Source organism: Armigeres subalbatus, chromosome 3 (assembly GCF_024139115.2).
Source record: "Armigeres subalbatus isolate Guangzhou_Male chromosome 3, GZ_Asu_2, whole genome shotgun sequence".
NCBI lineage: Eukaryota > Metazoa > Arthropoda > Insecta > Diptera > Culicidae > Armigeres > Armigeres subalbatus.
In genome coordinates this window covers 418,694,063-419,169,281 of record NC_085141.1, presented here as the reverse complement: position 1 = coordinate 419,169,281, position 475,219 = coordinate 418,694,063, and the positions used below count along the sequence as shown (strand labels likewise).

The 475,219-nt window shown below is 40.5% G+C and overlaps 3 protein-coding genes across 3 annotated transcripts; 2 read left to right on the top strand and 1 right to left on the bottom strand.

Annotated features, from left to right (window-relative positions):
- Nucleotides 1–122,792: 122,792 nt before the first annotated feature.
- LOC134223106 (uncharacterized) lies at nt 122,793–381,497 on the bottom strand. The gene is made up of 2 exons (XM_062702244.1): nt 381,110–381,497; nt 122,793–123,145 (listed from the first exon to the last, which is right to left on the bottom strand). Exons 1-2 carry the CDS (start codon nt 381,123–381,125, stop codon nt 122,793–122,795), a joined length of 369 nt encoding a protein of 122 aa, XP_062558228.1. The 5' UTR covers nt 381,126–381,497.
- LOC134221402 (uncharacterized) lies at nt 136,886–155,493 on the top strand. The gene is made up of 5 exons (XM_062700594.1): nt 136,886–137,118; nt 137,182–137,313; nt 137,391–137,535; nt 155,114–155,217; nt 155,380–155,493. The coding sequence occupies exons 1-5, from the start codon at nt 136,951–136,953 to the stop codon at nt 155,491–155,493; spliced, it is 663 nt and encodes a 220-aa protein (XP_062556578.1). The 5' UTR covers nt 136,886–136,950.
- Nucleotides 327,414–329,323, top strand: LOC134224318 (apyrase-like). The gene is made up of 3 exons (XM_062703651.1): nt 327,414–328,620; nt 328,692–329,016; nt 329,083–329,323. The coding sequence occupies exons 1-3, from the start codon at nt 327,435–327,437 to the stop codon at nt 329,228–329,230; spliced, it is 1,659 nt and encodes a 552-aa protein (XP_062559635.1). The 5' UTR covers nt 327,414–327,434; the 3' UTR covers nt 329,231–329,323.
- Nucleotides 381,498–475,219: the final 93,722 nt, after the last annotated feature.

The following is a 475,219-nucleotide window of genomic DNA, read 5'->3' as shown; positions in this document are numbered from 1 at the left end:
AAGAACATTTTCGTCATCCTCTAACTCTTTCCCCCGTGGTGGCGAGTTGCGCGCTGCAGGTTTTCGCCGCCATAGCATCATCGGTAGGTATGGTAAGCAGCAGCAATCGCTGGCTGGAAAGTGTTTTTCCGCCGCGTTGCTGCTGGTTGTTCGCTACCACACTCCTCATCGGGCCGCGTGGGGCCTACTGCGAGTCGATCGTGCGATTTTGCAGTCCCGTGCAGGAAGCAGCATCCAGCGAGCATCAGTGCGGCAAGCAGACACAGACGTGGAAAAAGCCCGAAACCCCATTGTAGGAAGTTGAACTGATGAAAGTGAGTTTTAATCGGGTGAAGTGCCCGAAAATTACAAAACAACAAGCCGGCAGTGGCATGAGCGTCCGTGGAAACCGTTGAATTCGGCGGAAAGCCGGGCGAAAGTGGAAGAGTTATGTGCGTGATTTTATGACAATAATGTGATGTTGGTTCGAAAGAGCTTCGGTATTCGGATCTGCGCCGTCCCCAGCCCCATTGACTGGATGCAAGTTGCAGTGGAAATAGACGATGATGAAACCAACGACACGTTTACATGCGTTCCGCAATTTATTTCAATAAAACGGCTGAATGGGATTGTTTTGAGTTTAGCCATAGGAGTTTTAAAACTGGTAAAAGGAAATGATTTGTGAACAGAGGCGCAATGATTTGGTTGAACTGTTGTGCTCAACAAATAATGAATGGGTCTAAATTGACAGAATGGTCGATTGAAGTGCGCTACGGTGGAATGTTAGTGAATTGCGCTGAATTGAAGCGAATTCCTGATTGAATTTGGCGCTGTGCGGACCGGCTTGAGTTGGGCGTGGCATGTTCAATAGAATGCGATCATCAAATTAACAAACCAACCAACAATCAAGCGTAATCGAGTAATGAGAGCGCTTGACAGCAGAAATGGATGAGTAAAAAAAAACAATGGTCTATCCACTTGACATATAGCATCGGGAAAATGAAGTGGTGCTTCAGAAAATTAAACAATGTAAACATCCATTTTCCAGTGCTGTTGTAGTTATTGTTATGTGAAATGTTGATGTGTTTGTGTTTAGTTATTGGAATATGCTATTTTATTCATTCTAGATTGTGTTTATTGGAATGTTTGTACAGCTAATGAGTTTGACATTTATTTTAGATTCACTATTTGGGATGAGGTTGACTAATAAGCAAAGTGAAAATAATCTTATAATTTCTAATTACTGAAGTTATCAAAATAGTATCAGTAGATGGCTTATAGGTCTAAAGTTGAGCCTGCAAGTAAAGGTGTATGATTTTCAATCCGAGATGGCGAGATCGATCTCGTTCAATCTAGAATGTTTTAGATGGAAAGATTCTCGATTGACTTAGTGTATTCATTGTACTTTGCAAAGCTGTATATTCAAAAATGGCAGGATGGACAAAACTTGCAATTAGAATTATGGAAAATTTCCATTTAATGTTAATAGAATAGAAACTAAAATGTAAAGCATATTCACACATTCACCCAACGGTGATTGTTAGATTTTCTAATAATTCTATTGAGGAATTTACCAAAACCTGGGATCTTACAACTTTGCAAGCTTTTCTTACAATTTATATGTGAGCTTATATTTTTGCATAAGAATCTAACGATTTCGCATATGCCCAGTTCTTATGCTGATTTTGGAAGGTTCTTATATAGAATTTAAAATCAAGAATTGTACCATTTTCCGACTGTGTCCTTCTTCGAATCGTGGCGTGATTTATTGGATTATTCAAAATAGCTGAATAATTTCTTGACAAATTAGTCTTTTTGATTTGATTTTTTCGTGTAAACCCTTTATCAAATCATAAAATCTCTTGAATCTATCATCAAACACCTTTCTGGGCCTCTTGACCAACTGTGCTATCGTCAAGACGAAGCCCATTCCGAGATGAAAGCGATTACGGCCATGCAATGAATAGTGGTAATCACGATAAGAACCAACTTGAAGACTCTATATCATCGGCCAGCTCACCTGAATAGATGATCTGGCCCCAGCCCGACAAATACACACTTGTTCTCATCACAGCTCGGTCTTGCTGACCACGTCAAACGCTGAAAACTAATTCTCAAATCGTCCCTTCCCACTTGGCTCCATTTGTGTCCAGAGCTGACCAACTACTGACTAATTTGTTCACATAATTCACAGCAATTATCAGTGGCACATGATTACAACTCACCTCCGCGTAGCTGGCAGGCGGGCTGCTCAGACTGTGGCATGACAGGACTCCGGAGATCACAACGCAGATATCGTGATGCGACACAAACATACCAACTTTAACACGTGACATGACATGAATAACAATTACTTTTTATTACAACTGACACGAAGCCTCCTGCTCCGAAAGGTGAGCGCCAATTCCGGAAAGTGAAAGTTGCTCAGTAGCACTTCCACCGCCCTGGTCGGAATGAAAAGAGTATTAGAGTCAAACGCTTTACCCCACAATTTTCTCTCGACAAAAGAGACAGATAATAAATAGTTCAACATGTAATAAAGCAATTAAAAGGTGTACTCTCTACTTATATTGCCGAGTAAAGTCAAACGGTACACAAATCAAAAGGGTTTTATTTGGGATAATTTTTATTGTGATTGCTGCTTTTCAACTGCTGCCTTTATTCGTACGAGCCCCACAGGTGCCATCATCGAGACAGCAATTTGTCGACTTCCTCTAGTCTTTGTTCTAGCAAATAACAATTGTTGGGGGATTCAACCCGACACTAACTGTTCAAGTGCTGACTACTCATTCGAATTTGTTCAAATCAAATGTAATTAAACAGCATCCCACCACAGTCCGTGCACCAAGGCGATGACCTTTTGCCAATTCTCCGTCAACCGTTCGTACATATTTATAATATTGCCTGCTACATCACACGCACCTCGTTTGCGTAGACACTGGGTGTTTGCATTCTAAATAAACATAATCACACGTATTAGAGCCACATAACAGCAAAACCAATAAACCCGGAGAGCGCAGCTAAGTCTCGGTCCCGTCCGGTGTGCACCATCGCACGTCGTCAAGCATCCCGCCCAGTAGTGTGGCTGTCTCCGTGTCGGTCGTTCGGTGTCGCAGATCAATAAATCCTCTTGTTCCCGGAAAAGGTTTCTGTGACTGCATTAATTACTCGGCGTTGCTCATAAAAATAAGTGCAACTGCGGCGGATTTTCCGAGAAGCTGCGTCTTGGAACTGAAGATTATCGATACTTTGATGGCGTTTAATCATTTCTTGGTAGAGTGTGCTACTGAAATAGACGAGAGGATTCTGTGAAGTAGAATTTCCAGGATGATTTCTGATTGATTTGTACAGTCGATTTGAGTGAGACACATTTGAATTAGCATATTTAAGATTTTCGTAAAAGTAAATGATGAATCGAAAAATCACTATAATTAAGTAAGGTACACGGGCAAGTTGAAGGTTTTTCAAAGTTGAACTTTGAAGTGCTATTAAAAATCGCTTTTGATAAATTTTGAATCCGCTTGCGGTGTTTCTAGTTCGGGCCAAAGATTATACATACAAATAAGCAACCTCACCAAACTTTATCATAAATATTTTGTATTACTGAAATTACTTTTTATATATCACTTCAACTTGCCCCGTGTATCGGGGCAAGTTGAAACACTTGCACATACAGACATAAGCTAATTTTCTCATTAAAATCACAATATATGTTCTAGTGAGACTCGAGATGCACGAGGTTGTAAAGGTGACTAAATCTGCATAAGAGTCCAATGTAATTTTATTTTTTTTTTTCTAAGAATAAGCTCATAATTGTCGCCTGTTTGAGAAAAACTGATAAAATAGTAGGCTTTGATCTAAAAACTTTAAAATCAAATCCCAAATTGTGTTTCCTCATTTTAATATTTACTCGCATAAAAGTCACATTCCAGATATTGATACTCTTTCACTCAAAAATAAACATAAATGGTCAATAATTTATTCCTATCAATATATACAAATAAAGAATATTATGTAAAATTTATGGAAAGATTATTGTTTTTCAATTATTAGATTTTTTTATATCATGCAAAACATGTTTGGAAAATTCGGCAAATTAGTCAAGCGGAAAACTGACATGAGAATCTTTGTGAATAAGGGCAGTATACAACAAAGTCACAAGGGTAATTCTAGGACCAAATTCTAGGAACGCATCACGCTTGAAATTTATCATATTGATTACCTCCTCAGTGACCACTGGATTACTTTTCAGGTAGTTCACTTGAATTGTGCGCTTGATAAATTGGCTTGTGGCTTCTTTAAAATTCACAGTAATTAACCAGTATCTCTCATAAACTCCTCGATTGGAGAAAGAGGGCGAAGAAGTGAAAGGTGGAGACGAAAGGTATATCTTTGTTTTATTTTTTGAGAGCCAGTGCTCACTACGAAAAAAGTAGATTAAGAATCTCAAAAACCATTTGTTTAAACCTGACTTTTCTTTTATTCTTTAGTCGAGATTGTAGGAGGTTGCACTCATGACCGGATGGGAGGAGAAACTTATTAATTTATTTTCAGAGTTTGGACCTTTTAATAAATTTATGTTGTATGTATTTACGGAACATATTGAATTTTAGAAAAAATTGCGAGGGTGACGTTTTGAATCGTTTTTCAACTCAGAGTTACTTTATTCTCATGCGTACAAAATGTGCTACGAGACTCTTACTATACCAGCCATAGCACAAGAATCGAAGTATGTGAGCAATCAGACGCATCAATCAAAATTTTGAGAGTGCTTTGGATGTGACACTCAGAAAACTTAATGTGCCCTGCGCTCGTCGTCGCGGCTATCTCAAGCACTGTTTCCAAATGAAATTTTCAAAGATTATCATTCGTATTCCTTTTTTTTCCACCAACAAAAGTGAATGATGAAAATTAATGGTGTGCAATGTCGCATATTAAAATATGGAATCGTTTCATTGAAACAGATTCCAATTCCTATACGGATAATTGGGGTCAATGTTTAAAATTGTTTTTCTTGATAATAAAGAAAAGTAAATCAAATTTCCCAACCGTGTATCCACTAAAACTAACTTAAATAAAGAGAGATGTTAATATTTGCAACAAGAATTTTCATGATAGAATTAGATAAAATATAGACCACGTGGACAGGTTTTGGTCAGTTTTAGATACCCTCCGTCCTCTGTGGAATTTGTTCATATAATTTTCAAAAATTATTTGGACCTGAAATGTGATATATAGACAGCCTCTAGAATGCAACTGAACAGTAACTTCCCATTAAAAGAGGTTTTGAAGTCGTTCTTATGTTTTTATTAAAAAATTCAAACAATTATGTAACTATATAAATACTTAATCGAAGATAATATTAGTTGATGTAGTAATAAATTTCGCTTGGAAAAATCGTTAAATGTTCTTTAATCAATTTTTTGAAATTTCGCAATTCAATCGAATAAATATATCGCTAATGTGTCTCTCCAAGACCTTTGTTGTTAGCACAAGTGCTAAGCGTAAATGACCTTTCGACACTGACTGTGTGCAAGGAATTCAGACAGCCAGCTTGAAAAGATCAGGTTTCATGCTTTGCCAGTGATCTAGAATACTTTGTGCCTCTGGTCCTGTCGAGTATAGCTTTAAACGTGGACCCATGCACAACCAATTCATCACGAATATCCGTGTAATTGCTGTATCGTTTTTCTTCATCAAGAGTTGCCAAATATGCTTCGAACGAGTCTCCGTTGATTGATTTTTCAGATGATCCGCCATTAATAACATTATTCGGATTGAAAATTATTCCCATCTGATTCCATATATCTACCAAGTAGTCCTACAAATATGAATAAAATAAAACTTATTGTGTCCCTGAGATCAATATAAATAAAACCTACCACAGCAATTTCCTTCTTCTTTACTTATAAAGGGCTATTTTGAAATTTATCCTGTCCATATATATGGCCAGAAATAAAGGATTGTTCATTAATTTCTTTCGTCTTTCGTCCATTTTCTGAGCGATTTTAATAGCCAAATCATGTTGCGAGTTTTTCAGTTCAGTGCATTTTTCACAAATAAGGAAAAATCTCCAAATGTGACCTACGTCTCCTTGTACTTTATAGTTGCTTCCCAGGACAGAATGTGTACAAAAATCTTCGATGAACTTCCACAATGCTTCGTCTATTATTTTATCATCTTCTCCTTCTACAATAAATGAACTCCCTTCTCCGTATGTAAGCTTTTGAGCATTAGGTAAGTGCTATTCCACCTCGTCACGCAGTCGAGATTCGGCCTGTTCTTCTCATTCAGACTGAACATTCCCTTGTAGGTCGCTTTCTCAGAGTTTTCACGGCTTTGTGTACTTTTTTCAGTTGAGTTTTCATCTCTGCTTCTTTGCGCATGTTGAAGTGTGTGTTCTGCACATCGCACTCCTTGTAGAATTGGTTCTAGTATTTCCATTTTCTTCTCATTTTGATCCTCTATTTGATTCGATTTCCAGGGTCATCATCATTCTCTAAATGATCCGGATCATCAGTATCATCCTCTGAATTTCCGTCATCCATCAGACCAAACAAAGATCGTATTCATTCAGAGCTTCTTTGCTACAAGTTTTGCGATTGACTGTTGCACTATGTTGCATGTCACCGAAAGATTCTTCGTACATCAATACCATATGGGTGTAGAATTCTCAATATTTCGTCGGTTAAATTTGCAGCAGTATGATAAAATGCATTTCTATCATGCCAAGGGTCTGATTAAATACGGTTATTCTTGAATATTGGATATTTATACAGATGAATTCCTTCCATTCGGTTGCCAAATCGATCTTGACACAGATAAACATACCGTCGATGTCAGAGATAATGTGTTTTTAATCTGAGAGCTGACTTGATGGAGGACATGCTTCATTGCCTCAGTTTATGTTTGATGTTTTAAGACCATCCTCGATTGGTCTTATGATTCGTTGAAAAGCAGGATAGCGAAGTAGGTTGAACGGAAGTCCATTTACGGTGAGAAGTTCCACCAATGACGAAGTTAGAGTACATGAATTGATCTGAACTTCAACTTTTGGAATTTTTTGTGGTTCACCATTGATTTCATCATCTTCGTTATGCAAACAATCCAAATTTTCGAGATACTTCTTTGTGCATACTTCTATAGTGTCGATAATAACTATACTTGGTAAATCGGTTATTTTTTCTGTCATCACACAGATAGCTCTTTCGTGAAGATTTACTTTGAATAATTCCTCATCCGCGACGTCTGTTTTTGAGTCATTCTCTGGGACGAATGACATTTACTTAGTTATAAATCTTTATTTATCATTTGATTTGCTGTAAATATGAGATCGTATGTGATTCACATCCTAAAATTTGACTTTAGTAGCCCAAAATAGTTGAAAATAGTTGACTATAATCTTTAAGATATATTTGGACGGGACTCAAAAGCAATAAAATTTTAAATGTTTAAAATTTTCGATCCCGACGTTTTTATACGTACCAGTGAAATGCAATTAGACAGAATCTCTTAGATCCAATTAAATAGTACGGAAGGAAAGCTATAAGAAATATTTGAATTGGTTATTTATTACACTAAAAAATATTTCTAATGCAATTTTAATAATGCCTTGAGTAACGCAACGTATATTCGGTAACGGTGGCAATTTCTGTTATGTGCATCAGTACCATCAACCAAACTGCAGCAGTGCAATTTACTTGACTTTGTTTATTCTTCCCATTATGTATCTAATGACACTGTGGTATTCGTACCATGTAGCATGTTGTACCACAGTGTGTCACCTGTACCATGCTGGCTAACGTGGAAAACCTTGTACAATATGTACTAGGGTACATAACCGTGGTATGCCACGGTCTGTACCACCAGTGTGTCTTTAGTATAACGCTCGTTCACAAGGTGATCAGCCATCCGACGAGCGTCGAGATGGATCGCATGCGCTGACATGAGGCGCATAGCAATCAGACGGAGGCGCGCATAGAAGCGCATCACCTACTTCGTTCGTACGAGAAGGCTTAAACGCGTCTCATGCACCAAAACCAAAGCACGCACGGTAACGCTGGTCAACTTGCCCCGCACCAACATTTCTATTTGCGATGGGTTTGAATTGCGGAGCAAATTCAAACGATCGGAATACAAAAATTAAAACGGATCTCCATCGATTTTTCATAATCATTATGTTTGTTCAACATTGAATGATTACCTACCGTGAAAATTGATGAAAACAATCTCCAAACATCATTTTGAGAGCTGTTCTATTGGCACGTCAAAAGTTGGTTAAAATTTTGCAAAGGGCGAAAATAAACATAGGCAGGGATTGCTTTTTGTAGCTGCATTTCTGGAATGGCAGTCAAAAGGTGCGTTCAGGCGAGTAGTTTGTTGTAAAAATAATCAGGGCATTCGTTCGATCCAAATTGCAGCTCCTGTTTCAACTTACCCGCATTTCAACTTGCCCTGGTGTACCTTAGATCCTTTTTGTTTTTTAAATCATTTACGGCACTGAACGGAATCTTGAGCTCAATCCCAAACAGCTACTCTCGGTAAGGCATTTGATTGGCAGAAAGCAAAAAGCGTGATAATTTTATTACTGGCGAATTTTTTGATTCCGTCATCCCACATGAATAGGAAACCCAGCAAAGATGGGCAAATATGCCATTACAGAAACGCCATTTAAATGACATTTTACTTCTCACGCCTCATATTTCATTTTTGCAGGTACGAGTAAAGGCTATCCAGTATTTTGCGCTCGATAATGGTGGCGTGAGTTCCTCTCAGTTTGACATTCAAGAGGTAGAAAAATTGGAACTCATCTAGCTGCATTGATCATATAAAACTTGTTGGATAAATAAACAAATGTCAAGATCTTCCGTAATGGGCTTGAATGTCTAAAATTATATATATATTTTAAAATGGGAAATAATGATATAATTGTACTTTTTTAGGATTGTGAAAGTCCGCCGGTGAAGGCGAAGATAAGAAATATTGAGTTTCAAGAAAAAAGAAATCTACGTTCCAAGTGAAAATGCCCACCATATTTGAATGTGATAGATTGCTCTGGAAGGGTACTTTTGATCCTGGTCATAGCAATACGTAACTGAACGCGGCCATTTGATTTCATGTTTCACTGTTAAGTTGAATCGCGGTAGAAAACTACACCAAGCTTTTAGAGACACACACATCTCGAAAAGCAAGCAACAGACAACAGCAGAAAGCACGTTTTTATTTTTGCTCAGTATCAGCATGCACACATTTTTGTGACATCGAACATCGATATTTAGATTTTCCAATATGAACTTTACAAAACCTTAATAATAATCTTGACAATTTTTCATAGATACTTTTTTACTAGATTATAGGGTTTCTTACCCCATTCCCGGCCTAACATGCGTACCACTGCATTATTTTATTGATATTTATGACAGGAAGCAACTTTCCTGAACTTTGTGGGCTGTATAATACTGCAATGGGGTTCACTTCTGCTTAAAAAATAGCTATTCGTGCTAAATATCGTTCAAAAACGCTTTTATTTGATTTAAATTAACGAGGTGCAGCACTCATTTCAGTCATAGCGATTCCCATTCCGGCATACAAAAAACCAGTTCCCGGCCTAAGCAAAATTTCACTCAATCTCTCAACATTTTATTCTCATTCTCTCTCGGGACGGTAGAAAACGCGACGTAAACAAAAATATGCACATTACACGACAACAAGATGCCAGATGGTATTATTCATAATCATTTTTATTTGGTTGAGAAGATATATTTACTCATCCAAATTTCTTCCAAATACTTAAACACGGATACAAATTTCATCCATTTGCTTCAGAAATATACATGTTTATTTTCAAAATGGTAATATGTTTGAATCAAACATATTTATTTTTAAAACCAAATTAAATCCCTGATTGTTTTATACATTCACTAGTGGGCAGCCTCCCGCTCGCTCTTGCTAAAGTAAACAAACACTCGAGTTCGGATCGGATCCGATCGGAAGCAGCAGAGGAGTAGAAGCAAGAGTAGAAGCAGATGTTTTCTTGCTTCCGAATTAATGATAAGGATGTTTTTTAGGTACAGAAAGGTAAGTAAATGAAATATAAACGTTTGGAATTGTGAAATCTGGTAGTCAAATGCTACCAGAATATGAAAATTGGTAGAATTGACATCAAAATATTATGAGTGGTCGAACCAAAACAATAATATCCATGTTTGCTTCAAACATTTAGCTGGTTGAAACAACTTGAAACGCACATTTGATTTAAAAAAAAGTTTGTGTATGTTTGATGTGTATGTTATGTTTGATCCAAACATATTTATTTTTGATGCCAGACCAAACTGAATTTATGTTTGGATTTACCTAGAATATGTTTGTTCTTAACGTAGTTTTTTCTGCGTGAAAACAATATTTTTTTCACCTTTTGAAATCGAGAGAATTATAAATAACATGATAGCGTCAACGTATTAGACAGTTTTCCTATTAACGATAAATGATCATTTTCATACTCCTGGCCTTTTGGCAGCACGGTGCGGCTAGAAATTCTTAGGCCGAGGTGATTTTTTGTTCGGTTTGAGGATACATTCTAAAATGTATTCTAATATGTTTAAATAAGTTCTAGTGAAACGATCAAATAGGAAGAATTGAAGTGCGTTTGTTTATAATTATTGTGTGGTGATTAACAGCGTCAAGCAATGGTTGTATCGAGCACTGTGACTACTTTCAGGTAGGTGTTTATTTGATGATACTGCTTTGTAAAAGTGAAAGAATCACTCCGGCTCAGTGGTGTGGCAACGGAGAGCGAAATTTTGAAAACTACATTTTTATTTTCTACAATTGGATCAATTAGGAGTAAAACAAGTGGTTGACAAATATTGAGTATTGTGCAAGATAAATTGGAGACTTTTTAAAAATTACCAATCATAAACCTACGGCTTCCAAATAGTATAAATCATTAGTTTTCTGTGCAGTGAGCCAGGAACCGGGTCCATAGGCCCAAGTAGTGATTTACCCTATGTAGTTTTTGTAAGCTTCACCAACCGACAGTTGTTAGATTTTCTAACAATTCGATATAAGAATCTAACAATACCTGTATAAGAACTGGGCATATGCAAAATTGTTAGATTCTTATACAAAAAATGTAAGCTCTCAAACAAATATTGTTAGAAAAGCTTACAAAATTGTTAGATTCTTATACAATAATTGTATAAGAATCTAACAATTTCGCATATGCCCAGTTCTTATACAGGTTTTGGTAGATTCTTATACATAATTGTTAGAAAATCTAACATCCGCCGGTTGGGTGATATTATGCATAATTGTAAGAAAATCTGGCTCCCACCTGGTCGGGGTTTGGAGCATCTCTGCCGTAATCTGGAAAAGTGACGTAACAGCCATTTTACAACATGCATGTTTTCCATTTTTCTGTTATAAAGCTCGATGAGTAGTACTCGCCAACACCATTTTTGGAAAATGGCGTATACGTCACTTTTTCAGATTACGGCAGATCTGTCGTAAATGGTTTTTCAAACAGCAATTTGGGTTGGAAGTTGTAGTGTTCCTAATCCAAACATCAGGGATTTTATCTAACAACAACGTGTCTATATCCATAGTTTCAGCTAACAGTTTGGGACCTGAGATAGCCATATAGTACACACTTAGAATATTTTACAGTATACGGTAATTTTTTACCGAACTTTCAACAGCTGAACGTACGGTAATCAGTTCGGTAAACGAAACGATTACAGTACGTTCGGTAGTTTTATTTTTTGATGATCTGTCAAAAAGTACCGTACAGTTCGGTAATTCAAAAAGCAAAATTACCGTACGTTTCGGTTATTTTTTTTTGCTTTGGGTGAAAAAATACTGTTTGATGCTTTCAATTGTTCTCGAATGAAAAACGCTTGTAGTTTAAATGCATGACTTTCTTTATTTGATTCCCTTTCTTTATAAAATTTGGTGAAGAAAAAAACATCATGAAAACCAGGCACAGCTTCGGAACTATAGAACAACTAGTGTATAAGTCAGTGGCGTAGCCACGGGGGTGGTTTTGGGCATAAACCCCCCCCCCCCAGAGACAAAATTTTTAAAACAAATTTTTTTTTTGAAAAAAAAAAATTGTTCAGAAAACTCCCCCCAGACCAATTTTCTGGCTACGCCACTGGTATAAGTATTACGATTCTTGTAATTCCAATGCAGAAGAATATTTATGATAATGATAATATACTTGCTTGGAGAAATATAGAAGATGCTATGTGAATTAGTTTCTCAGAAGATCATTGCCAAAGGAAGAAGCTGAAATAATATCATTGCGTTGAACATCCTGGAAATGAATAACTTGATCAACAACGTAACATACCTGTTATCATTTCGCCTTTCAGCAGCTTAAAAGTTTTTTTTTCATGACGAAACCAAAAGAAAACTGTTGAGTGTTTCTTGCCGCTAAGTGCGCACAAATTCTGATTAAACAAAAATGGCCATAATAGTTTGACAGTCCAATATTTACCGAAGTACTGTAAAACAGAATTCGTTTTGCATTTTGTTCGGTATTTATTTTACAATGTACGGTGATTATTCGATTTCACAGAATGAACTGTAAGTTTAATTACCGAAGGCTGTCAAATAATTTTAGAACTACAGTTTGTTCGGTAAAATTTTACCAATATCCGGTAAAATTGATCTTGTTAACCGAACTTACTGTAATTTTCAATGTTTACCGAAATTTTTCGTCAAAAAAATTACCGAACTACGAAATCTGTTTTAAGTGTGTATAATAACTCGTTTTGCTTGCCTTGCTACATATTATACAAATGTATGCAATTAGTTGGCAAAAGAACACCAAGTTCAGAGTTGCCTTCAAACTTATCACCGTAAGAAATAAGCTTGGGAAAAGCCTAGGAGAAGAATAAGTTATTAACAGGTTACAAGGTGCATTTTCCAAGTAGTGGTGCATTTTGACAATCCTTCCCTATCGTCATACTTTTTGGTCATAGCCCAAATGAGAAGAGTACCTACGAAATGAATGGGGTGGAACAAAAATTGTGGCGGTAAGTGGAATTTATGAATATTGTCTGTCTGCATTCAGTGGTTTCTATCATTTTTTACTGGAAATGTGTATTTCTGGAATATTGAGAAGGGCATTGCAGGCATAGCTTAAACAAAGTAATTATTGGGGATTGTTAACTTTGTATGTGATGAAAATCGCAATTAAGAACATGCGAATCTCGATAGAACGCCCACAAAAAATGTTGTGTTTTCTTCAAAATCTAAAATGTGATTATTTTTTTAAATTCGAATGTGTACTTAAGGATACAGCCAAATCGATTGATCTTTAACTGAAGGCCATGCCGTCAAAAATGGCCAATGCACCTATTATACTGTCCAGCAGTGTAGAGTTAGAAAGTTCAAACTGAGTTGAACTGTGAGTATTGTTGATATTTTTCTAATTTTGATGTTTTTAAAGGCCTGGTACGCTCGACCCATGACTGCATGACCGAAATCAGCTGTTGCTTTTAGTAAAAGATGAGATTTTTTTTTCCAAATTTGGAAAATGGAAACTGAGCTAAGCTGAACTAAGAGGACTGTTGACATTTTTTAATTTTGTTGCAAGATTCATTTTCAAGAGCTCTATCCATTACTTTCCTAAAACAAAAATATGTTGAATACGAATTGTGAGAGGATAGGAGATAGGATAATGTAGGATATACCTTAATAGAATAAAAAAAAAAAATATTGATCATATCATTCCGAAACGCAATCTTGGACATGCTGAAGAACAGGGGTTTCACTGCATTGCAATTTTTAAGGACCGTACTGCTTTTTTTTTGCTCAGAGCTTAATATACTCACTGTGCAGAGGGCGAAGAAGAGGAGCTTCGTTTCGTAATGCAGATTTGTGAGAGCTTCAGTTTTGTGATAGGATGGACGATTGTGGATAGTAAAAAAATCAGAACAAAAATTAAGAAAAAAATGGAAACAAAATAATATGAAAAAAATTATTAGTTTTGAGTTGAGTGTTTTAATTTGTTATGAAAGGAAAACCCAACCCAACACTGTTGTCGTAGCTTCGGCAACAGTAAACGGTTTAAATCATCCACTATCACAGTAAAATCAGTAAAACAATCGAGGACACGGCCAAATTCAGACCATCAGCGAAAGATAATTTAAATGATGAAAGAAATCCAGCAAGTTCAATCACATAGTTTATTGAAGCGAAGGGGAACAAGCAAACACCAGATGGTATGACAAATCTTTTGGAGTGCTCAGAATACAATTTCAAAAAATCTGAATCGGAGCGATCGGAAATGTACGGCCAAATGAGTCTTTGGTACGGCAATTAGTCTTTGGTACGGTTAAAGCTAATTTGAAATCCATGCAGGAAGGGCCAAGTAATTCATTGTTGCAATGATAAAACCATATCAAACGCCAGTTTCGCCGAAAGCCATTCGACTGAAGGTCACTACCCTGAAAGTTGTTTGGTCGAATATATCATTTGGCCGAGAATCTGTGTCAAAAGGTCCAAGAACAAAAGGTCGAAAGGACAAAACGTCGAAGAGACAAAAGGTCGAAGGGACGAAAGGTCGAAAGGACAAAAGGACGAAAGGTCGAAGGGACAAAAGGTCGAAGGACAAAAGACGAAAGATAAAAGGTCGAAAGGACTACTGAACGATAGTACAAAAGGTCGAAGGTCACAAGAACGAAGGACAAAAGGTCAAAAGAACAAAAGGTCGAAAGGAAAAAAAAGGTTGAAAGGACAACAGGTCGAAAATACATAAGGTCTAAATAACAAAAAGTTGAAGGAAAAGAAGATCGAAAAAATAACTGGCACAAGAAGCTGAAGAAAAAAAAAAGACTAGGAAAAATAACTGGATCGAAAGATCGAAGAGGCAACAGATATTGGAAGTTTCATTCTATTAATCATGGGCTGTTCTTAAGAGTAGACCTGTGCGCCGCCACGCCACGTCGCCACCACCGACGCCGCCGTCAAAAATGAATCGGCGTGCCGCTGTATGCAAAATTTCCACGCCACTAAACACTTTTTGCCACGCCGATGACTATTTGAGGACTATTAAGCCAGTTTCGTACATTTTGTTGACCCATTTAACTAGTGGTACATCATAAGCAATACATATTTTCAGTCAAGTTCATACCTCTAAGCATGCAGAAACTATTAGATGGCAACCTACCCACAATTGTAACTAGCATTGAGCTGATTTTGCTGTACTAGTAATCCATCAGGGTTATAAATATTCGGCAGCACTGAAAGAAGGTGATGTTTTTTATTTATTTTTTTTTATTTTCTTCCTTCCTTGAAATCGATCTCACATTCCCGAAGAAAATGAAGAGTAAACAACAGAACTCTGAAGACTCAGTGCCCCACGAATGTGAAATTCACCACAGTAAAATGTAAACATTCACCCAGAAAATGACAAAATTTCACCACGCGTTTAAATGGGCCACTCACATTCATGCGCTAACGCTCGAAACGAGCATCCTGTCAGGGTGAGTTGAGTGTGGATTAATTGTAAATTAAAGTTTGGATTCTGTAATGATTTTTTCTCGACGCTTGAGTCCCACTCACGACGGCGGGGATGAGATTGACCGTAGATCACTGGAATTCCTCCGGAGGAATTCCTGGAGGAACTTCCGGAGGAATTCCTGGAGGAACTTCCGGAGGAATTCCTGGAGGAACTTCCGGAGGAATTCCTGGAGGAACTTCCGGAGGAATTCCTGGGGGAACTTCCGGAGGAATTCCTGGAGGAACTTCCGGAGGAATTCCTGGAGGAACTTTCGGAGGAATTCCTGGAGGAACTTCCGGAGGAATTCCTGGAGGAACTTCCGGAGGAATTCCTGGAGGAACTTCCGGAGGAATTCCTGGAGGAACTTCCGGAGGAATTCCTGGAGGAACTTCCGGAGGAATTCCTGGAGGAACTTCCGGAGGAATTCCTGGAGGAACTTCGGAGGAATTCCTGGAGGAACTTCCGGAGGAATTCCTGGAGGAACTTCCGGAGGAATTCCTGGAGGAACTTCCGGAGGAATTCCTGGAGGAACTTCCGGAGGAATTCCTGGAGGAACTTCCGGAGGAATTCCTGGAGGAACTTCGGAGGAATTCCTGGAGGAACTTCGGAGGAATTCCTGGAGGAACTTCCGGAGGAATTCCTGGAGGAACTTCGGAGGAATTCCTGGAGGAACTTCCGGAGGAATTCCTGGAGGAACTTCCGGAGGAATTCCTGGAGGAACTTCCGGAGGAATTCCTGGAGGAACTTCCGGAGGAATTCCTGGAGGAACTTCCGGAGGAATTCCTGGAGGAACTTCCGGAGGAATTCCTGGAGGAACTTCGGAGGAATTCCTGGAGGAACTTCCGGAGGAATTCCTGGAGGAACTTCCGGAGGAATTCCTGGAGGAACTTCGGAGGAATTCCTGGAGGAACTTCCGAGGAATTCCTGGAGGGAACTTCCGGAGGAATTCCTGGAGGAACTTCGGAGGAATTGCTGGAGGAACTTCCGGAGGAATTCCTGGAGGAACTTCCGGAGGAATTCCTGGAGGAACTTCCGGAGGAATTCCTGGAGGAACTTCCGGAGGAATTCCTGGAGGAACTTCCGGAGGAATTCCTGGAGGAACTTCCGGAGGAATTCCTGGAGGAACTTCCGGAGGAATTCCTGGAGGAACTTCAGGAGGAATTCCTGGAGGAACTTCGGAGGAATTCCTGGAGGAACTTCCGGAGGAATTCCTGGAGGAACTTCCGGAGGAATTCCTGGAGGAACTTCGGAGGAATTCCTGGAGGAACTTCCGGAGGAATTCCTGGAGGAACTTCCGGAGGAATTCCTGGAGGAACTTCGGAGGAATTCCTGGAGGAACTTCCGGAGGAATTCCTGGAGGAACTTCCGGAGGAATTCCTGGAGGAACTTCGGAGGAATTCCTGGAGGAACTTCCGGAGGAATTCCTGGAGGAACTTCCGGAGGAATTCCTGGAGGAACTTCCGGAGGAATTCCTGGAGGAACTTCGGAGGAATTCCTGGAGGAACTTCGGAGGAATTCCTGGAGGAACTTCGGAGGAATTCCGGAGGAACTTCCGGAGGAATTCGGAGGAACTTCGGAGGAATTCGGAGGAACTTCCGGAGGAATTCCCGGAGGAACTTCGGAGGAATTCCGGAGGAACTTCGGAGGAATTCCGGAGGAACTTCCGGAGGAATTCCGGAGGAACTTCGGAGGAATTCCGGAGGAACTTCCGGAGGAATTCCAGAGGAACTTCCGGAGGAATTCCCGGAGGAACTTCGGAGGAATTCCGGAGGAACTTCGGAGGAATTCGGAGGAACTTCCGGAGGAATTCCGGAGGAACTTCGGAGGAATTCCCGGAGGAACTTCGGAGGAATTCCGGAGGAACTTCGGAGGAATTCCGGAGGAACTTCCGGAGGAATTCCGGAGGAACTTCCGGAGGAATTCCCGGAGGAACTTCCGGAGGAATTCCGGAGGAACTTCGGAGGAATTCGGAGGAACTTCGGAGGAATTCCCGGAGGAACTTCCGGAGGAATTCGGAGGAACTTCCGGAGGAATTCCCGGAGGAACTTCCGGAGGAATTCGGAGGAACTTCGGAGGAATTCGGAGGAACTTCCGGAGGAATTCCGGAGGAACTTCGGAGGAATTCCCGGAGGAACTTCCGGAGGAATTCCCGGAGGAACTTCGGAGGAATTCCCGGAGGAACTTCCGGAGGAATTCGGAGGAACTTCGGAGGAATTCCGGAGGAACTTCCGGAGGAATTCGGAGGAACTTCGGAGAGAATTCCGGAGGAACTTCGGAGGAATTCCAGGAGGAACTTCGGAGGAATTCCGGAGGAACTTCCGGAGGAATTCGGAGGAACTTCCGGAGGAATTCCCGGAGGAACTTCCGGAGGAATTCCCGGAGGAACTTCCGGAGGAATTCCGGAGGAACTTCCGGAGGAATTCCCGGAGGAACTTCCGGAGGAATTCCGGAGGAACTTCGGAGGAATTCCGGAGGAACTTCGGAGGAATTCCGGAGGAACTTCGGAGGAATTCCGGAGGAACTTCCGGAGGAATTCCGGAGGAACTTCGGAGGAATTCGGAGGAACTTCCGGAGGAATTCCGGAGGAACTTCCGGAGGAATTCCCGGAGGAACTTCCGGAGGAATTCCCGGAGGAACTTCCGGAGGAATTCCGGAGGAACTTCGGAGGAATTCGGAGGAACTTCGGAGGAATTCCAGAGGAACTTCCGGAGGAATTCCAGGAGGAACTTCCGGAGGAATTCCGGAGGAACTTCGGAGGAATTCCCGGAGGAACTTCCGGAGGAATTCCCGGAGGAACTTCGGAGGAATTCGGAGGAACTTCGGAGGAATTCCCGGAGGAACTTCCGGAGGAATTCGGAGGAACTTCCGGAGAATTCCCGGAGGAACTTCGGAGGAATTCCGGAGGAACTTCGGAGGAATTCGGAGGAACTTCGGAGGAATTCGGAGGAACTTCGGAGGAATTCCGGAGGAACTTCGGAGGAATTCCCGGAGGAACTTCGGAGGAATTCGGAGGAACTTCCGGAGGAATTCCCGGAGGAACTTCGGAGGAATTCGGAGGAACTTCCGGAGGAATTCCCGGAGGAACTTCGGAGGAATTCCGGAGGAACTTCGGAGGAATTCCCGGAGGAACTTCCGGAGGAATTCCAGAGGAACTTCCGGAGGAATTCGGAGGAACTTCCGGAGGAATTCCCAGGAGGAACTTCCGGAGGAATTCGGAGGAACTTCGGAGGAATTCCCGGAGGAACTTCCGGAGGAATTCGGAGGAACTTCCGGAGGAATTCCCGGAGGAACTTCCGGAGGAATTCCCGGAGGAACTTCGGAGGAATTCCGGAGGAATTCGGAGGAACTTCCGGAGGAATTCCCGGAGGAACTTCGGAGGAATTGCCGGAGGAACTTCCGGAGGAATTCGGAGGAACTTCCGGAGGAATTGCCGGAGGAACTTCGGAGGAATTCGGAGGAACTTCCGGAGGAATTCGGAGGAACTTCGGAGGAATTCCCGGAGGAACTTCCGGAGGAATTCGGAGGAACTTCGGAGGAATTCGGAGGAACTTCGGAGGAATTCCGGAGGAACTTCCGGAGGAATTCCCGGAGGAACTTCCGGAGGAATTCCCGAGGAACTTCGGAGGAATTCGGAGGAACTTCCGGAGGAATTCCCGGAGGAACTTCGGAGGAATTCCCGGAGGAACTTCGGAGGAATTCCCGGAGGAACTTCCGGAGGAATTCGGAGGAACTTCCGGAGGAATTCGGAGGAACTTCCGGAGGAATCGCCGGAGGAACTTCCGGAGGAATTGTCGGAGGAACTTCCGGAGGAATTGCCGGAGGAACTTCCGGAGGAATTGCCGGAGGAACTTCCGGAGGAATTGCCGGAGGAACTTCCGGAGGAATTGCCGGAGGAACTTCCGGAGGAATTGCCGGAGGAACTTCCGGAGGAATTGCCGGAGGAACTTCCGGAGGAATTGCCGGAGGAACTTCCGGAGGAATTGCCGGAGGAACTTCCGGAGGAATTGCCGGAGGAACTTCCGGAGGAACTTCCGGAGGAACTTCCGGAGGAACTTCCGGAGGAATTCCCGGAGGAACTTCCGGAGGAATTCCCGGAGGAACTTCCGGAGGAATTCCCGGAGGAACTTCCGGAGGAATTCACGAAGGAACTTCCGGAGGAATTCGGAGGAACTTCGGAGGAATTCGGAGGAACTTCGGAGGAATTCCAGGAGGAACTTCCGGAGGAATTCGGAGGAACTTCCGGAGGAATTCCGGAGGAACTTCCGGAGGAATTCCCGGAGGAACTTCCGGAGGAATTCCCGGAGGAACTTCGGAGGAATTCGGAGGAACTTCCGGAGGAATTCCCGGAGGAACTTCGGAGGAGTTCCCGGAGGAACTTCCGGAGGAATTCCGGAGGAACTTCCGGAGGAATTCCCGGAGGCACTTCCGGAGGAATTCCCGGAGGAACTTCCGGAGGAATTCCGGAGGAACTTCCGGAGGAATTCCCGGAGGAACTTCCGGAGGAATTCCCGGAGGAACTTCCGGAGGAATTCCTGGAGGAACTTCCGGAGGAATTCCTGGAGGAACTTCCGGAGGAACTTCCGGAGGATTTCCTGGAGGAATTTGAGGAATTTGTTGTGGAACTTCCAAAAAATTCTTGGCGCTTGAAATTAGTTCACGCCGACTAACGCCACCGGCTTGACGCCGCCGCGCCGCCGCTGCAGACTAAAAATGATTCATCACACCGCCGCCGGTGAAATTTCAATCGACGCTCAGGTCTACTTAAGAGTTATGGATTATATTTTGAACAGACTGATCCTTTAGAGATAACTTAACGCTCTAATACTCCAATTTTTGTTTTGCTAAAAATCACTATTTTGCTTTCTAAAATCGATTTGAACACATTTTAGGCAAACATTTCATATTCAACGATGACATATTATCAGGTGAAACAAAAATAAATATAAATATGCGAAAACCGAAAAAAGTCTTTTAAAAGAAGGTAAAATTCAACAATAAAATATGACAAGGTTAAGCACAAATAAGCATAAATATGCATAAGAAGAGAGGTTGATTAACACTAGACGTTTTGACTCATTTTTTGTTGTTTCGACCTTTTATTCCATCTCACCTTTTGACCTTTTCAGGCGTAATTTCTGTCGCTTTGAACCTTTTGTTCTTTCGACCTGTTGTCCTTCGACCTTTTTAAACAGAATGTTTGTTTCTCGTTTTTTCCCTTCGACCTTTTGTCCCTTCAAGCTTTTGTTCTTTCAACCTTTTAACCTTCGACCTTTTGTTCTTCAACCTATTGACCTTAGACCTTTTGTCCTACAACCTTTGGCCGAAGAAATCATTAGGAAAAACGAAATTTGGTCGAATGGGTCATTTGACTGAATATATCTGTTAAGAATAAAACCATTATAGGGAACGTTTGTAATTCTAACGACCACGAGTTGCAGAGTCAATGAAACTTAAGCCGACCTACTTCATACGAGTACAGGCGCGTGCGCTTACTGCTGCGTGCCTTTTTGCACGGCTCCATATTTCATATTCAGGTTGGTAAAATATAGTTTTAGTTTAACTCTCATCGTGATCAGTTCTCATTTAGCCGAATAATGTTTTTGGCCGAAAAGATCATTTGCCAAAAAGGTCATTCGGCCGAATAGGTTACTAGGGAAAGGCCATTTGAGTGGAAATATCGTTCGGCCGACCAGGTCATTAGGTCGAAAACGCCGAATGTTCACAGTGAGAAATATACAGAAATGGAAAATGAGAATTGAGAAAAAAGAAGTGAAAAATAATGAGTGAGAAGTGAGACGTTTCTCACTTCATTCTTCTTACTGTGAAAAGTGAGCTGTGTAAATGAAGAATTGAGGCATCTCATTTTTCACCTCGCACTTGTCACTTTTCACAGTGAGGCGTCTCACTTTTCACTTTGTACTCCTAATTTCTCACTTCTCGCTTCTCACTGTGAAAAGTTAGATGAGTTAAATGTGAAGTGAGTCGCCTCACTTCTCACAATTCATTTCTCACTTCTCTTTTTTTACAGTGGCCATTCCTGCCAAACGACCATTTAGGCCAAACGGCATTTTGTCCGAATGGCCTATCCGACTAAAATTCTTTTTCGGCCAAATGGACAGTTTTCATATGTTACCGGGCGTGCATGGTGTGATTTTTTTTCTCGTCAAGGGACACGAATGTAATTGATTAGTGTTTGGAGAATCATGTGTTATTGTTATGCATCGTTTCGGACGTCCAAAGCGCGATCCTCCACAGTTTGCTTATATGCCACTAATTCTGTTGTTGATACCTTTCCCGAGCAGGAAACAAATAAATCAATAATACCTCGTTCTGTTATAGATACCATACTCTGTTATAAACTAGCCTAGCATAGGTAAAATACCAAAAAATAATACTAAAAAATAATACCAAAAATTAATATGCACAATACTTTAGGCATAACATACTCCGTTATTACAGTACCAAAAGCTTCACAAATTATTGATCGTTTGGTATTGAAATACCTTCAGGCATGTTATGTCTGAAGTATTTTGCAGATTATTTTTGGTATTTTACTTCTTATGCAAGGCTACTTCATAAAAATGCCTGTTATCGAGGTCGTCGCTTCTGCTCGGGTTCCGATCCTCCACAGTTTTGTAGGTAGTCTGCAGGTAGTTATTTCGTTCTGCTGCTGTGCGGTCGAATAATACAGGGGATGGACAAAATAATTAGGATAGGCAAATTTTAGGTAAAATTAGATTTGTTGTAACTACCTTAGTTATCATCCGATTTTGACAATTCGGGCATGCCTGAAATAGAAAATTAATGCAGTTTGACGGTATGTCCATGGAACCGACTATGGCCACCGGATTCCGGAGATATTCCGGGTTTTTCGGAGGTAGGTTCAAAATCGTAAATTTGAGGTGGATATTAGGAGAAGTTGTAGTTAAAAATTGAATAATATTAGTAACCACAAATGAGGTAGGGCTCTTGCTGATTGGAACCATATATTGAGATTTGGAATCGGACCAGAATCAAGTGAGATATGGCCATTTCTTTAAAATCGGTTCCGATCGATACTTATCAAAGGGGTCAGGCCACAACTTCATTTGAATCTCGCTTTTTGATAGATCGTCCACTCTGATTTCATACTAGAAGGCCTCTTATGTGTCCAGAATGAAAAACCAATTGAATAAACGAATCCTGGAGTCGCTGGGATGTCCCCGGGGAACCTGTGGAAGGGGACATTTTAGTTTTACCACCAAAATCAGTCATTCGACGGCTCTTTTTTCATGGTTATCGATCAGGAAGCGAAGTATGAATATAAAATGGTCCATTGATGGCTCTGACCGCTTCCAGGATCTACGGATTGGCCCGGGTAACCTGTGGAAGGGGACGTTTTAGTTTTACCACCAAAACCAGTCATTCGACGGCTCTTTTTTCATGGTTTTCGATCAGGAAGCGAAGTATGAATAGAAAATGATCCATTGACGGCTCTGACCGCTTCCAGGATCTACGGATTGGCCCCGGGGAACCTGTGGAAGGGGACATTTTAGTTTTACCAAAAAAACAGTCGTTCGACGGCTCTTTTTTCATGGTTTTCGATCAGGAAGCGAAGTATGAATATAAAATGGTTAATTTACGGTTCTGACCGCTTCCAGGACCTACGGGGAACCTGTGGAAGGGGACATTTTAGTTTTACCATCAAAACCAGTCATTCGACGGCTCTTTTTTCATGGTTATCGATCAGGAAGCGAAGTATGAATATAAAATGGTCCATTGATGGCTCTGACCGCTTCCAGGATCTACGGATTGGCCCGGGGAACCTGTGGAAGGGGACGTTTTAGTTTTACCACCATTGACGGCTCTGATTGCTTCCAGGACTTACTAGTTGCCTCCGAGGAACCTGTGGAAGAGGACATTTAATTTTTAGCACCAAAACCAGTCATTCGACGGCTCTTTTTTCATGGTTATCGATCAGGAAGCGAAGTATGAATATAAAATGGTCCATTGATGGCTCTGACCGCTTCCAGGATCTACGGATTGGCCCGGGGAACCTGTGGAAGGGGACGTTTTAGTTTTACCACCATTGACGGCTCTGATTGCTTCCAGGACTTACTAGTTGCCTCCGAGGAACCTGTGGAAGAGGACATTTAATTTTTAGCACCAAAACCAGTCATTCGACGGCTCTTTTTTCATGGTTATCGATCAGGAAGCGAAGTATGAATATAAAATGGTCCATTGATGGCTCTGACCGCTTCCAGGATCTACGGATTGGCCCGGGGAACCTGTGGAAGGGGACGTTTTAGTTTTACCACCAAAACCAGTCATTCGACGGCTCTTTTTTCATGGTTTTCGATCAGGAAGCGAAGTATGAATATAAAGTGGTCCATTGACGGCTCTGATTGCTTCCAGGACTTACTAGTTGCCTCCGAGGAACCTGTGGAAGAGGACATTTAATTTTTAGCACCAAAACCAGTCATTCGACGGCTCTTTTTTCATGGTTTTCGATCAGAAAGCAAAGTATGAATATAAAATGGTCCATTGTCGTCTCTGACCTCTTCCAGGACCTACGGATTGGACCCCTAAGAACCTGTTTAAGGGGACATTTTAGTTTTAGCATCAAACCCAGTCATTCGAAGGCTCTTTTTTCATGGATTTCGACCATGAAGCGAAATATGAATTAAAAATGACCATTGACGGCTTTGACCGCTTCCAGGACCTACTGATTGCCTTCGAGGATTCTGTGGATGAGGACATTTTAGTTTTGACACTAAAACCAGTCATTCGATTTTTGATCAGTAAGCGAAGTATGAATATAAAATGCTCCATTGACGGTTCTGACCGCTTCCAAGACCCACGGATTGCTCCTGGAGAATCTGTGTAAGGGGACATTTTATTTTAAGCATCATAACCAGTCATTCGACATCTCTTTCCTAGTGGTTTCGATTAGGAATCGAGAAATGAATATAAAAGGGACCATTGAGGGCTCTGACCGCTTTCTGGACCTATAGATTGACCCAGGAAACCTGTGGAAGGGGACATTTTAGTTTTAGCACCAAAACTAGTCATACAACGGCTCTGTTTTCATGGCTTTGGATCAGGAAGCGAAGTATGAAGCAGGCAGGTTCCCCGTGAGCTATCCGTAGGTCCAGAAAACGGTCAGAGCCGTCAATGGTCCATTTCTTGTTCATACTTCACATTCTGATTAAAATCCATGAAAAAAGAGCCGTCCAATGATTGGTTTTTGTGCTAAAACTAAAATGTCCCCTTCCACAGTTCCCCGGAGGCAATCCGTTAGTCCTGGAAGCGGTCAGATCCATTAATGGTCCAATTTATACTCATACTTCGCTCTCTGATCAAAAATCAAGAAAAAAAAAGCTATTGAGACATTGGTTTTGGTGCTGCAACTTAAATGTTCCTTTCTACTGGTTTTCCGAGGGGATTCTATAGGTCCTGAGAGCGATCAGAGTCATCAATGGTCAATTTTATATTTATACTTTACTTATATTAAAGAAGAGCTGTCGAATGATTGATTTTGGTGTAAAAACTAAAATGTCCCCTCCCACAGGTTCCTCGTGGGCAACCAGTAGGTTCTGGAAGCGGTCAAAGCTGTCAATGGTCCCTTTATATTTATACTTTGCTTCCTGATCGAAAACTTATAAAAAGAGTCGTCGTATAACTGATTTTAGTGCTAAAACTTATATGTTCCCTTCCACAAGTTTCCCGGGGGCAATCCTTGGGCCCTGGAAGCGGTCAGAGCCGTCAATGATCCATTTTATTTTCGTACTTCGTTTCCTGATCGATAACCATGAATGGAGAACTGTCGAATGACCGGTTTTGGTGGTAAAACTAAAATGTCCCCTTCCACAGGTTCCCCGGGGCCAATCCGTAGGTCCTGGAAGCGGTCAGAGCCGACAATGGACCATTTTATATTCATACTTCGTTTCCTGATTGAAAACCATAAAAAAAGAGCCGTCGAATGACTGGTTTTGGTGGTAAAACTAAAATGTTCCCTTCCACAGGTTCCCCGGGGCCAATCCGTAGGTCCTGGAAGCGGTCAGAGCCGACAATGGACCATTTTATATTCATACTTCGTTTCCTGATCGAAAACCATGAAAAAAGAGCCGTCGAATGACTGATTTTGGTGCTAAAACTTAAATGTCCCCATTCACAGGTTCCCCGGGGACATCCCAGCGACTCCAGGATCCGTTTATTCAATTGGTTTTTCATTCTGGACACATTAGAGCCCTTCTAGAATAAAATCATAGTGGACGATCTATCAAAAAGCGAGATTCAAATGAAGTTGTGGCCTGACCCCTTTGATAAGTATCGATCGGAACCGATTTTAAAGAAATGGCCATATCTCACTTGATTCTGGTCCGATTCCAAATCTCAATATATGGTTCCAATCAGCAAGAGCCCTACTTCATTTGTGGTTACTAATATTATTCAATTTTTAACTACAACTTCTCCTAATATCCACCTCAAATTTACGATTTTGAACCTACCTCCGAAAAACCAGGAATATCTCCGGAATCCGGTGGCCATAGTCGGTTCCATGGACATACCGTCAAACTGCATTAATTTTCTAGTTCGGGCATGCCTGAATTGTCAAAATCGGATGATAACTAAGATAGTTACAACACATCTAATTTTACCCAAAATTTGCCTATCCTAATTATTTTGTCCATCCCCTGTAGTTCATTCAAATCGTAATGTAAAAAAAAAACTGGCACGATCGTTTTACCTATCAGAGTGAATCCAGATCCAACGATGCCTGATAATCTTTCCGGTGGTTTTTGTGGAGACGCCGAGGTTAACACGGTGTTCAAAGAGCAAAATTCACCTACTAATATTCCTTCCCTCTTCCTAACTGACTACAAGGACGTGACCGGCTCCGTTATTAATCATTTAAACATTTGAGTAGGCTGACCATACGTACCGTATTTAACGGGACAGTCCCGTTTTTTAGCCCTTATTGTGCTGTCCCGTCGTAATCTAAAAAATCCTCAATTTGTCCCGTTTTTTCATTGATTCATCATAGGAGCTCTAAAATATTATTCAGATAAATTCAATAGGAATTAAACAAATTCAACAGGAATCTAAAACCAAAAACAAAGAAAGTGGACGAAACCCATAGAAAAGTGTGAAATGTTATGATATTAGTGTTGCTTTTAAAAAAGTGGTATCTATGCCGTTATGTATTATTCATGGACCGACTTTTTTAAGGATGTTTAACAGTTAATTACTACAGGTGAAACGGGAGATTTTTTTCATACAGTTTCATTTCAATGACTTTATTATCTGATTATTCCGAAGGAATTCAGATTTGGCCAATTTCATCAGTGGGTTGAACGGGTAACTTGGTGGCAACTTTGTATATCCTTAAAATCAGGTCAAGCCTCAGCGTCAATAAAATGAAGCGCAGAAACAGACATTCTAATTATATTCTTTGTTATCTGCCTTACCACATATTTTTCGATCGTTTATAAAATATTTTATAAATCAGCTGAACAAAACCGAATTCAGGCCAGTTTCTAATCGAGGGAAAATTTGTTCGGATTTCGGTCCTCACATACTTTAAGGCTAGTTCAGAGATCAGGAGCTTGTCTGCAAATATCGCTTCCTTATGTGTGGGCCGGTTTTATGGAATTCCGTTGTAGAAAATCAAAATTTTGGCCCGATTTAAAATACAATCCGGCGAAATCTCGCTTAACTTTTCAAAAGGACCTAAGTAACATTTTTTTCATGAATTAATTTTAGTACTGCAATCAAAAGCTTTCATGTTGTTCTGTTGATTGCGCTATTCAAATTAATTCATGAAAAAAATGTTACTTAGGTCCTTTTGAAAAGTTAAGCGAGAAATCTCCGAGACTCAGAGCCGTAAACCAGTCTATAAAGTAGCCAGGATTTGTTTTTTTACTTTTCGTGACGAAATTCTATGAGTTTCGCCTTTTGGGCAGCACATGGGAACAACATAAATGGACCTTTTTCCCGAGGTGTGAAGCTACTTCTAGCGTAATTTGAATCAATTTCGATCTAAAAGAACTGTGAATTGATTAGGTTTGACATTTATTCACATACGAAATATATAAATAATTAAAATTACTTTTTATTAATGTTCTTTCCTTGTTAGGATTCTTGTAATTTTTATCCACAGATTTTCCATTACTTATATTCATGAAAAAGGGTTTTAGTTAGGAAATCAATAAGTCCACCCTATTGCTCTTTTCGCATTTGGCTTTTGACATTTTTTTTTCATAAAATTATTTTATATTTTCTCTCTAATACCCAGACCGGCTTTAGGCAAGGTCAGGATTTGAATCCAAAGGAGAATGAGAAAATCTCTCACTTATCATATTTTTCGGTAGCTGTTACGATAATGAACTGATTCGGGGGGCTACAACCCATAATAAATTTATTTTAATAAGCCCAAAATTGTTCCTTCGTGTTTTTGTCCGCGCCCTTTTGAAATTTCCACAGCTCTTGAATTTTGGCATGTCCCGTTTTCAAGTGCGTTTGTCCCGTTTTTTCACCGAAATGATCTGGTCAGCCTACATTTGAGTCACTGTAACTTGCATACTGACAATGCTTGAACAATCCCAGTCAATTATTCAGTTGGCTCTTTGTGCAATTTCACTCATTATGGTCAATCACAGAGTAATAACCTTAGATATGTGTAGTCAGTCAAAATTCAGCTAAACTAAGCAAAATGATTTTTTCGAGAAAAGGTTATTCGGCAAAATGACCCGTTCGGCTAAAAAAACTTTCGGCCAAATGACTTTCGACCAAACGGCTTCAAACCACATTCTACGTAAATCGAGTCAACTTGTCGTCTCGATTCCAACTCGCGTGGAATTTTTGCCACATAACATATAAAGTTGGATGTCGCAAAGGTATTCATACTACTTTCGATAACCAGCAACTATGCGACGACCTTTGGGTTTGTGAGCCGGTGTCATCGATGCCATTTTTTACGTACAGTATAAACTGGGTCTCCAGTTAGCCTTGCGAGAAAACGCGTAAGATTTCCAAACCAAAGATGGCGAGTACGATTCTCGGTCCGGTCCGGTGGGAATAATTTTTGACTCCCTGTGCATAGCGTATCCACCGTGTTTCAAATAATAACTGGGGGAATGCTGATAGTTCAAACGTAGGCCAGGAGGTACAGTAGGAAGCTTATCATTTCTGGGTCCTTTCGTTGAATCTTTTAGTTGTTTCTTAACATTGTCCGGCTTCGGAGTGAACTTTAGGTAAGGTAGACTAATGTGGAAAGAACTTATTTGTTTGTTGAGTTTCATAGTTGAATAGGCGATGCATTGCTAAACACACTTTCATAGTATTCGGCAGCTTCCTTGAATAAATGAGAAGCAGTTTCAACAAAATTGACTGAGTCGCGAATTCCTTTACTGGTTTTCAAATAAATTCCGAGTAGGATGCAGGATGCTTGACAGAGGGTATAGTTTTCATGATTAGCGTAAGTAATTGCTTTGATTATCATTCTCGTTGATACGCAGAGGACTCCCCAGTGGGCATTGTAAGGAATTTCATATGGAAATTCAAAGACAATTTTCTCGGAAATGCAAAAGAATTTCTCATGCAACTTTGGACACATGGACATTATTAATATAAGTAATATGTAACGCACAATATTCAGATCATCATCAACTGTAGAAAATTAAACACAAATTGCAATTGAATGAAACTTGTAACGATTTTGTGTGACCATTTTGACCATTTTGACCATGACCCAAACGTCCCCTACATTTGTGCATCTGATTCAAAATAAATAAATATCTGCGACTTCTATGAATAGATCATGTCTGTTATACTTTGCTCTACAAGAAAGTATCATTCGTCCTACTTTCATCCTTTCAATGTAGCATTATTTTTATTTCAGAACACTACTCGATAAGCCTCAACTCAACCTGCATAATAACATCTCATAATTCAGAAATCAATTTCCTTCGCCTGTGCTACATCCCAGCCAGCAACACAGCAATGTACCGCAAAGTCAACCCACAACACAACACAGTTTCAGATTTCTCTCGACATTCGGCGCATTGCAGTTGCATCAATTGCTAATGAAAGCTCTTATTCAATAATCATAACGATTTATCGAATTCTGCTACAGCCAGCCAGGCGAAATGGGATACTCTCGAATCTGCCAGCGCCAACTCCCGGACTACGCCACCCGGAAGCAAACTGCAACAGCATCGTCCACTACCTTCCAATCGACATTAGTCAAGCAGGGACTCAGGGAGCAGCACACATACACCCGTTATCACAATGACCGAATCCTTCCCATTCGTCATTCCTCCGAATCGGGGCGAGTCTAGTTCACAGGGAACTTCAAGTGTGTAGGACCGAGGTCCGTACAAGTGTTCAACAACACAACAGCGGCGCTGCCACGGTCGGTCGGTCGGTCGGGTGTGGGAGGAAGCTTCAATTAAAATCGAAATCAAAGTCAATCACTACAGCAAAGCAATAATTGCCATCCTGGGCCCTGAGAACAGTCCGGGTTCGGTGTGCAACCGGCCGACTCGACTCGATGTCCTGCACTTCGAATCGTCGTCGATCGGATTGTGCACAAGCGACATCAATCGAGAAAATAATCACTTTTGTAGCAGCATATTCATCGGGTGCTTGAAGCTCGTTGATGGGGAGTCGGCGTTGCAGGATGCACTGCTGGTCTGACTTTGAAGAATCATATATTTGTTTAGATAAAATTGTACCTCGGTTGGTTTCGACGCCCATCGCAACAATTAAGGTTTCCCCAAACACACGCGGTGCGACCATCAATAAATGGAACATTGCCTGCCGCACCCCAAGGATAGAATCGCGGCGACCAGTTGTCGACATCCCGTCGCAGCGATTCCATCCTCTTCGCTGTTCGGTTTGTCCAAGTCTCCCCCATACCCTGGTTATATTGGTTCGTAGAGGTCGAACAGGAGGGAAAGCTCTGATTCAGAAAGAGCTTAATTTAATTTTGTTGACCCACCCCTCCCACCAAGCTTTGCGTTTGATATGGACGCTCGAGACGTTTGATCAATGCAGGATGGATTCAGATTCTGTCGAGAAGCTATTTTTTTATACACAGGACAGTGAGTTGAAGTGCCGCAACGGAAGAAGGAAGTGTGAAAAATGCATGTAAAAGTTTCGGAATCCGTGGAAGGCTTTCAGAGAGATGGGAAAATTGATTTCAAAAGTGCATTCGAACCAGATCATGCTAAAATATGATAATGAAATGTGAAAAAGGATGTCAATAAATGTTCAGGAGACATGTCTTTGAATCCTTGTCATATTTTTATAGAGCAAGGTTTGTATGTGAGAAGATTGCTAAAACAATTCAATGTTATTACTACGATTGGATTTGGATTGGATTTGGATTGGATTTGGATTGGATTTGGATTGGATTTGGATTGGATTTGGATTGGATTTGGATTGGTTTGGATTGGATTTGGATTGGTTTGGATTGGTTTGGATTGGTTTGGATTGGTTTGGATTGGTTTGGATTGGTTTGGATTGGTTTGGTTGGTTTGGATTGGTTTGGATTGGTTGGATTGGTTTGGATTGGTTTAGATTGGTTTGGATTGGTTTGGATTGGTTTGGATTGGTTTGGATTGGTTTGGATTGGTTGGATTGGTTTGGATTGGTTTGGATTGGTTTGGATTGGTTTGGTTGGTTTGGTTGGTTTGGTTGGTTTGGATTGGTTTGGATTGGTTTGGTTGGTTTGGATTGGTTTGGATTGGTTTGGTTGGTTTGGATTGGTTTGGATTGGTTTGGTTGGTTTGGTTGGATTTGGATTGGTTTGGTTGGTTTGGATTGGTTTGGATTGGTTTGGATTGGTTTGGTTGGTTTGGTTGGTTTGGATTGGTTTGGATTGGTTTGGATTGGTTTGGATTGGTTTGGATTGGTTTGGATTGGTTTGGATTGGTTTGGTTGGTTTGGATTGGTTTGGTTGGTTTGGATTGGTTTGGATTGGTTTGGATTGGTTTGGATTGGTTTGGATTGGTTTGGATTGGTTTGGTTGGTTGGATTGGATTGGTTTGGTTGGTTTGGATTGGTTTGGATTGGTTTGGATTGGTTTGGATTGGTTTGGATTGGTTTGGATTGGTTTGGATTGGTTTGGTTGGTTTGGATTGGTTTGGATTGGTTTGGTTGGTTTGGATTGGTTTGGATTGGTTTGGTTGGTTTGGATTGGTTTGGATTGGTTTGGATTGGTTTGGATTGGTTTGGATTGGTTTGGATTGGTTTGGTTGGTTTGGATTGGTTTGGATTGGTTTGGATTGGTTTGGTTGGTTTGGATTGGTTTGGTTGGTTTGGATTGGTTTGGTTGGTTTGGATTGGTTTGGATTGGTTTGGATTGGTTTGGATTGGTTTGGATTGGTTTGGATTGGTTTGGTTGGTTTGGTTGGTTTGGATTGGTTTGGATTGGTTTGGATTGGTTTGGATTGGTTTGGTTTGGTTGGTTTGGATTGGTTTGGATTGGTTTGGATTGGTTTGGATTGGTTTGGTTGGTTTGGATTGGTTTGGATTGGTTTGGATTGGTTTGGATTGGTTTGGATTGGTTTGGATTGGTTTGGATTGGTTTGGTTGGTTTGGATTGGTTTGGATTGGTTTGGATTGGTTTGGATTGGTTTGGATTGGTTTGGATTGGTTTGGATTGGTTTGGATTGGTTTGGATTGGTTTGGATTGGTTTGGATTGGTTTGGATTGGTTTGGATTGGTTTGGATTGGTTGGATTGGTTTGGATTGGTTTGGATTGGTTTGGATTGGTTTGGATTGGTTTGGATTGGTTTGGATTGGTTTGGATTGGTTTGGATTGGTTTGGATTGGTTTGGATTGGTTTGGATTGGTTTGGATTGGTTTGGATTGGTTTGGATTGGTTTGGATTGGTTTGGATTGGTTTGGATTGGTTTGGATTGGTTTGGATTGGTTTGGATTGGTTTGGATTGGTTTGGATTGGTTTGGATTGGTTTGGTTGGTTTGGATTGGTTTGGATTGGTTTGGATTGGTTTGGATTGGTTTGGATTGGTTTGGATTGGTTTGGATTGGTTTGGATTGGTTTGGTTTGGTTGGTTTGGATTGGTTTGGATTGGTTTGGTTGGTTTGGATTGGTTTGGATTGGTTTGGATTGGTTTGGATTGGTTTGGATTGGTTGGATTGGTTTGGATTGGTTTGGATTGGTTTGGATTGGTTTGGATTGGTTTGGATTGGTTTGGATTGGTTTGGATTGGTTTGGATTGGTTTGGATTGGTTTGGTTGGTTTGGATTGGTTTGGATTGGTTTGGATTGGTTTGGTTGGTTTGGATTGGTTTGGATTGGTTTGGATTGGTTTGGATTGGTTTGGTTGGTTTGGATTGGTTTGGATTGGTTTGGTTGGTTTGGATTGGTTTGGATTGGTTTGGATTGGTTTGGATTGGTTTGGATTGGTTTGGATTGGTTTGGATTGGTTTGGTTGGTTTGGATTGGTTTGGTTGGTTTGGATTGGTTTGGATTGGTTTGGATTGGTTTGGATTGGTTTGGATTGGTTTGGATTGGTTTGGATTGGTTTGGATTGGTTTGGATTGGTTTGGATTGGTTTGGTTGGTTTGGATTGGTTTGGATTGGTTTGGATTGGTTTGGATTGGTTTGGATTGGTTTGGTTGGTTTGGATTGGTTTGGATTGGTTTGGATTGGTTTGGATGGGATTTGGATTGGTTTGGATTGGTTTGGATTGGTTTGGATTGGTTTGGATTGGTTTGGTTTGGATTGGTTTGGTTTGGATTGGTTTGGATTGGTTTGGATTGGTTTGGTTGGTTTGGATTGGTTTGGATTGGTTTGGATTGGTTTGGTTGGTTTGGATTGGTTTGGATTGGTTTGGATTGGTTTGGATTGGTTTGGTTGGTTTGGTTGGTTTGGATTGGTTTGGATTGGTTTGGATTGGTTTGGATTGGTTTGGATTGGTTTGGATTGGTTTGGATTGGTTTGGATTGGTTTGGATTGGTTTGGATTGGTTTGGTTGGTTTGGATTGGTTTGGATTGGTTTGGATTGGTTTGGATTGGTTTGGATTGGTTTGGTTTGGATTGGTTGGATTGGTTGGTTGGATTGGTTTGGATTGGTTGGATTGGTTTGGATTGGATTTGGTTGGTTTGGTTGGTTTGGATTGGTTTGGATTGGTTTGGATTGGATTTGGTTGGTTTGGATTGGTTTGGATTGGTTTGGTTGGTTTGGATTGGTTTGGTTGGATTTGGATTGGTTTGGATTGGTTTGGATTGGATTTGGATTGGATTTGGATTGGATTTGGATTGGATTTGGATTGGATTTGGATTGGATTTGGATTGGATCTGGATTGGATTTGGATTGGTTTTGGATGATAATAGCCGTAAAATTATTTCAAGAATTCAATTAGGGGAAGGGTCTTTTGGCCGAAACCCATTTGGCCGAATGCCACTAGGCCGAACAGACCATTAGGTCAAAATCCATTTGGCCAAAAGGGCTGTTTGGCCGAATGGATCATTTGGCCAAAAGGGTCGTTTGGCAGTAAGGGTTGTTTGGCCGAAAGGGTCATTCGGTCGAAAGGATCATTTAGGGTGCGTTTCCCAATTTTGACAGCGAGAAGTGATAATTGAGGAGTGAGAAGTGAGACGTCTCACTTCCCACTCCTCATTCATCACTTCTCGATGTAAAAAGTGAGAAGCGCAAAGTGAGTAGTGAGACGTTTCACACACATTGTGAAGAGAAAAATGAAGATTGAGAAGTGAGACGTCTCTCTTCTCATTCCTAATTTCTCTCTTTTCAAATGAACTTTTCGGCCAAATGTCCTATTAAGCCAAATGACCCTTTCGGCCAAATGACCCTTTCGGCTAAATGATCCTTTCGGCCTAATGACCGTTTCGGCCTAATGACCCTTTTGGCTAAATGATCCTTTCGGCCATACGACCCTTTCGGCCAAATGACCCTTTCGTTCTAATGACGCTTTCAGCCTAATTACCATTTCGGCTAAAATACCATTTCGGCCAATTGACCCATTCGGCCAAATGACCCTTTTGGCCAAACGACCTTTTCGGTCAAACGACCCATTGGGCCAAATGACATTCGGCCAAACGACCCTTTCTGTCAAATGACCCTTTCGGCCAAATGACCCTTTCGGTCAAATAAACCTTTTGGCCAAACGACCTTTTCGGTCGAACGACCCTTTGGGCCAAATGACTTTCGGCCAAATGACTTTTGGCCAAACGGCCCTTTGGGCCAAACGACCTTTTCGGCCTAATGACCCTTTTGGCCAAACGACCCTTTCGGCCACATGACAACTTCGGCCTTATGGTCTGTTCGGCCCAGTGGCGTAGCCACGGAGGTGGTTTTGGGCATAACCCCTCCCCCAGAGACAAAATTTTCAGAAGAAATTTTTTTTTCCGAAAAAAAAAATGTTCAGAAGACCCCCCCAGACCAATTTTCTGGCTACGCCACTGGTTCGGCCAAATGGTATATTCGGCCAAACAACTTTCGGCCTAGTGGAATTTGGCCAAATGGCTCTCGGCCGAATGGGTTTCGGCCAAATGACCTTTCCCCTTCAATTCAACACCTCGAAACCTGCTCGAAAGTATAAAACAAAATTATTGAAACTTATTTCTTGCTCTATAAACCCGGTGCTGCCCCATTATGTGTCGACAGTACTTAAATTTGGCTGAAAAGCTCTCACTGCATCAAAACTTTACTGGGATTCAGCTTGTGCAGCGTTGCGAATCGGATTGGTTGATGCCTGTATGTGAAGGCGTCCGACTGTTGGAGGGGAAATTATTCATTTTCACGACCCATTTCGCATCAGTGAATCAGCTTGTACTACTCCATATTTTCCCAGCTGCTGTCGGATGATGCGCCTCACCACATTTCTGCAACACATCACCGATCCGGGCAGAGACAGGCGCGGGGTGGGACAGAAAGCGGGGATACTTTTCTGCAAATGGCAAACGGAAGAAAATAGCTCCTCATTCACTTTTCCGCCCACCACCCCTTTTAATCCATCGAAGCTAAGCGTGTGTATGCATGCAGAAAACAAGAATGGAAACACCATCTGTTTGGTTATAATTTTTAATAACGAATGTGTCGCAAATTTGACGGATTTTGGCAAAAGGGAAAATGAAGCGACCGTAAAGCTGACATGACGTAGGAACAAGAACCAGAGACACGTTACTGCTCTCAGACTCATGTCCTCCACAGAGCAATCAGTTGCATCCCTGCCGTCCACAATACACTGTGGAGTGAAAACGGTCCAAAATTGTGACTTCTATTTTCAATGGAAACGGAAATCGTTCTGCCTAATGAGGGAAATATTCAAAATCCATTTTTTTCCATAAATCGTGCACTTCTGAAAAACTACTTTTTTGTCGCAATTTTCTCCGACTCCGCCAGATGTGCCACCGAGTGGTCTCCGTCATCGGGTGGATCCGGATGAGATATTTTTTGTCACCACTAACGGCGGTGGGTGGGTGGAAGTGTTGTAAGTTCTGTTCCGACATGGTTCGAATCTCCATCTCGGAACGTGTCCTAAACAAATACCAGAACCGGAGAATGATGCTTGATGCCCCAATCCGCAAACGACACGACACACATGCCGTATGGTATGCTAACTAACCTCACTTTGCTCGTGCGTCACTCCGTCCCCGCAGAACGGTTCACACCTTCGAAATGTTGAGGTTTAAAACTCCTCGGCCAGCGATCAAGTGCTAACCCGTTCCCGTGCTCGTCGTAGTTCGTACTGCTGTGTGAGTCTTGTCCTTCTCTGTAAGTGTTTGCATTTGTTTGAAGAATAACCGTACAGTAGCCATGAAAAGTAATCCTGGAGGTTTTCCCGCCTGTCATGTTTGTTTTCTACTTGCCCTGCTCTGGATGTATGCACGCTGGAACTAACAGGAAGTGGGATACTTTGTTGCACCTACCTGCGAAGGAGAAAGGAGAGAACAATAATTCGATTAGACAGTTTACTTATCCCCTGTTGGAAGGTTTTGTTAAATTGAAATTCGTTTGGTTTTATTTAATTCGAAATGATTCGAGACAATGGATAAATTTTGATTAAATTGAAATGTCTAACGATCAGCAAATCAACAAGATAAACCAATGAGCTGTGACTATGTCATATTTTCTGTAAAGTAAACTGCATTTAGCTAATAATCGTCCTGATGAGCAGTTTTTATCAAGCATTTTAAAAGACAATTTAGGACAGTTATGTAGCATTCTGCATCACATTTAGCTAACTTTTTTTCAACATTTTAATAAATGTATGCACCGATATCTAAGCCCACCATCACTCGAAATCGGAATAATCCCAGTGCCCCAGTTACCCACTTGATCCCGTTCAATTTAGAAATTTAATTCAACTATTGCATCGTTGAACCGTACTTTTCCAACCGGAAGTGATGCTTTCTAATTCCAGAAAACCACTCCATCCGTGATGTGCTCGCCATTGTGCATCTCTTTGTCATTCGTTTTGCGCTGCAGAGCGCTCAGGGCCCTTGGGCGGGTGTCCGTTTCAAACAGCGCGCACTCAACACTCGCCGAGCCATCGTCGAAATTCTAATTACACAATTGCGATTAGTTTTTCCAAGCCAGCAAAAGCGGATTAATCTGCACACTAAATCCGCACCCGCAATTGCCGTTTTTTTTTTCGTGCGCAACCCGATGACGGAACCACCCCGTCCGTACTCCGCAGGTCCGCTGTAGAAGTGCGCTTTTTCACCCCATTCCGTACGCGGGAGGATGAGCGGATGGTGCAGTGTTATTTTGGTGCATATTATATAGCGCGTCACCCGGCTAAGCTCCGTGAGCTTGTATGTTTTTTATTTCAGCATATTCAAAAGCTACAGCCAGCAACAGAGAACTTCAACTCAACATTGAGATCTCTTGAACATATTCAAAATATGCGAATGAATTAAACAATTTATGATTCCAGACTAGATTCAAACTACATAAATTTAATGAAAGACTTAGTTAGCTTTCAATTCGCGAATAAACAACTTTCTCTGTATATTAGACGAGAACATTCTTTTCTATATTCTATGTTAGTCCAGTTCTCATGTACTGTGACACAGAAACTGGGAACCCCTGACAAAGAGCATCTATGCAAAGCATCACGTCAAGTGCACCGAATGCTGCAAACACACAAAAAAGCGCTCCATACTGTCATAGAGCACTCGCAAATGTTTTGGTATCATCATCGCTTGCAATGGCAGCTACCCATCCGGGGTGAAAAGGAAATATTTATGCAATTCGCTCCCAAACAAGCCCCCGGAGGCGAATATCTCGTGTTTTGGTGTCGGGCGACGCGTACGCAGGGGTTCATAATACATCATCCTATCAACTGACGAATCCTTACGGGGAAATCCGAAAGAGTTAGGCAGCCACATTCACGGGTGGAACGAACGGCCGCACCAATATTTTATTTTAAAACATCGAAGAGTCAAAACAAATAGATTTATGAGGGCCGCCGGTGATGGGCTTGTTATTGAAAATACTCAATGCATCTATTTTTTTTCTTCACAGTTTTTAATAAATAGTTCAAACTTCACCAAAGTTTGTGTAATCCGATCAATATTTTCTTGAATAACAATGGACTCTTCAAATATACATATCTCAACTCAAATTTATTGGCAAAAGATTCATCATCCGTTTGTCTCGTCGAGACTTCACAAGTGAGATTTCCTTTTCCAGAATACCGAATTCTGTGGTAACAACGAGTATCTCTGACGGGTAGAGGCTCTGATTCCTGTGGCAAGAGTCTCCAGTTTTTACCTTTTTAACGCAGCATCTTCAATTCGGCGTGTGTTGAATCTTCGACTCTCGATTTTATCATCGGTAAAGCTGTTCATGACCATGACATGACCTTGCGAACCAATCGAAAGAAATTCTTCGAATATCGAAAGAAATTCTTCGAGTTTTTCGTCGAATCGGATTCGCAATATGTGACTCTTCACATCTGCAAGAGGGTCATCGAAACGTCTAGTGCTTATATTTGCGGCTACAAGTCAACACTATGAATGTTGAATTTGGATTCCCAGTCTGGTAGGATTTTTTTAAACTTCCCTGAGCATGGAGTATCATTGTGATAGCCTCGTGATATACGAATTCAAAAATGGTAATTTGGCTTTTAGAGCTGGAGCACAATCGGACACGTTACTCATCAAATTGAACATTTCCTTCACTCCTCCTTGTTTTTTTAAATTGCCAGAATTGTTCTAAAAAACGGGTTTAATTTATTTTTATAAAAAATTGCCAAAGACATTTCTTGGTTTTCCTGAAATAATGCCTAAAGGACATCCTGAAGGAAGTTCTGAAGGAATAATTGAAGAAAGTTCTTAGAGTTTTGAGAAATTTTTGGATTTATCCCCGTGGATGATTGTCTGGAGAAAATTCTGAAGGAATTCTTGGAGGGATGTCCAACAAAATTTTTAAAGAAATTTAAGATTGACGGCAATTTCTTTAGGAGTTCTCTTGAAATTCGTACGGAGATATCCGAAATTTCGTCCTAGAATTTTGGAAGCAAATGGCGGAGAAAATTCCGAAGGAAATACTAGACGAATATCCGAGGCAGAGTAGAGATACTTACGCGAAGATAGAGAGAATCTCCTTTCAACAGTGTAATCCAACATACTAGTAAATAAATACAGGGAGGGGGGCAGCAGGGACTATGTCCAAGGGCTTGACGATCCCTCCCCAGGCCATCTGCGAGTTGTGGCGCCTGCCTAGGATGTGGTGGGGTTTGACAGTGGGCCCTGTTAAGCCTCTATAAAAAGCTGCATGTATCCGCAAGTAGGCTCCGCCAAAGCGACCGTGTGCCGCTCAAAGCGCACAAGCCCAAGTCCTGGTGTTAGGTGGGACGCTAAACAGCCCTGACACGACGGCCTTCCGACGAGACAGGAGGTTTGCGCAGGCCCAATAAGCCGCCTTTAAAAACAACTATTACGAACGACATAGAAGATAATACGACTCGATACAATCGGCAACGACCTAGGCGACGAATAAAGGATCACGATTGGAAGCTTGGAACATGGAACTGCAAGTCACTAGGCTTCGCAGGTTGCGATAGGATAATCTACGATGAATTACATCCCCGCAACTTCGATGTCGTAGCGCTGCAGGAAATCTGCTGGACAGGACAGAAAGTGTGGAAAAGCGGGCATCGAGCGGCTACCTTCTACCAAAGCTGTGGCACCACCAACGAGATGGGAACCGGCTTCATAGTGCTGGGAAAGATGCGCCAACGCGTGATTGGGTGGCAGCCAATCAACGCAAGGATGTGCAAGCTGAGGATAAAGGCCGTTTCTTCAACTATAGCATCATCAACGTGCACTGCCCACACGAAGGGAGATCCGACGACGAGAAAGAAGCGTTCTATGCGCAGCTGGAGCAGACATACGATGGATGCCCACTGCGGGACGTCAAAATCGTCATCGGTGACATGAACGCTCAGGTAGGAAGGGAGGAAATGTATAGACCGGTCATCCGACCGGATAGTCTGCATACCGTATCGAACGACAACGGCCAACGATGCATAAACTTTGCAGCCTCCCGCGGAATGGTAGTCCGAAGCACTTTCTCCCCCGTAAGAATATCCACAAGGCCACATGGAAATCACCTAATCAAGTAACGGAAAACCAAATCGATCACGTTCTAATCGACGGTAAATTCTTCTCCGACATCACGAACGTACGCACTTACCGCAGTGCGAATATTGAATCCGACCACTACCTCGTCGCAGTATGTCTGCGCTCAAAACTCTCGACGGTGATCAACACGCGTCGGAGTCGTCCGCCGCGGCTTAACATTGGGCGGCTACAAGACGGTAGACTAGCCCAAGACTACGCGCAGCAGCTGGAAGTGGCACTCCCAACGGAAGAGCAGCTAGGCGCAGCATCTCTTGAAGATGGCTGGAGAGATATTCGATCCGCCATTGGAAGCACCGCAACCGCTGCACTAGGCACGGTGGCTCCGGATCAGAGAAACGACTGGTATGACGGCGAATGTGAGCAGTTAGTTGAGGAGAAGAATGCAGCATGGGCGAGATTGCTGCAACACCGCACGAGGGCGAACGAGGCACGATACAAACGGGCGCGGAACAGACAAAACTCGATTTTCCGGAGGAAAAAGCGCCAGCAGGAAGATCGAGACCGTGAAGAGACGGAGGAACTGTACCGCGCTAATAACGCACGAAAGTTCTATGAGAAGTTGAACCGTTCACGTAAGGGCCACGTGCCACAGCCCGATATGTGTAAGGACATAAACGGGAACCTTCTTACGAACGAGCGTGAGGTGATCCAAAGGTGGCGGCAGCACTACGAAGAGCACCTGAATGGCGATATGGCAGACAACGGTGGCGGTATGGTAATGAACCTAGGAGCACGCGCGCAGGACATGCGACTTCCGGCTCCGAATCTCCAGGAAATCCAGGAGGAGATCGGCCGGCTGAAAAACAACAAAGCCCCTGGAGTTGACCAACTACCAGGAGAGCTGTTTAAACACGGTGGTGAAGCACTGGCTCGAGCGCTGCACTGAGTGATTACCAAGGTTTGGGAGGATGAGGTTCTGCCGCAGGAGTGGATGGAAGGTGTCGTGTGTCCCATCTACAAAAAGGGCGATAAGCTGGATTGTAGCAACTACCGCGCAATCACATTGCTGAACGCCGCCTACAAGGTACTCTCCCAAATTTTATGCCGTCGACTAACACCAATTGCAAGAGAGTTCGTGGGGCAGTACCAGGCGGGATTTATCGGTGAACGCTCTACCACAGACCAGGTGTTCGCCATACGTCAGGTATTGCAGAAATGCCGCGAATACAACGTGCCCACACATCATCTATTTATCGACTTCAAAGCCGCATATGATACAATCGATCGGGACCAGCTATGGCAGCTAATGCACGAAAACGGATTTCCGGATAAACTGATACGGTTGATCAAGGCGACGATGGATCGGGTGATGTGCGTAGTTCGAGTTTCAGGGGCATTCTCGAGTCCCTTCGAAACCCGTAGAGGGTTACGGCAAGGCGATGGTCTTTCGTGTCTGCTATTCAACATCGCTTTGGGAGGATACGAAGTAATACGAAGTATTACGGGAGTAATACGAAGGGCAGGGATTGACACGAGTGGTACGATTTTCACGAAGTCCGTCCAGTTATTTGGTTTCGCCGACGACATTGATATCATGGCACGTAACTTTGAGAGGATGGAGGAAGCCTACATCAGACTGAAAAGCGAAGCTAAACGGATTGGACTAGTCATCAACACGTCGAAGACGAAGTACATGATAGGAAGAGGCTCAAGAGAGGTCAATGTGAGCCACCCACCACGAGTTTCTATCGGTGGTGACGAAATCGAGGTGGTTGAAGAATTCGTGTACTTGGGCTCACTGGTGACCGCCGATAACGATACCAGCAGAGAAATTCGGAGACGCATAGTGGCTGGAAATCGTACGTACTTTGACTCCGCAAGACGCTTCGATCGAATAGAGTTCGCCGCCGTACCAAACTGACTATCTACAAAACGCTTATAAGACCGGTAGTTCTCTACGGACACGAGACCTGGACGATGCTCGTGGAGGACCAACGCGCACTGGGAGTCTTCGAAAGGAAAGTGTTGCGTACCATCTATGGTGGGTTGCAGATGGCGGACGGTACGTGGAGAAGGCGAATGAACCACGAGTTGCATCAGCTGTTGGGAGAACCATCCATCGTTCACACCGCGAAAATCGGAAGACTGCGGTGGGCCGGGCACGTAGCCAGAATGTCGGACAGTAATCCGGTAAAAATGGTTCTCGACAACGATCCGACGGGAACAAGAAGGCGCGGTGCACAGCGGGCAAGGTGGATCGATCAGGTGGAGGACGACTTGCGGACCCTCCGCAGACTGCGTGGTTGGCGAAGTGCAGCCTTGAACCGAGCTGAATGGAGAAGTCTTTTATGTGCAGCACAGGCCACTCCGGCCTTAGTCTGATGATAAATAAATAAATAATAAATAAATACGCAATACTTTATTTTGATAAACAATACCCAAATAAATTTCTGGGATTTCTTGAAATATTTTCCGAAGGAGATCCTGGAGAAAGTTCTGAAGGAATGAACCTGAAGAAATTGCTTAGAGTCTTGAGGAATTTCTGCATCCACCTTCGTAGTAATTTTTGGAGGATTTTCTGAAGGAATCCCTGGAGAAAATTCAGAAGGAATTCTTGGAGGAATGTCCAAAAAAAATCTTGAAGGAATCTAAGAATGTCGGTAATTCATTTGGAAATTATATCTGATATCTGAAAATTCGTCCTAGAATTTTGGAAGAAAATGGCGAAGGAAATTCCAAAAGAATTACTAGATAAATTGTCTAGGGAATGGAATGCCTTATGGAATACCTGGAAAAGTTTCAGAGGAATTGTTAAAATAATTTCCGAAGGAATTTTTCAAAAGTATGTGTGTATGTACAGTTATTTATCATTCTGGCTTGAGTCTTGCTCTGCATGCGGCTCCACTCAATATAACAGTTGAATTTAAAGACCATTCTGCTTTCAATGGACTGCTGTATGAAGGGCAAAAAACGGAGGCGGCAGATCCGTAAGCAGAGACTCTTACGCGAAGCCCGCGGGATCTCCTTTCAACAGTGTAATCCAACAGACTATTAAATAGATTCGCAATCCTTTTTGAGCTTTTCGATGGGTAACTTCTTTGAGGAATGGCGCGTCAAATCCTTTACAACTGTGGGAGTGTACCCATCTACATGGGTAGAAAGTTTTATTTCCAATTCCAAACAGATTTTTTGAAGGAATTCCTGATGGAATTGTCAAGATCAATCTCAGAAGAATTTTTATAAGAACATCCAGAAGAATTTCTTAAGATATTTCCTAAGGTCCTAAGAAGTTCAGAAGCAATTCATAAAGGAAATTTCAAAGAAAAAGGTGGTTTCATTTTTGGACGTTTTTTGAAGAAATTCCCGATGGAATTCCTGACAGAATTTTTGAAGGTATATTAGAATGAGTTTTTTGATATCTTACCGAAATAATTCCTGAATATATTTTCTAGGGAATTATTTAAGGTGTTTTCGAGAAAATCTGTAGAAATTTTCGATGCAGTACATTCTCAAGAAATTCTTGAGAATATCCGAATATCCGCCATCTCGATATTTTGGGAGTTTTTCTTGGCAGTAGCCTTGATTCTAGAGTCAAAACTGAGTTTGTTTCACTACTGTCCAGATTTTTGAAGAAATTCTTATAGAAAATATTTAAATTTCAATAGCTATTTGTTTGAAACATCAACTAAAAATCCTTCATTTAAAATTCTGTTCGAAAACCTCAGGTTCTCTTTTGGTTATTCCTTCAAGAATTGAGTCAGAAGTTCCTCCAGAAATTTCTTCGAAAATCTCTTTAGAAAAGCCACAGGAATTTATATGGATTCAGGATTTATGGATTTATATTCATGCAGGGATTCCGATAGAAAACCTTCTGAAAGGCCTTTTATTTATTTTTCAGAAACTCATTTGTCCAGCAAGTCCTTAGAAAATGTCTGCAGGAATATCTCCTGAACGAATCATAAGGAAGAACTTTTAAAGGAATTTTCGAAGAAACTCCTGAGGGAATTTGAGTGTTAAACTTATTGTCAATTTAAAAAAATAACACGTAAACAAATATTTAAAAAAATTAATGAATTTACAAACAGGGAGGAATGTCGGAAGGAATTCCTAAAGGAAATTTGGCAAAAAATCGTGGAGAAAGTTCTAAATAAATTCCAGAGAGAAAATTCGTGTCGTGTTCGTGAAAAATCAGTGTCCGTAGGTATTCTATAGTTCTTGAAAGATTTTCGATTGGAATTTCCTAAGAAATTCTTAAAGGAATTTCAAAAGGAACTCCTAAAAAAGTTTTCCAATGAATTTTAAAAGAAATTCTCAAAACACTTCGTAAAGGAACTTCCGAAGCGATCCCTAAAGTAATTTCTAAGGAAATTCCTGAAGGAACCTTTGAAGAAATTTAGGAACAAATTTACGAAGAAATACCCAAATAAATTTTCAAGGGAAGTCTAAGAAGAAGTTCTGATTAAATTCATTAAGGAACATCCTAATTAATGCTTAGAATTCCTTTTTTGAATTTTCTGAGGAATATCTAGAGGAATTTCCGAACGAATTTATGGAATTGCTTGAAAATTGCTTTCCAATGAACTTATGTGCTGTGATGCGACAATGTCCTAGTGGAGGATGTGATGTAAACTTTTGCTCTGGACAAACAAGCTACACCTATTAAGATGTTCACCCCATCAGTCTGACTGTAGCTAGTAATTGTACAAAAATAATAATAAAAAGCATCATCTGGCTTGCTGCGTGAAACTTTTTTTCTCAGCTCAAAATTCTTCACGCCGATTCACGTCGCCGCCACCGCCGCTGAACATTGCTTACGGCGTGACGCCGCCGCCGCCGGTGTAAAAATGGCCTTACGCCGCCGCCGTTTACAAATACTTCGGCGCACAGGTCTACTTGCGAATCGATCGAAATCTTCCAATTTTTCGTCGAATCGGATTCGCAATGTGTAAGTCTTCACATCTGCAAGAGGATCATTGAAACGTTTTCGAAATTCGAATTCGAAAGAAATTCTACGAATTTCGAAAGAAATTCTACGAATTTCGAAAGAAATTCTTCGAAATTCGAAAGAAATTCTACGATTTTGGAAAGAAATTCTACAAATTTCGGAAGAAATTCTACGAATTTCGAAAGAAATTCTACGAATTTCGAAAGAAATTCTACAAATTTCGAAAGAAATTCTACGAATTTCGAAAGAATTTCGAAAGAAATTCTTCGAATTTCGAAAGAAATTCTTCGAATTTCGAAAGAAATTCTTCGAATTTCGAAAGAAATTCTTCGAATTTCGAAAGAAATTCTTCGAATTTCGAAAGAAATTCTTTGAATTTCGAAAGAAATTCTTTGAATTTCGAAAGAAATTCTTTGAATTTCGAAAGAAATTCTTTGAATTTCGAAAGAAATTCTTTGAATTTCGAAAGAAATTCTTTGAATTTCGAAACAAATTCTTCGAATTTCGAAAGAAATTCTTCGAATTTCGAAAGAAATTCTTCGAATTTCGAAAGAAATTCTTCGAATTTCGAAAGAAATTCTTCGAATTTCGAAAGAAATTCTTCGAATTTCGAAAGAAATTCTTCGATTTTCGAAAGAAATTCTTCGAATTTCGAAGAAATTCTTCGAATTTCAAAAGAATCTCTCCAATTTCGAAAAAAATTCTTCTAATTTTGGAAGAAATTCTTCGAATTTCGGAAGAAATTCTTCGGATTTCGAAAGAAATTCTTCGAATTTCGAAAAAAAATTCGAAAATTTCAAACTTCGAAAGAAATTCTTCGAATTTCGAAGAAATTCTTCAGTTTCGAAAGAAATTCTTCAATTTCGAAAGAAATTCTTCAATTTCGAAAGAAATTCTTCGAATTTCGAAAGAAATTCTTCGATTTCGAAAGAAATTCTTCGAATTTCGAAAGAAATTCTTCGAATTTCGAAAGAAATTCTTCAATTTCGAAAGAAATTCTTCGAATTTCGAAGACATTCTTCGAATTGCGAAAGAAATTCTTCGAATTTCGAAAGAAGATTCCAAAGAAATTCTTCGAATTTCGAAAGAAATCCTTCGACAGAAATTTTTCGAATTTCGAAAGAAATTCTTCGAATTTCGAAAGAAATTCTTCAAATTCCGAAAGAAATTCTTCGAATTTCGAAAGAAATTCTTCGAAAGAAATTCTTCGAATTTCGAAAGAAATTCTTCGAATTTCGAAAGAAATTCTTTGAAAGAAATTCTTCGAATTTCGAAAGAAATTCTTCGAAAGAAATTCTTCGAATTTCGAAAGAAATTCTTCGAATTTCGAAAGAAATTCTTCGAATTTCGAAAGAAATTCTTCGAATTTCGAAAGAAATTCTTCGAATTTCGAAAGAGATTCTTCGAATTTCGAAAGAGATTCTTCGAATTTCGAAAGAAATTCTTCGAATTTCGAAAGAAATTCTTCGAATTTCGAAAGAAATTCTTCGAATTTCGAAAGAAATTCTTCGAATTTCGAAAGAAATTCTTCGAATTTCGAAAGAAATTCTTCGAATTTCGAAAGAAATTCTTCGATTTCGAAAGAAATTCTTCGAATTTCGAAAGAAATTCTTCAATTTCGAAAGAAATTCTTCGAATTTCGAAAGAAATTCTTCGAATTTCAAAAGAAGTTCTTCGAATTTCGAAAGAAATTCTTCGAATTTCGAAAGAAATTCTTCGAATTTCGAAAGAAAGTCTTCGAATTTCGAGAAGAAATTTTTCGAATTTCGAGAAGAAATTTTTCGAATTTCGAGAAGAAATTCTTCGAATTTCGAGAAGAAATTCTTCGAATTTCGAAAGAAATTCTTCGAATTTCGAAAGAAATTCTTCGAATTTCGAAAGAAATTCTTCGAATTTCGAAAGAAATTCTTCGAATTTCGAAAGAAATTCTTCGAATTTCGAAAGAAATTCTTCTAATTTCGAAAGAAATTCTTCGAATTTCGAAAGAAATTCTTCGAATTTCGAAAGAAATTCTTCAAATTTCGAAAGAAATTCTTCGAATTTCGAAAGAAATTCTTCGAATTTCGAAAGAAATTCTTCGAATTTCGAAAGAAATTCTTCGAATTTCGAAAGAAATTCTTCGAATTTCGAAAGAAATTCTTCGAATTTCGAAAGAAATTCTTCGAATTTCGAAAGAAATTCTTCGAATTTCGAAAGAAATTCTTCGAATTTCGAAAGAAATTCTTCGAATTTCGAAAGAAATTCTTCGAATTTCGAAAGATTTTGAAGAATTAATTTCGAAAGAAATTCTTCGAATTTCGAAAGAAATTCTTCGAATTTCGAAAGATTTTGAAGAATTAATTTCGAAAGAAATTCTTTGAATTTCGAAAGAAATTCTTCAAATTTCGAAAGAAATTCTTCGAATTTCGAAAGAAATTCTTCGAATTTCGAAAGAAATTCTTCGAATTTCGAAAGAAATTCTTCGAATTTCGAAAGAAATTCTTCGAATTTCGAAAGAAATTCTTCGATTTTCGAAAGAAATTCTTCGAATTTCGAAAGAAATTCTTCGAATTTCGAAAAAAATTCTTCGATTTTCGAAAGAAATTCTTCGATTTTCGAAAGAAATTCTTCGATTTTCGAAAGAAATTCTTCGAATTTCGAAAGAAATTCTTCGAATTTCGAAAGAAATTCTTCGAATTTCGAAAGAAATTCTTCGAATTTCGAAAGAAATTCTTCGAATTTCGAAAGAAATTCTTCGAATTTCGAAAGAAATTCTTCGAATTTCGAAAGAAATTCTTCGAATTTCGAAAGAAATTCTTCGAATTTCGAAAGAAATTCTTCAAATTTCGAAAGAAATTCTTAGAATTTCGAAAGAAATTCTTCGAATTTCGAAAGAAATTCTTCGAATTTCGAAAGAAATTCTTCGAATTTCGAAAGAAATTCTTCGAATTTCGAAAGAAATTCTTCGAATTTCGAAAGAAATTCTTCGAATTTCGAAAGAAATTCTTCGAATTTCGAAAGAAATTCTTCGAATTTCGAAAGAAATTCTTCGAATTTCGAAAGAAATTCTTCGAATTTCGAAAGAAATTCTTCGAATTTCGAAAGAAATTCTTCGAATTTTGAAAGAAATTCTTCGAATTTTGAAAGAAATTCTTCGAATTTCGAAAGAAATTCTTCGAATTTCGAAAGAAATTCTTCGAATTTCGAAAGAAATTCTTCGAATTTCGAAAGAAATTCTTCGAATTTCGAAAGAAATTCTTCGAATTTCGAAAGAAATTCTTCGAATTTCGAAAGAAATTCTTTGAATTTCCAAGGAAATTCTTCGAACAAAATTGCTTCCTGCATGAACAAAGTCAAAATGGGTACGGTACCGAGGGAAGATCTAGGCGGTGACGCAGCGGACGGTTTTTTATTGCCTGTCGCGGATTGCGGGATCCGAAACGGCGAGAACCTCAGAATACTTTACTACATATACAAGTGGTGGAAAACCATGAGTAAAACAAAATAATTTAGCAAAAGGCTTTGTACACTGCTTACGATTCATCTGAGCAGATTCTCGAGTCGAGTCAAGTACGAGACACTGAAGACGACCACACAGTTGTGGTCGAAATACGTATCTGCAAAGATAACGAAAATTAACTGGTGGAATTAAATGGACAGTACTTAATTCGTCTTAGATGGTTGATGTGAGAGATGTTGGAAAGGGGGGATATAGGAGGAGGAGAATTAATTAGTTATCGATCAACTTGTTGTACTTCCTGAACTCGTTGACCAATTTCAACCAAATTTGGAACACATACCTATCCTCTGTCCTTTGGCGACGATTATAGTGAGGATGGGAGGGTCATTGGAACAGCTAACACGCGTGCTCACTGGTGAAAAAAAAAACACAATAATAAGAAACCAACCAATAAGAATATCATCTGCATATGCGAGGATGACAGGCAGTTTCAGAGAGCGTCCTATTCCTAAAGATATCTCTGGGTACTTTTGCTTTAGCTTACAGAGAACGTGGTGCATCAGGATTGTGAAGAGACGCGGGGATACTCTTTTACTTTTGTTAACTCTAGGGGTTTTACGATTTCTCCAGCGTAAACATGTTCTCTCTTCAAGTCCAAGCTCAATAATCCTATTAATTATGAAATTTGGAACCTTCATGAATACTAACGCTTCTATCAACGCTGGCTGGCTCACATTATCGAATGCTTGTTTTAAATCCAGTGAAAAAATGTATAAATCCATTCCTTCGTTCCAGTATTCCTCCATAATTCTTTTTGCCGTAAATATGTGGTCTTCTACGCTTCGATTAGACAAAAATGCCGCCTGGTATGACGGAATTTCTTCAATCGAATCATCCAGCTTTTTTAGCATGTACGATGCAATTATTTTATAAACCACGTTGCAAAGTGTAATTTTTCTGAAATCCGTTACTTCTTTAGGGAATGCTTTTTTTGGTATCGGAATTTGAGTTGTTTCCAAAATATCGGAGGGGGCCTTGTTGGATATCCAGATTTTTGCTATGATTTTACGCAGCTCCTCTAGAAACTCGTCCGGTGCTCCTTTCAGTAATTCAACGTTTATTTCGTCAGGTCCTGGTGAAGTCCCATTTCTGAAATTGTGTATGATTGTCCTAATATCCTCGAGCGATGGCGGATGGATTAGTTCACCGTTTTCTGGTAGCAGTTTTAAATGTTGATTGTCGACCACTGAAGCATACACAGACTGTAGCCAATCGTATTGATTTACACAGTTGGCACGAGGTTTTCGTTTTGATGTTGCTTTGTATTGTTTCAGGAACTCCCACGTCCTCTTAACGCGTTGAGGGGGGTCAATTTGCTCAATATTTGTGAAAAATTGTCTCCATTATTATGGGATGAAGTGCCGAACCGTTCCCCTAAACACAAAAATAAATGATTAAATGATGAGGAGACTGCCCTTACCTCGTATACCTAAACCCACTATCATCCATGAAGTGAAAAAAATAAACAGAATCTTCTGTTCAATATCACACGAAGTAAATGAATCCATCTCGTGAGCTTATGTACAATCAAAATGGTGTGCAGAGAAAGAACCGAGAAAATAAATGCTGCTCGTGATCAGCTGCATCGGGATGAACAAGCATCGCCAATGAACTGTGATATGGATTCTCCCGCGATCAATCGCATCGGGTAGATTCTGCTCGCGATGCTTGAACACAACTTGGTGTAAAATTTGTGCTCAAAACACGTAAACAAGCAGAGGCTTTCCAGCACTGCATATACTGAGCGGCAGGCAGCATTTCGCAGATGTAAACTGTGCCAGCTGTGTCTGAACGAACACGGGGCTATTAGCTGCAAGCTAAAGCTCCATTGCAACTTCGACGGGTGCAAGGAACGGCACTACCCGTTTCTACGCACACCAAAGACTCACCAGAGCTATCCATCGGAAGCCACATGATGCATGTCACGCTTTATTGTGGAAACTACTCTATGACCACCTTCGCCTTTCTACACTGAGGAAAATGGAGGTATGATTTCCAATCAAACGCCTAATGAAAATTTGCCACAAGGAATCGGTATGAATTTCAATATGTTGCCTTATGAATGATGATTTTTATTAAAAAAAAGTAAAGTGCGGCAGACTGGGTTCGAACCATGGACGTCGAGGTCAGTAGGCCGGCATGTAGACCACACGCCCATCGACGCTTGAATACTCGAAAAGGTGACTGCGTATAAGAAGCACGTTGTTGGAATAATCGGTCGAAGATTCATAAGGCGCCAGTTATGAATTTCGATAGTCCAGTTCGCTGAGTGTAGGCAAATCTCCTTCGTATACGCTTGTGGAGAAATCGCAGGTCGACTGGCTGATAATTCGTCAAAACGGATATACGCCATTAGGCATAAGTGCGTTAGGCATAAAGACGTTTGGCATAAGTACGTTAGGCATAACGGACGTTAGGCATAATGTACGTTCGGCATAATGGATGTTAGGCATAGAATGATCCAAAGAACGCCCACGACATGAGGCTGTTCTTTGGGTCAGGCAAAATTATGCCAAACGTCCATTATGCTTAACGTACATTATGCCTAACGTTCGTTATGCCTAACGTCCATTATGCCTAGCTTACTTATGCCTAACGTCCTTATGGCTAACGTACTTATGCCTAACGTCGCGGACCCCGTGAAAACAACGAAACAGCTGCTATGAATCACGTGAACCGCCGGAGTCTTGCGAGTTGGATAGGATTTGCAATGTGCAAGTCGATCATCGCAACGTTTTCTCATCAAGAGCACCCACGCGGTGAAGAGTCTAAAACTATCACAGCTTTCGTTAACTGTGCCAGAAGCAGGGATGTAAATATTCAGCAACACTGTATGAAGGTGATGTTTTTTTTCATTTTTTTATTTTCTTGGAGTTGCCTGTGCAGTGCATGAAAGTCTTCTCCATTCAGCTCCACGGCTGCACGTCGCCAACCACGCAGTCTGCGGACCAACATTCTGGCTACGTGCCCGGTCCACCATCGTCCGATTTTCGCGGTGTGAATGATGGATAGTTCTTCCAATAGCTGATGCAAATCGTGGTTTAGTAGCCTGGAGGAACGTCCGCCATCCCCACCAGAGATGGTACGTAGCATTTTCCTTTCGAAAACTCTAAGTGCGCATTGGTCCTCCACGAGCATCGTCCAGGTCTCGTGTACATAGAGAACTACCGGTCTAATAAGCGTTTTGTAGATAGTCAGTTTGGTATGCCGGTGAACTCTACTCGATCTATTCCTGCCACGAACCGTCTCCGAATTTCTCTGCTGGTATCGTTATCGGAGGTCATCAAAGATTCCAAGTACACACATTTTTCAAACCACCGCGGTTTTTCACCACCGATATAAGCTTTTGGAGGATGTGGTTAACATTGTCGTCTGTTGAGCTTATTCCTATTGTCTTCGACGTATTGATGACTAATCCGGCTAAGCGGTAAGATGCAAGACCAAGTTTAGGGTGACTGTGTTCGATTCCCGGAGCCAGTCTAGACAATTTTCGAATTGGAAATTGTCTCGACTTCCGTGGGCATAAAAGTATAATCGTGTTTGCCTAATGATATACGAATGCAGAAATTGTAACTTGGCTTAGAAACCTCGGAGTTATTACCTGTGGAAGTGCTTAATAAACACTAAGCTGCGAGGCGGTAATGTCCCAGTGGGGATGTAATGCCAATGAAGAAGAAGAAGCTTTAACCCTCGGCGTGTTTCGAAGGGACTCGAGAATGTCCTTGAAACTCGAACTACGCACATCACCTGAAATCCGTGTTCGTGAATTAGCTGCCATTAGTGCCTAGTTATGCAGTGCACATTACGGATGATTCGGTGCAAAAGAGTTGGCTTCGAGATACCTAGACAAAGGTCTACCATTTTTACAGTCTCTTACGAACAAAGCCAGAGCCACTGACAAATAATTCCCTTATCACTCAGAGAATGCCAAGTCACTTCGTGGTTTCTTCTATCCATTTTAAAGTCGCATACATGTTACTAACTAGTCAGTTTCAAGTCACTCTCCAGCCCAATAACGTGTATGTCAGGAGACAATCATCAATCAGTTACTCACGAGTCACTAGGCTACGCCAACGGGTATCTTACAAGTTACTCATATATTTTCTCATGAGTCAATCAAATCAAATTTCATTCGCGAACAACTCGTGAGTTGCTCCCGAGTAACTTAGGACCTATTAGTGAGTTATTATTGAGTTTTTCGCTTGTCATTAACGATTACCTCCTGAACTACTTCAGGCTTCATCACTCTACCAGAATCAAAGTCACTAACGAATAATGCATAAGTTACTCATGATGCACTCACAAGTAACCCGTGAAATACTCAGCAGTAATCCACGAGCTAAGAATATGATGCACGCCGAACTAACGCATCAACAACCAGGAGAAATTTGGAAAACAAATCCTGAAACAGAAATGGGTGGGAAAAGACGCGTCTTTGGTTGCTTACTTGACAAATGGTTTTAAACTACAAGGCGCGAATAGTAAATACTATAGATAATAGAATCTATAGATGAGCGAAAGCATGGTTGAATTATTTTGTTGACCGTGCACCAGGCGCATATGACATCACACCCCTGAATAACTTCATTGAAATCATGACGTCATGCTCGTTTGGAGACGAAAATGACAAAAGGTCACTGGGGATAAAAGATTCAAAAGAGAAAATGATAAAAGATGAAAACAGAAGAAAGAAGAAGGAAGAAGAAGCAAGAAGAAAAAGGAAGAAGGAAGAATAAGGAAGAAGGAGAAAAGAGAAAGTGACAAGGAAGAAAAAAACAGAAGAAGAAAGAATGAAGAAGGAATAAGGAAGAGGGAAGAAGGAAGACTTAAGAAAAAAGAAAGAAGAAGGTAGAAAAAAAGGAAGAAGGGGGAAGGAATAAGAAAGTAGAAAGAAGAAAGAAGGACGAAGAAAGAAGGAAAACGGAAGAAAGAAGACGGAGTAGGAAGAAGAAGAAGAAAGAACGATGGAAGGAAAAAATATGAAGAAAACAAGAAGAGAGTAAAAAGAAAGGAAGAGAAAAGTCCTTTTTGATTTTTATATGTTTTTGACCATTTGTCTCTTCAGACATTTTATCCTTTCAACCTTTTGTACTTTGGACCTTTGGCCATTCGCCTTTTGTCCCGAATTCCTGACCACTTACCCCCATGAAAAAATCATTATTCACTTTGTGTTCAAGAGTATCTCATGAATTTTGAGTTATACACGCCCAAGAACTATTTTATAGACACAGGCCAGTGATGAACTTATTATATTAATATAAAAATCACTTTGATAAAGCATTTTTTTTATTAGAGTAAACATCTAAATCTCTCTTCATCGAGATGAGTTAGCCTCTGGCTGAAAATCTAATTGATGTAAATATGAAAAACACAGAATGATCCACCTTGTGGTTATGATGCCTTACTCGTGTATTATAAAGTGTATTGAGAAAATCATATAAGAGAGCTCAAAGTTCCACTTTATGGAGAAAGATTTAAATATTTCCTTCAATTCATATTTATTTGCGTTCATTTTTTCCCATGGAAAAATCGAGAAAAAATGCAGCGGGCTTGGTAGTCATATGGCTACTGCTTCTGCCTCATACGCAGGAGGTCGTGGGTTCAATCCCAGGTCCGTTCCATTCTCCTACTTTGTATCTTTCTCTTTATTTCTCATGTTTCAGCAATCGCTAGAACTGGAAATGGACTTCCATACCGTTTCCATTTCTATTCCTATACCTTCAACTTGAGTATTCTATCAGTAATCTGCTAGATTTGGAAATGAACTGTAGAGCTCGTTTCCTACATCCAATTAGAAATTCCATCAGTTACCTTCTCCTATACATCACATTGGCAGCTCGTTAACCAAGACGGACCTCTGCCTCTCCAACCTAACCCAGAAATACCAAAAAAATCCGCATGAACTCGTGGCAAGTGCAGAGGTATATTCGGCTTGCAGTGGGCGAGTGATTGCATCATCATTTCCTCCCCCTTCCCTACATTGACTTGCATTCTGACGTGGCAGGCGCCAGTATGACCTAACAAATGAGATCACCAGTACTTGTACATTGAAGATGTGTGCTAGTCCCAAGCAAACATCTGTTGGTTCCCTGTGCAAGAACAGCTGATCTGGTCATAATGGAGTAGCAACTACGAGCAGTCAATCAAGCTCAAGCAAGCTCAAGCTCAAGCTGGAAAAATCGAGAAAAAATGGACAATGGGCCAATTTCGCGTTTTCGTGTGTCTCACATTTTTTGTACACACACATACTGCCGTTCTACGCATGAATGTCCCATGTTACCTTTGATGAAAAATCTCAAGCTCGAGTCAATTTGTCCCACTGGAAAAAAATAAGTTGTTGTTTGATGATAATGATGATAAACGTTTTATGTCCTGGAAAAGTGTTGCTACGCCAATCAAATTCAAAAATATTTGTTAAATTTAAAGATCCAATCGATTCTGAAATTAGTGTGACAAATTGACTCGAGTTTGGATTGTTTCAGCAAAGGTAACATGGGACATTTATGCGTGGAACGGCAGCATGGGTTTGTAAAAGATTTGCGTGTTCTATTAGGCTATTAAACATAGAGTAGAGTGGGGCGCGCTACGTTTTCAATCGGATATGTGTCCCACTATACAAGCCGTTCCTGGGTGGACGTTAGACAAAATAACAGCGATTTCAACAATGCTCGTTCGCATATATGGTCTTCTGCTAATTTTCATTTTCAGTTAATTTTACAATTACAGCTATCTTGCGGTGTGAATCGAATCAATATCTTCATTACTTTCATCTATTCCCTCTCGCTTTGAGTAGTATAATTATCACCTGAAAAAGCCAATAAAATAAGTCACGCGGTGATTAAAACGATCCTAATTATAATAGTTGTAATAGGAAAACATTATTATGTGGGAAATGCATAGCGTGAGCGGTACGTTTTAGACCATTTTCTCGTTATGAATCAGTAGATTAAGTTCTGTGAGGGACCAAAGTACTTCAAAATTTAGAGCTATATATCCAAATCTGGACATGTTATAAAATATATTGCCCTAAATTCAGATTATTCCACAATCATTTTTAATTAGAGTTTCTAATTTGTTTTCTTCAATACTTTACTTGTTTCTTGAAACACGTTGAATCTCAAATAACAGCAGGAATCTCTGCTGTTTGACATTTGCATTGGCACACGATGTGATGCAATTCGCATGCCCTCTCTTTTCCTCTCTCTCCCGCGCTATAGCTCTCATCAACTTCTCGTTCGCTCCCTTTGCTCCACATCACACATTCACAAACATTCTCCCCCAAGCTTATATACATACAACCAATTGACTCTCCGTGGCCTGCTGTTTCCCGGAGAGTTCACACCAGACAGAGCCCGAGATATGAAAACATTTCCACTTGGCCTACCTTCCGAGCTGTCAATTGCATAGTACATTTAATCCTGTGCGGAGGACGAATGCCGAATGGGATGCTGCGGATCGGCGATAATTCCCAGAAGTCGTCGATATTTGACCCCGTCTCCGCCGATGAGCGATGGTTGGTGCGGAGGTTCGCCTGGAGGTAGGCAAAACTGTTAATTGCTTCACTTCACTGGTTCCGTGGGGGTAATTTTTCTCCGGTTTTTATGGCTAATATCACTGAATACACATCGAATACATCCAATAATACAATAATGATGCTCAGCGAATCGGAAATGTGCAGCGTTTTGTTTATTCTCTTTATTTTAAGTCTCCGTCGGGGAGGAAACCGTGGGAATTTTTCTTTTATTTTTTCACGACCGCAGATTGTTTTGAAGATAAGAGTGAATTGCAGTCAATTAAACGTGGACATGACAATTGAAGTGTTGAAGATCTTCTCAAATTATTCATAACTCAACATTCCATTCAGGATGACGAACAATTTGCTTCCTATGTCGAGTCATTTTGTTGTTAACATCACTTGCACTTTGAATATTTTTGTTTATTTTACACATCACAAGATGTCAACAAAAGTTCTAAAAAAGAGCCTCGGGGCCGCCCAGTGAGATTCGCACTCGTATCATCAATTAAGGACATCCACTAAATTGTTTCCCAATGCTGATAAGTCTAAGCTATTTCACCAAAACACCGAAAATTTGTCCCGAAATACGGTTTCTCGACCCGTGTCAAATCACGAAAATCTGTCAAATCTCAGATCAATACCAAAACACACTCTCAAATCATCAGCCCTTTGGTGCTCGTGGGCCATGTACATGTTACTCTCATACCAAGGGGGTGGGAGGAGGGTGGAGGGTTGCATTCAACCGGCCAACCAACCGACCGACCGACTGACTGAGGAAGCTTTTCGCGACCCCAAAAAATATCACGCGAACCCCGAGCAAAAATGCTCCACAGTTGTTCTCCCCACCAGAACGCAAACTCTGCTGATGAGAACCAAACGCAACCGGAGCACCAGAACTCGTCGAGAAGACCTGACACATCCGCTACGCTTTAGAATCGTCGATCGACTGGTGTGTTATCCCATTGCGTGCGGCGGGCTGGCAAACTGCTGTCTGCTGCTGGATGCTTGGGAAATTTTGTACATCGACCTCAACTTGTCCGCCTCCGCCCCCAATCGAACCCCCCGCTGCGGGACCCCATCGGACTGGCGGCAACGCTGCTCCCCAGCTGTCAACGCTGGGGAGCATCCTTGCCGAAGAGAGTTCGCACTCTCTCACGGGCTTCCGCACCAACACACGCGGAACGGACAGATGCGGAAGCCTTCTCATCTGGCCGGCCATGCGTTCCCTCCATGCGTCCGGGATGCCGGCGTAGACTGAAGGAGCGGGGTGGCGAATCGGATGGCAGTGAAGTGTTGCAATTTTTGCAATGCTCGAGTGCATGCAGCACGTGGGGGGTGGTGGGTGGTTGGGGCCAGACGGGCGAACTGAGATTGGCACATTCTGGTGTGCGGTGCGGTCGTTCGTTTGTATTTTTGGAGAGCTTGACAACAGAGAGTGTTTCTCTAGGGATGCTAACAAAATTGCTCATAGTTCAGTTGATCATAATTATAGTTTGTTTAATAGATTTTGAACATAGGTAGCTACCAGCTATAGACGAAAAAAGATAGTGATAAAAGGGATTTTGGTGCTATTAAGGAATTATTGAAACGTACGATAGACACAAAAGAAATTGTTTTCAATTTTTTTTTTTATTTTATTGAAGTTTTTTGCCCTTTTTGTACTCCAATAAATTGCGAACAGGCTATATTTTCACTCCAAAAATGAATTTTCAAAACTAAGGTTTGCTTAATCTTTTTAAATATTTGGAAAATTCTCATATGATAATGAAATTGCTTTCATCAAGGTTTTGTCATTGACAATTTTGAGCTCTCATTTTCTAATCCACTCAGCTCGACCGATTGAGGTGATTTATATCAGTTCGCATGTGGATATGTGCGCAAGAAAAAAACACTACTTTCGAGTGTCCTCGGAAAAAAGTTTCGAATTTCCACGGGAAATTCTTCCATTTCTTCCTGGTGGAACTTCCGAAGGAAGTCCTGGAAAAACTTCCGGAGGAATTCCTGGAGGAACTTCCGGAGGAATTCCTGGAGGAACTTCCGGAGGAATTCCTGGAGGAACTTCCGGAGGAATTCCTGGAGGAACTTCCGGAGGAATTCCTGGAGGAACTTTCGGAGGAATTCCTGGAGGAACTTCTGAAGGAATTCCTGGAGGAACTTCCGGAGGAATTCCTGGAGGAACTTCCGGAGGAATTCCTGGAGGAACTTCCGGAGGAATTCCTGGAGGAACTTCCGGAGGAATTCCTGGAGGAACTTCCGGAGGAATTCCTGGAGGAACTTCCGGAGGAATTCCTGGAGGAACTTCCGGAGGAATTCCTGGAGGAACTTCCGGAGGAATTCCCGGAGGAACTTTCGGAGGAATTCCCGGAGGAACTTCCGGAGGAATTCCCGGAGGAACTTCCGGAGGAATTCCCGGAGGAACTTCCGGAGGAATTCCCGGAGGAACTTCCGGAGGAATTCCCGGAGGAACTTCCGGAGGAATTCCTAGGAACTTCCGGAGGAATTCCTGGAGGAACTTCCGGAGGAATTCCGGAGGAACTTCCGGAGGAATTCCCGGAGGAACTTCCGGAGGAATTCGGAGGAACTTCCGGAGGAATTCCCGGAGGAACTTCCGGAGGAATTCCGGAGGAACTTCCGGAGGAATTCCCGGAGGAACTTCGGAGGAATTCCCGGAGGAACTTCGGAGGAATTCCCGGAGGAACTTCCGGAGGAACTTCCGGAGGAATTCCGGAGGAACTTCCGGAGGAATTCGGAGGAACTTCGGAGGAATTCCGGAGGAACTTCCGGAGGAATTCCGGAGGAACTTCCGGAGGAATTCGGAGGAACTTCCGGAGGAATTCGGAGGAACTTCGGAGGAATTCCGGAGGAACTTCCGGAGGAATTCGGAGGAACTTCCGGAGGAATTCCGGAGGAACTTCCGGAGGAATTCCCGGAGGAACTTCCGGAGGAATTCCCGGAGGAACTTCCGGAGGAATTCCGGAGGAACTTCCGGAGGAATTCCCGGAGGAACTTCCGGAGGAATTCCCGAGGAACTTCGGAGGAATTCCCGGAGGAACTTCCGGAGGAATTCCGGAGGAACTTCCGGAGGAATTCCTGGAGGAACTTCGGAGGAATTCGGAGGAACTTCCGGAGGAATTCCGGAGGAACTTCGGAGGAATTCCCGGAGGAACTTCCGGAGGAATTCCGGAGGAACTTCCGGAGGAATTCCCGGAGGAACTTCCGGAGGAATTCCCGGAGGAACTTCCGGAGGAATTCCCGGAGGAACTTCCGGAGGAATTCCGGAGGAACTTCCGGAGGAATTCCCGGAGGAACTTCCGAGGAATTCGGAGGAACTTCCGGAGGAATTCGGAGGAACTTCCGGAGGAACTTCCGGAGGAATTCGGAGGAACTTCCGGAGGAATTCCCGAGGAACTTCCGGAGGAATTCCCGAGGAACTTCCGGAGGAATTCCTGAGGAACTTCCGGAGGAATTCCCGGAGGAACTTCCGGAGGAATTGGAGGAACTTCCGGAGGAATTCCCGGAGGAACTTCGGAGGAATTCCGGAGGAACTTCCGGAGGAATTCCCGGAGGAACTTCGGAGGAATTCCGGAGGAACTTCCGGAGGAATTCCCGGAGGAACTTCGGAGGAATTCCGGAGGAACTTCCGGAGGAACTTCCGGAGGAATTCCTGGAGGAACTTCCGGAGGAATTCCTGGAGGAACTTCGGAGGAATTCCTGGAGGAACTTCCGGAGGAATTCCTGGAGGAACTTCCGGAGGAATTCCTGGAGGAACTTCCGGAGGAATTCCGGAGGAACTTCCGGAGGAATTCCCGGAGGAACTTCCGGAGGAATTCCGGAGGAACTTCCGGAGGAATTCGAGGAACTTCCGGAGGAATTCCCGGAGGAACTTCCGGAGGAATTCCGGAGGAACTTCCGGAGGAATTCCCGGAGGAACTTCCGGAGGAATTCCCGGAGGAACTTCCGGAGGAATTCCGGAGGAACTTCGGAGGAATTCCGGAGGAACTTCCGGAGGAATTCCCGGAGGAACTTCCGGAGGAATTCGGAGGAACTTCGGAGGAATTCGGAGGAACTTCCGGAGGAATTCCGGAGGAACTTCCGGAGGAATTCCCGGAGGAACTTCCGGAGGAATTCCCGGAGGAACTTCCGGAGGAATTCCCGGAGGAACTTCCGGAGGAATTCCCGGAGGAACTTCGGAGGAATTCCGGAGGAACTTCCGGAGGAATTCAGGAGGAACTTCCGGAGGAATTCCGGAGGAACTTCCGGAGGAATTCCCGGAGGAACTTCCGGAGGAATTCCGGAGGAACTTCGGAGGAATTCCCGGAGGAACTTCGGAGGAATTCCCGGAGGAACTTCCGGAGGAATTCGGAGGAACTTCCGGAGGAATTCCGGAGGAACTTCCGGAGGAATTCCCGGAGGAACTTCCGGAGGAATTCCCGGAGGAACTTCGGAGGAATTCCCGAAGGAACTTCCGGAGGAACTTCGGAGGAATTCCTGGAGGAACTTCCGGAGGAATTCGGAGGAACTTCCGGAGGAATTCCCGGAGGAACTTCGGAGGAACTCCCGGAGGAACTTCCCGAGGAATTCCCGGAGGAACTTCCGGAGGAATTCCCGGAGGAACTTCCGGAGGAATTCCCGGAGGAACTTCCGGAGGAATTCCCGGAGGAACTTCCGGAGGAATTCCCGGAGGAACTTCCGGAGGAATTCCCGGAGGAACTTCCGGAGGAATTCCCGGAGGAACTTCCGGAGGAATTTCTGGAGGAATTCCCGGAGGAACTTCCGGAGGAACTCCCGGAGGAACTTCCGGAGGAATTCCCGGAGGAACTTCCGGAGGAATTCCCGGAGGAACTTCCGGAGGAATTCCCGGAGGAACTTCCGGAGGAATTTCTTCAGGAACTTCCGGAGGAATTCCCCGAGGAACTTCCTGAAGAATTCTCGGAGGAACTTCCGGAGGAATTCCCCGAGGAACTTCCAGAGGAATTCCCCGAGGAACTACCAGAGGAATTCCCCGAGGAACTTCCAGAGGGATTCCCCGAGGAACTTCCGGAGGAATTCCCCGAAGAATTCCCCGAGGAACTTCCGGAGGAATTCCCCGAGGAACTTCCGGAGGAATTCCCCGAGGAACTTCCGGAGGAATTCCCCGAGGAACTTCCGGAGGAATTCCCCGAGGAACTTCCGGAGGAATTCCCCGAGGAACTTCCGGAGGAATTCCCCGAGGAACTTCCGGAGGAATTCCTGAAGGAACTTCCGGAGGAATTCCTGAAGGAACTTCCGGAGGAATTCCCGAGGAACTTCCGGAGGAATTCCCGAGGAACTTCGGAGGAATTCCTGGAGTAACTTCCGGAGGAATTCCCGGAGGAACTTCCGGAGGAATTCCCGGAGGAACTTCCGGAGGAATTTCCCGAGGAACTTCCGGAGGAATTTCCCGAGGAACTTCCGGAGGAATTTCCCGAGGAACTTCCGGAGGAATTTCCCGAGGAACTTCCGGAGGAATTTCCCGAGGAACTTCCGGAGGAATTTCCCGAGGAACTTCCGGAGGAATTTCCCGAGGAACTTCCGGAGGAATTTCCTGAGGAACTTCCGGAGGAATTTCCCGAGGAACTTCCGGAGGAATTTCCCGTGGAACTTCCGGAGGAACGTCCGGAGGATTTTCCGGAGGAATTCGTTTCGGAATTTCGTTCATCGGTCCTCACGAAAACCTGCTTGGTATTAATCGTTCCTACTACCGTTCTCTATTGCAACGGGACCGAGCCTCTAGCATTCGACTCCGAGCAGCATTTTTTTCTTCCGTCCTTTTCTGACATCCCTCATCAAACCAATCATTTCGTTGGATAACTCGGATCGGATAACTCGCATCATCTGCTTCCCGATCAACATGAAGCCAACTTTGTTGCCGGTTCTGATTCTGTTGAATCCATATGTTTGCTCTACTTTCGTCTTTCTTGATAAATTTTCGATGGGCTACCTTACCACCATTACGTTTAAGGGGCGGCCTGTTCGATGCTGACACGATGCTGCACTGTGTCCACGTCACTTCGACCTCGTGGAGCTGTAAAAATTTTACTAGATAGAACAGAAAGTATGGAAAGCGGGCATCAAGCGACATCTTCCACCAAAGCTGTGACACCACCAACGAGCACTTTCTTCCACTGCAAAAATATCCACAAGGCCACATGAAGATCACCTAACCAAGTAACGGTTGGTTTTCCGACCAACGTTTTAATCGACGGTAAATTCTTCTCCGACGTCACGAACGTACGCACTTACCGCAGTGCGGATATTGAATCCGGTCACTACCTCGTTGCAGTATGCCTACGCTCAATACGGCGTACAAAACCGAATCAAAGAAACGACTGGTATGACGGCAAATTTGAGCAGTTAGTGGAAAAGAAAAATGTCGACTGCTACAACACCGAACGCGGGCGAACAAGGCACGATACAAACTGGCGCGAAACAGTCAAAACTCGATTTTTCGGATGAAAAAGCACCAGCAGGAAGATCGAGACCGTGAAGAGACGGAGCAACTGTACCGCGCTAAAAGTTCTATGAGAAGTTAAGTCGTTCACGTAAGGGCCACGTGCCACAGCCCGATATGTGTAAGGACATAAACAAGAACTGTCGATCTGTAGGAAAATTATCCGTAAGCTATATGTTTGGCAACGTGCAGCAATGGATCTAGGTGAATGCAGACATACTGCAGAGGTTACTCCGATCTTAATATGAATAAATGAATACATTATTGGATGGGATTGTCCTAGTAATAATCTATTAAATCGAAGAACAGTTGCATTTCCCATTTTATTGAAACAATTTCTTCTCACTACAAACCATAAAACACTAAGCTCAATTATTATTAAAATCTCCCAAACCCTGTTTTTCTGATTAATAAAGATATTTGCTTGGTTTACCAAAAAAAAACTTCAGTATTCTTCCGCATCCCGAGTTTATCATCCATCCGGTTTAGCGCACAACTAGCAAGACAGTCCAATCAGGCGAAGGAATGCGGACCTTCAGCGAACAGTCTTTAAGTACAGATTTCATATTTCTTGATATTTTGCCAATCTGAAGAAAATTACAGAACACCCAATCGAATACTATTTGGAAATAAAAGCGCATCGTAAGCCACCTCCACCATCCATCATCCTTCCCCTGGCCGTACCCAGTAAGTAGGTGAGAGTCAGGTGATAATCCTCTGCTTTTTCCGCGTCTGCCAAGCTGTCTGCCGGTTGTCTCTCACATGGTCACGGCATGGCACCAGCGAGGCACTACCACTACGAGATAGAAGAGGATGTTACAGGACGCACCTAGAAACCGTGGTTAATATTTTCGACATAATTGAATTAAAAATGTGTTCACGTAATTTACTCGCTATCAAAACATTGAAAAGTGATGTACAGTAAAAAAATATGTTTGGTTCCTCCATTATATTTTTAACTCTATATCCTTCCTATCATTGGGGCCCTCCTTAGCCGTGCGGTAAGACGCGCGGCTACAAAGCAAGCCAATGCTGAGGGTGGCTGGGTTCGGTTCCCGGTGCCGGTCTTGGCAATTTTCGGATTGGAAATTGTCTCGACTTCCCTGGGCATAAAAGTATCATCATGCTAGCCTCATGATATACGAATGCAAAAATGGTAACCTGGCTTAGAAACCTCGCAGTTAATAACTGTGGAAGTGCTTAATGAACACTAAGCTGCGAGGCGGCTCAGTCCCAGTGTTGGGATGTAATGCCAATAAGAAGAAGAAGAGGAAGAAGAAGATCCGTCCTATCATGATGACTTTGTCAAAATCGAATAAGGAAATGTTCATTGTGGTTTGAGCATCACATAAAAGCTTAGGGTGGAGGTATAGTTTTATTACGCTCTAAAACAAAAAAAAATCTAATTTGTTAGAATTCACTATGGAGGTAGGAAGCTTGAAAAATCCGTTACGTAACTTGTGTAGTTTGGTCTCGAGTGATGACGGAGATGACGTGTTCGATCCTCGGTCCGACCTAAGATGTTCTCGGGTGGCAAACATTCTCGATTCCCTGGGCACAGTGTATTTATTGTACTTGCCACTCAAGATACATACCCATAAATCGTTGGGAATAGAGAAGTTTTCAGAAAATAACTGTGGAAATGCTAATAGAATACTAAGTTGAAAAGCGGGCCAAGTTCCAATTGAAATGTAGAGCCTTTGAAGAAGATGAAGAATTATTGTACCGCTCCCTTCATGCCGAATCATCATGCCCAATTATCCCCATATCCATGGTGGCGACTGTCTACAACCAACGGCCCGGCATGCTTGGATCAGCGAAACGAGCGGAACTCCGATGTTGCTTCGCTGGTCCTTCGTCCGAGATGAGTCGGGAGCTGATAAGAATGAGCGCACGAGAGCCCTGTACGAGCGGGATTACAGACTGCCATGCCATGCCGGTGGATGTGTGGGAACAAACGTTGCAAATGTCAGACTTTTTTGAATCACCAGACGCAGTGGCGACGACCGACGACATAAAAAGCAGATTGTTGCACGTCGGATGACAGCGGAAAAACTGCACTTGTTTCTGAGATTTTCCAGCAGATGGTGCTCACGGTACCATCCCAAATTGAACGCCTTATTAAATGCTCGTTCGTCAGAATTAATTACTGGCAAGCCATCGTTTATATCCGTACCAACCATCCACCTTAAGCGGAGCGTGATGTACGCCTCCTCGTCGTTGATCACTCAAATAAACGACATAATTTAGAAATTTCACGTAAAACTGTCACTCGCTGACAAGTAAGAATGACTTTTCCAACGGTTCTCGCATCCCCGACCCGACTCCGGCAGGCTATCATCGTGCTCATTAAACGGTTAGTTCGGCGGTTGCCATCGTCGGATAAGGCATCGCTTTTCCGGCGGTTCTTGAAATTAAACCGTTCTCGCGTAGAAATTAATTTGAATAATTTATCAACCAAATGACAGCGAATACGACGCAATAACTTTCTAACATTCTGCTCCCGTCGCATATCGTATCGTACCGTGGGATCGGCGGTCTCGCATCAATGCTCTCGATCTAAGTGCGAAGCAGATTCAAGCCTTCGAATGGAAGGGTAATAATTATTATTCATCGTTGGTTGGCTATCTATCCACGCTTGAACTAGTATTTTTTACGTGCGCAAGAAACTTTGTTCAGAAGGGGTGGTGGGGAACGTGGAACACATTGGAAATTAGTAATTACTCTTCTTACGTATTCTATAGACTAAGAATCTCCCGATTGGAAATCATCTCGCGAAAGCCAGCCGAAGATCCCGCACAAAAAAATTGGAACACACATTGATAAAAAGAATCATAGGATCATAGCTTCCCAAGCAAAGAGCAAAATCGCCATCTCTGAACTCAAGGATAGAATGAAATTCTTTTTGCGTTTTGATAAGTCTACAACAGTGCTGTAGTACTAATTTCAGAGATTAGAAAATTATTTGCGTGTAACTCAAGTCAATTTTCAATGCACCAATCTTCCAATCATGCAGAATTTGAAATTAACAAAACTCTAAAAAAAATCACAGATTTTTTTTTTGTCCTAGACTGTATTTTGCTGCGATGCGTGTCGGGTGAGAACGAGTATTCATCCATACCAGTGGCGTAGACAGGGAAGGGGTATGGGGTTAACCACTCACCCCCCTACCACTTCTTAAGTAAAATTTTGATCAAATTTTTAGCATGCATTGGAATAATGTCGGGTGTTCCGTTGAATGGAACATTGTTTTCGAGACGAGCCGGTAAAGAAGAACCAGCCGAGGGATGAAATCAAGACAAAATTTTCAAAACGACGTATCTGCTTTTGTAAACAAAGATTCAAACGTTGATTTGACGAATCTGATAGCACTTCCAAGCAAACCGATATCATCAACGCATAGGTGAAGGCTTCTGCTATCTAATGATGGTGTCGGTTTGCGTGGGAGTGCTCTCAGATTCGTCGAATTGACGTTTGATTCTTTGTTTACAAAAGCAGATAAGTCGTTTTGAAAATTTGGTACTGAAATGCTCTCTAATAAAGAAATATACAGTCGCCTCTCCACATCTCGATATTGTAATATCGAGCCATCGAGAAGAATTCGAGGAATTGAAAAAAATTGATATGGGTACAGTACACGGAGAAACACGATTACTCATTAATGGGTACTTTTTTTGCAATCTCTTTCCCTCTGCTGAAAAAACTCCCCATTCTGGAAGAAGTAGTGGATCTACTTATTTAAATGAGTTGTTGTTGTTGTTGTATTTGATTTATTTAGGTGACCTTTTCAACTTGTTGTCATTTAAGTCACCGGAGGATAAAATTACAATACATTCTTATATCTAGTCACTGTGGATTTATCGTTCGTGTTAGCCTTTGGTCCGGGTTCCCGTCAGGTTGGTTGTCTTGATTCCCTTATGCTGCGTAGCTCGGTGGTTGGCTTATTCATCGTGTAAGTATTTTTGCTGATGTGTTAAATTTCGTGGATCAAATTCGTTTTCGTGAGGTATGATGCTGTTTTTCTAAGTTCATTGATGTCGTTTCCTAGGGCCAGGTAGAGTGACTTGGCGATATTTTCTTCGATACGGTGTTTGGTGAATTTGGTGCATTCCAGAATGATGTGCTTCACTGTCATTGGGGAGCCACATGCTGAGCAGGTGGGTGCGGCTTCCTTGCGAACGTAATGTCCGTGTGTAATTCTAGTGTGACCGATTCTGAGTCGGGTAATAGCTTTGCTTTCTTCTCTGTTCATCGAGAAGGATGTTGACCATTCGCTTGTATCATATTTTATTTCTCTCAAGTGTCCGCGGTTATTGTGCCAGGCATTCTCCCATGTTAGTCTTGTATGGAGTTTAACTAGCTTTTTGTAATCATCGTATGGTGTTTCAATATTGGTGGATGTCTGTGCTGCTGTGGCAAGTTTCGCTAGTTTGTCGGCTTTTTCATTGCCAGTTATGTTGATATGAGCTGGTACCCAGCACAGGTCTAAGCGGCCAGGGTTTTGTTTTACTTTGTTTTTGATATCTTCTATCCATGGGTGGTTAGAGTTGTGCCCTTTAACTGCCGCGAGGACACTTTGAGAGTCGCTGAATATGACCGTCAATTCAGTGGGGTTGAGGTCAATTGCTTTATTTATTGCGTATGCTTCCGCGCTGAAGATGGATAAATGTTTAGGAAGATTGATGCTAATTTCCTGGTCACTCGAGTATATTCCGCTTCCCGTTCCTTGTCTGGTTTTTGATCCATCGGTGTATATGTGTTTGTGGTGGGGGTATTTGAGTTTGCATGCTTCGAGAAAACGGATTCTTTTTCGGTGGGTGTTAGAGTACTGAGTGTGGTTATGTTGACTCCGTTTATTTGTTTGATGGTGTTGTAATTTGATTGTCCTATGGTAACGTTTACCTGTGGGATGTTCAGGGTCTCTGATTTTTCGTTTGATCGCTCTGTTAGTGTACAGGTTGGGGATATAGCTTTGCGGCACATTTGTTTTGTACTATATAAGATAAGTGCTTCAGATATTCTAAGATCCAATGGAAGTTGTCCACTTTCTGCTAACAGGCTTTCAATTGGGCTGGAGTGGAATGCCCCAGTGGCTATTCGAATTCCTTGATGGTATATGGGGCACAGTCTGTTGAGATCGGTATCTTTAGCTCGGCTTATTATAGGGCCTCCGTATATAAGTCTGGGAACAAGCATGGTGTTTTATATCCGAAGTAATGATCTTCGATCTGCTCCGAAATTTGTGCTGCTTATACTTTTCATCAGGGCTAATATTCGTTTACATTCATCTCGTTTCGTTTGAATATGATGTTTGAAGTTGAGTTTGTGATCTAGCCATATTCCCAACAGTTTTGTATTTTTTGTTAGTTTGATTGGTTCTTTATCAAGTATGGCAGGAGGCTGTTTTAGAAGTTTTTTCCGGTTTCAATGTGCATAATTGACGACTTTTGAGTAGAGATGGTAAATCCAGTTTCAGTGCACCAGTCTTTAATTCGGTCTAGGATTTTTGTATCTTAAAGCGGGTCCATCTGGCGCATCTTGTGGTTACGGCGATGGTGATGTCGTCTGCATATAGTTTGATAATGGTGTTTTTGGGTATCCAATCGTTTATGCTATTGATAGCAACTAGGAAGAATGTGGCAGCAAGTACTGATCCTTGTGGTACTCCGTTTTGTTGAATTTGTTCAGAGGAGAAATGCCCTTGATAAAGCACTTTGAAACGTCTTTCTTCGAGAAATTTTTGGCAAAAGGTAGCCATGTGTCCCCCTATGCCAGCTTTTGACAGATTTTTTAGTATCAGATAGCGCCAGGTTCTGTCGTATGCCTTTTCTAAGTCCAGGAAAAGAAGTTCTGCGTGTTTTTTTCTCATTTATGGCTTGGGTGCATATGTCTTCTATCTCTGTAAGGGGATCAGTTGTTTGTTTTCCTTTCCGGAAAGCGAATTGATTAGATTCCACTACTGATTTATTTTCGAGTTCGTTCATTAGTCTGCGATTGACCATTCTTTCGAAAAGTTTCATCACACAGCTTGTTAGGTATATGGGTCGAAGATTTTTTTGGATCGTTTGTGTGTTTTCCTGTTTTAGGGATTGGGATTAGGTGAGATTCTCTCCAGGTGTTGGGGAACATTGATCCAGATGTTATTGTATGATGCAAGTAATTTCTTCTTGATAAATAGTGGAAGTTTTTTCAGCATTTGATTGTGGATGTCATCGGGACCAGGTGAGGATCCTTTCAGTGTGTCCATATGGTATATAAGCTCTTCCAAAGTAAATTCTTTGTTGTACAGTGAATATCTTGCTGTGGGGAAATTGATTGGCTGCTGTTCTTCAGCATTCTTTTTAGTAATGAAGGTGAGTGGGTATGCGCTGTCTGATGATTCTTTGGTGAAGTGTTTGGCAAGGTGTTCCGCAATCTGTTGAGGGTCAGTTATGTTGTTGTTATCGGATGTTATCGTCCAGATGTTTTCTGATGATTTTTTCCTGATATGCTTCTGATCTTGTTCCAAACTTCTTTTGGTGTTGTGTGTTCATTTATCTCAGAAGTGAATTTTTCCCACGATTTCTGTTTCTCTTCTTCGATGATTTTCCTTGCTTCGTATCTGTGTTTACGAAAGTTGTCGTGGATCATTTGGTAATCAGGGTGGTCAATAGGTGTGTTTTTTAATTTTCTGAGAGATTTTCGCCTTTGTTTCACTGCTTCCCGGGTGTTGTCATTCCACCGGGGTACGGATTTTTTTGATACCACTTCTGATGTTCTTGGGATTGATGCTAGTGCGGCATGTCTGATGTAAGTAGTCAGATCTTCTATTGAGTATTCCTCATTTGGGTTTATTTGATCTTCTAGAATCTCTTCGAATTTTTTCCAGTCTGCGGAGTCGATTTTCCATTTGGGATATTGTTTGTTAGGGCAGTTGACCTGAATAGTTCCGATTTTAATGGGAAAATGATCGCTGCTATGCTGGTCGTTTATTATGGTCCAATCTAATTTTGATGCTAGTTCAGGGCTGCATATTGTTACATCGATTGCTGATGTGCTGTACATATCGTTTCTTTTGGCTGAGTGTATGAAGGTTGTTTGGCCATCATTTAGCGTTAATAATCCATGGTCTTCTATTATTTTGATAATTTCTTTACCTCTGGAATCTTGGTGTTTCAAATCCCATTGCGCGTGGTGAGCGTTTAAGTCACCAGCCATTATTAGTGGCTTCGGTAAAGTGCATAGCACTTTGTCAAATTCTTTAGTATCCAATGTTATATTTGGCGGAATGTATTTTGATGCGATTGTCATTTTGAAGGGTGTATTTACCTCTATAGCGATGATTTCCAGGTCTGTTTGTATTTGTACTGGGGTGAAAGGGATTCCCTTCTTTATAAGCATAGCTACCCTCCTTGACCAGATGGTCGATGCTCAAATATCGAGTTGTATCCTTTATATTAAAAGCTGTCTTTGGGTTTGTCCTGGTTTCTTGTATGGCCAGGAAAAGAGGCTGATGTTCACTTATTAGTAGTTGAAGTTCTGCGTGTTTGCTCCGTATACCGTTACAGTTCCATTGTATAAGCGTGGTCATATTCAGATTTGATTTTATTGTTGCTATTATCAGTTATCGTCGTTTAATTCCTCTGTTTCCATGTCTGAGGAATCTGTTTTTCTTTGTTTGTTGTTGTTTTTGTTGTTTATTCGGTTGCTTTTCCTTCTTGGTGTGCCTTCTCTGGTTTCTCTGTCGGGAGATGATTCGATCGGTTTGTCACATTTAATTTTTTTTCCATGTTTGTCTTTAGTTGTGATCGTTTTCTGGGTCTGCGGCTCAATGTTTTTTGTTAATTTTTCTATTAATTCATCCTTTTTCTGCAGCTCGTTTTTAGCTTGCCACAGTGCGTTTTCATTTCTTCGATATCTTTTGCATTTTCTCTTCAGTGATCTTTAAATTCTTTTCTTTATCTTTGAGGTAGTTATACCAGTTTTAATATTTGCTTCTTTTTCGTTGAGCGCTTCCATTCGTTCCGAAATAACTTTCATTTTTTCCGAGATAAAGCTCATTTTCTCCTCCAGCTCCTTTTCCCACTGTTTTCTTGCATTTTCGACGATGGTTTGGACATCGCCTGTGACTTTTGCGTAACTTGGTTTTTCGTGGTTGTTGATAAGTTGTTTCCGGGCTGCGGTGTATGAGATGTTTTTATCCGTTTTTATTTTGATTATTTGCTGCTCTTGCCTGAAAATTGGGCATGCCTTGCTGGTCGAGATATGATTATCGTCGCAGTTTATGCACTTTATTTCTTTCGAGCATTCATCACTTTCCAGGTGTGCCTTTTCGCCGCAGGTTCGGCAGCGTTCTTCATTTTTGCAAAATTTACTAATGTGCTGATACTCGTAACACCGGTAGCATTGCGTTGGTCGGGGGTAGTACTTTTCGGTTCTGCAGACGCGGTATCCAATTTTCAGTTTTTCTGGCGGTGAAGGCTGGGAGAACGTGAGAATCACGACTCGGTGTTGAATTTCGTTTTTTGTCGTCGCTCATTCTGCTGATATGTTTAACTTCAGTCACACCTTGTGTGCTTAGGTTTGTTCTTATATCGTCTTCAGTATCGATTGCGAGCTCCCGACAGACAACGACAGCGCGGGACGTATTCCGTTTGGTATCCCAGCTGACGGTGATCGGTGTTCCATCTGCCAATTCCTCCATGTTTTCAACTAATTTCCTTGCATTTTTCTCATTCAGAATTACGGTCAACGAACCGTCTTTTCTGTTTAGCCAAATATCTTCATAACAGCAGTATGTCTCGATTGACTTTGTCACGAGAAATATGCTGTGCTCGGTTATTGATCCATTTGTTTTCTTCAATATCACATACCTATTTTGATTGGCACGATCGGGGGGAAACAACCCCCCGCTGCGCGTCCCCATTGTCTCACTTTTGTCAGCTATGCGATTTTCACTGTTCACTCGTCACTCGCGGTGTATGGGCCGATACGTGGTTTGTAATTTGAGCGTTGGTTCAATTCGATTTATCGCTGCCTTCGCGGTGCACTACTTAGGTTGAGAAGCGGGTAATTAATTACGTCCGTTCTCAATGACGATCGCGGGAGTTATATTTAAATGAGTAAATCCACTTATTCTTATGAAATTGGTAAAATTTTCAGCAGAGAGAATAATAGATAGCAAGTACTCATTAATAAGTTAACGATTTTTACCGGGTACTAGATAAGGGTATGCGATAACACACTTTTTCTTAACGAAACGAAACGAAATTAAAATTTCTATGTTAATTCGAAACAAAACGAATCGAAATATAGATTTGCTTTCTATATTTCGAAACGATACGAAATCAAGGTTCATTCAATTCGAAAATTTTTCGAAACGAAACAAAATTTATTTTTTTACGCGGAATTTTTATTGAATTGGTTTTACATAAAGTTTCTGATATCATTTTTTCGAAGTCAAATAACTGTTTTGCGACCAATAGAGTTATAGTAAAAGAAGAAGAAGGGTATGATAAATCACCGCGTTTCCGTTTATATGCTATTGATAATAAGGCAATACACCATCATTTGTAGTGCTTCCAAAGGAATTCATCGTGGAGCATGTGCTCCAAAATCTGATCAATTTTTTATGTCTGATTACATTAACACTCTAAGCCCGACTTTTAAAATTTTTAGTCGGATCACTTTTGTACAAAATATGATATTCCAAAAATTAAGTTAACCTTCCGGGACTCGCATTGTTGTAAAAAGTACAACACATTGAGTAAAAATGGGATATCTTTTTATTCAGTAAGAGGAATACATGGTGGTTTGGTGCAAATTTGTCAACTGAATAAATTTTTTTTTTATATATCTATAATAAAGATATAAAAAAAAAATTTATTCAGTTGACAAATTTGCACCAAACCACCATGTATTCCTCTTAAAAATTAATTGCCCATCACTTGAGAAGATAATAAAAGTGATTCGATAGAGTGACCAGTAATGAATTATCTATTTATTTCAATAACAATTCATCCTAAAGTAGTGCGATTTTTTCTATATTATTTCTGACAATAACCTTGGAGTTAATTCGCAGTTCTCACTCACCTATGACCGTAGGTGGCCACCAGGTGGCTTTCCGGAAAACCCGGAACGTTTGTAAAAAATGGTAATTTATGGAAGTTCGTCCTTCAGCAGCTCATTTTTTTCTAAACAATTCCTGACGATGATCTCAGAGTTAATACACAGTTATTACTCTGCTATGACCGCAGGTGACCAAGAGATGGCCTTCCGGATAATCCGGAACAACCGAAAAGTTGTCATTTTGAGAAGTTCGTTCTAGAGCAACGCAATTTGTTCTAAGCCATTTCTGATGGTGACATTTGAGCTAATACACAGTTCTTACACTGCTACGAACGCAGGTGGCTACCAGACTGCCTTTCCGCAAATCTGGAACGTCCGTGAAAATGGTCGTTTTGTACAGTTAATCCTCGCACCATATTTTTCTTCTAAACTATTTCTGATAATGACCAGGGAGTTAGTCAATGTTCTTACCATACAATATTGTATAGAGTTTTCCACCTTTAACATAGGTATAATAATAACCCAATAATATACTACGCAAACAAATGAATGATGAATTTTATCATAATAATACTAAAATAGTAGTCATTGATGAAAATAACCACATCAGATATTGAATACCAAATCAATACCTCGTCTAATTCGACAAGTATGATTTGTTTGCAATGGCCATCTAAGTTCCTGAAAATAACTCAATGAGGTACCATACCTAATTGATGTACATACAGTACACTTTGCCTTACTCTATTTACTGTAACTCGATGTGAATCCTGGCTAGTATTATCAGTTTCTTGATAATAATTTCGATAATAATAACGAGTGGCCAACCCCAAAAAACATTGAATACTGGTGAACTACCGCTAACCGCATGGACGCCATATACATATGTGCTCGACTTCCGGTTAGCGGTGGTAAAGGTCTTATTTAGCCAAAAGGAAGCTACTTCAGCTAATAAACTAGATTGTTTGTAGGGATGTGATAGGAACGCAAAAGACGGAATTCTAATTGGATGTTAGACACAAAATTTTCCTGCATTTCCAATTTAAACAGTTACTGCTAGACTAGTCAAGTTTAAGGTACAGCATTGGAAACGAAATGGAAACGATACGCAAATCCATTTCATGTTCTAGCGATTGCTGGAACATGAGCAATATGGATAAGGATACAAAGTAGGCGAATGAATGAGCCCGAGATCGAACCCAGGGCCTCCTGCGTATAAGACAAAAACAGTAGCCATATGACTACCAAGCACACTTTTCTGAACATATTGGTTATCAAATCTATATATAAAAATGAAATGGTCTGTGTTCGTATCCGCATAACTCGAAAACGGCTGGATGGATTTTCTTTATTTCTTCAGCAGATATGTTCGTTACCGTTTCCGACGGGTTTATATGATATTTCCTCATGCAAAAAATATGCGTAAGGTTGTACAAATTGTGAAAAACTAAAATTATGATTTGTATGGGAATTTCACATGGGCATTTTCGCCTACTACGCAGGACAACGTCTGCCGGGTCGACTAGTCCCAAATAAATGTTAAACGGCGCGTTTAAATGCCACATATCCTGAAATATCTAACAAAGCTGGTTTATTTATATATCACCACCCAGCGGATGTAATCCAAACTAAACAGTTTTTCAGAATATTGGATTTCATCCTTGAACAGCTGTGTTGAAGATGACCACTCTCTAATATCACAGATCCGGGGATATATAACCGAAATGGTGATCTCAGATACACCAGCACTACTCTACGGATGAATTTTAAACTTAATAATTTTACAAAATATTAGTTTACAATCCCCAAACACCTTTGTAGAAGACGACAACTTTCTAAATCCCACAGATCACGAGATATCGAAGAACTTATCTCTCATATACAGTAGTGCCTCCTTGCGGATGTTTCTCAACATATTGGTGTCCAATCCTCGAACAACTTTGTAAGGGACGGCAATTTTCTAAATTCCACAGATCCAGAGATATCGAACTTAACTGATCTTTCATGTACACTAGCGCCGCCTTGCGGCTGAGTTCTGAACCGTGTCTCAACATAATGGTTTCCAATAAAGGTCGAGCATTTTTATAGAAAATGTCAACTTTCTAAATACAACACATCCCGAGATAACAAACCAAACTGATCTTTCATATACAGTAGCGCTACCTTCGGGATGAATTCTAAGATAAACAGGCTCTTGACAAATTAGTTTCCAACCCTCCAACAACTTTATAGAAGACAGAAATTTTCTAAATCCCACAGATCCCAAGATATCGAAGAACTGATTTCTCATATACACTAGCGCCACCTTACGGCTGAATTCTGAACTAAACAGTTTCATAACATTTTGGTCTCCAGTCTTTGAACAACTTCGTAAAAGACGGAAATTTCCCAAATCCCATAGATTCCGAGGTATCGAACCACACTGGTATTTTCATATACACTAGCGCCGCTAAGTGGGAGAATTCCAAATCATTTTTTTTTTCTTGAATCATGGCCACATGGGATTAAAGATGGATTTAGAATTTTTTTTCACCTCGCCAGGGTTTTTTGAATTGTTATAAGAAACATTGCGCCATTTATTGAGAAAATTGACTATTTTCCCTGGTGTTCCGTTGGTGTCCTCAATGAGAGTATATTTCCCCTTTATTATTTTCCCGAGAAAATCACGTTGATATCATTTGAATTGGCTTCATTATAACGGATTTTCGGCCTGTTGTACTTTTTACAACATGCGAGTTCTCGTGTTATGAAAGTTGAAGTTAGTTGGGGATGGTTAAACTTTTCGTTTTCTGTTAATCAATTTAAAAAAAAAATCACAAATTTGTCTATTAACGCCTACTACATAACCTCATTCTGTCTTCAGTCGTTTTATAGAAGAAAACTTAATACGTATTTATCGACTCAGAATGAGGTTATGTAGTAGGCGTTAAAAGACAAATTTGTATAATTTAAAATTTTGAAAACAGCTTTATGATTTTGTTTAGCGGCGCAGCCGAAATTTTGGATAATATAAAGCAAACTAGAAGTTTGGATTTGCTTCGAAATTCCGCGGAATTCCGTTAAATTTCGTTAAACGCTAGTTTTTTCCAGCGAAATTTTTGTAATTTATCGAAACGAAACGAAATCAAGAAATCAGATTTCGCCATGCTCAAATTCCGCGGAATTTCGTTTCGAACCACCTGAAACGAAATTTTTCGAAATACCGCATATGCTTAGTACTAGAATTACTACTGGTACTGTAAAACCTCTTTTACGCTTCCTCCTTTTAAGCTCCCTCTTTTTGCGCCCCTCCTTTTACGCTCAAAATTTCAAATAACGCTCCCTCTTTTACGCCCTATAGGAGCGTGAAAAAGTTTCAAGCGTTTATATGAGGCCAACTTGGATTAGTTTTGGAGGTTGTTTTTAGATGATCTAAGTACTGCGGATGTTCTAGAAATAGAATTTATGCTTGCATGCGAAGAGGTTTTAGCTGTTGTCATTGATGCCAGGTAGTCTACGAACTCCATAGAGTCAAGGTCTGTTGATCAACCTTCGTAATGGAGACAGTTATTGAAGAATAAACAAGTTGTGTGACCCCTTCTGGGTATATGTTTGTATTCCTTGTAGTTCTTGATGTTGTCATTGATGCCAGGTAGTCTACGAACTCCATAGAGTCAAGGTCTGTTGATCAACCTTCGTAATGGAGACAGTTATTGAAGAATCATCATCATCATCATCATCATGATTCATTTCATTTGTCGTGGGATCCAGATAGTCTACGAATACCATAGAGTCAAGGTCTGTGGATTGACCTCCGTAATAGAGGAAGTTTTTGAAAAATAAAAAAGTTGGGATACCCCTCCTAGGTATACGCTTGTATTTCATGCAATTCTTGTTGTTGTCGTAAGTTACAGGTAGTCTACGAACTCCATAGAGTCAAATACTACGGATCAACTTCCATAATAGAGACAGTTATAAAAAGAGTGGACAAGTTGTGTGACCCCTTCATGTTATATGTTTGCATTCCAAGTAGCTCTTGTTGCTGTCATTGCACAGTGGGCCACGTCGTGAAATTAGGAGGAAAATATTATTTTCACCATAATGATAATATTTTAGGATCAAAGTGTCTTCAGTAAAGTCAAAGCTTATTATTTAAGCTTTATTTTGTAGTTTGTTGCAATAGGGTGGCCCCACTACATTTTGAGATAAAATTTTTTACTTCTATATTTCTAATTTTAGCATTGTATGATGTTCTAAAAAGTTGTTCCTTATTTAATTTTGAGGCACTTTGCTGAAAAAACCATTGTTATACGTCGTTTGTATAATTTGTTATGATAATTTTAAATAATTATGTTAGGGTGATCCTAAAAAATCAATATTTTGATTGTAACTTTTAAGTTTTAATTTTTATCGAATTGACGTCTTCTAGAACATAAAAAAATGCACGTTTTGGTTACAAAACCAAGTGAATTCATTGATGGATTGCAGATCACTGTTTTTCTTGAAAAAATCCGATGTTTTCAAATACCTGTATTTTTGAATGGGGGAAAAGGGGGATCCATTTTTCCCTGGGTTAGACAGAGGAAGGGCTAAGGATTGCTCTTCATATTTTAATATTGGGGAATTTGAGGGAATTTTAGGTTTTTCCATCATTTAAAAAATGGCTATGTACGACGAAATCAAAATCATCAGTTCTAGAAGTGTTATAAAACCGAATATTCCGCCCAATTCGTCAAAAACAAAATGTTTATATGTAGTAATCATAACTTCCATATATATTTCCAGCGCATCTTTACTCAATATACCGATTGGTAGAATAACATGTTCAATAATATCAACGCTTATCAACGTGACAACTTCACTGAACAGACCGTAATCGCAAGTTGTATACATCACTCGTTCAATCGATTTTACTTTTAAATCGCTAGGGTGGTATGGAAAATTAGGTTTTTCGAGCGTAGTTTTTTATTTAACTTTTATCTAGATCAGGCCTGCCCAACCTTTTCAAGCCACGGGCCAAATTTCAGAATCTTCTGGCGAGCCAAACAATATACGGCAATTTTTTATATACTTTCAAAATGTTCAAACATTGAGTTTTTTTTTCATTTTTTCCAAAATGGCAGAAAAATTTTCAGAGAAGAATTAAACATGATTGATTTGCGTTCAAAAATTCATGTTTTAACGTAACAGGTCTTTTGATTGCAAATTCAATGGGAAGCATAAAATTGTTGCTTATTCTTGAAAAATCTTCGCATATTGTTTTCGCAATCAGGGACCAAAATTCGCAAACAGGATTCGAAGTTTTTACTGCTTTTATTTTTAAAATGTGCTGAGATGAGAGATGTTTTCTTTCTGGTCGTTGATGGTTGTCATTGTATTGGAGGTCGATAATCTCCATTTGAAACATTTCGGATACATTTTATTGTTCTCATCATAAAACGGTGTTGAAAAAATGGATAATGCGTAAATGTGTTCTATAAAATTAACAAGGTGAAGGAAATGTACCAGTTTTTAGCAACAAACTGTACAAACATGTTTCGCGCCAATTTCGTTTCATAAGCTTTAATGTTGGATACTAAAAGTTCGACGTGGTGATGCGTGCCTTACAGCTTTAAGTTCAAGTCATTTAAATGTCTGGTAATATCCACCAGAAAAGCTAAGCCACTCGTCCATTCAGGATCTTTCAGTTCGGGCATTGGGTTTTTATCTTGTAAGAAATAGAGCGATTTCGTTTCGAAAAGAATAAATCCTCATGTCTGGTTCTACGAACTTCGCAACAATACAGCAAATCTCCGTATTCTTCTTCCATTTCCGTCAACATCATTCAGAATTGGTGGTTGTGGACCCCTCGCGTTGATAAAGTCAATTACTTCAGGAATATCAATCGTTTTCGCTCATAGATTCACATAACCATACCACTGTGATTGCCTTTTCTTTCTTAGAAATGACACAATGCCAGTGTTCTTTACCGTCATTGCCAGTGCCGGCTCCATTAGTTGTAAGGCCACCTAAGTTTTGAGAGGAGTGTCCAAGCCTCTTCATGCAGGGTTAACAGCTCCCTCAGGTCTTTCTTGGTCGTTCCACTCATTGGGATCAAAACTGCCAATTCCTTTTTATTTAAAGATGATCACCAACTTCTCTTATGAAGACAGCTACCTGGACCAAGTATTCAATATCAGTATTGTCATCGGTTGCGAGAGAATAGAATTTGAAGTAGACGGCTTTTCCACGTAACGTAGTTTTCTAATCTTCTGCAAGAACTTTTACCCACCGTGTTCCGAGGCAAACTAATGCTACTGAAGGAGACTTTTTCCTAAGGGCACACGATGCCGATAATAGCCGATGTGCATCCCAAGTTCACAATCCTGGAATAGTTTCATTCATTTTGCCAAAATCTCACTAACAGCAAAACTGGCCCGTACTGCATTTTCTGGCTTCGTGCTTGTCAGAGTGAAGATAGTTTGCTGCTTCGATAATCCACTATTTCACAAATAACTTGAATCAATAATGGAAATTTAAATTAAATGAGCATCTTATCTTTGAAGCTTCTTTAACATTTGTTATCTTCCAAGTTCAGTGTAAATGCCGTATGGATGATTGGTTTCGTAATGTCGTTTCAGATCATATTCAGCACAGAAACACTTTCTGAACAAATGAATCAAACTGGCTTTCCTTTGATCAACGCGAAAACGCGTTGATCCACATCAACCTTTCATTTCGTGAGGTCACTCGGGTCACTCAATGCAGTCATTTCAAAATATTTTTTAAATTTTTTTTTTTTTTTCCAATACGAACAAAAGGAATTATTGGAATACGTTAAGTTAATGGCTCGATTACCAGACTTTTTTTTTAAACGGTGATATCTTACAGTATTTATTAATAAATTATAAAAAAGAAGCTTCTGGAGCCACATATAAAAGCTTGTGGGCCGGTTATGAAGTATTTTCTACCACAGTGCGCGGGCCACAAAAAATGGAGCTGAGGGCCGCATCCGGCCCGCGGGCCGTACGTTGGGCAGCCCTGATCTAGATATTTATTAGATAAAAGTTAAATAAAACCATTTTAACCACTTCTTGGTTCAGTAATATCCCGATTTTATAATTCCTAGTGAATTTTGGGGTGACAAAATTGGAACAATCTTAATTTTCAATTTATTTTTTATTGAATCAGTTTAAACCTTGGAAAGGCAAAGTATGTGAACGAAACCCGGAATTTGTAGTCGAAAAGGCTTACAAAATTTTGACAGGTACTCAGAAATAATTAATTATAAAAGCAGGCGGTGAAAGCTATTTAATGAAAATCATTGTTGTTTGCGGTATTAGACCGATACAAATATTAAATTTATTTTATGTCCGACAGCTCTTGGAATGTACGAGGGGGGGGGGGATAAAAAAATAACAAGGAAACGAAAAAAAAGTCCAAATTGCAATTATTTCATGGCAAATTTTAAATTTTAATGAAAAATGAATATTTGTAACATATTTATCCAGTAGTGAATTTAGCACAAACTTTATATATGGGAAATGACGGCTTTGGCAGGTTTTGTTCTATTATTATCAGGGGGGTTTTTGTTGACCAAATTTCATGAAACTCGGCCAATTGGCCAAACATTCTTTGCATATCAAAGAATATTGTTGTTAAATTTGAGCATAATTGGTTATAGAATTGCCAAAGCCGTCATTTCCCCTAATTAAAAAAAATGCTGGAACTTATTTTTGTAGAAATTTGTTTTTCTTTTTGGAAAATGGCTGGTTTTGCAGATGAACTCTACGTAATCTGTTGAATCCAAAAACCAAAATTTTCCACAATCCATAACACCAAAGTACTACTCAATCAATAGGGGAAATGGTCAGATGTACTTCTCAAATCACAGATGTGTTGTTTGAACATGGCTGTTTCATGGCGTTCTTACATAGGCTCGGAAATGCAGACTTCCCGGACTTTGCGGAATACTTAGGTGACATCTGAAGTAGAATCGGCGAAGCACGTCATATCAGCATGCCCACGATCCTAAAATTATTGGAACGCCATGCTACTTGCTAGCGGCAAGGATACGACCTCGGACAAACTTGTAGAGAGGGTGCAATGGACGCTAAATTCACCTATACAAGAAACATGCGCGGATGAGCTGCGGGGGTTTCTGTATAGTCGTAAGGAGATCATTTCGGCTCATGGACGACGATTGCTGCCTGAGCGCATATCGACCCCCACACGATCTGAGATGTCTTCTCAGGCATCTGGTTGCAGATTTTCGTTTACCTTACTTACTTACATACACTGATAATAACCTTTCTTATTGAGAATTACAGTTTCAAATCAGGGCAGCAGGGACTATGTCCACGATCTATGACTACGATCCCTCCCCAGGCCATCTGCGAGTTGTGGGGCTTGCCTAGGATGTGGTGGGGTTTGACAGTGGGCCCTGTTAAACCTCTATAAAAAGCTGCATGTATCCGCAAGTAGGCTCCGCCAAAGCGACCGTGTGCCGCTCAAAGCGCACAAGCCCAAGTCCTGGTGTTAGGTGGGACGCTAAACAGCCCTGACACAACGGCCCTCCGACGAGACAGGAGGCAACTATTACGAACGACATAGAAGATAATACGACTCGATACAATCGGCAACGACCTAGGCGACGAATAAAGTATCACGATTGGAAGCTTGGAACATGGAACTGCAAGTCGCTAGGCTTCGCAGGTTGCGATAGGATAATCTACGATGAATTACATCCCCGCAACTTCGATGTCGTAGCGCTGCAGGAAATCTGCTGGACAGGACAGAAAGTGTGGAAAAGCAGGCATCGAGCGGCTACCTTCTACCAAAGCTGTGGCACCACCAACGAGCTTGGAACCGGCTTCATAGTGCTGGGAAAGATGCGCCAACGCGTGATTGGGTGGCAGCCAATCAACGCAAGGATGTGCAAGCTGAGGATAAAAGGCCGTTTCTTCAACTATAGCATCATCAACGTGCACAGCCCACACGAAGGAGATCCGACGACGAGAAAGAAGCGTTCTATGCGCAGCTGGAGCAGACATACGATGGATGCCCACTGCGGGACGTCAAAATCGTCATCGGTGACATGAACGCTCAGGTAGGAATGGAGGAAATGTATTTACCGGTCATCGGACCCGGATAGTCTGCATACCGTATCGAACGACAACGGTCAACGATGCATAAACTTTGCAGCCTCCCGCGGAATGGTAGTCCGAAGCACTTTCTTCCCCCGTAAGAATATCCACAAGGCCACATGGAAATCACCTAATCAAGTAACGGAAAACCAAATCGACCACGTTCTAATCGACGGTAAATTCTTCTCCGATATCACGAACGTACGCACTTACCGCAGTGCGAATATTGAATCCGACCACTACCTCGTCGCAGTATGTCTGCGCTCAAAACTCTCGACGGTGATCAACACGCGTCGGAGTCGTCCGCCGCAGCTTAACATTGGGCGGCTACAAGACGGTAGACTAGCCCAAGACTACGCGCTGCAGCTGGAAGTGGCACTCCCAACGGAAGAGCAGCTAGGCGCAGCATCTCTTGAAGACGGCTGGAGAGATATTCGATCCGCCACTGGAAGCACCGCAACCGCTGCACTAGGCACGGTGCCCCGGATCAGAGAAACGACTGGTATGACGGCGAATGTGAGCAGTTAGTTGAAGAGAAGAATGCAGCATGGGCGAGATTGCTGCAACACCGCACGAGGGCGAACGAAGCACGATACAAACGGGCGCGGAACAGACAAAACCCGATTTTCCGGAGGAAAAAGCGCCAGCAGGAAGATCGGGACCGTGAAGAGGCGGAGGAACTGTACCGCGCTAATAACGCACGAAAGTTCTATGAGAAGTTGAACCGTTCACGTAAGAGCCACGTTCCACAGCCCGATATGTGTAAGGACATAAACGGGAACCTTCTTACGAACGAGCGTGAGGTGATCCAAAGGTGGCGGCAGCACTACGAAGAGCACCTGAATGGCGATATGGCAGCCAACGGTGGCGGTATGGTAATAAACCTAGGAGCACGCGCTCAGGACATGCGACTTCCGGCTTCGAATATCCAGGAAATCCAGGAGGAGATCGGCAGGCTGAAAAACAATAAAGCCCCTGGAGTTGACCAACTACCATAAGAGCTGTTTAAGCACCGTGGTGAAGCACTGGCTAGAGCGCTGCATTGGGTGATTACCAAGGGGAGGATGAGGTTCTGCCGGAGGAGTGGATGGAAGGTGTCGTGTGTCCCATCTGGATAAGCTGGATTGTAGCAACAACCGCGCAATCACATTGCCGAACGCCGCCTACAAGGTACTCTCCCAAATGTTATGCCGCCGACTAACACCGATTGCAAGAGAGTTCGTGGGGCAGTACCAGGCGGGATTTATGGGTGAACGCCCTACCTCAGATCAGGTGTTCGTACTTTAGGTATTGCAGAAATGTCGCGAATACAACGTGCCCACACATCATCTATTTATCGACTTGAAAGCCGCATATGATACAATCGATCGGGACCAGCTATGGCAGCTAATGCACGAAAACGGATTTCCGGATAAACTGATACGGTTGATCAAAGCGACGATGGATCGGGTGATGTGCGTAGTTCGAGTTTCAGGGGCATTCTCGAGTCCCTTCGAAACCCGTAGAGGGTTACGGCAAGGCGATGGTCTTTCGTGTCTGCTATTCAACATCGCTTTGGAGGGAGTACTACGAAGGGCAGGGATTGACACGAGTGGTACGATTTTCACGAAGTCCGTCCAGTTATTTGGTTTCGCCGACGACATTGATATCATGGCACGTAACTTTGAGAGGATGGAGGAAGCCTACATCAGACTGAAAAGCGAAGCTAAACGGATTGGACTAGTCATCAACACGTCGAAGACGAAGTACATGATAGGAAGAGGCTCAAGAGAGGTCAATGTGAGCCACCCACCACGAGTTTCTATCGGTGGTGACGAAATCGAGGTGGTTGAAGAATTCGTGTACTTGGGCTCACTGGAGACCGCCGATAACGATACCAGCAGAGAAATTCGGAGACGTATAGTGGCTGGGAATCGTACATACTTTGGACTCCGCAAGACGCTCCGATCGAATAGAGTTCAACTAACTATCTACAAAACGCTTATAAGACCGGTAGTTCTCTACGGACACGAGACCTGGACGATGCTCGTGGAGGACCAACGCGCACTGGGAGTTTTTGAAAGGAAAGTGTTGCGTACCATCTATGGTGGGGTGCAGATGGCGGACGGTACGTGGAGGAGGCGAATGAACCACGAGTTGCATCAGCTGTTGGGAGAACCATCCATCGTTCACACCGCGAAAATCGGAAGACTGCGGTGGGCCGGGCACGTAGCCAGAATGTCGGACAGTAATCCGGTAAAAATGGTTCTCGACAACGATCCGACGGGAACAAGAAGGCGAGGTGCACAGCGGGCAAGGTGGATCGATCAGGTGGAGGACGACTTGCGGACCCTCCGCAGACTGCGTGGTTGGCGAAGTGCAGCCATGAACCGAGCTGAATGGAGAAGTCTTTTATGTGCAGCACAGGCCACTCCGGCCTTAGTCTGATGATAAAATAAAAAGTGTCAATTGATTTATGAAAAATAAAACATTCTTCAAACAGTTTCAAAATAAATGTCTATTGCTTTGTAAACATAGCTAATCAAAGTTACACAATACATGGGCTATATGGCACATTGGTTTCCTTCTCAGCCCAATGTACATGTGTTCTGAGCACTTTTTGGGGGACATAGGGCCAACGTAAAAGATCTCCATCCTTGAATTGGGCCTTGATTCCTATCGACTTCATTTATTTCTCTGTTAGGGTTTCGTCGCCAGGAGATGCTGGGTCTTCCCATGCTGCAATGTTCTGCCGGAATCCAGCGCCTAGTTTCCGATTTCGTCTCCGCTCTTACGTGGTGTATGGCAAGCCTACGTCCATTCTCACTGTGGAGTTGCTGTTGATATTGGATTTTGATGGCATCGTCGATAGGACTCAACATTCAGAATCCAGGCCACCAGGTCCGAGCTGTAGAACTTTGACATCGGTTAATAAATACTTGCAAATCTATGTGATCTCTGCGAATTCGCTCCAAGTATCACTGGCGCATAACATCACAGATTCCACGTCAGAGCTAAGTATTTGGGGTTCGATGCATTGCCTAGACCGCCGCCTAACATTGACTGGATTTGGTTTTGGACCTTCTCCACTCATCCAATGATTCGGTGTTGTTGATGTTGATGAGGGGAAAGTTCAACCAGGTCATTCAGTTTACTCCACTGTTGCGTTAGTACTGCAGTACCGTCATCTGGGTCGAGGTAGTACGATTGCTCTATGGTGGTGGGCTGCTAGCGCGGCCCATGATTTCGTCGATTTCTATGGGCAACAGCAACAGAGATATAATACATTCAGCTTTGCCTCACTTTAGCGATTATATTGTGCTGAACTCTGGACTTTGTCTAGACCTCCCTTGCTTCTAGGGGACTCTCCTCAGTTTTTCGTGATTCAGACGATTGGAGGCTTTTCCGTGGTCAAACAGTACCAAATGGAATGACTCTTGAAATTCATTGACCTACTCCAGGATTATGCAAAGCATGACAGTATGGTTCTCACATGATCATCCGGGCGGAATCTTTCCTGCTGCCGTCCGAGAATTGTGGGCGGCGAAGAATACTTTCATCTAAACCGACGAGATCAACTTGGATGAGCTGCGCACTTAGCGAATAGAATGGATTACAGATGTAACCCGACTGAAGATTGAGAAGCGTATAGAATCAATGGCTGAGAAACAGGAGGAATCAGAGGAGTAAAGTACGAGTCCCGTCTACAGAATGTATCTCTGTAAGTGGGAGTCGGTTGTTGCAACAGACAGGAAAGGCGGGCGTGGGTGGACATCCTGGTTGATGAAGAAAAGATGGCTGCAACAAGCGAAAATTATCGCCACAATAGCTCACCGACTTGGAGAACTGAAATGCTGTTTCGATCACTTGGAACAGCTTCTTCAAGTTTTAGCCAGCATTCTTCAAAAAGCATCCATCCGAAGCAGGAAATCTAAAGGGGCCCCAAAGTCGATCGGCAGTCGGCGGAGGTAACCCTATGCTGTCTGTTTTGTCTGTCTGAATCACAAAAGTCTGTTTGGCGCCCAGGGATGCAAGGGATTTTCAAATAGGGTCAGAGCTTTAACTGACCTTATTCAGGTAGTCGCTGATGTGAGGCAAGGATGCATTTCATCTGCACTGTTACTTCTCAGCGTAATCGAAAAGATCTTGGTGGGTGCGATTGACCGTGTACCATACCTTGAGCTGCTTTTGCAGTTTATTGTTGTGGAACATCTAGACGACTCTGATTTGGCTAATGAACACGAAACGCTATATTAGTACTGTGATGCTCTTTTGTGTGTGCTTAACGAGCTGCCGTATGCTTCTCTGCGGTGGGTCCAACATCAACGCCCGTAGGACCAGGTGGTTGAGTGTCAACGGGAGGACCTCACCTCAGCACTCAAACAATTGGACGACCATGATAGCGGAAACAATTTGCACGACCCTCATACCAAAATTGGTAAAAGACACATCTTAAGACTAAAAGTAAGTTAAATATTAAATTTTGCTTACCTAAAAGACTGCAAACTTTTTTTATGCTCCAAATTCCAAATAGCGCTCTCTCTTTTTATGCTCAAAATTCCAAATAACGCTCCCTCTTTTTACGACCTAAATTCGAAATAACGCTCCCTCTTTTTACGCTCTGATTCAATTTACGCTCCCCCGTTTTGGGCGCAAAAAGAGGTTTTGCAGTATTATTACTATTTGAATACGAGCATCTCCAAAACATTCTCGAGTTCAGCCCACGTTATCTACCAGATCAATCAAGTCTTTGACATTATCCTCACAATCAGTATATATCTAATCCGGGTCAATAAATATATGATTTAAATTTCTTTGAGCATGGGATGTTTAAGGTCTTCCAAAATGATCTTGAGTTAAGATTGAGGTATCTATCATATGCACAATGACTAAGAAAATGTATGTGTTGAGTGGGTCCAACTTTTTTTTTGGGGTAGAAACACTGCGTTCTCATAAATGTGAACAGAAGGTCCTTCAAATCTTGTTTATTAAAATTTGCGTTTGTGGTAGGTTTATGTACAAAGGCGATTCAAACCAAAACATTATTGAATCACCATAAGCATGATTGTAGATAATGCAGTTTTCGGTTAGTTTTGCCATACTGGTTCCGAAGTAATAGAACTCATCAACTATTGAAAACTTGATTAATGGGTTTTCATCCATAAAAGCTAGCCTGTGGTGCATTTCCCACAAGCATAGGTCAGTATGCATTTGAAAAAGATTCTGCATATCCTACCAAGACCTTCAGAAATTACCTGCTGAGTTACGTTCCAACCTGGAACCTGGGAAAGGTTTTTTTTATTCACGTACCACCACTAAAAACTAACCAGAGGCATTTTCAAACATGAGCGATGCAAGCAAGTGGCATAATTTCTCCTTTTAGACACATCTCCTTCTTCATCCTCTGCACTCTTATACCGTTTACGATGTGGACCAAACCACACTGGCCAGTAGTAGTCCCGTCATCACGTGAACCAGAAATTCACGCCAACAGCATAAACATCCTCCCGGCATAATCATTATGTTAAGTGCACCTGTTCTCAGTTTGGTTAGCTTCTCATGGCGGGCGACTACCGCCATGCATCAGAGTACATAGTAAAAATGCGGGAGAAATATGGACCCTTTCAATACCCACCTCCAGTGCAGACCCCCTCTCTGTTCTACTGGCGTTGTGACGAAGGTAGAGCGCTCTTGACCTCTTTGTCGGGCTGTTGTCTGGTCTCGAGAATGCAAATTACCCAATTGAATATGTAATGTTCAGATGTGATGTACTCGATAGATAAAAGTTATGAATGTCTCGAAACTTATTACGAACCTTATGACAAATGAAATAGAGTGCGATTGTTTTTGGAAATAGCTGCAAAACCGACACACTGTAACTAATCCCGCCTTTCATTGACGGGAAGCTCTTGAGACAAATTTGATGAGATCCTTGGATACTTCGCCGTCAATGGCGGCTGGTTTTCAGTTGCCTTTTTTCTTCGCACTCGCAATCCAGACTAGCGGACCCACATATGCACCAGAAGGACGTCTTCACCCTTAAGCTTTTATTTTCAGCCTGCGTATACTCCTTTCATCATGATTTTCCAGGTTCGCAGTTCTGATGAGTGAATGAAGTATGTACAAAGTGCGAACGTCACACAGTGAAACCGTTTCTGACAAACTTTGGACAAAATATGGATAGTTTTCGGAACTAGTGACTAGTGAATATTCTTGTTTTATGTGTTCAATCCAGAGATACATTCTTTTAATCATTAATCAGAACAAAACGAATTCTTAATTTGTGCTAGAGCTATGTCCAGCGGAAACAGCTCTTTCGCCCAAGGTGCGTCATCGCGACTGCAATTTCAGCCGCCTCTTGTTGTTTTCCACACCTGCTCCTGTGGCATACATAGTCAGTCACTTGGTTCCAGTCTGTGGGAGTCCTGCAAGTAGACATGCCTCTAGTGATGGTATTTTGAATTCGCAATCTACTGCCGGCATCGCACGTATGCATAATTTTTCTTAACGCTCACTTCCACGCTGGCATGGATGATGAAAGCTGGCTTTGGAATTGGATTGAAAAGCGGCGGCAGTTCGTCTAGGAAACTGCTCTTGAGCATGGGTGAACTTTTTATGTGCGCTTTTGAGGCAGAGAAGCAGTCCAAGCTGTCAATGAACTTTTCCGAAATTGCACCATGCAGATAAATCAGGATCGTGGTGCTACGAATTATTTGTTAGTATAATTATTGCGAGGGTTTTGTTGATTAAATTTTTCTAATACGCTTGATACACTTTCATAAAGAATCAGTGATGAATATCTTTTTTTTTAACTATGAAGGTATTATCGCTGAATTACTTAATGAGCCAAAGTTACATCCTAGGCTCAATCGTACCAATCGGCCCGATATTGTGGTCTACGACAAAAGGATGGAGCGGGTTACCCTTTTAAACATTGCTGTACCGCTAGACTATCATGTCCAAACAACAAAAAGACCATTTTTTCTCGGTCAATCCGGGACACCTTCTGTGTTATTTATCTTAAAAGGGTATCAAATCGTTTCAAAAAGATTTTTCTTATGACAGCAGATGCACGAATAGTGGCTTCAAATCCGAACAGAATTTTAGTGATGACATCGCTGCATCCAATGTTGTAATGCGATCTTCGGTTACTAGTTTTTGTGTCTACCACTTATTGATTTTACTAATCGTAATCTACTCCTAATATCGCTTTTAGCTAAGCTGGAATGAGGTTCGAAATAACATTTTCGATCAAAGGTTACCCCCTACTTTTTGTTGGGATTCTTCTGTTGTCTGACATTTTCTTGATTGTTCCATGGGCGGTTTTGAAATGTACAGAAATGCGTGATTCAACATTTTCAGCGGCCATTGTAAATCCTTCGCGATCTGTCCATTTGGCTACGACCTGGACTACTGCATGTAGTTTTTTGGAAGTTGTGGCTCCTTTCCTTTTGAGGAATGCGTGTTGACGTTAGTTTGAGCTTTTGGTATAGGAACGACCAAACTATGGCGCCATCCATTTGGAAAGTTGTTGGTAGTCCAGACTTGATTGAAACTTTCGAGGAGAGGAATTTTGCCTCGTGGTGGAAGCCGTTTGATGAGAGGATAGCTTATATTATCTGGCCCTGCCGATTTCCCTCTGGATGTGTCGAGGGCGAAAATAAGTTCAGCTATAGTAAAAGGCCTGTTGAAGTCTCAGTCAATGGTGTCATTCGGGATTGTAAACTTGACTGTAGGGAACGTATTCATATTCTTCAGGTAATGGACAGGGTCCAATACCATTTGCTGTGGGATCTCGAGAGAAAACGCCATTGTGCTGGATGCCTTTACCTTGTGCTTTTCATTTTTCCACTTTTCTCCACATTCCTGTAATTGAAGTCGTCTAAGAAGTGGGATGTCAAAGTCGTCTAAGAAGTCTTCCCACGGTTCTTGCTTAGCTATCCAGATGATATATCTGCATTCATTTCTGAGGTGTTCGTATCCGTTCACAACTAGTTCAAAGTCTGGATGGTCTTCGGAAGTGCGTTAGCGTTTTCGAAGGGCCTTTCTTCGGGCTTTCACTGCATCTTTTGTTTTGTCGTTCCACCAATGTAACGTATTTTTATCCTGGTTTACTTCCCGTTTTTGGAATATTGACATTTGCAGCATTGAGAATGAGTTCACAAAGCTTCTCAGGATCGTAAGTTTTATCACCATAAACTAGAGATGAAATATCTCGCTCAAAGTTCGTTCTATTACCATCGACTAGACGCCATCTTGGGCGCTTCGTCGTTTTGAGTAAGGAGTGTACTCTGCGTATCTCGATGGGATAGTAATCGCTACCCATTGACTCGGGAAAGGTAAGTATACTGTGAGGCCCAATTCCGCCGAACGATCTATCCGTTGGTGTGATCGCTAAAGTGCTGTCTTGTCGAGCGTGCAACTGCGTTCGTTGCCCGACGAAGAAAGAGGCAAGTCATGGCCTGCTATTCACTAGTCAATGTTTTCAACCGAACCGTTATACGGATGATATTTGTCATCATATCTGTCATCAATGCACGCTGGGAGTGGATTACTTATTTTTTAATATATCTAGACCAACATTTGAAAAGGGCTTAGCAACCAAAATTAGATCCCCCTGATTCTTCGTTCACATATATAGCTTCGTATGTAGACGAAGAATCGGAAGGAATGAATTTTTGTTGTTACGCCCTTTTAAAATGTTGGTCTAGATATCTCACCTTCACATATACTACTAGAGACCAACGAAACATCTCACCCAACCAGTGGATGGCAGATTTTAATACAGTTCTGCATAAGAACCTTATAGAAACTGTATAATAATTGGGCATATACAATTTCCGAAGATTTTAATACAGTTTTTGTATTGAAATAATACAGATTTATATTGTTTTAATAGAATATTTGTATAAAAAGCTTACATAATTGTATATGCCCAGATTTTATACAATAATTGTCAGATTGGTTTTTTGGGTGTATGCATGATTGATATGTGCCTCAGGAAAATGTTGTACTTCCATCGTTTAGTACTGCTATGTCATTGTTCTCAGCTTCAAGGATGATGTATGGCTTCTGTACTTGGCCAACTAGCTTTTGCAACGTAGTTTCAATGTCAGTGATAGAATACATCCTTGCCTCACACCAGCTACGACCCGTATAGGGTCGGACAGGGCCCCACTGTGCAGCACTCTACACGAAAAGGCCTCTTACTGTGCCTCGATGAGGCCGATGATTTTCTCAGGAACCCCTTGCGTCTCAGAGCGCCCCACATATTCTCGCGATTAAGACGGTCGAAAGCTTTTTCGTAGTCAATGAATACCAAGTAAAGGGACTCTTGGAATTCGTTGACCTGCGCCAGAATGATGCGGAGCGTGACAATATGGTCCACACAGAATCTTCCGGCACGGAATCCAGCCTGCTGCCGTCGGAGAGTCGCATTGATCTTTTCCTGAATCCGGGCTAGGATAATTTTGCATAGAACTTTGAGAACGGTACATGGCAACATAATGCCTCGCCAGTTATCGCATACAGTCAGGTCACCCTTTTTGGGCACCTTCACTGCTTCCAGTTGACCGGGAAAGTTGCGGTGTCCCAAATATTACGAAATAAACGATGTAGTAGTTGATCTGATGTCATGTGGTCAGCTTTGAGCATCTCTGCTGATATGCGATCGACCCCTGGGGCTTTATTCGATTATTTCATGCTTTGGATGACTGTTTGAATCTCTAGCAGTGATGCAGCTTCGGTATTGACGCGTGATATACGTCGAATCCTAGGCATATCATGCTGAGGTGGTGATGGCACTTGAAAAAGTTGTTCGAAGTGCTCGAACCAGCGTTTCAGCTGGTCAGTTGGGTCAGTCAATAACTGATCAATCGCATCTTTCACAGACATCGTTGAATTTATCTTCACCCCGCTCATGCGTCGTGAGAAATCGTGGAGGAGGCGAATGTCCCCGGTTGCGGCGGCTCTCTCTCCTTCGTCGGCCAGAGAGTCGCTTGTCCCGTCGACATGAGCGTTTTACTTTCTTCTCAAGAGCTGAGTATCGTTGACGGGCTAAGACTTTGGCTCCTCTGGTTTTGCCTTTCTCGTACAACAAAGTTGTACCGAAAGGCTATCATTTCACTCCGAAAACGAACTTTTTACAGGAACATCTGATGGTAAAGTTTCTTATACCATTCGACTTAGTTTGATGAATCTATGTGATGTCTGTGTGTATGTTTTTTTTTCTTCCTAAGCAATGGAGGGGGAATCTGCTCAATAGACATCCTGGGTTGTCCAGGAAGTGCAGGGTTAGGGGCCACCTCCAAACGAGGGAGGCAGGACTGCATCCCCGACCCGCTAAACCGTTTCCATTGCCGCCAAGAACATCGTCCCTTCGGTACAACCAGAAAGTAATGCTTCAAAGGGGGCCAGTACATAACGCACCCTCGAAGTTAGCTGTGTGTCCTTGCAGCATCGAACATCGTGACTCGCTTTTTTAGAAGAACACCATGGTATCGTGCCAGCGCATTGCCGGCTTTCCAGGTGGCCTTACCACGCCCTATGTCCTCGGAAGGTGGGAAGGGTCGACTTCGCCCCTGCTTCCCTCTGCACGACTGGTATCAAGAATGATGATGCCGCGTGCACCCCAAATTGACTTCTCTGCGATAGGGCCTATTCGCCAGCACACAGAGGGACTTGCCGACGCGGTGCCTACGCCTGCCCCAGCCTTGACGAAGACCCTGTCCGTCGTCGGGCTCGTAACCCGCCCGATTGACCGACGCCGCGAAAGCGACGATACCATGTTGATCTTTGCGCGGCCACTTGGTCGATAAAAGGATCGAGTTCGACCACAGGGCACCGGTATTTCCCATGAAGCCGACTCCGAACCCTTGGACCACCTCTTATTTGCGCCCGAACTAGTCATTCCTCGAGTCCATGCGCCACCTTTTGTGTAGCTCCGAGACGATTTGGACGATAGCCGATAAAACGGCGTTCCAGCCAACTTCATCTTTACACATCCTCCGGACTAGGTTGTGGACTAGGGGTAGTGTCCAGACCACATGTGGCAAGCATGTGGTCACGCATTGTGCGAAAACGTGGGCACACGAACAACACATGTTCCGCCGTTTCCTTTAAACCTGCGCACACCGGACACTCGGGCGAGGCCGAGTGTTCGAACCGGTGTAGGTACTGTCTGAAGCAACCATGGCCTGTAAGGACCTGGGTCAGGTGGAAAGTGATTTCCCCATGGCGCCTCTTGACCCACGTACCTATCTCCGGTATCAACCTATGTGTCCATCTACCCTTAGTGGAACTGTCCCACGCACGCTGCCATTTGAACATTGAAGAATGCAGGATTTTTATAATAATTGTTATAGCCGATTTTATATTCTTTCTGAATACTAAGTTCGTTAATATTTTTCTCACTTTATTTAAAAATATCTGATGAGCAATAAATCACGCATTTTAAATCCATTATTGTTTTAATCATTATTGTTTCGATTTGGTTTGGATTTGGTTTCATGTGCTAATATTCGTGTGTTTTTATAAAACTACTATAAAACTACAATTTAGAAGACCAAAAAAGTTGCCCCCCCCCCTTCTCGAAATCCTGGCTATGCCCATGTACATTGGAAGGGGAAAAGAGGGGTTTCATTGATGCTTCGACATGCTGTTTGGTTTGGGTGGTGTGTGGTATGATGGGTGGCGTGGAGTTAAGGTGTAGTTTGGGTGATTTCAAGGGCAAATTTGAATATAACTGTCGTTTTATACATCTCCTTATTTCCATATTATATTATAAATACGGTTTTTGTCCTTCACATATTTATATTTAGGAGTCGTTCAAAATTGGCATCCGGAGTCGTTTAAAAATGGCATCGGGGCCTTGACAAAGGGGGGTTGGGGGTGGCGTTGGTTGAAAAATCTTAAATGTATTTGACGTCATATTTAAGTCGGCCTTGAGAATTATTGGCCCAATTTTCAAAATGTTCGTGTACATTTATTAGACAAAGGCACGGAAAATCGATGTATGACACACAACTCGTATTATTCAACTTCATTCAACTTCAATTCAGCTGTAATGGTAGATCGCCGCGTTTCAACAGTTAACCCATGTATTTTCTGTCAAAACACTTTGCGGCTCTCTTCATTGTAGCTGAGCCGTTAGTCCAAAATTTGCATAAGAATGGCGTAAATACCGTAAATACGTAAATACCCAAAACCACGTAAAAACAGGCTTTAACGAAAATCGTTTTTTCACGATTTTCATATTTATACCCCGGACCATATAAAAATCATCGGTGGAAAAAGTAGGTGAATTGTCCCGTTTTCCATCTAACTAAACATATATTCATCTCATCGCAAAAAAAAAAAATACAGCACCAACCTCGTCGCTTCTTTTTTCTATCACGTGTTCACTGGTGAAAAAATCACAAAAATAGGAAACAAACCAAATTCATTTTCAATGCTTTGTTTTTGATGAGATGGATATAGGAGCAATCTAATGAAGTGCCGATCCTTTCTCCTATATTGGATATATCATTTAAATTACACCTTCATGCGAGTCGAGTCAAGTACAAGACAATGAACAAGGCTTACAGTTGAGGTTGAAATACGTATATGTAAAAGTTATATGACGTTGTGGAATTTAATGGACTTGTACTAAACTCATCTTAGGACAGTGAAAATATTCCACTAAAAAAGCTTAATAATTTTCTTTTAATTTTATTTTGATCAAACTATGCGTCAGTAGCACCCATGTGACCATGGGTAAGAAATATGAATTTACAATAAGTATTCCCATTGAAAATTTGTACACTGCAGTCGGTTTTAAAGCGCATAAAAAGTGACTCCACTATATTCTTATTAAGTCATATGCTAAGTTTAGACAAGGCAAGTGAATTGAACAAGTCGCTTGAATTGAATGAACAACTTTTGGCAAGTCAATTGAATTCAACTGTGTTGTTTAACTAACTTGACCTGTAAAAAAGTAACAATTGGGTGCGTCATAATTTGAACAAAATTAAAAACTATATGCACACTTTAATGTAATTTGCTCAAATAACTATACTTGAATGCTTGAATGATAAAAATTATTTGCTTGTGCAATAAACAATACTAATTCCAGAGTATATATTAGGGTGTATCCATAAATTACATAACACTTAAAGGGGAAGGAGACCGGGTGTTGGAAAAGTCCATACAAAATTTTCAGCTGATTTATACAAAATTATTTAATCCATAATTAATGGATCTTCCCTTAGTAGTAATAACAAATAGGGTTTTTTTTTGTCTTTCTCGTACAACAAATTTGTACCGAAAAGGCTATTATTTTACTCCAAAATCTAACCTTTTAAAGCAGTCTCGGAGACCCATGATGTTAAATACCAACCCGACCGACCGAGTTAGTCATAACAATTATATCAATATGTGTTACAAATAACGATACTTGAACTAATTTTATTATAAATTCTCTGTCAAAAATGGACGAAAGAAAATTTCACGATCGTCATAACTTGATTATAACATAATGTATTATATGCTTATTTTACAGGAAAACTAAATAGCCAACATTTTTGGTAGATAGGAACTGTAAAAAAACGAAGTTACTACCTTCAGTATAACTTGATCGTACATTCAAAGTTTAACCAGCTGGACACATTTTTTTGCCAATATTGTGGATAATCATAATCTTTTCAATAACATAATTTATATAAGCTATTTATTTTCATCAGTATTGCACACTTAAATCATTTCACAGATTTCAGTGAATTTTGCTTCAATTCACCGAAATCTCAACAGTATTTTCCTTTGTTCAACTGTCAAAACTGCCAAAAAATCTGTAAAATTTTTACCGAACAGTTCTGCTGTTGAGATTTCGGTGAAATTTCACAGAAATCTGCGATTTATTTTAAGTGTGTGTATAACACCTCGAGTTATATTTAAAAAAAAAAAGATATTTAGTAATATTTTTGTTAAAACTAGAAGAGATTTTGTTACATTTTTATTATTTTAACTACTTATGGTACATGTTTTATAACAACTGCTGTAACAGAATCACAAGCATTGATATAATTCTGTAACTATCTACTGGTTGGGAATCGACTCAGTTCCTCGATATTTAGAATGATGTGTATCACACTAAGGCGAAACCAAACGATTTAATCGAGAAAGGCATCGTCACCGCTAGGTGGATTAATTTGGGTTTTTGATCGCTCTATCGCGGCTTTGGCTTCTCTTCGCTCCTCTATCTTCTTCCAGGTCTCATCGGTGATCCATTGTCCATCGCATTGTTCTCGCTGGCATTCTTGGCATTCTTGATGGCGGTCCATTGGTCTTCCACGCTACCACCTTCCGGAATATCTGCAGCACGACGAAGGACCATCTCACCGTGGCATCTTCCAGTCGACGTGTGTTGAACCGTCGTCCAACTCTCTCCTCCTGCCGACAAATCCGCGCAATGCTCAGGCGTATTTCACCGATGAGGAGGTGTAGATCAGACGCGATATCGACACTACGTTTATTCCGTACATCAAGAAGGCTCCATTTCCATTTTCGGCTGATGCAGATATGGTCGATTTGATTTTCTGTAAAGCCGTCATGGGAGACCTACGTGACCTTGTAAACCGGTAGATGAGGGAAGAGCGATCCCCCGATCACCATGTCGTTATTACCACAGAACTCTGCGAACAGCTCTCCGTTTTCGCTCATTTCATAATGCGCTCATGGCTCGAGTGGTCGGATCCGGTCTTCACAGTCGCCCAAACAAATTTTGATATCACCCTTCGGAATTATATCGACGATTACATTGAGTTGACTGTAGAAGTTCTCTTTGTCTTGCAGAAGGCAGCATCGGGAGTGTGCCTAAGTGTTTAGTAGGAAGCCAACTCCGCGATGCCGGGGAGCGTGTTCACCTCGTAAACCAGAGTATAATAGAACTTGTCCCGACGGCGTTCTGTGTTCCTCTAAAATTTGGCCAACGAACTTCACTCAGTTCCAGGATCTTAAGCTTCATGCGGCATGCCTCATTGGCAAGTTGTGCCAATTTACCCTCCGTACCTCTTTGGAACTGGTGCAAGGAATTCCGCCGATGTCTGAAAAAGTTGGTGAGACTGCAGAGGGTGTTCCGGATAACTTGTGTTATGTGTGTACTTGCCTGGGATAGCAGGCTTTACTTTCCTGGAGTGCTAAATTTCGATGTGGGAAAATGCCTAGGGTTTACACAACCCATGAAACTGTTGTTCGTCCGGTTATTAGAGCTGCAAATTGCATTGCAATACTGGGTTTATGTTAGGTTTCGCACTGAAGGTATCTCTGTCTGCCGGTTGGATTGTAATACCTGGTTAACAGTTCGTCTGTGAATGATAAATAACTTTTCCATATCAAGGGAATGAGTGCTTCAATAAGCATTATGCAACTTAAATGGGTTGCATTTATTTATTACAGCACTCATTTGAGTGCTATAATTAAAAAACCCAGATTAATCCACCTAGCGGTGATGATGCCTTTCTCGATCATCATAAAATATATCGCGAACAGTTAGAGAAGTCAGAACACGTGGAGGTAAGCCAGCCAAGGGCTGAAAGCCTTCTTAATAAAGATATATATATAAAAAAAAGTCAGAATAGCAATTGATTGGGATAGATCCCATTATTTCCATCATATCGTGTATTACATTTATATGATGATTAGTGATAGAAAACGTACTTTTCAAGATTTTTGCTCTTAGCGGCTTCTTGTAATGTAACAAAAAAAGCGATTTACTATGTCTGAAACTCGATTTATGCATATGCACAACATGTGATAGATTTAGCTCAGAAAAGGTATTTGACGGTAACCAGGCAGGTGCTTTCCCAACTATGTAAGCTACGAAAGACCTCCGTCGTCCTCCGCAGGTTAGAGAGTACTGATGAAACCAAATTCCCAGCACCAGGCACGGAGCTGAACTCTCGCAATCCATTTGATGATGATGATGATGATGGTCCCGCCACATACCCCTACAAAGGTTTGAGCTAGACGAGTTATCTTTTAGATCAGAGCTTCCCAAACTTTTGGGTATGCGACCCACCTAGCAAAATTCTATATGTCTCGCGACCCACCTATGAAAAAAATGCATTTTACCAAGTAGTATTAAGCATTGTTGAATCAGAATGTCATCTGTTTCGGCTTCTTCCACATAAAAAATATTCACGTTACCTTACATGTACATGCTTTCTAAAATAGCGTGGTGATGAATATTTAAAACAAAATGCGGTTTGAACTTTATGTTTGAACTTAAATTATGTTCTTGAAAAAAATGATCAAAAGGTTCGGCATTCGAGCTGCAATCAATATTTGTTCTACGCGACCCACCAACAATCCGCTCGCGACCCCCCTGGGGTTTAGATAATGTTTTAGATAATTAATTAAGATCAATTTAATCAGATTTGCCAATAACAAAAAAAAACGGTCCAATTATTTTAAAGGTATAAATTGTAATACTGTCCATCGCTATACAGCAAAAAACTAAATTAAAAAAATGAACTGCAGTTTTGATTCATCACTTAGCAAACACCGGTAGTGATACCTCGATTTTCAGAACTAACTCGTTTATATGTATTTTTTACAATGCAAACCAAGTAGGAAGAGTATTTAGTATTGTCTAGCTCATGGTTTCCCAAACTGTGGGTCCTGACCCCAGGGGTCATGAGCGGATTGTTGGTGGGTCGCGTAGAACAAATATTGCTCGAATGCCGAACCTTTTGATCATTTTTCAAGAACATAATTTAAGTTCAAACATAAAATTCAAACCGCATTTTGTTTTAAATATTCATCACCACGCTATTTTAGAAAGCATGTACATGTAAGGTAACGTGAATATTTTTATGTGGAAGAAGCCGAAACAGATGACATTCTGATTCAATTAATACTTTATACTACTTGGTAAAATGCATTTTTTTTTCATAGGTGGGTCATGAGACATATAGAATTTTGCTAGTTGGGTCGCATACCCAAAAGTTTGGGAAGCTCTGGTCTAGCTCCTACATAGCTTAGTTAGAAAAGCACCTGTCTATAGTCTATAGCGTACTGGTTTCGTGGGATAAAACCACACCGAAGGGAGTGGTTACCCTCCAATACCTTTTCCGAACTAAATCTATCACGTGTTGTGCATATGCATAAATCGAGTTTCAGACATAGTAATTAATTTCCACTCCGGGTGGCTTAATACCCGGAACATAGGCAATTAACTTTGAATGAACCAAAATAAGCGAAGTTTTCATTCTTTAAAACAAAAAATCTTGCCCTTTATACCGAACTACTGCAACTGGTTTAAATGAAGGCATATTTCTTAGACTTTTTATTTCTCTACTTGCTGTCTTGTCTTTCTTGTAATATTTGATTTATATGAATTCTCTGGCTCTGATTTATGGTTCACGATTCTTTTTATATAAAACTGTATACTATAGTCGTTTCACCTGCTTCAATTTGGTATATGGTAATAAGCTGGAAGAGATTAAAATGAGGAGGATCTTGTAGATTACTACGTAGATTTGTATAATTATGAGTATTATATACAAAATAAAAAGAAAGAAAAATAAAAGATACAAAGCTTTTAATCATAATAAGTACACAGAAAGACACATCACAATACAGAATAAAAATAGGACAATTTTTTTTCAGAATATGCTGCAATGCATTGAATGTATTATTCTTATTTCATTTTATAATGCGCAAGAAAAAAAAGTTGTTTGCTTCCTTGCTTCTCGCACCGCGTTTATAGTTTGTTTGGAAATTAGAATGGCAAAAAAAATTTAAAGTGAGATTTCTATCACTATTCATCATGTAAATATAAAACGCGATGCGGAAAGCGGGGACGCAACCAATCGAGCCCATCTTTTGCAGATTGTGGTCCTAAAACGATTCAGAAAACCTCGCAGTGAAATATTATGAAAGCCACGAAAATGTGATAACAGAATGTGTACCAGATCATAATTTTCAACGATAAAATCATTTATATTTCGATTCAGTATAACTGGGAGCACGTGGCTACTAAAACAAATCCCATTCCATTTTATGCAAACCGCAGCTGGTGCTTATTTTATTCATATAAACATTAATCAAATAGATATATTAGAATGCTCCAACTTCCAACAAAGTGGCCATTTCATTGCAATAACTTAATCTTTTCAAACATTTCGACGAGAAATTTGTGATGCATTCAGCATACCTACCGCGTCTCAAACATTTTGATGAAGAATAATTGAATCACCAGAATGCCGAACCTGTTACACATTGATCGCCTCGCTCACAAGAAGTGAAAATGCCCGAGTGGTGTACGACACGGGCTCTCACTGTGGGGACCAAAGTTCGATTCTTTTCCGGATCCATTTTTTTTTTCATTTTCCATCAATAATATGAACATGAAAATTGCAGTGTAAATTTAAATTAACCTATAACTTTATGTTGTTTAACACGGAGGTTAATTTAGTCATCTAATTGGTCGAGAAAGAAAGGTCTCGGTCTAGAAAGGTTGAGTACTCAAACAATATTTTGTATGGCTAGGCTATGGATTCCATTTGAATTGTTTGTTTGAGAAACTGCATATGTAATATTTTTGGCCAAAATGATTTTTATATATTCTGAATTTTCGTTCAGAAATACGCAATCTGGCAGAAAATACAAAAAAAAATATTGAGGAATATTTGAAAAAATTCGGTTGTTTGAGAAACTACATATGTGCATGCACTATGAAGAGCAATTATGGAGTATTGCGTACAGTTTTCGCACTGGAAGTACCCCAGGGTTGTGAGAGTTGTCAAAGACTTTTGACATGTATCGAAGAAATCGAAAGATTCGGTACCAATTTGTTTAAAAACAGTTTTTTTTTTGTTTTCTCCAAATCCCAAACAAATTATTAATTTGCTTTCCTTTTCTGTTATAGAAAAAAGTTCGCTAATATACAACATCAATTTCACAGTTCCAATATCGTCGTACCGTATAATGTACATTAGAGTGATTCAAATTTTGACTTTTTTGCCCCCCGATGCTCAAATGATTGCATTTGCTATTTTAATAATCCTCCTAAATTTTTAACAAGTTTGGATGTAGTTTGATTGTGCACACGTCATTTAAAGTTTTAATGGATATTATTGTGAAAACTGACCATAATACTTGAAAGACCGTGCCGTGAGGTGACCCATGAACTAATTAAATATAATCAACACATTGACTACACAGAATACTTATTATCAAGCTGAAAAGCAGTTGTTGTTGCGAAACGATTTGTCGTTCGGAGGCAAAGTTATGAAGAAAACAAAACTGCTCATTATTGATATTGATGTTTTTCTTTTACGTGTTAAATTGATTTTCCCACGATTCAGTATTTTCTTAATAACTTTTCTAGCGAGCATCAAATCGTTTCGCAACAAGAACGGCCTGTTTCATTGTAAAATTTCCTTTGTTGTCGATGTACTCATATGTTTAAGCTTAAGAACTTAAAGGGAAGCTTTGGGGAACGGTTTTCCATAAAAGTTACTGTTTTCATAGTAATTTTCATACAAACTTCAAACCGTGCGTGCTCCCTCAAATTACATCCAAATTGGCTGAAAATTTAGGAGGATTATTAAAATAGCAAAGCATCGGGCGGGCAAAAAAGGCAAAATTTGAATCACTCTAATGTACATATGCAATGATGGTGTAGTGCAGAAATATAAGAACTTTGGATCTGAAGATCATACAATTGGTTCGAGTGTTGGAATGTGCATATTTCCATTTTGTGCGTTTATTATAAAGACTTGCAGCTCTGTTCGAACTTAATCGTTTGTATTATGAAACTTTTGGTCTACAAGCCCTACTAGAAATAAGTTGTCGTAAATAATTCCTCAGATAAAGGTGTTTTGTAATTTTAAATGAATTTTCATGCACATATTTGGAGCATGCGAATAAGTGCAACATTTAATCAAACTAACTGTTATTTATAATGCGAATAAATTTGTCGCTTGTAGAATTTATCTAATTTAATCGATTATAATGAATATTCATTTGTTGGGAATACTTGTTCTACAAATCGCAATGAGCTTCAATAAAAAATAACCCATTTTTCTACTCATATTTTCGATTAGCAGATTTAATTGATCACAAATAGTTTGGATATCTCTCAACCTGATAACTGTCGATATCCTACAACAAATGTACATAAAAATTGATATTGAATGATGTTCGTTTTATTTTTGCGAACGAAGTACCACAAGTCAGTCAAAAAGCCGCTTGGTGCGATTTGGCTAAACCCCGACCACATGTCGTTGAATTATCAATACTTTTTGCTATATTTCTTTCAAATTGATACATCCAAGGGGTCGCCAAAATTCAGAAAAAATATTCGCCCTGCCTTACGCCGTATGAATAAAAATAATGCCATTGTGTAATCAATGATATACTTAAAAGCTTTTAATGACAATTTATGGACTGGAAAATTAATTAAAAATGAAGATGGTACAAATATGCGATTATGTACAAATGCAATAAAGCAATTTTCAATATAATATACTATCATAATTATTATGATTTGCTTTTTTTGTAATTCCAAAAGACGAATTCGAGAACGTTTTTGTGGTATGGTAGAGGCTGTGGGAGTTTTTCTCCAAATCTCCCACAGGTCTCTACCACAGAAACGTTCTCGAATCCGTCTTTTGGAATCTGCAAAAAGCAAATCATATTAATTATGTTATTATTTTATATAGTTGTTAAATCGATTGTTTAAATTCAAAATCATTTTAAAAGTTTAAAATCAAATTTTATTCCATCATAACATTTTCTATCACTTTGCAAATGTTTCCTGAAATTCCTGAAATTCATTCAATTTACAAGCAGACAACGCAAGAAACATACACCCCCCTATGCTGCTCAAGCACTTCGGCGCCAACAGCACTTTTTTCGTGGTTCTTGTGACGACCGCCAGACGTCAAATGATCTACTATGTGCTTTCTTGCCTCATAGGCATTTACTTCTATCAGTGCTAAAAATAGAACAGAAGCACGGCTTGCTGTACGCGCTGTACGGGCTGTGTACAATGCGATGCCTGATGCTACGATGCTTGCCGACCGATGCGCAGTGGCGGAAACCCGTACAAAGAAAGATTCGTTTTTCTCGCGAGGCTCACACATATTGTGAATGAGCTTATTCCTTAATTTGTTGATTGTAACTTGTAAATTTAATTTTTAATGACTTGGTTGAAGAGTTGATGCTGTAAAGCATCTCCTAAACAAATGTGTATGGGCAAATTAAATTCGAAAAATTCTTTTAGTCTGACATTTATATGGGGGCCCGCCACTGTGCGACGGCACGTTGCCATTCCTTCTTTCACGCGCATTCGTACGGGAGAGCGTTGAACAAAGCACGATGCATTTTGAATTTGCTACATGAGTATGTGATAGGTAGGGTATTTGTGTTTTTCTTAGCGCATTTTAAATAATAAATTTTAAAATCAATATTTTACCTATTAGTTAATGTAATGAAACTGTATATTTTCAATCACGAAACGTGCACTTCGAGAATAGTTGGTAAATCCCAACCACTATTCACTTGAATCGTAGTGCAATTTGCACCAGTTCTGATCAATCAAGGAGTAGCAACCATTGATATGTACAGTCACTCTAAGCTAAGCTATGCTAAGTTGAAACTGTATATTTTCAATAACCAACAAATATTTTCTTTTCTCAATTCATTAATATTTCCAGTATAGGAACATTTACCCTAGCAGGATAAACTCTAATGCTATATAGAGGCAATAAACATATCTCCAATTCGATGATTCATGTTTGTATGTATCTTCTCACATGTTAAGTGTATTGATGGTGCCGTGGTATACCATGCGCTTCCCGCTCTAGAGATCACGAGTTCGAATCCGAGGTAGGGCGTTTTGCTTTTTTTTTGCACGTGAAAACAGTTTTTTCGCCATAACTTCGGAACGCAATGTCCGATGGATCTAATTTTCAATAGCAAACAATGGGATTGAATTCTACGTCGAATGGAACTTGTTGCGAGCAAATTGGATAATGCTAAGTACCAAAAAGTGTGTCTCACATTTTTGTACACACACACACACACACACACACACACACACACACACACACACACACACACACACACACACACACACACACACACACACACACACACATACATACACACATACAGACATCACCTCAATTCGTCGAACTGAGTCGATTGGTATATAACACTATGGGTCCCCGGGCCTTCTATCAAAAGTTCGGTTTTGGAGTGATCCTATAGCCTTTACGTATACTTTGTATACGAGAAAGGCAAAAACAACATTAGGACAGTACTTATATGACTATATTTTGCTGTCTACTCTAAGTCTCGTAATAAATTAAATAGTTTGATAGATATAACATAAAAATTTTACAAAGGCAAATTCATCTATCGCTTCATGGTTTGTCGAGTTATGCAATGTAGCAAGATGACATGGAATCTGCAGCAACATGAATTATTGACATGAAAAATCATGTGCAGTGAATTCGACTGTACATTTTTTAAAATAGATTTATCATTTTAGAGCCCATTTTTTGACATTGCCAAAAATAGCGTGTGCAACTCGTTGCAAGACTCGATTCTTTCGGCACTCCTGGTATTTATTCAACGTTCAACTCGTGCTGAAAAAAATAATCGTTTTAACATTTGTTCTCATGCGCCAACCATATTCATTTTGAATATCTTGGCTGTGTATATTCATAGCACATGTTTTGAAATAAGAGTGAAATATTGGTAGTTAAGTATTTTCCTCAATTAACTTAATGCAATAGAAGGTTATGGTGATGAATCTAATTTCTTACACGGAAAATGAAAACTAGGCCCATATTTTTTTTCTACAGCTCTCATGTCCCGTTTTGCAAGCGCGTTTGTCCCGTTTTTTTCACAGAAATTATCGAAATGGTCTTTATGGTTAGGCAAAAGGATCACTCCAAAAACAGAACTATTGATAGAAGGCTCAGAGACCCATAGTTTTGCATTCCAAGCGACTCAGCACGACAAATTGAGCTCGATGTCTGTGTGTGTGTGTATGTGTACACAAATGTGAAACAAACTTTTTGGTACTTAGCATCATCATTTGCTCGTATAAAAGACTGCAATCGACGCGAAATGTGGTCATGTTGTCCCCTATTGAAAATTGGCCCGATCAGCCATTGCGTTCCAGAGTTTTCAAAAATTGCTGCAATGCATTCAAATGACTGCCAATAGATAAGAATTGGTGGAAATAATGGAATCTTTCTCCCTAAAGTGATATTTCGACCTCTCTAATGTGCTTCTCTTAGTTTTATGTATAATGCACGAGAAAGGCTGACCTTCTAGAAATTTTCTCTCCTGATTATAATTATTCCCACCGTTACGACCCAAATCCCAAACAGACTCATATTCCGAACACTCATGACATGATGATTTATCTGAAGCACTTCATTCTTTTTGCATAAACAGACGAATTTTCTCGACAGGCATACAGATCAAAGACATTATAATTATTCAACATAGGAATAACGTTTAAATTTTGCATCTCAGTACTTCCAAGGTGGTGTTAGGAATTTGAATCGAAGTGTTCGGAATTTGAGACAGTTTTGACTATTCAGCATTTATGACAAATTTCGGCAAAATAAAATCATTCAGTATTGATAGTTACAATCATTAAAATTGAATACCAAGTGCTTATCTAAAAGTTTTTTTTTCTCGATAGCTGATGGAAACTATTGATCTATTAAAATATTTTAATTCGTGTACCATAAAGACCCCCGAAGTTAAAAATGTGCTGAAGTGTTCGGAATATGAATCAAAACGGCATATGTAGCAGATTTTTTAGACATTCCATTTCCCATGGATTCCACAGATTATCCAGACATTACAGATTCTTCATCATTATGGAATGCGGGACGTTTTCCGGGACGCCTGGCAATGCGGAACAGGTAGGCTTAATCTAGGACTGTCCCGCATATTCCGGGACATATGGTCAAACAACATTCTCCAACAAGACGAAGTACCACGACTTGGCGGAGATGTTAAAGCATGTGGTATCTGTAGGACGTGCGATTGAGTCCGGTACTCATCACAATCGTCCCGAAATCTCATCTGCGATCCTTAGAAGATCTAATACTTTCTCACAGTGGTTATTGGAACTTGCAGCATCGTTACCACCATGACCAATTCATCCGGGGCTGTTATAGGATTTTAAGTAAACCAGCGAATGAGGCACACAGATCCTTATTCCCTTTGGGATTTAGATTGCCAGGAGAAAGTGAAAAATCTCAGTATTTTCATTAAGAAAACGCCAAAACTCCATAATTAAAATAATCTCTTGCTGTAGCTCTACCTGCTTTAATATGTTTCACGTAGAATCTAATAGAAACTGATCTATTGTTCCAGCTTTTTGTTATATTCGCTTGCAAGTTCTAGCAAAAATATGACCACCAATATGTTTGCGCCGACAAGACATCTGCTTAACTGGTTAACAACTCTATACGTACAAATATATTTGGCTTCACACCCCGCAATTCGGACCATTTTTGCAATCGCCAGCCACACAACAAACGGAATGTCACAAGATGAATTGAAAATCCACTTGAAAAATGTCAGCACAATAATATTCAATTATGAACCGGATCTCACGTATGTTTGCAATTTAACTTGCTCCGTCCCATCCGGTTCCATTTGGCGCCCGTTTCGTAAGTGCAAGCCCTAGCTGCTGGCGAAGCTGGTGGTATGAAGAATGCTCAAGTGAGCACCAGAGTTGCACCACCACCGGAACAGGTGTGCTGGGTTGAGGAATGACACTCGGCACACGCGTCATCTGATTTCGTGATCGCAACCAAACATGGGTATAACAAGTGCAAACGGTGCTGTGTAGAGGATGCTGGTCCACAACTGAACAGGATTTGCGACTTACCATGAAACTTCTAATTCTTGACTGAATTAGAAAACGTGGTGGAGAATAAGAATGTTCATTATGGGACAAACACAAAATGCAAATCTTGCTGTTATGCAGGGCAGGTTTCCACAATGTGTCTGAAAACCAATAAAAACTGTGCTGTAAAAATGTACCAAATTAAGTCTAGAATGGGTTTCTGAAACAAATAGCTTTCGGTTACTACTAATACTAAAACCATGTAATTCTGAAATAAATATGGAAATAGTTTATCAACAAAATTAGCTTGAGGAACCATTTCACTTTTAACCACTTTCCCCTAAATGCAAAGAAATGAAACGATCTTCTTGGGACGGTGACGACAACGGCACCAACAACGATAACAGTGCCGTAATCTTTCGACTCCAAAGATGAGGAAACCAAGATGAGTGTGGACATGGGAAGGACTCGCATGTGGACGAAATAAGTTAGTTGTATCCCTCAAGTGCACTTGATGTCCGAAACAGATCCGTGTGTACCGTATTTATTCACCTACCTTCGTCTTCTTGTACGGATGGACCTGGCTCGGGTAGAGTTTTCTGGTTATGGCTAGCTAAGCTGGACGAGAAAATGGATAAATCTCTATTTTCTTCCCCAAAATTAAATAAGAGCATACCGTCTAATGCTAGTTATAAGAACATCATTTCGGTCCCCAAGAGTTGGATTTTAGTCGACAGCGGCACTGTCTAGTGGTTTCGTTCCGTTGGGCAACATAAGAGTAGATATGCAATGATGGAGCTCAGTACGCACAGAAGGATAGTCATATCTATCCAAAATTAGTCTGGAAGAACGAAAGCTATCTATGCTCCTGTAAGTACATACTTTGCTGATATGAAAAGATAGATAAGAAATGAAATCGAAAAATAATTCAATTTGTGTACAACCAAACGTACACCTATAAAGGCTCAATCCGTCTTCGATCTTTTCAAAAAAGGAAACAATTGTTTCGATTTGAATTAACACCTTTTTGTGGTAATTATAAACTATCGTTTTATTACAAGCTATTCTCTCGATTATGCTTCTCTTGCAGAAGAGAAGACGTGACGTTATTATTATTATTTGAAATCTGTCGCATTAGTGAAAGGTGAGAAAAATATTCATTCCTAAATTGAAGGCTAAATTAAGATTGGCTTGTCATTTATTTCTAAATCCCTCTTGGTTCAGTTTCTGAACAACCCAAAGATCTGATTCTCATCCACGACAGCGCACCAAATTAAAGTCCTAAAGAGCCGCACATGAGATCTCAGTCACGTCTTGCTGCTTATGAACCAATATCACAGTTTTACACACGTTCCCGTGAGAAGGTTTAGGTCCTAGTTTCTTGGCATCGACCGTCTTCTTAACCATGGGAAAAAAGGCTCACAGCAGAAAGCTCTTCCTCTATTGTAGATATTCTCCACATTTTCAATCACTCCCCCACGCATGGGCGCTCAAATTGAGGCGAACGGCCACCACACACCAGGAAACTAGCATTGGTGTGCTGCAGAGATCGGTCGTTCTCGGTACCTGCAGCCATTCCGATGAGATTCTAAATCCAATAATTTCACTGAATGGGTTTTAAATTAAGGTGCTTATTTGAATATTGAAGCAGCCAACGAACAAAGGGAATCATAGTAAGAACCAATACTAAAGGGGGAAGTGGCAATTTTTGGCAGTACTGCTGCCCTCTAGCGGAAGATTTTTGAATTTGTAATCATTTAGCTTCTGTGGATCATTTTTGAAAATTCTCATGTGTTTCTGTATTGGAATAAAGAGATAATAAATATATAATTATTCTCTATTTACATAGCAATATTATACAATAAGATGTTTTTTTTAAGAATGCAAACATACGAGTACGAGTCCTCTTCTACACAGAAACAGTAGCATTATCATAATTATTATAATTCGAGACGTTTTGGAATGTTTTTGCCTAAAACAGCATACGAAGCTAATGGCGATGCTCTTTTATTAATCATTTGTTTGAGAAGTTCATAAAAATATTTTGATCAACATAAAAATACTTGAAATATTATTTACTATTTGACTCACCTTAGATTGCTGAATAGAATATAGAAAACGTTCATCAATGCGTTTTGAATCGGTTTCCCCCACCCTGTACTGAGCTACCTACTTACAAGTAGAAGTAGCGCATGGAATAAAAATCTTATTTTCACTTTGCTTTTCCTGCGATAAGGAATACAGGATGCACCAGATGTCCGAAAAATTTCTGAATACTCTCGTGCTGTATTATTTTATTCAAACAGAACACAAGTCTTACAATTATTGTATCAAATCTTTGCATAAACAATTTTGCAAGGCGTTAATACAAACAAATGTAAATTTTTATATAGACACTGAATTATAAAATAATACAAAATTGTAAGATTTCAATACAACGATTGACTTAATAAACCAAATTAAAATTCATTTTCAGTAAGGTTCTTATGCATAACTAACAAATCTGCCATTCGCTGCTTGGGTTTTCTAAACTCAAAAAACTACAAACTCCTCTTTATCTTTACTGCAAAAAATCAAATTTAATCGGCCTTTTTTCAACATAGACCTCAGAAACAAGCACATCTGCTGTTGACTCTTCTACCAATGTTTGATAGGATGCTGCTTTTAGATGAATAACTAGAACCAGTGGTGCCGGGAGTGGGTAGGACAAGTAGGACATGTCCTACGCACGAATTTTCCTGGGTGGGACAGTCAAGGCATTGTCCTACCCATGATTCTGGTGAGAACATATGATTTAGGTAATTATTTTTTTTTTGCAATACTGTCTGGTAGGTCTGATTACCAGTTCTACAAAATTATAATCAAATTTTAGGTCATCGTTTTTTTTTGTAGAAACCCGGAAGGATTAATCTAAGACATCACAAACACCCTCAAGCCCGCATAAAATCTGGTCCACAAGGGCTTCTGTTTCTGTTCCTCAAAGGATTGATTGACGATCATTCGATTTCACAATTTTTTCGATATTTGGACCAGAATCCAACCTGGCTCCAAATTTACCAAAACAAAAAAACAAAGCAAAATATTGTTTGTTTAACACTTTGACACTGTCCCAAACAGGAAAATTTGTGCGTAGGACATGTCCTTAACCACTCCCGGCACCATCGATTCTAATTATTCATCTAGAAGCAGCAACCAGGGAATCCAGCAGTGAATCCTTCAGGGATCTTCCAGGGATTTCTTCAGGGAATCTTCCAGGGAATCCTCCAGGGATTCCTCCCGAGAATCCTCCAGTGAATTCACCAGGCGATCCCCTAGGGATTCCTCCGGGAATTTCTCCAGGTTATTTTCCAAGGATTCCTCCAGAGATTCTTACAAGGAATTCTCCAAGGATTCCTACAGGGATTCTTACAGGGAAATCTCCAGAGATTCCTCCAGGGAATCCTTTAAGGATTCGTCCAGGGATTCCTCAAGTGAATCCTCCAGGGAATTCTCCATTGAATTCCTCCAGGGAATCCTCCAGAGATTCCTCTAGTACAGCGGTTCTCAACCTGGGGTACATGTACCCCTGGGGGTACCTTCGCTGGCCCTAGGGGGTACCTGAGCCAAAAATGCGTAATGGCGGACATATCACAATTTCAATCAAAATTAACTGATAAAGTTTTGATAATTGGGTATTTTCTATTTCTAAAATTTATATTGTACATAATATGTAATGCGATCAATAAAACTCAATTAACACAACCAGCACAATGTATGAAGGGCTGCGGAACAAAAGATCAAACGAACAAAACGTCCAATGAACAAAATGATTTTTTTTTTCACTGAAACTCGGTTGCTTCGTTGCAAGAGGATTAGGCTCGAAAACCTCCTCTCAAGAGGCTCGGAAGCCTCCTCTCAAGAGGCTCGGAAGCCTCCTCTCAAGAGGCTCGGAAGCCTCCTCTCAAGAGGCTCGGAAGCCTCCTCTCAAGAGGCTCGGAAGCCTCCTCTCAAGAGGCTCGGAAGCCTCCTCTCAAGAGGCCTCAGAAGCCTCCTCTCAAGAGGCTCAGGCCTCCTCCTCAAGAGGCTCAGAAGCCTCCTCTCAAGAGGCCTCAGGCCTCCTCTCAAGAGGCTCGGAAGCCTCCTCTCAAGAGGCCTCAGGCCTCCTCTCAAGAGGCCTCAAGCCTCCTCTCAAGAGGCTCAGAAGCCTCCTCTCAAGAGGCCTCGGCCTCCTCTCAAGAGGCTCAGAAGCCTCCTCTCAAGAGGCCTGGAAGCCTCCTCTCAAGAGGCCTCAGCCTCCTCTCAAGAGGCCTCGAAGCCTCCTCTCAAGAGGCTCAGAGCCTCCTCTCAAGAGGCCTCAAGCCTCCTCTCAAGAGGCTCGGAAGCCTCCTCTCAAGAGGCTCAGGAAGCCTCCTCTCAAGAGGCTCAAGCCTCCTCTCAAGAGGCCTCAGAGCCTCCTCTCAAGAGGCTCAGAAGCCTCCTCTCAAGAGGCTCGGAAGCCTCCTCTCAAGAGGCCTGGAAGCCTCCTCTCAAGAGGCTCAGGCCTCCTCTCAAGAGGCCTCAGGCCTCCTCTCAAGAGGCTCAGGCCTCCTCTCAAGAGGCTTGGAAGCCCCCTCTCAAGAGGCACGGAAGCCTCCTCTCAAGAGGCTTGGAAGCCTCCTCTCAAGAAGCTCGGAAGACTCCTCTCAAGAGGCTTGGAAGCCCCCTCTCAAGAGGCACGGAAGCCTCCTCTCAAGAGGCTCGGAAGCCTCGCTTCTAAAGACTTAGAATTCTTCTTTCAATAGGCTTGGAAGCATACAATCAAGAGGCACAGAAGCGTTCTTTCAAGATGCAACGGAAGCTTCCTTTTAAGTGTCTCGAAAACCGCCTTCAAGAGACTTGGAAGCCTCTCTACAAGAGGCTCAGAAGCCTCTTGAATAGAATAAAGAGGCGCAAAAGTTCGAAGGGGTACCTCTCAAGAAAAAGGTTGAGAACCGCTGCTCTAGTAAATACTACAGGGAATCTTCTAGGGATTCCGAAGGTAATTCTCCAGAGATTCCTCTAGGGCTTCCTTCAGGGTTTCTTCCCAAGAATCCTCCAGGGAATCCTCCAGTGAATCCACCAGGGGATCATTTAGGGATTCCTCCAGGAATCCTTCAGAGATTTCGAACGAAGTCCTTCAGTTGTTCTTCCTAGAACTCCGAAGGAGAACCTCCATGGTATACGAAGGGAATCTTCCAGGCATATGATTGTTATGTTAGACCTCCAGAAGGACGTGCAGTAGCTACCTTTATACTCTACTCTCTAATAAATCTCCATTGGATTCGCGAAAGAATTCCCATTGAATTACTGAATGTATGCTCACTGGATTTCTGAATGGATTCTTACTCGTTTCACGAAGGTATTTCCACTGAGTTCCCAAAGAATTCTGCATTGGATTCCCGAAAGAATCCTCACAGGACTCCTGAGGATATCGCCTTTAGACTCCCGGATAAATCTCTATTAGTTTCCTGAAAGAATCCCCATTGCACTCTAAAAAAAAATACCATTGAACTCTCAAAAAACTCCGAAAGGAATCACAATAGAACTGCCTATAAAATCCCTATTTGATTCTAGAAAGAATCTTCACTGCACTTCCAAAGGAATCACCTGTGAATTTCCGAAGGAATCATCATTGGACTCACAAAGGAACCACCCTTCAATTTACGAAGAAAAACCACTGCAGTCCCAAAAGAATCATCTTTGGACTTCTAAAGGAATCACCATTAGACTCCCGAAAAATCTATTCAACTCCCGAAGGAATACTCAAAAGACTCGTGAAGGGATCACCCGTGGGCTCCCAAAGAAAACCCCATTATATTCCCGAAGTTATCCCCATTGCTCTCCCAAGGGAATGACTTTTAGACTCCCGAAAGTATCATCATTGGACTCTAGAAAAAATCTCTATTGGAATCCCGAATGAATTCTTACTGCGCTCTCAAAGGAATCACCTTTGGACTCCTGAAGGGATCCCTATTGGACCCCGGAGAAATCAACATTGGATTCTCGAAAAAATCCCCATTGGATATCCGAAGGAATCATCTTTGGGCTTCCAAAGGAATCAACATTAGACTCCCAAAGGAATCTTCAGAAGATTTAAAAGGATTTTATGTTGGATCCCCGACGAATTACAATCCAGGAGGAATCACCATTGGATTCTCGAAAAAAATCGCATTGCATCTCCGAAGGAATTCCCATTGCCCTGCTATAGGAATCACCTTTGGACTCCCAGAAGAATCCCCATTGGATTTCTGGATGAATTTCCATTAGATTTCTGAATGTATCCCCACTAGATTCTTATTGTAATTGTTATTGGAATTCTCGCGGTATTCCAGAAGAAATGGGTTGGGTTCCCGAAGGAGTTCCGACTGGATTACCAAAGGAATCCCCACAAGATTTCCGAAAAATAATCGCCTAGATATTGAAGGGAATGGAGTCGCAGGTTTGTAGAGTTGCACGAGATGTCACAAATTTCTCGGTTCTGTAAACAAAATTGATTGCTAGCCTTTGAATTACATTTCTTTAATCAAGATGCTTCCTGACCGAATCAAAACAAAAACAATAAATATTAAATTTGAAACACTCACCGGTGAAAATGGTAAAAAAATTGGTCTATTTTTGGCGGTCTATATTTTTAAAACTGTTATAAAATTAGACCAGAAAAATAGACCAGCAGCAAAAACGTCCTCTATTTTTCTGCTCTATTTTTTTGTCTAACTTTATAACAGTTTCAAAAATATATACAACCAAAAACAACCTAAAATTCTTGCCATTTTCACCAGCAGTGTTCCAAATTGATTGTTTTTTTTTGATGCGGTCAGAAAAACAAACAAACAAAATATTGTCTCGCACCAAATGTTTTTTCGGATTTGAATATTTTGAAGAGGCGGCAAGTTTTTTTCTCTCCTATTCCAAATATCTTTGATTTATCAAATAACATCAATCGATTCCATGTTATTTTCAATTTCAATATTATTGTCTTTTAGGTAATTTTCTCCGGATGGATCTTCAGAAATATTTGAAAAATTCAGAGAATTTGTGGGAAAACAAATATCGTGAGTGTTATTCCAAATGAAGTCCTCCAGAGATTCCAAATGGAATCCTGGGATTAAGAATTGAATTCTTTAGAGCATCCACAACAAAGTAGGAGCAAAAATGAAATCTGAATCTTCTTGCATCCAAAAAGTTTCTCCAGGGATTTTAAATAATTTCAATAAATTGTGTACGGAATTCCTTCGAAATCCCGAAGAGTTTTCATCGAAAATACAAAGGATTCATAACCAAATAAATTTTATGTGCAAAAATTTATATCGGCGACACAAATATCATATTTAGATATTATTGGCAGTGTATCAAAATTCCAAAAAGATTCTCTTGGGGTTTCCTACAAGATAAGGAAGGAATTCCCTCGGAGGAATTGCCGGAGGATTCCCGATGTAATTGTTGAATGAGGCCCTCTGGCTATTTTTTTTTCCTACAATTTATCATGCCATTTCTCCCTAAAGTTCCTCCATGAATTCCCCTGCAGATCTTTCATAAATTCCTCCAGAACACATACTATCCTGGAATTGCTGCAGTTCTATCTCATACAAATCCTGCTGGAGCTCCTCCAGCAAATCTTCCTCGAATTCCTGAAGTTCCTCCAATAAATCCTCCTAAAGTTTTCCAAACAGCTCCTCCTGGAGATCGTCCACCACATTCTCTAGGAGCTCTTCCTGAAGAACTTCTCTGAAGTTTCTCGCACAAATCCTCTTGGAGTTTCTTCAGCAAATCCTTTTGAAGTTTCCCAAACGTACTACGAATCCTTCTGTAGGTCCTCCATTAAACACCCCTGAAGTTCCTCCAACGAAATTCCTGAAGTTACTCCAGCAAATCCTCCTATTGTTCCTGGAGCATAGTCCTGAAGTTTTTTTCAGCATTTCATATTGGAGTTCCTAAAGCCAATTCCTTCAGAGTTCCTCCAGCAAATCCTCGTGAATCCATCTAGAGTTCCTTCATCCTCCGTTCTTCTGGAATTCCTTTATAAAATCTTCCTGAAGTACCTCCAGCAAATCCTCCTAAGTTTTCTGCCACTCCTCCTGGAATTCCTCCTGAAAATCATCCTGAAGTTCCTCCAGCAAATCCTCCTGAGTTCCTAGATGAAATCCATCTGAAATTCCTTCATCAAATCCTCCTACAAATCTCCTGACGTACATCCAGCAAATCCTCCAAAAGTTTCTCCAGAATTTCCACCGAATCCTCCAAAAGTTCCACTAGCAAATCCTCCAGGAGTTTCTTCAGCAAATCTTCTTGGAGTTTCCTCGGCTAATCCTCCTTAGGTTTATCCATCAGATTCTCTTGAATGGTCCTCCCGCATATCTTCCTGAAATTCATCCATCAACTCTCTTGGTGTTCATATAATAAATATTTCAGGTTTTTTTTCTGCCACTGCTTCTGGAGTTCCTATCGAAATTCCTTCTGAAGTTCCTCCAGCAAATCCTCTAGAGATCCTTCCGCAAATAATCCTGAAGATCCTCCAGCGTTTCTCCAGAAAATCCACCTGGATTTCCTACAAAGATTCTCGTGGAAATCCTGCTTAAGTGCCTAAAGGATACCTACTAGGATTTTCTCCAGCGATTCCTCCAGCAAATACACCTGGAATTCCTAGATACAATCCTCCTCAAGTTCCTAAAGGATATTTCCTTTGAGTTTCTCCTGCAATTCCTCCGGGAGTTCAACATTAATTTGTCCCGAAGTTCCTCCAGCATGTCCTGCTGGAGTTCTTCCAAAAAATCACCCTGGAGCTCCCCCAGCAAATTTTCCTGAAGATCCTTTTGAAAATCCTCCTGAAGTTCCTCCAGCATATCCTCCTGGAGTTCCTCCAGCATGTCCTCCTGGAGTTCCTAGATGACATCATCCTAAAGCTCCTAGAGGATATATTCGTTGAGTTTCTCCAGCAATTCCTCTTGGAGCTCTTTAAGCAAATCCTCCTGGAATTCCTTCTGCTATTGCTCCTGGAGTTCCTTCGGCAGATCTTTATGGAATTCTTCCAGCGTATCCTCCTAAAATTCCTTCTGAAGTTCCTCCTACAAATCTTTCTACAGTTCTTCCAGCAATCTTTTCTTCATATATATTGGCCACGAAATTTCCAGAAGGTTTCGATAAAATTAGAAAAAACCAGCAATCGTGTCAAGTTTTTTGCTGAACTGTCGGAAATACAAAGTAATACCAGTGTGCCTTAACTACAAAGTGCATGTCAACCTGGAAAATGAGGAATCCCATAGACAAATGGAAAAAGTGTTGCTCAAAGAAAAAATCAGAATATTGAGCATTATGATAGCAGATGCGAAGAGAACACTATCAAGATCGAAGAAGGTACAAGAAGGGTTGAGGATCAAAATGGACCGACTACTACAGAAGGAAGATTTTGAACAAGTAAGAAAAAAGGGGGAAAATAAAGCCTTGAATGTGTACGTGACCACGAGAACGACTGAGATGAAGAAAATTGAGAAACTCAGGAGGAGGAGAGTCGTGAACTTGAGTTACGAACCAAGTTGGGTGGAAAATACGACCAGTTCACCCATACCAGACTTTCTCGAACGAACACTGATGCTAGGCCCCAACTACAACGTACCGAATCGTGAGAAATTTCCTTACATCGAGATGGTTGCGAACATCGATAAATCAATCAAGTACAGAGAGAATGCTGAGGAAATCCGTGCTGAAGTAGTGACGGCGATGACCAACTTCATCAACTTCAACAAACAACCACGCCACCACCATCAGGAATGGATTGTTAAGGATGTTGCAAGAAGCATAAAATTTTCAAAAGAAAATCCAAACCTCTTAATCACCAAAGCAGACAACTGTCATACTATCGGCAGTGGAATATGCGACAAAAATGGAGGAAATGCTACAAGACACCAGTACCTACGAGAAAATCTCCTACGATCCGACGGCACGGGTGTCTCGTAAAATAAAATCCATCTTGGATAGATGGAAGGAAAACAAATACATTGAGCCTAAAACCCACAGAAGGCTCAATGTATCAAACTGCAATCCTCCGCGCATATATGGTCTTCCAAAAATCCACAAAGAGGGAAGACCATTGCGCCCCGTGGTGTCAACAATTGGCTCTACCACCTACAGGTTGGCACAGTACATGTCAAGCATCCTGGGAAAAATCGTCGGGAAAACGGATTTTATCAACAGCTTCACTTTCGCAACAGAGATATCAGGAACGCAGATCGACGAGGATGAGATAATGTTCTCGCTTGACGTCACATCTCTATACACCAACGTACCGGTGAACTACTCAATAGAGTGTATAAACCAACGCTGAGAAGAAATTGAAGACCATACACCGATCGACCAACACAGCTTTGTAGCAGCCGTTCAATTGGTATTGGAATCCACGTTCTTCGTATATGGAGGTGTCTTCTTCAGGCAAACATTTGGTGTCCCCATGGGTTCCCCTCTATCGCCTGTCATTGCAAATCTTGTAATGGAGCGTCTAGAACAGGAGAACATACGCGCGCTACAGGAAAGGCAAGTAGTGATGAAAATATATCGTCGCTACGTGGACAATTGTTTCTGTATCCCAAGCAACACCTCTTGTTTCTCAGTGAGTAATAACAACTGTGGTGTGACTTACTAAAGGTCTGACTTATGCACAACGCGTCGTATTTGGAACTCCTTTGTGACACAAAAAGCGCAAGAGGTGGAGCCTATTTGCAACATCTTGCGGCTGCAATGAAAATAAAAACACAAAAACCAACCGGGCATCGAACCATGGACCTTGAGATTTGCAACTTTCTACTATAACTATCACACCAACAATTCTATTTGGAGATTCTGCTACAAGTGCACTACATAAACAACAAAGTAATTTGTAACTCCATTGTACCTTATACGGAACATGCAGGGGACTGTCAAAAATAAAATACTGCTCAGCTGAGCTCAAAGTGTTTTGCAACATATCAGAAACATTGTGGTAACAGCAATGAACCGAAGTGTTATTAATTCTGCAACTTACCTGTTTTGTTTCTGATATGAAACACATCGAATTTTAAACCACCCAAGAAGTCAGATGGGTAGAATATTGCGACGCCACTTAAACGGTAATGAAACATTGTGATTTTCTGAAACTGGGAAGTGGCTTTAATGTGACTCGATGTATTGCCAGTGTCTTCAATGCAATTTATTAGGAACAAACACCTATTTGAAAGATGTTGCGCGTGCTGCTTATAGCCAAACACAACACATAGACACACTCATCGACACGTTTAATGAGTTTCATGAAAAACTGAATTTCACGATACAAAAGGAAGAACAACATAAACTCAAATTCTTAGACATGACACTACACAGAACAGACGGGCAAATCAAGAAAATGTGGACACCAAAACAGACGAATGGAAGGTACCTGGACTTCAATTCGGAAAGCCCATTCCAAAATAAACGGAATACACCCATTGCATTGATAGACCGAGCAATCAAATTAACAGACGCAACAGACAGACCAAATTGACCACGTTCTAATCGACGGTAAATTCTTCTCCAACATCACGAACGTCCGTACTTACCGCAGTGCGAATATTGAATCCGACCACTACCTCGTTGCAGTATGCCTGCGCTGCGACGGTGTACAACACGCGTCAAAGTCGGACGCCGTGGCGGCTACAAGACGGTAGACTAGCCCAAGGATACGCACAGCAGTTGGAAGTGGCACTCCCAACGGAAGAGCAGCTTGGCGCAGCGTTTCTTGAAGATGGCTGGAGAAATATTCGATCCGCCATTGGTAGCACCGCAACCGCTGCACTTGGCACGGTGCCCCGGATTAGAGAAACGACTGGTATGACGGCGAATGTGAGCAGTTAGTGGAAGAGAAGAATGCAGCATGGGCGGGATTGCTGCAACACCGCACGAGGGCGAACGAGGCATGACATAAACGGGCGCGGAACAGACAAAGCTCGATTTTCCGGAGGAAAAAGCGCCAGCAGAAAAATCGAGACCGTGAAGAGACGGAGCAACTGTACCGCGTTAATAACATACGAAAGTCCTATGAGAAGGTGAACATTCACGTCACGGCCACGTGCCACAGCCTGATATGTGTAAGGACATAAACGGGAACCTTCTTACGAACGAGCGTGAGGTGATCCAAAGGTGGCGGCAGTACTACGAAGAACACCTGAATGGCGATGTGACAGACGAAGATGGCGGTGTGGTGATGGACCTGGGAGAACGCGCGCAGGACATAATTTTACCGGCTCCGGATCTCCAGGAAATCCAGGAGGAGATTGGCCAGCTGAAGAACAACAAAGCTGGGGAGCTATTTAAACACGGTGGTGAGGCACTGGCTAGAGCGCTGCACTGGGTCATTACCAAGATTTGGGAGGAGGAAGTTTTGCAGCAGGAGTGGATGGAAGGTGTCGTGTGTCCCATCTACAAAAAGGGCGATAAGCTAGATTGTAGCAACTACCGCGCAATCACATTGGTGAACGCCGCCTACAAGGTACTCTCCCAAATTTTATGCCGTCGACTAGCACCAACTGCAAGGGAGTTCGTGGGGTAGTACCAGGCGGGTTTTATGGGCGAACGCTCCACCACGGACCAGGTGTTCGCCATTCGCCAAGTACTGCAGAAATGCCGCGAATACAACGTGCCCACACATCATCTATTCATCGACTTCAAAGCCGCATATGATACAATCGATCGGGACCAGCTATGGCAGCTAATGCACGAACACGGTTTTCCGGATAAACTGACACGGTTGATCAAAGCGACGATGGATCGGGTGATGTGCGTAGTTCGAGTTTCAGGGGCATTCTCGAGTCCCTTCGAAACCCGCAGAGGGTTACGGCAAGGTGATGGTCTTTCGTGTCTGCTATTCAACATCGCTTTGGAAGGAGTAATACGAAGGGCAGGGATTGACAAGAGTGGTACGATTTTCACGAAGTCCGTCCATTTGGTATTTGGTTTCGCCGACGACATTGATATCATGGCACGTAACTTGGAGAAGATGGAGGAAGCCTACATCAGACTGAAAAGCGAAGCTAAACGGATTGCACTAGTCATAAACACGTCGAAGATGAAGTACATGATAGGAAGAGGCTCAAGGTCAATGTAAGCCACCCATCATGAGTTTCTATCGGTGGTGACGAAACCGAGGTGGTTGAATAATTCGTGTACTTGGGCTCACTGGTGACCGCCGATAACGATACCAGCAGATAAATTCGGAGGCGCATAGTGGCTGGAAATCGTACGTACTTTGGACTCCGTAAGACGCTCTGATCGAATAGAGTTCGCCGCTGTACCAAACTGACTATCCACCAAACGCTTATAAGACCGGTAGTTCTCTACGGGCACGAGACCTGGACGATGCTCGTGGAGGACCAACGCGAAGTGGAAGTTTTTGAAAGGAAAGTGTTGCGTACCATCTACCATGGTGGGGTGCAGATGGCGGACGGTACGTGGAGGAGGCGAATGAACCACGAGTTGCATCAGCTGTTGGGAGAACCATCCATCGTTCACACCGCGAAAATAGGAAGACTGCGGTGGGCCGGGCACGTAGCCAGAATGTCGGACAATAATCCGGTGAAAATGGTTCTCGACAACGATCCGACGGGAACAAGAAGGCGGGGTGCACAGCGGGCAAGGTGGATCGATCAGGTGGAGGACGATTTGCGGACCCTCCGCAGACTGCGTGGTTGGCGAAGTGCAGCCATGGACCGAGCTGAATGGAGAAGACTTTTATGTGCAGCACAGGTCACTCCGGCCTTAGTCTGATAATAAATGAATAAATAGCAAAAAGGTTTCAAAACCCATTGTTAAAGTCGCTGTGATAGAAAGAAACTGAAACAGGAAAGCCAGGGAGCAAGATCCGGCTTAATTCAGAAGGTATTGGACTCGAATAATGTGGAATTGCTTCCACGTGCTAACGTGCCTTCTTTTGTTTCATGTAGGGCTTAAGAACATTGTTATGCTTCTATCCACACTATAAATCACGCGCAGAAAGTGGTGGAATCAGGTAAATATGAGTTAAACTCTCTAATTTGACTTAAAAAAAAACCGACACGTTGATAGGTAGCTCGGAAAATTGAACTACGCCCATCGTTACCACTCTCGGAAAATCATAACGCTATTTCTGTAGATCTCCATGAGCGGGGACATCTTTACCCAGGTAAAATAGCGAGAACTTCCACCCGACTACGCTCCGTTATCAGCGTAACGGTAAGAGGCCGCGGGTCACCCGAACCGTGCACGTCACACTCAACTAGTCGTCGAGACGCCCGAAAATACGACAAGACTGTTTGCGCCTCAAAGTGACGTCACAAGAGTGTCATCGTATGTGAGTCCACTTAGACCAGTTGGACCAGTCGTACCGCTGTATTTGTTACCATCGCCAGCTAAAGGTTCCCCCAAACACACGCGACGCGACAGTCGCGACGCGATTCTATCGCTTGGCGACAGCGATTCTGTCGCCGTTGGTATGGAGGCGTAAATAGAACATTGCCTGCAGCGACCCAACGATAGAATCGTGGCGACTAGTTGTCGCCGTCGTGGCGATGAAATCGCTTAGGTCTGGGGGAGCCTTAACTCTCGGCGTCGTCGTTCACGAAGGTAGTAGCCTGACGACACCATCTAACGCGACAAAGGTCGCAATACAAGCTTTCGTCGTCGAGTCACCGTCAAGCCGCTAGTAGAAAGTTTGTCGCCACGTTGTCTCGAGTGTCCGAGCGCCACAACACTAGATCCATTGCTACATCGCCGATCGTGCTACACCACGGGATCGAGCTACGTTAAGGTCAGATCCACCCGTTATTATCTAAACCTAGAATAAGTAACACTAATGTTAAAATAAGTAGCTTTAATGACAGAAGATCGTCCCGGGACTTAGGTTAGAAAATTGCAATATAGTCTGTGCAGAATGAAGTAATTACGATCTTTTTTGATTGAAATACGGTTTCTAGTTTTGACTTATTTGAATATTTTGAATTCGGAATTTTTGATTTTTTGATACCGATAATCTGGGATTTCTTCTAGACTCCTGTTTATGGACACCGCTGAATGAGCGTGAGCGAATTAAAACCCGCGCGTATAAAAGAGTCTTGAGCTGGCAATCTTCCTTGCGGCCACAGTTTTCCTTCACGGAAGTGGCGCTAAAGCTGTGCGCTGATATTAAAGCCGACGTGAACCGTTTCACAGTTTCACAAAGCTCTTTTTCGCAGTGCGTTCAAAACTGTTGCCACTATTGACATGTTGAACACTAATCACAATAAATTTTGTTTCTTCTTCAAGTCCTGTATGCAGTTTGAATTTAAGAATTTCAAAAATGGATGTCAAATTTTGAAAACACATCCTGTTGCAAAGTAGTAGTCCCAACAAACGGTTTTCCCCGATGCCGTTCGTGATCTGTCGTATAACGAAGAAAGCAGTAGGTACCTTTTGCTTGAACTTTCCCACATGCCAATCCTGGGGACCGGAGGCTACATATTCGTTCCGTTTGTCCCGATGATGATTCCCGGGAAAACTGAAAGAAAGCCAGAGCTGCGCCCGTATCCTGCCTTGAGAAAGCGGTACGGCAATTTTGCATTTTTGCTTCAACGGGGAAGTCCGTGTGAACCGTTCGCACCTGTCTCTCTTTAAGCCGGCTTCCACCCACAAGCTACCGGTGTATGAAGCTCAATCGATTACCTGACTGCACTGATGGTGAAAATGGTTCGATGCTCACAGTCAGTGGATCCTCTTGCAGTTTCTGCTTTGCACTTACTGAAGGTTAGTGCAAAGGAAACGTCATTTCCTTTTTAAAGGTGAAATGCTCTTACGCTCCCTGTTTATAACATTATAACACCTTTTAAATACAAAGTTCACACAACACTTATCAGGCTTTTTTGTGCTACTCAGGCGACGGGGGTTTGCAGTGCTTGCGAATGGCTCAGCTCAACACGGGAGAAACATGTTTAACATAGCTCAAGCCAACCGTTGCTACTGTTGCCGTTGCCTTTGTGCAGCTTACAAGGTTTTGTAGAAGGGAAAGTGCTACGAGATCTTTGAATATGGAGAGAAAAGCTTTCTTCGGAATGGAAAACGAGCTTTGGTTGCTCCAGCGAAGACGAGAACGGGTTTTATTTACATCATCAATCATTGTGTTTGTTGCATTGGATCAGTTAAATCAGCCAATGTCAGACAGGAGTAAGGTGCTCTTCTGTAAGATGCAAATGGCACATGGTACAAATTTTGTTAAACTTCTTCCTGTGCGCCAGAATGACATGCGTTCAAGAAATGAAGTGATTTAATCCATCGAAGCTTTGGGGCTAAAATCATCCAATTGTTTCACTACGTACCGTTATTAACAAGCAGCGTATTTTCCCTCGCCAGTGCCGCTTCCGCGTCCGTCAGTGTTGCACTCGAGCCATTGTCCGACGACGGGGTCGTAATCTGCTGCTGGTGCTGCTGATGACCACTGCCACTTCCAATTCCGGAAGAACTCTTAGTCGAGCTGCGGTAACTGTGACTGCTATTGCTTTGCAATCCTCCGCCCAGCACTATCGGTAGATTGGATTGGACCTGCTGTTGAGATTGTTGCTGGAGCTGTGAGTTGTAGGGCTGTGCGTAGATCGACCGATGGATTGGGGTGTCCTCGTTGTCCGACGAGTTCAGCGAGTATCTTGGATAGAGACGACTCTTTCCTGCAATTGGAAACGAGAACAAACAGATGGAAAACGGGGTCAATTGCGTGCTTTACTTTAAAATAAGTCCGGATCTAATGTGATTTTCTGGCAGATAAGAGATCAAATTTGCTTTCGATTAATTCCCTTCCCCTTGCTGCTGCAGTGCGCGGTGAAAACGAAACAGCTGGTCGGGGCGTGAGAGGACAAAAGAACTTAGCTTAGGCCGTGGTATCATTTCCAAAATGCAATTTGTATTTAATTTTCTTTTATAGTCTAACCACCGAATCCGACCGAGGCGTTTTTGCTCGGCTGCCGAAATGGAGAGGTAATTTTCCAACAATCCGCAACTGGAAGACCAAATCCGCTGAAAGGAGGTGCTTCACTGCCGGTAATCGAGAGCTCGCACCGAGGGTAATCGTATAGAAGGGCTTATTTGGTGGTTTAATTCTTTCTCAGCTAGGAAGTTTCCGTACATGGCAGTAAGGGGTCGTGAAAGTGTGAAAGAGATTTTATCGCTTTTTGCGTTGTGTCAATCTTCCTATGATCGTATTCCCTTTGGCACTCTTTAGTGGGATAATCTTCGTTTTTAATTAAATATTTATTGCTTAACAGTGTTGTTGAATATCCATTACCGACGGCATAATTTGTGAATATGGAGGGATTGGGTTTTGAATAGCAACTATAATCGTAAAACAGGACTCTATGTATGCAAATCTTAAGATTTTTTACGATATCGTTTTCGTAACCTCATGATTGTTGTCATCTCTATGTTTGGCCTTATATGATTCTTAGGAACAACGCAATTTACTCGAGCACGCGTTTCTATTTAAATACAAAACAGAATTGTTTGACAATGTTCTTCTGAAGTCCAGTGTTCTCTACCGAGTTGCATAATTCAATTCCAATAATAAAAAAATTAAAATTCCGAGAATCTATTCGAAATGTTTCGATTCTCCCTACTTCTTCTTCTTCTTATTGGCATTACATCCCCACACTGGGACAGAGCCGCCTCGCAGCTTAGTGTTTATTAAGCACTTCCACAGTTATTAACTGCGAGGTTTCTAAGCCAGGTTACCATTTTTGCATTCGTATATCATGAGGCTAGCACGATGATACTTTTATGGCCAGGGAAGTCGAGACAATCTCAAATCCAAAAATTTCCTAGACCGGCACCTGGGGTCGAGCCCAGCCACCCTCGGCATGGTCTTGGTGTGTAGCCGCGCGTCTTACCGCACGGCTAAGGATTCGATTCTCCCTAGTATTTGAATAATTTTCATTACACCAACAAACTCACATTTAAAGGTTCCTCCGAACACACGCGACGTGATTCCATTGCTTGGCGACAGCGATTCTGTCGCCGTTGGTATAGAAGCGTAAATAGAATATTGCCAGCAGCGACCCAACGTTAGAATCGCGACGATTAGTTGTCGCCGTCGCGGTGATGAAATCGCTTAGGTCTGGGGGAGCCTTTACTTTCTGCAGCTCAGCGAAAATCGCACAACAGTGTGCTCAACAAGTCCAAACACTAGAGGATCTTGGCAAAAATGATGTTTGTCATCGCGTTTTGAGTAAAATATGTTTCGTTTCTCACTATCATTCACTGAACAAGACTCCTTGTAAATATTTTGAAATAAAGCTCAAATTTCTCGATTGGAAGTGTGTAGTATGCGTAATGAAGCCTGGCTCATACAACCCAACAAGGTCATAGATTTCATTAAGTATGTTGAGCCCATCTGGTATGGAAAGCAAATTCATAAACTGCCCATCATACTTCAATTATGTTGGGAAAATTGATTTGGGATAGAAAATTTGGATCATACTACAATATTTCTATTAATGATGGCAGTGGTGCAAGGAAAGGGCTCTACAAAAAAATGGTTAATATCTATTGCCCGTGCAACCCTAGGATCGGATAGGATATGACAATAAATCATAAAAAATCGTACCGATTTTCTGTCAGTATCGTACCGGTTGCTCATTGGGTGAAAATGACAATCGATTACTTCGATCGGCGGTAGCACATTTTCAGAAGGGTAGCTTACAGTGCACTGCACGGAAGAATCTCTTTCTCTTTCGTTCTTCATGAAATTTGACGTTTACTGGCCTTGTTGTTTTCAGATTTCTTTGCAGCGAAAAAGAGACAAAGCAGTCCGTGCAGTGCCCTATTGTTAGCATAGCCATGTTGCTGGTGCATAAAAATGATATTCATCAACAATATGAAAAAAAACTTATTGATATTTTTGTGTAAAATGAATTTATGCTGGACTGTAAATGATGGAATGATGGAAGAAATGATGGAAGAAATGAACGAGAGAACATCAAATTTAATATCAAATTATTTGGCGGATTTTGGATGAAAATTATTTGGAAGCACTGGCCACCACCTCGTCGAAGCAACCGACTGATGTGCCATCCAGACTACGAGCTATATCTTTTGATATAGAGTAGCTTGACATCAAATTTCACAAATCCAATTTTCAAGATTCTCTATATCAAGTAGCTATATCACCAGTCTGAACGTAGTCTGAAGAAACAACAAGGCAGTCAAAATTGGATTGTCACATCCTAGGTGCAACCGCGCTAACGCAACATAGTTTGAATTAAGCATCAGTAGGTCATGACTAACAACCAGGGTTGCCACACTTAAATCTGTATCTTATCTCCAGGAAATCTTCATATCTGTATCTCAAGCCAACAAATATTTGTTGAAAATCTGTATCCATCTAAACCCAATGAAAATGGTTTTTGAACAAACTTTGTTTTGAAAAAGATGTAAATTCGATAATATGTGAATGAAATCTATCGACAGTCCATCTTTAACTATTGTAGCCATGTACACAACAATTTTAGTGGACCAACCACATTGTTCAGTCACACTAAACCCACTAAACAGAACTTATGATTAAATGTTTTTGGATATGTGAAAAAAGGCTAGATCTGATTCTTTTTTATTACATATTACTTGAGCTTTTTCTGCGGCCCCTGGGTTGAAATATAGTCTGAACATTTTACGGAGCATATTCTGGTTTCAAAATCGTTGATTCGCATAAACTGTTAATTAAAAGTAAAACCTGCCAGAGCCAACATATTCAGTCTTTCCAAATTAACCCTTAAATGCGCAATGTTGTTTTAAAACAACAAACCGAAAATACGTTCAATGTTAATAATTTCAATGGTTTCAAAATATTTCCGACGATTTCTAAAAAAAAACACCTTGCGCCTTTAAGGGTTAAGATTTTAACAATTTGAGAATGGCCTTCAATAAGATCAGTTTGGAGAAGAATCTAATAAGGTACCAGTCAAAACGTTTAATGCAAGAGATGGCGTTTTTCAATGGTAGTAAAATCGAAATTTCATCACTATTAGACTACTAATCAGTGCAAACTAAGTGCAGGAAATAATCTTTCACCTAATATTTCATTCCTTTATCACTACTTTCTTTTAAAACACCGTTTTGCATAAATTTGCGAAATACCTGACTTTCCTAAACATTTTATCGATTTCCAACTACCATTCTTCCATGAGCTCATGGTGAAAATTTCAAAACATAGAGTAGCAGGTTTAACAAAACAGATAGAAACGCCGGTATCGCCACTCAGTGACGAGTACCGTAAACATGGTGCACGGAAGGTTGTTGTCTACACTTTTGCACCTGCACCTGCACCCTGGAAGCAAATGTCATCGAAGTAAACAGTCGGTCCCTTATTTCATAAGCCTCAAATCTGATTGAAAACAGGTATTTACCAATAGCAAATTACGCATATTTGGTAAAAATAAATCAATGAAATTTTTAGTCAAATATCAACTTCAAAATTAGTTCGAAACAAACTAAATAATAAGGCAAAGACAAAGGTGCTGTTTGAACGAGATGGCGCCACAACATTTAAAGTAAAATTAATTTCCTTGTATGGACAAATCATCCGTTATCATTAACTACGCATCGCATCAATATGAAACCTAGGTCAAAAAGCAACAAATAATTTTTAGATTTTTGTTCCACGACTTGTTTTACAGTTCTAAACAATAAAAGAGATTTCATTGTACCTCCATACTAAATTCTAGCTGTGTACTTTCAATTTCTTCAAGACTGTTCTCCACCTCGTGTGTGTGGAAGGAACATTGAAAGCTTACGATATTGAACAGCAGATGTCACTAGTGTATATGCAATATTACATTGATACAAACACGCAGCAGCACCACCTGTCGCCTGATAAGGGAAATATTGCAATTATACCATCAGGTGTAGTGGCTGTTGTTAAAATATTTAGGAAGGGCCTCTAGCGGAATTTATGCTAGAATGCAACTGACGATCTCCTATTAGTTCGTCCTATTTTGCCGCATCTACTGTCAGTTAGCATGCAGTTTCTTTTTCTTTGCATTAACATTGTGTTTAAAATATCTGCAGACGCGAATAACGTATATTTTATCAATTTATAGAGAAAAAGTTTAGTTCATGAAGGAAATGTTTGACGGAAATGTTTTAGTCACCGATATCTTAAGAATTGATCTGAATTCATTTCAGACTGTAAATACACAGAAAGAAAAATCATTAATAAAATTAAAAAATCCATTGGTAATTTTAAAAAGTTGCGTTGGTTCTTTTTCGTAGAGAGTTGCATAAGTTCAAAATAAAAGTACGCCATGATTCAAAAGTGGCATGCCACTCTAAAATTAAAAGTTTGAACATTCAAATCTAAATTGTAGAACTGTCAAATGAAAATGTTCACACCGTGAAAAATAGTGATTTATTTTCATTCAAAACAAAGCTAATTTTCTAATTAAAGAAACCTCCCCGCTGCCCTCGTACCCTTTATATCGTTTCCATTATAAATTAATATACACAAATCGCAATGATTAGCTTAAACTTTTCATTTTATTAGGTCCTTCTCTAGTCACGCAGTCACGCATAAGATGTCAGCTGCAGCACCTACCGCCACACGATTTTGTGTATTTCAGCCCAAGATCCAACCCGTGGTGAGGATAAGGGTGTGCCTCGTAGCTATCTGTAGGCATCCTCCTGGCGGTTATCTATAAAAATACAAAATAAAATCGCAATGAGCTTATGCCAAACGCCAACTCCGGTACTTCAACACCTAATTTTGCTTACGCCATTCGCCATAGGAGCGAGGCCTGGCGAAGCGCTGTGAACTCCACTACTGGCAATTTTTATATTATTTGATTTAAACAATATGACTTACCTGATGTATATTCCTGGATGAACAGTGCCAATTGCCACTGCCTAGACACCGATTCCGCCGGCAAAGACACCGCTCTTTAATTAGAGATATAGTTCTGGAGGCCAATCGGACAAAAAAACTTTTCTGTTTTGCTGTCGTAGGGTAAAATGCCCAATAGTGGACCCCCTAGTAGCGGAATTTAGCTCTTCCTGTCATAAGGCTTAGAAATTTTCAACATATTAACTCTGCTTGATATCTAACAACAAGCTCTGCATCCCCTCTTCACGATACATAAATAAAACACCCAAATACACGACGTTATTCGTTGAAATTAACATTTTAAAGTCTAACTGAATTCGCCCTATAGTAGACCCCCTGGGGGTCCATAATAGGAAATTGCTTCCCTATAGTCGACACTTCATTTGATTTTCATGTCCCGTTTCGGGACGTTCTTCTTCCCTATTATGGACCCACCAAAATATTCCTATAATGGACACTCTCGTGTTTATTTTTTATAGAATTGTAAACAATCATCTAATTTGACTTTCAATAGCATTTCCAACACATGTAATCAAATCATAGGACTGTAAGGTAGGTTCTCCCGATAAAATTTCATAGCAAAATGTTTACATTGTGCAGTAATAATGCAAAAATTGCTGGAGGGTCCACTATTGGTTGGGGGTCCACTATTGGTCACTTTACCCTATACGCTGTTGTGACTGCAAGGGAGAGACGTCGACAGCGATAGATCACTCAAAATAATTGTCACTTTAATTCCACTATGAAAAGTCATGTAGACTTTAAAAATCGAAACTTTCATCGGCCTTACTGAAATCAAATAAAACTTACTCAAATCACAAGTGCATCTTAATAAGAAATGTAGTGGAATTCATTAGAAAGCATAGAAAATAATATCTATATACTCTTCTAGTGAATTCTACACAAAATGAATGTATGAAAAATATATGAGTGGGGTTCTCAGAGCGAAATGTATGTTTATTAACAATCGCTAATGAAACATTTTGCAAAAGCGTTATGAGAACGAAATGCAAAACAAATCTTTGAGTGTGAATTAATTTTCTACTCCATGTTTTTGCCCTCGTCCGCTTCTAGTGGACGGGTTATCAACTACAGGGATACTATATAGAAAAAAATCGAAGTTTCACTTAAAATTTAAGTACATGGCCAAACGAAAATTCACTTAAATTTTAATTTAATTTCAAGTGAATTAAGAATAATGAGTGGCATCACTAATGAATCATTTAACTTTTACACCCGAAACTACATGGAAAATATCTGCATATGTTTTCAAGTAGCTTCTAAGTTTGAGGCACTATGGGTATTTTTCTGAATTATTGGGCAAAAAAGTTTTGAAATGTTTGATACAGTATATCCAGATTACGCCATTAATTATATAACAAAAAGTAACTTGATACCAATACTCATACATTCAATTTTCTTTCACCACTTTAGCACGTAATTAATCTTATAAGTCGTAATCTGAATAGGATATTAAACATAATTAGGTAAATATAAAAAAGTAGGCAAAACAATATTTTTAAAAGTATATTTATTGATTTTAATGATTTTTATGTCATTTACATTTTAAATGAGGTAATGAATTCAATTTATTTTTAACCATGTAATATTCCATAGTGCCCATGCGAAACGGAGAAAATAATTTTTATTTTCATTTCTCTTTTTACTCAAAGTTTATCGTTGAGTGATTTGACAGTTCCAGAATTTTGATTTTAAATGGAAGAACTTTTAATTTTTACACTGGAAACACGAGGAAAAACTTTTAATTAAAAAGAATCACTTTGACTTCGTGCAATTAAGCTTTTATTTTCAAGAAAACGGAGCACTTTTCAAGTGGAAAGTGCAAAACATTCTGTAAAACCATGTTTGTTTTTTGTGTGTACGATTGATAAAAACTCGGAGTCTCATCGGCCGTCGTGAAATGGGCCTAGCCAAGTTTTTATAAAATGGAAATACTTACTGCACATGATGGGCTATAGCCCTTCGATGAACCTACGCCGAATTAAGTATCCTTCTCCACTGGACTCGATTCTGAACCATTCGCTCCCAGTCGCCCTAAACATTGGTCCTCTTCAACTGAAAAAACCATCGTGTACGCGACCTTCCGCGAAGTCTGCGGCCTCTTCCGGGATCTCTACTAAATATAATCTTTGCTTGACGTTCTTCCGGCATACGAACAACATATTCAGCCCACCGTAGTCTGCCGTGTTGTATAAGCCTTATAATACCCAGCCATTTATACACCTGGTACAACTCGTGATTCATGCGACGCCGCCAGATACTATTCTCCTGCTTATCGTCGAGTATTTTCCGCAGCACCTTACGCTGAAACACTCTGAAAGCTCTCCGATCAACCTCCTTTAACGTCCATTTTCCAAGGTCGTATAAAGCCGGAATAATCAGAGTAGTATACAACGCAAATTGTGTCTTCTTTTGCAGACTACGGGACTTAAGCTGGCTACGAACTCCGTAATACGCCTTATTTGCAGCTGCAATGCGCCTTTTCACCTCGCGGGTTACATCATTTTCGCACGTCACTAATGTTCCAAGATACACAAATTCTTCGACCACTTCAAATTTTTCACCATCCAGCACCATTTCACTACCACCACCACTAATGAACCCACATTGATTGCCAGCGAGCATGTACTTCGGTATTGATCGTGAGTCCAATCATCGCTGTCTTCCTCAAAAACCTCTTCCACGAAACGGTGATCAATCCCGATAATATCGATATCGTCTGCAAATCCTATGAGCTTATCTTGTGATAATGGTACCGCTTCTTTGCACACCAGCTCTCCTAATCGCTCCCGCGAGCGCTATATTGAACAGTAGATTCGAGAGTGCATCACCCTGCTTTAATCCATCTAAGGTGACAAATGACGTCAATATTTCATCCGCAACCTTTACACTTGATTTCGATCCGTCCAACGTTATACGAATCAGCCGTATCAGTTTCGCCGGAAAACCATGCTCAAGCATAATTTGCCATAATTCATTCCGTTTCACTGAATCGTACGCCGCCTTGAAATCAATAAACAGTTGATGTGTCTGCAAGTTGTACTACCGGAATTTATCAAGGATTTGTCTCAGGGTAAACATCCGATCCGTCGTTGATCGGCCCTCATGAAAACCTGGTTGGTATTCGCCAACGAAGGACTCTTCAAGCGGTCTCAATCTGTTGAACAGGATACGGGACATAATTTTGTACGCCGAATTAAAGAGGGTTATTCCTCGGTAATTGGCGCACTCCGGTCTGTGCCCTTCCTTAAAAAGAGGGCAAATGAGGCCGTCGAACCAGCTAGCAGGCATTTCCTCGTGTTCCCATATTTTCGACATAATATGGTGCAGAACTTCCCAAAGCTGCTCACTGCCATGTTTGAGAAGTTCAGCCGGGAGCTGGTCCTTCCCAGCAGCCTTATTGTTTTTCAGATCTTTAACAGCTTTTTTAACCTCATCTAGTGTAGGCGACTCCACAGCTTGTCCATCGTCGCTAATATTTATTCTGCTCACCGTTGCACCGTCACCTCCACTATTCTACAAAGTCTCGAAGTGTTGCTTCCACCTGGCACCACTTCGGTTTTATCTGTCAGCAAATTCCCTTGTTGGTCGTTGCACATGACGGGAGATGGCGCTGTCTTTCTCCGCACGCCATTGACAGACTCATAGAACCTCCGTATATCGTTGTGCTCCATTTTTTCCTGTGCCTCGCTAATCACTTGTTCTTCATATTTTTTCTTCTTTCTGCAGTGGGTTCGTTTTTCGGCTGCTCTTTCTTCCTTGTACCGATCTCTATTCGATCGGGTACCCGAAAACAACATCCGGCTTCTGACAACGTTCTTCTCGTCTGTCACTCTCTGACACTCCACATCGAACCAACCCGTTCTGGGTCGCTTCTGTGCAGTGCCTATCACTTCTCGTGCTGTTGTGCTCACCGATCCATGGATTGACTCCCATAGATCGTTGATGTTGTCGCTAACGTTGATTTCACTTATCCGTTCGTCGAACTTCTGGCGGTACTCAGCCGATACTCCTTCCGCCGACAATCGCTGGATATTGAAACGAATCGTTCGCTGTGATCTTGACAACCGTGATCGAATTTTACTGACAACGAGGAAGTGATCAAAGTCAATGTTCAGACCTCTGAATATCCGCACATCGATAACATCCGAGAAATGGCGCACATCCACCAGAACATGGTCTATCTGGTTGCAAGTTTCATCAATTGGGTGTCTCCAAGTGTGCTTTCGGATAGTCTTTCGTGCAGCAGCGAAATTTACTAGCCGTATGTCGTTGTCATTGGTAGCGAAGTGAAGGCTCTCCCTACTAATTATGGGACGGAAAAGTCCTCTGACCATAAAACGACATTCATAAAACGTGTCCTTCACGTCGTCGGATTTATCGTTTGTCGGTGCGTAAACGTTGAATAGGCTGTAATTGAAGAATTTGCCCCGTATCCTGAACACACAAATACGTTTGCTAATGGGTTTCTAACTCATTACTCGATTCATCTACGTGCCCATCACTACGAAACCAACTTCATTCTCTGCTTTTCACCGCCGCTGTGATATATGTTATACTTGAATGCAGTGTTGGTCGTGGGATCCACGGCTCGGAATTCACGTTCTCCGGATCTAGGCTATCGGACTTCTTGAATAGCGACCACGTTTACTCAACCTTCTGCAGTTCATGAGCCAGAAGGCTCACTCGTCCAAGTTCATTTAGTGTCCTGACATTCCAGGTACCGAGTTTCCAATCATAGTCCTTATTTCGTTACCGGTTCGGTTGCCAAAAATTCTCTTTTTCTTCTATCTCCCTTTTTCGTGGTATTTGAGAGGCTTCAGTAAGCTACCTTACCGGGGTCGCGTTACTTACATCGCGCTGGGGGGCTGCCACCTTAGGCATAGCTGATGCGATACAGCAATTCGTTGATCAACAGAGGATAACAGTGCCCAGGCTGCACTACCAGCTAAGTACACAACCCTTAGCTGGCGTTTTTTTGCCATCGGACAACCCGTAGAAGCGTGAGATAGGAACTTGTGGGGACCAGAGCGCTGTTGGGCGCTCCTTCCTTGATGACAATCCACCATTTTGCAGCCCAATATTCACACAGATGCTAATATTGTCCGAAAGTATCCGAAAGTTCGCTGGGTATTATGTTTGTATTCCTTCCTACAACGTTTCAAAAAGGAATTTAACGAATTGAAACTCTAAGATTAAAAATTATTTGTACAGGAAATCTTCATGGAATATATAAATTTTGATGCGCAGAATTTGTTTCGTAAGTGTGGATATTACCCAGGAGGCAAGTTTAAACCATAAACGTTTTGTATTCGATATTTTCAGATAAAATGGTGACGAAATCGAGGTGGTAGAAGAATTTGTGTACTTGGGCTCACTGGTGACTGCCGAAAATGACACCAGCAGAGAAATTCGGAGACGCATAGTGGCTGGAAATCGTACGTACTTTGGACTCCGCAAGACGCTCCGATCGAATAGAGTTTGCCGCCGTACCAAACTGACAATCTACAAAACGCTAATTAGACCGGTAGTCCTCTACGGACACGAGACCTGGACGATGCTCGTGGAGGACCAACGCGCACTTGGAGTTTTCGAAAGGAAAGTGCTGCGTACCATCTATGGTGGGGTGCAGATGGCGGACGGTACGTGGAGGAGGCGAATGAACCACGAATTGCATCAGCTGTTGGGAGAACCATCCATCGTTCACACCGCGAAAATCGGACGACTGCGATGGGCCGGGCACGTAGCCAGAATGTCGGACAGTAACCCGGTGAAAATGGTTCTCGACAACGATCCGACGGGCACAAGAAGGCGAGGTGCGCAGCGGGCAAGGTGGATCGATCAGGTGGAAGATGACTTGCGGACCCTCCGTAGACTGCGTGGTTGGCGACGTGTAGCCATGGACCGAGCCGAATGGAGAAGACTCTTATATACCGCCCAGGCCACTTCGGCCTTAAATAAATAATAAATAATAAGATAAAATAAAAAAATAGGAGAATTATGTTTCAATTAGTGATGAAAAATGGTGACTGCAACCACTAATCATGGTCGATGTCAGCGCAGTCTTGAATGTCATCCGAGATTAATCTGGATTCTTCTCGCTCACTAACTTGAAAGCAGAAATAAGTGTTTTCCATTCCGTTATGCTCATTTGTAGCTGACTGAGTTTCTGACGTAATTCTGCAACACTTGATTCAACCTTATCGATCGCAAATTCAATTTCTTTCAACTCGGTTGCAATGCTTTCATCCACAGTCTCCGCAACAGAAGCATCATCGAACGAATTGTTCAGTACTTGTTGAGCACCCACTTCACCGACTGTTATAAAAAGGTTCTTCAGGTGTTCTGGTGGTGGCCCAGCCAACAGATCTTCCCGTAAATGCGCAGCTGATCCTTGGATGTAATTCCAGTGGTTTTATGAATTGATCCTTGTTGCGTTGCTTCAGCTTATTTGCCAAATGTAGCACATTTTGGTTGAAATCAGCTCCTGCGCGATCTTTCAAACCAGAAGTCCTATTACCCAAGCACAATTCAGCTTTGGTTCTTTCGTAATGTTTTGAGCTTACCATAGACACCGAATTCACAAGTACCGATATTTTCACGCTTGTGCCTTTAAATCCAGCAAGTAGTTCATCACTAACTTCGGAAAGCTTTGCAGTACTTCGCTTATGATGAAGGAGGAAAAATCTGTCCCTATCAGCCCAGTCTGGCTTGGTAGGACTCCACATCAGCAGCTCATCGATGCCTTCCTCCGCTCGTTGATATAATATTTCACGTCGTAAAGGCGATTTGTATTTTCGCCACACTTGTTCCTTAAAGGTGTTTTTGCATTACGCTTGAACATGCAGTATCTCCAAAGCCTTTTCTTTTTTTGTAATTTGAATTCTCGTTCATAAGCCTCGACAAGGAAGTAGATCCAAAAGCCACTTTCCGACGAGTTTTCCAAAAAGGTCTCTTATGGAGAATAGATGAGCCATGTTAAATTAAGTAGCGGCTGATTATGTCCTTCATTCTGTGATAGCTCAAGTAACTCCATATCCTCGTAGTCTGGATCTTTGTCCGGACCCAGATCCGAGCAAAAGTGAACGTTTAAACGGCAAAAAATATCTTTTTTATGCTCAAACAAAAGATATTTTAGTTACTAGATAAAGATTGTCGCTTCGGTTCCCTTTATACTGCAGTCCGAAACATGAGTGGTACTAAACTGTCAAACGTATGTATGTTTCCTTCATTGACATTTAGATCATCTATCCTCGCCAGCAAAAGATGTCCCGGACAGCGACGACAGCGACAATCTTTATCTAGTAACTAAAATACCCTTTGCTCAAACTTATGTTTACCTCCTTCGCTTTCCGTAAAGTTTGTTTTGAAAATTTCACTTTGAACAACGTCATGCTTGTTTTGCTTACAGGATTCGGTCAGTAGTGCCAGAATTTCAGAAAGTGAAATGTTTCATTAAAACAACCAACATTTGCAAAACCATTCCGAAAACAAAATAATATTGCCGATCTCACCAATTTGAAGAGTTATGTGTAGATTGTGATTTGCCGAACTCTTATAAAGTGCAAAAAGCGCAATATTTATTTTTCGTTAAATATTATGTATACACCCAAAAAAATCTACAAGTTGTTTCCACCTGAAAGCACTGTCATTTAATTTATTTACTCTTTTTTGAATCGGTCACTGTTTTTGGTTATTAATTTGATTGCTGTATTCCGTGCCGGTGTCGTTCGATAGTTTATCAAATGGTATAGTTTATTAATACCCGTTATCAAATTTGGTTACCTGTCGGTCGCACTACTGTTAACAGTGTAAAGTGTAAAGTATAATGATACTGCGCTGCCAAATGCCCAAAAGCCCAGATAATAGAGGTAATAGACTATAGAGGAAGATTGTCGCTGTCGTCACTGCCGAAACATCTTTTGCTGGCGAGGATAGGGCACTAAATGTCAACGATGGAAAAATCAGTACGTTTTGACAGATAGGTAGCCAACATGTTTGGGGACGATAACAAAGGGAACCGCAGCGACAATCGTCCTTTATAGTTTATTACCTCTATTGCCCAGATACAATGGTGAGCGCAGCGGCGGGTTTGACTTGTGGAAATGCACACTTGTAGCACGGCCTTAATACTCGTGCCCGTCAATTATGCTCTTAGAAGTTAGTTATAAATATCGATATATATTTAATGATTTCATTCATTATCAATGCAACATTTGTGAACTTGGCAAAATAAACGAACAGCAACACTGCTTGCTAGATATTCGAAAAGTTCAATGCAACTTGAAGCACACTACGTGTATTTGGATGTTTCAACGCAAAGCGAAATAAATTCGCTCCGTACGAAACGATCAAAGCAAAACAAAGGTGCGGCACTGTTATTTTACTTTGATCCAGAGATGATGAGAGCCAGAGAAGTATATCTGGCTACCCGGCCAACTACCTAAATGTGTGTTATGATATTGGCAACGTGGAAATATGAGTGTTCTTCGAGTGACTTATTCAAACAGGTGAACGGCATTTTGTTGGAATGTAAGAGAAGATTTTTTTTTTAATTCGTTTATTGGTTCTAAGTGATAAATAAGAATGCCATTAAAGTGTTCGGCATCGTTTTGTGATAACAAACAGGATAGTTCATTGAAGAACGTCAGCTTTTTCCGATTTTCCAAAGACGGCTTGTTACGGGAAAAGTGGATTGAATTCTGTCGGCTAATTCCTAATCAAAACGTGAAGGTAAATTCCCGGTTATGCAGCGTAAGTTATCTTAGAAATTGTGTTAGAATTGATAGTAATTATTGGATGACAATCAAATTGCAGCTCCATTTTCAATACGAACGAGATTTATACATCGCCACGGCTGGTGGAAAGTTGCTAACTGCTCCGGGTGCGGTACCATCTTATGATGCTGTTCCGGCTTTGAACCAAAACGAAGAAGTAACAAATGTCGAGGTAAATATTTAAAGTAGACTATATTTATTCAATGATCTTTTGTATAGTGTTATTTATATTTACACGTTTCTTCCTAGAATACTGAAGAAGTTCCGTATATGACAATCTGCAATCAGCAACTATTGTCGCCAAGCTGCTCCAATGAAACTATTGGAACGACCATTACAGTGTATTCTAACGAACAGCTGGAGTCGTCCATAATACCAGAGCGACTCGAAAAATGTAAAAAAAACAGGTATAAATATATTGCATGACGGAGCTGATTTCTAAACTATAAAATCATCTTTTCTTCATCTCTTAATTTCTTAGACTAATCTTAAGGACTTATTCGACTACGAGAAGGAAAAGATTTGAAAATGGCAACACGTTTGACATATAAGGAAGTGGATTTCCTTAGTGGAAACAAATTAGATGCTATGAAAGTAGCAAATTCCTATAAGCTAGTCAATCACGATGTTGCCGCCGCATTCCGTTTTATGAGTGCAGAAACTGACCGAAAAGAGATCCTAGCTACTGCTTTGTGGATTGAGACTGTTTGGTGTTGGTTCAAATTGATGAACTCAAGACAATTTGAACTAGGTCTCAGTTTACAAAAACCGGATGTCTACAAGCAAACTATATCATTTCTTCGTTCATATCGCACATTTATTTTCAACTGTCGGGTTGGAATAAAAAAAAACGGTGGAAACCATGGCAAGCTGCATCAATCTTGTGCATTGATTCTATTTTACGACTACAATACTTTTTCTTGTATGGTGAACGATATAAGGTGTTGTTCACGGCCAAATTTACCCAGGACTGCGTGGAGAACATTTTTTCTTTACTTCTATTTAAGCAAAAGCGCCCAACGGCGCTACAGTTTAAAGATAATTTGAAACTTTTATCTGTTTCCCAATTTATGTCAGATATTCCAGGTGCGTCATATGAACACGAAGAACAACAATGGTTGGCGAATTTCAGTGGATGTGTTTGAAATCTCAATTCAGCGGATTCATTGATCGAGCCATCCTGCGTTTTGCGTAATGTGGATGATATGATGGAAATCGAATATTCAAACAATGTGTTTGAAGATGTAATTTTTGATAATCCTGAGCGAAACCAAAATTTGGTATGTGTGTGTATGTGCGCAAAAAGTCTAGCCAACTTTTCAGGCACTTAACCCTAACAAGTCGGCACGGCAAATGCTGGGTAAAGCGTACCATTGGTACTTCGCGTACCTGAAGGAATAAAATAGACCCCATCTCGCGGTCCTTAGCCTCTTACCCAGCAACTCCTATCCCTACCTCCCCGTGGTGCTGGCCGGGATACGAGCAACTTTAGGGAAGATCGGGTAACCAACCCCGGTGGGAACTATGGTCGTATGCTGACAGGGAAGGGGGTTTGCTCCTCTCCGGAGGTGCAAATCTTACTGAGCGTCTGTTCTCCATGTCAGGATCGGCTCACAACAGCGCCTGTTCTCCATGTTAGGGCGGCTGATCATCGTCCGAGTGCCAGCGAGGGACTCTAAAGTGAAACTGTGCACCATGGTCCACCGGAAATAAGGAGGAATGGTCCTCCGGAAATTTAGAGGGTTTGGTGTCAGGCCCTGCAAGCCAGCCAAAAAAAAAAAACTCACGCACAAACAATCAACAAGAGAGTACGGACCGGAACCATCGGCGAAGACCACTGCGACGAATGAACCCTAACAAGTTACATACGAAGCAGAATCCTGTCCCATTGTTTCCTATTGAAAATTGGCCGGATCGGACTATGGGCTCAGAAGTTATGGTCAAAATACTTTTTTTTTAGGCTACAACGAGTGGAAAAGTCTAGACCTTTTTCCAGGCACTTACCCTTAACCGATTTTCTCGCAACAAGTTGCAGGCTCGGTAGATATGCCCAAAATATTTTTTTTTTCATACCAAAAGTGCGTAGAAATTACTCACTCGAAAAAAAAACGAGAAAGGCACCATCACCGCTAGGTGGATTAATCTGGGTTTTTTTACACCTAATATCGAATGTAAATATAATGTAAGGCGGATAATGTTAACTGATATGAATAAAAATGTATAATAGTTGAAAGTTTTATTATTTCTTTACTCGTGCTACATTTATTTTTCTGGTTCAGCTATGAAAATATTTCATGTCGGGAGTGGTGCTCTGTGGTCTCTGCTTTGATCTTGTCGTACGGAGTGATTTTAACAACAATATTCGTTTTCATATCCTCAGCTGATAGACATATTTGAAAGTTTTCGTCCAAGTACTAATTTGAAAGCTCATTTTCATTATGCGACAAGCAAATCAAGGAAAAAAGTAGAAGGTTGTATCACAGACATGACCGCAAAATCAACGTAGGATTACGTATGTGCAGCGACTCATAATTAGTTGTCTTTAATCATTTTTCGAATTTGATTTTTAACATTTATCAATTCACGCGCCAGATGACTAATAGCAGAAACGCAGGCAATTAACTATACAAGTTTTCAACAGTACCTGACGAAATTCGTTTTTTTTTTCAATAGTTTGGCACCTTTATTCAATTGATTGTTATTAATAGCTGTGCAAAATCTTAAAGAGTTTGTCGATCGATTGATAAAAAAAATCATCAAAATCGGTTGGAAGATGGCTGAGTTATTAGCCTATACTTCCTGACCAGTTTTCGTGACGGTCTCAAATTTGATTCTGCAGAATGACCTCCCTATGTTTTCCCGAAGGACGTATTCTACGTAAAATGCTGTGCACCACTGCTATACAACGTTTTCAAAAGCCGTAATGTAGGCAATTATTTATGATGCGTGTTACACTATGGTGAAACCAAACGATTGAATCGAGAAAGGCATCGTCACCGCTGGCGCTAGGTGGATTAATCTGGGTTTTTATTTCCTAAATTTCACATGTACCGAATGAAAGTAATCAGAGCAAATTTTCTATTTAAAAAATTCCTTGGGCTTTTTGAGTGTTGATAATCAGTCAATGAGTTAATATGCCTTCTGATTTATGGTGAAAGAATGAAGTTTGGCAAGTGCATACAAAATAGTGGCTACGTGTGAACATCCTTCGGATATGCCAACAGGACACATACAATGAGCTGACTTAACAAATCCATTGTGCTCAATAATTATTCACGCACAATGTGGTTGTTCCGATAACCGCATTGATTTCTGAACCTGCGATTAGAGCGGATATTATTGAATTAAAAATAATAATGCGCACAAATGTAACGAAGAGCTCACTTTTCCACAAACAACGAGGTAATTATTAATCACACATTCTTTCACAGAGTTCACATATCCTGCTTCAAACTTTCTATAAGCTTCCAGGCTTGTGCTGCTTCTGAACCGTAGCTAAGGGTATGGAGACTCATGGTGTAAGAGATAATCCACAACATTGCCTGTGTTAACCGAAGCCGGACTATCTCTTCTGTTCATCCTAATGTCGAATGGATCATGATTATTTACGATACTGATCTTTTCCAGATATTTGGTAATATGTGCTCCAAAGGAAATGGACGAAAAATACATTTTGCACTTGAACTTTATCTTCGAGTTGAAATTCTTCTAAGTCTGACACGTAAACAACAAAGCCGGTAAACGTCAAAGACGTCAAGGAAGAATATTCTCCTTAGCCACCCTCACGTGCAGCGCCCTATTGCCGTGTCAGTCGCACCAAGGCGGTATAATTTGAATTAAGCAGTAGGCCATGATTGCCACACGATCAAAAATGTACTCATATCACTGAACACTAGAGTGATACAAATTTTGACTTTTTTGCTCCCCGATGCTTAAACGATTGCATTTGCCTTTTTCTTTATCAATCCTCCTAAATTTTTAGCTAATTTGTATGTAAATTTAGTGAGCGCGGTTTGAAGTTTGTATGAAAATCACTATGAGAACAGTAACTTTCATGGAAAACCGTTCCCCAACGGGAAGCGTTAGCCATTAAAACATGTAACTACATCGACAACAAATTTTACAAGGAAATTTGCCGTCTTTGTTGCGAAACGATTTGATGCTCGCAAGAAAAGATACTAAGCAAATACTGAATCGTGAGAAATTCGATTTAACACGTAAAAGAATAACATCAATAACAATAATGAGCATTTTTGTTTTCTTCATAACTTTGCTTCCAAACGAAAAATCGCTTCGCAACAACAACTACTTTCCAGCTTGAGAAGTATTCTCAAGTATATTGTAGGCAATGTGTTATTATATTATATTTAAATAGTCGATGGGCCATCCCACGGAACGATCTTTCACATAAGGGTAATTTCTATACAAACTTTGAATGACGTGTGCACAGTCAAATTACATCCAAAACTGCTAAAAATTTAGGAGGATTATGAAACTGACAAATGCAATCGTTTGAGCATCGGGAGGCAAAAAAGTCAAAATTTGAATCACTCTACTGAACACGGCATACAAAAACCAAGACAGGCTGAATGTAAACATTCAGCTAGAATGTAAACATGTACCGTCACTACTATCTTCGCACAAGCTGAATCGAAACGAATAAAAAATAAAAATTTGGCTATAAAATATGCGTGACTCTTGAAGCGTCATTTTTCTTACGAGCCTACCTTGTTGTCTGCTAGGATGTTGTCTGTATTCCGTGATCACGGAACATCAACAACTTGCTTATCGAAACTAGGAAAATTTGCTTCTCGGAGCTATTCCTCCATGAATCGCATTTTTTTAGTAACAAGGTAAATATTCTTTTGAAAAATCAAACAGCTTTCAAATAGCTAAATTTGCATTTCAGAATTCAGACTATTTGCTTCTTGGATTTCGAAAATCGCTCTTGGATCTCGGAATACCTTTGCATCTCAAAAGCCGGAAAATTTGCTTTTCAAGACTTGGAACCAGAGCTTAAAATATTCATCTTCATGACGCAACTTCGGTCCGAATTTTGACAAACATCGCATGAATATTCAAAACATAGAATGACATAGTCAGACGACTACTCCACCAATTCATTCATTCGACTATCACTGAGTGTGCTTGCTATGTGCAGAAAAAAACATAATTAGCATTGTTTATATTGATATTTACCGTTGAAAGTGCTTCGCGGATGAAAATCGGATTCAGTTCTATGTGATAAATTACTTTACTCATTTAAAACGTGTTCAAATTTCAGATAATTTATCAATTTGTAGAATGTGCATAAATATTCAATGACTAATATTCAACTGAATATTGACAGTCCAGAGCCGACTATGAATGTGTCTGGAAGTGAGCTGACAAGTGAAGAAAGGTGGACTTCACCAAACATTTTCGATTATTTTACACTCTGCTTGGAACTTATAACTCGTAAAATTTGCTTCTTGGAACAGGGAGTGTTTCTATTCAAAACGCAGAGAACACCCATCTCGAAACTAGGATAATCTGTTTATGGAAACCCTGGAAAATTGGATCTGGAACTTCTTCAGAACTAAATGAGATTTTCTCTTGAAAATGTTTTTCAATTTATTGACAGCTTACAAATATTTGCTTTAAGTCATCTGATATTTGGTCCAATGAAATCAATAACGACATTTTTCACCAGCACCTTTATGATCCCAATTTTACACGAAACTGCTGCTGCATTATAAAGACATCTATCCCACAAAAAACACTTACTTTTACCATTCACAATATTCAACCAAATTACACATTTAAGTGTGGAACTAAATAAAATAACTATACATAGTTAAATAACGAAAGCTCTGGGAAAACATGAACCGGTTGATTTCAAAGACTACTATTATTTTCCTTTTGCAAAACAGATCGTCTTAGTTGCAAAACGATCTGATGATTGTAACGAAAAAAGGCATAGCTTTAATATTTTTATTCTGCTTCCCTTGATTGCGTCCGATGTCAAACGGATATTCGCCCTAATTAAAAACTAATTGGCTTAATCTAATCCTGAAACTAATAAAAATAGTTGTGCAACTGTATTTGAAGTACTACGGGAATTTAATGAAATGGATTACTTATTCAATAGCAACAGTCAAACCTTAAAATGATTGAATTTTTAAGGGGAGATCTAGTTATCCAATCAATATAAGTGGCGCCATCCCTTTGTGAATAACGAAACTAAAGATGTTTCGCCCTCTCCGGCATTCAACCGCTCTCTAGTTGAAGTGTCTCTTCCTACAAAGACAACCGAAGCATGATTTCGCCCCAAATGGAAACTGCGCATGTCCAATTTTTCCCTCTTTGGAAAGACATGCACCACTATTACGATCTGCGAGAAGGCGAACAAAATCCACCACCCTCTATACATTTGTGTCAATGAAGGCGACGAGAGAATCCAACCGCGGGCATTCACGAGTGTATGGGTGGTGAGCAACTTTTCAAATTTTAAAAGCAAACCTCTTTGGCGCGCTCGGTTCGCTGCAGATTGGAGTGGCGAAAATTCCGGTACAGTGCAACTGATGCAATATGCTTCGCCCACCAGCAACCAGAGGAAGTGCATGTTGCTATTGCTTCTTCGGTGGAAGAATGTTTGCGAAACTCTTAATGGTTGGTAAGAAAATTCATCAGCAAGATGCATGTACTTCAAGTAAACTGGTTTAAGCTATGATTGAGATAAAATATGACTGATAAATGATTATACTTGGTACCCAACATTTATTTGTTAAACGAACAGTTTATTTTTCATAATTGCATTGTCTCTGCAGTCTCACTCTACACCCAACCAGCGATTTTTGGATTTTCTAACAATTCTGTTTAAGAACCTAGCAAAACCTGTACAAAAACTGGTCAAATTCCCAAGTGTTAGATTCTTATACAAAAAAATAAAGCTCACAAACAAATATTGTAAGAAAAGCTTGCAAAATTGTAAGGTATCATACAATATTTATGTAAGAATCTAGCATTTTCGTATACGCACAGTTCACCGCGTATTTGCAACTGAATTTCCGGAACAAAAATAAACATCATTATTTGTTTAGTTCTGCTGTCCAAAATAAGATACAATGTTGAACACATCGACCAAATCAAAAAGTCAGTTCCGAGTAGTGCCATCCTCATCATCACAAAGCCCATCTCCCCAGGGAGAACCACACGAGATCACGTGCACGCGCTTCATTATAACCGTCCCAACGGAGGTCCTCAGGACAGGATTGCTTAGGCACTCAATTTACCCATTGTCAAAACGTGTTGAGAAATTGTAACATTAATAACGGTCAATAAACGACTTGCTGCCGTTGCTACCTACTTACTGATGATGCAGTCGTAAACTGAAACGAAGGGGAAAGGGTCCGGGTCGGAACTGCATTTCTGGTTAGCTTCGATGTACACTTTCCTTCCATATTGCTGTTTGCGAGGGGTGCATGGACAATGTAGTGCCATTTGCAAGGCCGTTCGGGAAATGAAAGAACTATGGTGCTGAATGCAATTCAAGAAAAAGTTAGTTTATAGGGGAAAATATGAACGGTGAATTATGCGAAGCAGCATGGGAAGGACGTCGTAAATCAGTATGGTTAGCAGCGGAATAATAAGCGTGACAGCCGGGACAACATTTTGCAAGCACCGCCGACGAGGCTTGTTCTGGATACACATAAAAACACAGTTATATGTGAATTTAGGTGAGTCATTTTCTACTTTTTTTACCTTCATGATATACCTACATTCAATTTGACATTGACCATTGAATTAAAGACTGGCATGCATTGGGCAATTTGATATATTTAGCAATCTGCCTAAGAAAGAATGTTGAGTATGCGTTGACGTGTGTTGATACGTATCGAGCTGACGTAAGACTATACAAAAAATGAATATTATTGCTACAATCTAGGACTAAGTCTGCCTAATGAAATTTTCATAAAATTATAAGTGATAAACATGATGATTATTTATGTAGAAAAGAGATTTTCCAATTACAGAATAATTGCAAAATTACTTTTAGTTGTGGTGTGATGAAATTTCTATAAACTTCAAGTCCGAGAAATCTGGAAAAACCCTTAGATTGAGAGTATGGATGGCCATTGTTGAAGCGGAGAACCCAGTAGAAACCAGCATTATGATGGAGAACCGGGCTGCTAGAGGGGATTGCTGTCCTGCATTGTCGGCAAGCTTTTGCAGTATCCTAATGATCAGGTATGGGACCTAACTGGTTCCATACGTAAGAAGAGGGGCTAAGGAAAAAGGGGAAATCCGAATTATCTCGTAAGTAAGGGTATGCGATAACAAACTTTTTAATGGCGGAACGAAACGAAACTTTTATTTTTTCCCACGGAATTTTTATTAATTTTTTTTTTGAAATCGTTAAAAGGTCCATCAACATGATGAGTGAAAACCTCTCAAAAGATAAATATGATCCATCCATTGGGTTCGTGATCAACAACTTTGAATAAATGTTCCTAGCAGCACGCATGTTTCACATAGGCTACTGCAACATATATGTGACCGGATTTAGTCAAAATCAAGTTGTTGCAACCCTTTTTGTTTGACTTGTGCTGCATGGGGTGCCAATAAAACCATATAATTAAAATTATATGGATTGCTGGTCTAATCCATGAGCAAAATGACATCTTGCCTTAATCACCAAATAATTTGATTTTTGTTTCTTGTTCATATCATCCGCATCTTCAACATCACAAAGATTGATCGGCTTGTGATCTGCAAGTTTTCATGGTAACAATTTGCCAGTTTTGAAGTAATATTTTAACACGTAGGGGAAAACGGACTATTATGGAAGAGTGGACCATCATGTCAGATTCACATTGGTATGAGATTTTTGTCAAACATACTGAATATCCTCCATTTTATTCCCCAATTCATATATTTGAATTGGGGAATAACATGTTACTGGGCCCTATTTTTATAACTAAGGAGCTAACTCTGTGGGGAAGTAAGCGAGGTGAATTGTCCATGGTTTCAGTATTTTTCGATGTTCAGTGCTGTGCAATTGTTTAAAGACAGAATCACCGTCTTCGACTAGAGGTCGCCAGACTGAATGCTTTACACCTACACTCAGCGAACTGGGCTATGGAAATTCATAACTGGCGCCTTAGGAATATTCGGTTGTATGACATTCGCCAGAAAGTAATTTGCCAGAAGGCCTTTTGCCAGAATCAATTTTCCAGAATGGACCATTTCCCAGAAAGCCATTCGCCAAAATGCACCATTTCCCAGAATTGGTCATCTCCTATTTCACAGGCTCGCGTTTGTCAAGTATGCGCAATAATTCTTAAGATTGTATAACATTTCACCGAAAACTATTTCGCGGAATTCATTTTCGTGCTTGAACATTTCGCGGAATAACATTTGGCGGTTTGTAACTTTTCGCGGTACGACATTTGGCAGTTTGTACCTTTTCGCCGAATGACTTTTGGCGGTATGTACCATTTCGCGGAATACACCATTTCGCGTAAAATTTATAATAATAGCCTTTGTTCATTCAGCATTCCTACAATTATTACCTGCGAGGTTTCTGGGCCAGGTTATTGCGCATAAGCCCCAAAATTTTATTCCCATCTTTGGGTTTCCGCGCCGAGCACTCGGCGACAAGGAGATAGTGGTCAAGTTGGTACTCCTGATTTTTTGACAACTGATGTCGATTGGTTGTGTGAGTGCGCCGGTGTCAAAAAATAGAGCTTTTAGCTGAAAATTTAATTGTCAAATGCACATTTTGACAGCAATATAGATGTATGTGTGAATAAAATGTGCAAATGCTCTATCGCGGAAGCAGTCGCTAAAGACAAGTGTCAATGGTTTCAGTGGTGAAACGAAAACTTTCAATGCAAAAATCAATACCATTTTTTATTAATTCTTTAAACACGAGAATAACACGTTAAAACTTTTCTGCCTAAGAAGCCGAAACAAATTTTTTCGATAAATTTCTTAGACCGGGCCAGAAATTGAGCTCAGCTCCTTTAGCATAGTATTGCTTGGCAGCCACCCATCTTCCCGCACGGCTAAGGAAGGCCACCCAGAATATTTAGAAGAAGTTTTCAAATTTTCAATTGTACCTTATATCGGGCAGATAAATCCATTTAAAGAAAACGTTACCTCTCCTTTCGCCTTATACCGAGCAGACGTGTTCTTTTAAAAAAGGCATTACCAACTCCTTTCGTCTTATACCGGGCAGATGCATCTATTTAAAGAAGGCGTTCCCTGCCTTTGCCTTATACCGGGCAGACGCGTCCTTTTAAAGAAGGCATTATCAACTTCTTTCGCCTTATACCGGACAAATGCATCCATTTAAAGAAGGTGTAACCCCTCCCTTCGCCTTATACCGGGAAGACGTGTTCTTTGAAAGAAGACATTAGCAACTCCTTTCGCCTTATACCGGGCAGTAGATATGGTGGGGTTTCAGGTTTTGAAACTCGCAACCCGAATCGAACCCGAAGCCGGGTTTGTGTCGGGTTCGGGTTTGAAAAATGAGTACAATATCGGGTTTGGGTCGGGTACGAGCTTAAAAAATAAAATACTGAAAATTATTTTATTCAGTTTTGTTAATTGTGAGGCTAGTTCGTTGTTTGGGCTGACATTTTTTTTCAATTTCAAGACAACCAGAAAATATCTTGTTTTAATTTTCCGGAGTAAACTTTTGTGTGGGCTTAAATAATTAAATTATGTTAGGTTCGGGTCGAGTACGGATTTACGAATGCAAAAATTCTCGGGTACGGGTCAGGTACGGATTTGCATAAAATCCAAAAAAAAAAATTAGCCCAGATTTCATGTAATTAAGCAGAAATCGTTAAATACTCGAATGATAATTATTCTAACTGAATTCCGTAAATGGCATTCCGCGGAATGATTTTCGGTGAAAAGGTACATTCCGCGAAATGTCTTTCGGAAAAAAGGTTCATTCCGCGAAATGTGTTTCGGAGAGTTGATACATTCCGCGAACTGTCGTACAAAATAGTATACAACCATTCTTAACGTCAAGTCGCGAATTTTTGGCATAACTATGAACAGCGTCAAACGGGAGGGTCATTTGGCATGAGGGACATTTTTCATAATTTTGCTTTGTTGTTGTTTTATAGTTGTTTTCTACTGAGGAATATAACACCGCACCGGTCGATAATAAAACTGAAAATACCTAATCTGTACATAAGACGTAAGCACACTAAAAAAGCGTTCATGAATTCGTGAACTAACAAGTTCACGGTGTATTTTTTCGTGAACAACCGCCACGGATTCGGGAACACAATCACGTTTTCTGGAACGTTCTGGAAAACGTGACTTATGTTCCCGAATGCATGAAATAAATCACGGTGTATTTTTGCTGGTTCACGAATTCGGGAACGCTTTTTTGCGTGCATATATAAGCCGAGTATAGCAACTTACCCGGATTAAGGCAAAAATGGCGAATGTGATCCTTTCTTTCAAATAAGTGTTTGTCCGGATAAAGGTGTATGTGATCCCTTTTTTTCAAAATAGGTGCTCGGATTAAAGCAATGGTAGATGTGACTCCTTATTTAAAAATAGGCGTTTGCCAGGATTAAAGCAATGGTGGATATGATCCCTTCTTCAAAAGAAGGCGTTTGTCCGAATTAAGGCAATGGTGAATGTGATCCCTTCTGTGTGCCATGAATTTATAGTTATTTGAATTCTCATTTGGCAGTATGTAATATGCATAATATCCATTTCCGATATCTATCTCATCGATCTTACGTCTCACATGACTCGCCAAACGCAACCATGCCAACGAGGCATAATTTGAATTGAGCGTCAGTAGGCCAAGACTTAATACACGTTTGCAAAGCAACCAGTTTTTCCCCTAGACGACACGTAAGTACTATGTTGTCCCCGATAAATGCATAACGTATTCGGCTGGTCCTTTTCCGATGACACAAGGCCACACACCTTCTTTAAAAGTAAGCGCTTGCCGGGATTAATGTAATGGAAGATGTGATTCCTTCTTTGAAAGTAGGCGCTTGCCCGGATTATGGCAATGGTGGATGTGAACCATTCTTTAGAAATAGGCGCTTGCCAGGATTGAAGCAATGGTGGATATGATCCCTTCTTCAAAAGATGGGGCAATGGTGGATGTAATTTATTTTTCAAAAGAAGGGGCTTGCTCGGATTAAGGCAATGGTGGATGTGGCCCCTTCTTTAAAAAAAGGCGTTTGCCACAAATGAAGCAATGGTGGATGTGATTCCTACTTCAAAGCTAGGTACTTGCCCGAATTAAGGCAATTAAGGCGCTTGTCCGGATTAAGGCAATGGTGGATGTGGTCCCTTCTTTGTAAGTAGGAGGCAGCGAGGAGGCAATGTCCCAGTGGAGATGTAATGCCAATGAAGAAGAAGAAGAAGAAGAAGAAGAAGAAGATGAAGAAGGTGTTATCCCTTCTTTGAAGATAGGTTTTTGCTCGTGCCCGTGTTTGAATATGTCAAGTGTGAATATGATTCCTTCTTTAGAAATAGACCTCTTGCCTAGACTTGTAGATATAACTTCTTCAATGAAAGCAAATGGCGTCTAGTATGACTTAAAATGATATGATCCAATTGTTAGATATGATTTAATTTTTGAAATGAAGTTTGCGTCTGGAATGAGGCGAAGAAATATGATATCCATTCGTAAACAATTTGTTTGGAATTAGACAAATATGTTTTTTTTTTATTAATAGTATCCATCTTTCTGAGAATTGTCTAATATATGTTAAATAATCCCTTTTATGAAAAGCAATTATTCCGCAAATCCCTTCATTAGTAAATAATGCCAAATCCCCGTTATGCAAAATTACCTTCTTTATATCATTTTTTTTTCTATTCTTTAGCCACCAATAATAATCGGAATTTCCAGTTTTACTATTTCTGGGGAATGGTACATTCTGGCAAATGGTCTATTCTGGAGAAAGGCTTTCTGGCATGTGGTCCATTCTGGCAAATGGGTTTCTGGCAAAAATCATTCTGGCAAATGGTTTTCTGGCAAATGTCATACAATCGAATATTCGACTGATTATTCTACCAACGCATAGTTACCTTCCCGACTATTCGAGCGTTGATGGGCGTGTGGTCTACATATAGGCTGAGGCTGCAAAATAAAATGTCCATAAAAAATTATAAATTTTCCATAAACAATTAGGAAATTGCCAATAAAGAAATCAGGGTATGAGCAATAAATAAATATGAAATTTCCACAAATAAAACAAAATTTCCATAAATAATTAAGAATTTTCCACAAAACAAAAATAAATAAGCACTTTTAAAAGCAAAAATTGCAATTATAAAAGAAAAATTTTCCATAAAAAAAAATCAAAATGTCCCACGAAAAAAAAAATACAAAATTTCCATAAATAAATCAATATTAGCAATAAAAATTTACAAAATTTTCCACAAAATAAATATTTTTTCCATAAAAAAATAAAAAATTTCCACAAAATAATCAACAAAGAGCAATCAAAAAATAAGAAAATATCCATTAAAAAATACAAGAAAGCAATGAAGCTGATGAAATTTTACATGAACCCGGGTGATGATGGTATTTTCTACTCATCAAAAACTTCCTGAGAGCTCTTTATCCTTTTTGGTTAATTTATTTAACAAATGTTTTCAATTGGCATACTTCCCAGATAAATGGAAAAACGCCAAAGTTGTTCCAATTTTGAAGCCGGACAAAAATCCAGCTGAGGCTTCTAGTTATCGCCCAATCAGTTTGCTTTCTTCAATAAGCAAACTGTTTGAAAAGATTATTTTAAATAGAATGATGGTTCATATTAATGACAATTCTATTTTTGCTGATGAACAATTTGGTTTTCGCCATGGGCATTCAACGACCCATCAGTTATTAAGAGTAACGAATTTAATTCGGCTCAACAAATCTGAAGGATATTCGACTGGAATTGCTCTTCTTGATATAGAGAAAGCATTTGACAGTGTTTGGCATGAAGGTTTGATTGTAAAATTGATGAATTTTAATTTTCCTCTGTACATCATTAAACTGATCCAAAATTATTTATCAGATCGCTCACTGCAGGTAAACTATCAGAATTCTAAATCTGATAGATTACCTGTAAGGCTGGTGTCCCCCAAGGCAGCATACTGGGGGCCATATTGTATAACATTTTTACTTCTGACTTACCTGATTTACCACCAGGGTGTCAAAAATCTTTTTTTGCAGATGACACAGGTCTCTCAGCCAAAGGGCGAAGCCTTCGTGTCATTTGTAGTAGATTGCAAAAAGTTTGGATATTTTCTCCACTTACTTGCAAAATGGAAAATTTCCCCGAATGCTTCCAAAACTCAGCTTATAATTTTCCCACATAAGCCGAGAGCATCTTATTTGAAACCTTCTAGCAGACATATTGTCACTATGAATGGGGTTCCAATTAATTGGTCTAGCGAAGCTAAATATTTAGGACTTCTGCTAGATCAAAAATTAACTTTTAAAAATCACATTGAAGGCCTTCAAGCCAAATGTAACAAATATATTAAGTGTCTATATCCACTTATAAACAGAAAATCAAAACTTTGTCTTAAGAACAAACTTTTGATTTACAAACAAATTTTAGACCTGCCATGTTGTATGCTGTGCCAATATGGACTAGTTGCTGCAATACCAGAAAGAAGGCACTCCAGAGGATTCAAAATAAAATTTTGAAAATGATTCTGAAGTTGCCTCCGTGGTATAGTACCAATGAACTTCATAGAATTTCTAATATTGAGACATTGCAACAAATGTCCAACAAAATAATTTCCAATTTTAGATAAAATCGTTGCAATCTTCTATTGCAACGATTAGCTCCTTGTATCCTTAGTATAAAATAGGTTAAGTTTAGTTTAAGTTGAAAAGATTGTAATTCCTACATGGTTCAATTCAACCAGAGGAAAAATTCTGCCAGAGGCAATTGAAATGTATTAATAATAACTAAAAGTAAGTAATAGCAAATAAGGATGATAGTGTTAAGAAAACACGGAACACCTAGTCTAAGAGATGAATGCATGTATTAGATAATTAGCAAATAAATTTAGTTAAAAAAAAAAAAAAAAAAAAAAAAAAAAAATTACATGAATTTTTAACGCTTTTAAAGAAGGGGTCATCTATGGAAAAAAAGCACAGTTTGATTGCTTCTCCATATTTCTTTATGGAAGTTTTCTTATTTTTTTATTACTCTTTATTGATCATTTCGAGGAAAGATTTTAATTTTTTGTAGAAAATGTATTTATTTTGTGGGAAATTTTGTAATTTTTTATTGCTAATATTGATTTCTCGCTTAACTTTTCAAAAGGACCTAAGTAACATTTTTTTCATGAATTAATTTGAATAGCGCAATCAACAGAAAAACATGAAAGCTTTTGATTGCAGTACTCAAATTAATTCAAGAAAAAAATGTTACTTAGGTCCTTTTGAAAAGTTAAGCGAAATTTATTCGTGGAAATTTTGTATTTTTTCGTGGAACATTTTGATTATTTTTTATGGAAATTTTTTCTTTTATAATTGCAATTTTTGCTTGTGGAAAATACTTAATTATTTATGGAAATTTTGTTTTATTTGTGGAAATTTTATATTTATTTATTGCTCTTACCCTGAATTCTTTTTGGCAATTTTCTTTTTTTTTTATGGGAAATTTCTAATTTTTTATTTTAGTCATAGGCTGACCAGATCATTTCAGTGAAAAACCGGGACAAACGGACATTAAAAAAAACCATTTGACAAAAATCAAGAGTTGCGGAAATTTCAAAATATATGGGTTTAAGTTTCATTTTCCGTGTAAGAAGCTTTAATAGTGAATCATTCTCCACCATAACATAACATTCTATAATTGTATTAAGTTAGTTGCGGAAAAATACTAAACTACAAAAATTTCACATTTTGAAGAAGCGCGGACAAAAACACGAAGGAACAAAAAATTATGCTTTTTAAACATTATAAAAAAAAATGTGGACTTTTGATATTTTATCCACTTTTAAACATGCATTAAGGATTTTATTACTGACTTTTGGAATTATTGACTTCCCGTGTCAAAACCCTTTTCATGAATATAAGTGAGAGACAATCTGCCGATAAGAATAACAAGAATCTCAACAAGAATAAAATGTAATTTTAATTATTTCCATGTTTGGGGCATGTGAATAAATGTCAAATCTAATCAGTTCACAGTCCTGTGTGATCGAATTTAATATAAAAGTAGCCTAACACTTTTAGGAATCTTGTCCATTGATTCTGTTCCCATTTCCGCCGGATTGTATTATAAATTGGGTCGAAATTTTAATTTTGCACAACAGAATCCCATAAATCCCGCCCACACATATGGAAGCAAAATTTGCAGACAATCTCATGATCTATAAACTAGCCTAGTACTATAAACTAGTACTAGTACCTGAGGACCAAAATCTGATTAAATTTTCATTCGGTTTGTAACTGCCTTAAACTCGATTTTGATCAGCTGATTCATAAATTATTTTTTAATGTCGTCGGTGAATAATTTCGAAACATTCAGAATTATTCAGTAAGATTATAAATGAAACGATTGGAGATTATGCTGTAAAGCAGATTTGAAAAAAAAAATACCATGAGGGACCGAAATCCGTACAGCACCTTCATGTCATTAAGTCAATGAGATGAACAGTTCGCTTTGAAAATATAACAATGTTAATAATAAACAAATAGCCACCCACCAAACATAACTGTGTGTTAATTTCAACCTGCGAATCATAAAGTAAGATGAACGTTATACAAACGGATCGCCAAATAACCGGTTTACGTTCATTCCACTGAATAAATTTGCCAGATTTCAATGCCTTCGGAACAAGCAGAAAAAAAAGTCATTAAAATAAAACTGTATGAGAAGCAACTGTTGTCATTAACTGATAAAAACCTTAAGAAAAGCCGATCCATGGAAAATACATAACGCATAGATGGCATTATTTTTAAAGGAACGTCAATAATGTGTTTGATTTTAGATTTCTGCCTAAAATATTGATAAGAAAAGTCGAGTCAAGTACGGACACTGAGGAAGACCTTACTGTTGAGGTCGAAATACGTATCTGTCAAGATACAATTAAGTGGTGGAATTCAATGGGATTGTTTAAACTCGTCTTATGACAGGTAAAATGATGAATTTATTTGAATAATATTTTGGAGTGTTTAGGAAGAACCAATGAAAAAACGGGACAAATTGAGGATTTTTTAGATCACGACGGGACAGCACAATAAGGTCTTAAACCGGACTGTCCCGTTGACAAATACGGTATGTATGATCAGCCTATCTACATACCTGCCTCCCGACCTTGAAGTTCATGGTTTGAACCCAGTCTGCCGCACTTTACTTTTTCATCATTCATAAGGCAACATATCTCGCGCTTAGTTTCATAGGAGCGTAACTGTATTAATCGATTTTTCTTAATCGATTTTATATTTTGTTGTTAACTCATTTTTTTCAAAAGCTACAACCGTGATTTTTTATTCTAGTGCAAGATACAATCATCCTTTATCACACCAAACCATAAAATCTTGAAAAACCACATGGTAACTAGTATGCGTTACACATTTAGAATGAGCGAAAATTGAAAAAATGTCAATCGTGTAAAATCAAAGTCCAGTGTATTTTTTTTTTTAAACTTTATTAATGTGTTTTTTAATTCTAGGATTAAGTTCAACACAGAAGTCCAGTGTATTAAGTTGCTTGATTTGCTTAGCTTGATTATCGATGATGCATTTTCGAGTATCAATCGCGCATGTTATGAGAGCGGTTCGAAGATAGGCAATTTCAGCATCACGTGTAACAATCCGGATGAGATCATCAGCTTTCTTATTGAAATCTGAGTTCTGAGAAACAACGTTTGCATTAGCATTGCAGCTATTTTGAGCTTTAGAAGCCCTTCTAGCCGCAGGGTAGGATAATCCTCGATCTACTTTAATCCTCTGTATCTCATTTTCCTTTCGATAGGCTGGACAAACTCGTTCGGATATGGCATGATCGGAGTACTGGAATCGAGCACAGTATTTGTCAGCAGAGTAGCTTTTACCGTCCGTCCAGAGCATTCTCCGCAGGTTGGATTCCTGCCTTGACAGCGCGTGTACCGTATACCCGAAGTCAATTAAATTGTATATAACCGTGTCTTTGGAGGTCAGTATTATAGTGGGAGTATTTTCCCTAGTATTCCCATTTTTTCTTGTAATAAGCCTTATTACGCTCACTCCTTGTTCTTTTAGTGCTTCGGCAAGCTCTTCATCTCTCATATCAAGGACATCTCAACAACTGACTACGCAGCGGGTGGTGTTAAGTACTGGGTGTTCGGTGACGGTAACCGGAGTACCATCGACTAATGACGTCATGGTCATCAAAGCTTTAACTTGCCGTAGATTTCCCCTTAAGCGTCCCTTGAGTCTCAGGGAACACATCTTCGGTTTTGCCGATGATTAGTAGTTATGATTAGTTGCTGAACGGATTTCCTGATGGTGAAAGGAGCTTTTGGAAGAAGGCCTTATGGAGGACTTATGGCCTTATTTCTTATGGAGTCACGAAAAACTAACACACCGAGAGCGTAACCCAAAACCCACCTAGGCCCAAACAACTCGAGTCACTCTTGGTTGATTTCGTAGTAACTCCCCAACAGGTAACTTTTATAAAGAGGCGATCTGCGGGACTGCTCTCTGTTTCTTTCCGCTCGTTGCGGATATTCCATTCCAAGGTTTTGTTCGCTTTCCTTCTGCACTACGGTGATTAGCACAAAGATTAACTTTGGTCTAGTTCTAGTGTTTATGTTGTCTTTGTTCGCTCTTCACGACTGTTGGACTCTTGCCCGTGGGAGGTAGGTATGCGGTGAGTTACTGATCATTCTCTACTCTCGAGACCCAGGTCAATTCGCGGTCAAAGCTCTGACGCCGGTTGAGCTTGGCTTTACTTTTCGATTCGTTAAAATTAGCCTCGACCAATTAGTTCGGCCTCAACCCAATTACTGAAGAAATTACAGATAGAATATCAATTAAAAATTACTCTTTCGGTTCCCCAAAACTAACACTATGTATAAGAATTGAGAAATGAATTGTTAAACTTTCGGCTCCGTAACGCTTAACGGCAATTGAGCCTCCAAAATAAACGAAAAATTAAAAAAAAAACATATTGCCAATTTCTGGAATTCTGGATTTTTAAAACTCTGGCGCCACCAGTAGCAACAATATTATTTTTTTGTGGAATATCTTGGCTGTGCATATGCACAGCACATGTTTCGAAATGGACAAATTGATATGAAATTTGCGAAAAAGAGGCATGGAGTGCGATCCTCTCGTTTAATGAACAATGTGCACTCCCTTGACTGTGGATATACAACAGTAAAGCGCATGTGGAGATTGGACAAATCAAGCATCCGAAAGATATTCAATTTGCAAAAAAGAGCTAACCGCGGTGGATGTTGGTACTCGGATTCTGATGGCTTTTCCGCAAACGTGACCTTTAAGTGGTCTTGTTGTGTAGGGGTTATCACGCCTATCTAGAGAGTAGGAGGTTGAGGGTTCGAGTCCCTCCAAGACACGTGGATTCTTTTTCGCAAATTTCATATCAGTTTGTCCATTTCGAAACATGTGCTGTGCATATGCACAGCCAAGATATTTCACAAAAAAATGGTTTTTGTACGGCCGAGTTGCCGAATAATATGCAATTAATTGTTAACAATATTATTGTTGAAAACGCAATCAATGTCGCTGCCTGTACAGTTTCCAAGTTTTTGCCTTTCTTGTACAACAAAGTTGTACCGAAAGGCTATCATCTCACTCCAAAATCGAGTTTTTTAAAGAAGTCTCGGAGACCCATGATATTATATACTAATCGACTCAGCTCGTCGAGCTTAACAAATGTCTGTCTGTCCGTGTGTATGTGAGTGGATGTGGATGTGAGTGTGTGTGCACATGAAAACCGAAAAACATTAGCCACTTTTTCATATAGTAATTCTTAACCGATTTCATCGCAACTAGTTGCATTCGACGGAGGACAAACCCTAGTTGATCACTATTGATTTTGATAACGATCGACCATTGCGTTTAAAAGTTATTAAGAAAATGGAATCGAACTATTTAACCGCCATATAAGGTTGGTGTCGTGGCTAAATGCGAGAAAGGCAGTATCACCACTCAGTGAATTAAGTTGGTTTTTTTTTTACAAAATCATATGTTGACTATTAATCAAAAATTGAAAGAAGATGGTTGGTGTCTCTTGAACTGGACCAGGAATCGAACCCAGTATGGTAGTGATCGTAGTACTGCTAAAACTTTTGTGTTCAATTTGAGCTTAAAATTTTAAGACAAACAAAAAATGTAATCTCAAATATGCGTGTGTTTATAGTCGTCTTCATGCTCGGGGCATAGACACGTCAAACGATTTGGTATCGTTGTGCTTTGTGCAGCTGAATCATTGTGTAAAAAGAATGACACGGTCGCATCAGAGTGAATCCTGATCCAACAGTGCCTACCGACTAACTGATAATGAATCGCCTGCTTTGAGCGTACTTACAGCGGCACACTAGGAGTCAACTTTCTGAAATCAGTATGGCGAAAGGCATCTAAGGCTCGATTTCTCAAAATTAAGTTTCATTTCATTCATTTATTTAGTTAACATCTAAACAGATAACACTGAATCAACAATTTGACGCCACAATACACGGTTCGAGGCCGCATCTCTCCATCCTCGGATACGCTCCACGCTCGCCAAGTCGTTCTGCACCTGGTCTGCCCATCTCGCTCGCTGCGCTCCACGCCGTCTCGTACCTGCCGGATCGGAAGCGAACACCATCTTTGCAGGGTTGCTGTCCGGCATTCTTGCAACATGTCCTGCCCATCGTACCCTTCCGGCTTTAGCTACCTTCTGGATACTGGGTTCGCCGTAGAGTTGGGCGAGCTCATGGTTCATTCTTCGCCGCCACACACCGTCTTCTTGCACACCGCCAAAGATGGTCCTAAGCACCCGTCTCTCGAATACTCCGAGTGCTTGCAAGTCCTCCTCGAGCATTGTCCATGTTTCATGTCCGTAGAGGACTACCGGTCTTATAAGCGTCTTGTACATGACACATTTGGTGCGGTGGCGAATCTTTTTCGACCGCAGTTTCTTCTGGAGCCCGTAGTAGGCCCGACTTCCACTGATGATGCGCCTTCGTATTTCACGACTAACGTTGTTGTCAGCCGTTAGCAAGGATCCGAGGTAGACGAATTCCTCGACCACCTCGAAGGTATCCCCGTCTATCGTAACACTGCTTCCCAGGCGGGCCCTGTCGCGCTCGGTTTCGCCCACAAGCATGTACTTTGTCTTTGACGCATTCATCACCAGTCCAACTTTTGTTGCTTCACGTTTCAGGCGGGTGTACAGTTCTGCCACCTTTGCAAATGTTCGGCCGACAATGTCCATGTCATCCGCGAAGCAAATAAATTGACTGGATCTGTTGAAAATCGTACCCCGGCTGTTACACCCGGCTCTCCGCATGACACCTTCTAGCGCAATGTTGAACAACAGGCACGAAAGTCCATCACCTTGTCTTAGTCCCCGGCGCGATTCGAACGAACTGGAGTGTTCGCCCGAGATCTTCACACAGTTTTGCACACCATCCACCGTTGCTTTGATCAGTCTGGTAAGCTTCGCAGGGAAGCTGTTCTCGTCCATAATTTTCCATAGCTCTACGCGGTCTATACTGTCGTATGCCGCCTTGAAATCAACGAACAGATGGTGCGTTGGGACCTGGTATTCACGGCATTTTTGAAGGATTTGCCGTACAGTAAAGATCTGGTCCGTTGTCGAGCGGCCGTCAACGAAGCCGGCTTGATAACTTCCCACGAACTCGTTCACTAATGGTGACAGACGACGGAAGATGATCTGGGATATCACTTTGTAGGCGGCATTAAGGATGGCGATCGCTCGAAAGTTCTCACACTCCAGTTTGTCGCCTTTCTTGTAGATGGGGCATATAACCCCTTCCTTCCACTCCTCCGGTAGCTGTTCGGTTTCCCAGATTCTGACTATCAGTTTGTGCAGGCAAGTGGCCAGCTTTTCCGGGCCCATCTTGATGAGCTCAGCTCCGATACCATCCTTACCAGCTGCTTTATTGGTCTTTAGCTGTTGAATGGCATCCTTAACTTCCCTCAAGGTGGGGGCTGGTTGGCTTCCATCGTCCGCTGAAATGACGTTGTCATCTCCTCCGCTGCCTTGACTTTCACTGCCTGTGCTCTCAGCGCCATTCAGATGTTCCTCGTAGTGCTGCTTCCACCTTTCGATCACCACACGTTCGTCCGTCAAGATGCTCCCATCCTTATCCCGGCACATTTCGGCTCGCGGCACGAAGCCTTTGCGGGATGCGTTGAGCTTCTGATAGAACTTGCGTGTATCTTGAGAACGGCACAGCTGTTCCATCTCCTCGCACTCCGCTTCTTCCAGGCGGCGTTTCTTCTCCTGAAAAAGGCGGGTCTGCTGTCTCCGCTTCCGTCTATAACGTTCCACGTTTTTCCGGGTACCTTGCTGCAGCGCGACCGCCCGCGCTGCGTCCTTCTCCTCCAGAATCTGTCTGCACTCTTCGTCGAACCAATCGTTCCGTCGACTTCGACCCATATACCCGACGTTGTTCTCCGCTGCGTCGTTAATGGCTGCTTTGACTGTGTTCCAGCAGTCCTCAAGAGGGGCCCCATCGAGCTCACCCTCTTCCGGCAACGCTGCCTCGAGATGCTGCGCGTATGCAGTGGCGACATCAGGTTGCTTCAGTCGCTCTAGATCGTACCGCGGCGGTCGTCGGTACCGAACATTGTTGATGACGGATAGTTTTGGACGCAGTTTAACCATCACCAGATAGTGGTCAGAGTCGATGTTAGCGCCACGATATGTCCTGACGTCGATAATGTCGGAGAAGTGCCGTCCATCAATCAGAACGTGGTCGATTTGTGATTCTGTCTGCAATGGTGATCTCCAGGTGTACCGATACGGAAAGCTGTGGTGGAAGTAGGTGCTGCGAATGGCCATATTCTTGGAGGCGGCGAAATCAATTAGTCGTAGGCCGTTTTCGTTCGTCAGCCGGTGAGCGCTGAACTTTCCAATAGTCGGTCTAAACTCCTCCTCTTGGCCAACCTGAGCGTTCAAATCTCCTATGATGATTTTGACGTCGTGGCTTGGGCAGCTGTCGTACTCACGTTCCAGCTGCGCGTAAAATGCGTCCTTATCATCATCAGTGCTTCCGGAGTGTGGGCTATGGACGTTGATTATGCTGAAGTTGAAGAACCGGCCTTTGATCCTCAACTTGCACATTCTTTCATTGATCGGCCACCACCCGATCACGCGCCTTTGCATATCGCCCATCACTATGAAAGCTGTTCCCAGCTCGTGTGTGTTGCCGCAGCTCTGGTAGATGGTATGATTACCTCTAAACGTTCGCACCATTGATCCCTTCCAACAAACCTCCTGCAGCGCTACGATGCCGAATCCACGGTCCTTGAGCACATCGGCGAGTATGCGTGTGCTCCCGATGAAGTTGAGAGATTTGCAGTTCCACGAACCGAGTTTCCAATCGCTAGTCCTTTTTCGTCGCAGTGGTCTTCGTCGATGGTTCCGGTCCGTACTCTCTTGTTGATTGTTCGTTGCTTAAGATTTTTTAAAGGCTGGCTTGCAGGGCCTGACACCAAACCCCCTAAATTTCCGGAGGACCATTCCTCCTTATTTCCGGTGGACCATGGTGCACAGTTTCACTTTAGAGTCCCTCGCTGGCACTCGGACGATGATCAGCCGCCCCTAACATGGAGAACAGACGCTGTTGTGAGCCGATCCTGACATGGAGAACAGACGCTCAATAAGATTTGCACCTCCGGAGAGGAGCAAACCCCCCTTCGTGTCAGCATACGACCATAGTTCCCACCGGGATTTATTACCCGATCTTCACCTGTCATAAGACGAGTTTGAACAATCCCATTGAATTCCACCACTTAATTGTATCCTGACAGATACGTATTTCGACCTCAACAGTAAGGCCGTCTTCAGTGTCTTGTACTTGACTCGACTTGAAGAAAATGATCGCAGCTTACACTATTTATACTATGCGTAGGTATAATAATTTATCTAGGTACTTATCTTACTACGGTGCTTATTTCTACTCGCTTGATGCGCTTAATGCTTAGGTATAAACTTGAAGAGCCAGGAGCTACCATTTCCTTGATCTTTATTCAACAACCGCGTTTGTACCTGTCGGTAGATTTCCAAGCTCTCAGCAACATCAAGTTTCCACGGAGAAGAGACATTTCTTAAAATTTTAATGTTTGATGTCGTAATTGAATGATTTTCCTGATATACATGTTCAGCTACCTTAGCTGAACTAGCTACCTACCAGCTAAACTCATAATTTAATCCCTTATCAGTTTCCCTCTTAGCCTTACTTACTTCTGCAATATGTTCTTTGAACCTTACATCTAACGATCTTTTTGTTTGACCTACATATACTTTATCACACTGTGAACAATTAATTTGATAAACCCCGGCCTTATTTAACATTTCTACTCTATCCTTTGTGGAGCCCAACAGTGTCTTCAGTTGATTGCTTCTGCTGGAGAATACTAAATCGATGCCGAATTTCCTCAGTCGATGGCGTAGCTGGTGGGTGATGTGTCGATCATAGGGGACCGATACCCAGCGGTTCATCGATCGGTGTTAGTGTTGTCAGTTCGTTTTTCCGTAGGTTCCTCTGCTTCTTGTTGATGATTGCTTGCATTGTTCTTTCCTTGTATCCATTGATCCTCGCTGTTTCCAAGATGTGTTGTAGCTCCTTCGTTTTTCCTTCTTCGCTCAGGGGAATCGTCTGCATCCTGTGGATCATGTGATGAAAAGCTGCCATTTTGTGCTGATACGAATGATTTGATGTGTATGGGATGACTCTCATGGTGTTGGTGGGCTTCCTGTAGATTTCGAAGTCTAATGTTGCATTTGTTCCTTGATAACCAGTAGATCCAAGAAAGGTAATTTACCTTCCTTTTCCTCCTCGTGGGTGAATTTGATGTCTTTATGCACGTTGTTTATCGCTTCCAAAATCCTGGGTAGATCTTTCCGGTTGATGATGCTGAAAATGTCGTCCACGTATCTCCACCACTTCTCGGGTAGTACTCCTTGTTCCTCTAGGTTGTCCTCCAAATTCGCCATGAATAATTCGCACAAAAACGGTGATAGCGGATTTCCCATAGGTGCACCCTTCGTTTGTTTGTAGAAGCTTCCACGGAATGTAAAGTAATTCTCATTCATGCATAATCTTGCAAGCTTGAGATACATCTTTACCTTTCCTCGCCATGTTGTATCCGTCCGTTGTCCTAGTAGCCAATCCTCCAAAAGGTTCAGAGCATCCTTCACTGGAACGCTTGGGAACAATGCCGCTACGTCGAATGATACCATGATGTCCTCTTCTCCGATGTTTCCTGATTCCAATATCCTCTTGGTGAACTCCTGGGTGTTTACAACTGATCTGCTGGGGAACGGCTTCGGCATACTCTGGAACTCCTTGACTAACCACTTGGCCAAGTTTTGTAGGGGATCCCACTGATGAAACTATTTCTCGCATCTCTGTACCTGGCTTATGTATCTTTGGTAGTCCTTTGATCCTTGGTAAAACAGGGTTCGTCATTTTAACGCGGGCTTCTCCGATGATCGTCTTGCATTCCTTTATCGTTTTATCCGTAAGTCGGATTAGTCCGGGTAGTGGGTCCACTCTCAAATGCCTGTATGGTCCTCCGTTGATTTTTGTCGTCATCTGTTCATCGTAGTCCTCTTTGTCCATTATCACCACTGCGTTTCCTTTGTCCGCCTTCATGTAGTAAACTGGTTTCTCCTTTAACTCCTTTAAAATCCTCCTCTCGTCTTTGTTCGATGTCCCATGATGTCCTGCTTTGATGGCGTCTGCTACGATGTTTCTCACGCTATTCTGGTCCCGTTGATCAACATTTCGTGAAATCGCTGTCTCAGTATCCACGATTATCTGCTCTAGATCCGCTTTCTGGGTTGTCGCATACCCTAACCCCTTGTTGAGGTGTGCTAATTGTTCCTCCGTAAACTGCTGTGTCGAACGGTTAACAACGAATCCCTCGATCATTTGTACTGTGGGGTTAGTCGTTCTACCTTCCGTCGCTGATTTACCTCGTAGAATGGTCAATTTCTTCTTGTGCAGTCTCCTCTTCCTGTCCGCTTCACACTCTTCGGCCCGCTGTACCTTCTTTAGGAATATGTCGAAAGAATCTTGGTTCTCCTTTGCCAGCTTGAGGTGCAGGTTGTAGCACTCTAAGTTCAACCTCTCTAGCTTGGCATAGTGTCCCTTGATTGACAACTTCAACAAATCCGATTCCGCCCTCTTACTGATAGATTTTGGGATGTGAGCTCCCATCTTAATCCTATGGCTGACAGGAGTCAGCCTCTCCTTTGGCACTTCTTAAGGAAGGCCACGTCCTTAAGAATACCTGCGATCCTCCTCTTCAAATCTATAAAGTACTACGCTCGTTCCGCTTGGATGCCATTTTGATAAGAAAATTATTTTGAGCTTTTAGTGGAATGTTTTCACCTGTCATAAGATGAGTTTGAACAATCCCATTTAATTCCACCATAATTGTATCCTGACAGATACGTATTTCGACCTCAACCCGATCTTCCCTAAGGTTGCTCGTATCCCGGCCAGCACCGCGGGGAGGTAGGGATAGGAGTTGCTGGGTAAGAGGCTAAGGACCGCGAGATGGGGTCTATTTTATTCCTTCAGGTACGCGAAGTACCAATGGTACGCTTTACCCAGCATTTGCAATTAAGTACCTTCATCGAAAAAATATTTGGTAGGCGTAGTAGCGGATACCTTCCTACATAACCGGTACCAAATAGATTTTCATGAAAAGATCCTTATTTTTAGAAAACCCGCGTTAGATGTCTTTCACCATACAAATTTCTGGCGGTTAACTCATGCTGGCGTATATACGATAGCGCCTGGATGTGGAAGCGGCGGGTAGAAAATCAGCCACTGCCAATAATTCATTCTTCCTGTAGTCTTTATGGAGACGCAGAGGTAAACACGGTCTTTAAAAAGCAAACATGATCTTTCAATATTCCCTCCAGCTTCCTAACCGACTGCAAGGACGTGACCGGCGCCGTTAATATTCATTTGAGCATTTGAGTCACTGAAACTTGTACATTGAGAATGCTTGAACAAGCTTAGTCAATCATTCAGTTGATTCTTTGTGCAATTTCGCTGATTCAACCGTAGATCCGTGTAGTCAGTCAAAGCTAAGCTAAGCTAAATGCTGACGAAAATCATAGAAAGATCATTTTCTCATTAACAAAATTAGGATTTAAAATTACTTTTTGTGAGCAATATTCTGAAACATGCAGAGTTTCAGTCGTTTTTCTACTTAGATAAAGCAAAAAATTTCTCCGAAAAATTGTGAAAATGATTCTTGAGATGATTTTTGTTATCAATCAAAATAAATATCAATAGTTTAAAATCCACAAATAGTGCAATTTTATAATGGTTTAAAAACATTAATTTTGTTTACATCTTTTTTCACTGAAACTCAACTTCGCGAATCTAGCACTTCATGTAAGCCTACCAAGATTGATTTCAAACTTCTTCTCATTTTGCTTCGTAGGACGGCATACAAAAAACAAGGCAGGCTCAGCACGTATGTAAACATTCAGTTTGAATGCAGAATGCAAACATGTGACGTCACTACTATCTTCGCACAAGCTGAACCGAGACGATGCTCTACGGTCTCAGCATGCTTACTGTTGTACCTACTCCACATTTCAATATTTTATAAAGACATACGTTCTACTTTATCTAATAATGGAACCGACAAATTCGAATGTTTTTAAGGCTCCATTTGTTCCCCACACAAACGGGACACGATTTTGCATTTATTGTACTGTTGAGCGCCGAAATATTGTATTAGATCATCGTCTAATATGTAGACTATTTCATATCACCACATCTCGCTTTGGAAGTTTTCGAAACATTGCGTCATTTTAGAGAGCCAATTTCTCGAACTATCAAAGGTCCCTTTGAAATCTAGATGTAAAGCATCGCCTGTCTAGCTAAAAGTTCAACTCATAAAATCCGGTTGTTTAACAAATTAATTCGCGACTTCCCGAAGCAAACAGAAGCAAACTAGCCGAAAAGAACTGCGGCTGTGTTACCGTAACAAATGTTTCGGAAATTTATGAGTGACAATATTAAAACCCGTGGTTGTTCCCATCCCCCTGCGTCAAATGGAGGACCTATACTACACTCCGGCGCGGCACAATGTCACTCGGAAAACGACGTCGTTTTAGGCTCGCACGCGACACCTTTTGCAAACGTACTTTCCGGCGTCGTGGTGTGAAGCGTGTCATCTCATTCTTCGCACTTGATTCACCGGAACGTACCTTCTTATGATCCGCTCGCTGCCTGTGTCTGCGACTGAGCCTAGGTTTGTGCTTCGAGGTAGGAAGATATTTAAGGAATTTTTATTCCATCTCCATGTTTAGGAGCTAAAGGGAGTTCCGTGGAATGCTAATGGCTCCTTAGATGAGCTGCTTGGATTGTTCTTTCACGGATGTCGACCTAAGTCCTGTGTTCCGCCATATCGAAGCCGACTGGGTGCAAAGCAATAAATAATTGTAATTTAAATTCTAACCCGTACGTTGCGTTACACTTACAGCTCTGTTCACACATATAAAGGGGGTGGGGGGTTGGTAATGGATGGGTGTTTTATTTAAATTCCTCCTTCGAGCCGTCCTGGCGTAGGTGGTTTCCAAGAATACAGCGAAGATGACAGCGATTGATGGATGACAAGCCACTGGGCGATATGGAAGGAGAGTTATGTTTCCTGTGCCTAACGTGAAGGTGATTTTCTCGTGATTCATAGCTTTCTTCATTAATGAAATTACGCAAGTTTCAAGCGGAAAAATTTATAGGAACAAATATTCTGCAGCCGGGTGGGAAGGGAACGAAATATAGCAGCTGCTATGAACCGTTAACTGGTCGACATAGCCGTTGTCGGCATCTTGATCGGAAGAAAATTGAGACGTCCTTTCCACGCGAGTGTGTTCTGTTTTGTACCGAGTTGTGAAATCCGGAAACCGGAAATCAATCCCTTTTTCTCCTCGCCAAGCCAGCTGGATCAGATTGAACAGCACGTGTGTCTGAAGTGTCGACAAGCAATTTTCTCACACTCGTTTCGATCTGTTCCGATAATGATGAGGCCATTTTCCATCCGTGAGAGCAGGGGCTGTCGCTTCCCAACATGACAACCCTAATTTCTCTTATTTTCGATGGGGGTTGTGCGCTACTTTTCGTCTGGATCTAATTTCCGCCTTACGCATAGGATATTTGTGCTTTTACTTGCAAGGCTAACTGACGACTCGATTTCAAGCATATGAACTTCAAATAATAAACCAAATAATTATTTGTTTTAAATAACTAAAATAGAGACATTACATCTGATGAAGTAGAATACGAGCGTAACCCTAACGCATAACATTGACTTCGAGGAAAAACTGTTCCAATTACCGGTTTTTCTGTAAGACAACTATCAAAAAACAATAGCAGAGACAATTTGGAGCCTTTCATTGTTATCAGAGATGGGAACAATAATGGAAGATAAGTTCACTTATCGAAAGTGGTTCAAATCAAATACGAACTGAAGTCGGGTTTTCTCTCTCCATTTTCCGAATCTCATATTGAATGATGTTTTCATTGAAATTTATGAATTTAATCATAGCCGAATACACTTTTTTATTTATCATTTTTGACAGTTGACAGCAGCTGTCTTTGACAATGTATTCAGAGCATGCCTTCGGAACTTCATCCTTTTTCGCGCTAGCACGCAAGCATTCCGATTTTCCGAATCGCCGACGACAGCTGGTACCACGTGAGAGCGGAAAGGTGTTGCCGGATTTCAATAATACTCGACCCCTCCCTCCGCCGGTGTTCTCCTTCCGGCCCGTCGTAAACTGTCTATTTCGCGCGCACTTTTGCACGCTGAATTTCCAATGAGATTAATCTTCATGAAATATTTATATTTGTTTTCGCTGACTGGTGGGTTGCGCTTCCGGCAGCGCCTTTTTCCTTTTTATTGTTATTTCAACTCGTGTCTCCAAAATCCTCTTTGCAGCTGTCAAATTGAAGAATGTGAAGTTGAACAAATTGCGTGCGTGATGCTACTGCTGCTGCTCTGCCTGATGGGTGTGTAAATTAAGAGGATAATGTCGAAGAGTAAGTACCAAAGCAAGGAGACATGCCAATTGCGATTCTGCGAGGGTTGTAAATGCGACTGACAGGTGGAATTGACGCCTTAAAGCGGATTTTGCTGTTTTTTTTGTTCTTTGGAACTTGAATAAAACTGTGAGTGAGGACGGAAACTTTTATAAAAAAGGCATATTCCCAAATAAGATTTCGGGATTATGCAAGGGAAAACATCAAAGTTATTCTGAACCTATTGTTGTTGGTGGACAGAAAGCAAAGAAAACTCAAATTCTAACGGCATAGATACGGGAACGCAGAGTTTTCAATTATCCAAGGAGGCACTAACATTCAAATGTTCAAGATTCTTGACAGAACAGCAATTCTCGTAATAAAGTAAGAAAATTATTGGATACTTTTGAGAGATTTGTAGATTTGAAAATTTGAAAATTTGAAAATTTGAAGATTTGAAAATTTGAAAATTTGAAAATTTGAAAATTTGAAAATTTGAAAATTTGAAAATTTGAAAATTTGAAAATTTGAAAATTTGAAAATTTGAAAATTTGAAAATTTGAAAATTTGAAAATTTGAAAATTTGAAAATTTAAAAATTTGAAAATTTGAAAATTTGAAAATCTAAAATTTGAAAATTTAAAAACTTGAAAATTTAAAAATTTGAAAATTTGAAAATTTGAAAATTTGAAAATTTGAAAATTTGAAAATTTGAAAATTTGAAAATTTGAAGATTTGAAGATTTGAAGATTTGAAGATTTGAAGATTTGAAGATTTGAAGATTTGAAGATTTGAAGATTTGAAGATTTGAAGATTTGAAGATTTGAAGATTTGAAGATTTGAAGATTTGAAGATTTGAAGATTTGAAGATTTGAAGATTTGAAGATTTGAAGATTTGAAGATTTGAAGATTTGAAGATTTGAAGATTTGAAGATTTGAAGATTTGAAGATTTGAAGATTTGAAGATTTGAAGATTTGAAGATTTGAAGATTTGAAGATTTGAAGATTTGAAGATTTGAAGATTTGAAGATTTGAAGATTTGAAGATTTGAAGATTTGAAGATTTGAAGATTTGAAGATTTGAAGATTTGAAGATTTGAAGATTTGAAGATTTGAAGATTTGAAGATTTGAAGATTTGAAGATTTGAAGATTTGAAGATTTGAAGATTTGAAGATTTGAAGATTTGAAGATTTGAAGATTTGAAGATTTGAAAATTTCAAAGATTTGAAGATTTGAAGATTTGAAGATTTGAAGATTTGAAGATTTGAAGATTTGAAGATTTGAAGATTTGAAGATTTGAAGATTTGAAGATTTGAAGATTTTAAGGTTTGAAGGTTTGGAGATTTGAAGATTGCAAATTTGATGATTTGAAGATTTGATGATTTGAAGATTTGAAGATTTGATGATTTGAAGATTTGAAGATTTGAAGATTTGAAGATTTGAAGATTTGAAGATTTGAAGATTTGAAGATTTGAAGATTTGAAGATTTGAAGATTTGAAGATTTGAAGATTTGAAGATTTGAAGATTTGAAGATTTGAAGATTTGAAGATTTGAAGATTTGAAGATTTGAAGATTTGAAGATTTGAAGATTTAAAGATTTGAAGATTTGAAGATTTGAAGATTTGAAGATTTGAAGATTTGAAGATTTGAAGATTTGAAGATTTGAAGATTTGGAGATTTGAAGATTTGAAGATTTGAAGATTTGAAGATTTGAAGATTTGAAGATTTGAAGATTTGAAGATTTGAAGATTTGAAGATTTGAAGATTTGAAGATTTGAAGATTTGAAGATTTGAAGATTTGAAGATTTGAAGATTTGAAGATTTGAAGATTTGAAGATTTGAAGATTTGAAGATTTGAAGATTTGAAGATTTGAAGATTTGAAGATTTGAAGATTTGAAGATTTGAAGATTTGAAGATTTGAAGATTTGAAGATTTGAAGATTTGAAGATTTGAAGATTTGAAGATTTGAAGATTTGAAGATTTGAAGATTTGAAGATTTGAAGATTTGAAGATTTGAAGATTTGAAGATTTGAAGATTTGAAGATTTGAAGATTTGAAGATTTGAAGATTTGAAGATTTGAAGATTTGAAGATTTGAAGATTTGAAGATTTGAAGATTTGAAGATTTGAAGATTTGAAGATTTGAAGATTTGAAGATTTGAAGATTTGAAGATTTGAAGATTTGAAGATTTGAAGATTTGAAGATTTGAAGATTTGAAGATTTGAAGATTTGAAGATTTGAAGATTTGAAGATTTGAAGATTTGAAGATTTGAAGATTTGAAGATTTGAAGATTTGAAGATTTGAAGATTTGAAGATTTGAAGATTTGAAGATTTGAAGATTTGAAGATTTGAAGATTTGAAGATTTGAAGATTTGAAGATTTGAAGATTTGAAGATTTGAAGATTTGAAGATTTGAAGATTTGAAGATTTGAAGATTTGAAGATTTGAAGATTTGAAGATTTGAAGATTTGAAGATTTGAAGATTTGAAGATTTGAAGATTTGGAGATTTGAAGATATGAAGATTTGGAGATTTGAAGATTTGAAGATTTAAAGATTTGAAGATTTAAAGATTTAAAGATTTGAAGCTTTGAAGATTTGAAGATTTGAAGATTTGAAGATTTGAAGATAAAGATTTGAAGATTTGAAGATTTAAAGATTTGAAAATTTGAAAATTTAAAAATTTGAAAATTTGAAAATTTGAAAATTTAAAAATTTGACGATTTGAAGATTTGAAGTTTTGATGATTTGAAGATTAAAAGAGATTAAAAGATTTGCAATTTGAAGATTTTTAAAGAATTTTGCTCTTCTTATTGGCATAACAACCCAAACCGGGATATTGCCGTCTCGCAGTTCATTCAGCATTGCCGTTTGCTAGGTTTCTAAGCCTTTTTGCATTTGTATATAATGAATGAGGCTGATTGCTGATGACTCTTTTATGACCAGAGATATCGAGAAAATCTCCAACACGAATATTTCCTAGACCGGACCGGGTATCAAATCCAGCCATCTTCAGCATAGTCTTGTTCTGTAGCCGTGGACCGTTACGAACGGGTAAGGAAGATCCCTAAGAATTTGAGAATTGAAGATTAGAAAATAAATACTACTGATAACCGTCGCTACTGCCAGCAAAATAATGACAAACGTTTTTTGGACCGGTGCACTTCCTCCACGTCTACAGAACAAATCGCGCCTTAAAGCTATATGGGGAATCGAGGTAACGTCGTAAAACACGACGAGACTAATAAGGTGTTCCCATTTATTCTTCATTTTATCCGGATTATGTTGACTCAAATCCGATATTTCGATGGAATGCATCATATGTCTCCTTTCAGTATCAAGAACATAAATCTTAGAATTTCAACCCTACCAAACGAAACGTCGGTCTTGTTTCAACCAACACGTGCCAGTTACTCAACGTGGGGGATGTACCCATCCTCTGACTTTTCGATTATATTCAAAACAATCTTTCATCACCACGCACTGAAGCATATGCTGTTGATACAGAAGCATAAAAAATTCAATAGCCTTCGTCCGCCACCTTCCTTGCTTTCTGCACTTCCAATCGGCTTAGAATCGCTTATTGATTTTCACCAACCTTACTATTGCCGCCGTTGCTTCCCTTCCGAAGAGCAACGGAACTAAGCACGCAGATAGCATCTCCAAAACCTTGCCCCGACGAGATGGATGCAGCGCTGTAATAACAATATCGTCGTTTTATGCCACATCGCAAATAAATGGAACTGCTGCATTCAATTAGTCCGATTGTAGCAAGGGCTTCCGGGAGGACGACAACGCCGACCAGGGCACTCTCACCGGATTAGGCGAGAGGCAATTCAATTGTTCCCGTTGTGTGTAGTCGAAATCGTCGTAATCTTCAACGATCCCTGGCTATTGACACGGGTAGTGCTACACCAAACGCGGTGAGTTTCATTCGAGACGGCGAACGACAGCAGCACCAACAAGAATGCTAGAGGAAAAACAATCTCCTCCAGTCTTCAGCCCGAAAGCAGACGCACGACCCGCGACGTGTGTCGCTAGTTATCGAGCGAACTGATTGGATCATAATCGACTGTAATCATAATTTACGACGGGTGCCGAATTTTGAATGCTAGAAATTCAATCAAAACCGACACGTTTTTATATGCATCAACTAGCTGAGAATTGATTGGGGTGTACTACAGCGCTTTTGAGAATGGAAATAATGGCTTTCTGTTATACATTGTAAAATGTTCGCATCAACATAAGACATGCCGCTTATAATTGGGCGGATACTTCTATGCATATTTAAAAAAAAGTTAATTTTGTTTCTGAACGGAGACTTTTCATGCATTTATGCAAAAATAATAACTGACTAAATTAGCTTTCATTAGCTAAGTGGAATAAATAGAACGACGAACGAAATGGTGATTCCATTAGTAAGAAAGTAGATGTGTGCATATTTAAGCCTATATGGTCCATATCTCCAGCCTGCTTCCACTTCTTTAGTGACATCGCACCATGCGCAAAGTTTTCCTATTTTTAGCTCAGCAAAATCGGGACCTGCACTAAACAACTATTTAGTTTTAAGAGAAGACCACATTAAAGTGGTCATTAAAGTCATTAAAGTGGTCTTCGCCTATACACACTTCCTAAGGGTATGCGATAAAACACTTTTTCCTAACGAAACGAAACGAAACGAAATTTAAAATGTGTATGTTGATTCGAAACTAAATGAAACGAAATATAAATTATTTCCGCAGCTTCGAAACGATACGAAATAAAGGTCTATTCAATTTGAAATTTTACGAAACGAAACGAAATTTTAATTTTTTCCGCGGAATTTTTATTGAATTGATTTTACATTTTACAAAATTGGTTCACACGCAACCAAGATATTTTCTCCAAAATTGAAAATTTTGTATGAAAAACTGCAAGTGGTCTTTTATTATCCTGGTCACTGTAGTAACAAAATAAGCAGTCTGAGATAAATCGCCACTTCCCGTTTACAATTGGCGAAAAGGCAATACCCCAGCAATAGTGCAGTTCCAAATTTCTTTTTTTATTCCTTTATTTATTTGGTAGGCACTCTGTGTTCTTAACCGCTACTGTGCCGGGTGATCTACTATGGTATTCTGCTGTACAGAATCCACACAGAATCTATTTTAGATATCCATTATTCGTTATTGTTGTCGTTGCCAGTTCATTTTGTCGTAAGTCCATTGTGTCCGTTTATCCATGTCGTGTATCCAATGATCATTGCTTTGTTCGGTTGCCATTTAATCCAGGTAACGTTGGAGGAATGCCTCCGAGAAGAACAAGTTGTCAGTCGTCATCAGGCAGCCGTCACGGTAAGGCGCGTACCCCAAACGCCACCGTATGGGCTGTGGATCCGGCGACTGACGGAGGTTTGGTGGAGGGGCTGGGAATCGAACCCATGACCACTCGCTAATAAGGCAAACGTGTAGCCAACTACGCTACGGGACCCCTTCCAAATTTCTCTTTATTATCATATTTAGGATGTGATTCCTTCTTTAGAAGTAGATTTTTTGCCTAGACTTGTAGATATAATGTATTCAATGAAAGCAAAAACCTGTCTAAATCCTGTTCTCATTAAATTTCGGACACCCATCATCTAATGCGGTTTTTTCTAAATTTTTACAAACCACTGAGGAGATCAATTTACACGACAGTATTAACACCCGTTTAAACACATTATGCTGTGCTGTGATTTTGATTTGATTCATTTGTATGGATTTGACAGTCGGATTAACGAGAGAAACCACGATAGTCCGGCCATACATTTGTCGGATCAGTGGAGGTATACTGTAGACAAATATGAATGTTATTTTTGTTGATAAATAGTATTTATCTTTCTGAAAATTGTCTAATATGTAAAATAGTTCTTTTTATGAAAAATTAATTACAGTATACCCCCGCTGATCCGACAAATGTATGGCCAGACTAACGAGGTACTGTCAAATCCGTACAAATGAACCAAAACAAAATCACAGCACAAATTAGAAAACTGACAGCATAACACAGGGCAACAAAATTTAACCTTTTGCGGGTCCTCAGAACCAATTGATGTGTCTTCAGTAGATTTTGGCTCGCTGAATCCGAATCTATCCTCAGATATGCTCCAACACGTCCAAATTTTGAGATATAGCTAGATTAATAGCGCTATTTTGAAGAAATTGGCATTTTTCGAAGGACTTTCATGAAGTATATAAACATAATTTTAGGTCAATCAATACCCGAAACTGTATAAGCACATCTGATCTAATGATTTTCCATCAGATTTGCACGTTACAATTGTTTTCTATTCGGTTTTCCTTGAATTTAAATTCAGTGAATTTAATATCAAAATATTACATGCAAGTCCGTTTCAAAAACTTGCATGCAAACGCCATGACCCCCAGTTCAAAGCCCTCCAAAAATTCAACAACATGCGGCCAGAGGAACTGGGATATGAAAATGTTGAATGAATTATAGAGATACTAGTCAGTTTGTAAATATATGTTTCATTCGACTTTTAATAAAATATCCATTTTTTTCTTTTTATGCTCAACATTTCTCCTCCTCCTAAAATGTTATTCTGCTCGATTCCTGGTTGTTTTTTTTTTATCGATCAACTTCCAATAACCACACGTAATCTGTTATCATGTTGCAATTGTGTTGTGCTAGAATATAGTGCGAACATGATGATCCAAAAAGTTCTTTTCCTTTTATCAACAAGGAAACAGATCGAAATGCAATTTTAAATGAATCCTCTACTAGATCCCCTACCAGAGCATTCAAGCCACATTGACTAATAAAATACATTCCAGCACTCGGAAACTAAGTTGAAACTTGAACATTTTGTAACTTCATCGTAAATTTTCTCATTCATGCCGTTGTTTTAGAGAAATATCTGAGTGCAGAATTGGCGGATCATCCAACCATATGCTCGGGTAACTGTAACTGTAACTGTAACTGAACAGCACAGAAGTGGAGAGGAGCCCAAGTTTTTTTTTCTGGCGCATAACCTTGCGTCTTAGCACATAACAAAGCTTGATAAAACTAGTGAACTTTCTCCCGTTTCACTGTTATAAACTGACCATAGATAAAAGAAATTGCATTGGGATTATTGCAACATTCACGCAGCATTTTCAACGCGAATCAAATAAAAAGTCCCCCACGCACGAGTAGGTTGTTGACGTTTTCCGGTTTCTGCTGCGTAGCCGTCAACGTCGCTTCAGCTTGTATGCAATCATACTCAAGAACGTTCGAATGCACCTTATCGATTCGTTGATTGAATTTGCTAATTGATAGTTTTTCGCCCAAATTTCTTTCATAGGAATATTGGAATGATCAAAATAGCAGGATTAATCAAGATATATAGAACTGCGCACAGTTCTCCTACTTGCTTTATTCGAGTGAACATAATAAAGGAGCTTCAATTGACACCATATCACTTGAGCAATTATTGAAAATTTATCGCACCAGAGGAAATACCATGTCATATTTACATTCAATACATTCATTACTTCATTGAAAACATATTATTTTTTTTTGCTTGGACAAGCTATTATATTGAATTCTTGTTACTTTCCTCTCAAAACCGTTCACAGAATATAACCAGGTTTGTATACAAGTCTTCGAAGGTGGCTTGCATAAAACATATTTTTAAATTACTTTAACTTACTTTTTATGTTTAACTTCAAAATGCACCATATTTCGAAAGATTAGATGTTTGTGATCCATTTAGGACCTTGATTGACTAGTAATTCTTTTTATAGGGTTAACGATAGCTGTTTCAAAATGTTCAAAATCATTGATTTTACGACATTTATTGAGGTATATCTTAAAATCTCGACGTGTTAGAGCAAATCTGAAGTCAGATTCGGATTCAGCGAGCAAAAATCTATTAGGGACACATTATTTTGTGTTAGGGACAAAATCTTGTTGAGCTGTGTAATGTATTTAAATGGGTGTTGATTATTTTTAATCCGAAAAATTCCAAATCCACTTTTTACAAAATTACTTTCTTTATATAATACTTTTTCTATTCTTTTGCCACCAACAATAATCGGAATACAGAGTTTTACTATTTCTGGGGAACTGTACATTCTGGCAAATTACGTTCTGGCAATTGGTCAATTCTGGCATATGGTCCATTCTGGGGAATGGGTTTCTGGTAAAAATCATTGTGGCAAATGCCATACAATCATTGAGCTAACTCAAAACAAGAAAATGATAGATAGTAGATAGAGAATTGTTAATAGCATACATTTGCTCGCTAGACGAAAACCTCTACACCTTTCTAAAATGCACAAAATCGCAAAGTTTTTACGGCAGCAGTTTGCCAGGTATGAAGAAATAATGTTTCCTTTCTCATACAAAAACTTGTTACAAAAGGATATCATTTACTTCTAAATTCAACCTTTTTATAGGAAGTTCGGAGACCCATTGTCTTATATACAATCAACTCGACGAACCAAGTAATAGTCTGTTTGTCCTTGTATATGTGTTTGTGCATATAAGGCATGTAAAAATCGTTGTCAAATTCATGAGTAATGGTATAAGCCGGTCACACCCTTACAGTCAATTCAGGATTAGGAGAGGAAAATTAGTTTGACAATTATAAGAGACCGAGGAATGCTCTGCATCTCCTAGGCGCTTTAAAAATAATTCACAAGGGCCTCAAGAATCAACGCCACGGCTTTGCCTCTTTGACAAAGTTGTTCTGATCAGATTCGTATCTGATTATATTTCTACTCTGAGCCTGACGTCTTAAATATTGAGTTAAAATAGTTAAAGATATTTTTCGTTTTCTATGTGACATTTCTAACAAAACACTGAAGACGTTTAATAGATAAAAACCAAATACGTATTTGTCGACTCATAATGGGATTATGCAGTAACCAATAATATGAAAATTTGTATAACATAAAGTTTTTAGAACAGCTTTATGATTTTGTTCAGCGGCGCAGCCAAAATTTTTGATAATACACTACCGTACGAGACAGTATGGTTTAAGTCTAAATTTGTTTCGAAATTCCGCGGAATTCCGTTAAATTTCGTTAAAGCTATTTTTTCTAGCGAAAGATTTGTGATTTTACGAAACGAAACGAAATCAAGAAATCAGATTTCGCCACGCTCAAATTCCGCGAAATTCTGCGGAATTTCGTTTCCAACCACCTGAAACGAAATTTTTCGAAATACCGCATATGCTTAACACTTCCACACTCGCCGTAACGGCAGTTGCTATACATATTTTTGTTTCCAACGCTGATACTACCATTTTCACAGTTTATTTATTAAACTCTGATGAAAATTTCTACATAGAATCAGTTTAATATTTTGGACTTCTTATTTTTAATTTTTTTTTAATTATTGAGCTGTAGCGCTGGCGGTGCCATAGTTGTAGTAATATTGGTTTACTGACAATTTTGACGATTTTGATGAACTAATTCATTCATAATTTGGCGTCAGCAGTAAGAACTATCAGGTAAGAACTAATACAGTACAGAATTTCAATTCCTTCAGAAATCCTCAAAAACTATTCCAGAAATTCATTTTAAAATTCCAACAAGACTTCATTTAAAAACCCTTCGCAAATGAATTCAGAAACTTCTTCGGAACCTCCTAATAAGGAGTGGCTTCCGAAATTCAAATTCCTTTGGAAATATCTAGATTTTTATACATGAAAATTACTTTAAGCTTTTAGTGGAATGTATTTACTTGTCATAAGACGAGTTGGACTTTTCCATTTAATTCCACTACTCGAGTCAAGTACGAGACACTGAAGTCGTTAAGTCGAAGTTACTGTTGTGGTGGAAATACGTATCTATCAAAGGTACTATAAAGTTGTAGAATTAAATGGAATAGTACAAACTCGTCTTATGACAAGTATATTTCTATATTTATCAGAAATTCTCATAAGGAGGATTATAAAGGGATCCCTTCAAAAATTCCTTTGGTAATATTTTCAGAATTTTATACAGGAATTATTTCAAAAATTGTTTTATTTTTTTTATGGAAATCGCCACACGAAAAACTCCACTTATTCAGAAATTTATCCAGTAATTCATTTGGAATTTTCTCTAGAATATTCTAGGGCGAAGCTCTAAGACTATCCGAACGAATTACAAAAAGAGTTTCCAAAGTTTTGTAAATGAATGTTCGACATTCAAAAGTCTTAAGAAGTATTCACAGAGGATGCCCCGTAGAAGCTTTCGAAGAAACTTCTGGAGAAATTTACAAGGACTTATCCGTTGACTTTCCAAAAGTACTCCTAAAGGAATTTCTGCGATAATTGCTAAAGGAATTTCAGAAGGAGTTTCTAAAAGAATTTCTTAAGGATCTACCGGATGAACCCTTGAAGGGTTTTTCGAAGGAATTTACATTGAAATGTCTAATGGTATTTCCTAAAAAAAATTTTTTTCGAGATTTCTTCCAGGATTTATACAAATTGGCGAAAAATCATTTTTAAGAACAATTTTGGCGAAAACAAATAAGCTTGAGGGAAAATATTCAGTTTAGTGAGTCGCGAGCACCATTGTATCCCAGTTGAACTATTTTTCAACAATGATATAAATGTAATTTTAATTTATTTATTTCCAGACTAAGCTCGGTCTATGGCTGCACGTCGCCAACCACGCAGTATACGGAGGGTCCGCAAATCGTCCTCCACCTGATCGATCCACCTTGCCCGCTTTACACCTTGCCTTCTTGTTCCCGTCGGATCGTTGTCGAGAACCATTTTCACCGGATTATTGTCCGACATTTTGGCTACGTGCCCGGCCCACCGAAGTCTTCCGATTTTCGCGATGTGAACGATGGATGGTTCTCCCAACAGCTGATGCAACTCGTGGTTCATTCGCCTCCTCCACGTATCGTCCGCCATCTGCACCCCACCATAGATGGTACGCAGCACTTTCCTTTCGAAAACTCCAAGTGCGCGTTGGTCCTCCACGAGCATCGTCCAGGACTACCGTTCAATGAGCATTTTGTACATTGTCAGTTTGGTACGGCGGCGAACTCTATTCGGTTGGAGCGTCTTTCGGAGTCCAAAGTACGCACGATTTCCAGCCATGATGCGTCTCCGAATTTCTCTGCTGATATCTTTTTCAGCAGTCATCAGTGAGCCCAAGTACACAAATTCTTCTACCACCTCGATTTCGTCACCACCGATGCAAACTCGCGGTGAGTGGCTCACATTGTCTTCTCTTGAACCTCTTCCTACCATGTACTTCGTTTTCGACGTGTTGATGACTAATCCGATCCGCTTAGCTTCCCTCTTCAGTCTGATGTAGGCTTTCTCCATCTTCTCAAAGTTTCGTGCCATGATATCTATGTCGTCGGATAGCAGACACGAAAGACCATCACCTTGCCGTAACCCTCTGCGCGTTTCGAAGGGACTCGAGAATGCCCCTGCGACTCGAACTACGCACATCACCCGATCCACCGTCGTTTTGATCAACCGTGTCAGTTTATCCGGAAATCCGTGCTCGTGCATTAGCTGGTCCCGATCGATTGTATCAGCTTTTTCGGCGGCTTTGAAGTCGATGAATAGATGATGTGTGGACACGTTGTATTCGAATGGTGAACACCTGGTCCGTGGTGGAGCGTTCGCTCATAAATCCCGCCTGGTACCCTAGCAGCACACATGTTCCTCATTGCCCTAGTAACATTTTGGTTTTATGCTGGTTTCATGACACTTTTGAAGAGTAAATTATGGTCTTCAAGAGCGTTATAAAACTTAAAATGTTACTTGGGTGGTTTCTGCAACTGATATGTGACCAGATTCAGTCACAATCCAGTTGTTGTAACCATTTTTGTCAGACTTGTGCTGCTCGGGTACTGCCCCACGAACTCCCTTGCAATTGGTGCTAGTCGACGGCATAAAATTTGGGAGAGTACCTTGCAGACGGCGTTAAGCAATGTGATTGCGCGGTAGTTGCTACAATCCAGCTTATCTCCCCTTTTTGTACATGGGACACACGACACCTTCCATCCACTCTTGCCGTAGGACTTCCTCCTCCCAAATCTTGGTAATGAACCAAGTTTGGTACGGCAGCGCAGCGGCAGCAATGAAATCAGTTTAAAACAATTCAAAGTGCAAAGCATAATCGCTTGGTGACGGCACAACGCTTGTCATCGGTAGCAGAAGCTCAAGCACGTGTTGGAATTAGACGATGACTGGAATTAGCATGATGACTGAAGAAAATTCGATGACGTCAGTATCGATCATAATGACGGCTGTCGTCAGGCGTTTTCCCTCGAAAATGTATTAATTGCAACGCTGGATAAAATGAATAAAAATCTTATAAGGAAACCTCGTCATATCTCGCAATGGGTAACATATTGGACGTTTCTCTCGGGGCACAGAGAGGTCGTAAGTTATTTTAATTTGTTAAATGTGTTGTTAAGTGTTTATGTTTGTATTTCTGTCTGCCATCGTCAAGCGCTTGTGCTTTGAAATATGAAGAAACATTAGTGCTGTCCAATGAGCAGCTCGAAGTAGCTCGAAGTTGTTCCCGTCCTGCTCGTTTTTTGTCAACAAATAAACGCATGAGAGGGATATGAGCAACTTCGAGCTACTTCGAGCTGCTCATTGGACAGCATTATCTACTCAAATCAGCAAATGATAGTCTTGAAAAATCGAATTATAGCTCATTAATTAGGAAAGAAGTGGATACGAATTTGGTGGATCCAATGAACACTCTAACTGATGAGAGCTCTGTATAAAGGTGAGATCTCTGTACAAAAACTGTACAAATTCGGAACTCATAAGAAGGAGCAAAAATATGTTTGAACTTCATTACCGATGCATGGTCAAAATCAGCATTATCCCACCTGATTGAGGGGCGCGCCTTTGAGAATTGCCAGCTCTCGAAGGGTATAAATAGCGGTACCTAAAGAGGCCTAACATTGAGTTTGAGAAATATCTGAATAAAAAAAGACTACTTCACTGGGTGTAAACTGTGATATGCGAACTGAAATATTTACTTTTTGGACATCAAATATATAATTTCGACATAGAAAATGCATATATTTGGGAAAAAATCATTTTCTCCTGATTTAAAAATGGCCACCTACAGATCTCAATGGTATGATCTAACTACCCGTATCCCTATTCGTTTAAATGTAAATGTAATTGCTTGAGCGAAATAGAACAAAAAAAAAACTTTAATTCGCAATCTCGTCGCCCGAAAGTTGGCAATCAATAATGGTTCATCCATGTACTGTAAGTACATTTTTTTTCTTGAGCAAGGGTAAACGGAAATCTGCAACCAGACACCTGAGGAGGTAACTCAGGTAGTGTGGGGATGGGTATGTCATGTAACTCTTACCCGACCCACTAAAACAAAACCCCTTCGCCAGTCCGTATTCCCCGGTCCGTAATTAAGCAATACATCAGGGGGACTATTGAGAACGCTCACGCCTATGCTAACGCACTTGACGTCAATACACAACATCGACTTCAAGGGTGGCTAAATACCTCACCACCCGTCGATCGCAAGCTATGATAGTAACCTAGCGGTCCGTATCATAATCTCACGTTGGAGACGAGCACCCGACAACAACCATCGCGCGTGAACCGCAATGACCTCTATATCTACATACTGAGGTCCCCGCAGCCCACCCGCGACATGTTGGTTGTCGGGGTGAGCAAAGTGTTCACTGCATCACAGGTGCCCTTACTGCACTCGTTGGTTTTGTTCAAGACGCCACCACCGCTGCAGTTTCGACATAATCTGTTGAGATGCTGTGTTCACCGCATTCCATATAGCTTCCTCCCGGCACATCCTCTCGACGAGGTTGTCTGGGGTTGTATCCATACCACTAATAAGCAGCATGGCATTGCGTTCTACCTCGAATCGCGGGCATGCGAACATCACATGGTCTGCCGATTCTACCTCACCTACACATTCAGAACACTCCGCAGAGTCTGCGAAGTCAAACCTGTGTAGGAATTTTCTAAAGCAACCATGTTCAGACAACACCTGTGTTAGGTGGAAGTTGACTTGACGATGCTTCCTATCAACCCTCATGAACCGCCGATCTGTTGGACATCATTCGTGATAAAGATTTTATCGCCAATGAAGCCCGCTGACATGCATAATCGACGTGGCTCGTAAAATTGAGCTTATCATCGATCATCACGCCCAGATGCTTGAGAGACCTCACGGAGTTAACTGTGCAGGTCCCTACTCATATCCTCGCCTGCTGCAACCCATGGCGGTTATGCACTACCACGACTTCCGTCTTGTGGTGTGCAAGGGACAACCGTCTCGAGTTGAGCCATCGTGTATAAAGCCTTCAGTCTAACTTCGTCGAGAGTGTCACCTGCTACTTCTAGCATTACGTCATCCGCGAAGCCTTCTATCTTCACACCGGCCGGGAGACTTAAGTGTAATACTCCGTCGTACATAATATTCCACAGAACCGGTCCGAGGATCGATCCCTGTGGAACACCTGCGGACACTACGATCGACTTTTGACCAGCATCCGTGTCGTATATCAGCACCCTATTCTGAAAATAACTTTTCAGTATCCTGCACAGGTAATCCGGAACTCTCAATCGGTACGGGGAGTCAGCAATAGCTGCCCAGCTAGCATTGTTAAACGCGTTTTTTACATCAAGTGTAATCAATGCGCAGTACCTAATACCTCTTCTGTTTAAACCTCTCGCTATCTGGGCCGTATCCGTTACTGATCGAATTGCTTCGATGGTAGAACGGCCCTCTCGGAAACCATACTGGTTGCTGGATAAGCCACCAGCACACTCTGTATAAGCCGTCATTCTATTCAGGATGACCCTCTCTAGCAGCTTTCCAGCTGAGTCGAGTAGGCAAATTGGTCTGTATGCCGAAGGGTCCCCCGGCTGTTTGCCGGGCGTCGGAAATAGAACCAATTTCTGCCGTTTCCATCGATCTGGGAAGTTTCCTTCATCCATGCATCCCTGGAGGCAGCTCCTGAACATATCTGGATCAGCAAGAATAGCGTGTCTAAAGACCAGGTTTGGAATATTATCCGGGCCTGGTGCCTGATTGAGCTTAAGTTTTCTTGCGGCTACGATAGGCTCTTCGTTAGTCACTAGCGGTACCACGTCAACTGACTCGTACAGGGTAGCGGGTCAGTCCGATGGTTCATGTTTCGGAAACAACCCGTCGACTATTTTGGCCAACATCCCCGGAGATTTCTCAGGTGGCGTGGTATTGGTCCTAGCCATCACCATCCTGTATGCATCTCCCCATGGATTGTCGTTTGCCATCCTGTACAGCCGCTCGAAGCAGGCTCTCTTACTACATTTGATCTCGTAGTTCAGAGCTCTGCTCGCTGTCTGGAACACCCTGCGTCTCTCGACCTTATCAGCGTCTGTTATGGCACGTCGCACGTCTGCAATTGTGTCAGTCCACCAGTACACAGGTTGCCGGTTTCCGGGAGGTTTGGTCCTCCTAGGCATCGATTAACTCGTCGCCACTTAATCCCGTTGTTCGCGTCTCCCATCGTAGTGATTCCTCCAAGAGTTCTGGGTTGAACTGCGAGGTGCGCCATCCTAGATCGACTTTGGCGATCCGCCTTGTTTTTCGAATTTCCGAATTCCGAATTTCCTGACGATCGCTGGAGGTATGCCCTCATGAACCTCCCATTCTGGCTCCACCGTCCATCCCGCGCTGCAGAAGGTCACATCGATGCATGAACCACCGCTCGGTCCCCTGGACGTTGGCACTTGGCCTTCATTCAGCAGGACTACGTTCAATACCGCTAGCGACTCTAGCAGGGTATGACCTCTGGCGTTTGTGGACTGGGATCCCCAGTCCACTGCCCACACATTGAAGTCGCCTGCTACAACTAACGGTTTTAAGCCAGTTAGTTTTGCTGCAAGAATATCTACTACCCTAGTAAACTGCACTATACTCCACCTGGGAGGACAGTAGTAGCTACAAAAGTAAACACCGTTTACCTTTGCTATAACGAAACCCTCATCATCAGGTGATGATACTATCTCCTGGATGGGATATCACCCGCAAGTCCAGATGGCCACCATCTGAGACTTATCCGCAATCCAACTACCGTTACCGGCAGGGATGCGGTATGGATCGGACAGCAAAGCTACATCAGCTTTACACTCAGTAACCGACTGTTGTAGCAGCAATTGAGCCGCCTTGCAGTGGTTCAGATTCAGCTGTGTTACCAGCGTGTCTGGATCCTTCTAGAGGCCGGACAAGCCTGGACACCGGTGAGGTGTCTGTTGACTGTACCAGGGGACAGATCAGACACCTTGGTGCAGCCTGACAGGTGCGAGCTTGGTGGCCTTCAGCTCCACACCTACGGCATATCTTACTGCGATCAGGTCCTTTACAGTCATAAGACTTATGACCGTTGCCAAGACACCTGAAACAGGTCTGAAGCGGTTGTCTTATACTTAGCGGACATACCGACCAACCCACTTTCAGTTTAGCCTTATCCATTACCTTTTGGCCTCAGCCTGAGGTACTTGGAATGAGGCAACCTGCATTCCGCGAAGCTTTGCGTAACCGAACCGTAGATTCCTGGATCTCGACATTGCACTGATCTCTCAGTGCGTCGACCAGGTCTCTAGCCTCGGTTACTTCATCCAGGCCCTTGCACTGGATGTTCGAAACTGGACATAGGGCTCTTACTTGAACCCCATCGCCCAGGACTTCCTCCGTCAACTTTTTGTACTCAGTACTCTTCTGAGCAGCATCCCGCTTCCAGACGAGAATCATCTCGCCTCTCCGCGTCCTTCGGATGCAGTTGACATCCTCTCCTAGGCCAGCGAGTTTGTCATTAACTCTCATGGCCTTCAAGACTTCGGCGTAGCTCTTGTCGTCAGTACTGACGATAATCGCCTCGCCTCTGTCTTTACGCTTACCACTGACATTGGAAGGCGCACCCGTCTCCTTCTGGGCTCTACCCTTCTTAACAGTGGCGCGTATCGCACCGCCTGCCGCTTTCTCTGCCGCCTGCTGCCGTTGCCTTCTCGCCTTCTTGGGATTCACGACCTCCCTCTACGGTATATCTTCCTCCCGGCGAGCTTCAGTGGTCCTCGATGGTGGAGGCACTGGGTTCACCGGCTTGGGATGGCCATCCTTCTGCTCGACCTTCTTCCTTTTCTCTGGCTTCAGGGCTGCGGACTTCTCGACAGCTGCTTTCAGGTTCGCCTCCTGCGTAACCTTACTCAGCTTCAGGGTTGCCCTTATTACAGCCTTCCTTTTGCGGAGTTCCTCGACCTGGCTCTCCGCCAGTCGTTTGCCCTCGGACAGGAGACGAATTTTCGATTCTGCCTCCTCTTTGTCCTTATCCGCCTGCTTCCGCTCCTTGACAAGTTTGCGGAGCTCTCTCTCCGCACTCTTGCTGGCCTCTAGTAGGGACCTCCACTCCTATTTGGCCTCAACTACTAGGGCACAGAGTGCCTGCACAGCAAGTTTTAGATCCTTGCTGTACTTAACCCGGTTGTCTAGGAACGACATAATCACGTCGGATACCTCCGTGACTACCTCCATCGTATGACCACCGCGTTCTTCGTGGTTCGCCATCACAGATTTGATGACGCGGGTAAGGGTGGGGCCGTCCATCTTTACTTCAACCGGCACCTCCTCAGACCCTCCACGGGCTTCTCCATCGCCTTCCACCGGCGATCTTTGGGGAGACCTTTCAAGGCCGCTACGTCTGGTTAAAGGGTTCTCCTTACCACCATTCGCCTCACCTGCATCCCTCGACGTTTTGTGTTTTGTGTTGTTAGAATTCATCGCTGTTGGGTCCCCCTTGCGGCTGCTGTCGAATCCTGCTGGTGTAGTCGCCTTCGCGATCCCATGGTTATCTATACATACCTTGCGGCATGCAGGGAGGCCATGCGAGGGTTGACACTTTCGTGTTCAGAGCCAGATCAGCGCTAGTCAGGGAAAAGCATCTGAGCCTACTCCCACTCAGCTGCTAGCTGAGCGACAGGATTGTACCGCGTGCTACAAGGCCCGCCACGGTTTTAGGGGACGGAAGACAGCCTGGCCATTAGCCCATTCGCCGTTTCAGGTCGGTGTCACCCGGCCTTACTAAGAGAATAGAATAACCAGACTACCAGCCCTCGCGTTCACAATATCTCAATATCCAAAAACACACCAATAACATGCAACCAGTATACCATAATCAGGATCTTACTGGGATCAATCCTGATGTGCCAATGGTACTCCCTGGGCTTGTGCTTTTGAAGCGGCACACAATCGCTTTGATAGAGTCTGCTTATGGGCACTTGTGGTTTTTTGGGAGGGACTTTAGCAGAGCCCACTGCTAAATCCCACCACGCCCTATGCAGTTCTCCCTGACTCGCAGACAGCTGGGGAGGGGTCGCCAAGCCCTTGGACATGGTCCCTGCTGCCCCAAGTCAAAGGAGAGCTTAGCTTGATTAACTGTACACATCGTAATTGCTAATCATGCTTGTCCAAGAAACAGCAAATATGCACAGCTCACCAATTAAATAATATTCTTGGGATACAAAAAAGTTATTCTTATTGTATACTTGCTTCGGAGTTTCCAAATCATGACCAATAACGATGCTGGTCAAGTCCTTACAATCAATTTGGGATTAGATGAGGAAAATTAGTATAACACTCATTGTTATAAAATAGCGATTCTCAACCTTTTTCTTGAGAGGTACCCTACGAACTTTTGCATTAATTGAGGTACCCCCTATGATTTTTTTGCTGTCAATGAAAATAATCATAGCTCTTAAAGTACAATATCAAAAATGGACCTGAAATCTAATGGAGTATATGGCTCTCCATAAACTTTTCTGAAACTTTCATTCTTTTGGACTTCTCAATAAAAATTAAGTTTTTCCATCAAGGGAGTGACTGTAGGAAATATTTTGACTATTGAAGGTTTTCGAGCATATTGAAATTAGGCTTTCGAGCCTCTTGAAAAGTGGCTACCGAGTCTCTTGAAAGGTGGCTTCCGAACCTCTTGAAAGGAGACTTCCGAGCTTCTTGAAAGGAGGCTTCCGAGCCTCTTGAAAGGAGGCTTCCGTACCTCTTGAAAGGAGGCTTCCGAGCCTCTGGAAAGGAGGCTTCCGAGCCTCTTGAAAGGAGGCTTCCGAGCCTCTTGAAAGGAGGCTTCCGAGCCTCTTGAAAGGAGGCTTCAGGCCTCTTGAAGGAGGCTTACCAGCCTCTTGAAAGGAGGCTTGCAAGCCTCTTGAAAGGAGGCTTCCAGAGCCTCTTGAAGGGAGGCTTCCGGGCCTCTTGAAAGGAGGCTTCCAGGCCTCTTGAAGGAGGCTTCAGGCCTCTTGAAAGGAGGCTTCCGAGCCTCTTGAAGGAGGCTTCCAGGCCTCTTGAAAGGGAGGCTGAGCCTCTTGAAAGGAGGCTTCCAGGCCTCTTGAAAGGAGGCTTGAGCCTCTTGAAAGGAGGCTTCCGAGCCTCTTGAAAGGAGGCTTCCAGGCCTCTTGAAAGGAGGCTTCCGGGCCTCTTGAAGGAGGCTTCCTGGAGCTCTTGAAAGGAGGCTTCCTGAGCCTCTTGAAAGGAGGCTTCCGAGCCTCTTGAGGAGGCTTCCGAGCTCTCAAAAGGAGGCTTGAGCCTCTTGAAAGGAGGCTTCCTGAGCCTCTTGAAAGGAGGCTTCCGAGCCTCTTGAAAGGAGGCTTCCAGGCCTCTTGAAAGGAGGCTTCCGAGCCTCTTGAAAGGAGGCCTGAGCTCTTGAAGGGAGGCTTCCAGGCCTCTTGAAGGAGGCCTGAGCCTCTTGAAAGGAGGCTGAGCCTCTTGAAAGGAGGCTTCCGAGCCTCTTGAAAGGAGGCTTCCGGAGCCTCTTGAAGGCGGCCTGAGCCTCTTGAAAGAAGCACTCCGAGCCTCTTGAAAGAAGGCCTCTTGAAGAGGCTTCAGGCCTCTTGAAGGAGGCTGAGCCTCTTGAAGGAGGCTTCCGGGCCTCTTGAAAGGAGGCTTCCAGGCCTCTTGAAAGGAGGCTTCCAGGCCTCTTGAAGGAGGCTTCCGGGCCTCTTGAAGGAGGCTTCCAGGCCTCTTGAAGGAGGCTTGAGGCCTCTTGAAGGAGGCTGAGGCCTCTTGAAGGGAGGCTGGGCCTCTTGAGGAGGCTTCCGGGCCTCTTGAAGGAGGCTTCGAGCCTCTTGAAAGGAGGCTTCTGAGCCTCTTGAAAGGAGGCTTCTGGAGCCTGAGGCCTCTTGAGGAGGCCTGGGCCTCTTGAAAGGAGGCTTCCGAGCCTCTTGAAAGGGAGGCTTTGAGCCTCTTGAAAGGAGGCTTCTGAGCCTCTTGAAGGAGGCTTCCTGAGGCCTCTTGAAAGGAGGCTGAGCCTCTTGAAGGGCTTCCAGGCCTCTTGAAGGGAGGCTTCCAGGCCTCTTGAAAGGAGGCTTCCAGGCCTCTTGAAAGGGAGGCTTCCTTGGAGCCTCTTGAAGGAGGCTTCCAGGCCTCTTGAAGGAGGCTTCCGGGCCTCTTGAAAGGAGGCTTCCGGAGCCTCTTGAAGGAGGCTTCCGGAGTCTCTTGAAGGGAGGCTTCCAGGTCTCTTGAAAGGCTTCCAGGCCTCTTGAAAGCAGGTTTCCTGAGGCCTCTTGAAAGCAGGTTTCCGAGCCTCTTGAAAGGAGGCTTCCGAGCCTCTTGAAAGGAGGCTTCCGAGCCTCTTGAAAGGAGGCTTCCGAGCCTCTTGAAAGGAGGCTTCCGAGCCTCTTGAAAGGAGGCTTCCGAGCCTCTTGAAAGGAGGCTTCCGAGCCTCTTGAAAGAGGGCTTCCGAGCCTCTTGAAAGAGGGCTTCCGAGCCTCTTGAAAGGAGGCTTCCGAGCCTCTTGAAAGGAGGCTTCCGAGCCTCTTGAAAGGAGGCTTCCGAGCCTCTTGAAAGGAGGCTTGGCCTCTTGAGCAGGAGGCCTCCTGAGCCTCTTGAAAGGAAGGCTTCCGAGCCTCGTGGAAAGGAGGCTTGAGCCTCTTGAAAGGAGGCTGGGCCTCTTGAAAGGAGGCTTCCAGGCCTCTTGAAGGGGGGCTCCCGGGCCTTTGGAAGGGGGGCTTCCGGGCCTCTTGAAGGGAGGCTTCCGGGCCTCTTGAAAGGAGGCTTGAGCCTCTTGAAAGGGAGGCCTGAGCCTCTTGAAGGAGGCTTCCAGGCCTCTTGAAGGAGGCTGAGGCCTCTTGAAAGGAGGCTCTGAGCCTCTTGAAAGGAGGCTTCCAGGCCTCTTGAAAGGAGGCTGAGTTCTTGAAAGGAGGCCTGAGGCCTCTTGAAAGGAGGCTTCCGAGCCTCTTGAAGGAGGCTGAGCCTCTTGAAAGGAGGCTGAGCCTCTTGAAAGGAGGCTTCCAGGCCTCTTGAAAGGAGGCTTCCAGGCCTCTTGAAGGAGGCTTCCTGAGCCTCTTGAAAGGAGGCTTCCTGGAGCCTCTTGAAAGGGCTTCCTGAGCCTCTCTTGAAGGAGGCTCTGAGCCTCTTGAAAGGAGGCTTCCGGGCCTCTTGAAGGAGGCTTCCAGAGCCTCTTGAAGAGGCTTCCGGGCCTCTTGAAAGGAGGCTTCTGAGCCTCTTGAAGGAGGCTTCCTGAGCCTCTTGAAGGAGGCTTCTGAGCCTCTTGAAAGGAGGCTGAGCCTCTTGAAAGGAGGCCTGGAGCCTCTTGAAAGGAGGCTTCCTGAGCCTCTTGAAAGGAGGCTGAGCCTCTTGAAAGGAGGCTTCCAGGCCTCTTGAAAGGAGGCTTCTGAGGCCTCTTGAAGGAGGCTTGAGCCTCTTGAAGGAGGGGCTCTGAGCCTCTTGAAAGGAGGCTTCCAGGCCTCTTGAAGGAGGCTTCCAGAGCCTCTTGAAGGAGGCTTCCGAGCCTCTTGAAAGGAGGCTTCAGGCCTCTTGAAAGGAGGCTTCCGAGCCTCTTGAAGGAGGCTTCCGAGCCTCTTGAAAGGAGGCTGAGCCTCTTGAAAGGAGGCCTTGAGCCTCTTGAAAGGAGGCCTGAGCCTCTTGAAAGGAGGCTTCCGGGCCTCTTGAAAGGAGGCCTGAGCCTCTTGAAAGGAGGCCTGAGCCTCTTGAAAGGAGGCTTGGGCCTCTTGAAAGGAGGCTTCCGAGGCCTCTTGAAAGGAGGCTGGGCCTCTTGAAGGAGGCTTCCAGGCCTCTTGAAAGGGAGGCTTCTGAGCCTCTTGAAGGAGGCCGGGCCTCTTGAAGGGAGGCTTCCAGGCCTCTTGAAAGGAGGCCTGGGCCTCTTGAAAGGAGGCTTCCGAGGCCTCTTGAAAGGAGGCTTGAGCCTCTTGAAGGAGGCTTCCGAGCCTCTTGAAAGGAGGCTTCCGAGCCTCTTGAAAGGAGGCTGAGCCTCTTGAAGGAGGCTTCCTGAGCCTCTTGAAAGGAGGCTTCCTGAGCCCTCTTGAAAGGAGGCTTGAGCCTCTTGAAAGGAGGCCTGAGCCTCTTGAAAGGAGGCTTCCAGGCCTCTTGAAAGGAGGCTTCCGGGCCTCTTGAAAGGAGGCCAGAGCCTCTTGAAAGGAGGCTTGAGCCTCTTGAAAGGAGGCTTCCAGAGCCTCTTGAAGGAGGCTTCCTGAGCCTCTTGAAAGGAGGCTTCCAGGCCTCTTGAAAGGAGGCTGGGCCTCTTGAAGGAGGCTTCCGAGCCTCTTGAAAGGAGGCCCGGGCCTCTTGAAAGGAGAGCCTCTTGAGGCTGAGCCTCTTGAAAGGAGGCTTCCGAGCCTCTTGAGAAAGAGGCCTGAGGCCTCTTGAAGGAGGCTTGGCGAGCCTCTTGAAAGGAGGCTTCCGAGCCTCTGAAAGGAGGCTTCTGAGCCTCTTGAAAGGAGGCCTGAGCCTCTTGAAAGGAGGCTTCCGGGCCTCTTGAAGGGAGGCTTCCAGGCCTCTTGAAAGGAGGCTTCCTGAGCCTCTTGAAAGGAGGCTCTGAGCCTCTTGAAAGGAGGCTTCCAGGCCTCTTGAAGGAGGCTTCCGAGCCTCTTGAAAGGAGGCTGGAGTCTCTTGAAGGAGGCTTCCGGAGTCTCTTGAAAGGAGGCTTCTGAGCCTCTTGAAAGCAGGTTTCCAGGCCTCTTGAAAGGAGGCTTCCTGAGCCTCTTGAAGGAGGCTCTGAGCCTCTTGAAGGAGGCCTGAGCCTCTTGAAAGGAGGCTTCCGAGCCTCTTGAAAGGAGGCTTCCGAGCCTCTTGAAAGGAGGCTTCCGAGCCTCTTGAAGGAGGCTTCCGAGCCTCTTGAAAGGGGGCTTCCGAGCCTCTGAAAGGAGGCTTCCGAGCCTCTTGAAAGGAGGCGTCCGAGCCTCTTGAAAGGAGGCGTCCGAGCCTCTTGAAAGGAGGCTTCCGAGCCTCTTGAAAGAAGCCGCAGAGCCTCCTGAAAGAAGCCTCCGAGCCTCTTGAAAGGAGGCGTCCAGAGCCTCTTGAAAGGAAGCTTCCAGAGCCTCTTGAAGGAGGCCTCCCGGCCTCTTGAAAGGAGGCTTCCGAGCCTCTTGAAAGGAGGCTTCCGGAGCCTCTTGAAAGGAGGCTTCCAGGCCTCTTGAAAGGAGGCTTCCAGGCCTCTTGAAAGGAGGCTTCGAGCCTCTTGAAAGGAGGCTTCCGGAGCCTCTTGAAAGGAGGCTTCTGAGCCTCTTGAAAGGAGGCTTCCAGGCCTCTTGAAAGGAGGCTTCCGGGCCTCTTGAAGGAGGCTTCCGGGCCTCTTGAAAGGAGGAGGCTTCCTGGAGCCTCTTGAAAGGAGGCTTCCGAGCCTCTTGAAGGAGGCTTCCGGGCCTCTTGAAAGGAGGCCTGGGCCTCTTGAAAGGAGGCTTGAGCCTCTTGAAAGGAGGCCTGAGCCTCTTGAAAGGAGGCTTCTGAGCCTCTTGAAAGGAGGCTTCCAGAGCCTCTTGAAAGGAGGCTTGAGCCTCTTGAAAGGAGGCTTCCGAGCCTCTTGAAAGGAGGCTTCCGAGCCTCTTGAAAGGAGGCTTCCTGAGCCTCTTGAAGGAGGCTTCTGAGCCTCTTGAAAGGAGGCTTCCGAGCCTCTTGAAGGAGGCTTCCGGGCCTCTTGAAGGAGGCTTCCAGGCCTCTTGAAAGGAGGCTTCCGGGCCTCTTGAAAGGAGGCTTCTGGAGCCTCTTGAAAGGAGGCTTCCGGGCCTCTTGAAGGAGGCTTCGAGGCCTCTTGAAAGGAGGCTTCCGAGCCTCTTGAAGGAGGCTTCCGGAGCCTCTTGAAGGAGGCTTCCAGGCCTCTTGAAGGAGGCTTCCGGGCCTCTTGAAGGAGGCTTCCAGGCCTCTTGAAGGAGGCTTCCAGGCCTCTTGAAGGAGGCTTGAGGCCTCTTGAAAGGAGGCTGAGCCTCTTGAAGGGAGGCTCTTGAGCCTCTTGAAGGAGGCTTCCTGAGCCTCTTGAAAGGCGGCTTCCAGGAGCTCTTGAAAGGAGGCCTGAGCTCTTCTTGAAAGGAGGCTCTGAGCCTTCTTGAAAGGGAGGCTTCCAGGCCTCTTGAAAGGAGGCTTGGGCCTCTTGAAGGAGGCTTCCGAGGCCTCTTGAAGGAGGCTTCTGAGCTCTTGAAAGGAGGCTTCCGGGCCTCTTGAAGGAGGCTGAGGCCTCTTGAAAGGAGGCTCTTGAGCCTAGGCCTTTGAAAGGAGGCTTGAGCCTCTTGAAGGAGGCTTCCAGGCCTCTTGAAGGAGGCTTCCGGAGTCTCTTGAAAGGAGGCTTCCAGGCCTCTTGAAAGGAGGCTTCTGAGCCTCTTGAAGGAGGCTTCCGAGCCTCTTGAAAGGAGGCTTCCTGGAGCTCTTTGAAGGAGGCTTCCGAGGCCTCTTGAAAGGAGGCTTCCGGGCCTCTTGAAGGAGGCTTCCAGGCCTCTTGAAGGAGGCTTCCGGGCCTCTTGAAAGGAGGCTTCTGAAAGCCTCTTGAAAGGAGGCTTCCGGGCCTCTTGAAAGAGGCTTCTGAGGCCTCTTGAAAGGAGGCTTCCAGGCCTCTTGAAAGGAGGCTCTGAGCCTCTTGAAGGAGGCTTCCGAGCCTCTTGAAAGGAGGCTTCCGGGCCTCTTGAAAGGAGGCTTCCTGAGGCCTCTCGAAAGGAGGCTTCCGGGCCTCTTGAAGGAGACTTCTGGGCCTCTTGAAAGGAGGCTTGAAGCCTCTTGAAAGGAGGCTTCCGAGCCTCTTGAAAGGAGGCTTCCGAGCCTCTTGAAAGGAGGCTTCCGAGCCTCTTGAAAGGAGGCTTCCGAGCCTCTTGAAAGGAGGCTTCCGGGCCTCTTGAAAGGGGGCTTCCGAGCCTCTTGAAGGGGGGCTTCCGAGCCTCTTGAAAGGAGGCTTCCGAGCCTCTTGAAAGGAGGCTTCCGAGCCTCTTGAAAGGAGGCTTCCGAGCCTCTTGAAAGGAGGCTTCCGAGCCTCTTGAAAGGAGGCTTCCGAGCCTCTTGAAAGGAGGCTTCCGAGCCTCTTGAAAGGAGGCTTCCGAGCCTCTTGAAAGGAGGCTTCCGAGCGGTATTTTGACCATAACTCCTGAGCCCATAGTCCGATCTGGCCAATTTTCAATAGGAAATAATGGGACAGGATTCTGCGTCGAATTCAACTTGTTGCAAGCAAATCCGTCAAGGGTAAGTGCCTGAAAAATGGGCTAGACTTTTCCACTCGTTGTTGTCTAAACAAAAAGTATTTTGACCATAACTTCTGAGCCCATAGTCCGATCCAGCCAATTTTCAAGTGAAGACATTCCACTAAAAAGCTCAAAGTAATTTTCTTAACAATAAGTTTGGATTAAAATTGTAATTCATCCGCCATTAAGCATTTCGTCCGAGGTCCTGGGCCCGGCGAAAGTACCCCCAGGGGTACATGTACCCCAGGTTGAGAACCGCTGTTATAAAAGACCGAGGAATGCTCTGCATCTCCGTGAGCGCTACGGGAACGGAATCGTTGGTTAGTAGAGAAGGTAATTCATTTGAAGCCCTGGGTAAGCGACTGAATATTTATTGTAAACAAAGTTATTTTGAAAACAAGACGAAAACTGTGTTTCAAATCAATCCAACACAATTAAATGTGCTTTGTTTAATAAGCTTCTACAATACGATCGATTCCGCACAAAATAATTCTGTGCTCTTCGATGCAGACATTAGTTTTATCACTTCGCGTTCTCCCACACTAGCTGGCGTGATCAGCATCTACAAGATCGATTGTACACTGGTTAAACAAATTTCTGCTACGCGAGGTAGATTTTTTTCACTTCGCGTTCTCCCGGACTACACAGTTAAAAATTCTGAAAACTACACGCTATGGAAATATTTGAACTCATATTTTTGTGGTCTAGCCTTTAAATTTACATCTAACTTTTTCTTGTACGCAACATTGAATACAAGCTCCATGGTACACTGAGAAAAATTTTATAGTAGAAACTACCATTTTAGGGGTAATATTGAGAACAGTACCGACGTTTTTCAACCGAAGTGCCAATCGTCTTAAAATGACTAAAATATGGTCTATCTTACGATAAAAATAGTATATTCAATCACTTACATGGTTATTCTTACTGAAAACATAGTAAAATTGTGTGGTAAAATCAACTATTTTGTTTGAGTCTATGCTAAATAACAATTTTTGTGGTAAAATTGAAAATAATATCAATCAGATTTACTACATTTATGGTAAAATTAAGCGATTTGTCCCTTCGGTTGAAAAACGTCGGTACTGTTCATAATTTTACCACAAAATTGTAATTTCTACTACAAAGTTTTTCAGTGTAACGACGACTTGTAATTTTAAAAAGAAATGGAAAAATGAGTCGAATCGAACGGAGCCTTTTTGTTACATCATATATACTGTAACATTTTTATACTGTGTAGCTGCCGTCCCATGACCAGCAGCAACACGATCGATTCCGCATTAATATTGTACAAATAGTAAAAAATATCACAAAATATAAATTTGAAACTTGGAAGCACTGAAGACGTTTTATAGAATACGTATTTGTTTACTAAAAATGGGGTTATGTAGTAAGCGTTAATAGAAAAAAAATTATAACCTAAAGTTTTGAAAACAACTTAACGATTTTGTTCAGCGGCACAGCCAAATTTTTTGATAATATAAAGAATGGTTTAAGTTTAAATTTGTTTCGAAATTCCGTAAAATTTCGTTAGAAGCTAGTTTTTTCTAGCGAAATTTTTGTAATTTTACGAAACGAAATCAAGAAATGCGATTTCGCCATCCTAAGATTCCGCGAAATTCCGCGGAATTTCGTTTCGAATCACCTGAAACGAAATTTTTCGAAATACCGCATATGCTTACTCTAGTGTACATGTACAAAATATATCATTTACCCTAATGACAGCTAAGAACAAAATTCCATTAAAATAAGTTTTAAATATCACAATGTGTCAAAATTGTGTTCAGTTTTTGTTAAGCTTTTCTAGTCGAAAACCCTTTTGATTTTTCTTTTTCTTTCTAATTTTGCTCTCTTGTCCCAAACTTTGTATTTAGAATAACGATCTGTTAGACAAAGTTATTGGATCTTTTAGGCGTTACATGTTAACAAAAAAAATCCTGTGCTTTTGAAAAAAGTTACTACCAGGTTAACAATAGAATTTCTGTGACATTTCTCAACACTGTTTTGAACCCACATGGTACTTATACAAGATAACATAATAATTGAACAACAATGGCCTTAAGTGACCGCTTGTAAGGTTTTTTCTTTGGTTTTATATGACACCACCGCTATTTGGTTGATCCATAAATCATAGCTTCCAAATTAGATATACAATGTTGCATTCAATATACATAGTATGTAGCGCCAACTTTACCGTATATGTATGCAAAAATGAATCACACCGATTTAAGGTGCAATTTGAGGCCTCGTCGTACAACAAACTGTAGTAAGGGTGTATCCAATTATAGAATACAATATAACAATATAACTTTATAATTAATGAAACTTGTTTTCTCCTGTTGTGTTTACTGAAAACTTCGTATCAATTGAAAATAGTTTTTTAGGAATTATTAATTGATGAGTCCTATACCTTCTGCAACATAGCCCTTTATCAGGAACACTCTAAGCTTCATCACAACACTGTGCCAGTATGCACCTCATCGCCGCTGCTATGAGGACTAAACGGCATCAAAAATCAGGGCAGGGACAGAAAAAAAACAACGAGGGATAGACACTGTGTGTGTAACAATCGTCAACAATCGCATAAATAACCGACATGCCATTTCGCTTTGCCGATGCCGCGGTTCCCTCGCCATGTCATTGTCGTCCTTCTCCGTGTGTAGCTCTTGTGCATTATGAGTGCGTGTGTAATGGGACATGGATTCCCCTAAAACCCGCGTGCTTTACCAAACTCGTGGATGTCGTTCGCTACACGGTGGCAATCCATTATTTTTTTTTCGCTTTCACCATGGGCTTAAATTGTGTGAAACGGTATGTCAGACACGTCGTTTTTCGGCTCATTCGTCAACACACAACTCGGAACCGGGATGTCGGAGGTTTTACCTCGTCCTGCACATATATCGGTTGTTTGCGGCTGTCCTCCTAATGCGGAAACATTGATACATTGTTTGGCTGGTGCTGAAGGTTCTAACTTTTTGTCGACGGTTCCCTCTCGTTCCAGCACTGATTGCGCGCCAACGAGCAACAATTCAATTTCTATTTGCTACAAGGATTGCTGGTTTGAATGTGCGGCGATGACGCGAGGTGAGACCCCGCGTGGAGTGTTCATTAGACTTACAACAAGCGGTCGGTCGGCGTTCCAAATATAGACTAGTTTTGAACTATATTCGAGGTCCTTTGATGCTGATGCAGGAACCGAACCTCGTCCTGTCTGGCGCGAATGTGTTTGGAAATCTTTTATGATCCGCATGTTTGTAAATAATGTTGTTAATTCCCTTTCGACCGTTACCTTGTTTTCGTTTTTTTTTTGGTGCATGCCCTACTGTGGGGTGCAAAATTGCTTTGAAATGACATCCTTTGAGGTATCAAATATCCGGAATGACGACGACAGGCAAACAATTGTAATTGTAATCCTAGGTTGACCCTGACGTTGCGCTCCTAGCAGTACTGGAAAGTTTGAAAAAACGAAGCAGAGCAGATGTGTGGGCCAATGATTTGCGTTAGTTATTTTTTGGCTCGTGTAACAGAGCATCAGCAAAGAAATTTTCAGCATTTGCTATTTAAGACCAAAGACATCTCATGTTTTCAATAATATTTCGTTCATATTACCGAGGTTGGTTTGAATTTGAGCTTCTAGGAACTCTATAAGAGAATCAGAAAAATAGTTCCTGGCTGTTCTGTTTACCATTTTTAGCCGCTTAATCAGGATAAAATTAAAATACGAAACGATTATTTCTTTACAAACGACTTTTAGACGGACGAAGAAATAACGCCAAGAATTTTGCGTGATCTCTAATCTGAGAGGCAACGCTATTTCGTATCGCAGGAAAATTTAAAAAAAATCGCTTGATGTTGTTCAATGTTTCCTAAACAATCTGATATAACTGTTGGTTTGCAAAAAGTGTAAAGTGGTAAAGTTGAACTTTATTTCATTTGAATGTGAAATTGAAAACAAAGTAATAGGATCCAGCATTACAAAAAAAGGAATAATCATATCGACAGTTTCCGAATTTTCAACAGTCTTTATCTTTAAAGATAATTTACCCATTTTATACCACCCCTCGCCTAACGTAAAAATCCAATTTCTGCAAAATTCATGCATAAACCCATAATTATCTCAATGAAGCAAATAAACGCAATAAAATTGAGGGTAACTCACTTCATGAAAAAAGAATATGCGAAAGGAGATAAAAACGGAAGGTAACGAATCAAACGGAAGGGGCTCCCTCGCCGTACTGAACGGAGTGTCAAAAAGTCGCTCCACCCGTGTTGATAGATGGCGCGTGGAGGAGGTAAGGCGTTGAAGGCCTTGCTCAAACCACATTCTCATACATATTTTCTACCGATAAAGTTCCCCTGAAAGAAAGCTGCCAAATAGGATGATCTCTTCCTTCCACCGAACTCGACGAAAACTCATCTATTAAAAAGTATGAATAGCAAATGAGCTCAGACTTTTTGTTTGCTCCCATACCGGTGTGCCCTTCCCCATTTTTTTCCCGAAACAATGGAAGTATATTTGGTAAGGCTGATATCCGGTGAAAATACGACGACTGTATCAAGGAGATTTGCTTCACCTTTCTTCGCTTTTGCACCGAAGGCGGAAGGGGGCAGAGTGAAAATATTAGATGGGTTTTATTTCACTTGACTTGAGCTGGGAGGGATGGAAGACCGGAAAATTTGAATATGATTTGCTGAATAAATACGTTATTCGTGCAGTTTTACCTTGCAAAATCCGTCGATAAGATGAAACGCTTTTGGTATGGAAGGTTGGATCCGTTTCTATCTTCTTTGAATTAGGGGAACGCAAGATTGGAAAGTTATCCCTTGGGGTCGATAAGATCCGCAGGACGTTTTCAAAAGATTTGTTTACTGGAGAACGATTTAAGACTGCAAATAGTGGTTAACTTTCTGAGTCAAAAATTTTAATCGAATTTAAATCCATTGTGGTTCTTATAACCACATTCGCACCAATTTCACCCTTGAGTACAAAGTTGAATGCCGGGTTGCAGCAAGCAATGAAAATAAAGCAAGCTTAACGGAAAATCTCTTTAATCCGAACCCATTCACGTGACAGCAGCGCAACGATTGGAACCCCCGGGAAGAGGTTCGAATTAACTGGCTACATGTTTGGTTGCCTCTTCCGAGCGGTTCATAATGGGAAACAAAAACTTTTCAATCACAAAAATTTACACATCCACTGTGGGCTAAATAGTTTCGAATGGTCCTATCCGATGTCATCAGACGCAATAAAATAAATCCCTTTCAATGTGCTTCTTTGATGTGAAGAATTTCGGGAACGGTCGAACCCCTCGTTCTAACGACTTCGGAACTATACGCACCCTTCAAATATCCACAGCAAAGGGTGTCTCCGGTCGGCTTTTGCATATACATGGGGTATGGTTTTGCGTTTTTAATCCGAATTGAATAAAAATAACATCAAATATGTTACCAGTTGTTGCCTCCTAGTCTAGTGTGTTGTGTCTTCTTCCTCCGTTTGTAACAAAAGTTTCACCCCTAGGTTCGCCTTCGAAGCTATTTTCAGCCATAAGGGATAATGGCAATTTTCAGAAAATAATTAGGGAGATGTTTGGTGATTTTTTTGCTCTTGCCAGATTCAACTATAACGATGGGACCCTTGCAAAGTTGATACTTTCTTCCGCAAACTTGTTTTTTTTCATTGCGTCTTCAGTGGATTACCTGGAAATAGAAGAAAAATAAGAAGTTGAATCAGTTCCACTTAGTGAGTCATTTTTGTTCTATTTTTGCTGTGAAAAGTATGTAAGTAAAATGGACGAGAAGATTAACGCACCACCGAAGACATGAGCATGATGATCGTACATTCCATAGTTGTAACTCCGTGATTAACCAAAGCCACAAAGAATCAATGATTGGGACGACTTTACGGCATATCGGGGATGCGATGCTCAGCTTATTTTTTTTCTTATGAGCGATTCCAAGCAACAGCATCAAAATTTAAGAAAATTTTTAATTCATGATTTTCTATTGAGTTGAAACTTTGCACAGTTTTTCAATTTCATCTAAATCATTTTTCGATATCAAATCTTCATATTGAGTCCCGACTAACTTTTCAAAAGGGTGTGTGTGAAAATGGTTCAAAAATATTTAAAAAGCTGCACAGCAAAAACGGAATGTTCGATTGTTATGATTTTTTCAGCAAAGTTAGACAACTAAATGGTGATTTTTAAGAAAATGTGCACAGTAAAAAAAAATTTTTTTTGCCTTTAAAAATATCATTTTTGTCACAAAAACTCAAATATCTCAAAACCCTATCTTTTTTCGAACGTATTTTTTTTAGGGAAAACGGTCCATTATATTAGCTATCTACCATAAAAATTTGATGATGGTAAACTAATAAACAAAAAAGTTATGACATTTCAAACATTTCACAATTTTCACATATAGTAAACAAAAAAAAATATCCGTGTATTTTTTTTTTTCAAGAATCGCAATTTGATGCTGATTTTATTGTTAAGGGCCTTGCGTGAGTTAAACAAGTTGTTTGTATGATATTCCATATTTATGTATTCATCGATATTATGTATATTATATGTATAAATATTATATGTATAAATAAATAAAAATGAATTAATATTATCCTAAGTATTAAATTAAATGTGGCAGTTACACAATGTTGTTATAGAAACTCTAAGAGTTTTGGGTTTGAATTTTGGTATGGGTTATGATATCATGAAAACAGTTTATTAATACTTATTTTTTATTTATTTTTATTCAAATTTTTTAAAATATCGAACACTTTTGAATTATTATTAGCACAGTTTGAGTATAGTTTTGCTTTAATTTTGCTTTAAAAAGCCAAATCCAATTTTTAAATTCCATAATCATATTACCATACCAATTATCAAAATCAAATGTTGCATTCAAAGCTAATTTCAATAACAGTAACAATTTTCTATTTACTATGCCATATTTACTTAACAAATTAATCCGGTAATCTTTCTGAGCACCCTCGGCTTCTGAAGTTACAATCAGGCTGACAATAGTCATTCTCGTCGTATGAAGATATCGAACAATTATAGTCTTCGTCATAACATTGAACAACACCACACTTATTCAGTTTCTTCTAATCGCATGCCTACCACGAGGATTGTCGCACAACCAAAAATTATGACGAATCCCATAACATCTTTTATTAATTTATTGATTGAATATCACTAAAGATGAATTGGTTTAAAACAAAACGGCTTCTACCGCTTATAGTAAGCATATGCGGTATTTCGAAAAATTTCGTTTCAGGTGGTTCGAAACGAAATTCCGCGGAATTTCGCGGAATTTTAGCATGGCGAAATCGCATTTCTTGATTTCGTTTCGTTTCGTAAAATTACAAAAATTTCGCTAGAAAAAACTAGCTTCTAACGAAATTTAACGGAATTCCGCGGAATTTCGAAACAAATTTAAACTTAAACCATTCTTTATTTTATCAAAAATTTTGGCTGCGCCGCTGAACAAAATCGTTAAGTTGTTTTCAAAACTTTTGGTTATACAATTTATTCTATTAACGCTTACTACATAACCCCATTCTTAGTCGACAAATATAAAACGTCTTAAGTGTTTCCAAGCTTCGAATTTATATTTTGTGATATTTTTTACTATTTGTACAATAATGCGGAATCGATCGTGTTGCTGCTGGTCATGGGACGGCAGCTAGTCTGGGAGAACGCGAAGTGATAAAACTAATGTCTGCATCAAAGAGCACAGAATTATTTAGTGCAGAATCGATCGTATTGTAGAAGCTTATTAAACGAAGCACACTGGATTGTGTTGGTTTGATTTGAAACACAGTTTTCGTCTTCTTGTTTTCAAATAACTTTGTTTACAATAAATATTCAGTCGCTTACCCAGGGGCTTCGCATGGATTTCCAAGTTTTGTATTTTTTTATTTCTAAACTTTGTCTTGTACATAATACTCAGTGGTCCAAAATATGAGCCGTCGAACTGGTGGTCCAAAATACCTCCTTTATCCTATGCATGGCGATCAGTAAATCATGGCCTATTGAATCCTGTCCTCCACAACCAGTACAATGGATGAAGAGAAGTGGGACAAAAGATCAAAAGGGCAAAACCTCGAATGAACAAATTTAATAAATCTTCTATGCAATCTACCGGGTCAAAACAGATTGTTAAATAATATGTTAAGAATATGATTCTTAACTAAAATCTAGAGTCTACAGATTCGAAAGCCTCCATTTGAAAGACATGAAGACTTCTTCCCGAAAAGCTCAGTTGCTTCGTTGCAAGAGAATTGGAAGCATCCTTCTATGCTTCTCGGAGGCCTCCTTCCAAGCAGTTCGGAAGCCACCTTTCAAGTGACCCGGAAACATTATTATAAGATGTTAAAAAACTTTCTTTTAAGAGGACCGGAAGCCAAGCTGTTTTTCTTGAAGTTTCCGTTTATTTCTGCTTCTTTTAAAAGCCTTGAATCTTTTCAAGGGGCTCGGAAGGGATTTTTAAACAGGCTCGACAGCCTCATTTCAGAAGGCTCGGAAGCCTACTCTCAAGAGGGTTGGAAGTCTCCTTTCTAGAGGTCTATTGAAAAGCCTCCTTTCAAGAGGCTCGGATGCCTCTTTTCAAGAGGCTCGGATGCCTCCTCTCAAGAGGCTCGGATGCCTCTTTTCAAGAGGCTCGGAAGCCTCTTTTCAAGAGGCTCGGAAGCCTCCTTTCAAGGGGCTCGGAAGCCTCCTTTCAAGAGGCTCGGAAGCCTCCTTTCAAGAGGCTCGGAAGCCTCCTTTCAAGAGGCTCGGAAGCCTCCTTTCAAGAGGCTCGGAAGCCTCCTTTCAAGAGGCTCAGAAGCCTCCTTTCAAGAGGCCTCAGAAGCCTCCTTTCAAGAGGCTCAGAGCCTCCTTTCAAGAGGCTCAGAAGCCTCCTTTCAAGAGGCTCAGAGCCTCCTTTCAAGGCTCAGAAGCCTCCTTTCAAGAGGCTCAGAGCCTCCTTTCAAGAGGCCTGGAAGCCTCCTTTCAAGAGGCTCAGGAAGCCTCCTTTCAAGAGCTCAGAAGCCTCCTTTCAAGAGGCTCAGAGCCTCCTTTCAAGAGCTCAGAAGCCTCCTTTCAAGAGGCTCCAGCCTCCTTTCAAGAGGCTCAGGCCTCCTTTCAAGAGGCCTCAGGAAGCCTCCTTTCAAGAGGCTCAGAAGCCTCCTTTCAAGAGGCTCAGAAGCCTCCTTTCAAGAGGCTCAAGCCTCCTTTCAAGAGGCTCAGAAGCCTCCTTTCAAGAGGCTCAGCCTCCTTTCAAGAGGCTCAGCCTCCTTTCAAGAGGCTCAGAAGCCTCCTTTCAAGAGGCTCAGAAGCCTCCTTTCAAGAGGCTCAAGCCTCCTTTCAAGAGGCCTCCAAGCCTCCTTTCAAGAGCTCAAGCCTCCTTTCAAGAGGCTCAGAGCCTCCTTTCAAGAGGCTCAGAAGCCTCCTTTCAAGAGGCTCAGAGCCTCCTTTCAAGAGGCTCAAGCCTCCTTTCAAGAAGGCTCAGAAGCCTCCTTTCAAGAGGCTCAGAAGCCTCCTTTCAAGAGGCTCAGAAGCCTCCTTTCAAGAGGCTCAAGCCTCCTTTCAAGAGGCTCAGAGCCTCCTTTCAAGAGGCTTCAGAGCCTCCTTTCAAGAGGCTCGGAAGCCTCCTTTCAAGAGGCTCAGGCCTCCTTCAAGAGGCTCAGAAGCCTCCTTTCAAGAGGCTCAAAGCCTCCTTTCAAGAGGCTCAAGCCTCCCTTTCAAGGCTCAGAAGCCTCCTTTCAAGAGGCTCAGAAGCCTCCTTTCCAAGAGGCTCAGAAGCCTCCTTTCAAGAGGCTCCAGCCTCCTTTCAAGAGAGGCTCAGAAGCCTCCTTTCAAGAGGCTCCGGAAGCCTCCTTTCAAGAGGCTCAGGCCTCCTTTCAAGAGGCTCAGGCCTCCTTTCAAGAGGGCCTCAGAAGCCTCCTTTCAAGAGGCTCAGAAGCCTCCTTTCAAGAGGCCTCAAGCCTCCTTCAAGAGGCTCAGAAGCCTCCTTTCAAGAGGCTCAGCCTCCTTTCAAGAGGCTCAGAGCCTCATTTCAAGAGTCTCGGAAGCCTCCTTTCAAGAGGCTCAGAGCCTCCTTTCAAGAGGCTCAGGAAGCCTCCTTTCAAGAGGCTCAGGCCTCCTTTCAAGAGGCTCAGAAGCCTCCCTTTCAAGAGGCTCAGCCTCATTTCAAGAGTCTCAAGCCTCCTTTCAAGAGGCTCAGAAGCCTCCTTTCAAGAGGCTCAGGCCTCCTTTCAAGAGGCTCAGAAGCCTCCTTTCAAGAGGCTCAGAAGCCTCCTTTCAAGAGGCTCAGAAGCCTCCTTTCAAGAGGCTCAGAAGCCTCCTTTCAAGAGGCTCAGGCCTCCTTTCAAGAGGCTCAGAAGCCTCCTTTCAAGAGGCTCAGAAGCCTCCCTTTCTAGAGGCCTCAGAGCCTCCTTTCAAGAGGCTCAGAAGCCTCCTTTCTAGAGGCTCAGAAGCCTCCTTTCCAAGAGGCTCAGAAGCCTCCTTTCAAGAGGCCTCAAAGCCTCCTTTCAAGAGGCTCGGAAGCCTCCTTTCAAGAGGCTCGGAAGCCTCCTTTCAAGAGGCTCGGAAGCCTCCTTTCAAGAGGCTCGGAAGCCTCCTTTCAAGAGGCTCGGAAACCTTCTTTCAAGAGGCTCAGAGGCTTTTTTTCAAGAGGCTCAGAGGCCTTCTTTTAAGAGGCTCAGAGGCCTCCTTTCAAGAGCCTCGGAGGCCTCCTTTCATGAGGCCTCAGGCCTCCTTTCATGAGGCTCGGAGGCCTCCTTTCAAGAGGCTCGAAAGCCTCCTTTCAAGAGGCTCGGAAGCCTTCTTTCAAGAGGCTCGGAAGCCTCCTTTCAAGAGGCTCGGAAGCCTTCTTTCAAGAGGCTCGGAAGCCTCCTTTCAAGAGGCTCGAAAGCCTATTTTCAATATGCTCTGAAGCTTTCAATAGTCAAAACATTTCGTACAGTAAGTCCCTTGATGTAAGAACTTACTTTTAATTGGGAATTTAAAAAAAATGAAAATTTCAGAAAAGGCTTATGAAGAGCCATATATTCCGTTAGATTCCAGGTCAATTTTTTATATACTTTAAGCGCTACGATTATTTTCATTTACAGAAAAAGAATCATAGGGGGTACCTCAATTAATGCAAAAGTTCGAAGGGTACCTCTCAAGAAAAAGGTTAAGAACCGCTGTTTTATAACAATGAGTGTTAAACTAATTTTCCTCTCTAATCCTAAATTGACTGTAAGGACGCTACCAGCATCGTTATTGGTCATGATTTGGAAACTGCGAAGCAAGTATACAATAAGAATAACTTTTTTGTATTCCAAGAATATTATTTAATTGGTGAGCTGTGCATATTTGCTGTTTTCCGGACAATAATTATTAGCAATTACGATGTGTACAGTTCATCAAGCTGAGCTCTTCTTCGAATATTTCCACAATATGTAAGGAACATTGAAGATTTGTGGGCATTTCCAGATCTTCGCATGGAAATTGCAAAAAAAAAATCCAGAACAGGTTGAAAGATTATTAAAATTGCTGAAAGTTCTTTACTTATGATTGCTTTTAGCTCATACTGACCATAACAGCTGTTTTCATGTGCCAAGGACACACAGACAATAGCTCAGTTCGTCGAACTGATTATATATAAGACTATGGCACTATGGGGATCCCCATACAAGCGAGCGGTCAAAAATAAAATTGGACTTTTAAAGTGATTTTCCACTTAGTTTTAGCTGTGTATGGTCGAAATAGCATGAATATACAATTTCCAACCCCCCTTTGGGGATCGTCTATGAATTACGTAATTATTTTTTCATAGGTTAGATTAACGTGACAAAGCAAACCTATTTGGGAAGTTGAAATTTCGTGCGTTTTCTTAAGGAGAAGGAAGGGGCTGTACAAAAACTAAGTTCAGCAATTTATGGACATTATGGCGGCGATCATGTTAAATGACATTAATTTCATGACATTCCGTGATATTTTTTGTTCTCACTCTCATGCCTCACAATTTGTATTTAGAACAATTTGTTTGACAAAGTACTAGGATCTGAAGGATCATAAAGCATTAAATGTTAATCAAATAATCAGAATTGAAAATAACTTTTGAAAAAGGGTATTAGCAAATTAGAAATCGCAATCCCATGACATTTTTACGTGTACAAGTTATTCAAAAATGAGATTAATATATTCTCAAAAAATGTGGACATTCATTGTGGAATGTAAGAATGCTCCATTCTTCCGAAAAGCAAAATTCTTTTTAATTTAAATAACAACACTATTTGAATTACTTTTGATTTGTTTTCATGATTTCTACAAGTTATATACAGCATCATTCTTTTCTGTGTCAAGGTTTAAGTCTTCAATGATATTTTCTTCAATTCCATCAACGATGGAAGATGAGATAAATTCATCTAAAGTATTAGAAGATAAAGAACTTTTGAAAATCTTCAAATATTACAAAATTACGCATGGCATAAGAATAACTAAGTGAAAAATTTTTTCCAACGTCTCCTCGTTATCCAAATCGAGCTTAAAATGGATCTGATTCATGTAAGGCACGAAGGAAAATGTCAACATTTGCCTCTCTTGATCATTTTCTTGCATTATGAGTTCTAAATTTCTTCAACTGTTTATATTGACTTTCCGCTGGTTGTTCAGCCAGTGAACCTCAAAGTGTAGATGAGTGAATAAATATTTCCCTACCATTAGCCAGACATTCATGAACACTAGCAGGAATTTCATACGCTCCGTTCTAACTAAGATATTGTTCGTCTTTACTTTTGCAATAAACATGTCGGGAATTATTGATTCCAGGAGATTTATAAATATTTACATATTATGAAATCTCATATTTAGTTCTCCATCAGTAGCTAATGAATAGCTCAGAAAATTAGGTTTAGAGAATGACTCAAACCACTCAAGCCCCAAACGCATTTCAGCGGAATGGCGACGGAAACGGTAAAATTTGACAGGAAATATATGAGCGAACTGTTAAATCCTTCCGTTACCGTTGTGCTGCATTGCATTGGGGGTTTTATTCATTTACTCCTTTGAAAAGTTAATTAAATGAGCTCAAATGGTTATAAATAAAGTCGAAGTTATTACCAATAAATGTATTTTGACCATACCCTTTGAGCGCATAGTTCAGTCTGACCCATTTTCAATAGGAAACGATGGGACTAGATTTCCCGTCGAATGAAACTTGTTGCGAGAAAATCGGACACAAATAAGTGTCTAAATGGCGATTGCGTTCTTTGCGCACATACATACAGACGCGCATGCACACACATACAGACATCACCTCAATTCTTCGCGCTGAGTTAGTTGATATATACCACTAGGGGTCTCCGGGCCTTCTATCAAACATTCGTTTTGGAATGAGCATTAACCTTGGAGTACGAGAGAGGCAAAACACGGTAAAAAACAAATGAAAAAATCAGAGTGACTTAACTCTGTTAATTGCAAATACTGGCAAGAAATTCTTTCGGGACATTTTAGTCGAAGCTTTGTCCTTGATGTGTATCATAAAAGAACCTGGGGATTCCTGAGGAAAAAAAGTTCTTCACTATCAAAGTTGAAAATAGCGTCGTTTTTGGAAAAAATATTGCTTCCGCATTTTTTCAATTTTTTTCACAGTGTAACCATTAGTTTTTGCACACCATTTAAAAGCTTATACAATAACCTTTGTAATGATGTATTAACATTGAAGAAAAAACATTTAAAAATATTTCAATAAATAGTTGAAAATAAAATATTTTTCAGAAAATTTGCTAACTTTTTTACCCATTTCTGACTTTGCCACCTTATATCTTTGGAACTAGTGCACCTAGAGACTTCAAATTCAGAATTTCTCTTAATTAGAGTATTGACAATGGAGAGAAAATATTTTAAAATAATTCGGAAGACATGACATTTTCGATTAATGACCGCCCGAAATCCTATAGTGTATGGGTCTGTAAAATTCAATCTTTGTGCATTTTAGAAAGGTGCACAGGATTCTTCTAGTGAGCAAATGTATGCTATATATATGAGGACGAATAATAAGAAGGAATAAGTTTTGGCTGTTACGCCCTTTTCAAATATCAATTATCTATCTGTGTATGCGCCTGGCAAATGTGGATACATAGTAGAGTATCCCACTAAATAAAAAAATAAATTTAAGCATTAATTTTCTGATTTTGAATTAGCTCAATACTATAAAACCACGCTGACAAGACAAAATGAAGTATGCTTCAGCATAATTACATTATTCTTAACTGAACTAAGGTTTTAAACGAAATTTGAATCCGTATGTGAAAAATCCCACACTTTCTATATATATTATACTTTCTGATATGAAAGCGGTATAAATGCTGGGTCATTGCCTTATCGACAATGGAATATGCGGCAAGAATGCGGCGATTTATCACAAACTGCCTCTTCTGTTATTATAATTCTTTTGGTCGTAAAACAGTTATTTGACTTCGAAATAGTGTCCGAATTGCGTACATAATGTAAAACCAATTTAATCAAAATTCCGCGGAAAAAAATTGAAATTTCGTTTCGTTTCGAAAAATTTCGAATCAAATAAACCTTGATTTCGTTTCGTTTCGATGTTTCGAAAGTAAATCCATATTTCGTTTCGTTTCGATCCGAATCAACATAGACATTTTGAATTTCGTTTCGTTTCGTTTCGTTAGGAAAAAGTGTGTTATCGCATACCCTTAGCTTATAGATAAATGGTAGTCGGCCTTCGGAGTCGATGACGATTTGGTTACACACCGTAAGTGAATGTCCTACTGGTGATCAACGATGTGACGAGTAGTAGCGAAGTGGCTCATCAAACATAATCTGTATTGGCTCTTGCTTCAAGTCTTAAGCAAGCACTCTACCACAGTACCTTCGGCATTCAAATTTGGATTGTCGCATTCTGGTGGTCCACCTCACGAACGTTTCGTTGACGCAAATAATGCACTCATCTTCTACAGAATATTCGACATCAAAACGTTGAAACAATGTGACACTCTTCCAGAGCGCCTTCGACATCACATTTCGAAACCGAAGGAAAAATTTAACATTTAATGTCCCTATCACTCCCCACTTTCTAAATTATTGCAGAATACTTAGCAAACGATAATTTCCAATCAGGAACAACTTGGCAGGATCGCCAACTGTGGGAACCGATTTCGCCGAACAAACCATCCATTGGTGTGCTCGCTTACGTGCTGTCGTGAAACGTGCACCCAGGTTGGTTGCCCGATAAAGAAAGAGGCAAAGTCATGGCCTGCTATTCAGTGATCAATGATGACCACGGATCCGTTATAGGGAAGATATTTGCGTATGCAATCAATGCACACTGGAAGTGGATTACCCAGTTTGTAATATATATCACCCTGACAGTAACTACTGGAGATATTTTGATGGATCTTCTAGATAAATTTGCAGAGCGGTTGCATGAAGAATTGGTGGAGAAATTCTTGGTGGAATTTTTGGAGTATTATACTGTTGAAGACGGATATTCATAAAAAAAATTACGTTTTGGTGGGTCTGTAGAAAACAATCAAGCTCGGATTGAAGTCTATTTGAATTGTTGCGCTGCATTTAGCTCATCAATTGACAGTTGAAACGCAAAGAAAAACCGAGCAAGTTCGGGACTTTCATCTTGTAATTAATATGAGTTCAACAGATAATTCCATCTTCTGGTTGAAAACATGATGTTTAGCCGATAAATTTAGTTGATGAAAAAACAGAAGACTATATACGTATCTGTTGAAACAAACTCATATTGAACAGAGAAATAATATAATTTGCAGATCTTTTGATAGCCATGCCCTGTGAAAATAACGTTTAAATGTTTTGAGTTCCACAAAATTATCCAATTAATGCCACCCATGAACATTTTCGTTGCCATGTCATCCGATTCGGAAGGTGGGTTGGCCTTATCTCACAAAATGATTAATTTCTTACCACAAAGCAGTAAAAGTGCTTCACCCTTTCCACGCTCGAACCGACCCGGCACGACCTCGGAAGCAGTAATTTGATGCCTTCATTGGGGCGAAGAAAACCCATAATGATTCATTGTTTTCCACAGGAGGTGGCAATGGTCTCCGAATGTAGATAAGTGGGCGGGTTTAAGAGAAGGTTTCACATTCAGTCAACTATTAATCGGGTGGTATGTCGAGTGGGAGGAGATGAATGAAAATTTCGCTCTCATTCCAGTCGATGTAAAGACGGTGGATGTGGCATAGCAGAACGACATACGTAGATAAAATAGCACTGCCGAATGAAAACCGAGCATCATAAACTAACGCGAGGCGGCACAAAACCAGAGCAATGTGTGTAATGTGGTGCGCCAAGTCGGGACAACCACTGCATTGTATGGTGGGAAATTTCATGACTTTTCACGTACCGGTAGTGACGCTGAGAAGAAAGTGGTTGTATAAGGGATTGTGGTTCAATTGAGCCCTATACCCTTTTACGTAAACAAGTTTTATTCCTCCTCGAGTAATTGAACACCACGTTACACTATTCTACTTTCTTCCTAAGAACAGCATCGTTCTCCTTTGTTTTACTTCTTGGTGAGTCTTATAGTCTCTCGGGAAGCAGCAATGTGCTGCTTATTTATTGTAAGATTTTCAACGGCAAAAAACAACCTGCTGCTGTTACAAACCCTGCTTTCCGGGGTTACATCATACCAAACACTAAATGAAGGGCTCAAAGGAAGAGCGAACGAGTGTTTGCTTTTGGTGAGATAAGAAATCCGAAGCAGTCTTTTAGAGCGTTTTCGAATAAGGTGGTCTTTTGATTTGCCAACCAGGAAGATCATTGAGGTCGAGAAGGTATAAGAAAACAAATGAGGAAGAGATAAACTGCAGTCGCTAAAAATACGATTTATTGTTGCCGATTTGAGGTTGGGATCCTTTTTTGGCATCAATTGTTTCCTTTAGAAAACGATATAAAGGGAAACAGTTTGGAGAGTGTATTCATAGCCTTGAATGTAAACCAAGCCACCTTGATAACGTTGCTTGCATTTGGAATTGAAAATCAGTCAGTCTATGGCATTTTAACACGGGCAAATGTAAAAAGTTTGATGAAGTTATGAAGGAAGAGCTTTTACATGTTTTGGAATAAAAACAAACACAAGGATCTACGCAGCATCTCAAGCAGTGGAATTGAGTGTTCAATATCTGCTGAATTGTTGGCAGCAAAACCAATTGAATGGATTGACATTTCAATCTAAAGGAGCTACCCTCGATAAGATAAATTTATTAATTTTAAACCGTCTAAGACGAATTAAGTACTGTCCATTTAATTCCACTAGTTAATTTTCGTTATCTTTGCAGATACGTATTTCGACGACAAGTCGAGTCAAGTACAAGACACTGAAGACGACCACACAGTTGTGGTCGAAATACGTATCTGCAAAGATAACGAAAATTAACTAGTGGAATTAAATGGACAGTACTTAATTCGTCTTAGACGGTTTAATACATTCCACTAAAAGAGCTTAATATATTTTTCTTATTAATTTTGTAATATCTAACATACAACGAAAAGACCATCGTCATGAAAACGATGAACGACCTGATAAAATACATTAATGGCATAATTTGTTACTCGTGCCAAAAAATATTAATCCCAAAGCCCCTTGCTGACAACGAACTTCTTCTCCCTAGTCCTGCGAATGTAAAACCTCGCTGAAAAGGGGTTGCTTTCTAATTGGAGGAAAATTTATGAGGCCACCGTTAATTTTACAATTTCAATCGTTCTGATAAGAGTAAATTCCAAGAAGCGGCACCTTCTTTCTACTTCACACGCTATCTGGATTCTTTATGAGGGGCATAAATTCCAACCCCACAAGAAAACAGATGTCAAGTGGGCTTGGGGTTTTCGCACTCCGGAAGATAACCCTGTAATCTAGTGTGAGGGATGGTGAAATTAAGGCTACAGATACGGAGAAGCCCCATCCATCAGCCACGACATAAAATGATTCACAGCGGGATACAGCCAATTACGATGCGTCACCTTATTCGGGAAAATCAACTTAAATTCCATTCAAATGTCGATTTAGTCGAAATTGGAAAAATCCTCATTCACACATGGAGGAGATCGTTAGCATAAATCAAGACCGCATGGCAGTATTTGTGTGCATGCATAATTGGCGATTGAGTTTCTCCTCGTAATACATAGGCGACCAATAGCTACGGATCAAGAGCACCCTCTTTCGTTCGCTTTCTTCGACCTTGATATGACTCGAAAGTCAACCGCACTCTCCAGATCCCGTAAATCCAGGAGATAAGTCTTTTCGGGGAACCTGACAGCTTCGTTTTCGTACGTTATCATAGGGTAGGGCACGGGAAATGAGACAATAATTCACCCCTCACGTGGAAAGAAATCGACTTCAAATCGAATCCAGTGGGCCGTTACAATGTGGTCGTATGTGATTGTGCCAGGTTGCTTGGATCTGACATTCGGGAGGGCTTACTCGTGTGACATTGATTCTAATGAGGGCTGATAATGATTCAATTTCGGTGTGATTTCTTCTGCTTCGATTGGAATAAAGTCGAGATTGGATGGAATTGGTAGAATGGCAAATAGCAAAAATGAGTGGCCACAGCAAATGAGAGCCATACAGCTCTTTGTTATGAAAACTTCTAATAATTTTACAAAAATAGCAAGAAAGAGCATGAGCATGAACATGATTGACCGCCCACGGTTGCTACTCCGTTATTGACAGTCCAGCTGTAAGCAATACCAGCGCCGACCGTGTCCCAATGCAGGTCAATTAAATTAAGGAATGGGCAGGAGAAGGTTGACATGATTCTCGCTTTGATAGAAGCCGACGAGTCATCTGCACTTCCACGAGAAATCACTGGGATGTTGGATATATGGGGTAGGTATTGTGGCAGGGTTCGTTTTGGTAAACGGTATGCCGTGTATAGCGTGTAGTTTGATCAATTCTAAACATAGTCGAACGAACACTAATTATTTTAATTACCGACCGCACTAAGCAGAACAAAATTGTCGATGACCAGCCGATCTTTCTGCTAACCGCACAAAGCAGAACAACATTTTCGATGACCGACCGATCATTCTGCTTACTGACGCAAACTGAATCTTCACTTTCTAATTAATTTACTCACCTGCACAAAGCAGAACAACATTTCGATGATAGGGCGATCGTTCTGCTAACCGCACAAAGCAGAACAAATTATGTGATGACCGGCCGATCGTTCTGCCTACTAAATAAATCACGACTGTAGTGAGCTCTGAATGCTGTACATTTGTCTTTCATGCAACAAACATTATCTACTTTTTATCACTCAGCTCCGACAGAAAATTTGATACTCCTAAATAAGCGTCTCTTAAGCATGTTTTCAAGAAAAGCATTGCGATTAATTAAATCTATTCACATATTGATCACACAAGCACATCAAAAGCTTCTGATTCTCGCTAGCAATCTGCATATCTAATAAAAACGCACTCTGATATTATTTTCTTACCAACCTAATTGGTACTACCATTTCTACCACTCTTCAATGAATCAGCTATGTTTGAAGCTTAAATGTATTTTCTACTAACAAAATGGAAAGCGAGGAAGATAGTTGACAAAAGACATATATTTGAAATAGGCATTGAGAAGGAAGATTTGAAGATAGTCAAAATAGAAGGCAAGCAAAGCCAGAATGAATGTATATTGTGAAATGTTCCTTCGTAAATCGGATTTGTCTTGCTCCAATCCACCTTCAATAATCCACTACTATATAATTATGATCCGGCACTATATTTTTCACGAATTGGGAAATATATCAGTGAATAACACAATGCACAATTATTCAATGAATGTACAATAATTAAAATGACATATTAAAAATAAAATGCAAAACTAGTTGATGAAATTTGAGAGGACGATTTTTTTTCTTTTCCGCCATTACTCGCCCTAATAGCTTCATATTTGTCTTACCTGCAATCGTTATCTAGAATATTCCCGGCAAAAATTATGAATACAGTCAAACCTCCCTGAGTCGATATTGAAGGGAGCATCGACTCATGGAAATATCGAGATGTGGAAAAGAAAATCATTGGAAAGCTCTTTGGAGGGAGCATCACAGTAACCTGGAGAATATTTTTTAATATGGAATAATTTGCTTCCATGAGTCGATATCGAGTTATAGAACATCGACTCATGGAGGTTTGACTGTATCATGAAATATTATGAACATGATATAAGAAACAAAATGTATAAACAAATAGAAAGAACATAAAAGAAAATAGTGAAATAATTTTTGAACGTATATTAGGAGTATTCAACAAAATATAATAAATCACCCGTATTCTTGTTTACGCTCGACCGATACGTTCAAACGAATACGATTCATTTTAACGAATTTTCCATTTGATTTTGCTGGTGTTAAGGAAAATTTAAGTAAACTTTCGTTTAAATAAACAAACGAACTATGGAAAAATATGATGGAAAAAAAAAAGAAAAAAAGAAAAAAAAAACATTAAAAATAATTGTATCATTTAGACTTGAAGAGTAAAAGCAAAGAGGATACCTTCACTACCGAGACTGAAATACGCATCCGTTAAATTGTAATCGGTGCGTGGTGCAGCTACTTGTCTTCAAAAGATAAGTGAAGACATTATACTGAAAAAATAGTAATATAACTGTCGATTGAACCATGACAATATGTTTTGGTTCGGTGTCCTAATTAAAAAACCTCATAAACAACCTCATAGATTATTTCTAAGCATTAGTCAAATCACAGCATTAATAGACATATTTTTATGACGTCAATTTAAAACATATAGCCGTCATGCATCTAACTATGGTGATGACAAGCCGGAAGAACACATTCACAATGCTACCGAAAACAAATTATATCCGAGCGTATTCATTTCACGTTTTGCATTCTTTGGTTTTACGTAAATAAAGTTTTTTTAACTTACCAAATTTTGGATTGCACTTACGGACCTGTTTACATATCCTTGCTGCTCCTACCACAAAAACTGGTGCTCACCAGTTCTGCATCTGACTTCATCTCGTCGTGGGAAGCATCAACTTGAAATTTTCCTCGAAGTAGCTATTCGAATTCATATTCGAGAATGCCATCTTCGTGTATGAGGAAGGCAAATAATTCTCCACGAACGCAATCTTCAATCTTCCGGTTTTCTCGTGAAGGTTGCCGAAATGAAGTGCGTTGGATGATCGGCTGTTGGACGCTTGGCTGACATTCAGTTCTTTCGTTTTTCATTAACTGCACAGACGCACGGAGACATTGCCTTTCATCCTTTTCTTCCTCTAGCCAGTCATTTGTTCACGAGTGGTTTTTCTTGAAGTTGACTTGACCAAATAATATTTACAAGAAATTCAAGAAATTCTGAAGTCTTTAAAAGTTTTTTGACGTGCGGAAAATTTTAGCGTCCGCTCTTGAACACGGCTTCCTGCGATCTCTCAGTACTTAATCTTTACAAAAATAGCAAGAAAGAGCAGAAAAACTAAAAAAATAAAATGTAATATGGCATATGAAGCGTTTAGAAAAACGATAATTTTCCACACGAACAATGTGTTCCTTCGATAACTGCTTTGAAATTTCAAGAAGAATATTTTGAAGTTTCTACAGGGAACTCGTTAAAGTTTCTCTTGAAAATTATCCAGAATTTCCACGAGATATTTGACCACATTTTCACCGTGAGTACCACGTCGAAAATTTATAAAAAATATATTTAAAGCCAAAATTATCACAAATTTCTACGGAAATTATCCCGATATTCCATAGATTTTTTTTCTAAATTTTCAAGAGAATTTAATTCTAGAGTTGCGAAAGAATTTTATGATTATTCCTCTTTTCGTTTTGCATCGTTTATCGAAGTGATCCATCCGGTCAAGCTCGAAAAATGAGTGACAATAAATGTAACTCTGATGGCTAAGGAGTGCGAGAAGGAACGTTTTTTGCATGGAACACAAACATTTTGCGAGGTCTGGGTGATTAGTTCTGATGGGAATACTGATTGTGATGATGGGTCAAATGTGACAATCTCGTTTTGAGAGACGAGCCAGCCTAAACCTCATTAAAAAAGAAAATAAAAACAATCTCGTTTGTCATCTCGGGGCTTACAAACATTTTTGTTGGATTCCACCCAGAATATTTAATGATTTTACAATCGGGATTGTAATAGCGATTATTGTCAGAGATTATTGTCATTTTATTAACGATTTTGGTGATATCAACAATCAATTTTGTAATTTTTTTTTCCAATTTCGTTTATTTATTAGGCTCAGGCGTGTATAACATTTTACGGAGCCACGTTTCTTTCAGATATGTACAATCGACATAATCTTATTATTATTTTGTAAAATTAACCATACAGGGAAGAAAAAAAGTACCCAGCGTTGAGTTTTTTTAAACTTATTTTTGAGTTATTTTTTCTCTTCTCTTTCATCCACTCTTTCTTCTGTTGCCAAAAACAAAAGAGGCAAACAATCCAACGACGCCAGTTTAATACAGGAAGCCAATTTTTAGTTTTATTACCTGAGGTCGAAATTGAGCAAATTAAACTTACATTTGGGTAAATAAATCTCTCCGTTGGGTACTTTTTTAACATGGGAGTAAAGGCAAACTACTTCGACCTTACTTACTCAATTTTGGCTTCCCGTACGGATGTTCGAGGTTGGGTGAATTGAACTCACTATTGGGTAGTTTATTTCTTCCGTGTAGGTATTGCTGTAATGACGTTTGTTTTTGTTGTGTTTGTTTCTTGCCAATTTTTAAGCTAAAACAAATTATTTCACAGGCTGAATCATTTCATTTCATCAAATTGAAACTCATGCAAGAACTTTAACATCCGCCATGTTATCTGGAATTAATAACCTCACTGGCAGTTAGCTAGGGAATCTATCTTTGCTGAAAAACGTCATGTTCTAGGATCCGTATGGTAGACAATATTCCCTTTTGACTGAAAACGTTTTGCGGTTTTTAAAAGATATTTTATTATTATTAATTGGAAATAATACTCACGGCAAATCCATGAGATGAATAAACAAGCAACCCATTTAAAACACACTATTCCACAAATTTCTGAATACGCTCTTCCCCAAGTGAAAATACCACTTCTACCATTGTACTCCCTGCATTTTATTAACACGTTTCCGAAAATATGCTCACTTTCGTCGAAGTAAATCAATCAGCGCGCGTGTTGCAAAAAGCACCTCGAGTAAATTGGCTACACGGTCGTCTGAACATCAGGGGTCAAGAAGCGGCCAGTTCCGGAGGAATTCCTGGAGGAACTTCTGGAGGAATTCCTGGAGGAACTTCCGGAGGAATTCGTGGAGGAACTTCCGGAGGAATTCCTGGAAAAAATTACGGAGGAATTCCTGGAGGAGCTTCCGGAGGAATTCCTAGAGGAACTTCTGGAGAAATTCTTAAAGGAACTTCCGGAGGAATTCTTGGAGGAACTTACAGAGGAATTCTTGTAGGACCTTCCGGCAATATTCCTGGAGGACCTTCCGGAAAATTCCTGGAGGAACCTCCGGAGGAATGGAGGAATCCCTGGAGGAACTTCCGGAGGAATTCCTGGAGGAACTTCCGGAGGAATTCCTGGAGGAACTTCCGGAGGAATTCCTGGAGGAACTTCCGGAGGAATTCCTGGAGGAACTTCCGGAGGAATTCCTGGAGGAACTTCCGGAGGAATTCCTGGTGGAACTTCCGGAGGAATTCCTGTAGGAACTTCCGGAGGAATTCCTAGAGGAACTTCCGGAGGAATTCCTAGAGGAACTTCCGGAGGAATTCCTAGAGGAACTTCCGGAGGAATTCCTAGAGGAACTTCCGGAGGAATTCCTAGAGGAACTTCCGGAGGAATTCCTAGAGGAACTTCCGGAGGAATTCCTGGAGGAACTTCCGGAGGAATTCCTGGAGGAACTTCCGGAGGAATTCCTGGAGGAACTTCCGGAGGAATTCCTGGAGGAACTTCCGGAGGAATTCCTGGAGGAACTTCCGGAGGAATTCCTGGAGGAACTTCCGGAGGAATTCCTGGAGGAACTTCCGGAGGAATTCCTGGAGGAACTTCCGGAGGAATTCCTGGAGGAACTTCCGGAGGAATTCCTGGAGGAACTTCCGGAGGAATTCCTGGAGGAACTTCCGGAGGAATTCCTGGAGGAACTTCCGGAGGAATTCCTGGAGGAACTTCCGGAGGAATTCCTGGAGGAACTTCCGGAGGAATTCCTGGAGGAACTTCCGGAGGAATTCCTGGAGGAACTTCCGGAGGAATTCCTGGAGGAACTTCCGGAGGAATTCCTGGAGGAACTTCCGGAGGAATTCCTGGAGGAACTTCCGGAGGAATTCCTGGAGGAACTTCCGGAGGAATTCCTGGAGGAACTTCCGGAGGAATTCCTGAGGAACTTCCGGAGGAATTCCTGGAGGAACTTCCGGAGGAATTCCTGGAGGAACTTCCGGAGGAATTCCTGGAGGAACTTCCGGAGGAATTCCTGGAGGAACTTCCGGAGGAATTCCTGGAGGAACTTCCGGAGGAATTCCTGGAGGAACTTCCGGAGGAATTCCCGGAGGAACTTCCGGAGGAATTCCTGGAGGAACTTCCGGAGGAATTCCTGTAGGAACTTCCGGAGGAATTCCTAGAGGAACTTCCGGAGGAATTCCTAGAGGAACTTCCGGAGGAATTCCCAGAGGAACTTCCGGAGGAATTCCTGGAGGAACTTCCGGAGGAATTCCTGGAGGAACTTCCGGAGGAATTCCTGGAGGAACTTCCGGAGGAATTCCTGGAGGAACTTCCGGAGGAATTCCTGGAGGAACTTCCGGAGGAATTCCTGGAGGAACTTCCGGAGGAATTCCTGGAGGAACTTCCGGAGGAATTCCTGGAGGAACTTCCGGAGGAATTCCTGGAACTTCCGGAGGAATTCCTGGAGGAACTTCCGGAGGAATTCCTGGAGGAACTTCCGGAGGAATTCCTGGAGGAACTTCCGGAGGAATGTCCAGAGGAATTTTTGGATGAACTTACCAGCGAGCTCGTTGAGGATCTTCTGAAGAAACTCTGGAGAATTTTTAACGTTTGAAATCAGTTCACGCTGATCCACGCCGCCGATTATCAACGGCGTGACGCGTACAGTGAGAACAGTTTTCTAACCCCAAGAAGGCTATTCAATTGGTGGTCCTTGCATATTCGTTCATCGACCAATCATGATTAGTAGTGTTTTAAATCATGCTAAACTAAGCTTAGTTCAGCGAATCGATGCAGTTATACTGCTATTCATCACAACTTGGAGCAGCCGCCATCTTTGAATATCGATAGCTTCGATCGAAAGTCCTTTTCCTATCTTATGCCTGGTCAAAAATCTTCCCATTGGCGTTTCGTCATCGCACAACTAGCAACAACGCCTTTGCGGTAGATGCCATCTTCGCTGATCCAAACCGTACAACATTCATCCTAGCCTCCATCAATTGGCCTACGATGGCCACTGCAGCTGCAGCGCTGTGATGCACGCCCGTAATCCGTGTCAGTCATTTGATCGAGGAACCAGCATTACAAGCTTTCATCCTTCCAGAGTCTTCTTCTTCTTCTTATTGGCATTCGTAATCGCATATAGGGAAAAAAATAGGAGGCTAAATGCAGAAGAAAGATAGAATAGGTAGAAATAGGAAAAAGAAGCAATAAGAGATGTGCAAGAAGAGGAAGAAAGTAGGAAGTGGGAGAAGGAAAAAAGCAGTAAGAAAAAAGGGAGAATGTAGAATGAAGAAGAACAAAGGAAGAAAAAACGAGAACAATGAAGGAGAAAGAAGGATATAGGTGAGAGTGTAGAAGGAAGAAGCAAATAAGAAGAATGTATATGGGAGAAGAAGAAATTACAAGAAAGGTAGAAGATAGAAATAAAAAAGAATAGAAAGAGGAATGAAGAGGGAGCGAAAGATGCGTTTCATATCGGAATATTAAACTAAACGATATTCCTCCCGATATCCCCCCGATCCTTCCCTTATAGCACGCCTTAGCGGCTATGGGGTCTCTCGACCTTGAATCCGTAAACGAGCGGCTTAAGCGCCACCTCAATCAACATTGAGGGCCGCCCGTCTGTTTTTGTGCCCGGCAAGAATCCAAACCTCAGGGCAGGTTTCTTGAAAGAATTCAGTGGATGAGAAACGCACTAGCAAACCCGAACGGTTATAAAGTACTTCCGTTCTTTTTCGGCGAGATGACCGTCCCACGCGTAAATTTACGATGGCTAGAGATCGTCGTTCGGTTAGTCACTGTAGCTCAAATTATCATCATTGGCAGAACCAACCTTCACAATTCTCCCTTCTCGCTTTAAGAACGGAAAAGGAGGGACTGAGTTTCCCTAGCAGTCCAACTAGGAGTAAAAATCACAAAATACGACAAAAAAAAAACACTAACCGAACGACATCAAAAACCTTTAGTACCTAGACATTACAAACTCGTTGCATTTGATTGGAAAAACCATTTATTTTTGTAGGGCAAAACGGCAACGATTAACAAGCATGCTTTTATTTAAATTTACAAACTTATCCTAGGATCATTTCACTTCCTCTTTTCCTTTCCTTTCTCTCTACTTTATCTTGTCTGTCTACTTCATGTGTGCGGTATTTATAATTTTAGCTAGCTTTTATGTGTGTGTGTCAATTCATTTACGCATGCGCATTTCTACTCACGGTACCGTGGATGTTTTCTGGTGCTCTGCTTTACCGACCTTTCCTGATGTGGCTCGCTGTCGAAATGGTATTGCGGCAACTCCACCAAGTGACCGCGAGGTTCGCGACCCGGCGAACGGACTGTTCGATGATGGTTGGTCTTGCTGAGGAACGGTTGCCAACGCGTGTCGTTGGACGCTGCGGATCGCAATGGCGATCGATGGCTGCTGCACAATAGCGGACGGATGGCGGGGTTCGGACAATAACGATGGTCGAACAATACAGCGTCTCGTGGAACGCGCCACCGAAGATGGCAACAAAATGGATTCCGTGGGCAGCCGGAATGACTGCTCGGCTACGGACGAAATGATTCGTTTTGAAGGTGGCCGGCGTGGCCAAGACGGACGCAATGGTGACGGTGCGGTCCCTTTCCGGTTCACGGACCAAAAGCCGCAACTCGGATAGTTTTCAACGAGAGCGCGTGGATCGACGAAAACGGTGGCCGAGAGGGTTGGGCGATGCGGTCGATATCCAGAGGTCGATAGAGGCGTCGGTTCGAATCCCGTTCTCAAAAACTGGCAATAAGAAGCCGTCAAACGGCTGTTTGACGCGTATAAGCACACACATTTTGGAACACACATATTTTACAAATTACCTTCTATTTCTACGATACTCGCACAAAAATACTAACGAACCGCACAACACTCTTTAACTGGACTTTAGCCTAACGGAAAGGAATAAACGTAAAATCTAAAACACCAAAGACTTCTAATGTCGTTTAAACATACCACAACAGATTCACGATACTAGATACTAAAAAACTCGCACTCCCGGATCTTTCCACGGTCTCGGTTGAAATGATCCAGTGTGGTCCCAAATTGCCTCAGATAGGTCGTGAGGTTGTTCGAATCGTGTCCGGGGTTGTTGAACCTTCCCAAAGGCCATCAACCTTCCCGATCTAAATCTTTACCCATCATAAACCTACGAATGAAACTGCCATCTCATTCCCTCATAACGTATCGGATCTGAAAGGGTTCTCATCCTTTTGAACCCTCTTAAGTCCCACCCCTTGGTTCAGACGGTCGTGGAAGTTCACGAAGCGACCTGTGAAGCTTTGGCGGTTCATCTTAGATGAACTTGAACGTTCATTCTTTGAATGAACGTTTACGTGGAACATTTAACCTTCTTCGGATATTAGAAAAACTTACGAATAAGATGTTGGGGTCATATTGACCCAGAAATGTAAATGCTTATAAAACAGTCAAATTCAGTACATTTGATATAACCAGGGCATCTCAAAGGTTCCAAGAGTAGACAATATCACTAATCAACTCCAAGCACATGACCATCTGTTTGGTAGAAACAAAGAAAGAGCCACCGCACGGCATGTTTTGGTGTTAAAATGAAAAATGTACTCTTCTACGGGCTCCCAGGGGGCACCTCATAGGTTCTAAGGGTGGACAATATGTCAATAAATTTCGAGGGCACCTATTTGGAGGAAAAGCCGAAAGAGCCGCCGCATGACATATGTTGGTGTAAACATGTAAATGTCATCTTCTACGTGTTCTCCGAGGGAGCATCATAGGTTTCAAATGTAGCCAAGGTGGTCACTTATCGATTTCGAGCGCACGTCGATCTGTTCGATGGTAAAACACCAAAAGAGCGCCGCACGGCTTATATTCGTGTAAAAATGGAGATGTCCCCTTCTACGGGTTCCCTGGGGGGGCCTCATAGGTTTCAGGCGTTGCCAATGTGGTCACTTATCGATTTCAAGCGCATAATCATCTATTTTGTGGAAAATCATGACGAAAGAGACGCCGCACGGCATATTTTGGTGCTAAAACGGAAATGTCCTCTCATACGGAATACCCGGGGCACCTTGCTTGTACCAGGAGTGGCCAATGTGGTCATTTATCGATTTCAAGCGCATAACCAAACCATCTGTTTGGTGGAAAATCATGACAAAAGAGCCGCCGCACGGCATATTTTGGTGCTAAAACGGAAATGTCCCCTCCTGCGGGTTCCCCGGGGGCACCTTGCATGTACCAGGAGTGGCCAATGTGGTCTTTTATCGATTTCAAGCGCAATATCATCTATTTGGTGGAGAATCATGACAAAAGAGCCGCCGCACGGCATATTTTGGTGCTAAAACGGAAATGTCCCCTCCTGCGGGTTCCCCGGGGCGCCTTGCATGTACCAGGAGTGGCCAATGTGGGCATTTATCGATTTCAAGCGCATAACCAAACCATCTGTTTGGTGGAAAATCAAGAGCCGCCGCACGGCATATTTTGGTGCTAAAACGGAAATGTCCCCTCCTGCGGGTTCCCCGGGGGCACCTTGCATGTACCAGGAGTGGCCAATGTGGTCTTTTATCGATTTCAAGCGCATAACCATCTGTTTGGTGGAAAATCATGACAAAAGAGCCGCCGCACGGCATATTTTGGTGCTAAAACGGAAATGTCCCCTCCGGGTTCCCCGGGGCGCCTTGCATGCACCAGGAGTGGCCAATGTGGTCATTTATCGATTTCAAGCGCATAACCATCTGTTTGGTGGAAAATCATGACAAAGAGCCGCCGCACGGCATATTTTGGTGGTAAAACGGAAATGTCCCCTCCTGCGGGTTCCCCGGAGCGCCTTGCATGTACCAGGAGTGGCCAATGTGGTCATTTATCGATTTCAAGCCCATAACCAAACCATCTGTTTGGTGGAAAATCATGACAAAAGAGCCGCCGCACGGCATACTTTGGTGCTAAAACGGAAATGTCCTCTCATACGGAATCCCCGGGGGCACCTTGCATGTACCAGGAGTGGCCAATGTGGTCTTTTATCGATTTCAGGCGCATTATCATCTATTTTGTGGAAATCATGACGACAGAGCCGCCGCACGGTATATTTTGGTGCTACAACGGAAATGTACCCTCCTGCGGATTCCCCGGGGGAACCTTGCATGTACCAGGAGTGGCCAATGTGGTCACTTATCGATTTCAAGCCAGCGCATAACCATCTGATTGGTGGAAAATCATGGCAAAAGAGCCGCCGCACGGCATATTTTGGTGCTAAAATGGAAATGTCCCCTCCTGCGGGTTCCCCGAGGCGCCTTGCATGTACCAGGAGTGGCCAATGTGGTCATTTGTCAATTTCAAGCGCATAACCAGCTGTTCGGTGGAAAATCAGTACAAAAAGAGCCGCCGCACGGCATATTTTGGTGCTAAAACGGAAATGTTCTCTCATACGGAATACTCGGGGCACCTTGCATGTACCAGGAGTGGCCAATGTGGTCTTTTATCGATTTCAAGTGCATTATCATCTATTTGGTGGAGAATCATGACAAAAGAGCCGCCGCACGGCATATTTTGGTACTAAAACGGAAATGTCCCCTCCTGCGGGTTCCCCGGGGCGCCTTGCATGCACCAGGAGTGGCCAATGTGGTCATTTATCGATTTCAAGCCCATAACCGAACCACCTGTTTGGTGGAAAATCATGACAAAAAAGCCGCCGTACGGCATATTTTGGTGCTAAAACGGAAATGTCCCCTCCTGCGGGTTCCCTGGGGCACCTTCCATGTACCAGGAGTGGCCACTTTCGTCGGAAGCCCTCTCATGGGCCATACATTACCGTTTTAAGAGAATATATGAAGAATTAGCGATCGAATGGCATATATGGAGCGATTTTTATGCTCCTCTTATATGACCGACAAGGTCCCCGTGGAAGTCGTTTCCCGGTGGCCATTGTCTCCAGAACCAGCATATCACCACATAACCACAAAATTGATGAGTTTATCTTTAGAACGGTATATAAACTTTGTAATTCGGTTATAATTTGACTGTTTTATAAGCATTTACATTTCTGGGTCAATATGACCCTAACATCTTATTCGTAACTTTTTTTGTGGGGTCGTTCCTGTTGCACCTTAAAATACTTTTTTCATGTCAGATGCGATGCGAATATTTCCACAAAATATTAAAAGTCAAGAAATTTCAGAACAATCGGATTATCAGGTAAAAAGTTATTCTACTTTGAAGTTTCGTTTTGGGTCATATTGACCCCAACATCTTACTAAGGTTAACATATATGCGTTGAGTGAACTTGTCAGGTGTCGAATTGGTATCTATATTGAATAATTTATACACAAAAAGATCTAATGAACATTGAACCATAACTTGAATACAAGATTTACATAACAAGAACCAAAACAATTTAAATTAATTAATATCTATTTCATTCATTTACCGTAATCATCTATTATAGTTCTATTTACATATTTACAATAGCCATCATGCTACACCCTATATGGCTCTAGCCCTTTGGTCGTGTTTTGGATTGTTTTCACGAAAAATCTGATAAAAATAGTATAACCAAACTACCGAAGTCTTCGTTCACTCTATTTTCCATTCATGAATTTCCTTCCACCCTTCCACCCATTTCACCTCAATTAAATGCAGCATCAGGTTTTCATCTTATTTTTCCTCTTCACAATTCCTGTCCTGATGCTCCATTGAAAATTGTTTCGAAACACAGATCACGTATTGGGGCACTTTTTTCACGAATGAAGCAAACGTGGAATAGATGAATCGCAGTAGGCTCACGGTGACCGGTTCAACGGAATCTCCTCTCAGGTTGCATCAACGAGAGCAAAGTATATCATAAACCCCCCTCCTGTCCGCATTTGGGCCACCGTGTGTGGGCTTCGCTTAATTTGGATTCAAGGGAAAAAGCTCGAGGTCAATCTATACAGAGTCCATACAGTGTCTGTGCAGTTCCTCCTATCAGTTTTTCGGGGCCGGCCACTGGAGTATAATCAACGGTGCTGGCACGAGTGTGCCAGAATGGGGTGGAATTCTCCCGGGAGCAGTTCTGCAGGAGGCACGAGGAAGTCTGCCAATGATCATCATTATCATCAATCGATTTGATTGCTCGGCTGCTGCCACTCCGGTGATGCAGTGGACCGTCCTCGGAGAGGGGGACTGTGGTCACCAAGGTGGAGGGGAAACAAGAGACTAACGTTTGTTTTGAGCAAAAACCCTCGGCTCGGCAGTCTGCTTCATAGGATTTTATTGATTGGCTACAGCACACTTCATCAACGAGAAGGATTCGGACGCTGATGAAGTGGGCTTCGATAGTGCCTAAATTTTGATGACTCCGTTGCTGTTCAGGAATGATTATCGAGTGAATAATCTTGTTTTGATTGTATTTGAAGGGTTGGTCCCTAACGTGTTTGATGGGTTGGGGTGTGAATTTAACTAAATACTAGATTAAGTTATGTATGTTTATGATTTCGACCTTACGTTTAATCGTTGGAAGTGAGATTATTTGAGCGAATCAGCTCTAGGAAAAGCTAAAGGAAGGCTAGTTACAAGTTTCGGACAGAGGTACAAGAGAAGGCAAAAGTATAAACCTCGTCGCAAATCTTCAATAAAGCAGTTGTAAAATAGTGATTGAGTGTAAACTTATGAATATTAACTTTTGATTTCACTTCAGACAAGGTAATTATCGCACTCGCCCAGATTCCATCACATCGAATGATACACTCTTTGCTCTGCTTACACTTTTCAAGTGCAAATAAAACTCGTTCCCAAAAGAGAGCAATCACCGGCCGGGATATTACACATTGGATAGCTTTCTGCAGACGTCTGTTTGGTGATGTTAACATTTTCGACGAGATAAAAAGAGATACCTTCCTGCTTCCAACAGGATTCAGCGCTAGGTACGACCAGGAATAGTCTAATGGAAATAAGCACCTCTGTCGGGATGAAAAGAGTGAAAGCACAGTGCGGTGAAAGTATCGCCCAAATTCAGCACCGGTCCCGACTAGGCCGCCTTACTCCGTGATCCAGGAAGGATGAGACAAAATTAAACAGTTTTCGTTGCCTCTCCCCCCGTCACCGCCATGGATTCTGTTCCTTTTTTGACTGTGCGATTTTCGCCCTAGTGAAAACTTTATTAAATTAAATTTTATTAAATTAAACTGTATCCGTGTTATACAATAAAGATGAGGTTGCCTCACTCCTTCGCGACGGATGGCAGGGAATTGGTACGGTGGGCGCCATATCTGTTCTATGGAGTTTTGTCCTGTTTATACTTTTGAAAGTATGAAATCAGATGCAGAATTTAAAACATTTAAACACTCGGTTTACCGATTTCGATTACCGAATGGGCGCAGAAAAGGGTTTGAAAAAGGCGTATCCGATTCTGGTTGAAGACGGAATAGAAGAAAACAGTAGTGATGGACTTGTATTTTTAATTTCAGAAGCGTATGGGGTATGTACTGCCAGATGCTTTTGAACAATTATTACCGAAGGTGTTTCCTCAACATGAAAAGACTCAGCAGTAAACGCGATCCCAAATCAAAATTATAAATTTCAGTTCAATAAATTAAAAAATCTGAATTTCGACGAAAACAATTTCTGAAAATGTCCTATTCCGATTCCTAAAAGGAATTTTAATTGAACTTTCACGGACATTTAGTTGGAATTTCACACAAAAACGTTGTTTGAAAATAATCTAGAAACAACAACCTTCATTTTCAACCCTGGTGGAAGTAAACGAAGCTTACTATCCATTTCAGCCTTACGTAGGAAAACTGCCCAATTCAAATGAATGATATGCTTACCAAATCACGAACTTTGCAAAATTGAACTTTACAACGTGCATCAATCCTAATTCTCTAAGAAAACAAGCAGTTTTAGCTTCGTCCAAAAATAGATGCAGGAAGCAAAAATTGCATGTGCTTTGGAAACTATCGATACAACCGTATCATATAAAATGCTTATCCTCGAGACCTGTTTCATTACTTATTAAAAGCCTTAATGAAAGTTAGAAACATGAACTGCACCTGGTTTCAGTGGAACCTTCAACTGTTCGACCGACTTTCTGGTCTCCAGATCTGGTAGCGTCCGTTACTCCTCCCTAAACAACAAAAACTTCCAGCAGCCCATCGCCTTCAACCAACGACACCAGGTTTCAGTGGAGTCCTTACTATTACAGATAACCGAAGCCAGTGATGCTGCACCGGTTAAAATTATACACAAATGATTTCATCAAAAAAGCTGCTTCCCGTCGCCAGTCTTAGGATGCTTTTGTCAGTCTCTAGAGTCGCGTACGACAATATCTGACTATCTGTCGCCTCCAGCCAACGACACCCGGTTTCATCGGAGTCCTTACTCTTCCAGTAAAAACAGTTTCTCATAGCCAACTCTCCAAACCATCTAGTCTTTGGTTGCACATTACGTTGCGTTACTCTCACAGCTGAACAACAGTCTCCAACGCTTCTTATTGGCAAATCTACAAGGTCACCTACGACAGTTCAATCGACATCTGACAGCCAATTTCCAACAGCGAGTGTATCACAATACCCTGTTAATACGCTCCAGGGACCAGTCACCCCGGGAATTCCAACCCGGCTTATTCATCCTGTCAATTCCTGCAGTTCACTCTCCAGAAACCCGTTTCCATCCTCCAGAAACCTTATACGCCGGTTCAGTTCGAATCACTGACCCTATCTCTTGGTCCAGATTTTCAAGCCTATAAAAAAGCCTCCAAAAAACCATCTCCAATAGGGTGGTCTAACCGGTAGTACCGAAACCGGTAATACCGGTATTACCGCCCAATTTTAGGTTCCGAAAATACCGGTATTAGAGACGGAAAATACCGGTATTTCCGGTATTTAAAATTTTGCTGTCAGTATAAAAAATCTGACTTTTTCTTCAATGAACATTGTTGATATCGTCCAGAATTTTCCCACAATGTAAGAAATTATAAAAACTGTACGAGCCGTAGTAGTTCTTTTCCGTAGATCACCTGTGAAAACGGTTTTCTGCAAAAATATGTCCGTTCTGAATTCGGAAAAGAATTTGAATTAGTGGCTGATGCCAAGGCACGCTGAAATAATTCAAGCCCTCGAACCTGTTCAAGCTGTTGTGGAACTACTGCTCTGTGAGTTCTGCTCTCTATATGAAGTCGACATGCCGTTCCAATTTACGTTGGAACTATTATCAAATCAAGCCACAGAAATTTTCGCCTATATTTCGATGCTTTTAAGGAATGAATCCAAGAGAGACGATCCAAATACGCCGATCTTTTTGCTTTTTTGAATAATTCTGCCGTGAAGCAATTGATAAGAAACGATTTTGGCATTTTCTTCAAGGCATCCAGAGCTACTTTGATAAGGCAAGCGTATGGGATCTTGAAGCGTCTAATCATTCCTGATGCGATCGTTAAAACTGAGACAACGACCATACCTGACGATCGGTACGAAGAAGATGCCTCTTTGTATATTTTTCTGGTTTATCGGTTGAAGAACAACTTGTGAAGAGACTGTAGCAAAGCAAAACACTTGCGTTGCTGGTGGCAAATACGTTGACTCCAGGATCTTTGCATTCAATCCATAAGGAATTCTCCTACATGAATCGGAAGAGATTAAGGGCAAGTATTTTACACTGATTTTCGACGGTCTTGGGCATTCTCAGTAGTTGGCTGCTAACAAAATCCAATGCGGATTGGGAGATGAGTCGCTCAGTATGTAATGTCTACTTAAGTCTCAGTTTTCCCAGCTCAACAAGCGATGATTTGAATATTTAAAATTTGTTAATAAATATTGTTTTTCATCCAGAAGTCCAAATCAAAAGTTTTTCTTTTACTACCTGTAATTTTCACAAAAACCGGTATTCTACCGGTATTACCGGTTTAGACTCCATCAAATACCGAATACCGGTATTTGACAAAAAATTGCCAATACCGACCACCCTAATCTCCAAGTGGTTGCGTTGGCGGTATGATGTCTCCAACTGGGAGTCGTATGGACACCACCTTCCATGCGCTTCAGAACGCAGAAACTCGTTTATTCTTCCCGTCTTCATCCAGATCGTTTTAGATGTTGCTGGTGCGTCCATTTCATAAATCAGTAGCCAGTCAGGATGAAAAGTCCTTCGTTTACAGAAAAACACGGCGAGTGCCGTGCCGTTTTCCAAGGTCCAAAGATGAATCATTAGAAGTAATTTCTGGCCGAAACCAAATCCTAAACACTCGAGAGCTTCCGAGCCCCGTCGGACTTGTCGAGACCCCCGATCAACCAGCACTTATCCGCTACTGAGCTGTCATTCCAGAAGTAGCAGCAAGTCTCTAATGGAATAAGATACTTTATGATCAGAAGCCTTTCCCTTTTTGCAAACATCCTATTCCTCGATTTGGCACATCAAGCCTGATCGGATCTAACCTTTCCAGACAAACGGCGGCTCCGCCACGTTATCTCAATACCGGAGAACAGCGTCTTCTCCCGGGATGCCTCTAAATATTGCCTTACCTCGCTAACCTCCTGCGCTGCCAAGGTTGTCGACCGTCGTCTACGTGAGAAGCTTGAATCCGACGGAAGATTCGACCTCCCATTTTGGTTTGAAAATAGACATCGTAACTTATTTAATGAATCTTCCCATATACAACCGGCCACTGTATGACCTCGACCTCATCTGTATTGCATACCCCTACCTTTTAAACGTACTGTCTTCAACAGCTAAGCACGAATCGCCTCCGGTCGTCTCACATCGTCTGCCATTTTACCACCGCGTACTGCCTTCGCTGCCACTATTGCCAGGAATCACAGGATCCTTCTCCATATTGAAGGGGACTGTACCTTGCAAATCTTCATCCTCCCATAGCCAATATAAATTACTCCATCCTTAGCCGCTTCAAGAGAAGATAATATGGAACAGATGCTCCCCGTGGGTCGGTTGGTTGCTAAGTTGCTGAGCACGGAATACAGGAACTACGGACATAAGGACATCTCTCATCGATGATTCCGTTTCGAGGAGTCATAGTGAGCAGCCTAGTGGTTCTGTATTGTCTACCCAAGCAATTTAGTGCTTTTTCGGTCAAAACAGAGGTTCTGTTCAAGCTCCATCAAACCGATCCTAGTCTTGACCGACTCCGCCAGAGCAAATGTTATGCTTCAAAGCCATCAGCGTGGACAAACATGAATCCAGGCCATTCTTGCCACCGTAACTGGCTGGGGTCGGTAACATAGGCCGGATTCATGCCATTTCAACCCCCTATGACTGACGCAAAACATGAATTAAGAAAATCGTCAGTCAATAAAGGGTAAACCAGTTGGTGACTTCCAACTCCGCTCAGCTACGGAGGCCACACCCATAGTTTCAGTAGTAGTTTATTCCGGACTGTTGCAGAATCTGTGGGGGTATTGAACACCATTGAACACGTGATTTGCCTGTGTCCGTTGAATGATGTTCCCGAATATAGCTGCGGAATGAAGTAGTCCGAGACACCTTGACAACGCCAACGCCAACCCGGGTGTAATACCCTCGGAGGCAGGGTTGCCACTACTTTTTGGGAAAAGTCTGGCATGCTACAAATTAAAAATCTGGCAAAATCTGGCAAAGAATTCGTCTTTATCATTTTTTCTTAGTCTTTATTAAGGTGTTTTTTTTTCTATTTATATTATTAATTTATCGTTTTTTTTAATTAAGAGATTCTAACTAAAAAGGTGATCTAATTATTTTTACCAATATTAAAAACAAAATCTGTTTTGATTTGAGTGAGTCCATAGGTATTTCAAAAGGAATTTTGATAAACATAGATAATAATTGGGTTTTTTGTAAAATAGTGCCATCATAGTTTTTATTTTGTCCATAATAGCAGAGGATTTTGATCATAAAACTCTGTAGGACCTCCGGTAGCTAATCAGGTCCATAAAAAGGAGTTTAATGATGTTTCGGATCTTCCAGAACGACGCCGAATTGCCAAATAACCAGGAAATGTAATAAGCCATAGAAGTAGACAATAAATACATTTTTGGGGTCATTGTTACAGTACGTTTTAAGCATTTCCAGAATTCGAAACGCAAGAAATCACGCCAAAAATTGGCCTTCAATTGGCATGGCCAAACTGCAATTCGGAACAACATCCGCGGAAACCATACCTTCACTTTGATTATAAAGGATTGAAATTGATCCAAAAATGAGTTTTTGGAAGCGACATGAAGTTGCGGTCATTTTTGACTTGCTAATGCTCTGTGTAGAACACTTGTCTTAGACGAGTTTCTGTGATTCAAATTTTAACCGATTCTGGTCCCACAAAGGTTGCTGCAGTCGAATCTGTGCTATTGGGGATTCCTAGACGTTACTGAAGGCGAAAAAAAAATTTTTCAAAAAGATAGGAAAAGTAAAAAAAATGTAAAAGCCTTAACTCATTTAATAACCAAACTACCACGTTTTTAAATCATCTCTGGGCAAAAGCAGACTCAAATCCACTAGAAAGGTTAAACTAATTGGGTGATTTTGGTTCTTGAGAGGTGAAGCAGTCCTAAAGTGAACGTATATATACATACGGCAATACGGCATGCTTATGGTCAACAATTCAACTGTTGCCATTAATAAATATTATTTTCACTTATTCAATGAAAATGAAAGTAATAACTGAATGACTCATTGGAAAAGTATTAAAAATGTTCATGTAGGTCAAAATTTTCAAAAATAAAAATCAGTCTGAAATTTGAAAAGTCTGGCATTATGGGTGGTTTCTCTTTTTCTCTTTTTGCTGCCAAAAAGTCTGGCAGTGCCAGATATATCTGGCATAATGGCAACCCTGCATTCGTATATCGTGAGGCTAAGACGATGATAACTTTTATGCCCAGGGAAGTCGAGACAATTTTCAATCCGAAAATTGCCTAGACTGGCACCGGGAATCGAACCCAGCCACCCTCAGCATGGTCTTGCTTTGAAGCCGCGCATCGAGACAACATATTGAATAATATTCTTCCGAACTAAAATCAAAAAATCTAAAGGTTCGGAAGCCTCCAATTAAAAGACATGTAGGCTTTTTTCACGGAAGGCTCAGTAGCTTCGTTGCACGAAGCTTGGAAGTCTCCTTTGAAAAGGTTTTTTCCGAAGCAACTCGTAAGCCTCTTTTCAAGAAGCTAGGAAGGCTCCTGCCAATAAGCTCAGAAACCACCTGCTCGGAAGCCTCGTTTCTTTACTTAAGCCTCGAATACTTCGGAATACATTTTCCAGGGGCTTGGAAGCCTCTTTATAAGAGACTCGGAAGCCTAGTTTAAAAACGCTTGGAAGCCCTCCTTCCAAAAGGCTCGGAAGTCTCTTATTAAGAGACTCGGAAGCCTCCTTTTAAGAGGCTCGTAAGCCCCCTTTCAAGATGCTCGAAAGCCTCCTTTTTAAAAGCTCGGAAGCCTTCTTCCAAGAGGCTCGGAAGCCTCCTTCCAAGAGGCTCGGAAGTCTGAAATTTGAAAAGTCTGGCATTATGGGTGGTTTCTCTTTTTCTCTTTTTGCTGCCAAAAAGTCTGGCAGTGCCAGATATATCTGGCATAATGGCAACCCTGCTCGGAGGCGAGCTGACTTTCTAATAGCTTCAGTGCCTTTAAAACCCACCTCTTCCAATGATAGAACAACGATTATCTATAGTTGCACAGTCTGGCGAAGGTGAATTGTTTGGTTTGTCTAATCTTTAAATAGGGGGAAAGACGGCTTTGGCAGGTTTTGTTCTATTATTGGCAGGGGGGTTTTTGTCGACCAATGTTCTTTGATATGCAAAGAATGTTTAGGCCAAATTTGAGCATAGTCAGACATAAAAAACCCCCTGCCAATAATAGAACAAAACCTGCCAAAGCCGTCATTCCCCCTAGCCCGAACTCAAGATTTCCATTTTATTCTGATGACACCGCACAATATGCAATCGAATATTTACCCGAAGCATTAAAAATGCTTTCAAATTTAGAGCGGCAATCAACATCGATTCGGCCGTTAGAATCCAATCCAATCAGGACTCAGGACAGCTATTGACCAAACATCCAACGATAGGCCCTGTTCACCGATCCAGTAGAAGAAGATAACGTTTTTGTATCTTTATTATAAAGACTTGCAGCACTAGCCTGGCTGATCTTTGGAGGGAACTTGTTTTGGATAGACGGTAACCCTATCACACCTTGTTCTTCATCCTGTTTTATCCGATCAAATTTATTACTGAACAAAATCTTATTTGGTTACAATGTGTTAGAACTAAGCTACCTTTTCTGTTTATTTTAGAGTTTCCATCCCGGGACAAAAAAAAATCCGGGATTTAGGTAATTTCTGGATTTCCAGATTCCCGGGATATAATTTTTGAAATTCGTTATTAATTAATTTTGGGACAGTTCGTCGAATGATATTTGGTTAAATCGACATTTGAGCGAAGGGTTGAGTGGACAGTTAGTCGAATGGACATTGAATCGGAAGAACATTTAGTCTAATGTTGAAAATTAATTTCAGCATAACAGGTCGCTAATAGGTTATTTAGTAAAATTGATGATTACTTTATTTTTTATTTAATTTGATTAAGACACAAGACACATGGATGAATTGATTGTAAGCATTAAGTGGACGTGATGAAGTGCAATAAGCAGTGGAAGAAATAAAAACGGAAGCTTATAAGGATTTTTCACCTGAGCAAACTTCTTCTGTACATCTGTAGACCCTGGGGGACTATAGACTAAAATGGAAAACCTACAAAACTAGCTAAATATTAGGTACCGTTGGGGAAAGACCTTCTGTTCTATTATTTTTTGACACAAGCTCAAAAACGAATCTATACCATTTCGTCGAAATACATTTCGTCGAATGATTTTTGGTCGAAAGGAAATTAACTTTGAATGGGCATTTGGTCAAATAGGTATTTGGTTGAATGGACATTTATTCAAAAATGAATTTTTAGTCCACTATGGATATTTGGTCGAAAGGACATTTAGTCAAAAGCAGATTTAAGAATGAACATATCGTCGAAAAAATGTTTGAAAGAAAGAAACTTTTGTTAATAATTGAAAAATTGAATGATTTATTGCGGGTTTTCAAAAAGTCACATAATAATTGCTTCAATATTGATCAAAGAATGATAGGTTCATAAAATTAATAAATAATAAGAAAACGGTCTGACTTTGACGAATTCCTCTAACCCAGTGGTTCTCAACCTGGGGTACATGTACCCCTGGGAATACCTGCGTTGGCTCCAGGGGGTCATCGAACAAAAATGCGTAATGGCGGAAGTATAACAATTCCATGAAAACTCATTGAAAAGTAATTAAAATTTCTTATTCCAAAACTTTGTATTATACATAATATGAAATGGCTGTCAGTAGTTCAAAGACGTTTGAATTCTGTCTACCCCAAGCAGAGCAGTGTATGAAGGGCTATGGGACAAAAGATCATGAGGACAAAACGTCGAATGAACAAATTTTAAAAATCTTCATTGTAATCTACCTGATCGAGACAACATATTGAATAATATTCTTCCAAACTAAAAGGCTCGGAAGCCTCCTTCCAAGAAGCTCGGAAGCCTCCTTCCAAGAGGCTCGGAAGCCTCCTTCCAAGAGGCTCGGAAGCCTCCTTCCAAGAGGCTCGGAAGCCTCCTTCCAAGAGGCTCAGAGCCTCCTTCCAAGAGGCTCAGGCCTCCTTCCAAGAGGCTCAAGCCTCCTTCCAAGAGGCTCGGAAGCCTCCTTCCAAGAGGCCTCGGAAGCCTCCTTCCAAGAGGCTCAAAGCCTCCTTCCAAGAGGCTCAGGAAGCCTCCTTCCAAGAGGCTCAGAAGCCTCCTTCCAAGAGGCTCAGAAGCCTCCTTCCAAGAGGCTCAGCCTCCTTCCAAGAGGCTCAGAAGCCTCCTTCCAAGAGGCTCAGAAGCCTCCTTCTAAGAGGCTCAGGAAGCCTCCTTCCAAGAGGCTCGGAAGCCCCCCTCCACGCGGCTCCAAGCCTCCTTCCAAGAGGCTCGGAAGCCTCCTTCCAAGAGGCTCGGAAGCCTCCTTCCAAGAGGCTCGGAAGCCTCCTTCCAAGAGGCTCGGAAGCCTCCTTCCAAGAGGCTCGGAAGCCTCCTTCCAAGAGGCTCGGAAGCTTCCTTCCAAGGGGCTCGGAAGCTTCCTTGTAAGAGGCTAGTAAGTCGTAATCCTAGTTTCAGGAGGCTTAGAAGCTTCCTTACTGGCTCGAAAGCCTCCAAAGTTCTTGTGGAAATCTTGACGTATAAAATCAATTTGCGTTGCGTTGCGTTGCGTTGCGTTGTAACGGAGTATTTCGTAGATTGCATACTGATATGTCATGTATATTCCTTAACATTCGTACCCCAATTGCTTTTGGATTGCCATTTGGGATTTAATGGAAATCCAATTAAGAGGTCCAAATAATAAAAAATGTAAGCTACCATTGCTGGTCACGCCCATCTTCTCCGTCACTAGGAAAGGAAGGAAATGATGATATAACATCTACTTAACGAGAGGCCAGCGACTCACCGACGCCCTCATAGATGTCAAGGAATTGGATGGTGGTAGGGTATGTGGTGTAGGAGTATCATTATAAGCAAATGATAGAAACTTTGTGGAAATACGTTGGGAGTGACTTTGCTAAGAAATTTATGTCACTCCATTATCCTTGCCGATGATTTTCCTCGGATGGGGCGAAGGTATTAGCCTTGCCCTGGCTAATAGCCTAGGTTTAAGCGCCTTTGCTCGCTTTTGAAACGAAAAAAGAGCAAAAAGAAATTAAATTCCCCTTCCCCCTGATATGATAATGATTTTGATCAACAAATGAATTCTAAGTGGATGAATAAATGATCAAACGGCTGCAAACAAGCCTCTATTGTCGTATTTAATAAGTATAACAACATAAATATCCTCATAAACATAATTGCTGTAATAGATATAATATAATATATTTATTTATTATATTCGCTCATAAGAAACGGCGTTGATCCGAAGATGTCAAATTCCGTTCCCACTCCGACCCAGCATGTTCTAAAGTTGGTCTTCAAATATTGATTACTCTTACATTGTTACCATTTGAAAAACAAGTCTAAGTAAGAATTGATTGGGTGAGTAACATAAATGTAGGAAAAATTATTAGTTAGAAGTAGCAGAACATACCGTGGAAGCACCATATTTGACGCAGGTCCAAACTTGGCGCACTTTTATATTAAATTATTCATAAAACTTATTTTCGCTAAAAATATATCAACGAATCAAGCTAGTCGGCTTTATTTGCTCTTCTTCTTCACGTATGGCATAAAATGCATATTATTGATGAATAATCAACGTACCCGAATAAAATATATGGAAGTTATTCTCACAATGCGTCAAATTTTCGCTTTCTTAGCCATTGCGCTATGGATCGATTGATCATATTTCCGCGCTAAATGACTTTTTTGAGAATCTTTGACCCCTACCTACAAACACCTGAGCATTATGACTAAGCTTTCCCTTTAAAGCTGAACATTGCAACATTCGAACGCGTTTTTCAACGCAAAATTGTCTGCGTCAAATTAGGCTCACAATGCATTGTGATGTTCCTAAATAATCTTATCAGACGAATAGACAAGGCAGCGCTTATAATCCTCAATAATGCTCTTAGGAAAAGCAATATGTATTCATTTAGTTTCAACTAACTCTCTACTACTTAGAGTATTAGTCAACATTGGATTATTCCACTAAATGTCCAGCCCATGATAGTATGCCTTTTTCCGATTTTGATGCCTTTTTTTGACGCGTTTACTCCCAGGTTTTTTTACGCGGTTGGAATTCATTAATTTCTCGGTTAACCTGAACTTTCACAGCTATTCAAATACCCTCTGAATTTTCTTTGATTTTTGTGAATTTTTACGTGGGGTTAACTTATTGTTTGATTGACGCTGAAGGTTTTAAACGACTAAAACCAAACCGTGTAAAAAAGCCTGGGTGTATTAGACAGTATTTGGTAACTATGCAGTTTATCTATGCTGGTTTTGAAATTCTTGAAAATAATATTATATATAAAATAAATTAGTATAATATAATTCAAATTACTTTCTTTGTACGAAATTATAACAAGCCAAATAAATAAATACATTTTCAATTTGTTACTCTGTCGCTATCCAAGCTACTTGTAAGGCAACCCTGAATCAAACAAAAATATGCCTGGCTTTCTTATATAAGCTTCAGTTTGTGTTAATAGTCCATTGAAAAAATGTATATAGACGGGCAGCCAGTGTTGGTAAAAACTCAAAATCTCAAAACTCATGGATGATTCAAATCAAGCGTGAGTTGATACGCACCCAACTCAGCACCGAACAACTCATGGATGAGTTGAATCATCCACTTGAATCATCGTAGGTTTTCTTTTGTTGTTAAAAACAGTGAATTGAAGTTCGTAGCATAAAATATTATACTCTTTTATGTAAAAGCAATAAATTGCCCCAAATTGAATTCAAATGCGTGTTTAAATAAAAATGATTTTTTTGACAAATGAGTAAAATGATGCGTTTTAGCATAAAAAATTCAGCGTGATGCATTCCTTTAAAATCGCAGGCGATTTCGTTCGCACGGGAGCGCTCGTTGATTGAGATTTATGAGTGATTTTACCAACACTGCGGGCAGCTCATATTTTGCCGGTCACGTAACATTTGCATATCGGTAGTTTCAATGTGGTTCCATAGGTTGCGTTTTCTGTATGCTCCTTAGTTTATAGATTCAAAATTGCAGATACCAAACAAAGTTATGTTTTTATTACAAATACAACAGACCATGGTAGGCTGGTTACGTAATGAAGTGTCAAAGTTAATTCTCTCATGAATATATGTTTTGACATGACACTTACACCTACTAACTAACACCTAAACTAACAACACACTTACGGTCGATTCACATAAAGACATTAAACGTGGAATATTTAAAGAATTACAAATATAAAAGACAGTAAACAGTATTTACATCTCACATCACATCGTGTACTTAGACACCCTCTATTTATACGTCATTCCGTGACTTAAAGGACTGTGAAAAGAATCAATCATAGATCTCCAGTTAGATTGGCGACTAATTATCAAGTATCGGTTGTAGACTTACCAGTAGTTCGGGTAGATCGCCTTTTTTCTCGACAATTTCGTTCGCGATAGTCGAGGTGACAAACGCAAAGCATATTATATAACAACAATATCGACTCACATCTTGGAAAGCCATACACAGTGGACACGAATCGAGTAAAACATAGACTAAAACAAAGAAACAACTGGGGTAGGCTACAGGTGACTGTTGTCCTGCAAAACTATTGTCTTGGTTCCGGCGCCACGGTATGACCCACCCATAGAGTACTGGGACAAAACACTAACCATGGCTGCCTCCGGAGGCATGTCCGGAGGTTCTACGGGACCACGTTACCCGCCGTATCTAGATCCAGGTAACGATTTCGGTAAACTGATCATTCTACAAATGACTGCTACAGGGAATTCCCGTCTTCCCGAAAACCCATTTATCATCGGGGAAAGTGTAGAATCTGCGATCCAAGGTACAGTAGAATCAGCACGCAGCGAAGCAAAGGGATCATGTTACACTATTCAAGTACGTAATCCTGTCCATGCCGAAAAATTGATCCAACTCACCGAGCTTATTGATGGCACACCAGTTTCCATCAAATTGCACCCAAAGTTAAATTTAACTAAGTGTGACATCTCAACATTTGACTTGTTAGCCATGGAAGAAAATGACATCCAACTAGCCCTGGAGTCTCAAGGTAGTAATTCATGACCAACGGATAATGCGAATGGAGAACAAACAGAAAGTTAACACGCCAGCGATAATTATAACGTTTAACTGAACTACATACCCAAGGTACGTAAAGGTGGGATTTCTACATGTGCCAACAAGACCATTCTACCCAAATCCGCTACAGTGCTATGGTTGCTATCAGTTCGGTCACTTGAGTGCACAATGCCCTGGACCAAAGCGATGCTACAATTGCTCAGGAGAACATGCAGTAGAGGAATGTGACGAACCGGCACGCTGTATTAACTGTAAAGAGCATCATCGACCCACTTCCAGAAGCTGTGCTGTATACAAAACGGAAAAGAAAGTGGTGAAGGTTAAAATCGACCATAATTTGACTTATCCAGAAGCGCGCAGAAGGATCCAAAGTGGCGACAGCTATGCAGAGGCTACAGCTCAGCCAAGACTAGATAGTGCACGATACAACGCATTGATGGAAGTGAATAAAAGGGAAGGAAGAACAAATAGCAGAGTTGTCAGAGAACGTCAAAGCAAAATCAGTTGAAATCGACAATTTAGTAAAGAAGATGGATAACACGAAAGCCCACATAATTAAGCTTACCGAAAAAATACGAAATAAACACGATATACAAACAGATTATCCAACAGAAACATACCGAGAAAACCGATAGTGACCAGGAGGCAGAAAAGTTCCCATCTAATCCAAAGCGCCGAAATCGTAAGACTCAAGGAAATCAGCATGCATCTGAAAATCTGCGAACGAACCAAATGTCCATGGGTGATATAAGTCCTCCTCCAATACAGAACCAATATCCAGAAACGCAACCCGAGAGTTCCAGCGGACATCCAAAGCACACGGATGTACATATCTGACAGCGAAGAAATCGGTTCAAGCAGTACCATCACAAAATCCAGTAATCCTGGAAAACAAACCTAACATCGATCGAAGTCTCTACAAAACATCCGAAAATGACGATAAATTCACCAACATCGACATCATTCCCGACTATGACTACAGTAGGCTTGAGGGCGGGGAATGTGCAGTACCCACCTCACTCTCTAATAAGGGAGCGCAGCTGGGTGGACGAACTATCCGGGACGTCATACCCCAACCCGTTGACGGTGAATCCCCCAGTGCGGCCTGCGAATTCCCGAAAGCATCCAGACATTACAATCGTGCAGTAAAGAAACAAACCAAGCCTTGCTCGGAGCCGACCCTGACCGGAGATGATCCAGGTTCGCCTGTTGTTCCTCCGGCGGCAGTCGGCGACGGGCCCCCCTCCACCGCACAGGCAAGTACTCTTACATCCAATAATATACAACAGCCACCTGATGCACAACAACTTGCAGATATAATCACAAACAATTCATCGAGACGAGACGGCGGCGAAAATGATCTTTTATCAAATCAACATCATCATATCGAGAATGGCAGAACCGTTGTCTTACAATGGAACGTGAATGGAGTGCGAGAGCGATACCCTGAACTAAAACTTATCACAAATGAATACCAGCCAACGGTCATAGCACTGCAGGAAACGAGCTTGTTGAACAAATCATATCTTCAGAAATTTTGCCGTGAAGAGTACGAATGGTCCATTCGTCCGGGACCACGATCAGCATCGCGGAGTCGGTCTCGCTGTTCTTAAAAGTTCATCATACAAATTTCTCCAGCTGAAAACACCACTGCAAATAGTAGTCGCATAAGTCGTATACCCTATTTCAGCCACCTACGCTAGCGTGTACATTCCGTGTCATACGCCACCTTAAACCTTGAGAGAAAAACTAGGAAAATTGCTGAGTGAGCTACCAACTCCATTTGTATTAGCAGGAGATTTTAACTGTCACAGTTCAATGTGGGGGAGTGCCAAACGAGAATCAAACGGAGCTATTTTAGAGAATTTTAGAACGAATAACGAACTTGTGCTATTAAATACAGGGGAACACACCAGATTAGATTCTCGTACCGGAACAACATCGGCACAAGATCTGTCCATCGCATAACCAGAAATTGCTGGTAAATATCAATGGAAAGTAGACGACGACATCAGAACGAGCGATCATTACCCTGTACTGTTGAGAACTGGCCTGATGACATCACCAATACGCCGACGAATAAAGTGGTTACATGAAAACGCTAACTGGAGCGAGTTCGAGGATGCAATCCTAGAGAGTATACCGAGAGACAGGACGCTAACAGTAGAAGAATTCACCCAAAAATTAATCGAAGCAGCGGAGATCAGCATACCCAGATCATCCGGTAAAGTAGGAAGAAAATCAACTCCATGGTGGAATAACGAAGTTAAAGCGGCGATTAGGGATCGAAGGAAGAAACTACGCAAATTGAGGCGCATGGAAAAAGAAGACCCACTTAGGGAATCAGCTTTAACAGATTTTAAAGCGGCCCGCAACGTATCCAGAAAAATAGTTGAACAAGCAAAACGAACATGTTGGAACGATTTTGCTGCAAGTTTCAACCCACACACATCCAGTACCGAAATGTGGCAGCGTTTCAATGCATTTTGCGGTAAACGGCGGAAACAACATCCTATACTGAAAATTGACGATAGAATCGAAACCGAAGCCGAATGTATCGCTGAACACCTGGCCGATTACTTTCAACAGGTTTCAGAAGGCCCTGAGCAAGATGAAGAATTGCAAACACATATGTTTGAAGAATCACCGGTAGACAACGATCTGAACAAAGATTTCAATTTCAACAAAGATAAAGCTGGAAGTAAGTCGGTGGGGATCGACGATATTAGCTACCCCATGTTATGTCGCCTCCCCATTAGAGTTAAAATTCAACTACTCGACACAATTAACGACATCTGGAGAACCGGTAACATACCATCAAATTGAAAAGAAGGTATTATAATAGCTGTTCCTAAACCTGGTAAGGATTACAAAATTCTTGGCAATCAACGACCTATAACCTTACTAAGCTGCCTAGGTAAAACAGTTGAACGCATGGTAAACAGACGGCTCATGGAAAAGCTAGAACAACAACAACTATTGAATAATAATCAATTTGCCTTTCGTAAAGGCCGTGGCGTTGATTTATACTTAGCCGCTCTTGAAAAGTCGTTAAGGAAACCGCTGGACAACAATGCTCATTGTGAAATTTTAAGATATCGCTAAAGCGTATGATACCGCCGACAAAACCAAAATTTTAGCAATTTTAAAGTCTTGGAGGTTTCAAGGAAGAATGTTGAAATTTGTTCAGAACTTCCTGACTGATCGTTGCTTCCGGGTAGCAGTAGGCGACAAGCTTTCATCAAAACGTGTACAACAGAAAGGAGTTCCGCAGGGATCCATTCTATCCGTAACCCTTTTTCTTGTGTTAATGGAGTCAATCTTCGAATACGTACTTCAAGGAGTGGAAATTTTTGTGTACGCCGACGATGTCATCGTAGTGGTGTCCGGCTCAAACCCTAAAACTGTTAGAAGAAATCTTCAAAAAGCTGCAAAGTTACTTGAGAAATGGAGTGAACGTATCGGTCTGAGTATTTCAACGGAAAAAACTAACTTCATGCACCTTTGTAAGAAACGTAAACACCCCGAAACTCCCGTCTTAGTTATGGAACAGAGGCCTATCCCGGAAGTCCAGCACGCACGAATTCTCGGAGTTACAGTCGATCGACGTCTGAATCTCAAAAAGTATGTGGGAGAAGTACGCAGCAAATATCAGACAACTTTAAATTTCCTCAAGGCAGTTGGAAACCGGATGGGGGGAGGAGCAAGAAGAACACTACTTCAAATAGTGGAGTTTTGGTACCAAAGCTATTGTTTGGAATCAGTTTTGTGAATAGCGGTAGCACCACAAATATGAAAATGCTACAACCCATATATAATGCAGGAATACGAGAAGCAAGTGGAGTCTATCGATCAAGTCCCGTCGAATCGATAATGGCAGAATCAGGACAATTACCTTTTAACTATTTGGTTGTCCAAAAATCCGTATTCAAATCCATTCGTTTAATAGAAAGGGAGCATCTTCTCGGTGACAGACGAATAACAGCGCAACAAGAGGAAGTAAGCGACACAGCTAATTATCCCTCGGTGTATAGGACAATATTGGATTACGAAAACCTTACAGGTAAACTTTTCCCAAAAATCGAACGCTCAGTTAGTGCAAGAGGAAGATCCTGGAATACTAAGAAACCAAGTATCGACTGGTCGGTAAAAAACGAATACAGGGTAGGACAACCGGCCAACAAAGCAAAACAAATTTACCTGCACCTGACGCACAACAGATACAAGCATTATAAGAAAATATTCACGGACGGTTCTGTCAACTCAGGCAATGTCGGTTTTTGCATTGCTTCCGAATCAAATAACGTTTCTATTGGGTTTCCCAAAGAATGTTCATTTTTTTCGGCCGAAACAATGGCAGTTCTTTATGCTGTCGAAAACCTCATAGATGATAATGAGCATACGGTACTTTTTTCGAATTCAGCCAGTGTATTAGAGGCTTTGGAAAATGGTCAGTCTACACATCCTTGGATCCAACGATTGCAGTCCAAACTAGAAACAACACGTGTTGTGCTTTGTTGGATACCCGGCCATGTGGGTATAGCGGGGAATGTAAAGGCAGACACTTTAGCTAGGCAAGGAACTAATGCAGAAATAAAGGTTGTCCCAATACCAGGAGACGATGCCCGGCGATTCTGTAAAGATGTTCTTCGACTTCAATGGGAAAATGAGTGGCACCAAAACTCAAGTTTCCTCCGAACCATAAAAAGCTTCTACACTTCCATGGTCAGATCGCCCTTCATCACTTGAACAGAGAGCTCTAAGTAGACTAAGGATAGGACACATGAATATAACACACACAAACATCTTTTTAATAAGGACTCAAATATCTGTGAAACATGTAATATTCAATTATCAGTACAACACATACTTGTAGATTGTAGGAAATACGAAGAAAAGCGAAAAGAGATAAATCTTAAGGATAATCCTTGTGAGATCCTTAGTTTTGAAAAATGTGAGGAAGATAAACTTATTAGATTTCTAAAACAAACAGATTTGATAAGTAAGCTATGATATCAAAAATGTAGTAATGTAAAAACGAGAGGATGAATAACTTCAAAGTTAAAATCCTTTAATAAAAAAAAAAAAAAACAAAAACAAAACACTTACATGCCACATCGCATATAACTGGCAGAACAACTGAACAAAAATAAATATAATGCCGCTTTGTATAATGAATTCATTTGTTATTGTTTTGGGCTGGAAGTCTCTTTGATAAAGATATAAAAAATAAACTTGTTTTTTTTTATATCGTACAAAGTTCTAAAAAAAATAAGGCGTTACAGTCAAACCTCCATGAGTCGATGTTCTATGACTCGATATCGACTCATGGAAGCAAATTTTGCTATGTTGAAAAATATTTTCTGGGTTACTGTGATGGTCCCTTCAAACAGCTTCCCAGGGATTTTCTATTCCACATCTCGATATTTCCATTAGTCGATGGTCCCTTCAATATCGACTCATGGAGGTTTGACTGTAAATTGATTGAGTCCTAACATAGTTTCAAAGTGCGTCAAATTAGGAACAACTTTGCGTCAAATAAGGAACATGTTAAAATTAGGGCGTCAAGTTGGGCACCTGAAGTACCACATAAAACAGATTATAAAACTAAGAAATAAACTTAGATTTCGAAGTTTCATTATTTGTACACATTCTGTAATAGTAGAACGCTCGTTATGCAGAATACCAAGCGAATCCATTTTGCAATTATTTTTTAAATAATTATTTTTAAAATTTCCTAACTGCGTCAAATATGGTGCCTCCACGGTACACCATCTTATTTCACAAAAAAGCTAACTAGTTATTACATGGAATTTTTATTCTTCGGGTACATTTATCACCATCACATAGATTTATTTTCCAATTTTGTTTCAGGTTGAAAATGAAATCAAAAACCCGGTTTTCGGAAAAATATATTCCACGAACTTTCCGACCAAGATGAATACACAGCTAGGTGTTGCAATGTGCTTAGTTTATGGAAGAGAAGAAGGCGGGGGTGAAAAACTCATTCTCAGTGTAAAACGAAAACAAACCCGCTGGCTCTCCCATACTGTAATGGCTGAATCGTAAATTTGGCAGATTGGAACACCTAGTTGTGTATTCATCTTGTTTCCGACAATCGAGTCATACCTGTATAAAGAATTCATTTTCTTTTCACAACATAGATGAAAAGACGTATCGAATTTTAGAATAACAAGAATAATGTTCAAAACTTATCAAATTTAGATTTCACTTACGGGTACTATCCCTACATTACCAGTGCTCTTTAAATTGTAGTTTCCAGCACCGTTTATTCATGCTTCTCACAGAAACACATATGTTCCTCACAGCTTGCCGTAATGAAGTTAGTAGGAATTCCTGGTCCAGCGTTGTTGAACATGAAGAGCAGCTATCGGACTTGTGATGCGCTTCGCCCATTCAATCACGTGACATTCGTTGCCCATTAGCTGCATTTTTCCGCCTTGATGACCGTCTTCAGGATGTAGTTCCAGGCGTACTCTCTTGTTGTCCATGAGCTCCTTTTGTTCTGTGCAATCTTTAATTAGGTATCAGCTTCTCTTGAGATTGATGAAATTTGGATCCAATGGTTTTAAAACATTCAAAGAAATTTTCTAAAAAAATGTGACGCGTGAAAATTCTTGGCATCCGTTTTCCTTGTGGAAATCTTGACGTATAAAATCAATTTGAATCAGAAAGTTTCACGAAATAATAAAAAAGCAACATTTTTTTTTTTTTAGTTTTGTGGTTTGTTTTTAATATATCTAATGAAATACGCTTATTTTCATTTAGAGCAAAACTAAAATATGTACCTCAATGAAAGCATAAGTTTGAAGGGCTACCTCTGAAGAAAAAGGTTTAGAACCGCTGCTTTAACCAACAGTAGTGATGCATCTTTCCCATCTGAAGACATTTAGTCGAATGATGTTTCGTCGAATGACAGTGGGTTGAAAAGACATTATGTCGAATAAACATTAGGTCTTTCAACTAAACGTACTTTCGAGAACATGTGATTCGACCAAACGCCATTCGACTAAATGTCAATCAACGAAATGTCCGAAAACCGACTACTATGAAGTATTGAACAAATATCATTTATATCATTTGTTTTGGAGGGCTTTGGGTGCTTGGTAAATTATGTGACTTTTTAGAACACAGTAGTATTTTTTTATTACTTATTATCGACAAAAGTTTCTTTCTTTTAAACCTACATTCGACGAAACGGCATTCCTAGAAAAGTACCAAGATTATTCATTTGATAATCTGCTTTTGAATTAAATGGAAAGTTCTAAACTCGTCTTAGACAGTTACATTAATGGTCCGTTCGTGGTCCTGATCCGTTGCGCAATGAAATGGCCGTTCATTCGACGTTTGTACAACAATCTCACCAGCACAATCGCCTATACTCACTGACAGAGTTGAGCTGGTGCACGATGGGGCACGTGACCCACCAAATCGAATTTTCTCCCTAAAATATAACATACGTCAAAGTTATTCTGATAAAAGTTTTCGGTCTATTTTTATTAAATTCCTTGATTTAAATATGGAATTTAGACTTCATGCCGAAAAAAATCCCATAGATATCAGGATTTCAATCGATCCATTATTATACTTCTTCGAATGTTTCTTTGGAATTAACTTCAGGAGTTGCTTTGGAAATATTTCCGGAAGCTTCTTAGAGTATTCATCCAGGTGATATTTCATTAATTCATTTAAAAGATCGTTCGGGAAATGCTTCAGACATTTTTTCGTAAAAAAATACTCCTAGGAATTAACTATGTTGGCTATCAGGGAATTCTTTGAGAAATTCCATCGTTAATTCCCCCAGTGTTTCATTACAAACGTCCTCAAAGATTTTTTTGAAAAAAAATCTCCGCAAATGAATGAGAAAATCCATAAGGAATTCTTTCAAAAATTCCTTTACAAAATTTTCTAATTTTTTTTTTAGAAACTTCTTTGGAATTTCCTTCATTCCTTTAACGATATTTTTATAAATTCTTCCAGGTATTTTATCAGAAATTCTATTCCCTCGAATCCCGTAATTCCTCCGAAATTTTCTTCAGGAATTTTCGAACGTATCCCTAAAGGAATTTCCAAAGGAACTCCCGAAGAAATTCCCGATATTCTTGAATTCCTCTGGGCATTCCTTCAAGAGTTTCTTAGGAATTACCGCCAGAGAATCTGTTGGAAAATTCTTAGGAAATGTCTTCTCAGATGGATCCAGATTTTTTATTGTAAATGGAAGAAATTCCTTCAAAAAATCTTATAGGAAAACCTTTAAAAAAATCTTAAAGAATCCTTGCGGCTTGAGTATTTCTTCGGAAATTTCTTCGAAAATTTCTCAACGAAAGAAAGAAAGAAATTCCTTCAGAAATTTGGTAGGTTCGGAAATTGTTTCAGGAGAACCTTCCAAATTTTTTCCTATTATTTGTTTTTCTAAATTGCTTTGGGAACTCTTCCAAACTTGTTTGAGAAATTTCTTCTGCAATTATTTCAGGAATTTTTTGAAGAGATTCTTCCAGTAATTCCTCAAGAAATTCCTTCGGAAACTGTAGAAAGAAGTTTTTCTAGAACTTCATTCTGGAATTATTTCGATTTTCTTTGAATCTTAATTTTTTTTCAAGTGAATTTCTAGATTTATCTTCGAACTAATTTCCAGGGGACTTTTCGGGACTAATTTTTGGGATTTTTCGAGGAGTTGTCTGAGCTGTATGAATATTTCGGAGGTTTGCAGTAACAAAATGTCCGGCCTAAGACCTCCCCCCTCCCCACATCCGGCAAAGCCAAGGCCTTATTGAAAAGAGCCGCGAGGGAGCACCGCACGTGCCGATCGATTTTGAACTAGGCTGAGCAATTTATGATGGCCTATTTTTTTATATTATTACTAATTTAGAGCGAATTGTGCAACCAATACCTCACAACCCAATTTATTTAGTGCCTTTATCTTTCCCATGCATAGTAACCCTTCTTGGTGTATCTGTCTATCGTACCTACACCCCTGTGTCGAATTAGTACGATCCTAACTCCACCTACACGCCGGAAAGCGTTGGGAAGAAAAATCTGAATTTTGATAACAGTAGTGTGAATGGTAAACAAAACACAACCCCCGTCCTGCGGTTCCGAGCGGGCGGTGGATCTACGAGCCGGATTATGGTGTGCTTATTAGACCCGTTGTGAGGGAAAAGTTCCCTACCGTCTCGGCTGGAGAGCTTTCAAACGAACGAGAGCCCTTGAAGTGGAGATTTCCCTTAATCCCGGCAAATACCACAGTGTAGAACAAACGAAGCAAAATGCTTCGCTGCAATGCTCGTATATTTGGACCTGTTTTAATTAAAGCAGCCTCAATTTTGAAATAATTTCAATAAAAATGTTATTAGGGGACAGTCGGGACAAGCGATATCCAACGGGGAAAAATGAAGTGCGTGAAGTGAGAGTAGTTTAAGCATCTAGGACTCCAATTTATATGTTTAAATGATTGTTTAACACAATCTGATTTGTTTTGTGACTTTTTAGTACTACTACATTCAAATACCATTGATTCAGTACAACACACTTAGATGGTGGCATTCAATACTGAATAAAAATATTAAGAACAAAAATGTCCACGTTAGATGGGTATCAAACGAACTATAGTTCTGCTTACTGACAATTATGGCAAATTGACAGTTATTATCAAACGTTCAATCATAGAAATATGTTCAGTTTTACCTATTGTCCCCCGCTCATTTGATTATTATGCTGGCTTGGGCGACGGTTAGCATAGAAAACATGAAATGCAATACAGAATGGTCGTGTTTGCTTTACCAACTTCTTTCCACGCTGTTACCCACTGTGGTTGGATTCGGATTAGCATGGGAGAATCGCGATACATAAATATGAGAATTAATGTTTTTGGACTTACCATAATTAGCATACTTATACTTTAATAACAGAATTAAAAATAGCATAAATATATTTTTTGACGAGAACAATGAGTTTTCCTCCCCTAAAATGCTACCGAGTGCAACGTTCAACGAGCCCAGTGGCTCATAAAAAGTTGGAGCCATGTTATTCATAGACCATTTCAACCGCGCCGTTTTCAGCAGCGGCAGCAAAACATACGTTTTACAATTCATATCAACATATTACGAACAATTCCCCTTCCTGTGTTTGAACCGAGCATCCTCTTCCTAGAACTTGCTCTACCGGCCTGACGGAAGAGTTGCTGCTGCCGTTGGTGGTTTGGATTGCCAGGATGGTTTTGCGCAAATTTTCCGCGTTTACACAACTATACCCCCTCGTCCTTGATTTCCACCAGTGGATATGTCTCTGTACATCAGCTCCGAGCGACTCATTCACACATACGACACGAATGATCCCGGAAAATTGCCGAGTTTTTGCCTGCGGACCATATTTGCACCAGTTTGAATTCCGTTCACACGTCAATTCGCTGGCCCAGCTCAACCATATGCAAGTCAAACCCTATAGAGGGATGAAGCTTTTGCTCTCTTTCTGGTGGCGTGTTCTGGAATCTGACTGCGTGAATACGACTGTGTAATGTGGAGTGTGGCGTGGAGCGAACCAGAACCACGTGCAACACAAACAAGCCGGAGTTAGAGAAAACAAGCGCGCGTGAGAGTTGGAAGGGTTGAAATTCGTAGTTCTGCGAAATGTCAAGTGGGTGCAAAAGTAGTCCGACCCGGTTCGAGACTGGGACCCTTTAAGAAAGAGTTAATACGCAGAAACGCAAATGGTGATACTCAATAATTTTCGCGACTTTACAACGAAGAGTTAAAAGGTACGCATAAAGGATACGCTTGGGTACGTTTTGACAATTTTCCTATGGGAAAACTGTTAAAGAGTACGAAGACGTATTAATTATGCTTGGTTCTTAAGTAATTAGGTGAGTATATCAGGATTACACGCAAATATTATTAACTAAAATTCAGTATTCAGAAACGATCATAAGGAAAGCATTGTCTTGTCATACGGGTCTTCAACCCGTATTTCATGCAACAACAAAAAAGGCTTCTAACACCACGTTTGAGAAACCAACGAATTCAATTTCCTAACTTCAAAAAGCATATAAAATGTGATAATTCTACAAGGATGAATTCCAATAAATTTTCACAGAAAATTCCAAATAATTTCAACTTATTTCGTTTTTGGTTTCCACATAAAATTGCAATAAATTTGCAGATAAAACTAAAATTAATTTTCTTGATAAAATGAGATAAATTTCTTCGAGAAAATCCAATGACTTTTCTTGGGACAATCCAATTTATTTAGGTAAACGGAAGAGGGATGCCTTTTCTCCCTGCAAGACAGTAATCAAGCGCAAGACTTCTAGCTGCTGCTTTTCCGGAGAAAACCGCTAGGAGTATAGCTAGCTTTCAAGGCAGCTGAGTTGGAGTGCCCTAGGTTGTAAGTCCTACGGTTTCCAGCATCTTCATTCAGCTCCATCTTCCATCCCTGTCTTCAGGTCCAGAAAACACACAAATCTGATCGCACAAAAATCTCCACAAACTTACAACACCTCCTGAATACATACAACACATAAACTGGTTCTTCCTCCCTGACTAGCGCAACTCGATTGGTACGTCGAGCACATCGCCCCTACCTTGCACTGGGTAGAATCAAGGTAACTTGCTGGCTTCATTCCCGACCCCACACATCAACGAACATCTACAGCGGAAATATTGCAATAACTGTTAACGCACGACAACCCGCCCGTGGATCATTGGTATGCAGGAGGTTAATCGAGTCCACGGATCGCTCCCTCGGGGCAAAAAATAAGTGGACTAGTAGATTCAAACATCAAGCATTCCGTATCGATTGGGGTCTTCCGGAATGTCGCTTTCGACGTACTCCGCTTCAACGAAGACCACCCAGTTGTCGGAGTTCATCTCCGAGGTAGTTTCTTAGTAAGCATGGTGAAATCTACCTGCCTGTGGTAGTAGCGGATTGTGTTAAAATAATAATCGGAGATACGAAATGAAAGCATGAGTTATTTGAATGAGATTTGAATTTCTAAATCAAAGCAATCGGCGTTCGAATAGTAGGCGCCCATTAGCACACGAATATGAACTCGATTGACAAAACAAAACAAAGAAAGAGACGATTAGGTTGAATATTAGGTACATCATCTATGTATCACTAGAGCTACTCGTTCTGTCAGAACATACTCGTGAGTACACAGCCCATGATAATTCAGATATTCGACGGATGTCCTAAGGATATTCGCTCGGCCACGACACTGCCCTGTGGTAATCTACCGGGCATCAAAAGAAAGGTAAGGGGTCGTACACATATTACGTAAGCACTTATAGGGAAAGGGGGAGGGTCGGTCAATATCTTACGCTCCATATAAATAAAAAATCATGTGTATGAAAAAAATCTTACATGGTGGGATGGGGGGTTGAAAAACCCAGAAAAATTGCTTACGTAATAAGTGTACGGCCCCTAAGCAACATAATCGACAATTCCCCTTCCCCTATTCTTTTCCAAGGGGCATGAACGCGCATCACCCGACCTGGTGTGATTCTAGTTCCAATCACCGGAGACCACCCTGCTGAAATCGTTCGAGACTGTGAACGTTGTACCACTCAAAAACGGTTAACTCACTTTCTTAATGGTCGTACTGCCAGTGCCATCGATGTGACCCCTGACAGTCAATTCATACTTTCCGCTCTTAAGTGGGAAGTGCCCGCCGACTTACGCAAACGTTTCAGTAACCGGCCATGACTGTTTCCCGGACATCACTGGGACTTGGAGGCATACGACCCACACACCCATCCCTTCCCTGCTTGAACCAAACCGTCCTGAATGCCACCGTTGCCTGCATCCCTCAGACTAGCACCCATCCTGAACGAAAGACACTATGCTAGTGGTCGGTGTAGTAGGCTACCAATAACTATAACACCAGAGTAGGCTGTTGGAAATAAAGGATTACTTTCAAGATAACCACCATAACTACCTGTCGTGTTTCTTTAGAACTCCTACATTGGCGACGAGGTGAACTGAATTTTCAAGAAAAGGCCGCGGGTTATCAAGAATCCATTACACAGAAGAACTAAAATCTGGATTAACTGAGGAAAATGGCTACGGTAATTGAATCATTTGTTTGAGAAACTGCATAAGTCCATTTTACACTATTTCGAGAAAACAACAAAAAACTAAATTAATGATTTCGTGTGTGTTACTTCTACGTGAAGTTAAACGATTTACAATGATATGGAAATGCTAATATCATCTTCCAAACTTGGACGTACATGTTCATGATAGCATTAGAGGCGAAAGTATAGAATTGATAGTTCCGTTAGGATACGGCAGGCATGAAGAATGTCTTTATAGAAGTCGATTTGAAAGCGAGCGGAGGGCAATATTTGTGATGGCACATATCACACGACCTTCCTTCTGCCAAGCTCCCGTATGAAGGGGGAGGGAAGAATATCAGTGTGGAAGCTGATATATCTCCACTGGCAAAAGGAAGGTGGTTTGACTTGCTCATATGCCATCGCGTGCGGAAGGATTTGCTATCGACGAGTACTGTCTCCAAATTTCTAATATGACATCAGCATTTAGTCGAATAGGATTTTTATTGCACAGTTCTGTTTTCTCATTGCGTCCGTCTCGTCGCAACCAACTTGGCTGCCTCGGAGAGAACTCGTTTAACTTCACGTAGAAGTAACACACACGAAATCATTAATTTAGTGTACTACCCTTGGTGGGGGCATCCATCAATTCAGCTGTTATTGGTCGACGGTACAGCAGCAGTGCCTTCCTCTGCTTTGTTCTCTCCGTGGCAGCCAAGTTGGTTGCGACGAGACGGACGCAATGAGAAAACAGAACTGTGCAATAAAAATCCTGTTCGACTAAATGCTGATGTCATATTAGAAATTTGGAGACAGTACTCGTCGATAGCAAATCCTTCCGCACGCGATGGCATATGAGCAAGTCAAACCACCTTCCTTTTGCCAGTGGAGATATATCAGCTTCCACACTGATATTCTTCCCCCCCTTCATACGGGAGCTTGGCAGAAGGAAGGTCGTGTGATATGTGCCATCACAAATATTGCCCTCCGCTCGCTTTCAAATCGACTTCTATAAAAACATTCTTCATGCCTGCCGTATCCTAACGGAACTATCAATTCTATACTTTCGCCTCTAATGCTATCATGAACAGAACATGTACGTCCAAGTTTGGAAGATGATATTAGCATTTCCATATCATCACAAAAACTGTTTTTGAACAAATTTGCACCGAATTTCTCGATTTCTTCGATACAGATTTGGCAAAACTCAACACCCTGGGGCACTTTCAGTTCAAAAAATGTAAGCAGTACTCCACAATTGCTCTTCAAAGTACGTGGACATATGTAGTTTCTCAAACAAACGAAAAAAAATTCATACATACCTGAACAAATATTTTTTTTCGTATTTTTTGCCAGAATACGTATTTTAGGACGAGGATTCAGAATATATAAAAATCTCATTTTGGCCAAAAATGTTACACATGCAGTTTCACAAGCAAACGGTTCAATTGAAGACAATTGGGCAAATTTAGTGCAGAAAAAAAATAGCATACAATTTTATTTTAAAGCAAATCACATGATCTAATTTGGGAAATTTAAAACGTCCAGGATGACGAAGAGAAGTCGATTCTAGTCCGTGAACCTGGTTCGTTTGCGTAGAGAATGTTGAATTCAAGTCCGCACATAAAATCCAAGAAAACGAAGGGAATACAAATTATTCCAATCCGTATAACTGGTGCAATGGCGAAGGGAATGCAGAATTCCAGTCCGCAAATGAAATCCAGGATAACGTAGAAAAAAATATAAATCCCAGACCGTTTACCTAGTATACCGGCGCAGGGAATTTAGAATTGCAGTCCGCATTTGATGTTAAAAACGAAAGAGATCTTTTCGTTCAAAGGTCATTAAGAGAATAAGTAATATTTCTTGTCGCAGTTAGGACCTAAAATGAAAAAAAAATAAAAATGTTTGAAAATTTTGATTGGCTGCCATGGTAACCACGAGTTACCTCAACACGAACCGTTACAAGGCAAATGACTTTCGCTTAATTTAATGTCTACTTGTTTGAATTTCAGTTACATTTCAACATAACTCCTTTCGTAGAAATCGGCGATGGTCCGACGTCTGCCCGGTGGGAGAGTTGGAGGGATCAGTTTGTTTCAATTTGGCGTTGAAATGCATCGATCGCGCGCTCATGTGTTTTGGAGGCTCGGATGTCAGGAAGGTAGCCCAAAACGTTTGTGCTGATGAACATTGTGTGCTGGATAACCCATATCATGCGGCCATACTCTGGATAACTATTATGCTCCCCGAATGTCTATACGCTACGAAAGATTTAAATTTCGTCAGATGCAGTTCAACCCCAACGAAAAGTTAGACCAGTTCACGATGCGTTTGCATTCCCAGGCTTCGCTATGCGGTTAGGGAGAGCAAATTGAGGAAAAGATGATGGACCAAATCGTGTTCGCAACTACGAGTGATGACAAGCTTAGAGCTAAATATCTTTAAACGGATACCTGGACGAAATGTTGAAAATTGGCCGAACCTACGAGTCTGTGAAGTTACAAGTCAAAGCATTCAGGGGTGCACAAAAACAAGGATTCGAAACAACGGAGGAGGTAAATATCATTGAGAATGTGGAATTTCAGATGCGATGTGCGAGGTGTGCAGGAAATCATGGGGAAAGTATCGTTGCCCAGCACGCGATTCGCATTGTAATCGGTGTAAAATGCCAGGCCATTATGCGCGATGATGCCTTAAAAATATGAAGAAACCATTCAAGCGAAAATACAAGAAATCACGTGATTACCGGGTGAGTCCCAATAGGAACCTGAAATTTGTTCGCGAAGTGGATGACGTTACTGACAAGGTGGAAGTCCGAGAATTATTTCACCTCAGTGCAAAGAGAAGTATCACAGTATCTGTCGGCGGCGTGAATGTGCGTTTTGTGGTTGATACTGGCGCCGATGAAGATGTGCTCAGCGAAGATGACTGGAAGATGCTAAAACGAACTGGATTTGCTGCTTTTGATGTGCGAAAAGGCAGTAAGAAGATTTTTTAAGCATATGGATCTCAGTAGCCGCTAGTGGTCCTCGGCGAAGTGGATGCTGAAATGAAGAATGGTTCTACAAGCTGCATTACTACGCTGCATGTGATCCAAAACGGTAGATCCTCGCTGTTGTGTGGAAATTCTGCAGAGAAACTTGGAGTCGTGAAGTTCCTTCATGCTCTCTTCTCTGATGAACTGCCCTGCATCAAAGGTAAGACTATTAAAAAAAAATTGTCAAATTTTATTCCATATTAAAATATGTATCACATATAATTAAAATACAGATATGTGCGCATCTATAAAAATAGACAAATCGGTCTCTCCCGTTAGAAAGCGACGTATACCCATACCTTTGGAAGAGATTACTCTGCTTAAATTAAAGGAGTTAGAATCTCAAGGAATACTATATATAATAGCCCTGTTTGTCTGTCCGGTGACTAGCCAACCAGAGGCAGCACGCGGGAAAATTCTCACAATAAAATAAAATATTTGACACTTCAATTCTCACATTAGACTACCAGAAACAGCATTTGATGAAAAAAAATCACAGACAACAGACGTTAAAAATTTTGATGTATTGAAAAAAAAACACTTGCCACGGGCGCTACTGCGTTCACAAAATAAACTAGTTATTGAAAGAGTACACGAAGCATCAGAGTGGGTTTCACTTCTTCTTCTTCTTCTTCTTGGCATTACATCCCCACACTGGGACAGAGCCGCCTCGCAGCTTAGTGTTCACTAAGCACTTCCACAGTTATTATTTTTGCATTCGTATATCATGAGGCTAGCACGATGATACTTTTATGTCCAGGGAAGTCGAAACAATTTCCAATCCGAAAATTGCCTAGACCGGGACCGGGAATCGAACCCGCCACCCTTAGCATGGTCTTGCTTTGTAGCCGAGCGTCATACCGCACGGCTAAGGAGGGCCCCCAGTGTTTCACTTATGGTAGTAAAAAGGAAAAGCTCTGATGAAGTTAGGATTATTATTGTCTTGCGTGAAGCAAATACAGCGATTCCACGGGAAAAGAATAGAGTTGAAAAAAAAAGTTGTCCAATTTTGCTCAAAATCGCTTGGTATGTTCTTCATCGAAAATAATTAGACCCGTATTTTTTTATTTTTTTAATAGGGTGACCATGTTCGATAAAGGGTTACCAGAAAAATCGCTATTTCTCGAAATTTTTTATTTTTAAAAAATCATAACTTTTGAACCACAGGATCGATTTGCAATATTTTTTTATGGATAGAAAGCTTATTACTTCTAGTTCTTACCAAAATTTTTGGTTTGGTGTGTTGGTGTACTCAAATTTGCTAAAATGGTCAAAATATTCGTTTTTTAAGATTTTTTAAATGTTGGACCACAACGACTATACATTTTTATATTTTTTTATGAAAATTCAAATATTTTTACATAACATATCAAAAACTTAGAAATGTTCATCGAGCCGTTTTTGAGTTACATTTTTTTTGAAAATTTCAAGTTTTCTGCCCATACACGCATGGAATGAACGTTATTCTCCACTATTTCAAATAGCTCAAATTAAATCAAAAGTATGAAAATGTTATTCAAGAGTGTTTGTTTTGTCTCGTTTATTAGAAGAATTTACGAATCGCAATAGTTGAAAATAATTCAATCGGAATAGTCTGGTGTTGTTATTGATGACTTCATTCTCCAAAATCGGCAAAGCAATATGTCGTTTTTCAAAAAGGTTGGTTTTCAGCGATCCATACAATAGGTTACCTGCTTTGTTTATATGTTTTCAATATTTTTGATGCAGGTAATTCATTGTATTTTCTTTTTTGATTATGATTCATCTGTCTCCTTTTCCTTGTTCACTCTACCTAAATGATACCCAAAGGAACTATTTAAAGTGGTCTATAAGATAAAGTATATGTCAGTCAAGAAAATCAATGAAATTGTCCAGTTGCCTTACTGAAGAAACGTTTAATACAATGAAGCACGAATGCTCAAATTGCCATGTTTGGAGTAATTGTTACAGGAAACTTACTCCTAAACTGTATGATTATGCAGCGGAAAGGAGAATAAAATTGGATAAAAGCTGTTCCTACATTTGTAATACCTGCTATTGCCGACTTAATCGCATTATCAAGAAAGGAAACGAGCCAGCAGCTCCAAGTGCAGTTAATATAGAATGTGAAAATCAAGAACTCACCGTTTCTGAACCATCGAAACTTGATGATCTCGCCGTTGTTGCTGGACCATCAGGCACCAATAATTTTGCCGTGGCGGGACCATCTAGAGTGAACAATTTCGCCGCACCAGCAAACATCAATAATGGTGGTTTCGAAATAATCGATCCCAATGCCGCTGGATCATCGGAATTGACGCTGTTCCTAGTGTTGGTAAGTAGAATAATCTCTTCTTTTTGTTCATTCAGACATCATGATTTGCTACGTTATACTAGTTGTACTCGATTATTCAGAAAATTGAAAAAAACATCAGTTCCGTATAATCTTACCTAATCCGACCTAGTAGCTCAATTTGTAGAGCAGTTGCCTATCATGCAACAAAATAGAATAATCGAATACAATGTATTACTATTGTATTACATTATATGAAGAAACATGCTACTAACTAATAGTTATTTTTCCATCTTGTTTTCAGAATCTTTGTTTTCTTTGGAATCAACGAGTGCTGAATCAATTGGTAGCGCTGGTGCACTATAGGATTTCAGGCGGTCATTAATCGAAAATGTCATGTCTTCCGAATTATTTTAAAATATTTTCTCTCCATTGTCAATACTCTAATTAAGAGAAATTCTGAATTTGAAGTCTCTAGGTGCACTAGTTCCAAAGATATAAGGTGGCAAAGTCAGAAATGGGTAAAAAGTTAGCAAATTTTCTGAAAAAATATTTTATTTTCAACTATTTATTGAAATATTTTTAAATGTTTTTTCTTCAATGTTAATACATCATTACAAAGGTTATTGTATAAGCTTTTAAATGGTGTGCAAAACTAATGGTTACACTGTGAAAAAAATTGAAAAAAATGCGGAAGCAATATTTTTTCCAAAAACGACGCTATTTTCAACTTTGATAGTGAAGAACTTTTTTCCTCAGGAATCCCCAGGTTCTTTTATGATACACATCAAGGACAAAGCTTCGACTAAAATGTCCCGAAAGAATTTCTTGCCAGTATTTGCAATTAACAGAGTTAAGTCACTCTGATTTTTTTTTCATTTGTTTTTTACCGTGTTTTGCCTCTCTCGTACTCCAAGGTTAATGCTCATTCCAAAACGAATGTTTGATAGAAGGCCCGGAGACCCCTAGTGGTATATATCAACTAACTCAGCGCGAAGAATTGAGGTGATGTCTGTATGTGTGTGCATGCGCGTCTGTATGTATGTGCGCAAAAGAACGCAATCGCCATTTAGACACTTATTTGTGTCCGATTTTCTCGCAACAAGTTTCATTCGACGGGAAATCTAGTCCCATCGTTTCCTATTGAAAATGGGTCAGACTGAACTATGCGCTCAAAGGGTATGGTCAAAATACATTTATTGGTAATAACTTCGACTTATTAACTTTTCAAAGGAGTAAATGAATAAAACCCCCAATGCAATGCAGCACAACGGTAACGGAAGGATTTAACAGTTCGCTCATATATTTCCTGTCAAATTTTACCGTTTCCGTCGCCATTCCGCTGAAATGCGTTTGGGGCTTGAGTGGTTTGAGTCATTCTCTAAACCTAATTTTCTGAGCTATTCATTAGCTACTGATGGAGAACTAAATATGAGATTTCATAATATGTAAATATTTATAAATCTCCTGGAATCAATAATTCCCGACATGTTTATTGCAAAAGTAAAGACGAACAATATCTTAGTTAGAACGGAGCGTATGAAATTCCTGCTAGTGTTCTTGAATGTCTGGCTAATGGTAGGGAAATATTTATTCACTCATCTACACTTTGAGGTTCACTGGCTGAACAACCAGCGGAAAGTCAATATAAACAGTTGAAGAAATTTAGAACTCATAATGCAAGAAAATGATCAAGAGAGGCAAATGTTGACATTTTCCTTCGTGCCTTACATGAATCAGATCCATTTTAAGCTCGATTTGGATAACGAGGAGACGTTGGAAAAAAATTTTTCACTTAGTTATTCTTATGCCATGCGTAATTTTGTAATATTTGAAGATTTTCAAAAGTTCTTTATCTTCTAATACTTTAGATGAATTTATCTCATCTTCCATCGTTGATGGAATTGAAGAAAATATCATTGAAGACTTAAACCTTGACACAGAAAAAGAATGATGCTGTATATAACTTGTAGAAATCATGAAAACAAATCAAAAGTAATTCAAATAGTGTTGTTATTTAAATTAAAAGAATTTTGCTTTTCGGAAGAATGGAGCATTCTTACATTCCACAATGAATGTCCACATTTTTTGAGAATATATTAATCTCATTTTTTGAATAACTTGTACACGTAAAAATGTCATGGGATTGCGATTTCTAATTTGCTAATACCCTTTTTCAAAAGTTATTTTCAATTCTGATTATTTGATTAACATTTAATGCTTTATGATCCTTCAGATCCTAGTACTTTGTCAAACAAATTGTTCTAAATACAAATTGTGAGGCATGAGAGTGAGAACAAAAAATATCACGGAATGTCATGAAATTAATGTCATTTAACATGATCGCCGCCATAATGTCCATAAATTGCTGAACTTAGTTTTGTACAGCCCCTTCCTTCACCTTAAGAAAACGCACGAAATTTCAACTTCCCAAATAGGTTTGCTTTGTCACGTTAATCGAACCTATGAAAAAAATAATTACGTAATTCATAGACGATCCCCAAAGGGGGTTGAAATTGTATATTCATGCTATTTCGACCATGCACAGCTAAAACTAAGTGGAAAATCACTTTAAAAGTCCAATTTTATTTTTGACCGCTCGCTTGTATGGGGATCCCCCATAGTGTGGTGCCCAGAAACCCGGAGACGGTCAGGAAATTCTTCAACAAATGAAGGCAAAATTTGATGAAATATCTGACAGAAACGATCGATATATGATTCTAACTTCCCCTCCCCAATCCTGGACTGCATACAAAATGATGCAAGAATTCGGTATTTCGCAACGAACTGCTCAACGTGCAAAGAAATTACAGAATGAAAAAGGTTTTATGAGAACACCGGAGACAAGAGTATATATGTTGTCTTTGAGCGTTGATACTCTAACTGTAGTTAGGGACTTTTATAATAGTGACGAGATAAGCAGAGCATGTCCTGGGAAAAGGGATTTCGTTATTGAAAATATGGCAGGAGAAAAAGTGCATGTACAGCGCAGGTTACTTTTATGTAACCTTCGTGAAATTTATTCAATTTTCAAAGAGCAATATTTTACTTTTAAAATTGGATTTTCAATGTTTTCCAGCAGCCGCCCAAAAAATTGTATTCTAGCTGGTTCAAGTGGAACGCATACTGTCTGCGTATGCATTTATCATCAGAATGTTAAATTAATGTTTAAAACCCTTAAAGACAAGAAACTTATTCATAACCATTTAAAAACGTATCATGACTTGTTTTTAAAATACTTTGTGAAAATCCTACAGAGAAATGTTGGTTGAAAACCTGTGATCATTGCCCGGGTACGCAGACACTGGAGAATGACCTGATGAATTTTCTTGAAAATATCGATTCCTTTGAATTTAAACAATGGAAACAAACAGATCGTTGTCATTTAAATTCAATGCGAATGGATGCAGAAAAGTTTGTGGAAACATTTCTAGAAAAATTAAGCGAATTATCTCCGCATAATTTAAGTGCAGAGCAACAAGGAAACTACTTAAAACAACTTAAAATTAATTTGGAAGCAACTGATTGCATTATAATTGCTGACTTCTCTGAAAATTACTCTTTTGTTATTCAGGACGCTATACAAGGTTTTCATTGGGCAAACGCTCAATGCACAATCCATCCTTTTGCCATATATTATAAGGATGAAGCACAAAATTTAAAGTTTACAAGCTTCATAGCAATCGCAGAATTTACTAAACATAACCATGTTGCCGTTCGGCTGTTTATAACAAATTGTGTGAATTTCATTAAAAAAAAGCTACCTTACCTGAAAAATATCCATTCAGAAGGCAGTCAATACAAAAATAAGATGACTGCTTTCAATTTGTGCCACATGTACGAAGACTTCGGTCTTAAAGAAGAGTGGAACTTTTTTGCCACTTGCCATGGAAAAAAGCCTTGTGACGCTTTAGGAGGTGTTCTAAAGCGAAACACTTCAAAAGCAAGTTTACAAGGCCATCATATTACAACTGCATACGAACTTTACTCTTGGGCTGTTTCTAAAGTAGATTCCAAAATATATTACGAGTTTTTCTCGGAAAAAGATTACAATGCAATGGAAAAGAAAATAAAGAACCGTTATAGTCGTGTAAAACAAATCTCTGGGACACAATCGTTTCATTACTTTAAGCCACAAAATGAAAATTACATTATCGTGAAACGGTTTTCGTTTTCAGACGAAGAAAAGTGTGTTAAATTGTAAGAATTTTGCTATGCAATACTTTTTTTTGATGAATTATGAAAAATAAAAATACCTAATCAAATTAAATGCTGAGTTTTAATTGACGGTAATCAGAGAAAACCATTGCTTGTAGTCTAAAGCTTTGAGATTTGAGCTACCATTCCTCAATATAGCAGAGCCAAGATTCTCTCAGACAGCGCTGGTTGCCAAATTTTTAATAATACAAATGGAAAGCATTCATTACACAAAGAATTTCAACGTAGATTTCATTGGTCGGAAAAATTGTGTTTTTTGGACTTCAAAATTGATTTTTTAACTTCACTAACTAGATTTGTAAACATGGTTATCATGAATTTATTAGGAATAAGTTTGATAACTTCAACAGAATGATTCCCGCAGTTATTTAGAAGTGATGGAAAATTATGCTCATTCCATGTGTGTATGTTCAGAAAGCTTGAAATTTTCAAAAAAATGTAACACAAAAACGGCTCGATGAACATTTCTAATTTTTTGATATGTTATCAGTCGTTGTTGTGGTTCAACATTTCAAAAATCATAAAAAACGAATATTTTGTCCATTTTAGCAAGTTTGAATACACCAATACACCAAACCAATATTCTTAGTTAAAACTTGAAGTAATAAGCTTTCTATCCATAAAAAAACATTGCAAATCGATACAGTGGTTCAAAAGTTATGATTTTTTTTAAATAAAAAATTTCGAAAAATAGCGATTTTTCTGGTAACCCTATATCGAACATGGTCACCCTAATAAAAAAAATAAAAAAATACGGGTCTAATTATTTTCGATGAAGAACATACCAAGCGATTTTGTGCAAAATTGGACAACTTTTTTTTCAACTCTATTCTTTTTCCGTGGAATCGCTGAATAAGGCCATTATCAGGGAAATCCATCCTTCACCGACAATGGAACAAATGATAAGTAAACTTAAAGGAAGTACAATGTTTACAAAATTTGATGTAAAGCAAGCTTTTTATCAACTGATGCTCCGAGAAGATTACCGGTACATCACAACGTTTATTCCACCGCTTGGTTTAATGCGGTGTAAACGATTGGTTTTTGGGCTATCTGCTGCGCCTGAGTCATTCCAAAAATGTGTGGAAACAATTCTTGGTGATTTTCTGTGGCTCATCGTTTTTATCGATGATGTATTGATTTTTGCTCCGAACGTTGAATAACTTAAGGTACACACATTATTACATACAATTTACATAGTAGAACTTTATATTAACATTAACATTAACATCAAACATGAACTGGGGGTGCTGAACTCGAGTGGCGATCTCTCTTCGCTTGTGTGGTCGGGTTGGGATCTGACGACCAAACTGGCACAACCTCACACAACCCTACTTCATTGAGCGCCGTTGCTGATGAAGCAAGTGTGTAGGAGCCGGACAATACTAAATACTCATCCTACTTGGTTGACATGTGTAGGGGAAGGGGGGGCAATATGCCCTAGCTAAGCAAACACTGCTTTACTGTCTTATTTGTAACACTATTCATGGGTATTTTTACATTATGCATCAGTTTAACAAGATTGCTAGTTGATGCCATTCAAAAATTGTTAAAAATCTCAATCATATTAAAAATATTCACATTTCAAAAAAGTGGTGATATTCTGTTGCCGGAAAACTCATGAGGCAAAACGCCTTTTAGCTGGCAGCTCCTAGGGAACAAAGTAACACGCGTCTGTGAATCAGCATTCTGGTGTGGATAGTGCGTGGAGACGCAAGTACATTGTAGGTTAGCGCCACTAGGGCGTTTTGCCTCGCCAAATCGTTAGATGTTTCTTAAAAATGTGGAAATTTTCGGTTTTTCCGACCTTCCCATACACTATTTTGAAACTTTTTTCGCCTAACCCACATAATTTAATATCTAGTTTTGTTACGGACATCTTAATGACGGTAAATATGAGGGAAACCGCAAAAGGCGTTTTGCCTTGGGGGGGGCGTTTTGGGGCCTCTTCCCCTACAAAAATACATTTGAGAGAGTTAGTTCTGAAAATGTATTGCGAGAGATCGGCTGGTACCTGGTGCTGGGAATTTGGTTTCATCATTATCAAACATGTTATAGCTCCGTACGGAACTAGTTCGAAAGCGCCTGAAGCAGAAAAATGTGATTTTGAACAATGCAAAAACTATTGAAAATGTCAGCCAGATTGATTTTCTTGGGTATCAATTATCATCAGAAGGGTCAGAGTATCTGACGAAAAGCTTCAAGCTGTAACTGAATTCCGACAACCAAAGTTAGCCGAGGAGCTTCGAAGTTTCCTTGGTTTGGTCACTTTCGTCAACCGGTATATACCAAACTTGTCTACCATTTCACAACCTCTAAATGCTCTCACAAGAAAAGGAACAACATTTATTGGGAACGAAGAGCATACACAAGCTTTCGAAACCTTAAAATCAAGTTTGGCCTTTGGCCTTTTTCGATCCGGAATTAGAAACCTTTTTAGTAGCGGATGCCAGCCCGGTTGGACTTGGGGCGGTCCTGTTTCAGAAATCGAATGAATATAAGGTTATTAGCTATGCATCTAAAACGTTATCAGAAGTAGAAAAGAGATATGCACAAACCGAAAGAGAAGTATTGGCTTTAGTTTGGGCACCAGAAAAATTTCACTTTTATCTCTATGGAAAGTTCTTTGGCTAATAACGGACCACAAGCCGTTAGTGTCGATTTTTGGGGACAACGCAAAGCCATGTGCTAGGATTGAATTGGAAACTTCGTTTAATGTCTTATGACTATAAGTTCATATATCGTCCTGGAAAAGCAAATATTGCCGATCCGTTTTCGAGACTATGCGCGGGAAATGGCTCAACTGTAAAGAGCTACGACGAAGAAAGTGAAAGAATTATATACCAGGTTGCACTAGATTCATGTCCAATCGCTATCCCTTTATCAGAAATAATTGACGCAAGCAAAAACGACATTGAAGTTTTAGAACTAGTGAAATGGTTACCGTTTTCCGTAAAACGATGGCCCCAAACGTTGCGTCAATATAAAGCCATTGCGGTAGATTTATCGACGATGGTGAAACTGTGCTTAAAGGACACAAGATTGTCATTCCAAGAATTTTACAGCAACGGGTGCTACAGCCTGCTCATGAGCCGCACTTAGGGCCGCACGATCTGAAACTGTTGGACAAAACAAGGACAGAGAAAGGGAAAGAATATGGTGATAAAATACGCAGAGCGAAGCACTCCACGATCGACGTCGATGATCACATTATTCTGAGAAACTTCACGAAAAGAAACAAACTCACCACAAACTTTAATCCACAACCATTCCTTGTTGTAAAAAAAACTGAAACAAGACTAACCGTGAAAAACCTAGCGAGCGGTATCATAGTGGACCGTCATATAAACCACGCTAAATGTTTAATATCTAACAATCCTTTCAGAAATAACGAATGCTCAGATGTAAACCCAAGCAATGCTCATCCGGAGACAACGGAGAGGGAACAGTGGGATGAATTCCTCGATTCGGTAAACCCGGCTCAATCCGGAGCCGAACTCTGGGGGAAAAGCACTTAGTGGCAAACTAAGATTTTCATTTATGCTTCAATTTACCGTTTTCTGCTGCTGAGTTGTCGTTTGCTCTTTCGAACAGCAATGGGAAATCCTCCAGTCTCGACAGAGATGTGTATTCTGTGCACAAACGAGAACGAGAGAGGTCGTTCCCCAAGTTACGGTTCCTTGAGTTGATCAACAAAACATGGGCTGACCAAACATTCCCGAATAGATGCGAAAAAGCTTGATCATACCCATTCCTAAGAAAAGCATTTCCTACCGGTCACCATGTCAAGAGGTCCGGATCCGGCGGCTGTGTGACAAAATAAAAGCAGAGTTTAGACACGGAATCTGCGTGGCCCAAGATACGGTACAGACAGATGCTTTGCATACATGGGAAACGTTTTGCAGGATGCTTACAACTAGGGTAAACACGCCGACTTGGTATCTTTGGGTATCTTCAAGGCCTATAGTGGGACTTGTACACCCTTCGTCCTCCAGCAGTTTAGGGCACTCTTTCCAAATCCCAATCTTGAACCAGAGTTCGAGGACTTTCCTGCAGGAGATTGGGGTACCCCAGGCCTCCGTTCTGGCGTTGACGCTGTTTCTTGTCGCCAATTACAGGATTACAATTATCGTTCACTCCCCGTCAGCATTTACATTTTCGTCCATGCTGATGATGACCGGCTTGTTATTGTTGGCGATACTCCAGTCCGCAAGTAGATTAGAACGTAATCTCCACCATCTCCGTACTTCAGAGCGAACACCCCAGTAGCCGAGGCATCTGAGCAAAAATTCTCCCGAATACGACCTGTTCCTTGCACCACATTTGTCAGGACGTAGCCGAATTCAAAAATTGTATTCACGCAGCATCTCGAGAGGAGTAAGACCCAGAACGCAAGACTTTCTGACCTGACTTCTCAAGATTATAAGTCACCACCCCTCCTCCCCACACCACCCTTCTCATGACCAGGAAGCTCGGTATCCTCTACCCGGGTTCTAAGTCCCCTTATCAACCCTTACTATGGATTCCAACATGTTCAGCTGGGAGCACCTCCTACCTCCCGGATTCCAAAATTGTCGCTTAACCCTATCTGTCTATGTCCTATGTGGATATCGAACATTTTCGGCACAGACAAAACTTCATCAATATTAAAGTGACCATTACACACTTAAAATTCAAAATTTTACGGGTTGCGAGAATCCAACAGCCGGGAACTCGACAATAATTTCGACGAATCTCGGTAACATTTTTACCGAGATTTCGGTAAACTTTACTCAGTCATCGGTATTCATTACCGAGATCTCGGTAAAAGTCAACTTTGCCGAGTTTCGGTAAAATTATGACGAAATTTCGGTAAAATAGTTACCGAATTTCGGTAAAAAAATACCTCGGTGAAAATTTTGCTGAGGTCGGCAAAATAATTTTAGTGTGTACTCTATGAAAAATCATTTAGTTTTAGAAAATTTGGTCAAATTTATGTCCAACCTGCCAAATACCGGAGGGCATGTCAAAAATGCAATTTTTAGTTGCTTGTTTTTTAATACGAATGAAATATTGGCCCTTTTATATTATTTACAGAAACTAAAGCTTTTTCTTGATTGATTGATTGATATATAGTAAGGGTATGCGATAACACACTTTTCCCTAACGAAACGAAACGAAACGAAATTTAAAATGTCTACGTTGATTCGAAACGAATCGAAACGAAATATAGATTTACTTTCGAGATTTCGGAACGATACGAAATCAAGGTCCATCGAGTTCGAAATTTTACGAAACGAAACGAAATTTTAATTTTTTTCCGCGGAATTTTTTTTTTTTGAGTTGGTTTTACATCATATACGCAATTCTAATTTAACTTTTTCGAAGTTAAATATCTGTTTTGCAACCAATAGAGCTATAATTGCAGAAGAAGCAATCTATGATAAATTGCCGCGTTCCCGTTTTATACTATTGGCGATAAGCTGATACCCCAGCATTTGTGTCGCTGTCAAATGAATTCATCGTGGTGGTATTGAATTTGATCAATTTTTTTATAAGCCTCTACAACACGGTCGATTCTGCACTACATAATTTTGTGCCCTTCGATGCAGACATTATTTTTTTTAATCTCGTATTCTCCCGCACTAGCTAGCATGACCAACATTAACACGATCGATAGCATAGTGATTAAAAAAATTCTGCTCGCGAGGCAGATTTTTTTTCAGTTCGCGTTTTCTAGACTAGCTGCCGTCCCGTGATTAGCAGCAACACGATCGATTCTGCACTCATATTGTGCAAATAGTCGAATAATATCACAGAGTTTAAATTTAAATCTGGGGGCTGTATGTACATTTCGAAGATTCGCCGAATATTGTTGTGTGAAGTACCTTCAATCATCTGAACTTTTGATTCTTACTTTTAGGAAAGATTCTAATTGTTGCTTGAACGTAAAACGTTCCATTGTGTGTTCCTTAGGGCCTTCCTAACTCTTAAGCGGTGCTCATGTGCTTAAACCTGGTTTGAGGCCTAAGCGGAGGTGAAGAAATTGGCTTTTAATAAGAAAGAGGCGCCAAAAAAACTTCACAAGCGCCCTAGGAATCCACGCCACGCTTCAACAAAGTTATAGGCTAGATGTACCAGTTGTGGCTATAGCACCAGTTGTCCCACTAGTGCTTTATATGCTAAATGACCAATCAAACCACCGCAAACTAAGTTCATATCGATAAAGCATATTCATATGATACGATAACACCTTTGATTTCCTCCAAAACAAGCAAAGCGTAATTGTGAAAATTGATTTTGCTTAATTTTTGACGTCCTTTGCACTAGTGGTCCCAATTTGGCCAGTCCCATAAGAAAACAATGGGATTTGCCAAATGAGGAACCAAAATTTAGAATAGTGCCACAACTGGTGCATGCGTTCCTATTATGGATTAATCAATTTTGAGGATAATAACAAATTTTATTGTGGTTTTCACAGCTGTTCTAAGGAGCAGGAAGTAAATCTTTTCGCTTGATATATAAAGTCCACCCACATGCATTTTACTTATTTTTTTTTAAATATTTGTTCTTATGTATGGCGACAATTGGTACACCGACCCTACTGATCTGATTTATATCCAATTAAATTTACACTCTAAGCCTGACGTTTTAAATATCACTTTTGTAAAACATAGGATAGAATAGTTAAAGATACGTTTCCTTTTAGATATTTCTAACAAAACACTGAAGACGTTTCATAGAAGGAAACTACACACGTATTAGTCGACTCATAAAGGGATTACTACATAAGCGTTAATAGAAAAAGCTGCATAACATAAAAATGTAAAATCAAAAAGCTATTTTTTATGATTTTGTTCAGCGGCGCAGCCAAATTTTTTGATAATATAAAGCATGATTCAAGCTCAAATTTGTTTCGAAATTCCGCGAAATTCCGTTAAATTCCGTTAGAAGCTAATTTTTTCTAGCGAAATTTTTGTGATTTTTCGAAACGAAACGAAATCAATAAATCAGATTTCGCCATGCTCAAATTCCGCGAAATTCCGCGGAATTTCGTTTCGAACCACCTGAAACGAAATTTTTCGAAATACCGCATATGCTTAATATATAGATGTTCCAGATCGGTAGGCAAACAGATATGGCGGTTCCTGTGAAATTCTTCAATCCGGTTTTGAGCAAAGTGACCAAAGGGCAAAGTTGTAATTCGTAATTTCATTACGTTTAGAGATGTATTGCTTTTTATGATTAATTATTTACGAGCGTCTTAGGAGAAAATGTTACACGGTAAAACGACTATGGTCTTCCTTTTACTTCCACTCAGGCATTGCAAACCATCCCATCATTCGATCTTTTGAGCAAAGATACTGATGAAATGATGCGATATCGATCTTAGTTATCTATCCACTCAGTAAACAAAGTGCAATGTTTGTCATGGAGAAACATTTTTTCACAGATTTTGTTGTAGCAACACCTTCGCAACGCGAACAAACCCCGAACTGCGTTGCCTATCCGGATCATCACCGAACGCTCAAATGATAATATCTTTAAAGAGTGCTCTTTGATTAGGGATAATATCTTTGCACAAGCAAAGATTATATCCTGTGCTCAGATGATATTGCAATGCCTGCTTCCACTAAATAATTGTTGGGTATCAAAACAGATACGCATTTCATCCTCCACTTGAGGACTTCTTCAGTGTTTTGTTATTTTGTAACACAACACTGAAGAAGTCCTCAAGTTGAGGACGAAATGCGTATCTGTTTTGATACCTAAAAATTAATTAGTGAAAGTAAAAGGAAGACAATAGCCGTTTTACCGTGTTACTTTTCATGCCAATTACAAGCTTTGAACATGTTCGATGTACAATCATACAAGCATATGGAGACGCATGGTGCATTGGTTCATCGATTAATTCCTGATTTGCATAGTAGGAAATAGTTTTGATGAAACATTCCTTACATTCGCTTAAGAAAAAAAGATCGTAGTAGTCGAAGGCATCAGACGTATTTTTCTTTACTCACAGCCGTCATTTTTTGTCTCAATATTAATTACCTACCTAGTTTTTTTTTTTTTTTTTGCAAAATTTGAAATAGAAGATAGCGCGTAATTTGAAGCACGCATATTATTGGCGTAAAACTGTGCTTGATCAAGCTTTTGCCGAATGCAAACAAATGTGGATGGAAGCGATCGTTGGACTACGCACTCGATGGCGAAAGTGATCCAAAGTCCGAGGACGAATTCTATGGAGTGGTGGACCAAGTCTACCGAGTATAGCAAGCCGCCCGGTCAGTCGAAACAAGAAACAAGAAACCGAACCGAATTTAACACAAATGCAAACGACGAAGTGCAAAAATGGGTTCAAACTGCTGCATTAGCGAGCATCAACAAATCGAGCCCTAATGGCTACCGGATACTGGACAGTGCTGATGATTAAGAGGATGTTGGCGAAAATAAGAGCGGGAAGTTTAAGAGAAGAACTTTATGGAGATCGTTTCATTTCTATTCGCGAGTCGACGAGCGGAAGATTTGACGCGGTGTAGCACAGATGCTTACATACTGATCCGTCCTACTACCACCTCACAACCAGAAGCTTCTTGTGTTGCTGTTCTATTTCCTTTTCCGCTTTACGGTTCTTGGCGCTAGTGGCAAAGATCATAACAAGTTCTGGAACGGATAAACCGACGCTACCATCAAGCAACGTGGAAATCTTTCCGAGTCAGAAGAAGAATAAGGAGAATGGCGAAGATAATGGACGAGTTGCTCTGGCGTATCCTGTGTTGGAGATGGACAAAAATTGGCTTTAATTTGGTGAGCATGTTCCAGTTCCCTATTTCTATATTATCTAAGCATTTACCATTTTATAACTGAAAACTAAATACGTACAGGGCATCGTTTGCTGCTATTGCCGCGGATACTGTGGGAGTCCCAGGTATCCGGTTCAAGCTTTAGTTAGCAACGGTGGCTCTTCTCGACCTTATATTCCCTGAGTAGTTAGTGCGAATAAGGGCGTCCTTGTGGTGATGTTTTGCTGTACCTGTTGTGAATAGCTAGTACATCTTTTCCCCCCACACTTCCTGAAGACACTATTTGCTTCAGAAGTGATTCCTTTTTACAGTATACAGAAAAAAATAATGAAAACTAATCAGCGCATAAGAAATATAGACGCGGAAAATTACACTATTCTGAGCATACATGAATCTTTTCCATCAATTTCACCCTGAATGTATGCAATTTGTATAGCTTTATACCGCTTAATCGAATAAATAGTGGCATAATGCGATACAAATTGAATACATCCAAGCAAAATATCGTTTAAAATTACGCTCTTTTGGCATTAATTTCGTGTAAATTTCAACAACTTTTTCTATCTGTGCACAGCAAAAAGTTATGAAAACTAATCAGCACGTAACAAATACAGACGCGGAAAATTGCACTGTTCTGAGCATTCATGAATCTTTTTCATCAATTTCGTCCTAAATGCATAGAAAAAAATAATGAAAAGTAATCGACGCGTAAATAATAAAGACGCGGAAAATTACACTATTCTGGGCGTACATGGCTCTTTTCCAACATGTTCGCCCTAAATGTATGCAATTTCTATAGCATATCATATGAATCATATGAAAAGTGGCATAATGCAATACAAATTGCATACATTCAGGCGATAATATCGTTTAAATTGACATTCGTTTTGGCATTCCCTTTATGTGCATTACTTTCGTGTAAATTTCATCAACTTTTTCTATCTGTGTGTATGCAATTTTATAGCATTATGCCACTTAATCGACTAAATAGTGACATAATGCAATACAAATTGCATACATTCAAGCAAAAATATCGTTGAAGATTACGCTCTTTTGGCATTCCCTTTTCCCTAATTTTTCATTCCTTAATCTACCGTTCATGGACCAAAATACATTCTCGAAAGATGAAAATGCAATGGATTTTGTATTAGAATCAGCCCTCGAGGAATCTCTCGATGGCGCTGTACGAGCTGAAATAGCGAGTACTATAAACGAGACAAAGGCCCCGGTTGAAGAAAGTGGTCTTTGTGCAGCACTGGACGGTTCTTGGGGCCAACGCAGCAACGGACACCGCTACAGCTCTGCTTCTGGTTGCGCAGCGATAGTTGGAATGAAAACGAAGAAAGTCTGTTTCGTCGGATGCAGAAATAAACGTTGCAGCGCGTGCGATTGGAATAAAAGCCACCCCGAAAAACCTCCAAGTGAGCATAAATGCTACAAGAATTACAAAGGCGCATCCGGTGGCATGGAACCGGACATAATCATCGAAGGATTCAACAAACTGTACGAAAAAAAAGTAAAAATTACTACAGTTGTAACCGTCGGGGACTCAACTACTGTGGCAAAGCTGAAAAACTCTTGCAAATACGGTCATGAAATACGCCAACAATTATGCTGCAAACATTTATTGAAAAACGCTGGCAAAAAGCTAAGAGAGGTATTTTTAAATTTGAACTATGTTTCATCTTGATTTCGTTAATAATTAGCTTTACTGCTTCACAGATCAAATGTCCAAAGCACATGGCGGTTGATGTAAGTAGTTCCAATGATCGCATTACCAGAGGAATCCGTTCTGCGATCATACATTGCGCAGATGTAACAGGAGGCAAAGATGTTGAGGGTCTGCGCCAAGATATCCGCAACGCACCGTATCACGTGTACGGTGATCATCGAAGCTGTAGGGAATACTTCTGCGACCGCATTGTCGAAGATAACCGAAAAGATTTGATTCCGGAATTACAGAAGTTGGGCATTTGGATCAAAATGTTGTCTGTCGTTGAAACTGTTGCCGCAAAGGCAGAGTTCATTAATTAAAATAGGACGTCTAATCTGTGAGTAGAATATTTGTTAAAATTTTGAAAACCTAGATCTAACATTTCTGAACTTAGGGTGGACAACTTATATAGCAGATTATGCAAATATAATGTTGGTAAAAGAATTGATACTATGAGTCGAGGCTCGTATCAACGTAGAGTGTTTATCACTGTTCTTCAACCGCATCGTGCTTTCGTGCTGTGCGGTTCTTTCTCTCTTTGCGGAAGGAAGCTTTAATACTACCCGAAGCTATTTTAATTTCAAAAGTGCTTCTCAGCGCTATTTGTACCCACTGATCCCGTTACGATCTTTGCAAGGACCCGTGCCTTCGTTTTACGTTGGACCCGTTTGCGGAAGTAAAATTCCGACAAGCGGTGGTAATCCTGCAGGGACACCGTTCTGGGAAAAAACCTCCACGCTCAGCCATGAGCATTAATAAAAACAAGTCTCTGAATTCTCCACTTCCTTCAAAGAAACAAGGTTTCAAGACCGTCGTGCCAAAGCGCGGACGAAATAGAAGGAAGCTGGAGACTTCAGATATTCCTTCTAACTCTAATTTCGGAAATAATTCTTCTCCAATCGAACTGAGCAATCAGTTCGATTTGATTAATGATGAAATTGAGCAAATCGAATATACCTCTAGCCCAGGTGATTCGATTCATGCGAAAAAGCAAAGGATTCCGCCAATTGTGGTATCTGTTGCCGAGTTTTCTGGCTTCCGGAATGAGATTTTGAGTAACCTTCAGGGATCAAGGTTTCATTTCAGATTGCTAGGAAGGGTGACTGCCGCGTTTTGCCGGGATCGCTTTGACGATCGCAAACGTCTTCTTCAGTATCTAACTGAGGAGCGCCATAAATTCTTCACATACGACGACAAAACTGAGCGATTGTTCAAAGTCGTCTTGAAGGTCTCCCCAGTGATGATAAATCACTGGATGAGACTAAAATTGAAATTTGTCAATTGCTTGGATTTTCACCAGTCCAAGTAATTAAGATGAAAAAGAAATCCCACTCTGGTACTTCCCAGAGGGGCATTTCTCAAGAATTTTATTTAGTTCCCTTTCGCAATAGTGAACTAAATAATATGAAAAGTTTGGAAAAGGCCGGTGTTATGTTCCATGCCCGTGTTACATGGAAACATTTCCGCAGACCTGGGGAAATTTCAAAACCCCACCCAGTGCCGTAAGTGCCAAAAGTTGGGTCATGGAATGCATGATTTGTGGTGGAACCTCTCACGCCAAGGACGCATGTCCTGTGAGAGAAGATTCCAATAAATTTAAATGTGCAAATTGTGGGGCAATCATAAATCCAATTTCTGGGAATGCCCTTCACGCAAAAAGTTTTGAATTCCCGTGCAAAATTGATGACGGAAATTCCAATCGGATCCCAGATTCGACGGGTAGAAATTTTCAAACGCTCAAATTTCGAAACCGGTTACCGGTCGAGCAATTCATACCCACCACAATTCACAAACAAATTTTGCCGCTCGTCAACGGGTTGCAAGCACTTCAGTAAATTCAATTTTGCGAATGTACCTACGTATGCAAACATCGCTGCTGGTAGACAAAATTTCTCTTCTCAAAATGAGGTTTATACCCATGTCCCAACGGAAAATAATGGTCATGTTGCCTACTCAGGTAGCATGACTGCTTCCGATTTTGATTTTTTAACTGAACAATTGCATCACATGATTGATGCAATGTTCAAAGCAAATACCATACCAGAAGCTGTTCAGGTTGGTATAAAGTACACACAAAATTGTTATCGGACTCCGTTTTAATGGATCTAAATAATTGTGTGAAAGTTCTAAATTGGAATGCCCGCTCTCTAAAGGGTAAGGAAGATGAATTATTCAACTTCCTAACAGTTCATAATGTGCATATTGCCATTATAACAGAAACTTATTTAAAGCCCGGACTCTCCATTAAAAGAGATCCAAATTATTTTATCTACAGAAATGATCGTCTTGACAGCGCCTGTGGTGGGGTCGCCATTGTCATTAATAGACGTATCAAACATAAATTATTTTCTTCGTTTGAAACCAAAGTTTTTGAAACCTTGGGAGTTTCTGTTGAAACAAATTTTGATCAATTTTCCTTCATTGCAGCCTATTTGCCTTTTCAATGCAATGGGCAGCAAAAGAATTTGTTGAAAGCTGATCTTCAAATTCTGACTCGCAACAAATCAAAATTCTTCGTAATTGGTGACTTCAATGCCAAACACCGTTCATGGAATAATGCTCAAAGCAATTCCAACGGCAAAATTTTATTTGAAGATTGTTCTGCGGGATATTATACTATTCAATATCCCAATGGCCCTACTTGTTTTTCATCCACTCGAAATCCTTATACAATTGATTTAGTTTTAACGGATTCAAGCCAGCTGTGTGGCCAATTGGTAACTCATGCTGACTTTGACTCTGATCACCTTCCTGTGACATTTGAAATCTCACAAGAAGCCATTTATAATCCAATCAGCTCTACTTTTAATTATCATAGAGCTGATTGGGATTTATATAAAACATATATCGATAGGAATTTTGATGTTAATATTCCCTTGGATACCAAAAGTGATATTGACAATGCGCTCGTATCTTTGACAAATTTAATTGTCGAAGCCAGAGGCATTGCAATTCCTAAATGTGAAATTAAATTCAACTCCATTATTATTGACGACGATCTTCAGCTACTGATCCGTCTTAAAAATGTGAGGCGAAGGCAATACCAAAGAACCCGCGATCCCGCGTTGAAAGTTATTTGGCGAGATTTGCAAAATGAAATTAAAAAACCCAGATTAATCCACCTAACGGTGATGGTGCCTTTCTCGCGCAAAAAGGTAATAAATCAAGACAAAATTTTCAAAACGACTTATCTGCTTTTGTAAACAAAGATTCAAACGACGATTTGACGAATCTGATAGCTCTCCCGGAAACCAACACCATCAATACGTAGGTGAAGGATTCCGCTACATGTTGATGGTGTTGGTTTGCGGGAGAGCTATCAGATTCGTCAAATCGTCGTTTGAATCTTTGTTTACAAAAGCAGATAAGTCGTTTTGAAAATCTTGAAATGTAACCTTTACGCTTACACCTCGATGATGTACAAGAAAGGCAAAACAGTTACACCGTCTAATGTTATGATAGAAAATTTACACTAGTAGACGACAGATGGCGCTGCCAAAGTTTCTCGAATTTCCTTATTTCGAATTTTGACTTTCGGACAATTTCATAGTACTATGAAACTGAACGAAGAGCATACTTACGCCTAAATGCGTGCAACACGAGCATTTTTATAGTGCGATGAAACTCTTAATGGGAAGTCACGGATAAAATATTCATAGATGCAAAGCATTTTTCATAACACATTATTGTTCTATGTGACTATGTCTCATCACTATTTTAATATTATCTATTTTTGCAATTTGCAATTATTATGAAATTCAATAGTGATCAACAGCGTTTTAGTCTTTGTCGGATGCAACTTGTTGCAAGAAAATCAGTTAAGAATTTCTATGTGAAAATTTGGCTAATGTTTTTATGGCATTTTGCACACACACAAACACACGCACACACGGACAGACAGACATTTGTTCAGCTCATCGAGCTGAGTGGAATGGTATATAGGACTGTGGGTCTACGGGACTTCTATCAAAAGTTCGGATTTGTAGTGAAATGTGATAGCCTTTCGGTACAACTTCGTTGTACGAGAAAGGTAAAACGGTTCGCTGTTCTGAGAAATACCAACTTTGAGAATAATGTCTCGAAGTCGGATCCCAGTTCGAAACCCTTTTGGAAATGAACGAAAATTCTTAAAAAAAAACCTCAAAAGCCAATTCCAGCGCTTAAAGAGGGAAATAAAATTTTATTAACAAATGGCGAAAAGGCTCAAAAACTTGCTCAGCAGTTCGAGAGTGCCCATAATTTTAGTCTAGGTCTCACTAGTCCAATTGAGGATCAGGTTACACGGAGCTTCGAAGACATTCTCAACCAAGATAATGTTTTTGACCCTTCGTTGGGAACCAATTTGGATGAAGTGAGATCTATTACTAGAAAATTTAAAAATATGAAAGCCCCGGGTGATGATGGTATTTTCTACATACTTATCAAAAAACTTCCTGAGAGCTCTTTATCATTTTTGGTTAATTTATTTAACAAATGTTTTCAATTGGCATACTTCCCAGATAAATGGAAAAACGCCAAAGTTGTTCCAATTTTGAAGCCGGACAAAAATCCAGCTGAGGCTTCTAGTTATCGCCTAATCAGTTTGCTTTCTTCAATAAGCAAACTGTTTGAAAAGATTATTTTAAATAGAATGATGGTTCATATTAATGACAATTCTATTTTTGCTGATGAGCAATTTGGTTTTCGCCATGGGCATTCAACCACTCATCAGTTATTAAGAGTTACGAACTTAATTCAGCTCAACAAATCTGAAGGATATTCGACTGGAGTTGCTCTTCTTGATATAGAGAAAGCATTTGACAGTGTTTGGCATGAAGGTTTGATTGCAAAATTGATGAATTTTAATATTCCTCTGTACATTATTAAAACTGATCCAAAATTATTTATCAGATCGCTCACTGCAGGTAAACTATCAGAATTCATTTTTAACATTTTACTTCTGACTTACCTGATTTACCACCAGGGTGTCACAAATCTTTGTTTGCAGATGACACAGGTCTCTCAGCCAAAGGGCGTAGCCTTCGTGTCATTTGTAGTAGATTGCAAAAAAGTTTGCATATTTTCTCCAAAATTGGAAAATTTCCCAAATGCTTCCAAAACTCAACTTATAATTTTCCCACATAAGCCGAGAGCTTCTTATTTGAAACCTTTTTAGTAGACATATTGTCACTATGAATGGGGTTCCAATTAATTGGTCTAGCGAAGCTAAATATTTAAGACTTCTGCTAGATCAAAATTAACTTTAAAATCACATTGAAGGCCTTTAAGCCAAATGTAACAAATATATTAAGTGTCTATATCCACTTTTAAACAGAAAATCAAAACTTTGTCTTAAGAACAAACTTTTGATTTACAAACAAATTTTAGACCTGCCACGTTGTATGCTGTGCCAATATGAACTAGTTGCTGCAATACCAGAAAGAAGGCACTTCAGAGGATGCAAAATAAAATTTTGAAAATGATTCTGAAGTTGCCTCCATGGTATAATACCAATGTCATAGAATTTCTAATATTGAGACATTGCAACAAATGTCCAACAAAATAATTTCCAATTTTAGACAAAAATTATTGCAATCTTCTATTGTAACGATTAGCTCGTTATACCCTTAGTATAAATTAGGCTAAGTTTAGTGTTCACGATACTCGTGTGCCGTCACTCGAAGGACTTGCTTCACTAATTTAATTAGCCCCGAAAAGTTCACCGCAATGCAAAGTGTTTCACCAAATTCACTAAGTCCAGTACACTGCACTCAAACCGACCACGCAAAGTTAAAGTTGGCAGTTTAGCTCAACACTTAGAATATTTCTTGTCATCAAACGACCAAAGTAACAACCGACCGTACTTGTTTGTGCTTCAACGTATTATTTGCTACTATTTACAATTATCAGTTTGCTATTCCTCCTTTTCCACAGCTGAGATGGTTGACCATCGGCTATCATCGCTGCAAGATACTCTCCTGCTCTGCTCTCTACAGTGTCTTGTTTCAAACGACTGGTTCGTGTCATTTGGAACGGCGCAACTTTGTTAGATGAAAGCGAATTCAATTTTGATCATTATACTTAAACCTAACATTCCGGCCACCTTGAAACATGGATGTTTCAACTTAATAACTACTATATACACATGGCGGTTTTACAAAATAATCCATTATGCAGCCTTGAACGCTGCATCTCATCGTCGTGGTCTACCGTTTGGCACGAGAGTTCAGAATTGTGGCTCAAGATGATGAAGGATGTTGCAGAATGGACGTCGTAGATTACCGGGAACAAGAAAAAAGACCAGGTAGATCTTACGAGAGAATAGTAAACTATTGGACCTGCAATTACCTTTGCAGAAACACAGGTGAGCATCGAGCAAGTTCTCCCACAATGGGTTGCCCTACCTGGTTTCTGTTATGTTGATCTTGGTGTCGGAAGCAGTGCAATGCGAGCTACGGCGCGCACCACCTCGTTGGCGTTCGCTGTCTTGAGGGTCACCACACGGACGATGCCATCCTTTCCGGGGTGGAGCTTGACAATTTTTCCCAGCGGCCAGTTTGCTGGCGGAACGTTGTCCTCCTTGATGATGACGATGGCGCCCACCTCGATGGTGACGGGCGGATTGCAACCTTTAGTTGCAGTTGTTGCAAGTACTCAGGGTACCAGCGAGACCAGATCTGCTGCAGATGCTTCTGGGTGCGATCCCAGTGGTCCAAACGGTTGTCGGCGGTCTGCTTCCAGTTGGATTCCGGAACCGCTTGGAGGTTGCTTCCGACAAGGAAGTGTCCTGGTGTCAAGACGTCTAGGTCGGTTGGGTCTTCCGGTATCGGTGTCAGGGGCCGACAATTCAGACACATCTCGGCATATGCCAACCACGTCAGTTGATCCTCGTAGGCGAGATAGACGTTGCCGACTACCTTCAGCAGATGATTCTTTGCCGATTTGACTGCGGCCTCCCAGAAGCCTTCGAAGTGTAGTACACGCGGTGGAATAAACTTCCATGTGATTTCGTTTCCGGAACACCAGTCAAAGATTTGGTTTCGATCGGCGGCTTCAGTCTTCAACATACGATAGACTCGGTTGAGTGCATGCGAAGCTCCTTTGATTGTAGTGGCGTTGTCCGAATAGAGTTCGACGATCCTTCCTCTGCGGGCGACTAAACGACGGAGTGCAGCTAGAACGCAGGAGTCGATAAATCGCTCACTAGCTCGATGTGGACCGCCTTGGTTGAGAAACAAACGAATATGGCCACGTAGACTTTCGTGGGGCCACGGGTTCGTACTGCTGACTTCACGTAAAATGGTCCACAATAGTCGACACCGCAAACGGAGAACGGACGCGTCGGCGACACTCGCGATACCGGCAGATCGGCTGTGCTCTGCTGGACTAGAGTGGGCTTGGATCGGAAACAAGTGTGGCATTGGTGAAAGACGGACTTGACAAGATTTCTGCCGCCAAGGATCCAGAACTTCTGACGGAGAGTGGCTAGCAGGAGTTGTGGCCCTGCGTGCAGTAGGCTAATGTGAAAACTGCTAGCCAGCAGAGCAGACAGCGGATGTTTGGCGGACAGAACGATCGGGTGCTTGTTTGCGACGGATAGTGCGGCGTTACGTAGGCGACCACCGACGCGAAGAGTACCGTCTTCATCCACGAACGGTTTCAGCCACTTCAGCGATGATGACTTGGCGACACGTTCGCCATTCGAAAGATCCGACAACTCCTCAGCAAATGTTTCCTTCTGCGCTAAACGGCAGAGTAGGTATTCAGCGTGCTGGAGCTCCCAAGTGGTGCGTGGTACGATGGACGTTGAAATGGACCGGATACTAATGGCCAACGAAGGTAGAGATGATCCGGAATTACGCAACTATATGTGCTCCTCCAATCGTTTGATGTAGCGGCTACAGAATGCAACCACACGACGTAGTTTTTTTGTAGCGAGAAAAAAGATCTCCACAGAAACCTGCTTGTGCGGTGGTCATTGCCACAATCGGCACTTCGCACCCTTCTTCGGACGCTGCGAGGGAGTCCTTCTGGTCGATGACGGTCTTGGGCCAATATTCCGGTGACAGTGCGAGCCAGTAAGGACCATGCCACCAACGGGATCAGTTGATAATGTCCGTTGGATTGAGGCCGCGCGAAATATCGTCGGCAGGATTTTCGGAACCAGCTATGTGCCTCCAGTGGTCTATACTTGTGGTGGCCTGGATCTTCGACACGCGGTTAGCGACAAATGTTTTCCAGCGGGTTGGAACGGCACGCAGCCATTGAAGTACGGTGCTGGAATCGGACCAGAAATAGGCGGTGGTGATGGTCTTCAGCGAGGCATCCACCTTCTTGAAAAGCTGCGTTGCCAGGTGTGCTGCGCAGAGCTCTAGTCTTGCGATGAAGTGGTTCGATGTCAACAGATGGACTTGTATACCTTTCGCCGATTCCGTGTGGACTAAGCAGCAAGCTCCATACGCAACGGAAGACGCAGCGGCGAAGAAATAGAGATGGATAGTAGCATCGACAGCCGAAAACACGAAGCGAGGAACTTGGACTGTGGCTAGAATGTGAAGCGTGGTATGGAACTGCTTCCACTCGTATTGCAGATGATCCGGCAATGGAGAATCCACTCGCAGAGAACACCGTCATGCTTTATTGCCCATAAGCGCTGCATGAAGAGCTTTGCCTTTGCGATGACCGCACCCAATAGGCCCAGTCGGTCGAAAATCTTGGCGATGTACGACATTACCTTCCGCTTGGTAAGGATGGCCGCCGGGAGAGGTACTTCTACCTTGAATCGAAGGTTGTCGGCCCTTGGATCCCACAGTAGGCCGAGCGCGGAGATCACCTGCTTGTCCTGCAGATCGTTGGATGGCCAGATCTTCTAGCGGAACATCATGAAGGACTTCTGGAGCGTTCAACGCCCATTTATTCAGCGAAAATTCACCAGAACCGAGCATGGCAGTGACTTGAAGGCGAAGTGATTTGGCGGATTCCACGTCAGATGCGCCGGACAACAGATCATCGACGTAGAAATCTTCCACCACTGGGTCGACAGCAGCAGGATAGAACTCCGCCTGGTCGATGGCAATCTGCTGGAGTGTCTTCGTTGCAAGGTACGGTGCGCTAGCCGTACCGTATGTCACGGTCTGTAGTTCGAACGTAGCGATCGGATCGGATGGACATCTGCGATAGCGGATACGAAGGAGACGGCGATCGTCGGGATGATGCAATACCTGCCTGTACATCTTCTCGACGTCTGCTACTATGGCAATGCGTTTTGTCCGGAATCTCGTGTATATGGAGTAGAGGTCTTGCTGGACGACTGGTCCAACAAGGAGCGTGTCGTTCAAAGAATAGCCGGACGAGGTCTTGCATGACGCGTCGAAAACTACCCTGACCTTCGTGGTAGTGCTGGATTCCTTGAAGACGACGTGGTGGGGGATGTAGGAGTGTTCAATTCGATCATCTACAGGCTCTGGTACTTCCTGCATGTGACCAAGCTGTAGATACTCCTCCATGAATCGATGGTATGAGTCCTTGGTAGCAGGATCTCTATCTAATCGCCGTTCCAAACTCAGGAAGCGACGATCGGCAATCGACCTTGATTCTCCGAGAACCCCTTCCAGGATCTTCAGTCCTCGGAAGACGGAAAATGTACCGCCCTGCGGAATTGCGCATCGTAGTAGCAGCGTAGTGTTCTTCGCACAGACTTTCTTCGGTAGATCAAACTGGAGCCGATGAAATTGTTTCCATGTCCCAGAAATTGTGTAGTGCGGCTTCCAGTCGACCGTCAGCAGTGGAGAGGTAGCAGAACCTTGGAATTCAGGTAGCCGAGCGAGATGCGGGACCAGTGACCGCCCAACCAAAGAGAGTTTCGACTACCCACGGAAAACCTTCACCCAGAGAAATCTTCTGTCCCGGGTGGAGTTCCCAGTACGTTTCGCTACCGATGACGAGGTCTAAGTTTCCGGGAATATTGAGCTGTGGATCTGTTAGGTCAGCGCTTGGAATTTTTTACGCAGAAATGTCGTTCGGCGTAGTTGGCAGCTCCGACGATGTCTGGTTCAGTACCAAAAACTGCAATTTCATCGAGATCATTCGATTTCCCGACTCGGTGGATGCTGTGATGGTACTACTGATTTTCTGTGTTGAAGATCCAATGCCTGCGACGGATACGTCCACTGTAAACCAGCGGCAGAAGAAGTTCTTCGCCAATGGTTTGGAAATGGAATTCGACATCGATGCCGAATCGAGGAGAGCATGAGCCTTGTACGCCATGCCTTGGTCGCCAACGGTTTTTAGTGCAACCGTTTCAAGCAGCGTCATGGTGTATGCAGTTTGGACTGTCATGCTAACTTGGCGGGACGTGGATGGAAGCGGTTGCTGGAAGGAGCAAACTGTTGAAACAGCGGGCTTCGACGACACGGCTGGCTCTGTTGTGCTTACTTGCATTGCTGGCGTAGCTGATACCTTCGCTGGAGTGAAATCATGCAGAAGCGAGTGGTGCTTCTCATGACACGTACGGCAGTTGTATTTGGAATTGCACTTCTTGGATTGATGACCAACGCTGAGGCAGTTCCAACACAGGCGCTTTTGGGAAGCCAACTCTCGGCGTTGACTGACGTTCTTCCCAAGAAACACCGGACATATTCGGATGGAATGACTGTCCGAACAGGAAAGCGGACAGGAGTAGCTGGGAGTGGATGAGGCTGATGCATTGACCGACACTTTCTGCTTGAAGCTTTTCTGCTGGAAGCCGGCCACCTTCGACGAGGCTGGTTGATAACTGTCTGGCCCGACGGAATTGAGTATCCGCACCCGCTGGTAGAGAAAATCGACCAGTTCATCATACTTCACATCGTCCTTGTGGCTAGTCTTCTCCTCCCAGGCACGTAGTGTGGCGTGATCCAGCTTGTACGAGAGCAGGTAGATGAGTGGCAAGTCCCAATATTCCACCGGTTCGCCCAGTTTGGCTAGGGCGCGAACATGACGTTGATAATCGTCGACCAAACCGTGGATGCGTGTTGCACACTCCTGCTTCACTGCGGGCAGCTCGTACAGCGCCTTGAAGAGTTGCTTCTTAAGGTATTTCCGGTTGTCGTACCTCTTCAGCAGAGCGTCCCAAGTTGTAGCGTAGCTATCGGCGGCGATATCGACCGATTCGAAGGGTTTCTTGGCGCTACCCTTGAGGGATTGGAGAAGGTATTGAAGCTTGGCGACTGTGGGAATATCGCCGTTCACGTGGATCATCGAAGTAAACGTGTCCCGGAATGAAATCCAACGTGAAAAGTCCCCATTGAACTTCGGTAGGTCGATTTTTGGCAGACGGAGGTGGAAGTTTGCTTGATGTTGCTGTGGAGCGTGAATCGAATCGTTCAATGCCGACTGGTTAGGATCCCCGGTGCGCTTCGAGAGAAGGAAACCCTTTGCCTTGCAGTACCGTTGCTCGAATTCAACGCGTTCGTCGATGTGCTCATCCAGAGCCTCTGGTGCATCCAGCTTCTCGATCACACTCTGACACTCCGCGAAGGTTTCGTTCATCTTGTCCAGTGAATCAATCCGCACACACAACTGGAAACTGTCGCGATCATGATCGTAATCACGGATGAACCGCTCAAGCGCATCAAAAACTTTAAACAGGCACTTGCGCTGAGCTAAGCTACCAGCCAGCTGCTTCTCCTCTTTAGCAGGCATCGCGAACGAAAACGAACGGAAACGGCAGTTAAATCGAACGATCAAATCCTTCCCGACGCGAAACTAACCGTTACTACGCGAAACCGAACCGGCGAGGGTGATACACAATCGAATGGTTTGCTCCATCCCGTCGCGGTGTAAAAACCCTTCGCGACGTTTAAGATTCGACGGAAGTGGATCGTTTTATATCGAAACGATCTCGCCTTCCGTCGCGAACGAACCTACTTCTACGCGGTATCGCAAATCGAGGGCGCGAACGGTTTTCCACTCGATTCGCGGCCATCTCACCAAGCCACAATAGCAAATTAAGAAAAAAGCTACCCACTTTCTTACGTACTATAATAAATCACGGCTACTGCTACATGCAGGACTAACGTGGAACAGACTCACTGAGGGCTTTCCTGGGACTGGATGCCTTCCAAAAGGACGAAATTGCGCCAAACGGATCCAATGGCGCCGAGTCTTGCTCCAATCCACACTTATACCAAGCGGTGAAGATGGCGTAAAGGTGAACAGGGTAAATCACCTTCCCACAATGGCCATTAAAATTTACAAAATGGCCAGGAACATTGTCCGATCTTCTTCACCTCAACTAGAGTAACACTCGCCTTAGTGCACTCTCAAGCGCAAAACTGTTCACGCAAATCACGCACGAATAGTATGCCGACGGCAGAATGTGCTTCGAAAGTTTGAAACTTCCACCCGCGATCGAAACACTTGAACGGATAGTCACTATTCCGTCCACCCAAATACCGTCGCAATTATCAATCTGCGTGATTTATCACTTCCACAGCTGCCGAATAGTACCCGCCTTGGTACTATCCCCACGCGCGAAACAGTCACTAAGTGCGCTAATTGAATGTTATTGTCTCCCACACGAACGAGGTCTACCCGCCTTGGTAAAGCCTCCCAGCGCACTCGCACTATTAGTTCGCACAAAGCAATCGAAAAATTCCAACAATTGAATGGCAGCCACCACCGATGACCAGCACGTGCGTTTGGTCAGATTGCTTTATTACTGCACTGCCGCGGGAATTACTTTCCGGTATAAAATGCCTTCGATCCGGCTCGAAGGACCAAATGTTCACGATACTCGTGTGCGGACTCGTAGGACTTCCTTCACTAATTTAATAAGCCCCGAAAAGTTAACCGCGATTCAAAGCACTCCACCAAATGCACTAAGTCTCGTCAGGGACTTTGACGATTTCTACCACTGCACCGTATCACTCGAGCGCGCAAAGATAAAGTTGGCAGTTTAGCTCAACACTTAGAAAATTTCTTGTCATCAAACGACCAAAGAAACAACCGACCGTACTTGTTTGTGCTTCAACGTATTATTAGCTACTATTTACAATTATCAGTTTGCTATTCCTCCTTTTCCACAGCTGAGATGGTTGACCATCGGCTATCATCGCTGCAAGATACTCTCCTGCTCTGCTCTCTACAGTGTCTTGTTTCAAACGACTGGTTCGTGTCATTTGGAACGGCGCAACTTTGTTAGATGAAAGCGAATTCAATTTTGATCATTATACTTAAACCTAACAATTAGTTTAAGTTGAAAACATTGTAATTCCTACATGGTTCAATTCAACCAGAAGAAAATTCTAACTGCCAGAGGCAATTGAAATGTATTAATAATAACTGAACATATGACATAGCAAATAAGGATGATAGTGTTAAGAAAACACGGAACACCTAGTCTAAGAGATGAATGCATATAGTAGACAATTAGCAAATAAAATTAGTTAAAAAAACATAATGGAGGATTTTCATGGCACATGCATCATATGCAGACATTCACCGGCGAAACTCCAGGGTATTGGATGATGAAAATGGTTGATGTAAAGTCCAAGGCACTTATACGTACGCGAACTGCACAAAGTACCCATACATATGCATTTGCACCAACTTTCATGGATTCGGCAGGAATTCACCTTAATACCCGGCATAAAGGCAATTAAATTTGAATGTACTGAACTCGAGTGGCGATCTCTCTTCCCTTATGTGGTCGGGTCGGGATCTGACGACCAACTGGCACAACCTCACACAACCCTACTTCATTGAGCGTCGTTGCTAATGAAGCAAGTGTGTAGGAACTGGACAATACTAAATACTTATCCTACTTGGTTGGCATGTGCACAAAAATACATATGAGAGAGTTAGTTCTGAAAATGTATTGCGAGAATTTGGTTTCATCAGGTGCTGGGAATTTGGTTTCATCAGTACCCGCCAAGCGTCGGAGGACGACGGAGGTCCTTCGTAGCTTAGTAGGGAAAGCATCTGTCTAGCGTACTGGGATCGTGGGATGAAAGCCCACCGAAGGGGCGGTTACCCTCCAATACCCTAAGTACAGCAACGCCGTGTGCTCTGAAACAAATTGTTACATTCTTTTGGAATACATAACTCCCCTTGTTATCATTTCGTTATACACTTTTGATCGATCACGGCTAATATCCACAGCGAATTCAAATCGAAATTAGGTCAAATAGTATTAAAAGACAGGAACATTGTCTTCGACCAGAGGTCCTACAGACTGAACACTCAACACCTAGCATGGGCCAACAGACAGGACACATGACAACCAGTGACCAGTGGAGAATTTTTCGATCACGAAAAGTTTCCTCCTTACCGGAGCGGGAATCGAACCCAAACTTCATAGCCCATGCGTTTAGACGATTGACGTCGCTAACCGCACGGCCAGGAAGCCCACCATTAGCTACAATGATCATGTCCTTACTCATCGATTTTGCAACGCATCCAAAACGGCAATCTTAGAAATTTATAATTCACACAGAAAAAATAAAGAACCTAAAAAAAGTTTATAGAACTCAACTTTGAGTACGAAGTTCAAATTTTTAACTCAAAAGTAAGTAGTTTTCTCACTCCCGGGTTTTTTCGCATTTTTCTTATTTTTGGCTTCTTCAACGCAAGGGCGAATTTGAGTGAAAGAAACCATAAAGTGAGTTGTTTCGCGGTTCCGTGCAGTATGTCATGCCAAACATGAAGAACATTGTCAAGCTTGTTGACTAGTAACCATCAGAGCTTAAAATATTCATATTCATGAAGAAACTTCGGTCCGAATATTGAAAAACACCGCATGAATATTCAAAACATAGAATGGCATAGTAAGACGACTACTCCACAAACTCATTCATTCGACTGTCACTGAGTGTGTTTACTATGTGCAGAAAAACATAATTAGCATTGTTTATGTTGATGTTTACCGTTGAAAGTGCCTCGCGGATGAAAATCGGATTCAATCTTGTGTGATAAATTACTTTACTCATTTAAAACGTGTTTAGATTTCTGATAATTTATCTATTGGTAGAATGTGCATAAATATTCAATGACTAATATTCAACTGAATATTGACAATCCAGAGCCGACTATGAATGTGTCGGAAGTGAACTGACAAATGAAGAAAAATTGACTTCACCAAAATTTTTCGATTATTTTACACTCTGGTAACCATATGCTGAACTCATTTTGAAATTGCTAAATTCTTATAACGATCAAGTAAGTGTATCAAACTGTTTCAAAGATTTAATACCTATCAAACTTCAAAGTAGGTAGACTTAATTCTATTGCATGGGTTTGTACAAAAGTATCCAAAGGGAGATCGGAATTGTACCGGATTTGGACGATATCTATTGGTGGACCGATCTAGCGGAAATCTAATAAGAGATGAAATTTGTGGATTGACAAAAGTACAAAAACTGCTTGCTCAAGGACAAGGAAAACAGTTATGGGATTTTTTCAAGTGGTTTAAGGATAACCCTGAAAGTTTTGTCTTCACAAAAGCTCAACTAAAAGTGTGTAGAATATTGTTAATGCGGTTAAGCGCTCGGAAGTTGGCAAATATATCTACCAAGACTCAAGAGCGTATTGAAAACACGTCCAATAAGGAGAACAGAGTTTTCAAACGTTGAAAGAGGAAATAAATGTTATACTTTTCAAATTACCACATAATTATTTGTATTCTGTTTCTATCCAATTAAAAAAAATACACTGCTTAATTTTTCCAGCAATCAGCAACAGCAATATGGTGAGGATTATTTCGAAGCATTCAAAATAGGAATAAGTTCTGAGACTACTGGAGAGATAAAAAGAAAAGGAAACCAACAATCCTAAACAACTGTTTCAATTTGACAGATATTGTATTCAATGTGACGCCGAAATCAGCAATTGATTCGATTTACAACGAAATTAAGTCGCTTCAGTTGATAAATTTAATTTATATCATGTGAGACTCGTGAAAACCGGTGAAAATGGTTCTCGACAACGATCCGACGGGCACAAGAAGGCGAGGTGCGCAGCAGGCAAGGTGGATCGATCAGGTGGAAGATGACTTGCGGACCCTCCGTAGACTGCGTGGTTGGCGACGTGTAGCCATGGACCGAGCCGAATGGAGAAGACTCTTATATACCGCACAGGCCACTTCGGCCTTAGTCTGAATAAATAAATAAATAATACTATCGTCTGGACCCTAGCTTTGCTCTGAACAATCATTAAAGATGAAATGGTTCCAAACATGTAAAAACGCAAACGAAAAAAGAAATGGAGCGCTAGTTGGCAAAATACAGCTTACGATTTTCTTTTTAAGCAGCCCATTATAATGGCCTACCTTACGGCTTTTATAAACGATTAATGGTGAATAATGCATCAACCTTTCAAATGGGTTGGAAAAGCATCCACCACCACTCACCAGAGCTAAGATTAGGAAAATTCGACAAACATAAAGTCCATTTGGCTCTGAACTTTTAATGGCTTAAATAAGAGATTGTGCACAATTATCGTAGTTTTTGACTACTTCGTGTAAAAACCAAATGTAAGCAAGCTGTATGGTGGTATAATTTTGGTTAGAATTTCTATGTTTGAAGATTTACAACTATAAACATAAAGCCATATACCCTATCCAATAAAAAATTAAACATCTCTACCACAGACGAACAGGATCGAATGCAACAGCAAATCAATCGACCAAAAAACTCCACCAAATGTGCCAACTGAGCATCCGAATTTAACGCTTCACCAACGCAACGTGCTCAATATCCGAGAGGTCAATCATTCCGTTTAGCACCTTTCTGTCTTGTGGAGAAAAACGCACAGAATACGGAACCACATCTCACCACGGAACCGCACACAGACGGCGACTACTGGAAGAGGTTGCAACTGCGGAACTAGAAGGATCAATATTTGCCCAACGCTTTTGTGTTTTATTGGTTTGCATTCGTACACCTCCATCGACAGCAGGTAAGTTACGATCTAATCCTGATGGCTGCAATTCTGCTCCACCTAATCACACTCGATGGATTTTTTTTGTTGCGTTGGTTGGTCAGACTTCCCGTACTCTGACGTGCACCAATGGATTGGATTAGTTTGATTTGGCCGAGGCTGGCGCGATGGGTGGTGTCGAAATCACTGATCCCAAAAACGGAATCATCAGACCCGGTAGTCTGACCGAACCGTTAATATGGGGGAGGCGAATTACAACACAGACCGACAGAAGCAAGATGGTTTTTCGTCTATTCCCAAGGGACGAAGAATGAGAATCATGCGAAAAGAGGACTGCGAAAATATGTTGGCAATTGTGCTGCTGGGTATGACTTTTACGCATCAATGGACAGGAAAAAGAAAGATTATCATTAATTCGATTTCAAGATGATGAAATCATATATCGAATGTATGGAGTACGAGATTAGCGTGTCTAATTCAGTTTGTTTGAATAAAATAAAACATTTGGTACAAAAGAAGCTGCACAGGTCCTTCGAACAATAATAAGATCAAAACACAAATGCAAAGAAGCTCAAGATTTGTACTTGAATTGACCTTTTTTTAGTCGGGAGAACGACGATTTCCGTAATTTGTGCTCTGCTCCATAGAGTATTGTGTGGCATTGTGTAGTCAATGAATTATTTTGCAACGCCCTAATGGTGTGAGTGAAAATCATAATGTTCACAAAAGCAAAACGAATTGCCTCGTATAACCATCATCCAGTGAGTGTTAAAACTCACGTTTGTCTTCAGATCCGCTACACTCGTTTCCGTAACAAACGAGCTGGTAGCAGAAGTGATTACGGCCGAAATTTATCCGCATTCCTGTGACAAACATTAGGACGGTGTGGGCGGCGATAAATTTAATGTACTCAGCCAAGATTATAAAGTAGCGCCGTCATTTCACCCGGTATTTAACATTTAACACCTCGTTGCCCACCAGGTTCAAGCACATCCCCCTGAAGATAAATCCTCCGGAAGAAAAGGCCCAAGGATCAAAATTACATTTACTTAATCTTAAAACATCCACCCAACCGAACTATTTGCCCCCACTCACTCGGTGGCTGGAGACGATGACGACCGCGGCAAATGTGTAAAGTTTGTAAAAGTGAGATCCTTCTGGGTAAACTACATTTTCGGGTGGAAAATGGGGAAACTTACGAACTGCTGTTAGTGTGTAATAAAATTTAAATAATTTTTCCACACCGCATAAATTAGAGGCTGGTTAAGCACTTGGGGTAATTCATCTACGAAAAGAATTATCATTCTTATTCTTCTTGGTAGAGGGCATGTGATTCTAAACGAAAATAATATTGAATAGTAGAAGTCTTAGTTACAAGTTAATAGTCGAGTCAAGTACGAAACACTGGAGACGGCCTTACTGTTGAGGTCGAAATACTTATCTGTCATAGGTATAATAAAGTAGTGGAATTAAATGGAATTGTACAAACTCGTCTTATGACAATTTAAGTTAAAAGTTTTAAAATATATCAGGATTTAGTCACTTCGACAATAGATAGAAGAGATAAGCGTGGGTGCGAACAAAACAATTTCAGTGCAAAACGTGAACAAACTCGGTGATTGTCCCATACAAAAATCTAAGATGGATGAAAACGGTGCTGATGGTACTTCGGCAGCTTCGTTGCTGCACGGCTCTGTCCTATTTAGGTATACGAAATTCTGTTTGAATTGAACTAAGGGTTGGAGTAGAGCTGTGCCCCACCACGCAGCATTCACCGGTGAGTGTTAAGCACCGATGCCATTTTTTAACTGCCCCGCGGGAGAATTGTAGGCGCGTCGAAAATATTTTTCACCATATTTGCATCTGCGTTGTTTTTTTTTCGTAATCTTATTTTATTACTGTCAAATATCTGTTTTGCCATTAATTGATGGGAAGTGCAGTGTCCTACTTTTATTACTAAGCATATGCGACATTTCGAAAAATTCCGTTTCAGATGGTTCGAAACGAAATTCCGCGGAATTTCGCGGAATTTGAGCATGGCGAAATCAGATTTCTTGATTTCGTTTCGTTTCGTAAAATTACAAAATCTTCGCTTAAAAAACTTGCTTATAACGAAATTTAACGGAATTCCGCGGAATTTCGAAACAATTTTAAACTTAAACCACACTTTTATCAAAATTTTTGGCTGCGCCGCTGAACAAAATCGTTAAGCAGTTTTCAAAACTTCACAGACCGCATCGTGCTTTCGTGCTGTGCTGTTCTTTCTCTCTTTGCGGAAGGAAGTTTTTAATACTACCCGAAGCTATTTTAATTTCAACGGTGCTTCTTAGCGCTATTTGTACCCACTGATCCCGTTACGATCTTTGCAAGGACCCGTGCCTTCGTTTTACGTTGGACCCGTTTGCGGAAGTAAAATTCCGACAAGCGGTGGTAATCCTGCAGGGACACCGTTCTGGGAAAAAACCTCTTAGAAGGTCACGTCTCCACGCTCAGCGATGAGCATTAATAAAAACAAGAGGAAGGGGGAGTCTCTGAATTCTCCACTTCCTTCAAAGAAACAAGGTTTCAAGACCGTCCTGCCAAAGCGCGGAAAAATAGAAGGAAGCTGGAGAATTCAGATATTCCTTCTAACTCTAATATCGGAAATAATTCTTCTCCAATCGAACTGAGCAATCAGTTCGATTTGATTAATGATGAAATTGAGCAAATCGAATATACTTCTAGCCCAGGTGATTCGATTCATGCGAAAAAGCAAAGGATTCCGCCAATTGTGGTATCTGTTGCCGAGTTTTCTGGCTTCCGGAATGAGATTTTGAGTAACCTTCAGGGGATCATTTCAGATTGCTAGGAAGGGTGACTGCCGCGTTTTGCCGGGATCCTTTGACGATCGCAAACGTCTTCTTCAGTATTTAACTGAGAAGCGCCATAAATTCTTCACATACGACGACAAAACTGAGCGATTGTTCAAAGTCGTCTTGAAAGGTCTCCCCAGTGATGATAAATCACTGGATGAGACTAAAATTGAAATTTCTCAATTACTTGGATTTTCACCAGTCCAAGTAATTAAGATGAAAAAGAAATCCCACTCTGGTACTTCCCAGAGGGGCATTTCTCAAGAATTTTATTTAGTTCATTTTAACAAAAGTGAACTAAATAATATGAAAAGTTAGGAAAAGGCCTGTATTATGTCCCATGTCCGTGTTACATGGGAACATTTCCGCAGGCCTGGGGGAAATTTCCAAAACCCCACTCAGTGCCGTAAGTGCCAAAAGTGGGGTCATGGAACCAAATATTGTCACATGGATGCTAAATGCATGATTTGTGGTGGATCCTCTCACGCCAAGGACGCATGTCCTGTGAGAGAAGAGTCCAATAAATTTAAGTGTGCAAATCATAAATCCAATTTCTGGGAATGCCCTTCACGCAAAAAAGTTTTGAATCCCCGTGCAAAATTGATGACGGGAAATTCCAATCGGATCCCAGATTCAACGGGTAGAAATTTTACAAACGCTCAAATTTCGAAACCAGTTACCGGTCGAGCAATTCATACCCACCACAATTCACAAACAAATTTTGCCGCTCGTCAACGGGTAGCAAGCACTTCAGTAAATTCCAATTTTTCGAATGTACCTACGTATGCAAACATCGCTGCTGGTAGACAAAATTTCTCTTCTCAAAATGAGGTTTATACCCATGTCCCAACGGAAAATAACGGTCATGTTGCCGATTCAGGTAGCATGACTGCTTCCGATTTTGATTTTTTAACTGAACAATTGCATCACATGATTGATGCAATGTTCAAAGCAAATACCATACCAGAAGCTGTTCAGGTTGGTATAAAGTACACACAAAAAAATGTTATCGGACTCCGTTTTAATGGATCTAAATAATTGTGTGAAAGTTCTAAATTGGAATGCCCGCTCTCTAAAGGGTAAGGAAGATGAATTATTCAACTTCCTAACAGTTCATAATGTGCATATTGCCATTATAACTGAAACCTATTTAAAACCAGGACTCTCCATTAAAAGAGATCCAAATTATTTTATCTACAGAAATGATCGTCTTGACAGCGCCTGTGGTGGGGTCGCCATTGTCATTAATAGACGTATCAAACATAAATTATTTTCTTCGTTTGAAACCAAAGTTTTTGAAACCTTGGGAGTTTCTGTTGAAACAAATTTTGGTCAATTTTCCTTCATTGCAGCCTATTTGCCTTTTCAATGCAATGGGCAGCAAAAGAATTTGTTGAAAGCTGATCTTCAAATTCTGACTCGCAACAAATCAAAATTCTTCGTAATTGGTGACTTCAATGCCAAACACCGTTCATGGAATAATGTTCAAAGCAATTCCAACGGCAACATTTTATTTGAAGATTGTTCTGCGGGATATTATACTATTCAATATCCCAATGGCCCAACTTGTTTTTCATCCACTCGAAATCCTTCGACAATTGATTTGGTTTTAACGGATTCAAGTCAGCTGTGTGGCCAATTGGTAACTCATGCTGACTTTGACTCTGATCACCTTCCTGTGACATTTGATATCTCACAAGAAGCCATTCATAATCCAATCAGTTCTACTTTCAATTATCATAGAGCTGATTGGGATTTATATAAAACGTATATCGATAGGAATTTTGATGTTGATATTCCTCTCGATACCAAAAGTGATATTGATAATGCTCTCGTATCTTTGACAAATTTAATTGTCGAAGCCAGAGGCATTGCAATTCCGAAATGTGAAATTAAATTCAACTCCATTATTATTGACGACGATCTTCAGCTACTGATCCGCCTTAAACATGTGAGGCAAATGCAATACCAAAGAACTCGCGATCCTGCGTTGAGAGTTATTTGGCGTGATTTGCAAAATGAAATTAAAAACGTTTCGCTATTCTGAGAAATACCAACTTTGAGAATAATGTCTCGAAGTTGGATCCTAGTTCGAAACCCTTTTGGAAATTAACGAAAATTCTTAAAAAACCTCAAAAGCCAATTCCAGCGCTTAAAGAGGGAAATAAAATTTTATTAACAAATGGCGAAAAGGCTCAAAAACTTGCTCAGCAGTTCGAGAGTGCCCATAATTTTAGTCTAGGTCTCACTAGTCCAATTGAGGATCAGGTTACACGAAGCTTCGAAGACATGCTCAACCAAGATAATGTTTTTGACCCTTCGTTGGGAACTAATTTGGATGAAGTGAGATCTATTACTAGAAAATTTAAAAATATGAAAGCCCCGGGTGATGATGGTATTTTCTACATACTTATCAAAAAACTTCCTGAGAGCTCTTTATCCTTTTTGGTTAATTTATTTAACAAATGTTTTCAATTGGCATACTTTCCAGATAAATGGAAAAACGCCAAAGTTGTTCCAATTTTGAAGCCAGCTGAGGCTTCTAGTTATCGCCCAATCAGTTTGCTTTCTTCAGTAAGCAAACTGTTTGAAAAGATTATTCTAAATAGAATGATGGTTCATATTAATGACAATTCTATTTTTGCTGATGAGCAATTTGGTTTTCGCCATGGGCATTCAACCACTCATCAGTTATTAAGAGTTACGAACTTAATTCGGCTCAACAAATCTGAAGGATATTCGACTGGAGTTGCTCTTCTTGATATAGAGAAAGCATTTGACAGTGTTTGGCATGAAGGTTTGATTGTAAAATTGATGAATTTTAATTTTCCTCTGTACATTATTAAACTGATCCAAAATTATTTATCAGATCGCTCACTGCAGGTAAACTATCAGAATTCTAAATCTGATAGATTACCTGTAAGGGCTAGTGTCCCTCAAGGCAGCATACTGGGGCCCATTTTGTATAACATTTTACTTCCGACTTACCTGATTTACCACCAGGGTGTCAAAAATCTTTGTTTGCAGATGACACAGGTCTCTCAGCCAAAGGGCGTAGCCTTCGTGTCATTTGTAGTAGATTGCAAAAAGTTTGGATATTTTCTCCACTTACTTGCAAAAATGGAAAATTTCCCCGAATGCTTCCAAAACTCAGCTTATAATTTTCCCACATAAGCCGAGAGCTTCTTATTTGAAACCTTCTAGCAGACATATTGTCACTATGAATGGGGTTCCAATTAATTGGTCTAGCGAAGCTAAATATTTAGGACTTCTGCTAGACCATAAATTAACTTTTAAAAATCACATTGAAGGCCTTCAAGTCAAATGTAACAAATATATTAAGTGTCTATATCCACTTATAAACAGAAAATCAAAACTTTGTCTTAAGAACAAACTTTTGATTTACAAACAAATTTTTAGACCTGCCATGTTGTATGCTGTGCCAATATGGACTAGTTGCTGCAATACCAGAAAGAAGGCACTTCAGAGGATTCAAAATAAAATTCTGAAAATGATTCTGAAGTTGCCTCCGTGGTATAGTACCAATGAACTTCATAGAATTTCTAATATTGAGACATTGCAACAAATGTCCAACAAAATAATTTCAATTTCAGACAAAAATCGTTGCAATCTTCTATTGCAACGATTAGCTCCTGTACCCTTAGTATAAATTAGGTTAAGTTTAGTTTAAGTAGGTAGGTAGCACCGCAACCGCTGCACTTGGCACGGTGCCCCGGATCGGAGAAACGACTGGTATGACGGCGAATGTGAGCAGTTAGTAGAAGAGAAGAATGCAGCATGGGTGAGATTGCTGCAACACCGCACGAGGGCGAACGAGGCACGATATAAACAGGCGCGGGACATACAAAACTCGATTTTCCGGAGAAAAAGCGTCAGCAGGAAGATCGGGACCGTGAAGAGACGGAACAACTGTACCGCACTAATAACACACCAAAGTTCTATGAGAAGTTGAACCGTTCACGTAAGGGCCACGTGCCACAGCCTGATATGTGCAAGGACATAAACAGGAACCTTCTTACGAACGAGCGTGAGGTGATCCAAAGGTGGCAGCAGCACTACGAAGAGCACCTGAATGGCGATGTGGCAGACGAAGATGGCGGTATGGTGATGGACCTGGGGAACGCGCGCAGGACATAATTCTACCGGCCCCGGATCTCCAGGAAATCCAGGAGGAGATTGGCCGGCTGAAGAACAACAAAGCCCTGGGGTTGACCAACTACCAGGAGAGCTATTTAAACACGGTGGTGAGGCACTGGCTAGAGCGCTGCACTGGGTCATTACCAAGGTTTGGGAGGATGAGGTTCTGCTGCAGGAGTGGATGGAAGGTATCGTGTGTCCCATCTACAAAAGGGCGATAAGCTGGATTGTAGCAACTACCGCGCAATCACATTGCTGAACGCCGCCTACAAGGTACTCTCCCAAATTATATGCCGTCGACTAGCACCAATTGCAAGGGAGTTCGTGGGGCAGTACCAGGCGGGTTTTATGGGCGAACGCTCCACCACGGACCAGGTGTTCGCCATTCGCCAAGTACTGCAGAAGTGCCGCGAATACAACGTGCCCACACATCATCTATTCATCGACTTCAAAGCCGCATATGATACAATCGATTGGGACCAGCTATGGCAGCTAATGCATGAAAATGGATTTCCGGATAAACTGACACGGTTGATCAAAGCGACGATGGATCGGGTGATGTGCGTAGTTCGAGTTTCAGGGGCATTCTCGAGTCCCTTCGTAATACGAAGAGCAGGGATTAACACGAGTGGCACAATTTTCAATAAGTCCGTCCAGCTATTTGGCTTCGCCGACGACATAGATATTATGGCACGTAACTTTGAGAAGATGGAGGAAGCCTACATCAGACTGAAGAGGGAAGCCAAGCGGATCGGACTAGTCATCAACACGTCGAAGACGAAGTACATGATAGGAAGAGGTTCTAGAGAAGACAATGTGAGCCACCCACCGCGAATTGGCATCGGTGGTGACGAAATCGAGGTGGTAGAAGAATTTGTGTACTTGGGCTCACTGGTGACTGCCGAAAATGATACCAGCAGAGAAATTCGGAGGCGTATAGTGGCTGGAAATCGTGCATACTTTGGACTCCGCAAGACGCTTCGATCGAATAGAGTTCGCCGCCGTACCAAACTGACAATCTACAAAACGCTCATTAGACCGGTAGTCCTCTACGGACACGAGACCTGGACGATGCTCGTGGAGGACCAACGCGCAGTTGGAGTTTTCGAAAGGAAAGTGCTGCGTACCATCTATGGTGGGGTGCAGATGGCGGACGGTACGTGGAGGAGGCGAATGAACCACGAGTTGCATCAGCTGTTGGGAGAACCATCCATCGTTCACACCGCGAAAATCGGACGACTGCGGTGGGCCGGGCACGTAGCCAGAATGTCGGACAATAACCCGGTGAAAATGGTTCTCGACAACGATCCGACGGGCACAAGAAGGCGAGGTGCGCAGCGGGCAAGGTGGATCGATCAGGTGGAAGATGACTTGCGGACCCTCCGTAGACTGCGTGGCTGGCGACGTGTTGCCATGGACCGAGCCGAATGGAGAAGACTCTTACATACTGCACAGGCCACTTCGGCCTTAGTCTGAATAAATAAATAATTAGTTTAAGTAGAAAACATTGTAATTCCTACATGGTTCAATTTAACCAGAGGAAAAATTCTAACTGCCAGAGGCAATTGAAATGTATTAATAATAACTACAAATATAACATATCAAATAAGGATGATAGTGTTAAGAAAACACGGAACACCTAGTCTAAGAGATGAATGCATGTATTAGATAATTAGCAAATAAAATTAGTTAAAAAAAAAAAAAAAAAAAAAGTTTTCAAAACTTTAGGTTATATAATATTCCTATAAACGCTTACTACGTAACCACATTCTTAGTCGACAAATTTATATGTAGTTTTCTTCTATGTGAATGCGGAAACGATCGTGTGGATGCTGGTAATGGGACGGCAGCTAGTCCGGGAGAACGCGAAGTGAAAAACCAGTAACCAGTGTGCAATCGATCGTGTTGATGCTGATCACGCCAGCTAGTGTGGGAGAACGTGAAGTGATAAATCTTATGTCTGCATCGAAGACCACAAAATTATTTAGTGCGGAATCGATCGTGTTGTAGAAGATTATTAAACGAAGCACATTGATCTTGCGTTGGATTGATTTGAAACATAGTTTTCGTCTTCTTGTTTTCAAAATAACTTCGTTTACAATAAATATTTTGTCGCTTACCAAGCGAATTACCTTCTAAACAGAGCGTTAATGAATAAAGTTTCCAGTGAATGATTAAATTTGCTATGATTAAATCAATCAACTCTGTGATATAAAATTATGATTAATGATTTATTCCTTTTTGACATTGATTAATGATTATGAATAACGATTAAATTGATTATTGACGATGATTAACGATTATGATTAATGAATAAAACGTATGGAGTGTGATTAACGATTACCGATCGTGCTTAAATGTTGACACAATATGTGTATGATTACTGATTAACGATCGATATGATTAATGAATAATGATGATGAATATTCAAATTTAACTATTTGCATAGTGAACAATAATCAATTAACCTTTCTACCAAATTGTGTTATTAAAAGGTATACATATTGTATGATTATGATTAAAGAAATGATTAAAAGCGATGTATGCAATGATTAAAATTGAAGATTAATGAATATGATTAGTGATTAATGATCAAATATAAAAATCTATGATTAACGATTAGTGATTAATGATTGAATCGTATTTTTTGTATGATTATGAATAATGAATAATGATTAAATAACCCATCTATGATTAATCACTAATGCTCTGCTTCTAAACTAACTAACGATTCCTTTCCCGTAGCGCTCACGGTGATGCAGAGCATTCCTCGGTGTCTTATAACAATGAGTGTTAAACTAATTTTCCTCTCCTAATCCTAAATCAACTATAAGCACGAGACCAGCATCATTATTGTTCATGAATTGGGAGTTCCGAAGTATACAATAAGAATAACTTTTTTGTATCCCAAGAATATTACTTAATTGGTGAGCTGTGCATATTTGCTGTTTCTCGGCCAATCATGATTAGCAACTGCGATGTGTATAGTTAACCAAGCTAATAAGCTTTTGCTATTTGCACAATATGTAAGGAACATTGCGGATTTGTGGGCATTTCTAGATTTTCGCATGGAATTTGCAAAAAAAAAAAATCCAGAACAGGTTGAAAGATCATTAAAATTGCTGAAAGTTCTTTACTTAAGATTGCTTTTAGCTCATACTGGCCATAACAGCTGTTCTCATATGCCAAGGACACACAGACAATAGTTTTGTTTGTTGAGCTGATTGTATATAAGACTATGGGTCTGTGAATTTCAATCGGAAATACATATCTTCGTGCATTTTAGAAAGGTGCACAGGATTCTTCTAGTGAGCAAATGTATACTATATATTAGGGTGGTTCAAAATCGATTTTGCTCCACAGTGCTCATCTGATTCTTTACCATGTTCTGAGTGTCCTCTGAAAATTTGAGCTCATTTGGATTAAAACTGATTTAGCACAAGCCGTTTCAAGTTTGCATGCAAATTAGTATGGGGAAATTTATTTTTTCATTATACTGTTAATGACGTTTCCCCATTAAGCGCAGGCCAAAAGAAAACCTACATAGCTAAAAGGGATACTCAACAGCTTTCACCCAACGAAAACCGCATGTTGATTAATCGTCCCAATAATTAGTAATCGATTTTAAGACAGGTTGCGAATCTTTAGTCATGATCGTTAAACTTCTTTGAGGGCATCACTGAAATGTGCAGTGCAACATAGTAGCCTGAATTTGTGTGTGCTATCTTTCGCGCCACGAGCAGCAATGTTGCCTGTTGATGAGTTATGCAATTAGCTCCAGAAAACCCCGGTATAGATTAAATTCGATTACTAATTATTGGAACGATTAATTTAGATGCGGTTTTCACTGAGTGGAAGCTGTTGAGTATTCCTTTAGCTATGTAGGTTTTCTTTAACATGCGCTTGATGAAGCGTCATTAACAGTATAATGAAAAAATAAATTTCCCCATACTAATTTGCATGCAAACTTGAAACGGCTTGTGCTAAATCAGTTTTAATCCAAATGAGCTCAAATTTTCAGAGGACACTCAGAACATGGTAAAGAATCAAATTAGCACTGTGGAGCAAAATCGATTTTTTGAACCACCCTAATATATACAGTATATGTAGACGAAGAATAAGAAGGAATACATTTTGGCTGATACGCTTTTTTCAAATGTTGGTCTAGTAATATCAATTCTCTATCTGCGTATATGCCTGGCAGATGTGGATACATAATTGAGTAAATAAAAAATAAATCTAAGCATTCATTTTCTTATTTTGACTAAGTAAGTACTTAGTCCACGCTGACAAGACAATATGAAGTATGCTTCAGCATAATTACATAATTCTTAAGTGAACTAAGGTTTTAAACGAAATTTAAATCCGTATATGAAAAATCCAACAATTTTTTTTTATTTTTATATACTTATTGATGTAAAACTGATATAAAATTGATCAGATTCGGGAGCACACGCTCCACGATGAATTCCTTTAAAACCGGCACAAATGCTGGGGTATTGTTACTCTTTGTTATTGTATGTTATTGTAACTCTTTTGGTCGCAAAACAGTTATTCGACTTCGAAAAAGTGAAATCAGAATTGCGTACATAATGTAAAACCAATTTTATAAAAATTCCGCGGAAAAAAAATTAAATTTCGTTTCGTTTCGAAAAATTTCGAATTAAATGAACCTTGATTTCGTATCGTTTCGAAGTCTCGAAAGAAATCTTTATTTCGTTTCGTTTCGATCCGAATCAACATAGACATTTTAAATTTCGTTTCGTTTCGTTTCGTTAGGAAAAAGTGTGTTATCGCATACCCTTATACCTTACATTGGCATTTCAAAATGGCTCTCATAATGTGAAGAGATCAGACGGAACAGTGTCGAACTCAGCTAATTGTCTCGCATTTCCAGGCGTTTCGGAAAAGGGATTCGTATTCCATGATGAATCTGTAAAGTCTGGAGAAACTATGAATTCCGTAGCAGCAAAATCTGTTACAGATTCCATTAATCAGAATAATAATTATTCTACATCTAAACAGAGCCATAAATCAATGAAGTTATTTGGTTCAAAATTAAAAATAAAGCACTGGCCGCAAATAATTTCGTGAAAAATACATACAAAAAGAAAGAAATTTGGTTTCTCCCCGAAAAGAAAAATACAATTGAGCTAGGAATGTGCTTGGAATAGTTGGAATACCTCCTTCAAGCACTAAGGAGTGTTCTCCCCACTCTAGTTTAGGAATTCTAGAATTCTAGTATAGCTATTCAATCAAAATTTGTGAAGATTTCCTTTATCTTGGATTCTGAAGAAATTCTCCTCAATAAATCTGTGAAGACTTTTTGAGCTTGAGCTTGATGACCGCACAATTCGTAGTTGCTGCTCCGTGATTGACCAGAACAATCGAAATTGCACAGGGAACTTGGGCTTGGAATTAGCTGTCCAACCTCAATGTGCACAGACCGAGAATCCAGTAATTAAAGGGTAAATAACGGCGCTGGTCATCTGGTCACTGAAAATGATCGTATGCAAACAACTGACTACTCGCTTGCATTGTGTGACTGATAAGCGGTAAAAATTTGCAACTCTCAGAAACAAAGTTACTTAACCTTCTTCGGATATTAGAAAAAACTTACGAATAAGATGTTGGGGTCATATTGACCCAGAAATGTAAATGCTTATAAAATAGTCAAATTTTAACCGAATTACAAAGTTTATATACCGTTCGAAAGATAAACTCATCAATTTTTTGGCTATGTGGTGATATGCTGGTTCTGGAGACGATGGTCACCGGGAAACGACTTCCACGGGGACCTTGTCGGTCATATAAGGGGAGCATAAAAATCGCTCCATATATGCCTTTAGATCGCTAATTCTTCATAGATTCTTTTAAAACGGTAATGTATGGTCCATGAGAGGGCTTCCGATGAAAGTGGCCACTCCTGGTACATGCAAGGTGCCCCCGGGGAACCCGCAGGAGGGGACATTTCCGTTTTAGCACCAAAATATGCCGTGCGGCGGCTCTTTCGTCATGATTTTCCACCAAACAGATGGTTATGCGCTTGAAATCGATAAGTGACCACATTGGCCACTCCTGGTACATGCAAGGTGCCCCCGGGGAACCCGCAGGAGGGGACATTTCCGTTTTAGCACCAAAATATACCGTGCGGCGGCTCTGTCGTCATGAGTTTCCACAAAATAGATGATAATGCGCTCGAAATCGATAAGTGACCACATTGGCCACTCTTGGAGCCTATGAGGTGCCCCCGGGGAACCCGTAAAAGGGGACATTTCCGTTTTAACACCAAAATATGCCGTGCGGCGGCTCTTTCGTCATGATTTTCCACCAAACAGATGGTTATGCGCTTGAAATCGATAAGTGACCACATTGGCCACTCCTGGTACATGCAAGGTGCCCCCGGGGAACCCGCAAGAAGGGAGATTTCCGTTTTAGCACCAAAATATGCCGTGTGGCGATTCTTTTGTCATGTTTTTCCACCAAACAGATAGTTATGCGCTTGAAATCGATAAAAAACCACATTGGCCATTCCTGGTACATGCAAGGTGCTCCCGGGGAACCCGCAGGAGGGGACATTTCCGTTTTAGCACCAAAATATGCCGTGCGGCGGCTCTGTCGTCATGAGTTTCCACAAAACAGACGATAATGCGCTCGAAATCGATAAGTGACCACATTGGCCACTCTTGGAGCCTATGAGGTGCCCCCGGGGAACCCGTAAAAGGGGACATTTCCGTTTTAACACCAAAATATGCCGTGCGGCGGCTCTTTCGTCATGATTTTCCACAAAATAGATAATTATGCGCTTGAAATCGATAAATGACCACATCGACCGCTCTTGGAGTCTACCAGGGGCCCCCAGGGAACCCGTAGAATTGATATTTTCATTTTAACACCGAAATATGCCGAACAATGACTCTTTCGGTGTATTTTCCCACCAAAGAGATGGTTATTTGCTCGAAATAAATAAGTGACCACATTGGTCACTCTTAAACCTATGAGGTGCCCTTGGGGAACCCGTAGAAAGGGACATTTCCGTTTGACACCGAAATATGTCGTGCGGCGGCTCTTTCGTCATGATTTTCCACAAAATCCAGTGACCACATTGGCAACCCCTGGAACCTATGAGGGGCCACCAGGGAACCCGTAGAATGGGACATTTCCGTTTTAACACCGAAATATGCCGTGCGGCGACTCTTGCGGTGTGTTTTCTCATCAAAGAGATGATTATTCAGCTCGAAAACGATAAGTGACCACATTGCCTACTCTTGGGCCTATGAGGTGCCCTCGGGGCATCCGTAAAAGGAGACATTTCCGTTTTAACAGCAACATATGTCGTGCGGCAGCTCTTTCGTCATGATTTTCCACAAAAAAGATGATTATGTCATTGAAATCGATAAGTGACCACATTGGCCACTCTTGGAACCTAACAGGGAACCCGCAGGAGGGGACATTTCCGTTTTAGCACCAAAATATGCCGTGCGGAGACTCTTTTGGTGTGTTTTCCCACCAATGAGATGGTTATTCAGTTCGAAATCGATAATTGACCACATTGGCCACTCTTGGAACCTATGAGGTGCCCTCGGGGAACCCGTAGAAAGGAACATTTCCGTATTAGCACCAAAATACGCCGTGCGGTGGCTCTTGCGTCATGATTTTCCACAGAATAGATTATTATGCGCTTGAAATCGATAAGTGACCACATTGGCCACTCTTGGAACCAATGAGATGCCCACGGGGAATCCGTAGATGGTGACATTTCCGTTTTTATACCGAAATGAATAAGTGACCACATTTTCCATTTTGGAACCTATGAAGTACCGTCGTTGAGCTCATAGGAGAGCACATTTCCGTGCTTACTCTTACTCTTACTTAGGGCCGATGGCCACGTAGCGTGTTTTCAAGCTGCGTGCACGCCGCGTCCACGCAAGGTACCCGGCATCAAATGTAGTCGTGCACACGTTTACGTGCAAGCAGCGTGAAAAAACTTTACGTGGACATCGGCCCTTAAAGACATGCCGTGCAGCGGCTGTTTCACTATAATTTTCCATCAAATAGTTGGTTATGCTCTTGAAATCTAATATCAACCCGGGGGAACCCCAGACCCAGTTTCGGTAATTGTGGAGTGCCGTGAAGAATCCATTGAAAGTGTCTGTGCACACAAAATCTCACCCACTTTTTAGGAACTTTTCCTCAACCGAATTACTCGCAGTAAATAGCATTCGACGAAAATCTTACCCTATTGTTTCCTATTGAAAATTGGCCAGATCGGACTATGGGCTCCGAAGCTATGGCAAAAATACTAATTTCAGCAGCTGCATGGGAAAAACACTTTTCTGGCACTTATGCTCAAAATTTTAGAATGCAAATAAACAAATATGAAAAATAAGAGCTATCTACCTATTACTGTTCTATTAGACTTTTCTTATATATTTCTCAACCCTTTTGAACGAACGACAGGAGTCTCACAGAAGGAGAGATTTTTTTTATATCAAAATGTTGCGTTTTCATATCATTGTCCACGGCGATCGGTGAAAACCTCAAACTTCTATGAGTCGATATTGAAGGGACCATCGACTAATGGTAATATCGAGATGCGGAATAGAAAACCCTTGGAGAGCTGTTCGAAGGAATCATCACAGTAGCCCAGAAACTATTTTTTTAAATTTGACTCAGTACTCAATTTCAAATGAAGAACAATTTCAAGCGCATAACCAACTTTTTGAAGACTTGTGGCCAGGGTAAACAATGATAGACGAAGATACAGCTGCCGCAAGCGGCACAGTACATTTGATATAACCATGAAAATGTCCTCTCCTACGGGTTCGCAGGGCATCTCAAAGATTCCAAGAATAGACAATATCACTAATCAACTCAAAGCACATGACCATCTGTTTGGTAGAAAATAATAAAAAAAAGAGCCATCGCACGGCATATTTTGGTGTTAAAATGGAAATGTACTCTTCTACGGGCTCCCGGGGGCACCTCATAGGTTCTAAGGGTGGACAATATGTCAATAATCGATTTCGAGGGCACCTATTTGGAGGAAAATCACGACGAAAGAGCCGCCGCATGACATATGTTGGTGTAAAAATGGAAATGTCATCTTCTACGCGTTCTCCGAGGAAGCCTCATAGGTTTCAAATGTAGCCAATGTGGTCACTTATCGATTTCGAGCGCACGTCCATCTGTTTGGTGGGAAAACACCGAGAGAGCGGCCGCACGGCGTATATTGGTGTAAAATGGAAATGTCCCTTCTACGGGTTCCCTGGGGCCCCTCATAGGTTCCAGGAGTGGCCAATGTGGTCATTTAGCGATTTCAAGCGCATAACTATCTATTTGGTGGAAAATCATGACAAAAGAGCCGCCGCACGGCATATCTTGGTGCTAAAACGAAAATGTCCCCTCCTGCGGGCTCCCCGGGGGCACCTTGCATGTACCAGGAGTGGCCAATGTGGTCACTTATCGATTTCAAGCGCATAACCATCTGTTTGGTGGAAAATTATGACAAAAGAGCCGCCGCATGGCATATTTTGGTGCTAAAACGGAAATGTCCCCTCCTGGGGGGTCTCCGGGGGCACCTTGTATATACCAGGAGTGGTCAATGTGGTCACTTATCGATTTCAAGCGCATTATCATCTATTTTGTGGAAAATCATGACGACAGAGCCGCCGCACGGTATATTTTGGTGCTAAACGAAAATGTCCTCTCATGCGGGTTCCCCGGGGGCACCTTGCATGTACCAGGAGTGGCCACTTTCGTCGGAAGCCCTCTCATGGACCATATATTACCGTTTTAAGAGAATATAGGAAGAATTAGCGATCGAATGGCATATATGGAGCGGTTTTTATGCTCCCCTTATATGACCGACAAGGTCCCCGTGGAAGTCGTTTCCCGGTGGCCATTGTCTCCAGAACCAGCATATCACCACATAGCCACAAAATTGATGAGTTTATCTTTCGAACGGTATATAAACTTTGTAATTCGGTTAAAATTTGACTGTTTTATTAGCATTTACATTTCTGGGTCAATATGACCCCAACATCTTATTCGTAACTTTTTTGTGGGGTCGTTCCTGTTGCACCTCTAAATACTTTTTCATGTCAGATGCTTCATTTCCACAAAATATTAAAAGTCAAGAAATTTCAGAACGATCGGATTATCAGATAAAAGTTATTCTATTTTGAAGTTTCGTTTTGGGTCATATTGACCCCAACATCTTACTAAGGTTAAATGCTACTTGCAATGGATTGGGATTGCATCAATTAATTTGATAACGTCGACGATGCTGTGAACTTTTTCATCGACAGTATCGTTCGTGCATTTGCTATCCATGTTGCGATTGTTGGACCTGCACAAAAGCTCGCGTGGTCTAATCACAGATTACGAATACTTAAACGTCGTTATTCTTTTACACTTCGTAGATACTGCAATTATCGTTCCTCGTACAACAAGCAACAGTCTAATGGTGCCAGCAGTGTAAACAGAAGTTATAAACAGATTCCAGATACATTAGATGCACACAACGAAATCTGCGTCTAAATCCCGAGCAATTCTGGACATTGTTAGGTCGAAATAGAACGAAGATAGTCTTCCTACAACTGAATGGTGTTTCTGCTGACATTCTAGTTGTCAAATGTGATCTCTTTGCAGGAATGAGTCAAAGATGTTTTTCACCACAAACTACGAAACATTCTTCATCTACCAGGATATTGCATGATTCCGTCTCATCGAACGAAAAGTACGAACCCTGCATAGAAATATACTTTTCGGGATATATCATTGTCCTCCAGAAATTTATACCATCTGAAGTGTAAATATAACAAATAAAAATGTATATGAAAGAACATCCTTGGTCTCCGTTTAAAAACTTCTCGTAAATTGGGAAAAACATACGGGTAGATTTTAATAAGCCACAAAACTCATTTAGAAATAGATTTCAAACATCTTTCAGACTAAACGTTTTGAATTGCGGTTATACGTGGCGATATTCCAGGTATATTCTGACAAAAGAATACACAGTTGTGAAGCCAAGACGCAGATCTGCGTGTACGCAGATAAATAATTGTTAAAAGCATACATTTGCTCACAAATCCTCTGCACCTTCCTTAAATGCATAAAGATATGTATTTCAGATTGTATTTTCGAAATGCAAACGTAAAGTTTTTACGGCACCCGTTTGCCAGGTATACAGAAATAATTATTCCTTCTAGTAAATACAAAAAAAATTTACCAAAAAGCTATCATTTTCTTCAAAATTTAATCTTGTTATAACAGGTTCGCAGACCCAGAGTCTTATATACAAATCAGCTCGAATAATAATTTTGGTTGCCATCCTCAACCGACTTCAATTGAGTGCAAAAAACATCTGCTATGGAGAGTATGAGCTGGTCCAATTGCAGTCAATTTAGGATTAGAAGAGGAAAATTAGTTTGACACTCATTGTTATAAGAGACCCAGGAATGCTCTGCATCTTCGTGAGCGCCACGGGAAAGGAATCATGGGTTAGTTGAAAAGGTAATTCTTGTGGAGCCACCTTGGTAATTTTAAAAACTTGAAAACGAAAACCGTGTTTCAAATCAATCCAACAAATCAATGTGATTCGTTTAATAAGCTTCTAGAACACGATCGATTCCGCACTAAATAATGTTGTGCTCTTCGCTGCTCCATGTGCTTCCGCACTTGCTGGCATGATTAGCACCAACACGATCAATTTCACACTGGTTTAAAAATGTCTGCTCGGCGAGGCAATTTTTTTTACTTCGCCTTCTCCCGGACTAGCTGTTGTACCGTGATTATAAGCAACACGATCGATTCCGCACTCATATTGTGCAAATAGTCAAAAAATATAACCAAATTTATGTTTAAATCCTGGGGTTGTATGTATATTCGATGATTCGCTGAATATTGACTTTTGTGTGGAGTATCTTCAATCCTCTTACTTTTAGGTAAGATTCAAATTGCTGTTTGAACGTGAAATGTTGCATTTTGTTTTCATCAGGGCCTTCTTAACCTTGAGCGGGGTTTACTCATGCGCTTAAACCTAGTTTGATGCCTAAACGCGGGTGAAGAAATCGGCGCCTTTAATCAGAAAGAAGCGCGCTAATAGACTTCACAAAGCCAAGGACTTGACAAAGTTCTACTAATCTGATTCATATCTGATAACAATTGTTACCTTTACCTGCTTTAATTCTAGAATAATAAATAAAATTGTAAATATGTAAATAAATCCCTATATCCCCTATCCTAAGATACCATTCACCCTAAAATTTAATGTAAATAATTAGAAAAAGAAAAGAAAATTGAATTCAAAAAAATTATTTCATCACATTTATCCTCTTTGTATCGATCTGTCAAAAAGTATCCCATCCTATATGTACATATTCATCATGGCGCGCGGTACCAACTGTGCACAGACAAAACCATCCCGGAAAAGGTTCTCCTATACTTTGATTTTGCTGTGTTATCGAAGGCCTTATAAGCCTAAGCAGCATGAGGCCAAGGGCTCTTTTTGGTAACAAAATTCCGACAGTTTAAACCTTCCGTTGCTCTCTTAAACATTTCTCTAAATCCTTTAGGAACAAAATTCCTAGCAGTTTCGCGAGTGAACTGATATTCGAAACGGCCGAGATGCTGCCTCGGAAGAAGATTTGTTCAACCACCAATCGTCGGAGTTGCCAAAAGTGATCGAAAAGCCTGTGACCGGTGGCCTGTGACTGATAGTACAAGAGGAAGAGAACTGTGCGACGCCCTTTCAACCTCGGACGTTGCATCCCTGAACCCGCCCCAATCGTCGACGTACCCATCGGTGAGGAAGTGGACCGGTCGAAGCCAATAGATCGACCATCCACCGCCCGACTGGAAATCGCCACAACCTTTGAAATCATGTGAAATTTTGTACATTGCTTTTGGGTTATAAAGTGAACTCCTGTAAATATTAAGTAAACCCACCCAACTTTAAATTTAGATATTAATGCATGTTTAGCATACTTATTTCACGCGCAAATCCCTTTCCTCCATCAATCGTTTTGTTGAAATTGAATTCGCGTTGCAAGCTTGGGAAGTGAGTTCGCCCCAACGGTTCTCCTGGACAGACCCTGAGAGGGCTGAAGTGTAAATAGTTTTGTGAATTTTCTTGTATATAATATAGTTTTATTTTAGTGAATTTTTGCAATTGATTTAGATTTTTGTAGTTTTCTTAGTTCATAGAAAATATAATGTATAATATTAAGTTTGCCAAGCAGCTTCATGATTTAGTTCAGCGGCGCAGCAAGATTTTTGATAATAGGGAAGAGGCCCCAAAACGGATCCACCCCCACCCCCGCAAAACGCCTTTTGTGGCCCTTATATTTACCGTCATTAAGAAAAAGTTTCAAATAGTGTATGGGAAGGTCGGAAAATTTCCACATTTTGAAGAAGCATCTAACATTTTGGCGAGGCAAAACGCCCTAGTGGCACTAACCTACAATGTTCTTGCGTCTCCACACACTATCCAGAATGCTGATTCTCCGACGCGTGGTGCTTTGTTCCTAGGAGCTGCCAACTAAAAGGCGTTTTGCCTCATGAGTTTTACAGGCAAAAGAAAATCACCACTTTTTGAAATGTGGATATTATCAATATGATTGAGATTTTTGTCAATTTTGAATGACATCAACAAGCTAGCTTGTTTAACTGTTGCCTAATGTAAAAATAACTATGAATAGCGTTACAAATAAGACAATAAAGCAGTGTTTGCTTATCTACGGCATATTGGCCGTTTTTGTGAACAAAAAAATGCTTCATCATTGACATTTCATGCATTTGATGATTGTCTATGAATAATCATCGTTTGGTGTATGATCGAAATTTAATAATGAACAATTTGAATTTTTTTCATATGTGTGTGTGTGTACAAACTAACCCCCACTGTCTGGCAGTGATGTTATGGAAGAAAGCTGTCTGTAAGAACAGTCAGATTTAATCCGGGAGTTAGAAAGTGCTAGCTCTACTGCAGCTCCAGCGACCCATTTCAGAATGCCTGGTATTTCATGTCCACTCCGAGGTCACTGTCACTAACAGTAAGCCCCGCTTGTTTATGCTACCGTTCATCAAATGGATAAAGGTATCATAATCAAACTTCCGGATTCAACATAATTTATCTTGAATCCAGCGCGTATATAGTTCAATTCATTATAGTTTTTATAGAATAGATGTTTCTTACCATTTTTATGATCCTTACTTTCATTCACTGGTAATTCTGGTGACTCAAAATACACCGTTGAACTTGTCTTATAACTAACACTTTTGTTATTGTTTAAAATGATCTTTGAAAGAAGTAACTGAATACGATGAAATACATAGATTACAGTTATGAAGATAGTAGAAATATAGATATTTGCTAAATAAAATGGAGTAGGTATAGAATTGTATTACAGACTGATACTATTGAAATAATAAAGACGCGAAATTACGCCTACAGACCTACAAACAAACTGTGGCGCAATGTTTTAAGTTATCTTGTCTAATCTTTAATTTTGCGTTCCATACATACCAGATCCAATAGAATTATAAATTTTGATTTCTTCGACCATCATACCACCTGTGCTGTACCTTGCTCCGCTCAACTGTGCATCATGTCAGCCGAGTGTCCCTTCTTTTACGCAACTGGCTGGAATTCCGGTTAAGCAGCTCTTCTTTTTTAGTAATACAGTCCTGCCAACACCAAAACAAAATCACCGATCTATCCAGTTTATCAGAGAGATTTTATATTTGAACGTCAGAATACTTAGCGAACTTTGTCCTTCAATTAGGAATTCCACAAACGTTTATTCGCCTTCATTTTTTATCATTTGAACCAACAGAAATCCACATAAAAAACACTATAACTATTTTTTTTTTCCAAAAATTTGAGATAACAAGAGTGAAACAAAAATCTTCTCATTTGGCTTGAGCTCTACCTTGGTAATGGTTTGCGGTAATTCACGCTTTTCGTATCCATCTATACACTTTTTCAACACAAATTCGCGAGGTGAAAAAAATGACGCGTTTTTCAATTTGAATGTTTTCATATGTATCTTAAAAAATCATAAAAGCGCTATTACTTGAAAAATTATCATTTCACGAATAGAAACAGAATAATATGACCGATTCGATGAATGGTTCATTTCTATTCGGTTTTTAAAAACCAATTAAATTTAGGCATAAAGTGACCCAAGGAATAGCCTACGACATAAAGAAGGCAGAATTATGCCAAACTTCCATTATCGTCCATTATGCCTAACGTCCTTATGCCTAACGTCGCGGATCCGCTTGAACAAGATCAGCTGTTGATCTATGATTAGACTGCGACATAGAGTACCTGGAGGATTTTCTGGGAAAATCAACAACAACTAAAATTCTGTGGTGATCATTTGGATGGAAACACAATATGGGACAAACGGCACGGTTCAATCATACCGCACCGAGTTACTTTTTAGGGAACATTGAAGAAAGTTATCGTTGTTTATCTGAACTTTCCAGATTATTGAGCCCCATTAAAGGCATACTTTCTCATCGCATTATAGATTGATATCATTTTTGGTACAGTCCCATCCCGATTTTGGCAACACCGTTTTGTCTACCCCGATTTTGGCAACACCCGTTTTTGGCAACATTTTCTTCCTGATTTTTGCAACAACCTCGAAAATAATTTTTTATTACTTTTCAGAGCTAAAACCTTTTATTAACATGTAATAGGATAAACAAAACCAAAAGTGAATGTCATTAGGGTTTATATGCGTATTATGGGCTCTGTACGAATAGTGGGCACTTCCACTGAATTAATGAACCACCACTCGTATTACCGCTCATTACAAACAATGTCTATTGAAACTTTTCTGCTCTTTTTATTCACGTTTTCCATGTCCCTATTCACACTACCCTAATCTAACCAGCCCACCATAGAATGTCGTATTGTTTGGCTTCTCACTAATTATGTCGTCGATAAGCTGACTCACACCGTTGTACATAGTACAGCATCTATTAAGCGAAGCCCGCTGTTTACATCACAATGCAACCGATACTGCATGAGTGATTCAGGAACAAGCAATCCCAGTAGGTTTAATTGCTAGTGATTGGCACATTCGATTTTCCAAGTGCGCTGTTTAGCCATCAAGTCGTTTTGCTCATTACGCGCCGAGAAACTGTCATTTTATCATTTTATCCGTCTTTCTGCTGAATTTTCATATAGAAAATAAGCAACAATTTTATCTCAAAGAATTTTATTGTTTAAAATTTACACAAATTTATCTAGCAATTAAGATCAGAACACTGTTGGCTTTTCCATTTTCCTGATGTGTCAATTGCATAACGAGCCTTTTGATTCCAGCATGCTTGCCAATAGTTCAACAGTAATTGTAAGAGTTTGGTAATATGTAACCGTAAGGCTCTCGAGAAGGCATTGAAAAAATCAGATCATGAGAAAAAATCGAGTTAATCTAAGCCAACTTGATGCTCTTCCGCGGTGCAAGTTATGAGCATCCTAAGATCTTTAAAATTGGACGTTAGATGATTTACCGTTTAATGGTCTTTAACACTCACCAATGGAGCCAACGATCGCTCCTACTCGTTTTTTGGCATCCATCTGAGTGAGGCAGTTCACTCATTGGCTATGGATGTAGCATAGATTGCAATAGATCAATGCTCACAATGCTCACTCACATTTCAAATTTCTGCTCTCGAGTGTTCTGTTTGTGATGGCGAAGTATCAGAAGTGGCTCCTGTGAAGTTCCCATGAGATCGCTGGTGTAATTCTAGCTGCTTCGATAGGCGAGTGATGCGTCACATTTGGTTTTATTATTATGTATTCAGCCTAAGGCCGGAGTGGCCTCTACGGTACATAACAGTCGTCTCCGTCCACTGCTGTACGTTACCAGTCACGCAGTCTACGGAGGGTCCGTAAATCGTCTTCCACCTGATCGATCCACCTTGATCGCTGCATACCTCGCTTTCTTGTGCCTGTCGGATCGTTGTAGAGAACCATTTTTACTCCAAGTGCGCGTTGGTCCTCCACAAGCATAGTACAGATCTCGTACTTACGCTTTCCTGCCACGTTGCGTCTTCGAATTTGTCTGCTGATATCGTTATCGGAGGTCAAGTGAGCCCAAGTACACGAATTCTTCAACCACCTTGATTTTGTCGAATAGCCGTTGTCTTCTCGTGAGCCTACTTCGTCTTCAACGTATTAATCACTAGTCCGATCTGCTTTGCTTCCTTCTTCAGTCTGATGTAGGATTCTTCCAGCTTTTAAAAGTTATAATAATAAAAGTAGTGCATGGAGAACTGGAGTGCGATGACTTGCAGCGGTTGACTGCTATCGAGTGTCAGAGGTGGCATGCCGCAAATGGTCCTCCAGCTTCCACTTGGCCATAGTATCACTCGTAGTACGAGGTGCACATAGTGTTCATGGATCAATCATTGCCGCCTGAAATATTGCTGGGTTGAGTGCTAGGAGACCGACTAGTGAAAAAAGATTTGGTTTTAATGAGTCAAGTGTAGTGAACCCATACTCGTACTACGCTTGACCAATGTCCAGAATGCAGATTTCCGTTACCATTACCAAACAATGGAACGTCTTATGCCTTGCGTTCTTTTTTCCATAATGTCAGCAAAAATTGTGCACAGAACTTTACTCTCAATCACACCGACCACAAGAAAGTTTGCCTCTATCAAAATCCATTATATATGAATCCGAAATTTGTAGCACATTTAGTCATCTTGTATCCGTCGGATGGCTATTTGATTTATATAGTGAATTATGATAAAAACAAACATTTTCGGTGGACTAAAATTTATATGAGATGTCAGATTGAAGTCAGCACTTCAATGGACTACACAGAAAAAAAATATGAAAAATAAACAGCGCGTAAAACTTGACATGCGGAAATTTACGCTATTCTACGCTGAAATGGCCCTCTTCCTAACAAGATTGCTTACAACTTGTATGCAATATTGACGTTTCACATCAAATATTGTATACATTTAGGATATATCCCGTATGGAATTACGCTAATAATGGCGTTCCATTTATGTGCATGATTCTTAGCGTAAATTTCAGTGGATTTTTCTATCTGTGTACTATATAAACGTTTTTTAACAAATTTTTTTGTAAGGACATGGCCGACGCTATTGTTAATTTCAAATATTATTTATTATTAAATTTGTATTATGAAATTGGCTAATTAGTTACATTATCGTTTGATTACCATTCTTGAGTTTGTTTCAATTTTGTTTGAGCTACAATCTTCGAGTTATGAATAATATCGCAAAAATGACAATTATGATGCACGTGCATCACTTAAACACACTCCGCATACTTTGTAGTACATATTCTAAGTATTTAGCTTCAAACATGCAAACAAAACAAATTAAAATTTTGTATGAAATTTTTTTCCCGTTTTTTGTCAACATTCCCATTTTGGCAACATTAAAATCCGGTCATGTTGCCAAAATCAGGAAGGACTGTATTTATAAAAGTACTCAAATTTAAGATCCGTATAAAACCATATGCTATCCTTGTTGATGCTTCGTGCCATAAGATTACGAGAAGAGCAAACATTTAAATACGCTTTACGGATATTTTGAAGGATAATTTTGATTCGCGCCGCCGCCACCGAAAATTACCGTGGATCGGCGCACAGGTCTAGGTTGAAATCAAACCCGCAAGTTACTCGGTTTTAATGTCTGTGTTTGCGATGCACGCGCAGAGTTGGATGGTTTAACTTTTTCTAAACTTTTTAACAATTATCGATGATTATTAATTGAAAATCAATATATTGAGAAGACCACAAGGAAGCGTGGGTTGGCTCTTTCTTGATCGAATGGGATTTAAATAAACAGAATTAAAATGTATCGAGAAACGACTGTGATATAAACGTTCAAAGTCTATCATATTTCCGTGACGATTTTTCCAATCGGAAAGTGTACCCCGGTAGAGAGATCAGAAACGTAGTTCTACGTCAAAATTATCTAGTTGTCCTACCTTGAATTTATCCAGTATTAATTCTTTAAAGAATTTCAAAACTTCTGGAAAAAAAAACTTTAGGAGGGATACCTGGAAGAACTGCGGGAGGACCTCTTGGAAAACACCAACAAAACTCTTGGACATACTCCACAGTAAGAAGAACTCCTGGCAGAACACCAAAACTACTTTCTTGAAGAGCTTCTGGTGAAAGCATAGTAAATTACTATTATAATATTTAAAGGGGTTGTTACGTACAGAATTAGAATGTTGCATCCCAAGATGCACCTCACTAGGCAATCAGATAGGCAGCAGCAAGACAGACAATACGAGTGTGTTTCATCGTCGTATGTTTCTTCTCACACTATATCTATTGCGCATGTAAATGCTTACCATCGAGATAGTTCAATTATAGGTAGCTCTTCGGAAGCTAATTGTCGTCGCGTCGATCGCAGTGATCGCAGCACGTAAGAGAAAGTTAGTTCGCTCTTGCATATCACCCGTCGGGAAGAAAAAATACAGTCCACTTTATAATCGAACTTTATGTAGTTTGTTGTTCGTAATTAATAAATTATTCGTCGTGTCGCAGTAAAGTTAAACAGTGATGTTTTAAGACTAATTCCGAAACGCGCTATTCCGCGAGTGATCCGTGGATTCAGTCTGGCCAGTGAAAAAGGTTTATAACTAACATTTTTGGTCCTGATCGAGCCGGATAAGATCAATCCGCGGGACCACGTCTTGGTGAATAGTGCGCGTGGCTTGGGTTAATTGTGTGTCCGACCCATTGTCCGTCGATATTGTGCGTGAAAAATGAACTTGTAAAATAGTATGCGGAGTGTAAAGTGTGCTCTGATCCATTGTACGGAATCGATATCCGTCTTCTGCTAGTGAGCAAATTAATCAATTACTGCCAATGGATAGCAGTTAGCGAAAGTGATTTTAAATATCCTGTGAGGCCGTGTATGCAGTTTGGAATCAACGTTCTTCACAACTGATGCTGAATATTGGATTTTGATGCTGCATTTCGACATTTTGGATACCCCGAAGGATCAACCATCTAAATTCAGCTAAGTAGAGTGTGTGTGAATGTGTGGTTGAGGAGGCTTGGGCTCAGCGTGGTCTGCATGTGACGCTAGCCAAATAAAAGCGCATTGTCTTGAGTTAAATTTGCAAGCGCTCTGTTACCGTACTGTGGTGCGGGTTTGGACAAATTGAATTTTATTTGTGGAATTTTGGAGAAACAATTTTGAGTTCTCCGGTTGACTATTTAGTTCGGCACATTTGCGATTTGCCATTTGACTAATTCCCACAGTTAGTGGTTGATAATTGAGCTGTCAATTCTGTCAATCCGTTCCGCTTGAGGTCTCGGTCGTGGTTCAGTGCTAGTGAAGTGTGATCTTTGTGCTATTCAGAATGCCGAAGTCCAGTTTGAGGCAACTGGTGAAAGAGGAGAATCAGTTGAACGCAGCTTTGGCGAATGTGAAGGATTTTGTGGATAATTTTGATGCAGTTCGTGACAGTGATATGGTTGAATTACGTTTAGTGAAACTAGATGAAATTTTTGATCGGTTCTGTATCATTAGGGTGAACATTGATGTGCTTCTAGACGAGACCAGCGAAGAGTTTGAAAGTGCGGCTGATGACGATGGTGTTGATAGCGCGAAGAATGCTCCCGTCTGCGGTGACAGTGTGCAAACATACAAGAATTTTGAAAATTCGTATTTTCGTTTGAAGTCAGCGTTGCTTGCTAAACGCCCTAAAACGAAAGTAGAGATTCCTGAACTTCAAGCTGCCTGCCAACCTTCCCGGTTGAAGTATCCGGAGCTGAAGCTTCCATCGTTTTGCGGAAAGCTGCAAGATTGGATCACTTTCCGCGATAATTTCAAATCGTTGATTCACGACAACGGTGATTTGAGTCCAATCGACAAGTTTAATTACTTGCGAGCATCTTTGAGAGATGAAGCATTACTTCAGATCAACCAAGTTCAGGTGAGTGCTGCCACCTACAACATTGCGTGGAATATTCTCGAGGCGAAATATGAGAATCATAAGCTGATAGCACACGAACATCTGAAGGCGCTGTTTTCTGTTCCAGTGATGAAGTCGGAGTCGTTTGATGCCCTGAATACCGTCCTGATGACGTTCAAGGTCAATCTTCAGCAGTTGGAAAAGTTGGGAGAAAACACTGAGAACTGGAGCACAATTCTAGCATTCATGTTGTCGCAGAAGCTAGATACAGCAACCCTTCGTCAATGGGAAACTCATCACAGTTCGAAGAACATTCCTCAGTATGATGCTATGACTGATTTTCTGGAGAAGCATTGCGCAATTCTGCATTCTACGTCAGCCCGCAGTTTAAGTGATCAAAGAAGATCATTCAAGAGTTCAGCAGTTCACACGCTTGTTTCTGCTTCATGTAATTGTCCAGTCTGCAATGGTGGACCGCATAGCATCGAACAGTGTCGTCGTTTTGACAAAATGAGAGTGATCGACCGAAAATTGTTGATCCGAAGACTTGGACTTTGCTTGAATTGCTTGTGTTCTGGACATTTTGTAGCAGATTGTTCGAGACGTACCTGTGCAAAGTGTGGACAACGTCATCACCATCTTTTGCATCCGTATTATCCATCCGCTTCTAGCACGCAGAACCAAACGTCGAGCATCCCAAACAGGCCTCAAGTCGCGAACTCAAACGCTCAATCTCAGTCTCGTCAACAGTCAGTACAGCATTCGCAATCGCATCAATCCCGGATGAATAATACTCAAATATCTCCACAAACACCCGTCCAAACCACCACTCCACCACATACACGACAGCCACCTCCCACAAAAACACCAACTATTTCTCACCACACTGCTACCTCACACAATGTTCGTAGACAGCGAAGCACCACACTTTTGTCAACCGCTCTCGTGAAACGCGCCGATCGCTTCAGAAATACGGCCATCGCTTGTGCATTCCTGGATAACGATTCCCAAATATGCATGATAACAGAGAACCTGTCTCAAAGGTTGAATTTCAAGCGTTCACACGAGAACTTGCCTGTGAAAGGTGTTGGTGATTCTATGACAGTGTCGAAACAATCGGTGTTAGCGAGGATCCTGTCACGTTATTCTTCATTCGAAACCAAGGATGTGAAATTTTATGTGTTGCCTCGAATTACTGTGAATCTGCCGCAGACAACTATTGACATCAGTTCCTGGAAGCTGCCATCAGACATCTGCCTAGCTGATCCAAGGTTCCACGAATCCAGTGCGATAGATGCAGTCCTTGGCGTATCAGTTTTCTACGAGTTGCTGCTGAGTGAGCAGTTGAAGCTATCGGATTCGGGTCCGATTTTACGAAACACCGAACTGGGTTGGATAGTTGCTGGAGAAATAACTGATAGTCCAGTCACCACGCTCAGCGCTGTTACAGCCTCAGTCAGCACAGAAGAGATACACGAGCAGTTAGCACGTTTTTGGGACTTGGAGTCATGCCGAACGAAGAGCTGTCTTTCCGTCGAAGAATCTACGTGTGAATCGATTTTCGAGCAGACGACAACGAGAGACGCTGATGGAAAATTTCGAGTGGTGCTACCGAAGAAGCAGTTCATGATGGAACATTTGGGAAGGTCGAAGGAGATAGCAACCAAACGGTTCATGGGCTTGGAGCGCCGTCTGACTGCAAATCCAGAAATGAAGGCTCTCTATACTGAATTCATCCACGAGTATTTACTGATGGGCCATATGCGAGAAGTACGTAAGGAGGAGGAAGAACCTATCCACAGCTATTATTTGCCACACCATGCAGTTATCAAACCGAACAGTACCACAACGAAGCTAAGAGTTGATTTGACGCGTTATGTGGTATAGATTCTGGAGTTTCCCTGAACGACACACTGATGGTAGGACCGGTGGTCCAAGACGATTTGCTGTCAATACTGCTTCGTTTCCGCCTCCAGAAGTACGCTATAGTCGCTGACGTAGAGAAAATGTATCGAATGATCAACGTAGTCGAACAAGATCAGCCATTGCAAAGGATTCTTTGGCGAGAGTCCGTCGATCAGCCAATTCGAACGTATCAGTTGAGTACAGTGACTTACGGCACTTCGTCAGCGCCGTACTTAGCAACTCGAAGTCTGAAGAAGTGTGCCGAAGAAAGAGAACAGGCGTACCCTGCAGCAGCCAAGGTCGTAAAGCGCAATTTCTATGTCGATGACATGCTAAGTGGTGCGCAATCTATCAAGGAAGGACAAAGCCTGTGTTATGATGTTTCGTCGCTACTCAGTTCTGCTGGTTTCAATCTCCGAAAGTGGCACTATAATCAGCCAGCAATCTTAAAGGCAATTCCAAATTATTTGCGAGACAAGCGAGAACTTTTAGACATCGATTCGTCGTCTACCGTGAAGACCCTTGGACTATGTTGGGAGCCAGCTACGGATAAGTTCTGGTTCAAAATGCCACTCTGGAAGCAGTCGTTACCTGTTACGCAACGTATCGTTCTTTCTGACTCCGCTCGTTTGTTCGATCCGTACGGATTAGCAGGGCCAGTGATTGTGCAGGCGAAGATGTTTCTCCAAGAGCTTTGGAAAAAGAAGTATTCTTGGGATGAACCGTTGAGCGCAGATCTGCAGTCACAATGGCTACAATTCCGGACAAAGTTGGATCGACTGGATGCAGTTTCCGTTCCCCGCTGGATCGCATTCGACGATAATGTGATTTCAAGTGAGCTACACGGATTCTGTGACGCCTCGGAGAAAGCGTATAGAGCAGCGATCTATCTGCGAGTACAGCTTGCCGAGAGTTCTGTTTGGTGGAATGGGCCTGAATGGCTTCAAGAGGATTCTAGTACATGGCCGAAGATGAGTGACAGCACAGTACAGCAGTTGGATTCAATTACGCTTGAGGAAAAGTCGTTGATAGCAGATGTAGTGCAGGAACTACCGTCTGATACGTCTGATACGTTGAACGTCCGACAAGCATCACGCAAGATGGCTACTGTTAAGTGTTACCTGCACGTATTCGTCTGCCTAATAGTCACAGCAGTCTATATAGCGATGATAGCAGATTTTAGAACTGAGGCATTCCTGGCTGCCTGCCTAGAGGAAATTACAAGAATTCAGTTGAGAAGATGGAGTCAAGTTCAGCGGTTTAGTCAAGTCTTATGGAAAAGATGGTCGACAGATTATTTGTCCGACCTTCACAACCGAAACAAGTGGACGAGGAGAAGAGACAACTTGCACATTGGAACGATGGTCCTACTGAAAGAAGACAAGTTGCCTCCGTTGCAGTGGCACTTGGGACGAGTGACGGAGATCCACCCAGGCGCCGATGACATCATTCGAGTAGTTACAGTTCGTACGCAGTATGGAACTTTCCGTAGAGGTATCCAGAAGATTTGTATACTTCCCATCCGGGACAATCAGCATCAAGTCGAGCACGCTCAGTAGTCAAGTCCGTCAAGTAAAATAAGTATTTCTGCCCCCGTTGGGGCACTTAAGGCAGCAGGCGGCAATTATTTCGCCGTTGATGTCTGGGGGCGACCCTCAAGTTACGTGCATCCCTTCTTAGTATTCTGTTGGAACCTACTGCTTTGCTTTCCTTCACTAGGGATGTGAACATCAACTGCACCTGCTCCGGACATCGTCGCTGCCAAATCGTCTACTTGATTAGTGAGACTTCTTCAGTTCTTGTTTCCTGCTTTGGATCATCATAAGGCTAAGTACGCCCCCATATGGGGCAACTGTCGGCATTTTGCGGTGCATTACCGCTACGCCACGGGGGCGATCTATAAGTTACGTCGATCCGCTTTTGTGTTTGTTCTGGATCCAAATCGCTTCGTATTCTTCGACAGATCTCCTGTTCACCTGTACATCGCTAGTCATCGGTATCTACTAGCCCACTTAAGTGCATGAGTCGCAGATCCTACCCCATCGGATGTTAGTTCCATTTTTCAATCGTCGTTGGTTCATCAGTTCAAATCATCGTATCACCGGCAGCAGGGAGCTGCACAACAGATGAGTATTCATTGCCCCCACGGGGCAACTTTGGCAATATTAGGACAGTCCGTCCGCATTTCGCCAGGGGGCCGAACCATAAGTTACGTGTCTCCTCTGTAAGTCCGTGTCTAGGATTACAGTCGTGTTTATCTTCAACAGATTCGATCAGTCCATCATCGGAGTCTCCAGTGGCGAATTCCATTTCTGCTAGGCGCATGACATCAGTGCACGGATTCATCGTTTACGTGATTAGGACATCGTCATCAGTGAGCTGCCCGACAGGATCGAGATTTCTGTATTATGTGAATTACTACTGTTTGTTACAATCAATCATCTGAACATATTGTGTTATGTTAGTCAGTTAGAATGTTAGTCCAATTGTTAGTTAAGTTTGTGTTGAGAGAACTCAAGGCCGCCGGCATGTTACGTACAGAATTAGAATGTTGCATCCCAAGATGCACCTCACTAGGCAATAAGATAGGCAGCAGCAAGACAGACAATACGAGTGTGTTTCATCGTCGTATGTTTCTTCTCACACTATATCTATTGCGCATGTAAATGCTTACCATCGAGATAGGTCAAAGTATAGGTAGCTCTTCGGCAGCTAACTGCCGTCGCGTCGATCGCAGTGATCGCAGCACTTAATAGAATTTTTAGTTCGCTCTTGCATATCACCCGTGCCGGTCGGGAAGAAAAAATACAGCCCACTTTATAATCGAACGTTATGTAGTTTGTTGTATCTTTTGTAATAAATTACCCGTCGTGTCGTAGTATAGAAAAACAGTAATTTTAACGCCAATTCCGAAACGCGCTATTCCGCGAATGATCCGTGGATTCAGTCTGGCCAGTGAAAAAGGTTTTATAACTAACAGGGGTGTTTTGATCCTATTTCTGCTGTTGAAAAATACTTTCGCACTAGTTGCTGGTAGAGATGTCGCAAATTAATCGATTACTTCGATTAATCGATTCATCGTTGTGATAATCGATTAATTTTGAATCGATTATTACCCAACGATTAATCGATTCAATAATCGAGATGAATCGTGAGTAATCGATTAGTTACTAATCGATTAATCAGAATTTTCGACATCATAAGAATGTCGCAAATTAATCGATTACTTCGATTAATCGATTCATCTTTGTGATAATCGATTAATTTTGAATCGATTACTATACAATGATTAATCGATTCAATAATCGACAAGAATCAAGAGTAATCGATTAGTAACTAATCGATTAATCGGGATTTTACGACATCTCTAGTTGCCGGTTGCCAAGGAAAGAGAGCACTGCGATAGTAAACGATGACGATGTACTCCTTCGGCCTACTAGATTGATCCGTTTCTATAGGCAACGATGAGCTACTGCGTTAACATATACATCGGGCCTACTAGATACGTTTGAAAGCATATCGAAGCATGAGGAGTATGTTCGATGGGTTCATTATTCGTTTAGGATAATCGTCATATCGACAGTACATCAATAGAAACAACTGAAAAAACTTTCTGGTAATTCATGTGTGTTTATTTTATAACAATTAATTCGAAATAGGGTGCTTAACTACTAACAGAGGTACAATATCTCAAATCAATAAAACTTCAACATTATCCATAATATTTTTTCCCCGAAAAGAAGTCCCTCCGCAACACTTGAATTATTTTCATCGTTATGTTGCAAGTCCAAATCAAAGAAACGCAATTTATTGGAGCGTTAAGTCTTGTAAAATCTCAATAGCATCCGCCTCCGTATTCGTTAGCCCAATACTTCAATAATTAGATTTTTCCACGCAGTCATGGATTAGTCGTTTCTAAGCACTGGGAACAAAGCAAATCCACAAATCAATCTAAATAAATCTAACGAACTCGAAGCAACCGCCATCGATGGATTTCCGCGCTTCCGATTGGGCCAAAAAACTGAAAACCGCTCGTTTTCCGCTGGAGCATTTTACACGGTGCGGGCCAAAAAATAATAATAATCATCATAATCACCACCCCCCAGCCTCGTTTCAACCCAGATCAATCGTTCGCAGTGCCGGGTTCAACCCCTCTCGTGCGGCGGATAGATAGGCATCAATCGCCTTTTTTATTATTTTTCGTGGCCGGGTGCCCAAATTGGATTCGCTTTCTTCTCGTGCAGTCACGCGCGAATCGGTTGTTGCGGCTTTTGCTGACGGTCGGTGGTGGCGTTGATGGCGCTGATGACGACGAGAACAAGGATGGTGACGCGATGATTATAATTTTGACGCACACGAATCAGCTTTGTGGTGTTGTTGGCGAGGGTTGCGGCAAGGGACGAAGGACTACGGAACGAAGCTAGCGAAACGAATTAATTTTTACCAATTTGGAGAACCCATTGCGAAGCGTTTCGATGGAATGGTGCATTTTGGTTCTATAATATGAACAGCGGCAGTACTAAAGCGCTTCCCCTAAGCATTTAATAAGTTTATTGCAAAAGTTCACGAACGGTAATCAAACGTTAGTAATTTCCGCTTAATCTGTTTTCTACGATTTCCTCAAGAATATTTCAGTACTGTAATAGGTATTTGAAAAAATCATCAACATCTCCGAATTTATAATCAAGTCACTTGGGAGCCAAATGAATCGGTGTGCTATTACAGGCATACCTCGATAGTACGTACACCTCCGTAATTTTAGTGTACGTACTATCGAAGCGTACTTACTATCGAAGCAAAAAAATCTGAAAAAAAAAATTTTTTTGCCTTTGTATTTATTTGGGAGTGGTGTAATGTTTATAAAACCGCTCGGAAGCCAAAATTTCGATAGAAGACTCTGTATTCTAAGCAAATTTATATTTGATATAGTACACAACGGACCAGCATGACTCTGATTTTTCTTGAAATGGTGCCTACATGTAGCATTGCGCAAAATTATCGTCCTTGTAAATGTGAGGCTAATGTTTTTATGAAATATTGTATGTTAATGCTTCGGAACATCCATAAATTACGTGATATTCGTGACGTTTCAATGATATGTTACACATCATGCATAATTATACATGTTACTAAAAAAAGTGATTGGGGGTGGATCACAACATTTTTACGTGACGTATTTTATGGATTCCACCTATAGATTTTATGTAAATGAAAAGCTTTAAGGTTGTCCTAAACTGTCACTATCGTTGCGATTCTATTGACTCCATTGACGCTGCCTTCTCGTTTGTAGAATCGTTTATGCCTTTCTCGTACAACAATATGTAACGAAAAGGCTGAAAACTACAGAAAAGATTTTTTGATAGGAGGCTTGGATGGCCGACTTTTATATACTTGATCGGTATCAGCTTGATGAATTGAGGTACCACTGGTGTCTGTCGATAAAGTATTTAAATCTAAATCATTGGATGTTGATCTACTCACAAACTGCAACTAGCGTGGATCTCTGACCAGGAAGTGCAACGTGGGGTAACATGGCCACTATTCAACACATTCTTAGCCAAACATAAAGATACTTTTTTGTCTGAAAATGTGGGATTGTTCTACAGAAAACTAAGGAATTACTTTAAGAACACCCTCCATAGATTTTTTTTAAATTTCAATTTGAAATTATTTCAAAACTTTATTTGAAATTTGTTTTGACATTCCTCTGAAAATTCATTCAAAAAACTTATTATTTTCAAATTTCACCAAGATTTGTTTCAGATATTCTTCTAGGATTTTTTTCCAAAGATATCTCCAGGAAATCCTTAGGTAAATCCAACAAGATTTTTTGAATCTTAAAATCAAACTCAAACCAAGAAATCCATCGTGAATGTTTTTTCAAAAATTACTTTAGGAAATTCTTCAGGAAATCCTTTCCTTTCCTGAAAAAGGAACTGAGCAGTTCTTGAAGGAACTTTCTGCAGAATAATTTGAGAAAATTCTGTGGCAGTTCCAAAACAAATTTCCGGGAATACATGAAGGAATTTCCGGAATAAAAAGTGGGAGACTTCCTCGAAGAATTTTCGGGGTTATTGTTTTAAGATATTGCTGCGAATTCCTGGAAAAAAATCTCGGAAAATACTGAAGGGCATTTTGGATGATTTTTTATAGAAATTTTAAGCGAAGTACCGCAGAAATTTTGAGAATGGTTGCAGGATCTTCCGGGAGAATCCCTTAAATAATTTCCAGAGGATTTTCCAGGGAAATTTTTGTAGGTAATTCCGAAAGAGTTTTGACCAGCGGTGGAAATCTGTGAACCTTGTTCACAAAACAACTTATGCAAAATACTCGCGAATACTTGTTTTGCCTTTTCTTGCCTACCTACTACTCGCAGAGAAAACAGAAAAGCGAACCCCGAAAAATGTTCGTGGACCTTCGCGGGTCATTCGGGTTAACTTGCAAAAGTCATAAACCAACCTCGGATCATGATTCTCACGGATGTTCGAGCAAGAACACATTTGTTTATTGTTCTTGTGTTTATGTTAAGTGAAATTTATCCATTTTATTCGAAGTAACCTCAAATACTCGCGATCGTGATTTTTACTCGTGACAAAAATACTTCCCTGCTTTTTGTCTTTGCTCTGCCCGTACACGCGAACAAAGCAAGCGCTAGAAAAAATGCGGCAGTAGGTTCACGCGAGTATGACATTTCTGGTCAATTACACTCTTTTCTTACTCATGAAGCGAGTATTTCCAGCACTGGTTTTGAAGAAGTTAAATTTTTGTAGAAAGATGAATTTGCAGACGAATTTTGCATGGAATTTCCGAGAGAATTCCCGAAGAAAAAAACGGGAACAATTTTCCGGGATAGTTCTTGGAGGAACTTCCGGAAGAATTCCCGGGGCGTGAGTATCAAGGGCTTCCACGTGAGTTTCTGAAGAAATTCAATGACAATTTCCGGAAAGAGCTCGAAGTAAATAATGGAGAGATCTTGATGGAATTTCTGGAGTAACTCCAGAGAGAATGCCCGGAGGAGTTTACATGGGAATTTCTGAATGATTTTCTGGTGGAGTTCTGGGAAAGGGGATGTGGAAATTTCTAAAAGAATTCCTAAGTGAATTGCTGAAGAAATTACAGAGAAAATAATGGAATTTAGAGGGTATATTTGGAAGGATTAACGGATAAATATTTGGCTATAATTTAAGATGGATGTTTGGAGGAATGTCGTAAAAAATCGCGGAGAAATTCCTAGAGGAACTTCCGGATGAATTTCTGAAGGAACTTCCAGAGGAATTCCTAGAGGAACTTTCAGAGAAATAATATTTGGAAAAAGTCCCGTAGAAATTCCCGGAGAAACTTTCGGAGGAATTCCTGGAGGATCATCTAGATAAATTCCGGAAAACTTGTAATACAATAAATTGATTCACGCTGACCCACGCCGCCGCTAATCACCACCACGCCACTGCCACTGGGTAAAAATGATCTATCACGCCTCACCGTCGATAAAATTTCAATCGGCGCACAGGTCTAGATAGAATATCGAGTTAAATCATGTATGGAATTTTCGACCAAACTATCAAAATATTTCAAGAAGAACCCTTGGGAGAAACTACTGTTCCAGGATAAACTTTTCCGGAAATCCCAGTAAGATGTCTCAGCGGAAATTTTCGACCAAAAATTTTCCTAATTTTAGTAACGCTGCTAATTCTTTTCTAGAGAAAAAAAAATTGTGGAACTAAACTTAATTAAACAGTAAAATATCTTGCCGAAATTTTAATTTTATGAATCACCATTCCCATGATGGAATTAATTTACTCCTCGGGGAAATATTTTCTGGTCTATCAGATGAACTAATGCTTGGGGAAGAGTTCTAGAACTGGAACTAATTTCCTTGATAGATAAAATAATTCATAAACATAATAATTGTTCAATTAAGTGGATAGCTGATCTGCTTTCTAAGAAAATCATACCCATAAAATTTCAATTATTGCTGATAACACTCTTATGCCGATGACATACTCACGCCAGTGCGTGTACGAACGCGTCCAAGACAAAAGAATTCCCCTTGCTGATATTCTGCTTTATGAGGGCTTGGACGCGGTCCGCATCGCTCAGCCGTTTCAGATGTTCCTTGAATTGTTTAAAATGATAGTATAATATGTGTTACATAAGACTTCAAACATTTATGACACGCTGCTTATTCAAGGTTTTGCTACTAAATTCGTTATAAGCTCAGTTTTTAAATCAGTTGTGAAATTATTACGTAACATATGAAGGACCCCGCATGTGCCATGATCTAAGCATATTCAAATTTTACTAAAATCGTACAGAAAATTGAATGAAAAAAATTTTTTTTGTACGTACTATCGAGGTAAAATGTACGTACAATCGAGGGTACGTACTATCGAGGGTACGCACTATCGAGGGTACGTACTATTGTACTTTTGTTTTTAATTCTTTTATTTTGAACATGAAATTTTATCAACAGACTATGAAACACCATGAAGACTTACCTTCACTTTTTCTACTTTTTTGAATCTATTTTTTTTTTCAAAAGAAATCTGCAATTGCCATTTCCTGTATATATATTTTTTTGGCTCAATAAATCCATTCACTTATTTAAGATCAACTTCCTCAAAAAAACACATTTTGACAAAGATGACATTCAGTCCAATTATTTAGCCGATTTTTAAAACACTTAGAGGCGTCAGATCTACTGCAACTTTTTTTTGTAGAAAATTTGACCTTAAATAAGTTAATGAGACAATAAAAGGAGATAACGTTTTTGACGAAGTCAACTCATGACAAAAGTTCTCATAACGTAGCAAACTCAACACGTGTTAATGCTTCCACTTTTTTATAGAAAAGAGCATGTATTTATGAAGTTTAATTACAGCAATAACTATAGATGGAATTGATTCCAGGGAACTTCTCAAATTGAGCCTAATTTTGAGTTTTCCCATTATAAAGTCTGCCTTACTAGACTTGATATTGATATTTTCAAAATTTTATTCAACCATTATTTTTTTGTACAATTCCTTCACGAGAAACAGTTGTTGAATACGTTCGCGATTACAGCGGTGCAGCCGCGTGATAATGATTTCGATTCACAGAATGAGGCTGATCGTTCCGTTTGACAAAGGAAAACAATTTCCCCTGTGCGACCGGGTGACAATGACGACGTCGACAAAGTGTAACGAAAAAATTGAGCCCTCATTCGTAACTGAGGAAGGTGATGAATATTATGATTATCGTTTTTGTTAGTACTAATGCTGATTTGCTTCTTCCTTAGGTGTATCTTTACTTCTGGGAAGGGATGCCTGTTAGAAGCAGGGCTGATGATTGCGAAAATTAGGGGATACAGGATTCAATTACGTGGAACCAATCTTCCTAGCAGGATGTGTATGAATAAGATAGACATTCAATTTCGGTGGCATTATTTTTGCAAATTGGTTTCGCATTGATTCACATCAGATAAAGTAAGAAAGGGAGAAATAAATCATTACTGCTCCAGACTTGTGTCGTGAATATTTACTCTCTCGAATTCAAACAAAGCCGATTTGTGCAACTGAATCAATAGACTCAAGACGAGAAACGGTCGTATACCAGATAAAGTGCATTTTCAGTTTATCATTATCTAGTCGCAAGCAATGGGTTTGAAGTACATACTTATTCTACTGGCTTCTAGCAATCTGCTGTCCGTCCAAGCGTCAGAATTCAAATTAAAAATCATTCATTTCAACGACCTCCATTCGCGATTCGACGAAGTGTCAACGAAATCCGCCCCTTGCCTTGCAAACAGTGGACCATGCATAGCTGGAGTAGCGCGGTTAGTAACAACTATCGAAAACTTAAAAAAGGAAAATCACAACCACCTGGTGCTGAACGCCGGAGATGTATTCCAAGGAACCATTTGGTACAATTTGCTAAAATGGAATGTGAGCCAACTGTTTGTTAATATGATAAAAGCGGATGCCATGACCTTGGGAAATCATGAATTCGATGATTCTGTTGGAGGTTTAGTTCCATTCCTGAACGCCATCAAGAATGTCACCCCCGTGGTAGTATCGAACATGGTTTTTCCACAAAACCTAAATACTGAATCGAAGCAGCTAAAGTCTTTAATAAAACAAAATCCACTTATACTGAAAGTTGGAGGTCAATCAATCGGAATTATCGGTGTGATATACGATGAAACGGATAAAATTGGTAACACGGACCCAATTAAATTTAAAAGCAGCATCAAATCTGTCAGAATGGCAGCAAAAAAGTTGAAAAACAAAGGAATCAACAAAATCATAGTCCTGTCCCATTGTGGTATAATCGATGACCGGAAGATTGCCGAACAAGCGGGCGAAAACATAGACATCATAGTGGGAGGCCATTCGCATACGCTTCTCTACAACGGCGATCCTCCATCGCAGCAAGAGGTCTTCGATAAGTACCCCATGGTGGTTGAAGCTCGGAACAAACACAAAGTGCTAATCGTACAAGCTTTCTGCCACGGACATTTCGTGGGAAACATAGACCTGACGTTCGATGATTCAGGGGAGATCACTGCCTACGAAGGGCAACCAATTTATCAAGAAAACAGCATCAGGAAGCATCCCCAAGTCGAGGCACAAGTAGAGGCGCTGAGAAAGGATGTTGAGGCAAAATCGTCAGTAACAGTTGGACAATCCGAGATTGAACTGAGCAACGATTGTCGTGTGAAAGAGTGCTCATTTGGAAGTTTCCTCGCCGATGCCTATGTGTGGTACTTCCGGAATGAACCAAACCCTCCGACGATTGCGCTAATTCACCCAGGGAACTTTAGAACTGTGCTGGCTAACGATTGTAAGTTTCATGGTGTCTGTCATAATTATTATATTATATACTCATGTATTAGCATAATTCATATATTTTAGCAATCACGAGAGGTCAACTGCTAACAGCGCTTCCGTTTCCTTCGAATGCCAAAACAATCACTGTTCCAGGTGTAACGATTAGGAAAGCGATTGAATTTGGTCTGACCATCAATCGAAGGTGCACTTTCAATACGGTGCAAATAGCAGGGCTCACAGTAGGCGTTGATTATGCCAAGCCAGTCAGTAGGCGGGCCACGATTCTGGTGAACGAAGGAGAAAGACGCGAACCCTTGAACGATTCCAAGGAATATGATGTACTGGTGAATTCCTATATGTGGAAAGGAGGCGATGGTTTTGATATGTTCAGGAATTACACCGTTAAAGAGTATGCATTATAGTTATTCGAATAGTTATTCGAACTTTGTTCTGATTGAAACAGTTTTTTTTTTAGATGGGCCCCGATCGATGCTGAACTGCTTGAGAGATACATGAAAGCTCTCGTTGTAATCAAACAAAGCACACTACGTGGACCACGAATAACCGTGGCTCACGAGGAAGCCGCTTATGAAGCAGTTGACAAGTGCAAATCATCTAGATGATTGTTGTAAACTAATATTCCGATTGACTGCTGTAAAGGCTTAAAAATATGAAAATGAGATAAATTCGTTCTACAGTATCCTCTCGCTAATCCGATGACTCGTTAGTCCGTATCTTATTCATTTCATTTATTTAGTTTATATCTAAACAGATAACACTGAATCAACAATTTGACGCCACAATACACGGTTCGAGGCCGCATCTCTCCATCCTCGAATACGCCCCACGCTCGCCAAGTCGTTTTGCACCTGGTCTGCCCACCTCACTCGCTGCGTTCCGGATTTTGCAGGATTGCTGTCCGGCACTCTCGCACCATGTGGTTCCTATCGTACCCTTCCGGCTTTAGCTACCTTCTGGATACTGGGTTCGCCGTAGAGCTGGGCGAGCTCGTGGTTCATTCTTCGCCGCCACACACCATCTTCTTGCACACCGCCAAAGATGGTCCTAAGCATCCGTCTCTCGAATACTCCGAGTGCTTGCAAGTCCCCCTCTAGCATTGTCCATGTTTCATGTCCGTAGAGGACTACCGGTCTAATCAGCGTCTTGTACATGACACATTTGGTGCGGTGGCGAATCTTTTTTGACCGCAGTTTTTTTCTGAAGCCAGTAGTAGGCCCGACTTCCACAGATGATGCGCCTTCGTATTGCACGACTAACATTGTTATCAGCCGTTAGCAAGGATCCGAGGTAGACGAATTCCTCGACCACCTCGAAGGTATCCCCGTCTATCGTAACACTGCTTCCCAGGCGGTCCCTGTCGCGCTCGGTTCCGCCCACAAGCATGTACTTTGTCTTTGAAGCATTCACCACCAGTCCAGCTTTTGTTGCTTCACGTTTCAGGCGGGTGTACAGTTCTGCCACCTTTTCAAATGTTCGGCCGACAATGTCCATGTCATCCACGAAACAAATAAATTGACTGGATCTGTTGAAAATTGTACCCCGGCTGTTACACCCGGCTCCCTGCTCTCTGGTTCTCCGTTCTTCGGCTCTCCTTCTAGCGCAATGTTGAACAACAGGCATCAGAACAAGCACGAAAGTCCATCACCTTGTCTTAGTCCCCGGCGCGATTCGAACGAACTGGAGTGTTCGCCCGAAATCTTCACACAGTTTTGCACACCATCCACCGTCGCTTTGATCAGTCTGGTAAGCTTCCCAGGGAAGCTGTTCTTGTCCATAATGTTCCATAGGTCTACGCGGTCTATACTGTCGTATGCCGCCTTGAAATCAACGAACAGATGGTTCGTTGGCATCTGGTCCGTCAGCGGCCGTCAACGAAGCCGGCTTGATAACTTCCCACGAACTCATTCACTAATTGTGACAGACGTCGGAAGATGATCTGAGATATCACTGTGGCATTAAGGATGGTGATCGCTCGAAAGTTCTCACACTCCAGCTTGTCACCTTTCTTGTAGATGGGGCATATAACCCCTTCCTTCCACTCCTCCGGTAGCTGTTCATTTTCCCAGATTCTGATTATCAGTTTGTGCAGGCAATTGGCTAGCTTTTCCGGGCTCATCTTGATGAGCTTAGCTCCGATACCATCCTTACCAGCTGCTTTATTGGTCTTTAGCTGTTGGATGGCATCCTTAACTTCTTTCAAGGTGCGGGATGGTTGGCTTCCATCATCTGACTTTCACTGCCTTCACTCTCAGCGCCATTCAAATGTTCCTCGTAGTGCTGCTTTCACCTTTCGATCACCACACGTTCGTCCGTTCAGATGCTCCCATCCTTATCCCTGCATATTGCCTTTGCGGGGTGCGTTAAGCTTCTGATAGAACTTGCGTGTTTCTTGAGAACGGCGCAGCTGTTCCATCTCCTCGCACTCTGCTTCTTCCAGGCGGCGCTCTTCTTATGAAAAAGGCAGGTCTGCTGTCCGCTTCCGTCTATAACGTTTCATTTTCTGCCGGGTACCTTGCTGTAGCACGCCCACCCGCGCTGCTTCCTTCTCCTCCAGAATCTGTCTGCACTCTTCGTCGAACCAATCGTTCCGTCGACTTTGTCCCAAGTACCCGAAGTTGTTCTCCGCTGCGTCGTTAGTGGGTGCTTTAACTGTATTCCAGCAGTCCTCAAGAGGGACCCCATCAAGCTCATCCTTTTCCAGCAACGCTGCCTCGAGATGCTGCGCGTATGCAGTGGCGACATCAGGTTGCTTCAGTCCCTCTAGGTCGTACTGCGGCGGTCGTTGGTATCGACGTTGTTGATGACGGATAGTTTTGGGCACAGTTTAACCATCACCAGATAGTGGTCAGAGGCGATGTTAGCGCCACGATATGTCCTGACGTCGATAATGTCGGAGAAGTGCCGTCCATCAATCAGAACGTGGTCGATTTGTGATTCTGTCTGCAGTGGTGATCGCCAGGTGTACCGATACGGAAGGCTGTGTTGGAAGGAGGTGCTGCGAATGACCATATTCTTGGAGGCGGCGAAATCAATTAGTCGTAGGCCGTTTTCGTTCGTCAGCCGGTGAACGCTGAACTTCCCAATAGTCGGTCTATACTCCTCCTCTTGGCCAACCTCTTATGATGATTTTGACGTCGTGGCTTGGACAGCTGTCGTACTCACGTTCCAGCTGCGCGTAGAATTCGTCCTTATCATCATCAGTGCTTCCGGAGTGATGGCTATGGACGTTTATTATGCTTAAGTTGAAGAACCGACCTTTGATCCTCCACCTTTCCATTCTTTTTCTATATCTGGCGACCAAAATGCATTTGCGGTCCACATCAGCATGGCTGCAAGGGTCGCCGTAGTAAAATCAACGGATTCTGGATGAAGCGTGGTCTAAATCGCAGAATCGACGAGTGGGTGAGTAAGAGTGATCGAGTAAGAATTAAGTAGTGAGTGAAAGTGAATAAGAGTGAGTGAATGAGTAATAGAGAATGAATGAGTGATTAAAAGTGAGTGAGCGAATGAGTAAGAGTGAGTGACTAAGTAAGAGTGAGTGAGTAAGAGTGAGTGAGTGAGCAAGAGTGAGTGAGTGAGTAAAAGTGAGTAAGAGTGAGTGAGTAAAAGGGAGCTAGTGAGTAAGTGAAAGTGAGGTCATGGGTAAAATTAAGTGAGTAAGAGTGAGTGCATAAGTAACATAGAATGAGCGAGTAAGAGTGGTAAGTGGTATGAATGAGCGAGCTAGTAGGAGTGAGTAAGTGAGCAAGAGTGAGTGAGTGAGTAAGAGTAAGTGAGTTAGTAAGAGTAAGCAAGTGATTAACAGGGAGTGTATGAGTAAAAGTGAATGTGTGAGTGAGTTAATGACTAAGAATGAGTGAACGAGCTAGTAAGAGTGAGTGAGCGAGCGAGTAAGAGTATGTGAGTAAGAGTGAGTGAGTAAAAGTGAGCGAGAAAGAAAACCCAACTAACACAAGATCGTATATGATGTCACATAATATTCTATACTGGAGGCCATATATGTACTTCCCCATACAATATTTATGTATATCGCATCCACTTTAGCATCTTATATTGCATCATATACGATTTTGTGTTGACTGGGAAAGCGAGTGATTGAGAGTAAATGAGTGAGTGGAAGTACTCATCCGTAAGAGTAAGAGTGCGAGAGTGAGTGATGATTAAAGAGTCAGAGGAAATGAGTGAGTAAGGTGGTGCGTGTAAGAGAGAAAGAGGGAGACTTTTTTTCTTTGGAAGTCTCGTCGTCTTGAAAAAGGCATCACCCCTGTTCACATTTTGTCGGGCAGACGCGTTACTTTTAAAAATGCATTATTTTGCCGGTGTGCCTTATACCGTGCAAACGCGTCCATTTGAAGAAGGCATCATCTCCTCTATCTGCCGTATACCCTGTGTGCCTTAGGGAAACTGGACACACATGATCCCCGGGGACACATGATCCCCCCCTGTTTTCTCGAAAACTAATCACATTTTTATACCAGTGATATGTGCAAACGAATCCATTAGACAGATTATTGAATCTGAGTAACAATTGATATTAGTTACTTCATGTATATTGGTTTTAGAGAGGTTTTATTATTTAAGCATTCTCAATCCTTTTTTTTCTTCAAAGGAGAAAAGTTTAATAACTTTGAATATGTTCAACCAAAACGTACCAAATTTTTACTGGACAAAGTTTTATTATTGTAGAATTGAATAAATTCATTCAATTAACTATTGCTTATTTTCCATTGAATACAAAAACAAAACAAGATAAATACTCAACATGGACACACTTGATCCCCCACAGTTTGGACACACTTGATCCCGATATTGCATATATTAAGGCGTTTGTTGTATACCGTCGCATATTATTGTATTGTATGTAACTAATTAATCTGTTAAAATTCTTGTCTAGTTAAAAGATATAAATAAAATTAATTTCTCTTTGATTTTGTTAATCAGACAATACACGCGCAATTTGAATTTCTCAATAGGCTTTTTTATTAACCAGAACAAAATGTAGTTGAATATACTTAGTTTTGATTATTTTTATTAAATGCATTTTAACATTATTTTCAATGAAAAAGAGTGTAAATTAAGCTTTGAAAATACTCCACAAATCACAGGGCTTTAAATCAGTATTGTCCGATCTGGTATTAATTTGTTTTCCGTTTGAACTAGGGAAGTTTGCTTACAATCACCATTTATTTAACCATTTAATTAATTAAATGGACAGTACTTAATTCGTCTTAGACGGTTTAATACATTCCACTAAACGAGCTTAATATATTTTTCCACCATTTATTTGTAAATTTCTTAAGGAATTTTTAATAATAGGTTCATTCAACATCTTTTGGGCAGTCGTTGAAGAGAAATCGCATTTGTGTAATAATAACACGCGCTACAAAAATGATGATGTGTGATAGTACCATATTGATGTATGAAGTCATCATCCTGGTATGATCACGGAATGGGTCACTGTTTCAACTGCTTAGAATGATTCTAGAATTAATTGAATTCATTAGAGGGCAAGAAGATCAAAATATAAGAGACAAGATATTTTATGTATCGATCAGCCATTTTTGGTATCATAACTGTATCAATCACAAAGAGAGATCCTCTTGCGAACATCATGGTTGTCGTGATATGACCACTGTGTTTTAGTGGAGTGAATGGTTTGCAGATAAATCATCATCACCATGCCAATTTTGTTGCTATAGCAGACATTCTATCTGTCACTATTACTCTATTCGAGAACTTAAATACTTGCCTTGCCTAATACCAACAATATTTAATTTTTGTACGACTGATATTACGGCAGACTATTAAGAATTATTAGGATTTGAGGCTAGACCAATTCGACCTTTCATTAGACTTGGAAGAACCTAAACATATTTAGCTCATAAAGGGATCAATTTCCCCCTATATGAGGATCAAGTCTCCCGTAAGTTTTGAAAATGCCAAATTTTCTATCTTTCGGCAAAATTGATTTTTTGGTAACTTTCATGAACAAATAAATGCTTCCAATGACGTTTTTGAATAGCTTATTAAATTCTTTATCAAGTCCATCAAGAAGCATGCTAATATATGCATGTTACATCGAGAAATATCCTAAACAAAAAGTGGGGATCATGTGTCCACCCTAGTAACATTTTGGTTTTATGATGAGTTTTATAACACTCTTGAAGAGTAAATTATGGTCTTCAAGAGCGTTATAAAACTAAAATGTTGCTTGGGCAGTTTCTATACAGGGCATACTTTTTCATTTGAAGAAGGCATCATCTCCTCTGTTCGCCTTATACCGAGCAGACGCGTCCATGTAAAGAAGGTATTATCTCCTATGTGTGCCTTATACAGGCAAATGCGTTCATTCAGGGAGGCATCATTACCTCTGAGTGCCTTATACCGGGAAAACTCGTTTTATTGATAGAAGGGTCTCTTACTCCATTTCGTAGAATAGTACTTTTTCAGGTTATAATGAGGTAGAATGACAGTAGAAAGTCAAAACTGTTAAACAGATTATGTAATGCAATTCTCAGAGTAATTCTATTGTTTTAATTCTTTGCAAAGATTGTCATTTTGCGATTCATCGATATCAGTTGGTGTTAAACATAATAATGGAATACTACAGATTGAAAATGTTTTCGGGATAATAGCTTTTCGGGGTAATGGGATTCGGGGTACTGGCATTCGGGGTAGTGGGGTCTTCTTCTCTTCTTCTTCTTTTTATTGGCATTACATTACCACTCTGGGACAGAGCCGCCTCGCAGCTTAGTGTTCATTAAGCACTTCCACAATTATTAACTGTGAGGTTTCTAAGGCAAGTTACCATTTTTGCATTCGAATACCATGATGCTAACACGATGATACTTTTATGCCCTGGGAAGTCGAGACAATTTCCAATCCTAAAATTGCCTAGACCGGCACCGCACGGCTAAGGAGGGCCCCGTGGGGTGAGCCCCTCAATCGTCAAATATGAAACACATGCAAGTTGGCGGCCATTACCGCTCGCGAAAAAAAATGGATACTTAGTTCTATACTACGTTGAAACAGTTACAGTTGAAGGGCAAACTATTGTTGATTCATATGAATTCTGAACAAACTTGTATTGAGTAACATTTTATTCACCGAAATGAAGTATAAACTTGAAATAAGGACTTATTCGGGGTAATGGTATTTGGGGTAGTGACTCATTCGGGGTAATGGCATTCGGGGTAGTGGCCTTCGGGGTAATCGCATTATGGGTAATGGGATTATGGGTAGTGTCATAGAGTCGTTCCTGCGTATATGAGTACGCCCTACTCCCTGGCTCCACCCCACTACCCATAATGCCGGTACCCCGAAGGCCACTACTCCGAATGGGACACAACCCCGAATGGGATACTTCCCAGAAATCCATTACCCCTAAAGGCCAGTACCTCGAAAACATTTCGAAAATGATCACATATTAGAACGCTACCATAGTTTAAATAGCAAAGATAGTGATTAATCGCAACTATAACAAACCACGCCGTCAAGTGATTGTTGATGCCAGTCCAGTTTCTGATGAAGCAATGCGATTGACGAGGCAACCGAAACACGTTGTTGAGGACCACGCTTCAGACAGTGAGGTTATGGACAACAATGAAGGTAAATACTGATAGAGTTGTTTTTTCTACGAACTTAGGATATACGTTATTACACTCCTAGATTCCAACGAGGTAACACTATCGTCGAATACAAGAAAGCGGCACAGTCAATTGATTTCTGACTCCAACTGGTCAGGAAGAAAAAGGATAGCCAACGATACAAATCACTTACTTGAACAGCGTAAAAAAAACCATAGACGGAAATTCCGGAGCATGGTTATTAGAAATCGACGAAATAAGGAAAAATCACCCACCCATGCTAAAACTATTGAGGTTATGCCATCAACGTCAGAAATTCAACACGACGAAGACATACAACTCATCCGAACAGTTAGAGGCAAACTGAAATTGTGCTACAACGGTTTCACATACCATCTCAATCGAACTGTAAGTTTCTCTTTTTCTATTGTTACATTTTATAATTTGCTTTTAATATTAGACTAATGCAGCAAAATATTGGGATTGCGAGCTTCGTAGGACACCTGGGTTAGGTGGACAATGTGGTGGCCGTGCAATCACTCGAGGTAGTGACCGACACCAGAGCATTACTGTCACCAAAGAACATAACCATGAGCCCAGTGCTCTGAGAGTAGCAAGTGCTGAATTTCATGCAAAACTAATAAGTCGAGCTGTCGAAACAACGGACAAGCCTGAAAAAAATCATACGTGAGGTTTCAAGCTCTACACTACCAGAGGTGAAAAATAACAAAATTGATTTCAATTTCTAAACGTTTCACAGGTGTAATCTTCACTTCTGCGGAACAGCGCAAAATTATTCAACGTTGCAGAAAAGGAAATAAGCTGAGAGAACCAGAAGACATTGATAATTATGATGACATTGACGTTAGCGAACCACCATTGACGGTGAGCCTTTCCTCCAAAGCGCAGTTAAAAGTGATGAAGGAAGGGTGATTATTTTTTCATCGGTAAGACAGTTGCAACTTTTATCGGAAGCTACAATTTGGATTATGGACGGTACTTTCTGTACAGCTCCTCGTTCCTTCACTCAAATATTCACGATCCATGCAAATATTGGTCAAGCGGCAACGAGGAGATTTGTGCCCGTCGTATTCATGTTGTTGCCTAAGAAAAATGAATCGACATATACCATAGCGTTTTCAAAATTATGCGAAATCGCAGAAAATCACGATCTTGATCTAGATCCCCAAATGATCTTAACTGATTTCGAGCTAGCAGAAATTAATGCTGCCAAAGCATTATTTCCATCGGCTTCCTTACATGGTTGCTTTTTTCATTTGAACCAAAGTTTATTTCGGAAATTGAAAAAACTTGGGCTGCAACGTGAATACGGTAAGAACAACATTATAGGATTGTCATTCAAGCAGCTTGTTGCCTTGGCCTTCTTGCCAGCGCAAGATATACCAACGGCTTTCGACAAACTACAAAGGCGATGCCCCAGCGTACTGAAGGATCTTTTCCGTTATTTTGACGAGTTTTATGTTCGCGGGCCGTCTAAAAAAACGATTCGACGTGGCCCGAAATTTCCTCCAACTCTCTGGTCTGTGTATGAGAACGTGCTGCACAATCTGCCCCGAACCTCCAATAATCTTGAAGGATGGCACACGAAGTGGAACGGGATTTTACGTAACGAAAATCCTTCGTTCTATACTGTACTGAAACAGTTCCAGCTTGAAGAACGAAACTCTAACGTTGAGTACTTGCGAGCCTTACAAGGTGAACCTTGTCAAAAACGTCGCAAGAAGGAAGTGATAAAGGATAATCAGCTCGAAAAATTAGTACGGAGCTACGATCGAGATTCTCGTAAAAATTGTTTAGATTACTTGACTGGAGTCGCCCTGCTGTTGATTAATACTTAAAACAATTGTTAATTATCCATATGAATTCTAATAAACTATTATTGAGTAATACCTTTTTCATTGAAATGAAGTATAAATTTGAGATAATAACTAATTCGGGGTAGTGGCTTATTCGGGGTAGTGTCCCATTCGGGTTAATAGCATTCGGGGTAGTGACCCATTCGGGGTAATGGAATTCGGGGTAGTGGCCTTCGGGGTAATGGCATTATGGGTAATGGAATTATGGGTAGTGTCGTAGAGTCGTTCCTGCGTATATGAGTACGCCCTACTCCCCTCTCCGTGTATACAGTTTTATCTCGATTGTCTAAAATTGTCCCACATCTGTTCCCAACGTCGCTCATCTGTCCGTCACCCACGATGTTCCCCGCCGACAACTGTTCGGTGGTCCAACCTCACACATCGTGCCCGAAGAGTTTCCTGCTTTCGCCGGTGATCCAGTCGAGTGGCCGTTGTTCCTGAGCTGCTATCAAAATACGACCGACATGTATTTACATGTATGTACCGACACCATATTTAAAAATCGTTTATTAAAGAAGTTACATTTTGCAGCGCCACCTGTGGCAAAAATTGGAACTACAACTTTTCGTCATTCGATGCGCCATATTTTTCTAAAATTTATTCCCGAAGACACCGATGCCAAAAAATAACACTTTAAAGTGGTAAAACAAAAAGTTCACGATTTTAGCCAAACGCACCACTGTGCGACATGTGTGGCTATTCCGATGGCAAAAACCTTATGCGGTTGCAGCGGTGCCTCAAAGGAAACGCGTTAGAGGCTGTTCGAAGCCATCTGATCAAGGAATGTAATTGTCGCTGAAAATGCAACAAACTAGCGACAAAAGAGAATAGCGATAAGTCTTTGTCCTCATCTGCAGAGAATGAAGACAATGTTACGTTCCGTTTTATCTGCAAGAAATATGGAGAGGAAATTGTTGTGAACTTTTCAAACTGCGATAACCTGTATATTTCAGAAGTAAAACATAAATCTTGTGAACAGATGGTTAAATTTATGTCTAAACATTGATAACTGATACTTATTGAACCAAAAACAGCATTGAAAACCGACTATTTCTCAAAATGCGCGGAAGGCGATCATTGTCCTATTCTGTTGCAGTTTGGGACAAACGCTTATTGCGAGTTGAGTTTGTCCCAACATTTACAAGAGAGGACAATGTCGTTGTCATTGGCAATGTTGTTATTTTACATTCCTTGCATCTGATGCATCCTGCATCCGTGCCGCTGATCATCGACACGTTAAAAACTTTATACGGACGTCCAGAGCAGATCATCAACTCGCTACTCTCCAAGCTACGTGCAACGTCAACCCCCAAGCCTGAACACCTAGAGAGCCTCCAAGCAGCGGGTTTTCACGATCACCTTTCGAATCCCTTGTTGCTTCAGGAGTTGGTGAGTAAATTGCCAGCCACCCTCAAGCTAAACTGGTCACTCTTCAAGCGCCAACATGTGAACGCCGATCTTACTACGTTTGGCAACTACATGAACCAGATTGTGACAGCCGCCAGTGAGGTGACGTTTCTCTGTGAAGCAGATGGACATGACAAGCAAGAAAAACCGAAGGCTTCTCCTTCGTCATAAACGATGTTTATGCACACTTCTGAGGAGAAGGCAGTGGAAAGTGTAGCAGCCAATCACAAGGAGAACAAGCCGAAGCCGTGTGTAGCCTGCCAGAAGGACGGTCACAAAATCAAGGATTGCTACAGCTTCTGCAAAATGACTCTCGAAGATTGCTGGAAATTAATTCAGGAGCAGTTCCTCTGTTGTCGATGTTTGGATTCTCACGGCAGATTTCCATGCATGACAAGCAACTGTAGGGAGAATGGTTGTGAGGATCGGCATCACATGCTACTACATCCCGGGAATCCACAGTTATCTCGGGCAACCGAAAACCCAGCAACTACAAGCACAGTTACCGTTCATCGTCACCCCAAGCAAACCGTCGTGTTCCGCATTCTCCCGGTGTCGCTACGCGGGAATGTCAAAACAATCAGGACGTGCGCCGACGACGGCTCATCTAGAACTCTGGTGGAAGCGAAGGCAGCTGCAGAGCTCGGCGTGACCGGCAACGTACATCCCCTCTGCTTGCAGTGGACCAGTGGAGTTGAGCGGGTGGAAGACGAATCACAGCTGATAAAGTTGCAGATTTCGGGTACGACAAATACCACAAGATTCGACTTGAAGGAAGTGCATACCGTCAAGAGTCTCAACCTTCCGGCCCAGTCATTGGACTTCAGTGAACTTTCCAAGCAATTTCCCCATCTGCAAGGACTACCTGTCCAAAGCTACGCGACCGCCGTTCCCACGATCCTGATCGGCTTGGATAATTCGTTTGTGATGGCAACACGGAAAAGTAGAGAAGGAATTAGAGGCAGTCCGATCGCAGCCAAAACCAGGCTGGGCTGGACAGTCTATGGAAGCACGTGCGGCGAAGTGGTCCAGTCCACCCATCAGCTGTTTCACATTTCCGTTCGTTCGCCCGATCAAGAGCTCCACGACCTAGTGAAGGAGTTCTTTGCTTTGGACAGTGCGGGTGCTGTAATTTCCACGAAAGAGAGCAACAATGATCAACGTGCCCGTCAAATTCTGGAAGAGACTACTGTACGGACGGAATCAGGGAGGTTCCAGACCGGCTTGCTGCGGAAGTGCGACCACGTGGAATTCCCGAATAGTCGGCCCATGGCGGAAAAGCGGTTCCACCAGATCTTGATTCGGCCTGAGGACCGATCGGCACAGCTGTTCCTGTGGCGGGACGTTCCCTCCAAGCCCTTCGAGGTGTTCGTCATGGACGTAGCAACGTTCGGCTCCACCTGCTCACCTTCTGCAGCTCAATTCGTCAAAAATCGGAACGCCGAAGAGTTTCCGCGGGCAGCGGAGGCAATCACGAAACGCCATTATGTAGACGATTTTCTGTGCAGCGTGGACACCGAGCAGGAAGCAGTGGAGCTAGCAGAACAGGTCAAGTTAGTGCACTCCAAGGCCGGATTCGTCATTCGAAATTGGCTGTCGAACTCTAGTTACGTTCTCACACGGGTCGGGGAACAGCCAGACAACAGAAATGATGGAAAAAGCTCGGATTGACAGGTCGGACGCTTCCGAGAAGAAATCCAGGCTCTACTTTCGGATGGGGCTGCTCCAACCAAACGAGAAGTTCTGCGCACTGTGATGAGCATCTTCGACCCCATCGGACTGGTAGCCATCTTCGTCATCCACGGAAAAGTGCTTGTGCAGCATATCTGGCGCTCTAGACTTGATTGGGATGAACGCATTGGTGACACACTGCTTTAGCAGTGAAAACGATGGGTCAAGTTACTCCAGCAGCTGAATCAAGTCGAAATCCCACGTTGCTACTTCCTTGGCTACTCTTCCGAAGGCTACAAGACCGTCGCACATAGGGGTATTTTCGCAATCTAGCCGGAATAAATTATTTGATCTCTCAAACTGCTATATTTCACCTTATTTCATGATACTGTGATGATAATTTAGCTGAAAAATCAGTTTTCTTAATTTTCACTTTTTGACCCATGTGCTTTACTCTTTAAAACCCTGAAAAACATTGATAATTTCAATTAATTTGTTCTTGTCATCGCTAATACCGAAATCAGTTCAACTCTATGTGTTTGCAAGGGCAAACATAGAGCTGAAAGATGGTGTCATGGAAATTGCTCTATGACTCTTCCTCTTTTCATGGGGATGTTGAATGTATGATATAGGTCATAAATGCCTTAAATACAGTACCAAACAAGAAACATCCGCTTTCAAAATGGAGCAAATTTGCGCAAGATTTTCTTCGGGATCCTAAAATATAGACATAAATACGTCCTCTCTATACTAAAATATTACCGAATATCATCGAATAAGTGTTTTATGCTTATTGAAAATATGAGGAACATTAACTAGGTATAGCTCGAAAATGGACTTCGAATTACACTTTTGTATTTCTGTTCAGAACCATTTATTCTTGTCAAAAACATGTTTACATGATACTATTTTGTCTACTTTTTCATGGTATGTACTGATCTGTGGATTACTGTGACAAATATTTGAACACAATAGAACATACCGAACGTAATCAGATTCAACAGAGAATACCGTTAATTTCCTCAATGTAAAACCTCTAACTTTCTAGAAGTGTAGTGGTAAAACATTAAATCTAAATAGAAAACCTAGTACTAGGAGTCGCTCGTCTACTATTCAGGGAAGTTTGAGACATATTTGGACTGCTCTAGGGCAATTTAGAAAATTTAACTTTATTCCGGCTAGAATGATGAAATACCCCTATGTGCGTCGAGCTGCACATTTTCGTAGACGCTTCCGAGGAAGCCTTTGCAGCAGTAGCATATTTCCGAATCATCGAAGAAACAAGAGTTTGATGCTCATTGGTGTTAGCGAAAACGAAGGTTGCCCCCCTAAAACTGCTGTCGATTCCCAGGCTAGAGTTGTCAGCCGCCGTTCTCGGTGCCCGACTTTCGAAATCCGTCATTGAGAACCACACACTTCCAATCAGTCGCAAAAAGGTTCTGGAGTGATTCCTGCACCTTTCTCTCTTAGTTGCGGGCAGATCCCAATATCGGCAATTTGTCGCATTCAGGTTGGCAGAAATCCACGATCTCACGCAGGTCGATGAATGGCGCTGGGTGCCATCGCGAATGTTACTGACTAGGCCACAAAGTGGGGCAAAGGTCCCGATCTCACCTCCAGCAGTCGCTGGTTCCAAGCTCCGAAATTCCTATACGAATTCGTGGCCACAGCAAACAACGAAAGAAGATGAGTCTTCGGAAGAACTTCGTCCGATTCATCTTCACCTTGACGGAGCCAGGGAAGAGCTGCTGCAGTACGAACGGTTTTCAAAATGGGAGCGCCTGATCCGTGCTGTATCCTACGTACGCCGGTTCGTGGACAATCGTTGCAAGGCAAAAAAGCAGTCACCAAGCAACACGGAATGGTTAAATCAGGGGCGAACTGCTGCGTGCGGAGACAACCGTCTTCAAACAAATCCAGCACGAGGCTTTCAGGGACGAGCTTGTTATTTTGAAGAAAACCAAAACTTCCCGCTGGTGAACAACAAAAACTTGAGAAAACTAGCAAGGTCCTCAGACTTTCACCCTTTCTGGACGAGCAAGGTGTCATACGGATGGACGGCAGGATTGCAGGTGCACAACAGGTGTCCTTCGATTTCAAGTTTCCGGTCATTCTTCCCAAAGGACATGAGGGAACGAAGCTTCTCGTCGATTGGTGCCATCGTCAGCACAAGCACTGCAATCCTGAAACTGCGGTCAACCAGAAGTTTCATGTGTCGGACATGAGAGTTGTTTTCAAGCAAGCCGGAAAACAGTGCCAGTGGTGCAAGATTTACAGGGCAGCGCCGGAGATCCTGAGAATGGCTTCGCTTCCACAAGCAAGGACGATGGCACATGTGCGACCATCCACCTATGTCGTCGTTGATAACTTCGGGTCGATGCTGGTTAAGCCTGGACGTAGCGAGGTAAAACGTTGGGTCGCGTTGTTCACCTGCTTGACCATCCGCGCAGTGCATCTTGAGGTGGTGCATAACCTGACTACAGAGTCCTGCAAGATGGCGGTAAGGCGATTCGTCGCACGGAGGGGGGAGGGGGGTATCTGAAGGAAGGGCTGGAGAGAATCAACAGTAACCTCACCAGAACGTTCACTAATACGGATACGCAGTGGCGTTTCAATCCTCCATCGACACCGCATATGGGAGGGTCTTGGGAACGCATGGTCCGGTCGGTCAAAAGCGCACTATTGGCATCAATTTCCTTAGGGGACAATCCGGACGACGAAACCCTTCGTACGTATCTAATCGAGGCTGAATAAATAGTTAACACGAGACCACTCACCTACCTGCCAATCGAGTCCGAGTAGCAACAAGCTCTTTCCCCTAATTGCTTCCTGATGCTTAGTACTAGCGGAGTAAATCAGCCGGCAACGGGTGCGCGCTGCAACTGGGACCTATGCAAACAACTGCTGGACAGGTTCTGGGGTCACTGGGTCAAGGAATATCTCCGTACGATCACCAGGCGCACGAAATGGTTCAGAGATCACAAGCCCGTTGAAGTTGGAGATTTGGTAGTAGTAGTCGAAGACCGTATCCGGAATGGGTGGCTGAGAGGACGTGTACTACGTGTGTTCGGGACGTGACGGGCTCTTACGGAATGCTGAAGGGGAGACTGCTGTGCTGGTTCGGTCAATCGCCAAGCTGGCGGTTCTGAAGGTCGGTAGTACCGCTGAAGATAACTTCGAGCAATACGGGTCGGGGAGAGACCAGCACCCCGTTGCGAAAGGGTCACTCGATCCACTCGAAGCAGAAAGCAGTGAATGTTATCGTATCTTTGCGTCACGGCTGTCATACAGGAGCTTGTTATATTTACCTATTTTTTAAATTTACCTATAGAACTATTCACATACCACTTGAACATTGAATTAAAATCATATTCTAAAATTGCTTATGAATTAGTTAAAATTAAGTAAAAATTGTTGGACAGTGGACAAATTAAATGAAATGTAAGTAACAACACAATCACAAACAGAACCTGGAATTAATTGGACTTAATAAAATTGCATTTTCTCCAAAGCTGTGCCAACACTTTTGGTTGTCAATAATGCTTAGCATTCTTTTTAACGTCACGTAAAGTTAAAAGGTGAACGTAAAATGAAGTAACGTTTAAAGAAGTGCCGTACAAAAAAAAAAAGATTGAATGTATACAAAATAATACAAAATAGTATGATTTCATGGTTGTATTAAAATTTTCCGAAATTGTATATGCCATTTATATATAGCTTATGTAAAATTTTTATGCATTAAAATCTACCTTCCGCTGGTTGGGTGTATAAAATACATAATTTTTATTGGCATAACGACAGGATTATCCAACACTTTTTGAGATAATACTTGGAGCACTCGTTGCCAAATTACGGCTTAAGATTTTCTTTTGAAGCAGCTTAGCTTATGGCTTTTTAAAACGATGTATAATGAATAATGCATCAACCTTTCATGGAATAAAAAAGCATCCACCAACAGAGCTAAGATTAGATAAATTTGCCTAACATAAAGTTTTTTTCGTTCGAGACTTTTAATGACCAGAAAAGAGTTTATGTTGTTTTTGACCACTTGGCGTAATAACAAAAGTAAGCAAGCCGTGTGGTGGTAAAATTTTGGTTAGAGCTTTACTGTATGAAGATTTTCAACAATAAATGCGCTCAACCACAGCACATTAGGCATGAGTATTGTACAAAATAATCTAGTCGATTTTATAAAAAAGATCAAAATTATGTCGAATAAAATACTTCTGAAATTTGCATTAAAATTTACAAATCAAAAATTTGTCATCAAAAAGCGTAGAAAATATTGACTTTTGGCTTTCCTCACATAAAAATGCATTAGTCCATTTAAACGATCGGAGTGTGATAGTTGCTATTTAATGATATTATTTGGCAATTAGAATCCATAACAATAATTGAAAGCCTTTAAAAAAAAGTCGCTCCTGTTATTCGTACTCTCGCAAGCAGCTCGTATTTCACCTGTAATCAATTTCTCGAACCGTTGTGCGTTGTCTAACGACAATTATTGGAAGCCCATCGGCATCCCTGCTAATGAAATTCATGGCCATCCGGATGGGGCATTCCGCACGAAGAACTTCTCGGGGCGCCGGGGACGGGGAAGTAAAATTTATTCACTTTAATTTCACAGCATTAAATATGCGAACTCGGATCTCGACTCTTGAACTCAATCAGCGGAAGGGGGCAACAAGATGTTGATGGTGGCTCCCAGTAGTCCGGAAGAGAGGAGGCGTTCTGCTACCAACAATCGGCTGCCTAATTTGCATAAAGCAATATTTATTGTTCGACAAGAGTCGTGCCTCGCTCGAAGTCAGGCGATTGATTCTCCGATTCGGGGCGAACGGTATGGAATGGTTCTAAGGACAAGTCGTATCCGTATCGAGTAGGCTCGGAGAGCAATGGCTGTGTCGTAAAGTACGACAGAATCAAAGGCGTAATTGATAATATATGATCTCTGGTGGTCCTGTGTGTCTACGACTGAGGATTCTGGTACTTACTGATTACGTAAACTCTGTCGGTTTGAAGTACTCGTTCACTCGGAAGAGGTTTGTTTATGAGTTGCTGGTGTATCAAATTTAATTAGCATAATAGCATAACGTGGATGGGGATTCTGATTTCGAGTCGAAGTTTAATCAACGTTTAATTTCTGGGAAGCATTCTGAAAGGTTGGAATTGTGCTTTTTATTGCTGACAAAGGTTGATTAAATTTTGAAATGACCTTTTAGGAAATGAATGAAAGTAATGGAAAATCAATAAAAGTAAATTCTAACGGTTTAATAGCAATTTGCTAGTGGTTCGTTTTACATAAATGATTCGTAAGTAAATAATATATGTAATATAAATTTTTTTTTTGCTGCTAAGGGATCGTACAATTACGTAAGCACTTATGAGGGAAGGGGGTTTCTGCTATTTTCTTACGTTTCATATACATAAAAAAATCAAATGGGAAAAATCTTACATGGGGGGAGCGGGTTGTAAAATCCAAAAAAATTGCTGACGAAATTAGTTTACGGCCCCTAATTAAGATTTCATGATCAAATTCAATTTCTCAAATTTATTCCATTTTCGGAAGCTTTTTTTTTCAACTAAGTATTTCCAAATTCTTTTAAGACTTCATCACTTTTTGTTATCATTTTATTTGAAACACAGTTTATCCCAGTAAAATATTAATTCGCCTGTTTGAAACTGCATGGAACATAAATCGCTACATGGCGGAATCACACTTTGACAGTGTGACCAATGAATTTGCTAATAGCGAAGGAAAAAGTTTCAACAAAGAGTGACAAATACGTTGCCCCTGGCTAAGAGACTGGAGTTGGTGAAGTGTGATTGGAAGTTGTTTTTCACTTGCTCTGCCGCCGAGATATATGTTCGGTCGCATATTCCAGCACACGTTCGTCGTCGCTGTCGGTGGTGACTCTCCTTGGCAATCTGCAGCCCCATCAGGAAGTTGTCACTTTAGTGCAACTGGGAAGACAGTTCTCTATCTGTTTTATTCCGATTATTCCGGATGTAGTGTAGCGGGCACGGGGTACGGCCTCATAGGAGGGGTGCGAATGAACAACTCACAGATGTGACTTTTCCGAAGCGGTAAATTTTCCGCAACAATTATAAAACACAATTAGATTTTTGTCACGTACATCGCCGGACCAGGTCTAGAGCAGGAGTCGGGTGGGTGCATGCGACGAAGGAGTTCCGGCGACAGAAAAGTGCTTTTTGCGGAAAACTATATCTAAACTGTGCGTTTCGGGCCGGTGAAGTTAGTCAGACAGGGGAGATAATGATGATGAGTCCGAATGGGATGGTTAATCAGCTCAAACGAGCCGTGAGATGGTCTTTATCATGAAAATTATTCTTTGTTGCCAAGTTCATGTTAAAGAATAGAAATAATACAATTTCATAAAAGGACCAAACATTATTTTACTATTGAATAAAGTGACAAATAAATCTCTGAATCAAATTTATAATCCGTAGTCCGTTGCCGTTGACTCGAGATTTGTTTAATCTAAAGTATCATGGCATAAATATGCGAAGCAATGCAACAAAAAGTCAGACAAGGAAGAATATTTTTTTCCAGCTACCAATTGAAAGATTAAAAGTGACCCAGGAAGAGACCCGAATCCAATATATTTTATTAAAACCGGTCGATGAGAGTATCTTTCCTAAATTCATCCTGATAAAAGTCATAAATATTTATGAGTGTCATATCCGGCTGCTGAAAAATCTGAAGAAATTTCGATAGTTAAATTTTATCACTTAACATTTCCACTACTTCCGGTACTGTTGCCAGCCTGTTCTGCCGGCAGTGCTTGAAGAGGGTCGTAATCCAATCATTTTGACTTGAATTCTATCCACTTATCACCGCTTGACGACGACGACGTCGACGACGATGAGAGCTCTTCTCGGCGAGAAAAAGGTAACTGAATTCCACCCCACGTCTCCTCCTTTTTGCACATATAATCGGGTCATTTCCTTCGATAAAGCAACAAACCCCAGGCAGATGGGGAGGAAGGACGAACAAAAACCGAAATTTTTATCAACTCTCGCCCAGTCTTGGCTCCATTCAAATGACGGGACTATCGAATAGCAAGCAATCAATAAGAAAAGACTTACTTTCGAGTGATTTCCCTCTCCGTCAGCGCTTTCCATTATTTGCAGCATAATTCCGAAATTGGCAAAATTTACATGAAGCAAGCAGCAAATTGAACAAGAAAATTAAATCGTTAAACTTGGAAGCCAAAGCTGTGCAGTCGAAGAAAAAAATGGTGCACTGGCTGCTTGCTCCAGGATTGAGGACAAGTAAAGAAGCAATAAAAATGGAACACTTTTCCACTTGGACCGGTGTGTTGCATGAGAGGGGATTTAATTAAACCATAGAAATTTGGTGTTTTCTGTTCCATTTTTTTCTACAGCAACCCATTTTTACAGCCTATCTTATGTTTGAGAAAGAGTAGAGAATTCGCCGAAGCATGCCATGCAGTCGACGAAGGTGCTCAAGGGAACCATCTACACGGCAATGCTTTCTTCGTAGTAAACTTTATATCTTTCAAAATGGTGTAGACAATTTCGTAGAAAAAATCGAAACTGAAAAAGCGAAAAAACATGTGAATTTGAATATGTCGAACTCACAATACTGGTTTTATAAATTTGCATCGAAAAATGGGAGACATAAATAGAATAAATAAATATTAAACGCCTTAACATTTCTATTCCAATAATAAAATTATAAGAAAATACTATGATTGCATCACTTGCATTTTTCATTTATTGCAATTCAAACTTATTTGTTTAAATGACAACAAATACTGTTTTTGGCTACGTAACATTCATTTGGCTACCATTGCAAATATGAGTAACGACAAATTCTCCATTTTGGTAAAATCGCCTCATTTTCCCATTCTTTCCGGTGCAAAGCAGGCTATGAAAAGGATGTTCCCTCACACACAGGCAATAATGCAAGCAAGCGATCGGCAGCGAGGGAACGGGAAACGACGACAACGAATCATAATTCTGGAATTGATTGTAACGTGAGGTGAAACAATGGAAAGTTTTACCTTTGAATTTTGCCGGCATCGAATTGGAGTTCTTTTCTTGTATGTAGCGCTAGGGAAGAGCTGGTAAATGAAACGAAAGTTGAGATTTTGGCAATTGAAAAGTTTTACTTCTCGCTGGCTAAATTAGGTTGTGGAAGCTGGTTCGAGATATTTATTGTGGTTGGCTGTAATGGTTGTTGGAGCGTTAATTTCGGGTTTTTATTTGAGTCGAATGGGGGAATTACTTTTAATTTTGATGCAATGTTCTGACATTGGTGAGTATTTTGGCTATTAGGGACTTATTGGCTTCAATAATGGGCTCTGAAAAGCTATTTAGTTAACATCTGGGAAGGAACGTTAACTGGAAACCAGCGAAGCAGTATTGTGTATAAACAATCACCTTACATGTTTACAAGTCAATTCTAAATCTTCTATACCGTTATGCTTCGAATTGCCGGACGCTTCGAAAGCCGGACACTTAAATTGTTATTTGGCTTTATCTACCATCTCAACAAGTATTTCTTGGGTTATCAATGCAGGGAACTATTCTTAGACTTGAAATCATTTTAACAAATGTAAGTAATCCGTGATCTGTGGTAAACACTTGAACATTAGAGGTAAAAGTTGAAGGCATGTCATAATCAACGGTGAATTTCGTTTTTCTTAGAATGCAGCTTTAGACTCAACATTAGAAAAACTAAGCTCATATTTTCTATATCCTATCATTTGCAACGGGTATTACCGTGGGGCATCGAAATCCGTACACTTAAGCACCTTAGTATATGAAAAAGTCATTGGAAAATAGGAATCGAATGTAAATAAAACGTTTTTCATTGACATAGGAGCATGAAGGCTTCTACTTTTGAAGTGTTTCATATTTACTCATTAAAAACGACGAGAAACATAATAATATAATGAATAAAATCAACTACTCCTGACCCTGAAATCCGTCTGACCGTGGACGGATTTTGAATCAAAGGATCAAAATCCGTACAGCTATTTTTTAAGCTAAATATTTAAATTGAAACAGTCTGATTGACTCAACTACCACTGTAAATAGTTCGATACGCACCTTGAAAAGCGATCCCTTCGATTTGTATTCTGCTTATCTTTTGTAATGATTCGCAATTAGCAATTAAAACATACTTACTTTTGGTGCAATAATGCTCTATCCGAAAACAAAATGGCGGCAAACACTCCGCGTTTGCTGGGAGGCGATTTGTTTTTGATTTTTGTTGTTTTAATTTCGAAGCCTTCTTTCCATTTCTATGCCCTAAAAGCTCACTGCCAAGTATCTGAACAGGACAAGATAAATTATTTCTACATTATTTACCTTTAACCCCCTTTAATTTATTGATATCTCATGAGATGGACGGATTTCGGTGCTGTACGGATTTCGGCCCCGCACGGTCACCCGTCAAATAAAAAAAAACTCAACTCAACATCGTGTTTCAAATATACTCGCGATAATATTGCTAGAGTTCCTATATCCTTATTCTTAAACACTCTGAATAAGTTGCAAAATATAGGTAAATAATAAATAATTTAACTTTTTGTTTTTATATATAGGGTAAATGACCCAATAGTGGAGGAACTAAGCCCTATCAACCACTGTTTGTTCGCTTGCGTAGAAACTATGGTTCATTTTGCTTACCTAAATGGTGCATTCAAAAGCTCATCTCTTATGCTTTTAGTAAAAAGTGTTCCGATTGCAGCAGCTCCTGTCATTATCACCTAAAATGAATCCTCCAATTATTGGTGCAATGTTCCAATAGTTGCGATATTTTCTAATTCGTGTTCCTATAGTTACGAATCTCATTGTTTTCATACGAGACTCGCAACTATAGGAACACTACCGCAACTATTGGTACAAAGCAGATAATAAATTAACGTATTTCAGTGATATTTTACCGATTTTTTAGGAAATCCAAAACTGTTTTCACTTCTCTTACGTGATGACAGGTCAACTAATTGATACACAATGTGGGTTGCTGCGTTTATTCCGTATGTTTGGCAAAAACTACACTACCGCAACTATAGGAACACCCACGACTATCGGATCAATTACCCTATTTAGGTTTTCGCCATTTTAACTATTGAAGCAAGCTGGGCCATAGACAAAGTAAACAGTGCTATTTTTTTTTGCAAATTCATTTTATTGAATTTGTAAAGATTCATATTTCGAAGAATACAAAAAAATGCTCGCTGAAACTAGCGCATTTACATTTAGTGAAAGTCCTCGGACACGCCCGGATTTATCGAATTTTATTCATTATTTCAATCGCTTCTTTTAATTCTTGATTTCTAATAGCAAACTGAAACGGATTTCAAAAGACACATAAATACCACTTATGTCTATATTTCGAAGTACAGGTAAACTTCGATATAACGTACATATCGATTTCAAAGTTGTACGTTATATCGAATTGTACGTTATATCGAAGCATGAGTAATAATCCTTATTTTACACTACTTAAATGTTGTACTATCATGTATTTTATGGGCGAATATTTTTTTTTATATGAGGGTCAGCTAGCAGTGTGAAACAGCTTTTCTTATGAACGATTCCTACAAACTTCACTTGTCATAAGACAGAGGCCCTCCTTAGCCGTGCGGTAAGACGCGCGGCTACAAAGCAAGACCATGCTGAGGGTGGCTGGGTTCGATTCCCGGTGCCGGTCTAGGCAATTTTCGGATTGGAAATTGTCTCGACTTCCCTGGGCATAAAAGTATCATCGTGCTAGCCTCATGATATACGAATGTAAAAATGGTAGCCTGGCTAAGAAACCTCGCAGTTAAAAACTGTGGAAGTGCCTAATGAACACTAAGCTGCGAGGCGGCTCTGTCCCAGTGTGGGGATGTAATGCCAAGAAGAAGAAGAAGAAGAAGAAGAAGAAGACGAATTTATACAATCCCATTGAATTCCACCACTTAATGGTGGAATTCAATGGGATTGTACAAACTCGTCTTATGACAAGTGAAGACATTTCACTAAAAGCTCAAAATAATTTTCTTACCTACAAACTTGTTCGCTACTAAGAAAAATTACTCGAATCCTATATAAAGCACTGGAAATAACAGGGGCTAAAAAGCACATAAAACACAAGGCTTGCTTTTCGTTGCTACGTTTGCATGAAAATTCATTTATTGAGTATCCGCGATCTTTAGTGGATTTCAACTAGGGCACGATTGGGCACGTGACTCGCTAAATAGAATATTTTCACTGAAATTTAATTATATAGATACGCCAACATTTTGAAAAAAATCTGATATCACGTCAATTTTGATCAATTTTATTCGAAATTTCCGATGGAATTTCTAGAGAAGTTCCTGAATAAAAGTCTGGAGAAATCTAGAATTTTTCATCGGAAATCCCTTTGATATTTTTTTCAGTGATTCCTATAGTTTTTTTTTCTCAATAAAACCATACAAAATACCTGAATTCTATCTGACGGAATTTTTGATGGAATTTGTCATATTTTGATGGAAATTTTGATGGAATAGTCAAAGATTTCCTAAAGGGATTTCCCGAGAAATTCCAAGTGTTATTTCCAAAGGAATCTTTAAAAAATCTAAAGAATTCTTCGAAGCATTTTTCGCTGGTATTACCGAAAAACATTCTAAAGGAATTTCCTCATAAATGTTTAAAGAAATTCTGGAATTTCTAGAGAAATTCCCAAAGAAATTTCTGATCTGAAAAAAAAGCTGAAAAAAAAACTGAGCAATATTCTAAGTGTTTTCTTACAGAAAGTTCTGAAACATTTGCTGGAGAAAATTCTAAAGGAATTTCTGGAGGACCTTTTAGAAAATTCTGTTTTTTAATGTTTATCAACGTCTTTTTTTAATTTAGAAATTAAGTTCAACGCTAACAGGAATTTCTGAAAGAATTTCTAAAGAAATTTCTTGAGGTATTTGTGAAAGAATCTCCATAGGGATTTCCGGTAGAATTCCCGAAGAAACTCTTAAATGAATTCCTAAAAACAAATAAAAAAACAATCTGAAGCAACTTCCGAAGAAATTTCTACGCGAATTTTTAATATCTTGATAATTATCCGAAGGAATTTATAAAGGAATTCCAGAACGAATCCCCAAAGCAATTTTCGACGGAATATCTAAAAGAATAAAAATATTTTCAGTAGATATTTCTAAATGAGTTTCGAAGGTATTTCTGGAGAATGTTTAGAAGGAATTCGTGAAAATATTTCAAAATGAATGATTCGAAGAATTTCGGAAAGAATTCCAGGAGGAAGTTTTGAATTCCGAAGCAACTCCTGAGGTACATTCTGAAGTAATTCCTAAAATTCATTCTTTCAAGTTTCGAAGAAACAAGTTGTTTCCGATGAATTTTGCAAAGAAATCCCTGGGGGAATTTCTGAAGGAAATCTTGAAGCAATGCCCAAAGAAATTCTTGGAGAAATCTAAGAATGTCGGAAGCTCCTACAGGAGTTCAATTTAAAAATCCTTCAGGAATTTGTGATTACAGCGGAACGTGTAGTTTTCCGGCTGTAGCAGTCTTGTAACGCAGCAAAAACAAGTTTACTTCTGCATCCGATGGTTTCGGTAATTTGTTTTACTTTTTTCAAGGATTCTAAAATTATTTTGCAATTAGTTTCTCATTATAATTTTTGTTTCAGGCCCACCCTAGGTTTACTCACGGAAGGTTGTTTTTTTGTACATATAGTAGTGTTACACACTAATATTGTCCATCCAAATTTGAAATGGCGCCCGCTTTGGCTGAAAACAATTATTTAGTTGAAAACCCATTTCAAATTATTAATAATCCTACTCACTGCATGGGTTTCAGTTTTTTCGAGATACAGTGTATCGTGGGTGGCTTTTGCTATAAAACCCAGAAGCTTTTCTGCCTTCACTATGCTTTCCGTTTTAATTTTAATCTTCTCCTACGCTTTTGAGCACTGCACCTAATAGCTGTCTTCGATTCTAACTAACACATTATAAGATATTTGGGCAATGGGAATACTCTGTAATTGTGTGTGTGTGTTGTTGCTGTTCATCTTTCCTTTTTTTGGTTTTGTTTATCTTCCCTACTTCATGTAAAATACTTGCATAAATTGCATGTAGACCTTCTGTATCTGTTCTTCTATTAATACTGTTAGTGTTGTTTGTAATGTGGCACATTTCTAAGAACTGTAGTGTGTGTGTGTTCTTATCTCTATCTAGTATTTTTACATTCTCCAAGAAGATAAGTCGAGTCAAGTACGAGACACTGAAGACGGCCTTACTTTTGAGGTCGAAATACGTATCTGTCAAGATACAATTAAGTGGTGGAATTCAATGGGATTGTATAAACTCGTCTTATGACAGGTGAAAACATTCCACTAAAAAGCTCAAAATAATTTTCTTATCAAAACTACTATATGTACAAAATACAATCTTCCGTGAGTAAACCTAGGGTGGGCCTGAAACAAAATTATAATGAGAAACTAATTGCAAAATAATTTTAGAATCCTTGAAAAAGGTGAAATAAATAACCGAAACCGTCGGATGCAGAATTAAACTTGTTCTTGCTGCGTTACAAGACTGCTACAGCCGGAAAACAACACGTTCCGTTATATATCCACAGTCGTCAAGCATTAATTCGTTTGTGATTACATATCGGGTAAGTATGCCCAGCGTTATGCTGAGACTCCCTGAACCAATGGCCTGAGGGTCGGCACGCTCACCTCAAGCAACTCGCGGACAGGGAACTCTCGCAACCAAATGCAGGGAAAACCACAGAGCTTCACTTTGGGACACTTTATCATTTCTGTCTTCACTCTCTCTTAAAGCTAGTTAATCTGTCTTTGGAGCCCCTCTTCCTGGCAGCACTGTACCACTCCCTTTCTTTCTTTCCTCTCCTTCCTGCCTTCTGTGGCTGACGACCCGCCAGCGAGCAACTCTGTTCGGTGCGGGCTTACCAGTGGTATCCTGGGGTCTGCGAAGCGACCATGTTTCTGATGCCAGCACCAAAATCATCGATTAATTTAATACGAAGGCGTAATCATAGTCGTCAAAAACCTGCCATAGAAAATATGTTTTAAATATCATGATATTTTGGCGGAGTAGAACGCTTGGTGCCAATTGAAATATGAAAATTTATTAAAGGCATCAATATCCTTGTTGAAATACATCTCACATTCATACTTTCGCACAAGTTTTCAAAAAATGATTAAAAATAGTTACGTCTATTTGGAAAAAATCGATCCGGAATAGTAGTTTGTTTACAAAATGGAATTGTCAGTGGGAAACCCTATTTCAACCGAACAATGGGAAACTCAAAGATGTTGGCTATTGTCAAACGTAGTGGGTAGGATTTTGGGTGCCAGATACCTAGTGGTATCACCTTGGGGATCTGCCTCGCTCCTTGCTTCGTTGCAGCTCGACCAATAAGAAGGCCGATCGACTATCGGCGAAAACAATGCCGGATTAGGCCGACTACGAAAACAGTGGGGTTGTTCTCAACGACTTCTCTTGTTCAACACACTTTCTTCTGTACTCTTCAACTTCCAACGAACATCGGTTCGCTTCGAAATACTTTGGAATAGTGACCGCATCCCAGGGTCATGTCCTCCTTTTCCAGGTCAGTCACCTCGTCTCATAGTATCGACCCAATTACGCCACCCCTTAATGACTACTTAACGAAGGTGCTTCTGGCCCTCTGTTGGGTTGAAGGACTATGGTGAGTGGTTAGATGCGGTCTTATAGGGTGGTGGAGGCTAATCATGCCCTGCTTTACTACAGTTGCTAATGTACTGGCAAAACCTACACATAAAGACGAGTTTTCCTTGCCATTCACAAACAATTCACGCATTTGACTACATTTTCATGAATTTCTCGGCAACACTCATCACATAACATAACCAAGACTTACAAATTCGTTTGAAGATTCTCTAGGAGATTCTTTGAGTTTTATTCTAGACCAGCTTTGCGCGGATGTTGCAAATGTCACCATGTACTATTTGCAGCACCGCACTCTAAATCAATTTCCGTACGTTTGTTTTGTTTTCCTCAACAGCTGACCCAAAATTGTATTCTAATGTTTTTTTTACATTTCCCCGTCAAATTTACCATTTTTTTATATATACAAACCTTGCGGATCCCAAAACGATTCGATTAGGGAAAAAATTCTGCAAATCGGTCAACCCGTTCGCGAGTTAAATCGTCAGGAAGGAAAACTCAACTCATTTTTATTATATAGAAGAAGAAGATAATGGGACAATTTCTTAAGTATTGCTCAAGGAGTTCTTGCAGGAATTTCCAGTGGATATTTATTCACCAGAATTCGGTACTATATTAGGTTTAATTTCCAGTTGTCTAAGGATTTTCTTGAAAGAAATTAATGAAAGAATTCGATGTGGTAGTATTGACCTAATGTCTAAGGGAAATTCCGAAGAAAATCCTGGAAGAATTTTCGAATTACTGGATTCATTTTTTCAAGAATTGATTCAGAAATTGAGAATTTCCTACAGGAATTCCTCCATAAAATTCACCAGAAATTATTTTGGGAGCTCCTCCAGGAATTTCCTCTACCTTGAATTTAAAAATAATCTGGTACACATTTCAAGTCTGGATCTACAATACCAATGCTTTACTCGACATTGGCTAACATAGACTTGAAAAAAATTCGTCATCAATTTGACTTTGACTAATATCAACTGGAAATTTGTCCATAGAATATGCCTAAATCCTCATTAACTCAATATCATCCAATACCTCGAGAGAATTCGGAGGATAGTTCAAACTAGTAATTAATGCCTCTAGCCGATAAAATAAGACTGCATACAGTGATGTCATCCCTACATGAATGATCATAACAATTTAGTAAATTATTTTGTAATAACTACCCAAATTGAAATTATTTTTCAAAGTGTACGTTATAACGGGGAAAAATGTACGTTATATCGAGTGACGTTGTATCGAGTGTACGTTATATCGGGTGTACGTTATATCGAAGATTGCCTGTATATCCTAACAATGATAAGATAATGCATAATTTTAATTCTCCGATGTTCATCCCATAAAAAACAAATAAAAATAAAAAATTATTTGATTTATTTCTTATTTTTGTGATTTTTTCCGCAGTCAGCACGCAGGTTGATAAAAAGAATCGACGAATTTGGTACCGTATTTCTTTGTTTCGGTATTTTCAGTGAGATGGAAATCGGCACAATTCCCCCTATCATATTTATTTCTCATTCATTTATTTTCCCCCTATCATATTTATTTCTGGTATCATTGATTAGAAAAGAATTTTGGTCATCTAATGATTCTCATGATCCATTGCAGCTTTTCCACGTTGAATTTGAGAGGTAGTTTTGTAGAATTTTTTTTTATTACTCATAGACACGTCAAATTTATAAAAAGCGTTCTACCTTGAAAGGGGAGAGAGGGGAGATTGTATGAAATTATTAGATCCCCAATGTTACATATTGCAGTTAAATGCTCCTGCTTGGTTTCAAATGCTGTTTTTTGGTAGTCCTGGTCAATCTCGGATCAGAAACTTCGGATGGTACACACAACGGGGGGATGCCAGATTTCCATACAAATATGTATAGAAACCTTACCCTACAGATTTATGTTAATCGAGAAATATGAATGCTACATTCTAGTTGTCTTTGAACGGATTAAATTGGCTATTTGAGAATCAATATAGGGCAAACTCGAAGTGTCCGGAAATTCGAAGCAAAATTGTCCGGTATTTGAAGCATCCCTTATACTGTGTCCGGATTTCGAAGCAAGCGATGTTCAATGTTTTCGATAATATTAGCTATTTCGTGCATACAAATTGTCATTTTCAGTACACTACAGCAAATTTGATAAGTTAAACTTGACAGGGTGTGTTATCACTCAGTGTCAAATACTCAATTCCGTTTGAAATATTGAACTGAAAATTCAGCAGTTCTTAGGTGTCCGGGTCTTAGGTTGCGGGCCCTCCTTAGCCGTGCGGTAAGACGCGCGGCCACAAAGCTAGACCATGCTGAGGGTGGCTGGGTTCAATTTCCGGTGCCGGTCTAGGCAATTTTCGATTTTGAAATTGTCTCGACTTCCCTGGGCATAAAAGTATCATCGTGTTAGCCTCATGATATGCGAATGCAAAATGGTACCTTGGCTTAGAAACCTCGCGGTTAATAACTGTGGAAGTGCGGAATGAACAATAAGCAGCGAGGCGGCTCTGTCCCAGTGTGGGATGTAATGCCAATAAGAAGAAGAAGAAGAAGCAGGTGTCCGGACTTCGAGTCAAAACGGTATATAAAATGCGCTAGAAGGTGTCATGCGGAGAGCCGGGTGTAACAGCCGGGGTACGATTTTCAACAGATCCAGTCAATTTATTTGCTTCGCGGATGACATGGCCATTGTCGGCCGAACATTTGCAAAGGTGGCAGAACTGTACACCCGCCTGAAACGTGAAGCAACAAAAGTTGGACTGGTGGTGAATGCGTCAGAGACAAAGTACATGCTTGTGGGCGGAACCGAGCGCGACAGGGCCCGCCTGGGAAGCAGTGTTACGATAGACGGGGATACCTTCGAGCTGGTCGAGGAATTCGTGAATCCTTGCTAACGGCTGATAACAATGTTAGTCGTGAAATACGAAGGCGCATAATCTGTGGAAGTCGGGCCTACTACAGGCTCCAGAAGAAACTGATTTGCCACTGCACCAAATGTGCCATGTACAAGACGCTAATAAGACCGGTTGTCCTCTACGGACACGAAACATGGACAATGCTTGAGGAGGACTTGCAAGCACTCGGAGTATTCAAGAGACGGCTGCTTAGGACCATCTTTGGCGGCATGCACGAAGACGGTGTGAGGCGGCGAAGAATAAACCACGAGCTCGCCCAGGTCTACGGCGAACCCAGTATCCAGAAGATAACTAAAGCCTGAAGAGTACGATAGCCAGGGCAGCGCATGTTGAACGAATGCCGGACAGCAACCCTGCAACGATGGTGTTCGTTTCAGACCCGGCTGGTACAAGAAGGCGTGGAGCGCAGCGAGCGAGGTGGGCTGACCAGGTGCAAAACGACTTGGCAAGCCTGTGGTGCAACCGAGGTTTGAGAGATGTGGCCACGAACCGTGTATTGTTGCGTCAAATTGTTGATCTAGTGTTATCTGTTTAGATGTAAGCTGAATAAATGAATGAATATAAAAATGAAATTGCTTTTCCTTTGAGGCATTATAACTCACGAACGGATGGACCGATTTTCAAGATTTCCTCACTGATCGGTTTGTCTTGGGGTCAGCTGTGTTTGTATACCCTGAGAGTTGATAAATTTGACGGGGAAAGTTGGAAAATTGTAAAAATACAATATTATGACGAGTTGGGAGAAAACCCAATGCGATCGCACAATAAAGGGTGCGGCCAGAGTAGTAGAAATGGGCGATACCGAACAATAAAAAAATAAAAAAATCGATTTGGCAGTATCGATATTTTTCCGAAAAACGCCCATTCCTAGTCGCAATGCATAGTCCGATCTCGACAATAAGAAGATGATTGTTAAACACGATGTCAGCGCTGCGTTTATTACGGACTCAAGAAGGCTCCGTCTCCATTTTCAGCTGATCCATTTCCAGAGTAGCCACATACTAGTCATGCAAACTAAATGTGGCTGTAGAGAAGTAAGCCAAACAATGCTGGCTGCAGATGGAAGAAGCGACGCGGGTGGACTTCCCGGCCGAAGATTGGAGGTAAGCAGAAACAACCGACGTTTATCACCTCCTCTACGATACTTCACGATGCCTGATTGGAGCAAGGACAAATCCGTGGAGTCCACAGAAAGACGCGACATGTCAGTCATTCATCGATCCAACTGATCATCTGAAACTTAGGCTCGACCACTTAGAACAACTTCTTAAAATCGTTAGGAGTTATCCTTATTCGGATATAGGGAAAGGTTGTCAGTTCTCCGACGGCAGCAGGCAGGATTCTGCCGCGAACGATCATATGAAAATCATTCTGTCACGCTTCGCTTTAGCAGCCTGCCACCATAAAGAAATCTCAACCCAGATGATGATACTGCTTTACCACCGCAACAACGCTCTACCATGTAAAGTAAACTGAATGATCTGGCCGTGCGCTCCCCCTGATCAGCGTCAACAAGACCAAATCGTTGGATGTGAACAATTTCAACTCTTCGGTAGCCGGGGAAACAATGGAGAAGGTTAAAAACCAAAGTCAGCCATCACCGGGCTGCGGACCAAGCCTAACATGAAAGCTATACGTCAGTGAGACGTGGTGCGTATTAGCAGAGATCACATAGATTTGCAAGAGTTCATCAACCGATGTCAACGTCCATCGAAATTCGATATCAACAGCAACTCCACAGTACAAATGCGACTACCACGCAAGAACCTCATAGAACAGCCATGTTCAGACATCACATATGTGATTTCAAAGGTACATCAGACCATTGACCCTATTGATTCAACCAGTTTGAGTTTCATACGTGACTTATAAAAAAAACTTGTGGCTGTACTGTAAAAATGTTGGTGTTATTGATTCAATAGTTTAGAGTCTATCAGCAAAAACAGCACTTTCTAAAAAGAAAAAAAAAACAAATTATTCTACAGACATAAGTTCCAGTATTTTTTTACTATATAAAGTTTATATCAAATTCGCTATTGTACATATATGTTACAAATATTTATATTCTTTGCTTTCTCTATGCATTCTTTGCTATAATTTCCCATTATTTTTTTTAATTTTCCATGGAATAATTGCATTTTGAACTTTTTTTTACGTTTCCTTGTATTTTTTTTTATTCCTCCCTCGTACTTCCTAGGAGCTCTCGGACATAAAATAAATTTATTATTTTTATCAGCCTTACTTAGTAACGAATTACTATTATTTAGTGAATAACCATAATTTAGTGTCTTCGATAGTTACATAATTGAATTAGAAGCCCTATTAAAGCTGTCTCTTCTCTCCAGATTAAATGCAGCACGCACCAATGCCTTAGAACGGATCGTGTTTATTTGAACACATTTCGCGGAAAGCCACTATAACCCAGCCGGGACGCAATCAAGAGCTTCATTCCAATCGAGAGTGAGTGTATTTATTTCATTTATTCAAACAAAATTAAGCAGATTCCCATTCACCAAATGGCACTGTTTCGCATGTAGGATGGTGAAGAGTGTACGGTAATAGAATACGGCTCGTGTGCCCTCCCCCCTTTCAACCCACTCGAACCTCCATTTACACGAATCGGAATTCATAATGACAGAATTTAGCTCCGTTTACCACATTTTCCAACTAACCAACCGTGTGCACACCTGGGATGCTTCTTGTGTCTCTACCCGCTGTTACTTAACACAGTGGACAAAATCTAGAATATTGTTTTTAGTATATTCACATGTACGAAACGAGTACATACTCTTCAGTGTAATTCGACCAGATGATACAAATTTAAACTTGACATGTTGCGTATTTCGACTACAGCAGTAAATTCGTCTTCTGGGCCTTTTTAAGTACAATTCTCCGACACATTTTCGAAATAGATTAAAGCGAAGGGCTTGCCAAAATTCTATACTAGAAATAGCCAAATTTATCTTCATACTTCGGTTTAAAATATAGTTTGAAAGCATTTGTAATTTTAAAATTATGTTATTGCCATTCAAATCAAAGAAATGAAACAATAACACATATAAAATTTTTGAAGATTATATAATTTTTTAAACTTTACGGCATAATTTTGACCAGTTGTTCGTGAAATTTTACCCAACAGTGCTCGGTGTCCTGTCTGTCATTGTGGAGTTAGTCAAAACCGCTTCACCGCGTGTCATCACCTCGTCATCCTCGACTCACCATACAACATACCACAAAAGGGTGCGAAGAGCTCCCAACTATACGCATACGACGCGACGACGGAGCGACCTGGTTCAATTTATGGTAAACGTTCATGCTCTGGTCTCCGGTTGAACCTGCATGCAGAAATTAACCTGCAAAACGGGCCATCTTAAGTAGATAATCAATTTCCTATTCCCCCGAGTACAGTCAATCGGAACATGCTGCTGCCGTCATTGCATTTGGTTGGGGGCCCAGCCAGAGCGGCCTTTGTGCTATCAATCTATTGTGTCGCGCTAACCATCGTCGGTATGGAAGGTGTGGAGGGGGCACATCTGATGATGAGGGCGAAAATTGAATTTGAATATATCATTAAATAGCTTCGTGGATGGGTTGAGCTGGATGGGGCCAAAGCGGATCTAAGTGTTCTCTGATTGTCCTTTTGTAATCAAATTCCCTCTAATTACGACATCGAATGCCGACGATGTTGGCGAGTGTTCATGCTCGTGGCTGCGGTAGGGTGTCGCATAAACATACTCAATGTTGGAAATTTAATGACAGAAGTTGAACTTGCAAAAAATATTAGAAGAGTGCCATTTAATGTCACCATAATACTGAGAGATACGCGTCCAATGTTTCATTGTTGACTCAACTTCAGTTGATGAAATTTGTTTTAAGTTCAAGTATGGGACACAACAATTAGTTGAAAATTATGATTGTTGGAACACTCTAATCTACAGGTATTATCATCGGATATGGCCAAGCAATGATGTAAAGTTTTGCTGCGTCACTTACTCACACGGATCGGGTTCGGATGGAAGGTGATAATAGGATCTCCCATAACACCTTCACTTACGCTGGGTTGTCGTTCATATGCATATTTAATCACGCTCGCTACACGATTCCAAAAGCGTCCGTTGTGGAATGTTTTGTACCTGCAGATTAGTTGGGTGGTTGTTAGGAAATTCGAACCACATCGAGGGGAAAGATTTTGTGCCTTCCTTGTTAAAAGATGTTGGTCGTACGTTTTATATTGAAAATTATACTCGATGAAAATTGTACTCATGCATGGAGCAATAAATGAGTAATATCAATTTTACATTTTAGAAGACGAAATCTGTATACAAATCTGTTGAATTGGAGAAGCTCGTGACGACAAAGCCTCAATCTATATACATAAAAATGAATTTCTGTCTGTCTGAACCTTATAGACTCGGAAACTACTGAACCGATCGGCGTGAAAATTTGTACGCAGAGGTTTTTGGGGCCGGGGAAGGTTCTTAAGGTGGTTCGAAACCCTTCCCTGCTTTGGAAAGGGGGCTCCCATACAAATGAAACAGAAATTTCCTCATAACTTGAGATCTTATCAGAGAATAAATCAATTTGAGGCGAAACGAAGTTCGTCGGGTCTGCTAGTAAAAAATAAAATAAGTCGATTGGAATCAGATCTTTCACCTTGGCCCTTTGAACCATAAGATCTGTAAATTATTATACAAGATCAATTTTCAACTCATCCAAGTTGTTAGATGTCTATGGAACAGTTTAGAAAGACCCTGCCTCCGAATCCAGTATGTAGTCTCGGCGGGAATTAGAAAACAACAAACCTTATTCAATGTAGGCACATAAAAAAAACGTATTTTTCGTCCTTCTAAAACGAGTTTAGTACTCTCCATTTAATTCCACCAATTTGAATTCTTAGACAGTTGAATACATTTCACTAAAAAGAGCTTAAAATATAGTTTCTGTATTTTTCGTGTTTTTTTTAACTTTAATCATTTACTTCGATTTTAGTTAATGCAGTTTTCGACATTGTCTTATTTGGACAGTTTTGCTGACCAAGTTGCCAATGGTTCGATATGTGCCGTAATAAATTAATTTAATAATGCCGAATTTTGCTATTATCAGCACCTATTTTTATATCATCATCGTAGCTGAATAATTCTAATTTAGGCGATAAACTTAAAGAAAAACAATAATTTAATTTTGACAAAAAGGAAATTTCGAAAAATTTCACAAGGAAATTCCAAAGAATTTCCTACGAGAAAATTCACAAGAAATTCCCACTGAAAATCGGAAAATTTCCAACGAAGAATCTGAAAAATCTATCCCGCGAAAGTTCGGAAGAATTTTCCTAGGAAATAAAATAAAAATTGAGAACTGATAAGTTGCTTCGTTGTCGCCAGAGGCCGATAACAACAGAAATTCGGGATCGGAAGTGGGGCTGGGTCGGCCACACTCTACGTAGGGGCGGAAACGAAATCTGTAAGCAAGCATATTAGACTGGAACCCAGCGGGACATCGCAGCAGAGGCAGACCCAGAGGCTCATGGCGGCGAAGCCTCAATAAAGAAATAAAAGAAGTCGACCGAAATCTAACCTGGCAACAGGTTAAAGCGATAGCCGGGCATCGCTCAGGATGGAGATCTTTCAAGTCGGCCCTTTGCACCACCGGAGGTATATATGATCCATAAGTAAGTAAGTAAGATAAGTTGCTTCGCCAGCACGTTGAAAGTGATAGTATACCAAGTAGCCACATCAGGTATCAGGTATCAGAACGTCGGCTCCAGGGGCACGTTCACCTCAATTCGGGAGATTTGTGCCATCGCCTTCACAGCCTTTCTCATCACGCACCTGACGGAAAAGGAAGTGAACAAAAAGGAAAGGAATATGGATGGGAGAAAAATGGGAAGTTTGGGAAAGGTACCCTTGAAGAGGGCATACAACGTATACAACACGTACAAAAGCTCATAGCTCCTTACCACAACGGGTTATGAACAACAGAATACTTTGAAGGTTCAGGTTTCTGTAGTCAATTTCACTTAGTAAGTGTTTACCAAATATTTGGAAACGCAGTTGCGCATAAACTGTGCAGTTACATATCAGATGATAAGAAGTTCCATAATCTGATTCACAACCATCACAGACAAAGGATTCAACACGTTGAATATTTGCCATGTGATAGTTGAGTCGGCAGTGACCTGTCAAGGCCTTGACTAAGACACTGCAATTCTGTTTAGACAGATTAGCTAAATAGTTAGCTACTACCGGAGATGGCTCTCGGATATACAATTTTGTTTGTCGACATGAATCCAAACTACTCCAATACCGTTTGTGCTGAGTGGAAGCCCAAGAGCTAATCAAACGCTTCACCCAACACTTAGATATTGGAATAGCTGGCTCAGGACCAAAAAAGTCTTGTGATGCTCCAGTGCGAGCTAACTCATCAGCCAATTCGTTTCCAGCTATGGAAGAATGGCCAGGTACCCATATAAGGTGCAATGTATTAACTGAATTCAGTTCCTCTATTTGAGTTCGACATGCGATTACTAACTTCGACCTTGAGTTGGCCAGAAGCGAGGGCTTTGATAGCTGCTTGGCTATCTGAACAGAAGTATATTACTTTGCCCATTATGTGTTTCTACAGTGCGAATTGCAAATATTTCCGCTTGAAAGACAGTGCAGTGTCTACCCAGTGAGTGGGACTGTTCCAATCTTAGCTCACGCGAGTAGACACCTGCACCCGCTCTACCTTCGAAGAGGGAGCCGTCAGTATAACAAACAATGCTGTCCGACATACTTCTCTCCAAATAGCCAGATGTCCACTCATCCCGCGAGGGGAATTGTGTTGAAAATGTCCTATAAGGGAAACTACTAGCGAGTGTGAGATCACTTGGAGCAAGGACTGTTCTGTCCCAATCAACCATGAGTTGTAACAACGAAGTGTGTGTAGAACTGCGGTTTACAGGATTCTCTTCCATGAAACCGAGAACCCATAATCGGTAAGTACAAGAAAGTGCTTCTTGTTTGAGATGTATGTGTAGTGGGACAACGTCGAGAAGAACCTCGAGAGCAGCCGTGGGAGTCGAATAGAACGCACCAGTCATTGCCATTAGGCACATCCTTTGAAGATGGCCTAATTTAGACTGAATTGTCCTCACTTCACCCTTTTGCCACCACACAAGACATCCATAAGCCAAAATTGGTCGTACAACTGTTGTGTAAATCCATTTGATATATTTAGGTTTAAGACCCCAAGTTTTACCAAAAGTTCGTCGGCATTGACCGAAAGCCATACACGCATTTTGACTCTGAACTCAATGTTAGGAGTCCAGGAGAGCTTGGAATCAAGAATTAGTCCCACATACTTTACCTGATCCGTTACATTGATTTCAGAGTCAAAAAGATGTAATGGGCGAATACCATTACGGTTACGTTTTTCCGTGAAAAGTACAATAGATGTTTTATTCGGATTAACCGAAAGGCCATATTGGCGACACCAACTTTCGACTGCCTGAAGAGCATTTTGCATCAGGTCGAATAAAGTAGTAATACACAAACCGGCTATTAATATTAGATAGTCGTCGGCAAATCCATAGGTAGGAAAACCGCCATTATTGAGTAATCTCAATAGCGTATCTGCAACGAGGTTCCACAAAAGTGGAGATAATACTCCCCCTTGAGGGCAGCCACAGACACTTAATTTTCTAATCGCTGCTTGACGTAATGTCGAGTAGAGATGTCGGTTTTTAAGCATCTGGTGAATCCATTTGGTAATTATATTAGGTAGCCCATGACAACGTGCGGCTTCCAATATTGCATCGAAAGACACGTTGTCAAAAGCACCCTCAATATCTAAGAACGCACCCAAGCATGATTGCTTTTGAGCAAATGCTTTTTCGATGTCGTAGACAACCTTGTGTAGAAGAGTCACGGTGGACTTTCCAGATTGGTAAGCATGTTGATTAACATGAAGAGGCATATTTGCCAAACAGTCATCACGAATGTGATGATCGATAATGCGTTCTAAGCATTTCAGAAGAAATGAAGTCAGACTGATGGGTCTAAAACTCTTTGCTTCTTCATACGAAGCACGTCCTCCTTTTGGGATAAACTTTACAGTGACATCCCGCCAGGATATGGGAATATACCCAGTAGCAAAACTGCATACTAAAGGTTTTTTCAAAACATGTTTGACATGCTCAAAACCCTTCTGAAGAAGAACGGGATAGATCCCATCTTCCCCTGGAGATTTGTAAGGAGCAAAACTATTAAGAGCCCATTGAATCGATTCAGTAGTTATGATTCTACGAGCCTGAGCCCAAGACCCATAACTACATGAAAAGACATCAGGAACATCCGAAGATGCAATATCTACACATCCAGGGAAGTGTGTATCAAATAAGTGCTCTAACGCTTCTTCGTCAGAAGAAGTGTAGTCGCCATTTGGCTTGCGAATTTCGCCAACTTGGAAATCCTTGGATCTCGCAAGAATTTTGTTCAATCGAGTGGCTTCACTCAAATTGGAAACATTTGCACAAAGGTTTTTCCAGCCGAATCGTTCAGCAGATCGTAGAGCCTTCTTGTAAGCTTTGCGAGCCAACTTGAAAGAATCCGTCCCTGCTGAATGGCGTCTGTTCCAACTCCTTCTACACTGCTTCCTGAGCTTAGCCAAATCGGAATTCCACCACGGGGTTCCTCTTGAGGTTTTCACAGAACGCAAGGGGCAAGCTTCTTCAAAAGCTTCCACGATATGCAACGTTGTAGTATCAACGGCATCATCCAAGTCGGTAGGAGTTTCAATGGATGGTAGATATCCATGAAATTTTGTAGAGAGCAACTCTGTATAGAGATCCCAGTTGGTTAAACGGGGATTTCTAAAACGCAAGGTCTGCGAAGAAACATTCAACTGATCAAAATAGATGTAGCGATGGTCAGATATGGATTCCTCATCTGACACATGCCAATTCGTCAACTCGTGACTGATTCTATTGGAGCAGAGAGTTATGTCTAATACTTCTGCTCTATTAGATACCATAAAGGTTGGGCGATTGCCTATGTTAAGTAAACCAAGTTCGGTACTACTTAAGTATTCCATCAAGCTGGAGCCTCTCAGATTGATATCCGAGCTACCCCAGATGATGTGATGAGCATTAGCATCACTACCGACAATTAGCGGAAGGCCTTTTGACGTGCAATAACTGACCACTTGTTTGAAAGCATCCGTAGGGGTTGGTTCATCATGTGGTAAATAAACCGAACAATAGACGTATTTCCTGACGGGGGATCCGCCAGTTGCATCAATTGTGACAGCACATACATCTCTGGTTGTTAGTTCAGAGATAAGTGTAGCAACGATAGCGTTGTTAACAAGTACACATGCACGCGGCATTGATCGAGAGTTTGCCATTTCATTACTGAAAGCAGCAAAAACCGGGTTCACTAGGTTACCTAGGTAAAGACTACCCTTGCGAAAATAGGGTTCCTGCACCAAAGCCACTTGGGATTTGCCATTTTGCATAAGTCTACAAAGATTAATCGTTGCTGTTCTTTTGTGCTGAAGATTGATTTGAGCTATCCTAACTGTAGCCATTGCGAATTACGATAATACACTCCACAACTTCAACATTTATGTGAACAGCAACGATGAAACCAAGTCGGTATCGTATCAAGAACGTCAAAGACGAAACACAGAGTACACTGTGAAAAACGCATAAAGCGAATCCATATAGGTGACAATTAGATAAAAACTAAATAAAACATACTCATAATCCCACCCTTATTTAACCTCAAGTTGAGATTGAATAAGAGTAGCCGATTATTCCGGAGAAGCAAAAAGTCAACTACACCATAGCTCCGGTTAGCGCAATAAGGGCTTAATACTGTGAAGGGTGCCCTGGTGCTTCACAGGCTCCGTTAGCGATTAGGTTCCCCCTAACCATTCATTCATAGGCACGGTAAGCATAAAGCCGCATCACACCAAGAATTAGGGGTCACCTGTATGGTGGACTTTTACCACTGGAACAGGCAATCCGTAGCGTTATTCTTAGCCAGACAACCGGCTGCCGACACCACACGGCTATCTAGGCTGTTCGTGGAGAGAAGTTGACATTGACTTTACGTCAACTCTCAATGTGGCCGAACAGCCTTAAAAGTAATAAATTAACTTCGGAAATAATGCCCAATTTTGCAATTATCAGCACCTATTTTTATATCATCATCGTGGCTGAATAATTCTAATTTAGGCGATAAACTTAAAGAACAACAAAAATTTAATTTTGACAAAAAGGAAATTCCGAAAAATTTACAAGGAAATTCCAAAGAATTTCCAACGAGGAAATTCCCAAGAAATTCCCACTGAAATTCGGAAAATTTCCAACGAAGAATCCGATAAATCTATCCCGCGAAAGTTCGGAAGAATTTTCCTAGGAAATAAAATAAAAATTGAGAACTGATAAGTTGCTTCGTTGTCACCAGAGGCCGATAACAACAGAAATTCAGGATCGGAAGTGGGGCTGGGTCGGCCACACTCTACGTAGGGGCGGAAACGAAATCTGTAAACAAGCATTAGACTGGAACCCAGCGGGACATCGCAGCAGAGGCAGACCCAGAGGCTCATGGCGGCGAAGCCTCAATAAAGAAATAAAAGAAGTCGACCGAAATCTAACCTGGCAACAGGTTAAAGCGATAGCCGGGCATCGCTCAGGATGGAGATCTTTCAAGTCGGCCTTTTGCACCACCGGAGGTGTATAGGATCCATAAGTAACTAAGTAAGATAAGTTGCTTCGCCAGCAGGTTGAAAGTGATAGTATACTAAGTAGCCACATGGTAGCAGTTGAAAGAAAGTAGAAGCCTGGGGTGGTATTGCGCACCTCGACTCAAAACGATCGTATGACAGATACGAAAGAGGTTCAAGAAACAAAAGATCGCGAAATCGATCGCTAATGGGTCAAGCCCAGAAAAAACATCAGTAAAACCACCAGAAGCTAAAGTTAAACAAATTGAAATAAAAGCACACTAAAATGTTTCTGATAAACTGACACCATGTCCAAGTGTCGCTAGTCCATTTGGAAAAAGAAGGACCGTTTGGCCGAAAATCATTCGGCCGAATGCCACTTGGACGAAGGTCATTTGGCTGAACATTTCATTAGGCCGAAAGTCATTTGGCCGAACATGTCATTTGGACCTTTAACGTCTCACTTCTCACTTCTCAATCATTATTTTTTACTTCTCACTGAGAAGAGAGACATCTCTCTTCTTACTTCGCTCTGGCCACTTTTTGCAGTGAAAAGTGGTCGGGGTTCTGCCAAAACACACTAAGCGCCAACAAAAAATAACCTATTTTCTGCCTATGTTTTCGTTTAGTGGATTTAATTGATCATGAATCATACCGAATATCCCCCGACCTCATAACTGAGGATATCATATATCAAATATGCGTATGAATTAATATGAAATGATTCCCGTTTTCCTTATGCGAACAAAATATTACAAGTCAGTAAAAAAGCCGCTTGGTGCGGTTTGGCTAAACCCCGACCAAGTGAGACATGAGGAGTGAGAAATGAGAAGTGAGACGTCTATCTTCTCGCTTTTCAGTCTTCATTTCTCCATTCTTATGGAGAATCTCTCTCTGTGAAAAGTGAGTAATGCAAAATAAGAAGTGGGACGTCTCACTTCTTACTTTACACAGCGGGAAGTGTGAAATGAGGAGTGCGAAGTGAGACGTCTTTTTTTCTTTTCACAGTAATTATTTCTCACTTCTCACTGTGAAAAATAGGAGGTGCTGAAACAATTAGAGACCCAGGGAGTGGAATTTGTATCCTAGAGTAGGACCAGCAAAGCCCCAAGCTGCTGGTCTGAAGCCACGGCAGCTTCCAGGGTGGGCACTCAAGGCCTTCTTTTATTATTCTCCCTGGTCCTCAGGATCGTTTTAATTTTTACAGTGTTGGTCTGTGGAGATAATTCCTTTTTTGTTGGTTTTATTCAGTTTTATGTGGTGGAAAGGCGGACAATAACAAGGCGAACGGAAACATCGGAAAACAAGATTTTTTTTTAACTTAAGACTTAACGGACAACTGTGGTTCGGAGGGCCATACAAACTTTGAAGAAATAAATGCATTTTTTCGTTTTATTTAAAGACTAAAGAGGGGGGGGGGGGGTAACAGGTGAGCTTACCGGTACGTTGCGGCCGTTGCTGCTACTGATGATCGATGTTGTTTTGAGGCTTCTGATGTTTCTTCTCTGGATCGTTTCTTCTGGCTTCTTCTTCACCGCCAAGCTTTCACAGCATAAAGGGGGGTGTATTTCGACGGTTAGGCCTAAGTGACGAACGGCCATTGTTTCGCGAGTTCGGTGGGTGGAACAGTAGCGCACACTGTTCTGGTCGGGATTCGAGCGAGCTGACACCATAATTAACTGGCAAGGTACAGACTTTACGGAACGTCACTGTAGTAACACCATTGCCACTTCCGACCAAACTTCACTGCAGTTTTTTTCCACACTCGCTCGAATTGTTTCGTACGTTCCGATCAAAGCAAGCTTGGCTCGGATGGCACTAACTTTTGCAAAATGGTGTCTTTTGCCAACCGTTCATGCGGTTTGCTACACTTTGATCCGTACTATTTATTTTAATTATTTAAAACTGATCGTAACGTTTTAGCTGCTTATAGTTTTTTTAGGACTAGTTTTCACAAAGTTATCACTAACACGCGAATTTCGTTTATGCAACGGACGAAACCGGACCGTCTTTCTTCACCACTCCGGACCAAACTTGTCAATAGAAGAGAGCGATTTCCATCCCGTCATCTGCTTTTATCTCCTTTCTTAAAATTCTTAAAACTTCTAGCAAGCATTCTTTATGTCCAAAAAATCGTCGATGAGTTCTTCAACATCGATGAGTTACTTACACACTAAACAAAACAATAACATTTTTAAATAGGTGTCATGCAAAATATTTAATTTAAAACTGAATTCCGATTGACGGCTTCATGCTAAGCCTCAACAATCCTAACCTGACACTTGTTTTCCTTTTTTTAAATAGTTTCTTTTAAATAAATATTGATTTAAATGTAAATAAAGCATATCAATAAATAGATTAATAATAAATAATGAATAAGTAAATAAATGATCTATCTCAATAAATATGAAATAAGAGTTCAGTGCGTGTTGGCTCTTGTTTCGGACGGCAGAATGATCGCGCGATTTGCCGAAATTTTGTGTTTTGGTTCGTAAGTAAATTGATGAATATATTTTTAATTTTTACAGCATATACTGTTATTGACAAACGCTCTATATTTTCGAATAGAGCTCCCTATTATTCACCTTTCCCACTAATACAAATTTTCCTTCCCGAGACATCTATGAAGGTAGTATGGGTTCCCTGCATCTTCACTAGTAGATGTTGAACTAACATTCCTTCCCTTCCTTCCGTGATTGTAAGGACGTGGCCAGGTATACAACTGCTACTGTATAGGAAAAGGTACTAATCCCAAGCACCAATTTGCGACAATGTACAGTAGATTGCTCAATTGAGCATTGTATAGCCACCCACGATTTGTACAATCACATATGCTATGCTATGCTATCTCAATAAATATGAAATAAATAAATAATTAATATATCTGAATAAATAGTGAAATAAATAAATAATTGAATTTGTAAATGAATAAGTAAATAAATAAGTAAATAAATAAAGCATCTGAATAAATGAAGAAAATCTGCAATCGGAATACATAACAAAAATGAATAAATAATAAATAAAGACACCTTAAGCTACTAAGCGTAAAATAAACATCGTAATCAAACAAAAAAATGTGGAAACAGACAATTATTATACACTTAGACATTTAAATTAGAAATATAAACATACAATTTGAATAAAAAAATAACAATAAATATTCTCCGGACCATCAGCTGGCCTTTCCAACACGTAACAACATTGTTACCAAAAACGGTTGGTAACAGTGCGAAGTGAGTGATAAGACGTCTCATTTCTCGCTTTGTACTACCCACTTTTCGCAGGGAGAAGTAAAAAGTGAGAAATGATTAGTGAGAAGTCAAAAGCGAGACGCCTCACTTTTCACAATAATCATTTTTAGCTTCTCATTGCGAAAAGTGAATTTGATTTGTTTTTTTTTATGATTGTCAGCAAGTATGTTAGCAAAAAGAAGCAACGAGATTTGTGCTGTATTTATGCTCCGAGAGATGAAAACAGAACAGTTCTTCTACTAAGAATACTTACACAATTTGCATGCATGAATTTTCGACCTGTGCATTATCGTTTGCAACCATAAACGAGGTGGACCCAATTAATAAGGCTAGTACGGCATAGACAACGTTCAATAGAATATTATTCAAAATATCCGCTGGACTCTCTCTGGAATTTTCACGAGAAATTCTTCGGAATTCCCACGGAAAATTCTTCAAAGTTTTCGCGGAAGTTTAAAATGTATTTTCTCAACGAAAAAAAAAACTTTGCTCGGAATTTTTAAGGAATTTCTTTGGTTTTCTACAGAAAATTCTTTTTATTTTTCATAAAAAGCTCTTGGGTGTAAGCGACATACAGCTTAACTGCCAATTTGACCGGGAAAGCCGTTTTCCCTAACATGTCGTTTGGCCGAAGAAGTTAAATGATAATTGAACTTTTTGTCTAGCAAAATTCCATCATCATTTCCGAGCCAAACTGAACGTTTATCTGAAACTATCATTAGGTCGCAAATGGTTTGACCGAAAATGTAGTTTGACTGAAAGGAACAATCAGCCGAACTAGTTATTTGTCTAAAACAATTGTTTGCCCTTACATGTGATATGTCGTCGTTTGACCGAATAGATCATTACATTGCAGAAAGGCTAATGGCTTCCAAAAATGTCCTTTCTTCAAAACAACAATTTTGCCCAAAAGGTATTATTTTTTGCGAAAAATGTGTCATTCGACTGAATTGATTATTTTGCCAAAAAAAGTCGCTTAGGTCAATTGGCAGAAAATTCCGTTTGGTCGAAGGGATTCTTTTGTACACAGTTAAAATTCCTGAAAAATATACGCTATGGAAGTATTTGAACCTATATTTTTGTGTACAATAGCCCCTTTAATTTTACATCCAACTTTCTCTTGTACACAATATTGATTACAAGCTCCATAGCAACGACGACCTGTCATTTTAAAAAGTGATGGAAAAATGAGTCGAATCAAACGGAGCCTTTTTGTTACATCATATATGCTGTAACATATTAATACTGTGTAGAAAGGACATTTCCGGGTCAAATGGCTCTTCTTACCAAATGACCACTCCTACCAAACGGCATCATGATATAGCTCAATGGTCGTTTGACAAAAAGGCCATTCCACCATATATGTCATTTGACTGAACGGGTGAATATTTTAACCATATTAACTGTTCCGTTGGGCCATACGACATTTACGGCCTATACTGTCAAACGTCCATTTCGGCCAAATGGCATTTTCGGGATGATAGGACCGGACCGGATAGGTAGGTCAAACGACTTTTTCGACCAAATAACCAGTTCGGCCGTATTTTGATTTCAGCCAATGGAATTTCCCAAGAATTTCTTATGGACAGTACACTAGTCGTTGCAACATGTTTACATTTCAGTAACGTCAAGCGGTTGTCGGTCGACGTCAGATGCAATAGAAGTGCACGGTGTGCCGCTGTTCAAAATCTTAAAAAAATTCACAAGTAAATTGCAAAGAATGCTCGAGAAAATTCCGAAGAGTTTTCCGAGCACAACTTCAAAGAATTATTCAACCAAATTTTGAACAATTTCCAGAGGAATATGACGAGTAGGGTGGCTCAAAAAACATTTTTTCAAATTTTTTGATGGGCCGCCCTTTTATTCGATTCTATGTGATGCCCTGATGCTCTGAACAAAATTTCAGCCAAATCGGTCAACGTTTGGGCAACGTCCAACTGCAAATCACTGTTTTTGGATGTTTCTGCATACATTTTTCCATATAAACTTCCAACGAGTTTAGCACCGCCCAAACGTTGACCGATTTGGCTGAAATTTTGTCCAGAGCATCAGGGCATCAAATAGAACTGAAAAAGAGAGCGGCCCATCAAAAAAATTGAAAAAAGTTTTTCCCATACTAATTTGAGCCACCATAATGACGAGTAATTCCAAAGAATTTTCAAACGCAATTTTGAAGAATTTTCCAAGTAAATTGCGAAGAATTCTAATTTGATATCAAAAAATAGTGCGAAGGAAATTACGATGAAGCTTGCTGAAAAAATCTCGAAGAAGTAGTCGAAGGAAATTTGACGAAGGATTTGTCTAGTAAATCCAGAAGAACTTCCCAGAGAATTTATGAAGAATCCACCAAGAATCTACCGAAGAATTTCGAGAAGGAATTGCGAATAATTTCCCGAGAAAACTTTCGAAGAACTTCTAGACGAAGAATTGGCCGAGAAAATTCCGAAAATTTTCTCGAGAAATTCACGTCGTGTCAAAGTCACGACAAACGCCGTCACCGACGATTTCATGACCGACGCACTCCTTTATAAAGGATCCAGTGCCAGTGTATCTTCGGAAGAGAGGGGTTTCTGTGCCGTTTCGAGTTTCATTGGCCGCATCAAAACAACAAACAGAACTTGGGCACTGAATAACAACTTCGAACCTGTTTTGTTCATGATATTCAGAAATACGAAACTACAGTGGAATTTGAAAGATTCTTCAAATAGTCACGGCTAGTAGATCAGCTGCTTATATGGTACGGTTTATGAACAGTGCTCGAAGAAGCAAATGTCAACGGGTTTCAACGTAATTTCCTTGAACAGATGAAAATCAATATATGGGCGTACAGAAGTACAGTACATAATAGGAGTATTAACGCTCATTTACCCTTTTGCTTTTCTCGTACACCAAGGTGTAACGAAAAGGCTATATATTCCCTTCCAAGACGATTTTGTGATAAAAGGTCCGGAGACCCATAGTGTTATATACCGACTCAGCTCGACGAATTAAGATGATGTCTGTCTGTGTGTATGTGTATGCGTGTGTGTATGTATTCTTCTTCTTCTTCTTCTTACTGGCATTACATCCCGACACTGGGACAAAGCCGCCTCGCAGCTTAGTGTTCATTAAGCACTTCCATATTTGATAACTGCGAGGTTTTTAAACCAAGTTACCATTGTTGCATTCGTATACCATGATGCTAACACGATGATACGTTTATGCCCAGGGAAGTCGAGACAATTTCCAATCCGAGAATTGCCTAGACCGGCACTGGAATCACCACCCTCAGCATGGTGTGTATGTATGTGCGCAAAATAAAACTCATTCATCTATTAGGCATTTATCTTGATCCAATTTGTTTGTAATTAGTTGCATTCGACGAGGAATCCTGTCCTATTGTTTCCTATTGAAAATTGGCCAGATCGGACTTCGGGATCAAAAGTTATGGCCAAAATACGATTCATATACAAAAAAAAAACACGCTGAGAAATTATAACTCTATTCTTTTTTGTATGGGCTGTTCGGGCACATTGAGAGTTGACGTAAAGTCAATGTCAACTTCTCTCTACGAACAGCCTAGATGGCCGTGTGGTGTCGGCAGCTGGTTATCTGGCTTAAAATAACATTACAGATTGCCTGTTCCAGTGGTAAAAGTCCACCATAGAGGTGACCCCTAATTCTCGGTGTGATGCAGTTCTATGCTTACCGTGCCTACGAATTAATGATGAGAGGGGGGGGGGTCTAATAAGAACCCAACCGCAAACGGAGCCAGTAAATCACCAGGGCCCCCTTCACAGTATTTAGCCCTCGCTGTGCTAACCGGAGCTATGGCGTAGTTGACTTTTCACTTCTCTGAGATAATCGGCTACTCTTATTCAATCTCAACGTGAGGTTAAATAGGAGTGAGGTTATGAATATGTGTGACTGAATTCGCCCTATAGTAGACCTCTGGGGGTCCATAATAGGAATTTGCTTCCCTATAGTTGACACTTCATTTAATTTTTATGTTCCGTTTCGGGACGTTCTTCTTCTTCCCATTATGCCCCCCCAAACATTCGTATAATGGACACTCACGTGTTTGTGTTTATTTTTCATAGAATTATAAAAATCATTTAATTTTACTTTCCATAGCATTTTCAATGCATGAAAACAAATCATAGGACTGTAAGGTAGGTTCTTCCTATGGAATTTCATAGCAAAATGTTTACATTGTGATGTAATAATGCAAAAATGGCTGGAGGGTCCACTATTGGGAACTTTACCTATATGGATTCGCATTGTGCGTTTCTTTACAATGTACTTTTGTCAGTCACCTATATGGATTCGCATGATGCGTTTTTCATAGTCTATTCTGTGTTTCGTCTTTGGCGTTCGGCTTCAGCTAGTCTTGTTTATTCTCAACTTGAGGTTGATTAAGGTTGGGGTAATGAATATGTTTTGTCGCATTATGCGTTTTTCACAGTGTACTCTGTATCCCGTCTTTGACGTTCGGCTTTGGCTACTCTTGTTCAATATCAAAGTGAGTGTGGGGTTATGAATATGTGTTTTACTTAGATTTTCAACAAATTGTCACCTATATGGATTCGCATACATACAAAACAAAATGCATCGTATGTATGTATTATTGATTGTATCCTCCTTCTCCAGAAACCTGTTCCATTCTCCTTTCCAACTTCACTTCCTCTTCCTTTCTCCTTTTCACTTCCTTTTGCGTCAGGTAAATGATGAGAAAGGTCAGTGAAGGCGATGACACAAATCTCCCAAATTGAGGGGAATGTGCCTCCTGAGTCGACGTTCTGATACCTGATACCTGATACACCAAGGTGTAACGAAAAGGCTATATATTCACTTCCAAGACGATTTTGTGATAGAAAGTCCGGAAACCCATAGTATCATATACCAATCGACTCAGCTCGACGAATTGAGATGATGTCTGTCTGTGTGTATGTGTGTGCGTGTGTGTATGTATGTGCGCAAAATAAAACTCATTCATCTTTTAGGCACTTATCTTAATCCGATTTATTTGTAGTTGCATTCGACGAGGAATCCTGTTCTATTGTTTCCTATTGAAAATTGGCCAGATCGGACTACGGGATCAAAAGTTATGGCCAAAATACGATTTATATACAAAAAAACACCCTGAGAAATTCTCACTCTATTTTTTTAGTATATCTGATGTACGAGAAAGGCACAAAGGTTTTGTTGGATAGTAGTGTAAAGTTATGTAATTCATATCTGTATTGGTAATCATATCGTTTTTGTTTTTTTTTTCAAATCTAATTAAATTGTTATTAGTACTCCAACATATCATTAAAATATTATTGTACAACGCTCCTTCTTCTAAATCACTACATCATCTCAGGAATCTCCAAGCAAATTACGAGGCGATGGTGAACGAGATAATGCAAAACTCCCACATTTCTCAACGGTGCACTACACCACTGCCGTAATCTGGAAAAGTGACGTAACAGCCATTTTACAACATGCATGTTTTCCATTTTTCTGTTAAAGAGCTCCATGAGTAGTACTCGTTAACACCATTTTTGGAAAATGGCGTATACGTCACTTTTTCAGATTACGGCAGACCACCAGATCATGCCAGTGGCTTCAAATATAATAATTACAACCAAAAACAATGGGTGGCATTATTTATGAGTTTAACTGTTTGGGCAGTTCATCCTGAAGCTGCATATAGGTCATTTTCTTAAATACTTTCTAGTCAATACTTGCAAAATATTCGAACAACAAAACAGGAACCTGTTGATTGAAGAGCTACTTCATTCAAACAACTTCTGTTTCAGTTGTTTATGTTGGATTCAATGCAACTTCATTGGTATGGAACAATAAACAGGAAACTGCCTTACATATGTTAATGGAATTCCGGTTTGCTCCGGCAACGATTGGGGTGACCTGCTTCAGGCCCACGTTTGTCTGCAATCTGTCCTTCAACCCATTACAAGCTATTGGACCACCAGTCGGCGACTCCCTTTTCATATATGCGACGGAAAACTTTTAATAGCATCATTTTTATATTAAACTTTATGATTATTAGCCATTTTATGTACTTTACGGCAATAAATAACATCGACTTTCACAACTCACTGCAACAGTCAGTGCCGCCGCCTCCGTTGGATGGAGAGCGGTGACGACAGAGCTTCCATTCATGCCCGACAATAATGTTGAGTTGAGTCCTCCTGCGCCACGAAACGATGCGATGGCTCACTCACATATACGTGAAGAGCATTCCGGCGTTTTCCGTGGGGCGAGTTTTCTGCAGTTCGTACGTACGCCGCCGCTCGAAAAATGTGAACAAATTTTCTAATATAAACACACTTCACGTCCTCCGCCGCGAGTGAGTTGCGAGTATATCGTAAGTAGCGAGGACGGACGCAAAGCAGCAAGTTTATTACGTAGGACTAAGGACAACCGACCCCGACTGCCGCCGCGGTAAGGAATGTCAGGAAGCGACTTTTTATTTCCAATCCCTACACGGCACACAGTGTGGTTGGTGCGGACTGGCCAGCCGGGCGGCGGGGTAGGAGAAAAAAAGGAACTGTCTCAATCTGCTGATTGCGAAACCTCAGCGTCGACGGCGACCGCCGATGATGAAGCCAATGAAGGATGTGGAATGGGGTTCGAAGGATTCGGAAGTAAGGATGCTGCGTCGGGCAGACAGACAAGTGGAAAAACCCGCAAAGATATGCGGTGGCTCGTAGTCGTCGACGATGACGACGATGGTCGTGTTGAAACGAGGATCGCAAGCTAAAAAGAAAGTACCTACATGTGTAAGAGCAATATTTATATGTTATTATTAGTCATCGTTGGCATAAAGCACAATAATGTGTTGAATGTGAAGTGGGTTGAAAGTTTGTAGAAGAGGTCTGAAGAACTTGTGTGGCTCGAAGCATCGTTGTTTGGACATGCACTGTAAAATTTGTTTGCACTTAACTGAACGAGTTTTCTGAACGTTCTACAAATGTAGTAGTTGATATGTCTTTAATCATTGCACTTTATTTATTTTAAAAGAATGTATTTAGTTGCACCAATAAAAAAAACATACAGTCGTTATTTCAGTTTAATTTTCTGTCAGTATAATTAATCGTCTTTACGACTGTCATCACATCGAATGCAATTTCCCTGCAAGAACGTTCTATTCACTTCACGGCTCACGAAGTTTTATTTTCCCGGAACAGTCTTCTAATAGGCTAGGGCCGAGGTCACACTCCACGATGCGAAAAAGATTAGCCAGTCCCTTCTACCAGTCGAGACTAAATATTGAACGGCGATGATGCCTCTCCACACTGTGTACACGCCATTCGCTTCGGTTCATAAAAACAGATAAACTGTTTCGAGATGTATCTCTGAATACGAGCATGAACGGAAGGAACTTGCAGAAATTGCAATTTTCCCGCTTCACACACGGAGAGGAAAATCATTGAAAAGCAGTGTCTGGCAAAAGGCTTTACTCCCGCCCGGTTGAGATTTTCTTTCCCAAATCTGTATGATTGCCCGGTCCGAGCAGATGTGTTGCCTTCAAAGTAGATCTAAACTACGTTCTTCATTGTACCCAAGAAGATAGTTAGGCAACACTGCGCCTCATTCAAAGTCTGTGGGTGTCACAATCATCTCCTGTGCCAGCTTTGTGCCCATCCCTCGTCTGCCTGATGGCTGGACGGACGGACACGGTTTAGTTAGATAACTAGCCTGCAACTAATAAAGCGGCAGTTTCAGCCTTGTGAGAAGCAGCAGTAGCAGCATCATTCACGCAGAAGGTTGTGCATCGAGAGCATAAACGGGAAGAGCCATACACAAGTCAGATGAGACCGATTTAGTAATCATCATCGTAATAATGCAATCTGGGGTGGGCGAGCGTGCAGGAGACCGAGAAAAAAGCCAATTTTCTTCTATAATTGTGTTCTGGTCTCTGGACGGCAATCAAGAACTTTTTATTCAGTAGGTAGGAAATGGGCCTACATTTTCGTTATTTGCACGGTTGCTGCTATTCGAGACTCGACGTTTTGAAGTTTTAAATTGAATACACTTTGTTACTTTGGTTTAGTTCGATTAGGGGTGTGCATGGTGTTTAGTTTGTCTAAAAATTTGTATCCGTCATATGGAATTATGCAATAACTAATAATTACATATTTGTGAACTGTGGATCTTTTCAATGAACATTTAGTTTGTTTGGTTTAGATTTCGTTGAAGTGGCTATTGCGTTACTTTACATTTCACACCAACGACATTCGTCTAATTTGGGCATCGCCTCAATGTACAATACCCCAACATTGATTTCAATCCTGTTCCCCATTTTCCATTGCCTTCCCAGACCGACAAACTTCCATCCCAATTTGCAATCAAAACTACCCACAGAGCTCCAAAAGACTTACCTTGCTGATAGCTCATCGTACGTTTAATCCGTCCCCTGTGATTCAAGTGTTGTTGGTGCCGGGGTGTTGTCGTGTTTCAAATTCCGATGTAGTTCCTTCGCACTCCCTCACACGCACACCCACCCACGTATCAGTTCGTATCTGTCTCTCTCACCTGCCACTTTATCCACTTGGCAGCAAGTTTCGATTACTCATCATCACTTCGGAGGCGGCGGTGAAAGGGGAGGCCCTGCCGGCAGGACGATGCAGAACGAGGACAACATCCAGGATTGCGGATCGATTCGGGTGTCAATGGCAAAGCACGGTCGCAAGCAGCAGCAGCAGCACCTGGGAATTGAAACAGATACCGACACAGAAAGACCCGGTGAGTGAGTGAAAAACCATAATCGTTAAGTCGAGCATATTAAAAACATGATACAGATGTTGCGATGTGTTTCGATTCGGGGCATGTTGAATCGGTAAATTGTATCTATCGTCGTCGTTGCTTCGATTTGTCCGACTCGGATCGGTTGGTGACAAACTAGAAAATTCGATTAAATTCAATTAAATCCTCTGTGACTGTTTCGATGATTCAGGGGTTCGATGAACTTTTGCGGGAGTCGGAATGTGCTTTTCAGGTGTTCTTTTGGGCGAACGAATTGAATCAGATTAGTCTTGAAAGGGAATACATTGGAATAAAAGCATTGAGCTCACACACTTTATAGTGCGAAAAAGTGCCATGCTAAAAATTAGGGTAAAAAGTATGATTCCAAGCACGATGCATTTTGATTATGTGAATTTGATTTCATTGCATTGGTCAATAACACCAAAAACATGTATTGTACATCCTGATATACATATGGTAAATATGATAAATATCTAATTCGGCATCCAGGTCTTCAGTTGGCCTTGTGAGCAAGGGAAAAAAAGGAAAAAAAGTAAGAAGGAAAAACGGAGGAATTAAGAACGAAGAAATACTGAAGAAAGAAAGAAGGTAGAAAGATAAAAGAAACAAAAATGAAAAAGGCGGAAGAAAGGAAGATGAAAAAAAGAAGGAAGAAAAAAGTTAGAATGAAAAAAGAAGTAAGAAGGAAAGTGGAAGAAGGAGGGAAGACACAACGAAACAAAAAAAAGGTAGACAGTAGAAGCAAGTGACAGGGCAGGACGAAAGAAAGATGGAAGAAATAAAAAACAAAGAAGGAAGAAATAAGGTAGTAAAAAGCAGGAAAGAAGGAAAAAAATGGGAGAAAGAAGGAAGAAAAAATTAAAAAAGAAGGAAAAAAGAAAAAAGAATGAAGCAAGACGGAAGAAAGAAAAAAGCCAAAAAGTGTGAAGAAAGAAAGAAGGAAGAGAAACTGTTTCCTGAAAAACTGAATAAAGAAAGAAAGAAGGGAGAAAGAAGGAAGAAAGAGAGAAAAAAGTAGTGAGAAATAAGGAAGTTGAATTATAGAAGGAAGAAAAAAGTAAGAAATATAAAAGAAGGGAGAAGAATGGAAGGAAAAAGGCATATGAAGAAAGAAAGAAAGAGGAAGAAGGAAAAAGAAAGAAGAAAGAAAATAGCGATTAAAAGGGAAACAAAATAATAAAAAAGGAAGAGAAAAGAATGTGCAGAAAAAAAGTGTTTCTTCAATTCGACCTTTTGACGCAGTTTTATTGTTTCGACTTTTTTCAGAGGAAATTCATCCGATTTCCAGAGGAAATTCATCCGATTTCCAGAGGAAATTCATCCGATTTCCAGAGGAAATTCATCCGATTTCCAGAGGAAATTCATCCGATTTTCCAGAGGAAATTCATCCGAATTTCAGAGGAAATTCATCCGATTTCCAGAGGAAATTCATCCGAATTTCCAGAGGAAATTCATCCGAATTTCCAGAGGAAATTCATCCGAATTTCCAGAGGAAATTCATCCGATTTCTAGAGGAAATTCATCCGATTTCCAGAGGAAATTCATCCGAATTTCCAGAGGAAATTCATCCGATTTCAGAGGAAATTCATCCGATTTCCAGAGGAAATTCATCCGATTTCCAGAGGAAATTCATCCGATTTCCAGAGGAAATTCATCCGACTTCCAGAGAAATTCATCCGATTTCCAGAGGAAATTCATCCGATTCCAGAGGAAATTCATCCGATTTCAGAGGAAATTCATCCGATTTCCAGAGGAAATTCATCCGATTTCCAGAGGAAATTCATCCGAATTCCAGAGGAAATTCATCCGATTTCCAGAGGAAATTCATCCGATTTCCAGAGGAAATTCATCCGATTTCAGAGGAAATTCATCCGATTTCCAGAGGAAATTCATCCGATTTCCAGAGGAAATTCATCCGATTTCCAGAGGAAATTCATCCGATTTCCAGAGGAAATTCATCCGAATTTCCAGAGGAAATTCATCCGATTTCCAGAGGAAATTCATCCGATTTCCAGAGGAAATTCATCCGAATTTCAGAGGAAATTCATCCGAATTTCAGAGGAAATTCATCCGAATTCAGAGGAAATTCATCCGAATTCCAGAGGAAATTCATCCGACTTCCAGAGGAAATTCATCCGATTTCCAGAGGAAATTCATCCGATTTCCAGAGGAAATTCATCCGATTTCCAGAGGAAATTCATCCGATTTCCAGAGGAAATTCATCCGAATTTCCAGAGGAAATTCATCCGATTTCCAGAGGAAATTCATCCGATTTCCAGAGGAAATTCATCCGATTTCCAGAGGAAATTCATCCGACTTTCAGAGGAAATTCATCCGACTTCCAGAGGAAATTCATCCGAATTCCAGAGGAAATTCATCCGATTTCAGAGGAAATTCATCCGAATTTCCAGGGGAAATTCATCCGAATTTCCAGAGGAAATTCATCCGAATTTCCAGGGAAAATTCATCCGAATTTCCAGAGGAAATTCATCCGAATTTCCAGGGGAAATTCATCCGAATTTCCAGGGGAAATTCATCCGAATTTCCAGGGAAAATTCATCCGAATTTCCAGGAGAAATTCATCCGAATTTCCAAGGAAAATTCATCCGAATTTGTAATGGAAATTCATTCGAATTGACAGAGGAAATTCGTTCCGAAATTTCCCAGAAGAAATTCATTTTTTAATCAATTTTATTTTATATCCAGCTTGTGCCCGAAAAAAAATAGTTACTCACGTTTTTTATATTTCATGTCTTACAATAAAGACAGCCCACAAACAGACAAACAATCATTTCTTTTTGAAAAGTAATTCACCTAAATTAAGCCGCTAAACCAAATACTCAGCTTGTGTTCCACCCATTTCCGATGTAGGAAAAATAGTCGTTTCATGCATGACTCTTCTCCAACTAAACCGCAAACAAATTTGGTCACACAACGTATTAATTAGCTTTGCCAGTTGATTGCTTCAGCGATCGAACCGCTAGTTAAACTACAATTAAAAATCGTCCTACATCGAGCAACCGGCGCAACCAGGGACTGCAACGGTTAGCATTATGTTAGCAAACAACAAACAATAGAGGCGTAGCCGTATAATCAGACAGAATAATTATCGCCATGGTGCCATAAATATTGGGCTACCTTCTGCTTTCCCACTCGGCATTCTCCTACCGCTTCTATTTTGCGGACAATTGTGACACCACGAATAAAGTGCATTATCAGTTCGAAGATCATCGAAAAAACTCATTAGTGGTTGACAGAGAAAAAAAAGCTCTAACACTAGCTTGTCTGTTGTTGCTGGTAGGTCTATTGAAAAGAGCTTAAGCTCAACTTAGAATATATTTTTACGCTCTTATCTCTTTAAAATGGATTAGTGATTGACCAATGTTTCATTCGGATATACAGAAGTAAAAAAATCTGCTGGTGACAGGCACTTGCTAATTATATTTTTTTTATTAAAATTGGTAACAATATTTGAATTATTTGCCGTGAAAATTATTTTTTTTAGTTTGCTGGACTGCCGTCCTAAGCATAAATGTCCCATGTAATTTTTAGTCAAAGCCCTTCTCGCTGCTTTGGCGGTCATCATAAGTATCCACCAATGGATTTAAAAAACGGCATGAAACCACGGCAGGCCTTAATTTGCTCCTTCAGACTCACTGAAGTGTTACGCTAGATATATGCACATTACTGTAGTGGGTGATAGAAACAGGAAAAAAATGTAATTAAATTGACACTCATTTAATTGTGTGTCTTGTTGAGATGAAAAATTCATCATCGACAGCCCAGATCGATCAGCAGCGACGGCCGTGCGAACATGTCCACCACGTGTGACATAAAATGCTGATGGATTGTCCGTTGGTTGACGGTGGTACCCGGAGGAAGGCTTCTCTCGGCATCGTATGTTAATGATGGTTAATTTAATTATTTTTCTCACTCTTCATGCGCCAATATAGCCGTACAAGCAATTCGAATGAATCGTTTGAGGTCGAACCGCAAACATCAATTATGCAAATTATGTGCCGGACATTACGGATCACTAAATTTGACGCACCACAATTGAGACACCACTGACTGGTGATAGCAAATGAGCGAAGATATGAAGGCGTAGGATTGCCAATCCAGAGATGGTGGATTCATTTTTTATTCTGTTTAAGATGCTTTCGGGTGGGAAATTCGCGATTTCCTGGGCATAGGCTGGGCTTGTGTTTGACATAAAAATCCGTTCCGGTCCGAAAATCGATAAGAACCCATTTTATCTTACATCGGCGTGTTGAATTTTTTATTGCTTTTGTTCTCCGAGATTTTTTCCCGGATCCTTCCGAAAATAAATCTCTAAAGAAACTATCCACAATTTACCTATAATAATCTAACTAATTTTCTTTGGTAATCGTTTTAAACCACAAAAAAAAAATCGTTTTTTCCACGAAAAAATCTTAGAAATTTCCACACGAAATTATTGAGAATTTCCATGATTTTTCTTTTAGCTTTTAAATAAGATTTATTCTTCGGAGTTCCATATGGAATTCACTGGAATTTCCCCGAAAAATTCCATATAATATAAACGGGAAATATTTGCGAAAAAGATGTTTCGATATGTTGATTATAATCTATTTTTGAAATGTACTCTCTGATGAATATTTTGTATTTCTCATCGAAATATTTTCCATATTCCATATTATTTAGGTATGAAACTTCAGTCTTTTCAATTCAATCTACTGAAACTGAACTGAACATTTACCTACGAAAATCAATAATCGAACCATAACTAAATAGCTGCAATCGATTAGGATAGTCCATAATTTACATCCCCTGCAGTGCTGTTGTTTCAACCCACACACACACACATGAGCACACATACACGAACAAATTATACCATCGAGCCGCAATTTGAAACAATTAATCTCACTAACCCGATTCCATTAATCACCATCGGAGAGCAAAGTACTACCGAGTTAGTGCAGTACAATTTTGTACCCTCAGGGGGTCCATCTGAAATGGGCCGCCGCCAACCAACGAAGCAGCCGACAGAACGCCAATTGTGCCACTTTGCTGCGGATGTGAGGGCGCCGACTCCGGGACGATCTTTACCGTTTCTCATCTGTGTTATCAAGACTCACTCGCCGTCGTCCGTACCTGGATGCAAGCCGAGACCGCAAAACGACGCATTGAGTAATTTCCAACCAAACGACATGAACCGGGAGGATAACGGTGCCGCTTTTCCTCGTCGGGTGGGTGCGGGATAGAGTTCTTGCGAGGCAATCGCCGCAAGGTTTCCAAACAAATGAGACTTTGCCGCGCGCGCCTTTCACTCTGTGCATTGTCCTTTAATTCAGGTCCTGCAACGTTCGTTGGTGACGCCCTTGCGAAAACAATGATCCGCAGCACAACGCTGGAAAACCACGACAATATCCAACACAGGAATAGGCCGGTATATAACGAGACATACATTGCTCGCTTGCATATATTCAGCCGTAAACTTTGGAATAGGATGCAAACCTGGGCACTGGTTGTCTGCATGAATGCATGATATGGTGACCTATAGCTTCGGGTGTTGTCGCGATATCGACAGCCATATGACTAAATTGTCGATTGGCGAAGCTGGCTTTACCGCTGCAATCAACGTCGGGAGCGATTAACATTAAAATTAAAGACTCCAATGTGTCCATTTAATATCATAATTCGAAACTATCACATTGGACAGTAATATGGGAAAATAAAATATGAAGATGACATAATTTTTTGAATTACCATCTTGCATATCGTAGTTTAGTTATAAAACGAGTAACTTGGCAGAGAGGCGCCAATGTCTTAGCTGTGGGATACATTGCCAGCAAATGAGAAGAAATAATTTTCTTATCCTTCTCTATGCAAAAGTCAAAAACTACCTATGAGAAGAAGCTAAGACTTGTTAAATTTCGCATTATCGGCCACTGGTAGTTATTTATAAATTTCGTGTTCTCGCACTTTGCGGCTCATTCCGTATGAACAATCGGATAGGATAATTTAGGTCAAGGTTGAACCGCGGCTGACATTTCTTGAACTGAGTAATAGTAGCTCGCCAGTAGAACGAATTTCATAAGGCATTGTAAACAATGTGGAACTTTCGCTTTGCCTTACCGAAAAGAATATTCGTTTGCATTATTTCGCAAAGAAATAACATTTTTCCCCTACACTCTATATTTTGGCTAGAGTGACGTATAAGTGACCCACAAATGAATAGAACTGACACATTAATAACCAAGATTGAACTCAAATATACTATAACATATTTGGTGAACCAAAAGTGACCGGAAAAGATCCTACATGGAAGTGTGTGCTGGTCCGAAAATCTACGGCTTTCGTTGTAGTTTTTGCTTGGTGACAATGTTTTTTTTTGTTCGTCCGTTTGTACGATTGAGATATAGCTGGAGCAAAAAAGTTGAGTGAATAGAAATTTGTTTTTTTTGTTCGTACGTTCGTACGATTGAGATATTGCTGAGTGAATAGAAAATTGTTGAAATCAAAATAACAACTTTGGTAGAAAAAATTTCAGATTCATGGATTTTTCAAATTTGAAATGGATGAATTTCCTCTGAAAACATGGATAATTATTTTCTGGAGATTGTAACGAGCCAATAGTAGCTCGAATAAACCCATCCAATCAAGGTTTAAAATGATATCGTCATCAACAGCGAATCATTAGCATCACTGACAAAATTGAATTGTAGCCAATCAGATTTGTTTGCTAGGTACAAATCATTCTGGTCCCCGCGCAAAAGTATAAAGGTAGGGACCCAAAACGTGCAAAAGCATCAGTATCGTTATATTCGTTGGACAGCAAAATCAAAAACCAAAAAGCAGAGAGAGAATTTCCTCTGGAAATTCGGATGAATTTCCTCTCGAAACTCGGATGAATGTCCTTTGGAAATTTGGATCAATTTCCTCTGCAAATTTGAATGAATTTTTTCTGGAAATTCGAATGATTTTTTCTGGAAATTGAATGATTTTTTCTGGAAATTGAATGAATTTCTCCTGGATGAAATTCGGATGAATTTCCCCTGGATGAAATTCGGATGAATTTCCCCTGGATGAAATTCGGATGAATTTTCCCTTGAAAATTTGGATGAATTTCCCCTTGAAAATTTGGATGAATTTCCCCTTGGACATTTGGATGAATTTCCCCTGGAAATTCGAATGAATTTCCTCTGGAAATTCGAATGAATTTCCTCTGGAAATTCGAATGAATTTTCTCTGGAAATTCGAATGAATTTTCTCTGGAAATTCAAATGATTTTTTTCTGGAAATTCGAATGAATTTTCTCTGGAAATTCAAATGATTTTTTTCTGGAAATTCGAATGAATTTTCTCTGGAAATTCGGATGAATTTTCTCTGAAATTGAATGAATTTCCTCTGGAAATTCGAATGAATTTCCTCTGGATGAAATTCGAATGAATTTCCTCTGGATGAAATTCGAATGAATTTCCTCTGGATGAAATTCGAATGAATTTCCTCTGGATGAAATTCGAATGAATTTCCTCTGGAAATTCGAATGAATTTCCTCTGGAAATTCGAATGAATTTCCTCTGAAATTCGAATGAATTTCCTCTGGAAATTCAAATGAATTTTTTCTGGAAATTCGAATGGATTTTTCTGGAAATTGAATGAATTTCCTGAAATTCGGATGAATTTCCCTGAAAATTCGGATGAATTTCCCTGGAAATTCGGATGAATTTCCTGGAAATCGGATGAATTTCCCTGGAAATCGGATGAATTTCCCTGGAAATTCGGATGAATTTCCCTGAATTGGATGAATTTCCTGGAAATTGGATGAATTTCCCTGAAATTCGGTAGAATTTCTGAATTGGATGAATTTCCCTGAAATTGGATGAATTTCCCTGGAAATTGGATGAATTTCTGAAATTGGATGAATTTCCTGAAATTCGGATGAATTTCCTGGAAATCGGATGAATTTCCCTGAAATTCGGATGAATTTCCTGGAAATTGGATGAATTTCCTCTGGTAATTCGGATGAATTTCCCTGGAAATTCGGATGAATTTCCTGAATTGGATGAATTTCCCTGAATTGGATGAATTTCCCTGGAAATCGGATGAATTTCCTGGAAATTCGGATGAATTTCCTGGAATTCGGATGAATTTCCCTGAAAATTCGGATGAATTTCTGGAAATTCGGATGAATTTCCTGGAAATTGGATGAATTTCCTGAATTCGGATGAATTTCCTGGAATTGGATGAATTTCCTGGAATTCGGATGAATTTCCCTGGAAATTGGATGAATTTCCCTGAATTGGATGAATTTCCCTGGAAATTGGATGAATTTCCCTGGAATTGGATGAATTTCCCTGGAAATTCGGATGAATTTCCTGGAAATTCGGATGAATTTCCCTGGAAATTCGGATGAATTTCCTGAAATTCGGATGAATTTCCCTGAATTGGATGAATTTCCTGGAAATTGGATGAATTTCCTGAAATTCGGATGAATTTCCCTGGAAATTCGGATGAATTTCCTGAAATCGGATGAATTTCCCTGGAAATTGGATGAATTTCCTGAAATCGGATGAATTTCCCTGAATTGGATGAATTTCCCTGGAAATTGGATGAATTTCCCCTGGAATTCGGATGAATTTCCCTGAATTCGGATGAATTTCCCTGGAATTCGGATGAATTTCCCTGGAAATTCGGATGAATTTCCCCTGGAAATTCGGATGAATTTCCCCTGGAAATTCGGATGAATTTCCCCAGGAAATTCGGATGAATATCCCCAGGAAATTCGGATGAATTCTCCTGAAAATTCGGATGAATTCTCCTGAAAATTCGGATGAATTTCCCCTGGAAATTCGGATGAATTTCCCCTATGAAATTCGTATGAATTTCCCCTATGAAATTCGGATGAATTTCCCCTAGGAAATTCGGATGAATTTCCCCTAGGAAATTCGGATGAATTTCCTCTGGAATGCCAAACTATTAATCTGTATCAAAGAAATCGTTTTTTGTTGTTTATTTTAAATTGTGTAAAATGGATATATGCAGTTTCTGAAACAAATGATCCATTTCTTCCTCATTGCTTTCTTCATCATTTAATTATCATATAGATACTCAGTTGGTTGCGCACAAAAAGCTTGCCTCATTACATGAACGTAGTTCAATTGATTGGCTTCCGCAGCGCAAGTGCTTTGCATAATTTCCATCCATCGTTCCGTTTGATCCTTAATCATCGTTAACTCAACCAGATATGTAGCAGAAAAGAAAAATAGAAACCACGAGATCAAAGGTGCTGCTGAGAGCTCGTATGGCACGATATTGGAAAACTACGATTAATTCACCTATTGAGACGTGTCTTTTACAATCAGCAAGAAAAATCTTTATTTGTGAACACATACACCACCATAATCAAATATTCTTGTAAGTCATACGATTCTAAAGAAATTCAACAGCTCAGAACAAACTTACCTTGAAACGCATGAAAAACATGTTGCATTTCTACTCAATTCGAAAAACTGATTCGAATGGTATACAAGACTTACAATTAGGTCAGGCTACCACAAAAAATCTATGCAGCTATACTGTCCGAGAAAAGTACACATTTTCGTGTTTTGATCCACATCAGTTGGATGGATTTCAACGCCACTGAACGCCACCAGGATCATAGCGAAAAACTGAAAGGACTTAGGCATATCTGAAGGATAATGGATATTGCAATCGACTGATTGACTTTTCAGACGTTTGATGAAGACCATCTGTCCGAAGCGCTTTGTATCAAATCGCGATATCTAATTGATTGCATCGCTCTCGCAATCTGCATCTGTTTTGCCACAGAATTATCCACATTCGGATTCGCAATCACGGGACAAATTACTGGCGCAAAATGTAATAGTGGACGCGCATACTCTGCTTCTATCACTACTTCCGGAAGGGAATCGGTGGCGCATTTCTGTTTGCCAAGGGCACACATTTTCGGTTGAAATTAAAACGAACTGTAAACAAATACACATCCAATGAAACAATCGATCACCCATCATCGCCATCCTCCGGCCAGTAGTTCCGTAGTTGATGGCGGTCAGGTAAATGCCGGGCAGGACGTGCACCAGATTGATGAGCAAATAAGGATTTTAATTTTTGCAAATATTGATCTACTTGTACCACCCACGGTCGACCGGCATTCCGTGCTGCGGATGTGTGCGAAAATTTGGTTTCATTAGCGCTGCTAGTTTTTCAATACGGCTTTTGTCTATGGGCTTGGAATCATTTTGGAGTTTCATTACCCAAGTATTATTTTGCATACTCGCACTTTTAATAGTGAGGTTTCTAATTCCAGTTTTCATTTTCCATTGTGATCATTGTGACGATTGTAATTCAATATGAACTGACAGTGAATAAAATTGGTTAAAATTCTAGTAGTATTACTTATTGCTTTTGATACTTTCCAGCCACCTTCACCTGTCACTATTCAAAGCTTTTGGATTCGCGAATCGTCCCTCATTCGTTTTTATCAGCTTCCGACGGTATTCGAACGATACGTGTCAATGCTAAGAGTGCGAAAAGGAAAACTTTCTAATAAATAGTGATTATTATTGGGAAACTTTCCCGTGCTCGACCTTAAATGACCACCATCGAGCAGATGTCACGAACAATGAATCTCTTGGGAGTGTTCGCTTCCGACATTCCGTCAGTCATTTTCTTCCAACTGGTCGACGCCAACGACGACGTGCGAGAAAATGAACTATAGTTCGAGCGTCAGCAGGAAAAAATTAACAAAGTTTCCCCATTCTCGCAACTTGTTCGTCGTAGAACTTTTGTTATTTTAAAAAAGCGACACTTTTTCTCCGTCAAGTCATGCCCATCGCCGCCCCATTGAGTTCATCCAATCGAGCAGGAAATCCCATTTTCTTAGATAATTTGAGTCACATTATCCGTTTTTCAATTTTCAATCGAGCGGGACTTATTCCACTCACGAAGCGATTATCTCTCGTTCGCTTTTCAATACCTTGGCCGTATGCTCTCTGTCACAAGCTGCATTGTACCGTCAGACGTGGCCATATCCTATTATTACTATAGCACGGAAGCACAGGGCATTTGACCAATCTTGGTTCCATTGTTATCCCACATGGCTTCCAATATGGTGAACCATTGAATGAATGTTGGATCTCATCAGCTAAAAGTATGACACTCTGGCATGCTCTAGCCCGAAGGAGCATCACGAGAACGTCATCGGCGATGGGAGGTTTAATTTCCTAAATGAGCGTGTGTCTCAGCGGGTCAAGGAATTGCATTCTTGTGTGGTGATCTGATTGTTTTCATCTGAATCGAGTTTTTCCGCAGGAAAAGAGTCCCCTCTACCGCAATCTAATATGGGTGTGTGATATTTTCTTCATTCATAGTTTAGCGAAATTAGTTGACTATTATAAATGATAAGTCTGTATTAATTCCGCGTGAAGCTAAACGCATTTTATGATGATATGGAAGTGTTGAATGAATAGAAACTATAATTGAAAGTATGTTTTTTGTGTAATAGAACAATATCAATAGAAATACATCCCGCGTTAGATACCCATTCAGGTACGGTTGTTATAGCGCACAAGCTCTCGAAGCACTCAGTATTTAATAACAGCTCAATAACGTACACAGACCAGTGTTGTAATTTTTCGACAGATGTATTTGAAACCGAAAAAAAATATTGTTTTAGTGTTAAAACCTATAACTGACACGTGGAAAATGAACCATCAACAAATAATAATCATGAATATATATATTTCTTTATTAGAGATGATTAAGCCCTTGGCTGGTTCTCCTCATTGAGGGATTAAAGAAAATGGAAAGGGGCCTTAAGGGTCACCCTCGCCGTTACAAATAGATATAACAGTAATTATACATATAAAAATACTGGCAGTTTTTGTCTTAAAGTCTGCTAGTTGAGTAATTATTTCCGTCTCGTTATGGAAGAGTCCATGGTTCCAGGATGAGGTGAGTGATTTGTTTTTCCGTAACTTTCGTCCAGTCTCATTCGTTGATGTCAGATAGTTCCATAGGTGTTCCACACTATTAGGCCCTCCGCAGGTGTCGCTTTGTCGAAAGTTGGGACCTCCAGCGAAATTGTGTAAGATCCTAGTGTGGCCAGTCCATAATCTTGAAAGTACCACCTGCTCCTTTCGATTGGTTCGGTCCTTTTAGGGAGTGGTTATTCATTAAATTATTCGGGTGAATAGCATTCGGTTGTTATGTCACTAGGTAGCCCAAACGTCCCCATGATGTTTCTTAGCTAAGTTTTGGCATCGGTGCTGGGAACGTTCCTTTTTTTCAGTTTGTTTATTTTTTAGGCTCAGTTGTTCATTAAAAACTCTACGGAGCCAAGAGCAAATAATTATAATATTATATGAAATATAAAATACAATAAAATAATACGATCTTCGGATACACTTGATCCAAAGCCCGAACCGGAAAGTTGAGCCCGTCGCTGACTCGCCGGTGGATGAGACGTCATCTTTTTTCCGACGAACTTTTTTCTCCGAATGTAGGTTATCATGAACTACCGACTGCTTCCGGTTTCCTGATTTCGGATTTTCTTCAGGAACTTCGATGAAGTTCTCATCCGACGTTTCCGATGATATCCGTTCTCCTTCGTTTCCAGATACAACGCCAGCATACGTAGTACACTGCGCTTGCTTTCCGGACTTCTTCCGCGCTAGAGAATAAGAGTCTCTCCGATGACCAATTGCTTGGCACAGGAAGCAAGTATCCTAGTCCGTTGTAATAAATTCTTCCCTTGATTCCGGCCACATCTATCGACGGAGGAATACTTTCTCCTACCTCCATATGTACACCTCGAACTCCAGTGAAGAGATGTCCTAATCCCAATTCCGCGGGAAATTTTTCTCGTATAGCTTGATCAACTTTTCCAAACTGTTCAAGCACACGAAATAAACTCTCACCGCTCACCTCCAGCGTTAGATCAAACACGGACGTAACGCACATTAGAACCAACGACTTCCATCCGTACTTCAACCGACGTCCCACATGTGTAAACAAACTTCCTCGGCACTGTGTTTCTCTTCATCGATTCTTCCATTGCATCGCGGGAGAAAAATTTAATGTGCAGTGAACGGTCATGTGCCGTTTTGTACACTGTGTCCATCATCAATAAATCAGTATCCAGCTGCTTAAAAAAAGTGGCAATTTCAGACCAAAATGTCGAGGACTCCATGGTGGAAAACGGAACTGCACGGTATCGACGAAAATTTTATCATCCATTTCGTTGATCTACTGCTTTCTCAACAAAACGCATGACTGCTTGCTACTGATGGCAACGGAATCAACAAGGCTGCACAGAGCATGACTATTCCGTCTGTACCTGACGACGACAGCGACTGAACTGGGGAACGTTCCTTGTGATGCGGGTGCAACATGCGCGAGAGCATCGGCGGCCTCGTTTCCGGGTACGTTACAATGCCCTGGAACCCACATGACCGTGATGGGACAGTTTTCCAGATTATCTGCCATGGATTGGATTGCTTGAATCCACGGGTGACGGCTGGTAGGGGAGTTAAGTGCCGCAATGACACTGGCTAAGTCTGTCCAATCAAAGTGCGGCCACTGGAGAGGCTGATGTCAGCTTGGAAATCAGCAGCTGCCTCGGCTGGAAATATTGACACGCAGTCTGGTAGGCTGAAGCTTTGGTCACCACATCGTTTAGAGACTCCAATACCGACTTTTCCGCCGGCTTTAGAGGCATCCGAGAAGAGGATATCTGCAAGGTGGTATTTGGATTGTGAACGTTCTGCCCAGGCTTGCTGGACCACGACTTTACTGTTGGTTGCACCGTTAGAGTAGCATGTTGATCTGGTTATGCGCTGACCGCCTTTTTTAAAAATCTTTTGAAAATGGTGATCAACCCGGATACGTTTGGGTGGTCTAACCGGTAGTATCGAAACCGGTAATACCGGTATTACCAGCCAATTTTGGGTACCGGTATTAGAGACGGCAAATACCGGTATTTTCGGTATTCTCAATTTTGCTGTCAGTATGATAAATCTTAAATAGTTTTCACCTACATATATCAGCTAAACTGCATGTAATTGCATATCTGTCCCATATGAATAGTAAATGCAGCATAGATGGGACAAATATTCGGTTACAAGGAGTAAAGCATCGTGCAAAAAAAACCACAATTAAATGCGCGCATGAGCAATCTTGCCCAAGTAAGCATCATTGACGACGTTCACGATACAACGAGTGTTGCTTCATTCTCTTGGCCATCTGTTAAACTGCGAATGACTTCTTTTTCATTGTTGACTTCGTCGAAAATTTTCCCGCAATATCTTTTCCGTAGATCATCTGTGAAAAACAATGTATTGCAAAAATATGTACGTTCTGAATTTGGAAAAGAATTTAAATTAGTGGCTGATGCCAAGGCACGTTGGAATAGGATGTTATCTATGCTCAAACAGATCTATGAGTTTCAGCTTTAATCCAAATTCAACTTAAGTGATGATTGTTTGGCGGTTGGTGAAATAATTCAAGCCCTCGAACCTGTTCAAGCTGCTGTGGAACTACTCTGCTGTGAGTTCTGCACTTTATATGAAGCCGACGTGGCGCTCCAATTTATGTTGAAAAAATATCAAATAAATAAAAAAAAATTCGACACTTATTATATGCTTTGAAGGAATAAATCCAAGAGCGTAGATTAGAATACGCCAATCGTTTTGCTTTTTTGAATAATTCTGCCGTGAAGCAATTGATCAGAAATGATTTCGTAATTTACTTCAAGACATCCAGAGCTACTTTGATTAAGCAAGCGGACGGGATCTTGAAGCGTCTAATCATTTCTGATGCGATCGTTGAAACTGAAAAATCGGTACGAAGAAGATGCCTCTATGGATAATTTTTCTGGTTCATCGGTTAACAACTTGTGAAGAGACTGTAGCAGAGCAAAACACTTGCGTTGCTGGTGACAAAAACGTTGACGCCAGGATTCTCGAATGAAATCCGTAGGGAATTCTCCTACTATGAATCTGAAAGGATTAATGGCAAGTACTTGACACTGAATTTCGACGGTCTGGGAACCATTCGTCCAACCTCGGTTAAACCAGAGAGGGAATTTTCAGTAGTTGGCAACATTGCCAACAAAATCCAATGCGGATTGGGAGATGAGTCGCTCAGTATGTTATGTCTACTACTGTCTATTCGCTTTGCCTAGCTCAACAAACAATGATTTTAACATTTGAAGATTGTCAACCAATGTTGTTTTTAATCCAAAAGACCAAATCAAAAGTATTTCTTTTAATACCTGAAATTTTCACAAAAACCGGTATTCTACCGGTATTACCGGTATTGACTCCACCAAATACCGAATACCGGTATTTGTTTAAAATGGACAATACCGACCACCCTAGTTCGCCTCCCCAAGAAGGAAGGGCGTCGACCCGTCCGGTCTGTATTTTTCTAGGAAACCAATGCCTCTCAATCCAATAGCCAAATGGACTCGGTAGTTAAACGGAAGTACTCCCGCCTCCACGCAGGAGTGGATGGGAGAAGACCGGAGCACAGCCTAATTTCCTGATTGTATGTCGGGCTAAGTCGTTTCAACATCTCAGCTTCGGCGCCACAAGAAATTTCGACCTCATATAATAGTAATAATGACGTCAGCCACCCGAAGTCTAGCATACCGACCGCTTCGGGTATTTTTGCTTGAAATAATTCGTAAAAAGCTTAGCCTAGTCTTGCGGCTCTTTTTCACCCCGTCAAAATGGTTCTGGAAATTTAAATTGTGGTCCAGGGTGACCCCGAGGGTTTTCAATGTTTTACGGGTGGCAATTGGGCAGCCATTGATGGTGATAGGTTTGGTAGGTGGACGATGGGCTAAGAGTGGCATGTGAGAATTTTTTTTTCTTCATAAACTGAAGGATAGTTCCGGATACTTTCCATGAGACTAATTTGCGTAGTACACCTGGCATCCAGGCCCGGTTGTAAGCCTTTTCCAGATCGAAGGAGGCGAGTTCGGCGTGTTCACCATTGTTGACGGTGTCATCTAAAGCGTGCCCAAGGGTTGCAAGGTAAGATCCGGTACCAAATCCTGAGCGGAACCCGTGCTGTCGGTCATCAAGTTTTTGGTTGGCGATGAGGTATTCAACTAATCGTCTGTTCACCATACGTTTGGCGATTTTACAGGTACAACTGGTCAGGGAGATGGGACGGTACCCTTGACGGGCATTTCCTTGAGCACCAGATTTTTTGATCGGAACAACCAGGGCCACGGCATACAAAAAACAAGACAGGCTCAGCACGAATGTAAACATTCAGTTTGAATGTAAACATGTGTCGTCACTACCAGGGTTCTTATATCAGGGTTCACTCACTTCGACAGTAGATGGGAGAGACTAGCACGGGGGTGAAAAATTCATTTTCAGTGCAAAACATAAACCAACTGGGTGGCTGCCCCATATAAAAATCCAAGATGGCTGAATCATGAAATTGGCATACTGCTACACCTGTTTGTATTCACCTTGGTCACTACAATCTTCGCACAAGCTAAACTGAGACAATGCTCTACGGTCTCAACATGCTTACTTTTGTACTCTAACGATAGAATGTGCGTCACTCTTGAAGTGTCATTTTTCTTACGAGCCTACCTTGTTGTCTGTATACCGTGAACCAGGGCAATAATCATGCGTGGATGGATCATAATTGAACCGTTTATTTGAGAAACTACATTATGTGATATTTTTGGCTAAAATGAGATTTTTATATTTTCTGAATCTTCGTCCAAATATACGTATTCTGGTAAAAATACAAAGAAATGTTCAGGAGTGTATGAAAAAAATCCGTTTGTTTGAGAAACTACATATATGCACGCACTTTGAACAACAATTGAGTAATAGGCCAAACACAATGGATACGTTTGCGTAAGTTTAGACAGTTTTCCCATGGGTATAGTGTCAAAACGCACGCAAACGTATCCATTGTGTTTGGCCCATTATTGCATGAGGTTCTTAAAAATGCATTTATTCAGTGGCGTAGCCACGGGGGTGGTTTTGGACATAAAACCCCCCCCAGAGAAAAAATTTTTAAAAGAAATTTTTTTCCAAAAAAAAATGTTTAGAAACTCCCCCCCCCCCCCAAACCAATTTTCTGGCTACGCCACTGCATTTATTTATATTCTTTCGAAAGCTTTCGGCGAGTATATTAAGGATCCGAGTTAAATTCTTCTGAAAGATAAACCCCTCGTTAGTTATACAAAAAATCATTTTAATGGAACCCTCGATTGTTGTCAATTCTTGGCTCACCAAAACTGTCGTAACTCCAACATTTCTCAACCGATCATAGAGATCAGTGGAAAGAGGAAGAGTGTATCCTCAATTTACAATAATAAAAATAGAAGCAGCCTTATTGAATTTTGCCGCCATCTTGGATTTCTTTTTGAAAACTATTTTTCCGCAACTATCGATTTTGAATATTAATACATCAATGGAAAGCTTAGCTTATATTGTGCATTGTGTCCAAAAATCTCGGGGTCCATTAAAATGATTTCGTGTATAACTAACGAGGGGTTCATCTTTCTGAAGAATTTACCTCGGATTCTTAATATACTCGCCAAAAGCTTTCGAAAGAATATAAATTTAGGCATTTTTAAGAACCTCGTGCAAATAGTGGCCCGGTCTCAGCGAGAATTACCCAATTATGTAGTACTTCTTGCTGTTTTCGCACTGAATGTGCCCCAGGGTGTTGAGTATTGCCAAAAAATATTGATCTGTATCGAAGAAATCGAAAGGTTCGGTGACAATTTGTTCAAAAACAGTTTTTGTTGTTTTCTCAAAATTGTGTAAATGGATATATGCAAATAATTACATTATTCTTAATGCTCAAACAGTGTCAAACCTTTCATGCATTTCGTGTTTCTGTTACGTTCTCAACCATGTTTTTGAATACTGAAAATATCACTCTGTCAGTTTCATTGAAAACGCATGATAATTTCTTTTGCATTTGTTCTTATAAAGTTATTTTTGTGGCGAATTAGTTTTCGAAACATCCAAAATGGACCATCGTGTGCACCGTCGGGTGAAGTTCCAAGAAAACTCGTGGACTACGGCGACGATTGGCCCAAAAACGTTGAATTGCTGCGCAACGGAAATTCCCAGACGGAGGTTGGTCCCGAAGGTGTCGCACTACGGGTCGTAGCTGAGAAAAAGGCTTTCGTGGGGTCGAGAGTCGCGTTTATCTGGTGGTTGCGGTATGCCGAGTACGGGCCGTGGACCGCTAGAAGCGAATTCAAAATAAAAGCCGTCGAACGGCTGTTCGACACATTTGACAAAAACAAATCTACACAACCGTCTAAGACTAGTTTAGTGCTATCCAATTAATTCCACTACGTTTTGTTATTTTTGCAGATACGTATTTCGACCTCAACTGTGAGGTCGTCTTCAGTGTCTTGTACTTGACTCGACTTCAAGTCGAAACTACTAAACTCGTCTTAGACGGTTGAATACATTTCACTAAAAAGAGCTTAAAATATTTTTTCTGAACTCCACACAATCAATTTCACTAATTACCTTCTCTTTCCTGAATCGTACACACAATTTGACCGTACGTAACTTTTGACAAAAGTTGATGAATTTGACTAAGGTACACCGGGCAAGTTGAAATGCGGGGTAAGTTGAAACAGAAGCTGTAATTCAGAAAGGAAATGACCGAATGTTCTGATAATTTTTTTCAACAAACTACTCGCCTAAACGCATCTTCTGACTGCCATTCCCGAAAGATTGCAGCTTTCAAAAGCAATCCCTGCCATTGTTTATTTTTCGCCCTTTGCAAAATCCAAACCAACTATTTGACGTGCCAATGAAACAGGTCTCAAAACGATGTTTGGAAGAGTTTTTGCCTTTCTCGTATACTAAGTATACGGTAAAGGCTATATGATCGCTCCAAAAACAAACTTTTTATAGAAGGCCCGGAGACCCATAGTGTTATATACCAATCGACTCAGTTCGACGAATTGAGGTGATGTCTGTGTGTGTGTGTGTGTGTGTGTGTGTATGTGTGTGTGTGTGTGTGTGTGTGTGCGCAAAACTACTCAACAAAATGTCACTCATTTTTCGGGCACTTATCCTCAACCGATTTGCTCGCAACAAGTTGCATTCGACGCAGAATCCTGTCCCATTGTTTCCTATTTGAAATTGGCCAGATCGAACTATGGGATCGAGAGTTATGGCCAAAATACAAATTCATACGAAAAAATCGCGTAAAAAATGTCACTCATTTTTCGGACACTTATCCTCAACCGATTTGCTCGCAACAAATTGCATTCGACGCAAAATCCTGTCCCATTGTTTCCTATTTGAAATTGGCCATATCGGACTATGGGATCGAAAGTTATGGCCAAAATACAAAATCCTACGAAAAAATCGCGTAAAAATGTCACTCATTTTTCGGGAACTTATCCTCAACCGATTTGCTCGCAACAAGTTGCATTCGACGCAGAATTCTGTCCCATTGTTTCCTATTTGAAATTGGCCAGATCGAACTATGGGATCGAAAGTTATGGCCAAAACACAAAATCATACAAAAAAATCGCGTAAAAAATGTCACTCATTTTTCGGGCACTTATTCTCAACCGATTTGCTCGCAACAAATTGCATTCTACGCAGAATCCTGTCCCATTATTTCCTATTTGAAATTGGCCAGATCGAACTATGGGATCGAAAGTTATGGCCAAAATACAAAATCCTACGAAAAAATCGCGTAAAAAATGTCACTCATTTTTCGGGCACTTATCCTCAACCGATTTGCTCGCAACAAGTTGCATTCGACGCAGAATCCTGTCCCATTGTTTCCTATTTGAAATTGGCCAGATCGGACTATGAGATCAAAAGTTATGGCCAAAACACAAAATCATACAAAAAAATCATGTAAAAATTGTCACTCATTTTTCGGACACTTATTCTCAACCGATTTGCTTGCAACAAGTTGCATTCGACGCAGAATCCTGTCCCATTGATTCCTATTTGTAATTGGCCAGATCAAACTATTGGATCGAAAGTTATGGCCAAAATACAAAATCATACAAAAAATCGCGTAAAAATGTCACTCATTTTCGGGCACTTATTCTCAACCGATTTGCTCGCAACAAATTGCATTCAATGCAGAATCCTGTCCCATTATTTCCTATTTGAAATTGGCCAGATCGAACTATGGGATCGAAAGTTATGGCCAAAATACAAAATCATACGAAAAAATCGCGTAAAAAATGTCACTCATTTTTCGGGCACTTATCCTCAACCGATTTGCTCGCAACAAGTTGCATTCGACGCAGAATCCTGTCCCATTGTTTCCCATTTGAAATTGGCCAGATCGGACTATGGGATCAAAAGTTATGGCCAAAACACAAAATCATACGAAAAAATCATGTAAAAATATCACTCATTTTTCGGGCACTTATCCTCAACCGATTTGCTCGGAATAAGTTGCATTCGACGCAGAATCCTGTCCCACTGTCTCCTTTTTTAAATTGGCCAGATCGAACTATGGGATCGAAAGTTATGGACAAAATACAAAATCCTACGAAAAATCGCGTGAAAATGTCACTCATTTTTCGGGCACTTATCCTCAACCGATTTGCTCACAACAAATTGCATTCGACGCAGAATCCTGTCCCATTGTTTCCTATTAGAAATTGGCCAGGTCGGACTATGGGCTCGGAAGTTATGGCCAAAATACAAATTTATACGTAAAAATCGCGTAAAAATGTCACTCATTTTTCAGGCACTTATCCTCAACTGATTTGCTCGCAACAAATTGCATTCGACGTAGAAGCCTGTCCCGGTATTTCCTTGTGAAAATTGGCCATATCGGACTATGGGATCGAAAAGTATACCATGTTACCTTTCTCGTATACTAAGTATACGGTAAAGGCTATATGATCGCTCCAAAAACAAACTTTTTATAGAAGGCCCGGAGACCCATAGTGTTATATACCAATCGACTCAGTTCGACGAATTGAGGTGATGTCTGTGTATGTGTGCGTGCGTGTATGTATGTGAGTGTATGTGTATGTATGTGCGCAAAAATTGTCACTCATTTTTCGAGCACTTATCCTTAACCGATTTGCTCGCAACAAGTCGCATTCGACGCAGAATCCTGGCCCATTGTTTCCTATTTGAAATTGGCCAGATAGGACTATGGGATCAGAAGTTATGGCCAAAATACAAATTCATACGAAAAAATCGCGTAAAAAATGTCACTCATTTTTCGGGCACTTATTGTCAACCGATTTGCTCGCAACAAGTTGCATTCGACGCAGAATCCTGTCCCATTGTTTCCTATTTGAAATTGGCCAGATCGGACTATGGGATCGAGAGTTATGGCCAAAATACAAATTCATACGAAAAAATCGCGTAAAAAATGTCATTCATTTTTCGGGCACTTATCCTCAACTGATTTGCTCGCAACAAGTTGCATTCGACGCAGAATTCTGCCCCATTGTTTCCTATTTGAAATTGGCCAGATCGGACTATGATATCGAAAGTTATGGCCAAAACACAAATTCATATGACAAAATCGCGTAAAAAATGTCACTCATTTTTCGGGCACTTATCCTCAACCGATTTGCTCGCAACAAGTTGCATTCGACGCAGAATCCTGTCCCATTGTTTCCTATTCGGAATTGGCCAGATCAGACTATGGGATCATAAGTTATGGCCAAAATACAAATTCATACGGAAAAATCGCGTAAAAAATGTCACTCCCTTTGCCTCAACCGATTCGCTCGCAACAAGTTGCATTCGACGCAGAATTCTGCCCCATTGTTTCCTATTTGAAATTGGTCAGATGGAACTATGGGATCATAAGTTATGGCCAAAATACAAATTCATACGGAAAAATCGCGCAAAAATGTCACTCATTTTCGGGCACTAAACCTCAATCGATTTGCTCACAATAAGTTTCATTCGACGCAGAATCCTATCCCATTGTTTCCTATTGAAAATTGACCCGATCGGACTATGGGATCGAAAATTATACCATTTTGCCTTTCTCGTATACAAAGTATACGTAAAGGCTATATGTTCGCTCCAAAAACGAACTTTTTATAGGAGTCCCGGAGACCCATAGTGTTATATACCGATCGACTCAGCTCGACGAATTGAAGTGATGTCTGTGTGTATGTGTGTGTGTGTGTGTGTGTGTGTGTATGTGTGTGTATGTGTGTGTGTGTGTGTGTGTATGTGTGTGTATGTGTGTGTATGTGTGTGCGCAAAATAATCTCACTCATTTTTCAGGCACTTATCCTTAACCGTTTTGCTCGCAACAAGTTTCGTTCGACGCGAAATCCTGTCCCATTGTTTCGTATTGAAAATTGGTCGAATCGAACTATGGGATTCGAAGTAATGGCCAAAATACATTTGTTGACAAGAAAAATTCTCACTCATTTTTTAGGCACTTACTTTTAGCCGATTTGCCTGCAACAAGTTTCGTTCGACGCAGAATCTTGTTCCATTGTATCCTATTGAAAATTAAACAGATATGGCCAAAGTTTAGTTTTTGCCTTTTTGCCTTTCTCGTATACAAAGTATACGTAAAGGCTATATATCGACGAATTGAAGTGATGTCTGTGTGTATGTGTGTGTGTATGTGAGTTAAATCACGGGGATTCGAACATGAGTTTTTAAAAAAAGAACGTCTACTCTAAATCACTGTTAAACCAAGAATGATAATTATATTCAATTCTACTTAGAGCTAACCTATGTAACTGAATACTAGCTGACCTACACTTTCCGAAGCCTGTCCAAGGGTCGATCACTGTTGTCGTCGTTGTCCGGATGTTATTTTGTTGATGCCGCAGTTTATCGTCAAAAGGTAAATGTGCTGTAGGCTGTTATGCGTTTGCCGGTCGCTCACGTGGTTGTTGGGGTTGATGCTTTTTGATGATTCGGGCCAAATAGTGTTTGTAGGATGTTTGGTGTTTTATCGTTGCCAACTTGATGTGACGTGGTGGGTTGGTTGGTAACTGCTCCCTTTAAGATCGTATCGTCCCGATACGATTATTGGAATCGTTGTTGAACGTCTCCTGATAATGATGTATGAGGTAACAAGGAGCACTGAAAGGATACTAAAAGTTGAAAGGCCTACACTGGTGTAGGTGTATTTGATATTCCCGTTTTCTAAGTCAGAAAGTTTCTGACGATTATGGATATGCAACTCATGTAGCTTTTTGATAGTCATATCTGGCTCGAGGGTAAATTGCTCGATTTTGATTCCATCCAATGGGATAATAGTTTGGTGTGGTTTATAGCTGTACGCTGAATTGCTGTATGTACAGTTATTTAGGGTCACTGAGCAGTTGGAGAAATATATCAAAAATGTGCCCTTCAAGGTTCTGTTGGAAACGTTGCAATTTGTTGACATTTCGGTTAACGATGAGTTTTTCACAACAATGTAGTTTTCAGTAAGCCTTTTAAGATCCTTGTAGTTTTTGGTGGGTTTGGTAAATGAGCAATTACCTGGGATTCCTCTGAGTATCTTGGAAAAGCAATCATCTTGAGATACATCCGCTAAGTTATCCTTATCGCATAAAGCGTTTTGTCCTACAGTACGGCATTCCGATTTGAGTAGAAAAGTCTTGTTGAGTCCGATGAGTGCAGATGATGAGGGCAATTCGATGATTCTTCCGTCGATTGGTATAGGCTCCATAAGGATTCGATTGAAAACAGTAGATTCTAACTGTGGAATAAAGATTATGAAGTATAACTTTTGGTTCCTAAATACTGAGCTAATCCCTAACATTTCATAAATTTGATCAGTGCTTTGAAAGGTAATGTTATGACTCTCGAGTTTTTTTCTCTAATAAGGCTGAGTTCTGATTTTCCTAAAATGTTTTTAGAAATTACGTTAAGGTTTGCTAATTGAGAAGTTTCAAAATAGACTCTAGCTCTTTTCTATTTGCTCTAATTGGTAAGTTGTTTTGAATGTTTGGATGAGAAAAGATACGTGATTAATTCCTGTGTTATTATTGATGCCCCGTTTAATATTTATAAGTTCTCTGGTTATAATAGTTTGTTGGTCATTAAATGTTTTATCATTTTATTTATCTGATTCTCGAATTTCCTGTTTAACCTAATCTGAAGATTGTTTTGAGATATTAAACTATTTCCACTAACTTTCAGATTCTGGATTTCTTGGTCTATTTTTACAAGGTCATTATCATCAAGGTTACCTGTTAACAATTTAATACTTGACCCTAACAAGTTAAATGCTCCTCTTTTTAATCTCCTATGGGGCAGTAAGTTTTCGTAGAGCCTCAAAATGTCATCAAATTTGTTGGATAGCAAAATAGTCAAATCTTTGAAGGTGTCGAAATGCGTGAGTCCTCGTATAATCTTGTCGATGTTATCCAACAACTTTTGGTATTGGTCGAGATCTATTTCATGATATAGTCTGTCTTGTCCTTTGGTTATGAAACAATGTCCTGTTGTTATTGTCAGTAGTCCTGGATTGTTCGAAAGGTCCTGTATTTGTATAGTCTGCGTCTGCGTGGTCTTCATGATGGACAGTGGAATTATGATGGTTAAGATCAGCATGGTTTTCCTAAAATAGAGATTAGTAAGCGTTATTTACGAATTCTTTTTAAATTATTTTTATGTAATTTGCGATTCGAGTTATCTATGAATGTTTTGTTTCTATTCTGGATAACTTGAACCGCGTCAAATTTTTCTTGGTTTTACATTTGATTCCTTGCACTTTGTGGAACACTTTCTCGTTCTCCTGCAATTCAGGTTCCTCTTCTCTATTTTGATTGTGTTGATCTAGATCCTTTTCTGGGTTCGTTCCAATTGCATGACAACGTCATCGTATATCTTGTTTCTATTTGCCAAAATTTGATCCATATCAAGTGGGCGTTCTTCACCATCTTTTTATACCAAAGAAAATCTCTCTGGGCTTTAATTTTGTTGCCGTGTGGATTGTTCCGTTATACAGAGTGCAAGCAATCATGTAAACTTCTTTGCTACTTAAGTCATTATACTTATCCTTGATGCACCTGTAAATCTCAGCGAGAGTACTATGAAATCTTTCGACTATACCGTTAGTCTCGCTACGATTTACTGGTGTGAAATAAATTTGAATCCGTAAATCTTCTAACAGTCCCCGAACCTCAATGGATTTCATTGCTGGTTCGTTGTCTGAGATGATTAGCTGTGGCTTACCGTGGGTGCTGAAATATTTTAAAAGCGTTTTCCTGATGTCCTGGATATTCCTACTAGCTAATGGCAATATGACTGCAAATCTGGAGAATTTGTCTACTATTGATAGAAACATGTTTGGTTGGGATATTAGTATGTCTAGATGAATGATTTCTAAAGGTGCTTTTGGAATGGGCGATTCCCCATGTTTAATCTTGTATGGTTTACGCTCATATTTATTTTTGTTGCACGTTTCACAAAGTAAAATGAATTTTCTAATATTTTGCTTCATTTTAGAAAGTAATACTTTCCTGCCAGTTCCTTAAAATTTTCCCAAATTCCTCTATGTGAAAGTTCGTGAGTTTTTCTAACCAACTCGTTTTGCTCTTCCAAAGTTTGTACGTCTTCCAGTAAAATTTGAGAAATCCTGACTTTAAGAATTTTATTCCTGCTGAAATAGTTTTTGTACACGACTTGAATGGTAGGAATGACTGACTCTGGACACATAATGCAGTTCACCTGTTTGGGGTTCATGTATTCTTTGAAGATGTTGATTAGAGTAGGTACGCCAAACGTGATTCTCGAAATTGTTCGCCTAAAAATGCGTGGAAAGATTTCTTCTACCTTATTTTCATCATGGTCACTAATACGGAGTATTATTTGATTAGAATGTACATTGAGAGGGCGTATAGTCATTGGAACGAATTCGCTATCATCTGTATCTGCCGAATGAACGGTTTCGTCATCTGACTCGTCTTCTTCGTTTAAGTTTACTTCATGCGGAATTCGAGATAAACCATCTGCGACAATATTCTGTTTGCCTGGTCTATACTTAATTTCATAATCATATTCCTCAAGTTCGAGTCTCCATTTGATAAGTTTACTATTTGGAGTTTTGAGGTTTAGTCCATACGTTAAAGGTTGATGGTCTGTGTATAACACAAATTTTCTACCAAAAAGGTATGGCCTAAAGTAATTGCATCCCCATCGAATAGCCAATAACTCTTTTTCGATGGTGGAATAGTTTTCTTCTGACTTTGTTAGGGTTCGTGATGCGAACGCTATTGGCTTGTCATTTCCAATAGTACCTTGGGAGATTACTGCACCAATTGCGTGGTTAGAAGCATCGGTTGTTAGTATGAAATTTTTGTTGAAATCTGGGTATTGCAAGATACTACTACTAGTCAAAATGTTTTTGCATCTCTCGAATGCATTAACAAACTCAGCAGTGTGCTTAATTTTTTCACCTTTTCGTAGGCAGTTGGTGAGTGGTTTTGCAATTTTAGCAAAATCTTGAATAAATTTGCGGTAGTAACCTAGAATACCTAAGAACCCGCGAAGTTCCTTATCGGTCTTGGGTATGGGCCATGTTTTGATTGCACTAATCTTGCTTGGATTTGGTTTAACACCCTCTGGTGTTACGACATGTCCAAGAAAAGCGACTTCTTTGCGTAGGAATTCGCTTTTATCTAATTGAATCTTCATGTTATACTTTTGCAAACAAATGAAGATCTTTGTTAAGTTTTCCAAGTGTTCTTGGAGACTAGTAGAATACACAATTATGTCGTCCATGTAAACTAGACATATTTTGCCAATGTATTCTCTAAGTATATTGTCCATTACCCTCTGAAAGGTGGATGGAGCGTTTCGCAATCCAAAGGGCATACGTAAAAATTCATAATGCCCATGTTCGACACTGAATGCTGTCTTTGCAATGTCCTCTTTTTGGACTTCAATTTGATGGAATCCAGAGGCTAAGTCGAGGGTGGTGAAGTAGAGACATTTCCTAGCTTATCTAATATATCGTTGATATTAGGAATAGGGTATCTGTCTTCAACAGTTTTCTCGTTCAGTTTTCGATAATCGATTACTAAACGCCATTTCTTTTGACCAGAGGCATCCATCTTTTTGGAACTACCCACACTGGGCTGGACCAAGGACTATTTGAATGTCTGATAATACCCTGCTCAAGCATTTTCATGATCTGCCGTTGTACCTCTTCTTTGTGACAGAAAGGATACCGGTATGATTTAGAATGTACAGGTACGTCATCTTTGGTTTTGATAGAGTGTTTAATGCCATTAGTGAACGTAAGAGTTTTATCTTCTTTTGTGAAAAATATCTTCGAAATTACGAATAATCTTTAGAAGTTTTCACGCTCTTCAGTATTGAGATGGTCTAATCGTAGTTGATTAGATAACTGTATCTCTGTCTTTTCCTGACTAACTTAGTCCCAATGGGTTTTGTATCAAAATTATTCAATTCTCCAAACACAAGCCTGTTTGGATTTATTTTGGCAATGTCCTCCGTTTTGTTCTCTATTATCACTGTCGTTTTGTTATTTTTCGCGTGGTAAATTCCCGGGAGTACAACTATCTCATCCGTCAGAGGTAGTTCGTTGTCAATGAAAAATCCCCGTTTGTAACATCAGTGGACAATGTAATACCTATTTGTTCGTTGGAATTAACGCAAACTGTGTATGAATCAGGATATTTCTTTTCAAGGGTATAGTGCAATTTGGAAACTGTAGTTTGTTGGAGTGGGTGATAATATTAGCTTTTAAATCGGCCAAAGATTCATACCCTATAAGTCCGTCAAAAAGGAGTGAAATTTGTGGAGGTGAAAAGTTAGTGGAAGTCTCCCTTTGAAAGGAGAGAATTTTATGTATTTGTCTATCTTATGATGTCCGTTGATGCTCTTTACTACCGATGGGTTTGACATTTTTATCCATGATGTACCTACTAATGATGGATCAATATAATTTTGTTGGCTCCGTGTCAATGAGGAGTTTAAGATTACCAAATTCTGTCTTAAGTTCGATATAAGGCAGAAAGTTGTTGCTTCCTATTTTTTTCTATTAAGTCGGAAGTTATTCGAAAATTTACGTCGTCAACAGGGGTTTCCGACGATTCATTGGGTGCAAGGGATTCTGATGATTCATTGGTTACACAAGCAGAGTTATCAATGGTGTTTCCTTGTTCATTATCACTGTGGAGATGGTTGCTAACATCGTTAGAATAAAATGGATTTGTTTCTAGGTAATATTCTTCTGGGTACTGATATTGTTCATATGGATAGTAGTGGTTGGCTAATTCGATGTTTCTTAATTCTTCAACATGAAATCTGTTAGCTTGAGGTGAAAAATGATTTCGTGGGGGAAATTGGTTGTAATTAGGTAGGGGTCGATTCATGTAATTGACATGTTTGCTCATAGTAGAGGGGTCGACATCCATCGGGACGGCCTTTGGAATTGGTTTTGGGAATGGTCTTGGGGCCATCGCTGGTGGAAAAACATTTCTAGGAGGAAATCTTTGAGGCATGTAATTATTGGGATAAGGTGGTCGTTGTGGACGTGGTCCTGGTGACGGTGGAAATCTTTGAGATGAGTTGAAATGAGTATGTGTTTGATGGCGCGGAGCAAATGTTGGTTTGGCTGGGACTGGTGGTAACGGCTTGAAATTTGGTTTCGCATAATTATAATTTTGTTCCTCCAGACACAATCGAAGGGCATCCTTCATTGTATCTGGTCCGCGTGCCCTAATTATTGGACCTAAGGGTTCTTTTAACCCAGCCAAAAGACTTTTAGCCCCATCTGTTGATAAAACTCCTTTTCGAGGCAATAACTGCTGCATTATTTTCAATAATGTTTAAATTATTGATCAGTAATGAAATGGTGTGGGACACCTTGCTGTAAAACTCTTCGACGTTGTTTGTTTGATAAATTTTGAAAGATCACGAGTTAGAGACACTTCGTCTCGTCGATCGCTATAATGAGTAATTAAATTTTGTTTCATCTCGTTCCAATTTAAATTGGTGCCATACAACTCGAGTATGTTGTCTGCGTCACCAATAATTTTGTGCGAACTGCTTGGATCCACACATTGTGCACGTTACTTCCCTCCGCTTCATTTAGTAAAGGCATTATGTTGTCGATTGCCCTGATAAATGAGTTTAATTTCACTGGGTTCCCCATCGAAACAGGGAAGATCCCGTATAATTTGTGGGGTTTGGAGAGATTTTAAAATGCTCTCTGTTCTCCCAATATTACCAACGGTTGGTGCTGGGGGCACATTCGCATGTTGGTGGAGCGCTTGTTCGGCTTGAGCTCGAACGTGCGCTAGCTCTTCGTCGCGATTAGACACGTGTTGAGCTAACTCTTGGAGTTGCCGTTGCAGCTCCTCAATTTGTTGGTCTTGCAAATTTCTCGCCATATCAAACCGATTATTACTTCTTCGGGCAATTTCGCACTATTTTAACACTGTTAAGCACTGAATCACTTTTATCTTACACTTGTATCTTTAAGAAATTAAAAATTCACTTACCTAAGTTTGTTATCGATGTTCCTTCGATAGTAGAGAGGACGTGTCCGATTATCCGTCGATGCTGGTCTCTCTCGGGATGTCGATATTCCTTCGACAGATTCTGGTTCTTTATGATTATCCGCGTTGGCCTTTTCTTCTCTGGGATGTGCTGCAAGTCTTCGATATTCCCTCGAAGATGTCTTTTTCGACGAACACACTCACTCGCGAACTAAGAACTCGGACGCGGATCCTACCGACTGCGCCAGTTAAATCACGGGGATTCGAACATGAGTTTTTAAAAAGAACGTCTACTCTAAATCACTGTTAAACCAAGAATGATAATTATATTCAATTCTACTTAGAGCTAACCTATGTAACTGAATACTAGCTGACCTACACTTTCCGAAGCCTGTCCAAGGGTCGATCACTGTTGTCGTCGTTGTCCGGATGTTATTTTGTTGATGCCGCAGTTTATCGTCAAAAGGTAAATGTGCTGTAGGCTGTTATGCGTTTGCCGGTCGCTCACGTGGTTGTTGGGGTTGATGCTTTTTGATGATTCGGGCCAAATAGTGTTTGTAGGATGTTTGGTGTTTTATCGTTGCCAACTTGATGTGACGTGGTGGGTTGGTTGGTAACTTGTGTGTGTGTATGTGTGTGTGTGTGTATGTGTGTGCGCAGAATAATCTCACTCATTTTTCAGGCACTTATCATTAACCGATTTGCTCGCAACAAGTTGCATTCGACGCGGAATCTTGTCCCATTGTTCGGAGTTATGGCCAAAATATATTTTTTTACAACAAAAATTCTCACTCACTTTTTAGACACTTACTCTTAGCTGATTTACTCGCAACAAGTTTCATTCAACGCAGAATCATGTCCCATTGTTTCGTATTGAAAATTGGACAGATCGGACTATGGGTTTTGAAGTTATGGCCAAAATCCACTTTTCCACAGAATCCTTTCCCATTGTTTCCTATTGAAAATTGGTCAGGTCGGACTATGGGATCGGAAGTTATGACCAAAATAAATTTTTTTTTATAAAAATCACAAAAAATGTCACCTATTTTTCGGACACCTTACCTTAATCGATTCACACGCAACAAGTTGCATTCGACGCAGAATCTTGTCCAATTATTTCCTATTGAAATTGGCTATATCGGACTATGGGATCGGAAGTTATGGACGAAACACCATTTTTGCCTTTTTATACGAAAAGGCTGTATGTTCGATCCAAAACCAAACTTTTACAGAAGGCCTGGAGACCCATAGTGTTATATACCAATCGACTCAGCTCGACGAACTGAGATGATGTCTCTATGTGTGTGTGCGCGCACGAAAAGTGCGAAAAGTTTAGCTCACTTTTTTGAAACTTATCCTCAACCGATTTAATTCCAACAAGTTTCATTCGACGCGGAATCCTGTCGTATTGTTTTCTATTGAAAATTTGGAAGATCGGACCATGGGCACAGAAATTATGGCCAAAATATACTATGTGTTTTAAAAAAGCGAGTAAAAAAGTCTAGCTGTCTTTTAATGGACTTACCTTCAACCGATTTACTCACAACAAATTGCATTAGACGCGGAATCCTGTTCTATTATTTTCTATTGAAAGTTGGCCAGATTGGACTATTACCTTAGAAATTAAGGCCAAAATACTTTTTGCCTTTCTTGTGCAACAAAGTTGTACCGAAAGGCTATAATTTCTTTCCGAAAACGAACTATCGGATGCTTCCACACTGATACACTTCCCTCCCTCTTCATACGGGAGTTTGGCAGAAAGACGGTCATGAGATTTATATCATAACAAATATTGCCCTCCGCTCGTTTGATGGGAATGACATTTTCGTTTTCTTTTTGTGTAGTCGGAGCTTCAGTTCAACTAACATCCAAAAGTGATATCCTTAAAATATATGACTGGGTAAAATAAAACAGGGTATGTATGATAAGAAAATTATTTTGAGCTTTTTAGTGGAATGTTTTCACCTGTCATAAGACGAGTTTGAACAATCCCATTGAATTCCACCACTTAATTGTATCTGACAGATACGTATTTCGACCTCAACAGTAAGGCCGTCTTCAGTGTCTTGACTCGACTCGAGTCGAGTCGAGTCGAGTCAAGTACAAGACACTGAAGACGGCCTTACTGTTGAGGTCGAAATACGTATCTGTCAGGATACAATTAAGTGGTGGAATCAATGGGATTGTTCAAACTCGTCTTATGACAGGTGAGGGGTATGTATGTCAAAAAGATTGGAAAGAAAACAAAAATGTCGAAATTCTTATTAGGGTAACCGTACCCTTAGTGGAGATAGCACCAATAGTGGAGGTAGTGGGGTTTTAATGAGATTTGTCATATTTATACAGTTGAAGATGGTTTCAGTAGATGCGTCGTGCTTTAAGTATCCTGTTAAATGCAATTTACCTTAAGATTTCGCTTGAAAAACTATTGAAAACAATAATTTTCCTTAACAAAATTGACTTCCTTGCACCTATAGTGGTGCAACTGTACCAATAGTGGCGAGTCTCATAAGAAACCAATAGATAGCACCACTATAGGAACCAAAATTAATTTTATTGCCACTAAAGGAACAATGTACCCATAGTGGTGCAAGCAATATTCGGTAATTGTTGATGTTAAATGACATCTATGTCATTGTTGTTAGAAAATTTATTAGTTTATCTATTGACTAAGATATTAAAGCAGTAAATTTCCCATAATTATCAATTTTTAAAAAATATTTTCTTTTTCGGATCTACTAATACCTCCACTATTGGTACCGTTACCCTAGCATATTGTAGATCAAGCCGAACCGAGGTCTCGCGACAATCGCATTTTCTCGCATTTCCGGATGTTGCAACTGCATCGCGAGTAGTGCGCAACTGTGCCATAGTCGAGCACCACTCGCGATGCAGTTGCGGCATCCGGGAATGGGACAAAATATGATTTTCGGTTTTTAACTGGATCTACAATATCTTTGCCATAAATAATCTGATTTTCATAGAAAGGACAAAGAAATTTGTCTTTTTTACTCCTCATCTATTTTCAAGCACACACAATTTACGAAGGTCGAGAAAGGCACCATCACCGCTAGGTGGATTAATCTGGGTTTTTTTATGGAAAAATAGCTAAAAAAAAATGTCACTCATTTTTCGGGCACTTATTCTCAACCGATTTACTCGCATTAAATTGCATTCGACGCAGAATGTCTCATATTTTCTTATTGAAAATTGGCCAGATCGGACTATGGGCTTAGATATTATGGTCAAATTACTATTTATTGTGAAAAAGAGTTCAAAAAAGTCTAGCTCATTTTTTCAGCACTTAGACTTCATCTATTCCCCCCCAAGCAACACAAGTTCAACAAATCTGGTTGCAGTAACCATATAGTGACTGAATCCGGTCATATATAAGTTACTGTGATTGATGCGCAAGATGTGTGCTTCTCAGGTTGCAACAGATTGCATTCTACGCAGAATCTTGTCCCATTGTTTCCTATAGAAACTTGGCCGGATCGTACAATTGGGTCAAAAGTTATGGCAAAATACTAATTTTAAAACTACAAAATAAAATGCCATTTTTTGCTCTTAAGGTGCCGTCAGACGTTGCAAGCAAATCACTCGCAACGAGCATTTTGCCCGCAGAAAGCGACAACTGTCAAAAATTTTCCTGTCTGACTACACTGAAAGTGATTGCATGCAAACAAATGACAACTCGTAAGCAAACGCTCGCTTGCAATGTGTGACTGCTAAGCGTTAAAAATTTTCAACTCGCAGAAACGAAATTGCGCTTGCTAGTGCAGCACTAGCAAATTTTTCGCTCGCAAAATTGAAAACGTTTTCAGGTGGCAGTGTTGCACTGCAAAAATAGGAATGAAATTAGATTTTGTGGCCGAAAAACAAGTTTTTCGTTTTTGTTTATATTTGCATGAGAGTAAATCTGTCATTTGCTTACAGTAAAAAATTGCTACGTGTGACTGCAATTGCGAGTGCTCTCAGAAATCATTCGCTCGCACGAGTGATTTGCTTGCAACGTCTGACGGAGCCTTTATGCTCATCCGATTTGTTTGCAACAAATTGCGTTTGGCGAGAATTTTTTTTATGCATATAAAAAAATATGAAAAATAAGACCAATCCACATATTGGTGTTATTTGAGATTTTTCCAAACCTTTTGAACGAACGAGAAAGGCACCATCACCGCTAGGTGGATTAATCTGGGTTTTTCATTAAATTTTCACGGTAGGTAATAATTCAATGTTGAATAAGGATAATGATTATAAAAAATCGATAAAAGACCCGTTTTAATTTTTGTATTTTGGTCGTTCGAAATTGATCCGCATTTTCAACCCATCGAGGCAAATAGAAATGCGAGGTGCGGGGCAAGTTGAAACAAAGATTCAAAAGAAAACATAGAGTATGTAAACATTTCTCGCTTAAATTTTGAAAAGGACCTAAGTAACATTTTTTTCATGAATTAATTTGAATAGCGCAATCAACAGAACAACATGAAAGCTTTTAATTGCGCTATTCAAATTAATTCATGAAAAAATTTTTTACTTAGTTCCTTTTCAAAAGTTAAGCGAGATTTCGTTAACTCCTCCTTTCACTTCCCCAGCTGCCTATTTCTGCAATCGAAGAGTTTATGAGAGATATGATGGCTGGAATTAATGTGCATTCATAAAGAAGCCACAACAGAATTAATCAGCTGCGCAATATACAAGTGAACCAAATAATGAAGCATCCTGAATAGTAATCCGAGTGGTCACCAGTACACGGTAAAAATCAACACGCTCAATTTAACTGTTCCATCTATTGAATGATCAACTTTAAAATCACTATTATTGAAAATGATATTCCTTTGATTTTGAAGTGGTGTCACACCTTTCACAAGTGTGTTGAATGCAGACAATTCCATAACATCAACACTGTTGATCAAAGTGCTACTCACTGGATGTTGAAATGATTAGCACTTCGATCAGCACCAATAATGTCCCCACTAGAATTGAAAGTGCTATGCTATTGAATTCACAGGTTCAAGGCTATTGATTTAAGAGTGGAGCGATATTGGTGTTGTTCTAAAAATAGATGACAGTTCTTTCATCTGTTCTGCTTATTTCAAGAGGTATTTCGAAGTGTGAGATGGAGTCATGGTAAGACGAAGGACTTTCAAGCAAAGGTATGCTATTCAAATCTGAGCTGAGGTAATTCTATTTTTTAATTTTGTTGTTTTATATTCAAAACATTGTGCACGTCAAATGGAAGTGGTGGTCTTTGAATGCGACGAGCTCAGCTATTGATATTGATTTGATTCCAAAGTAGTGCATATTCAAATGCAAAACAGTTCGCATGGACGTGTATATTTTTAACGTGTAGGAGAAAATCAATTTGATAAATTTTCAGCGTAGTGCGTTCTCCAGAATTTGGTCTCTGAAAATACGCTTGTGACTTTGTTGTACACTGCCCTTATTCGCATAAGAGTCCCATGTCACTTTCGCCGACTTGAGTAATATGCCGTTGAATTTATCAAACTTGTTTTACATGGAGAAATACAAAAAAATCTAATAAATTTAAAAAAAATTGGTATCTTTCCAAAAAATTGACATAATATTCTTTATCCGTATTTATTGCTGTGGGACAATTAAATGAACCATACTTAAGTTTATTTTTTGTGTAAAAGAGTACCTATCAAAATCTGGAATCTGATTTTTATGCGAGTAAATATCAAGATGAGACAACAAAAGTGGGATTTATTTTCAAATTTCTAGAACAAAGCCTACTATTTTATCAGTTTTTCTTAAACAGGAGACAATTTTAAGCTAATTTCTGAAAGAAAATCAAAATCGTCAAAAACTTACATGGGACTGTTATGCGAATGTCCCCTTTACAACCTTGTGCTTATTGAGTCTCACTGAGTACATACATTTTGTTATTAATACGGAAAAATTAGCTTACGTCTGAATATAACGCAGTGTTTCAACTTGCCCCGATTCGCGGGGCAAGTTGAAATGATGCATATAAAAAATATTTTAAATATAAAAATATTTATAAAAAAATTGTTAAGGTTGTTTATTTTTATACATAATATTTGCCCTGAACTAGCAAACACCGCAAACGGATTCTAATTATATCAAAGGGTGATTTTTTACAGCACTTCGAATTTCAACTTTGAAAAACCGTTTTAACTTGCCGTGGTGTACCTTACATGAAGAAACATTGAGTAACAATTATTGATAACTAAAAGACTTCTCAGATTTTAAATATTTACCAAATAAAACACACTGCGACACTAAACAATGATCACGCACTATCGCCTCTTCCACGATCCAGGTCAGAATGGACGAGTAGAAGTTCTTGAAGCCTTCTGAATAAGAGAGGACTTATTGCTTCGTGACTGGAAGTACGAGAAATTACCACGACTTGATCAAACGAATTCTCATCAACCACGAATGTGAACCGATTAAAGCACTATCTCTTTCGCTTTTCTTTTCGGCTAAATCTAGGATAGGATGTGACAACTCAATTGAGACTGCCTTGTTGTTTTTAGTCGGTTGCTCTGACGAGGTGGTCGCAGGGCAGCCAAAAGTAATTTGGTACAAAATCTTCAAAATATCATGAATCTAAACTTGATGTTTTCCTTCCGTTCCATCCATTATTTATGTAAGAGAAGCGAAAGACTAACAGAGAGAAGTTTTCGCTAATGAAAATATGATTTTGAGTTTGAAAATGACAGAAAGGTGAATCATATTAAGCATTAACAGTTTTAAACATTTACAACCCTTGAGAATAATTTATATGGCGTTTGCAGTTCAATATAAATTTAATTTTTACCAAAAACTGGAACTCAGAAACATTTACGTAATTTGCTTAATAGCAACTTTACAAACCAGTAATACGGCCAAACTAACAACATGCTGCCCTACGAAAAACGCGCCAATCGAATTAATCGATTGTCATTTTCAACCAATCAGCAACCGGTACGATTGTGACAGCAAATCAGTACGCTTTTTACTGACTACTTGTCACATCCTATCCTAGGTCTAAATGACCTGCTTTTCTGTCTTAATTTAAGTTTGGAATCTTGTACTTTTTAAAAGAGAGCAACCCTTGGATTTGAACTTTGACCCTTCGGGTTTTATAGCGGAGTGGGAACGATTGCATACGCTTTAATTGTTGAAGGCGCTATGTGCATTTTATTAGAAATGGGAATACTGAATATTTCAAACATAAATGACTATGGAATGTAAGTAAAAATAACAATGAACAAATAATTATGAATAGTAAATAAGTTTCTCGCGTTATAAGCATGGTGGAAGTCAATGAGAGACGGACAGCTGAATTTCTGAAAGCTAAGCTCCTCGAAGTTGTTCACGGAGTTTCTACCTCCCAGATATTTTCTGTGACTGGCGATAATGGATCGGACATTATAGCAGCGTTTTTTACCAGCAGACATCTTTCGAAGAACTAGCATCATAGTTTCCAGATATCATGTGTATCAATATACTTGTATAAGTCGGTTGAATAACACTACTAATATACTCCGCCGTCAACCTTCATAATTTAGCTGATAATTATTTTCCATTTATCTTGTTCCACGCCAGATCTGTCACGGCACTGGGAGTTTATCAAAAACTACGAGCAAGCTTTCAAGCCAGTTTACCTGACGACGAAGAATATGCAAGCAGAGCATGTCTCCCTAGGCGATTTTAACATGCAATGGTTGATGGCAACGAGTACTGTTCGAAAAATGAAATCGAATCCATTCGCTTCTTTGCTGGTGGAATCATTGACGAACCGTTTACAAAACTTGAAAGCGTCAATGGCGTTCAAAGCTGCCCTTTATATTGATCCTCGTTTCAACTACCTACATTCACAACTTTTTACCGCAGAAGAAAAGGCTGAAATTCAGGTAAGATTTTACTCCCCCTCTCTATTCCAAACAATGGAGACATGGAGACGGATCAGTGCACTAAGCCCCTCTGAAATACCGGATTGTTTTAACGAATCAACAGGTCAAAGTGCCGAAGTGGATGAGTACATCACTGAGTTGTTTGGAGGGTCTCTTCAAACTGATTTTACCTCAAAAACCTCAACGTTTCTACACCAGCTGAAAACGCTGGATATTGAACCAAGACGACCTCTTTCTTAATTTTTTACAAAAGATGTTTATTCAATCAAAGTTAATTGCCTATTTTCCGGGTATTAGACTACCCGACGTGGACAGAAAACCGGACGTCAATTTTTGCCTGTCTCGTATACAAAGTATACATAAAGGCTATAGGATCACTTCAAAACCGAACTTTTGATAGAAGGCTCGGAGACCCATAGTGTTATATACCAATCGACTTAGTTCGACGAATTGAGGTGATGTCTGTATGTGTGTGTACAAAAATGTGAGACACACTTTTTTTAACTTAGCATTATCCAAATCGCTCACAACAAGTTGCAATCGACGCGGATTGCGGTCTAGTTGTTTCCTATCGAAAATTGGTTCGATTGGCCATTGCGTTCCAGAGTTATTGCAAAAACATTGTTTTTTCGACAAAAGTCCCCCCTTTGAAAAAAATTCCAAATTCGAAAAAAAAATTTTTACAGAGACCGATGCAATGCACTCAAATGATCGCAAATAGACATAAATTGAAGAGAAAGATTTTACAATCTATCCCCCTAAAGTGTAAATTTGAGCTCTCTTATATGTTTTTCTCATTTTCATAATGCGCGAGAAAGGCACCACCAACGCTAGGTGGATTGATATGGAATTTTTTCCTCTTGCTGGATTTATAATTTTTATTTTACGATTATTTTATTCTAAAGTGAAATGTTTAAATATTATGTCAGTCCAAAAGTGAGAATTAGGTTTATTTATTTCGGGCAATTAGTGACGTCGAATTTGGACTGAAGCATGGACATCATCAGTTCAGTGCAAGACACTAAGGAGCTCATAAAACACATGAGCTTTGCAAACTGTAAAATACCGCATACCCTTAGCACCGACTGCGTCTGACTCACTCTCACTTGAGACTCGCTTTCATGCCCACTCAATCATATAAATAAATTTTCCAATAATAAAACTGAAATTGTTCGAGCACTGTTTCCTTTTAACGGGACTCTCGGTTCCTTCCGATTTTCCCGACTACTGGGAAAGAATCGTTTTCCCATTATAACTCGGATGACAAAACCAACTGCCTGGCGACGGAATGGTGGCAAGGAGCGAGGAAGTTTCGTTTCTGCAGCACACAATACACAGGAACAAGTGCAGACAACACAAGAACTCGGCAAAATGAGTGGTTTTGCTGCAGCAGTACATGGATGATAATCGAAATGGATTGGATATTACGAAATCCCTGGGAGTACAATAGAAATCCATTCTTTGCATCGAACTCTTCGATTCTGGGGTCTGCACGCCCGCCATCAGTACGTGTGGGTATCGGAATAAAGGACAAAGAATGTGCGGCAGCAGAGAAAAAAAAAGTGGCAGGAGAGGCAACTTGTACGCCATCCAAGGAAGACACACTTGAACATCCGCTTTGTGAATCTTCGTGACTTGGGGAAGTACCTACAGGAAGTCAGATGCAAGCAGCAGTGAAGATAAAGATTAAAGTTCCTAATGATTTCCTACAACAACATTCGCTCGCTTTACAATTCCCACTTTGCTGGTGGCGTCTGTGGATGTATTTGCGTCCTGTTCTATTCGGTACTGGTAGACATCTGTTGATGAATAGAACTATGCGCATTTATGATACTACATAGATCCTGTGCTATAATTATGAATGTAATGTATTTAATTAGTTTTATCCTCCGAAACGCCTTTCGAAAAGCTTGAAAATGTATGTTAAAATATGAATTGCCATCCATCATCTATTGAACATATTAAAGATCGATTAAAGAATGGTGTGCCCCAGGGCAGCATTTTGGGACCACTTATTTTTGTTTTGTTTATTAACGATCTATGTTTTCGACTAAAAGCTAGGAAAGTTGCTATACGCCGATGACTTGAAAATTTTCCGAATCATAAGGTCTCACCTGACATTGAGGAGTTAAGGTTGTGGTGTATCGATAACGGCTTTGCCCGACTACACGGCCCGCTGCAAACTCATTGCATTGGAAACGCTATCTGCAAGGCGAACCAACATGCAACGAGTTTTCATCTACGGCTTCTTGAGCGGAAATCTCGACTGCATTGAATTATTGGATAACGTAGCTATTTATGCTCCTTCTCGACAAATGCGAGAGCGAGAGCTATTATTCGTTAGTCGCCGCAGAACCGTGTATGGTTACAACAACCCATTTGATCAATGTCTTCGTTTGTTCAACAGTGTTAGTGATGTTTTTGATTTTAATATGTCAAAAAATGTGTTCAAAAATAGGATTAAGGCTCTAGGTTAAGGTGCAGTCTGTAGAATAGTTTTTAATACTTTCGAGACGGTGGTAACAAATAAATAAATCTATAAACATAAAAATGAATTTCTGTCTGTCTGAACCTTTTATACTCGGAAACTACTAAACCGAGTGGCGTGAAAATTTGTATGCAGAGGTTTTTGGGGCCAGGGAAGGTTCTTAAGATGGTTCGAGACCCCTTCCCGCTTTGGAAAGGGGGGCTCCCATACAAATGAAACACCAATTTCTTCATAACTTGAGAATTTATCAAGCAAATGGAACCAAATCTGGCATGTGTAGGTTTTGGAAGGGAAGGTATGTTTCTGTGGTGGTTCGAAACCCCTCCCATTCTGGAAAGGGAGGCTCCCATACAAATGAAACAAAAAACATTCTGCATAACTCGAGAGCTAATAAGAGAATAAATCAATTTTAGGCGAAACGAAGTTCGTCGGGTCTGCTAGTAAAGACTAAAAATCAATACAAAGGCCCAATTTTGATAGACATCGATCATATTTGGCAAAAAAGATTTTTTTATAAATTTGTTGTACATACTACCTTTTTAACAATTCACAAAGAAAAATCGTCTTTTGTACATTCAGTACTCTAACTGAATACAAATATGATCGATGTAATCGAATGGAGATATCGTAATATTTTTGGAACTAAATTTTATCGAATTTACTCAAATTGCATTTGTCAGGAAAATCGGTCTCAGTGTTTACTTTGAAAAATTTGGTAATTCAAAAATGCATTTTGGAATTTTTGATTAATCCTTTTTTTTTATCTGGTGTAAATAAATATAAAATGATAAAGTACTGCAGTACATCAAGCTTCTTTCTCTTAAGATTTGAGTCTACGTTTTAGGACGATCACGTAACGGTAAAGCTCTGCACACACTCCCGGTTTCGAACGGACAAGCACTAATGTAAAACTGTTCGATTCGAATCCTAATGACAGAGTTTTTGTTTTAATCATTCGTTTATTCGACAGAACAATTTTCCTTACTTATCTGATGCAAGTTAAACAAAAAGCACATGTTGACGATTAATGGTTTTTAATGGAAGAAATCCTAAGCGAACTAAAAAAAAAAATCGTCCGAAATTAAGTTCACATTTAGAATTATCTCCGAAAAAATAATCAAAATCGCGATTTCACTTCAATCTTATATACATATATTTGATTCCACAAAAGAAATGTTTGGTGATTGCAATATACAACTATTCCACGTGAAACCGATATACGAGCTCCCCGATTTTCGATATCGAGAAAATTCACAGTAAAACAAAAAAATCAAAAGGGTTGTGTACAAGGCACGACCGCACGGTAGACATTGGACAACGTAAGGATATTATTGTAACACAATACGAATTGTAATTTATTATGGTTATGATTTTCGTGTTAACTAAAGTTTTATTGTTTTGTTGATTAAAATATGAGTATGGTTAAAGTATGAGCATCTGGGACACATTTTAATCAAACATGTTGTAGATTGTGGATTATTCACATCACAATTAGGTTGGTCTTTATCTTCCTTCAAAAATTTATTTTCTACAGTGAAATTTGTTTCGATTGGTGTTGTATTGTATATCCATTCCGTCTTGAAAAGCCTTACAGTGGAAGGCACTTCCTTGAAATCGCATTAGGATAACTGTTCCGACGATGTTGCACAATCAGTATAATAATATAATATATAATATAATATAATATATATACCATATATACCGTGACCTGCCCTAATTCCGCGCATCGCCTAATACCGTGGTTTTCATAAAAAATCAGAACCTGGCTATCATGGACATCACATTATTTGGTGAAATGTTCAAACATAATATGTTTGAACATTTCACCAAAAAATAAGATGTCCATAATAGCCAGGTTCTGATTGTTGATGAAAACCACGGTATTAGGCGATGCGCGGAATTAGGGCAGGTCACGGTACCACTAAACAACACAATTCCTTCGGAATCCCCTCGAAAATTCCTCCAAAAACTCCTCTGGAAATTCCTCCAGAAATTCCTCAGGAAATTTCTCAAGGATTTTCTCACGAAATTTCTCCAGGAGCTCGTTAGGAAATCTCTCTAGGAATTCTTTCGGAAATTCCTCCAAGAATTCCTATGCCAATTTCTTCAGTAATTCCTCCGGAAATTTCTCCAAAGATTACTCCGAAGATTACTTCAGGTATTTTTTCGGAAATTCCTCCAATTGCTCCGAAAATTTCTCCAAGAATGTCTCCGGAAATTCCTCTAGGAATTCTTCCGCAAATTCCTCCCAGAATTCGTCCAAGAATTCTTAAGGGAATACCTTCGAAAATACTACCGGATTTTTTTTCAAAAATTCCTCCAGGAATTCCAGAATTACAAAACTTCATTCGGTAGTCCTCCCCCAGAAAATCCTCCGGAAATTACTCCAGGAAATCGTTCGAAAATTCGTCTAGCAATTCCTTCGCAAGTTCCTTCAGGAGTTTCTCCGGAAATTTCTCTAGGAATTCCATCGGAAATTCCTCCGGGAGTTCCTTCGGGAATTCATCAAGAAATTCCACCACGAAATCCTCCAGAAATTCATCCAGGAATTTTTCCGTAAATTTCCCCAAAAATAAGTCCGAAAATTTCCCCAGAAAATCCTCCGAAAAATCTTCCATGAAATCCTCCGGCACTTCCTCCAAGAATTCCTCTGGAAAATCCTCCAGGAATTCCACAAGTATTGCTCCAGGAATTCCTCAAGAAATTTCTACAGGAATTCCTTCGGAAATTCCTCTAGGAACTCCTACGAAAATTCCTCCAAAAAATCCGAAAATTCCCCGGAAAATCCTCCGGAAATTCCTACAGGACATCCTCCGGAAGTTCCTCCAGGAATTCTTCGGCAAATTTCTCCAAGAGTTCCTCCGCAAATTCCTCTAGGAATTCCTCCGGAAATTCCTTCAGGAGTTCCTCCGGAAATTTCTTCCTCCGTATTCCTCAGAATTCCTCCGAGAGTTCCTTCGGAAACTCACCCAGAAATTTCACCAGGAAATCCTCCAGAAGTTCTCCCAGGAATTTTTCCGGAAATTCCTTAAAAAATAAGTACGAAAATTCCCCCAGAAAATACTCCGGAAATTCCTCCACCGGGATTTTTCTAGTCATTCCTCAGGAAATTTCTATAGGTACTCCTTCCTCAGAATTCCACCAGAAATTCCTTCGAGAATTTCTCCAAGAATTCCTCTGGAAATTCTAACAAGAACTCCTCCAAGAAATCTTCCGGAAATTTCTCTAGAAAATCCTCCAGGAAATCATCATTATGGGAATACCTTCAAAAATTCCTCCAGGAATTCCTCTAGAAATTCCTCTGAGAATTCCCCCAGAAATTCAAGATTTTCAAAATTTCATCCGGGAATTCCTCCAGCAATTTCTTCTATGATTTCCCCAGAAAATCCTCCAGAAATTTCTCTCGAAATACCTCCGTGAAATCCTCCGGAAATTCTTCCAGGAATTCCAACAGAAATTCCTCCGTAAATTCCACCAAGAATTGCTCCGTAAGTTCCTCTGGAAGTTCCTCCAGGAATTCCTCCGGAAGCTATTCCAGGAATTCCTCCGGAAGCTATTCCAGGAATTCCTCTGGAAGTTCCTGCAGGAATTCATCCGGAAGTTCCTCCAGGAATTTCTCCGGAAGTTCCTCCAGGAATTCCTCGGGAAGTTCCTCCAGAAATTTTTCCGGAAGTTCTTCCAGGAATTCCTTCGGAATTTCCTCTGGAAGTTCCTCCAGGAATTCCTCCGAAAGTTCCTCCAGGAATTCCTCCAGGAAATACCTCCAAGAATTTCTCCGGAAATATCTTCAGGAATTCCCCCGGAAGGCCCTCCAGAAACTCTTCCAGGAATTCTCCCGGAAATTCCACTGAGAATTCTTTCAGAAATTAATAAATCAGAAACTGCTATGAATCTTGATGAAACCTTTAAACCTTCAAAAAAAAATATTAGAAATCACATCTAACAAATCGCAAAACATGTTCCAAGAACTAATTAAAATCGAACCATAATGCTAGGAGTTTGAATGTTAAACTGCAAAAATAGAAATGTCTATGTACTCCCTAAGGAATTCCCGAAGGAACTGTAAGAGGAATCTCAGGAGGAATTTTAAAGGAGTTGCCGGAGGAATGCCCGAAGGATTTCCCAGAGAAATTTCCGATCAAATTCCCAGTGGAAATTCCTTCTTACAAGAACTTCACTATGAATTTTCTGGAGGAACTACCAAGAAATTTCTGGAGGAACTTCCGGAGAAATTTCTGGAGGAACTTCCGGAGAAATTTCTGGAGGAAGAAGCTGGAAACGTTGGAGACACTTGAGTATTTCCCTATAATTCTTGCTATTTTTATAGTTTTCTAATAGTTTCAATATCCTGAAAAACAAAAAAGCTGTTAAAAGAAATACCAAGGTATCATTTGATTACCAATTCAGAAAATAAAAACCTACATTTGTAACTATCGTACCGAATTTGTAAATTTCTTTTTGACGTTTCCGGTGTCAACAAAAATGAACATCAAAGCAACAAGAGCTGTGCGACGCTAGAGTGAATCATTTTTGTCACCGATGAACTTCACGAAACAAACATTGACGGCGCTACTCATCAAAATCAGTCATCAAAGGCAATTGTTGAATTTAACAACACAGCTATTCTCAGACGATTATGATTTCAGTTTTCACGTGAACAATTTTCAGGTGAACACAGTAGGCGAGTTGTCGCTGAGGATAACTCACAAATGTTGGTATCAAACGATAATAAACACAGAATCAAGGTGAATACAAACAGGTGTAGGAGTATGCCAATTACATGATTCAGCCATCTTGGATTTTTATATGGGGCAGCCACCGAGTTTGTTTATGTTTTGCACTGAAAATGAATTTTTCACCCCCGCGCTAGTCTCTGCACTGAAAATATTAGACACGCTTACATAACATTCTTTCTAATGTGATTGGAACGTGTTTCATCAATAGGCATTTTCACTACCCATCCACGTTAAAATCGCAAGAAGATAATTTGAATTGATACCACCTGAAAATCCATCACATTGTAACGTGTTTTGAAGATGATTATGCACAGTAATTATAAGTGCAGAAAACAGTATGGTGCTCAGAGAAAATATCTGCTGAATGTGGGTGAACTCGGAAATTGCAGGCGTCTAAAGAAAACAAATTCTTGTTTTAATTAATATCGATTTGATCTTAATAGCTGCTGTTCGTAATGTTTTATATATAAAAAGGTAAGTCTAAGTGTGGGTTTTATGCAACATTTGATTAAACATTTACTCCAAAATATTTCAGAAGAACTTCGGAATCTGGAATTATTGGACTGCTTCGTGTATTTCTAAATACTCCTACAGTTTATGCAGACTTCTACACAATCTGAGCGCATTCCCAATTATGAAATCTTGACAACGTCTGGTAGATTCAAGAAGATTAACGCGGAAACTTAAAAGTAGATTCCTATCCTGATGGTTCGCCAAGCATCATTGTTTTCTCATTATAATAAATACATTATAAGAATGAGCAAAGTTAAATGTGTTTCATTGGTAATTACATATATTTAATGATTATTTTATTTAAAAATTACAAAGAAAACAAATCTGACAATTTCCGCCAAAATTTCCATGAAATTTAACGTGTTTTCATTTCCATTAGTGATGTAATTCCGTTATATCGAACGTTCTCTATTTTGACATATGAGACTGGTTTTACACGTATTTTTCGTATGCTGCTCAAGTAGTGAAAATTCGTGTGTGAAACCAGTAGCATGAGCGTGTAGATTGTTTTCAGTGTGCCATCTACTGTCGAAGTGAGTGAATACGATTTTCAAACGATTCGCACTCGGTGGCGAGTTTTTATCAATTGATAAATAAAATGTGTGATCGCGTGTGAGTGTTCATCGCCCTCGATTTTTTGGAAATTTGTTTTTCCCCATCCCAATAATACAATAATAGGGACGTTCCGATACCTCCGATATATCGGAATATCGATATATTTGTTTCGATATCCGATATTTTTATATCGATATTTTGTATTCAATATATCGGTCATATTGATATTTTTCCTTTCGATAGCAATATATCGAATCAGAAAAAATACTAAAAATAACCATAAAATATATCTGAAATGCAGCATTTTGATGGGAAAGATTATTTTTCTCGGTACTGTGGATACTGTAGATTGAGGTGTGCACTGGCGCCATAGATAGTTTTGGCAACTCGCCGCCGCCAACAATGTTCCATTAGCACGCCACTATGCAAAATCTGTCACACCATTTATCACGCCAACTCAATTTTTATTACATACTTGCTGACCCGTCGAACTTTGTCTCGCCCAAAATTAATGAGTTATTACAATTTTTTTTTGTATTTACAATTTAAGTTTTGAACTCGGGTCTCGAACAACCACAGAAACAATTCTTTGGTCTAAAACCCCCACATGCCAAATTTGGTTCCATTTGCTTGATTATATAAGATTCGTATTTCCTGTAGACATTTACATGAATTCCCAGTGGAGATCTCTTTCAGAAATTTAGATGAATTGTGGAAATTAAAGATTATTTTCTGACGAAACTAAAGAGAATTTCTTTTGGTAATGTGGAAGCAAATTCACAATATTTCTGCAGATCGTGGAAATTCTGATTTATTAATACATTAAATAAAAATATATGGAAATTCTTAGGAATTATTTTTCTGTTGACTTTGGGATAGTTATCAGTGAAATTCCAGCAAAATTTCCAGAAGTTCAGTCAGTTTTTTTTTTAAATAACCTCTTGTGGAAACTTTGGATAATTTCCTGTAGAAATTTAAAAGAATTTCCTATGGAAATATAAGATAATTGACTTTTGAAGCTCAACATATTTCAGCGGATTTTCTTGCGGAAATTCCGAATTTATCATGACAATTTAAAGTTTTTTTTTTTCATAGATCCCGTACAATTCTTAAGCAGAATCTCATAACAATATAAAAAAAAAACATATTTTTACAGAGTTTTTTTTTTAATTCAGAAGGTCAGTAATTTTTGCCTTTCTCGTATACTAAGTATACGGTAAAGGCTATATGATCGCTCCAAAAACAAACTTTTTATAGAAGGCCCGGAGACCCATAGTGTTATATACCAATCGACTCAGTTCGACGAATCGAGGTGATGTCTGTGTGTGTGTGTGTGTGTGTGTGTGTGTGTATGTGTGTGTGTATGTGTGTGTGTGTGTGTGCAAAACTACTCAACAAAATGTCACTCATTTTCGGGCACTTATCCTCAACCGATTTGCTCGCAACAAGTTGCATTCGACGCAGAATCCTGTCCCATTGTTTCCTATTTGAAATTGGCCAGATCGAACTATGGGATCGAGAGTTATGGCCAAAATACAAAATCATACGAAAAAATCGTGTAAAAAATGTCACTCATTTTTCGTGCACTTATCCTCAACCGATTTGCTCGCAACAAGTTGCATTCGACGCAGAATCCTGTCCCATTGTTTCTTATTTGAAATTGGCCAGATCGTACTATGGGATCGAAAGTCATGGCCAAAATACAAATTCATACAAAAAAATCGCTTAAAAAAAGTCACTCATTTTCGGACACTTATCTTCAACCGATATGCTCGTAACAAGTTGCATTCGACGCAGAATCCTGTCCCATTATTTCCTATTTGAAATTGGCCAGATCGGACTATGGGATCGAGAGTTATGGCCAAAATACAAATTCATACGAAAATATTGCGTAAGAAATGTCACTCATTTTTCAGGCACTTATTCTCAGCCGATTTGCTCGCAACAAATTGCATTCGACGCAAAATCCTTTCCCATTGTTTTCTATTGAAAATTGGACAGGTCGGACTATGGGATCGGAAGTTATGACCAAAATACCTTTTTTCATAAAAATCACAAAAAATGTCACCTATTTTTCGGACACCTAACCTTAATCTATTCACACGAAACAAGTTGCATTCGATGCAGAATCCTGTCCCCTTGTTTCCTATTCAAAATTGGCTAGATCGGACTATGGGATCGGAAGTTATGGCCGAAACACCATTTTAGCCTTTTTATACGTATGTTCGCTCCAAAAACCAAACTTTTACAGAAGGCCTGGAGACCCATAGTGTTATATACCAATCGATTCAGCTCGACGAACTGAGATGATGTCTCTGTCTCTCCTACTTCATACGGGAGTTTGGCAGAAAGACGGTCATGAGATTTATATCATAACAAATATTGCCCTCCGCTCGCGTGATGGGAATGACATTTTCGTTTTCTTTTTATGTAGTCGGAGCTTCAGTTCAACTAACATCCAAAAGTGATATCCTTAAAATATATGACTGGGTGAAATAAAACAGGGTTATGTACGTCAAAAAGATTGGAAAAGGAAATAAAAATGTCGAAATTCTTATTAGCATATTGTAGATCAAGCTGAAAACCGAACCGAGGTCCCGTGAAATCGCATTTTCTCGCATTTCCGGATGTTGCAACTGCATCGCGAGTAGTGCGCAACTGTGCCATAGTCGGGCACCACTCGCGATGCAGTTGCGACATCCGGAAATGGGACAAAATATGATTTTCGGTTTTCAACTGGATCTACAATATCTTTGCCATAAATAATCTGATTTTCATAGAACGGACAAAGAAATTTGTCTTTTTTACTCCTAGCCACTAGCTCATCTTTTTCAAGCACACACATTTTACGAAGGTCGAGAAAGGCACCATCACCGCTAGGTGGATTAATCTGGGTTTTTTTATTAAATTGAGAATTTGGCTACATGTGTTTAGCTATTTTCGAGGTTTTGGCTTTTCAGTTCGGAGATATTCAGAACAAGCATTTAGGATCTTTCACAACGATTCGGCAAGTTTTTGTTACCTTTCCTCCCCTAATGAAGACAACAACAATTTGCCGAAACGTTGGGACAGATCATCGTTGTTCTAAAAATATCCAGACTAAAAAGCCGAAACGATGAAAAAGGTTATACTTTAGCTAAATCTCCCGTGGAATTTCAGCAATTTCTCGAAAATTCAATTATTTTTTTTTCAAATTCAAGCGAATGGAGAAAAGTGAGTCTTGTCGCATCTTGTCGAAAACGCCGCCGCTACCGGTCAAAATCACGATAAACACCGCCGTCGATGGTTGTTGGATTGGCACACACCTCTAGAAGTAGATTGGAGTTACCAAAAGAAAGAAATCATTTTTAATCATTTTTGCAAAGGAGTAATAGAAAATAAATAATAACAACAAATATCTTTTGAACATTCTTATGTCTGAAATATCATATGATTATCCGATATATCGATATTTTCATTCCAATATATCGGTGATATCGATACTTTAATTCGATTATCGTATCGGGCCCTCCTTAGCCGTACGGTAAGACGCGCGGCAACAAAGCAAGACCATGCTGAGGGGGTGGCTGGGTTCGATTCCCGGTGCCGGTCTAGGCAATTTTCAGATTGGAAATTTCCTCGACTTCCCTGGGCATAAAAGTATCATCGTGCTAGCCTCATGATATACGAATGCAAAAATGGTAACCTGGCTTAGAAACCTTGCAGTTAATAACTGTGGAAGTGCTTAATGAACACTAAGCTGCGAGGCGGCTCTGTCGGCTAATTTTATCGGATACTAACAAAGCATTCAACTGCATGCGTGTTGATTTGTTGAACATTTTGGAGCGTTTTCTTCTTGTGAAATGCGTGGTCGTAAGAAGGAAAAGGGGAAGAAGCTAGCAGCAGTTGCAGAGAACATCAGCGGAAGCGCTGGCGGAGGAAATCAAAGTACATCTGACTATGTAGATCTATTTCATCCTTCTTTTTCATAGAATTTTGGTTATGAAAAGAAACGAATCAATTTCCATTATGCGACTTCCCAATCACAAACAGCAACAAAACTAAAATCAGAATCTTGAGAGAAAATTCCGCTTGGCTGCCACTGACGCCATCCATGCGAATAAATATTCGAAGCATCTCCCTAAGATGCACGCTCGTGATTCTGCTACGAACGGCAACTTTCTGGCGTAGCCAAGCAATTAATTTGCAATTAGTCCCGCCTCTTTGTTGATCGTCGGCATCAGCAGCACTCAGATGAAGTTGTCTTACCTGTTTCGCTACGATGGCGTCTGTGACAGCAGCGCGGTGGAGCATATTTCTGCAACGGTGGCGTCTGAAGTACCATCGATTGACTATCAACAGTGAAAGCAGCCCTCAAGTCATAATTCCCTAGCAGCACACATGTTCCACATAGGTTATTGCAACTTATATGTGACCGGATTCAGTCACAATCAAGTTGTTGCAACAATTTTTGCCTGACTTGTGCTGCTCGGGTTTGAGGCGAGACGATTTTTTATCAAAGTACAAATGATTCGCTTGGTCATGGCAGATAGTTATCCAAGGTAGCAGAATCACGAGCGCGCGTCAGAGAGAGGCATTGCAGAAAATTATTCGTATGGATAGCAGCAGTAGCAGTCAAGTGAAATTTCCCCTCAAGATTATAATTTTAGTAGGTGGTCTGCTACTTGTTTCAGGTTTTATTTCCATCTGCCACTGATGCCATCCATGCGAATAAATATTTCTAGCATCTCCCTCCGAGGCGTGATTCTGCTACGGACGGCAACTTAATGGCGTCACAAAACGGTTAATTTGCACTTTGAACAAATTTTTTTACACAACAACCTTCCCTTGTTTAAAATGGTGGCCCTGAAAAGAAACAATTTATTGGTCCTGCAACAAAACCAGGTCCAGAACAATGCAAGAAAATTTCAGTGGAGTGCCGCTGACGTCGACGATAGCCAATCGATAGTTTGCCGCTAAACCGCTATAGATGCAGAAACCATCGCCTTCGATGCTAGGACCAAGATTTTTTATGTACAGGTTATCCGACTGGTCAATATCCACAACTCAGCCATCTTGGATTTTTGTATGGAATTTATGCTCGTTTGTTTACGTTTTGCACTGAAAATGTATGTATATGGATTATCGTACAGAAATGACACACGAGCGCGAATCATGGGCCTTTTATACTCCCCGGAAAAAAAGAAGGCCATTTACTTACATCATTCTGATGTCCGTGTTGGGAATGCATGAACGGGATTTGTTGGTTCTGATATTTTTATTGGGTAGGACAAGAATTGAAAATTTCAATAGATTATCAGTTCAATCAAAGTTAATTGCCTATTTCCGGGGATTAAACCACCCGACTTGGACGTTAATTTACAATGTTATGGAAACTCATATGTGAATATGTACGTTATGTGGAAGATATTGATTTGAAAAATGTATTGGAGGTAACCACTTTCCCTTCGATGGGACTCGAACCCATGACCCTACAGTACGCTAGACTGGTGCTTTAACCAACTAAGCTACGAAGGACGAAGGACGAAGGAGGCCCTTCGTAGCTTAGTTGGTTAAAGCACCAGTCTAGCGTACTGTAGGGTCATGGGTTCGAGTCCCATCGAAGGGAAAGTGGTTACCTCCAATACATTTTTCAAATCAATATCTTCCACATAACGTACATATTCACATATGAGTTTCCATAACACAATAGATTATCGTAAATCATCAAAAGTTTCAATGAAATTGACAATTTGCTGGAGAATTTCCGAGTCGACTATTACGATCTCCATATCACTCAACATATATTCATCCTATCGCAAAACAAAGTAATACAGCACCAATTTCGTCGTTTCTTTTTGTCTACATGCGTGCTGACTGCGTGAAATGGACTCCAGGAGTAGTTCCGCTAAATCTCGAAAATCCATCGATAGATGAAGGCTCTATTAACGTTCAAAATCTTACATGATTTCGTGACGGTCCCCAATTTTAAATTCTGATTTGACACCCAGTACCTTCGGGTAAGACGTTGTCCAACGTCATAAGGCATGAAAGTGAATAAGACAGACGCAGAAAACTCCACTTTCTATCATCGCGTAACAGCGTTTGCAAAAACACGTATTAGCATTAGCATTCAGCAATTCGCACAAATTCGTAGGTGGTACAAGCCAAGACTGTTGTATGAGAGTAGCACAAGGGGTGGAACGCTGAGCACAATGTTCCAAGCACACTTTTTGCCATGCGTCGGAACACTATTCACCAACAAGGAACAATAAATTAACAAATTGTGGCACAGTGTGGCACACTTTCGACATTGACATTGGCAGAATGTCAGAAATCGGCAACCTTGCCAACTACTGTCATTGTTTTCCCGCTTTTTACAAACATGTAAAGTAAACATCCCATTGTTAAAATTTCTTGTTTCTTTAGACATGAACAGCTTAGTTTTTCGGAGCGTATCGTTTGTTTTTTTTAGCGAACAAGAGTGCAAGCCAAGGCAAGCATAAATTTATTGAGACTGATGGTACCCGATATCGAAACGATCGAAATTATGAATCTATCTGATGGTGGTTTGAGCTTGCTTGGGTGAGAGGATTCGACGAAGAAGAAAAGACAGCTTAAGGATTTGTTGCTGTTCTCAAGTATTTGAAAACTCACTAATCGTTGTATGATGAAGTGGAAAGCTTTTTGCATATTTCTCTTCTCTCTTCACTGGAATCTCATCCGTCATATTTTACTTATAGGGTGAGACGGTATAATGCGCCCCCCCTGGCCAAAACGCCCCCTTTGATGTCTATAAAACTATAACTAACTACGGGTTAAAATCAGTGGGTACCTATACATATTTGTAAAACTATCGTACTCTGTGAATGTGGAAGTATTTTTGTATTACATAATGAAAATAATAGCGAAATACAAAAAGTGACAGTTTTGATGTAACTTTTCATGTTTGTTTGATCAACATTCTGGAGCAACGCTAGCATACTGTCCGCAAAACTTGCACGAGAACACTCAGTTGGGCAACAAAATAACTTTTCTCAGTGGTTAATATGATATAAAATTGCTTCCATCTTCAAAAACGTAACGATTTTCGAAAATATGTTTTACTGGGCAAAACGCCCCAGTGTAGGCAGGACGATATGCCCTTACCAACTGGACACAAGCGCGGCGAGCTTGCAGCAGTTGCTTCCAAATTATATGGAAATTATTGAAATGTAATTAAAACCTGATTTAATGGACTTATGTTGGTTTTTCAATGTCAAGCACATAAGGATTTCTAACCTTTTTATTATGGGATTGATAAAATACTAATGAAGGGCTATGGAACGTCTTTGGCTAAGGTGGGGCGTATTGCCCAGGCACTTTTTGAAATCCATTTTTTCACGAATTTTCAAAAAAGCATTATTACGTGTTATCTGTAATATTTTTATATGACTACTCACGGGCAATGCATTTGCGACTTCTTGCACTACCAAATAACACAAAGTTTGCATAAATTGCGATGAAAAGTAAAAGTTATCAAGGTTTTGCCTTAGGAGGGCATATTATACCGTCTTACCCTACATATACCCGCATGTTCCTATTTCAGAGCAGACAGGAAATCTTAAATCTTTGGCAAACTCCTGTTGAAATTAGACCTGTGCGCCGATCTACTTAGAGCCGGCGGCGGCGTGACCGCAATTTGCTAACGCCGGCGCCACGCCGCGGTTGCTCTCGACGGCGGCGGCGGGGGCTCGGATCGGTGCGGATTAAAATTATCCTTCAAAAATTTCGTCGGTGGGTGACGAAAATACATTCTTCAAATATTTGCTTTTCGTGCCCTAATCGCAATAAGTATAGTTTATATTGTACATACGCTGTAAAGTACTCCTTCGGGAATACCATGAGATGAATCACCTGAGGTTCCTTAGAAAATTCTCTCAAAAACTTTCTTTAGGAATTTCTTTACGTTTTCCTACAGTGATATATCCAGAAATTTTTCTTGAATTTTATTCATTTTTAATTCTTCAATAGTTCGTTCAGGAGATTGTGTAATTCACATTTCACAAATGGCACAAATCTCCCGAATTGAGGTGAACGTGTCACTGGAGCCGACGTTCTGATACCTGATACCTATGAGGATAATCGTGTTAGTTTACTTAGTCTACTTAGAGAGCTCACAATTAATAACTGTGGAAATTCTTAATAAACACTAAGCTTTGACATGGCAATGTTCAAATGGGGAATGTAATGCCAACCAAAAAGTTCAGATGAGAAAATGTCAGCAGGACATACGTGAGAATCCTAAAGACATTTTCTGAGAACTTTTCCATGTGTTTCTTATCACAAAATCTAATATACGTTTAATTCATTCCACAGAACTTCTGGATAAGGGAATCCCTAAAACTCCTAGGTAAGGAATTCTTGGAGTGAATAAAAAAATCTGGGAGAATAAGGCCCCCTAGAATTCTTGAGTTTCAAAGTAATTTTTGTGTAAGAAACTTTTTAGAAGTCAAGTTGAAGGAATTGAGAATATTTCTTCATAATTCGTGAGGGAGGAATTCCTTAGAGTTATCAGAGAGAAGAATTATCTGGTTAATGGTGCGAAATTCACCAGGAACTTAAGAGGATATATTTTTCCAAATTCCGGAAGGAGAAATTCCTCTTAATTTCTGTGGAAGAGATTTTTAAAAATTCTAGCTAGAGGGATTGGCATGATCTTTTGGAAGGGCCATTCCCCAAAACTTCTCAATGAGTATTCCGGAAAATCTTCGTAGCAGCAATTCTTATTAGATAATATTCTCTGAGTTCTGAAGATTAAATCCTCTAATTTTTTTTTGTCTTGATTAGCGAGATTTTTAGCCCTGGGCTGGCTCGTCTCGATCTCTAAAATTCTAAAGTAGAAATATATCAATAAAAAATAATTTCCCATAATTCCGGATGGGGTAAGTCCTTATAACTCATGAGGAGGAATTTTTTAATATGTAAAAACCAAGAAGATTGGAAAATCAATTTCCCAGAATCCATGGAACACGAATTTTATAAAATTCCTGTGGAGAAATTTTATGAAATTCAAGGAAAAATTACAGTCTGATGGAGTCCAAAGTTCCCAAAAATCCGCGGCGGAAAAATTCTTCATGATATCTGAAGGTGTACTGGGAACTGGGGAGGATTTGCACAGAATTAAGGAATAAGGAAGTTTCCAAAATTCTCTTAAAATTGGTACAGTCCCATCCCGATTTTGGCAACACCCGTTTTTGTCTACCCCCGATTTTGGCAACACCCGTTTTTGGCAACATTTTCTTCCCGATTTTGGCAACAACCTCGAAATTTTTTTTTATTACTTTTTAGAGCTAAAACCTTTTTATTAATATGTAATAGGATAAACAAAACCAAAAGTGAATATCATTAAGGTTTATATGCGTATTATGGGCTCTGTACGAATAGTGGGCACTTTCACTGAAATAATGAATCACCACTCGTATCACCGCTCATTGCAAACAATTTCTATTGAAACTTTTCTGCTCTTTTATTCACGTTTTCCACGTCCCTATTCACACTACCCTAATATAACCAGCCCACCGTAGAATGTCGTATTTTTTGGCATTCTCACTGATTTTGTCGTCGACAAGCTGACTCACACCGTTGTACATAGTACAACACCTATTAAGCAAAGCCCGCTGTTTACATCACAATGCAACAGATACTGCATGAGTGATCCAGGAGCAAGCATACCCCAGTAGGTTTAATTGCTAGTGATTAGCACATTCCATTTTCTAAATACGTTATATAGCCATCAAGTCGTTTTGCTCATTATGCGCCTCTTTTGCGATATCAGCCGAGAAGCTGTCATTTTATCATTTTATCCGTATTTCTGGTGCATTCCCGTATAGATAATAAGCAACAATTTTATTTCAAAGAGTCTTATTGTTTAAAATTGACGCAAATTTGTCTAGTGATTAATATCAGAACTCTGTTGCCTTTCCAGTTTCCTGATGTGTCAATTGCATAAAGAGCCTTTTGATTCCAGCATGTTTACAACAGTTCAACAGTGAGGGTAAGAGTTTGGTAACATGTAATCGTAAGGTTCTCAAGCAGGCATTGAAAAAAGTCAGATCATGAGCAATCAGGTTAATCTAAGCCAACTTGGTGCACACTTAATTTATTTCACCGAGGCCGCCAAAAAAATTGCCGAGAATCCAACAGCTGAGATTTCGGCAATAATCTCGGTGAAAGTTCGAATTACCGACAATTCGTAAACTGTATGAAACCGTCAGCTGTCAAAACTTAACGACCTGTTCGGTAATGCTTTGCCGAACAGATCAGTATATCGTTATGCCGAAATTCAGTGCATTATTTGTTTGTTTTTTTTCTTCTTGTTTTTCAAAGTAAATAATTTTAAACACAAAAGCATCGAAAATTTTTCTACATAAAAATATTTCGATTTACTTCATACAAAAAGTGAAACTTTTTCTACATAAATATATTTCGATTTACTTCATACAAAAAGTGTTAGCATTTAGACATTAATGGACCTTCTTTGATCAAAATTCCCCTTAGAATATGATGGTATTTTTACGGGAAGCATCTATTCGCATTCTAAATTCTGTTGAAAAACCTTTTGAAAACGACTTGGGAGCTTTATGTAGTCAACTGAAATGAAATAGTAATAATGCAATGTGGTTTATACAGACAGGAACGATGTTGATAGATGCTTTTGGTAATATTTTAATTGTTTATTTGTATATTTGTATATTTGCATGTACTTACATTAAACTATTCCAAAGTTTGCTTCGATCTTGTTTTATCTCCATTTTCAAACACATGTATCGAATAGCAAAATAAAATTTTGACAGATTAGCTTTACCGAATTTCGGTCAGAAATTAAGTTTGCCGGTCGCTTTGGCAAATTTTATTGCCGAGGATTTGCAATCTTCGTGAAATACCGATTCTCGTCAGCAACCTGTCAGTTTTCAACGAGATTTCAGTTAAGATTAGCTTCGCCGACCATGTTCGTCATTTTACTTCACCGAAATGAAATTTCGTGTTTAAGTGTGTGCTCTGCCGCGAGGCAAGTTATGAGCTTCCTAAGATCTTTGAAATTGGACGTTCGATGATTCACCGTTTAAGGACAATCATCGTAGAATCCAAATTTAAAAGTACTCGCGTTTTTAAAGGCACACCACTCAATATGGGAGCAACGCACAAAAGTCGCAGCAAAGCTGAAATAATGAAAATGACAGTTGTGCGTTGCTTCCGTATTGTACTTTTAAATTTGGATTCTATGATGCTTGTCCTTAATGATCTTCAACGCTCACCAATGGGAGCCTATTGAGTGAAGCGAATCACTTGCTAACACAACAATGAGCGTCGATACGGTGCGCTATTAGAAGAAGACATTCAAGCATTCGAAAAATAAAGACCTTTAAGAGTCTAGAACTCTAGCACACTGAATGGGAGGCGTTGATACTTTCTGTCGACTATCTTATCACCTTGAATGAAGAGCAAAGCAAATAAAGCAGAACGCATGATGTGGTTTGATTGCTTGGCTTGATTGTACTAGAGCAAGCGGGGTACACATACAAAAATCGTAGCTTACATTGTTACATGGCTTGGCTTGTTAGACGGTGTTGCTCATTGTTTATCACAGCAGCGATCGCTTCTACTCGTTGTTTGGCATCCATCTGTGCGAGGCAGATCACTCATTGGCTATGGTGGATGCTACGATTGCAATAGATCAATGTACACTCACACTTTCAATGCTTGCTCTCGAATGGTCTGTTTGTGATGGCGAAGTATCAGAAGTTGAGTACCTCCTGTGAAGTTCCCATGAGATCGCTGGTGCAATTCGCACAAATTCGTAGGTGGTACAAGCCAATACTATTGTATGAGAGTAGTATCACATTCATCCGTTACCACAGATATTGATTTGGGACTAATCACTATCTCTTAGATGGAAGCAATGCACTCTCCAATAGTCCAGATCTGTCCTGGCCACGTCCTTGCGAATGCTGGGGAAGGGGAAGGATGGTTAGTCGGACACCTACTTAAGAAAGATGCAGAGAACTCTACGACCTCTCATAGGTGCCACGGGAGGTTTTGAAATTGTTAGTGTGGAAGATTATAACAGTAGGAATCGTTTTGGTAGAACGTGAAACACAGAAAGAACTATGATAGAAATATAAAGTAGGAAAGGAACGAGCCTGGAATTGAACCCACGACCTCCTACTTATAAGGCAGAAGCGGTAGCCACTAGACCACCGAGCTTGTAACCACCGCGAGTGATGCGTTAGATGTGGTTTTATTATTATTTATTCAGCCCAAGGCTGGAGTGGCCTCAGTCACGCAGTCTACGGAGGGTCCGTAAATCGTCTTCAACCTGATCGATCCACCTTGATCGCTGCACACCTCGCCTTCTTGTGCCTTATTATTATTATTATAATTTTTATTAAAGATGTTTTTAGCCCAAGGCTAGTTCACCTCCGAGATTCTTGTGCCTGTCGGATCGTTGTAGAGAACCATTTTTACTCCAAGTGCGCATTGGTCCTCCACAAGCATTGTTTAGATCTCGTGTCCAAGGAGGACTACCGTCACCTGTTTAATGAGGGAGTCTGTTTGGTACGGCGGCGAACTCTATTCGATCGGAGTATTTTTTGGAGTTCAAAGTACGTACACTTTCTTGCCACGTTGCGTCTCCGAATTTGTCTGCTGGTATAGTTATCGGAGGTCAAGTGAGCCCAAGTATGCGAATTCTTTTGTCGCTATTGATACAAGCTTGTGATGAATGGCCGTTGTCTTCTCTTGAGCCTACTTCGTTCTCAACGTGTTAATGACTAGTCCGATCTGCTTTGCTTCCCTCTTCAGTCTGATGTAGGATTCTTCCATCTACATTGGATACGCTTGACCAATGTGCAGAATGCAGATTTATGTTACCATTTTCTTAAACAATGGAATGTGTTATGCCTTGCGTCCATTTTTTCCATAATGTCAGCGAAAATTTGGCACAGAACTTTACTCTTAATCACACCGACCACAAAAAAGTTCGCCTACAATAGAAACGTTTCTTTATCACCATGAATTTTTATAAGGACGGGGCCGACGCTATTGTTAATTTCAAATATTATTTATTATTCAATTTGTATTATGAAATTGACGAAACATGAAATTAAAATTGGAGATAGTTTCAATTTCGTGTAAACTATAATCTCCGAGTTATGCATAATATCGCAAAAATGTCAATTATGATGCACGTGCATCACTCAAACACACTCCACATACTTTGTAGTACATATTCTAAGTATTTAGCTTAAATAATACAAACAAAAAAAATTGAAATTTTGTATGAAATTTTTTCCCGTTTTATAACATTCCCATTTTGGCAACATTAAAATCCGGTCGTGTTGCCAAAATCAGGAAGGGACTGTATCAGGAAGATTTTCTGGTTTGGTACTAGTTATATTTATAGGTGTTCACTGATTTCTAGCTCTTCTATGTGAAATGGTTTAATGTTGGTTTTGACATTGCCAGAAATGCAATGCTGGTCAACGTAACGCACGATCCTATAGCACATTACATCATAATATCTGTCATAAAATCAGATTTCTTTAAAAACCCAGATTAATCCACCTAGCGGTGATAGTGCCTTTCTCGTTCGTTCAAAAGGTTTGGAAAATCTCAAATACGACCAGTATGTGGATTGGTCTTCTTTTTCATATTTTTCTCTCTGCATAAAAAAAATTCTCGCCAAACGCAATTTGTTGCAAACAAATCGGATGAGCATAAAGGCTCCGTCAGACGTTGCAAGCAAATCACTCGTGCGAGCGAATGATTTCTGAGAGCACTCGCAATTGCAGTCACACGTAACAATTTTTACTGTAAGAAAATGACAGATTTACTCTCATGCAAATATAAACAAAAACGAAAAACTTGTTTTTCGGCCACAAAATCTAATTTCATTCCTATTTTTGCAGTGCAACACTGCCACCTGAAAACGTTTTCAATTTTGCGAGCGAAAAATTTGCTAGTGCTGCACTAGCAAGCGCAATTTCGTTTCTGCGAGTTGAAAATTTTTAACGCTTAGCAGTCACACATTGCAAGCGAGCGTTTGCTTACGAGTTGTCATTTGTTTGCATGCAATCACTTTCAGTGTAGTCAGACAGGAAAATTTTTGACAGTTGTCGCTTTCTGCGGGCAAAATGCTCGTTGCGAGTGATTTGCTTGCAACGTCTGACGGCACCTTAAGAGCAAAAAATGGCATTTTATTTTGTAGTTTTAAAATTAGTATTTTTGCCATAACTTTTGACCCAATTGTACGATCCGGCCAAGTTTCTATAGGAAACAATGGGACAAGATTCTGCGTAGAATGCAATCTGTTGCAACCTGAGAAGCACACATCTTGCGCATCAATCACAGTAACTTATATATGACCGGATTCAGTCACTATATGGTTACTGCAACCAGATTTGCTGAACTTGTGTTGCTTGGGGGAATAGATGAAGTCTAAGTGCTGAAAAATGAGCTAGACTTTTTGAACTCTTTTTCACAATAAATAGTAATTTGACCAGAACATCTAAGCCCATAGTCCTATCTGGCCAATTTTCAATAAGAAAATATGAGACATTCTGCGTCGAATGAAATTTAATGCGAGCAAATCGGTTGAGGAAGAGTGCCTGAAAAATAAGTGACATTTTTTTAGCGATTTTTCCATAAAAAACCCAGATTAATCCACCTAGCGGTGATGATGCCTTTCTCGCTCGTTCAAAATGGTTGATAAACATATATGAAAAGTCTAAAATAACAATTGGTGAATAAGACTTATTTTTCACATTTTCACATTCTCGTAAATAAAGATAGATAAATAAAGATAGATTGAATTGAAAATTCACATTTGTTTATACACATTGTAATGGTTGCTGCCGGATGCAATTTGTTGCAAGCAAATCGGATGAGGTTAAGTGCCCTGAAAATGTGATGAGGTTGAGCAATTGCACAAATCGAGTTTCAGACATAGTATAAAAATTTGTATTTTGGCCATAACTTTTGAGCCCATTCCCCAGTTCGACCTGATTTTTAATGTGAAACAATGGGACAGGATTCCCAGTTTAAATAATCGGTTCAGGATAAGATTTCGACAAATGAGTTAGATTTTTTTTGCACACACACGCACAAACGTGCACATACACACACTTCTTCTGAAAATTCCGTTTTGAAGCCAGAATCCAGCTGAAATTGTTGTTTTGAATAATACGATTCTTCATATAGATATAAATTCAGTTGACCATCCCCGTCAAAAATTGTATTTCGTTTCATTGTTTCAGTCGATTCTTTGGCTTATTTAAGGTCAACTTTCCCAAAGAACATATGGGCTCTTTGAAGCCTCTAACTATTAAATCGAAAACAAAAACCAGCCGCTGCAAACTTATAGGCCTGGAGACACTTGCGCTTCGTCGGACTAATCTGCAAAGGCTGTTTGTTTTTGATATTTTAAAAAATGTCGTGCAGTGTCCATATTTATGGCAAAACGTTACGTTTTACGCTCCTTCTCGGCATCTGCGTGAACGCGATCTTATCATGATTCAGCGTCACAGGACGTCATATGGTTTTAACAACCCTCTGGAAAACTGTTTTCGGTCGTTTAATCCAGCTTTCCACGCTAGGTCATGGCGGCTTGTCGGTGTGTAAAAATCAATCGGCCACTGTACTGTTTGACACTAGCTGGAGGAAAGCCCACTGGCATTCCTGGGTGAGGGGAAGGGAAAAAAGGCCTTTTCGCCAGTGGGTTTTCCTCCAGCTAGTGTCAAAAAGTACAGTGACCGACTGATTTTTACACACTGACAAGCCGCCATTACCGAGCGTGGAAAGCTGGATAGTGCAAGTGCTGTTTTTGATTTTAATGTGTCTAAACTAGTTTTTAAGAATAGAATAAGAAATATTAGATAAGAAGCAGTCTGAGGAGTTTTTATAATTCAAGACGAAGAAATAAATAAATGAAAGCGAAATAAAAAACGAAAACGTGTGCACGTGTTAACCGACCTGAAAAAATCACTCGATGTTCGTTCAAAATCGGGCCAATCTTAAAAACAGCACTTTTTCGATTTTGTTTTAAATTTAAAAATACTTAAGCGAATAAAAATTTTTGACGGGAAAGGTCAATGTTTGCTAATGAGTAGTTCCGTTTTTGTCATTATCATTCAAACACTTTTCAACAAGATTTAGGAATTTGATCTGATTTAAAAAAAATCTAGTAGAATTCTGATCTACTGGGGTTGCTTTTCTTTATATGGAAAGCATTTCGCAGTAATTATGAATGTATGGTTAAAATTGATTGTTTTGATTTCTAAACTGATCCAAAACTATTTATCAGATCACTCTACAGGTAAACTATCCAAGTACAAAATCTGATAGATTACGCGTGACAGAGCTAGTGTTACCAAAATCAGCATTTTTGAGCTCATATTGTGCAATAATTTACATCGTAATGATTACATACCTGATATACCTGATCAGAAAATCGAAAATCGTCGCTTGCCTTCGGGTAATTTGTTATGGATTGTGGCAAGGATGTTTTCTATCATTAGTATTGTGCCTTGCAACAAAATGACAACTTTCGTGATCATTTTCCAAGGCTCTCAAAGATGTGAAAATTTCTCGGCAGTACAAATAGCACACCGCCGGAAAGTACCACGTGGCGGCCAAATTAAAAAATATCGAATTGGCTTTTTTTCTGGAGGTATGTTGTTCTTAGGCGACTATCTGGCGCGTATTTTTCGTTGCGACCAAAAATGAGCGGAGGAGTAGATTTTTTTATGAGCGGTACAGTAATATAGGTTCAATAATTTAGTAGTTTGTCAATAACTCATTCCAGAGGTTAAATTTCAAACGTGATATGTGGAGGACTTCTAGAGCGAAGGTTTTTACAACTCTGCCTAATTGTTGTTTCTATTGCACTAATAACAGAGTTATAGCGCTAGTTGCAGTAACTTATTATACAGACTGATCGAAATTTTGTTATCATTTAGTATTAGTAACTAGTGCTTTGACTATATTATTAGTTGAATCAAAACAACAAACTATTAGGCAGAGCTGTAGAAAAATATTCGCACTAGAACTCCGCTGTAACACGTTTTGACAATTAGCCTCTGGAATGAGTCATTGTAGTTTGTCAATGATCGAACTAAGACTATTAAATGATCTAATACATACTTGGATTATAGAAAAGTTTGGATACTTTTTCTACTGACTTCCTAAAATTGAAAATTTTCTCCGAATCCTTCCAAAACTCAGTTTCTCCTACATAATCCGAGTGCTTTACAAACGAAATTAATATCCTATGGAAAGAACCACGCGAATAAGGTTGATATAGCCATTTAAATGCTAGTGTTCTGAATATGAGTCATTTTCGGGACTTGAGTCAAAACGGTTTATATTTTTCAACGTCCGATTAAATGCCACCGAACCAAAGCACAGCACCCGGTGCGTTACCGCACGTATGCACAAGCAGCCGCTGTCTTGATGCAGTGAAATAGTTATTTATTGCAAATCGCGTAGCGTCTTGTTCTTCGAACACTGCCCTCTCAAGAAACAAAGATAGCTCAGGGGCAACGTGATAGGCTCTCAATCAGAGGATTTATGTTCGGTCCTCTTGTTAGCCATCTTATTTTTTTCAAAACTCATATTTTCTAGGAGTGTGGTATAATATTACGCATTGCAAGAAAAGTTTTGAATACTAGAAAATTCAAACAAAATTTTTGTATTTAACATTTTCCATGCTAATAATCAATGGAACCTAATGCTGTGTATTGTTTATATTTATATTCATGACATTTCTATAATTGAATCCATCTGATTATTTGGGATATTTGAAAGAATTCAGGTCTGAACTTCAGATGATGGAGGAGGTAGGAAATGAAACATAAATGCATAAATTGAGAATCGATATGTACTCAACAGTTTTCTTTAATGATTGTTAGCAGAAACAAAATAGCTTTTGATTTACCTTGGTAGTAATTAAACTTGCCCACCGAGTTTCAATAGAGAGTAAACATAAGTGGAAAATTATATTCGATTGCTTCAATGCACAAAGAAAAGATGCCTTACTGAATAGAAAAGACATAATTTTCAATAAAATTAGAAGCTTGCGAGTTTATGGGGCAGCAGACGCTATATCCAAGGAATTAAGACCGGGGATTTCCCTCTGCGCGTTATTTCCGCGCAGACATCTAAATTATTCTTTTTTTTTCGTGATACTCATGAACCAGTTTCCCCAAATCTCATTTGCTCGGATCAACATTCAACCCAGCTGAGCTAAAAATAGAACATTATCGCACGCAATGCGATGTGTGTTGGTGATGCTTCTTACGGCAATATTCATCCTACGGCAAGAGACTGAGCGAATGCGCATGCGTCCCGCGTCTTCCCGCACACCAGCTGCGCTCCCATATGCTGATTGAACGCCACAAAGAATGATGCATATGCGTAAAAATAGAACAGAAGCACGGCTTGCCGCTGATGCTACGATGGTTAAGCCGACCGATCCACAGTGGCGGAAAGCCAGATAAAACCTAAAACAAAAATCGTTCTCCCGTGAAGCTGATATTATTTTAATTTTGCACATTTAGTCAAGGATATTCCTTAATTCGTTAATTGTAGTTGGTAAATTTAATTTTTGGTGACTTGGCTCAAGTTGATGCTGTAAAGTATCTCCTAAACATATATTGCGCATAAGCCCCAAAATTTTATTCCCACTTTTGGGTTTCCGCGCCGAGCACTCAGCGCCAAACTCGGCGACAGGAGATAGTGGTCAAGTTGGTACTCCTGATTTTTGACAACTGATGTCGATTGGTTGTGTGAGTGCACCGGTCTAAAAAATCAGGCGGGTGCTAAGCTGTCAAATTTTTGTTGCCACCAATCGAGCGAATGCCGACGGCACTAACACCAAGCCGTAGTCTATGAAAAATAAACACTGCAGTGAGTGAGAATGTTCTGAAACGCACAAAGTTGGATAATACAAGAAACAACTATTTCTGCTCAGCACAGAGTTTCTTCTACCAACATAATTATTTATCTGCATATTTCGCGTAAGGAATAAAGTGAAAACACTACATATTTACGGATTTGGTGTATTTTTGTTCGTTGCGATCTTTAATTTAATATGTGCTTTCTACACCAATCTCTCTTGTAAAAACGGTAAACAATACAAATTTTTACAAATACCACCACAATTTATGATAGTATATGAGCATTTTGACATTGGAGTATAAATTTATGCGCCAAATAAGAGGGTACTGTCATACTTGCCAAACTCCATATGAAAAAATCCGTTGTCGCCCTCTGAAAAAATAGAGCTTTCAGCTGAAAATTTAATTGTCAAATGCACATTTTGACTGCAATATAGATGTATGAGTGAAAAAAAATGTGCAAATGCTCTATCGCGGAAGCAGTCGCTGAAGACAAGTGTCAATGGCTTCCGTGACAAAACGAAAAGTTTCAATGCAAAAAGCAATATCTATGGGAAAATTAAATTTGACTAAATTTTTTATCGGGAAAGATTCGGAAAGAACTGATATCATGCATTGAAATATATATTTTGTCCACTTAACAGTGGTTAGTTTGGCGAATTGCGCTTTGCTGCACCAAAGCGGAAAATTTACTGTTTCAAGGTTAGAATTAAGACGCTACTGTGGCTGCAGATCCTAAGTCATGGGCTTCCGTAAGTCTTTGGATAGCATAGCATATGTCGGAACTATTTAAATTTCAAAATGAATTCAGCGTTACAAGATTACTGTTGCTAAATTTTAGGCGCAATCGTAGGTTTAGTCGAGCATTTGTATGGGGGACCACCACTGCGCGACGGCACATTGCCATTCCTTCTTTTAGGCGCATTCGTACGGGAGAGCGTTGAACGTGTTAAACAAAGCACGATGCTTTTTGAAATTGCTACATGAGGATTATTTACAGGCTGTTATATAGGGTATTTGTGCTTTTCTTAGCGCTTGATAGCAAAAAGGCATGAGAAAAGTTATGTCTAACGTTTAGCAGAGAAGATGATTTTAAATTAATGAACGAATATCCTATCCTAAAAAGTTTTGCATTGATTTCCTCGCATCATAGTGAATCTACTTTTATCTCCAATAAATGAACAGCGTATCCAAGCGGTTTTAATAGTTTATATATTAGAGCATCATTACTAGGTGCGAGTGTTTTGATCACCCTCGCTGCTCTGTCATTTTAGTTTAGTCACTCTTTTTCGCACCGGTCGCTATTTTCGGTTATCATTTTGGTGGCTGCATTCCGTACCGGTGACGTTTAATAGTTCATCAAATAGCAGAGCTGTTTATCGCGCTACCAAATTTGATCACGTGTCAGCTGCGCTACTGTTTTAGCAACGCGTTTAGTACACTCAACCAGGGGATGGCATATTATAATACAGTTCTGCATAAGAACCTTACAGAAACTGTATAATAATTGGGCATATACAATTCTGAAAGCTTTTTATGCAAATATTGTATTAAAATAATACAGATTTGTATTATTTTAATACAATATTTGTATAAAAAGCTTACAGAATTGTATATGCCCAGATTTTATACAATAATTGTCAGATTTGTTTTTTGGGTGTAGCGACCGGTAAAGTGTCAAGTAATGATACTGCGCTGCCAAACGGCTTATACTCACCACGGCATCTTGTTCACAGTTAATGTATTGAAACTGTATATTTTACTAACCAACGAGAAAAATTAATATATTCTTATCTCAATCCATTAATACTTCCAGTATAGGAAACGATACCCTAGCAGGATGAATTCTGTTGCTTATAGAGGCAATGAATATATGCCCAATTCGATGATTTATATTTGTACGTCTCTTTTCACATGTTATGTGTATTGATGGTACAGTGGTGTAGTAACCGCTTCCCGTTTCAGAGGTCACGAGTTCGAATCCAGAGTAAAGCGTTTTGCTTTTTTTTTGCACGTTAAAACAGTTTTTTGGCCATAACTCCGAAACGCAAAGTTCGATCGATCTAATTTTAAATAGGAACCAATGGGACTGTATTCCGCGTCGAGTGCAACTTGTTGCGAGCAAATCGGATGATGCTAAATGCCCAAAAACGTGTCTCACATTTTTGTACACATACACACACACACACACACATACATACACACATACAGACATCACCTCAATTCGTCGAGCTGAGTCGATTGGTATATAACACTATGGGTCTCCGAGCCTTCTATAAAAAGTTCGGTTTTGGAGCAGTTCTATAGCCTTTCCGTATACTTAGTATACGAGAAAGGCAAAAATGGTATAAATTTCGATCCCATAGTCCGATATGGCCAATTTTCAATAGGAAACAACGGGACAGGATTCTACATCGAATGCAACTTGTTGCGAGCAAATCGGTTGAGGATAAGTGCCTGAAAAATGAGTGACATTTTTTACGCGATTTTTACGTATAAATTTGTATTTTGGCCATAACTTCCGAGCCCATAGTCCGATCTGGCCAATTTCTAATAGAAAACAATGGGACAGGATTCTGCGTCGAATGCAATTTGTTGTGAGCAAATCGGTTGAGGATAAGTGCCCGAAAAATGAGTGACATTTTTCACGCGATTTTTTCGTAGGATTTTGTATTTTGGCCATAACTTTCGATCCCATAGTTCGATCTGGCCAATTTAAAAAAGGAGACAGTGGGACAGGATTCTGCGTCGAATGCAACTTATTCCGAGCAAATCGGTTGAGGATAAGTGCCCGAAAAATGAGTGACATTTTTTACATGATTTTTTCGTATGATTTTGTGTTTTGGCCATAACTTTTGATCCCATAGTCCGATCTGGCCAATTTCAAATAGGAAACAATGAGACAGGATTCTGCGTCGAATGCAACTTGTTGCGAGCAAATCGGTTGAGGATAAGTGCCCGAAAAATGAGTGACATTTTTTACGCGATTTTTTCGTAGGATTTTGTATTTTGGCCATAACTTTCGATCCCATAGTTCGATCTGGCCAATTTCAAATAGGAAATAATGGGACAAGATTCTGCGTCGATTGCAATTTGTTGCAAGCAAATCGATTGAGATAAAGTGCCCGAAAAATGAGTGACATTTTTTACGCGATTTTTTCGTATGATTTTGTATTTCGGCCATAACTTTCGATCCCATAGTTCGATCTGGCCAATTTCAAATAGGAAATAATGGGACAGGATTCTGCGTCGAATGCAACTTGTTGCGAGCAAATCGGTTGAGGATAAGTGTTCGAAAAATGAGTGACATTTTTTAGCATGATTTTGTGTTTTGGCCATAACTTTTGATCCCATAGTCCGATCTGGCCAATTTCAAATAGGAAACAATGGGACAGGATTCTGCGTCGAATGCAACTTGTTGCGAGCAAATCGGTTGAGGATAAGTGCTCGAAAAATGAGTGACATTTTTTACGCGATTTTTTCGTAGGATTTTGTATTTTGGCCATAACTTTCGATCCCATAGTTCGATCTGGCCAATTTCAAATAGGAAACAATGGGACAGGATTCTGCGTTGAATGCAATTTGTTGCGAGCAAATCGGTTGAGGATAAGTGCCCGAAAAATGAGTGACATTTTTTACGCGTTTTTTTCGTATGATTTTGTATTTTGGCCACAACTTTCGATCCCATAGTTCGATCTGGCCAATTTTCAATAGGAAACAATGGGACAGGATTCTGCGTCGAATGCAATTTGTTGCGAGCAAATCGGTTGAGGCTAAGTTCCCGAAAAATGAGTGACATTTTTACGCGATTTTTCGTAGGATTTTGTATTTTGGCCATAACTTTCGATCCCATAGTTCGATCTCGCCATTTTCAAATAGGAAACAATGGGACAGGATTTTGCGTTGAATGCATTTTGTTGCGAGCAAATCGGTTGAGGATAAGTGTCCGAAAAATGAGTGACATTTTTTACGCGATTTTTTCGTATGTATTTGTATTTTGGCCATAACTCTCGATCCCATAGTTCGATCTGGCCAATTTCAAATAGGAAACAATGGGACAGGATTCTGCGTCGAATGCAACTTGTTGCGAGCAAATCGGTTGAGGATAAGTGCCCGAAAAATGAGTGACATTTTGTTGAGTAGTTTTGCGCACACACACACACACACATACACACACACACACACACACACACACACACACAGACATCACCTCAATTCGTCGAACTGAGTCGATTGGTATATAACACTATGGGTCTCCGGGCCTTCTATAAAAAGTTTGTTTTTGGAGCGATCATATAGCCTTTACCGTATACTTAGTATACGAGAAAGGCAAAAAGATACCATATCAGGTGAATTAGTGGCATAGCGAGAAAATTTTCTTGTGGGAGAGGGGGAGCTCTTGTATTGAGTTCGATCAAACAATTAAGAGTTATGATTCAGCTCGACATTGTGACCTCCGTCGTTCAAATACAATGACTCACCATCTTTTCGTTTCCTTAGCTTCTTCCCAGCAAATAAAATAATAAACACAAAGTACCGTTCCCCAATTTTCACGAATATTGTCGGCGTAGCACTGTTAGAATTCGGAAGTCGGGACTTCCGAACCGAACTTTTTTGCGAAGTTTTATCTGTCAAACTAATTGATGCGTTGTTTAGCTCATCTTTAGGCGAATCCAGCGCACTACTTCCGAAGTTGGGAAAGTTGCCTGTATCTGGAGAAAATCCAACTTTGGTATAAAAAGCGGTATAAATTTATTCCGGATAGACAAAAATTTGAAAGGATTCGCCCCTACCGACATAGAATAAAAATGGATATTCTTCCAACATTTATTGCATCCCAGCTCATATAAAAATTCCCTGAACAGGTCTTGACCTACTTCAGAGCTGCTAGCTTTTCTAAATCGTTTATGTTAAACACAATTAACATTTTTTAATTGAATTGGTGTCTTGGGCACATTTGTGACATATTTTCATCGATGAACACAAATTGAGGAAAAAGTTATAACAAAACAAATGCGGCGGAAAAATTCGGCCAACCAACCCCAGGGCTGGGGTAGGTTGGCCGAGTTTGTTAAAATAAGTGAAACACATCAAATCAATCAGTGGGCAATGTTTAGAAGTGGGAAAATGTAGTGTTTATAGTTTTGTAATTTGTAGGCACGTGAAAAATCTTAACTTTTTATTTTAAGTCTTTTTAAAACATTTTTAGATAACTTTTTACAACTCTCGCTACTTTCATTTCCTCTGCCAGAATATACCTACATTTGATATCATTTTCTCGAGCATTTTCTCTTTTTACAATGCTGCTTTTATTGGGGAATCGATAAAAAATTGTGTCGATTGGTATTTACTAAGTTTTCATTTCGGCCTAACAGACCACACAAAAGTCGGCCAACCTACCCCACGAGATGTTTTCGAAAACAATTAACAAACACAAAAGTGAGATTACCCTAGAAACATTTATACCGTTTTGTAGGATTTTGAATACCGTCTCCAGCGTACCACGTTTCAAGAAATCTATCCAACCAAATTGGATATGCTCTCGAAAAGTATTTTTTTCCAGATCCTCTGAGATATTTCTTGGAGTACAATACGCTATATTGGCAGCTTTTTTCCTTCTTTTTTGCCTTTCTCGTATACTAAGTATACGGTAAAGGCTATATGATCGCTCAAAACAAACTTTTCATAGAAGGCCCGGAGACCCATAGTGTTATATACCAATCGACTCAGTTCGACGAATTGAGGTGATGTGTGTGTGTGTGTGTGTATGTGTGTGTATGTGTGTGTGTGTGTGTGCGCAAAACTACTCAAAAAATGTCACTCATTTTTCGGGCACTTATCCTTAACCGATTTGCTCGCAACAAGTTGCATTCGACGTAGAATCCTGTCCCATTGTTTTCTATTTCAAATTGGCCAGATCGAACTATGGGATCGAAAGTTATGGCCAAAATACAAATACATACGAAAAAATCGCGTAAAAATGTCACTCATTTTTCGGGCACTTATCCTCAACCGATTTGCTCGCAACAAGTTGCATTCGACGAACAATCCTGTCCCATTGTTTCCTATTTTAAATTGGCCAGATCGTACTATGGGATCGAAAGTTATGGCCAAAATACAAATTCATACGAAAAAATCGCGTAAAAATGTCACTTATTTTCGGGCACTTATCCTCAACCGATTTGCTCGCAACAAATTGCATTCTACGCAGAATCCTGTCCCATTATTTCCTATTTGAAATTGGCCAGATCGAACTATGGGATCGAAAGTTATGGCCAAAATACAAAATCCTACGAAAAAATCGCGTATAAAATGTCACTCATTTTTCGGGCACTTATCCTCAACCGATTTGCTCGCAACAAGTTGCATTCGACGCAGAATCCTGTCCCATTGTTTCCTATTTGAAATTGGCCAGATCGGACTATGGGATCAAAAGTTATGGCCAAAACACAAAATCATGCGAAAAATCATGTAAAAATGTCACTCATTTTTCGGACACTTATCCTCAACCGATTTGCTTGCAACAAGTTGCATTCGACGCAGAATCCTGTCCCATTGATTCCTATTTGAAATTGGCCAGATCAAACTATTGGATCGAAAGTTATGGCCAAAATACAAAATCATACAAAAAATCGCGTAAAAATGTCACTCATTTTTCGGGCACTTATTCTCAACCGATTTGCTCGCAACAAATTGCATTCTACGCAGAATCCTGTCCCATTATTTCCTATTTGAAATTGGCCAGATCGAACTATGGGATCGAAAGTTATGGCCAAAATACAAAATCCTACGAAAAATCGCGTAAAAAATGTCACTCATTTTTCGGGCACTTATCCTCAACCGATTTGCTCGCAACAAGTTGCATTCGACGCAGAATCCTGTCCCATTGTTTCCTATTTGAAATTGGCCAGATCGGACTATGGTATCAAAAGTTATGGCCAAAACACAAAATCATACGAAAAATCGCGTAAAAAATGTCACTCATTTTTCGGGCACTTATCCTCAACCGATTTGCTCGCAACAAATTGCATTCGACGCAGAATCCTGTCCCATTATTTCCTATTTGAAATTGGCCAGATCGAACTATGGGATCGAAAGTTATGGCCAAAATACAAAATCCTACGAAAAAATCGCGTAAAAAATGTCACTCATTTTTCGGGCACTTATCCTCAACCGATTTGCTCGCAACAAGTTGCATTCGACGCAGAATCCTGTCCCATTGTTTCCTATTTGAAATTGGCCAGATCGGACTATGGGATCAAAAGTTATGGCCAAAACACAAAATCATACGAAAAAATCATGTAAAAAATGTCACTCATTTTTCGGGCACTTATCCTCAACCGATTTGCTCGGAATAAGTTGCATTCGACGCAGAATCCTGTCCCACTGTCTCCTTTTTAAATTGGCCAGATCGAACTATGGGATCGAAAGTTATGGCCAAAATACAAAATCCTACGAAAAATCGCGTGAAAATGTCACTCATTTTTCGGGCACTTATCCTCAACCGATTTGCTCACAACAAATTGCATTCGACGCAGAATCCTGTCCCATTGTTTTCTATTAGAAATTGGCCAGGTCGGACTATGGGCTCGGAAGTTATGGCCAAAATACAAATTTATACGTAAAAATCGCGTAAAAAATGTCACTCATTTTTCAGGCACTTATCCTCAACTGATTTGCTCGCAACAAATTGCATTCGACGTAGAATCCTGTCCCGTTGTTTCCTATTGAAAATTGGCCATATCGGACTATGGGATCGAAAATTATACCATTTTTTTAATGGAAAAATCGCTAAAAAAATGTCACTCATTTTTCAGGCACTTTTCCTCAACCGATTTCTTCGCATTAAATTGCATTCAACGCAGAATGTCTCATATTTTCTTATTGAAAATTGGCCAGATCGGACTATGGGCTTAGATATTATGGTCAAATTACTATTTATTATGAAAAAGAGTTCAAAAAGTCTAGCTCATTTTTTCAGCACTTAGACTTCATCTATTCCCCCCCAAGCAACACAAGTTCAACAAATCTGGTTGCAGTAACCATATAGTGACTGAATCCGGTCATATATAAGTTACTGTGATTGATGCGCAAGATGTGTGCTTCTCAGGTTGCAACAGATTGCATTCTACGCAGAATCTTGTCCCATTGTTTCCTATAGAAACTTGGCCGGATCGTACAATTGGGTCAAAAGTTATGGCAAAAATACTAATTTTAAAACTACAAAATAAAATGCCATTTTTTGCTCTTAAGGTGCCAAATCAGACGTTGCAAGCAAATCACTCGCAACGAGCATTTTGCCCGCAGAAAGCGACAACTGTCAAAAATTTTCCTGTCTGACTACACTGAAAGTGATTGCATGCAAACAAATGACAACTCGTAAGCAAACGCTCGCTTGCAATGTGTGACTGCTAAGCGTTAAAAATTTTCAACTCGCAGAAACGAAATTGCGCTTGCTAGTGCAGCACTAGCAAATTTTTCGCTCGCAAAATTGAAAACGTTTTCAGGTGGCAGTGTTGCACTGCAAAAATAGGAATGAAATTAGATTTTGTGGCCGAAAAACAAGTTTTTCGTTTTTGTTTATATTTGCATGAGAGTAAATCTGTCATTTGCTTACAGTAAAAAATTGCTACGTGTGACTGCAATTGCGAGTGCTCTCAGAAATCATTCGCTCGCACGAGTGATTTGCTTGCAACGTCTGACGGAGCCTTTATGCTCATCCGATTTGTTTGCAACAAATTGCGTTTGGCGAGAATTTTTTTTATGCATATAAAAAAATATGAAAAATAAGACCAATCCACATATTGGTGTTATTTGAGATTTTCCAAACCTTTTGAAGGAACGAGAAAGGCACTATCACCGCTAGGTGGATTAATCTGGGTTTTTTTCTAAAGATGGTTCATGCTCTTTTTGATCCATATCACTAAATTACATAAAACTTAAATATGAAGTCAAATGCTATTTGATTCAAATGATCACAAACAGCGAGATCTTTCTTAGCCATGCGGTAAGATGCGTAGCTACAAAGCAAGACCAAGCTGAAGGTGGCTGGGTTAGATATCCTGTCTGGTCTAGGGAACTTTTTTGTTTTCTCAACTTCCCTTAGCATGAGAGTATTATCGTCTCAGCCTCATATACGAATGCAAAAATGGTAACTTGGCTTAGAAACCTCGAAGTTAACAACTGTGGATGTGCTTGAAGAGTACTAAGCTGCTAGTCGGTAATGCCCCTGTGAGATATGTAATGCTAATTAGAAGATCACTAACCGCATGTTCATTTCTGAAAGATGCAAATAGATCTTTCGTTATGCGTATTGGCCTGTAGACATGTACTCCAATTTTAGAAAATATTGGCTGGAATTCAATTGACCTTTCATTGAGTGTCGTTTTTATTGTTTCAGTCGATTCTTTGACTTATTTAAGTTCAGCTTTTCCCAAGAAATCACATTGTTTCAACCTTTTAACTATTTTAAAAATTGAAACCAAAAGATGAAAAAGTGCTTCACGTATGAACCGGCCTGAAGAATTGAACTGATGTTGAACAGATCGGGCAAATGCTAGCCCAAACTTGAAAAACAGCATTTTCGGATTTTTGTTTTAATTTTAAAAATAGTTAGAAGCGTTAAAAATAGATTCTTTGGAAAAGGTGATCTAAAATAAATGATAGAATCGATTAACCAAATAAAAATTTTTGACCGGAAAGCTAAATTCATATAGAATTTGATTTAAATGAAGAACATGTTCCATATCTAAAAGGAGCTGATAGATTTTTCGTTACGTGTACTGTACTGTACTTCAATTCTTGGACTTCTTGGATTTCTTGGAATGAAACAAAAGCCAATTTGATTCAAATGATCACTAAGAGCATGTTTCATTACTAAAAGGAGCTAATTGATCTTTCGTTATGTGATAAAGTCTATACTTTAGAGAATTTTTGGGTTATCTTGAATGAAATATATTAGCGTTAACATATTCACCACAAAAGTTCAACTAGTTGACGTAGTATCATATTTAATAGAATCAAAAGATCCATACATTAAGTGAAAAACAAGTAATATGAACCAAAATTCTTTCCTCATCATTATTAGTTTTACATCTTCCCATAAGTGACGTAAAAAGAGGTTTGATGTACAAGTGGCGCAGCCGAAAATTTTCAAACGTACAAGGGTTTGAACGGAATTTTTCTTCTAACAATTCGAGGGATGAACCCACAAGACCAAATTATTTCACCGGCTCGCCTAAAATTCATCGGCGGCTCGGTCAAAAAATTGCAGTGGCGCGCCGGTCAAAAATGGTGGCGGCGGCGGCGCTTAAAAATCGTCGGCGGCCGCGGCGCGGCGGCGCGGCGGCGCGGCGGCGCACAGCTCTAGTTCCAATCGCAATTTTAAAATGAACGGTTGAACGAACATGAAGTTCCCTGAAAAGTTACTTCGGAGTTTCACACGCGAAGAAAGTAAACTACATAGTTAGAAATACAATTGATTATGCCGGCCGTTGCTGAACTAAATCAGCACCAGCAGCCAGGATGATGTTCAGCATAAAATTTGGTCCGTTAAGACGGTGCGAGGAGGCGCTAGTTCAATCACTTTCGACACTTCAGTTCATGACTCGACTTCGAGTCGAGTCAAGTACGAGACACTGAAGACGGCCTTACTGTTAAGGTCGAAATACGTATCTGTCAAGATACAATTAAGTGGTGGAATAAAATGGGATGGTATAAACTCGTCTTATGACAAGAGAAGTCTAATGTTTATGTTTGAAGAGTGCTGTCAAACTTTGTCGTTTTATCAGTACTTTTGTCAACAAAACGTGGCATATTGCGGCACACCGTGGCGCAAAAATTTAAATGAACACAATTTGAATTGTGCTCAGCGACCCACCCTTGGAGTAGCATCACTAGCATCATTTGAAAAATAATACAATTACCGTATATCAGTAGCATGGTACAGAGTCTTTTGCAGTCCAGTAATTCCAGTCCGGTATCAAACCGATGAAAATTCCGAAGGTGATATTCAGAAGCATGGAACAACGGTAACCTTCTCTGCAGGAGTTATAAACCACAGAGAACAGACATGGATCCTCGAACAAAATTTCAGTAAAAACGTTTGTAAAGATTTAAATCGCACCTCAGCGCCGCCAACGCGGGCTGCCCGACATAAAACCTCAATCGCACTAAGTGATGGCGTTGGCATACACTACATAAACAATGTAGTGCTGCCACCTAGGAGTGAGCCTAGGAACGATTCGGAATGAACACTAGCGCTAAAAAGTAAAACACGGCAAATTTTAACCATATTAATCAGCACACTAGCACCGCGCAACGTTTAACGACATACTTCAAAATGTCCAGTACAAACTTTTTCACAAACACGCGAATAAAGATAAACGTCGGTTCTCGGTGTTATAAAGCCATCCTCAGAGCCATTCTTGTCTACACACTTTATTTTCATTTCTGCAGTTCGGCAAAAATCCGCACAGCCGTGCGCCAGCAAAGTAAAAAACTGATATTACAGCAAAAATGACGTTTGTTAGCTGATTTTCGGCAAAATATTTGCTGATTTTAAGTAATTTTGACAGAAATCTCGGCAAAAAATATATTTGCTGGGGCACGGCTGTGCGAATCTCGGTAAATTAAGTGTGTAACGTGATCAAAGGTTGAATGGCCTGAGGCTTGGATTTTAGAATTTTGGTTAATTTCCAGAACGGCTTGAGGGTAGGTAGCATACTACCCTTGCACTGCCTTCGAATGACATTTCGTAGACGGATCAAATCTTTGGTGAGTGTCGAGATTTTGGTACTTGCAAGTTGTTCCTTAACATGGTTTATGTGGAAATCCACTCAAAATCATTCTCTTAACATAAACTAACTTTAATGATTTTTCACATTTTCCGTCTTTTCTACAAAGTTGTAAAACCAGCAAAATTACATGTTTTAGCTGAACATTGTAACTTTCTATCTCTTATAAAACAAAAGTTATTCAAATGTTATGATTTTTCATAGGTTTACAAGTTTTTAACACGGCAATCGGGAAGACTCTTGTCGACCTTGAAGCTTCTGTGAACAAACCCTATATCCAAAATCAACACTTTTCGAGTTTTTGAATTTCGATCGTGAAAATGACGAAAAAACCCAGATTAATCCACCTAGCGATGATGGCGCCTTTCTAGCGTAAAAAGGTAATAAATGTAGCCTTTACGCTTACACCTCGATGATGTAAAACAGTTACACCGTCTAACGTTATGATAGAAAATTTACACTAGAAGACGACAGGTGGCGCTGCCAAAAGTTTCTCGAATTTCCTATGTTCGAATTTTGACTTTCGGCCAATTTCATAGTATTATGAAACTGAACGAAGAGCATACTTACGCCTAAATGCGTGCAACACGAGCATCTTTATAGTACGATGAAACTCTTAATGGGAAGCCACGGATAAAATATTCATAGATGCAAGGCATTTTTCATAACACATTATTGTTCTATGTGACTATGTCTCATCACTATTTTAATATTATCTTTTTTTACAATTCGCAATTATCATGAAATTCAATAGTGATCAACAGCGTTTTAGTCTCTGTCGGATGCAACTTGTTGCAAGAAAATCGATTAAGAGTTTCTATGTGAAAATTTGGCTAATGTTTTTATGGCATTTTGTGCACACACACACGCACACACATACACACACACACACGCACACACGGACAGACAGACATTTGTTCAGCTCATCGAGCTGAGCCGAATGGTATATAACACTATGGGTCTCCGGGAGTTCTATCAAAAGTTCGATTTTGGGTGAAATGATAGCCTTTCGGTACAACTTAGTTGTACGAGAAAGGCAAAACATTGTGCGCTGGCCTCGATGATGCTCAGCTGGAAGCTGAGCAGCACGCGACAGTCGGCCGGTCGAGTCACACGATGCGAAAGTCCGGGATGTAGAAGCTTACCTCCGGTTTTAGGTGCGTTTCGGTGATAATTGCCATGTCTATTTTCTTCTCCTTTTGAAAATTCTTTAGCTCTATGATTTTGTTCTTGAGCGAGCACCTACCAGGCCCAACCTTGCGGTCATTTTCAGTTGCTCTGGAGTGTAGAGCGGAGCAGATTCTTCCGGTAGATATTTTTTGTTATCTGGCTGCGGACGGAATCGAGGGCCATTCGCTGGAGGATAGAGCTGGAGCTTGAACCGACGCAGCTGCTGCTGCCAGTCGCTTTCACGGTTGTAAGGATTGGAATCGCTCGTCGGGGAGCCTGCATGGCCGGATAGTTCACTTTGTTGAGTGCAGGAACGCGATTCTTCTTTGGCACGGTGCTGATGGAAGCCTTCTTCCGAATTTCCAGGAACTCTGCTCGCTTTGGGCAGCCTTTTGTGGGATCGGCCATCTTCATCTTGTCGCACTCGTCGGTCGGATGCGGCAGTTTCTGGTGCTTTACCTGAAGTTGAAGCAGTTGGTGGTTGGTGCACTGGGTGAGGTCGCGATGCACTAGCCGATATTACTCCCAGTCAACGATGTAATCTATAATGCCGACCAGGTGTTGGAGCCGTACTCCATAAGGATCTGGTAAAGCTCTGGTCGCGATATTTTCTTCGTGTGCACGGCCACTGGCTTCAGGCCGCAGTTCTCGAGCTCTACTATGAGATCTTCTTCCTTCGTGTCATGGAGTCCTCGCCGCAAAGCCTTGAGCGGCTTCGTGCCGCGGTGGTCATGAGTGTAGTACTCATACTTGTAGATCTCGAGGATATCCACGACTGATTGATGATGGTCCTTGTTTTACAGCATCACTTTCATGCCATCGCTGCAGAGCCGAAATGTACATTCCAGCCCCTTGGCGATCAGCTGACGAATTTTCGGGCGCGAATCCGGCGGATCGCCCTTCACAAACACAATCGCTCTGACGAACAAAAAAAAAACTCTATCGAAAAGTGTGAGCTAAAAACACGGTCGTGATGCTGTCTCGAATTGGAATGGGCTCTGGGTGCCAAAGGAGCTTATGCCAAATGACTTTATACTAATGGCCCGATTCAATCTGGGATATGTTATTTTCAACGAAATTGAACTATAGAAACAGGAAATAACTTCAGATTATACTTCGTTGACGAGTAACTAACAATACCCCTCTCTGCACTATCTCTTTTCCAATGATCCTTCACCGCCACTCAAGGGTCAAGGGGTTCAGAAGTAACTCTGAATTGATCGATAACTAAACAATACCTCATCAACCACCACCTCCCACCCTCCCTCACTATCACCATTTTTTCCGATGACTCTCCCATCCCCACTATAATCATCTCCTTACAAAACACCTTATGTAAAGAATGTCTGTACCAAACTGATCATCCTTAAAACGCTCATCAGACTGGTAATCCCTCACGGACACTACATCATCACAATATACTTGAAGACCAACTTGTAGAAGCAGTCATCAAAGGAAAAATCCTGCGTAAATACGTATAAGTAAGGTGAGGTGCATGTGGAAGACATTGAATGGACCATGAGTATCAGCTTTTGGAGGTCCATCGTTCATAACGCGAAAATCGGATGACTATGGTGACTTGGGTACGTAACGATAATGCAAGGTATGCAAGATAATCCGGTGCGGGCTAAGATTCTTGAAATAAACTATGTTTGTCCGTTAATTATCTCAACTTATGAAGGCTGTCACGTCAACTATGAAATACGTATGCTAGACCTCAAAATGCATTAATCCGGATTACTTCTTTTTTCTCATCGATGCATTGTACCAGCTCAGCTGTGACTAAGTTGCTTGCTTCGATAGAAAAAAAATCTTAAATCACTCTATCCAGCAGCAGAACGCCCACCGCTGTTGTAGTCCGAACCTGTTCGGAATGGTTTTAATGAGGGCTCATTTGTTTTCTCCGTTTTGCAAAGTGTTCCCTCGGCAGGAAGTGGCGTTTTGTCCTTCATTGTAGGTATATGAACACACAACGAAAGGGAAAATTAACGTAATTTAATGTAGAATCAAGACATTATTTTAATTTAATCACCTCGAATGTGTATAATATATATGTGCGAGTTGGAACGAACCGTTTGGTCGGTGGTCGGTTGTACGATTGCTGGTGTCTGGCAGCAATTTTACATTCTATTCAACAACGTATATCTGGCGTTTGCCTATTGCCGATGTTCCTGCCACCTATAATAGAGGTGGATGGAACCACGTGCGCTGTCTCTGGTGGGAGGAGAGGGAAATGGGTTTTGTCTGCATGGTTCCTTCTATGGTCTCTCGTTCATTTGACACTCTTCCAGGGATGCTGCATGGTGCAAGCGAGCAAGCCGACCGACAAGAAGAACCAAAGGACTGTTTAATTTCGATAAAGCTCCCTTTTTCACCCGTTGCACAAGCACAACGGAATTATTCTACTGATTCTCCTTCCAGATTCTCCTGGGATTGAAAATGCATGAAAGCTACCAAGTTGTACATGACAGATGGTTCCAATGGGGAAGGTCCCAAAGCCAATGCCAATAAAGATTTAATTTCCGAGCCTTATTTCACTCGAAAACAATTCCAAGCTAAAAATTGTCATTGAATATGCGAAGTTAATTCAAGTGTTCATTAGCAAACGACAAATGCGGACTAAAAACTGCAAAAGGCGTTGTGAACCTCTGACCTAACACATCTCCACCTATTTCACCCTCAATAGTACCAAAGGCCGTCATAATGAATGAATGGTGGCGACTGGCTGAGCCTTTTGTATGACAACTTCTGCACCAATGTGTTTTCAATGAACACGATGACGGCTATGGCACTGAGTGGTGGTATGTCGCCATCGTCGTCCTATTCGACGAAATCGCAACACCCAAGCCATTTGCTTCGACTGGCTTTAGAAGTTAAATATTTATACTTGAATAATAATAAATATATGCAGATCACTCTCGTTTGTTGTCTCTCGCCTCCGGCTGGCTCTATATGGTAGAAGTGAGACTGTGATGGATGTCGCCGAGCAGCTTTCGCCCGGATCCGGCTGGATCTTTCCCGACAATGAGGACATCAACGACGATGACGATCCAATCAGCATCCAACGCCACATTTCGCTAGACATCCGCATGAGCATAAGCTAATGTAACGGAAAGACGCGAGGACATGTGTATGGGTGCATCCTTTCAGACCTGAAAGCGTGAACGCGATGATCAGGACAATACAATTATAACTGTACCCTCATTCATCCACCCCATCCTCCCATCGTATTGTGTCAACTTTGTGAAGTGGAAAGCCAAAGAGAAACCAAGAGAGCGAGCACGTGAACCTGGCCAATAAGGCTCATGAATATTTGATTGAAGTCGTTTTAAATAATTACCGGACTTGGGGCCATCACCGGCGGAAAAAGGTACTCTCAGGGTTGCGCCATTGTTTCGCGCTGTGGGGTCCGAGGTTGCACTGCAAGGAATCGGTAGCTCGACGATGACAGCGACCACAATGGTGATGGCCAAGCACAAATCGGAGCCTGCTAATGGCCAATAATTTGCTTCTCTACTGGAGAGGCTGAAAGCTTTTCCTGGGAACTTAATTGCTTTAGCGTTGGGATTCGGTCGATGAGTAATGCGCTCCAAAGGTGGCCATTATCGAGCGTGCAAATTGGCCTATTGTTTATAAACAATGGAGTGCGAAGCGAACAACTGCTCTTAATATGGATTATAATTATTTAATGATTGCTACATTTTGTAAATGTTATAAATGAATTTCAAACTACTATGTGTTTTGTTTTTCCGAAATTATGATTTCCTAAAAAATAAAGGAAAGAATAAATTCCAAAAAAATATCCTCAAAATTATTTCAGCTCAGACGCCTAGATCTCAAAAAAGGCCATCCAGTCATAAATAATCGAATTCTGTTGGGCTCGTCCTTTACAAATAAAATTAGCTAAGTGGTCACTATGAAAACATAGTTTTTCAATTAAGAAAATTATTTTGAGCTAAGAAAATTATTTTGAGCTTTTTAGTGGAATGTCTTCACATAAGACGAGTTTGTACGATCCCATTGAATTCCACCGCTTAATTGTATCTTGACAGATACGTATTTCGACCTTAACAGTAAGGCCGTCTTCAGTGTTTCGTACTTGACTCTACTAGTTTTTCAATAAGGTGACCTCACAATTAGTCACATTGTTATGGAATACAGTGTTGAGTCGATTTTGTCACTCCCCGATTATGTCTACGCCCGATTTTATCGCGTTTCCGACTCGATTTCATCACGTTTTCAACCCAATTTTGAAAATTTTAGTCGTTCTTTTACGAAAATATAAATAATAACGCATACAACAATGATTTTCATAAAACATCTTTTACTGCCTTTGGTTTATTAAAATGACTTCTGAGTAGACCTGTGCGCCGGTCATATAATCGGCGGCGGCGGCGTAGTGGTCACTTTTGCCCCGGCGGCGCGCCGTTGGCTTTTATCGGCGGCGGCGTGAACCGGCGTGGATGAAAAAAATAATGGCTAAAAAAATCAATTTTAACGCGGATTTTTTAATTCACATGGTTTTGATTCACACGGTACGAATCGCCCGTATAAAAATTGATGATTAAAATTGTAATATTCTATGTTTGTCGATCATCAAACAGCTCATTCCATAGTAAATTATCAGTGACACTAATAAGTATTTGATCTCAAAACCCTCAATCTCAATCTCGTAACCCTTGAGCAGTATTGAGAATTAGACTTCGTTGTCATAGGACTAATTTGTTAATATTTTTCCAAAAGTTATCCCAATTCAGGATTTTGATAAACTCCAGTAGATTTACTTCTCAATATATCGAAATTTAAAAAAAATTCTAACTATTATTTTTTGAGTTACATATACAATCGGGCAAGGATTGAGCGGCTGCACATCTAGTATATTTAGAGAATTTGCAGTGCTACTTTGTTCACCTGCTGTGACCCTTGGATCCTGGAAGGACATTCACGATGGAATCCACTAATGACAACCACAATGGACAGTTTACTCCCCACATCGCGTTCTTGTATGGACAAATCGCAATAGATGATCAACATAACTTAAATGAGCTCTGGTTGAGTAAATGGGAGCACGATTAAATATTTTCCTCATAAAGTTGGTAAAATAGTCCAAAAAGTTCTTGGTGGAGTTCCTGAAGGAATTTCCGTAGAAACTGACGATTTTGCCTTTCTCGTATACTAAGTATACGGTAAAGGCTATATGATCGCTCAAAAACAAACTTTTTATAGAAGGCCCGGAGACCCATAGTGTTATATACCAATCGACTCAGTTCGACGAATTGAGGTGATGTCTGTAATAATGTGTGTGTGTGTGTGTGTGTGTATGTGTGTGTGTATGTGTGTGTGTGTGTGTGCGCAAAACTACTCAACAAAATGTCACTCATTTTTCAGGCACTTATCCTCAACCGATTTGCTCGCAACAAGTTGCATTCGACGCAGAATCCTGTCCCATTGTTTCCTATTTGAAATTGGCCAGATCGAACTATGGGATCGAGAGTTCTGGCCAAAATACAAAACCATACAAACAAATCGCGTAAAAAATGTCACTCCTCTTTCGGACACTCATTCTCAACCGATTTGCTTGCAACAAATTGCATTCGACGCAAAATCCTGTCCCATTGTTTCCTATTTGAAATTGGCCAGATCGAACTATGGGATCGAAAGTTATGGCCAAAATACAAAATCCTACGAAAAAATCGCGTAAAAAATGTCACTCATTTTTCGGGCACTTATCCTCAACCGATTTGCTCGCAACAAGTTGCATTCGACGCAGAATCCTGTCCCATTGTTTCCTATTTGAAATTGGCCAGATCGAACTATGGGATCGAAAGTTATGGCCAAAATACAAAATCATACAAAAAAATCGCGTAAAAAATGTCACTCATTTTTCGGGCACTTATTCTCAACAGATTTGCTCGCAACAAATTGCATTCTACGCAGAATCCTGTCCCATTGTTTCCTATTTGAAATTGGCCAGATCGAACTATGGGATCGAAAGTTATGGCCAAAATACAAAATCCTACGAAAAAATCGCGTAAAAAATGTCACTCATTTTTCGGGCACTTATCCTCAACCGATTTGCTCGCAACAAGTTGCATTCGACGCAGAATCCTGTCCCATTGTTTCCTATTTGAAATTGGCCAGATCGGACTATGGGATCAAAAGTTATGGCCAAAACACAAAATCATACGAAAAAATCATGTAAAAAATGTCACTCATTTTTCGGACACTTATCCTCAACCGATTTGCTTGCAACAAGTTGCATTCGACGCAGAATCCTGTCCCATTGATTCCTATTTGAAATTGGCCAGATCGAACTATGGGATCGAAAGTTATGGCCAAAATACAAAATCATACGAAAAAATCGCGTAAAAAATGTCACTCATTTTTCGGGCACTTATTCTCAACCGATTTGCTCGCAACAAATTGCATTCGACGCAGAATCCTGTCCCATTGTTTCCTATTTGAAATTGGCCAGATCGAACTATGGGATCGAAAGTTATGGCCAAAATACAAAATCCTACAAAAAAATCGCGTAAAAATGTCACTCATTTTTCGGGCACTTATCCTCAACCGATTTGCTCGCAACAAGTTGCATTCGACGCAGAATCCTGTCCCATTGTTTCCTGTTTGAAATTGGCCAGATCGGACTATGGGATCAAAAGTTATGGCCAAAACACAAAATCATACGAAAAAATCATGTAAAAATATCACTCATTTTTCGGGCACTTATCCTCAACCGATTTGCTCGGAATAAGTTGCATTCGACGCAGAATCCTGTCCCACTGTCTCCTTTTTAAATTGGCCAGATCGAACCATGGGATCGAAAGTTATGGCCAAAATACAAAATCCTACGAAAATCACGTAAAAAATGTCACTCACTTTTCAGGCACTTATCCTCAACCGATTTGCTCGCAACAAATTGCATTCGACGCAGAATCCTGTCCCATTGTTTCGTATTAGAAATTGGCCAGGTCGGACTATGGTATCGGAAGTTATGGCCAAAATACAAATTTATACATATAAATCGCGTAAAAAATGTCACTCATTTTTCAGGCACTTATTCTCAACTGGTTTGCTCGCAACAAATTGCATTCGACGTAGAATCTTCTTCCATTGTTTCCTATTGAAAATTGGTCATATCGAACTATGGAATCGAAAATTATACCATTTTTATGGAAAAATAGCTAAAAAATGTCACTCATTTTCGGGCACTTATTCTCAACCGATTTACTCGCATTAAATTGCATTCAACGCAGAATGTCTCATATTTTCTTATTGAAAATTGGCCAGATCGGACTATGGGCTTAGATATTATGGTCAAATTACTATTTATTGTGAAAAAGAGTTCAAAAAGTCTAGCTCATTTTTCAGCACTTAGACTTCATCTATTCCCCCAAGCAGCACAAGTTCAGCAAATCTGGTTGCAGTAACCATATAGTGACTGAATCCGGTCATATATAAGTTACTGTGATTGATGCGCAAGATGTGTGCTTCTCAGGTTGCAACAGATTGCATTCTACGCAGAATCTTGTCCCATTGTTTCCTATAGAAACTTGGCCGGATCGTACAATTGGGTCAAAGTTATGGCAAAAATACTAATTTTAAAACTACAAAATAAAATGCCATTTTTGCTCTTAAGGTGCCGTCAGACGTTGCAAGCAAATCACTCGCAACGAGCATTTTGCCCGCAGAAAGCGACAACTGTCAAAATTTTCCTGTCTGACTACACTGAAAGTGATTGCATGCAAACAAATGACAACTCGCAAGCAAACACTCTCATGCACTGTGTGACTGCCATGCGTTAAAATTGGCAACACGCAAAAACCAAATTGCGCTTGCTAGTAGTGTAGCACTGGCAAATTTTTAGCTCGCAAAATTGAAAACGCTTTCAGGTTGCAGTGTTGCACTGCAAAAATAGGAAGGAAATTAATTTTTTTGAACGAAAAACAAGTTTTTCGTTTTGTTTATATTTGCATGAGAGTAAATCTGTCATTTGCTTACAGTAAAAAATTGCTACGTGTGACGGCAACTGCTAGTGCTCTCAGAAATCATTCGCTCGCACGAGTATTTTGCTTGCAACGTCTGGCAGAGCCTTTATGCTCATCCGATTTGTTTGCAACAAATTGCGTTTGGCGAGATTTTTTTTATGCATATAAAAAAATATGAAAAATAAGACCAATCCACATATTGGTGTTATTTGAGATTTTTCCAAACCTTTTGAACGAACGAGAAAGGCACTATCACCGCTAGGTGGATTAATCTGGGTTTTTTTTCTAAGTTTCATTAGAGATTCCTTTGTAAAACCCTAAATAAGAAATTCCGTGGAAACTCATTTAGACAATTTTTCAAAAACCATTAAGGTTCTCGTTGGGAAATTCCTTTAGTAAAACCATAGAATTCTTCCAGGATTTCATTCACAAATTTATTAGGGAATGAAATAGTTTCCGAAAGAATTCCTAAAACAATTTCCGAAGAAATTGCTGAAAAAATCTTTGAAGGGGTTCAGAAAGGACTCTCCGAGGAAATAGGAAAAGAGTTTATAAAGACATTTATGACAAAATTTTTGAAGGAATTTTCGAAAAAAAAAACTTAGTGTAAAAATACTTCGTCCGAACTTGGCCAACTTCACTATTGATCCCAAGACTGACTCCCCACAAATCACACCGAGGAAATACAAAACCGAACTAGCTTTTTTGCTTGCAAAATATTAACTCGTTTATTTGTCATAAGGAACAAAGGTTTGGGCACGCAGGCCTTGCTTATTATATGTATAGGTATTTTATAATTTTGCCCGGTAGCACCGACTTCAAAAAATAGTTAACATTAAATAGGGAACCGAAGGAATTCCCGCAGAAAAATCAGGAAGAATCTTTTCAGTCAATTTCGAAAAAAAATGTTCTAGGGGATTCCTAGAAGAAGTTCCGAATGGTTCCCAAAAGCAATTTCCGAAGAAATTTCTTTGAATTAATTTCTGAAGAGATTCCCGAAGAAATCAAAAGAAATGGAGAACGTTGTGACGGAATTATTGAGGGCTTTTCACAAATTACGTAACATTGAATGGTGAGAGAGGGGGTCAAGCCATACAAAAAATAAACCTTCTATACAAAAAGTGGGAGGGTGAGGATCCAAAATTACCAAATTTAGCGTTACGTAATTTTAGAAAGAACCCTTGAGGAAAATGCCCAAAAAATTCTTCCTGAAGTTACCAAAGAATTTTCAAATTCGTATAAATTCCCAAGGAATTGCTTAAGGTAGTTCTGCAAGATTTCCAATGGAAATTTAAGGAAAAGTTGTCAAAAAACTTGCTTAGGAGCCTCTAAAGGAATTTCTAAAAAAATTCCAACGTTTTTAACAACTGATTAAATAAGTTGATTCAAATAAAAAAAAATAATAATATTGTCAAAATAACTAATGTGTAACTTAACTTGAAATTTCTAAAAGTCAATAATTTTCCTGCACCAATGCCAGATCCTTTAAGAATGGGGACGCTTTGGGCATGCATCCAGGTCCCACAAAAGCTTATGAACAACAAACCCATTTTGCTAGTCACCTACAAGTTTAGGTGCCCGACTGAATGAAGCCTTGGCTTAACGCATTCCAAAGATCAGTTTAATAATTTATGTATTACAGTATCCCCCGCTTATCCGGACCTTGCTAATCTGACGACTCGTTAGTCTCGCTAATTCGCTAATTCCGGATTAAAAAATATCAACACCCATTTAAACACATTATGGTGTCAGGTTTCAAATTTGTGCTGTGATTTTTTTTCATTTGTATGGATTAACGAGTGAAACCTCGATAGTCCGGCCATACATTTGTCGGATCAGCGGGGGTATACTGTTTTATACTATATAAAGCTCAAACTCTCAAACTAATCAACCAACGTATTAATTAACCAAGACAATGTATGTCACTTCACCGACTTAGAGACACCATCGCTTGAGGTAGATTTGAAATTGAATTTTGAAGAGATCCACCTTAACGACATTTATGAACTGCCTTAAGACTAGTTTAGTACTACTCCAATTAACTCCACCACGCTGTATTTCTTCACAGATACGTATTTCAACATCAAGTATTAGGCCGTTTTCACTGTTTTCAGTATCTCGTGCTAGACTCGACTCGACTTAAGCTAATTGATTTTCTTTTATTACGATTAGTCATCGGCGTGGCAAAATTATGATCGGCGGCGCGCCGACCAAAAATCATCGGCGGCGGCGGCGCGAGTAAAACCACCGGCGGCGGCGGCGTACCTGTGAAAGATTTTCGTCAAGAAATAACGGGTACCGTTCACGCATTTTGATTGTGAGTTGGTGACCAATAATTATGGAGTCATTGTTCTTAATTTTAATCGATTAGTATTTGTAATCAAATTCAAGCTGTTGCACGTCTGTGATAGAAGCATAAAAAATAACAATTTAAATCTTCAAAATATTCTGAGCGATTTTCTTAAATCATCATCTATTACAGCGATGGCGAAAAATCAGAGTAATGATGTGGAAACCCATTAGCGAACGGATCTGTGTGTTGAGGATAAGGGATAAATAATTCTTCATAAATATGAGAAACTCTTCAACTACAGCCTAATCAACATCTACGCGTTACAACATCTAGCGATTATCAGCGGTAGGAGTATCGGCTGAATACCTCCAGAAGCTCGACGAACGGATAAGTGCAATCAACGTTAGCGACAACATCAACGATCTATGAGAGTTGGTCCATAGAGCGGTGAGCACAACAGCACGAAAAGTGATAGCCACTGCTCAGAAACAACCCAGGATGGGTTGGTTCGATGTGGAGTGTCAGAGAGTGACAGACGAGAAGAACGTTGCCTGAAGCTGGATGTTCGAGTCGGGTACCCGGTTGAAAAGGGATCGGTACAAGGAAGCAAGATCAGCCGAAAAACGAACCCACCGTATGAAGAACGGGTGATTAGTGAGGCGCAGGAAAGAATGGAGCAGAAGACTGTCAATGGCGTACGGAGGAGGACAGCGTCAACCCCTGTCATGCGCAACGACCAAGAAGGGAATTTACTGACAGAAAAGCCCGAATGGCCGGTGGCCGAATATACCACTCGACAGAACAGACCATTAGGCTGAAAGTGCACCTCGCCTTCTTGTTCCCGATAGATCGCTGTCGAGAATCATTTACACCGGATTACTGTCCGATATTCTAGCTATGTGCCCAGCCCACCGCAATCGTCCGATTTTCACGGTGTAAACAATAAATAGTCCTTATAACAGCTGATGCAACTCGTGGTTCAATCAGCTCCTCCACGTACCGGCCGCCATCTGCACCCCACCATAGATGGTACGCAACACTTTCCTTTCGAAAACTCCCAGTGCGCGTTGGTCCTCCACGAGCATCGTCCAGGTCTCGTGTCCATAGAGAACTACCGGTCTTATAAGCGTTTTGTAGATAGTCAGTGTGATACGGCGCGAACTCTATTCGATCGGAGCGTCAAGCGGAGTTCAAAGTACGTACGATTTCCAGCCACTATGCGTCTCCGAATTTCTCTGCTGGTATCATTTTCGGCAGTCACCAGTGAGCCCAAGTACACGAACTCTTCAACCACCTCGATTTCGTCACCACCGATAGAAACTCGTGGTGGGTGGCTTACATTGACCTCTCTTGAGCCTCTTCCTACCATGTACTTCGTCTTCGACGTGTTGATGACTAGTCCAATCCGTTTAGCTTCGCTTTTCAGTCTGATGTAGGCTTCCTCCATCCTCTCAAAGTTACGTGCCATGATATCAATGTCGTCGGCGAAACCAAATAACTGGACGGACTTCGTGAAAATCGTACCACTCGTATCAATCCCTGCCCTTCGTATTACTCCCTCCAAAGCGATGTTGAATAGCAGACACGAAAGACCATCACCTTGCCGTTACTCTCTACGCTTTTCGAAGGGACTCGAGAATGCCCCTGAAACTCGAACTACGCACATCACCCGATCCATCGTCGCCTTGATCAACCGTATCAGTTTATCCGGAAATCCGTTTTCGTGCATAAGCTGCCATAGCTGGTCCTGATCGATTGTATCATATGCGGCTTTATAGTCGATAAATAGATGATGTGTGGGAATACTTTGCACGAAAGAACATCCGAAAGCACACCTGGAAACACCCAAATGGTGAAACTTGCAACCAGATAGACCATGTTCTGGTGGATGGGCGCCATTTCTCGGATGTTATCGATGTGCGGGCATTCAGAGGTCCGAACATTGACTCTGATCACTACCTCGTTGTCAGTAAAATTCGATCACGGTTGTCAACTGTATCGAACGAAAGATCACAGCGAACGATGCGTTACAATATCCAGCGATTGTCGGCGAAAGGAGTATCGGCTGAGTACCGCCAGAAGCTCGACGAACGGATAAGTGCAATCAACGTTAGCGACAACAGCAACGATATATAAGTCGATCCATGAAGCGGTGAGCACAACAGCACGAGAAGTGGTAGGCACTGCACAGAGGCGACCCAGGACGGGTTGGTTCGATGTGGAGTGTCAGAGAGTGACAGACAAGAAGAACATTGCCAGAAGCCGGATGTTGGTGTCGGGTACCCGATCGAATAGAGATCGGTACAATGAAGCAAGAGCAGCCGAAAAACGAACCCACCGCAAGAAGAAAAAAGAGTACGAAGAACAAGTTATTAGTGAGGCCCAGGGAAAAATGGAGCAGAATGATATGCGGAGGTTTTATGAGCCTGTCAATGGCGTGCGGAGAAAGACAGCGCCATCTCCCGTCATGTGCAACGCCCAAGTTGGGAATTTGCGGACAGATAAAGCCGAAGTGGCTGCCAGGTGGAAGCAACACTTCGAGACTTTGTTGAATGGAGGAAGTGACGGTGCACCGGTGAACAAAATAAATATTGGCGACGATGGACAAACTGTGGAGTCACCTACACTTGATTAGGTTAAAAAAGCTGTCAAAGAGTTGAAAAAATAAGGCTGCGGGAAGGACCAGCTCCCGGCTGAACTTCTCAAACATGGCAGTGAGCAGCTTTATGAAGTTCTGCACCATGTTATGTCGAAAATATGGGAAGACGAGGAAATGCCTGCTAGCTGGTTGGACGGCCTCATTTGCCCTCTCTTTAAGAAAGGGCACAGACTGGAGTGCGCCAATTACCGAGGAATAACCCTCCTTAATTCGGCGTACAAAATTATGTCCCGTATTCTGTTCAACAGATTGAGACCGCTTGAAGAGTCCTTCGTCGGTGAATACCAAGCAGGTTTTCGTGAGGGCCGATCAACGACGGATCAAATGTTTACCCTGAGACAAATCCTTGATAAATTCCGGGAGTACAACTTGCAGACACATCATCTGTTTATTGATTTCAAGGCGGCGTACGATTCAGCGAAACGGAATGAATAATGGCAAATTATGCTTGAACACGGTTTTCGGCGAAACTGATTCGGCTGATTCGTATAACGTTGGACGGATCGAAGTGTAAGGGTTGCAGATAAAATATCGACGTCATTTGTTACCTTAGATGGATTAAAGCAGGGTGATGCACTCTCGAATCTTCTGTTCAATATAGCGCTCGAGGGAGCGATTAGGAGAGCTGGTGTGCAAAGAAGCGGTACCATTATCACAAAATCGCATATACTCCTGGGATTTGCGGACGATATCGATATTATCGGGAGTGGTAGAAGAATTTGTGTATCTTGGAACATTAGTGAAGTGCGATAATGATGTTACCCGCAAGGTGAAAAGGCGTATTGCAGCTGCAAATTGGGCTTATTACGGACTTCGTAACCAGCTTAAGTCTCGTAGTCTGCAAACAAAAACAATTTTTTATAGACTTTTTCAAAAATTATAAGCACACTTGGTTTTTCAAATATATCGAACTCTTTTCAATTTTCTTTTGAATATTTTTCTAGTTTTTGTATAGCTCATAAGCTTGTCTATTCTCTAATAGAGTTGAGTTGTACAGATATTACTGAATAGAAGCCATGTTCTGAGATTTTGATGATCTTTATACTAATCTTCCCAGATGTTAAAAATATTCTGTCCAAAAATAGAAGCTAATGCAAAATATTTGGAAATAAACTGTATCACATTTAATAACAGGATGTTATCTATTGGATGCATCAAAATTATATTAAAAAGTGAAATGAAAGGTTCGAGCCTATGGAAATATGCGTATTAATTTTCAATTGGATGTGACAACAGCGTTGTTCATTGAAAGCTACTTAATTCTATTATCTTCGGTATTTTCATGACGCTCTTCAACCATTTGAACTTACAGAAAGGCATCATTACCGCTAGACAGAATTATCAGGGTTTTCCACAATAAAAATCAAATTTCTAAAACTAAAAATATGAATCAATTAAGAAAATGAGATTGCGTATCACACAATTATAGGTACGAGCTTATTTTTTTGTTATTATTTTTGTTTTGAGTGCTTTTTTGGCAGCTTGGCGTGAGTTTAAAAATTATTGTTGATGTTATTTTCCAGATTTTGATGAGAAATAAATTCAAATTCATCCAAAGATAATATCATTCAGTAACAAATTTAATCAAGATTAAGATACCTAACTCACAACAAGACTCACAATAAGTAATTGTGATAACAGAAAGTATATTTTATTATTGAAAATGGTGTAACTGATTAATGTTATCCCAGGGATCAAAGTTACCCCGGATTACGGTACCAGAGTTATGAGTAGATTTGAGCCAATTCGCATAAAACGAAAAATACGCTCCCTTTGAAAGTAAATCATGTAACCAACATAGTTTTGCCCTTGGCACGTTTCTGAATATAAACAAGGATTTCAATGTTTTTGTCTTGCACAGATTTTTAATGTATTTGCATGCACTAACTATTCTTTAAAATCGAAATAAATTTAAACGGTGCTTGCTTGTAAAATTCAATCAATTACCGAATACCGAATACCGAATGTTAATTCGTTTGATGGGATAAGCTGCAATTTTACACGTCGTTGAATTTTCAAAATTATTTGCTGTGTATTTGGGCACATTAACCTAAGCACTTTAGTATATTTAAATTTTCTTGAAAATACGAATCGAATAGGGAAGGAGAAGAGCACCAGATGTCATAGACAGAAAAAGTACATTCATGAAAATTTCGTATCGTGCACCCTGGACGGTTCAACATTCGTACAGGTATTCTTTGACTAAAAATATAAATTAATGCATCTTGGTTGACTAGACCACCACTGCAGCTAGCATAGATATAATAATCAAGATGTTGAGGTCAACGCTTTTATATGCTGGGCTTAGACCGTTTATAGCATGTGAAACTGGAACCACACAAAACCACACTGTAAATAAATCGATACGTAGCCGTTACTTAACGTTTTGACTCGAAGTCCGGACACCTAAGCACTGCTGAATTTTCAATATAATATTTCAAACGGAATTAGAAACTTTACACTGAGTGATAACACACCCTGTCAAGATTAACTTATCAAATTTGCTGTAGTGTACTTAAAAAAGGCAATTTGTATGCACGAAATAGCTAATATAATCGAAAACATTGAACATCGCTTGATTCGAAATCCGGACGCGTATTCGTGATTTTGATACTAATGGGAAAATTCCTTTATTTCATTTTATTCGAACACTGCGGATCACAAGACGAATTGATTGAATACGTAATCTTGCAAATCGATCCATTCTTGCTGTGTATGTTAATTCGCGACAAAGGAAACCTCAGATTATTCTGTACATATGTACATTTATGAATTCAATAAAAAATTATAAACAAATTGCAAAAGATGTATGCTTGCGTTTTATTTACCCTTGATTGCAATTTTGAAAGGAACAATGCCTATATTATTTTTATACTCATATTTGATTGAAAAAATAAGAAGTACAGCATTATCGGACGAAGCACGCTTGTTCTTCAAAAACTCACACAATGTGACGAGTACAATTCAGCATCATGTGAGTTCCGGCTGGTTGAATCTGAAAAAAAAAATTACCGGAAAATATCGCCGTTGAGTATTTTGTGAAAGTAGTATAAATCTGTTAAATGAGTAAGTACTTCATGTGTATACGGCCATTTGACATCATTCATCACTATTAGATTTCTTCGCGTTACTAATTAGGTTCACATTTTCGTTGTGTTCCATTTCCTTGAATAATCGCTGGTTTTCCTCCATTTCTTCCAGTGTATCGCACGGCTCTGCCATATGAAAGCTGTCAGTAATTAGGGACATAAA

Excerpts from the sequence above, each read along its gene's own strand:
- LOC134221402 (XM_062700594.1), top strand. The coding sequence starts at position 136,951 with ATGCCATTAAAGTGTTCGGCATCGTTTTGTGATAACAAACAGGATAGT. Across the intron at positions 137,536-155,113 it reads ACCAGAGCGACTCGAAAAAT|GCTGGACAAACTCGTTCGGA; the intron begins GTAAAAAAAACA and ends TCCTTTCGATAG. Across the intron at positions 155,218-155,379 it reads GTCCAGAGCATTCTCCGCAG|TGCTTCGGCAAGCTCTTCAT; the intron begins GTTGGATTCCTG and ends TTGTTCTTTTAG.
- LOC134224318 (XM_062703651.1), top strand. The coding sequence starts at position 327,435 with ATGGGTTTGAAGTACATACTTATTCTACTGGCTTCTAGCAATCTGCTG. Across the intron at positions 328,621-328,691 it reads AACTGTGCTGGCTAACGATT|CAATCACGAGAGGTCAACTG; the intron begins GTAAGTTTCATG and ends CATATATTTTAG. Across the intron at positions 329,017-329,082 it reads AGGAATTACACCGTTAAAGA|ATGGGCCCCGATCGATGCTG; the intron begins GTATGCATTATA and ends TTTTTTTTTTAG.